The sequence below is a fragment of the Pleurodeles waltl genome, chromosome 6, assembly GCF_031143425.1.
Source record: "Pleurodeles waltl isolate 20211129_DDA chromosome 6, aPleWal1.hap1.20221129, whole genome shotgun sequence".
Taxonomy (NCBI): domain Eukaryota; kingdom Metazoa; phylum Chordata; class Amphibia; order Caudata; family Salamandridae; genus Pleurodeles; species Pleurodeles waltl.
Window position 1 is genome coordinate 236,693,592 of NC_090445.1, and position 480,797 is coordinate 237,174,388.

General features: G+C 43.9%; 1 protein-coding gene across 1 annotated transcript; it reads left to right on the forward strand.

Moving 5' to 3' along the window:
- The first annotated feature begins 147,446 nt into the window (after nt 1-147,446).
- ITGB3 (integrin subunit beta 3) lies at nt 147,447-450,747 on the forward strand. The gene is made up of 15 exons (XM_069237983.1): nt 147,447-147,827; nt 231,749-231,834; nt 255,364-255,562; nt 266,492-266,744; nt 267,570-267,732; nt 269,703-269,864; nt 278,865-278,960; nt 291,235-291,324; nt 294,915-295,049; nt 306,338-306,767; nt 346,958-347,180; nt 349,160-349,260; nt 353,180-353,299; nt 435,579-435,745; nt 446,110-450,747. Exons 1-15 carry the CDS (start codon nt 147,767-147,769, stop codon nt 446,179-446,181), a joined length of 2,358 nt encoding a protein of 785 aa, XP_069094084.1. The 5' UTR covers nt 147,447-147,766; the 3' UTR covers nt 446,182-450,747.
- Nucleotides 450,748-480,797: the final 30,050 nt, after the last annotated feature.

The window sequence follows — 480,797 nt, forward strand, 5'->3', positions numbered from 1 at the left end:
TATCGAATGCCTTGTTATTCAAATGCTGCATAGATTGCATCTTTTCCGCCGTTATGGACAGCTATTAATGTTCATTTATGTTTATCATTTGGTGTTGAGACACATCTATATTGTGCTAGCTTTGTTAATATAGGGAAATAAATTCACTAACTTTGAATAAACTGGTGTGGTTATTCCTGAATGAAAGGTCAGGGTTCGCCGAAATGTATTCTGGATTAATTGTTAAGTGTTATGTTGATCAGGGTATTGCTTATGTTCGTTATTGATTATTGATTTGATTAAATTGACTGATCTCGGGTGAAGAGAGTCCCACTTAGCCAAAAGATTCATCGGCCTAAAGAGCGTCCAAATACAGGTAAATTATTAGTACGGAACGCTCTATCAGTAGATGGTAGCAGAGGACGGTTTAGACTTTTGGGACCCCACTCGAAACATACATGGTGTTGAATTAACGGTTTCGACTTTTGAGATCCCACTCGAGAAGTTGAATTAGATTTTTCTTGGGTAAAACAGATTGACAGAATGATGATGGGCTAGGTCCACCGCGACTTTCCCGGGATCTCGGAGCTTGCGAATGAAGAGAATGGAGGTGTGAGATCAGCGTTGGCGGTACTAGTGATGGTATGAGTGAAGTTAGGATTTTGCGCTTGCACAGCTTATTGCCGCAGATTGTGTGAAAAGGTTGCGAGGATTTTAGAGAATAGCGGAGGTGCGACTCCGAGTGTAGAAGTAGGGAAGTCGTCGAACTTCATAGAAATAGCGGAGGTGCGACTCCGAGTGTGAGAGTAGGGAAGTCGTCGAACTTCATGTGCATGTGGCGCTTCGTGCATAAAAAGGTCCACGTGGTTGTTGTTGTTGAGACGGGCCCTGCGAGGTCAAGAGACTCCGGAGTATGTTGAAAAGTGTATGAGACACTTGTTTTATGTTGTGGTCTGGTCGGTTTAGTAGGTTGATCGGGCGTGGTCAACAAGTCGGTACATGTGTTAAGGGAGTGAAAAGAAAACTTCGACTTCGGGCTTTGACAAAATTCTAAAGTGCACTAGAGTAGATCACTGACAAGTTGAGAGCAGTCTGCGGGTCAGATTTGCTTGCGAACGTGGGGACCGAGAAAGATGGAATAACTGCCGAGGCTAGTGAAAAATCCCTAAGGTCCTGAAGCGATTGTGTTACCCTTCCTGTAGTAAACCGACAGATCTGTTTTATTATTATTTTTTTTGGTAGCTCGCGATACATGCAAGAAGTTGTTACGAGAGGAGCTGAGTGAAGGAGGACTAGCCGCGAGGCTTTGTCAGCCGCAGTGTGTGTGAGTGTGACGTCACTAGGAGCCGCGCTGGGATAGGTTGGTTGTAGAGAAGGGTCGCGCACGGATTGGACGCAGTCCGTGGGGCTCGATTGGAAGGGGAAAGGCAAGCGAAGAGTATTCCGGGAATTAAAGTCACCTATTGATTACAAACTTTGTGAAATAAAAGATGAGAAAATGAAATTTTTTAAAGCATTAAAGAGTGCGATGAAGGGAGAGTCTTACATTAAAGCGAGCGTAGGAGAGGAAACGCCGCCCGAAGGTACGCCAGCTTACATTGTAATGGAGGAAAAGGGGGTAGCTCCGTGCCTTTGGCTAAAGCAATGGCACAAGCTGACAGAGAAACATGGGAGCGTAGCGTTCCCGGTCCATGGGACATTCAATATAAGGATCTTAGAGAATTTGAGATTCGCGATGTACGACATGAAGGTACCTCCAAGGCCAGCACAGTTTGAGGCTCTAGCGATTTGGGAACTAATGGCTAGACAGCAGCAGCAAAATAAGTTCGAGACTAGGATAAGGAAGGTAGAAAAGACACTAGCGGACGCTAGGTGGGATAATGCACAGAAGGTGTGGAGGTCAGACGTATTGCAGGGGATAAAATTGTTTCCCGCAATTACTAAGGAAGAAGAGGAGACAGGTAAGAAAGCTACCTGTAAGACAAACAGGAGGTGTTCCAAGGATAGAGAGGACGAGGAAAAGTTGAGAAGAGAAGAGGAGTTAGAGGATGAGGAGTTAATCATGCAATTGCTGAACGACCGTCCACCACCTTATGCAGAGAGTGGACAAGGTCCAAGTACCAGTTCTGCCCCTCCGGCACCGGTACAGAACAGTGAAACTCAGAGTTCAGGAGCATCATCGGGATCTAAGGACCCGAGTTTACTGTTCACCCCGCAGATACCGCAGGTTAGGAGAATATATCCAGATGTGCCCATACTGAAACCAGCAGAAAATTATCAGCCGCAGGTCCCAAGGTACTACAGCAGTGACAACAGTACGGGAATGATTCTAGATCCAACAGTAATGGGAGGACAAAATGGTCACAACCCGACATTGACACAAGCTGAATCAACCCAGTTTCTGATGCCTCAAAAGCAGATGCAGGGGGGAAACGCACATGCTCAGATGACGGGGAGTCAGATGGGCATGCCGGCAATGATGACCCATAGTGTGGGAATGAACATGTCTCAGAACATGGGAAATGGACAGAACCCAGATGCGATATCACTACCCATTACTGTAGGTCCACCGGTACCTTTGTACAGTCAGCCTAACTTAGGTATGAGCGGTCAGGGATCAACGCTGCAGAATGGGACAGAAAGGAGGTGCATAGAAAACACTCCAGGGATAACTCCGATAGCGGCTCAGCCAATTGGATCTGGGTCCTTGATGGAGTTTAGTCCCATATGTGCTCAGTCAACACTGGTGAGGTCGAGTCCCCCACTGATGATACCGCTATCATCGAACACTGAAAAGTTGCCGCAACCATCAATGGCGGTCGATGTGAATGCTACACTGATGGGGTTGAATGCGCAACAGCTGACACAGTGGTTCAACAGTCTGAATTCCACACAAAGCTCAGCCAGTGGGAAGGGAGAAGACTATATGAATAGGGTCAGGTAGAACATTGAAGCACAAGAATTGGTGAAAGGGACTGTGGGTGTGAATAGGTTAGAGTCCTACTCGGAAGAAGAGCTGAGGTATCTATGTCCCAGGATTACGAGAGAAGTGAACAAGGTACATAGAAGCTTGCAAGAAATAGCTGACAAAAACGGGGTTGACATAGACAAGACGAAACACTTGAGCAGGAGCTACAGGTTGGATTTCGGGACCACAGATTTTGAACACATGAGGTCAGCAGGTATGAAGGCACACCTTAGAGAATTGTTGCAGAGTGCACAAGTGTGGAGGTGCTTAGACAAATGGGAAAGCAGATGGGTAAAGAGAAAGGAAAAGAGGAAAGACAGTGTTCCAGAGCTCAACGAGAAAAGACCACAGAGTAGTGATGCAGTAACCATGTTACCAATGAGGGAGACAGCAGGGGGAAAATTAATACATGTACCATGGCACAGAAGCGACATTCAGTCTTTTACGGATGATTTTCCCAAACTGAGAGAGAAACCGATTGAATGGTATCAACAGACTGATAGGTTTGTGAAGCTTGCAAAATGTCTCTGGGAAGACCTGAACACTCTCTTTGAGATTGTGGTTCCGGCAGATTTGTGGGAGGATTGCAAAAGAGCTGTAGTTTGGCCGACAAGTGAACCAGAGAGAGACAGGGATACGGGTGCACCATCACCTATGGTGATGAGCCTGTACTATAAGGTGATTGAGCATTTGAAGGCGAAGGTTGCCGCGAAAAATGTGGATTGGCAGAAGATCGATCGAACTGCCCAAGAGGCTAAAGAGTCGATTCATAGTTACTATGAGAGGTTGTTGAAGGCGTTCAAGAACTACAGTGGCACGGAAACAATAGAGGCGAAGGACATGCTTCATTTTGTGTTTAGATTCGTGGAAGGGCTGAGACCAGAGATAAGTCAGATGATAAAGTCGCATTTGATTTGTTGGCAGTCGAAACCTATTGATGAGGTGTTGAATTATGCGAAATACTGTAGCGACGAAATTGAAGTGAAACAGAAAAAGTTGAAAGAGAAAGTGATGATGATGCAGCTTAAAGCAGCTCAGACAGGTCTGCAAGGTTTGCAAGGGTTGCAAGGGTTCCAACAGCAGGTACCGCAACAGCAGCCGCAGTTGCAGGGAAATATGATGTTTCAGCCACAGGCCAGAGGCAGAGGCAGAGGAGGTTTTGGGAACAATGGTCCGGATTTGAACACTGTTGTGACTCCGAATGGTGTGCAGGCATTGAAAAAGGTGATGCCATGTCACGTGTGCGGAATTGTCGGACATTGGAAACGCGAGTGCCCGATGGTGGTGCAGGAAGGTGCAGGTGTTGGTCAGCAAAACAATGATGTCAATGCATTTCAGACAATGAGGGGACCGAAAATGAGAGGTCCAAACCCAAATTTTCAGACCATAAATCAGCTGCAGGGATTACAGCCCATGCAGCCGCAGCAGATGCAGATGCCCCGTATGCAGATGACGCAAATGCAGCCAATGCAACAGCAGTTTCCCATGGTACCTAATCAGCAAATGCAAATACCTTTGGCACCAATGAGTCAGCAACAAGTGATGGTTCCTCCACAGGTCTCGGGTCAGGTAATGAATACAAGTGGCACCGTACAACAGTTCCCATTACACAGTGAGGATGGAATAAACAATGTATGGGAGAGTGAAAGTTCAGGAGAGGAGGGAGATTGTGTGCTTGCAGCATCCTTGGAAGTTGATCAAAAGGGTCCGTACGTGGAGGGAAGAGTAATGGGTCATCGTGTCTCATTCTTGATTGACACAGGAGCCACACGTTCAACTGTTAAGAGCATTGAAGTACCAAATTTGCCACTCTCAGGGAGAACAGTCCAAGTGGTGGGAGTAGCAAACAGGCACCTGACAAACCCAATTACAGATCCGGTACCAGTCAGCATTGGTAACTATCAAGGGTTACATAAATTTGTGGTATGTGACTCAAGCCCGATAGCACTGTTAGGGAGAGACCTATTGTGCAAATTGGGTTGTTCGATTATGTGTTCGAACGAGGGAATTAAAATTCAGACGAGCAGTGATGGGGAAGAAGAGGACAGTGTAGAGGGGGATGAGATGGAAACTGTCGATGAAGAGTATCCTCTGATTTGTCTTTTCCCGATGATAACTGAAGAAGATATTCCAGCTGAATTACGGGAAACAGTCGGAAAGGAAGTGTGGGATATGACAGGGAAAGAGGTGGGATTGATGAAAGGAGTGGAACCAGTGAAAGTGACTGTGAAGCCCAATGCAACCTTTCCCCAGACCCTACAATACCACATGGCACAAGACACCCTCATGAAAGTTGCCCAACTCATTGACGAATTTGTAAAGCAGGGAGTACTGAAAGAAGTGTTAAGCAGTCCATGTAATTCACCAATCATGGGACTAATAAAGCCGAGTGGAAAGGTCCGAATTGTACAGGACTTGAGGAAAATAAATGACATCATAATCAAATGTTGCCCTGTCGTACCAAATCCAGCTGTGATAATGTTTCAAGTCCCTTGCGATGCCGAGTGGTTCTCAGTCATTGACTTGTCACAAGCATTCTTTTCGGTGCCTCTTCATGAGGACAGCCAATTTCTCTTTTGTTTCAAATTCTTAGACAGAGTGTACAGTTGGTGTCGAATTCCTCAAGGGTTTTCTGAGTCACCGTCAATATTCAATCAGATTCTAAAGAAAGACTTGGAAGCATTAGAATTGCCATTCGAGTCAACCCTAGTACAGTACATCGATGACTTACTGATTGCATCAAAGACAGAAAGTGGCTGCACAGCCGATACCATTGCTCTGTTGAACCATTTGGGAAGGAATGGACACAAGGTGTCTCCTTCCAAATTGCAGTTCTGTCAGAAGAAAGTGAAATACTTGGGTCACCAGATAGAGAAAGGGTCACGGAGAATAATGAAGGAAAGAATAACGAGTATACTTCAAATGAGTCCACCAAAGACAAGGAGGGAGGTGAGGAAGTTTTTGGGAATGGTGAGCTACTGTCGTCAGTGGATTCCCAACTTCTCGACTCTAGCAAAGCCTTTACTGAAGCTGACCCAGAAGGATGCCTTGGATCAAATTGAGCTGAAAGGAGATGAGATGGATGCTTTTATTGAATTGAAAGAATGCATGTGCAGGGCTCCAGCTTTAGGTATGCCTGATTACACAAAGCCTTTCACATTGTTTTGTCATGAACGTGATGCATGTTCTTTGTCTGTCTTGACTCAAGCCCATGGTGGCATAAACAGACCAGTAGCGTATTTTTCAGCTACTTTGGATCCGGTCGCAGCAGCACTTCCAGGGTGTTTGCGCGCCTTAGCAGCAGTTGGTATCAGCCTCACTCAGAGTGAAGGAATAGTGATGGGACACCCATTGACAGTCATGGTCCCTCACTCAGTTGAGATACTTTTGACCCGCTCCCGAACGCAACACATGACTGGAGCAAGACTCACAAGGTATGAAACGATAATTCTGGGCTCACCGAATGTGCAGCTGAAAAGGTGCACTACGTTGAATCCAGCAACCTTGCTTCCCGGTGAAAATGCTGAAATTGAGAACGCTGAAGACGTCGAGCATGACTGCCTTCAGGTGACTGAATTTTGTACAAAACCTCGACCTGACATTAAGGATACTAAGCTTGATGAAAATGACCAAATTGTTTTCGTTGATGGTTCATGTCTAAGAGATGGGATGGGAATTTTGAAAGCAGGATATGCTGTATGTACTGTAACAGGTGTCTTGGAAGCATCCTGGCTCCAAGGAGTCTATTCTGCACAAGTAGCAGAACTTGTAGCCCTTACAAGAGCATGTCAACTGTCTGCATTGATGAAAGTCACCATTTACACTGATAGTCAGTACGGGTTTGGAATTGTGCACGACTTTGGACAACTATGGTCACAGAGAGGTTTCCTGACTTCTTCAGGATCCCCAGTGAAAAACGGGGAGAGAATAAGGGAATTGTTACACGCCATCCAAATGCCAGCCGAAGTTGCAGTGGTAAAGTGTAGTGCTCATACAAAAGGACAGGACTATGTTTCTCTGGGAAATGCATATGCGGATCAAGTCGCAAGATTTTGTGCCTTGAACTGTATATTACTCAGGGATGAATGGAATTCGATAAGTGAACCAGAACTAGAACCAGCTGAAGCATTTGCCTTGAAGGTCGTAGATACAATGGATGAACTAAAAGCGTTACAGAATAACGTCAGGGAGGATGAAAGAGATTCCTGGATTAAGTCACAATGTATAAAGAGACCAGATGAGTTATGGGTTTCAAATGAGGGAAAATTTGTTTTGCCAAATAGTCTCTTATCGCAGCTTGCGCGCTTCTATCATGGGCAGGCTCACCAAGGGAGAGATGCCATGATAAGATTGTTCAAAACTGATTGGTTTAACCCCAGATTTCGTCAAGCTGCAGAAGCAGTTTGCCATCGATGTGTCATTTGTCAGCAGATGAACCCAGGGAAAGGAACGGTTGTGAACGCGAGCCACATTGGTAGGGCAAGTGGCCCGTTTAGTAGGATGCAGATGGACTTCATTGAGATGCCTGTGCATGGAGGTCTGAAGTATGTGTTGGTGATTGTGTGCATTTTTAGTCACTGGATTGAAGCATACCCCACACGTAGAAATGACAGCCTTACAGTTGCAAAACTATTGTTGAGGGAGTTAATACCACGTTTCGGATTCCCGATCTCTTTAGAATCAGATAGAGGAAGTCACTTCAATAACGAGGTGATAAAGTTACTTTGCGCAGCGCTGAACATTGAGCAAAAACTGCATTGTAGCTATCGCCCTGAAGCCTCAGGACTGGTGGAACAAATGAATGGTACATTGAAATCAAGAATGGCGAAAATATGTGCATCGACAAATTTGAAATGGCCTGACGCATTGCCCTTGGTGTTAATGTCAATGAGAAACACCCCTGATAGAAAGACTGGATTGTCTCCGCACGAAATTCTCATGGGCAGGGCTATGAGACTTCCTGCAGTTCCCGCAAACGTGCTTTTGAATATTACAGATGATATGGTGTTAGACTACTGCAAAGGTCTGGCTGACTTGGTTCGCTCTTTCTCTCACCAGGTGGAAGCAACCACCTTGCCACCGATCCAAGGTCCAGGACACACACTGAAAGCAGGTGACTGGGTCGTGGTAAAGAAGCACGTGAGAAAGTCGTGTCTGGAACCCCGTTGGAAAGGCCCTTTCCAAGTGATCCTGACGACCACTACCGCTGTGAAGTGTGCGGGAGTTCCCAACTGGATTCACGCCAGTCACACAAAGAAAGTGTTGTGTCCCACAGATGAGGAAGTTGAAGCGCTGAAACTGCCAGTGCCTGATAAAACAGTGCTGAGCACTGAGACAGAGCAAAACCGAACTGAAAGCGAACAGGCAGGAACAGGGGAGAGAGAAATATTCTCTGAGGACGAAACAACCGACTCACTTGGGGAAGACCAAGGAGAAACCTCAGACAGCGACGAAGCAGCTGAAGGTGACAAAGAGCCTGAAGCAGCTGAGGGTAGCAAAGAGCCTGAAGCAGCTGAAGGTGACAAAGAGCCTGAAGCAGCTGAAAGTGATAAAGAGTCTGAAGAAAGTAACGGTGACGAAGGGCTCGAAAGAGGTGAAAAAGTAGGAGAGCCTGATCAGAGGAGGGCTTTCCCAGAAGCAGACGATAGAGAAAAGGAAAAGGAGAACGTGATTGATTCCCCAGAAGGAGGGGACAAGGCAGAACAGAACGAAACAGTTCAAGCTTCCACAGAAAAGATCGCAGGTCCATCAAATGGACACGGTGCAAAGAGGAGACTAAGTATATCACCAATAAAACAAAGGACTAAAGAAAATTTGAACGACGGAGAAAGGCCAAAAGTGAAAGAGAAAAGAAAGGAAGTGACTGTCGTGGTACCATCCTCAAGTGAAGGAAAAGACTTGGCCAAAGAGGAAAGTACCAGTGAGGCAGAATCGAAAAGAGAAGCAAAATTGAAAAGGAAAAGGATACCAAACAGGAGATATCCCGGTCCAGAATGGGCCTATGCAGTCAATGACGATTGGACTGACGAATTTGTATCTCTTAGCCTCGAGAACGAAGAAGAAGAGATACCAATAGAAAAGAAAAGTTTTATGGACTCTGTTGATTGAAAGGGTGATAAATGACATTGCTTGCTACAATCTAACGTGATACAAACAACCAGCTGAGACATTGCTAAACCGGATGAGACACTTGCTGAACTGATAAAAGACTGAGTTATTGCCGAATTGAGACAAATGCTGCTAACCGATAAATGACTGGCCTCTTGAAGAAGACTGTGTGAACATTGCGCTCGTTCAGCTTTGTAACTGAATTGCTAAATAGTTTCTTTATAAGTGCTTCTAGCTCTCTGATTCTATACACATCATGGCTACACAAAACAGTAGAAAGAAATATTGTAAATATGCGTGTATAGGCTTGATAATTGCATGTGTACTAATAATAATGGCAATAGTGCTTGAAATGCATGGAAAGGGTGAGAATGAGAAAATTGATGCTTCTACTTTTGCTCCTGTTACTGTCACTGAACTAACCGCATTGAAAAGACTAGAATTAGATGAGAGACACTTGCATGATAAGAAAGAACTTTCGTATAATGTTTTCTATCGCTTGCTAACAGAATATGTTGAGACTATGGATGCGAAAGATTGTTATGTGTGTACACAGATACCGACATCAGTAAAGGAAGGGGTGACTTATCACCACATGCCTCTTACATACGGGATTACATGTAGTATAGTAATGTCTAGATTTTATGGTCAAACTAACATACAGTATTTTTACTCGAATTATGATGTTACCTTTGCATATGTTCCTATAATAGCGCAGCTAAGCCAGATTGCTAAAGATTGGGATGCTAAAATAATGAGGGAATTTTTCGAGCCAATGCAACCTTTTGAAACGGCTCACGCTCATAGGGAAAACCTTACCTGCTCGCTCTCTGCAGTAGAAATAAGCTTTTTAGATCGCACAGATGATAGAAGGGCACAAATGAATGCGAAATTAGAAACAGAGCTAAGTAAGAGGACTTCAGTAGATCATTATGATTTTGCCGCAATAAAAACACAAGGGAGAATAGCTTTAGATGCTTGGCATGTAGGGAAATTTTTTATATATCGAGGTGAATCTTATTATGATAACATTTTCGTAGGAGCGAGTGAGTGAAAACATACGTTTATCTTTAAGGCCAAATGGACATTCATGATGAACGGACTTGACCCTGTCATTCCAGGTGTATATTACATTTGTGGGTATAATGCCTATTATCGTCTTCCAAAGGGATGGTGGGGGAGATGTTATTTGGGTATAGTGTTCCCAAAAGTTTATCAACTGGATGACCTATCGATGATTCCAAAGACATCTGGATCCCATCGTATCCAGAAAAGAGAGACCGCAGCTGCTATGGTAGGAGATATATTTGGAGCCATGATTCCTTCATTGGGAGTTGTGTTGAATTCCATCAAAATAAGAAAGTTGTCTACTATAGTGGATAACATGTTGACAAAGTTTTCAGGTGCTATAATCCTGATAGATGCTGAACTTGCAGCGGAAAGAGCTATGACTCTTCAAAACAGGCTTGCCTTAGACATTCTTTTAGCAAAGGATGGCGGCGTTTGCAAAATGCTTGGTGCGCGCCACTGTTGCACGTATATTCCAGACAACAGTGTGAAAATTAAAACTATGCTTGCTAATCTAACAAAAGAGAATGCAGATTTGAAGGAATTGAAAGAACCAGGAGTGTGGGAGAAGGTTGGAAAAGGACTTGCTTCAGTGGGAAATTGGATTGGTGGAATTTGGAATGGAATATTACTAAAAATAATACAGGGAATATTAATAGTACTGATTTGTATATTTGGAATTTGGGGAATAAAAAGGGGAATAATAATGATTATGGCAAGAATTAAAAGAAGGAAGGAAGAGAAAATGATGAAAAGAATGGCAGAAGAATATAAAGCGAAAAGTAGGGGAACTAAAAGGAAAAGAGAACTAACAGAATTTTAATGGAATAAAATTTGTGGGAATGGTTTGTGTGATGACAAGTAGTCATCAGAGGAGGGATTGATGACGCAGAAATGAAGGTTTTACATTTATTAGCGCTTAAACGTAGTGCTGCAATAATCAAGAGTGACTTTAACCGAACTAATAAAGATTGTACGGGGACAAAATGTGCCCTCAGAGTAGTTTGCCAACATTTATAAGTGTGCTTTATATAACGTGATGTATTAGAATTGCACTAATCTGACATAATCGTAAACGTGTGCTATGATTTGCATGTTTGAAATGCTTTAGCTTAGCCTAACTTTAGTGGAGGCTTCGGCCTAGTTGCCTGGTCTCACGGTTTAGATGCTCGTATTTTTCCAATGTGCTAATAAACGTGTATTTCTGCTTGAAGCTGTACTTTTCCACTGAGATCGTTCACATGCTTATCTTAAGGTTTCGTGCCAGCCTGGCATTTTTCTCTTTGCTCCAAGGTCAATCTGCAGGTGCGGACAATGGAAGCTCTGAAAATGAGTTAATTGGTATAAAATGTTGCAACTTGCGTACCCGTCTCCAAGGATAATGTATGCTTAAGTAAAAGCTTGAGAACTGTTGTTTTTGATTGGACAACTTGAAGCCAACCTATGAACCCTCCAATGGAAGACCCTGCTGGATTTGAACTGTTGTCTATTTAAACCAGGTGCACAAGAAGAAAGTAGCCATTACAGCCATTACAGCCACTGCGGACATTACCAGCCCGATACCCGCCATTTTGCAGGACATTGCAGCTAATATGGCCCACCTTGCTAAGACGCCATTTTGAAAGAGACTCTGATGCTTTCTCTAATCAAGAGAAAGAGACTTAAATGATTCTTACCCTAGAGACTTTAACTTTGATTTGTCCCTTTGCATGAAGTAGTAGTTTATCTTGCCGCCGTGAGGCAACTGCCCCGTCCACCCCTGCCCCTTTGCCCCGTCCCATGCTGATCGAGAAACGGTACCTGTGAGACGAAGACTTCCTTGAATGCTGATTGTAATTGGTAAATATGAAAGGAAATTGTACAATTGCATTGTGTTTCTTTTAGGTAACCAACTGCTGATTTTTGATAAGAGCCCTAGTTAGGAGTTTTTCTAAATTAATGTTGCTAAATTGTTTTTGCATGAAGTCCCACATGCCGATGCTAATTTGAGGTTAGATGAGGATTCCTTTTGTTGCACGATGCAATTTGAGACCTTGCTATGCTGACCAATGTATGCAATTAGCCCATTACAGATTATAGTTCTAGTGATTTGCATTGCTATTATCGAATGCCTTGTTATTCAAATGCTGCATAGATTGCATCTTTTCCGCTGTTATGGACAGCTATTAATGTTCATTTATGTTTATCATTTGGTGTTGAGACACATCTATATTGTGCTAGCTTTGTTAATATAGGGAAATAAATTCACTAACTTTGAATAAACTGGTGTGGTTATTCCTGACTGAAAGGTCAGGGTTCGCCGAAATGTATTCTGGATTAATTGTTAAGTGTTATGTTGATCAGGGTATTGCTTATGTTCGTTATTGATTATTGATTTGATTAAATTGACTGATCTCGGGTGAAGAGAGTCCCACTTAGCCAAAAGATTCATCGGCCTAAAGAGCGTCCAAATACAGGTAAATTATTAGTACGGAACGCTCTATCACCTGTAAGAAGGTAGCAACCCTAGGACCAGTTTTAAAAAGGACATTTGCACCTGCCCTTTCTCCATTGAGCGCAATGTGCTAAGCAACAAAGTAATGACGCAAGAGGCAAGTTGTTTATTTGATGCTGACAAGTGTGGAAACTGGAGGTAAAGTGGTTTCTGCTGACAAGCGCAGCAAATAGCACAAAGGACACAGAGACGAGCACCATCTGCTAAGATCCAGACAAAGGTTCGGGGGTTTGAGGCCTGCTGAGACGTCAAAAGTGGTGGGATCCTGGCTTGCTGGTGAGCCTGGCAACTTGGCATCATTCTGATGTGAGAGCACATCCCTTCTGACAGAAGCACGATAAATAGCATAGGCGAATCTTCACTTTGATTACATTGAGGTTCTGATGAGAATGTATTCAACAGATCTTCAAAGATGGCGTGTGTTTAGCGAAACAGACAGCTTAACATTAGAATCCGATCACTTTACAGATAACATTTGTGCTGTAAGCAAAGGTGTCTGGAATAATGTCACCCACCCTAACAAGAAACCGTTGCTGCCCTCCAAGCCCATCGCTAACAGGGCCGGGCACCATAAGGAGAGGCAGAGGCCTACAGCATTCATCCCGAGGACAGCTGGGGGCAGGAATCCGAGCAACGGGTAGAGTGATGTATGTAAGTCCCGGGACAAGGAAGCGATGTCAGAGAAAAGAAGGTCGATTGTGGGTATTGACATCGCTGGACATGTGTTTCAAGGCTCCTTGACTGTCGGGCTTCTCCTGGAGCCATTTGACAGACAAACATGTGGGATGCACCTGTGTGTTGAATTGATGCTTAACCCGAGAGACACTCCACAGCATTTGAAACACCCGCAAAATTGCTTGTTATTCTCTGTTGATGACAGGCTAAAATTCAGAAACACATTTGTACAGAGATACAATGCACTGGCTGAGCCAACACATGGCAAACTCTACTACCTGTGAAAAATTTAGACAGTGTAATTTTGAACTGCATCTACCATAATGCATCTGGGAGAACTGCTGCCTTTATGCCAAGCAATGTGCTCCCCTACCCTCTGGACATGATGCAGCTATACCCAAAGTAGTTAAATTGTCCTGCACCAAACCAGGAATTAGAAATGATATGGAAGGGAGATGGCAGACTTCATTCATCGACTATGAATCAAGATAGAAGACTTCTGCTTCTAACGAGCAAGTACAGCCACACAAGCTAAAGGACTGAGATCTGGACAGATAGGTCTGTGCTGCCCTGTTGACATCAAACAGAAGACATTTCACTTCATCTTCAGAACCTGGCCCTGAAAAGAGGAAGAAAGTATGACTCATGATGTAAGAAGCAGAACACCAGCCAGTCATGGAGACCATGCAGGGAAGATGGATGAGCCACTTGAGCCAACAGTACAAGGCGAATGAGGTCTATTTGAGGGTGGAGTACAGAAACTAGAGTGCAACGGGGACAGTGAATGGAAACGTGATCGATGTAGAGGTCTGTAAATCAATCAATCAGTCGACTTGTAGAGCGCTATTTGTCACCCGTGAGGGTATCCAGGCACTGTATAGTTCATTCTTGCACATTTAACATTTCGGGCAAAGAATGTGATTTTCTCAGTCTCAAATGATGCAGTGGCAGCTGCTTCCTGTTTGAAGTAGTGGGGCGATCAAGAATCCACTTAGGCCCAACCACAAAACTCTCAACCATAGTCCTTTATAAACAGTGTTTATAACGGGTCACGATCAACAGCTCTAAAGTTAGGGCTGAAGGCAGTGCGATTTTCTCACACTGCCTAGCACAGTAAATTAAAAAGGAAAGGTACTTACCTACTCCAGTCCTCTCTGTCCTGCGGTCTGGCAGCAAGAAGGTTTCTGAGCTAACTCTCCTCCACCAGTCCTGGTGCTGCACTCATGCTGCTCATGTCAGCATGAGAGAAGCACCAGGATTTCCTGGAACGTGCTGGTTCGACGCTCCTCTAGGCCCTGGGGGCCTGTGCCTGCTCTCCACCCAGCTGTCTAAGAGAGCTCGGGTGGAGAGGTTTAAAATGAGCATGTCAGGCTGGCTGTCACAAGACAGCTGGCCAAACTGACATGCGCACTTTAAAATGGAGTGCCCACCACTCCTACTCCCCTGTTGCCAGTTAGCAGTGATGACCCGCCCCAAAACCTGGCTTTGGCTGTCTGACTGAAAAATAAAAAGTAATAAAATGTTTTTATTACCATTTTATCTTTCATTTCTATTTTTGCTGCATTGGCAGCAGTGGGGCATGGTGCCCTGCCCTAAATGAGGCACAATTAATGTCTCTGGTAAGGACTGAAATCTGAGGGAGAACCCAGTCCGATCCATCAAGTTCAAATGACAGAAGAGGCCATTTCTCGAGGTTTGAGCACACTATAGTCAGCAAATAGCTCAGAGAGAACAACCTGCTTGTAATGTAGTGCTTGAGAAAAAAGCAAGAAAAGTGTGATCCCACTCCAAACAATAGGATTGCTGATTCATCAGACGGGTGGAGAAGGAGCCACTGCTATAAAGTGTCCTCTTCTGATATTTACCAACTACCCTGTTACTCTGTTTGAACAATTCCTACTTGTCTTTTGCACTGACTAGCTCTAAAAGCAATGAATGAGAATGGTTGAATGTTAATGTTCTTTGACTTTGAACCTCTTTAGGGACGCTCCACAGGGCGTGTTGATGCAGAGGTGAATATGGCGCATTTTAACCTAGGGCCCCGTGAAGAGCAGGACTCAGTCCAGTCTCTTCACGGGAGCTCTCGGGCCGGATGTAGATGGCCAGGGTTTGGATAGGTTGGGGTGTGGGCATGGGAGGGTCCTCAGGGAGGGTACAAAGGGAGTGGGGACTAGAGGATCGGCCTCTTCGGCTCCTGCAAGTCACGCTGTGCAGAGGTTGGCCTCCTGGCCCCTTTACAGGTAGGAAGATCAGAAGGATGGGCCCGGTATGATAGTGTATGAAGGGTGGGGGGACTTTCATTGCCAGTTTTAGGGCAGGTTGCTTGGTGCAGGCAGTAGATGGGGGAGGGTGGAGAGCCAGATGCGGGCTTGTCCACCCTTCCAGGGGGGGTAAAGAAGCAGGTGAAGGATGACAGACTGGGGGAGGCCCAAGTCAGGCAGGGGATAAAAAGAAAAGGGGGATGTGTGGGAATGGAAGTGGAAATTGGGTGAGCCAAGGATAAGTGGTGGATTGAAGTGAGGATGGAAGAAGAGGAGTTGCAAGGTTAAAGATAAAAGGTTGTCATTTAAGTTTCGGTTACATTGATGTTTTATTATGATGAGCAAGCCTGTCCTAATAAATGGCCTTTTACACTAAAACAAGGGTGGCGGAGTCTATGTCCCGATGTCCTCTTGAAGTTAGTACATAAGGATTGATTTTTGTTTTGGACTAACTGGATCGAGGTATGAAACCTTGACTTTGTCCTTCAGTTCGGACTCTGAGCGATTTGACTTTGTGAACATAGAGCTCTGAAATTAACTTAAACAATTTTGGTTCGAGCACATTCTGGGATCAATTTCTATTTACACTCTGGTAGAATTTCTAAAGAGACGAGTCTTGCACTGCTGCTGATTATTAGCATGAACTCTGTAAGAACATTGAGTTTGACACAAAAGGAAACATAACCTGTGTACTGAAATATTTTCAATTGCTATAACAGTGGTATTTTTTAATTTTCAAACTTCACGATCTGTTCACCACTGACTGTTCCCCACAGATACAACTTTTTTGATATCTAAAGGATAAGTAAAATGAACAAAATGGAGATTTCCATGGATGTTTATTGCTGGGGGACTGAGTACAGTGAAATACAGAGTTATCCAACAAATTTCTTGATAAAAACAGCTTCTGCCCTCATTTGATAGACAAGTATTGAAGACAGCGTGTTTGCTTGATGATGCAGACGAATGAAGTGAGTTCACTTCTTAAGATATAATTCTGTTACCAGCTTAAGGGTCTTATTTAGAGTTTAGTGGACAAAGGACATTCCCCCCAAAAAAATGGTTGATAAGCCATGCGTTGTAGTTAGAGTGCTATTGACATCAATGCAATTTTTGTAGGGTATCTTCCACCACTCTAAACATGGATCTGAGGGCATGGATCTTAAAGGAAAACGGGCTGCATTTAAAAAGCAAAAAATTATACGTTTCTATTTCATTTTTTAAGACTCGGGAGTGGTCTGTGGGACCACTGCCTGCTCTTAAAAAACGTTTTCGTATGCATTCACAAAGGGGAAGGGGCCCCTTGGGAACCACTTCCCATTTGCGAATGGGATACAACCAATTTGAAATTGGTGGTAACTGCGATTGTTTTGCGACTGCATGCACTGCATTCACGGTCACAAAACTATCATACATACCTCTGCGAGTCGCTTTTAGGAAGGAACACCCTTGGCACACTCATTCCTAATAGTGATTTGCAACAAAATCGCAAATTGGGGGTTGTACACTGGGAAATGCTTTTTTTTGGTCGCAAATAGCCCAATTCTGTGAATACATCTGGCCCTAAGTGCTTTAAACAACAAGCTAACATTAGATTTTGCGTCTCGCTCCCTGCCAAGGCAAACATCACAACAAAAATTACAAACAGATTGGATGTAGGCGCATAGAGGAAGGGAATACAGGAACACTTCATCAAACCATTGTCATACCAAGCTTGTTTTTTTAAAGCAGTCTCTTACAGCCTGATATCTGTCAAAACTAAATTCAACATTATATGTAGCATTTACTGCTACATAGGTCCACCATACATGCAGAAAGTGACCACCAGTGCCTCACAATTTGTATCTCTGGTCAGCCACACCACATCTGCCAACAGAAGGCACTGGCCAACCTACTGGGGATCTGTAATCTCTCAGGACACATCTGAAAATGAAATTGTTCAAATAATTATAAGGATGAGTGAAACCCCTTACCTCAGCAACTCAATTACATCATAGGGCAGATTCCTATTTCTTTTCTGCAATAAAAGTAGGCCACCTCCACTTCCAAAACATTCTTTGCAGTTATCATCACTACTGATCACAGTCACCCAGGACATCGGCACAATTACCTATTTAACCCATATGTCAAAATTGACATATAAAAATGAATAACTCCAGCATGTAATGATAATAACAGGCGTTATGGGGGTATGCAAGAGGATGGAGAAATCCTTCAAAAAAAAGCAGCGGCCAAAGCCAGTTCTTGGGCTGCATAAGCCAGGAATCCTCCCTGCGCAGCCCTCACACGGGTGCACACGTGTGTGCACACGTGATCATGTGTAACTAGCCCTGGGCCTCCTACACTAGCTGTGTCACAACAGCCTTTGCTTAACAAGGCGGCATTGGTGGTAATCACGTACAGTCCATTTTACCATGAGTTTATTGTGGGTGAGTCCCAAACTATGAGGCTCCCTCATAGAAAAAGGTCAAAACCCAGGTGATCTAAAAGTATAAAATCAGGGCAGACAATATAGTCAGAATCACCCTCTCACAATCGCTGTGCCCAGCTGATTCCTATGGGGAAGAAGGAGCCACCATGCATGGGTCGTCTTCACCTGGTCAGCAATAGTAAGTGTCAAGAGGTTCTGACCAGACACGTCACTCACAAATTGTCAGTGCCCCCCAATACTTTACGCTTGTAATCAGCCACTAGGTCCACCTCCTTTGCCCAACCATGAGATCACATTTCCCTACTGGGACCCCAGACTGTACTTGGAACCCTCATGGTTCTAGGTTGAATGCATCTAGGTCACTACTTTCCTACATGGTTGGAGCAGTCTTAGGCCTATCCTTGCCCTGTGTCACACAACACTATGCCCCCACTACTTTAAACAAGGGTACAGTGCCTCTGCACTGCTGCCTCCACATTGGGTAGGTCTAAAACCTACTCCCTCTGCCACTAGCTGTTCTCCCTTCTGGAGATTATTCCACCCAGAACCCTCTTTCTTCCAGATCCCTACATCCTGAAGATCCAGAGTCATTCAACCCTGACCCTCAGCATGCCACTGGAGGTCTTTACTGTCAGCACCCTTTCAGGACGACTGCCTTCTCACATGGGAGGACAGCCCACTCTGAACTCTTGGCACCTCCTCCTCACGAAGAAGCACTTTTGGTCCTGGCCTGGCTCCCAGAGAAGACACCAGTAAAGCCTTGGAGGAGGAGTAATGAAGGTGCCTCAACAGCCCACAGCTCCCTCCCTTCATTTTTGCTAGTTCCACACGGAACCCACCCTAGGAACCTAGACTCTATCCTTGTTCTCCACTGCTAGAACAGGACCAATGCCCCCTTCTTCTCCAGGGGATGAGCTCTACCCCCTAGAGGACCATTGGAGGACCCAAACACGCTGGGTCAGCTTCAACCAGGCCCATTTCCTTGGGCCCTCCTCGGTCTCCCCTGGCTAGTTAGCAACACTGCAATGGGGGCACAGGGTCTCTTGACTTAATATAAGTGCCCACATAGCTCCAGGTGACCACTAACTATGCTACTGCAGGCAGACACACCTTTGGCATCTTGCTGAGGAGACCGCCCAGCCATTACCACCTTACAGGGGCCCAGGGCTCACACTGACGGTGCCCCAGGCAGGGGTCTGCTAAGCAAACGCCTCTGCAGACAATCGCTCCTTGACAGCCCCGAGCTACCCCTAACAGACGTGGCCTCCTGCTCCCCTTCTTTGGCCTAGAGTTTGTACCCAAGAGGACCTACCTGATTGCTCAGTCGGCCAGGCACCACCTCAACCGTCACCTCAGGTTCAAACAGATTTTTCCCACCTAGGAACCCTGGGGGCTATCACTACACCTTCTTTCTTGGGGAACCACCCTCCTTTAGGGCCACCCGCCACTATGTGCCACCCCACGATTCCTCACCCTCCCCACCAGATAACCTATGGGGATCAAGGGAATCACAACTTTCTTGCACCCTCCAACAACCATGGGAACATTTTTGGGGTCCCCCACTGCAGAAACTCCTCGGGGTGTCACTACCCATGGTTATGAAGTCTTCCATCTCCACCTTTCCAATAGTTTTGGCCTGCGCCAGTAGTGGGAAAAATCTCTGTGAGGAGAATGACTAGCTACCCCCCCTTTTAAAATCAGCCCTGTCGTTAACAGCGCAAGAGTTTCCTGAGGCCCCCTAACCACCTCCTAACCCACGAAGTCAGGTCCACCCCTACACCCCAATCTGTGAGTGGGTATCAGTTGCTGTCCTTAAACCTTTAGAGAAGAACCCCTCCTCATGCAGGTCTAATGTGTGTAGTGTTAGAGTTAAAAAAGGATACATTATGGCCTAAAACACTTTGTGAACATTTCTTGTATTGCTCTGCCCTGGCATCCTGTCCTTTGTGACGATAAACTAGTCCTAACAACCCAGTTACAACACTGATCCTACATTTCCTCTCATGACATATATATGTGTGCGGGGGCTTTCCTTTCTCATACTTTTAGTTCACATGAACAAACCTTTGAACCCTTCTCAGAGCCTTGCGCTCTCATATTTACTCATTACTATATATGTAATGTGTGGCAAAACTATACTTATCAAGTGTCATAAATGCATGCCAGAATGGGATACTATGTTTCTCACCACTGGACACCAAATGTTGGAGGGTGGGTGTTACATTCTTGTATTGTGCCTTTTATTTCTATGTGTTCTCATTCAACTGGGGCATGCGCCGCCAGTTGATTATGTGTATTCTGTTTGGAACTCTGTGAGGCAGAATGGATTCAGATGCCTGAGTGTCCAGGCTTGTACCGTGTTGTCTTCAACAAATCTGTGGAAACTTTTATACTGTGGACTCATGATTTTCAACATTTTGGCGACAAGTGAGAAGACCTACTTGCTAAATCTATTCCCGACAGCACGGGTGCAGCATCGTCTCTCTAAAGAACCGGTTCCAACGTGTTGAATGCTCGTTTCTGGATCAGCTTCTGAATCAAATGGGATAGACTTTTGGAAACCACAGTTGCGTATGCTCAGCATTGTCAAAATCAAAGTTTTCCACACATCATAACTTCGGGATAGTCTATATGCGGACCGTTTGTTTTCTGATGCAATCCAACATACCCTCGACATCTATCCACATAGAACTTTACTACGTCGTGCCGCCATATTGTTTGGTTTTGTTGGTTTGGTTTCCTTGGGAAATAGCAGTTTCAGGAGACCTTTGTTTCTTCGTGTCATCACGGTCACAGGATTTTCGTTCTTATATACGCTGATATGCACAGCTTTTCACATCATTATAGTGCATATTTGGAACACTGATGTGCATGGTTATAATTTGTTGATCTATATGTGGATATTACGATATTTGTAACAGTTAGTGTAATTGTAACATTAGTTTTAACTCCACAACCGCACAATATGCAATTTGAGCCTCCCAACAAGTTCTTACAATACAAAGGTGATCCTCCTATCCCTTGGACTAGATGGAAGGAAGAATTAATCACGTATATGAAGGCAATTGATGGGGACAGAATGGGTTCTGAAAGAAAAAAAAACATAGTACTTCATTGTTTGGGTTCCAAAGGTCAAGCAATATTTAGAACCTTACCACAGGTGCTGGATGGGGGAGAAATTAATACTTTTGAAGAGGCCTTATTACGCATGGAACGCAGATTCAAACATACCACTAATAAAGCATTGAAGAAATTTCAAATTTATACTCGAGGACAAGGAGAAGCTGGTTCTTTTGATGATTTTTTAACTGCTTTGAGGGCGTTATCAGTAAATTGTAATTTTGGAGTTATGTGTGATGAAATGGTTAGAGGCCAAATTGTGGTGACTGTAAGAAGTAAAAAAAATTCAGCAACGTCTACGGGTTATGGGTGATCCAAATTTACAAGATGCCATCATGGCAGCTAAATCTTCAGAACAGTCAGAGAAGTGGATGAAGTCAATACAAGACACTAATGCTAAAGTGAAGAATGAGTATCAGGAAAGTGAAGAATGTGTAATCAAGAATATTTCATCTCATAAAAATATCAGAGCTAAAAATCATGGCAATAAAATGATAAGTTGCTACAGGTGTGCAAGTTATAACCATGTGGCATCTTTTGCAAATTGCACAGCTGTAGGTAAAGAATGTAGTAGGTGTGGAAGAATGGGACATTTTGCTTGCGTACATAAAGACGAAAGAAAGAAATGTTTCATGCCTAATAAGGAGAAATCTCCTAGAGTGGGGTGAGGGTCTTGTGTTAAATGTGCTTGTGGTGTAGAAAATAATCAGATGGAAACTGGAACTGTGCTTTCACTTGATACATATGTTGAAGGAAATGAGGGGGTGAGACTTTCAAAGTGTGAGGTTCAAGTTTTAGGAAGAGAGTTAAATCTCATAGTAGATTCAGGTTCTCCATGGACTATAGTTACTGTGGAATATTCTTAGATACATTCCAAAATATTTTTTCGGTGGATGATCAACAGGAATCTGATGTAGTAGCTCAAAGCTTTGATGGATCGAGTATAGACCTTAAGGGTTTTGTACATGTTGAAATGTTTTTTAAAGGGAGGGACGCATTCATTAAACTATATGTGGCAAGGAGGGGAGTAAATGTTTTGGGATGGAAGGACCCTGTTTTGGTAATTGAAGAACAGAAGGGAATTGATCCTCATTACTAGTATCCTATTTTAGTAGTGGGTGAACAAAATGATGCTGCATGTATTGTGTCAAAATTTCCTGAGGTTTTCACTGATAGTTTAGGAAAACTTAAAGGGTATGCTCACTGTATTAAACTTAATCAAGGAGCGAAACCTGTTAAACAGAAACTTAGAAATGTACCTATTAACGTGCAAGATGAACTTAAAAATAGCTTGGATGAGATGTTAAAGGGAGAGATTATTGAAGAAATAGAATTTTCTGAATGGGTTTCGCCCATTGTCTTAGGACAGAAACCAGACAAATCTTTGAGGCTCTGTGTTGAAATTAGGGCATTGAATGCTAACATCGTTATAGATTCTCACCCTTTGCCAAACATTAATGAACTGGTGAGTTTGTTAGAGGGTGCAAGTGCGTTTTCCACATTAGATTTAAGATCAGCCTATCATCAGATAGAACTTACTGAAAACTCCAGAGATTTGATGGCATTCATCAATCCGCAGGGTTTGTGTCGATTTAAAAGGATGTTGTTTGGCCTGGCTTCCGCAGCATCTATTTTCCAAAGAGCTATGTTTCATACGTTTGAAAATATAGGAGCATTTGTGAAATGTTTCTAAGATGATATTCTGATTTTCTCGAGAGATGCTTATGAACATGTGGAACATTTAAGAATGGTGTGTGAAGTTTTAAAGAATAGTGGTCTTACCCTTAAGGCTTCTAAATGTAAATTGTTTCAAAACACAGTGGAGTATTTAGGTCATACGCTTTCCAAGGAAGGTGTAATTTTAAAATGATCTCTAATTGATGCTCTCATGGAGGCACCAGCACCAGACAATAGGGAAAAACTTTTATCGTTTTCAGGTCTTTGTGAATATTATAGCAAATTTATCAAGGATTTTGCCACCAAGATGGAACCTTTGAGACAACTTGGCCGGGGTCGGCGGGAGCACCGCAACAGGCTGGCGGTGCCCCGCAGGGCATTCTGACCGTGGCGGTTTGGCCGCGGTCAGAACAGGAAAACCGGCGGTGTCCCGCCGGTTTTCCGCTGCCCTGGGAATCCCCCATGGCGGCGCAGCTTGCTGCGCCGCCATGGGGGATTCCGACCCCCTCACCGCCATCCTGTTCCTGGCGGTTCCGACCGCCAGGAACAGGATGGTGGTGAGGGGTGTCGTGGGGCCCCTGGGGGCCCCACTTTGAATTTCAGTGTCTACTTTGCAGACACTGAAATTCGCGACGGGTGCCACTGCACCCGTCGCACACCTTCCACTCCGCCGGCTCCATTCGGAGCCGGCTTCCTCGTGGAAGGGTGTTTCCCACTGGGCTGGTGGCCGGCCTTTTGGCGGTCGCCCGCCAGCCCAGTGGGAAACCCAGAATGACCGCCGCGGTCTTCTGACCGCGGGACGGTCTTCTGACCGCGGGACGGTCTTCTGGCGGTCCCAGACAGGCCGGCGGCTACTGCCGCCGGCGGGGGTCAGAATGACCCCCATAGAGTTTACCTCGACAGAGAGACAACAAAGTGCATTTGATCAGATTAAGAAAGAAATGATGGGAGCACCTACATTGAAGCCTTTTCATGTGAATAAGACATGCATCATTACTGTAGGTGTGAGTCAGTATGGCCTTGGAAGTGTTCTATCGCAATGTAGTGGTAGAGGGGAATGGAATGTTGCTTTTGCTTGCCGTACCCTGAATGTCACTGAAAGGCGTTATGCAGTTATAGAAAAAGAGTTACTGGCATGTGCATGGGCAGTTGAGCATTTTCGTAATTACATTTGGGGATCTCATTTTAGGTTAAGGACTGATCACAAACCTTTATTGGGAATTTTATCACCTGGTGGAGGTAGGAATGCTACTGCTCGCATTGCACGATTAATGTCAAGTTTGCACAAGTATATTTTTGTTGTGAAATATTTTCCAGGTAAGAAAATTGTCACAGCAGACTGTTTGTCTAGGTTACCCTGTGGTAGGAGTGAGGATGTATATTGTCTAGAGGAAACTGAGATCATGGCAAATGTCACAGAATTGGTTCTTGGTAAATTTGAGTTTATCACAGAGGAACTTTGGGTATATTCCATTGAAAAGGATAAATTGTTAGAAGCAGTCATGCAGCATCTCAGAGAGGGTTGGCCTCCATGTAGAGAAATTTCTGTTGAATTGTCTCCATATTGGAAGATTTGAAGATTGGAAAGGACATGTTGTTTAAAGATGGAAAGTGTATACCTCCTGTCGGTCTGAGAGATCACATCTTATCTGTTGCGCATGAAGGATTATTAGGTATGTTGTCCATAAAAAAGATTATTAAGGACTGTATTTTGGTGGCCTGGTCTTGATAGGATAGTTGATAGGGTAGTTAGAGAGTGTGAGAAGTGCACTAATAGCGAGAAGATGTTGAAAGTGACACCTGCACCTTTAATTCCAGTTGAGTGGCCCAAATTTCCATGGCAAAAGGTGGGTTTGGATATTTCAGGCCCTTGCTAGTTTTTGCCACAAGATTGTAGATTTCCCATTGTTTTTATAGATTACCATTCCAAGTGGCCTGAAGTAAAGTTTGTATCTTAAATCAACACTGCATATGTCACTGAGTTTTTAAAATAGCTTTTTGCCAGAGAGGGGTATCTGGAAGTTCTAGGTATGGACAATGCTGTGCAATTGAAGTCAGTGGAGATGGAAAGTTTTCTTTAATTTTCCAATATTCACAATTCTACTACTGCTTTATATGAACCTCAAAGTAATGGTCAGGTAGAGAGATTCAACCATGTTTTGAAACTGAAATTGTGGGCTTGGGAGTTTGGAGCAGGATGGAAGGATAAACTCAGGGAAATGGTTGTATCGCATAACACCCCATACTACTACTATGGTTAGTCCCTTTAAGTTGTTTAAAGGTAGGGAACCCGTGTCTAAACTGTGCGCCTGGTGGTTTAAGAGAAGACAAGGTGAAAGGGTTCATGGTGTGAGCTGAAAAGATATAGAGACAAGGGTTAAAAGAACACAGGATAAGTTTAAACAGGCCTATGATTCTAAATGGAAACTCAAGATACCTGATTTTGCAGTGGGTGATTAGGTCAGGATTCGGAAGTCTGGGCTGCTACCAAAAGGAGAATCCAAGTTTGGTAAACCTATATGGGTGGTCAAAGGGAATCATGGTCAGTCAAGATGGGAGAGTATGGAATGTTAGGAGAGTGGCTAAAAGCAAAAGTTACTTTTAAGTTGAGTGTATATTCCATAAAGTCTTATATATTTTGTTTTGGATTTTCCAAGTGTTATATGTACATTGATTTTGTAATTTCTCTATTGTTTATTCTTGTGTTTTTATTTTTGTTATTTTTTCCTTCTTCGTTTGATATTTTCTCAATTTCTCTTAAGGAGGGAGATGTGTTACATTCTTGTATTGTGCCTTTTATTTCTATGTGTTATCATTCAACTTGCCCAGTGGCGGCTGGCGGCTTTAGGAGGGAGAGGGGTGGGCTCAAAGCACACACACACGCATTCTTTCACACACACACACGCACGCATGCACGCACATCCATTAACAACACTCATAACATTCAAACATGCACGCACACACCAAACATTCATTTTAGAAGTTCACACACACTCATTCTTTCACACACACACGCATGCACGCACATCCATTAACAATACTCATAACATTCAAACATGCACGCACACACCAAACATTCATTTTAAAACATCACACACACACACTCATTCTTTCACACACGCACGCACGCACATCCATTAACACTCATAACATTCAAACATGCACGCACACACCAAACATTCATTTCAAAAGATCAGACACACTCATTCTTTCACACACACACGCAGGCACATCCATTAACAACACTCATAACATTCAAACATGCACGCACGCACCAAACATTCATTTTAAAACATCACACACACACACTTACCTTCAGCCTCGGAGGTCCCAGGAGGGTTGGACTGCTGCCTTCCCTAGCCAATGAGGGAAGGCAGCAGTCCCAGCCTTGTCACAGAGTGGGATGGGGTCAGTGAGACTGCGGACCCCTCCCCACTCTGTGACGAAGTGTCACTGATTGACACTCGCCCTGGGAGCTTCAGGGCTTGAACCTGAAGCGCCCAGGTCGAAGTCAATGGGTGACGCATTCCTCGTCACCCAGGGGAGGGCCTCGAGGCACCTTTGCTGAGCAGAGGAGATCACACCCATAGGAGCTGTGACCTCCTCAGCCCATCAAAGTTCAGCTCAGGCAGCCAGGAGTCTGCGTAAATTGCTCATGTCTGCTCCTGGCTGCCTGACGAGTGTCTGTCAGGCTGACCTTTGTTCATGAGGGGCAAAAGGTGGGGGGACGTGGCACCTCCTCCCTAAAGGACGGGCCGCGCATGTATTTGCCTCTCCCAAAGGGAGTTATAAACCAACAACCCACATTTCAATGGAATATGCAATTGACTGTAACTTGGAGTGAGAGTGCCTAATACTGGTAATACAGTACATCTACTTTGATCACTAGTGGCTGTCAGTCTCATTACACAAATAAGCATCAACAAGGAGCGTGTCTGTTGCGCTGTTAGGATTACCCTCAGCATGATCTATGCTGTCTACCCACACCCCTAAAAGGTGTGAGTCATGTTTCATAGTATTCCACATTGAAACATTCAACATAAAAATGATGCAAAGTTGACACAGTCCCTAAAGGACATCACTTTGATCTTAATCATTCTGTAATACCATCTTTCACCCCTAGAGGGTGCCTTTTCATATGACCATACCCAAGTCATATCATTGGTCACAACCCTGCAGCCACACATTTTGATAGTCCCTAAAGGACTCCATTTCTGTAACAACACAAATAAATACATCCTTTTACCCCTATAGAATATTGATCATTACAACAATTCATTGTTATCACCATTTAGGCCATGAGGACTGCACCCATGATTTTTACTTCTATGGGAATGCAGTCCCACCACCCTAAAACAAAAGATCCAGCTAGGACAGAACTTGGAAATACATTGGAACCCTTGAGGGGTTATCCTTTCAATGTCCCCTGAAACTGAGGGTGGGAATATTTGATAACTTACTGGGGGGAGGCTGAGCTCCTTCTGCAGCTCCCCCAGCACCTGATGATTTTGGTGGTGATCCCGGTCACCACTGCGCCAAAACGCTTTCCTTTGGGCCTTTCTACATTTCTGCCTGACAAGGCATTATGGGGCGCTCCCTCACAGAGCATACATATTAAATGAGCTGCTCTCCTGCTGCTCTGGGGAGAGCCGCTGTGGCGGTTTTCTTTGTGGGTTTTGTTGGAGGGGTGTCTGGTTCCACCCAAACACACCGCAGCCTTCATATCATTGGAGAGCAGCTCAGGGAACCCACCCTCGGCTGCACTTGCTGACTCCCCACCCGGCATTTGGAGTCTGCCCGCTCCCGCGGCAGAAGCATGTGGTGCTGCAGCCTGGTGGGCCACATGGGGGAGTATGGCAGCACTTTCCCCACCTTCCTGGCACCATCAGGGCCCAGGGATGGTGTCCTGGGCCCCTACACACCTTGTTGCGCTCCCCGACTTCCTCTTCAGCTGCCAGCGCCACCCTCAAATTGCACCCATCTTTACGGGGAGAGCGAAGGCACTCCCTGGCTTTGATTCCTTGTGGGGCCCTGAATTGGATCCAGGGCCCCTCTCACCATCTTTGTGGGTGGAGAGGGCGATTGTGTCCCCTGACTTGGCTTATTTGTGGGGCACCCTGATGGGGTCCGGGCCCCTATCATCATCTTCACGAGGGAGAGCAACAGTGCTCCCTCAGTACTCCATGTTCGCCAGGGGTGCGCAACCAGCCCCCTTCGCTCCATTCTTCTTTGGGGGCAGCCCCGGGCGCACCCCAGGGGCAGGATTCCGGCATGGCAGCAGAGCCCTATGTGCTTCACCTCCCGGCAGGGGTCAAGGGCTGCTAAATTGTGGATGAAGATATCTCAGGCCCCAGGGGTCATTCTCGACGATCTTCAGCTCATTTTGTTCCTGGTGGCGATCCCTTTCTACCTGAAGCACTTTTTTAAGGCCTCCTGGCCTAGAAGGTTCCCAACTAGGTAGGGAGCCACACACACTGACTCCCTGCATCAGCTTTCATCTAGGTGCCTTCCTTTCTTCTAGGCAGCTCGCTCTCCTTGCATCAGAGCCCAGTCTTTCCCCCAACTCGTCCTCAGAAGATGCAAGGGGTCCAACTTACCTGGTCCTGGAATGTGCCCCATTGGGTTTGGGGTCATTTAGGAGCAGAGTCCTTGGCCTAGTGGGCAATCAGGGGGTTCTTCTTTCCAGCTGTCTATGACACCTTTCTTCAGCCCAGTGTTCCACAGAGAAGCACAGCCAAGAGAGAGAGCCCTCCCATGTGCATGACCTATTAAGTGGGGGAAGAAGTGTCCAGAAAGGCTGAGCCTCTGATCTATCTTGATGTGCCTTTCCTCAGCCCAGTGTTCTACAGAGAAGCACAGCCATGAGAGAGAGCCTTCCCCTGTGCAAGACCTATTACGTGGGGGCGGAAGTGTCCAAGAGGGCTGAGCCTCTGACCTATTCTGATGTGCACATCACTTCTCTCCCCCTGTCCCAACCTTCCTGCGCAGTCTTCTGGGATAGCTCCAACATGGCGTCGTCCAGGAGTCAGTTGCCACATGTGCTCTGAGAGACTCTGCCCTTCATCCCTGACATTCCTGCCAGGGCCTCTCCCAGCAATTCCTCCATGGATCCCCTCCTTGTTCAGGGGCCTGGGGCAGGCCCAGTTCCTGGCCTGGAATGACAGCTGGCTGATTGATGCAAGGCCCTGCTCCTGCAGCTGAACAGAGCAGTCATTTTCCCCTATCCTGAGTTGAGTCACAGAAAGATGACATTCCTGGATGATCCATAAGCTGTCCAAATATGCTTTTGTAACCTACTGCATCATTCTTTTCATATAGGTTACAGTGGACGTTGGTGTGACTCTGTGGACCTTAGGGAAATGGAGTTGGCCCTAGGCCAGCCTTTCCCATTGACATATAATGGAGTGTGTCTACAATCAAGACAGTAAGCACACAGACTATCCCTCACATGTGCACTCTCATCTCATAAGGCCTACTCCAGGTCACCATCCACTCCACATGGCCACCTCTGTGCCAGGATACCTAAGCACAGTTCTAGGGCAGCACATACCAGGAATCCTCCCTGCTCAGCCCTCACATGGGTGCACATGTGTGTGAACATGTTATCATGTGTAACCAGCATTGGGCCTCCTACCCTTGTTGCATCACAGCAGCCTTTGCTTAACAAGGCGTTACCGTCAGTAAACATGTGCAGTCCATCTTACCATGAGGTTACTGTGGATGAGTCCCAAACTATGAGGCTCGCTAACAGTAAAAGGTCAAAAACCAGGTGATCTAAAAGCAAACAATCAGGGTGGGCCAGATATTCAGATCCGTCCTCACACCCGTCTGCAAATAGAATAAGAGTATAAGGCACAAATACAAGGCACTTTATAAAGAAAGGTACAAAAACAAAAACAAAAAAATCCTTCACGAGTACATTTTTATTTAGGTTTGGTAGGCTCCAAGGACAAGATACCTGGCTTTGAATCTAGTATCTAAGTATTATTACTCCAGGCCAACCCTCACTTCATCCCAGTGATGTGAGAGCAGTCCTGTGATTGCTGTCAGATGATCAGACTCCTTGTACTCAAAACAACTCAGTCGCCTATGAAAGCATCAGGTGGAATGCCTTGGGACCTCTGGCTTCTGGATGGGGTGCTTTTATTTTTTGAAGTGGTTCAAAGTATGTTTATTGACACCTAAGCAAAAAAAGAAATTGGTGCTGGTAAATTGCAGAGCTATATGATTCTGACATAGCTCACAGATAAACTTACACTGTTCTTAATCCCTAATACTCCATTTGAATCACACTATACCCAATGAAGATAGACACCTAGAATACTAATTTAAAATAATATTTTGAGACTCCCAAAAATTCTCTATCTTGTCAACATCCAAATGCAAATTATGTCCAATATACAGCCACAAAAATATTAGGAGAATTTGAATGTTTTTAGTCAACTTGCAGAAATGTTGTCCTGTTTTGCCAACTACATTTACTTTCTTAATGCCAATATTTCTTTTTCTTAAAAATCAGACACATTTGCCTAAGCTGACAAACTTTTTTCATCTCTAAGAATGAAAGTACAGTGTTATTTGTTAATTGCACCAGAGTTGTGTAAGTCTAGCTCTACCACAGTTGTGTAAACCTAAGAAACTAACAGGAGAACCAGTATTGAAGAAAGAGTGGGCTAGAGTGGCTGGAAATGTGGCTTGTGTTTTACATAATTTAGCTATAAGTACTTTTTATATCATTGAAAGGGTAAGCACGACACAAGCGATGATCCATGTAATAAAATAATACTTTCATAAGACAAATCCAGGGAAGAATGACAGCTGATATTGAGACATACAGTCCGCAATGGTCATCCACCACAGATTCCAACGTTCTTCTCAACTCTCTTTCAAGTCCCCCATAGTTCACATTCTACCAGTGAGTGAGATGTAAGACGAGGAGTGCAGAACAAAACAGTCTCCTGTTCCCAAAAATATGAACACAGTAATTAAAAGAATAATATTCAACTGACGCAGTAATAAAAAAAAGAACAGAAATACAAAAAGGAAGAACAAAGAACAGTTAAAATAAAAAGTAAAAACTTGCATGCTTCAGACAAAACCTAAACAAATGACAATCATTGCTATGGATCCAGCATTAAATCCTCAAACTTCTTCAGCAATCTACTTTTGAACCTCACACCTGTCACCTGATGTGCATTACCTCCCTCCATATGCCTCCTGGCTACCAACACATTATTGAAGTGTATCTCACGCTGAGCCACCATCAAGTTCCTCCCTTACTCTCACAACATGCTCACAGTTCCACCACTGACTATTAGATATCCTCACTACACTACCACTCTTGCAGACCTCACCACCCTGTGCAGAGGACTGAACTTCAGGAAACCTTTCTTCACCTTAGACCTTGGTAGTTTAATCTGAATCAAATCCCTTTTCTCAAGCCAACAAGCCTTTGACCTCTTGAGGCAATCATATCTCTCCTTGTTTCTCTTCAGACTGCACACAATACTGGCCATCATATCCTCAAAATCTTCTATTAGTATGGAATCACCAAATATGCACAAATCATCCTCATCGTTCTCAACCTGGACACAATAAATCCTACAGGAACCAACCCCTGAGAGCCTTAAAAGGAGATGTAGGAAGCTGGCTCTGTATATACTATACAAAAGTAAGGTATAGTGTGCACAAAGTCCAGTGGATCCCCAGAGACTTTACGGAGGCTGAAGTAGATAATACTAATGCTCTCTTTTGTGATAGTGTGGTCGAGCAGTTAGGCTTATCAGAGGGTAGCGCTAAGCATTTGTTATACACACACATTCAAGAAATGAGGCACACTCTCAGTGACTAACTCCAGGCCAATTGTTTTATGTATCAAAAATATACTTTGTTGCTTTATTTCTAGAACCAAAAGAATCTTTGTTGCAGGTAAGTACAGTTTGAAGAATGTATCTGTTAGGGCTGTACACAGCAAAGAGCATGTCCCCTCTCACTGCACTAGTGGGTTCTGTAATAGCTCCCTTTTAAACTTACTATTGAAAGCCTTTCTTGTTATCTCACCTCCCCCCCCCCAGGCTTCTGTGTATGTTGTTTAATGTGCTGTTTTGTTTACACATTGTGCCTTGCTTTTACCAAGGCTTCTTTAAAATACTCCTCCCTAGGCCATGTGTTAATCCAACTCATTTGTATAATAATTGAAACTCTGCACACCTTTCAAGAACATGTGCACCATGTGAGGACCACACCCAGCTCTTCAAACCACACCCAGCTCTGCACACCTTCCAAGAACATGTGCAGCATGTGAGGACCACACCCAGCCCTTCAAACCACACCCAGCCCTGTCTATAAAAGGCATCCCCCGAGCCTCACCCAGTGCTTGTGCTCGTCTACCTCCCGCTTACCTGAGAACAGATCCCTCGGCGCTGGCACTCCTGCTCTTTACAGACTTTCATTGACTTCAATGGGCGCAGCTTCTGGCTCTTCTTCCGGTTTCCGGTTCCTCCTTGCTTCAGCCTCTCTCCTATGAGTAACCTGCAAAAGAGAAAGAAGACAAGGTTAGACTGATCAGTATCTCTTGCCAGCAACAAGTAAGTGCAAAACCTTTTATTACCTGAAAGAACTTTGACAACAATTTCTGGATTCATGTATAGACAATTTGAAACGAAATACCTTCCACGAACATTGTGATTCAAACTCTTTGTTACAAGAATATTTTGCAGAACTTTGTGAAGCAAACATTGTTTTTTCTCATGGAACTTTTAAGAATCGAACAGTGGAAACCATTAACAGCAAGGCAAACAGTAAATCAAGGACTTGCACAAATTACATGCTGTATTTTGATGTAAAAGTACAGTATTTGTTTTATAAAAGATTCTGGAAATATGGGAAAAGTTAGTCTGCTATTGGGAATTTAGGCTTTAGTTATATTATGATGAATGTTTGATATTGGTAATTCTGATAACGGTATTTGTTTAATGTTTTAGAAGCTTTACAGTAATAGAAAACACATCCCAGAGCAGTAACACATTCCAAACCTGGAAACTAGAGACCAGGATCCAAGAGGTACTTTTAGAAGAGAATTTCTAATAAATAAAGGGATAGTCAGGAACCCATTTAGGAATAGGTTGCACTTATCTGTTCTTTGTTTATGTTTCATTAGGCACCAGTTTCTACAGAAGTCAGAAAGGGCCGCAGATTTGTGCAGCACTTCAACAGTGGAAACGCAAGAACGGTGTTGTCTCTCTTTTTTATTTTATCCACTTCCCCCCTTCCCTTGAGCTTCTGTTCTTAGTGCACTGTTTTAAAAACTAGTGTGCTGGAACAAGCAGTTTCAGGGTGGGGTCGGATTGTCTTCAACCTCCATCAGAACTGAACAAGAACTCAGGTGAGCTGGGCTTTGACAGAAGCACAAGCCTTAAAAAATTTCAGTTCTGGTGGACGATGAATACCGGGGAAGAAATAGAGGGCATTGACGTCACGGATATGGCGCAGGCCCTAAATGAGGACTTGGCTCATAATGAATCAGTGTCTGGCATCTTGCAACATATGCAAGAGGAAATAGAGAGATTAAAGATGGAGAATACCTCTTTAAAACAGGATTTAAGCAGGTATAAATTTAGGGGATCTCAGTGGAACACAGCTTCTACGCCTTTGTTTAAAACCTCCTCAGAGACAGGGGCGCCATCAAAACATACAACTTTGCCTTCCCCAGTTGAGGTTACTGTTAATGTTCCTAATGTTGTGCCCTTAGCAGCACCTGAACGTTTTCATGGAGATAGTAACAAATTCCATGTTTTTATCAATCAATGTCAATTACACTTCATTTGTAAGCCACAACAGTTCCCTACTGATGATACGAAAGTGGCATTCGTCTTGTCTTATTTGGGTGGCACAGCAGCCAATTGGTCAATTCCTTTCGTGGATAGAGATGATCCCATCCTCCATAATTGGAATCAATTTAAACGTACCATGACCAGCCTTTTTGCAAAACACACTTTCATGCAGGCAAGTGATAATGAGCTTTTAAATCTTAAACAAGGCAACAAGGATTTATTGACCTATCTCACTAGTTTTAATCGTTTACTCACCGAGACACAGTGGCCAGAAGAAAAGCGTGTCTCCCTTTTTTATAAAGGTTTGAGAGACGAGTTAAAAGACGCGCTGGCTCATATCGTTGATTTGCCAAAAGACTATTCGGACTTTGTAGATTTAGTTGTGAAATTAGAACATAGACTAGGAGAAAGAAAGGGAGATAAATACAAACTGGAATCACGGTTAACTTTTATTAGACACGAGAAGAAAGACACAGATAATAAACTCCCTGAACCAGAGCCTATGCAAATAGGGACACTCAGAGGTCCACTCACATCAGAGGAAAAAGAAAGAAGGAGAAAATTTCAATCATGTTTATATTGTGGCAGGGCAGGTCACTTTGCCAGAGAATGTCCAGTAAAGCCTAAAACTCCACGAAAGGGTGCTGTTTCCTCCACCTCCTCAACTGAATCGGGAAACGATTAAGCTCGACAAGGGGAGAGGTTACTTGTTCGAGAAAACATCTTAATCAAACCTCTAATGCTGCAGCCTTCAGGGTATCGCACATACCTAGACATTTCATAATTCAGGTCGTTTTAATTGTTACTACCCAAGTGAGGCATTCTCTCCCTGTCCTACTGGACTCAGGCGCGACAGGAAATTTTGTGGATAATAAGTTAGCTGAAATCTTAGGACTTCCTATGTGCCTAAAGCCTTGTCCAGAAGCAGTATGTGCAGTGGATGGGTCAGAATTGACCTCTGGATTAATCACAAAACAAACAAGTCCACTTGTTATGGTCTGTCAGAACGGGCACACAGAGGTGATTAGCTTTGATCTGATAGATACTCCTAATTTTGGTTTGATTCTCGGGGTACCCTGGTTAACAACTCATAACCCAAAAATTGATTGGGTGAATAGAACTGTTACTTTGGATTCCTCTTTCTGTAGAACCAATTGCTATCAAGAAGCAGGTACAGAACAGAGCACAGTATTACACTGTGCTAGTGTTACACAAGATGAACCAAGTCTCCCTCCTGAATATTCTGACTTTAAAGACGTCTTTGATCCAGTAAAGGCTAGTGTGCTGCCCCCACATCGGTCTTATGACTGCCGTATAGATCTTATCCCAGGGGCCCCTTTACCTAATAACAGAGTATATGCTTTGACTGACGAAGAAACCAAATACTTAAGAACCTACCTAGATGACCTACTACAGTCTGGGTTCATCCGTCATTCCACATCTCCGGTGTCATCTCCACTCTTTTTTATCCCGAAGCCGGATAAATCCCTGCGCGCGTGTATCGATTATAGAGGACTAAATAAGGCTACAATAAAGAATAAATATCCTCTTCCTCTAATACCTGTGTTGTTGGATCAATTAAGACATTCTACTGTATACACTAAACTAGATCTGCGGGGAGCTTACCACCTGGTCCGAGTAAAAGAGGGGGATGAGTGGAAGACAGCTTTCAAGACAAAGTTTGGTTTATTTGAGTACACAGTAATGCCCTTTGGGTTATGTAATGCCCCTGCGGCCTTTCAGTTCTTTATAAATGAGGTCCTACACGAATTCCTGGACGTTTGTGTCATAGTATACATAGACGACATCCTCATTTACTCTAAGAACTCAGAAGAACATACCCAACATGTTTGTGCAGTATTATCAAAGTTAAAAGAAAATCATCTTTTTGCTAAGTTAGAAAAGTGTACTTTTAATGTCAACAAGGTGGACTTTTTAGGATACTGCCTGTCACCTCAAGGAATAACTATGGATGTAAAGAAAATCAGTGCTATTGCTGATTGGCCAGAACCATCCTCTGTAAAAGATATTCAAAAATTTCTGGGTTTCGCCAATTTTTATAGGAGGTTTATTGCACATTTTGCAGACATTGCGGCCCCAATAACTACCTTGTTGCGGAAAGGGCAACAATTTCTTTGGACTGATGAGGCGGCACACGCCTTTCAACTCCTAAAACAAAAGTTCACTTCAGCCCCAATTCTGAAACATCCTGATCCTGACTTGCCCTTTTTTGTTGAAGCGGATGCTTCACAAGTAGCTTTAGGAGGAGTTCTCTCTCAACGAGATGCAGTAGATGGCCAGTTACATCCTATAGCCTTCTATTCTAAAAAGTTATTGCCAGCTGAACAAAATTACACTGTGGCTGAAAGGGAACTACTAGCTATCAAAGTAGCCTTTTCAGAATGGAGGCACCATTTAATGGGAGCCAAGTACCCAGTTACAATCTTTTCTGACCATAAGAACCTACAGTTTTTTGGATCACTTAAAGCACTAACACCACTGGTATTTTTTTTAGCACATTTGACTTTGTTATATCCTATAGACCAGGTGCACAACAAATTCAATCTGATGTGTTATCTAGATACGGACATACCTCAGACATGAAACAAGATAAAATAGGAGAACCCATTATTCCTCCCCAAAAGTTGTTGGCACCAGTACAACAGAAGGATTTCATCACAGATCTATATAATGCACACATGCAAATAGCACCTCAGGATTGATTAAAGGATTCCCATAACACAATACAACGAGGTTTATTGTATCACGACAACATGCTGTTAGTGCCCACCTCTGAATTACAAACACAGGTGATAATTTGGCATCACGCCTCACCTTTGGCAGGTCATCCTGGTTGGGTAAAAACCCTGGAAAATGTGCAAAAACACTTTTGGTGGGACACTATAAGAAAGGACATTAAGCAATTTGTCACTACCTGTCCAATTTGTGCAAGACATAAATCTTCTCATAAGGCTCCTGTCGGCTTGTTAATACCAATGCCAACACCCAAACAACCTTGGCACACTGTGAGCGTAGACTTTATTGTAGGTTTACCACCTGTAAAATCCTTCACAACAGTGTTGGTTATAGTGGATTTTTTATCTAAAATGGCACATTTTGTACCATTACGGAAATTACCCACGGCGGCAGAATTTGCCGATATTTTTATAAGGGAAATTGTGCGTTTACATGGTTTGGCAAGCAAAGTGGTGTCAGACCGAGGGAGCCAGTTCAACTCCAGATTTTGGAAAAAATTATGTGAAAAACTGAAAATAGATGTGGCCTTATCCACTGCTTTCCAACCAGAGACAGATGGACAGACTGAACGACTGAACCAAACCTTACTTCAAACGCTACGTTGTTTATTGGCTGATTATTCTAGTGAATGGTTGGAAGCTCTCCCTGTAGCAGAGTTTGTTTATAATAATACTGAGCATTCAGCTCTACTTTGCTCACCATTCTATTTCTTGCAGGGGTATCATCCAAGAGCTATACCCATTTTGTTAGAAGATTCCCTGTTGCCTACAGTAACGGATAGACAAACGAGGTTAGGTGACATACAAAACAAAGCCAGGAAACATTTATTAAAGTACAAGGAAAGCATGAAAAGACAAGCAGACAAACACAGGTCTGAGGCCCCAATGTATAAAATTGGTGACAAGGTATGGCTCTCCACAAAGAACCTAAACATAGAGGGATCCCGAAAGCTGCAACCACGTTTCATTGGACCCTTTAGTATAACTGCCATAGTAAACCCGGTAACAGTAAAATTAGATTTACCAAAAGAATATCCAGTACATACTGCATTCCATGTGTCCTTGCTTAAGCCGTACAACTCAAAAACCCGACCTGAACCACCACCTCCACCCATACCAATTAAGGGAAATCTGGAATATGAAGTGAAAAGCATAAAAGACTCAAAAATAATTAGTGGACGTCTGTTTTATTTAGTAGAATGGAAAGGATATGATGAATCTGAGAATTCATGGGAACCAGCATCATATGTACATGCCCCACAGCTGATTAGACGGTTTTATTTAAAAAATCCAGGAAAACCCCGTCCTGTAGGAGGGCCTTTGAGGGGGGGCAACTGTTAGGGTTTGTACACAGCAAAGAGCATGTCCCCTCTCACTGCACTAGTGGGTTCTGTAATAGCTCCCTTTTAAACTTACTATTGAAAGCCTTTCTTGTTATCTCACCTCCCCCCCCCTAGGCTTCTGTGTATGTTGTTTAATGTGCTGTTTTGTTTACACATTGGGCCTTGCTTTTACCAAGGCTTCTTTAAAATACTCCTCCCTAGGCCATGTGTTAATCCAACTCATTTGTATAATAACTGAAACTCTGCACACCTTTCAAGAACATGTGCAGCATGTGAGGACCACACCCAGCTCTTCAAACCACACCCAGCTCTGCACACCTTCCAAGAACATGTGCAGCATGTGAGGACCACACCCAGCCCTTCAAACCACACCCAGCCCTGTCTATAAAAGGCATCCCCCGAGCCTCACCCAGTGCTTGTGCTCGTCTACCTCCCGCTTACCTGAGAACAGATCCCTCGGCGCTGGCACTCCTGCTCTTTACAGACTTTCATTGACTTCAATGGGCGCAGCTTCTGGCTCTTCTTCCGGTTTCCGGTTCCTCCTTGCTTCAGCCTCTCTCCTATGAGTAACCTGCAAAAGAGAAAGAAGACAAGGTTAGACTGATCAGTATCTCTTGCCAGCAACAAGTAAGTGCAAAACCTTTTATTACCTGAAAGAACTTTGACAACAATTTCTGGATTCGTGTATAGACAATTTGAAACGAAATACCTTCCACGAACATTGTGATTCAAGCTCTTTGTTACAAGAATATTTTGCAGAACTTTGTGAAGCAAACATTGTTTTTTCTCATGGAACTTTTAAGAATCGAACAGTGGAAACCATTAACAGCAAGGCAAACAGTAAATCAAGGACTTGCACAAATTACATGCTGTATTTTGATGTAAAAGTACAGTATTTGTTTTATAAAAGATTCTGGAAATATGGGAAAAGTGAGTCTGCTATTGGGAATTTAGGCTTTAGTTATATTATGATGAATGTTTGATATTGGTAATTCTGATAACGGTATTTGTTTAATGTTTTAGAAGCTTTACAGTGATAGAAAACACATCCCAGAGCAGTAACACATTCCAAACCTGGAAACTAGAGACCAGGATCCAAGAGGTACTTTTAGAAGAGAATTTCTAATAAATAAAGGGATAGTCAGGAACCCATTTAGGAATAGGTTGCACTTATCTGTTCTTTGTTTATGTTTCATTAGGCACCAGTTTCTACAGAAGTCAGAAAGGGCCGCAGATTTGTGCAGCACTTCAACAGTGGAAACGCAAGAACGGTGTTGTCTCTCTTTTTTATTTTATCCACTTCCCCCCTTCCCTTGAGCTTCTGTTCTTAGTGCACTGTTTTAAAAACTAGTGTGCTGGAACAAGCAGTTTCAGGGTGGGGTCGGATTGTCTTCAACCTCCATCAGAACTGAACAAGAACTCAGGTGAGCTGGGCTTTGACAGTATCACTGTGAAGTATCAAATGCACTTTCTTTAGAATTCATAGATAAACCTGTTTACAGGTAAGTAATACTTTCCAGTTTCAAAAGTGGACACAAGTGCAATTTCTCATAGAAAGCAATGCAGCCAAAGGGAAGGAAAAGTGACAACACAATTTGCAAGTAAGTACTTGACTTACAATCCCAGTCTTCAGGGGTTAAGGTGTCCATAGGGCAAAGCTTAGGAAGACACCAAGGGTGCGCCACCAGTAACACAGGGCTGGCTGGGTGCAAAGGTCAAAGTTGGTATTGGGCACCCAATGGAATCCTCTGCAGAGAGGGGGCACTTAGAAAAAAACAGCTTGCAGGTAAGTACCTGCAACTTCAGGGCACAGACCTGGTGGGTTTAGATCAGCACCGGGAGGTGGGGCACAGGTCAGCACCAAACACACACCCTCAGTAGCACAGGGGCGGCTGGGTGCAGGGTGCAGACACAGCATCGGGTGCCCAATGCTTTTCAAAGGAGAAACCCCGGGGGTCACAAAGATGCTGCAGGCTTGATCCAGGGAGTCGACTGAAGAAAACCAAGTGCTGCACAGGGAAGTAGATAGTCCACTGGGCATTGCTGGACCATTGGTTGAGTTCCCCAAGGCCAGGGGGCTGCCGTGCATGGGTACCTTTAGGCATTGGGAAATCTTCATTGGAGCCAGTCGCGGTCAGGTGGGTCCTCTGGATTTAGGCTGCAGGTGTTGTTGTGTTGGTGAGGAGGGCTCCACCCCGGGTAGACTTGAGGTCAGAGCAACCTGGGGATGTTCTCCGGACCACTGGGCCACCTGGACATGGGCTGTGGGCACTGGGTCCAGAGTGGGCAGAACATGAGGATCCAGGGCGGTTCTGGGAACCTTTTTGGAGGTTTCTTTGTGGGCAGGGCTGCTGTCCTCAAGAGATCTTGATCCTTGGGTAGGCAGGCAGTCCTATGGGGGTTTGTAGAGGTCACTGGTACTTCAGGGTGAGTCATCTTCTTGTAGCAGGAGTCTTGAAGCTCCAGGCACTCCTCCTGAAGACTACGAATTTTCCCGCTGGACCTGCCACCAAAAGTGGGGACTGGTTCGGGGGCGGGCATCTCCACTAGCTGGAGTACCCTGGGGGCAAGTTACAGGAGGCAGGAGCCTTACAGTCTCACTGCCAAGTGTTACAATTCCTGTAAGGGGGAGGTGTGAAGCATCTCCACCCAGAGTAGGCTTTGTTTTTGACCACAGAGGGCACAAAGACTTTCACCCCATGGGGTCAGAATCTTGTCTGCTAGTGGCAGGGTGGCACAGACCGGTCAGCCCTACACTAGAGAATTGGGTGAAATGCAGGGGGCATCTTTAAGATGCCCTCTGTGTGCATTTTTCAATAAATCCAACACTGGCATTAGTGTGGGTTTATTGAGCTGAGAAGTTTGAAACCAAACTTCCCAGTCTTCAGTGAAGCCAACACGGAGCTGTGGAGTTCGTAATTACAAACTCCTAACCCATGTACTCAGTATGGCCACAATGCATTTACAGTGTCTAAGAATGGACTTAGACACGGTAGAGGTATATTGTTCATGCAGCTATGCCCTCACCTGTGGTATAGTGCACCCTGCCTTAGGGCTGTAAGGCCTGCTAGAGTGGTGACTTACCTATGCCACAGGCAGTGGTTTGTGGGTGTGTGCGTGGCACCCAGAGAGGGGTGCCATGTCAACTTTAGCTTTTTCTTCCCACCAGCACACACAAGCTGCAATGGCAGTGTGCATGCGTTTGGTGAGAGGTCCTTTAGGGTGGCATAATACATGCTGCAGTCCTTAGGGACCCACCCTGTCCACAGAGTCCTTAGTACCAGTGGTACCTTTTGCAAGGGACTTAGCTGTGTGCCAAGGGTGTTGCAATTGTGGAAGCAATGCTACAGTTTAGGGAAAGAATGCTGGGACCTGGTTAGCAGGATCCCAGTGCACAATTAGTCAAGTTAGCATCAGATGTCAGGCAAAAAGTGGGGGGGAGGGGGTAACCTTGCCAAAATGGATACTTTCCTACAGGAGACACACAAGTAAGATTGTGAGGAGTATTGCAATACTCTCATTCAATTACACAAATGACATTCTCCACATCAATTCCAATAACCACAGCTCCCATAGCACCCTCCACCACTACTCTGTTTGCTTTTTCAGCAACACCATTGCCTTGAGGATGATAGAGGCTACACTTATTTTACTTTATACCAGCACCTTCCTAAAATTCTCTCATCTCTTTAAAGGTGAATTGTACACAATTGTCTAATACTAATTCTCAAGGAAAGCCTTCCCTCGCAAACACATCAGTCATGAAAGCAATTATACTCCTAGTATCAGCTCCTGAACAAATCCGATATCTACCCAGGTAGACATACAATCCATCAGAACAATGCTATATTTTGAAAAGTTCCCAAAAAAATCAATGGAAAACTTCTTCTACACTTTCAGGGGAACCCACTACCAGCATGGGCGGTGTTGTAGATAAGAGACCTTTGTCATTCTGAGAACAAAACAAATACTTATCTTGACATCCCTATCCAAAGTAGGCCACCAAAACATTCTCTATATCTTTGTACGCCCTCTTGACAGACATTCAGAAGTTTCCTCCTGCAGGAGTATGGAATGATCAATTTTTACTCACAAATCTTTTATGAGAAACTCTGATTGAACGATTCTATATGTCTACAATTCCAATAGCAGGTGCCCTCCCTGGGCAAGCCTCTCCTGACATGCCCCACACCTTTCATTAAAACAGGGCACTGCTCCATTCTAACTTGGTAACACACTAACATGTCGGCCAACTCACACTACTACTGAACTTTCCACATCTTGCTTGTCATCCTTTTCAACATCTTCTCTTTCTTCTGGCGCAGGGAAATGAGACGAGCAATGGACTTCTTATTTGTTTTTTCCGGAACATACTCAAATTCAAAGTGGTGCTCCAATAATTTGATGCGTAGCCTGATCAGCCTGGTCGTGGCGTTTCGCAGTTTTTTAAAATGTATAGTAGAAACTCAGCCCAATGGCATTGAGCTATGTACATGGAGGGTTTTACATGAGGACCAGTTACATTACAGCAGTTAGTTTCATTTTTTTTTAGCATAGAGAGATTAGGTGATTTGTCCAGAATCATGGGATGTTGGATTAAGGCCAGGATCTCAGCCTGGTACCCCAGTTCCAAAGTCGGCATCTCTGGCCATGATGCCACAACCTCCTTGCTCCTTGGAACATTGGTTCAACTGATGATCTGCACCAGTACCTTGTAATTAGTGCAGATGAGAAATTTACAATGACATATATGCCATCTAAGCTATACCACCACCCATGTGCAAGCCAACATTACCTGTTCTATGATAGAATATTGATGCTCTTATGGTCTTAATGTGCGGGAGACAAAAGCCATTCTATGTTTCTTGGTACCTCTCCATTGAGACAAAGGGCCATATGTACAAACACATGTTCCCATAGACACAAAATGAGTAATACCCTTTGATATATCGGGCCTAAAATAAAAAAAACTGCTTCTAATCCTGTGTTAGTCACATCAACTGTTATGTATAACATCTTTCCTACTACATATTTGGAATACAAATTGCAAATACCGAGAAACACTGGGAGCTCCTCCTGAATGACAGTTGTTGATACACCCTGAATAGCTGCTAGCAAACCAGACATGGTGCAATTCATTATTATTGAATTTGCAAAGTGCATGGTAGACCATCGGGCTTCCCAGGCTTACTGAAATATTTGACCTCTTCACACCAAAAACACGCCCTTTCTCAGTCAGAGTCCTCTTCTCCTAAGGGCCTCTAATGCTACATCCAATCTCTGATTATGCCGAATCATGCTCTCACCATAAAAAGAATGTCATCTTGAAAAAACTAGCAATACATCCATCCAGTCCTCGCAACACTTTTCCCATGGACCTACAAAATGCTACTGCCGCTAACACAAGGCTGAATGGCATGTTACAAAACTGGAAATCCTCATTGGGTCTCACAAAGACTGTGAGAAATCTGGATTCCTTTGACCAAAACGACTTGGTGATAGGACGATCACAAATCCAATGCCCAAAAAAATCCAATATTGCTAACACCTCATTATATGTTTGATAAAGCACAGCCATCCACTCATATAGACTGATTTGGGATTCCTTGATTCAATACACATGGTCAAATTATTGTTTTTCTTATAGACTACAATGATGTGAGACAACCATATTGATGACTCAATATGTTCAATCACCCCTTCCTCACATAGTCCTCCCAAGCACTCACCAGCACACTCATCAATTTGTGCTTCACATGTATGCTCCCCTCATCCATCTTAACTACATGTTGGGAATCATTTTGCTCACCAAGCTTTTCTTCAAACACCTCACCTTAGCTTTCCCAAACATTTTGTAATTTTTCATCTCCAATGTCCACATTCAAATCTTCCTCCCACAGCACATGCTGACTGCACCAGACTTCACAACAATCTCCACACAACCCTGATGCTACTATCCAAAGATGTCTGGTCAACTCACTGAAACATACACCCTATCGACCACCACACTGCCCTTGAATTCAATGGCAGCATCCGAGTAACCCTCCAAATTTATTCTGGCACCATTGTACCTTCAGGGGCTGACATTTGGCAGGAATAATTCACACTACAAACACCTTTCATCAAATGCCACCTAGAAATAATAGTTATTTTTACCTCGAGACTCCATCAAAAGTGGAACAGGCACTCCTCCCACAGCAAAAGTCCCAGTAGATGTGGGCACTTCCTCCTCATGCAGACTGGCAAACAATACCATATTGTTAATGCTGCTATCCAAACCTTGCCAGACTCAATAACCATGTTGATCCTACCTTTCATCTTTCATACCCTAGCAAAGTGACCATTGACCCTATATTTAGCACATTCCTTGTCATTCACAGAACATTGTTTGAAAGGAGCAAAAGTGAACCTTGAATTGCCTCTAAATCAAGATTTATTACTAATAGCCTCCTCCTTTTCTAAGTTTGTTTGGTGTGTTTTTTTTTGCTACTTTTAGCAATGCAAATGTTGTCTTCTGTTCCTCTGTTAAAATCTTTGACTGATTCTTTAGAGTCCTGAATGCTTTTAGCTATCCTATCCGCCTCATCTAGGGAAAGATCAATTGTATTTTCTTGTTGTACTAGTTGATCCCTTATCAGTTGGTCTGTAAAATGTCCAAATTCACACTTTGCTGCAAGAATCCTTAATGAGGCCAAACATGTGTCAACTGATTCAGTTGTAGAGTGTTCTTGAGAGGAAAAGTCCGCTCACAGCTTTGGATTTATACATCCTCCACACTGCAGTTTGGTGCACACAGCCTCCTTAGAGATATGAGAGCACGACGGCTCTCCTTGTAGCCTTAGATTCACTATCACTTTAATGTCCTGCATGCCTTTCCTTGTAGCTCTCTGATGCACAATGTATCCCTCACAGTTGTGCATCAGTCAAGCGTACAGCTCAGGACTTACATCCCCATGGCTGGCTCCGCTATCAGCAAGAGTCATACTCCTGATCGGGGCTCTGCACTAGGGTGACCAGAAGTTCCGGATTTCCCCAGACAGTCCCGGTTTTTAGAGGACTATCCCGGTGTCCTGACGTTTCTCTTAATTTTACACAAATGTCCCGGTATTTGGGACAAAGGTCAGATTATCTAGGAAGGCAAAAGTTCAAGGTATTCTCTCCTTTAACAGACCCCTACAGAGTATGTAATAATTAAAATATTGTATCTGTTACTGTCAGGCAACACAGTCCCCTGTCTGCTCCCAGCAGAGAGACTGAGTGGGGAGCAGAGAGAGGTGGGTGGGGGCGGGTTGGGGGTGCAGGGTGAGAGGTCAAGCCATAGCTAATTTTATATGTATAGTCTTGTAAATGTGTGTGTATGTATATATATATATATATACATTTATATATATATGTATAGGCACACATTCACAAAGCTACGCAAAAAAAGTGACATGCCAGATATAAAAGTGAGTGAAGTCATTAGTCCTTCTTATGTCTGACCTGACCCGATTTTTGATCCTCAAAATCTGGTCACCCTACTCTGCACTGCACCCGGCTCTTCTTCAGGTGCACTGAATGGATGACACAACCTGGAGGCAGCACTAGAGCAAACTGAGCCTGAGCCAGCGCTGCCTTCCTCAGCACTACCCAGTGCTTACCTTAAAGTGCAATGTTGTGCTCCTGCCGGAAGAATCAACCAACTGCTACCTGCCTTATTTACATACCGACAACCCATTGGCTCCTGCAAAGTAGGCTTTCAATTTCACCCTGCTGATACTGTCAAAGGTTAAAGCTCAGTGAAATGGTTTACAGAACTGCTAGCACGTCAACTGACAAACACTAGTTAATTGTGTGGCCTTCTTGGAATAGATGCACATGTCTTTCAGAGTATCAGTAACATTTGATAAACAGCCGACTACTTTGATATAAAGCTAAAGACGGCTTATTAATATACATTTTCAATCCTGTTACTAAGTGTGGTAAGGTTTATAAAGGTGTGCTATACTTTATATTACATTTTAAGTCGGTTATTCATTTTCAAAACCTTGGCCCTCATTACAACATTGGTGGTAAATCCCGCTTACCGCCGTGCAGAAGACCGCTAACACACCGCTGCAGCCACGGAAATCCGCTACAGCTATTACGACCCACAGGCCGGAATCTGCCAAAATCTAGACACCCACACAAGTCCGCCACACCAAAGGTCAGTGATAAACTGGCAATAACAAAATCTCCACCGTCATGCCCACACTATCATGACCCACGAATCCACGTGGTGGTCTTTCAACCCGGTATTCCATTGGCGGTACACACCGCCGCGCTCAAAATACAAACACATTTACAAAACACAACCACATTGGACACATCAAAATACACACACCTGATACACATACACACACCACTCCCACACACCCAAACCAATATAAAACACATACCCACATCACCCACAAACCCCTACGACAAAAATTGAAAAAGAAGCACAGAGAGAGACACCACCATCAACAAACTAGCATCCACAGGCACACAACACCATCACTCACACAACATCCACGCACCTCAGAGAACACACACAAACACATCCCCTCACACATCACAACACACACCACCTCACACATCACCCACACCACACCATGGCACTGCAAAGACACCCCAGGTTCTCTGAGGAAGAGCTCAGTCATGGTGGAGGAAATTGTCCGGGTAGAGCCACAGCTATTCGGATCACAGGTGCAGCACACCTCCAAAGCTAGGAAGATGGAGCTATGGTGCAGAATCGTAGACAGGGTCAACGCAGTGGGACAGCATCCAAGAACTAGGGATGACATCAGAAAGAGTTTGAACGACCTACGGGGGAAGGTGCGTTCTGTGGTCTCAAGACACCAGATTGCAGTTCACAGGACTGGCGGCTGATCCCCACCTCCTCCCCCACAACTAACAACATGGGAGGAGCAGTTCTTGGCTATACTGCATATTGAGGGCCTCGCAGGTGTAGCAGGAGGAATGGACTCTGGTAAGTCAAATCTTAACTATTACATCCCACACCGTACCTGCATGCTATCACATACCCCCACCCTCACCCCCATCACTCCAACACCTCACATATGTCCCACTATCTCAAACCACCCATCCCAACACCAAGCCGTGCATGCAACATTGCCAACAGGCCCAGGGAACTCACTCTCCACGAGGCCCTGTCCAACATCATGGGAGCGTACCATAATTCCCAGGAGACGATGGCAACGGTACTGGCCAAGTTTCAGGAGACCCAGCGGCTGCAGGAGGAATAGTATTTGGAGATCAGGGAGGAACCCATGTCCATCAACACCACCATGGTCACCATTGTAGGGGTGCTGAAGGACCTGGTGAACACCAGGAGGGACACTGTGGCACAACAAGGGGCCCCTGACACTAGCCTCAATGATGAACAGCACACCACCTCCACCGGCGCTAGTGGACAGGAGGCACCGCCACAGGACCATGACACCAGCACCCCACCCCCTGCAGATGGAGAACCACCCCGCAAATGGTCCCTGAGATCCAGGACAAAGACACAGAACAATGCCAAGACCCCCGCCAAGAAATGAAACCACCCCGAATGTCATCCTTCTGTCCCACTTCGTCACCCTGTCCATCCTTAAACTGCCCTGGCTCCACTTCCTATGCCCCTTTGGACAATGCACCTGTGAGACAAATAACTGGACTCTGCCATGGACATTCCTCCACCATCACCCCTGACCATTTTACAACCCCCTCCACTTATTTGCACTTAAATAAACACCCTTGAATCACAAAACAATCTGGAGTCAGTCTGTGCTTTCACAAATGTGTATTTGCTATAACTAAGGAAAATAACAATGCCCATTGTATTGTCAACATACCTATGTCACACAGCTCTAGTCCATGAGGTAATATAGCAGAGGTCACACAGTGGGACCCACATCTGTGAAATGGAAAGTCAAAGTTACAAGTCAGGGTCCATATACTGGGTGAAAGTGACAGACATATGATAGGTCTAACAATTGTATGAGATGTAGGAGGCAGTGATGTCTTCTTACCTGTGTCTCACTGGAAGTATTGCTGGATCACGTTGTTTCTGTTGTCGATATCCTCTTCTTCTGCCTCCTCTTCTTCACTGTCCGCAAGATCCACAGCTGCCACAAGACCTCCTTCTGGACCATCCTCCTGCAAAAAAGGCACCTGTCGTCGCAAAGCCAGGTTGTGCAGCATACAGCAGGCCACAATGATCTGGCACACCTTCTTTGGTGAGTAGTAGAGTGAACCACCTGTCATATGGAGGCACCGGAACCTGGCCTTCAGGAGGCCGAAGGTCTTTTTGATCACTCTCCTAGTTTGCCCATGTGCCTCATTGTAGCGTTCCTCTGCCCTTGTCCTGGGATTCCTCACTGGGGTCAATAGCCATGACAGGTTAGGGTACCCAGAGTCACCTACAAATGTCGAGGGACAACTGTTAGACACACACTAACCCTTATGGACAACCCCAGACCCAGACAATCATTCACACGGTATAGGGTCCTTGTCCTCACCTATTAGCCACACACAGTGCCTCTGGAGTTGCCCATCACATAAGGGATGCTGCTATTCCTCAAAATGTAAGCGTCATGCACTGAGCCTGGAAACTTGGCGTTCACATGGGAGATGTACTGGTCGGCCAAACACAAGATCTGCACATTCATTGAATGGTAGCTCTTCCTGTTTCTGTACACCTGTTCACTCCTGCGGGGGGTACCAAGGCCACATGTGTCCCATCAATGGCACCTATGATGTTGGGGATATGTCCCAGGGCATAGAAGTCACCTTTCACTGTGGGCAAATCCTCCACCTGAGGGAAAATGATGGAGCTGCGCATGTGCTTCAGCAGGGCACACAACACTCTGGATAACATGTTTGAGAACATAGGCTGGGACATCCCTGATGCAATGGCCACTGTTGTTTGAAAAGACCCACTTGCCAGGAAATGGAGTACTGACAGGACCTGCACTAGAGGGGGGATTCCTGTGGGATGGCGGATAGCTGAAATCAGGTCTGGCTCCAACTGGGCACACAGTTCCTGGATTGTGGCACGATCAAGTCTGTAAGTGATAATGATGTGTCTGTCTTCCATTGTCGACAGGTCAACCAGCGGTCTGTACACCGGAGGATGCTGCCATCTCCTTATCTGCCCCAGCGGACGTGCCCTTTGGACGAGGGCAGCGAGCACAGAGTCAGCCAACACTGAGGTAGTAAAAAAATAATTTATTGCACACATTTGTCAGTCCGCAATGTGCCTGTTACTGTGTGTATGCAATGCCTAGATAGGTGTGATGCATTTAAAAATAATGCCATGTGGCCACCTGAAATGGCGGCTGCCTGACCTGTAATGTGGGACAAGGGGACATAAGGTAACTGCACTGGCGTTGTACACCGTCGCAGTAGGCGGTCGAAGACCGTGGTGCAATCCTGCATTGGTTAACATTGAGCCCAATGGGTCTCAGGAGCCAATGACGATGTACGCCACGGACGTGACCGCCATTTTCTCTCTGTTCACTCACTTGATACCTGACCTTCGACAGGAGAGGACCTACACTGCAAGTGCTGCTGTGACCTCAGTCTGGAAGCAACGATGGCTCATGTGTCTGGGGAAAGGGCCCCTGCCTTCACTTAAGAGGAGTTGGAGAAGCTAGTGGATGGGGTCCTCCCCCAGTACACGCTACTCTACGGTCCTCCAGACAAACAGGTGAGTACACTGTGAGCATGCTGTATGGGCAATGCCTGTTTGGAGTGGTGTGGATGGAAGATACAGGGGGGGTCTGAGGCCTGCATGAGCGGACGGTGAGTGTATGTGCGTCAGGGCAAGGGTGGGAACGTGGGCCAATGACTGTGATGGTCCGGACGGTTAAAGATCATCCTTTTCCCCTGTACTATTCCTCTAGGTCAGGGCCCACCAGAAGAAGGATATTTGGCGTGCCATCGCCAAGGATGTCCGGACCCTGGGGGTCCACCACAGACGGAGCACCCACTGCCGGAAAAGATGGGAGGACATTCGCCGCTGGAGCAAGAAGACGGTGGAGGCCCAGCTGGGGATGGCCTCCCAACGTGGGAGGGTTGCCCGTCGCACCATGGCCCCCCCTGATGTACTGGATCCTGGCAGTGACGTATCCGGAGTTGGATGGGCGCTTGAGGGCATCACAGCAGCGACAAGGCGGTGAGTACCGTCACATCCATCTGACTCTGTGCGCATTAGGAGGTGTCTGGGTGGGGGAGGTGGGCAGTGGGTTACCCTAGGCCAGGGCGAGCTTTGTAGGCAAGGACCCTTTGGTGAGGCAGGCTATGTGGCACCCCAACCCCACCAGTGGTAATAGCCATCTACACCTAGTCAGGCTCCTGTGACTTCCATATGTGTAGCAATTGGGCATAGGCCTTGTACCCCATGTCGCTGTGATTAATTAGGGAACTCTAAGTGCATGGCGTAGTGCAGAGGGCTGCTGTGTCTGTAGTATCCGCCAACGGTAGCGGTATTACATGCACTGAACATGTCTTTCTTCTTTCCCACCCCCTTTTTTGTGGTCTCCCTGTTCTTGTGTGCATTAGCATCATCAGGCGGAGGAGCAGTGCCACTGGAGCAGGAGGGTGCTGCATCCCACATGGCTCTGGAGGGCGAGACAACAGAGTCTGAAGTCACCAGTGGGACAGAGGGCGAGGGGAGCTCCACGGCGGGAACAGGAGCAGAGGCCAGCTACACCGACTCCACCTCTGATGGGAGCTCTCTTGGGGTGGCGGGCCCCTCTGTGCCCACCACATCTACAGGTACAGCCGCCACCCCCCCACCAGCACCGCCCTCCCACCAGCACCTCAGCGTGTGTCCCGTGGCTGCTCACCTAGGAGGGTGGGCATCTCCTTCGCCCCAGGCACCTCAGGCCCTGCCCCAGTCAGCCCTGCTGCCCTCAGTGAGGAGGCTATTGACCTCCTGAGATAGATCCCTCAGTGTTGGGCAGTCTACCATTCTGAATGCCATCTAGGGTGTAGAGAGGCAGTTGCAACAAACAAATGCATACCTGGAGGGCATTCATTCTGGCCAGGCAGCCCAACAGCGAGCATTTCAGGCTCTGGCCTCTGCACTGATGGCAGCCATTGTCCCTGTGTCCAGCCTCCCCCCTCCAACCTCCTCCACCCAGACCCAATCCCCTGTACCGCAGCCTATCCCAAGCACACCATCAGACCAGCATGCACACACCTCAACACACAAGAGTGGCTCAGGCAAACATAAGCACTACACATCCCACAGGCACTCACACAAGCATCATACCCATGCAGACATACCAACATCCACTGCCTCCACTGTGTCCTCCTCCTCCACGTCTCCCTCCTCCCTCCTCCCTCCCTGTCTCGTCTCCACTCACACCTGCATGCACTACATCTTCAGCCACTACCTCCATCACCACACACCGCTCACGTGCACTCACCACCCCCACTACCATTCACACATCCCCTGTGTCCTCTCCCAGTGTGTCTGTGAGCCCTCCTCCCAAAGTACACAAACGTAGTCCCACACCCACCCAACAGCCATCCACCTCACAACAGCCTCCAGCCCATGCACCTTCACCCAAAGTCAGCAAACGTACACCTCCTACATCCACTACCTCTTCCTCCATTCCCAAACCCCCTCCATCTACCCGTCCCAGTGTGTCTAAAAAGCTTTTCCTATCGAATGTTGACCTCTTCCCTACACCTCCCCCCGTCCGTCCCCTAGGGCCCGCCTTTCCAGGTCCCAACCCAGCACTTCAGCCACCACATCACCGGGCACAGTGGTGCCAGCAATAGCCGTATTTTAGAGTGTGCTAAGCAACAGAGCTGCCAGTGTCCCAAGGAGCGAGGGCAAGGACATTCCCCCACCTCCAAAACTGAAAAAGTTACCCACATCCCGGAGGGAGAAGGCAAAAACACCTGACACCAAGGGCTCAGGCAAAACAAAAGTGGAAAGTGGCAAGACAGCTGCGCCACCATCCAAGGTGGGGAAGGGCCAGAAAATCAAAGGCAGGTCCACGTCGACGCCAACCTGTACGGCGGACAAGACCGCCACCAGCACTGCCACCTGCACTGCCGCCACAGACACCACCGCCAGCACCGCAGACACTGAGCCCGCCACCAGCACTGCAGTCAGTGAGCCCGCCACCAGCACTGCCGCCACAAAGACCGCCACCAGCACCGCAGTCAGTGAGCCCGCCACCAGCACCGCAGTCAGTGAGCCCGCCACCAGCACCGCTGCCACAAAGACCGCCGCCAGCACCGATTCCACAGAGCCCGCCGCCAGCACCGTTTCCACAGAGCCTGCCGCCAGCACCGATGCCACAGAGTCCGCCGCAAGCACCGATGCCACAGAGTCCGCCGCAAGCACCGCCGCTACTGACACCACCGCCAGCACCGGCAGCTGCCCCGCGACGTCCTGAGCCAGTGGCACCACCGCAGACATGGCTGCAATCCCCAGTGGTCAGTCGTACAAGGATGGTGGTCAGTTCCAGGAGCCTGGGCAGCTTGCATGTTGCACCACCGTCAGTGGAGTGTCACATCCACTAGCTCAGTCCTTGGCAGGATGAAGCACTCTGGGCACCAAGCTCCCTCCAGAACCAGTGGAGAAAGGCATCCACTACCTCAATCCTTGGCAGGATGAAGCACCCTGGGCACAAAGCCCCCTCCAGAACCAGTGGAGAAAGACATCCACTACCTCTGTCCTTGGCAGGATGAAACACTCTGGGCACAAAACCCCCTCCAGATCCAGTGGAGAAAGACATCCACTACCTCAGTCCTTGGCAGGATGAAGCACTCTGGGCACAAAGCCTCCTCCAGAACCAGTGGAGAAAGACATCCACTACCTCAGTCCTTGGCAGGATGAAGCACACTGGGCACAAAACCCCCTCCAGAACCAGTGGAGAAAGGCATCCACTACCTCTGTCCTTGGCAGGATGAAGCACTCTGGGCACAAAGCCCCCTCCAGAACCAGTGGAGATTGACATTCACTACCTCAGTCCTTGGCTGGATGAAGCACTCTGGGCACAAAGCCCCCTCCAGAACCAGTAGAGAAAGACATCCACTACCTCAGTCCTTGGCAAGATGAAGCACACTGGGCACAAAGCCCCCTCCAGAACCAGTGGAGACTTTTATCCACTTGAAAGACTGTGGCTTGGCACTCCCCAGGATTAAGCAGTGGACAAACCACCCACTGAAAAGACTTGAGAGACTGTGGCTTTGCACTCCCCAGGATAAAGCAGTGGGCAACCCACCCGCTGAAAAGACTTGAGAGACTGTGGCTTTGCACTCCCCAGGATAAACCAGTGGGCAAACCACCCACTTAAAAGACTTGGAAGACTGTTGATTTGCACTCCCCAGGATAAAGCAGTGGGCAAACCACCCACTGAAAAGACTTGAGAGACTGTGGCTTTGCACTCGCCAGGATAAAGCAGTGGGTAACCCACTCACTGAAAAGACTTGAGAGACTGTGGCTTTGCACTCCCCAGGATAAAGCAGTGGGCAACCCACCCACTGAAAAGACTTGAGGGACTGTGGCTTTGCACTCCCCAGGATACATCAATGGACATGGAGCCCCCTCGTGGTGCTGGCGTCTTGCACTGATCCGGCTGAGGTGCCCCCCTTCCCTTCCCTCTGAGGTGCCTGTTTCATTTCGATCTGATGCCCCAGCAGTGTTCTCTCCGTTTGAAGTCTGGTATCGAGTGTGGGCCTCGCCCATGCATTTTGGGCCCAGTGGTCCACGGAAGATGAATGGTGCACTCTCCTGACTTGTATAATTGATGTACATAATTGTTTATACTGTATTTCAAGTTTTGACTAATGGATTTTTCATGATTACAATCGTTACAATAATTTCCTTTTGTCATTGCATTCATCCAGCGGGGGTTGGGGGGTGTAAATCTAATGTTGCAGCATGTATTGGTGTGTGTGTTGTTGTGGGTGAGGGTGGGGGTGGGGGTGGGGGTGTTGCGTGTGTGTCACTCTTTTTTCCCTCCCCACTCCCCTGTGTTGTAGGTGCAGTACTCACCGTGGTTGTTGCCGCCGTCGTTCGTGCTCCTGATAGAGGAGCAGGAAAACTATTGCAGGGAGGATTTGGAGTTCTGGCTCCATGGCGTCCTTGTTCCTCGTGGGTTGTGTAGAGGTGAGTGTTTCCCCTTCCAAGTCCTGTTTCCACCGTGTTTTTGTTCGCGTTGAATCCGCCCCAGAAAAGGTGGCGGATTGGCCTCTCATAATAGTGTGGGAGGTACATTGTCTTCCGCCTGTCTGTTGGCGGTGACCGCTATGCTGTTTGTTTGTACCGCCGTGGCGGTTGGAGTGTTAAAGTGGCTGTCTATGTTGGCGGTTTCCGCCATGGTCGTGATTCTATTTTTTTTACCACCGGCCTGTTGGCGGTCTTACAGCCGCTTTAACACCGACCGCCAGGGTTGTAATGAGGGCCCATGTCTTTGAAATTATGCAGTAAATGTAAAATTTATTTTTGACATGTGGCCTTTGCTTTGTGCTTTAGAGTTTTTTTATAAGCCCACAAACGTTTACCTGGAGGCACCAAACAATACTTCTGGTCCTGTTGAAATACAGTTTAAACCAGTGGTTCCCAACCATTTGACTTCTGTGGACCCCCACTTTATCATTACTGGAACCCGGGGACCCCCACTGAATCATAATTGCAATCGGGGAACCCCTGCACTGTGTCATTACTGAAAGCTGGGGACCTAATCTGTTAATATTATTTAATTTTCTAAGCAGTAGCGGACCCCCTGAGGAGCCTTCGCGGACCGCTAGGGGTACCTGGACCACAGGTTGGTAACCACTGGTTTAAACCTCTGCCCCATTTCTGTTTTGATGTAGCAAATGCGGTCTGCGGGGCATTAACCAGCTCAGCCACTTTCTCCCACCCCTTTCCTCTCAATGCTGAGGTGTTACTTTAAATGTTGGATCAGTAGCAGTTGAGGTAGATATGGAAATAACTGCACATCTTGGAATCATTGGAATCCTAATATGGGCACAGACCTCTATTTTTGCTTAAATCCGGATTTCCCACGGGACTAATAATAAAATGAAATCCAAAGCACATTCCTCCACGTTCTCCCTTCTCTTTACTTTTCAGTACCTGCTTGCACTATATTTCTTTTCCAAATCTTCCTCTCCATGTATCCTGTGAGATTAACTATGGAAGAAATTTGTGTGAAATCAATAAAATGCACCATATTACTCTTACATTACACCTTCGTGCACATATTTCAATTTCTTTGTGTGCAAATCCTAAGCAATGCCTGGAGATAGTCAGCTGCAAACATATGATTACCCCAGGCCGTTGTCAGTAGGGGTGGGCGGTAAACTCCACCACACAATGGTTGGCGGAGTTTTTGCTGAACTCAGCACTCCAAGCAGACAGCAGAGTGGCAAAACTCTGCAAACATTGCAGGTGGAGCGGAGTTTACTTCCGACCCCTACTTAAAACCTTCAATGACGCCCAAATAGGCTATGAATTGCCTGAACCACACTTTCCACTTGATAGAAGGCTTTTCAGGCAGTTGTTAAAAAGGGTAGGGGGGAGTTGATTTGATGTTTGCTGTAGGGCCACACTGTCCTGAAATAATGATGTATGAGATGAATGGTGTCCAAACTAAGGCCCTCATCATGACATTGGTGGTAAATCCCGCTTACTGCCACGGTGATGACCGCCAGCATGCTGCCGCGGTGGTGAATATCCGTGCTCCGTATTATAAGGCACACACACCAATCCGACAGACTACTGCCACATACACAAATCCGTCAGCCCACAGGTGTGTGCTAAAGTGTTGGTACCAACACCCATGCCATTATGTCAGTAGAACAACGCCCACCACATCATGACCCACAAATCACCATGGCGGATTTTCAAACCATTGGTGGTACACACCGGCACGCTCAAAATGGATCCCCAAATACTAAACTACACAACATTGGCCAATACCAAATACACACACCTGACACTCATACACACACCACACCCACCCACAGCACTTTAAAACACACACCCACGTTACCCACAACCCTTTACGAATACAAATTATTGGCACCAGACTGACACCAAGACCACTGCGACAACTAGACACATACACACATACATCCCTCACACACCCCACTTCGCACACCCAACCACAGTACCCAACACACACACACACTTACACACACCATACAACACCCATGTCCCCACAAAGGCATCCCCGTTTCACAGATGAGGAGTTGTGGGTCATGGTGGAGAAAATAGTCAGGGTAGAGCCACACCTGTTTGGAGCACAGATGCAGCAAATCTCCAATTTCAGTAAGATGGAGCTATGGCAGAGAATCGTGGACAGGGTGAACGGCGTGGGACAGCATCCAAGAACAATGTACGACATCAGGAAGAGGTGGAGTGACCTACGGGGAAAAGTACATTCTGTGGCAGCAACGCACCAGCTCGCCATACACAGGACTGGCGGTGGACCCCTACCTCCTCCCCCACAGCTCACAGCATGGGGGGAGCAAGTCTTGGCATTACTGCATCCTGAGGGACTCACTGGAGTTGCCGGAGGACTGAACACTGGTGAGTCAACATTTACTACTTATCACCCCCCATACCTGCATGTCATCTCATACCCTCACTCCCATCACTCCATCCATCCAACACACTGCACCTACATATATGACTAACCCCAATGCCAAGCCCTGCATGCCATACCAATGCATGTACAGCCCTCCCGGCCCTGCATGTACACCCATCACAAAAGCATGCACAACATGGAGACCTAACAATCCCACAATACAGCACCATAAACAAACAAAGGTGGCAGTGCAACAGCAACGATAGAGGGGAAGCTAGGGATGTACAATATATTACAGACATGAAGCATAATACATCACATACTTCCTCACAGGTGCCCCAGCCAATCTAAGCAGAGAGAGGAGGTGCCACGACTAACCAGTCCCTCAACAGAAGATGCCCCCAGTGATGACAGTAACTCTGGACTTCAGGATCTGGATGAACTACCTGGCCCATCAGGGACCACTGGTCAGTCGGTCACCCCAGCCCACTCCCAGTAAACCACAGAGCCACCCCCATCAGTATCCAACACCACAGCACCCACCCAGCGTCCCCACACCTCTGTCCCCAGGACACGTCAATCAGTGGTGTGCCCACCTGTACAGGCCACACCTCACACCCAAGACAATCAGGGACCTGGGGTCAGTGGCAGTGGGCACACCATTCAGGGGACACAGGCACAAGGCAACAGGGACACTGGGAGGACCGCTGTGCACCAGGGGGAGGACAGGCCCGGGGAACCAACTCTCCAGGAGGCACTCACCAATGTCCTGGGGGCCTACCAACAAACCCAGGACACGATGGACCAGATCCTTAACAACATGCAGGAGAACAAGCGGCTGCAGGAGGAACACCATCGGGAGATCAGGGAGGACTTGCAGGCTCTCAACACCACCATGATCTCAATAGCAGGGGTGCTGGCAGACATGGCCAACATCATGAGGGAATGGACAGCACACCAGCGGGCCCCTACCACTAGCCAGTCTATTGACCAGCCCTCCACTTCCGCTGCAGCTAATGGGCAGAGGGCCCTGACACAGGACTCACAGGCTACCATCACCCCTCCCCCTGCAGAAGGTGAACCACCCCGCAAACGTTCACTGCGACCCAGACTGAAACCAGAGACACTTGCCAAGACCAAGGCCACCACCAGGAAATGAGACTGATTGTCCCCTTTGTGTCCCACCCTGTCACCTTGTCCACTTTGAAATGCCTTTGCTCCCCTTCCTTTGGCCCCTTAGACACTGCACCTGTGTTGCAAACAGACTGGAACAATACCCTGGACTTTCCTATACCATCACCCCATTCCATTGCACCTTTCCCTCAATTATTTGCACTACAATAAACACCCTTGAACACAATTTGAGTGACACCGTTTTATGTGTTGAAAATTTATGGGAACAGTTACATCTAGTGCAAATGATCTGAACACTGTGATAGCATACAAATAATGACATGTAGCTGTCTGCAGTAAACACATCAGGGCACTGTTGTCATATCACCAAGATCTGTAGAAGGACAAGCTATAGGTGACAGTAAGTTGAGATGCAAAGGACATGAATGCCTTCATGCCACAGCCCCACTGAAAACATCAATAGTCAGAGTAATGGTCAGTTCCACTGTTTCACCTGTGTGTCATTGGAAGTATTGACGTATAACTGATGTTCTGTTGTCCACATCCTCATCCTCTGCCTCCTTATCCTCACTGTCCTCAGGGTCCACTGCTGCCACAGGGGCATCTCCAGTCCCCTCCTCCTGCAGAAAAGGCACATGTCATCTGAGGGTCAGGTTGTGCAAAATGCAGCATGCCACTACTATCTGGCAGACCTTCTCGGGTAAGTAGCACAGGGCACAGGGATTCACCTGTCAGATGCAGGCACCTGAACCTGGCCTTCAGGAGCCCGAAGGTCCTCTCGATTATTCTCCTGGTTGGCCCATGTGTATCATTATAACGGTTCTCAGCCCCTGTCCTGGCATTCCTTACAGGGGTCAGGAGCCACAATAGGTTTGGGGAGCCAGAGTTACATGCAAATATTGAGGGACAAACTTTAGCCTTACACAATCCTATGGGGATAACACTTGAAGGCATACACTGACATACAGTGGGTGGGGACTCTGTCTCACCTATTAGCCACAGGAAACATCCTTTTTTACGACTTTTTTTTTACGAAGGTTGTGGTTAACGAAAGCGCAACAACGCTTTTTTAACCACGACTTCGGTTTTTTGTGCCTTAACTACGTATGTTCTGAACAACGAACATGCGTGGTTAAGGTACAAAGAAGGGACTTGGTGAAGGTAAGTGGTGGGTTTAGGTTTTGGGGAGGGGGTGGGGGGTTAGGGGGTTTTAGGTTTTGGGGTGGGGTTGGGGGGGTGGGGCGTTTTTGGTTTTGGGGAGTGGGTGGGGGGTCAGGGGGTTTTAGGTTTTAGGGTGGGGTGGGGGGGTGGGGCGTTTTTGGTTTTGGGGAGTGGGTGGGGGGTCAGGGGGTTTTAGGTTTTGGGGTGGGGTTGGGGGGGTGGGGCGTTTTTGGTTTTGGGGAGTGGGTGGGGGGTCAGGGGGTTTTAGGTTTTGGGGTGGGGTTGGGAGGGTGGGGTGTTTTTGGTTTTGGGGAGTGGGTGGGGGGTCAGGGGGTTTTAGGTTTTGGGGGTGGGGTTGGGGGGGTGGGGCGTTTTTGGTTTTGGGGAGTGGGTGGGGGGTCAGGGGGTTTTAGGTTTTGGGGTGGGGTTGGGGGGGTGGGGGTTTTTTGGTTTTGGGGAGTGGGTGGGGGTCAGGGGGTTTTAGGTTTTAGGGTGGGGTTGGTGGGTGGGGCGTTTTTGGTTTTGGGGAGTGGGTGGGGGGTCACGGGGTTTTCGGTTTTGGGGTGGGGTTGGGGGGTGGGGCGTTTTTGGTTTTGGGGAGTGGGTGGGGGGTCACGGGGTTTTCGGTTTTGGGGTGGGTTTGTGGGGGTGGGGCATTTTTGGTTTTGGGGAGTGGGTGGGGGTCAGGGGGTTTTAGGTTTTGGGGTGGGGTTGGGGGGGTGGGGTGAGGGATGTAGGGTGAATGGTGCCTATTGCTAATGATTTTATCAGGAATGCCTTTACAACGAAATATCGTTGTTAAGGCATTCGTGGTAAAATCATTAGTAAAAGCAACGAGGTCGGTGTTCCGACCTCGTTGTTAAGGCAGTAGTTTTTTTTGCAGTCGTTGTTTCGTCGTATATTCATTAGCCACACCCTGTGCCTCTGTAGTTGGGCCACCAGATTTGGGATGCTGCTATTCCTCAGAATGAAGGTGTCATGCACCGACCCAGGATACTTGGCAGTGACGTGGGAGATGTACTGGTCCGCCAGGCACACCATTTGCACATTCAGTGAGTGGAAACTCTTCCAATTACTGAACACCTGTTCATTCTGGTGGGGGGGGGACAAACGCAATATGTGTACCGTCAATCGCCCCAATAATATTGGGTACATGTCCTTTTGCATAGAATCCGGCCTTCACAGAGGCTAAATCTTCAACCTGGGGGAAAGCAATGTAGCTGCACATGTGTTTCACGAAGGCAGACATTACCCTTGCCAGCACCATTGAGAACATTGGCTGTGACATTCCTGCTGCCAAGCCCACTGTCACCTGGAATTAACCAGTTGACAGGAAATACAGCACTGATAGAACCTGCAGAAGAGGGGGGATCCCAGTGGGATGACGGATAGCTGATATCAGGTCAGGCTCCAACTCGACACAGCTCTGTGATTGTGACCCTGTCCAGTCTATAAGTGAGTATAATGTGCCTGTCCTCCAGTGTAGCCAAGTCCACAAGAGGTCTGTACACAGGGGTTTGTCTCCTCCTCCTATTTATCCACAGTGGTAGGTATCTAAGCGACACAAGAGTGAGTAGGCCATCATAATTTGAACAATGGAACCACCATCTCAGTTTGCATAATGTGATGGGACAGTGGGAATGGCAATGTATGTACAATTTCCATAAATTACACAGTTATGGAAGATCTGATTGTAGTCCACCACCATGAAATGGCGACCGCCTGTCCTGTATCTAGGGACAGGTGGAAGAGAGGTAACTCCGCTGACGTTGGTCGTCGTGGCAGAAGGCGGTCTTGCACCACCGTGCAATTCCTCTTTGGCTAATATGGGGCTCTATAGAGTACAGTGGCCAATGGGGATCAGCGTTGGAGATGACAGTGTACACCGCCGTGGAAGTGACTGCCATTTTCTGTCTATAACCTCACTTGATTCCTTACTTTCCACAGGAGAACACCTACACTGAGTGTGCTGCTGTGACCTATGTCTGAAACCTACCATGGCCAGTGTGACTGGGGAAAGGGTCCCTGCCTTCACTTCGGAGGAGTTGGAGCGCTTGGCGGATGGGGTCCTACCCAAGTATGGACAGCTGTATTGGCCTCCAGACCAACAGGTGAGTACACCTTGGGCACGATCCATGTGGGACGGTTGCATGGAGATGTGTGTGCTGGCATCATGTCATTTGGGGGGGATGTCTGTTGGTATTGTACATGGTGGGCGCCGGGCAATGTGTGTGCCAATGGAGTTGGAAACGGGATTTGTGGGCCATATGTGTGACAGGCTGGATTGTATGTGTAATGGTGTACTCCTGTCTATATTCCCTCTGCAGGTCAGCGCCCATCAAACGAAGGGATTGTGGCATGCCATCGCCAAGGAGGTGGGGACCCTGGGGGTCAGCAGCAGGCAGAGCACCCACTGCAGGAAACGGTGAGAGGACCTAAGACGCTGGGCATGGAAGATCGTGGAGGCCCAGCTGGGGATGGCCTCCCAATGAGGAAAGGGTGCCCGATGGAACCTGACACCCCTGATGGCCCGCATACTGGCAGTGGCCTACCCAGAGCAGGATGGGCGATTGAGGGCATCATAGCAGCCACAAGGGGGTGAGTACAGTGGGCGTTACTACAATAGTTGGTAGGTGGCATAGGATCCGGTTGGTGAGTGTGAGTTAGTGGGTGCCCCTTAATGCCAGGTCACAGTTTGCAGCATGAGCCAGCTCACGGGTAATGGGTGTACAGTAAATGCAGGTAACCTAACTTGGATGCATTCCATGTCAGTCAAGGCTTTGTGGGTCCCAGGAGGGGTGCAGTTAGTGGTGGTTGGCCCTCACCTTGCTATGGCATCTAGCCAATCGAATGCCAGTGCAATGCATTGTGCTCATTCATGATCCCTGTGTGTGACAGTACTGTATTTGCCAACTGTGGTGTTGGTGCTCTAATTGACCCAGTGCTCCCTTTCTCTCCCTCCCCCTTTCTCCTTCTGTCATCTTGTTCATGTGTGCACTAGCATCAACTGGCAGAGGAGCAGAGGCATAGGCAACAGAGGGAGCTGCATCCCACAGGACTCAGGATGGAGAGTCCATCCGACGCCGAGGGAACCAGTGGGACAGAGTGTGAGAGGAGCACCACGGCGGAGACAGGAGGTGACAACACTGACTCAGATACCTCCTCCGATGGAAGCTCCCTGGTGGTGGCGGACACCTCTGTGACCAACCCAGCTGCAGGTACAGCCACCACCCCCGTACCAGCACTGCCCTCCCAGTAGCCCCTCATTGAATTGCCCATTCCCGCTCACCCAGGAGGGTGGGCAGCTCCTTCGCCCCAGGCACCTCAGGCCCTGCCTCAGTCTGCTCTGCTGCCCTGAGTGAGGAGGCTACTTGACTTCTTGAGATCCATCTCTGTAGGGCAGTCAACCATTGTGAATGCCATCCAGGGGCTGGCATCCCAGATCCAGCAATGCAAAGCATTCCTGGAGGGCATCCACTGTGAATTCCTGGCCCAACAGAGATCGATTCAGGCTCTGTCCTCCTCTCTGATGGCAGCCATTGTCCCTGTTTCTACTGTCCCCCCTCCAACTACCACTTCCCAGTCCCAGTCTCCTCAACCCCAACCCCTCCAATGCACACATACAGATGAGCATACACACAAGACATCACACAAGAGTGGCACAGTCAAACACAGGTACCACACTTCAGTCCACAAGCATGCACACAAACACCAGACAATTGCACACACATCCACATCCACTGCCCCCACTGTCTCCTCCTCCTCCCCCACCTCCCTCACAGTCACATCCACAGTCACACCTTCATGCACTGCTTCAACGGCCACCACCAGCATCACCACACCAATCAGCATACACACCTCACTAGCAGACACCTCCACAATATCCATCCACGCGTCCCCTGTGTCCTCTCCCACCCTGTCTGTTCCCCCCTCCTAAAGGACACAACTGCAAGCACTCTGACACCTAACAACCATCGACCTCAAATCAGCACACTGCCCATGCACCTGCACCCAAGTCCAGTAGACGTACTCCTCCAACAACTACTTCCTCAATCTCCACTCCCATCCCTCCTCCCATATCCCACCCCAGCGCCCCTAAGCAGCTTTTCCTTGCACATCTTGACCTCTTCCCTCCCCCCGGCCTGCCTGTAAGAGCAGGGTCCCAACGACCCTGCCCAGCACCTCAGCCAAACAGTCCACGGGGATAGTGGTGGCATCTCCTAGTCGTGGAGGCAAGGCAGTTTAGAATCCCACTCCACCATCCAGGAAAGGGAAGGATCCCACTCCACCAGCCAGGAAAGGGAAGGATCCCACTCCACCAGCCAGGAGGGGTAAGGTTCCCACCTAACCACCAATGCAAGAAAAGGTTCCCACTCAACCACCAATGCAAGAATAGATTCCCACTCAACCACTAATGCAAGAAAAGGTTCCCACTCAACCACCAATGACAGGCTAGAAGCCCTCACCTCCAGCTGGGACAGAGCAGCCCTCACCTCCAGCAGAGGCTGCCCAGGTGACACCTCCCCCAGCAGAGACAATGCAGCCCTTACCTCCAGCTGAGACACAGCAACCCTCACCTCCAGCAGAGGTAGCATGTAGGCCAACCTACAGAGACTGTTGTACAAGGAGCCCTCTCCAGGATCAGTGGGCAAGTTCCCCACCTCAGAGACTGTGACCTTGCACCCCCCCATCATTGGGAAATGGCCATGGAGCCCCCTCCAGGATCAGTGGGCAAGTTCCCCACCTCAGTGACTGTGACCTTGCACTCCCCAGCATTGGGAAATGGGCATGGAGCCCCATCTAGAAGCAGTGGACAAGTTCCCCACCTCAGTGACTGTGACCTTGCACTCCCCAGCATTGGGAAATGGGCAGGCAGCCCCCTCCAGGAGCAGTGGGCAAGTTCCAGACTTTAGCTGAGGTGCCCCAACCCCGTTCCCCCTGAGGTGCCTGTCCACTTCCGTGATGTTGCCCCTTCACAGTTTTGTGCGTAGTTAGTCAGGATCAAGTTGGGGCTTGGACTGTGCCCTGTGGCCATGTGGGCCTTATGGACTTTGGAATGGGCAATGGCCCTTTCTGGACAACTATTTATGTCTATCTGTTCTATAATTGGTTCATATGGTGGCTTTTTCCTTGCAATTACATTTTCAGTACTTACGACCTCTAGTCCTTGTAGTATTATGCCGTGTGTCCTGTGCCATTGGTTTACGTCTGCAGCTGGTTGTGTGTATGGTGTGTGTGTGTGAATGCTGTGTGTTGTGTGTCTTTGTGTCACTATCCTTTTCCTCCCTCCCTCCCTCCTTTTTGCGCTAGGTGGCTGTACTCACCGTCATCATCTTCGTCGGCGTTGGTGTTCCAGGTGGAGCATGGCATAGAAGAGCATCGGGAAGACTTGAAGTTCCGGTTCCATGGCGGCGTTGAGCTTCTCTGTGTCTCTGTTGGTGAGTCTTTGGTCTTCTGTGATGTGTTTCCGCCAGGCTTTTGATGGCGTTGGTACCACCCCATGAATCGTGGCGGTGTGGTGTGTCATAATGTAATGGGCAGTACCTTGTCTTCAGCCTGGCTGTTGATGGCTACCGCCGTGGTGCGTGGTATTGACGTCCTGGCGGATGGTGTGGTACATTGGCTGTCTATGGGAGTTATCACTGCCATGGTCTTAATTTGGCAGTAATTACGGCCAGCCTGTTGGTGGTATCAAAATGTTAAATTGTGTCAAACTGAGAAAATGCCAAGGTGTACAATATAAGCGAGTAACCCCTGAGAAAAATAATATCTTTGAGATTATAAAAAGAAGCAATCTCTGTCAGGAAGGAAAATGATATGGCTGGACATGTTAGACATGGCTAGAATGTTATCCCTGAAGCATTCCACACACCCACACATCTACCAATGGGCTTGCAATAGCTGTCTTTTTATTCTACTGACCACAAAAATGTACACACGTTTTACCTTCTTTCCTCTGTTTCACACAGTGGAGCTTTGGTGACAATGGACTTTGGTAAAGCGAAAAGTGGTGATCATCAAAGGTGAACATCTTGCATCATTCATTGCCAATGAGTTGAGGGGGCTAAGCACAACAGAGGCAAATTGTCCATGTAATGAAGTAATACTATAATAAGACAAATCCAGGAAATAAGGACAGCTGATATTAGGATGTATAGTCTTCAACCACCAACCAACACAGAATCCAATGTCATTCTCACTTCTCCCTCAAGAACCCCACTTTCTACATTCTGGAATTCCCCAAAAACTAGATGTTAGGGAAGCAGAGCAGGGCCTAACAGTGTTTATAAAACTGGAAACAAGATTTAGGTGAGTGAACATTGTTGACAGTGCATCATTGTCCACAAGTCTTTGAAAGAAACATCTAAGTAGTAAGATCCGTTTTGTGGAGGTCCCAGTAGAAATCCTAATACTGCTAGCACGGTAGTACTGCAATTGATATAATCAGAGCTAATATTCTTGGAGCCCCCTTCTTCCCTGGAAGCTCCAGTCTTCACTGGGGTGAAGATAACAACAAATCTATTGACCTGTCCTCTTCTTCTCTATGGGACAATTACCTTTCCCAACACTATTAGAAACTAACACTCTACAAAGGCTCTACTCCTGACTTCACTATTTCCAAGGGCACACTTCTGACCGATAAATACCCCATTCCTATGGATTAGACTGAACACCTACAAATGTCTTTTTATCATCCATTCCCACCGAAAATCATTAGGCCAACTTAGAAGGGAAAAATCATGGTATTAACAAATATTGACATCAACAACCTCGATTACAAGACTCTGTCACGACTTACGTGCTGCTTTACCCTGGAGGCCGCAGAGCGAGTGGCGTGGATCCTGTTCTGGAATGTTCGGCCTTGGCCCAAGTAGGGGCGACTCTTTCTGGTAGCCACGGTGCTGCAGGCAATGGGTACGCCAAGAGCAGGCCGTGTCCCTCAGAAGTAGGGCCAGAGGGAAAAAAAACCTGAAAGGGGGAAAAAACCTCCAAAACGATAGAATCCTGCAACAGGAACAAAAAGAACAGGTAACAGCAGAAACAAAATACAGGAAAATACACTGGAACTGACGAGAACCAGCACAGGAATACAAGGAAACAGGAGCGAAGACACCATCCAAACAGAAAGTGTTGTAGCGCAAGGAGAGAAAGAAACACAGCCCTTAAATACCAACAAACAGGAAACGACCAACAGGAAGTAAAAGGACACCATCTTACATAGGGAAAAGCACATCGAACAGAATGGACTAGGAACCAAAGAGAGTAGGGAACAAGGAATGCTGGGAAGAGAAGGGTACTATGGGAAAGGGGGAAAAACATAAAAGAAGGCACAACCAGATGTCCAGAAAAAAGAAGAAAAGAAAAGAACAGGTGAGTGGGGGGGGGTCAGACCGCCTAGACAAGCGGTGCACTAAAAAAGAACGAGGCCCCATGCCTAATTTGGGGTCTCGTAAGGTACAGAGCAGGCTGGGGGCGCGGCGTGTCTTATGACCACGTGCTGCCGCCCAAGCCGAATGTTCGGCTGGTGCCACGCGCAGCTCGCGACAGTACGTCCCCCCCCGAAGGCCCAGGTATGTGCGGAAACAAGCAGTGAAAATGGCGAATCAGAAGAGGTGCGTGAACAGAAGATGCATCTTCCCAAGAGTATTCACTGAGAGGGTAACCCTTCCAATGAATCAAATACTGAAGACGTTTGTGAAAGATACGAGAGTCACGAATCTCTTGCACCTCATATTCAGGTACATCATCCACTAACACAGGAGGAGGACAGGGAAACTGACGAGAGTAAGGATCAGGGACATAGGGTTTGAGCTCAGAAACATGAAAGACTGGGTGAATCCTCCAGGTACGAGGCAGGTGAAGACGGAGAGTGACAGGATTAATCAGCTGAAGGATACGGAAAGGACCATAGTAACGAGGTGTGAACTTATTTTGAGAAAGGTGTAAAGGTAAAAATGTTGACGAAAGCCAGACTTTATCCTGAAGGTGATATTCTGGAGCATCCCTACGCTTCTTATCTGCTATTCTCTTCATGTATCTCTTGGTGTTCAACAAGTTAGCTCGAATCAATTTATGGCTCTGTAAAAGTCATCTGGAGAATGAAGTAACAGCAAGAAGAGAAGAGGCAGACTGAGGAGTAGTAGGAAAAGAGGTAGGATGATAGCCATAAGGACAGAAAAAAGGAGTGACCTTGGAGGCACTATGGACAGTGTTATTGTAAGAGAATTCAGCAATAGGAAGGTAAGTGTTCCAGTTGCCCTGGGTAGAATTCCAAAAGCAGCAAAGGTACTGCTCCAATCCTTGGTTGAGACGCTCAGTCTGTCCATTGGTTTGAGGATGGAAACCCGATGATAGTGCTATGTTGATATTCAGTGTCCTACAAAAATGTTTCCAAAACCGGGAGATGTACTGAGGTCGCCTGTCAGATACAATGCTGTGTGGAAGTCCATGGAGACGGAAAATATGATGGATAAATATCTGACTTAGTTCTTGGGACGTAGGTAGTTTTTTCAGGGCAGTGAAGTGAGCCATCTTAGTAAAGGAATCTATGGTGACCATGATAACCCGGTTTCCTGCTGATGGAGGTATTGAACACATAAAATCTGAAGAAATGGTGTGCCAGGGAGCTGGTGGAACAGGTAATGGTTGTAGTAATCCTGCAGGTCTGGTACGGGGATCTTTACTTGAGCTCATATGGGACAAGCCTGCACGTATTTTTCGACATCCGATTTCCAGGTAGGCCACCAGAAAGATCGCAAGAGTAGTTCTTGTGTGGCCTTAATACCTCTATGACCAGTGACCGGCAAATCATAGCACATTTGTAGTGCCTTTTCTCTTACTCCATTAGTAGGGAGAAACAACAAGTTCTTATATTAATAATACCCTTGCATTTTACATATGTTCAGTTTCTTTAATTCTTGATCAGTCAGGTTAGAATATTCCAGTTGTACCTCATCCAGGAAAGACTGAGCTACTCCGATGATTTTACTGGGCTCAAGTCGATACTGAGATGGGGGAGAAGAACAATCTGGACAGAGCATCAGCCAGAATGTTTTGGGATCCAGGAATATAGGTGACATAAAAGTCATACTGACTGAAGAAAAAGGCCCAACGAGCCTGACGACTGTTCTGGCATAAACAATTACGTAAACATTGTAGATTAAGATGGTCTGTTCTCACCTCGAACGGCTCTTTGGAACCCATGAGAAACTGTCTCCACTCTAGGCAGGCTGTTTTCAGAGCTAACAACTCCCTTTCAAGTACTGAGTAATGTTGTTCCGATGCAGAGAGTACATGGGACAAATAGAACACAGGATGTTCAAGACCGTCATCTTCTTGTTGTTGGAGTAAGGCAGCTCCGATGGCTCTTTCGGAAGCATCAGTAACAACAATAAATTGTTTGTTAGTATCTGGGTGTCTCAATATCGGTGCTTCAGTGAAGTCCTTTTTTATACTCTGAAAAGCCTTTTCAGCCGCCATTGTCCAGACAAAGCCTTTCTTTAAATTTTCCTTTTTTAATGTTTGAGTTATGTGGCTGGTTTGCTCTGCAAAGTCTAAGATGAACTGCCGATGAAAGTTAGCCAATCCTTGAAAACATTGCGTTTCCTTAATAGAGGAAGGAGATGGCCAGTCTAGGATGGCTTGTACCTTTTCCTGGTCCATTGCTATTCCAGTGGGACTAAGGGGATATCCCAAATATTTGACTTCTGTCTTGTCAAACTCACACTTTTCCGGGTTACAGGACAGTTGATGTTCCCGGAGTCTTTGGAGGACTTGTTTCACGTGAGAGGAATGAAGTTCAGGACGTCTAGAATAAATAAGGATATCGTCTAAATAGATGACGACCGTCTGGTTCAAGAGATCAGAGAACACAAAGTCCATAAATCTTTGGAAAATGGAGGGGGCATTAGTGAGACCAAAAGGCATAACTCTGTACTCATAATGACCAAAAGGGGTCCGGAAGGCAGTCTTCCACTCATCTCCTTCTTTAATACGCAAAAGGTGGTAGGCTCCACGAAGATCCAATTTGGTAACTCGTTGAGCCCCTCTGACTGCCTCTAGTATATCCTTGATGAGGGGCAAAGGATAACGGTCTTTTATAGTTATTTTATTTAGACCTCGAAAATCCAGGCCGGGATGAAGATCCTTCATCTTCTTGGGTACAAAAAAGAGGGGAGCCCCTGCCGGAGAGGACGATGGTACAATAAGACCGCTATGTAAGTTTTCTTGCAGATATTCCTTTAGAACTTCCCTTTCAGGTTCCATGAGTGAATACATCCTCCCAAAGGGAACTATAGCTCCGGGTTCCAAGGGAATAGCACAATCGTAATCTCGATGTGGCGGTAACACAGGTCTGGTTGGTTTTTGGAACACATCTTGAAATTCTAGATATTGATCGGTGGCACCTTGAACTGTATTGATGGAACATCTGGTAATAATTTCAGTAGGCATCAACCTCTTGGGTGACCAATGAGTGTCTGAAGCAAAGCAGTTCTCATGACAAAACTGTGAGGACAAGGAAATAGTCCGGGTTTCCCAATTTACATAAGGGTTATGTCTTATGAACCACGGAATTCCCAAAATGATAGTATGATTGGGGGATGATATTAAATCAAATGAGATGTGTTCTTGGTGGTTTCCGAATTGTAAACTCAGGGTCGTGGTGGTGGTATCAACTGGACCAGAGGATATTAAGGACCCATCCACTGTGTGAACTTGTTCTGGGGTTTCTTTGGGTCGTGTTGGTATTTGTTGAGTCGTGGCCCAAGTTTTATCCATATATATGCCACTGGCACCACAGTCAAGTAAAGCCATTGTTCTCTCTTGACGGCCGTCCGGTAAATGTAGCGTCACACGTAACATAAACAAAGTCGTGGCGTTGTCCTTGAATGAACTGACGGAAGGTATAGCCGATGATCCCGTTCCCCTCCCTTCTTACAGAGGACCGGAAGTGGCATTTCCCGATGGCCTTTGAGGACGAACGGGGCAGGTACGAAGCATGTGGCCGGCAGCACCACAATACAGGCACAATCCTTTCCTGCGTCTCTCTTCCCGCTCGCTAACGGAAAGTGGGCCTCGACTGGTATCTACTTGCATAGGTTCGCCTTCAGTGTCCCTGGCGGTAGGACGAGGTTCCTCGGGACGATGCATAAAGACACGTGAAGTGCTTGGCTGAGAAGATCCTCTACTCTTTCTCTTCTCCATACGTTGTTCTTGGAGACGGTATTCAATGGAAAGAGCCTGATCCATCAGACCACGAAGATCTTCAACTCGGGTGGAGTGTACTAACTCATCTTTAATCTCCTCTTTCAGTCCTCTACGGAACAAAGTCACCAGAGTTCGTTCCACCCAAGTGGTCTCAGCCGCTAGCTGTCGAAAGCGGGTAATATATTGGAGGACATCTTGTGAGCCTTGTTGGATGTCACATAAGGCTTCTTCAGCAGAGGCCTCCAATCCTGGATGACTGAACATCTGTTTAAACTGATTCACGAAAGCGGAATAGTCCGATAATACTGGGTCTTTGGAGGATACCATCGGGGTTGCCCAGGCCAAGGCAGGACCAGATAACGCACTGATAAGAAATCCCACCTTTGTCTTGTCGTGGGAGAATTGGATAGGTCGGAAGGCGAAATACATCGTCAATGCATCGAGGAATTCTCGCAGCTTAGTTGGTTCACCGGAGAAACGAGGAGTAGAGGTGGAGACGGCTGGAACATCCCCACTGCGAAAGGCCAAAGATTGTCGTAAAGCAGCATTCTCATTGCGTAATTGTTGCAGTTCCTGAGCTTGTTGCTGAATGGTTTCCAGAAGAGATTGGTCAGGATCTGCAGCAGCCGCCACTGTATCATCCATGATGTTAGACGACATCGGGAGTATTGGGCGCTGCAATCTGTCACGATTTACGTGCTGCTTTACCCTGGAGGCCGCAGAGCGAGTGGCGTGGATCCTGTTCTGGAATGTTCGGCCTTAGCCCAAGTAGGGGCAACTCTTTCTGGTAGCCATGGTGCTGCAGGCAATGGGTACGCCAAGAGCAGGCCGTGTCCCTGAGAAGTAGTGCCAGAGGGAAAAAAAACCTGAAAGGGGGAAAAATCCTCCAAAAAGATAGAATCCTGCAACTGGAACAAAAAGAACAGGTAACAGCAGGAACAAAATACAAGAAAATACACTGGAACCGACGAGAACCAGCACAGGAATACAAGGAAGCAGGAGCGAAGACACCATCCAAACAGAAAGTGTTGCAGCGCAAGGAGAGAAAGAAACACAGCCCTTAAATACCAACAAACAGGAAACGACCAACAGGAAGTAAAAGGACACCATCTTACATAGGGAAAAGCACATCGAACAGAATGGACTAGGAACCATAGAGAGTAGGGAACAAGGAAAGCTAGGAAGAGAAGGGTACTATGGGAAAGGGGGAAAAACATAAAAGAAGGCACAGCCAGATGTCCAGAAAAAAGAAGAAAAGAAAAGAACAGGTGAGTGGGGGGTCAGACCTGCCTAGACACGCGGTGTGCTAAAAAAGAACGAGGCCCCATGCCCAATTTGGGGCCTCGTAAGGTACAGAGCAGGCTGGGGGCGCGGAGCGTCTTATGACCGCGTGCCACATGCAGTGGCGCAACAGACTCAGGGTATCCTTCTTACCTCTGATCCTGAGATGGACATTAATTCCACAGATCACAAAATGGAAACCTAATTAATGAACACGGTCCAGTGAATGTAAGAGTAAACAACTTAAGTCTTCTCTCCCCTGGTTCTTGAGAGATCTATTTGCCAAAATAAGTTATCTGAGGCATCTTGAGAAAATCCTAAGACAAGCACCCTTCCTTAGAATATTAATTTTCTCAGAGCTGCCTGGAGAAACTACAAATCAAACATCTTCAAAGCTAAATCTAGCCATATTAAATTTTTGTTTCATGCTGCTAAAAACCATCCAAAGCTATTTTTCTATATCATCAAACAACTTAATTCCCTCTCCTCCGCAACATCACAGTATGATGAACCTGTGATCCCATTACCAGAGAAAATAAAGTCTATAGGGCATTCATTTCTGCCAAAATTCACTATCCCAGAAGATTGCACACTGACTGGCAAATACCAGTGGATCTGATTAAACTTTGACACAATCTCTGAGTCAGAGTTACTTGAAACTATAACTAAGGTCAAACCTTCCAGTCACCTCTCCAATACTTTGTCTGGCTCAGTTCTGTACAGCTAACCACCACACTTTGTTTAGCTTCCTGAAAGAATGGATGGGCATTGATTGTACAGCCCTAAAGTGGTTTGACTCCTCTAACTCTCGCAAATAGGGAAAACAGAGAGATCTGTCTCAGGCAAAACCACCCTAAAACAAGTAACACAACAGAAGTCTATCATCTCCCCAAGCCTTTTTAGTCTATATTTGGAACCTCTTGGCATGGTTTTGAGAAAATCTGGAATTCTTTATCATCAGTAGGTGGATGACACCCAGATCTATCTGAAGATGCCACCCCCTGAAGACATCTGACTTCTCTCCTCCAATCTCAACAAGTCCAACCACCACTTAAAACTCAGTCCAATTAAACTGATTTTATAATAATCTCCACAAAAAATACAACCTCCCTTTTCAACAATGATTACAATCCTTCTCTACCGTGAACTGTAATTCAGCAATTGAAGAGAATACCAGAACATCTGGCTTTATCCTTCACAACCCTATAGACATCTGCAGGCCATTCTCAGCCGTGCCCTAAAGTGTACCCCACCAGCTAAGAGTCCCCTGAGACTTCAGGCAGTTCATTCCTGACTTGAAACCTGTGGTCCAAGCACTGCTTCTTACCAAACTATATTGTGGTAACTTAATCCTCTCTGTTCTTCCTAAAACAAATCTAGCTCCTCTGACAGCAGTGATACACACAGTTGCCCACTTTATTAAAGGCCACAGGGAATTCAACTACACCCCTCGCATTCTTTGCAGAGATGTAACGAAACTTGAGGGGGCCCCCCCTGCATAGTATATGGATGAGGCCCCCTTACCCCACTGGACATAGTCAGGAGTTCTCAGGGCTCGAATAGAAGCCAAAAGCAGCCCTGGTAAATTTTGTCATACCATTCCTATAAGGTGCATAGCAAGTGAGCCTGACCACTACATGAGACTTGGAGGGTTCTCCCCCCCTCAAGAAAATGTCAGGAACTATGGCAAAAGCAGAGCAATCTGCAACTTATTTTTCATTACATATTCAATTGTATTAGTTTTTAAAGCATGGTATATGCCGACTTTACTGTGCACAAGAATACAGCAATCTTTATTGGGGCTCTTCAATGATGTCCTCACCATCAATCTCTAACAGTGACTCATCTTTTCATAACACCTCTCTCACATGTATTTTAATTTGTTTCATATCATCTTTCTTACCGGTGTAGGGTGTTGGAGCACTTTAATCACACACACATACAGAGACAATGAATCATACATGTGGAAATCTGTGTATAGAAAATGTTACATAAGACAAAGGGGACTCCAAGGTGTAAGATTCACATCATCCATACTGGTAGGCATTTTTTTTAAGAGTGCTTGGTCTGGGGAAGCATAAACTCAAGATTCAGAATGTAACACAGTGTTCAGGGTTCACTTTGCTAATGACAATTAATTTGTACCCAAACAAACCATTTTTAGCAAAATTACAATAAACAAAGACTGGAAGAAAACACTTAACTTTCTATTCTGTATCATACAGTCTGCGTGCACCTCTTTGATGGCTGTTCATAGCTCACTGTGCTATATTGTCATTATAACTGAAGAACTGCACAGTAACAAAAGGATCTCTGTGACAAAAGCATCACAAATAAAATACTGTGGACATAACATTCTGTGATCTGCATAGTACAAGTTCTTTGCAGCAGGCAAATTAACCCTCTGCGCTACATTTAATGAGTCAAAATTGGCACTAGACAAAACTCCGATCTCTACCTGCAGGTACATAATTACTGGAGTTACCTTTGCATGTATTGTTGCCTGAAAACGGTTGGAAATATAAGGAAGTCTGCAGTGCTTTTAAGATTGTTGCACTGCCACAAAACCGCCCCCTACTAATAAAAGCAGCCCCCACCTTCCAGCCTCCTGGGTAATCGCTGATGCCCAGGATGGCCAGCCTGGGCTTGTTCAGCCCAGGGGCCCACTGCCTGTGCACAGTGCCGGCTGTGCTGAGGGGGCCCCCTGGAGCTCGGGGACCCCCCTGCACCGCGGGGGCTGAGAGGGGTAATGTTAAGCCACTCATTCTTTGCACCTTGCATGGGCCCTCAATGATGCAAGAACCCACTTTAAGACTGCATGCATTGCTCATAAACTCATCTATAACTTCAGTTTCTCCTCTACCTGTTTGGAAAAAAGAAGCTCAAGGAGAATCAAGAAATGCTAAGTCCTTCCTGCACAACCTCTGTCTTTCAGGCAAGAACGCTGAATGAGGCAGGCATTCTCTGGTAGGGCAACACAGCTTTGGAACTTCCTCCCTCCTGCCCTTTGCACAACGTCTTGTCTGTTCACATTCCAAAGGGAATTCAAAATCCTCATATTTGAGAGACACTTTACTTAATGCAGGAATCATTGATTGAATCTCCGACCTTGACTTGACCTTTTTTTTCTGTTACAAAATACTTGCTCTCTCTGCTCTCTGGGTTACCCAGTGCTGATTTACTAAGATGGTTAGCTAACTACTTCTTATCCTGTAACATCCCAGCTGGTATGACCTATTTGTTCCTTGTTGCCTTGGTGCTAATAGGTTGTTTTATGATGTTTGTTAACACTCTAATGCCTTTGGGCCACGTTTGTGCTATGTAAAAACACAAAAATAAGGAATAAATAAAATAAAATTACATGGCCGACCCACCCCTGGTTAGATGTGGTATTAAATAGACATAACACAGAAGCAGTGTACCGCCTCTGCTGCTGCACATGCGTACGTAATGCTGACAGAAATGAAGGCATTGCTTTGACCGCCAAGACATGTTATTATCACTGACAAAATGTACTCAACTTCCCCTGCAAAACCACCACAGTAAAATAGCATCGAAAATCGGCTCTGATAAAAAAAAAAAATCAAAAGGAAGGCTGTGCTAAACCAGCAAATAAGGGATGAACAGAGCCAATTTGAGATGTTCTTCATTCAGGAGAATCTGCTTTTATGAGCTAGAAGAAGGTGCTGCGTACATATGTTTGGAATATAAATCAGGCTGCATGGAAATTACTGGGAGGCAGCGCTGACAGGTTCGCAGAGCTCTGAAGGCACATCAAAGGGAGCAGAAAGCAAATTGGGAAGTATTTTCTTCTCAAGCCTGTTTGTTGTATTTTGAAAGGGAGGGGGTAACACAAAGTTCTGTCCCCCCCTGATCTCTCTGGGTCAGTGTGATAACTGCCTCCTCCTGGCTCCAAAGGTCGCCTATACCAATCCTTACCATGGCTGTTTCATCCATACTTTCGTTGTAAATAGCTTACATTTCCAAAGACTTTCCCAGCCTTCGGATTTAGATAAAACCCTATCCCACCCACTCCAGTTTCTCTAGTGTTTCCAAACTCGTAGCAAATATTGTTTTTCTATACTGCATTTATTCATAAATAACCCATGAGTGACTATAAAGTTTACTCAGACGGTCCGCCAATGTCTAGAAAATTAAATAATATTAGTAGTTTGAAAAAGTTCATGAACCTAAAAAAAGCACAATGTAAAACTGACATTTTTTTAATTCTCTGTAAATGTCAAGGAATTAGAACTTAGTAGCTACAACTTAAGCTGGTATGCTCAGCTTGATTCGTTGGAGCAGCACAAGCAGAGCAAATGATATCCAGTATGGACAATTTGTTGCTAAAACATTGGTAGGTGTTTATAAAAAAAGACAATTTTCTTTAGGAGCAAAAAGTGATATCCCAGTGTCCAGTATTTCACTTGCTCTTTTAAGAAAAAATATACTTTGAAAAGCTTCACCCTTTTCATTAAAATAACAATTTCATTTATTTTGTATTTATACGTGTATCTATATATTGCTTACACAGGGTACCCAGATGTTAATAATGGTTCATTGGGGTTCTGCAGAAGTCAAAAAGTTAAGAACCACTCTTTTAGTGTATTTAATTAGCTATAAAAACCAATGAGGGAAGGCAGCAGTCCCTCACTTGTCACAAAGTGTGTTTGGATCAGTGAGACTGCTGACCCCACCGCACTCTGTGATGAGGTGCCACTGATTGAAACTTGGCTATGGGCACTTCTGGGCTTAAAACTGAAGTGCCCACATTAGATGACACCCCCCTCATCACCATGGGGAAGGCCTTGAGGCACCTCTGTCAGATGAAAAGGTCCCACCCATAGGGCTATGAAATCCTCAGCCTGGCAAAGTTCAGCTGAGGCAGCCAGAAGCATGCACATATAGCACGCGGCGAGCTCTTGGCTGCCTGACCTGAGAAAGAAGAGTGTCTGTTGGGCTGACCTTTATTCAGCCTGACAGACACTTTCTGTGCCTGGACAGAGGTGGGGGGTGTTGCCCCTCTGCCCATAAGGACACGTCACTGGTGCTCTTGCCACTATCAACGGGCTGGGTGGCCAGGTCTGACTTGGACAAGCGATAAAGGATTGCAAAAAAAGGTTTCTGCTGACTCGCTTGAGCCATTTCCTTGGAGGAAGTCCCTATGGGCTTTGTTCCCCAGGTTCTCCTGGACAAGTACATCACACAGACTGGTACTACTTTGGTCTAGATAGCCCCTTTGAGGAAAAAGGTCCACAATCGTGCACTCCCCTAGTAAGGTTGCCTCAAAGTGATCTGTCCCAGTGCAGCCTAGAATGTCATTGGCATAGTAACTGCAATCCTTAACTGAAGAAGCACTGTCTAGGGCTTAACCATACATATAAACATGCAATTAACAACGCTTAGACAACTTTTAGTTATAAAATCTTTAATGCTCCCAATGTGGCAGCAGCCATGTTATCCTCTGTTAGAGAACTGGGTGATCCCCGTAAGCAGCATAAGCCTTCTCTTTCGGATCTCAAATACAGTGTTATTGTTGACTTCTTTGAGAATAAAGTTATGCATTTTCTTCCACACTGTCTCGCTGCAAATCTATGCTGACTTTATCTTCTTTTGTCATGTTACTGCTGGGTCCTGTCGTCTTTTGTCATGCTTCTGCTGGGTCCTGTCTTCTTTTGTCATGTTTCTGCTGGGTCTTGTCTTCTTTTGTATTGTTACTGCTGGGTCCTGTCTTCTTTTGTCATGTTACTGCTGGGTCTTGTCTTCTTTTGTATTGTTACTGCTGGGTCCTGTCTTCTTTTGTCATGTTACTGCTGGGTCCTGTCTTCTTTTGTCATGTTTCTGCTCGGTCCTGTCTTCCTTTGTCATGCTACTGCTGGGTCCTGTCTTCTTTTGTCATGCAACTGCTAGGTCCTGTCTTCTTTTGTCATGTTTGTGCTGGGTATTGTCTTCTTTTGTATTGTTACTGCTGGGTCTTGTCTTCTTTTGTATTGTTACTGCTGGGTCCGTCTTCTTTTGTATTGTTACTGCTGGGTCCTGTCTTCTTTTGTCATGTTTCTGCTGGTTCCTGTGAATTCTCTGTTTGATCCCTCTCCTTATTACTGAAGATGTTTCTGCCTTAGTTCGCATTGGTAAACCTTCAAGATCTGTGGCAACATCATTCCACACAAGATTCATAAGGAATTCTTATTATTGCAACAGTTTCAGTTAGGCCTGAGCAAAAATTTTAAAAAAAATGCTAATGTAATTTTAATAATTTCAGGAATTTACTTTAATGATTATTACGCAAAAATCCCCAAATTATATATAATTACATGCCATTCATGTTAAAAAAATTAAAGTGGATGCAGAGGAACGAAAAAACACAAGCTGCTGTTGTTTGAGGTGCTTTTGTTGTTTTATATGGGGTAAAACTAAGCAATGGGCCCTCAGCTCTTTCACATCCTCTTTCAGAGAGATAATTTGCTTAACGCTAGTTCCCCTTCTTTATAGCCTTTACAAGCTTTGTCTTCAGACTTTTCATGTACAAAGATGACACTCAAATCATCTTCAAAATCTTGCGGGGGATCTGCTTGACTGCTTATCAGAGGTCGAGATTTGGATGTATATTACCCAAGTAAAGCTAGATTGAAATAAGACATGCCCTGTGAGACCTCCCTTCTTAGGGTCGAGCGCGCAAGTGCTCGAGCCTGCTGTAATCTCTCTGTGGGCTTTTAACCACGCCCACCACTCGCCCATCAGTTTTGTTGGTTCGTGGGCTTACCTTTCAAAAATAGCTTGGTTTTGTTTGTGAAAGGCATGCATATGTCATGCCTTTTCTGGTGTTTAGCTCTCCTTGAGTGCACTGGCCAACTACTGAAAACATACAAGGCTCTATGTTTTCAGCATGGTTTCTGCATCTTTTCTTTTTATTTCCTATTCTGCACGATCTCGCTGCACATTTACCAATACGTTTGACTGCAAGCGAACTTCTGTTTCATTTTGTGTGCTCCTTCATGCTCATGGCGTGGCGCTTTAAATTGGCTCACTTACGTAAAACTGTATTACTTTTCATTTTCATTTTATGTCACAATAAAAGTCCAGATGAATTTTACACTGCTAATAGTTCTAAGTCGAGCAAATGTAAGACCCTTTGCATTGCAAATGCTTGTTTGGGTAACTACTACTCTGGCCATCGTCCTTGAGTCCAAACCAATTCCTGTTATCTGTGTAAAAGAACCTTAGTGTCAGATTTGATGTGGCACCTTCCATAGTCACCCAGATCAATGTCGTGGTCAGTTCGTACTTCTTCCAGTTCAGCACTTTAAAACGTTTGTTGTACTTGGCTTCCTTCTCACACAAACTGCAAATTTTTAATGCCTTTGTTTATTGGACTGTTGCAACTCAGAGTATCTAGATCCACCATTATGCATGGTTCGCAAATTACAGCTCGTGCAAAATAACGCTACAAGGTTGGCATTAGGTTTAAAATCCAAGGATCCTGTTTCGCCAGCTTTTGCTACCTTGTAATGGCTGCAGTTAAGAAATAGATCATGTTTAAATGTCTGTGTGTTGCCCACAAAGCTGTTTCCATTGAGATATCTTCCTTTGCCTTAAATCTTTGAATGGTGCACCCCACAAAGCCCACAAAGCTCTGGGAGCTAAGCATCAACTGCGTTTGAATGTTCCTTAGCTTAGCTATGTTCCGAAGTCTGCACATGACCGAACCTTCGCTTCCTGGCGGCAGCGGTTGTTAAATTGAATTTTTTACCTCTTATGTTCTATCAGGAATCGAATCTGTGTAAGTTCAGGAAGGCCTTCAAGTCTTGTCTTTTTCGTAGGCCTTCATAATCTGCGAGTGTTTTTTGAGGGGTGGGGTGTGGGGAGCCTTTGTTTTTTACTGCATCACCAAAGGTACCCTGTGGGTGAAAATGCACACTTTATAAGATGGATTCATGTGCCACCCATTGACATTCTGCATCAGGAAATGGTTGATGGGAAGGCAGAATAAATTTGTCCCACGAATTATTTCTTACTAATAGAGCAACATCGTCTATTTCAAGTTCAAATGTTACTGGCAAAAATGAGATTGTGTTTCAGGGGCATATCCTTCCCTAGCTTCCCATGTCCTCCAACTTGCTTCATTTTAGATGTTGATTTGGAGCATCTTTATGGTCAGAGTGCAATGTGAAAATTAAGTTGTCCCACTTTGCATTACGGTACACGGGGGATTATTTGGGGCTATGATTAGACGGGCAGTAGGAAATACTGCATCGTGAGCATTACTGTGCTGAGCGAACAAAAACAAATGTGGAATCCTGGGCATGTAATTTCTAGTGCATGACATTTACCCAATAACTGCATAAGTACCTAGTACAGTCCTAATGCCTGTTTAAAATACTTTATTACTGTCTCTTTCCTGCTCTCTTTGTCTCACAGCCTTGCTTTCTTTTTTCACTTGTCCTTTTTCTCACACGTCTCGCTCCATTTCTCTCTTGAAACTGATTTTTTTTCTTCTCATTCTCTCTCATGCTATTTTTCGTTCTTTCTCTTCCCCTTGGTCTCTCTTTTACGGTCTCTTTTTCTTTAATTTTCTCTCACTTGTTCTCTCAAAAAGTCCCTCTTTCATTCTTTCGCTCCAGCTGTTTACTTCTCTCAGTTGTTCTCTCTTCATCTGATAGCTATGGTGTTTATTTATTTGTATCGGTCTCTCTTTGTCTGCCTTATTTTTTTCAAGTGGATCTTTATTTGGTTTTATATCTTATAGTCAAAGAAATAATCACCATCACGGATTACATGATTATATCAAATATCATTTACATCTCTAATTGCTTACAGATATCTGTGAGACTCTTTTTTCTGTTGAACTACAACATGGCCAACAGGGCCCAACCTTGCATATGAAACTACAGGGAGCTAAGTAGGCTTGGTCCTGTGCTTGTTGGGTTCAGTTCCTGGGGTTTCCCGTGGTGCCAATGCCAGAAGGGGAACAGATTATACAGTCTGATTTAGAGACACTCACTCTGCCACCCAGACAAAGACCATATTCGCATTCTAAGCCAGACTATGCCCCATAAAATGAATTGGGCAATCTTGATGAGGACGATAATGAACAATATGATGGAGGCAATATCTTTGATGACCTCCAGGTTGTCTGTGCTCTAGACACCTCTCCAGATATTAGCCTCTCCTCACCAAACCCTGCCATAGTTACTGAAGAGTCTGCATCCTTCACCACAGTGATTCTAAGGCAGTTGAGATACTTGTGGACATCATTCTGTCAGCTGGTACGCACCTGGTCAAAACCAGGATCTGGCCCTTCGGTCAGTAGATAAGTTGGGCAGCAGCATAGTCTGGCTTCTGAGATTCCAGAATTCTCATTGCAGCATCCCACCCCCAGGGAGCCTTGTTGTCTCTCCAAACTTGCGTCTGAATTTTCTCCCTAGGGGGTGTGTGTGCTCTGGGGTCTAATTTATATGCAGAAATCTGGGGTGTGTCCCTCAGCCTACTTTGTTGTGTTGGGTCCCTGGCTGTGTATGATATGTCCTCTCTTCCTCCCTCTCCGCCCAGCGTGCCTGTCTCTCTGTGTCATCAGTAGACTATGGTCTACCTTGTGGGGGAAGGTTCAGCGTGGCCTCCTATCTGACTTTTGCACCAGTGAGTCCATGTACATGCCCCAAGTGTCTGCAGGGGGACTCTTTTGGCTCCTCATACTCAAAACGTTTCATACAGCAATCTCTGAAGTTGCCCATTTGGCGAAATCATGAAGTTGCCCATTTGGCGAAATCATGTATCCATATTCACTACTGGTGAAGAGGAGGACTTCCCAGCCATGGCCATGCGTCCCTTTGCCAAGACATCCGCTAGATCTATGAAACACATAAAAAATGTATTCTTTTAGGTGTGGGACCAGTGCCATTTCTTTGGAAGTGATTTCTGCCATGATGGCCTTTCTCTGACCAAAAGTTGGTGATGGCTGGCAAGGCCATGTCACGTGGTAGAAGTTGGCCTCCAGGCTCTGGCATCGAGGGCAATTCAGCAATTCAGTGATGTATCCAGTAACATGCAGCTAAATCATTTTGGTGTCAGATATTTGCAGTGTACATAGTTAAATTGTGTATATTATAAGCGTGGGTTTCCCAAAACTTGCTTAGCATGTGCTAAGACGTTTCCACTGTCGATCCATTAGTTCCTGTCCTCTGTTGTGTGCCATCAGTACCTATGAATTGCCAATAGGGTGCCATACAGTAGGGTGACAGCTTGTGTGCCACTGCCATGAGTGAATAATAGATGTAGCATATCAGATGTCGGTGGTTTCTAATTGTCTGAGCCAATCACCTTGCTAAGGGTGTTATACCGCAGAAACAGTGCCCTGTCAATGCTGTAATGATCACCAGTTTTATTAAAAGCCGTCTATGTGTTGTGCATGTACATGTTGCCCATGGAAGGGGCTTGGATACATCTCACAAAGGGAGAAAGGAGGATGGGGCTGAATGGACCATCATAAAAAGTAGGGCTGGGGGCCTGGAATTAACCTTTTGATGTACACATTACTGTGGCTGACATTCAGGTGTAAAGTCTGATCACTCCTGTGAATAGCATTATGGACAATCAGCTTTGGAGCCATGACTGATGTGGTAGACTCCCCTTTGATGAAGAAAAATGAGAAGGAGAATTGTCTGTTTCAATAAAACTTCAAAAACCCAGGTGCATGAAAAAGAACAATAAGAAGAGGGGGTTGAGTCAATAAAAATGTGTAATCTGCTAAGCAGCCACCTGTGTGAGGAGCTGTGTGAGGAGGGAAAACTCTGCAAAACTTTTGCCTGTGGCCAGAACTAGGAGCCAAGGCCTCCTAGCATCCCTTCAGGGGAAAGGGACATCACCCAAGGAAACCAAGATCACCACGACTGGAGCACCATTGCCTGCCTGCTTGCCAAGACTACTGTGCCCTTTTAGGAAGATGAAAGCGTTGGAGGGAGTAAGGTGCACTGGGGAGCCCTAGCAAGAGGAATCTCTGAGGGCGGTGTGAGGAGAGAAGCTGTGCACTGATCTGGTCATTACCCATATGCAAGCACAGTAAGACAACCTCTGTATGCCAGGGTAGGGTCACTGTGATGTCAGCCATGTGAAGTATGCCATGGGGGAAGCACCAGGCCTGCACTGCTGCACCTCAGTGACTCCAAATGCCAAAAGGGGCCACCGGTGCTCTTAACTGGGCTAGAGTGTAAGATTTTTGTCTGCCGTATTGAGGACGATCTCACTGAAGAGTATGCAGCCGATAGTGAGCAACATGCCAACCCCTTATGCCAGATGGGGCTGCCGGTATAGCTGTGGCTAATTGTTCTGGTTGTGGCCTGGATGAGAGGATTAATGCTGTGACCAGCAGGTCTTGCCCACCAACTTCATCTGACTGTTCCCCCAAGGATTGCAGGACACCACTGAGGAAGTCACACACTCGCTGGAGCACGATTCGGGAGCTGGACAATTCTCTCCCCGCTCTATCTTGTTAGGGGAAGAGCAACATACCTTTTGAATGGGAGCAGCTCTGATCACTGAAAACTGACAAGGCTGCCACGTCCATCACAAGCTGCAAGGCTTCACTGTGCAGGATCCGGACATGGGAGCACCCAAGGAAAGAGCACTTGCTGCACCACTGAACACTACCATACCGCTGGAGCAGGTAAAACTGAAACTGGGCCTTGGGGCTCTGGAGGGCTTGCTGCTAACATTGCTGAAGGACCACAGACACTTTTGACTAATTCCTAAAGAGTCAAAGGGAGAACACTTGAGTGCAACCTAATAGTTTGCATTCCCTAGATGGGGCCACCAATGAATGGGGAATAACCTTGAAGCCTTTACTAAAAAGATGGTGCCTGATAACTACTAGAGCCCCAGCCTCATGGGGGAATTGTGTTGCTGCTTCTGAATGTCTTATTTCTTTTTACATGTAGAGTTAGAAATAAAATTCTACTTTTTCTTCTAAAAGCAAGTATTTGGCTGGACATTGATTCAGTCATTGATTGTTCATACTGTTTGCATTTTTGAGTTATGAGTCGTGTTATCTGACCTGTATCGACATCCCCCCTGAGGAAGCCTTGACTGCTCAACTACAGATACCACTGAGAGTCAAATGCAGAAGGGGTACTTGGCCCAGTTGAGCAGGATCTATAGTAGGTCGGACCCTCGGACATCATGAGTAAAAGGCCTCAACCACTACGCTGGGCTTGTAGCTACTTCATGCCCCATGACCCTCTCACAGGAGTTCTGATACCCCTATTTCATAATATGACCAGACTGGATGTAATCTGTCAGTTCTGGCCCTGAACGCAGTTCCTGTTCAACACCTTCCAGTGTAGATGTCATGTCCTCCCCTGGGGTGTCTGTTTGGGATCTGCCAGATCCTGGGTTGCTTCACTGCTCTAGTTCGACTACTGCTCCGGCTCTCTCCCTCAATGCTTGTTCCAGGGATGGTTTACCTCTGGCTCCTGTATCATTGTTTCTTGAGCCTTTGCATTATCTATCTGCTTGCCGATGGTGATGAGGGCTTCGAGTGAAATAATCCTTTAGATTCCAGCCAATCCCAAGCATTGGCTGGCCCTCAGGAGTACCACCTCGATTGCCAGTGCATTAACTTTGGACCACAGTGATAACTTGACATCCTTAATGGAGTTCAATAGGTTGTCACCTATCTGGGGTGCCAATGGGTCTCTCCCAGTTCAGCCTCCTGTTCAGTGCCCCTCTGTAGTTTGTGCTGTTTCCTCATAGTCTGTGGATTTCAAAGAAAAGAGCCACAGGGAGAGTCTTTCCTTCAGGGCTTTCAGTCAGTCACCCCCCACCCCCGTCCATGGAGCACAGGTCACAGGAGCACTGAGAGCAGGAACGATATTAGGATGCTTCAGCTATGGGTGATCAATCTCTCTTGTATGCCATAATCCAGGCACTGGAACAGTCGCTTGGAAAAAGGTGGCACCCCTTATGAACAGCACAATGCACCAGCTCCTGCGGCACACGTTCACACTCTGTTATGTCACAGCTTTGGGTAGCTTCTCTGTGTGCCCTCTGTGTATGCTTGCGATCAGTCTGAGCTGAGCCCCCCTCTCATTTTATCTGTTAGGGATTTGCCTCTGTCAATCCCTCACAGCGGGAGCACCATGTGTGGTTGGGCCCCACCTATATGGTCATCACCTGATCCCATCTCACTCACACCTTCCCCAGTTGGCTCAGCTCTTTTAGGGGGCGGAACCTCGAGGACTTGTCTCCCGTGATGTGTATGCCAGATGGACCTGGACCATGGGTGCCACTCACACTGCTCAGGAGCCTCCGGGTGGCGCTGGAGGTCACAGTCACGGCCTCTCATGGTCTGCCACCACACTTTTGCCGTCGCATGCAGACGAGACCCACCTGGATCTGATTTCCTCTACTGGGGGTCTCGGGTAGGGGAGACCAACTCTTCGCTACCTGGGGGCCTCCACATTGTACAGGATCTCCAGCGGATAAGAGGTCGCTTCGACGCTCACTACCAAGGATCTGTCTCATTCGCCACCTTGACCACGCCCTCCATGGTCTGCTTCATAACCTCTTTCTCTCTTTTATTTTTTGTTCACTTTCTGTATCTACCTTTGGTTTTTTTCCCTCTCCCCTCCTCTTCTGCTCTTTCCCTCTCTTTGTGTGTGTCTCATAGTCAATATTTATTTTGTTCTCTGTTGCTTTGTCTCTGTCTCCTAGTCTCTCTTACTTTGTTCTCTGTTGCACTGTTACATAATATCTCTCTTACCCTCTCTCCTGTCTCTAGCTCTCTCTCACTTGTCTTTATTGCTCAAGTTTCTTTGTCTCTTGGTCTCTCGTACTCTCTTTTTTCCTATTTTTCAATCTTTCTGTCTTCCACTCTAACTTTCTGTGTCACAGTTTTTAAAGAAATGTATTTTCCCTATCTTGTTCGGTCTCATAATCCCGCTCTTTCATTCTCTCTTCAACTCTCCTCCCTTCACTCTTTTTGCCTCAGTGTCATTGTCTTTCTTTTGTTCTGTCTTTGTTGGTTAAAGTTCCATTCTCTCTCTCTCTCTCTCTCTCTCTCTCTCTCTCTCTCTCTCTCTCTTTCTCTCTCTCTCTCTCCCCCTTTCTACATCTGTATCTCTGTTTTTCTTTCTCTCTCGTCATCTGTCTGTCTCATAGTCAATATATATTTTGTTCACATTTGCTTTCCTTCTCACAGTGTCTCTTTAATGATCGCCATCTGACCGGGTATCTCTTTCCTTCTCACATTTGTTCTCTTTCTTTTATTCCTTCTTTCATGCTATCTGTCGGTTATATCCGTTTCTCTTGCCTGCCTCCACCTTTCTATTGTTCATTCTCTTTCTGCTCTGCCTTCCTTCTCTCCTTCTTATTTTATTTTATTCTCCCTTGTATTCTTTCTGTCTCATGTTCTGTATTTATTTCATTTTCTTGCTTACACTGTTTTTCATAATCTCTCTCTTTAGTTATCTTGCTATGTCCAGTTTATGCTCTCTTCTCCTGACTTGTTCTATCCTCTGTGCTGTCTCTCAGTTTATCTTTGTCTCGTTCTCTTATTTCTGTCGCTTATATCTCACTCTTAGCCTCTCTCCTTTAATTTTGCATTGTCTCCCTGTTTTTTGTGTCTCTTTGAGGTCCAGATTTGCTACTATTTAACGCTGGCGATCATACGATGCTAAGTATTGCAAAAGACAGTGCTCATCAACTTTTCGGTGCAAAAGTCATTTCTTATTGAAAAGTCAAGGCAGGAGCAGCTGTGAATCAGGGAGCACCAACTTCCTGCAGTGTCCATGCAAAAGAAGCATAACCAGAGCGGTGCAAACATCCACAGGAGACCTGGTTTTGAATGAAATCCTAACACCAAATGAAACAAAACGTGAATAAGGGGAAGCAGAATATTACTTGAAATCCTATACGTAAAATGTGCAATTACAGAAAAAATACGTATTTCACTTGGTTCCTCTATGGCGGTTGTCCCCGCTTTGAGATTTGCACTGAAGAGTGTACCTCTAGTACAAATGTCACTCAAGGCACCACCAGGTTAATTTTGCGCCATATCACAGTGGTCACTATTGCTCCGATTTTTTAGCATGGCCAAGGGCAAGATTAGTGAGCAAATCGTATTAAGTATGGTGCTGCATATTTTTCACACAATGCAGTGTTGCTGAGCGTTCCACTGTGCAGAGATTAGTAAACATGTTTCTCTGCCCTGCCCTCTGTCACAAAGTTTCTCCATCTTCTCTTTGTTGTTCCTTCAGCCTTCCTCTCACCTTGACTTATGGTCCCTGCGTTTCTTCCGCTCGCTTTCGATCTCGCGCTCTCTCATATTCTCTCGCAGAAAAACAGATTAATGGCTTTGTCACTTAATCACTTTGTTTTTCTTTTATTTTCTGTGCTGACTCAGTCTCATAGTCTATCTTTCTTAAATTCACCCTCTCTTTTTTTTTCTTTTTTCTGCCCTTTCTCTTGATGTTTCCCACTCTCTCCTGAGTCAGTATTTATTTTGTTTGTTTTCTGTTGCTGTGTCTGTGTTTCATAAGCTCTCACTTTCATCCTTTCTCTGGCCCTGTCATTTTTCCATCTCTATCTCTCTCTCGCTCTGTTTCATAATGTCTCCTTTTTGTTGGCAGAGCCCCATTCCCTCAACTGAGTTCTATATTTAAGTTATTTTGGCAGTATTGTAAATGCCGTGCCAGTTCCTAGATGAACATTTGAAGTTCCTGTGGTGATGCGAATTGGATACGGTTGGTGCCACTGAAAATTTCATTATGAAAGTTGGCACATTGAGCTTATGGTGTGTTTGTTTATCTGTAGTGTCAGCATGCGCTGAAGTGACATTTTGCTAAAGGACACACAGTACTAATGGAGTACCTCTGGGTGTGCACAGTACAAAGGAGGACATTTCTGCCCACTGTTATTTTGCAGCACAGTTATTCATGGTATGAAGTTTCCCGGGGATACGCTGCCACAAGTTTTACATTATTGCCAATTCAGACATTGGTTTACGGAACCACCACAAATGGCCAGAAGAGGGCACCAAAAGATCGCTGTTTCTCATAGAACTGGCGTCTTTCAATGTAGAAATGTTTTGTTCCCCATTGTTGAGGAGTTTGCACAGGTGGAAGAGACTTAAAAAGCTTTGACTCTGTTGAATATACCTTTAAGTTGAGGGCACAGGGGGAATTTACTTGATCTTCAAGTGTTTTACATTTCTTTCCAGTGTCCTATGTGTGCAGTATCCACTACAAGCGTTTGCCACATACTTAATATTAAACTCTGGGTAGTCTTGGAGCATTGGTACACATTTTTGTTAAAACAATTGGAGTATAAACCTATTTTTTTTTGCAATGGGGTTGTATATTGGGATAAGAAGCAACAGTATTTTTGCATACTAAAGTAAAAATTCAGATGTCATTAATGTTTCTGGCCCCCAAAATTTTTGTTTAGAAAAATGTATATCCACTGCTTAATTTGAGATGGGGACCCGTACTCATTTTTTGGGACAGGCGTTTTTTTTTCTCAACATACTTTGATTCAGAACAAGAGAGAGAAAACACAAAAAGGGGTCAGGCGTCAGGGGAGTGGGAAGAGAGAGACAGAAAAACAGTTACAAAATGAAAAAAGGTCAGGTAGGAGGATTAAAAAGCCACAAAATGGAATGAAGACTACGGTGCCATGGAATTCAACACCCCAATCATCGATAGTGCCGGAGGGATGGAGGCATCAGAGGAACCTCTGGGCACAGACACTAACGGCCTCATTATGAGCTTGGCGGTCCCCCATTGAGACCGCCAAACTCGCAGGGAGGATGCCACCGCCATGGCAGTGACGTCCTGCCGTGCTTATTACCATGTTCCCGCCAGGCTGACCGGAGGGAACATTGCGATATGCATTCCCAATGCTAGGATATTGGCCCCTGCTCCTTTACGGTAGCCTAGGCCAATATCCTAGCACTGCTGGGCGGTGGGGCTGCAGTGCCCATGCCACTGCCCACTGTGGTACCCAGCACTGGCTTTCCACCAGCCTTGTCATGGCAAGGTCCCCACCATGAAAAGGCTGGCGGATGTTGGGGTTGTAATCAGCCAGGCGGCGCTGAGTTCAGTGCCGCCGTCGCTGGTACAACTCTAACCGCCGTCCCCACGTTAAGATCCATGTTCCCGGCGGGGACAGCCATCCCCTGGTGGGTCTGCCCACCTGGGTCATAATGTGGCAGTCAGACCACCAGCCTCGTAATGAGCCCCTTAGGCTCTGATTTATCAATATTTCACTCAACCAAAGCAGCAAGAGAACTTGCTGCACTGTGCTGCACTGCACGAAAAGGAGAAGGCAGGAAAGTGCCATATTTACCAATATATGGTTAATTGTTGCTCTCGTCGAACACAGGCAACCTTGCGCGATGGTGCAAGGGTGCCTGCACTGCAGTCAGGATTGTTTTTATACAGGAAGGGACACCATCTTCGACAAAAACAATCTTTAGAAGCGTTTTTCTCTTTCTAAGTGTGCCTCATAATGCAGCACACTTAGAAGGATGAAACAATGAGGAAAAATAAAGATATTTCTTCTTGTTGAGCTTCGCCTGCAAAAGTATGGTATTTTGACACATTAACAGTCTTAGTAAATCTAGGAATGTGGCAAAATCCTTGGGTGGATGCGTGGAGGCAGTCAAGCTCCATCCAGAGAATGTTTTCCCATTACAGAATAACGCAAGGAAGTGACTTGCGTTACTCCAGATTTACGAGGCAAGGTGGCCTTGCGTTGCTTGGTAAAGCTGACTTAAATAGTGCGTTGCAATTGTGACATCATGCGTGATGCAAGAGTAATGCAGTACAATGATAAATATGGCCCTCATTCTTTTACATTGAAAGTACTACGCATATCTATTTATATACTATTCGAATGCATCCAGAACTTTTAAGTTCTGCACATTTGTGCATGTAAGATCATTTATGGCCAATAGAAGGTGCTGTTGCATAAAATACTAATTTTATGGACTCATTGTAACCCAAAAAAGTACCACGTGGTGCGCAAATAACTTAGCATTCTCATGTCCAATGCTGCTTCACCAGACTTGTCTCCCTTTCTCATTGTGTGTTGGTTTCCCTCTTTCTCTCCTTTATCCTCACTCTCCAGAAATTCACACCTATGTTGCTCTCTCTCTCTTCCACCTCCCTTTCCATGTATCCTCTCGTCTCTCTCTCACTCTCTGCATCCTCTACCATGTCTCTTCCTGCCTTCCCTTATGTCTTTCCATCACTCCCCCTGACTCCTCACTGCCTACCTCTCTCTACATGCCCTCTCATACTTAGACATCTATATCCTCTCTCTCTCTCCAGCAAGGGGAAGATTAAAACATAAGGTTGTCATGATTTTGAGCTGACTTGGGGCCAACAGTTTTGTGGCAATCAATTGTGAATTATGTGCAGTGGTACCTGGGCCAAATGATGTCTAGGGTCCTCTGCACCCCAGTGCCCTTACGTATGAGCAAATCTGACTGATAGTGGAACAATCAGTCGGTTATAGTGAAATGCTCAATTCATCTCCAGGAGGCCATTCCAATCTGATCATTAAAGTGAGATGCTACATGGTCTCCACCTTCAATCCTTCCATAAGTACAGATTCTCATAGTGTATTTGTGTTTTGCCTGTGTCTTGAAGACTAAACAGGGAGAGAAAGAAGAATGGTGAGAAAGGCGACCGATTGGAGAAAATTAATCAGATGTTTTAGTTTTATATAGCACTCGATTGCCCGAGGGTGTCCTGGCACTGAAGCTACAGCACAAGAGGAGAGAGAGGGATTGACGGTGTTTACCATTCCTTCTGTGTAAAGAACCAAGTCTTGAGAGATGTCCTGAAACTCATCAGATCTGGGCAATTCTTTAGATTTTGGGGAAGGGAATTCCATAGCTGTGCTGATCTAAGTCAAAAACTCCTAATACCTCCCCACCCCCCGGATGCACATTTGACCCTGGGCAGTAGAAGGTTCTTTGTTTTTGATCTAAGATTTCAAGAAGGTCTATACAAGATGAATCTGTTCTGAATGTCTTTGGGGGCAGGCTTGTGTATCATCTTAAAGGTTATGTAAAGAGCTTTGAATTACATTATTTTTGCTATGTGGAGCCAGAGAAGTTTTTCAATGGCTTGGGAAGCAGATTGATATTTTGAAATATTCATCAGAAGCTAGGCTGCTGCGTTCTGAAGCATCCGAAGTTTAGGGAGAAGGCTTTTCTTTATGCCCAGAAACAGTGCATTACCGTAATCCAATTTTAATAGCACGAGGGTGGTAACTACAATCCGTTGTGGATCAAAGGGAATAAATTGACGAACATTTATAATTATTTTTAAGGTATAGAATATTGCTGGGGCCAAATTATTAATCTGGTGTTCAAAGGTAGTTTTTTTTGTCAAAGAGCATGCCAAGGTTCTTCACCTCCTGTGAAGACAAAGCATGTGAGTTAAGAAAGGGATGAAGTGGAGAGAGACAGAAGGGAAGATGACAGGTAAAAGGGAACGACAGGAAGAGGAGCAAGGATGAGAACCGAGGAGGAAGGATTACACAGAGCAGGGAATGAAAGTAGAAAATAATGAGAGTGAGGGGAGAGCTTTGGGAATTCTGAACAAGGAGGTGAAAAAAAGAAGACAATTAAGAACAACGGGAAAGATGAGAGCATTTGCAAGAAGGGAGCAGAAAAAAGAAGGGAGAAGAGAAGTTACAGAAATAGGTATGATTGGAAACAGAAGGAAAGGAGTCTAGAGGGAGGACGAGAGAAGTGAAGCAAGCAAGAGTGAGGGGAAAATGAAATGAAGAAAACGTAGTACATGACGTAGTACATGACGAAAGCTGTGCTGTAAAAAGCATGTTTTTTTTCAAAAAATTATTGATCAGGAGAACCCCTACACAGGTCACCTTTTAGAGGTTACGCTCACTCACTGAGCGTGCTTGATCTGGCTAGGAGGCGGGCTGTCATGACAAGCTTTGCTAGGGATGCTTTTGTTTCACAGACCAGCCCTCAAAAATTGTAATAGAAAATAATAAATCACAAGACACGTGTACACCTCACCCCAAAGGTGTTTTGTCAACAGATTTGACCCCAACTTCTTGCACAGGATCAAAATGACATGGTATGGTAATGTCAAAGGTGATGTTACTTACTGTTGGCATGACCACCATGGTAAATGCATGAGGACAGGTTATCAACTGTTGTCTTAAAAGGTTTTCTGAGTAAATCAGTATCACTAGGCTATACACTGGGGCACTGGGTTTATGCGAATCTGCTGCTAAAGTTTTTTTCACCTAATTATGGATTTGCCACATTTGACACGTAATCCATCATTTGATGCATAATCTGCAGATATTAACAAAAATATTGTTTATAGCTCAAGCGGATCAGAAATTACTAAAAATGTGGTGACTTGTGTTCGCATGTTGTGGAAGAACCTTTGCGAAGGTTAACTAGTCATCTTTCAGAGCTTATTTGTGTATTTGGTTGTTCAACAGTTGCTAACTATGTGACATCTTTGCCCATTCAGTGTTACCATGCGTAAAATTATAAAAAATAACCAAGTAATACTTGACATACGGTGTTTCTCTTTCATTATCCCTTTAGTTTTGTTTCTCTTGTTCTATCAAACACTCTGCTTCCCTCAGTGCTTAATTTGTAAATAATAACGTGCCGGTGCCCAAAGTCCGCCTCTTAAACACGCGGCTGCTGCAATTAAATTTCTGAACATGGAATGCTGAGGCGGCGTAATCCTGAAGCCATCTCGGGCCTCTTCAATCCATATAAAGTCAGTCCCTGCCCTTCAGCTCACTCTTACAGCTTTCTACTTTCTCCCTTTGTGACGCTTGTTCGTTTTTCCCTTCCTTCGTCTTTCTAATATGTGTCTTTTGCTCACAGCAAATGCTTGAGGCAGAAGAATAAGCGCCGGCCCTCAAAAATAAGTGCCTGTGCTCAGCACCAGAAACAACAAGCACAAATTAAGCACTAGCGTCCCCTTATCACAGTTGATCATAATCCAGATTGTTGGTTTTCTTTGGTAACGCCTTCGACTCGCTCCCCTTCTCTTTCACTTCCCCCCATTATTCCCTTCTTTTCATCGTTGTCTTTTTTCTCTTTCTACTTTTCTATTTTCCTTCTAGCCTCTTCCTCTCCCGCCTTACCTAAACTCTTTCTTCCTTCTCCTTTCTTTTGTTTGCCCAGTTATGCCTTATGCCCTGATTTGAATAATTGCCTGAGCTGTCTTCTTTTGTCTCTCTCCTATTTTTCCCTCTCAGTCTCCTCTTGTTCTCCTGTTTCTCTCTCCTTCGCTTCTCTCTTTTTTCCTATCTCTCCCCTTTCTCCCTGTCCCTCCCACAGACCCCTTTTCTTTTTCTCTCTCTGTCTTCCCCTCCTGTCTCTCCCTCTTCCGTCTCTCTAGTCTTTAATCTGTTTTCCTGTCGGTTTCTTTTTCACTGTTTGCCCTTCCCTGCAGCACTGTGTTGTCTCAGGTGGTGATTCATTCTTCTTTAAGCAACGACCTGCTTAAGACTTTTGGCCCTTGCTCTCACTGAGGCCCCCATCAGAGACTGAACAGGCAGAGATGTTAGCAAAACACGCAACCAGATCTTTAAAGACTTTTTTACCAGCATAAAACAGTCCACAGAGATGTTTCGGGGTACCAGCGCCCCTCCCCTTCCGGTAAGCTACTTGAGTGAGTTAATGTAAGGAACCATTTCAGACACAGGAACAGGGCGAGGTCAGTGACGGAGCGAGGGTATCACAGGCCCCAGCACAGCAAAGCGCAGTCAGACCCCTGGCTGCTGTTTAGGTAGTAAGACAGCAACAAATAGAATTAAGAGGGTCCCCGGTGGCACCGGTGCCATTGCACCTGCTGCACCATTAAAAGCTACACTGCTGAACGAGCTTATAAAGAACACAACCTGAAGGCAAGAATATGAAATAATGAAATGTGCGTATTTGTCGTCAGTGAGAGGAGGGCAAGACCACATTCACAACTCGCGCTGGCCTCTCCCCCAAGTACGGCCAATATATTGTGTTATATTATGTTATTGCCATTTCCGTAACCTGTACTACAGTTCATTGTCATAGTAAGGATTTTGGGGGCCCAGGACATGATGTATTTTCTTCAGTAAAGAACAAATTTGAGTTTCATTACCCATTTCCTGCTCATTCAAGTGTGCAAATAATACTAAATTATATGTTAACCTTTAACAGGGTCACACAAAAACAGCTGAAATATGTCTTGGCCAGGACCACAAAAATCCTTAAGTCTATTGTAGCGGTAGGTAGAGAGGTGGAGAAATAGAATAGACAGATCATGTAGGGACAAAATTCACTTTCCCAGGTGGGCCCCTTTGAAGTTAGGGGCCTAGGCAATTGGCCACTTTGCCCATACCATAAAACGTCCGTGCTACAGTTATACATTGCATGTGCATCGTGGAAGATCATCATGCGATTTTGCACTGGTCGTGGATGTTTGGTTGTGTTAAGTTAGTAAAGAGTTTCTTCAGCCTTATGGTTAGAAGTGTTTCATAGCAGTGGTTTAGGGTATTCATTGGTGTGGTGTGGAACAGCATAGATTTGCTGCCACTCTTGATGTCACAGTGCTGATCTACATGTGACAATGATATAGAGCATAATGTATGATCTAATATTATGCTAATTTAAAGTGGTGCATTCAAATCCTATAAGAGTGCATTCACTGTAGTGTCAGGAAACTATATATGGTGTGACCTAATTTTATTAATTGAAAAATAATAATTGAGTGATATGTTGTAACCATCTTAATGTTATTTGAGTGCATTTGTACTTGAAACGATAACACTTTATGTAACATGTGTACTGATGTTTATGGTTACCAATGAGAAACGTAGTTCTTCGTTATATTTAAGGACATGTATTAACAATTGTATTTCACTTATATTACCTGTAACATGAAGTTTAAACTGAAAAAAGAAATAACGTTATATACCTGAAGAAACTAATGTGGGCACAGTACATTAAATTAAATGTGTATTAGAGGGTGTTATTGAAACTTAATATTATTAGGTCTGAAATTCTTTAACTTCTTTAAGAAATTGTTTTTCATTTTTGCTAACATGTCATTTCGTTGCAGATGCATTCACATTAAATGTTAGTTTGGAAAAAGATGTGCTATTGTTTTATTCATAGAGAGAAGAATGTTAATAAAAAAGAACACTGAGAGACCGAGAGAGAAATGACTGTCTTTTATTCATATACTCATATATAACGATGTCCAGAGGACCAAGGACATCTACATTCTCAGGACTGTCGTGAGATCGAGAGGTGATGTTGCAAGTTGCACCATGAGTCAAGAGAATACAATAGAGCTTGTGATGATGTGATCAAGAAGGTGTTACCTGGTTGGGTATTGTGGTATTAACTAGGGCTTTCACTAACTGATGGTAAAACAGAGCAGTTTTCCTTGGACTTTGAGAGGTACAGACCTCTAACTTTTACTTTGTCTCCCATGATTCATTGAGTGTGGTTTGGGCTAACACTTAAATATGACTAAGAGGACTCTTGACCAAGCTTCTGAAATGCTGACACCTTCCCTTTCACCTTCACCTTCATTTCCACTTTTCATTTCTGATTTTTGGCCCCATGCCTTTTAGATTTTTCCCATTTATTATAGTTCTTTACTTGGAAATCTTCATTGTTAGATTAATTTAGTTAAATTATTTTAATTGCACTCATATGTGAAAGACAGAAGGCTATTTTCTGAGCATCAAATCCTGGTGTTAATATTTTGTATTCCTGTAACTGAATTGTTGGTTTGCCTTATGCTGACTTGTCTAAATGTCTTCTGAAGATTTGGCTTATGGTTATTCTGTATCTCTACAGCATTTTTTTGAGATTTGTTTACATTAACCTGAGTGTTAACTTGTAATAAAACCCTTTAACTTTAATTCCGATTCGGGTTTTCAGTGTGTGGCCAAATTGGTTACACTGTAAATTTTGATGATTGATTTGTTAGTTAACATCCTGATTAATCCTTCTGCAGAGAATAATGAGCCATCAACCTCATGATAAGGGTATACAGAAAATGCTCCATCAGGTGCATGGCCGCTGTTGGCTTAGCACTGCATTACTAATATGTGGCTGTGGTGCATCATTATGTGCACGAGGGCTTAAGGGTAGCAACACATACAGTTTGAGGATGATTATTTGAAGGTGTGTCTGGAGGGATGGCAAGTGATGATAAGATTAGCTGGGCACAGCTGAGAGATGTAAATCAATGGTGGGTTATTTGGGATTGTAATATTATGCAGAGGTTAACATATTTTGTATTCCACATTCTAACATTGCACTTTCTGTTCCACAGTTATCACCTGAGGCACAGTGACATGAAGAGATATGCGCTGAATCACACAATATTTATTCAGGTGCTGATGCCAGGTCACCAGGAAGCAAGTTAAAAAAATGTAGCTGCTGGAGCTTATCTCTATCTTACTACATTTACTCCAGCCATGCTCACGCTTCTGCAGTGTGTGGTGGTCCATACCGGCCTCCCTCATCCAGAATGGGTTTGTGTTCATCATACTACCACAGCTGAAATTTCTATATATTGGAATAACATATTGGTCATGTACCTTCACAAGTAGCTGGTGTAACTCAGCATTGTACACTGTCCACTTACCAAAGTCCCTCTGGTGCATCACAGTGGCATGACACACTAGTCTCTTTTAATTAGGTAATAACAATCCCTCACACACAGTTGTGACCATTCAGCAAGGATATAATCAAGTTCCATATAAATTACTATTAAAATATCATAGCTAGAATATCAACTACAAATATATCATAAAGGTAAGCACATATAGTTATGGAAAGATTTACTACACATACACTTACTTTGACAATATATATATACATTTTCAAGGTAAATATGTAGAATTACGAATAGTATATCTTTGCATTGTAAATACATTATTATATATATGTGTGTTAGTATAGATATGCAAAAATGCCCACAATAATAAAAACTCTATTCTGAGAAAAAAACATAAATCATTCAGTCTTTGTTATTCAGTTGAAAACAAGTCTTCTTATTTTCACAGTTGAATCATCAAATTCCAACTTTTGGTCTCAGAGTTCACACTAAATCAGTACTTCAAAAACATGTGTATCAGCCCCAAGTTAAGATGTACAATAAGTTCTAAGAATTGGACAACACACCTTCCAAATTAACAATATTCATTTATATGGATTTGGGTTTTGTATTTGTAGATTCTCTCTCCCATGTCAATCTGGAAATTTGAGCCATTAAGCATGTAGAAAATAAAGAGATCTGGATGGATACAGGATAGTTTTGTGATCCCCATAATCATTAACACAAGTTTATTCATTCACTCCAGTCTTATTAACTAACCAACCTCCGCTTCATTCCTATTATCTTCATAATGAGATGCATACACTTAGGCCGTCATTTGTCACGATTTGCCTTTGGCTTACTGTGCAGGCCAAAGGCGTGCGGCCTTGGTTCTTGCAAGTCCGTCTCTGGCCGAGGTAGGGGCGACCCCTTCCGGTAGCCACGGTACTGCTGACAGCAATACGCCACCACAGTCCGTGCCCTCCAGAAGGACTCCCAGAGGAAAAACCCCATCGAGAAAAAAACTCCAGACAGGAACTCCCTGGAACAAAAGGGAGAACTTCAATGCCAGGAATAACACAGGAAAGACAGGGGAAAAACAGGAGCAAAAGACTGCATTCCAAATAGAAGACCAGCTGGAGCATGACCACCACAGGAGAAGTGTTGCAACGCAAAGAGAAGAAAAATCAATCCCCTTATATACCCATTGACAGGAAGTGACAAACAGGAAGACGAAAACAGCCATCTTGGATTGGGAAGGGGCTATGGAACCAGATAGGAAAGACACCATAGTAAGAAGGGAATCAGATGCATGCAGGGAACAAGAAAAGATAAAGGTATGCTGGGAGAGAGAGAAATATGGCTTCCCCAGAAAGGAAGAGGAGAAAGGAGAAGGCCCTAGAGATGGGCACCATGTAAGTGGAAGGGCCGAGGGGGGATGCGGGTGCCCCACAACAACACCCGTGCCGCGCCCAAAGTGCGGCGAGGACCGAAGCCCAATCCTGGGCCCTAACCCTACCGCAGCAGAGAGGACAGCACGCGTTTGGAAAAAAGGACCGCTGCGGGCTCCGCGGCCCAGAAACAGACCGTGGCCCCCACTGCGGCTCGAGCGGGAGGCCCCCGCGGCATGACATCATTACGAGGCTGGTGGTCTTAAGACCGCCAGCTTACGGTGACGGTCAGACCGCCACACTCCAGGCGGTCTGACTGCCACATTACCACCCTGGAGGCCGGAACACCAGGGGACCGCTGTCATCGCCGGGATTAAGGCTCCCTACAGGCTGACTTCGGGCAGACTGGTGGTCAGCCACTGCGGCTGTGCTGATCACGACTCCTGTTTCCACCAGACTTTCCATGGAGGGTATCCCGCTATGGAAAGGCTAGCAGAAGCACAGTGCAGGGGCCCCCCTGCCCAGCTCCCTTCAGAATACGCACTGTCTGCTTTTCAGACAGTGTGTATTCAGAGGGTGCTGGTGTGCTACGGTACTGGCCTCGACTCCCTTAAGGGGGCGGAGGCCAAAACCGTAGCTCTGTTCCTGTCAGTTTGACCTGTGGAAAGGTCGTAATATGATGTTCCCCCTGGTCAGCCCAGTGGGAACATCGTAATACGACCGGGGGAAGGTAGCCGGTATGACGGCTGCGTCCTTCCTCGGCTTTGGCAGTTAGAGTATTCCAACCACCAAAGTCGTAATGAGGCCCTTACTACTTATCTATTGTTAACTTGTCAAAACGCAATATCATCCACAAATTGTTATGTGGCCAGATGTCTCAATTGTATGACCATGAGTTAGAATCTTGGTTAAGTGTACCAGAGTTATTCTTGAGGTATAATGACAGTTTTGATAAGAGGAAAACATCTAGTAGGCAAATAACAGGAATTAGGTTCCATCATTTATAATGGCATGAGATATTCCAGATGACTACATGAGAGAAAATATTCAGATATTCAAGATCACCACACAAGAGAAAGTATTCAAGACAAAATGATAATAGATTATTTTGTTCCATTTCCAATATTCAATACAATACAAAAGTGACCATAATTTCTTAGTGTGTTCTTTTACTCATACTATTATACATTCTTCTTTCTGAACTCTTTGGGGAGTTCATAAATGCCCCATATTGGTGGGGTTTCAGGTGAGATTGCTGGTACAAATACTGTAGCCATCTCCAATGGAAAGAGAAATTACATTGGTAATTTTTAGGCATATTTGTGATGTTTTCATCACAGGTAGGAAACCCTAAAGCGATGCAAACAAACCACACCATATGGGACTTCCCCACAGAACTTGTTTTCAGAAACATCTGAGGTTAGTAGACTTCCAAATACTGCAGCTAGCCACATCCTAAGAAGGACTGTATTTCAGTTGAAAATATTGCTGTTTCTATTGTGCTTTTTGAGGCCCTTTCTGCACAAGACTATAGGGCCACCCACACAAGTGAGTATATTTTTTCAATGGGAGAAGCGTAGCAAGGTTAGTGGATAGGGGCTTTGTAGATTGCCACTGATTCTGGAACTTCCCCTCACATAAATGCGAGGAAGGTGTTTGATTTTGGCCAAAGACTGACATTTGTACGGTATTCTCAGTAAGAAAAAAGTAGTGAGATTTAACTATGAACTTTCCCTGGTGTTTAGCTTTTAGAAATATCTGGAATTGGCAGGATTCCATAGGTGCTAGCTGGTGGAGACCCATGCATCCTTACTCTATCTGAAGTACACAGTTTAAGTTTCAGAATTTCCCTCTCCCATATAAAAGGCACACCTTTGCATATCACATATTACATTTATTACATTGCGGACAATTAGAAGAAATGTGCAGGTAAGTAGAGGCTCAGAACAGAAACCCAGAAATTCCAATAGGGGTGTACCCAGAGAATGTCACCACTTCTTTATAGTGTGTTGTTCTCTTGTTTTAACTATGCGAAGGAAAGTTATGTACTAAAGTAGGCCTTCACCCACATAGTGTGGCCTTATTCATCATCATTCACTGATAAAAATCTATTTGTTGTGTTTTCTGACATTTGTACACCAACTGCTACTATTAGATGTAGTGACCTGTCTGTCACTTTTACCCTGATCTTCTGTCTACTAGCTACACATGAGATCCCTTTGTTAACAAATGAAGGCTAGGTTCATGGCCGGGCAGGACCAGATGGCGGGCAGATTCTGAGCTCACTCCATCTGGAGGCCCAAGATCCTCTGAATTTTGCAGTCATCGCCATCCAGGGAACCTGCCTAATGGCTTCCCTGCTATAAGGAGATGGTGGGACCCAGAATTAAACTGTTTTGCAGCCCCCCTGTGGCTTGGGGAGACGTGCACAGCACCAGGTCATTGCTACCTGGGGGTTGCACCACTGGATACTCGGGGCCCGATTATGAGTTTGGCAGACGGCAACACCCATCCGACAAACTCCCGATGTGGTGGTTGCCACCATGCTCGCTACCTCCCTGCTGGCCCCCTTAAGACTTTCCCGCTAGGCTGACCGACGGAAACTAAGGTTTCCGCCAATCAGCCCAGTGGGAAAGTGGTGGAAGCATTGTTGCCGGATCTTAATTGAGCTGGCGGCATTATGAGGGTGCGCATTATGAGGGTGCTGGGCAGGGGAACCCCTGCATTGCCCATGCACTTTCTCTGCCAGTCTTTTCATGGTGGTGAAACTGCCATGAAAAGGCTGGCGGAGAACCAGGCTGTAATCAGCAGGGTTCTGTGCCATCCTGGTTGATTCCAACCTGCACCACAGTCAGCCTGTTGGGATCTCCGATCATGGGCGAGACGGCAGTAGGTTGAGGGGGCTGCCTGCCAACCTCGTAATGTAGCAGGTGGACCTCCACAACCGCGGCAGTCCAACATCCACCACAAGTGTGGCGGTTCAAGGACCGCCACACTTGTAATTAGGCCCTTAATTCTTTCTCCTCCTCCCACTTAAAATTTCCATCCACATGGGTGTCTGAGGAGTGACCTGATGTGGTCCCCTGGGTGGGGAGTTGGGGGTTCCTTTTGTACAGTTAGTTGAGTCTGGTGATGCACTGATATATTCCTTTCCATGTCAGGTGGCGCCTGCCATGCAAAGTGCAATTGTCATAATGAAAAGTGTGCATCCGTCAAGAGTATGTCTCCCTCAAAACACTGAGATGGGGAGGATTAAAATAATTACATGTAATATATGGGGTATGGGAACTGCACTTAAGAGACATGCAGTTTAGCAATTCCTTGGGGAGAGGTGCACAGATAGAATTACTGCAGGAGACACATGTCATGGGTGGAGAAGACACCTGCCTCTAGAGGCACAGGAGGGATCAGTGTTTTTGCACCACATATTCAGGTTTTGCCCATGGGACCATAATCTGGAAAAGGCCAGGAGTCCCCTTCCACCTCTCAGAGTTAGACATCGACCCAGAGGGCCGATATGTCCTAGCAGAGGGCCAACTAGATGAAAAGGGGGTTCTACTGCGCAGTATCACGTCCCTAACACAGCCCAGCCCGGTGGGTTCAGTCTATAAGATCTTGAGTAAAATTCTGGCAGGTTGATTATACGAGCATATGTCACATCTAATGCTCCCTGACCAGAATGGGTTTATACCTGGGAGGTCTACTACATTAATCATATGCTAGCAACACAAGGGAATGGAGCTCTCTCCAGCCCAGTGGCCAGTCACCGCATGCCTGGTGCTGGACCTGGAGAAGGCGTTTTATACGATGATTTGAGACTATTTATTCTCAACCCTGACTGCTTTTGGCATCAGGTGGTGACTACAGGAATCAAGACATCTTCAATAAACTGAACGGGCAGGGGTAAAGATCTGACAGTGTGTCTCCCCTCTTTTCTGGATAAACAAGAGGGTGCGGCAGGGCTGCCCATTGTCCCCACTGTTATTTGCCCTTGCAATGGAACTACTGGCTCAGGGGCATGAGTGGGACATCCCGATGGCAGGGAAACTGCACATATTCTCGCTTTTTGCGGATGATGTGCTGATTTATGTCCAGGACATATGAAGTGGCATTACACAAATCCAAAATATTTTACAGAAATTCAGGACAGCATCTGGTTTGGGCATAAACTGGGCCAAATCATGCCTGTTCCCATTAAGCCTCAATTGCCTTCAACAATACTTTACTCACATAGGAACTCCACATGTTCTGATACCTTGGGATTACATCTATGATGCAACAATGGACTTGATTGATGGTAACCTTATGCAGGCCATCTCATCACTGTGACCTCAGATGGCATTTTGGAGTACACTGCCCCACCCACAACGGTGCAAGGTAGGATGTCCTTGTCTAAAATGGTGATGTTGCTTTGGTTACTTTATTGTTTTCATAATCTCCCAGTCCATATCCCGAGGCCAACATTTCAAGCTTTACATTCAGTGTTAAGGAGCTTCATCTGGAACAAGGGCAGACGCTCAGTAGCACTTCACAAGTTGTCCGTCAGTAAGGGATGCCTGGGGGCACCACATTTTGAACAATATTATTTGGCTGCGCAATTGCAGTGGCCCGCACGCTGGATGGCAGAGCACCACATCAATTAACTTGGGTTCTCTGTTGAGGCCCAAGCAGGAGGCATGATTCACCAGCTCTTCCTTCCGCATGCATGACTTCTGGGAGGGACTGGAGGGTTACTACAAATTGACTTCAGCTTATGCCATGAATACCCTGCTACTCGCCGGAAATCCCTTTAAGTTCCATATCCTCATTTGGTAGCATGATGGAAGAGGCGGGATTGGACGCTTGGAAAGAGGCAGGGATGGGCATGCTGGGTGCATTATTCCAGGAGGGCATGATAATACCCTTTGAACAGTTACAGGAGAAACATGGGCTTCCAGTGCGGCATTTCCTGGCCCACAGACACTTACTGGGGTAACTGGAAAAGCTCTGAAGCATTACAGACACCAAACCAGACCAACATCCATTAATACATACATTGCATATTGTAGGTGGAGACTCATTACCTGGATTGTCCATGCACTCGCACATACTGTATGATATCCATTAACTGCGGTCTGCAGAGAGTGGGAAAGAGACTTGGGTAGGGACCTGTCTAGCAAAGAGTGGGAAACTGCACTGTTGTACCCCAGGAAAGCCGACTGGAACGTGAAGTTCAAGTATATTCAATATTACATCTTATCCAAGGCTTTTCACACACCTGCTTCCCTCTTCTGAATGTTTGGGTCCTCATCGAACTGTGCTAGATGCCAACAGCCAGGAGCTGACATGATACATATGTTCTAGGATTGCGCTGAAGCCACATCCTTATGGGCCGCAGGGCACTGCTAGGTCTGTTTTGATGCTCAAAGGATTTAAAGCCACGAGCCACGAGCCACTTCATCGATTTAGCACTACTAATAGTCCGTAGACAAATTGCCATGCAATGGAAAGCCTCAACCTTGCCTGTGGTAGCACACTGGTGCGCAGCAAAACTTAAGTGGGGGCAGGCAGAAGCAGTGGCACTGAAAAGGGAGGAAGCATGTGGCCTGTGTAAATACCCCATAGCGGTGGACTGGGTGGTACTGCTCCTGGATTTGCAGACATACCAGGAGGGAGCAGGTGGTTGATATCGCATTCACGACTACCAAGTCATCCAGTACCAACCCCCTAGAGCCTTATCATGCCAGCTCTCAGCAGTGCTCAGGGCAAAATGGTGTACCCTATTATGTTCAATACAGGCCATATCTGGAAGGGATGTATTATACTGATGACACTTCATTCACATTTGCAATAGGCATCTCATGGATGGTTAATTGGAGTTAAACACTGTTAAAGTTTACTCAAGGTGAACTGCACACTCCTGTGATTATAATGGTGCTCCTCATAGTTATCTGTTGTATCTATTGATTGTGTACAAATACAGTGTATGGATATGACAAATGTGACTGTAATATTACAGGAAATGCTAAGAAAAATGGTTTAAAAAAAGTGAAGGCTAAGCACTGATTATCTCTTCATGCCTTGTGCATGTCGGTAGGTCAACCTTTAATAACACATCTACATGGCAGCCTGGACAGGGTCATGAGGGCTTGTCAATCTTGTGACTTTAGTATGTTCACTGTGCATAGTAGGAGCCCACCTCAGGGTGTAATTAGACTCATAACTGACCATATGATGACCAAAAAGCCTGTCAGCATTTGCAAAAATCAGCTACTTCCACTGTTTGGTAGAAAGTTAGGGATCTGTTAGAGGATGGGGAACAACCTTTACTACGCAGTCTCTACCTGGCAGTACTTTTACAACGCAGTCTTTACCACGCAGTTATCTTTACTACGAATGCCTTTACCATGCATGCCTTTAACACACACATATTTAATGTGCTTAATGAAAAGTGCAGGTAAGTATGTTTTTATGTTAGTTTTTATGTTCATACAAAATACAATTATAATTAAATAATTAATTTGATTGAAGTATTAATGATAATAATAGGAAGAAATATCATTAACATAGTTTGGTATTACTACTATCACTACTGAAAAAAGCAGGGTTGGGGGTATACACCCCCAAAAACAAGAATAATAAAATAATAATTAAAATAATCAGGTATTATTAAAAATGCAATGGAAAAGGGGGGGTTGGGGCTTTACCACCAAATAAGAGTATTAAAATATTAATTACACTAATGGGGTATTAAGAAAAGTATAATAGATTAAAAGGTGGGCTGGGGGAGTTTACCCTCCCAAAATAACAGTATTAATATATTTATATTAGGTGCAGGATATAAAGGCTATAGGGAATCAGGGGAGTATTTTAACATTTGGGAATTTTTTGTTTATGAAAATAGTGTATAGGTAATTATTAGAACCATTTTATAAATCATTTTCTAAATAAACAATCTGTTGACTCATTTGTAAATGTAGTAAATTACTGTTTTAGGAGCTAGATAAATGAGGTCTATGGGATTAGGGTGGGGAAGTGTATTAATGACAATGTTTTTTTAACTTACATTTTTTGATTAAATTGCAATGTCACTATAAATTGTTTAGAAGTGGGATGAAAAGCTTATAGAGGCATGGGTGGGGAGGTGCATTAATACTCTGGCACTAATTTAATACATGTGGATTCATTTTTATTAAATAATATTTTCATTAATTGGTACTTTATTAAAAAAATATTATTTTAATTAATTTGTAAATAGTAACATATCATTATAAAATGGTAAATATTGGTTAATATTGTATAAACAATCAACAAAGCCTAAAAGTGCAGTTTTGAAAACATCAAGCTTTTGATATTTTTTAAATATTAAAAAACACACCATAAGATTTAATAAATGTTATTAAGTTTTTCTCAGTTGTATTAAATAACAAGTAAAGTGATATTGAATTTTAAAAATATATTAAATTTTTATAATTTAAAAAACTCAATTTCATAATTTTAAAATATTGAAATAGCATTTATAAAGACTACCCATACTTTCTAATTGAATTTCACTGCAAAAAATGTGTCCTTTTATATTTTCAATTTGCCGTCATTTTGTTTGACGCTTCTTGTTTTGCATCTGTTTCATCATGGTCAAGGTCAGAAGGATGGGGAAGCTGGGGTCAGGTAAGAACAATGTAATTTACTTCAACAAACAGTTTAGGTAATATACTGTAGGGAGAATGTATGGAAGTTGCCTTTTGTTAATGATTTAGTAAATGTTTCAGTATGGGTGTGGTTTAATTAATTTTACATCCCCATGCACAACAGGAAGGTTGTTAGCTTTTTTTTAGTAATTGGCTTATTATTATTTTTTTTAACTACATTTTCTGTCTGTTTTTTAATAGGTTTGTTTTTTAATTAAATCCGTGTAAGACAAAAGAAGGCGTATTTATTGGTGTTATTTTCTAACATTAATTGAGAACTTTTTTCTTACATTTTTTAAATGTTTTGGGGTTTTTGAATGGCAGAAAAATGTATGGATTACTAGATTACATGCAAAGAAAAAAAGAAGAAGGATTCTGTGTTTTTTTCCATTACTAATAGATTGTGATTTTAAAACCTTTTTTCACTGTTTTTTGTGTGGTACGAAAAAGAATTCCTGGAGTATCTGTGAAGGAGGAAGATGGAGTTGGTTGAGTGTTTTTTTCTCCAGTGTTATTGGAGTGTGTTTTATTTTATTTTAAAAGTTTTCAGATTTTGGATTGAACAAATTCATATGGATTATTGGAGTACCTGTGAGTCTTTCTGGATACGTAAATCAGCACCAAGCCTTGAAAACAAAGCATCTGAAGATAAGATGATTTTTTTTTTTTTTAAATAATTCCAATTTTAAAATTTGTAATTTGCAAAACAGAAGGTTAGTGTATTTTTAGTATTAGTGTCGTAAAATGTAAGCAATGTTTTCTAGGTCCGCTACACCTTTCAATACTGGAAACTCTTGGATTTTAAAGATCAGGCCTGTCTCATTTCTTGGGGATCTTTGTTCTTTTTTTAATTTTTGGAAATTACATAAGTTAGGATGACTTTTGCCAATTGAACTAATGGAGGAGTTATGACCAACCCCCAATGGCATTATTAGTTTTTGCATCTCCTTACAAACAGGTCAAGTAACAGTTCCATCACTCCACTGGAAATTGTGGTTTTCTTCTATGATCAGATCTGTTTAAAAAGCCAATCCATGTTTTTTTTATATAATTTAGAAGTTGAGTCAAATGTTCCCCATTTTGTGAACAAAAATCTGATAGAATAATAGAAGTGTAGATAGAATTAATCTATCATTTTTTGGAGGTACAAAGCATAATGCCGTTAGTTGATGAAGCTCAAATTGAAGTTTGCTACTTGACATATATTCTTGAGCTAAAGGTGAAAAAGGCACCCTTGGATTTGGATCAATTTCCCTAATGGTAATAATCATTTGGAACAGAAAGTCAATTTTGATGTTCTAATGACTTTTTGATGGAAGAAGGTGCTTCACGTTTTAATACGTTTCCAGCAAATTCTTTATTCCATTCAGTCATACAAAACCAGCAGGGCGGACACGGAGTCTCCCTTGAAAGACAAGCATTCCACCCAACCCTCTACATTCCAACCCCACATTCTATTCCAAACTCGAACCAAATACAACACTTTTGTTCATTAGTTTAGATTTTGTATTTGACAGAAATCAGATTTGTCAGGTAGCAAACCATATATTAGTGATGCTGTTTTATTACAGAAGAATGAATAGTATAAATCTCAGAAAAGTCCTATCCATCATCCAGATTTCAATATTCTTAAGAGTTACTGTATTATCGAGGGTAGCAAAGATTAGTATTCTTTTTTTAGGGTATTTTATTGTACAGGAGGAAGGGTTCATGGCTAAAGGACTGACGGCCTGATTTAGAGTTTGGCGGAGGAGTAACTCTGTCAAAAACGTGACAGATATCCCATCTGCCATATTTCAAGTTCCATAGGCTATAATGGAATTGTGATACGTTAAATCCATCATGTTTGTGACCGAGTAACCCCCTTCGCCAAACTCTAAATCAGGCCCTCAATTTGTTCAGCAGAATGTTAGAACACCTATATGTCTTAGGTTGTGTTAGTTCTGCATTACTCCCCTGCTTTTGTCTTTAAACCATTTTCTCAAACTAGGGACTGTGTGCTTACTCCTAGCAATATGCATGGGTATATTTTAGGCTACCTCCCTTCATACAGAGGCACAGAGTTCATTGGAGGAGGCCCCAAGAATGCTAATGTGTTATACATTTTCTCTAAATTCCAAAGCTGTTGCAGATGCACAGTTGTTATGTCCGGTTATCCTCACAAAATCACCAACAGCCAACCAAAATCACCAACAGCTTTACCTCTGCAATAAGTTGAGAAGTAGTCCACACACCTCCAATCACCATGGGTTTGGTTATCCTCTCCTTACAGTAAATGTGCCCACAGTGTTTTAGTAGCATGTTGCCACTTTGCCACCTCCAATGATCCTGCGTTCGGTATGCCTCACCTTACAGAAAATGTACCCACTGTGTTTTAGAAGCCAGTTGCCACATTTTTACTTTAGATATTCCGATTTATCCATTTATTCTATTATGTTGATTTCTGAAAAAGGGAAAAAAAGAATCATTCATTTTTTGATACTGATGTGTGTGTTTTTTCTTCATTTACATGTTTTGTCCTGAAGCTTGTTGAACTTAAAATTAATTTCACGGTTTTGAAAGTTGGACGATTAAATATATTGTTAAATCTGTATATAGAGAGATTGTTTTGTATGTTTTCTGTTTAGAGAAAGTTTATCATGGTTAAAGTTTGATTTAGGGTGGAGGTAGATTTTATTTTCCTTTGTTTATGAGAGAGTGTTTATATAGCTTTTGCAGTGTATTGTTCTCGTCTGTAAAGGGACGATGTCTGTTTTTACCTGAAGGGGAAAGAAAACAAAAAAATATGTGGTGCACTGATGTTAAGTGCCTCTCTAGTTTCCTGAAAAAATAACATTTGATTTTTGTTATTTTTGTTTGTGGATGGAAAAATGTTTGAGTTTGTTTTTATTTTAAATCTTTCAAGAGAAAGATATGGTTATTGGTTTGAAATGTTAGTACAATCTAATATTTATTAAGTTACCTTTATTCAAAGTTTATTTGGATGGTAAGGTGATGGTTGTTTTTTGCCATTTTATTTTGTTAGATTTCTGTTGCGATTTGTCTAATAAATTCTGATAAATAGTAGCAAATTGTTTACAGGTCTACTTCTGTTACTTACATTTTTTTTACGATAGGTACTTTTTGTTTTCCGTAAACTAAAATTTGTTTAAAATTTTAAATATTTTTCAATAATTGCAGTTTGTAATTACATTTTTTTAACTAAGATATCTTTTAGCTTGAGTATTTTCTCAAGAATCCATCTCTTACAAATATTATTACTCATAGGATTAAACAGAGTATTATAAAAAGTTTCTGTCAGGAAAAACACACTATGGGGGTCATTATGACCCTGGCGGTCCTGCACCGCCACACCGGCGGTTGCGGTCAGACCGCCGACATGTGGCGGTGCAGGACAGCCACATTATGACAAGGGCAGTGAACTGGCTGCTTTGCAGCCAGTTCACCACCTGTACCTCCAGGGGTGTAGGACCACCTGGCCAAAGGTTGTCCACCTTCGACCCGGCGATCCACCTAACAACACCTGCGGTATTTTGAGTTTCCTTACTGCCAGGAATTCCGGCGGTGCAGCAGCCCCACCATGAAATCCGTGGCGGTAAGGATACTGGCGACAGGAATACTCATTCCTGTCACCACTACAGGACTCCCCAAACCTCCCCTCCATGTCAGAGCTCCCCCCGCCCCTGACCCCATTAGAAGCTCCCCACCACCCAAGCAGTGACGCCCCCTCTGCCCCATCCCCGTACTGTACCCTCTGCCCCATCCCCTCATCCTCGTATGGTACCTCCTTCCCCCCATCCACGCACGCACACACCACACATACATACATACACGCACGCATCCACACTCACTCATGCACCCACACATCCATACATGGCCATGGCACTCCCCCCACCCCTGCATACATGCAGTCACACAGGCACACAGACACTTGCACACACACAAACACAGACAACACCCCTTCACCCCCCTCCATTCACACACAGACCACAATTCATGCACACAACACTCAATACCCCCCTCCCATGTCGGTCGATCACCTTACCTGATGGTCGTCTCGGAGGGAACGGGGTCCATGGAGCCTGCTCTGCCACCAGTGCCCCACCAACGCAACACCGCCACGCCGTTTACAATGTAGTAATGTGCTGGGCAGTGTTGTGGTGACGTGGTGGTGGCGATGGAGCAAGCTCCACTAGACCGCCGGCCGCCAGTATGGCTGCTGGGGGCTTCCCCGCCAAATAGTGGCAGAGAGCAGCCAGCAACCATAATATGGCAGTCTGAAGACTGCCAACACTGGCGGTCATGTTGTGGGTGTGTCTTTGGCGGTCTGAAAAAAAGACCGCCAAGGTCATAATGAGGGCTGGTATGTATTTATAATAATATGAGAAAAAAGTATTATTTTTTATAACCACCGAAATTAGATGTAATATAGTTACTTTGGTAGATATATGACAGTGGTTTCTTAGTCATAGTGTTCAGTAGAGATGCATGTGGTCACCTGGGCACAAAAGGGTAGACGCTGCTCTTTATAGTGTATTTTAGGTTTTATCATACTTTAAAATAAAAAAAATACCTGTTGATTGTCTTATTTGCAATTATATTCTGACTAATAGTGCATTGTTTTGTTAAAATTCTTAGGGCCTCATTACGGGGTTGGAGGGCCAACTGTCGGCCTGCCAGCCCCATGAAGAGGAGATGCCCACATTCGGCACTATTACAAGGTTTCCACTGGGCTGAACGGCGGAAACCTCCAAAATCTGGAGCCGAGGCCAATGCAGTCACACAGACGGTGCTCCTAGCACCCTCGGAATGCACACTGTCTGCATTCCGAGGGTGCTGGGCAGGGGGTCCTCCAGCACTGGCTTTCCACCAGCTTTTCATGGCGGGCTCACCACCATGAAAAGGATAGAAGAAAGTGGAGTTGTGATCAACACTGCAGTGCTGAAGTCAGCGTTGCTGTGGCTGACCACAACTCTGACCCCGGTCACCCTATCGGGAACTACTTCCTGGCGGTGATAATGGCCCCCTGGCAGTCCGACCGCCAGGGACGTAATGAGGTGGTCAGTTCACCTGGCATGCTGCGGTCTGACTGCCACCACGAGTCTGGCGGTCTGAAGACCACCAGGCTCGTAATGAGGGTCTAACTTTGGAAATATTCCGACATTCTACAGTATTATTTTTGGGTGCAATCTTGGTTGGGGAAATCTTGTTTTACATCATGATTATGTTCACGTTTTTTAATATTGGTCATAAATTAATTCACAGGTATTTTTAAAGATATACTAATGGTAAAATAAAATGGGTGCAGTACAAAATATATGTATGCAAAGATGTGCGTTGTGAAGGTATTTTAAATGTTATCCTAGGTACTTGCATGGTAAAGACATCTGTTGTAAAATACGTATGGTAAATATCCACATTGTAAATTACATTTGCACATAGTGGTAGAAATCCTGGGGCAGGCATTATGGTAATTCTTAGGGTGAAAACGTATTCTATGATTTTCCAACTCAGATGGAACAATTTCTAAGGCAGCACAGAGATTGTGTTAAATAGCCCAAGGAATACATGTATCCATGCAATATATATTATATACTAACTCTCAAGCTGATTGTTTATCTTCAGTCAATTCCCCAGAACTTAAACTTTGTATGGTGCAGTCAATTGCCTCATTCCTTGCAGAGTTCAAACTCTGCATTTTCGATATGGTTGGTGGTTCTTCTCTCAGAAGTGATCAAAGTGGCAATCTTTCAGTCTTGCAATGTCTTCCACAATAGTTCAAGTGGAGGTTGCTACTTCTACAGCAGTGAGACATCCCTCTACCGGTTACAGGCTGACGATTGAAAACATATGCTTTCTACAATGCCAAAGTGATCAGGTGAGAGACAAGTTCATGTAGAAAGTGCAAGGTTTATGAGTCAACTTAAATATGCTTGAAGTAACTGGTCAGTTTTATCCACTCCAATCACATTCGTGCAATAATCAAGCATACTTTGGGCAAGGGCACTTCTGCCAACTGAGCTCAAACCGTGGTAGGTTTACATTGCAGTGAGCACATGTAGTTCCTGTCAGTAACAGAATTTCATAGACAGCAGTTCACTGCAACACAAGGTACTGCACTGACCTTTTTGGACATTTTTGCAAGCAGATCCTGTGGGAATTCTATTATTTGCTGTTGCTTCAAATGATCATAGTCCATGTACAGTTCACTGACAGTTGTATTCCTTGTATAACTTGTCTACATAAATGCTATCACATATGTGAGACAGAATGAGTAAGATCCTGCACAATCTTCTTGCTAGTTCTTAAGGAGGAGAGGCATCAAGACGAATGTATACTGGAGTCCTTTCAAGTAATAATTCTAAAGCTGTATGCATAGCTAGTGCAACAGATGAATGTCAGTGCGGTAATGAGATCTCTTACTGCCTCAACAGCAACCACCCTTCGTAGATTTAAAATGAATTCACTGCTATATTCTGCCCTGAAGTATAAATGTCAGGAAATGTTTCTGAGAAGTGTTCCACAATAGGCTGAATTTTGAACAGCCTGCTACGGCCTGGAAACTTCCAAAGCAATGCTGCAGAGTTATCACTGAAAAGCAGCATTCATTACAGAATCAAACATTCATCCCTGCTCATGACAGGTGGGAGCCTGGATGTTGCCCAAATTGATGTCGAAGACCAGTAGGACAATATTGATAGCTTGTAGAATATTCCCAGGCCCAATTGAAAGCTGCAAGGTATTTTTAGCTCCCTAAGACAGATGGGAGTCCAGTGGTGTGCCCTAGAATTAGGCATGAGAATGTCATTGCGGCCCTCAAAAACTGTTTGGTACACAACTATGCTGCTGCTCAATTTCCTCAAGGAATAGGTCATCCACAAAATGATAGAAGTAGTGAATAGGCAATACAATTTCAGTATTGATTTTATATCCAGCAAATTAAGTAAAAGGTTGAATTCCAGAATGGCAATTATTTAAGGGTTCCCGAGTTAACATTATTGTTTTGTTCTACACAGCACATGTATGCTCTGTTGTGGGTTGCGTTTCAACACTTCTGTCTCTTAATGGTACAGGTTGTACTTGTGAAGGAACATCATGATTGCTATGCTGTACTGGGTGACGATGTTCTTCAAGAATCATCATCTGATGAAACTCCAACTATGCAAACATCCCTTCCAGAATCTAACCCATGATTCTCATCCTCAGAGGCTGCCTAAGTACCTGTCCCAGCCACAAAGCCTTCCTCGATTAATAGTATTAAGGTGTGGACAGCAGTTAACCTGCAAGAGGCCACATCTGTTTTCTACTTAAAACATTTCCCCAATATACTATGTGCTATATAAGATACTGGGGTACTTGTAGAAATGAAGTGCAAATGATAAGTGTCTGAGTTATGGGACCAGAAAGTCATACTGCACTGAAAAATCAGCAAGGTCACAAACCACAAATCCTCTGGTAACAGCCAAGTAATTCAACAAAAAATCTAATGTCCGTCTGGAAGAAACACAACAATATTTATCAACAAACAAACCTACAGGATAAAAAACAGTTCTTCAGCTTGCAGCACACACATTAAAAGCCAAACTACCAGTCAACTACATTTATAATGGGAAAATAATCACCGAAACTAAATAGTGAAGAAGAGGCAAAGCTCTCAGGATGCAGAATAAATCCCAATGGGTTTGGGAGCCTTGCCATCATAAAATAAAGCTGTTTGAGGGGTACACTTTTAAAAGGAGGATCAACACCACAACTACCTGCTCTTGATTGTTGTACCTCTGTCCCTAGGGTGAGTACACCAAGGGGATTTTGGCACCATTAGGCAACAACTGAAGTGACAACGAGTGTGGAACCTCAGTAAGAGGTGGCATGAGAAAGGGTAATCTATAGAACACTACAAAAAAAGCTTCTTGCTACAGGAGTGTGGTTTTAAATCATGTAGCTTTTTAGGACACTAAAAGCTGCCAAAAGGATTCCTGCTCAGGGATCAATATTTCAATGCAATCCTATGGCAGGATTTTTTTTCATTGAGGAACTCTGCAAATGTGCAAGGATTATGTGCACACTGTGCCAAGACATAACCACCATCTCCTCACCGTTTTAGAGGTTGCGCAGAAGACATGTTGGTCACATTGTCCAAACTAGAGAGGATGTAAGTAATGTTATACCTAGATCCTGATTGTGATTGGGTTCCAAAATCTGTGTTAGGTGCTAATGTCTGTTTCTGCTCAAAGGTGGATTGTGATTCATGCACAAATTTTGCCTGACATGGGATCTCTGCACCCACAATTTACACAAAGAACAATCTGAAGCAAATTGTGAGAGCACTTTTCACAAAAAGGCCATCTGCACACCCAGTAAGAGGTACAGTCATGTACAAATTGTATGCAAGTCCCTATCAGATTTTTCTGATGCAGCAATAATCATACCCGATCCAACAATAATCAGTCCGTTGCGAGGTAAACATATTTCTGCTTTGCTATCATTGAAGGTGTTTCACTTTTGTACTATTGGTTATATTGTGCCTCACCGTCACTCGTTCCACTTTCTTCGCTTTTAGTCACCTTTGTATAGTTTGGTGCTTTATTATGTACATGTGAAATATTGAGAGAGGTCTTCTGACCAGGAATCTCTTCTGGAGGCACACTGTTTCCAATGGTGCCTCCCACATGACTAGCTGAGTACTGGGAGCAGGATAAAACAAGCATTGGCAAAGTCAATAGATCATGCCTATGCAAGTACCTTTTGGCGTTGGCAGTGTGTTTGAGCCATGTTGTAGACCAGTGTAGATGCTGTTCAGCATGGCTAAATGTTAGTGGTTGGAATGTTGTGGAGTTGAGTGTCATAGAATGGAGTAGAGTGGAGTGGCGTAGAGTGGCATAGAGTGTCCTCGAGCGAAGTGTCATACAGTGTAGTGGTGTGGAGTGTTCTACAGTGAAATGGCGTAGAATGTAGTGGATTAGAGGGGAGTGGACTGGATCAGATAGATGGGATTAGAGTGTAGTGGATTGGGGTGGATAGACATGGATTAGAGTGGGCTGGGTTAGAGTAGAGTGGATTAGAGTGGACTGGACTGGAATGGATTAGAGTGGATTGGAATGGGTTAGATTTTATGTCTCCTAGCGTGGCATAAAGTGTTGTAGAGTGGAGTGTCATAGAGTGGAGTGGCATAGTGTTCAATGGACTGGCATACAATGGAGTGGATCAGATGGATTGGAGTGGAGTGGATTGGGGTGGATTGGCATGGATTAGGGAGGACAAGATTAGAGTAGAGTGGATTAGAGTGGACTGGAGTGGAATGGATTAGAGTGGAGTAGATTAGAGTGGGTTGGATTTGAGTGGGGTGGTGTGGAGTGGATTTGAGTGGAGTGGGGTGGAGTACAGTGGAGTGGATTGGGTGGATTGGAGTGGACCAGGGTTGATTAGAGAGGAGTGGAGTTGAGTGGAGTGTCATAGAGAGGAGTAGAGTGAATTGGAGTGGATTGGAGTGGATTAAAGTGGAGTGGATTAGAGTGAACTGGACTGGGTTGGATTAGAGTGGAATGGATTAGAGCTGAGTGGGCTGAATTAGAGTGGAGTGGATTACAGTGGAGTGGGTTACAGTGGACTGGAGTGAATTAGAGTGGAGTGGATTACAGTGGGGTTAAATGGATTAGAGTGGGTTGGATTAGAGTAGAGTGGATTGAAGTGGAACAGAGTGGAGTGGATTAGAGTGGATTAGAGTGGATTTAAGTGGAGTGGATTAGAGTGCACTGGATTGGAATGGGGTGGGTTAAAGTGAAGTGTATTGGAGAGGAGTGGATTGGACTGGATTGGAACAGAGTGGAGTGGTCGCATAGGTTCTCATTACCCTAATGAGGCTACTGGATTTGAGTGTCAGAATTGCAAAGATTGTGGGGTACTAAGTACAATTCCAAACCATGTGACCTCTTCCGGAGGTGTTAAAACAAACTCAAGATGAATACGAGGCTGCCCTGACACTGGATTTGGGGATGCAATTAATGGGCAATTTTGCCGCTGTGTCTTCAATTATATTCAGTAACCTTAAAGGGGAAGCAGTTGCACAAGCAGTGCGCATGCGGCTCCGGGACGTTCCCATACACGATCAAGAATGTGAGCTGCCAAAGATTATCGCTGAGACCTACTCCAGCATTGGTTGAGATAGTCTGGAGGCCAGACCCATCAAACTACAATTACAAGGTAGATCTAATAAAGATTCTACTAAGCAAGCACCTGAAGGTTCTAAAAAGCACTAGGATAAAAACAACAAACACCTAAAAAAAGAAAGGGGAGAATCTCTGCTTTCGGAGATCCCTCAAAATAAATATAATCTTAGAAATAGAGATAATATAAAAACACCTGACAAATATCAATATACTGATACACGCCAATCTCGTTCCTTTCAGGTCTCACTGGAAAAATGCAGGGAGAGAGGTGGGTGGTCAGAGCAGTGAACAGAGTACGCGAAACCGAGAAAGGACTCACAATGCACGTCTGAAGTTTCTGTTAAGAAAGAAGAGAAACGTACCCAAAAAAAAACCCAGTTCAAAAAGAAAAAGGGGGCAGCAGTTGCAATACGACATGTCACTCAGGAAGAGGGCTATACTGAAGAACAGGAAGTAAGCATTGGCACTGCTCGACAGTGCAGCAGAGGTCACAATAGTTCGCCGGGATTCTTCTAGAGCATCTGGAAGTGAAAGCAACTGATGACTTCTTACAAGTTGAGACTGTGGACATGCGTGTCTCCACACCCGACAGGGTGTATAAAGTAACTATACAGTTGGAGGGAGACACTGAAAGCAGAATCAACGCTATCTTTTGGGACAGAGTTATACCTATTTATGATATTTTACTGGCTGAAAAAGATTGGAAACCAGAATTTGTCCGTGATCTCCCATATGGAGAAGAGATTATTGAAAAATCTTTCTCGCCCCTTGTTCCCAGAAAGCTCGTAGGAATACATGCCATTATTTGGGAAGTGGCGCAGGCACCTGCGTTATAGCGCAACCATGTAGGGTGGGATAAAGATTCTCCCTATCATGTGATACCAATTAAATCCCAAACTGAACCTTAACCCCTATATCCAATAAAACATGAAGCAAAAACACTGTGAGGGAAATCCTCAAACAATTAGAATTTCAGGGCGTAATTGAACCCTGTGTTTCACCAATGAACAATCCTTTATTTCCTGTCACTAAACCCGGCCATTCATATAGAATAGTCTTAGACTACAGACATTTAAACAGTCACACATGCTCATTTGCAATACAAAATGCACACAGCACAGCACTTACGAACAATATAGTGTAAAAAAATACAAAACGACCCTGGATATTTCCAGCGGGCTCTTCTGCCAAAATACATCACCTGAAAGTAGGGACTTTTCAAGTTTCAGTGATTTAGGCTCTCAGAAAAATTCTGCTGACTCCAACAAGGTTACAGGAACAGTTCAGGACTGTTCTTAGCTCGTGTTACATTTATTTTACACACCATTGACCCTGAGGTATTGTCATATGTGGATGATATCTACCTTATGGACGATGACCTCATGCAACATATAAGACAGGTAGCCCGCATTGTTGTAGGATTTGCCAAATTCGGCTACAAATTTAATTAAAAAAAACAAAAATAGCTGTGCTTAGTGTCCTGATCTTGTGATACGAACTGTCAGATGAAGGCAAGAGCATTGCGCCCCATTTGTTGGAAAAATGCACACAATTACAACTACCAAACACAATAAAAAAGCTCCAGTCTTTATTAGGCTTTTTAAATTTTGGCAGAACATACTGTCAGGTAGGTTCTCATTATCCTAATGAGACTACTGGATATGGGCGGCAGAATCGCCTGGACTGCGGGGGACTGAGTCTAAACCCGCACCATGTGACATCTGTCGGCCTAATCCAGGTTTATTCTGGCTAGCTAGCAGTGCCTCATCTCCACCCAAGAGCAGGGATGATTGGGCAAGCAGGCGCATGACATAAAATACTCCTCAGGGGAACCGTGGCCACTCAGATCTCATGCATTTCTCTCAGTTACATTAGTCTCACGTAAGTGACGACAATCAGAGGCAGAGTAAGGTTCAATAAGATTTTATTGAAGCAACTGCATCTTAGATAATAAAGCATGTATTGCAATAACCAGGATGATGAAGCACAATAGGATTAAAATTGTGACAGGGAGAGTAAACCACAAAGATAGTGCTACCATTGTGTCAATTAGATTGTTACAGATAGTTCCTACCTAGGCTATGTTAGAGCACATCATGTAAAGCTCTAATGCTGCCCTTCAGGTTTCCCATGGGAAGATATCATCCCTCATACCTGAGCAAGAGGCCTGTAGTCTACATAAGCAACTGCAGCAAAGCACTCACCAATTAGCATACAGTTGTGGTCATCTGTCTGGTCCCACTAGCGTACATGGGTCAAAGTAGTGTTTTTATAATAAAACAGCTGATGTTCCAAGAAAGTATCCTCACGTAAGAGTGTGTATGTTTCTGTGAACATTGGAGGCAAAGGGTACCACTTTGCCGGCAACCTATCTTACTGCAGCCTTGAGAAAAGCACAGAGTGAAAGAAATGTCTTGTTCAAGAACGCAGTGCTGACCTAGGCGAAGAACAGCTAGATAGAGGAAAATAAAACAAGATGGCAAATGTGGCTATTGTTAAAATAATATAATGAAGCTAGAATAAACTAGAATAAGGGCACAGCGGCAGGCCTAGTTTGCTAAAACAACGTGTATATAACTATAGCTAAAATGGCTACACAATAATACATTCCAGATTATGTACAACACTTTAAACCTTTATATGACTTGATACATCCTGACTTTACCAGCAAATACTGGACAGTTGAACACACATCTATTCTCAGAGCATTACAAAAAGACATGCTTGAAGCAAAATACCTACATACAAGGGACAACAAAAAACACCTGGTCGTCAGAGTAATTGCTGGTGCCATTGGTTTCACTTACGTAACATTCAATGAGGGTGAGACCATACCAATTACATACAAATCACATTTGTACTCTACAGCTGAACAACGTTTTGCTCTCACAGAGAATATTCTCACTGCTGTTCAGATGGCTGTCACTAAAGAGAGACCTCTGGCCCAGGGAAAACGTATCATTGTTGTATCCCCCATCCCAGCCCTTGAGGCTGTTACCAACGCTAGCGTTCCTAACGCTAAAGCATTACATCCACACTGGATCCAATGGGCAACGTCTCTGCCGGCCACTGATGTAGACTATATGTTTGACTCAAAATTACAAACTCAAGAGTTTATGCAATACGAACTTAAATATCCAGTTCCAGCAAACACATTGCCAAGTGGACAATATCAGACACTTTTGTACACTGATGGTTCAGCTCATCCAGCTATAGGCACTAAACATCAATATTCCGCCACTTTTGCAGTCGTGAGTGGTTACATGAAAGATGGCAAGTTCCATCCACAACATACTTACACGCAGACCCTAGGGGACTGCACTGCACAACCTGCAGAGTTCAAGGCTCTGGCGATGACACAGGAACATACGGATCCTGAGCAGATGACGCTGATTGTCTGTGATTCGTACTATTGTGTCCAGTCTTTCAATGAATATCTGCATTACTGGCATCAGAATGGGTTCAAAAGGAAAAACCATTAAACACAGACTTCTGGGGGGGGGTAGGTAGCAGATCTGAAAGAAACGCTACCCAACGTCCATGTTGTACATACACTAGGACATCAGCGTGTTGGAATGCACATTGCAGGCAACAACTTGGCTGATGAAGCAGCCAAATCAGCAGTAGCTACGGCTTCGGTTGCTGCACTAACTCGTTCTAGAACAAATTTGGATGATAAAACACTGGCAGCTGTTAAAGCTTCGGGTGACGGCACACCCTTACAAAAAGCATATCCTGCTAAATTTTCCTACTGCATATCATACCTCAATACAGCCCTAGCAGTTATATCAGGAGTGGGTAATCGTGTGATTCCCAACAAAGACCAAAGACCAGAATTGATCAAAGCATCGCATGAGGGGGTTTCTTCTGCCTGTACTGGTGTGGCGGCTACAATTTCATTGTTACAAGCACGTTACTGGTGGCTAGGTCTCTACAAACAAATCAAGCAGTATGTCCTTTGTTGGGACATCCGCTAGCAAATAAAAGTATCCACCGTCAAACGCCCACCGCAGACACCCCTCCTAATATCCAACAGACCATTACAATGTGTGTACTCGGACCATTGTGGTCCCCTGCATACTAATATATCTTAGTTGCTGTTGATTCATGCTCCAGATTTCTATGGGTTTGGCCACAACGCTCGGCTGATGCTTGAACTGTTATTAAAGATATGCAAGTATTTATCGGCACATATCTGACAACTGTCGGCCTAATCTGGTTTTTCTGGCTAACTAGCAGAGCCTCATCTCTACCCAAGAGCAGGGATGATTGAGGCAACCGGGTGCATGACAAGAAAGACTCCTCAGGGGAATTGTGGTTGATCAAATCTCGTCCCTTTCTCTCAGTTTCAGAGGCAGAATACAGTTCAATAAGGGTTTGTTGAAGTAACTGCATCTTAGATAAAATGGCATGTATTGCAATAACTAGGATGATAAAACACAATAAAAGCAAGATTGTGACAAGGAGAGTGAAACACAAAAATAGTCCCACCAACTTCCTAGGGGAAAGAACAATTAGATAGAGAAAATAACACAACACCGCAAATGTGGCTATTGCTAGAAAAATAAAGCGATGCTGCATAAAAAAATAACTGGGCTAAAGTGCACAACGGCAGGCCTAGTTTGCTAAAATAATGTGCCTAAAATATGGCTAACATAGCTATACAACAGAGTGAAGTGGAATGGAGCGGAATGTAGTGGTTTGGAGAGAAGGACAAAAGAAATACACACATAAGGAGCGGTCCTTGCACAGTTTCTATCAAGTACAAAGATCCTGGAGTTCTGCCCCCTAAAGCACACGCTACAAAGAAATGAACACCACCTTTGTAAAGTAACTTGAACTCATGTAAAGTGCTCTGTGTCGGGTCGAATTTGCGCTATAAACATTTGTAAAAAAGAAGAAGAAATAGTACCTCAGTCACTAGGTGAGCAGCGGACGGACACTAATTAAGAGAAATGAATTTGTACTTCATCCATACCCCACACAAAGAACAGATGTGATGCAGGAACTGACACCTGGTACGTGCTTCCCAATAAGAAGGCATTTAAGATGAGTGATAATGATACTGACCAATGGTAAGCAATGGATGGGCTAAAAGCCCCTTTCAAGCATTTTTTTAGATACAATATATCATCAAGCAACAGTAGCGCATGCGTGCTGCCTGAAGTCTTAAGCCAAAAAATAGCGTCTGCTACATAACCCTTGCATCTAATGGGCATTTACTTTGCCAGTGGGGCCGATTGGTATAGAGTGAGGCCTCATCTGCCTCCCACGGAAATAAAAAGACTGCCCAATTATATTTGCATCACTGGTGTCAGCCAATAAGCCTATTGGAAGAATTCCTGCTCGGGGATCGGTGCCCTGCGGAACCAATTACAAAATCCCCAGGAGGGTGAGGTCTAACCACAGTTGTGCATTGCGACAGTCACCTGCCTCTAGGAGTTGAATCTTCCTCCTTAGTGATGATGTCAGCACACTGGTAACGAGCTACTGTCAGCAATCTGCCTTGAGAGGGACAGGAGGCTGACTGTGCCACACTTCATAATCAGCCCCCCCTAGGGGCGTAAAAGGGGGAAGCCTCCTGTGCAAGCAGCGGAGGCTTTCCGGCACTTTAGCGGGAGGACGTGGAGTCAGAGGCAGAATGGAGAACTTGGACGTCATGTCCACACCAAAAGCGTTAAACAGCATATTCCAGGAAGTTACAAGACAATAATAGTCCTGAAATGAGTTTCACCTTGCAGTGACCTTCTTAAACAATTGAGTGTAACTGGAATGCGCTTTTCCAACGTACATTGTACGAAGTTGCATGACTATTTTGTAGTTATCTGAAACTCTAATAAAAGTAATAATAATAAAAAAAACTTGTAGTGATCTAGTTTCACAACAATGTAAAAATGCACTTCCTGTGGTTAACACTGTCCCCCAAGGAGAATGTGGTCACACTTAATTTAGCAAATGCAGCAAACCTTTCCCAGCAGGCCTGGAGAGAGATGGATACCGCCTAGTATTGTTGCTATGTTTTAACTTTCAGGGCCTCACTCACAAACTTGTTTTTCCTTAGAAGTATGACACACACATCCCTTATGTGGTAGTTCTTAATAATGGTAATGACCTCTAAGTTATTTATGCCTGCAGCAGAATCCCCTAAGTTCCAGAAAGCATGTACGTGTCCTGCTTCCAAAAGTGCCAGCAATATCTGTTATAAGTGGGCAGTTCCAGGGGAGTGTCAGATGAGTGACTTAGAAATACAATGAAAGTCTGGTCAAAACACACAAATAAAAATCCAATTAATTGTCAATACTAGGTATGCACATCAATAATACTCATGTTTACAAGGGGTGTGTAGGAAGAAAGACATTTCATGAAAAATGAATGCTTTTTTAAGCTGAAGAACCGAATGTGACAAAAAGTGTGATTATTAAGGGTACTTTTCAGATATAAAGTTCCCTCATGTATTGTATTGGAACCACTCCTTAAAATATATGATTGGCACCAGGCCGGCTTTGGAGCTGCTGGTGCCCAGTGCAGCAATCTTTCTTGGCACCCCCCAGTGACCTCCTTCTCCATGTATTCCCTCATTATCGTCACCCAATGGTGCGCCTCTTTACAGAGATCCCCCTCTTTACACGTATTTAATTTCTTTTCTGGCACTACTCTTACCAGTATAGGTGGTCAGAGCACTTCACATCACACACATTTTGAACATACATAATGGATCACATGTGTGTAAATTAGTGAACACGAAATGTTACATAAGACAATGTGGACTACAAGGTGTAGGGTCACATGATGTCCCTACTGGTAGGCAGTATATTTTAAGTGTGTTTGACCGGAAGAAGCACAAACTCAGGATTTTGAATGTAATACAGTAGATGGAGTTGGCTTTAGTTATAAGAATTTATTCTACCTAAAAAAAACTTTTTAGCAACTGTAGAATAATAAAAGATGGGAAAAAGACAGGTTTCTAAATTGTGTCTTGTAGTTTGCATGCAGCTCTTTGATGCTAATTCATAGCTTACTGTGCTATATTAGAATTGTAACTTGTGAACTGCATATTACAAAAGGATCTCTGTAACAAAAGCAGTAACACACTGAGTTATCAACATAAAATGCAGTTCTGTGATCAGCATGTTACACTTCTAAACTCCAACCTCACTCCAGCATTTACATTAATAGGGTGACCAGGTGTCCCTGATTTTCCGAGACAGACCCGGTTTTTCACCAGCCGTCCAGGCAAATTTCGGGAAATTTAGCTTAAATCTCGGTTTTAAAGAGGATCGCCTGAAAACGGTGGGAGGTGATTTTTGTTTGTTTTTAATAGCAGAGATAGTTAGCAGGTGTTATCAGAAACCAATTTAATTAATAGGCATTACACTGGCTTTAAAAATTGCATTTTATTTATGTTCTTAGTGCCTTTTCTGTAATTCTATGCTGATGAGCGTTGTCAGTCTGTGCGCTCGGTTGAAGAAAAATTGTAGTCCTTCTGTGTTTGTGAAATGTCCCGTTTTTTTTACTTTAAAAGTCTGGTCACCCTAACATTAATCACTAGAGTTATCTTAATTATTGTTTTAACAATTACATAAAAATTGCCGGGCACACAAGAAACTCTACAGCAGGTGCTTTTAACACTAGAAGCCATATCAAAATACAGCCCTACCACCCCGAGCCTGACAGCAGGAGCTATGGCACTGGTCGCACCACCTTAAAGCAAGCCCTGATTGGCACTGACTCCATCAAGCCATTATATGAAGGGGGCTGGTCTATAAAAGCCAGTGGTTGAAGAGTGCTGACCCAAAGCCAACTTTTTGTATATTCTGAAACAATCTGTCTTGGAGAAAGCTGTGCTCTCAAGCCAGACATAAAATGAGTCTGGCTTTTGTGCTCTCTCTCAATCCTTTAAATCTTTGGAGGCTGACAAAACGAGCATTGCATTTATAATAAATAAAACCAATACCCCATGCATCCAAACGCAAGTTATGTTATGATGTGTACTACATAAATACGACAATAGAATACTTTTGCTCCCTGTCACACAGTAACTGTCTCATCATGATATCAGTCATGTGTCCTAGATGGGTAGGTTTCCATGCTCTGTAAGATGGAGAACAAGTGACACATGAACAGGGGCTTAACTTCGGGTGGGGGAATTGGGACGATACACCCCCCTAATAAATGTATTCTCTATTAAATAGTTGGGTGCAGGTGCTTTCAGTCAGATATGGTGAGGTGTCTGTCGAATCTCGTCACCTTGAATAGTTTGGCTCTTGTAGCATACCTCAGTAACCTGATGTTATCAACTAGTAAGACAATGCCAAATGTATTCCTACAGATTCCACACAAGGTCCTGCAATCAGCAAATATTCATATACCTAATACCACATCATGATGAAATGATGGTCAATTAATACAACTATGTTACAGCAAGATGTACAGTAGCAGGAATAAAGTGACATGGAAAAACTCATGCCACACTGTGGAAACTTCCCAATGGTAGCTTCCTAATACGTCTATTGTCAGAATAGTCTTATGAAAGTTGTACTAATGTAGCTTCACTGTGTAAAACGTCACACAGAAAAGTAGACTGGAGAGAATCTGGGCCAAATTCTGTGAGATTTGTCTATAAATATCCACAGCATAATGAATCAGCTAGGCTTAGGGAAATCATGTCTTGATTGGTACTGTGAGAACACCATTCTAACATTGTATAACTAAAAGCCAATAGGCCATTGGATGTTGTTGAGGCTCACGGAATCACCATTACCTCAACAGGTGGTTAAGTCTGTTTCTCAACGGAAAGGCACATCACTGTACCCTTTTTCATGCAAACACAAATTCAATATATTACTGAGTGTACACACTCACACATGATTCCCGCATTTCTGCATGTCGCTCTATGATGCATGTCAACAGTCAGTCAATGAACCTTCACCAATAAACAAGTGCAAATCACTTCATTTCATATTCTTTATTTGGTTTACAGTTCAAAATGATAAAAGCAGCACATACAAAACAATAAACAAAGTAATTAATAAATAAATTGAAACAAATCATTAAGTGTCAATCATCATCAACCATAGTACTCCGAATAGACACAGTAACCCTTTAAATACAACTCACATTAGCAATTACACTTTCCTCTGTTAACATCTATAACTATAAAGGCGCTGGACAAGCTTGTTTTAAACCATGCACTTTAAGCAAGAGAGCAATAAAATGAAGCCTAAGTGTTCAAAAAGACTTACAACACAACATAAAGTGCAATGTGTCCTAAAGGCGACTTATTATGACAACTACGCGGACCCAACAGTTTAAAATCATAGCAACTTTGTGGTGAGGCCAATGTCAGGTGCAACAAATTTAGCCTAAAACAGGTTAATAATCCTCTATCCTTATTGGTTTTCACCATTGTTAAATAGGGCTCCGTGTCCCATGTTGTAACTGATAAAACATATTTGTGGACATAGAGTTTTGCCAACTCAAACTCTTCCCAAAGCAAGGAGGCTGTTTCCCTGAAGGATTCTTTGACATTGTACTTTATGTTATGTCAATTCACCCTTTACAATACCCCCAGAACTATGGAAAATACCCTCTCTTCCTAATTTCATGACAGTACCCTTTACATAACTTAACAATAGTATTTTTAGAGTATGGGTCGACAACAAGCAATCCCTAATTAAATGGTTTAGGGCCAACTCCTCCTTAGACCAAATCCTAATCCAAGTCAGCAGTGGGTGCAACATAAGAAAATCACTTTGGGCATTAACCCAAAGAGATGTACCACCAAATATCGCACCAATACAGAACCTTGATAGACAAATTGCTTCACAAATGTTTAAAAGGGCTTAAGTGGTATGCTACCCAGCCTAGCCACAAAGCTGAAAAAGGCCCAAATAGACTCCCTAAAATCCAATTTCTTGGACTCAATCATTGGGTTCCAGGTTAATTTAGAATCAAACAATACCCCCAGGTATGGAAACCTCCCAACTTTAACTAAGGGGTAGCAGTTTAAAGTAAAAGTCTTAGGGATTCATTATGATGTTGGCGGGCTGACCGTCAGCCCCCCAGGCCGATTACAAAGTTTCCACTGGGCTGACCGGTGGAAACCTCTGCAATCAGACGTTTGTGCCAGTCAGCCCAGTGGAAACTTTGCAGTGGCATGGCCTTGGTTCATCATGGAGCGGAGGCCCATGTCGTCACACAGAGGGTGCTCCCAGCACCTTCGGAATACACACTCTCTGCCGTAGCAGACAGTATGCATTCCGAGGGTGCTGGGTGGGGGGCCTTGGACTGCCCACGACAAGGTCGTGGGCAGTGCAAGGGCCCACCTGTGGCCCCCAGAACTGTGCTCCTACAGCCCTCTTCATGGCAGGGTCTCTGCCATTAAAAGGCTGGCGGAAACTGGACTCGTGATCAGCACGTCAGCACTGAACTCAGCGTGCCATGGCTGAGCATGACTCTGACCGTCACCACCCCATCAGGAACCTTGTTCCTAGTTGTGGCAGTGGGCCCCTGGCAATCCGAACACCAGGTTAGTAAAAAGGCGGTCGGACCGCCTAGAGTGCGGAGGTTCAGCGGCCAACAGGCCCTTGGTTTTTAAAGGTTTAGGACCCAGCACCATAATATACGACTTGGACAGGTTTACCAACAGGTCTAAATCCCATATGAAATTATCAAAAGTGTTCAATAGCATTTGAAGGCTGTTACCTGTTCTTGCCATTAAAACGGCGTCATCCGCATATGGCAACACGGGCAAGGGGCGTGGGCGAACAAAAGGGCAATCAGCCTTAGCATCTATTGAGGCCTTCTTCAGGCCACTTACATACAGGGTAAACAAAAACAGGACAAGGATACACCCCTGTCTCACCCGTGGTGTGTTCTAAAATTATCTGTACAAGGCAGCTCCGCAGAGCATATCATCAAGGCTGATGTGTCTGCGTGGAGGTCCCAGGGAAAATAAACTAAGTTGGGTTCAACCCCCATCCTTAACAAGATCTTCCATGGTTTAGCCCGATTTACCCGGTCAAAAGCGGCTGTAAGGTCCATGAATGCTAAGTATATTGTCTCTGAAAGGTCATTAGTATACTTGCTGATCACCATTAGCAAATTCAAACACTGATCAATGGTGGATTTACCCTGCTGGAAACCATATTGGCACCCCAATATTATAATATATTCCTCTGCCCAGGAGCACATTCAATCTAATATCACCCTCCCTACAACCTTCACTACTGAGTCTAAAAGGGAAATTGGTCTGTAACACTCAGGCTTACTCTTGTCACCCTTTTTAAAGAGTGGCACGATAATGAATGAGGATCAGTAGGGAGGAGGCCCTGGCTTTACAGCAGCATTCAAAGTCAGCACAGGAGCCCATACATCGAGATGCAACAAAAATAAATCAGGTGGAATGCCATGTGGCATAGGGGCCTTATTTCTAGTAAGACATTTAGGCCCTCATTATGACATTGGCAATGCCATTCCACCACCAAATTTGACTCCCCCCCCACCTCTGGTTCCTCAACACCCATAGTTAACTGGTCTGAGCAAATGCAGATCTTCTCAAAATGAGTCATCCATTCCTAAGCAGGTATAATGATGGCACAAACTCTAAGCATTCTACTGGACGAGAGATGGCTGATTAATGGTATGCCAAAAAACGGCACTGTTTTTGGCTACTCTATACTGGGCCAAAGTGTCTTGAGCCCTTTCCCTTAGAAGCTCCTTCCTCTTTTATTAGCTGTTTTAGCTCAACTTTAAAAATGTGCGGACACCTAAATACTTATTCCATAACTCTAGGGGATGTTTTCAGGGCTTTTTGAAAATTAAGCAAGGCACTTGAGCAACAGGAATCAAGCCATTTTGGGGCCTGACTAGGGGATGTAGCACTCGCTACAGTGAGAAGGGCTCTAACCTTTTCTGCAGTGGCACTAAAGACAGTTAAAAGAACGCCAGGAGAGGTAGGATCCAAACAGATCACCAGACTGTTGGCACAGCTGTGAAATAGGAATTTAACAAAGAACTCTGGCTCCATAAGGACCACCTTAAGTGTCTCCCCTTCCTCTGAATCTGGGGAACTGTATAAGAATAAGAGATTTTCCTTACTGAGGACCTGGAACCCCTCAGATTCAATGTTAAAGGGTTGTGATCATTAAAAGGTTAGCAGGTAATGGTGAACTTCAAAATCAAAGGATATAACATAGCAGATACAAAAACATAATTGATCATGGAGGCACAACCACTGCCCAAAATGCTGATACAATTATCCCACTGTGTGGTACTGTGAGCATATCCAGGATACATACAAGATTCCAATCGCTCAGCATCAACATTAAATCTTTGCCTTCCCCAATGTGTTCCAGATTAGGTCCAGTGACAAGCAGCATCTTCGTAGGGTGTTAGGTGACAAAACCTGCTTTTCTCATACAAAACCTGCTTGTGGGTTGGTAACCCACAAGGATGAATGTTAAAATCCCCAACCACAATGAGATTTGTCTGCCTCGTCCCCTGTTTATATTCTAACGACAAGATAAATGAACTTAAACTGTGAACACTAGAGGTAGCCAATGGCCAGGTTTTTGCATTGTACAAATGTGAGTGCAAATCACTTAGCTGAATAATTCCAAATCAATGGCATGAAAATTCACATTGTGAGTAATTACTGTAGGCCTACCTGTCATGTCATTCATTGCTTCAGCAAGTGGACATGACTAATGGCATTAAGTAATACTTATGGTATGTGTGACCCACCACTGTTGACATACTCCTGTCTGTAATAACACATGAACTGTATACCCATCGCATATATATTTTTTTCCAATACAGTTTGGATACACACATATGTGATGGAATACAATATCATCCTATGAAGACAGGTTGATCATGTGTGAAACAGTAGTGTGAATGATACTACAAAAGTGAAAGGTACACATGTCAACATGTAGGCACAAATACTAATGGCACCAGTGATGTTTTCTAACTCATGTAACTGTACATTTTACACTTACCAAAATGAAGTATTGCTCAGTGACTACACCCAAATTTCACTGTATGCTATATCACATGTAAGAGGTCCTCCATCACATGAGACACAGTAGTCAGGTAAAATCACTTTTGATGCCCTGAAGACAAGAGGCCTCTTGTGTACAAATGCCAATATACTATTTTGAGCAGACACATGGCTGAGTACAGTGATCAATCAGCTCCTGTTATTTTGATGTTCTGGGTGACACACTGAAGTAATGTGGCCTGTTAAGTACAAATGTCACCCACAACACCAACCAACATGAGTTGATTGATCACTGTACTCAGCCATGTGTCTGCTCAAGAGAGTATATTGGTAGTGGACTGGAGTCTGCTGTGCTCCCGGTCATTAGGACAATAGGCAAAGAACATCAGCATGCACCTAATACCAGACCTACACAAACAATTACTCTTCTTGTGCACCATACATGGGCCACCTCCAATATTGACAGGGAGATGCCTGCCTGTAACACAAAAAGTTGGCAATGTAACATATATGATTCTACCCGGGACTCACCCCCATGAAGTTGCTTTGATTCTCTCAACCACACATTAAGCTCCAATTTAGGCCACCACCAGTATGAGGGCTATTAGGACAGGGTCCAGTGCGTGCACCATCCACATTAGGAGGACAGCCCCAGCTGGACCTCCGTGATCTTCTGAGCCCACCGTCTCAGGTCCTCCCACCTTTTCCAGCAATGGACGATGTGCGGGCGATAAACCCCCAAGGTCTGCACCTTCTGGGTGATGGCTCTCCAAATGGTTTGCTTCTGATGGGCGTTGACCTGTATGGATACAATAGACAAATAAAGAGATCATAATTGCATATTTTAGGATACCTGTTTGTATACACCTATCACAAGCATTTTTAAATTGTTAACACACTACATGTGTAAATCTTACATGCTGATAAGTTCAGGGACATAAATACACACTTCTGTAGTCGTCTGCTGAATATCGACAACCTTGGTCATGGCCTACACTGACTAAACCAGCCCACTAACATCCTGTAGCCCAGGGTCAACTGACAAGTACTGTGATGTGAGCCACTATTACACACAACATACCATTGTGACCTTCTGAAGAGTAAACAACTTGTGTATGACTGTACAGACACTTTTTTACATCCAGGCATATTGACTTGTTGCATACGGTCCATACAGGCTACTACTATAGTACTTACTACACCCTAAGACTCAGGTGACAATGAAAGGTTGGCGTGGTTGTCACTGAGAGCTTTCTCTCTGTGGATGTGTGGACTACCTAATGGAATCTAATGCTGCGTCTGATTAACTTTGTGTGGTATGTACTGGTATCACAGGACACACCTTTTACCATATGTGGCACTCTTACAGAGATGACATTCAACATACCAATGTATGTTTGGTTTGATTGGTTGAATGCATCAAAGCTAGTGATTCATATGTAACAATCTCTACATAATTAAGCAACTATCTGCACTGTGTGTTTGTCACTTGTGCAATAGGCCTGTGCAGCTCAAACATGAGTTATGGAAAAGTGACAACAGATCTGTGGGAGTAAAGGGCCTATCAGTAGTAAATGTCACAAATTGAGAATGTGGGTCAATGGAAAGGTGTACCAGGTCAGGGAGTTACCTCAGTCACCATTCCAAATATAGTCTATGTAAAAGCATTCACGGCTACTATTGATTCAGAAGACTCGTTTTGGTAACATCCAAGGATCTGCAGTTCTACAGGGAGAGTACCCTGTGCATCAGTTGTATTGCCACAGTAACTCTGACCCAGCCTGGGCTATGGCTCATAATAGGCAAAACTCATTGTCAGGCCTTGCTCTCTGCAGGCTGAGCATACCGAACCCACATGAACATCACATTTCCATCACTTCAATACATAACAGTACATATTGTGGCCATTCTATAACTGAGCTCAAGGTTGTGTGCCACTCTGAAGGGGTCAGTGAGGTTTAGCGAGCTCTATGACAACAGTTTGCCAAGGCCTGATCTGGGCTGAGTGATGTGTGGGACTGTACACATTGCTAACATCCTCATCAACTGCTTATAACAGTCTAAATATACAGCTCGTGCTGTAATGCAAATACATTTATTGTCTCATTTACCATCATCTGATCATCAAATATATAATTGGTATCCTGAAAAGTTTACTTGAGTAGATATATGAATACAACAAAAGGAGGACCTAGAGCTTATCACACAACAAAATGGTGATTTGAAATACACAAAATATAGGGCTCCACAATCCATAACATTTTCATCCTATGTATGGACCCCACAATGTAACCACAGTCATCAAATAAACTCTCTGGGACTAAGAGGCACATTGTAGCCTGTGAGAAAGGAAAGGATGGTGTTGAACAGAGTCAAATATGTATATGGGGTAGTTTACTGTTCCTCTGGTGAGACATAGAGCTGACCATACAGGGGGAGGACCTCATCAACAATTTGCTCCAGCTCCTCTAGAGAGTAGGCAGGTGCCCTCTCATCTGCTTGGTCTGGCATGATTGCTCCCACAGGTAGCAGACAGCAGCTAAAGTGGCAGAGGTGATAATTACAGCAGTGACAGGAGGCAAGTGAGTTCTTTTTCAAGTCACGGCATACATGTACACCACGTATGCGGTCATCAGCATAGTAGGGCACAACCATTGAGCCACACCCGTCACAGTCAACAACGTTAGCCTACAGCTGTGTCCATTGTGGATTAAACCGTCCACCACACATTTGACTTCCGCCGCCAGCGCCATCTTCCAAAAGTCCAATATATGAGGTCAGGCATCTGCCATTTTAGGAGTTGAAACTACAGTACTGCTGACTAGTAAATGCATTACCACCACTACAAATGTGTTGTAACATGTTTACATAGGTACTACTCCATTGATCTGTTATTGCTCCTACACAATCAACAGTGTAGTGCGTTACTGGTCATAAATGCCACATAACCGCGATGTACTGTACAACACCGGCGGCGGTATTTTTGGAGGACAAAACATACTTCACGGTGCACATGAGGTACATTTAGGTGTATAATGTGCACATATATGTTGAAGACACATGTATAGACCACAATGGGGATTATAGCTGGATTTTGGGTAGTAGACAATTGCAATGCGAAAGGTTTTGTAATGGTTTTTCAGCCAGTAATGTTTTGTCACATGCCTTTTGGCTTACTCATCATATATACTGCTCTGGACACTATGACTAATGCTCCAATTTATTTGATTACACACATAGATAATCCGGGAGAGGGAGGAGACTACAACCTCCAGTATACTACCGTCCATTTCTAGACCTTCAGACCATGGAAGAAAGGGATGTAACAGAGAGGTTTTGTCTGAATAGGCAAAAAATACAAGATTTATGTTGTCAGTTGGAGCCTGATCTCATGCCTCAAAATACTGATCCAACATGTATACCACCTATTGTGAGACTCATGGCAGTATTACACTTTATGGTCACAGGATCCATTTAAAATACAGTAGCTATATCTGGTGGTATGTCACAACCTATGTTCAGTGGTGTATTGAAAGATGTGCTATCAGCAATGATGAAACACATTGACAGCTATATTAGGTTCCCCAGACGTAAGGATTTAGTCAATGTGAATGTTGATTTTTAGGGTCGAGCCTGCGTTGCATGCGCTCGCGCATGCGTATGGCAGGGAGACTCTTTTGTATTTAGAAAAGGGCTCGGAGCCCTGTCAACTTCACGTCAGTGCTTTTTATTGGTTCGTGGGCTTCCCTGATAAAATCTGCTTGCTTTCATTAGTCGAAGGCACCCATATGTCATGCCTTTTCCGGTGGCAAGCCCGCGCATGCGTATCGCAGGGAGACTCTTTTGTATTTAGAAAAGGGCTCGGAGCCCTGTCAACTTCACATCAGTGCTTTTTATTGGTTCGTGGGCTTCCCTGATAAAATCTGCTTGCTTTCATTAGTCAAAGGCACCCATATGTCATGCCTTTTCCGGTGGCAAGCCCTCCTCGAGCGCAGCGACCAAGTACAGAAAACATGCGAGGCTCGCTGTTTTCCATCGGGCTCGTGGACTTTTTTTTCTCTAATTTAGAGCGCGATCTCGCTTGGCAGAAGTCGAGCGCTTTACATACTTGATTTCACTTTTTCGGGTTATGTACATAAATGTACTTTTGCCCGATTGGTGAAACATCGGGTTAAGAGTTTAAAACACGATCAGCTCTAACATGAGCAAACGCGAGACCCGTCGCATTGTAAATGCTTGTTTAGATTTGGTCCCCTCCCACATGTGGTGGGAGCCATTGATGGCACCCGTATGCATTAGTACCACCGCAAGACGGTGAACAAGTCTACAGACGCAGGAAGCGCTTCCATTCTATCAACATGCAAGTTGTCTGCTTGCCAGATTTGTATATTTCAAACATCTGCACCTGGTTCCCAGGTTCAGCCCATGATTCCTTTGTAATGCAGAACAGCACCATACCCCAGCTGATGCAACAACTACAACTGAAGAGGACCTGGCTTGTTGGTAAGTAACATCAGTCCTAACGTTGTGTGTTCAGTGGCAGGTGCTATAATCAGAAAGTGTGTGACTCATTGCAGCACTCATGTCTCATTGCAAAACAGGCGGCTCAGCATATCCCAGTTGTCCTTGGTTGTTAAAACCGCTGACAAATCCAACTACGCCACGGTAAGTCCACTTCAATGTGGCCCATGGAAGAACGTGGAGGACAGTGAAGTGGGCTTTTGGGCTCCTGAAGGTCAGATTTTGCTGTCTGGACAAGACAGTGTGAGCCCACCTCTACTCACATGGGAAGGTGGGTCAAATCACTGTGGCCTGCTGCATGCTCCATAACATCGCCCTGTGATGGAAAACCCTTATATCACAGATGAGGGAAAGTCTGACGTGCCACTGGGTGAGAATCCTGAAATGCCAAATGATGATGACAGTCGTGAAGAGGAAGGAGCTGACTAGAGACACAATCTCATCAACAGCTTCTTCTCATGAGTGTATGTCATGTGCCCAGACAATATGTAGCTGTAGGCCAAATTCATGTTAGTTTCCCTTCACATTGGCTGAATACTCTTTTGTATGATCTACATGTAGCTGTTGATGTGTTTTATCATTGTAGGCCAAAGTGTCTGTGGCAGATCACTAGCATTTGTTTGTGTCATACCACCAGGTGCAGAAGCACTGTATTTCAATGAACCTTCGATCAGAAACTGTTGTACTGACATCTGTCTGAGTCTTGCATTAAATGATGTTGGATTCCTTTTGTGAAGGACAATGTCTGATAAAACCATTCCTTCCATATTTTGGAAGGTCTGGACGTGAAAATATGATCACTTACACAGTATGATTCACTCATGTAGGATTGGCTATGTTTCTGACATCTTGCCAGCCTATGATTTGAACAATGACACTTGTATGTATTTGTTGGTATTGCACTGTTGTGATGCTGAGCTAAACATTGTGTACATGCAACATATCTATTCTTAGACAAGTAGCTTTTTTGTCATTGTATACGTCACATGTTCTTACATATCTACGTTGCTACATGTGAAATTTACTGCAGCAGACAATGCGTTTGTGACTTGTGAATTTATTAAAGTAGTAAAGGTGAAGACATACTTGGTGCAAAAACAAACATAAAAGAAAAGTGAAGTAGACAGTCATGGTGAATGAAACCATAGATGTAGATGCCACATCATCTGAGAACCAAAGTCCAGATTACTCCTCCCATCAGAAATGGAATAGTGCCCAGAATTAGTCTACAGAGTGAATGCGTGTCACACAATGGAGGAAATTAAGGATGAGGTTTTTGCTGGCAGTGGTGAGTGTGCACTTGTGAGTTCATATGCTGCAGAGGCAGGGGTGTCTGAAGGTGTTTCTTCCTCTGTCAGGGCCTCCCTTCCTGTGGGTGTTGTAGATGTAGGTGGGCTCGACGTAGTTACATTACAGGAAGGGGTAGATGGTGGAGGAAAAGCCCTGCTCAGGGTTGTATGGCTGCCCATCAGCACCCCTGCTATGATGCCCATGTTGGAGTTATGGGCCTCCATCTGTTGATACATGTCCCTCTGCATCTACTTAATTTCCCGGAGCTTGGTAGCTACCTGGTCCATCACGCCTTGGGACTCCTGATAGACCCCAAGACTTCCTGGTCATGCGAGCCGCAGTGGCCTCACACTGCTGGCCCACAGCATGACTCCCACAGACCCTACCCCCATAAGCCTGTGCCCTTGTCCAGGGTGCCCTGTCCAGCTGGGTCGTGGCCACTCTGTGTCAGGGCTGGTGATTTGCACTTCAGGATCCAGGACTGGGGGGGGCACAAGATTGTACTAACTGTGCTAGGTACATAGATTGGGGGGAACGTTGTTGGCTGAGATATTGTTGCAGCTGGGGTAGGAGGTGTTGGTGTGGGCACAGTGAGACTCACTGTTGCAGTCTGACCAGACTGACCAGATGTGCCAGATACTTCATCCACTTCCACATGTCCAGGAGTGTTGTCATCCCTGAGGGCTTCATCCAGTGGTGGGTTGGGAGTCTGTTCAATGGACAATCTCTGCCCAGGTGCTGTTGTAAAATAGAGTACATTGTTATTGGTGGAAGCATGGAATCTACATCCAAATGTTAGTGTCACAGTAAGTAGAGACGTAGGAAAATGTTAATAGGCAGGGTTTCCTATTGTGATATATTTCCATGGTATTGAACTTGTTGACAAGACATTTCTAGAGGTTGTAAAAACTGTATTAGAATTGAGCAGCTCATTAAATGTGCCAATAAGTTGCATTTTAGATGAAGGAATGAACATGACATCTAAAAACAGTGAAGCCAACACAGTGGAGAATTACCATGTGTATTTAACCATTCCAAGGCCTAGTTGTGCACGATACAGACGAACACACAAATTGGTTGTATATGTAGCAGTAATCATCATGTGAGAGTCAATATGTTACCTGCCACTTCCAATCAGATGAAGCAGCTTAATGCCTGAGAAATAATTGATGTATACACTTAGTAAGGTGTCATTCCTGCCATTAATAGTTTCATTTGTGTATACCAGGATGGCATCAAGCTTTGTAGGCAGGCACGTCTCTGAGTTAAGCATGATACGTAGATTGCTCAGTCCATGATGAGTGAATATCAGTTGTGACATGGCGAACAAGTGCATATAGACAAGAGCACAATTACCTCTTGTTTTGAGTTACAGAAGCTGGACTTCATGGTAGTTGCAGTCATGTCACTTTCTGACTCCCAACACTAGACAAGTGGTAAACTCCATGATGACTGAACATCAGTTGTGGCATGGCAAAACAGTGAATATGGGCAAAAGCACAATGGCCTCTTGTTTTGAGTTACAGAAACAGAACCTTGTGGTAGTTGTAGTCATGTTACTCTCTCTACTTCCCAACACTTGACAAATGGTTAGTCTTACATGCCTGTTGCCACACTGCAGTTAGGTTGGACCATACAGTTACAGATTGACACATAGCATGGGTCCTGGAATGATATATTGATATTAAAACACTTACAGACCCCATTCCAACATATAGCATGTAATGGAGACTGATACATGTGACGTTATGTACAACACTACACACTGACATTCTGACATCTCTGATACTTTGGATATCGCATGTTAGGAAAGTTGATGGGCAAAACAATGACAAAAGATGAGACATGAGTATACAGGATATTGATGTTTTGTGACAGTTATTGTGGAGTAACGTACCAGACTCTGCTCCCCCAGCTATTCCTGTCAAGCCGTCAGAATGCAGGATGGCCAAGACCTTCTTCTCCCAGGAAAAGAGTTGTAATGGGGTACTGGAAGGACCACCACCAGTCTTCTCGGACTCCATGAGTTGCTTGGAGGCCAGGGATTAACCTTCTCTGTCAGGTCATTCCACCTCTTCCTAATATCCTCCTTTGTGCACAAGGTGGTACTTACAGCATTCACTCTGTTGACTATAATTTGCCACATTTCCATTTTTCTACTGAGAGGGGTATGTTGGACTTGGGCTCCAAAGAAATGTGGATCTACTCTTATGATTTCATCCACCATGACTATCACCTCATCTTCAGAAAAACTTGGATTTTTAGAACGTGACATGACTGTAAATTAAAGTGGGTGATAACGACTAAAAAAACAAGACAAGTGATTTTGGAAAAACAATGAGAAGTGTGTAAAGTATTAGATGGGATGGAAAAAAGGGGTGCCTTATCTCACAAAAAGGAAACAATGATGTGTGGTCTCTGTCTTGCTGTGCTGCAGTGGAGAGGCAAAGGATCATGGTCTGGGACCAAGTCAGTTTTATAGTGTGATTTGTAGGTGTGTCCACTTGGCCAATGGGTGTCAGCTGTGCTGTTTTTTAATCTATCCAAAGAGCACTGCTCTTGTGCTTTGCTGAGAGCATACCGTGATGGCCTACTACCATCAGCTAACCGGCGTAAGGGTACCGCCAGTACAACTGTGTTTTTTTAATTGGCTCTGTGGTTAGCCACAGCCATGACTGCGACAGAGTATGCACCACCAACATTGCAGCCCGCCACACCTCTGGCAGGTACCACTCCGTCAACACAGTCGGCGGTTCAGCCTGCATACATCGTAATAAGGCAGGTAGGAGACCATGGGCGCAATGGTCTTTTTGGGTCTGCCACCACGGCGGACTGGCGGTTCGACCACCAAACTCGTAATCGGGCCCTAAGACACTTGAAGTCAACTTCCTTACAAGGCTATTGATAATTAATCGATTTTAGGCATAAACAGTCTGTTACAGCAATGATGGAAGCTTATCTGATAAAATCAAATACATTAATACGTATTAAGCAGAGGGTTGTTCCCCATACCTGGTGAATATCAAAATATCTGCATACCCCTCATTTAATCACTGCTTCCTAACAAACAAGTGCAACTTACTGTGAAATCTTAAAAAACAACAAAATAAAAACTAACAATTACTCTTCACACAAAATTAAAACATACTTTAAAAATCAGCTATTACAACTTTAACCATAGCATTACCGACATCTCCAGAAATTTGCAAGAGGTGCTGAATAAGCAAAATGCAGCAAATTTATATTTGGAATTGAAAAAACAATAGCACAAGCATATGTACCTGTAACAGAGGCAGCCAACCAGTACAACATTCTAATAGAATCCCCATTTTACCGACAAAATCAACAAAAATTAAATACACTAATGGACTATTTCAAAGACACTTGGGTTGGCAGATTGCTCTGCTCTGGGCACAGAAACCAACACAAATTCCAAATACCATGGTGGAATGTGTACAACAGCACAATGACTCAACAAGTCAAAATCAACAACACAGTGGAATAATGGCACACTATGTTATGCAGATTTGTAGAGCACACTGTCACCCAGGAGGGTATCCCTGCACTAAGTGAGGAGGAGGCTCTTATTTGTAGCAGCAAGTTGTTCCATGTTTTAGGAGCGATGTAGAAGTCTTGACCACCAGATCTAGTTTTCCACATGCATGTGGTTTGTGCAAGTAGGAGTCTAGACACATGGCAGTATCTGGGAGGCTTGTGAAAGTAGATGTGATTGTTGAGGTATGCTGGGACAGTGTTCTTTAATGCCTTTAAATTATGGCTGAGGAGTTTGAATTGTACTCGCTTGTGACTGGGGGTCCTGCAGTTGTTGTGTGTGGTGTGAGGTCAGCATGGGAGGTTGAGATTGGTTCTGGCTGCAGAGTTCTGAATGATCTTCAGCCTTCTGGGGAGTTTTTTATTTTGATTCAGGCATAGAAAGTGTTCCTATAGCCCAGCTTGCTAGTGACCAGGGCATGTGTGATGGTTTTCTGGGTGCTGATTGGGAGCCACTCAAAAATCTTCGTCAGCATCTTCAGGGCATGGAAGCATGAGGCCGTGACGACAATGACTTGGGTGGTCATGGCACTTTTGCTGTCAATGATGATCTTGAGGTTTTTGGCGTGGGTGGAGGGGGTGAGTGTCGGCCACCAGATGGAGTCCCATGGTGATATTCTCTTCCGAGGATCACAGTTTTGATCTTCTAGGTGTACAGCTTTAGGCAGTTCATCATGTCTTCATCCGCTGGGGATTTCAGTTATGCAGGTACTGAACATAATACGGGTACTAGGCATCTTATAAAGGAGAGAATGAGTTGTGTGGAGAAAATGTGGATGTCGTGGGGGGATCATGTGGGAATTGAAAAGGGTCGGGCTCAGGGAAGATCCTTACGGAACTGTGCAGATGAGGTCGCAGGCATCCAAGATGTACAGTACCAGGTTGACTGACTGGGTCCTTCCAGTCAGAAAAATGCAGATCTCTCAGAATGTGTGTCCTTGGATTCTGATGTTGTTGGTATTGGATGGGGTGGGAGACTGTGTCAAATGCTGTGGAGAGGTCTCAGAGGATGAGAGCTGCTGCATCTCCTGTGTCCAGAGTCATGCGGATGTCATCCATGGCAGTGATAAGGGCAGTTTCCATGCTGTGGTTGGATCTGAAACCAGACTGAGTGGTGTTGAGGAGTTGGTGGCCATTGAGGTGTTTGGTGAGGTACCTGTTGATGACTTTCTATAAGACCTTGGCCAGCAGTGGTAGCAGGGAGATCGGTCTGTAGTTGGCAAGCGTTAAAGGGTCCGAAGAGGGTTTCTTCAGTAATAGGAGGACAGTTGCATATTTCCAATCAACTGGGGAAGGTTGTGGAAGAGGTGAAGGCATTCAGAACAGGTGTGAGCATAGTGCTAACGTGTTGCACTTCTCTTGAGTAGGCGTGATGAAGGCAGGGGTCCAATGAGGCCCCTGAGTGGATACCCTTCATGGTGGCAGTGGCTTCTTCTGGGGTAATGACAGGCATTGGTTCTTTGGATAAGATCAAGAAGAATATGATGAGGTCTGATGCAGGATGGAGCTGCTGTAAATAGTGGTGATTTTTTTGCTGACAAATTGATAGAGATTGCTGCAGAAGTCCTACAAAGGAGTGATTGAGTTGGAGGGGGCAGATGGTGAAGTGGAATCTTTCACAATGGTGAAGTTTTATTGCTTGTGTTAGTGTCTAGATTTAGGTGTAGGTTTGCAATTTTAACTGGTAATCAGCAACAAGTTATATTTATAAATTGTGATTTGTCAGAGAATGATCTTCATTGCAATTATATATATATATTTTTGTGTAAGAAAATATTTTGCTAAAAGTATAAATATTGTGGCACGTTTGGTGGTCCAGATCATTTAGAGGTAGTGTTTCAAGGAGGAGTTGAACATATTCTTGTATACATTGTCCTGGCTCATTCTCCAGTGCCCTCCAGGTCACACAAGAAAGACCCAACCCACACACTACAAATTCATGGAAGCCCTCAAAAAAGAGCAAACCTACCAACAACTAATTGTCCAAAATGCCACAATTCAAAGTAAGACTCTTTATTAATAACAAAGGAGTACACTACTGGATATGAAGCGCCTACCTACCTTGGCACTCACTAGTGAAATAAAACAAAATATAACACTATTATAACATAATGGGTTTTAAATAAATATTCTTTAAAAATCTAAAACAGTCCAAAGAAACTATACTAATAAAATACAAAACAATACTGATAATTAAAACTGATCTATTTAATGCTTAAATAAAAATATACAGAAAAACACCAACAATGTACAATACTGCAGAGCGCCATTTAGACCACACACATAACAAATCTAACTTTTGGATTAGAATAAAAGCAAAATACATGTGCATATTAAAAATGACATTTTCCACCCATAAACAAATAGAAATATTGTACTTACACTTATGCAGCTGAAGTTCGTCATCCACATACATGTCCCAAAATTCCAATCCACAAAAGTGTCATAAATAAATAAAACAGAACCCCCAAAAAATGAATGTACAAAGTAAATCCATTGACCTATTCCACAGTCATTTGAGACTATAAAAAACATGAACAATGAAAAATAAAAACAGCTGCAGGAAAATCAAAATTTCAAAGGAAATTAAAAATAATGTTGGTTTAAATTAAACCATAATAATTTATTTTGGAAAAAAAATGCATTAAAGAGAGCTGCAAACGATGCACTCAAATTTCTCAACCTGTAAAAAACACATAACATACCCACCTTCAAGAAACATACATTGCAAAAACAATTGAAACATTACATTACAACTCTACAAACATAGTAGTACACACAATATGTAAAATAACATTTACTACTGGAAAATTATAGATTTAGATTTATTAAGCAATTGTACAATTATTAAAAATCATTACAATGTCAAATTGTTGCTGATACAATACTGATAAAACTGCACATTCATTAAAACAATTAACAGTATCTGACCATCTATCAATTGCCAGTCAACATAACTGAGGTCTTGACAAAAGGATGTGGTAAATGCAAAAGCCCAATTCTATCCTCTTCAGTATGAGATCAAAAGGAGACATTTAGCTACAGAAGCGCAGGTTTATGGCTAGTAAACTTAAACGTTCATAAAACTGTAGATAATAATATAGCAGAGTAGTGCACATTTAATTTGAAGGACAAAAATTAATACTATAATAAGAGTAAATATGCATTAAAACTTTACAATAGACAATCACAGGGCTAAATTATAGTTAAGTCTACTGTATTATAAAATAACATAACACAAACTACTACTAAACAACCTTAAAAAAGAAAACTTACAACATAACCCGCACTAACTGCATCTACCCACAACCTCTAGCTCCTCAATCCCTAAAGAAGAACTTTAACAAGGTTTTACCGTGTCAGACAAACAGGCAACAGTAACTGACATTAATGAAACCACTTCAAAATGACAATAATAGATTTAAGAGTACCAAATACAGGTAGCAGTGAAAAAAGGTTAAAAAAAACAAACACGACTATCTTTTTATACAAAACAATAAAAATATATCGAAAATGTATTTAAAAGTGTTCAAAAAATGTTAAAATGTTAAAACATGAAAAACACAAAGCATTACCAAAATGTAAACGTATACGTAAAGTCTAAATTAAATAGTAGAATAAAAATATAACATAATTTTATATGGTACTAATTATTATATACCAAAAAAGCTTTATATACTTATTTTAAAGGTGTTTAAAAAATACAATACGTAAAAGTTTAACAAAGGTTGTCCCTCTATAAAAATATATATATATATTTTTTTTTTTATAAAAAAGTAGCTGTCTGCCAACTATGGGGAGTGGTGAGGTGAGTAAATGGGTAATGAACTGGCAAATTGATATTAATTAAATGAAATTAAATGAATGTCGTCATTCATAAAATTATTGTTTTAAAGTGAAATTTTTTTACTTTAAAACAGTAATGTAATGCATGTTGGTGATTTCGGGCATACATATGCACATAAAATATACATATGAATACATAAATATACATATGAACACATAAAATACATTAATAAAAGGAAATAAAAGTCACTTACCTTGATGCACCTCCTCACTCCATCCCGGTGTTCTTTTCTCCTCCAGTGTGGGCTCAGCCAACTCCCCTAATCAATCCTGGCACTGCTCTCATGCTGTTAAACATCATGAAAGAAGCGCCTGGATTGGTTGAAGGGGGCTCTCTCAGCCCTTCAAATGGCACTGGAGGCCTTTTCTTTCTCTCAACTCAGCAAGTCAAGACAGCTGGGTTGAGTGGTTTCAAGTGTGAATGTTTGGCTGACCGTCGCAAGACAGTCAGCCACAAGGACATGCACACTTTAAGCTCTAACAGCATCATTACGAGGCTGGCAGTTTTAAGACCGCCAGCCTCGCGGTGGTGGTCAGGATCGCTGCTGCTGTGGCGGTCGGACCGCCACATTAAGACCCTGGCGATCAGACCACCCGGGTTGTGCTGTCTCCGCCAGGATCGGTGATCCTAATGGGTTGACGGAGGGTGGAGAATGCAATCCTCTAGGGCAGCGCTGCATGCAGCATTGCCCTACAGATTACAACCTCATTCTCCGTAAGCCTTTTCATGGTGGTTACATGATGGTATGGGCAGTGCAGGGTTCCCCTTCCCAGCACATGCACAATGTTCACTGTCTGCTCTTCCCTGTGGGCATCAGCATTGCTGCTGGCTCAATTTTGAGCCAGTGACAATGCTGCCGCCTCTTTCTCACTGGACTGACGGGTGGAAACCTTGTTTTCCACCCATCAGTCCAGCAGGAAAGTCATAATGGGCCCGCAGGGAGGTAGCCAGTAAGGCGGTAGCCTCCCAGTCGGAAGTTCGGCAGACGGGTCAATCCATCCGTTAAACTTGTAATCAGGTCCAAAGTTTTTCAGTCAACAATGATACAATTCATTACTATTGGGCATGCAATATTGTTTGGCACCATAAAATTACACATAGTTCCTATTGCACACACACATCTGTACACGTTTTTGACAGTTGCATGCTAATATGGCAAATTTCCAGAAAGTATCATTAGTGCTCACGAAATTCTCACAAAAATTGTATTCCAGTGATTAATACTCCATTCGAAAATTATTTGAGTACATATTGTGCTTGTTGTACAATGTTTTAAGAAAGACGGGTCCGTCTGCAGGTAGTGCAGCATTGGGTCATGGATATAAAATGGAGAACCAGTGACTGTCTAAAATATCATCCAGGCTCATTATTCTTTGTGATCTTGAAACTCTGAAGTTGAGTTTCTTAGATACACATTTTAGCCAATGTTTTATGGCCTCCACATGGCATAACAAGGACTAAAACAAATTAAACACATGTTGTTTTGCGCTTAAGGCTGAATCAGTCAACCGTAGAAACATGATAAAAGGTATTAAAAGAATTTTGCTTAAAACCAGCGGCTCCATTTACACCACCTGAAAAAGAGAGAACACGTAGCTTGTTAGAAGAGGAGAGGGTTAATGTGGTGAATTACCTACAAGGGGTATCTGAAAAATCCATCTCATACCACAACCCTTTACCACATGTCTAGGAAGAACTGACTGAGTCCCTCAACACAGTCAAAGCTAAACAAAGTCAAAACCAGCAGAAAAAGTGCTCTTACCCCCTGGACTAATGGTGAATAACAGCAACCCTTGACACTTTTTTTGCTCTAGTTAGAGCTCTCGACTTATACTGGGTGCTCCAAGGGTGAAACACCTGTGTCTAAGGTTACTTTTAATCATTTTATTCATTGCAGGTTGACTTGGATGGTATTTGTAATCCTGCACCTGTAGTGGTTTAAGGCTTTTGTCATTTTTCTGCTCAGCATGAATGGCACTTGCTAATTATGCTTAAAGACTTTGCTGTAAAAATGCCGAAAGACTTTGGGTCTTATTATGAGTTAGACGGATAGTCTTGGCCGTCCACCGAACTTCCAAAGAAGAGGTTGCCGCCATAGTGGCTGCCTGCTAGCCGGGCCAATTATGAGTTTCCCCGCTAGGTCAGGCGGAAACGAGAAACACCCTACAGCATCGTCACCGACTCGTAATCGAGCCAACGGCAATGCTGTAGGATGCAGGGTGCACCAGTACCCTTGCAATGTTTACTGTCTGCAAAGGTGAGGCCAAACACCTCATTGACTACAATTAACTAAGTAGCAAGTAACATAAAGGGGCTTGGAGCACACACAGAGTGTGCTCATTAGGTTACAGCTCTTGAAGAGTAGCTTGGAAAGTGCAGACTTGCATGCCCTGTGTTTTATCTTCAGTGTCTGTAAAAACATTCCATAAAAGCACCCCTGTCTCATGACTAGATAGATAGATAGATAGATAGATAGATAGATAGATAGATAGATAGATAGATAGTGTTTCATTTAAGAGGTAAATCCCTTAAATAAAACCAATGAAACTCCCTTAACCAGTGGTTACTTTGAAAAATAATACGTGCTGTGCCCAAATCTCTGCTAACAACCCTGTGGCTGGTGCTATTGAATAGCAGCGCCAAATACCAAGGCTGAGTAATCTTGAATCTATCTCCTGCCTCTTTAAGCTACTACCTGATGGTCTCTGCCCATTGCCTCACTCCTGCAAGTTCCTGCTTTCTCTTTTTGTGATTATTTCCACGCATTTATTTTCCTCCATCTTTCCATTTTGTGTGTTTTCCCTCTCCTGCTCTCTCTAAATGTCTGATGTGGAAAAATAAGCGCCAGTCCCCAACAAGCATTGGAAAAACCAATACGTCTCACTTATGCAAGATCTACTGGCTTTGCCAATGAGTTTTAGCCATGCTGTTCACCGGCATGACTGCTGTTTAGCATGACTAAAAGTTAGTGGCATAGAGGATAGTGGTGTGGAGTCTTGTAGAGTGGAATGGCAAAGAGTGTAGCAGAGTGCTGTAGAGTGGAGTGGCAGAGAGTGTTGTGTATTGAAGCAGCATAGTGTGGTTGTGTAGAGTGACATACACTGGAGTGGCATAGAGTAGTGTGGATTGGTGTACAGTGCATTGGCGTAGAGTGTTGCAGAGTATAGCGGCATAGAGTGCAGTCACATTTAGTACAGTGGCGTAGTCTGCGGAGTACAATGCAGTGGCACAGATCAGAATGGTGCATAGTAAAGTGTAGTGATGCAGAGTGGAATGGTGCAAGGTGGAGTGGCACAGAGTGAAATGGCATTGAGTAGAGTGGCACTGAGTGGAGTGGCGCTGAGTGGAGTGGCGTACAGTTCAGTGGCGTTGAGTAGAGTGGTGTACAGTGGTGCAGAGTCAAGTGGCATAGAGTCGAGAGATGCAGGAGGCAGTGGCCCAGAGTAGAGCCAAGTGGCATAGAGTGGAGTGGTGTAGAGTGGTGCAGCGTAGAGTTGCATAGAGCAGTACAGAGTGGAGTATAGCACCATAGAGTGCAGTGGCATAGAGTGCAGTGGTGTAGTGCAGTACGGAGTGGTGTAGAGTTCAGTGGTGGAGAATGCAGTGTTGCAGAGTAAAGTGTCAGAGTGCAGTGCTGTAGAGTGGAGTAGAGTGGCGTAGAGAGCAGTGGTGTAGAGAGCAGTGGCACAGAGTACAGTGATACAGAGTAGAGTACAGTGGCGTGGAGTGCAGCAACATAGTGCAGTGACACAAAGTGCAGTTCTGTAGAGTGCATTGGTGTAGTTTGCAGGGGCTAAGAGTGGAGTGGCATAGAGTGCGGTGGCACAGAGTGGAGAGGCACAAAGTGGAGTAGAGTGGTGTAGAGTGCACTGGCATATAGTAGATTGTTTCAGAGTATGGAGAAGTGACATAGACTGGAGTGGCGTAGGGTAGGGTGCAGTTGCATTGAGTGACATTGTGTAAAATGGCATAGTGGTGTAGAGTGCAGTGAGTAGAGTGCAGTGGCACAGGATAGATTAGAGTGTCATACACTGGATTGGCGTTGAGTGCAGGAGCATAGAGTTGAGTGTTACAGAGTAAATTGCATTGGCGTAGAGTGTATTGGCATAGAGTGCAGTGTTGCAAATGGAGGAGAGTACAGTGCCGTAGAGTGGAGCTGTGCAGAGTAGATTAGTGTGGCCTAGACTGGAGTGGTGTAGAGTTCAATAGTGAAGAGTGCAGTGGTATAGAGTAGAATGCAAAGAGTGCATTGGCAAAGAGCAGAGAGGTACAGAGTAGAGTGGAGAGGCATAGCGTGGAGTAGCACAGAGTGTAGTGGCATAGATAGAGTGCAGTGGCAGAGTGGAGTGTCACAGAGTGGAGGAGAGTGGTGTAGAGTGCTCTGGCATATAGTAGGTTGTTTCAGAGTAGGGAGAAGTGGCATAGAGTGGGATGGTGTAGGGTATGGTGCAGTAGCATCGAGTGACATTGTGTAAAATGGCATTGTGCATAGTGGTGTAGAGTGCAGTGAGTAGAGTGCAGTGGTGCAGGGTACATTAGAGTGGCATACAGTGGATTGGCGTAGAGTACAGGAGCATAGAGTTGAGCGTTACAGAGTAAAGTGCATTGGTGTATAGTGGATTGGCATGGAGTGCAGTGTTGCAGAGTGGCGTAGTGTACAATGGTGTACAGTGTAGCTGTGCAGAGTAGATTAGTGTGGCCTAGACTGGAGTGGTGTAGAGTACAATAGTGAAGAGTGCAGTGGTGTCGAGTAGGATGGAGAAGAGTGCATTGGCAAAGAGCACAGAGGTACAGAATGGAGAAGAGAAGCATAGCATAGCATGAAGGAGCACAGAGTGCAGTGGCATAGATAGAGTGCACTGGAGTGGAGTGGTGCAGAGTACAGTGCAGTGGTGTGGAATGGAGCAGAGTAGAGGGGAGTGGCATAGAGCAGAGTATTCCGAGTGTGGTAGCACACTGGCATTACAAACACAACCATGACATTTGCACAGACATATAGTTTTACTAATAAAACTATACCGTGCACAGATGAAAAGGTGTGGAAATTGCATCACTTAGTTTAATGATTTGTTTTGATCATATTAAAGTATTTGTTTACAACACACCATAAATAACAAACAATGTGCTTCATTTGGGCTTTCGTAAGTTTGATAAATTACTTACACAGTTCATTTAAATGTTGTCGTGTGATAGAAAAAAACGATTTTCTACCCAGTATCCATCAACGTTGTCACATCCTCTCACTTTGAAGTAAAAAAAAAAAGTAACAAGCGCTCTTTGAGGACAGTGCCTGCCATTTCCCCTTGGTCTTTGAATGCACAGCAGACGTAATGAGATAAGAACACGATTTAAAGACCTGTTAACAGAAAGCGCATTTGTGGAAGGATAAAAAAAACACAGTTTAGACAATGTGGCGGTGGAGGGGTGGAGACTTAACCCGGAGAGCCTAAAGCAAATAAAGCCAGCAAAGGGAAAGCCAGAAAGCGTGAGTTACAAACAACAAAGCCAATGGTAAGCAAGGGGCAGAATGCAATCCTAGGTCAAATTTCTGAAAGTTCCCAAAATGTCTTTAGATCAGCTGTCTGGTAGGCTGCGACCTAAAAACGAGTGACCTCCAGCCACCCTGTAGTGACTAACACTAATGGAAAAAATGTTAATTGAATAGTTGAACATAAAGCACTGATATTTCTAGTTAAGCTGAAGAGAGAAGGATTTAACCCTACTGCCTCTGAACTTCACCATATGCAGTCCTAGTATCGAATCTTGGCACCCCCACTTGATCTAGCTGTATGATCCATTGTGTGGCTTCACTGTGTATCCTTTTCCTTTACTGCCCAGTTTGAGAGCAAAATGAAGTAAATCAATACAGGATCTGCGCTCTACGGTTAACGTAAAATTTTGCTTCATATTACAGACTATATAACTAGAGAACATGAAAATAGTCACATTTTGGCTAACTCCTTGCAACGATGTCAGGGCATAGGGGCATTCTTCGATTTTTCATGATTACAATAGATTCCTTCCAATAAATATCACTCAATTTAGTGATTAACTGGTATGTGCTTAAGGCACATAATGTATTTTTTTTTCATTTTAATATCTTTATCATATTTTTCCATGACATTTGTCGCATGCATTACATCTTTTGGTGGCTTACTCGTGCTTTGACTCTTGCCGTGTCAGTCCTCTGGATACAAAGGCTGTCCGTGTGCCCTCTAGAAATGTGACTTCTGCATACTTGCCTATTGTTCCATATCGGTCGCGCGAGAGTAATGTTTGGGTTTACTTTGGAGTCCCTGTGGGCGTGGCCTTTGCCCCAATAAGCTGTCCGTGTGGCCAACGGAGCGTGCACTGGCGGAAGGGGGCAGTAGGATGTACCCTGTATGTAGAGCCTCACTGGGGACATTTCCAGCCCTGACACTACGCTGAGGCTCGGCCCTCGGATGCAGGGAGAGGGAGGGGCTCCTGTCTGACAGAGGGAGGCTGGTACTCGCTTACGTTCTCCCAGTCGCACTGACTCAATCCTGCCCGAGCCACATCCCCCACGGGGGCCGGCGGTCCCCTACCTGCTGCCCTCACCCCAGCGCCGCTGAATCATCCGCGGGATGTCTGTCTGCTGCCTCCCTACCCTCTGAGCTCAGAGCTGCCTCTGCCCAGCCCGGGAGAAGATGGGAGGACTGCCGCCTGCCCTGTGCGCCTTCGCCCTGCTCCTGCTGCCTCAGGCTTGGGGTAAGCCTGGGCTGGGCCGCGGTAGGACAGGGGAGGTGTTGGGGAGCCGGCTGGAATATGCTCTCGTTGGGGCAGGGAATAAAGTATGGGGAGTGTAGGGCTGGATGGAAGGGTTGCCTCCTGCCCTCTGCGCCCTGGTCATTCATGCTGCCTTAAGTTTGGGTGGGGTAAGTTTGGGCTGGGAGGAAGTTGGAGTGGGGCAGGGAAGGTGCGGTGAGAGGTCTAGGGCAGGCTAGAAGGGTTGCCTCTGTGCCACAGGAAAGTGCGGGGCAGGGCGGGAGGGGGGTTAATTGGAGCTGTGTTTCCTGACTGGAAGGCGCTCCTCACTGCTTGTTTCTGGAAACCGCCGCGCGCGTCCCTCTTCCGAACTACTTGTTCAATACCTTCAGGCTGTGTTTTATTTTTTCCTGGGATTGTTTCGGCGGGTACATAGTGAGTGACGTGTTCTCCTTCTTTGCGTGAGGAGCTCCCGGGCTGAGAACCAGAATTCCATTAAGGCAGCCTCTCAGCCCAGGGACCACCGGTGGGCTTGTGCCACTTCCCAGGATTGCGCCTCCTCCCCGGACAACTGAGTGCGGGGTCCGCCTGCCCCGTTTGCTCTTTCGAATGTGTTGTGCTCTCAGTGCTGCCTGGCACTGCACTCCTTCCCGAAACCGTACCTCCGCTTCCCCAAATCTGCTCCTTACCGCTTTGCCCACTTCTTTCTGACACTGGGCGCTCCTATTCTCTGACAGTTCTCTCTCGTTCGTGGTTTTCCCGTCCCTGTCACCGTCTGTCTAGTCTACTCAATGTTTTATTCCCTCATCCAATGACTACCATGTTATTTATATTTTCCAACCACTCTACGTTCTTTTTAGTATATTTAGTTGGCAGTGTTATAGCGCGAACTCAGCCCAAGAGCACTGGAGCGCTTTACATGAGCACCAATTACATTACACTAGGTCAAATGTTTTTAAGGCACCAGGAGATCAGGTGATTTTCTGCCCCCCGCACGACTTCGGTTTCTACTTTTCTTCCTCCCACGCCCCTATTTTCGTCGCCCCTACCCCCCGTCAGTCCCCTGTCACTACCTATCGTCTTTGTGTCCCTCTCTTTCTCAGGTTCTTCCCTGTGCTGGTTTCAAAGAGCACCGGCGCAGCGCAGTACAAATACGGCTGTGGGCTGCAGGAAAGGGGCTGTAACAAGAGAAGGGGCATTTTATAAGGTTTGTGGGTGGAATGTTCTCGTGCCTCTGTCTATCCTTCTGTCTCTTGTTTTCTTGCCCCAGTGTCTGTCTTTACGTTTTCATTCGGTCTTTTCGATCCACATACCATTCCATGTATCTGTTTGCACCTCAGTGGCCTATCGAAACTTGAGGGACCCCCTGAAAAGTACATCGAGGGCTCCCCAGGGCCCACCCCTAGCCTATCACTTTGCTCAGCGTTCTGTGCTGAAAAGGACCACCAGAGTTCGCCCCACTCCGCTGCCCCCTCCCCTACCCCCAACACCCACCGCGGGAGCAAATGTTAGCCATTGCTGCACTCTACAAACCGCGCTGTCTCTGACAGATCGGCTGCTCCGGTCTCTGGCTCAGAGTGCTGCACTCTTTTTGTCTTTCCCCTCCCTTCCCCACCCCAACCACCGGCTGGGTGAGGAAGCCTCAGCCGGTGTGTCTGAATCTAGACCGATCCTACGTTGTGGACTCTCATTACACTGTATGTGTGCCTCTCTAGCCCCACTCGCTCTCATGCTCTATGTCTTCCTCCCAGTCTCATGGCCCACGTGCCTGTCCCTTGATCATGTACTGCAAGTTCACTCACTACGGCCCATATTCAGACACGGTTTGCGCTGAATTAGCGTCATTTTTTGTTTTGTTTTACGCTAATTCAGCGCAAACCTAACTCCATATTTATACTTTGGCGCTAGACACGTCTATCGCCAAAGTTATGAAGTTTACGCCATTTTCTGGACGAAACCTACCTTGCATCAATGAGATGCAAGGTGGGCGTTCCCGTACAGAAAACAACGATATGGCCTTAGCACCATATTCATCCCCGTGCTAAAATCTAGCACAGGGGAATGGGAGCCTTAAAAAAGGCGCTAAGCTTGCTTAGCGCCATTATTTAACGTCTGGGTAAGGTCAGGCGTTAGGGGACCTGTGGGCCTTTTTCCATGGTCAGAGATCATGGAAAGAGCCCACAGGTGCCCTTCACTGGCCCCAGGGACACCCTTACCCACCCACACCAGGAAGACACCTAAGGATGGGGGGACCACATCCCAGGTAGTTAGAGGTAGATATGGTTAAGTATATATATTTTTTTCGAAGTGCCCATTGAGCTGGGGGGCATGACTCCTCTCGTAACTGAGACAAGAGCCATGTCCATGGGATTCTAACGACAGAAAATGACGCTAGTCTGGGCAGAGGCACTTGTTTTGCCTCTGCCCGTTGTAGTGTCATCCTTGACGCTAAAGCCCCTGTTCCCCCTACGCCTCCCCCACCCGACTAGCGTCCTTTTCTATGACGCTAGCTGGGCCTTACCGCCGGCTAGCATCATACCATAAATATGACACCTGGCCGGCGTCTTGGTATGGCGCTAGCTGGAAGTAAACCTTTTGACGCTGAACTGCGTTAGCGCAGTTCAGCGTCAAAAAGTATAAATATGGGCCTGCATGTCTTACATTGCACAGCCAACAGTTCTTGTTTAAGAGAAATTCCCGACTGTCTCTCCCTACCTCTGTCCATTTCCCTAATTCTGGCTTTCTCCCTATCTCTGTCTCTCCCTACCCCTGTCTGTCTCCCTACTCCTCTCTATCTCTACTCCTCTCTCTTTCGTTCCAGGCATCACCCCATTGCCTCAGTGTCTCTCTACTGCTCCTTACCCTTCTGTCTCTTGCTCAACAACCCTTGGCCCTTTGACCTTTACCCCTCTGTCCCTTGCTCCATATCCTTTTGTCCTTTTCTTTTACCCCGCTGTCTCTTGCTCTCTACCCCTCCGTCTCTTACCCACACTCTGCTTCTTGCTACCCTCTGCCCCTTGCTCTCTACTCCGTCTCTTACCCACACTCTGCTTCTTGCTACCCCACTGTCTCTTGCTCCTTACACCCCCAGTCTCTTGCCCTCTATCCGCATTGCTCGCCACCATAGTGTCTTTTGCACCCTACCCACTGTCTCCTGCTACCTACCCCTGTCTTTTGCCCTCTACCCTGTCTCTTGCTCTCTACCCCCTCTCTTTCGCCTAGAATTCTCTTACCGTGGTACTCCTCAGTCTCCAGCTCCCTTCGCCACTGTCCCTTGCTCCATACACTGCTGTCCCTTGACTCATGTCTCTCCCTCTCCTACTTCCTGCCCCTGTCTCCTGCTCTTTACCTTGCCCAGCTGCCTCTTGCCCCTTGGTCTCTTCCTCCCCACGCTTCTCTCTTGCTCCATACCTGCTCTCTTTTGCCCGTACCCCTCTCTCCTTCGCTCTCTGTCACCTTGACAATTGACACCTGCCTCTCTCTGCTCTTCCCTGTGTTTTTTTCCCTCTTCTCCCACACTGCTGTCTCTTCTTCCATACCCGTCTCTTGTTCCTACCCTCTGTCTCTTCTTCCATAACCTGCTGTCTCTTCTTTCATACCCATCTCTTGTTCCTTTGCCTCCGTCTCTTCTTCCATACCCGTCTCTTGTTCCTTTGCCTCCGTCTCTTCTTCCGTACCCGTCTCTTGTTCCTACCCACTGTCTCTTCTTCCATACCCGTCTCTTGTTCCTACCCTCTGTCTCTTCTTCCATACCCCTGTCTCTTCTGCCTACCCTCTGTCTCATGCTCCTACCTTCTGTCTCATGTTCCATACCCCTCTGTCTCCTGCTTCCTGACCTCCTGCCTCCTACCACTCTAGTCCCTGCCTCTTGCATCTGCGTCTTTCTTTCCTGCACCCCTCTGTCTCCTAACTCTCTGGCACTTTCTCTCTGCCCTTTTCCCTTTATTTGCTGATCCCTAGTTTCCCTTTTCCCCAACCACTCCGTCTCTTTGTTCCCCGCCCCTCTGTCTATTGCCCCCACCCTCTCTCTTGTCTTCAACCACTCTGGCCCTTGTCTGCTACTCCTCTGACCCTTGCTGTCCACCCCACCCCTTTATTCCTGTTCAGCAGCCCCATACACCTGTGTCTCTTGCACTCTGCCCATCTGTCTCTTGCACTCTGTCTTCCCGTCCCTTTGTCTCACGTCCTTTGCCCCTGCATCTCTTGCCACTGACCTGTTTCTTGCAGTCATCGCCTGCCTGTCTCTTGCTCCCTCTTGCCCCCGCCTCCTTTGTCTCTTGTTACCTGCCCCTGTATCTCTTGCCACTGCCCTGCTTTTTACTGCCTGCACCTTTGTCTGGTACCCCCTTCGTCTGCCAGTCTCTTGCTACCTCTGGCTCTTTCTTTGTCCCCTCGGTCTCCCCCTCTCTGCCCTTGTCTCTTGCTACCTAGACGACATCTGTCTCTTGTACCCCTGTCTCCTGCTGCCTACCCCTCTGTCTTCTGCTCTCGACCCTTCGGCCTCTCCCACCGCCCTTTATTCCCTGTTCTCTAGACCACTGCTCCCTACCCTACTTTTGGTCTCTCCCCCTCCCTCTAGCTCACACCCCAGCCCCTGTCCCGCCTCCTCTCCCTACCCCTGTACTCTGCTCCTCACCCCTTCTCATTCTCTGCCCTTTTGACTCGTCTCCTCCCGTCCCCTGTTCCATGCCCATCTCTCTTGTTCCCTGCATTACCACTTGTCCCTCTGCCCCCCGTCCCCTGATCTTCGCCCCAGCTTATATCCCGGTATCCTGCAGTCTTCCTCGTCTCCCATTTAATGTTTCTCACGCTCCAGCAGCTTCCTTTCCCTGCTCTGATCGGTCCCTTGCTTTGTTACCCTTTCACCTCTCTGCAGCTGTATGCCGCAGTCGCACAGGTCGCTGGTTTCTCGTAAAACGCACCTGGGGCCAGTTCACTTCGTTTTCACTTTAGTTCCGCCATGGGGCACCACGTGGGACTCCGGGCAGTGTTCTTATCAGGGCAGTGTTTGAATAACTTGAATTGCTTCCATCGGGATTTACACAACGTGTGAGCCTGGAAGAGTGTTGTACGCATGGGAGTTCTCAGTCTAAAGATATGTGCTTTCATGGAATGTGCCTGGGAGCGGATCCTGTGGACTGCGGATCCAGGCGTCCAGCTTAGAGGAGGGCGATTCCAGATTCTTGTGATCAAGGGAACACCCTTGTCGCCCTGTGTTTCCGAGTACTTGAGCTTTCCCTGGGCCGCATGAAACTGGCGTGCGGGGGGGGGGGGGGGGCAGTCAGAAAGCTAATTGTGTATTTCTAACTGGTGGGTGTAAAGAGTCAATCTTACTTAACGATTCCCTTAATTCAACAACAACACACACACACACACACAGCCCTCCTTAATCTCCCCCCTCTATATATACCTCTATCGTGCTTTGACCTGTGCTCGTTCCCTTCATAGATACTGCCGAATATTTTTTTCATTTTACGCTTTAGTCACCCCGTATTTTCCTCCTTAGATGTTTGTATCTCGAGTTTTCTTTTTAAGAAATGTTAGGAAATCACCATAGGTTGCAACAGCTGCGTGGATAGGGTTGACATTTAGACTGCTAAACCAGGTCAAACTACATCAAGTACAGTACTCCCCATGGGAGAAGTCACTTATGTTGGATAAACATTTCCATGGAAAATCCACCACCTTCCCTCATGGCAACAGTCTCGGCTTGCGGCAAGCAGAATGGGTAGGCCAATGCGCGGGGGGGGGGTAAATAAAAATAAATTAAATAAAAAATATGTATTTTTTTAAAAACACTTACCTCCTCCATTGCCGCCGCACCGCTCCTCTGTCCCTTGTAGCTCCGGGCTGCAGACACAGGCTCCCAGCCTGCTCTGCGGCGCCAATCCTGACACTGCTTAAAGCAGCATCAAGATTGGCTGGGAGAGCCCAGTCAGGGCGCTCCCAGGCAGACTGGGAGCCTGTGCAGGCTCTCTCCAGCCCGGCAACCGTGTTGCTGGGCTGGAGAGAGCCTACTGTGCATGGGTGTTTGGCCGGCCCGAGACTGCTGGCCAAACACACATGCACTCTGAGGGGGAGTGCTGTGCACTCCCCCTCACTGCTTGTCATCCCCTAGCCCTGCCCCCTTTACCAAAAAACAATAATAAACAGAGGTTATCATCGTTTTTTGTAAAAGGTTTGCAGCTACAGCTGCTGGCGGAGGGGAAACACTCCTCCGCCCTAATGGAGGAGCCGCCCCTGCATGGCAAATATAGTGCTAGCAAATGGGGACACACACAATGTCCCTTCAAGTACTGGTACACTGTCAGTGCCCACATTGTAGTCGTCCTTGCATGCTCTGAGTATACCCCAGTGTGTCAGGGACACTATGGCCCTCATAATGAACTTGGCGGTCTGGACCGCCATGCCGGCGGTGGCGGTAATTGCTGCCAACGGCATGGCGATCCAGACCGCCATATTACGCACGTGGCTGAACCGTCGCCACCGCCAGGCTCCCGCCACCAGCAAGCAGCGCTGCCCTCCGGATAATGAGTCAAATTCCACCAGCCTTTCCCTGGCAGCTTACACCGCCAGGGAAAGGCTGGCGGAATGAGTGACTCGCGGCCAATGTTCAGGCCCTGTTTCCAACTGGGCGGGCGGGCAGAAACACTGTTTCCACCCACCGGCTCAGCTGGATGTTCTTTATGTGGCTGGCTGGGGGGTTCTTCGCGCTGGCGGTCTTCTGTTGACCATCAGCGCAGATCTTGGTGGGGAAACCCGCCAAAATCGTAATGACCCTCTATGTGCTGTCTTTTGCTCAAAGTCCATCATTTTCAAAGTGATCTTTCATGGACCTAATTCCAACAGACTTGGTGACATACCAGCCACCTTAGATTGGGATGCTGTCAAACACAACGCTTGGCGGAATCAACTCTAGACTGGGAGGAGTTGATGAAGGAGCCAAAAATATCTCTGTAAGCAGCATGTCCTCTGGCTCTGTAGACTAAATGGAATGGGACAGGGGATTTGTCAATACAACATGCATACATATATTTTAACCGAAAGCCTTGGGAATCTTATCCTTAATAAGGGTCTGCACTCTATATATATCACATACATAGATACAAAAAACATTTGGCAGTGTCACAGTTGACTCGTCGCTTACGGGAAGGACCAGATGTATCTGCAGGATGGTCTTGCCTCTTGTAGGTCCTGTAAACCAAGATATGGACGACCCTTTGTGGTAGCCACGGTGCTGCTGACTAGGGAACGTCAAGGTAGTCCTTGCCCTCCAAAAGGAGTCCCTGAGAAAAAACCTGAAGGAAAAAACCTCAAAGGCTGGAACAGAAAAAAAAAAGGAACCGGGAAAAGGGAAGTCTTCAATAGCAAAAATATAACTGGAAGGACCAGAAAAAAGGCAAAAGAAAGGCTGGAAAACCGGAGCGTGATCACCACGAAAGGAAGTGTTGCAGCCCAATGAGACCAAGAGTCTCAGTCCTTATATACCCAAGAACAGGAAGTGACATTCAGGAAGGAAAAGACGCCATGTTAGATTGGGAAAAACTACCATAGGGAATACAGATGAAGATGCCATGTTAGAAAGGGATCCTGATGCATGCATGGAAGAGAAAGACATGCTGGGAAGAAGAAGAAGAACATGGCTCCACCCAAAAATGAGGCAGACAAGAAAAAGAAGAACAAAACAGAAAAGAAAAAGAACAGAGTAAGGCAAAAGACCAGGTACGTGATATAGTGGGAGGAATGGGGGCCCACTGTTAACTCCTAGGCCGCGCCGCGCCCCAAGCTCGCCGCGCCCCAAGCTCGCCGAGGCCCAATGCCAAACCTAGGGCCTCATGTGAGGAAATGCCGAAAAAAAGGGAGCGGCATGCCCAGCGGCCGAGGAATTGCACCGCAGCCCCAGCCGCGTCCCAACTCAGTTTCTCTGTGTGCGCCGTGGTAGGCCGCGGCACAACGGGCAGTGGTATTCATGAAAAACACCATGGTTTCAACTAATGATATTTCATGTATGGTTTGCCCAAGATGAGAATCAGCCCTGGAGCCAGCATACAGAGCTCATTGTTAACAAAAAGGCACGTGGAGTAAACAAATTGACTGCCCTGTAGCTCTCTTCAATCATAACATGATATTCCTGTGACCCTAACTGCATGGACCCTAAAAGGAGAAGGCACTCTCTAATCAGAGGATTGGAGGAAAAAAGTTGAGGAATTATTTCCTGGTTCATATGGAACTATGCAATGCCTAGAGAAAGAGTCGACGAAAAGGAGCACATAGACTCTTATATTATGTTAATTCCAATTTGGAGCCTGCATTATCACCAGGGGTCTCTAGGTGCTTGAGTAAGTGGCCTGAGAGACGCATACTTGTTAGAGTTATTGGTATGCCTGCTGGAATAGCCAGGTCTTGAGGTTGTGCCTAAACGTCAACAAGGAGGGCGGGGCATGCACATGGGCCTATATGGAATTCCACAGCCCAGGCCTGCACACAGCATATCAATGCCCTCTAGATCTGGCTTTGAGGAATCTAGGGATCTTTAAAAAGTGACCTCTTGTGGACCTCAGTTACATAGAAGGTATGTAATAATCCAAACAGTGTTTTGATCAAAGTAGGAGCACTGCAATAAAAGGACTGATATAACCAAGAGCTTCCCAGGTCGCCTGATGCATCAACAAGAGAGACACACAGACCTAAAATAGCAAGGTCTTAAGTTGCTTCTTGAAACTAAAGTAATTATATACGTTCCTTACGTGAAATAGGCAGTTTGTTCAATAGCGCAGGTGTCAAGAAGTGGAAGGACCTTCCTCCCTGTCTGGCCAGCTTGAAGCATTAAATCACTGCTACGTTAAGGTCTGCCGATCTTAACAACTAGGTAGGTCAAAGAGGCCGAAGCAAAAGGGGCAAGCTAGGCGCACCTGCGCATAGCACCTTGAATTGGTTGTGCTTCTCCACAGGGAGCCAGTGTAGGGTGCGGATCAACTAGGTATACAATATTGAACTGCATCCTCTGTTTTTATGGTTATCTATGTTACATAATGCTATGTTACATTACTTTATGTTATATGTATTTGTATAGTGGACTATCCCCAGCGAGGGTATCCTGGCGCTTCGCATGAGGCTAATTCAAGGTCAGGGGTACTTACTTAAAGAATCAGGTTTTCGGCTTCTTGCCTAAATCAAGAAGAGAGGAGGAGGCTCTAATGTGAAGTGGGAGGTTCCATGTTTAAGGAGCAATGTATGAGAAGGCTTGACCTCCATATCTGTTTCAGTGGATGCATGGGACGTGTGCTAATAAGAGTCTGGCCGAGCAGATGTACCTATAGAGTTGGTGGAAATGTATGTTCAGATAGGCTGGACATGAGTTGTATAGTGCTCTGTGCGGATGAAGAGCTTCAACTGTCTGCACTTAAGTAATGGGAGCCTGTGGATTTCCCTCAGGTATCGTGTGCTGTGAGACTAGCATGGGAGGATGAGGTTGAGTCTAGCTGCTGCGTTCTGGATGGTCTGTATTCTTTTAGTGAGTTGGTTTGTGATTCCTGCGGAGAGTGAGTTGCCATACTCCAGTCTGCTGATGATGAGGGCCTAGGTGAAGGTTCTGGTGTTGTTCGGTGGCCAAGTATAAATCTTTCTCAGCATCCTCAGAGTATGGAAATACAGGAAGCAACGGTGTTGATCTGGGTAGTCATGTCCAGTTTGTTGTCAATGATATTCCCAACGTTTCTTGCTTGTGGGCTGGGGTGGGTCTGAGATCTGTAGGCCATCTGGTGGAGTCCCACAGTGAGGCATGCTTTCCGAAGATCTCCACTTCTGTCTTGTCTCTGTTCAAATTGAGACAGTTGAACTTCATCCAGGTGGCAACTTCGATCATGCAGGTTGGAGTTGTTCCTTGTGCTGGGGGATATCAGTTGGGTGTCGGTGCTGTAGGATAGTATGTTGATGCGGTGTGCGCAGATGATGTCAACCAATGAAATTATGTAGATGTTGAAGAGGGTTGGGCTGAGAGATGAGTTTTAAGGTACTCTACACATGAGTTCCCAGGCTTATGAACAGTAAAGAGACAGGTTGATTGCTTGGGTCCTTTTAGTTACGAAAGCACAAATCCATCGGAGGGAGTCCTTGAATGCTAGCCTTGCGCAGTCATCTGATCAGGATGGGGTGGGAGACCATGTCGAAGATCGCTGAGAGGTCCAGTAGGATGAGTCCCGTGGCTTCTCCTTTGTCTAGGATCCTCCTGGCGTCATCTTTTGCCGTGATGAGGGTTGTTTCTGTGCTGTGATTTGGCCTAAAGCCTGATGCCGTGGTATTGAGGAGCTGGTAGTTGGCGAGGTGGCCGGCTTGGCATCTGTTTATGGGTTTTTCTAGGACATTGGCAAGATATAGTAGGAGGGAGATCAGTCTGTAATTTGCAAGTTTGGCCATGTTACAGACTTCTGAGAATGTGGCTGTGTTGATGGAGGTGCTGAGGATCGTGATACAGAGAACGTCCCATCTGGAGATGGCCTGCTTCTGCACTGCCAGACCTTTCTTCACACCCACATAACAGACAAAGAGTTGATCATACGCTTTTGTACGATCAAGGTAGAATGCCAAGGATCTTTTTGGGTCCAGGCGATGGACTTTCTCTTCTTCCTTAGAAGGATTGAGAGTGAGAAGGCTTTGCTGATGGGGATGAATCCTTTGTTGAAGGTGTGGTGAAGGCAGGGTTCTGACAGTGGATGGTCTTCATTATTGCAGTGGTTTAGTTTGTGCTGATGGTGTTTCATGTCATCAGGATGTGCAATCCATCTGAGATGCACAGACTGGCTGTGAGGTTGGTAGTGTCAGGTTGGAGGTTAACGTTAACGTATATAGCTGTGAATTTGCTGCTGAAGAAGTTTAAGAGATTGTTGCAGAGTACTTAAGATGGTGAGATGATGCTGGCAGTGGCTGTGGGGGGTAGGGGGTTAAGTCCTTGATAATAGAAAACATTTCTTTGCTGCTGTTGGTGCTGGTGTCAATGTGGTCTGATAGGTCCTTCTGCTTGGTTTCCCAGATTTGTAGACTGAGGATGAGCCTGAGGTTTCCAAGGCTTTTGAGGAGTGCAACTGAATTGGGGTCTGTGAGGTTCTCCAGGTGAAAGTTGAGGTCTCCTAAGAGGATGTAGGCTGGGGAGTTGGTGATAAGTGGTGCGACGGAGACTGCTATGTTGTTGGGGAAGTTAGTGCAGGTTTATTGGTGTCCATTGTAAATGAGACACGTGGCTCATGTAGTCTGATTTTTAAATGCCTGTGCACCGTCTGCAATCTTTTAATCAAGTACATTGGTACATTGCAATTGCAAAATCAGATCTAGAGCCAGTCAAGGCTCTGGGCACCAGATGCTTATTGTCCGGCATCTAAATATGTAGAGATTTTGCGCATGATGCAGAAATGATGACACCAGAATGCAACTGAAATCTGATCCTCCATTCACAAACGTGTATCATTCTGACCCCCAGACTTTGGATCACCAAAGGGGGAGTGTGTGGAGGACCTTTTGTTTTAGGCCAAAAGTTGCTTGCCTGACCAGAGATTTACCCGATTGCTGACAACGAAAACCTCTGTTTTGTATGCATTAAGCTAAGCCTATTGCTCCCTATCCAAGATCAGATGAACTGCAGAATCTGTTGGAACACAGAGTAAATGCCTGAATTATTGTTTAACCTTAGCAGGATCTGTATATTATCTGCGTACATGTTAGGCATTCCACGTAGATATTAAAAAATGAAGTGATAGTGAAGAGTCCTTGGGCACATCAGGAGAGACCCTCATGCTTTCGGAAATGAAGGGCACTAGCTGAACAGTTTGTGAACTGTTTGTCAAGAAGGAGGAGAACCATTGCAAAACCAAGCTCCTATCCCAAATGCCTTAAATAGTCCAGGAGGATGATATTGTCCACCACATCAAAGGCAGCTGAGAGGTCTAAGAAGATAAGGACCCTGGTACGCCCCAGCTGTAGGTCCATCCTAAGCTAATCGTTGTGGAAAAACATTTTAGATTCTTTAGCAAATGATGACTGCAATTCGCTCACGGAAGTAAAAGTCACAAAAACAACCATCCTCTATGTTTGCAATTTTATGTGATTTGGATCCAAAGGTTCGAAGGCTTCTAAGTCAGTGCTACAAAGAACTATTCCTAAACCACTAATCAGTAATGGTGGTCTCTAAACTATGCACTTTGGGAGACACTTCATATTTCAACACCTCTTCTGAAAAAAGAAAAAATCTATATTTGATTTCTTGTAAGTACTCACCACAAACTACTACTACATACAAAACTCAGGCAAAGAAGGACAGCACGGGCCAAGGGGCAGGACCTTGATTTGACCAAATTCAAAATAGTTGAAGAGAACTAGTCAGTTGGCAACCAGGGAGGGTCCTTGAGGAAAGTTTTAGGACATTTGAAAACCCAAACTGTCCTCAGCCAGTGCTTAGCTTGTAAAAGAATAAGGGCCAGATGTAGCAAAGGTTTTTACCCATTCTGTGTCTATGGGAAAAAGTGTTCGTACATATGGCCCTAAGTGTCTGGCCCGACATTTTGTTCAGAATGCCATGTTGCCAATGCTGTCGAAAGTCAGAGTGCCAAATACCAAGGCTGATTAGTATTAATTCAACCTCATCTCTCTTTAATCCACCACCAGACACTTCCTGCCTTTTTATTATACTTTGCAAGCTCTTTTTCACCCCACTCTCCCCTTGACACTGCTTTTCCTGTATTTCTCTTACTCCCTTCTCTTTGCTCTGGACCAAAGTTTGTTGAGGAAAAATAAACGCTGGTCCCTAAAAAATGAGTGGTGTTGGACCCTACCTGCCACTGCCAACTCTAATTAAGCACTGGGCATAGTGCATCACTGTGACTTTTCACAGGGATGCCATTTCAAGGTGTCTTCTAGGTGTATCAGTTTCTAACCCTTCTGTATGTTGCTGGTTACATCATTTATGGGTCACTTTGCAACCCCTAAAGATGCAGCCACTGATCTCATGAAAGTAATCATACTGTCTGCCTTTTTGATGATTTTAGCAGTTGCTTATTTACGCCTGTTGTCAGTCATGGTTTATTAGCATGATGGTGCCTGGAGCTTTCAATATAAATGTATGCAAATAGCACTCTAGCACTATCATAGTCAAAGATCATACACAGCATTTCATGTGATGTCATCAGGGCCAGTGGATGCGTGAATTAACTTCCATTGCTACAATGTCTCTGGTGACCTTCACTGTCTTTGCAGAGGTCGCAGCTGTAGCGCAGGGATGACTTTTGGATTCGGTCACCAGGGAGACTGTCAGTATTTTGCTAGCCTACAGTCAATTGGAGGACTGTCTGAGATTTTGCACATGCTATGACATGTCTCATGCCAAATCCTGTTGACGTAATCCTGCACAAGGTGAGAAAAAAGTTGTTTCTAAGGGCGTGTCCATTTTGGTAGCAGAGTGACAGCAGCGGGTCGTTTCCAGTTGTGGCTCACAGGAGGGAGAAGGGGCGGCACGGCACGCGGCTGAGGGGAATCGAGCAAAAGAAAAAAATTAATAATATTTTTTTTTAACCTGTTTTGCCGTGCCACCACCGCACCACTACTCAGCTGCAGGCACAGGCTCAGGCCCCCATCCTGCCCTGCGTCTAATCCTAACACTGCTTTCATGCTGCCGGCAGCATGAAAGCAGCGGTAGAATTGGACAGAACACCCTGGCTGGGCACTCCGAGGCAGAGGGTTGGCGGGTTGGACAGAGCCTAGTGCGCATGTATGTTTGGCTGTCCCTGTCACACCAGTGGCCCTGCCCCTTTTGCAGTAAAAACATATTAAACATAGTTTATTATGTTTTTACTGTAATAGTTTTGCAGCTGCGGCTGCTGCTGTTGGGGGGCGACGCTCCTCCGCCATAGCGGAGGAGCCGCCGCTGGTCGTTTCTGGGGGAACAATACAACATAAAAAGGGGTGCATTCGATCACATTAAAATTACTGCCAGTGGTTCCGGGTGGCCTGGTATTTGAGTATGGTAACACTGCCAGGGGAAATGCCAGTAGCCCTCCTTGTATGCATTTTTTCACAGTACAGTATTGCCGCCTCATTATGAGTTCCAAGGGTTCATGAAGGGAAAAGCTGATAATGCCATACATATTCGCGATTCCAAACGGAAGAACATTTTTTATTTTGTTTTTCCTGCAGAAATATCTAAAGGTAATACTTGCCAAAGTGGGTGGAACCCTGTGGTCAGTTTCAAATTAGCTCACAATTTGTAGGGCTGATTCTTGTCCAAAACCTTGAGTGTCAATGTAACACTTGTTGTTGGAAAGATGGATATAGCTAAGAGGTTTGCAAGCCATTAGAAAGTTCAAGGCTGCTTACACATACCCAGGACATGCCAGGCTTGTCAAGTCAACGAACGACCATTGTAAAGGTTTTAAAACCAATGAAATCTTCACCTAGTCGACCCACGGTCGAGGCTTCTGAGCTACTCATTTTGCACAAAAGGGCGGCGTCTGTCAGGCAAGTAACTGCACAGAGAGTATTGAAGCAACAAACTTCATAGTACACCACAAGATACTGCGGAAAGATTCCCATCTGCAGGGGGCATTGTTTAAGGGTAGGCATGCAGGCATGCTTGGAGGTCACGGCCCTGGGAGAACTGCACTTCATTTTCCTTGGTTTAAAGAGCCCAACAGGAGTTTCCAGAGCAGGACTCCCCAAGAGAATTCCACGCCTCTGCAGGGTAGGACCTAATTTGTTAAACACGGTTTATCTGCGGCAGAAGACTAGAAGACACTGCACAGTGCAACCGTGTATTTTTTCAATAGTCTACAGAAAAAAACTGGTCTCTTATTTTCTTTCTTTTTTCAAGGAAATTTCTCCCTCAGACTACAGAAAAGAGCTGGTCTCTTATTTTCTTTCTTTTTTCAAGGACATTTCTCCCTCAGAGAGGGCAGGTAATCTCTGTTTATGCTCTGACTTGACAGCGCAGCCCTGGCCAGACAGTTGTGTGAGCACCACTAGACAGGGGCTTTGGCCCTGCCCACATGTTCGGAGCCAGAAGTACTTGTTTTGATTGAGCATAAGTTGTATGCTTCCACAAAAGCTCGTCCTCCACTCAGCTATGATCAGTTTGTTTATTTATCCAGCTGGCTCTGTGTGAACTATCAGGGGCACACACATGACATTGTAATACTATAAAAGTGTCTTAGATAACTAGTTAATTAATCGTGCTTGTCTTTCCCTGGCATCAGCATAGATAGGAGAAGGGCAGTCATTATAAGTCTGGCCTGATAGTTCAACTCTCACCTGACCTTTTAACCTACACCAAAATTATCCTACAGTTGGTTGTTGCTTTTTTCCTACTGGGCGTTGGAGTGTTTTAAAAAAATAATGTTTCCTGCAATTAGATCAGACCTCCAAAGGCTAAACCAGACTAATTGTAAGTTGATGCAGAGGAATGTGCCTCAAAATAGATCCCAAAACCTAAGCAGATATCATCAAATCAATGAATGCTTAATGTTGGGGATTTGTAGAGAAGCTCAAGCAGTTCTGGGTACAAAGAACTGTTTTTGTCTCTACTCATGACGACCCCTTTATACTCAAGCAGTCTTATCTCGTGTCTGTCCTCTGCATGTGTCACACTATGGTTTCCTCTGATAGTGACATGCACCTCCCTGGTGCACCTTCAGGATAACGTAAGCTCTATATATCCTGCACTGATACATCAGGGTAGTGCCAATAGGTCTCTGTTATGATGTGATATCTAGTCACATACATAACATGTATGGTTATGGGCTAAAGAGGAAGTGGGAAGGGAGGAGGGTGAACTAAACGCACTGTGGTAGTGTGGTTTTGCTAAGTCTTCCGTTCTTTCTTCCCACGTACTGACTGTGTGATCCTAGATAAGTAAATTTTCTTTCCAGTGCTTCGGTTTACGTTCTACATTGTATTCGCCCTAGTTGCAATACATCAGATACAATTACATTGTGAGAATAAAAAGATAAAAAGGAAAAACTGGTTGTGGAATTAAAGATTCATTATGAAAATGGAAAGGGGAGAAAAACTGGAAAAAATCCATGTGTAAAACATAACACTAAAAATTATGCAAGTGGGAGGAAAATTGAGAGGAATGTCCAGCAAAATGTGTGATTCTGGATGAATCTAGCTGTCACTGAGGGAAGCGGTTCCTGTTCTGCGAGAAGAAGTGTTTGCTTTTCCAAAAGTTATATCTTTGGATGATGATGAACGTGGATGTAACATCTGCTAGCTTAGACGTCTTTTTAATTTTTCTACAGTTTATCTTGCCTTTAATGGTGATTTTGTCCTTGGCTTATAGCTGGTCAAGTACGTTCTGGTGTTCTCATAAGTGGGTTTGATGTTAAGGGAGAAGGAGCTACCACTAGACACAACATAAAATCCATCACTCAAAGTGCACAAGGAGCTTGCACAGTCCATTGCCACTAATCCTGCCTCTTTTCTTGCTCTGTTGTTCGCCCAAATTGCACAAATGGCTTGCGTGGTCCTTTGCCACTTAAATTCCTTCTGTGTTTTTGCTCCAGCCTTGTATACAACAACTGTGTAACTATCAGCTCGTAACATGTTCACTTGACCTAGAGAATGTGCGATAGTATGCATTGGATAATTTATCAGTCTTGCACTCTTTACCATGTTATGTGCCTTTTTGTACGTGGAGGCTACTGTAGTGACCAGAAACTGATCATTTAGAAGAGAACTTGTCATTTTTGTAGATGCCTTCTTCATGGCTCTCCATAGAAAGCGTTTCCACAATGAGTCAAGGTCTTTGCAGAAAAGCAATATGTTATGGATAGAATATATCTGATTCATGCCACATGGGCAAATAGTGTCCACTGTGTCCCCTCTGGAATTTCAAAATGTATGTTTCCAGGAGATTCGCTCTCATGAGGATAAAATCAGGATTTCGTGAGGTTAATACAATGGATTGTTGGTCGTCTTTCCCTTCACCAATGTCCTTCCATGGACCATTTTTCTTTCCCTCAGATTTTCCCTGTTTTATGCGTAATCTCTCCATTCTCTGTCTCCTTGCAGACAACTGCATTGTTGTTCTTAATGGGAGTATCTTCTTTTTACCACATAGCACACTGTGGCTTGCTTTGGTTGGAAAGACATGCGGCAATATCTACTGTTGATCTAAGATGGCACTTCTAGGTCCTTGAGGGAAGCAGAGGGCCTTCTTCCAGAAACACCGCTAGACTCTATCTGGAGATTCGCCAAGCTGGTCAAGGCAGTGGTGTAGCGTGGGGGGTGCAGGGGGGGGCGGCCGCACCGGGCGCAACATCTGGAGGGGGGGGCGCGCTCGCGAGTGCTAAAATCCACGGGTTAGGGGGCGCAAATTACTTGCCTTGCCCCGGGTGCTGACAACCCACGCTACGCCACTGGGTCAAGGTCCCACAGTTTAACAATGCACTGCGGCATTATGGTTGTTCACTGTGTTTCAATGTTTGGACCCGGGTCTCTGCTGAGGGGACTCGTACATTCTGATCAAAGCATAGAATTCCATTTTCAAGCAAAGTAAAGTTTATCAGGGTTCTTTGTACCTTATGAAATTCCGAGATATTTATATCTTTGGATGATGATGAACGTGGTTGCAACATCTGCTAGCTTAGAAGTTTTTTTTTATTCTCCAGTCTATCTTTTCTTAGTTGGTCATTTTGTCCATGGCTTATAGCTGGTCAAGCACGCTCTGGTGTACTCATAAGTGGGTTTGATGATAAGGGAGAGAGAGCTACCACTAGACACAACATAAAATCTATCTATCTATCTAGGGTTGGACCATCTGTAAGCAACAGTGTCAGTGTAAACATATTGTATCTTGTCACTTACGTTTGTGATTCCCAGCCTATAATCTTTGAGGTTAGTTTGTTTGTTTACTCGCAATTTTATTTGTCTTGAATTAGATGTCCCCTTTAGGATTGTCAAGCTGGCTCGGTGAGGTGACTGTTCTATGCTGAAAAAGCTGTGATCTGCAGGTCTCATCTTCTAATCCCCATAAAGCCAATCCTGCCTTCCATTTTTCCGATCTAAATTGAGTACTGTCAAAATGGGTAATAGAAACTTCTGTTATGAATATCCACAGATGTTTGACGTTTGTGTGATTCAGTGTGATTCAGACGTCGAAAGAGAGGGTACCATAGCTGATATGTATTTATTCTCCTTTAAAAAACTGAGGCTCGAAACTAACAGGCATAGGCAATAGACGGTTGAGAAATGCAAAGAAACAGGACAGACGCATAAATAAAACAAGCAAGTACATTAAAAGTGAAAAGATAGAGCAAGGATGCAATGCTCACCTGCTCCTGTTCCTCCATTCCCACTCCCAACTTCCTGCACCCCAAGCACAAATGATGTAAGTCAGCCTCTTCACTGACAACCTCCGTGCATTTCCAAAGCTTCATTTTAGGATCGATTTATCACATTAGTTGTTGTTTCTTGCCTTTGCATTAACCTTTCTGGTGTTTCAGCGCTGATTTAGTGAGTCTTGCCGTTTTCAGTTTTTTTTTAATTGCAATCTTTTATCCCCAAACCTAGAAGCAAGTCAGATTCTCTACTATATAAACCATTATTTAAAAGCATAGGTCTTAACATCTTAGCCTCGGAGTAAGTCAAGTCAAGTCAAATTAACTTTATTCGAATTGATATCCAAATACATAAAAGTGCAAGAGATAAAAGACCTTACTTACATAAATATTTTCACACATTTAAAAAGGTACAGATATGCAGTACAATAAATATAAAAAACAAATATTTACACACTTAAAAAGAAAAATAGGCAATAAAATTGATAAATGGAGGTGCAAAGCAGTACAACCACGAAGTATTATCTTAATGCAATGATCACAAGTATTGCTAGCAGTGTCTGTCAACTTTTATGCTAGTGTCAATGAAAATTAATGGGTCTTATAAGAGAACAGTCGGAACATAACAAGTGCCAAAAGTTAAAATTCTCACGTGTCATTAGAGATTTCTTCATATCGCAATCTATCTGAGTTAGTGAGTTGTGTGTCTGGAGGGCCTTCTTAATAAATTTGAGGATACCATAACATATGTACATGTTTGACATTTTAAAGAAAATAAGGACCTCCTGATAATGTATAAGACCCTGAGACCGGAAAAGGCAATGTAGAGTAGAGGATCTGATATCGCTATAGAATTTTCAGAACAGTGAAAAGTGGGGGGTCGTGTGACTTGCCTTTCCATCATATGGACACCTTGGCGGGTTCAGAAGCCATGAGTGTGTTTTTGGGAAGACCACTAAATGGTGAATCCACTGTAAATGTACTCTGGTTAATAAAAATCTTGTCTTTGATATTTTTCACATTAATCAGGTTTCCTTGAATCCCCTGTTGGCTGAAGGCCTTAGAGTATCTATCTACTGCGGGTTTCATTTTTTCATGGGATTCTCTATTTGCTCCCTAATTCCCATCTAGGTTGATTTTATTTCTCTTTTGCTGAATTGCTAAATACTATGTGGTTCGAATGGATTAAAATATACCTCTAATTCTAATAGCAGCAATATTATATACTAAAGCCACAGTATTTTACCACAGTAATCCAGACCCAGACATTCCCTAATAATTTCCCCAGTAAACTTGGTACCTTGTTCTGACCACATGCTATGCCATTTCATGAGTGCATTGAGATCAGTAGTGTCCTCCATGTACTCTATACCCAGTGCTTTGTTTACAATGAAGGCTGGAATCGACTTTGGCGCAGTCAGTAGCCTGTGTAAAAAGACACTTTCTTGCAGCTGTAATGGTTTACACTTTTCCCTACCCATACTGAGGAACAATATAGTGTCACTGGGAGACATTTACTCCCATACAATTTAGTAATTTCTCGTAAAGGTTTGCTTCCAGATTTCTAGGCAAAACTAGGTACAGCAGCAGTGGTCCATATACATTTTAGCTTGGCCGTTTCCATATGAGATGAACAATCATCTTTCTGAGAAAAAACAAAACCCAAATAGCTAAATGTTTTCTCCTCTTCGAGCTTTTGAACCTTTACAAAATGCCTTTTCCCCTGTTTCAGCCTTTTCCCACATAACATGGTGTAGGTCTTAGTTAATTTAAACTTTAGATCTCTGCTTTCCATAAAAATAACAAAATTAGTTATCAGTCACTGGAGACCATTTGCCTTCCTGGATAAAAGTAATGCGTTGTCTCTGTAAAGCAGGATTGGGGTAACACGGGAATCCACCCTGGGGACGGCAGCATATAAGTTCTACAGGAAGCCATCCACCCCATTTATGTATAATGAAAATAACAATGGTGGGAGTACGCAACCCTGCCTAATCATCCGAAAAGTATTTGTACTTTCCCCATTCTTCCCATAACGCACACAGCAAGTTAGGGAAGCATACAACCGGGAGAGGTGACTTACAATATAATTCTGAGTGCCCATATCTATTAACAGCTGCCATAACTTGTCATGATTCATCAAGTCAAAGGTGCTGGGCAAATCTGCAAAACACAGCTCAATACGTCCCTCTCTAGCCAGTGTATACTTGCTAAAGATGAGATCTAAGTTTATTTCCTGTTACACTGTACCTATTTTCTTCCTAAAGCCATATTGTGATTCCGTCAATATACCTTTTTCCAGGCCCCAAGATTCCAACCTTGCTAAGATCTCCCTACCCATGGTTTTCACAGAGGAATCCAGAAGCGATATGGGATGGTAACATCTAGCATTGGCTCTGTTCCCTTTTTTTTAAGTAGGGACAATCACACTATCGCTCCAGGATTTTAGGATATAGCCATTTGCTTCTGCATCAAAAAAAATGTCTTTAATTCAGAAACCATTGGGATGTATATGAATTAAAAACATCCACTGGGACCCCATCGGGCCCCAGGACTTTTCCTTGGGCACTATTCTTTAGGGCTACACTAAATTCCTCCATGGTAATTTGTTCAAGGGGCTTAAAAGGAATTGTATTTAGGGGGCTCAGGGGCACGTTAGCGGCAATGTTTTCTGGATTAAAAATGCCTTGAAAATGTTTGCTACAATTGTGGGGTGTGACAGAGACCTCTATAGATGGACTAACGCTCTCTTTGAGGAAGGGGGAATTTACAGTTTTCCACAAACTATTATTTACAGTTTCAGCTGCTTGTTCTAAATCTGCCCAGTACAACTCCTGAAGTTCCTTCTTTCTTCTGTCTAACACAATCCTATAGTTGTTTGGAAGTTCTTTAATTTTCCCCCATTTCTTGTGTTTCTTGAAGGGCCTTTCTGAGTGCCTGATTTGCTCTACTACATTGAGAGTTAAACCACCCAGAATTAGTTCTTCTCTTTCCGGGCTCTTTAGCTGGCAGATGGAAATTTTGAAAATTGTTGTTGTTATATGAAAAGAGGCCTCCACCACCCTATCACAGTCTGCCCCTATGCATATAAAAAAATAACCCTATTGCTCTAATATAATGGATTCAAGTATTTTAGATTAATTTATCCCCACCCATTTTAAGGCAACCCTTTTTCTCCAAGAGGTTTTAATAGTCAGCTCAAATACCATTTCCTCAGGTTTATTATATATCCATTTTAAGGAAAGCTTTAACACTGTGTAGTCACTGATCACTGTATTCTCTATTTTAAGGGATTGGATCAAACCATTACGTGATCCATAATAGAAAAGTTCCCATTACCATGAAAGGTGAGGAACCAAGGGCCATTTTCTCCTTGTTCCTGTTCTATTATTTCTAAGTTTAATTTAGACAATAGCTAGTTTAACAAATCCCCACAGAAATCATGTATAAAGTGTGAATGATCAGCCCCAAAACAGTCCGAGAGGTCGCAAACTGAGCTACTTTTATTCTGACATTTTCCTGTATTAAATTCTCCGGCCCAGAGGTACGTATAATTTGAGCCCACCTTATTTGCAAAGGCCTCTATATCCTTTCCCAATTCTATAATAATTTTACTATGTGTATTGTTGAAGATATTGTTATAAAGGGTTCTTAGGATGACCTTGTACCTTCAGGCTGTAATTGGGTAAGCCACCTGATAATAAGGTGATTTGGTTAGAGTTTTCGTAACAATGATGGGCAATAAATTAGAGATGAGTGTTGCCAGACCCCTTTTGGCTCGTCCGTTTAGCAAGGGGTAACTGGTGTTCGGATAGAAAAGAAACCATCTAAAAAATAAAAAAAATAAAAATCCTGCTCCAAGTTTGCTGTAAACATATTAGCTGGGCAGATGTTATAATGTTTAACTATTTCGGGTTATGTAGCTTGGATATTACACCCGCTACATTCCAGCATTTGATAAGTAAATATTTGCTCAAATTACTTGTTATGTTAACTGCCTCCTGGCCATTTATGGATTTGCCTTGTAGGCCCTGTAGCTCTAAACCCCTATCCCCATTAACAGGCTCCACATCCTGTGACTGCCAGTCCTGATCATTTAATTGAGATAGTGGGGAAATCTGTTTATAATGGTACTAAGAGGCCTGCTAATCGATGCATGCTGCCTTCCTTGTTGTCCTACCCATAAGGAATGAGCGCCGTTTGTACGAGGAGCTGGGTCCGGGGTATTCATTCTACTGTGTCTAACCGGTCTATAAAAGTAACCTAAAGGAAGAGATTCTACTTTGCTCAAACAAAGGGATCCTAGTGCTAAGCTCTGTAGTAATCTTGCAACAATACATGGCCTTCTAAAATTTACTTTTATACTGTCCCCTGTGGTACCGAGTCATCATGTGTGGATACAGGTGCCGGTTGTCGGACCACTGGGGTGTCTTTCCCCAGCCCTTGCTTATGCTTTGTAGTGTGTTGCGGAGATAAGCCCTTTTGAAATTTAATGGACTTGACTTTGGCTTTAGCACTAGATGTGCCCTTAGCTTTTTTGCACCATGGTGGGGTTACCTCCAGGGCTATGCCCTGATCACTCGTGCCCTCAAACAAATCAGGCACAGGAACTGGGTCACTTGCACGGTCCTGTAGCGTGCTAGGGGAATTGAAGAAGTACCCCCTTCTGAATGAGCAACAAATGGTGCCATACCAAGGCCCATGGAGAGCCTTCTCTCAGAGAATTCAGTCTCACCGTTTACCACCCCAATTGCTCTCTGTAACATTCTATGAATAGCTGTGTGTTTTTAACAGCAGGACTCTGAACAGGGACTACGACTGGCAACCTTTCCCCCCCCCTGCTTAATCGGGATATAATATGTCAATAAGAATACAAAGGTAAAATACTTTCCCCCTAGTACTTATAAGCACTGCTCATTAAGGGTTGGTTTATCCACAATGACCATACCACTGAAAACACTCTAATGATACACAAAAGTCTCCAGCCTTTAGTAAAACAACCTGGAGAGGTATTTTCTTACTTCCAATGAGTCGTTGTCAGAGGAAGGGCCCAGCCTTGTCTGGCCACGGACAGACACAGAAGGGCCCGCCCTTGGCCTGGGCTTTGCCCACACACGCCCCATGCTCGGGGACCACTGCGCACTTTTAAAGAGCCGTCAGTCGCTGGTAATGCGGGTAGGAATGACAGGATTTGTAGTCCCCAGCAGCCGGTTTGTAGTTGTTGGTAGCTTCCCCCTGTAAGAACAGGCCCCAATGTCAGGTGGCGCCCAGCACTCAGTTCACCTTCAATTAGGTTCAGGTAATGCTCAAAGCAGCCCCCAAGTGCTCAGGACCACTGCACACATTTATAGCACCGTCAGTGGCTGTAATGGAGGCAGAGATTATGGGACTTGTAGTCCCCAGTGGCCAGTTTGTAGTCGTCATTGGCTTTTTCCCCATTAGAACAAGTCCCAATGTCAGGTAGCACTCCAGTGATGCTCAGCACTCTGTTTGCCTTCAATCAGGTTCAGTTAATGCGCAAAGCAGCCCCCAAGTGCTCAGGACCACTGCACACTTGTATAGCACTGTCAGTCGCTGGTAATGAATGCAGGGATGATGGGCCTTGTTGTCCCCAGCGGCCGGTTTATAGTCAGAGGCAGCTTCCCCCCATAAGAACAGGTCCCAATGTCAGGTAGCGCCCAGTGACGCTCAGCACTCTGTCTGCCTTCAATCAGGTTCAGTGAATGCGCAAAGCAGCAGTGGAGTAATCTACAGAGCGAGGCAAGGGATGGTCTTCCCACCACACTAGGCCACCACAACACTTCGAAGTAGGGTTCTTGATGTTATTACATCGGTGTCTTTGGGACTTGTTACAAGTGCCCAGGAGGGACGTAGTATATCGCACCTGATAAAATCCAATACCCCAGGTTTCATTATTTAGCATGCATGATAAATTCCACCTATCATATTTTTGTGCTGAAATTAGGGGTTAGCATGCAGAGTTTTGTAGTATAGCACCGAAATCTGCATGCTTCAAGATTTATCAGACATTATGCACTTGTTAAAATGTTGCAAGGCTTGACCTGCTAAAATGTAGCCGGGAGTGCAAGCCTACGATCTGTTTGCACATGGTTTGCAATCTTCTGAAGCGCTCAGTCAGGGCCTCTCTTTCAACACTAGGGCGTTTAAGCTAAGCAGTGCTGTCACTGTTCTTATACATGAAGGTTTTAGAGTATACAAATATGATTCGGGTTCACAATGACATTTCATTTGCACATATCTGGTAGTATCTGATATACACTTGAAGTTTTGCAATCTTGTGTTTTGTGCTTTCTTTGAAGTAGTAACATTGTAGCTTTTGTGGTTGCATACTTTGGCCAGCATCCTAGCCGCCCTTTCTATCTGAAACAGGCCACTGCATGCACTTTCCAAGTGACCTTTTTTTGCTGGCAGAGCGATCTGCATTTCAGCCAGAACTTTCTGGATCCTAGGTTACAGTACAAGATGTAATAAATGTTTATGCAAATAAAGACCAGGCATCCATCTCAGCTCACGTTCCAAGTAATAAATCTCCTGTTTCCAACCTCAAACCACAAATATAAGTAAATCTTAGCTGCCATAAAATTATGCAAAGGAATCTGTTGTATATGATGTATCTCTTTATACATCTCTCTTTGCCTTGTATATCCTGCCCAGAGCTGAGAGCTACTGCCATTTCACCCTTGGTTAGCAGAAGGAATCGGGGCAGAATCTAGCACCCATAGGTGTAATAGAAAAGACCCTTGCGTTGACTCCCAAAATGTGATCCCTGGCTTCTGTTACTAGACAATGTGACGTCTAAATTGGTATAAAACCAGCCTACACAATGCCTCCTCTGTTCAGTTTCTATCTAAATTTGAGAGTCCATTTACGAAAGTGTGCACTTTTAGTCTTATTCAGATTTATAGTTAGCCCTTATGAGTAAAGAGTTTTATTAGCTGAAGCCAGTCTATTTTATAGACCCATCTCCATTTGATGTAATACAGTGGTATCTTCCGAAAGATCAGGGTCTGTGCATTGTGTTATTCAGTTTTGGTGGGTAAATCCCTACCCTTGCAATAACTTCACAGAAATCTGCCAAATACAACAGAATCAAGTTTGGGGATGGCACCAACCCATGCATTACCCTTTGAGGCATTACAAACATGCAGTTGATGTGCCGTCAGCCCTAGTTCCTAAAGCAGAAGCGGACTTCTGATAGATCAGCTGGATCAGGTGTAGGAGACCATGAGTCTCCCAAAGTCCGTGAGTCTGGACCACTGCAAATATCTCTGAATTGAGTCAAAAGCCTGATCCAAGTAGGAAACGCAGTACAGACAAATGGACATTCACATTTAATTGACTCTTCCCCAGATGGAAGATGAATCTCGCACGTGTGATATAAGGAGTGTTATATGGGTGCTCAGTAGCTACTTCTGAAAGGTATCAAATTAGTTATTGCATCTGTTTGGAGCTTACTGCCCATAATATCTGTTCTTCATGGTAGCGTAGACTGATGCTTGCATGAATGCTGGATCTCAGTGGGGTGTACTTCTTTGCGTCCAGGTGACAGCGAGTCATGCAGGTAGAAGATGAAGTGGCACATGAGGCCTGTTTCTTAAGTAACAATTGTTGATTCATAAATCACCTTAACATAAGGCACGATATGATAAATACAAATATTATGAGGGTAATGAGTATAACAGGCTTTCATTTCCTTTTTTTTTTTTTTTTTTTGAATTTAAAATTAGGCCTGGATGAAATGTTAAATATGCCAGAGTAGTCTGGGTAAATTGGTAATTTTGTGTTACTGTTATCACTCAAAATTACAGAAATTATGCGATTATGTCCGTTCACGTAAATATGAGTAAAACGGCACACAAATCCTATGTCAGGAGCAAAGGACCAACAAAATGGATTCATGAGTCCATTTTGGGTGTGAGTGTGGATTTGGTGCTTAGAAAATAGCACTAATTGCAGGGATACGCTCTCCGCATAAGTTTGTGGTAATTTTGCGTAATTATGCTACAGCAAATTGCACGAGTTACTCCCCCCTTACTGAAACTCTAGTCGTGTATAAACTGTCTCCATAAGCCACAGACAAGTTTATCTAGGTTGTATTCCCACCAGAATGTGGCAAAGTGGCAGGCACTGATCCTTTTCCCGCTGGTCCTCTGAGTCCTCATGCTCCTACAATGGGTAGTCATATAGCACATGCTCCATCGGATCTGTGTGCAGCCCTCTACTGGACAGAACGTATTTTGTAATCATCACGTGACTTTCTCTTAACATTGACTTATGAGTTAGCAGAGGTCTCACATATACGTTTTTCCTAGACATCTTCCAGAGGTCTAATAATTAGAAAAAAATGTTATGATGTCAAAAACCTTGGGGGAGAGGAGTATGCAGTGGTCGCCTAGGCCGCTGTGTGCTCCCACTCAAAGCCCACAGCCACAAAGCTTTCCAAATTGATACCACCTGTCGGGGGCCGGTTTGCAACCGCAGCTGTGGTTGTAACAGAAAAAATGCATGTTTCTTACCCCGTTTTCCTAAAAATGTTCGTAAACAGTACATTGCGACTCACAAAGACGTTCATGAACTGTAACCTGCCCAGTGCTTAATTTGTGCTTGTTGTTTCCGGTGCTGATCACCGGCACTTATTTTTGAGGGCCGGGGCTTATTCTTCTGCCTCAAGCATTTGCTGCAAGCAAAAGACACATATGGGAAAGACGGAGGAAGGGAAAAACGAAAAAGCGTCACAAAGGGAGAAAGTAGAAAGCTGCTAGAGTGAGCTGAAGAGGCAGGGAGTGGCCTTAAATGGATTGAAGAGGCCCGAGGTGTTTTCATGATTATGCCGCCTCGGTATTCCCTGCTCTCACATTTAATTGCAGCAGCCGCGTGTTTAAGAGAAGGGCTTTGGGCACCAGCGCTTCTTTATTTACAAATTAAGCACTGAACCTGCCTTTGATGTAATGAGACGTCGAGTAATGCGGTTGTAAAGCCTGTGATTTGGGGAATCACAGGGTTTGAACTGGCAGCGACCTTCATACTTTGCTCCTGATATGACATACTGGTACCCAGTGTTGCATAGTGCTGACAACAGTGTCAGACACAGGCACTCGATCTGCTCGTCATAGACAACGAGTGCCAGGCCTTCACCCTAGCCTGGCAAAATATAGTCTGTTTCACACGCCTGTGTCTTTCAGTAATCATATGTTTGCCCTGCTCAAATAACCTCTCCTTTCTCCTGTGGAGAATAACAATTATTGTTCAATGGAAAACTATCCGTAATCCAACCAGGCACAGGCTCCTAGGCTGTGAAAAGCTCCTTTCGCATAGACAGTGTCAAATATTACGTTATCGTCCAGCACTAAACTAAAGCTTACTAAGGTTTAAACATATTTTATGTATTTAGAGTTAGTGCTGGATGCAATGTTTTCTATTGTTCTTCAATGTATGCGAGACCTACGTTTCTCTACGTGGGAACGGTCTATATTGATATATGTTCTGTGACAAAATTCATCTCTGCAGGTATGAATACAAAACAACTATTGTATTATTTTTGCTATAGAAAAATACAAAATGAAGCGTACCGTGTTCTGAAATGCATCTTTTAACAAACTCACCTATCGACACTGAAGCATAACAATCTAAATAGCATGGTGACATCTTTTAGCTGTCTATTATCTGCTTTAAGGGCATGGTATGTACGTATTCCGTTCTGTTTTGTGATTGTTAGTCCAACACGTTGTCGCCAAAACTGGTTTTGAGCTCACCTCCCATATTTCCACTGGGAAAAACAATCACAGGGACATTTCATACTTACGGTTGTTTCTGCCATCTTAAAATGTCCTTATAGTCTTAGCCCTATTTCTTTAATGAAATTAAATTTCTTTGAAATGTAATACATAACAAATTTCTCCTTATTTGATATCTATGTGTATTATGTTTACCATAAAACATTGTTCATTTGGTTTTCATATAGATGTTTAGTTTTGGCTGAAACCATAATCTGCCACCTTTAAAGTTCTTAAGCAGTTGAGTAATAAAACGTTTTGCTTAAATGGCAACATTGTTTAAAATATTTCAAGCCAAATTCCGATGTAATCCACTTTAACCTTGTTTGTTTCTTTCTGTAATAAAAGTTTGGTTCTATCTCTCCCTCTTGACAGTTATGGCACGTGATTGATTAATTGAATGCTGCTTGCATAATTGCATGGCATTGTTCTTTAATAAAACCTAGAAATTAGAGATGTCTGAATTCCAAGTCTGGTGTTTGAAAGGTGCTCTGAAAACGAGACTTTTGCTTTTCTGGCAGTGTCTGGTAGTTTTTCCCACTTGCAGTCTATGTCACAGGAACATCTTAGAGTACAGAGTTTCCCAAACTAAAATGCACGACTGTGCCTATTTTTAATTAGAAAATGGATTGAGGCCTTACCCTATGCTCTGCTGCGAAGGGGTTTCTCCAATTTGCTACAGTTCTTGGTATCAGCCCCAAGGTTTTTCAGCAGCCTTGTAATGTTAGTGATCAGATGGCCCAGGCCAGGCTCCACTCTGAGAAGTGTTCCAGCTTGAGACTCCAGCGCAGTTTACCATCTGCCACTTTTATGGGCGTGTTCAAGATGTTTACACACAATTACATAAAAAAATCTCCTCCGCCTCATATTCATTATAGCTAGATGGGCCGTAAAAGTTTGTTGTTCTAAAAATTGGGTTGTGGTGCTAAAAATGGGAACCCTTGTTACAGTAGTGTCTTAATAGTTTTGTTGATTTTTGTTAAGACTGAACAATACTTTGTAGTGAATGATATCACACCTTTATCCACTTTCAGTGAAGGTGCTGACAACAAGGACTTTTCTGCCCTGGCCTGAAGTTGTCGTTTTGTGTAAGATCTAGTATCTGGAGAGCTTCTAGCTAGCAAAGCCTTCAGTTAATCTAGGCAGAATGATGAAAGTGGAAACCACGGAGTTCGAAAAGTTGTTATGGGATGGGTGAGCTTGTTGGTGGTCAATACCAGGCAGAGGATCACATTATCCGACCTAAGTGACAGATTGGTACAACTAATGGTGATGTCAATTACGAGTACACGTGACTGTGAGTAGTAATTGCACCAAATTTGTGCTGGTGTGTACAATAATTTGGAAATGCGTACCTAAATGGGATATCACCGTTTTGCCTAAGCTATTGCTGTCTACACACAGGCCTGCATTGGGAGTTGCTTCCGGGTGCAGTCAGGAGAGGGTGAATATTACTCTGATTACATAATAGATTATAGTGTTAAAAGGGGTGCAGAGACTTTTTTTCACCCTTCGTAGCGCTAGAACTGGGATTTAAATACCTCGGAAGGTAGGAGATGCTGTTCAAAAACAGTAAATATTATTTATGAAAGGGCAGAGGGAAAGGTGGAACACAACACAAACAGCAGGCTGTGTATACCTAAGTGGGGTTGGGCATTATCAAACTGTTATCGTTTTGCAGAGTGGGTACACTGAGGAGACGAGGTACATATATAGTAGTGATTGTTTTCATCTTACTTGTAAAAAAATCTAATTAAATTCAGAAAGGTACCAGGGAGAGGAGACCACCACTTAATGCACAATTTATGAATCCCAGAGTGCATGTGTGCAGGGGTCACTAATTGTATAATTTTACACATGTGTCACATAATTAGATTAGCGTTTCAACTTTTGTTCTGCTTGGAGGAAAATGTCAGGATTTCTGTGGCTTGAGTTGAGAAGAGGAATAATTCAACGTAGAAGAGCTCAAGTTAAGGCTTTCCATATCCAACACAGAACAGAATTTCTGTAATTATAAACAGGTGTATGACTTACTGCTAGATTTGGGGTACATTTCAGAATAGGAGATCAGAGAGGCTCACGTGAGTTCTGTATTTGGGTTATTCATGTACACATGGGAGACCTCTGACCCATCTCGGATAGTGTTTTGTTTGGATAAATGCCACAAAAGTCTAGGAATTTCAATGTGCTCATAGTGTGGCACAGCAGTGGCACTCATACCTTATTGATGTCTCAATGTATATTGACACTCGCTAGCCCTCAACAGCAAAAGTCTTAATTACCTTCATGCACTACACCCTGACCACCTGTGACACTGTCGGGCATGCACATAAGGAGCCTGGTTGGAGGACTACCAATTCCAGCCTGCACCTGCCCCCTAGGAGGTGGGTCTTTGAAGCGGGGAACCATACAGCCCATAAAATCCCTGACGGCCTGCCACGCTATGGGACATTTCTTTGGACATAAGGAGCCTGGTTAGAGGCCTACCAGGTCCAGCCTGTATCTGCCCCCCAGGAGGGGGGGCTTTGATGCAGAGAACCAGGCAGCCCATAAAATTCCTAAGGGCCAAGAGCGGGCCCGTCTGAGCCCATTCGCATCAAGGCAAGGCTGGATACTCCCTCTTGGCCTGTTGACTGACTCCCCTCTAACTGAGACTGCCCTTGACCCCCGCCCTGGGACTTACCTCCAAAAGAGAGCTTAAGTTAGGCTTTATCAATTTCCATTAGGATATGGGGAAAATGAAGGTCAATGTGCCCAAAGAGGCCCAAGAACCTGGTTGCATCTTCATCTACCTCAATTACAAATTACATAACTACTTTGATGGGACCTATTACCTCTGAGCTCGGCCTTGCCGAGGAAAGGATAGACTCTGCACAGACTCTGCACAGAAGCTTACTTGAACTCGCCCTCTGTCTCTCATGAGTCATCACGGTCTCTTGGTACGTCTGCACTCTGTGAATCAGCTGCCCTGTAACCCTCAATTACAGACACTCTCTGACTTCTGGCCAGCAGAGGGCAATATGTAAAGGTGCTAGCAGGTAGGATGTTATGTTTGGCATTTCACGTGTAACATCACCAAATGAGATTGTCCCATCTGACTCAACTAGCAACCCCACGAGTATTCAGCACTCACTAGTAAGCATGTCACCCCCCTAAGGAAAAAGGAAAGGTCAGTCACTAAAATCTGCCAAGACAACATTCAGTTTCCGTCTGCAGAAACACTCCACAGTGGTAACTCAAACAGAGAAGGGTGATAAAAATGGATTATATAAAAAAGTGACAGAACATAGCAAAATCCTTTTCACTGCTGTCAAGGCAAAGTTAGAAGACCTCCATAAGGAGATTAAACGCTTTTTTAATTCACTGGAGGTCAAAATAAATCACCTGTCAGCATTGCACCAACAATAACTTTGCCCTTTGGGTGTCATTAGACTAATAGACTATGCCCCTTCCACCGCTCCACCTAATCCTACAAGTAGAAAGGAAAAATATCACAGTCCACCCACCTGGAATAGAAACCAAGAGGCGGAACCTAGGGGAACAAGGTATCCATTTATAACTCTCCCCAGAGTGTACCCCTTCAGTCATTGCATTGGAATCAGTCCACCCTGTTATATCCCATGCGGAATGAAGATGGTCTAGACCTTATCCATAAAGCTGCATACTGGCTGGGAGAAAATGCTGGCTCACATAGCGACCTAACTAAGAAAAAACTTATTGCCGGAAGGGTTGGATGGGACTGTGTGGTAGAAAATTTCAAAAGGCCAGCTTTAGTTTAAAAAACATTTACAACGCCTGAACTATTTGCCAAAACTACCTGGAAGAACACATGCCGACCCTCTGGGATATTTTTATAGACCACCATCGCAATTTCAAAGTTCTATCTGCCATTTCTCTCCGTGTCCTCTGGAAAAGCATAATCCCATTCCGGGTTTCAACCTTGAGCTATGAATAGATTCATCCCTCTGGACTCAATGCTGGGTGATGAATAACTACAAATCCCGGATCCTTCTATTCATTCTAATTCCCCTCAACTTGACCTTTTATGCACAATTCAAGCTCCGTCCTACATCATGAACGAACGACCAGTTCTAAACTACAGTACTAAACATAGCAGAGGTTTAAATTTGCTCTCTTGGAATTTAGCCGACATTTGTACAAAGCTGTTACAGACAGACTGGCTGGATTTCATAAACAAATTTGACATAAGCCAAGACACCTGGATTACAGAAGACTTTCACAGCGATGGTTTTCATGGTTATTGTTATCCAGCAACTCCTTCTATTGTGGGTAGGCACATTGGGGGTTTGGCGATCCTTATTTCCATTGAAATCCCTTGCCTTGGTGTCAATATAGTGCACTGCTCTGCATGGTTCAGGTATTGTGTTTCTCTCTTCCATATTCACTGATGTACTGATTATAGATTTTTATTATACCATTTTTGATAATCAATCCACGGTGGTTTATAGACTCACTAGATACCATTTTGACTACGTTCACTAGTCAGCATAAACAGCAATTATTATTGGTGTGGGCAAGAAATTTCAATATCCTATTTGCAAGTTGAGTAGACACACAGTCTGTGGCTTTGTGGATAATAATGGGGAGGACATCACCCATTTCAAACATAATTCTTCCAGGGATGCACTAAATGGGCTCATGATAAGGAATCATTTGGTGGTATTACGTGGCCAAGCACCAGAAAGGTATACATGCATCCCAACCTTTACAGGCTCTGGCCAGGACAGTACTATTGATTTTATTTCACCTTCCTTGAATTTTAGTGCACTATTTATTGATTTTAAAATCTTCGCTAACTGTATTAGCGATCATAAACTCCTTAATCTGACCTTCAATTTACAATTTAGGGCTGATTGTGAAGGTACAATCATGGGAAGATTGGGATGTAGTGACAATATGGGTATGAGTACTAAAAGGAATAGAGTTGATGCTACTTCATTCTTGAATTAGATTCTATTGATACTTGCCTAACATCTGAAGCCTATCCTAGCTGAATTGTAAATTATTTTGAAATGGGTAGTCAACAAATATTATAGATGTTTACTACCAGGACACAGAACAAGTATACACCGCTTCATTGATGGTTTAATTGAGTTTGCTCTACAGCACATAAACAACTGAAGTAATCCAGGCCATCACAATATGCCCCCCCAGGGAAAGTGTCAGGTCCCGAGGGTGTACCAGTGGACGTCCTCAAGTCCAACTTTGCAATATGCTTCCCAATCATCATTTAAGCTTCATGTACTGTGATTCAAGGTATCTCGATAGCGACGTGGAGATGACAGTTATAGTACCAATCTATAAACAAGGAGATAAAAATAAACCTAATTGTTACTGGACAATCTCCCTCCTGGATTCAGCTTTCAAAATATTGGGACAACTCCTCCTCCAAAGATTGGAGGACTGGGCTGAAAGAACTAATCTCCTTTCAGATGTCCCATATTGCTTCCGTCCACGTATTGGCACAGTTGAACAGTCTTTAAATCTTTCCCTAATAATAGGGAAGGTTGTCAAGGTCAGAAGAGGTACTTTACACTTGGCTTTCAAGGACATCTCCTATACCTTTGACAAGGTGAATCGATCTGCATTGTGGGTCATGTTAGAAAACATGGGAGTGGCAGAGGAACTGGTCACTTTACTGAAAAATGGATACTTCAGAGAGAATTAGATATGACCCAAATGGAGAGTGTACTGTCCCTGTGAGCTCCAAGCGTAGTGTTCAGCAGGGATGTATTTTAGCACCTTTTATATTAATGCCCTGGATACATTTCTCGCACAGGCAGGTGCGGATGTGCCTCTAGTCGTTAAAAGACCAATTCCAACTCTGCTCTATGCTGATGATGCAGTGCTCCTAGAAAGACCTGCTATCGACATTCACATTTTATTAGATGCTTTTACTGTTTTTATGAGTAACCTAGATTTAAAGTAGATTTTAGTAACTTTTTTATCATGATTAGGGCCCCCAGAAATGTGAAATCCAAATCACACTTCGTAGATGGGGCGTAAAGACCTTTAGTTATTTGGGTATCACTTTTAACACATCATTACATTGGGGACATTTAATAAATAATGGAGCGCAGCAGCTCTTGAGGGTGCAGAGGCAAATCTTCCCTTTGCTAGTAGGCTAGGTCACAGGCCGTCATGCCAATCTGACTGGGCGAGCCTTGTATCTGGGGGATGCACCAACACAGAAAACACTCTCAAAAGTAGAAAATGAATTCCTGTGTAGACTTCTCTCCGTGCCCAAGCGTACTGCTACATTTTTTTTTTGCTGAATTAGAGGTGAACTATTTGTCAGACTCCATTCTTATATCCCTCCCACCTCCACCCTGTCACTATGGCTGAAGATTTGGCATTCCCCATAGGCATCCTTGTCTAAACCAATACTGAAAGATTGCCTAGAGCTGGTCAATTTACTTAAAATACCATGGCTCATATATATAAAACAGGCCCTGTTAACGCTGGGAGCGCCAGAATCTGTAGAGGAACAGCGCATTGAGGATTCCAAATGTATTTTTTAATCACTGTATAAAGGAAAGGGCAGGACAAACGCAAACTCTGCAGTCGATAGTCACGTACTATCCCTTAATTACCACCCTAGCATAGAACCCTTCCCGAGTACCACAAGTAACCCACAACACGGTTTTTACCTCACCCGTTTCCGGTTAAGCACCCTGGGCTTTTTGGCTGCTTTCCCCCTCTTCCAGGGTTGGTTCGCGAGTTTGTCAAACTGCCATTGTGATAATGTACAAAGCAAAGCTTTTTTTGTTTTAAACTGTTTTGCACTTTATATAGCATTCACGCTGTTTCTAGCACCAATTTTGCACAAAGCCGCATATTAGGTATGCTATACTTACAGCGCCTTGAGACAAAAGAAATTAGTTTTGCGGTAATAAATATCATCTGTACAGCCAGGGCAATAAGGAGAAGATATGCACTTGTAATGTGATTATTATTTTTCTGTGTAATTTTACCTATTTTATCATGTCTGGATTTTATTGTACATTGCTTTGAAGATCTACTTGAGCACTTTCTTTGATATTTACTACATACATGGATTGGACAATCTGGCTCAAGTGATTGTATGTATATTTTGGCCTTTCAGCAAAGTTTTTGTTAGTCATGTATTTTATTGTAACTTTTATGGTATTTTACCGAATACGCTTTTGATGATGAAGACCACTTTGTCATACTGGAGAAAGAAACCAATTCTCACTCACATTGCATTTTTGAGTTTGTGTTGTTGTTAGATTGAAAGTTCATTTTAAAGCATCTACTGTGATCCACCGGGCAAAGTTTAGGCTTTGTTACCATTTCGGTAGGTGTTAAGTTTCTTAACTGCCCTCTGACTTTATGGTCCTCTAATATTAGAACTTTGTGGTATCCCAGATTTCAAACAAGGTGCTGATGACCTTGTGCCCTCACAATTGCACAGGCTATGTGCCCTCACAGTGGGATGAATGTGACTTTGAGCTTCACTCCTTCAAACAGTGGTACAGGAGAAGTAAGCCTGGCCAACCCCTTGTCATGGCCCAAGACCAGCATATATTCTTCCTAGGTCCACAGCTTGGAACTCCAGAATGGGATATCATAGGGTAGGTTGATTAGAGACACGCTTTCCAAGAAGTAGAAAGAGACATTTATTAAAGAGTGCACCAGAAAAAAAGACAAGTATAGTGAGTGTATCTGGCTCTGTGTCATCTGTACCCAAGGCAACGAAATACAACATTTGGTGATAAAGGTAGGATGCTCTAAAATCCTGCCTGTGGCATGTAGTGCTTGTCTCTGTGGCTGCTTGCAGATCACAGATGCACGTTAAGATGAGGTGGGTGGTGGAAGTAGTCCTGCGTGCCATTGTTATGTCGGGATATTGACCATAGATGATCTCCACCAAAGAGGTCAAAAACAGGAACACTTTATTACTGGACCTCAGCTGTCCCGGTTTGCTCTCTAACTACTCCCACTCTATTTGAACCTAAACATCACAGCATCTTTAAATTCCGTAACAGAACCCATGGGAGGAGCACATTGATGAAACTGCAAAACAAGCATTTTTCACAACGATCTAGGTATCCTAGGGATTTTAAAGCACTTAAATAGATGACAGACTCACGTGTCAGTGTCTGATGCCATATATGGTTTAATCCATGTAAGGTGTTATGAATGAAAAGGGAAGTCTTGCTTCAGAATGTATAAGCAGTTTTTAGGGCATTAGTATGAGGTCCTGAAAAAGCATGTGGTGTGGGGAATAAGTCCAGCCTGCCCGACTGCATCCAGTTAATCAACTAAGCTTGTGTTGCTCAATGATAATATTTCAGAGACATTTTTCCATTTGTCTGCTAGTGGCCTGGCCAAAGCCACTTGAGGGACCATTGGTGGAGTCTTAGAGTGAGTCACATGCATTGGGGGGAATCACTGAAATGAGTGACAGTGTTCTGTCAATCGGCCTAATCCTGTGCCCAGACACCTTCCATGTCAAGTGCCCTACACCATCAGGCCAGGGAACCCTCTGCCTTTCACCATTGGTCCCACAATATGTCTTGGATGCTGAGTCTGTAGTGGGGAAGAGCAGAGATAGGTGATATTGTGGTGTCCTCTACTTACCATAAAGGGGAGACTATAATTGTGCCTCTAATCACCAGTATCTTAGAAATCAGGACAATGAGGCATTATCTCAATGTCATTAGAACATTCCAAACACAAAACAACTACTCATATTCTTGCAAAACAGAGGCTTTAGGTGTTAAAGCGTGTTTACATTTATGCCAATTAATTAACTGTGCCCCAAGACGTCATGCATCCTGTTGTCAAATAAAGATGATTTTTCCCATAAGACTAATACAGTATTGTGTTATGTTTATCTATTTAGAGTTTTTGATAAAGAGCGCTAGGTTTCTCCTTTTGGTTAATTCAGATTGCTAGGTAAAATATAGAATGTAACAGACGGAATTTGTAAAGTAGAGTCCAACCCCCAGAGGTGTGGGGTTCAGGTTAATGCATGCTGGGGCAGTTCCATTTTCAAGGATTTCACTGTGAACTGGGTCATTACCACCTGGATACCTCTTGCACTGAATAGAGCTTGCCAAGGGAAGCTTCAGGCCATGATGAGCCTTGGAAGCCTTGAAGGGCCTTCGCTGCACCGCTGTTAAAGGGCAGAGAGTTCCAGAGTCTGCCACCATCAAGAAAGCTCTTTGGCCTGAACTCATTTTGTGAAAGAATGAAGCGAGCAACAGCTTGAGGCAAGCAGAGCTTGGGGTTACTTGTAGGAGTTTATTGCATGAAAGGTCCTATAAAACCACATCGATACAATGACCAGTGGTTTCAAGACAACTCAAATCCCCACTGAGAGCTAGCATAAATGGTAGACAGTTAGAGAGAAGTGATCACATCTCCTAACAGTAATCTGGATTTCTTAGAGCTGGCACTTGAGACATTTGGTCATGCCCAGAATTTCCTATGTATGCTCTTAATACCTCATCTCTATGCTCTCAGTATTTTATCTGGGCATTCCTGTGGTCCCCCTGGGCATTCCTACTATTTCCTCTAAATTATCATGTGAATATTCGAAATATGTCAGTTAAGCATTCCTGTTGTACTGCCTGGGTGTTTTTAGCATGTGGGTATTTCCAGTATATCACGTTTGCCTAAGAGCCAGCCTTGAGTACCTGAGGGCTGCAGGAGTGATGAAGGGGAACTTTCCCAACAGTTGAAGAAGTATAGGATTTAATAATTTTATTTCCACCTCTGGAGGACTGCAATATTGTGCTGCTGCTTCTTGTGGGAAGGGAGGCAAATAAACTAGGTTTGTCCAGCTTAGAGCTTTTGCCACACTGAAAACTGATTCAGCAGGACCTTGTGTTAAAGGTATTTAGTATTGCGGAGCCCTGCCCAGCTACAGCTTCCACCCTTGCCTCACTGGAAGATTTTCAGAACTAAAACATTGACAAAGGTAAAATTTAGGACTGAGACAAAGTCACAAATCTATCCTCATGGTGACTATGAAATCCAGCTTTGTCCTGCATGTAGTTTGTAGGAGAAAAACCAGTAGCTTCAGCAGAAGCTCGGCAACACTGTATCTAACTTCAAAGGACCTTTTTGGCTTCTGCCTCAAACGTTTTCTTTGCTGGAAGACTATGTGCTCCAAAAAAGTCCTAGTGTTAAAACTTTTGCTAGGACAACTGGTTAGTGTGTCCAATTTCCTCCCCATCGTGGTCAGCTTGGAATTCTGTCTAACTATTGCTCAGCTGAAAAATCAGTGGTGCTTTATTTTCTGTAGGCTCTTTTGGTCTCAAAACTTTTTAAATTCTTACCTTTAATTTCTCTTAACCAATTTTATTTATTTTGGTATGTTTTTTCTCATTAAACTTTCTCTAGTTTTCTAAATTAGTTTGGGAATTTTATTAAGTTATTTTCTTGACTTTAAAATTGTTGACACTGTTGATACTGTTTGAAATGACCACGCTTTTCTCTGGGGAATTGTCTACTGCTTGTGCCATTGCTACCAGCAGTTGAGCAAGGTTTCACTATGATTTGTTTTAAGACTTAACCAGGGCGTGTTTATTAAGTTGGTAAGGATGTCTCCTTTCCAGATTAATACCCACTTTCTGATAGTTGGCAAAGCACTGCCAAATAAAGGGCAATGATATGTGTCACATCAGCTCATACCCTAGAACAGAGGTCTCCAAACTTTTTAATGCCGCGCCCCCCCCCCCCAGGCTGAAAAATAAAAATCAGTGGGCCCCCTCCTCAGAATTTTTCGTAATTATTGTATAAAGGTGGCAATGTTTAAATATGTCTAGACCTATTTAAACTTTGCAGTTCAGTACTGTTACCTTTTTAAAGATGCAATAACATGCTTCTGCTTAAAACAAAGGCCTGTTATCTGTGTAATGCTTCTTTTGCCCAGAGTCTGGCGCCCCCCTGTGATCACTTGAGGCCTCCCTAGGGGGGCCCGCCCCCCAGTTTGAAGACCTCTTCCCTAGAATCACACAGACATTGCACCATAACACACTGTTCTGATTGATTTATAATACATATATAGAAACACTACAATCCGAACAAGCAATGGGCAATTGCTGTCTAAATCAAGAGGAAACATGAAGCCCTTCAACACACCCGTCCACACTCACTGAACACCACAGAGGTTTCACTTTACTTTCACACTAACTTGCACAAACCATTTTGAAACAAAACAGTGAGCAAACACTCTGTTTACCACAAACCAACATCTACCGAACAAGTAACACTTTGAAACATTGGCTCTTTTATCTCAATTCATGGAATGCCCAGAGCTACGTGAAAGTAGCCAAGACAGAGAATGAGCAACGATGCAATGGTGCAATGCATGGGAAAGGTGCTTATAGACATACACATGGAAATACACCATAACATGACAACAAACATAAGCCAAAACGTGGAAGAGGAGGTCCACTGAGGGCGGAGTTTTACACACTGTCTAATCCTAGCCATAATGTGTTCAATTTAACCCTTAGAAAATCAGGCAAATTCTAAACCGGAATAATACTGGCATCGATGGTGAGAAATGCATTGTTTAATGGTTGTATGGCAATAAAATATATACATTCAATGTAAATGAATTCAGTTACAACAGTCGCAGAACTGTTTGTCATTCCATACTTTCCCTAATATCAAAGGAGAATGCATTATACAGAAATAAAATAATAGGTCCCATAAGAGGATTCGTAAATCAAGCAAACCCTCCCTATCCGGGACGGCGGCCCAGACGTGCACCGCATGGTGGTGTTAGCCCCAGATGGGCAGAACCCAGGGACCGGCGCTTATGTCAGCATGTGTGTGGCTGGCAGGAATCTTTCCTTGGAAGGTTTAGCGGCCCTGTCATCCCGCCCTCACTCTGCAGAACAATGTGCATGAGGAAGGGAGGGGTGGGAAATAAAGTGAGTGGTGATTGAGGTGGGGTGATGGCAGTGAAGGATTCCTGGGTAATTCCAATGTCTCATCATCACATTGGCATCGTGTGGCAGTGAACATTTATCCACACGAGCCTCTCGGCGTTCAGATGAGCTGGTGACCTAGTGCCCAGAGGCAAATTAAAAGGATATTAAGGATTTTTTGGACCTTCCCCTCCTGCAGTGCCCAGCAAGCGGCAGATAGGCAGGCATTCCGTGCCACAGTAGGTGGTGGCATGGTTATCGTAGGGGTTACAGGAGGCTGCAGCTGTGAACTTATGCTCACACTTGCTTGGGCGCCACCTTAGGGGAATACGGGTAGCCATGCTTGGCCCCTTCAATAAGGTGCCATGTTACTTACCTGATAAGCTTCAATTATGGACCTTTTGGTTGGGGAAGAGATATAAAAAAATACTTTGCTTAAAGCTCTAAGACTCCTTGCACCGGCCCTGCGCTTGTGACCCCTAGACATGCCTGGTACATGTCACTGTAAACATTTTAGGTTATTATTCACTTTTGTGGCATTCTTTTATCCACGTTCTGTACTTTCATTAGTGGAGAAATGTTTTGTGAGGCCACTTTGAAAAACCAAAACTAGTCTATTGCTTCTCCTAACACCTCCCTGTGCACATTCTTCTGAATCACCTTGTTGACCTTCTACACACCGACAGCACTCATGAGATGTCCACAATTTAATCAACAAATACAACACAGCCCTGAAAAACTTTGTAGAACTTAACCATTGAAAACACTGTCCTCCAAGAAAAATAATTTGCACCATTTTACACACACTAAGGGGCATATTTTTGAAGGGTTTGTACCAGGCTTGCACCACGCAACATGGTACATGCGTGACACAAACCACTAAGCCATATTGCGTGGCCTTCAATGGCTTACAAATTATGGAGTAAGGCAGCATAGAGCACATCGCTGCATTGCCTTCCTCTGCGATAGGGAGGTGTTCCATGGGCGTGGCGTGGGTGTTCCCATGCAACTTCCATGGTTTTTGATCCATTCCCAGTTTTCCAGCCCTGGTAAACGTAGGAATGTACCAAAATCACCAGCCTCCCTGGGTGAGGTGTAACGAGGAGAAATATCTCTACTATTTCTTCTAGCTTTCTTTTAATATGTGCTGCATTCTGCGAGAGGAACCCCCTCTCAGGATTCTTTTTGTGCAGGAAGGAGTTCCTTCCTGCACTAAAACAATCACGCATACAATGCAAGCACCCTTGTACCATGGTGGAAGGGTGCATGCATTGGCGCTAGGCAACCAAAAGGGCGCCAGCGCAGGGGGAAAGGACAGGAATGAACCGTATTGGATAAATACGTCATATTCCTGCCCTTTCCCTGTGGCGGAGGGCAGTGCAGCAAGGTGACTTGCTATGTTGCCCGGTGCCACAAAGCCCATAAATGTGGGCCTACCTCAGAGCCAACAGTGCACTATGACACAAAGCTCTTTTCAAGGTAATCAAATAAGACACAGCCCCTGCAAACCCACAATCAAGTTGACAAATGCAGCATTGACTGCCCCTCTAAAATCAGGGTCCACATCAACAGTATGAAGTAGACATCAACCTCACCGTAGTCAGTCATTGCTTCATACTAGTGCACACTATTCCTCCCCACCTTGCATGACACACTAACATCCTCAATGCACTGGAAGTCACCTCCTGCAAAGGCAACATCATACAATCACCTGTCATACAATCACTGCATGGAAATGCCTAATGCCCACCCCCCCTCCGCATCTCATCACATCCTCTCGGCCTAGGAGCTATCCTAGATGACATGAAAACAAAACAACCCTGCTCCTTTGAGAAAAAAATATGCTGGACCCGGACAGCCCCACCAAATAATGACTTAGCACTCACCTACAAAAAAGAAATATAACTGAGAAAGCCATAGCCATCAAACTACAAGACCAGATCATCAAGGAATATCATGGAATCTTGTCAATCTTCCCGTCTTGGAATTATATGCCATGATTTAGGGCAAACCATCCACATATGGCCATCTATACTTATGTACGCACAACCTGCTGTCTTCGAATCTGCCGCGGAGTGTCACATGCTAGACCTACTGTCTTTGCCAATGCTCGTCGGAAAGAGGAAGAACCTAATTCCTGACTTAGTTTCTTCCCTTTTCAATCTAGGCAATATGTTTCTATGGGATAGCTTTTTTATCAGAACAACTGGAATTGAGAAATGCTTTTTCAAGACAGCTAGAATTTGCTTCCTGTTGCAGTCTTTGTTTCCCCCAGGATATGATGTATAAGAGGGGTGCCAGTTTGGTGTTCAGTGCTTAGCAACTTTGTCAGAAGCCTCTAAGCTCATTGGTCGCTCCACTCTTCCATTGCTCTACCCATATTTGGTCTGCAAACCTGCCTTTCTTGACACCTACTGCCTTCCTGTTCAGATACTTTTCCTGGTTTCCAAGTTTTTCTTCTGAAGGAAAACCTCCCACAGCAGAGTCTCTTGTGCTTATTTTAAACTTGAAGCCAGAAAAAACAGAAACCTAGTCTGTTTTAAAAAACACCTGTACTTGACAATGCTTTGTCTTTGCCTATGTCATTGTGTTGCTGATCTTTGAAAAATATCTGCTTGGATTGTGGTCAGGAACGTCCAGTGACGATGCTCATCGCCTGAAGCTTTCTGTCAGTGCTAATTCTGAAATGTGGCCGACTCTGCTACAGCTTATCAAGAGCTCCCAGAAGGCACGTCTATGACACGCACAACAACTGGGCAGACCTAGATAAACTCTCTTATTTAAAGTTGAATAGATTTTTCATGTTAATAGGACAAATTGATAATTGTCTCAATGCCCCAAAAATAATATTACCAGTGATTTACCCTTAAGTGGTTACTAACAATCGGATATACCTTTCCTAACTGGCTTTCTGCAGTTAATGATATCACCCTATAACCATCTTTTTGCATGTTCTACCAGGAACAGCTCTCGGTGCCTTAAAGTAGTATATTGCGTAGTGTATTTGTAAGGTGCACTTTTCCCTTGGCTCTGAATAATAGATGTTTATTGTTACCCAACTCAATAGTACTCCTTTTATTGACCTCAAAAGGATAAAAGGCTGAGTGGACCCACAGGGTTAGAAACTGTGACCATGAGATCAAACATTACCTCCCGTCCCTCCCTCGCCTTCCTTTTAACCAATGAGGCCTCCCGCCTCCCCCCTAGACCCTCCCTTCCCCTTTTTAAACCCCCCCCCACCCTTCTCCCCTCCTGTTCTTTTGTCTAGCCCACGCTAGACGTTTTCTTTTCTCTTTTTTACCTGCACGGCGGGGCCTGTAGGTCGACGCTGGAGGCACTCCTCGGGACGCGGGGCTCCGCGAGGAGTGCTACGGCTGGTCGCGTCTTTGACGAGCAGCAGGGCTGCTCGGGAGGCGTGTACTGGGGGCCGGCTGACGGGGTCAGCCGGCCCTTTGTGGCTGGGGCATCGGTTTCCGGGTTTCCACGCCGCGGAGCCGCGGGGAACTGAGGAAATACGAGTGTGATTGCTCTGCAGGTAGGACGGGCGTTCGGCCCGAGGTTTTTATGGTTTTGGCCATTAAATTTGACCTTTTTAGGGATGGGTGGATCCCTGTTGGGGGTGGTCCAGGATCCTATATATGGGGAGTGAGTTTAGGTGCCAAACAGTGTTATTTGGATGTTGAACATGCCTAAAGTGCCGGCGAAAAGACGTAGGATTGTCTCTTCTTCCTCCTCTGATGAGGAAGGCGCGGCTGGCATTTCTACTCCTGAGAGCTCACAGTTGCCGGGTGGAGGTACTCCCCTCATGTCCAGAGAGGAAGTGCAGGATATGATTGAGGTGGCTGTTACCAAGGCTCTTCAAGCAGGCATGGCCAGGACTGGTCAGTCTAAGATTGCTCATTCCTCAGTAGCTGCTAGGAAGTCTTCATCAGACAGTGAGGATGAGGCCCCGTCTACGTCATCTGGGGGGAAATATGTTTCCAGAGAAGAAATGTGGGAGGTGATGGCACATGTTCGGGACAATTTGGGTTTCCCAGTGTTTCAGCCTTCGAACTCGGATTCTCACTTATTTCCTCAATATCAGATACCTTCTAAGTTTGCCATGCCTTTTCAGGGACCTGTGAAGGAGATGGTGTTTCGTGAATGGAAGGATGTGGATAAGGCTCAGGTTCCACGATTCCTACAGAAGCTTTACTTGCTTGAGGGTGAGGAGGTATTGCCTCTTTCGGTCCGACTGGATTCAATTTTAGCTACTCTGATTGGCAAAACGGCAGTTAATCCGGAGGATTGTGTGCCTACGGATGCCACGGACCGTGAAGTAGATTCAGGTCTTAAAAGGGCATTTGCGGCTGAGAATCTGGCGCTAAGGGCAGGTATATATTCTGCTAATGCGGCCCAGTCGTTGGTGCAAGACTTTGATAAGCTGGCAGTGGCTGTTCAGGAAGGGGCAGAATGTTCAGAGCTCCTGGCTGGTATGGAACAGCAGGCCAGATTATTGGCAGATGTGTCATCGGATGTGGTCCGTACTTCGGCTCTGGCCTCTGGTGCACTGATTGGGGCACGTAGGTCCCTCTGGTTACGTTCATGGAAAGTGGACCCAGGGGAAAAGGCGGCCTTGCTGAGACTGCCGTTTGAAGGTCGTAGCTTGTTTGGAGAGCAGTTGCCATCCATGCTTTCCAAAGCGTTTAAGGAACGGAAGCATGCCTTGCCTTATAAAGGGGGTTCTAATGCAAGTAAAGGGTGGAAGAAGCATTCCCGATCTTCTCCGAATAGGGATGCCAAATCCTTTTCATTTAAGAAACGGCGTTTTCAGCCACGGTTTTCTCCTAAGAAGTCGGCTCCTGCGAACCGGGGTGGGTTCAAGAAGGGGTCCTGACAATCACTGTGGGCCTGGCATAGGGCCGGTTGGGGGAAGGCTGAGTCACTTTCTTTCAACTTGGGAAGAGAATGTCAACGAGCGTTGGGTGCTAGACATTGTGGCCAATGGTTATGTCATAGATTTTGGGGTAGTTCCCCCAGATTCAGGGGTACGTCCCACCCCTCTACCTTCAGGGGGGTCACGGAGAAGAGCATTATTGGACGCAGTTCGGGACTTGCTGGTCAAAGGGGCCATTTCCCGCGTTCCGATGGAGGAACGAGGTCAGGGCACTTATTCGGTCTTGTTTCTTGTGCAAAAAGTTTCAGGGGGATTTCGACCGGTGCTCAATCTGAAGGAGGTGAATGCTTGGATCAGGACGGTGCATTTCCGCATGCTGTCTATTCAGACTATCTTTCCATTGGTCAGGCAAGGGAACTTCCTAGTGTCGCTGGATCAGCAGGATGCTTACCTGCACGTGCCTGTGGCGAGGTCTTCTCAGAGGTTCCTGAGGTTTGCGGTGGATCAGGAACACTACCAGTTTTGCGTTCTTCCTTTCGGTCTAAAATCATCTCCTCAAATTTTTACGAAGGTGCTGGCCCCCCTGGTAGCTTTGCTGCATTCGGAGGGGGTGTTCCTCCATCCTTATCTGGACGACATCTTGATTCATGCCCAGTCACGAGTCCTGTTGCAGAGGCAGGTGGCCCAAGTTCTGGGGGTCCTGCAAAACCACAGGTTTTTAATCAACTGGGAGAAGTCAGATTTAGTTCCGTCCCAGGATCTGGTGTTTCTGGGGGCTCGGTTTCAGACTCGTCTAGGCTTGGTGACAGTGTCAGAAAAAAGATTGGGTGTACTCCAGGCTTTGGTAAAGAAGGTAGTGTTACTGGCTGCACCCCAAGCTCTTCTATGGTTGCGTCTGCAGGGTCATTTAGCGTCTGTGATATTTCTGGTTCCTTGGGCGCGGTTCCATCTCCTGTGCTTGATGACATGGTTCTTGAGAAGGTGGGCGCCGGGGTCCGGTTCTCTGAGGGACAGGGTTCCGGGATCCGGATTGATTCGCAGGGAGTTGCAATGGTGGTTGATTTCAGACCATCTGCGGGTAGGGGTGTCTTTGTCACCTCTGAGACCCGTGGTGACCACGGATGCCAGCCTCTCCGGTTGGGGTGCGTGGATGGGGTCGGCTCAGATTCGGGGGTTTTGGTCCCCTCGGGAGGCGAGTCAGTCATCGAATTGGCGCGAGTTGAGAGCTATACTTCTGGCTCTGGTTCATTTCCAGGGTTCCCTGAGGGGGGCGGCGGTTCTGGTTTGGATGGACAACCTAGTGGCCAAGGCTTATGTCAACCGGCAAGGGGGGACCAGGTCGAGGGCTCTGTTCAGTCTAGCCAGGGAGATTTTTGTGTGGGCTCAGGAGTGGGTTCCTTCTCTCAGGGCTACGTACAGTCGGGGGGTGGTCAATGTTCGGGCGGATCTACTGAGCAGGGTGATTCCTTCCTCTCAACTTTTCTCACTCCGGAAGTCTCTGTTTCGGCATCTGGTTCGACTTTGGGGGCTTCCAGTACTGGATGTGTTTGCATCCGCAGAGAATGCGAAGGTGGATCGTTTCTGCTCCCGGTTTCGGTGTCCCCAGGCCTGGGAGGTGGACGGGATGTCATGTCCTTGGCCGAGGGGCCTTTTGTATGCGTTCTCACCGTTTCAACTGATCAGGTCTTTTCTGTTATGGGTGAGGGATCTGGGGTCCGGGGTTATCCTAATTGCACCACTTTGGCCGCAAGCGAATTGGTTCCCGTTGTTGAGGCTGATGGCAGACGGGAGGATGTGGCCTCTGCCTCGTTGTCCGTCTCCCCTGGAGTTTCCTTGCCTCCCATTGGGGTCATTGAGGAGGTTACACTTGACGGCCTGGAGGTTGAACGGCGGGGCTTGACAGGTCTGGGAGTTCCTGTGGCTTTGAGTTCTACCTTACTGGCTTCCAGGCGGCGTTCCACTTTACTTTCTTATGGTAGACAGTGGAAGGTTTTTTCTTCTTGGTGCTTGAGTCATGAGTTGGATCCTACTTGCGCTTCTATCTTTGAGGTCATGCAGTTTCTACAGGACGGTGCTTATTTGGGGTTGTCGGTGGCATCTCTACGGGTTCAGTGGGCGGCTATTCAGGCATTCAGAGGTCCGTGGCGTAATCTTCAGGATGAAGGGCGCTTGATGCCTAGATTTTTTCAAGGTCTTATTAATTTGTTTCCTCACCCTGTACGTTCGTTTCCTTCTTGGGATCTTTCTTTGGTTTTGGATTTGTTGACGGATGCCCCCTTTGAGCCATTGGGGGAGTGTGATTTGCGCCATTTATCCTTGAAGACGTTCTTTTTGGTAGCCATTACTTTGGCTCGTCGGTTGGGGGAATTGGGGGCATTGGCTTGTTCCTTTCCTTTTTGTAAGATTTTTCATGATAGGGTGGTTCTAGTTCCGGTGCCTTCCTTTATTCCGAAAGTCAATTCTTCGTTCCATTCGCGTCAGGAGGTCATCCTACCTTCATTTTGTCCAAATCCCTCCTCACAGGAGGAGGTCCGTTTGCATTCGCTGGATGTCCGCAGAGTTTTGTTGGAGTATCTGAGGGTGGTGGCTCCTTTTCGTACGGGGGATTCGCTTTTTGTTAATTTTGGTCCGGCACGCAAAGGTGAAAAACCTTCCACGGCTTCCTTGAGTCGGTGGGTAAGATCGTTAATTCTGTTGGCCTATTCCTTGAAAGGGGTGGTTCCTCCTCAAGGGATTCAAGGTCGATCTACCAGGGGTATGGCGGCTACGGTGGCGGAGCTTCAGGGGACTTCCGTGGTGGAAATTTGCAGGGCCGCCACTTGGGCTTCTCCTTCGACGTTTGTGCGTCATTACGGGCTGTCAGACTTGGGTAGTTTGGAGTCGGTGTTAGGTCACCGAGTCTTATCCTCTATGAGGTAATAGGGGTGGGATTTTGGAGTGATCTTGGTGCAGGATATTGAATAAAGGTCTTGCAACTCGGTGTCCGTCTCCTGTGTGTCTTCTTGCTATGTCTCATTGGTTAAAAGGAAGGCGAGGGAGGGACGGGAGGTAATGCTTCCATTTTCTGGCGATAATGGCATTACTCCTAGTCCTACTCCCTCGCCTTCCTTTTCCGTTCCCTCCCGCCCTCCCGGTACGGACGGTCCGAGTTGCGGCTTGGGCTTGGTTTTTGTACAGGAGGGGATAAGGGTGGGGGGGTTTTTAAAAAGGGGAAGGGAGGGTCTAGGGGGGAGGCGGGAGGCCTCATTGGTTAAAAGGAAGGCGAGGGAGTAGGACTAGGAGTAATGCCATTATCGCCAGAAAATGGAAGCATAGGCCCCTACAGTGGACACAGTAGTCCACTAAGCCTTCAGACCCAGATGGGCTGATGTGTTAAAACTCTCTTTAGTAGCAAAATGGTGTTAAAATTGCAAGTTTCCATTTACAACAGGATTTTATAACTTGCGTTATTCTCTAAACGTGGTCCAGTTTAATAAAATTATTTTTTTTAAAGAGGAAAAGAATGGAGTCAGATGAATTGAGGCTAGTTTGACTAGACTGGAGATGCAAACAATGACAAGCATTTGCAATGCAATGGGTCTTGCATTTGCTCGAGTTAGAGCTATTAGCGTTGTAAATTCCTAACTGGACTTTTCTTGCCGCATAAATTGAAAATTAAAGGAAAAATGAAAAGTACAACAGTTGACATAAGCGAGCTGAGTCAAAGCGCCATGGCAGCCGTAACTGTGTTCGCGAAGGAGACACACAAAAGGAAAAAGAAGTTCGCTTGCAGTCAAACATATCGGCATACATGCAATTATCCATGTAACAGGGTCAGTCCCCAAGGCGGTAACAAAACCGCCCCAAGGAGGGACAAACTTAAAGCATTTACCAATGATAACAATGGATTTTTGAAAGACAAGCCCGCAAACGAGTGAAAGTGATGGGGGTGAGGCGGCGTGGTTAAAAGCCCACATAGATACCAAGACGCCAGAAAAAACAGCGCTTACACACTGCTATGCTCGACCTAAAAAAGTAAGTGAAGAGGAGGCAGGCCTTCTTCATCTACGCTCCAAGGCTCTGGAAATATCTTCTTCTGACTATATGACGGATCTCTTCCCTGGGAGCAGCTGCGCCCCACTTTATACTGACCCTAAATCCAAGAAAGTCTATGTGGCTGAGATCTCAAGCTGGTGCAGAGTGGGAATGGAGGAGGGAAGGAGGAAAGCATGGAGGCTGTTACATAATGGAGAGATAATTTCTGAATGGGTAGGCATGCATATTAACAGGGCTATGACTGACTGCGATGGACTCCATGTCTCACACACCCAGAATTATCAGATTAATTGGGATGGGGAACGTGGAGGGGGGTGATGGGAGATGCAGACGTGTCTTGAAAGATGAACAAAATATGTTTAAGTAAACAATATATGTCAGTGTACTTTATTGCCACGCCAGGCCAGGAACATGTTGCCAAAGTAAGCAAGTAGAATGCATTAGATTTTACAGTCTCTTCAGTAGTGGTCATTGACGTTTCCAGGCCTTTTCGGAAGTCCACGTTCATTGTGCATGCATATATTCCTGGCAGGTCTCTTATAGTGACACACTTATGCAAAACCTCAATAGGAGAATAGCCTAGGAAACATTTACACAGGATGCATTCTTTCAAATCCTTCCCACATGCGGCTGCTGTAGAACCTCCTGACCCCTGGATATGCAACGAGAATGTAAACAAATACATATGGATGTGATATAAAGAATTTCCATGAGCTCATCCTTACACATTCATGATCCCTTCCTCAAGGGCGGGGCAGCTGTAAAAGTTTGAAACTCATTTACAGTCAGCTGTAGGCTGCCCCGGACTTGTTACAGCTATAAACTCAGAGCAGAGATTATTGGATCGCAGATACCTGTGGAGCTATGACCTTTATCCATGATTATTTGATGGTAGAGGTTAGTGAAGACCACACAAAAGCAACGTTTGTAAAAACAAAAATGGGCAATTTAATTTAAAAGTATCCAACGTAAGCTCAAGAGGATGGGATCTATGCCAGATTTCCGTTGGTTATGTAGATTTACTGTTTTTAAAAGTACATCGTTTGAATACCCTGAAAATGTGGACTGGATCTGGCCTTCAGGGACCTAGGAGGCCTAGCCTGGACATCCTGTACGTCAGGGATGGCTGTGAGAGTTTATACATTGGGGGTGTCCGTGAGGCCCAGATCCATGCCAGATTTTCAGGATAACCACTGACTCTGTAAATGATTCCCACTTACCCTTGTGGATAACTTGGAAACCAGGCATGGATCGACTATCATAAATCAATGCTGAAAGTGCTTTTGAGGTATAGTTGCCAGAAAAAGTCAGGGTGAAGCACTGTCTGCTCAAGGTCACATGATGTTTCACTGCGGAAATCAGAACAATATATCACATTTGTAAGGCAAAGCAGTGCTTAATGAACGGACGCCACTTCTAATGCCCAATCAGCATTCAGAGCTACATGTCCTTTATATATCATAGCGCCACCACCTGCAGGCACTCGGAACATCAGGTGCTACAGCAATCACAATGCAATGACCATATGTTTCTAATTTCAAAAAAGCTGAAAAGCCAAATCAGTCCTGTAGGATCTCAACCTGTAACAAATAGTCCAGACATACATCTCATCATCAAGCACCTATCTGCCTATCTGGCCTCCTGAGCCTGCAAGCCCAAGCCGCACTGTAGAGAAGAAGCTCTAGAAAGCAGTGCTATCTCCCTGGCTTCCAGGGTCACTTCCGTTTGCTGTGTGAGGAGCAGAGTGAGAGGACTACTTCCCTTAAATGAGCCACTCACTTTACCTGTGCCTTTGGGGCTTCTGTCTGCGGCTTTGGAGCGAGGATGGTTAAGCAAACCAAACGTAGGCCTTGTATGTGCCAAGATTGCTACAGTGTGTGTCTGTTATACATCTGCTGCTACTTATCCTCTTGATTACCATATCAAAAAATATTTTATATAGCGCGTCATACCACGCTTGTGATTTCTAAGTGCTATGAATAACAGATGGTATGGTAACCTTCAGCTCAACTGCAGATGTCAGCGGTGGACGTTAACTCGCCCAGTCGTCCAGCTGCTTGTCATTTGCATTTGTGTCTATGTAGTGTCCATGTCGCATGCAGAGGTGGCTCTAGTGCCTTTGCGCTGTCGTATTCCTGATGTGTGTCTCAGTCGCATGTTTGTCCCTTGTGCAGTTGGTCTAATATTTACTAATGTAATGTTTTATATAATGCATATATATATGTATAGTGTTTATCAAATTGCTTCAAATCAATGAATGACATAAGGAGGGAATTTCAACAGTAAGTACGGATGGGTAGTTAGACGATTCTTTGCAGGCTAGTCTGGCAGTTAGCGCAGATGATTTCTTCTGCAGTGGCAGGTACCCTGATCTGAACCCAGATACCTTCAGGAAATAAGTGGAGCTCTTGGCTCACCTTCTGGCAGTGATCTTAAGGGCTTTGGTGTAGACACTGATGCTAGGCAATGACAGGTCAAACCCTTGAGGGAATCTGTAGGAGATGGCCTCCTGCTGTCCACCAGAGGTGGACAGCAGGAGGCCAATTTGACATGTAAATCCTGTTGGATTAAAAAATAAGATGAACTAAGGAAGGGTCATTCTTCTGATTCCTCAGAACTTTGAGAGCCAGTTTCTTTGGGCTGTCTGTCAGGATGACAGAGGTCATTACCACTGCAGAGTTCTCTGAGGCTTTAGATGAGCCGCCACCACGTGGCTCCTTTGAAGGCACTAAACTTTTGCTGACTGGCCACTATGTTTCCGGCATCTGCTCAGCAAACTTTTTTGTTTTTCAAAACAAACTCCCAAAGTGGCACTTTGCTTTTGAAATCTATAAAAATAACCCTAATTGCCTGGGAGTCTACTCCAGGGTATGAGGGTAATTTTACTTTTTTGTGTTCGGGACTGCCATGGTTTCCCTGGCTGTCCTCAAATTTAAACAAGTGCATCAGACTATTTGCTCTGGGTCTGACGGATGTCCGATGCACCTGCACAACAATCCCTATTCCATCAGACCATTAGTGTACGGTTTCAGCAAGTGAAGCCAGCTAGCCACCACCGTCAGAAACTAGACAGACTGCCTGGCTCCAAACAGAGTGGGGGAATCATTAGTTTGGGGAGTAGGGTTCTCCGCCACAGTTGTGGTAGAGTGGCCTGTCAGCCAAACTCTAAATCAGGTCATTAGTTCCTATATAAGCATCCTCAAGGGTGGTTATGGTTCCCCGAGGAGGGATGGATTTTGATTGGAAAGCACAGGTTATTTGCGTTCTAAGTGGGAGAGGAGTTGTGCCTTGAGCAGGGCTTGTTTCTGAATATGTTCCTTTCATTCGGTATGGACTTAGTTTGTATGGGTATTCCTGACTGGATCTCCCATATACTTTGTTATATATGTTTCTCTCATTTGCTTATCTCTTTGCATGTGTGTTTTAGGGCATATTTACCTGATGCCTGGAGCATCTTTCAGATGCTCAGGTAGGAAGATCTACCTACTCATTTCATTCCTCAGAACTAAAGATTTGATAAATCCCCTTGTACTGAGCAAGATAGATTATTGTTGCAGCCTGTTTGTGGACCTTACTCATTATTCCTATGCCCCAATGGATAAGATCTGAAACTTCACCACAAGAACACTTTATAGTCTCCCAAAGTACACTTCAACCTCTTTCTGTTGTCACTCATCTGGCTGGCTCCCTTTAAAGTACATAGCCTTTTCTTAGTTACCAACGTTTGTATTTAAGAACATTCTTGCTTAACGGTAGATGCCCCTATCCAAAGACAGTCCTAAAGAATCTTCTTCTGGCACTGGAAGGTAAAAGCTAACTCCAGTGTCTCAAGCCCAAACACATTGTAAATATGTAGATTTTCAGTTAGCCTTCTTTAATGTGTATTTCTATTTGTTTCTCTGGGTATATGTTGTGTGTGTGTGTGTGTGTGTATGTGTGTGTGTGTGTGTGTGTGTGTGTGTGTCTGTGTCTGTGTATATTAATAAACAAATCTCTATTTGGCAGCACTCAAAACAGGACTAGCACTCAACAAAAGTCTTCAGGTGAGGGTCTCAAGAGAAACATGACTCAGCAGCTCTCTCTGTGCATTCTTTTCAATGTGGTTCATCTTTTGCAAAGTTGCAGTTCTTCCAGTGAAGCTAAGCTTGATAACTATTAATTTCTTACCTTATTCAATTTGGTTAGCTTGCTACCTATTCATGTCTTCCAGCGTTTCATTTCCCTAGTCCCAGACATGTGTTTCGCTCTTTATTAACTCTTCAGTGGAGCATGGCAGCATAACATATAAAGACCAACGCCTTCTTAACTGTTCATCAAACAGCAAGGGTCATCTCCTTCTAGGCAAAATCCTTTGGCCCCATTAGCAACAACATATATCTATATACACCTAAAAAACACAGTTAAAGTGCAGTTAAGGTTATGAATTAAAACCAAAAAAACACTGAAATTTGGGTTAGGAGTGCAATCCACAACTCACACAACATTCAGTGTAACCCATAATTCAATGCTCATGACCTCCCTCTTAACAAAACAAATGCAATTACAAATGTAAATCATTATAGAGATTTTATAACATATCACGTTACCCTTATCACTCCAATAGAGACCACTACAAATGTAGCATAATTAATTGTGTTGTTGATTAACTACCTTTCACTTTTAGGTGTTATTTATTGATACAACTATTATGAAGTCATAACCATTGTATTGGTTGTGCATTTGGTATGCAAGTTCTGGTTTGCATGGCCGCACTACAAGTTATGGATTGTGCCCCTAAACGTAACTTGGAAACATCAGTGGTTTTTCAGTTTTGATTCATAACTATAACTGCACCTTTATTGTGTTTTTTGGTACATTTCTCAGGTTTTTTCAAAAACACACATTAATGTGTCATAACCAACACTAACCATGATTTTACTTGAACCTTTGTTTTTTTTGTGAATTTTTGGTGTTTTTTTACCACATTCAACATTCAAGCGTTCCCTGTGCCCAACGTCCGAGGGGGCGGTCACCCCAGCTGTGCATCAACTTTAGCAGTGCACAGCAGGGGGTTGGCCACAGGGGTGTTCTCCTGGCCATGTGCTCTACTCTCTGTGAGCAGGCAAACACTGCTGTCACGGCATTCAGCCATGTTCAGCAGAAGGTTTACTGCAATGACCTCGCACGCCAAACTCTCCTCAGGAAGCCAACATCTGCAGTGTATGGACATCAGCCTCATGCAGTGGGAATTGGATGTTGGCCCTGGTCACTGTCCAGACCCTGCACCCAACACTCTGCAGGTGGAAAACCCTATTGCACATGGCTGTATGTGAGTAGGTTGCCTGCAGGGCCTGACCTCCAGGACCTCAACCATGTACAGGGCCTGTTTTTTTCAGCTAACTCCTCTACCCAGTTCTGCATGGCTGGCCAACACCTGCATCATATGGCATTAGTCCATGTGCAGAGGGGGTTGGTTCAAAGGATGGCTAACTCAGCTAAGGATGGCCTTCACTCATGTACAGCAGTACATGTGCCCAACCCAGCGCAAGCAGCCAAAACCTGCAACGCACGGTCTTCAGCCATGACTGAAGAGGATTTTCTTCAAAGCATGGCCGTAGGTCAGGTCCTGTGACCACCGCTCCTCAGGAGGCCGACCCATTCTCTGTACAGTCACCGGCCATCTGCAGCGGTATTGATCACAGGGCCTTGCCTTCAGGCAAGCCCTGCACCCAACTCTGCGTGGGCAGTCAAGTTCTGTTGTGCATAACCTTTGGCCTTGAGCAGCAGGGTTTGGCCACAGAAGCTGCACCAAACTATCTATGGTTGGACAACCCCTGATGCACCCTCAGAACACAGCCTTCAGCACTGCACAACAGGGCTCGCTGCAGGGTCTGTCCTCATATGGGACAGGTGCAATATTTTCACAATTACCCATTCCTGTTAGTTTCCAATCAAGTCCATTTTTATGAGACGTCACTTGTTAAATAGGGAAATTCAAGTGTGCATTAGGCATTCAAGCAAACCAGCATACTTTATAATACATTACAGCAGGTAGTGTCAATCTAGAATACGCTTATGACAACTATCTCCATAACATGCCAGAATGGAGCATCTGCGATAGGAAGAATGAGTGAAATGATGAATGTTTAGCTCTACGGAACTAACACAGTCTTATTTGTTGATGCCTATTAAATCGAAGAGAAGTAAGTAAAAATTGTTGTATAGTGCTGTGTACAGCCATGGCATTTCTAGGCACTTCAGTGGTATGAGGTGACCATCGAAAAAGCCATAATTATCACTTTCCACAGTTAGGAAGAGAAGAGTGAACTTGTTGAGTGTCTTGTTGCTACATGAGAGCAGCTGCGAACCAACTCTCGCCCTGAGTCTACGGAAGTGCACAACATTAGTACAGGAAGGGAGTGTCTGATTTACAGCCGACGCTGATAAAGAAAGATGTTGCATTCTTTAGCTTGTTCCCTGATTCAATGAGAATTTGGGAGCTATAGGTATCTGACATTCGGTCCCTAGGGCGTGCGCCTCCCTAATCCAATCTTTAGAAGTGTGCCAGCGGCTCGCGCCGTATTGCATGAGTGTGTCTTCGAAAGTGTAAACACGTAGAACTAGCGTTTGAAAGCGTTCACTGGCCGAGAAGAGAGCAAGTGTGGTAAAACCCTCAACTCCATGCATGAAGTGCATTCATAAGAAAAGCCCCGAGTACGTGGAACATCTAGCGCCCTCCCGCCCATTACTTCCCCCCCATCTCTCTGGTCGTCTAACTTACTCGAAACCCCCAACAAACCTTCCATAGACTAACACGTGTAGTAGGACCCGAGGTGTTCAAGGTCCAGAACGGCGCAATGCTTTGACCCTGGCCTGGAGGGCGGAATCAAACTGTCTGTGCTTCTGGAAAATCATTAAAACCATTCAGTTCAGAGAGTATTATCGGACGTGGGGAGGGAGAGACACTGGCGACTGGAGACCGCGTTCTGCTGCTCCATGACTGTAGATTTTCAAAGTGAACCATACAGCTCTCCGAACTAAGGGCCAGATGCAGGAAACGATTAGCGAGTCGCAAACGGCAAAAATTGCCGTTTGCGACTCGCTAATCGCATTTCCCGATGCAGAAATGCATATTGCGAGTCGGGACTGACTCGCAATATGCATTTCAGAATCGCAAATAGGAAGGGGTGTTCCCTTCCTATTTGCGATTCGGAGTGGAATGCAATAACATTTGCGACCGCATATGCGGTCGCAAAGGGTATCGCAGTTACCATCCACTTCAAGTGGATGGTAACCCACTCGCAAATTGGAAGGGGTCCCATGGGACCCCTTCCCCTTTGCGAATGGACCCAAAACCATTTTTTCAGGGCAGTTAGTGGTCCAAGGGACCACTCCCTGCCCTGAAAAAATACCGAAACTAAAGGTTTCGTTTTTTTTTAAGTGCAGCTCGTTTTCCTTTAAGGAAAACGGGCTACACTTAAAAAAAAAAACTGCTTTATTGATAAAGCAGTCACGAACATGGAGGTCTGCTGACGACAGCAGGCCTCCATGTTTGCGAGTGCCTAGACTCGCTATGGGGTCGCAATTTGCGACCCACCTCATTAATATTGATGAGGTGGGTCATTGCGACCCCATAGCGAGTCGCAGATGGTGTCTGAGACACCGTTCTGCATACCAATTTGCGAGTTGCAAATTGCGAGTCGCAGGGACTCGCAATTTGCAAGTCGCAAATTGGCATTTTCCTACATCTGGCTCTAAGGGCCAGATGTAAAAAGGCGTTTGCGAGGCGCAAAAGCCTCTCCGGTATGCAGAAATGCATTTTGCGAGTCGGATCCGACTCGCAAAATGCATTTCCGACTCGCAAATAGGAAGGGGTGTTCCCTTCCTATTTGCGACTCGCAATGCAATGCAATTTCATTTGCGAACGCAAAAGCGGTTGCAAATGAAATCGCAGTTACCATCCACTTGAAGTGGATGGTAACCCAGTCGCAAACAGGAAGGGGTCCCCATGGGACCCCTTCCCCTTTGAATGGAAACAAAAATAATTTTTCAGAGCAGGTAGTGGTCCTACGGACCACTGCCTGCTCTGAAAAATACCGAAACAAAAGGTTTCGGTTTTTTTTTCTAAGTGCAGCTCGTTTTCCTTTAAGGAAAACGGGCTGCAGATAAAAAAATAAAAACTGCTTTATTAAAAAGCAGTCACGGACATGGTGGTCTGCTGTCTCCAGCAGGCCACCATGTCCGTGAGTGCCCATACTCGCAATGGGGTGGCAAACTGCGACCCACCTCATTAATATTAATGAGGTGGGTCTTTGCGACCCCATTGCGAGTTGCAGAAGGTGTCTGAGACACCTTTCTGCAAAGCAAATTGCGACTTGCGATCAGCATTTTGTTCCTCAACAGATTTTGAACCAAAAAGAGTCAAAAACACGAATAGGGAAGAAAGGAGGAGGAGAAAGAAGGGAAAATATTAACAAAGGGAGAAAGCAGGAGTGATGAAGAACCTGAGAGGATGAGATAAATAGATGAGATGTGTCTGGCGGTGCTTTAAGAGGCATGAGGTGGAACCAAGACCAAGCAGCCTTCATATTCAGCATCCCAACCTTCAATAGCTCCGGCTACCAGATTCTTAGCAAAACTTTGGGACCTGGCACTTAAAATTTATAAATTAAGCACTGATTTCAGATTATACCGACCCTAAAAGAAGTGCACTGGCTGTCAGTAGCACAGAGGATCACATTCTAAACCCAGTGCATCGTATTCAAACCTCGGGTGAACCACAGCCCAAAACATCCCAAGTCAATGAACAAACCTGGTGTCCAAAGCACAATCTCAGTTCCAGAAGAACAAATCTGCTTGTTCAAGTCAGATTCTGCTGCAAGGCCTACAGAGCACAGATGATCCATATGACGGGAGCAAAGCTCTGGAACGCTTTGTGTCCAGAACTACAGAGCTTAGCTAAGCTGGCAATTTTCAAGAAATTCCTGAAAACAAATCTGTTAAAAATCATTTGCAAGTAACCCGGTTTTCAGCTGTGATCACTTCCCTATCCAAGAACAGACAGGTCCCCATAAAGAATAGATCTGAAACTTGTTCCTGTATGCGTTTTGTCTTTGGAATCTGCTTTATCCAAGTAATGGATGGAATACTCTTTTAGAAATGCTGCTATCTCATTCTCACTAGAGCAAAAATGTAGCAATTACTCATAAACCAGGCCATTACAAAAAAAAGTTATCTTTATATGTGCAGATTTATGAAAATATGAAGATTGGGCTTGATTTATTTCTTTTTATGTGTTTTGTTAAGGGAACTCTGTGAACCTGTATAATGTCATAACATTTTAGATAGCATGTCATTCAATGGCAGTGAAACATGAGCATTTCATTAGAGACATTTTAGATTGCAGCCTTGCTAAAGACATCTTTGGGATATTAAAAATGTTGACCTAAGAATGCATCCTGCTTGTTGATTACCATTGGCTTTGTGGTTTGTAATTCACATTTACTGGCATTCTATTTGTTGGCTTAATTTGCTATATGCTATGCAGGTTCAGTTAGTTCCTCTTGTTGCCTAAACAATGTTTATTGTATCTTTCCACAAACTCCCTTTCTGTAAAAAGGCCTTTAAATCTTTTTCTCATCTTGTCACATTTGCTGTGCATTCAAAGCCGAGGTCAAATATCAGGCCCTATCTTAGGAGGATACTTGTTTACATTTCTATCTCTGACTTCGAAGTGAGAGGATTTATGTGACAATGTTGCTTATTGCTGGGGTAAGGAAAGAGGTTTTTTCTAGCATGCAACAACGTTTAAATGAACGTATAAGTATTTCAGAATATATCAGAATTAGTAACAAAAATGAAGCACATTTTTTGTTATTGCTGAAGTGTGTTGGTAACAAATAATTTACTTAGATCAAAACAAATCATTACACTAGGTAATGCAATTTTCACATATTTGCGTTGGTGCACTGTATAGTTTTATTAGTAAAATGTATGTCTGTGCAATTGTAATGGTAATTTCAATTGAAAATGTGTTGTCTGTAATGGCAGTGGACTACCATACTCTGCATACTCTGCTCTATGCCACTCAACTCTACTTTGCACCACTTCACACTACTGCACTCTACTCTGCATCACTCCACTTAACACCACTCTACACCATTGCACTCTGCATCACTACATGTCACTGCAGTCTATGCCACTTCATGCTATTCCTCTCTACTCTACCCTGTACCACTCTACTGTATGCCAATGCACTCTTTGCCAATCTATTCTACACCACTGCACTCTTTGCCATTGCAATCTGTGTGGCTCCACTCTAGGCCACACCAATGTACTCTACACAATGCCACTCTGCACCATTGTACTATATGCCACTCTGCAACACTGCACTCTATGCCAAACACTATATGCCACTGTAACACTCAACTCTATGCCCCTGCACTCTACAGCAATCCACTGTAGGTCCCTCTAATCTACTCTGCACCAATTCACTCTATTCCACTGCACTCTACACCATTTTACAGCATTCCACTCTTTGCCATTCTATGCAACTGCACTCTACTCTGCACCACTCCACTCTACACCACTTTACTCTGAAACAGTCTATGCCAATGCACTCTACGCCACTCTACTCCACTCTGCACCACTCCACTCAATGCCACTGCACTTTATGCCACTCTACTCTTAACCACTGCATTCTACGCCAATGTACTCTGCACAACTGCACTCTGTCACTGCACTCAATGCCACTGCACTATACTCTGCATCACTGTACTCTGTGCCAGTGCTCCCTATGTCACTGCACTCTCTGCAACTGAACTCTACACCACTCTACTCTGCACTACTCCACTCTACACTACACTCTATGCCACTCTACACCACTGTACACCACTGCACTCTATGCCACTGCACTCTACGCCACTTTACTCTGTGCCACTCTACTCAGCGTCACCCTATCCTACGCCACTCCAATCTACACCACTCCACTCTGTGGAGACTCTACTCTACTATGCAACACTCTAAGCTACTCCACTGCCTTCAATGACACTGCATTGTATGCCTTTGAATTCAATGTCACTAAACTTAATGCCATTGCACTTTACACCACTGTACTTTGCAACACTCCACACCAATGCATTCTACACCAGTCCACTCTACTCTATGCCTCTCCAGTGTATGCCACTCTATGTGACTCCACACTGTCATTCCAATACACAACACTCTCTGCCACTCTACTGTACAACACTGTACTCCACTCTTCGCCATTCCACTCCACCACACTCCACGCAACTCTCCTCTACACCACTTACCTTTAGCCATGCTGAACAGCAGCCACACTGGTGCACAACATGGCTAAAACACATTGGCAAAGTCAATAGCTGTTGCATAGGCGAGACCTATTGGCTTTGCCAGTGCTTGCTTTAATTGGTTTCTGTTCATACTGCCAAATCCACTCTGCCATTTTCACCCACTGAAATCTTGTTTTTTACATTTTTCCCAATTCATTCCTACAGTAGTCTGCTCCATATGCACAGGGAGAGATGGTGGAATTCACAAAGCCAAAACTGGAGATGACTTTCTACATAGTTGACATTTTTACTGGATAGACAGTCTCTAGCCTTTCATCTTACAAACCCTCAATGTTAGTCTATTGTGCAAATAGCTGCCTATGCATGTTAGCATATCAGTGACCTTTAGTCTGTCTTTTGTTAACAAATGGTGTGGGCAGATCTCTTTCACCACACGCAACCACATGGCATTAGTCATCAAAATTGGAAGTCCTTGCAACCAAATAAAATGCTTGTTTAAGCTCTATTTAAAAATAATCATGCCACTATACCCTAGAGAGTGGCCAGACCATACCCTTGTTGCTCAGTTCTTCCATGGCTGCTAACTGGTGAATAACAGCCTAATTTATAATTTGGCTGGTAGAGGTAAGTCTGTCAGGGCGATGGTGTAAATTACTTCATCCCCCTGACAGAGTACCCATCTGCCAAATTTAGAATTGACCTACAAGCTGGCAGTCATTTCTGAAGCATTAGTAGGACCCTCTGTCACAATAGTTCCTGTAAGTGCTTTTTTAAGTTTCATGCACTGCTCCATGAACATGACAGAGTCGTCATCAGACTTATTTCTTTTTTGATTTTAAAAAACAAGATTCCGAAGCAGGATTTCTTTTTGAAAATAAAAAAGAATTGCCTCACCATGGGAGCTATCTCCCATGGTGAGGTGGGGATTGTGAGCTTTATACTGCTACTTAACACCAGGGTTTGCCTGGTGGTGATGGGCAGTTAAAACTGCGATAAGTCTGCCCATGTAAGTTGAGCGGGTGGATATATAGCCCTTAATTGCTCTGGTCGTCTGAGAAGTTTGGCCACAGCAGAAACAGAGTAGTCTCTGCTGTTGCCAAACTATTGTCCGCCCGCATATAAATTTGAAAGGGCGACCATTATATTGGCAATAAGCATAGTCTGTCTCCATTGGGACGGAGTATGCTTACTGCCAATATATAAATCAGGATCTAAGTTAGCAGGCAATGAACCAAATGGCCTGTGTAAATCCCACCTTCCTCACATGAACACATTGTGATACTTTGCCACATAACACTAGCTCTGCCACCTGACAAGTAGATTAACAGGTTAGCAGGGAATGTCAATGCAACACCTGTAAAAATATCAGGAAAACCATTAAATCGTGGTAGTTGTAACCCTTTGAAATATAAACTGAAAATAACATATACATGACGAGAATTGAAAACAACGTTTTTTATATCTAAACTACTTCTAAATGGTTTTTGAAATTTTAAAACAAACAAGCGCTGTGTGTTTTTAGTTTAGTAATGCTTTATTAGAGAGAATTAAAAAAATACATGAGAAGAAAATTATCCAAGCTTTATACATATCAGGTGAGATAAGGCATTTAACTTGACAATTGTACAAAGAGAGAACATTGCTAGGTTGCAAATATGTGAACTATAAACCACAGTGCTTGCTTTGGGGGGATACAGTAGTGAGGAAACCAATAGCATTTTAATATTTTTTAGGAATATAAAAAAGAGAAAAGATAGAAGAAAAGAAAGAGAAGAAGAGAATATGGGAGAATAGAAAGAGAAAGTATTTTACAAAATCTTTAACTGGTGCAGAGATTAACCACACTTTTCTGATATTTATAGCAACCTTATATTCTGTATAAACATCATTGGGGATTGAAATTGATAGCACCAGCTATGGAATGAACAGCTTGTCTAGATAAATAGTACGTGAGCAACAGCCATAACAAATCTTTTTTAATCATTAGAGAGGGAGAGAGTTGGCATGTGCTCTATCCATTCTGTGATGATGACAGGGTAGATTCCACCACCCAATAAAGTTAATTTTTGTGGTGTTCTTCCAATTTGATGAGATAATTTTTAGGACAATTGCAATTACGAAATCAATACGTTTCCCAACCACACTTTGAGATTGCCATAAGGGGGAAGAGCCTCCTAAGAAAAGGTCTAGAATATTGAATGGTATATCAGTAGACAAGATGTAATTCACTTTATCTCATATGTATAACCAACAATTTTTAACCAAGGAACATTTAAAGATCGTATGCAGAAGATCACTGTTATCAAGAGCACAGGACCACCATTTAGGCCCTAATTACAATCTATCTCGCCGGCATTGCCGCAGAGACAGTCAATACGGAGTGGTTAGGCTTCCGTCAAGGTACCAGCCTCACCCCGTCGTACTATGATGTTTCCAACGGGCTGACCAGCAGAAATGACGTGTTACTACATTTCTGCCAGTCAGCCCAGTGTACAGCGGCATTGGTCTCAACTCCCTTAGGGAGCCAAGGCCAATGAGGTCACACACCAGCACCCTTGGAATGTGCACTGCCTGCATGGCAGTGCAGTGGCCCCCAACACTAGTTTTCTGCCAGCCCTTTCCATGGCAGTGCATGGAAAGGCTGGTGGAAAGTGAAGTCGTGATCAAGACAGCGGTGCTGCCATGGGGACCACCATGGTAAACCACAACTTTGACCACATCCAACCCATCAGGATCCCTGATCCAGGTGGAGGCAGCAGTATCCTGGCAGTTCGACTGCCAGGATCATAATTTGGTGGTCGGATCGCCAGGAGTGCAGTGATCTGACAGCCACAGCGAGCTTTGTAGTCTTTGGATCCCCAAACTCGTAATGAGGCCCTTAGTATCTTTGGAAAGTTTGAAATCAATGTAGATACGTGGTAGTAAGGTACAATCTATTGTAAAAAATAAAATAGTGTTTGAGTTGTGTTGGCTGAGTAGGAAGTGGGGTGTATTTTGGCCCATACTGATTTACAGGTTTGAAAGGAAAGTACTTGGTGAAGGTTCATTTCCCATTGTAGTTCTATATTATATTTTATTCTTTGTATAGAGGAAGAATTCAATTTTTTTTATACAAAGTATGCTTTCGTTTGTGAGGAAAAATCTGGAGGGGAAGAGGAAAGCTGTTTGTTGGATAAAGGAAGAGAGGAGTGTGAGAGGAGTCTTAAAATGATGAAATTGAGCAATAGAGAGATGTTCCATACTTTTGTTGAATATCACTACATTCTAGAACTAAATCATTAGACAGTATGTGACCTATTGCTATAATTCCTTTACATATCCATTCTTTTTACAAGAAAACTTGATGTTTTAATTTTATGTGCTTATTTTGCCATATATGAGTTTGTGCCAGAGTAAGTATGGGTGAAAAAAGCATTCAGGGGTTGAGGAATATAAATTGCTTCCCCTAGTGAAAATGGTGTAACCTTTTTATGCTCCAATTGACTCTAAACTGTTGACGAATCAGAATGAGTAGGAAAAAGAGAGGTCCAAATTTGCTTAAGTATGAAAGAAGAGTGATATTGACTGAGGTATGGGATGTTGATCCCTTCATTGTCCTTGGTTTGTTGGAGTTTTGCTAACGAAATTCTTGGCTTGTTTGTTCCATAAGAATCTGACCAATGAATGATTAATAGTTTTGAAAAATGTGAGCAGAAGTGTTACTGGGAGCTTGGACAAATAGAAATTGATTATTAGAAGCATCATCATTTTAATCGTGGCTAATCTACCCTACCAGGACAAACATAGAGTGGACCAACAATCAGCCAAACTCAATATTTTTTAATTAACTTCAGTAAGATTCTTTTTAATGGTTTCTTTGATGGTATTTGAGTATAAAATACCTAAATATTTAATATGCTTAGAGTTCTATGCGGAGCCTGTGACGGATATCCCGCCTGCTGTAGTACAAGTTACATTGTATCCTAAGGAACTTGTAATATGGCGGACGGGATATCCATCACGTTGGTGCCGGAGTAATCCCCCCCTCAGAGGTCGTAATCAGGTCCTTAGTATGCATTCTGATACTACAGAATATTCATTTAGTAATGAGAAAAATTCAGTGAGTGTGGTATGTGGATTAGATATGTATAACAAAATACAATCAGCGTGTGCTGATAACGTTTACCTCCATATGCTTGTTTTGAAAACCTGAAAAAATGGAGATCTACAAATTTTTCCCCAAAAAGATTCTAAGGATAAAATAAATAAAAATGAGGGATAAAGGGCATCCCTTTCTGGTTCCTCTATTTAAAGGAAAATAATGTGATTGTTTGTCATTGACCAAAATAGAAGTAGAAGGCTCCGAGTATAATAAGAGAACATATTTAAGAATGTGGGGACTAAAACTATGCCACTTCAAAGTTACAAACATGAAATCCCAACTAACCCGGCCAAAGGCTTTTTGGCATCTAGGGTTGTAGCAGCTATGGGGGATTTTAATTTGGAGGCCATGTGTTTTATATTAAGGAAAGCTCTGGAATTATCAGAAATGTATTCCCTTCACAAAAACCGATTGATTTTTGCCCACTAAGTTGGGGATTACTTGATTATTTAGCAAAGATATAATAAACAGTGTTAATGAAGGAGATGGGTCTATAATTACCAGAGTTAGATAAATCCCTAACTTTTTGGGGGAGCAAGCACGGCTAAGCGTAGCTTGAAAGAATGTACCTTGTGTGTGCCCTTCTGTTAAAAAGTGGGTGATTAAAAGTAATAACTTTAGAATTAAAAAGTGCTTAAAATGAGAATAGAATTGGACCGAAAAGCTATTGGGCCTGGAAGCCTTATCCATTGGAAGTTTAGTAATGGCTGTGTTAAACTCTTGCTCAGAGATTGCAGTGTCAAGAGAAGGGAGAGCTACAGTACAGTCAGATGTTTTAGAAATTGATTGAAAAAAAATCTTCTAATTGTTCAGTGCTGGGAGAAGACTCAGGGGCGTATGGTTAAGTATAGTATTCTGTGAAACACTCTAGTATTTTGGAATCAATAGTGTGTCTGACCCTGTTGTTATTCGCAATGACTGTTATGCTGGACTTTTGCTTCTTAATTTTAAGGTAATTGGGCAATTTTCCCGGTTTGTTGCAGTCACCAAATATTTTAGCATTAAATTTAAGTAAGCTGCCACAAGCGTTATCCCAGGATTGTTTGTTATATTGCATTTTAGCATTTATTAGTTTGGGCAAGATATCTGTTTTATTATATGTAAAGATTTAGGCCCTCATGGTCTGAAGACCGCCACACTCACGATGGCGATCGGACTACCAACATAGTGGCGGTCCGACCACCACATTATGACTGTGGTGGAGCCGCCACGTCCTGTGGTGGAGCCTCCACGGTCCGACCGCCGGCACCGCCAGGTTGCCACTGTTTGACAGCCTGGCGGTCTCGGCGGTCGTAATCCACCAAGGCAGCGCTGCCCTCCAGATTACGAGTCCCCTTTCCTCTAGCCTTTGCATGGTAGTCGGACCGTCAGGGGCCTCATGAGGTCCCCTGCACTGCCCATACACTTGGCATGGGCAGTGCAGCGACCCCCATGGACAGCCCAGTCGCGCTTTTCACTGCCCGAATTATAGGCAATGAAAAGCGCGACAGGTGCTGTCGCACCCAACGCACTGCAACATTGTTACCGGCTAGATTACGAGCCGGTGTCAATGTTGTGGTGAGTTTCCACCCGCCAGCCCAGCGGGAAACTCGGAATAGGGCCAGCGGAGGGTCGGCTGCATAGGTGGTCATTTTGATGCGGGACTAAAGTCGTAATGAGCCCCGTAATCTGTTTTAAAAGTTGTGTGGTTTATGTATGCCTTTTTTCCCTTGATTGCGACATAATCTGTCATGAAACCCCTGGCTGTCACTTTAAAGGCATCCCACTGAAGTTCGTCTGAGGAGAGATTAACTGTAAGCAAATTGTGAATTGTTCAGTAAATTGTTTATCCAGCAATAGACCAACTCCACCTAATAGGGTGATGTGTATCAATAAGGGTATCCAAGTCTACTATAACTGGGGCATGATCAGAAATGAGGGTAGAGCCTATCTCAGCATGTTATAACTTGGAGGACAGTCTGAGTGAGAAATATATAATCTATTCTGGATTGTGAACTATGAGCAGGAGAGAAAAAAAGTGAATTCCAACACATCAGGATGGGAAGTTCTCCAAGCATCAAGCACCCCTCTATAGGAAATGACCTTCTGAAAAGTTTTGTGCATTTTATTGAAGATAAACTTAGTCTGTGAACGACGGTCAAGAAAGGGGTCCATTAATTAGTTTCAGTCACTGCCTACTATAAGATTGTCTGATAGACATGAAGATAATTAGGATAAAAATTGATCACAGAATAACAGGTCTACACCTATAGGGCCATAAGAATTACAAAGAGAAAACTGAGTGTAATTAATCTTGATATTTATTAAGAGCCATTTTCCAGCGTTGTTCTTAACTTCATTGAACAATTGAATGTGTAAGGATTAATGAAGCAGGACTCTTACATCATTTTTGTTGTTTACAGCAGGCAGGAGAACTAAAAACACTCCCCACCCATTGTCTACATAAACAAGCATTATCTTATTCCCTTAGATTAATTTCCTTTAAGAATGCAATTTGTCAATTTAGTTTTGATAGGTGAGTTAGCACCCTTTGTTTCTTAACTAGATTACGTAGGCTTTTGGCATTCCAATATGTAAACTATTCTTTAGAAATGTATAAAAAACAACCATTAAACAAGATATATTAGGAAACCTATGCCGTAAACAATGTACAAAAGAGGTGTGTTGGCAAGAAAGGAACTGGTGGAAACGATGAAGAAGAAAAGCTGCATGAAAAGGTTTAGCAAAGAATTTAATGAAAAGGAAAGAAAGTGGAGTGAAGAAAAAGAAGAAAGGAAGTGGGGAGTAAGAGAGCTCCCCAACATTAAATATAATAAAAAGATGACAAAAAGCTAAATGACTCTAGTCATATAAATCATGAAAAGAAAAGGGTAATATTGGTGTAAAGGAGGGGAATGAGGAGATAGATGTTATTCCAGATGAGGGCTTACGGGGGAGTGAGAAATATGATAGGAATAATTATTGGAGGAACAATTAGTAAGACAAAAATGAAAAGAAAGAGATATAGAGACCAAATCAAAATGTTACAAAACCGACTTACCAAGAACGAAAAGGTATGCTATATCTTGGACAGAACATGAACACTAGAACAAAAAGATATTAAACGACACATCATCTTGATCCAGTATGCTGGGGGTAGCTGGGGACCTGCAAGAATAAAATAATTAAAGTTTATGGAATTACATGAAAACCATGCTAAAATTTACTAAGCTCCATAACTTCTCCTTTCTGAGCGTGATACATTTCTTAAGATCTGCAGAGTCATCGAATGTAGTGGATTTGTCCTTATATGTGACCTTGAAGAAACAAGGATGGTGAGGCCATATTGAGCGTTCATAGATCTTAGTATTGGTCTAAGATCTAAGAATTCTTTCCGTCAAGTAGCCGTTGCTCTCGAAACATCCTGGCAGAAGAAAATCTTGTTACCTGACCACAGCATTTGCTTACATTATTTAGCTGCTGTTAGCACTTTCATAAGGTGAGTGTATTAAAGAAATAAAGCACTAATCCCTCTCGGTTTGTTGGAATTTAAAGCATGGGAGGGTCCGATCCGGTGTGCCCTCTTAATGTTTAGTTAAACAGATTTTTATAGGCCTACTATTTTTGGAATATGAAACTCCAAAAAGTTGATCATGTCAGGCCCGTCAGAACCCTCGAGTTTGCCATAAATGCGCAAATTATTGCATCTATTGCGATTTTCTAGGTCTTCTTTTAATTTTTTTAATTGAAATCCACTTTAGCTGTGACATCCTGAGCATCCGTAGCTCACTGTTCGATCTCTGTAAGTCTTGAATCTAGCAGGGACTATTCCTCACTTCTCTGGATTGCTGCGTTTGTCTCCACTATAAATAGTCTTATCTTTTTGAGTTAGTCCATGATGTCTTGTAGTGTCAAAGGCAATGGTGATTTATTAGGGGAAGATGGATCTTTCTTAACCCTTTTATTCACATTTTCACTGGAATCTTTGCGTCCCTTAGCATTGGAGGTGATAGAAGCATAGGTCTTGGATGAATGTGCAGCTTCCATTTTACTGGAGTAAAAAACACAGTGTGTCAATGTCCCTTCTGAGAGGCGACTGAAACTACTTGTGATTATTATTATTTAGAGCGCCTAGCAAGGAAGAAGAAGCCAGCTACTAGAGGATAATTCTCATGTGTTAGAAGTGTTAGAAGCATTTCAGGAATTGCTGGAAGTAATATAGGGGCTGATTACAACTTTGGTGGTGGGTGTTAATCCGTCCCAAATGTGACGGATATTCCACCCACCGTATTACGAGTTCCATAGGATATAATGGACTCGTAATACGGTGGGTGGTATATCAGTCACATTTGGGAGGGATTAACACCCTCCGCCAAAGTTGTAATCAGACCCATAGTGTTCAGTCAGAGAATGTGAACCCAAAGAATGTTAACTGTGCCTTAAATTTAAATTCAGTGACAACAAATGCAAAGAGCTGTGTATTTATATAGCACATTACGTTTTCATGGATTTGAAGAAAGAGAGATCCCGTAAGGCCAACTATAAAAGGGCCTTACGTAACTATTACACAAATATTATACCAAATGCATTGAAGAAGCAGCTAATCAGAGCAAAGAGATTTTTTAAATCGTTATTATGTTCACTGACCCTAAAACTTCCTCCCCCATTAGAGCCGAGCCAGGTGCTCTGTGCCCGCCTTAGTGATTTTTTTAAAGATAATCCAGGCTAATATCTCTGGGACAAAACATTTTTCTGGAACATCTGATTCAGAAATGGCAGATGTCTTTCTTAGCAAACCTAAATTGCCGTCATTTATGGGTCTTCCTGTTGATGAGGAGATTTCTGCCTTGTCAAGACGCAAATCAGGATCACTGTCACACCCTATTTCCCACCACATGCTGAAGTTAATAGCAGATATTACTGGCCCGGTCTACCGTGACCTGTTTTGTTCTTTTCTTCATGTGGAGATACTTCATAAGGAATGGAACTGACCTAATTTCACCCCCTTCTCAAAAAGGCCAGTGCTGATCCAGAATCCCTGGCCAACCTTAGACCTGTCTCCTTTCTTCTAGAGGTGGCAAAGGTACTAGAAAGACTGGTGAACCAATAGCTTAATGCTTTAATGGATGAGAACAACTTGCTTCACCCCCTCTCAATCAGGGTTCAGAGTCCGACATAGTACAGAGGACGTCCTACTTGAGGTTTTGGAGTCCATTAGAATTAGTTTGGACTTGGGCCTCAATGTTGCCTTGGTGCTACTAGACCTGTCGGCAGTATTCAACATTGTTGATCATAACATTTTGCTGTACAGCAGGCTACAGCACCTGGGTGTGATGGGCCCAGCACTGGGCTGGCTGAGTTCCTTCCTGGTTCAAGGGGAACAGTTAGTCTGGATGAAGCCATATGCCTCCAATGTGAGGGAACTGAGGTGGGGTGCTACAAGGCTCCTTCTCAGTCCTACCCTCTTTAGTTTCTATATGGTGCCTTTGGCATCTTTGGTGGAATCTTTCAATATCAGAGTCATCTCATATGCAGATGACACTCAACTCCTGTTCACGCATGATGGGGACTCTGCTGAGGCCAAAGATGTTTTTGCAGGTTGTGTGGTGGCAGTGTTGGGTTGGTTGAGAGACAATAAATTGCCATGGAACCCAAATAAGAAAGAAGTTCTGTTGTTTAGTTGTAATCCTCTCCTGGGATGGAGTGGAGCATGGCCCAAGACCGCTCCTCCCCCTCTCTACCTACGACGGTGGCAAGAATCTTAGGGGTTATATTTGACCCCCAACTCTCATTTGTGGCTCAGGTATCAGCTGTAGTTAAATCTCGCTACTGGATCTTTCTCATGTTGAGAAAATGTCTCCAGTATCTTCCACATTCTGCCCAGGTGACAGTGGTTAGGTCATTGATTCTCTCTAGGGTGGACTATACAAATGTTCTCTTTTTGGGTCTGTCAAACTATCTGACTTAAACGATTTCAAGTGATGCAGAACATGGCTGTCTGCTTTTGTTCAAAGTTCCTAAGTGCGCCACAGTGTCCCCATTTAAAAAAAAAACTTCATTTGCTTCAAGTGCGGCAACATATAGGGCCTGATTCTAACTTTGGAGGACGGTGTTAAACCGTCCCAAAAGTGGCGGATATACCACCTACCGTATTACGAGTTCCATAGGATATAATGGACTCGTAATACGGTAGGTGGTATATCCGCCACTTTTGGGACGGTTTAACACCGTCCTCCAAAGTTAGAATCAGGCCCATAATCTTTAAATCTTTGACAATGGTCCACCAAGCTTTCTACAACAAGGGGCAATGTTACCTCAATGAGAGAGTGATGGAATACCTTCCTATGCGACCACTTCGGTCCAGTAATGCAGGCCTTATTCTGGTCCCACAGTTTAAAAGGCAGTGCCGTGGAGGTTCTTCCTTTATGGTTGCAGCTGCCAACTTGTGGAATCAGCTTCCCGCATACATAAAGTCTATCACAGTGAAAGACAAATTTAAAAAAGAACTGAAAACACTTCTGCTCAAGTAACGGTGAGAGATGTCTTGGTTGACCCAGCTTCTGTTCCTTTTTCAGTACCTTAAGAATGAGGACATCGATCAGAGTAGCTGTGCGCTATGTAAGCAAATCTCATTCATTCAGTAATAAAACTCAATTTTCATTATTGAAAGAAAAAAAGAAGGTATATGGTGCATAACTGTTGCTGTTATCCACTCATAGTTCCATTTTGATAATTTTAGGTGTTCGCGCTCCATTCTGAGATAAAAACCAAGCTGGAAGCTGGTGGCCATAATTAAATGCATGACTCGAGTGGTGGGACTGAATCAAATAACATTGCTTTATGACAGTGTCAAGGTCTAACCAGGGGTGGCTCCTCTGCGTCGCCCTGCTGGCTAAGAGCCAGCAGATGAAAAATAAAACAATAGTTTACTATCATTTTATTTTTCATCTGCTGGCTCAGCCAGCAGGGAGGGGTGGGGCGTGGGGTGGCCACAGGAGGGAGGAGAGGGGGGGAGTGGAGTGCAACTAAGTGCACATGTGTGGTTGACCGGCAGTCTTAGCCTGACCAAACACTCATGAGCACTTAGGTTTCTCTAGTGAAAATGCACAGACCCCAAGGCAGTGTCTGAGCGGCAGACCAAGCCACTTTTACCAATCCTGATGCTGCTTTCATGCTAGCTTTAGCATGAAAGCAGCATCAGGTTTGCTGGGGAGCCTGTGCTGGTGTCCCAGTGAATGCTGGAATACCATCAGGAGCAGAGGAGCGCGGCGGCAGGAGGTGGCAGCAGCAGGAACGGTGGAACAGTAAGTGATTTTTTTTTTTTTTTTAATGTTTCCCCGTCCCCGTTACCCCTACAACCCCCTCCTTGACATTTGTGGCAGGCACCGCTCTGTCTAATAACTTACACTGCCGCTCCCGAGACCTTCTGACTCCATTTTAGGAATCGGAGAGGAGCATTGAAGAAGAAAAGCCTTCCTCTGGGCGAAAAGTATCCTCTGTGCCTCGGGTGGCCATCTTACCTCACTGCCGTATGCCAAGCCATGATTGTTGTGTTCAAGCATAATACAGAGGCTTTTACACAGAATGGGTATTAGTGTATCAGTAACTGGTCTTTCCAGAACTCCAAAACTCATATATAGCCAGTACTTTTCTCCGAGAAATATGGCAACCCTATATAGCGCTGATTAGTTTGCTTTTAAAATTAGTAGATCTGAGCAAAAGACTATGGCCTCAATTATGGGTTTTTCGTAAAATTCAGACACTCATGCAAACCACTGTTTAAACATGTGTAGGAATTATGACTATGTTGAATTATAAATCCTGACAAGTCAATCCAGCTTAAGTTTACTGGATGAAAAAACTTCCATAAATAGAAAGATGTGCAGATTTTTGTCCAGTTAGCACCAAAGTCTGCATGTTATGCCCCGTTTTCAGGGCAAACTGGTAATTGCTGTTATCACATCTGACAAATAAATTAATGGATCCAAGGGTACCATTATACATCGTATGCGATAAATAACTCTCTGCGAAGACTGACTCCCAAGCATAAAGCGAGTCACACAACAGCTGTGCCATCTTGTATCTCACTGCTAACCCAACCCTTTTGATCACTCACCTACATCTACACAAAGATGGGAAATGAAACAGGGAGTACTGCTTTTGCCTGGATCTCAAAATGCAACACTCTCTTTAAGACATGTGTGACAAATAGATATGTTTCTAGTCTGACAATCATAACTTTGAAGTCTGGTCTATGTTTGAAGTTGGCAAGCAAGACTATACACAGTGAGTGCCAAGTCCAATCTGAACCACAAATTCCATTCCAGCACTGAATGGATTTTATTAGTATTCATAATTTGCAAGCATAAACTTAGAAATACATTAAAAAAAACTTTGGCTATAATGCGATTATGAGTGCCGAAGGAGTTTAAGTAGGGTGCCCCTTTTTTGACTAACCAAGATAAGCAAGAAGTTTAACAAATTTATTTATTGAGAGGGACTTGATTGACGTTTATGGTGTCATGTGCTATTCAATCACTCATTGCCACCTTTGTTGGTTATATTATTGTTCCTGTTGATTTTGGTAACAATATTTGATCTTTGTATGTTAGACCTTGTAGTTTCAGTGATTGTAATCCTTTTTGCTATCTTTCCTATTTCCTTGGTTTAAATCATGCTGTGACTATACGATGCACTGAGAGTTAGTTACTGTAGAAGGTTGAAGAGCGAATGTGTTGATCGCATATCTTTTCTTAAGAGCCAAATGATTACTAACTCCAGTGACATTTATAATTGTTTGGAATTAACTGATAATTTTAATATCTTAGTGTATATTTTAAAAATATTTGTGATAATATCAATATCTTATTTTAAATTTAGTTGAGCGCCATGTTGATGAAACAAACAGGTGGTTTCATAGGTGATTTAACAAATCACGTTTGCAGGCTAGTAGGAAATATAGACGAGCTCTCAAAAAGTATCCTTGAAGTACAGAGGAAGTAGCAGTGTGCAGGTTGCAATACAAAGGGTTGTTAGAATGAGGTAAAATGAACTAAATTATAACGCTTGGGTCAAAATTCTTCCCTCTAGTTCTACTAGGGATATTAGTTCTCACGGGAAAATGATAAATTCAAATGTTTTTAGTCTTTGTTTAAACTCTGCATTGGACTGGACTACATTGCCAGGTACTTCGATCAAGTATTTAAGTAATATGTATATCAAGGTCAATGCAGCTTATTCTGATCATAGTATCTTTGAAGATTTACAAACAATGCAGAGCATTTTATTTTTTATTCGGAGGTAGGGATGTCATTAGGACCTCTTGGACCCAAGTTGGTTCCCCTGTTTTAGCTTCATTTTATATTTTAGATTTTTATACATTTTAGCTGCAGCCATTTTACACACTTTCCTTGCATGATATTCTTCTAGGAATATGCTGCATGAACTACTTGTTTAGTTAGCCTTTTTTCGACATGTAATCAGAACATTTTGTTCAAGTCTAAGAACACTCTACATGATATCCTGGTTCATGTGTTGCCCATTCAGGAGACAGCTTCTAACATCCAGACATAGCATTACATCAGAACTGTGCTTCCAAAGTGTGGGTTTAATATATAAGTGATGCAGTGACCCAGAAGGGGCAGAGGGGCATTCCAGCCATGACCATCCACAGATGAAACCTCTAACCGACATGCAGCTTTGCTGGCACTAATCTTCCAGCTTCCCGAGAAGATTGCCATCCACACTGCAGGCTGACTCCCAACACTATCTCAGGGTATGGGGCTGAGGCTAATCCCTTAGATCAGGCCAGGCGGACGGGTACACCCGCTATGCTATTATAGTCTTTGGGTTAGGTAGGAAACTCTAGAACTCTAGAATTCATTTACCATGGATGGAATATTTATTTACTTTACCATGTTCATTATGCTGGTTACATTGCTTTGTTTCATCTGCCTTATTATCGCAGCTCATTCTCTCTATACATGATTACAATTGTTTCAATAAATGTGCTGAAAACTCATTTCGTATCTCGCTTGTGTTTCGCCTGGGCATGCATGAGCAATACAAAGAAAGGGTGAGATCTGTTTCCACGACTTCCCTGGGAAGTCTTAGTGTCATGTTTAAGTTACCATAATCACCTTCCACCCTGGTAGGTTGAGGGGTTCAGATGAGGCACTGTGAGCTAGCCAGAAATTGGGCCAATAGGTTTCAATGGTGCAGAAGGACTCATTTCCCACATTCTGAAGTTCTTTTGTCCCAATACACAGACCTATTATTTTAGTAGGGACCGTATAACAAGGGAGGCCATTATCAGTAAACCGGCTGCTAAGTCAGCTGGTCCACATGGTATTCTCATAGAGTTTTTCAAGAACAGTATAGATCTATGGGTTCGGAATGTGACGAGGGTACTTACTGTTGCTAGTATGTCTAATATTCCATTATCTTGGCCCTAACTAATTATTATCCCTGTGTTTCATTAAGGTAACAGGAATGACCTGCTTTGTTATCACCCCATTTCTTTGATGGATGTGGTGGTAGAAATTTAGGTCTTATCATGTAAAGGATTCTGAGCTTGGCAACGGATAAACATATTTTTTCAGATCACCAATATGGTTTTAGCACTGGATTGGGTATCATAGAACAATGAATTAATATTAATCTACACTCCATATACCATCATTAGCATTTGTGGACCTGAGCTTGACATTTGGCCAAGTTAAAAGAGCCAAACCTTTGTCCCTTTTGGCCACAATGGGAGTTAAATTAGGTATCTTTCTTCCTTTTTACATCTTCATACCGGTTTATCTGCATTTGTGTTAAATGGTGAATAGACTGAATGTTAGTTAGCAAGTGATGTTCGTCAGAGCTGTGTGTTGGCCCAATTTTATTTATATTATATGCTAACAATCTAGAATCTTTTTTGGTTTAAGAAAGTAGTAATGTCCCCCAAGTGGGGAATAGAAGAATTCCAACATTACTCTATGCTGATGATGCATTTTTAATGGCAAGGAGCGCAAATGGTCTGAAAAAAAGTCTTGATAGATTAGTGTGCTTTATTGATGGTCATGAACTTGAAAAATCTTTTGTTACGATTGTGAGTCTAACACATACTAAAGCTAGAAATTGTGGCATTAAAGGTCACTCCCTCAAGAAGGACCAGTTCTTTTCGGATTTAGGTATTGTTTCTGATAGTGTAGATCTTTGGACCCAGCATCCTTCTTTGAGATGGACATTCTTTGTCCAGTCCTACTCCTGTATGTTTAATTTTGCCAATAGATTAAGTAGGAAGTTACTCCCACACATGATCACTTTATATAACAGCAAGTGTGTTTCAGTGGATTGCTGTGGTACAGGAAATTGAGAGTATGCTGTTGAAGAGATTAGATTCTGCCGTTGCCTTTTATATGTACCCCCAGCTGCCACATGTGTGCATGAAGAGCTTGGCCTTTCTTATTTATAAGACAGAGTTCAACTTTCCCTCTTTTTGTTGTGGATCTCTATTTGGTACAACGTTTGAACTAGTTTAAATAAGTTGATTATTAAAGATAGTTTATCCTTGGAGCATTGTTGCAAATCCAGCTGGTTGAGCTATGTTAAATTACTTTGCATTGAATTAGGTAGACCAGACATCAACAACCATCCTCAAATGTTAGTGAAAAAGGATAAGACCACCATTTGTCATTACAGAACACAAAATAGAGAGTCCTTATATTTGTTAACGCCATCTGCTGAAACTTTTATCACAGTGAAAACAAATCTCTCCATGGAACCATATCTCTAGATTGTTCATGTGAACCGGGATTGTTATTTGTTAACTCATTTTCTGATGTGGTTTATTCAACATTCTTTGTCATTCCCCAAGAGTTGAACAACCTCTGACAACATAGCTTGTCCCTCTAATAATGTTTATCTGCAATGCATTGTGCATTTAATGTGTTTTTGTCAATTGTATCTGGTTCCTTGTTGGAAATTTCTTTTTATTGGCAAATTAGGCCACTGTTTAGCTACTTACAGATTCTTAACAGTAATTTAGTATGTTTTACAGATGGTTGTTTTCCATATGTAGCTATTACGATTCGGAGCATGATAAGTTTGTAAATGTATGCCTATTTTTAACATTTGTATCTCTTTTACTGTGGAACATATGCATTGTGTTTATGATTTCGTTTTTCAAACCGAATAACAAAAGAAAAGAATAACCTTATGAGTGAATATTTATGGTAATAATTGTAATTGAATCTAATTTCTTTCAGGTAGTCACAAATCTGACAGTAATTGAAAATAAGGCACAGTATGGGAAAGTAAGGGGCCTGCAGTCACTCTTTTGGGTCAAGTGGGGAACCGGGGCTAGATCCCAAGTGATGAATGAAGTTGACGAACAAAGCACACAAATTGCATGATAAATCAGTACCACACTGTATAAGAAATCCTTATTGAAACAGGTTAGCCAAATGAGACTTTGTTCATTCTTAAAAGTGACAAGAATACAAAAGAGAATTAATGTCTGTAAAATAGATATAACACAATAAAGCAAGCTACATTGATAAAAATGTATTTGTAGTTTTGTAACAAGGGAATCAAAACATTCTTCAAAGGGCTGGCTTAACAGCACAGCTGGCTACAGATTTTATGTGATTAAAAAAATAGTTTTCGGGAGTAGTATGGCAAGGAACTGTGCATCTGTCTAGATGTAGGTTTATCTGAGTCCAACTTTTGACTTATCAAAAGCTGGGTGCTTCCACAGAAAGAGTGCTTACCCTCAAACTAGCTGTGATCGTTTGTTTATCCAGTTGCTTCAGCTAGGCTCTTTATTAAGCAAAACTACTGTGTTTGACCTTTCGGTCAGAAACATGCCACTGTGATGGATGGAACTTGCCCTTTAAGGTTACACAGATGTTGGTACAATGCTATTTAAAAACTTGTTATAGAAAATAAGATAATTATGGTGTTTGTGTGAAAGCTTATGCTCAGTGCTAGTGACCACGACTAAACGCTAGGTCTGTTTGTCATGAAAAGATATGATAAAGTGGCGGGCCTGACTTACTTATTGAGAAAAATATATGTTAAACTCAATAGGCATTCAAAGGTGGATTGTTATTACTTTATTAAAATCAGCAGACATATGTTTATTTTTTGCATGAATGTCACAGTTTATCATAGTAGGACACTGGGTTTTGTATTTCTTACCCCCTCTGATACACCAAACGAACAGAGGACTTGCACTTTTATGATCCTTGTTAGGCCATCTTAGATTAACTAGTATTTTGCTTTGCCAACTGTAATGTTTACATTTCAAATTTTGTGACTGTATGCCTGATTGTTGATTTGTTAATCTCAATGCAGTAGGCCTGAGTTGCTTATGATGACAAGCCAGTGACAATGGGCACAGGCCTGATTGGTTCACTGGTTAAATTTATGTTCAAAGCCATACATCAGATCTCTGTATTATAAAATGTTATGACAAAGACAGTAGGCTTAGTTTTTATATATTATGAAAAGCATGTTTTAAAGTCAAAAGGCATTTGACATGGATTGATATTACACTGTGGTCAAAGCCTGTGGACCTGTATTTCGTTAAGTAGAATTTCACAGTTTAACATAGTAGACTAGGGCTTTGGTGTTTATGACCTACTCAGACCATGAAGACAGAAGTTGTGCAATGTGTTAATCCTCATTAGGCCCTCTTAATAAGGACTGTATATGCTTTTGACATCTGTAATATTCTACACATTTGTAATTTTAGGACTGCATACCTTATGTTTGCCTTGTCGGAAAATATGTGCTCCATGCAGTAGGTCTGAGTTGGCTATGATGACCAGCCAACTATAAAGACTAAGGGGGTCATTCTGACTTTGACGGGCGGCAGAGGCCGCCCGCCAAAGTCCCGCCGGCAGAATACCGCTGCGCGGTCAAAAGACCACCGCGGTAATTCTGAGTTTCTCGCTGGGCTGGCGGGCGACCGCCAGAAGGCCGCCCGCCAGCCCAGCGGGAAACCCCCTTCCATGAGGATGCCGGCTCCGAATGGAGCCGGCGGAGTGGAAGGGGTGTGATGGGTGCAGTTGCACCCATCGCGATTTTCAGTGTCTGCTTGGCAGACACTGAAAATCTTGGTGGGGCCCTGTTAGGGGGCCCCTGCAGTGCCCATGCCATTGGCATGGGCACTGCAGGGGCCCCCAGGGGCCCCACGGTACCCGTTACCGCCAGCCAGGTTCTGGCGGTCAAAACCGCCAGAACCAGGCTGGCGGTAAGGGGGTCGGAATCCCCATGGCGGCGCTGCTTGCAGCGCCGCCATGGAGGATTCCCTTGGGCAGCGGGAAACCGGCGGGACACCGCCGGTTTCCCGTTTCTGACCGCGGCTGTACCGCCGTGGTCAGAATGCCCATGGGAGCACCGCCAGCCTGTTGGCGGTGCTCCCGCGGTCGTTGGCCCTGGCGGTCCATGACCGCCAGGGTCAGAATGACCCCCTAAATGCCTGAGTCATTCATTGTGAAAATGTTATGCCTGATACTATAGTTCTTTTCTGTTTTATAAATGTTACAATAAAGGCAATAGGCTTCATTTATTTATTTTGAAACAAATATGTTAAAGCCAAAAAACCTGTAAAGGCAGATTGATACTGTACTGTGTTAAGCCTGCAGACATGTACTTTGTTATATGAAATCTATCAGATTGCCTTTGTAGTCAATGATTGTGATGCTAATTACTCTGTCAAACACTGGGGATTAGATTTGCACTGTCATAGTTCATGCATTATTCTCTTAAGAAGCTCTAACAGGCTCACTTGTCTGCTAGGATGTGTAATAAAAATATTTAAAATACATCACACACACACATGTGTGTGTGTGTATATATATATATATATATATATATATAGTTATATTATGTTATATGATAACATAAAAGGAGAAGAAGGAATTAAATCAGAAAAATGCTGTCACTCAAATGTTTGAAGAACTCAGTTTGCATCCATAATACCATTCAGAATGAGGTAATGGGTCAGACATGGGTCAGATACTTCAGAAATTAGCTGTACTCTCCCATGAGCGACAGACACACCCACCTGAGAATGAGTGTGATCCAGTGTCAGGATTAAAGGGGCAGTCCTTCAGTTTTCCATTTTTTGCTCTCCTATATTTTCTTCTCATATTTTTATTTTTATTCTTTTTAAAACATAATGCAACTCCCTATACAGTGCTACCAGGCAGCTTACTAGCCATTCATTTCATCTGCACTGTGCCACATGCTACAAAGCCAGAGCCTGTAGATCAGGCCACTACTATGGATTGGTATTGTCCAAAGTTTCAATGTTTTACCATTCCAAAGTGGCCAGCCTATTGGTTTTAAACGCGGCACCTATGCTGAAGCTTCAAAACATCATGTACAATACCACTGCAAGATAGTCACCTGTTGCTCTGTTTAATTTCATTTGTTATTGCAAGCATATGTTTAAGCAGCACATTAATTATTTTCTGCACTTATTCATTTCATCTCTATAGAATATGTTGCCGAGTTTGTGTCTGTTATTTTGGTTGTGCAAGTGGATGAATGCAAGAATGAGTTAGTGGGTGGATGAATGGGTGCTAAGATGAGTAACAGAATGCATGTATGATGACTTATTCAACACCTAAACTCATCTATGACTAAGAAGTCACTTTCATTTAAAGTCCAGACCTATTAGCATTGCCAATGCTTGTTATACTTTAATACCAGAATCGATTTGCATTAGGAAACAAGACGTGCTTCACAAAACACCTTATATATTAACTAAAAACTAATATAGTAATGAAGTAAATGTTTTAAGTTGTTAACCGTAGCCCTCATAGCTTTGAATCGGTGCTCATAGGGTCCAGTGGCATGTAGCCAGGTGGAGAAAAGAGCATCTGTCACAAGAGAGGAAGAATCAGAGGAGCTTGAGTTGGGTGTCAATATCTGTGCCCATGCCATTAACTCATTACAAAAGTACCAAGGACTGGCTGGATGTACACCAGATAGAGGGCTATATTTATTGCCTAGTTTGTGTCGCTCTTACACCAGGCAACATGGTGCAAGAGCGATGCAAACCTTAAGTGAGATTTAGGAAGCCACGCAAGGCCACCTTGTATGGCCCTGCGTGGCTTCACAAATGTCGATTAATGTAACACAGCACAAATCACTGCAGTACATTACTCTGCACCAGGGAGGCATTTCCAAGGATGTTGTGTGGGTGTTCCCTCACAATTCCATGGATTCTGACTCATTTCCAGGCATAACAAGGAGAAGTATGTTTATTTCTACTAGTTTTTTTTCCTTCTTCTATGTTTGCTGCATTCTGCAGAAAGAGGAAAAAGCCTCTAAGGATTGCTTTTGTGCAGGAACATTTCCCTTCCTGCACAAAGCAATCTTCCTTACAATGCAGGCACCCGTGCACTTTAGTGCAAGGGTGCCTGCATTGGTGCTAGGCTGCCAAATCGATGCCACTGCAGGAGGAAAGGGCAGGAATGCACCGAATTGGATCAATATGGCGCATTCCTGCCCTTTCCCTGTGATGCTGGGCAGTGCAGCAAGGTGAGTTGCTGTGCTGCCCTGCGCCACAGAGCCTATAAATATGGGCCAGAGTGTTTTAGAGACCGGAAGCGACTAAAGCTTAGCTAATTTGTGAGAAAATTGTCCTCGCCCCATAAGCTGGAATCTGTTTACCAGAAATTTAGATAAAGACATGTTGAGACCTTTCCTGTATGGTCAATAGTATAATACATTCACATTGAATAAATCTCACGTAAAATTATATGCAACCTGTCAGAAAAAGAAAGGAAAGAAATGATGTTACCACCCTCTATCTATATGCTGGCGCAACGGTAGTCATGCCCCTCACATATAAGTAATATGAGATAATCCTTGCAGGTCAGGTTTTAAGAATTTCCCATTACCCAATACAAATCATTCAACAATCTCTGAAGAGTGACTACATGGGAATTCCTACAGTCAATATCTTTGCTTTTGCGGGGTTAAAGGGTCAATCCTGTGGAATCTCTAGTTCATAGCCAACTGTGCCAGCATATCCGTTGTGTTAGTGGTTAGGTGCTGGGCTGTTTACTTAAGTGTTTCAGGAGCACATGGCCTACAAATATACGTGAAAGTACACTCACTTCAAATCTAGAGGATTACATGATGGTTAAGTTCTTAACCGCTTACCAGCTCCCTGTATGTAGGAAGGTCCCAGCGTCTGTCAGCAATCAGCTGTTCGGGGTCAGACACCTGTAATTTATATATTTAAAATGTTTAAAAAAGCTAGTAAACAGAATTTGTAAAAACACACAAAGAAAGAGTTATCTGTGTACATGGGAAACTTAGTGAAACTGTGCGTGAGGGTACAGCACAGACCACCTACAACTTGTAGTGTGAAAACGGCTGCTTTAATGTAGTAGGCGCACATAACAAATATTGCCATTCCCAGGTAAACCACCTTACAAAACTGTAGACCTCACTATACATCACAACCTCATCTACGATTGACCTACCCCTACCTCTAAATGCCCCCCACTCCTGCCCCAACTCAAATACCTAAAACTATACCACAGCTTCCCTTGAACTACCATTTCTTCCTCAAATTGTAGACCTTAACAACTTCCTGCCTTCTGTACTAATAAACTTACTCCCCCGTCCCTTTCAAACTGTTCCACCCACCCCAACACAATAAATCCTATTCAAAACCTTGAAAAACCTGTCGGCAGACCACCAGCCAACACCTGCCCATCAGCAACAACCACTTTACATCTTCCCCCCTCCTCACCATAATCCTTTCCGCCCCTATTAGGCAGAGGGTGGGCAAGCGAGCCAGCACAAAAACTGTCCCTGCTTATTTTGGGCCACCATCCACTGTATTACCTCAACACAAAATTATGGTGGCAGGTAGTCCAAAACTCCTCTGTATAACCACCATCTGCAGCCCCCCCCCCCCTTCCAAATCCATCCAACGTTGGCTATGCCCCGGCGTGCCGTGCCATCCCTCCAAATAGCCCGGGGGGATACCTCCCATGCCAAGCCCCTATTCTGCTCTGCTGTTTTTGAGTTATCCTGTGGTAAAACATTAAGATGGAATTTCCTAAAACCTTGTTCGATATTGTGAGTCTCGTATAACACTGCCTCACCCCTCCCCCCATGACAAATCTATATAAAAGGTCATACTGTAGCCCAGAGGGCTTTGAATTTTGGAGTCTTGTGCCAAGAAGCTAAATAAAGCAACAGTTAGCTACAAAACGTTTTTCAGGGGGGAAATGGCTTCGAATCACAACTACACACTCACTATTGCCGCCTCCATAATTTAGGTCGACAAAGCTACTCTGCAGGTATGGTTGGGAGGGTTAAGCTATCGAAATGGAAACTATGAATCACCAGTAACGTTGACGCTGTTAGTGAAATCTGCATAGAAGTTGGCAGAACCCTGGTGCTATTAATTCAACTTTTATGTTTCGAATTTCGTGTAGACTGAGTTAAGAAATTGAATAAAAGATATGCTACAATCACTCCATAACTATGGCTCCGTACATTAATAATTAGAAAAATCATTTTTCAATTGTTTATAGCTTTGGCACCAATTTTTTTCTAAAACGGAATCTTACCTCTTCAGTACAATCTAATAAAAGTCAAATCTACCTTTTCTGTTCAAACTCACATAGGGATGTTTTAGGATGTGCCGCCTCTTAGTGAATGTCACACATCCCTATGTTCAGATTCCCCTTATGTGACCTCACAGAGGGTTAAGAAGAGACACATACTGACTCTTCTATTGGGACGCATGAGTTCCCTGCAACCTCTGAGCATGTGATGGAGGAGGTTAGTAGTTAGAAGGTATTGTTTCTGTTGTTCTAGATAGTACACAATCATTTTTAAGGTCGAGCACACAAGCACTCTGGCCTGTTGTAATCTCTCTGTGGGCTTTTAACCACACCCATGTCACGCCCATCACACTCATTGTTTTGTGGCCTTGCCTTTTAAAATTCACTTGATTTAATTTGTGAAAGACATGCATTCGTCATGTCTTTTCCGATGATTAGCCCTCCTCGAGCGCACTGGCCAACTACAGGAAACATACTAGACTACATGTTTTCTGCATGGTTTCTGGACTACTTTTTATTTTTATTTTTTACGCAGCATGATCTTGCTGGGCAGTAATTGAGCGCTTTGCATGACTACCAGTTTAATTGCATTGTTTATCCTAGTGCTCCATGGCGACTTCAAGGTTTTACACAGCGCGATCACGCTAGTTTTTAAAAAAAATATTTATTTGTAATTTTCCCTCCCATCCCTATTCCCACCCCCACCTCTCCTGCCCCTCCCCTTGTTTAAAGGTACTAAAGTTCTGCAGGGAGGGGGGTCTTAGAAGTTTACAACGCTAATAGCTCTAACTGTGAGACCCATTGCATTGTAAATGCTTTTTTTTATTTGTTACTGGCAATACCAACCTTATTATAAGGCACAAGAGGACATCTGAAGATTGTACGGCTGTACCATAAGCGAATAGCATCCTACCATACTTTGCAAACCTGTAGTAATTCTAATCTCAAACGTTGTCTTTCAGGTGCCAGCATTTGCTCCCTTCGAGGAGTGACCTCCTGCAAACAATGCCTGACTGTGAGTCCTATATGTGCTTGGTGTGCCCAAGAGGTAAGAGACCTGATGCCTTCTGCAAATCTTTGTTGCTCTGAAGCAAGCACTGCAATCCTGGAGCACATTTCCAATGATTAAGAGACACTTGTATGCTTCATACATTGCATAATAAATATATCGCCTTTATTGGGCTTAATCAGTGAGGTGTACCTTGACTAACTTGGCAGAGTGAGATTAGGGCCCATGTTGGCCTATGCCACTCCCACTTATAACGACTTATTGAAAGAACAATTATTAATGAAAGCAACAGCTAGCATTCATTTTATGTTGTTTTTAGCTTACTTGTGCTATTACAAAGGGTATCAACCGTTGACAAGTCAGACCTCACATTCAAGAAGCAATTCACCCTGAATACTTTGCCACATCCCTTCTCAAAGAAACACAGTCTACGCTATGTAGCTGCTTTATGTGGGTCTCTGCAGTGAGTATCCATGCACAGTGATATTAGTAACCACCTTGTCTAGACATACCACTCCCACTTAGCAAAACTAACTAAGTTGACAGAAAAGTGATAGCTGGAGATGCCAATGCAAACTTTTCTTACCCAATTGACATTTCTATGGTTAGCATTTCATCAGTTGTATTTCATCTCTGCCATTACAGAAGTGCCCCATAAAAACAGATCCCGATCTTAAAGAGCAGTGCAGTCCAAAGTCCTGGGCCACGTGCATTTGGAGAAACACAATCTAGCCCACATGTCAGCTTTGTAGAGCCTCATTAGTGAGATGCAACTAGAAGAAACTACACAAAGTGAGATTAGGAAGATGTCAAGCTTTAGCCAAGGATATAGATTCATTGAGAATCTCTGCCTTCCTTCAGTTTCTTTGAAGGTATTGACAACCTGAACCCCACCAGAGAAAGAAGATTAAAATGGAGTAGAGGAAGAGAAGATACAGGAATGCTTGTTTTGGTGCTGCACAGGAATACTCAGCATGGATTTGCGTCTGTTAGTGGCCTGACATGCCGCTGTGTTCTCAGGCAGTAGATGAAGAGAGTTCTAGATAAATAAAGTATAAATGAACAGTTCAATGCACATGAATTAGCAAAAATGAGCTGGTACAGAGAATAGTTACCCACAATTAGATGAAATAGCAAGCCCTGACGAAGAGCGATGGTGTCAGTAATAAGAACAGGCATAGACAAGGTCACCACCACTGATCCCCAGGATGTCAAGGGACAGAACAGTCCAGAACAGCAGCAGACAAGAGGTAGAACCAAAACAGTATAGGTAAACAAGGTACACGCTCTGAGAGATAACCGAGAAGGAGAAAAACAAGAAGGTGATAGGATGCAAAGTCAAGTGTATGAACTGAGAAAAAGAGGGAAGCCAATACAACCATTTTGGCAGTCTAGACTTCCTTATGTACCATCGTACAGGCCTTCCTTCCCTGTCTGAATCAAGGGGTGATCTGGTGCTGTTGCAATAGCATGCCCGTGGTCTGAGTATTAGCAGGTCTAACAATGGGTAAATGTCTTTGCAACCCATTCTCATTTCAGTCCTGTCCTAAAATCCTGAAAAGTGGCCATATTCTCCCATTTTGGGAATCTCAAATGACAAAAAAGTGATAGAAGGTAATGTTTGAACTAAAGCTTCCGACCATTGCAGCTTGGCCAGGGTAGCTTCCAGGTTCATCACTTATTAGCACATTCATGCTGTTAGAGAATGGGACAAATAGCATACAAACTACACCCTGTTGCCAAAGAGCACAGCAGCCAAATTTTCTTGAACATATTTTGGCTGTAAAGAAACATGATCTACCCCATATATCAGATTTATTTTGGGCGTCTTTGTTGTGATGCAGCTAGAATAACTAGGCAGAGCAACAATGCTGCCCTCCCCATTTCAATAAATTGTGTATGGCCTTAAAGGAGCTAAGGGTGAGAATATACATTGCAGCCTTCTTTTTCCCTAAGGGAGGAAATGGCACTCCACGTTTTTCCCTCAGGGTTGGGCAGCCTTTAGCCTCCTCGCTCCCTTCATTTGTATTCCCTCCTGATAGGGTCTGGATGAGTACAGGATTCGTGTATCCCAATATACTCATTGGAAGGTCTTAGGCAGGGCACAGGTCTTTTAGACCTCTCCTATTTATCTGTGCTCTTCAGCCCTCACATACGCGGTGCAGCAGTTCCCCACCTACATGTCCCCTTGTGGTTGAGAAAGACAAAATCAAAGATGATGGACAAACGTATGCAATATTCTGTCGATTCTAAACTGCTGTAAAAATAACTTTGATGTGAGTCTGTCGCTACTTTGAGGTGAAGGGTGGCCTAGTGGTGTCCTTCACCTTCTAGCTCTGACCTGAAGTCACTCAGATCATGGTGTATTCAGATGTTGTAAATGTTGTGAAAGGGCTCAATCATGGGGTACTATCTGTGGCATGAACATGTAATTGCTGGAAATGCTACAGTGTAAAGAATTAGTTCCTTCTGCACATGATGTTTATCATAAGGAATTTACATCATACTGTCCAAGATTTTCATCAATTGTCATCTGTCATGTGTCCGTGCTGACCTAACCGTGACTAGTTTTCCGTACTTCTCTTTTGATGTCATAAAACTACTTTATAACCAGGCTTTGCTCCTGTATTTATCTGTGTGTGTACTGTCGGAACCATATTTTGGCCATATCATTCCCACATAGGAAGAAAACAAAAATCATTGACATTTCTGAGCCAATGCTTCTCTCAGTTTCACCTTCTTACTTTCCCGCACACCCATCTCTTGCCTCAACATTTGGTATCTCTTATCGGATTCAAGTCATGATCTAGTTGGGAAAGAAACCTGGTGAAGTACCCATGCCCCACCAATTGTACTTAAAGCCATTCCTACTCAATATAAAATAATCCAAAACAATACTCCACGAGAAGAGTGGAGGCAGACTAGCAACTGTCCAGAAAGTAACCTTTCAGCCCAAACCGATGCAAGGCATTCAAGCGCCTTAACATGAATTATTATTATTCCCAATTGTACATAATTATTTTTTCAATAATCTCCATTGCCAAATGGTATATTCCTCATAATCTATAAACCACCTCTTTACAATCCAGCATTTGCTGAGCTATTCTCCATCTACATTGTTGAGAATATCTTAAAAAACACAAACATCAGTGTGTTTTTGAGACTACAAAACATGGCTTAATCGGTCCAATTCATACCTAAATTACTGAATGGGTATACACCAAATAACAAAACGTATGATCAACAGACCAAAAGCTACCTTTCTGCCGAATTTTGTGTAATTCCGACCAACGGTTTGGGCTGCAGGCATGTCTAAAGAGTCTATTGGAATTAACATGGGAAATACACTTTTTTACCCCCCCCCACACAGATATGTCCCAAAACACTTTTTCCCCATTTTAAGTCAAAGGGATTTTTCAAATTTTTTAACAGAAAGCTAGCGCTTGGTCCAGAAAGCGTGATTTGATGTACATCCATTCACTATTTTCTGAGATGTTAGATTTTAAAAAATATAGGTATGTAGGGATTCAGATCCTGCAGGGATTCAACTGTCCCTGTGCTGATATCTGAATGGCTGCCAACATTTCAAGTAGGAAGTGTTGGCAGCCATCTTGAGCTCTGCTTCAGCCAAGTCCCAGAAAAAATTGTAGAGAAATCAGAAAATGGGCCAGGATAGGGACACCCTGACCCCCTAAATCTGGTGCTGTGGCCCCAGAGGGACCCCGCCAGGGCTAAAAAAGCATTTTTTCTATGGAAACACAGATTCCAATGTTTCCAAGGGTTTAGAGCCCTTTTCATGAAACCCCCGTGAGGGCCAAGTCCTGTGGACATGCAAAAAATAAGGAGGGGACGCATGGGACCCCCCTCCTGGGCCTGTCAAAGCCCTGGGGCCTGCCACCTTCCAGGGGCAAAGATTTAGATGTGTGCGGGAGGGCCATGCGCCCTCTCATCCCTTCCCCCGCAGCCACGCAGACCACCACTTCCCTTAGCCTATACTAATAAGGTATGTGGGAGCCACCGGCACCCATCCCCCCGCAGCCCTGGGGACCGCCATCTCCCTGGGATGAAGATTTAGATGTGTGCGGGGGGTCATGCCCCCACTTTCCCGGGGACAATGTAATATGTTATTCGGGAGGCCTACGCTGCCCCCCACTCCCTGCAGCCCCAGGGACTGCCACCTTCCAGGGGCGAAGATAGCTGTGAATGTGGAGGGCGCGTGTCCTCCCACAGCCCCACTGACAACCACCCACCTGCGGCAAAGATTTTGTTGTGTGCCACCTCCCCAGGGCTAAAATGCAAAAATGAGGGGAGTCCGGGGTGGACCTCCGGCCCCGGGGACCACCACCTCCCAAGGGCAATAGTGATTGGAGGGGGGCCCCCCTTGAGGAGCCAATGATGACCCTGGGGACTACCATCCCAAGGGCTGGCTCCTTCTATGTTCCTTGGTGCCCACCCCCAGGACATAGCTGTTTGCTTTTGCTTGGTGAGAGCTGACAGCAAGCAAAAGCAAACAAAGTCTGCTTTCTTACAGCAAAAGCTGTCAAACAGCTCCCACTGGCAGAAAGGAAAGTTTTTTATCTGTTTCCCTGCACGCAAATATACATGCAGTGAAACAGATGAAAACAGTGCTCCCACAAGCAGGGAGCTGCTACTTAAAGCAGCTCCCTGCTTATGGGACCAATGCCGGATCCCGCAGGATGCAGAGAGCCAATTAGGATTGTGGGGCCTTGAGGCTCCCCCCACGGTCCTGCCTTCTCTATATCTCTCTTTCTCTTCCATCCCGTAGTAGGATGGAAGAGAGAGAGAGATTGTCATTGAAATAGTCTCTCCATACAATGACAGAACCAGAACAGAGTCACTTCTGGCCAAATAGTCTAGGTCTTGTGCTGTCACTCAGTAGGCTGAAGGTTCAAATCCTAGTATGGCTTGGCAGTGTGTTTGTTTATTTACTAGTCTTTTGACTGTTAAACCTTCCTAATGATGGAACATTCATGTTTCTTTCCAGTCACATGCGTAGGTTGACTGTCATAGGTATGTCTGGAAGCATCACAGGAAGGAATCACCTATGGTCTAAAGGTTAAGACCACAGACCCTCACACTGAAAGTTGAGGGTTCTACTCCGGGTGTGTCCATCGTCATTTTCCTTCTTTAATTTCTTTTAAACTTCTAAAGTTTAGGGTTCATATTGAAAGGAGATCTCACTCTTTTTAATTGACAAATGCATTTTTCTTTTCAATTTCTCCAAACATTTCTCATTCTAAGTATATAATTCATCAAAGCCTAAAATAAAAAAACTCTCTCACTCTCTCTCTCAATTTCTCTCTTTCAATCTCTTTCTCCCACTCACACAACCCCTCAGACCCTTACGCACCCACTCACAGACCCACTCAGACACTCATGCACCCACTCACAGACCCACTCAGACCCTCTGGCACCCACTCACAGCCCTACTCAGACCCTCACGCACCCACTCACAGACCCACTCAGACACTCACGCCACCTCTGACAGACCCACTTGGACTGTCACACACCCACTCACAGACTCACTGAAACCCTCACGCACCCACTCACACACACAGGCATTGACTCACCCACTAAGACACTGATGCACCCACTCTCACACCCAGACAGACACACTCACAGCCACTCTCACACCCAGATACCCCCTCTAACATCTATTCTCACACCCAGAGAAACAGGCCTTGTCCAACTCCCACCGCGCAAAGCCAAAGGCCATGCGAAGTGTGAGAGTGGGTGGTTAGGGGAGTTAGCCACAGGGTCTGGCTGCAGAGCAGGCCCTGCTGCCAACCCCACCACGCATGGCCTTTGGATGTGCGCGTTAGTGGTTGGGTTAATGTATAGTAATGAAAATTACTTTACGTTTAAAAAAACTTAGAAATTCACTGAGAAAAAACAAAAGTTACAGGGACGTTATAGTTAGGCTCATCTTTCACATGTACAAAACCAGTGAAATTCAGCAGTAATAGTTACCTCAGCTAACTATAACTTGCACCCCCATAATGCACTGCTTATGACTTCACATATTACATCAATCATGACATGGTGAGTGACATGACTGATGACATCTCAAATGGCATCACTGATGACACCATCCAAGAAAAAGCTCAGGCAACCACTCATACCTCCATGCAAACAATTGCACACCCACACACACAACTAGTCACATACTCATTCAGACAAGATAAAACTCCTGACACATGCACTCACTCACACAGCCACTAACACAATGACTCTCTCACCCATACACTACTAAGTCGGCTATTCATACACTTACACAGCTATTCACACACCCATATAGCCACTCAGACACCAACACATACACCTGTACAACCACTCATAAAAACAAATAACATACCCACACAGCCACTACTATACCCACTCATCATCCATAGAAGTAGTCACACACCCACACACTCAGCTATCTAGTCATAGACACAGCCACTCACTCCCTGATACAAAGTAACTCACCTGTACAACAACTACCACACCCAGTCACTCTTGCGTACAATCACTGACACACCTATGCAGACACTAACACATCAACTCACTTACTGATAGAGCTACTCACACATCCACTTACTCTCCCAGTCACTGATACAGCCTGTCACTTATGTATACAGTCACTCATACACCCACCAAGTCACCCATGTATTCACTTAATCACCCACTCACGCACTCCCTGATACCCACCAACTCACTCACTTATACGAGCACTCGCTCACCCATACAGCAACTCATACACCCACTCACTCACCAATGCAGACACTGACACACCCAGTGACTAACCCATCTAGCTACTCACGCATCCATTCACTCTCCCATAAAGTCACTGACACATCCGCAACCTTATGACAAACCCACCGATATATCCACACTCGCCCCTACACTCACTGACTCACCCATTCACTCACTGATACAGTCACAAATACACTCTGTCACTCACCCATACGAGCACACATGCACCTACTCACCTATACAGCCACTCCCACTCACACATCCATGCAACCACTTACACTCACTGGATGATGTCATCAGTAAGGCCATTTGAGATGTCATCGGTGATGTAATTGACCATGTCTCATGAGTAATGTAACATGTGAGGTTATTTGCAGTGAATTAAGGGGGTGCAAATTATATTTAGCTGAGGTAACTATAACTGCAGAATTTCACTGGTTTTGTACATTGGAAATGTGAGCCTAACTAATAACCTTTGTTTTTTTCAGTGAACATGTATATGTGTATAAATACATATACACTGGAAAAAACAAAGGTTACAGGGACATTATAGTTAGGTTCTGAATTTACTCATACAAAACCATAGAAATTCAGCAGTTATAGTTAGAGTTATTTCAAGTAACTATAACTCGCGCCCTAATGTAACTATAACTCACACCCTTGCTCAGTGGATCTGCGAGTGGGTGTGTGAGTGTATGAGTGGGTCTGAGGGAGTGCATGAGTGTCCGAGTAGGTGTGTGAGTGGGCGCATGAGTCTCTGAGTGCATGTATGAGTGAATAAATTAGGGTATGAATAAGTCTGATGTTTTTTTTACATTTTTTTCCATATTCTCAAATATTCTCGAATATCCTTGAATATTTGAGGATATTCAAGGATATTCACAAATATCGTGCATTGTGAACAAAAATAATTTAAAATCCATAACTTTTTGGACAGCCCCCCTTCCCCTTTTTTGGACCCGCGATTGATGGATCACCCCACTTTCCTTGCTCAACAAGAATCACCAGGGCACTTTTTTTGGAAAATTTCGTGAAGCTTCATCAAACGGTGCCAATGATATACGCAAGTCAAAAAATGCTTTTTAAATGAAAACGTAGGTCTAACTATACTTACCTACTGGCGACTACCAGTAGATAATTAATATATATATATATATATATATATATATATATATATATATATATAGACATATATATATATATATAATAATAATGTATATTTTTTTAAGTATACTTGAAGGTATTTTTAAAATAAATAAATATAAAATTAATAAGATAATAATAATGGATAATACGATACCTAAATAAAAATATTTTTTACAAAATTGAGAGAAATAAAAACAATTAATAAAAATAAGCATATCTCCAACAAAAAGGGAAACGTATTTTAAATGCTACATCTGAAGTAATAATCATATATAGTTTAAAAAGAAATAGCAAATAAACAATTGAAGACAATAAAAAAATTAAATTAAAATTAAATCAAAAACATAAATAAAACAAAATTAACTTTGAAAATGCCACATACCACCAAATAAGACTTAGGCACTTGCCCGTCATTATAAGTATCACCGTTCAAAAAGGCTCAAACGTCATTCTGTATCCGAACAGCCAACCTCTAGAATTGACTGCGCGCTCGAATAGGAGTATTGACAATCGCCTCCAGTTCTGAAAGACATTGACGACTTGGTTCTTCCCACCATGCAGTCTATCATCTCTACAAACTAAACAGCATGTAAAGGGGCTGCGCATACCCTCTCACTCTGCAGCACTTCACGTGAATTTTCTGCAACGCTCGCTGCCTCCTGTCTGGAGCATGTCTTGGAACGTCACTCACGTCAAACAGATCTGACATGTGGCAGGGCACCCAGGAACCCACGAAAACCAAAGAGGTCTTATCAGGAGTATGACGTATTATACAGAGCTCCAATACAATAGTTTTCAAAATTAATCAGTATCTCACTCATTCTCCTCACGACCCTCATAATTTATTTCACCAATTGAATTGATAATTGTGTACTTCCTGTTTCCCATTAAATGCCTTCCGCTGCCAGTTCATTAGTCGATAGTTACTGTCCTGGCCTTAACCTTTTTCCCACATCTCTGAAAGTTTCCATAAAAGGCAAAAAACCTTGTTCTGAGCTGAGAGTTCGTGTTTACACGCTGAACTGCAGTTGTGCAGGACACTTACATGAAAAAGCGCCCGGGCGGGAACACGCTGGATCTTCCCCGGCTGCTGATCGCGCGCCAGGGCTGGGCTCGCGCCAGCTGTGCCGAACGCATAGATTAGCAACATCTGTCCCCAATCTTCCCGGCATACTGTAAATCAGGAGATCTCCGCTGGCATCTCCGACCCAGCTCTCAAACTAACGCGCTTAAAGAGACAGGCAGCGACTTTATTTTTAGGACACTTTCCTAGGATACGATGAACGCAAAATGTGAGACACATAAGACCTGACAACCCTATTCGAAGGGCACCATTGACACCAGAGGCAGGCTCTAGTTTGCTAAAATAACTGCTCTTCGGAAACTTAAGCAAGGTAGCCAGGGTCTGTTCATGAAGGTCATCATCGTTAAAAAAAATCCTGCTAAAGTAAATTTCGCGGTAAACAGCTCTGGAAAAAAGCTTATCAATGTTAGTTTTCCAAAATGTCAGGGATAGTAGAAATTACCTCGGTGCGGCTCACACTCGGTCGCTCAACAACTTCCACTTTGCTGTTCTTGAACTAAGGAAAGAAAAAGGAGTAGAAAGCGCCTCGAGCCTGGAACTTTACTTCCTTACTGTTCCTACCGTCATCAGCGATGAGACTGGGGATAAATAGCAAGGCCAGCGCCTGGGATACCTTTTCCGCCTTAGCAACTGCTGCCGCTTGATTTACAAAGCCCATCTTTCTATTTACCTGTTGTTGTGATCTCTGATGTGCTGAAATTTTGTCCTTATCAGCTCCCACTCTCTACATTGCCAGAATGGATTCTTAGAATGACAGTGGACCTTTTTGTCTTTGACTCCTACCCCAAAACCTCCGTTTGGCTCCCCTCCCGGGAGCGCTTGCTTAAAGTGACATTCGATATTTGCAGAGGTGGATCTCCAAAGACGAGTGGCAATGTCTTCGTCCTTGTTGACCATGCTTACTTAAGTGGGTTGTCCTACCCAACAATCAGTAATTTTCAATATATTACACAAAGTCTATTGTTTTATTAATGGAAATGAGCTTGCTTTTAGGCAGCCCTTAAAAGTCTGCTCTTCGGTTAATGGCTGCTTCTACGTTTGATCTCCTATTGCTAGAGCCTGGAGGCCTTCAGGGGACAGTGTGCTTTATCAGATCTTAAACAACACTAAATTACTGACTGAGATACACCAACTGTTGGTCACTAAATCACCAGTGTTCACTTACCTTAGTGTCTGTACTACTGCCTTGATTGGTGAAAACCACGATAAAAAGAGCCCCGTTGATTGCGAGTGGGTTTCTTAATTAGATGCCATAGTCGTTTCCATTGTAAAGGGTCTTCTGTGCTCCTGAAACAAGTTAAGGAAGAAGCTATGATGTTCCTATCACATTCAGTAGCATTTTCCTTAGAAGCAATATTCAATGATGGAGTCCAATAAATATTATACAAGATGGTGAATATATTAACATGGCTGATATAATGCACCACTGTGAATACCGCTCCCGTGGCCTCTTGTAATGGAGAGGACCGCCCCTCTTGACCTCACTAGTCCTATCTGCCTCTCACATCGGATGGGTTTAAATGTTTTTTGTTTTTTTTAATTGATCTGTATTGACATTTTTATGAATCAGTTTGGAGAAAAAAAAAAACATGAACAGAACTCATGATAATCCCCCACCTGTTCCCCCCTCTAGCATCGCCAGCCTACAGCTACAAAACATCTCTTACCTCTATGAAGTTTGGACCTAAGAACTGCAGACAAATAAAAGTTGACGGTGTGCTACTAGGTCCATCATTGCACTTTGTTGATTCGAGTGGATGATAAAGATTCATCACACACATACATGAGGTATAATTGCTGCATCTATAACAAATAGGTTTGCAGGAGTGACTCTCTATGATTGGCCTTTTGTCAGATTTATGGTGTCTGGCCTGTAGGTATGGTTCACAGTCAAGCAACAATGCATACCTGGCTGTGGTGACAGTGAAGCAAGAGTTTGCCTAAGACTCAGCCTTGGATTATTTGCATAGATCATTACACCAACCGCTCAAGTCAGGTGCAGAAGAAGCCCTCCAATTCATGGCTGTTTGTGGATTGGCAAGGGAATGAGCCCGGTCTCTAAATTTGGCACTAGACGTGCCTGCCTTGGTTCTCATCATGAGCCTCAGAAGAAACAAACTAAGTGGGCACATGTTTTTTTCCCCCAGTTCACCCTGTTAGCTGGGCTGTAAGATCCTCCCACCAAAGCCCTATAACCCTGCAGGACCAAACCATATTCCCAAATGTGCCCCATCCGGATTACATTGAGGACGTACCATAGGTGTCATGGGGTACATACCGTGAAGACGCCCAGGCACCAGGTACGTTCCCTAAATGAAGTTAACTTGGATAAGCTTAAGGCGGGCATTTATCAAAATATGTTGTACATATTTTATGGCCCAGTTCTATTCTGTGTTCATGAGTGTAACATTCAACTCGTTGTCCCACTTGGCTCTCAGCGAAGACAATGTTTTGAGTCTAGTGGCTCTTATAGCTTTATAAGTCGATGCTATGAATTGTCTGCCATGGCCCAGTTTCACAATGTTTGAGGGAATGTACATCTCTTAGTGGGTTCTTGCCACCCTTCGCAGGTGACCACATCTGTTCTGGTTAATGCCACGTGTTGTGAATTGCTGTGGGGGTGAGTCTGTATGCTTGCTGGAATGGCATGAGTTGGCTGGTATCAATTAAGTCTCCGAATGTGTTTTTTCACGCCTGAGACCAGGGATGCCTCTTTATGCTTTTCGCCAACCAAGCAAAACAGAGAAGTAACCACAGCAAAACATCCGGGCATACAGGATCAGGCCAGAGCTGCGGCACAGGTGCCAGTTGTATCCTACCACCCGCAAAAAGATGGTGCTAGTGTAATATTGTGCCGCTTATCCAGTACATATTCCTTTACTTCCATGAGGCCAGCCCACCATTCAGATATGCATGTTCAAAGAACATGCCCAGGATTAGCTATCCCACCACCTGCAGGAGATGGGCAGGCAACAATATAAAATACAAACTGCTACACCCTGACCTCCCTCATCAACTAGGAGATATAGATATAAAGCCTCCTCCTCTGTGCCCTCTCATACCAATTCTGTCAATAGTGGGACACATTCTTGAAAAATTCTTGCAAAACAATATAATAAATGAGGCAGTCATACCATTTTAGCCTAGGCCACCTGGCTCATTATAGATAGCGGATGTCTACACCCAAAGCCAATGGATGACCTCGCTGATGTCAATGCCCTCCCAAGGTTACCCTGTACTATGTCTTGTTGGATTCTGTAGACCCTAAATCCCAAATATTTGAACCTAGTACATTCTATGAACCTCTCAAATGTTGGGTTGTCAAGTAGCTGACCCTCTCCTCTGTCAGTAAGAAGAGGAATTACTTATCTACATTCACATGTATACCAGAATACATCCTGTATTGCTAAAGCTTAGCAAACAAGTACCAGCAGACCTGAGGGATAGTCTTTTATATATCACCAAATGTCGCCTGCATACAATGAGATCATATGTGGATGGCCATGTATAGAGATCCCGACCCTTTCCCTTTGGCTACGGATATATAGTGCTAATGCCTCCATGGCCAGTGAGAACAGCAGCGGGGAAATGGGACACCCTCGGTGTGTCCCAGTTTGCAATGGTCATTCATAATCTGCATCATATTGAAAGAATCCTAAATATAGTTTTTCTTCTGCCTCCAGTGACTTCTAGGGTTGCCACCAGTCCAGTATTTCAATGAAATACCCGAGGCCAGGAAAACATTCGCAAAAACTTGTATTTTACTGTTTAAAGTATAAGCTTAAAGAAGCAAAAGCACAAAAAAATCAAATCACTTTATTTTAGAAAAGATTATAAACGATTGTATACAAAATCACATTCAGGTACCAAGAACCTTAAAACATAAACACATGGCCAGTGTTTTCCTTTGAGAAATGTGGCAGCCGTAACTCACCCCTGAAGGTAATCTTATGGGTATACTTCATTTTTGCCTGCCTCTGAGAAAATTTGATTACAGGCACCAAAAACACAAGAGGCATGGAAAATGCATGAAAAATGAGTGAAAAGGCCTGCAAAAGCCTGCAGTCTACGGAGACCCTTCCGTAGGTAGTAGCAGCAAAAAATTCAACATGGCTCCTAGAGGGAGGGTATATTGGATACAGGAACCCCACACGACAGATATCGAGGACCCCAATTTACCCACCTCATCCGCAAATAGCGGCCCATCAGCACTAGCACGCAACTCAGAGTAACATACGACAGAGAGGTACAGCTCACCGTTTTTAATACTGAGCAAGTCCATCCCCTCTCTATACTCTGTCGACATATCTATGGACATCTCAAACTGTTAGTTCTGTCATATTCTTCATATGCCTTAACAGAGAATGCATAGGAAGGTATCAGCTTGAATTCTTGCATATCGCAGTAGTAATGTGTCTGACACATGTAACCAATGTCGATTATTTTTCTGCATCATTGCTTGATGTTTGTAAGCAATAATGTAAAGAAAATCTAATAAAAATTGTTTGAAAAAAATAGCTCCTAGAAGCAGGGGTTTGGGAGCTTAGCAATGTTATTACGACCTACAATAAACATAGTTTAAAGTAAAGGCATCAGGAGGTTAGGTAAATTGACAATCTCTAATTTTAGCAGGGCATTCCTCCCGACCCCGGGAACCATGATAAACAGAGTCCCAGTTTTATGGTATCTTTTTTTTACATTTTCGTCTGTATTTATCTATATTTATATTTTGCTAATTGTATCTGTATTTATACATATTAATTTTAGGTTTTGTAAAAAAAAACTAAGAACCAGTTCATTTCCACATTTGTTTAACTAATAAATGTTCATTATGACTTGAATTCCTGTCAGGTTTCCATGAAAGGAACACCCACAGATGATAAATCAGTACACTTATATGAAAACCTACAAAACTTAGGATCAATCTTCTGCATGTCTACTGCTTTTTAAGGCTCATTACTAAAATGTGTTTCTTTATTAAAACCCTTTCAATTCACACAGCTACTTGCCTGGCAGTCACGACTGACAGTATTTAGCATCACTCAAAAAAACAACCTAAATCCTTTTTTTATCGATATCTAAAAATAAATACAGACAGGAAAAGTAATGGTTTTCTATCTGTATTTATCTGTAAAAATCAATGAAAACGGAAAACAGATAGCCTTAATGATAAACAATGTATGACTCTAGAGTCGCACAGTTTTGTAAATAAATACCATGCCATTTACAAAGCATAATGCTTGAGCTACTGGAGTGGCCAGAGACTCAAGAGTTAGAGGTTTCTTGATCTGCATAATAAACAGGAAGTAGACGTTGATACTTGTTTGAGTGACAGGCAGGTGGTAGAGGATCCTCACGTTGTGAGGACGATAAAGAAACCAAACAGGATACTGGCAGTGTGAAAGATAACTTTTGAAAATTGTACTTAAGGGGTCAGGGGCTGGAGCTCTGCGCGTGTTAAAGTTAGATAAACTATCAACAGGAAGATTGCTGAGCTAATTACATTTGCAGCAGACCCAGTCATGCTGAAGTTTATTTTCACAAAGCATGCAAAGATGAATTTAGAACTATCTTATTTTCTTGATCCTGTGGCACTTTTGTCTTTCCAAGTACCCAGGAGTATTGAGTGGCCTTGCCTGGCGCTTAACCGGTCAATGTCTGCCAATGGACATTTGTTTTCACTGAGTAGTGCTTGTGATAAAAGACTCTAGTTGAAAGGAGCTCTAATAAAGGTAGAACATCAGGGCATTTTCCAGCAATTTAGGGTGCTTTGACAAGGCAGCCCTTCTGCTTCCCATTTCACGCAGCTCTTCTGTTGTTCAACCTTAATTGAGAGGTTTTTTTCAAGCCCTTTATTTGTTGTGTGGCTTGTTTATGTGGTTGTAGGTTGCCTGTTCTAGTAGTTTAACATTTGCTGCACGCGGTGGTGGTATTCATGCCAAATCGTTTGGGCATGTAAGATAGTGTATTATGTGGAATTGGAGGCTGTCTTCAGGAGGAATGGCATTTTACTGCTGCAGCATTTTAATGCGGCATCTTTTATTTACGGAGTGTTCAGATCCAAATTGATGAATGCTATTTATCCTGGTAAAAACATGCTGGGTTTTGCAAAAAGCCCATATTGCCTGAATGTTCAATCCCCGTGCCACTACAATGTTACTTAAACCCACTATGTATGAGAACTCAAATATCTCCCATTTTGCATGCACCTGGGATTAGATCCCTTCAGTCCAGGATCCCGATGACAGTCAAAAGTACAAAGAGACTAGATTCCAGTATCACCTTACTAGATGCTCTCACTGAAGTCTGCTCACAATACGACTCGCAGATTCTATGGAGAAATGTGTTGTGCTGTCAGCCGACTGAACCTGCAAACTGCATAGAGGCACAACACAGCAGGGTCAGAAGGAGACAGAACAATCCCACAAAGGGACAGGGCATACTTGTACCCTCACTATCACTGTTGTTTCCAGTTAGTAACAGCACTGAGCATCCTCCTCCGTCAACTGTAAGCAAATAACTCTGCTTATTTCCAATTGCAGTCAATACCATTTCAGCTTCCTCATCTGGGGTCCCAGTATAAGCAGTGTCCTTCTTCATACACTCTGGCTTCTCCATTCCTCCAGCAATTATGTGGCCCAAGTGACCGTGTTAAACGTGACTGCTAGTACTGGATGGCCATGTTGAGAACCTGCATGTAGATTAAGACGCTAAGATCTGAGACCCAATGGCTTTATACCCAAGGCAAGGGATTCACTGGAACAATCGTCAATAAAGGAATATATTGGGGCCAAGGAGAACCACTGCATTGAGTTTGTATTGTAATCTGAGTTTCATGTTCCGCGTTGGACATGATAAAATCAATGGAAGCAGGTGCAGTTGTGTGTCATTGAAGTGGGCAATAATATTTTGGCACAGCGCACTAGGCACACTAGTAGGTAGACAGTAAGTGGGCAGCGTGTGTGGCCAGTTCACCGTTGGAGTCCTTCAAGAGTGGTATAAATAGCCAGTGGCATGTGTGTGGAGGTACAGGATGAGTAACCTCAGCCCACGTTCCTCTCCTCCAGATCCATTGTGTCTTCTGTAGCAGACCTAGTTGTCCAAATTTCTGGAGGATTTTTGCGTAAGAAAATCAGTTGAGTGTATATGTGTTACTGATATTTTCATCTCAAAGATCATCGAGCATGAGCATAAAGTATTACACATGTAAACCACCGTGACCACCCTGTAGCTTACCAGACCTATAGCGATGTAAGCACAAGGCCTGCTTGGACACTGCCTCTTTTACGTGGTATAGTATCTGGTAAGTCCACTCAACCACACGCCTTCCTGGCAAGGACACAGCCAACCCTCTAGTGTAATGCAGTCCAAGTACCTAAGGTGAAATCCTTTGGCAATGGATATCATTCCCATCTAATCTGTGCATTTAATATGTTTGGCAAGCTGGCTAGAGATATTGAGTGACCTGTACCAAACAGATGATGACACTGAACTGATGCCCTGATCCCTTGATCTCTTCACCTTCAAACGTCTGTATCCCATGCATGTGCAGTGAGATATGTTTCAACTTGTTATTCCATGAGAACCTTTGAGATCTGGTATTTTAATTCATGTGAAATCCATGGCATCTACCACTGTCCTTGTCCACCTATGCTGCATTTTCAATTGCTGTCATTTGAGCCTGTCTCTGCACAACTGCTTCAGCTGTTGGCACCATGGACCTGAGCACAGGTTGCTTGCATATAAAGTTCCATCTTGCTTTCTTGATAGCACTTTGGCTTTGCCCAGGGTATTAGAGTGCCTTCCCACAAGGCTTTACCTCCTAAACAATCTCTGATTCCCCTGGTCTTCTACTCACTGGGTGTTTCCTGATAGTTTACCTCCTGTCAGTGTATGGCTCCCTGCCTCATCTCCGAGGCCCAGTTTGCACCATGTGTAGAGGCTGGAATACAGTGGATGCTTGCTGGCATCTGATTGTGTCATGGCGGGCTGCAGGTGTGCTAGTGAGTGTGTGTGTGTGTGTGCGCGCACACACTAGACTGGTCTGGACTACCATGAGAGAAACTTGGTGGTAATAATAAAAATGCATCAAGATGTGGCGACCTGGGCTTTTAATGAGGCACACAGAGTGCATGTTTCTGGGCATACACATAAATTGCTAGGATCAGAATTATTTTGTTGTTATATGCCCAAGGAAATCAATGAAATGCTGTATGCACGTTGCTGTGACGTTAATCTCAGTGTGTTTCATATGTGGATGCAGGTTTGTTCACTGTGTGCTATTTCCTGCTCCATCTCCAACTTTTCTGTCTCTGTGTCTCATGTTTGTTGTCGTGGCTCATGTACCGTGTGACATTGTGATTCACTGAAGCTAGGACTGAAGTACTAGTGGTGATTCCATACATTTTCCATTTGTCTTTAATATTACTCATACATTCTATGTTGGTGAGTTACAGTATAAGATTATTGGCTGGGAGGTGGTGCGTGTGACTTGGAAGCAGTGCAGTTTCCAAGGAGCATCATAATGGTGTCATTCTTTTCAGTTTAGTGTGAGTCTGTCGGGGGCGTGAACAGGGAGGACCAAGCATGTGCACTGTCTTGTGCCTTTAATAATTTGTTGCCGATCTGTCATGATATGATATGATCATGTCTGTGCATCATTAACTGTAAACGGTATGTTACTGATGATCGTGTAATGTACTCCGAGAGTGTTATGTGGGTGTGTCATGGATTTGTAATCACAAGAACTTTGTAGTGAGCTTGAGCTCTTTGCACTTTCTTTACATGGACTCAGGGTCTGATTATGACCTTGGCGGATGGGATACTCCGTCACAAACGTGACAGATATCCCACCCGCCGTTTTCCAAGTTCCATGTGATGGATATCCCACCTGCCGTTTTACAAGTTCGACAGGATATAAAGGAACTTGTAATACATCGGATGGGATATCCGTCACGTTTGTGATGGAGTATCCGCCAAGGTCGTAATCAGGCCCTTAGTCTTCCAGCTCTTGGCTCTTTTGGTGTATACCAGATTTTTTAACTGGGTTTGTAGGTGAAGATCACTCTAGGCCTTCATATAACAAATCTGTGCATTGTGAGAGTTGTAGAACCGATGAGCTTTAGTTAAATCGATTGAAATAATGGCAGTGGTTGGTTGAACGCTGGCCCAAGACTGGATACACGGCATTCAGAGTCTTCGTTTTACGCTATGCTGTTAAATAATACCAATAAAAGACACATAATTAGACTGTAATCTAATGTAAGCAGGCAAATTGCTATCGACTTTGGTGCTTTGACTTGGTTGTTAGTTAGAGTCAGCCTTCCCTTATTTGTGCTCATACTACACCCTAATTAATGTCTACAATCCTAGTGCTCAGATAATTTCCTCTTATGACCGTCAGCAGACCTGCCAGCCAGCAACAATATCCTATCTTCTGAGAGGAAGTGGCCAGGAGGGGGTGGAGCCTGGGGAGAGGGCAGGACCTTGAACCCAGCTGCCTCCGAAGGTGCCTCAGATGGGTGTGGTCCTTGATAGGGGGCGGAGGCTTGTAGAGATCACTGTCCATGATCCATATAAACCATATCAACCTATAAAAAAAAAAAACACCCAAACGAGGCTTTAAAGGCTGCAGTTAATGTGCTGGGGGGATGGCAAAGCTTTGATGGACATCAGCTGTGCTCAGCCTCCAGAAAATGGAAGTTGAAGACTTGCTCTGCGTGTGTTTCCAAGCCACATTATCTGCTACCGTGTGATATCGGCTTCTCACCAGGGAACCGATATTGTATGACATTCTGTGGTGCCATGTGAGTTAGCAGGTCTGCATCAGTCATAGCCAGGGCCTGGTGTTATGCAACTCTATCAAACTATTTCTTGAGGCACCAACACCTCCACTAAGTATGACTACACATTGCAGAGGGAGGGAGATTTCTGCTAAAACCAATCCACAAAACCTGATGCAGTCTGTTTGCCAGGACCTGTTCTAGTTCTGAGCTGTCTAACGTGCAATTATGAAGCGGGGAACCAGACTGGCCAAACAAGCATCAAAAGTGTCTCAATGACCATGGGTTGTTGTGTCATAGACAAGAAACCCATTTGTTAAGTGGAACCTGTGTTTATCAAATAATAAAAATCAAGTGGACACTTGTTGAAACAAAGACTTAGGGGGTCATTCTGACCCTGGCGGTAGACTACCGCCAGGCCAACGACCGCGGATGCACCGCCAACAGGCTGGCGGTGCATCCATGGGCATTCTGACCGCGGCAGTACCGCCGCGGTCAGAAACGGAAAACCGGCGGTGTCCCGCCGGTTTCCCGCTGCCCTGGGGAATCCTCCATGGCGGCGCTGCAGGCAGCGCCGCCATGGGGATTCCGACCCCCGGCTTTGACCGCCAGAACCTGGCTGGCGGTAATGGGTGTCGCGGGGCCCCTGGGGGCCCCTGCAGTGCCCATGCCACTGGCATGGGCACTGCAGGGGCCCCCTAACAGGGCCCCACCAAGATTTTCAGTGTCTGCCAAGCAGACACTGAAAATCGCGACGGGTGCAACTGCACCCGTCGCACCCCTTCCACTCCGCCGGCTCCATTCGGAGCCGGCATCCTCATGGAAGGGGGTTTCCCGCTGGGCTGGCGGGCGGCCTTCTGGCGGTCGCCCGCCAGCCCAGCGGGAAACTCAGAATTACTGCGGCGGTCTTTTGACCGCGCAGCGGTATTCTGACGGCGGTACTTTGGCGGGCGGCCTCCGCCGCCCGCCAAAGTCGGAATGAGGCCCTTAACTATGCAACAGCCCAACAAGGTAATAAATACTAAATGCATCAACAAGGAACACCAGTAAAAAAAGCAAAGATTGATGTTATATTCTAAATTGTAGAATATAAATTAGTTGCAAAGTTTTGGTGAAACGGAGCAGATAGCTCAGTGCACGGGATGGTGTTTTATACATAGGAATTGTACGAAAGCACTCATAGCCAGTAAACATTTTTAGCCTAAGTTGGACAAACTAATATCAGTGGCAAATATCAGTTTGGGCCAAGGACATGAGCCAAAAGTGAAAATAAGATTGGTAGTAATTATAGGGCCACTTGTACTAAGTTGATATTTCCACCCCAGTGGTACAATCATAGGGTCATCGCCATGATTGTAGAGAAATTCAGTAGCATCTGCAGCAAAAGCTATATGACTTCTATGCCTTGAATGGGATTACAATGAACATGATTCCAATTGATTTTTTATTTTTATTAATGGTGGCAGCAAAACACATCTGCTTGAGGAATAAAGCTCACTTATCAATCAAGGTTCAGAATGGCAGTGACTGTCATAGTCAGTGTCTAGACATGGAAGAGCAGCTCAGGAGTACACCTTGTCCTCTGGAAGGATCACCTGGAGTTTGTTGGGCTCCTGACTGTAGAACTCTAGAAGCCCTTGGTTCACCGGTATGATGGTCAGTGGTGATAGCCAGTCACCAAGTGAGACATGCTTTTCTTTTTAATCTCCTCCCTACAAAAGATCCCTGCCTTAGGGTGTGTTAAAGAAAGTTCTCTAGTAATCTGTAAGCACCACATAGTATGGCTAGTTTTTAGGTGCTATATACTTGTTCACAGTTCTTCTCCTTGAGGACTACCCTGGATCTTAACATCTCGCAGACTGGGACCTTGGGTAGATATGCATTCCATTGAGAGAGCTACCCTGGTGGGTGACTCAACCTGCTCGGCCACAGTAAGCAACCTCCACTACGTCAGAGGCAATGCTATCCCTATCTAAGTCATCTAGGCTGCCCCTCTGGTTTCAACCTTGCCCATGGTAAAGAGAAGCGGCATCATCAGGTACCAGGGGCATATTGCATCAAACCCTCTCGTTTGCAAGCATAGCACAGGATTCCCTTGCAAGAACCACAAAGGTAAAAAGAAAGTGCAGAACGCTCAAGCTACAGGCACCCACAGTTTCTTTTCATCTTTATTGTAACTCACCAATGGTGTCTCACTTTTCCATGGGTGCTTTCTGTCTGGTTAACCAGATCCCTCTATTCCAGGCTTCTCCAATGAGAAGCCAGTAAGCTACTAGTAGCTCTCCAGCTACTTGTAAGTATTTCTTATGTGTAGCCCAGCTGCTAAGCTGGAAGCTTTTACTTGTTGAAAATGTATATGCATGCCAAAATGTACAAGGTTATATTTGAGAGGAAAATGTGTGTATTTTCAAAACTCATGAGCTAATGTTTTGAAAAAAAAAATTACATTTCTAAATTATATTTAGGGCTAATATTTGAGTGATAAATCATGTGGCCTTGGGGAAAGGACACTTATTACTAACAGTATTACCTTGGTGCCAGGGGCATTGCAGCTATGGCTGTTACCTATGAAACCTATAAGCACATTCCACATTGATAAAGCCATTTTAGGGTCGAGCCTGTGACAGTGCATGTGTCACACTTGCGAGACACTATTCTTTACAAAAAGTGCTTGGAGCCCACTCATTGCTTACCATGTGTGCACTTCAGAGTCATTCTTCTTTGCAGCATCCCTAAGTGAATAGTGCAGCTGAAACGTCATTTCCGATGCTCGGTGTGGAGCACGGACCAAATACAGATTGATTCAACTTAATCAGTGCTTGTTAGCTGCCCCCGATGTGATTGAGGTACTGGTTCTTCCTACCTACCATTCCCGCTGCCTGCTGCCTGCTGCTTCCTCTATAAAGTTTTTTCCTTGTTTCGTGATGTTGCATACCACTGTGACTATTTCCTCTGTACGGGGCAACCCAGTAGTCACTTTCCCTCATAATTTGTCCTTCTGTGGCCTTTTGCCTTGTACTCTGACCAGCTATGACAATTTTCCTTGTGCTGTGCACGACTGCAACGTTGTGCCTTCCGCTTCTGCAACACTATCCCTGTTCTCACGCACCTCAAAAGACTGGGAGAAGTGAAGGTAGACCTGCATTAGCAAATTAAATAGGTCTCAACTATACAAGATCTATTGGCTTTGTCAATATAATTAACCATGTTGCATAGCAGTGTGGCATCTGCAACATGGCTGAAAGTAAAAATAATAAAAGCGTGTTGACGTGGCAAGTGTCGACTGCATCATATCTTCTTTACTTTCAGCCATGTTTCACAGCTTCCGCAATGCACTGCAACACTGTTACAAAACATTGACAAAGCCAACAGATGCCCTGTAGGCGAGACCCATTGGCATTGCCAATGCTTGTTTACATTACCGCTGGCAACCATGCAAGATGCAATGGGGTGATTACTGCTGGTAATCTTGATTATGGTAGCCACTAATGTAAGATATAGTCAGTATTACAACACTAACAACCTGACCTTCACTGTACATAAATAGTTCATGTGATAGAAAAGGTTGGAGACCCCTGCTCTGTTCTGTGCTCTGTAGCTATGCCCATGGGTTTTCTGGTTCTATGTTAACTTCACAATTATTTGGCAATCTCTTGTAAAGTGAGACAGCGCCAGGCCTGGTGTTTCAGATCCAGTAAACCATGATCTGGAATCACCAGACCCAGATTTTCCGGGTGTAAGCCACACCACGGGTGACTATGGGTAACAGCTGAAGGAAGAGGCACAGCCTAGCCCTGGTCTAGTCCTCCTCGCCACTGGGGAGAAGATAACACTTCCCCCAGCCGTGCACCTCCCTGCTGTTACCTTCCATCCCTCCAGCTCCCATTCCCTGACCAACTGCACTCCCGCCACTTAGAACATGACGTGGAGAAAGGACCCAGAAATTTCCAGTCCATAAGGTATTTCCCATTCCATGATTAATAACTTGTACTTGTTCTTATTCAAATTGGGTTCATTAAGTGGAGGTATGGTAATCATAATGTTACAGAGTTTGTAGACATAATTGTTTTAAATATAACTATGTATCTGCTCTTGACATCAGGTAGGAGTATTGCAAACAAGGCTTTGATCAAGTCAACTAGTCTTATTAGGATGAAGTGTTTGTGTAAGTATTCCTTTGGTGTCCGATTTAGGAATGTGATAGGGTTCTGTGCTGGGAGACAAAACAGCTTCCGCTGGCAAGAGAGGCTGCATTTGCCTTTTTCAGTTAATATTCCTGTGGAACCTTTGACCTTCAGCACCAGAATAAGAACATTTCAGGGCTAACTTGTGATGGTGTGATGGTGACAATGTTTCTATATGCCGGTGGCCTTCTACTCCTTGTCACAGAGCAGCACCATGGAGTGTCAGCTGAGGTGCTTTGTCGGTATGGCAGGATATTGAGATCATAAAGGGAACCGTGAAGAGGCGAAGGTGAATGCAATGACGCTGTCCTGTCAGAGAGGCTTTCTTTTAAAAGATTAAAGTCGAAATGGACTACGGAGAAACCTAAAGGCAGATATTTATGTTTCGTTATACTCTACAAGCAGAAAAGTTTCTCAAAGTTTGTTTCTCAATTTAAACCAACTATGTTTTATAATATCAGATGTATTTATTCTCTTATCTAGTTCACAAATTTTCTCCACAGTAATTCACTCGCACCTTATGCTGTTTTCCTGTGCGAAACACCGCAAATCCCCGACACCTCTGCGATTATTCCATGAATGTCATACTTTCCTCCCACTTCCGCTTCCTTTGCAGAGTCTGGAGAAAGGTGCGTCCCGTTGTGATGTCTTCCAGGCGCTGCTGGAAAATGGCTGCTCGAAGGAAAATATCGAATTCCCGGTCAGCAGCCTCAAAATTGTCAAGAACACGCCCCTTAGCGACAAAGGAACTGGAGGGCGCACCTCTGTTATCACCCAAATGAGCCCCCAGAGAATTGAGTTGCACCTCAGGCCAGGTGAGAGAGGGTGGGGAGAGTTCATTTTACATCACAATATAAGTCTTACTATTTCAAAGTCTACCATTGATGTGAGGTTGGTACCATTACATTTGACGCTATTAACACCCATCATCAACAGTTATTATTAAAATAACTATAAGACGTACGTGACAATATTTAAAAACGTCATTATTACTAATAAAAATATTAATAAAAAGTCATTCTTGTTAGTTATTATTAGTAAGAAGTGCCATTAGACATGTATAGGACAACATGTACTCAGTGATTTATACGTGACAGTCTCATTTCTTTGCAAGAGAAACATAAGTTTTATGGTATTTTCCCTTTTCCCTATCTTGAGAAATGTCTCCCCCGTTCTGACCTTTAGCATATGGCCCTATGACATTTTCTTCCATTGTCTTGTTCTTTCCTTTCTGATATTCTCCCTCTTGTGCATTTTCTATTTGCTGTTTTAATTTATTTATGTATTGATCCTTTTCTAATTTATTTTCATAAAGTTGCTTTTACTTCCCCATAGTCATTCTCATTCCCGCCCTCTATAGATATATATTCAGTAAATGTTTGGCTTCACTATGCAGTTGTTTTATTCTGTGCCATCATACATGGACTGGTAGTAGCGGTTCTGCTGTGTTTACCATGTGCGTCCCCGCTTTGCTTAATGTGTGTAGAATGGTCGTTTATCAGCATAGTCTACCGACCGGAAATGTGAAAAGTTTGTTTATTTCCTTCCTGTTTGTGGCTGCACCGCTATGCTAGGTTTAACAAGCCCAGCACCGAGTGCCCAAAGGTAGGAAGCAGCCTTCTGCTTTGTGCACACTCAGGACCAGTGCTGCCAAGTGTTTTTGTTAAGTGGTTTCTTTTTTGACAACCCTCATAAAGATTTTGGTAATTCACCTGTTGCATAAAATTTGGGCTTCTTCTTTGGCTTTTTTTTTTAATCTAACCTCCTAGCAGTTGCTTCGTCAGAGCAGCGGCTGGAAGTCGAGTGTCCCGGCATCCAATCGAAATGACTGCCTTAAATAAGAGGCGAGGTGATCAGGGGCATAGCTTCAGGTGGAGGGGCGTGGGGTGCCACCCCCCCACCAATAAATTAATTTTCATCAGGCTTTTTTTATACATTCAGATAAAAAAGGCATACACACTCTCTTCCTCTCAGTTTTTAAATTCGTCAAAAATATTGGTAATTTTACAAAATGTTGTGTTTTCCCTCAGTACCCCTACCAATCCACATTCATCTTGCTTTCCACTGCCCTTTAGGCCCCTTCCATGCACCTTGCATGTGTTTAAACATTACATGCCAGTCTGATTGTTGGAAAATCTGAAGCTCACACCCCCTCAGTCTTACTGACCAAGCTACCCCCTTGGAGATGATCTAGCCAACATTTCCAATAAAAATAAAGGGCTTACAAAAAAATCAAAGATAAATGTAGCACTGACTTTCCTGTGCTAATTAACAGATGCCAGGTTCATGTTTCAGCAACATGTGATCAACCACTAATAGAGATACTGGGGAGAGGCTAACCTTTGCATCTCATACCTCTGGATCCTGAAGACCTTTTGAGAATGTAATGACATAGCTTAAATGAAAGATCTTTGGCCAGCCTTACCCTCACTCTTCTCATGAGCAAACATATTCGTACAGTGCAGTGTTCTCAGTCGGTAACTCCAGGAGCTGCAGAAAGGTAAGTGTTTCAAGGCGCTTTGTTGCTTCTAAAGTGCTGATGGTATTTTCTTTCTGACACTTCATCAAAAGCAGAAGGATGATTCCAATAAGGCTGTAGAATAAGGTTTTTCTGAAAAAGCTGTAGCCTACCTTTTAAATCAGTAAGTTTGGAAAGTGGGGTATCTCTGTGTGTAAGGAAGTATGCAGTGCTTAATTTGAGTCAGTGGTTTCTGGTGCTTGGCATCGGCACTTAATTGTCAACACTGGCAGATATATCCATCTGCCACATGGTGGAGCTATCTATTTAGTTTAGAGATGAAAACAGCAACAGTTGTTTATGAATTCAGTATGTATTAAAAATTGCTAATATCTGCTTGCTCAAGCCATTCTTATTGCTTTGAGGGCCTGGAATAGTCTAAATTCTCACCTCTGTAGGAGTGTGATGTGTTAGCAGTTGTGTTGGTACTGCCATTGGAAGCACTGGTAGTGGCATTAAGTGGTACGTCTGCAGTGGCTTCTTGTCGAGGGTCCTGGAACTTAGGGCCATATTTATGGCAAAGTGGCACAGGGCAGTCAGTCACCTAGCTGCACTGCATCACTGGGAAAGGGCAGTAATGTGTGTTGCAGAACGCAGCACAAATAGAAAGAGGAAGTAACAAGGAGAAATAAATACATTTCTCCTTGTTAAGCCTTGCCTGGGGGAGGCATATCTTTTTGGCACATTACCAGGCTTACCAGGTTTGGTAAATCTGGGAATGCATCAAAAACCATGTAACATCTAATTGCGCAGAGTAATGCAACACAGTGATTTGTGCTGCATTGCTTTACTCCAGATTTTTTGAGCCATTCAAAAGCCACCCAAAGTGGCTTTGTGTGGCTTCAAAAATCTGACTTAAAGGTGTGCATCATGCATGTACCACGTTGCATGGTGCATGCATGACGCGAGGCTCTCCCTTCGTCTTTTTTTTACAAATTAAGCACTGGAAGGATGGGTTAAGCTGATATGCATGAGCCAAGACTGGTTTGGTTGACTGCCTGCTGAATGATTCCATCTGTGCAGCAAAAAATCACTTTGGAGAGGAGCAGAGTAGTCTGTACAAAGTGCGCGTGTTGAGGAAGTAAGTGAAAGAAAATATTTTTTGAGTGTTCACTGAAACTGAATGGGGTTAATCTTGGAATGTGGTTGGCAAGGACGAATTGTGTGGCACAAGTTCTGGTCCAAGACACCAGTAAGTAGATTAACCAGATGAGTCCTGGTCCAAGCCATTCTTCAGGCAGCAGAGAGCGGAGACAGAGGAACCTGGATCCTATGACTTCGTTGTGGGCATTAAGTGGGCGAAATGCTGCAGTTCACTACAGATATGACTACCAACCTCAGAGAAACATGTGGGAGTGTTCCAGTATAGAACTCAAAGCACAATTTAACATTAGGTGCAACCTCAGAAAACCTAGGGAAATTACTTTGCACTGACTCACAGTTTCTGTGCCACTTCCCTGAAGACTGACTGCCACCCAGAGCAGGTGAAGGACACTTCTGGATTAGGGTAGGGAGGATATGAGCGAGATGGTCAGACCCACTTCATAAGGCATGGGGCAGACAGGGGCTATTGGGCCTCAACCATGGTTACTGAAGTTGTCTGTAACTGGTGTCCTGAAGTATGTCTTATTATGGCTCTGCAACCTGAATCTAGTACAACTCCTTCCACTTTCGACTTTCAGGGTAACAGTGGAGAGAAGTTACATACTTCTCTGGGATGTAGTGTGAGGGTGTGCTATCTCAGAATTCAACAATCAACCAACAGAAAAATAATTTCAAAGTCCAAAGCACTGCTTATATTTTTAGCAAAAGAAAGTCTTTTTATTCACATAACAATTTTAAATACTTCACAATTCAACTTAAGATAAAAATCAGTGAACCTGTTTATGAGGTCCCCTTGTTGTGCTACACCTGCCAAGCCCCCTCTGTGCGCAACCCACCCCTGATAATTCCCTATTTGCTGGTTCCACCAAGTTGTACTGGAAAAGGTATGTCCCAGGCACAGGTCAAGTCTCTAGTGTCCCCCACAAGCCAAATGCACACACAGTTAACTTTGCTTCAAATTTCTTACTCCCGAGATACTGATGTATATGCAGCAGATTATAATGCTCCACTGGGAGCATATATTGTAGTTCTTCCTGCTATGGGCCCACAGTGAGTGTTGACAGCCTCAGGGCCTGCCTCATAGTATGCATCTGCCCTGCTCTTTTTTTATGATGCAGCGGCTCAAGCATGTGGAGCATAGATGTGGCCTGTGCTGAAGCGATTCTGATTGGGCTGGTCTGTCATTTATGCAGATGTAGCCTCAGGGGAGCCCAATGTTATCACATGGAGGGAGACTCAGCCGTTTTCAGGCCAAACAGGCAGTTGCTGAACCAACCAGGCCAATTACATTGCACAGGAGGTGCAGCCAAATTTTGCAAATTTGGGCCAAACAAGCACTTGAATAAAGCAGTTCCCACCAGGAAGTGCGTTTGAAGGAGGAGGTGGTCCCTCTGCAGCACAGGTCACTCTTAGCTCGGTCTTAATAGCCTTTGGATGTCTGACAGCACCTGGGAGCTGTTGGGCTTCTCCTCCTGGAAGTCTCCAGGGGCCCATGACATTTCACGCTCACTCACGCTACACATGCACACACACTCAACATACATACTGGATGCCAGCTCAAATCTCTGGGCATACACATAATATGGGAACTTTACACAGGAGGGTCTTGTAGGCCACACTCTCAGAAACACAGATAAAAAGGTCTGTTCACATTATTAGTCTCAGAAATTTGGTGTGCTACCACCACGCTTTACATACTCTACCTAGGACAGGGACAGTAGTTCTCTGTCTAGTATGAGGGCATGCTTGGTGAGACCCTCTGTGACGAAATGCGTTGTATTATATGGTGTGGTTTTGCAATCTCACAGTGTAATACACTAACCTACTCTTTTAGTTCCAGGAAGTTTTGTCTGTAAAACCCTCAGCTCAACCCTGGTTAGCTGTGGCACTGAGCAGCAAGGCTTGCACAGAGCAACAAGTGTTAAGCTTCTAAACAGCACCAAAACCAAGACAATTGAAAATGTTGACACAACACTCAAGAAATCCAACACTAATTCATTAAAATAGACTGTATTTGTATAAGATTTTATACACTAGAATGAAAAAGGCCCACCAGAGGGTCCTGGGGATATAGATTTTGCAAGCAATAATAAATCAGTGCAGTTTTACTCACCCACGAACAAGCCTTGTTAAAGTCAGCAAAATGGACACTTAGAGATGTATTAAGAGAAGATTTAGGTGAAGGTCATTGTGGCAAGTTAGAAGCACTTGGGGCTACCAGCTTCACAGAAGTACCAGTCCTTCAGCAATTCCAGGCACTTTATCCGCTTTGCAATGGACTCCTATGGATTGGTTCTGAAGCAATGGATGAAGGATGCTGAAAATGCTCCAATGATGCTGTGCAATTGATGCAGTCAATGGGGATCTTCATGCAGGGATTCCTCAGTCTATGAAGATGGTGAGAGGGTCCTTGTTGCAGAGGCGACGTCCCACAAAGCCCTCTCCATTCTGGCCGAAGTCTAGTCTCCACTAAACTATCAGTCGCCGTCACAGGCCAATCCTTCCTGTGTCAATAACTTTCCTTCTGAAGGTCCCAGCAACTCTCCGACAGCACTCTGTGGTTCAACGAATTCAGGTGCAAATCTGTGCACCGGGTCTTGGTCCTTGCTGCTGCACAGCAGCAGTGGTAATGGCTTGATGACTTTGGGCTACCAACTTGCCCCAACAGGCTTCTTCGGCTGTTGTGTCCCTGTGCTGCAAACAGGAGGCCAGTCAGCTGAGTTCTCTTGGCTTGACTGGGCTCTAGAGAGACAGTCCCGCTCTTTGCTAGCCACCAGGTGCAGCACGTGCAGTCCTTGTCAGTTCAGCCTGTCTTTGCTGGTCTGTCAGTGCAACAGGGCAATCCTTCTTTGGTCCTCCTCCAAGTCGGATAAGATCTGAGTGCCAGGGGTGCCCCATTTATGCTCAGAAAGTGATCTCAGGGCAGGATGTGTTTCATAGCCAATGGGCTGCCGAGTTCTTTCCCACCTGGTGACCACTTTTGTGGTATCTGACTATCCTAGGATGCACTTCTCTCCCCACTCCCAAGATGGCAAGACCCCTCTGCTGCCTTACAGACCGCACTAGCCCACCTATGGGGTGTGGTTACCTCAGGGCTACCCGCCACTGGAGACACCAGTTTGGCAACTGTATTCCTTACTCTGCCTCCCGTGCCTGCCTGTCTACCTCAAAATGGGCAGCCATCACCCCAGGTACTACACATCTACCTTTTAAAGCCTGCAAAGCCTTAGAAGCCTGCATTTTGCGGCTAATACCCTGGTGGTTTCTTGTAGGAAGGAGGCAACACCTCCCTGGCCTACAATCTCTCATTGTTCTCCTTCCTGAGAGTCATTAGCACATCTCTCCAGGAGGTCAGAAAGCTGTTTCGTGGAGCAGACTCCATGTGTGTTCAGGAAGGCATAAGAATTTTAAAGGCAACAAAGTGTCAGTTTTGCTAAAGCTGCACACTGCAACAAGTTACATAAACTTTTGATTTGAGATACAAGTCAGGTTTAATGTAACAAGTTGATACCTTGCAGTGCCCTCTTTGGTTGCCCCATTCAGGAGTTAGCACAGCTGAAGGGTCATCATGTAACCCTGTACTCCCCAATTGGGCGACCATGTCTTTCCACAGTAAAACTGGTAATTTGGCATGTTTTATTGTCAGGACATGTAAAATACATGTACATGTAAAGTACATGTTCTGGCTGTGTCATATGTGGCACTGTGAATATAGCGCTCTGTAGGCCTGCCAGAGGGGTAACTTACACACATGCCCAGGGGAAGTGGTGGCATTGCCTTTCCTTCCAATAACAAAGTTGGGCTACCAGTGCACATCTGCTCTACCAGTCTGCAGTTGCGGACTGGGAGACTTTTTTTTATGTGGCGGACCTCCTGGGTATCACAATCAGTGCTGCAAGCCCTGGGGTACCCCTCTAACTTGCATGCCCTGGGTACCATTTAGTAGGGTCTTACAGGTTTCCGATTGGGTATAGCCAATTCAACATACACTTTAGGATCAGGGAACTGGCACTAATGTCCAGTTAGCAGGCTTCAGTGCACTCTCAGAGTTGAACGACCAGAAGCATCAGTCAAAAAAAGAGGCATTTCCCTACACCCTTAGAATCACAGGACACATCCAGGACCTCACATAGTTAGGGATAAGCTAGGCCTCTCTGATCACTCTACATTATCATGACTCTTGTGTAAAAAATAATTCATGATACCAGATACACAAGCAGTTGGGCACTTGGGCAGGGGAACACGTCTGTCCAACAAGGATCTGCAAAGATACCTCATTACTGTGAGAGTGAGTGAGCTAGTACCATGGGCAGGGTAAATGTGTGTTTTTCACTCCCAGAATGAGTCATGGACTCAATTGTTAAACCAGCTATTTATGGATAGATGTGGTAGTGTATGTAATTGTAACTGTAAGCATAAGGCAACCATTCTTGAGTCATTATTGGAATAGTGTGTGTTACTTTCATGTAGGGTTTTTGGACCCCGTTAAACATTTAGAAGCACTAAGTAATATACTGTGATGATGTCAAGAACGTAACCCCTGTAACCAGTTTGGAAAACAGACCAGGATATGAGCCCAGTCCTGTACAGGTCAGCACATACTCTGACACTTTTGCACAAGGGAAGCCACTGCTGGGATTGTGTGTGTGGTGAGCGTGTTGCCGTTTTTGGGTGCTAGAAGTTAGGATCATATATGTGCTCGTTGGACCCAGAGAGCTCTAAGGACTGATTGAGCCACACAAGTGGTTGAAGAGAAAGTGAAAAGGGAACAGTGTGCATTAAATAAGAGGAAAAGCCCAAGATATAATCTGCCTTGTATATTGAAGGATGCTGTCTTCAGAACCACACCTGCCCTTACTGACTTGTGCCACCCAGCAGAACAGTTGTTCCACAGGTGCTGGCGTTAAACAGCAGAGCAACCCCTCTGGAGACACAGACTATGCTAGGACCACACCACAGGGACCTCTCTGAGGTCACAAAGACCTTAAGGTATTAGTTCTCAGACAACAGCTCTACATCTGTGGTTCCATACACAGTACATGGTCATGTCTAGCAAACCAGAGCAATCCTAAAGTGACAGAAGTGTACTAGATTTGGCTTTAAGAATTCACAGGTGGCACCTTTAGACAGCAGAGCTATCACTAAGGTGACACCAAATGTATAGGCTTAGGCAGTAGACAGCAGAGCTATCTGTCTATCTAGACAGGATTAGCAGATAGAGGCCTGGGAAGAACAGCGATTGATCAAATGGTACCTAACCTAAAACCTTGTGCCTTTAGAGCAGAGCCATCTCTAGACACAGGCCTTGCAGCTCTCTCTTACCTAGACAGCAGAGGGAGCCATCGCTTTAAACAGAACTGCAGGGCTTGGCTTTAGACAGCAGGGCTATCCCTCCAAAGACACAGTCTGGAAGCTCAAATATCACACAGCAAAAGTATTAATGCAACACAGCCATAAGAGTTCAGTCCTTGCAGAGTAAACTGGTCGCTTATATTACACAGATTTTATAGGTGTTACACTAAGATAACAGATATATACCTTGAATCACACATCACTTATAGGCATTTGGTGTCAGATAGCAGAACTATATGTGAGGTTTCACAAAGCTTGCATGTTCAGACCCCACAGAGCAGACCTAACCTCACGTAATACTGAATGTGCAGGCTATGCATCTGCAGCCTCAGGCAAACAGAGAAGCACTATCCCTTTCTACATATACACCACAGCACCAGATGTCATACACCAAATCTATAATTCAGGTGATTCAGAATCTACAAGATCACCACTTAGAGCCCAGCCCTTCTGTTGCCTGCCATGTCCATTTTCAGATAGATGCTGCATCATACATTCCCATTATTAAGAGTTCACTTCAATTTGACTTCCAATATTAGTTTCAGTTATGGAGCAATCCACTTCGTGCACAGGATATCAATATTATGGTTTATTCACACAGAACCTTCCTCTCACTTCTCTCTCACCTCTTTCCCAACTCTCTCTCTTTCTCTCATGCTTTCATTCTTACCCTCTTGCCTTCTCTCTCGCTAGTGAGATGGCACAGTGACGTAAACTGCAATCTCTTAGTAAAGTCGAAAAGATTTTTCCCCCTTGGGCGTATGGACCTTTATAAGTTGACATGAAGCATTGAAAGAGAGTTGGCATCAATAATACATTTCAGACTTGTGAAGCCAATGTGATCAGGTTATTGATCAATCCAGTAAATACGCATGTCAGAAATCTATTCAAAAGTTAGACCAATACAGCTGGCAAGCTGAAATATCTCAGTAAATTCAGATTTAGCAGAATAGGATACAGAATAGTAACAGCCACTGCAATACAGAATCTGAGAATAAGAACTAGATGTACCCTAAAGAAACTCCTGTTCTCTCTGCTAAACATAAGGACATTTTAAGATCATCTAATCAGGACTCTAAGGAATTAGGATGATTTTGGAAAAGGGGGTTTCAGGAAATTCAGGAAGGTGTCTTCAGGAAAAAGGAATAAGTGTTAGGCATAAAGCTTCAACATTTTTAGAATAAAGGAAGCAGAGAGGTCTGTACCCCCTCAATATCTAAGGAAATCTCATCACTGCTGTGTAAACATAATTTCAAACAACAGAAGCTTCCGCACATTCATATATTTCCCCCCACCACCAGGAACTAATCAATTAATTACTCGTGATGTGCATTTGCAACATCACCCAGATTTCTCATCCCACTAAATCTTAGACAGTTACTGCAACCTTGAACATCTCTTGTTCCTGGTACACAATGAATAGAAGGCTTCATCTGCTTGTTAGGTCTCCACTCTCCTTGCCAACGTTACCCTTCTCAAGCCTCACTTTTAGTCATCTGTTACATACAATACTTCTTTCTCTAGCTAATGAAAATCATGAGAATGCTCCTGCAAAGAAGGAACATGCTGACCAAGCAACATACATTTAAAAAATGAGGCCTGGGGTCAGGCTAACTTTAACTAAGCATTTAATGTGCATTTTGAATATATGGTTACACATGCACACATGTAACGTTCAAAATAAATGCTAAATGTGAATAAAAGAACACATCTTATATGCACATATAACTTGGATTATAAGTGTAAAACGTGAATAATGAAGGCATGTAAGCATTTTCAAACGAACATCAGTGCACACGTATAAATCTCTGGGTTCTACACTGATTACATTTTATCAATGCATTTAAATGCTTCACACACATTAATATGATCAAAACACACAATAAGTATAATATTGAATATAAATGCATAACTGTGCAATGATGACTTGTAAAGAATGGAGTTTAATTTGTGTTTCTCCACTAACTCTCAGTATTCCCAACCCTGTGTGTAAATTAGAAGCCCATCCAGAATAAGTCCTTGAATTTCATGTTGCTTCCGGCTGCCATGTGTACGCCTACTTAACTGAGCATTAAGTATGTTAATTAGCTTCTCCCGTTATTTTGATAGCACTTTCATTCTAATGACATCCATCATGTTATGTTGTACCTATGAAAAGGTCCTACTGTGTTTTAAAGTGCATGGGTTCCAATTGCTTCACTCCAACAGTCTTAAGATCTATAACATTCTCTATGACATCCAAATACTTTTCAAACCCATTGAGAGTGGTACCGACCCCTCTTTAGAGTTTGGTCTTAAGATGGTTCTGAGCACCATTTTCACACTTCAATCAGATTTGTTATCATTCCATTAATTGAATGTAAAACTCAGTTTCACTGATGTTCATTGAATGCAGTCAAAAGAATACTCATGTGTTAAATTTTTCACTCGCCGTTGAGGAGTAGGCAAGTGATTTAGCATTCAGTGTTACCCAGAATTTTTGGCATTTATTAGAAGAGCAGCTCTTTATGCAGGTCAATATGGTTTATTGATTTGACCCTAGTAAACATATATTGTAAAAAATATATCTGCAAAGCACAGGGGACTGCCACGTCCATATTAACATTCATACATATATTTGACACTGTGGCAGGGTTACATATTTAGGCAGTTTGTGATCGCCCATTTATTTGAGGAGTCAGCCCACTTTGGTAATTTGAATCAATGTCATCATTGAGAACTTGGCATCTGCCTTTGAGAAATGACCAGAACTACATTGCTTCCCTTTCAGATGATTCCAGAGTCTTTTCTGTTCAAGTGCGTCAAGTGGAGGATTATCCTGTGGACATCTACTACCTGATGGACCTGTCGCATTCCATGAAGGACGACTTGCTGAAGATACAGACTCTGGGAACCAACTTGACAGAGAAGATGAGGACTGTGACCAGCAACCTGCTCATCGGCTTTGGGGCCTTTGTAGACAAGCCAATGTCTCCGTATATGTACATCTCTCCTCCAGAAGCTATCACAAACCCTTGCTTTGAGTAAGTCTTTAATGCAGAAGGTGTGTTACTTGGGGAAATGTGGCCTTTGTTCTGTCTTTGTTTGATACTATAGCAATAGTTGGATCTTTGAAGTTATGCTGCAACCAGGAGTTATCCGAACTAGACTCATGATAGATTTTCAGGTATCCACAGAATATGGAAATAATTCAGATTTAGATTAATTATATTTCAATGTATCCTGTGTCAAAATGCAGAAATCTGCAAAGCACTAAAGTCATGAATGGAATGATTGCATTAATCTCAGCCACTAATGATTTATTTTCAGCTCTACTTCAGTCAATTGATTTTTGCTCCTGAAAATTAGGCATAGCAGTGGTCCTCGTGCACACCCCTATTCTAGCCTTTGCAAGTTGTATATAGGCAAGGCAGTTGTCCCCACCTTGACCATAGTCTGCTCATTGGCCTTCCACCATAACAGTAAACATTTTGTTCTCCATGATGATGATGCTTAAATCAGCTTTTTATTCCTGGGTGCTTCCATTGTTGCTTGGGTTACAGTATTTTCATATTCTAGTAGTAGGCTTTTATCTCCACAGCAATTACTGGATGTTTACGCTTATGTGGGCATCTCCTTGGAGCTTTTCCTTTTCATTTTGCAGTGCTCTGATGTCATTGTTATTTTCACACTGAGATACCAGACGTCGGTCTAACAGGATCATAGTGGTCGTTGGGTGTTTCAGTGTGTGCTCCAGTATATTCATCATGTCATCAGGTTTTCAGAGTGTTATGCTTTACTTATCTTGGCCTGTACTCTGTGGCACAATTGTGGGCTTATTGCCTTATCATTGAATTGTTCTCTTGTAGGATCGGATCTGTCTGCTTACCGACATTTGGCTACAAGCATGTCCTGGCACTTACCAATCAGGTGCAGCGCTTCAATGAGGAAGTTCAAAAGCAAAGTGTATCACGAAACCGGGATGGACCAGAGGGGGGCTTCGACGCCATCCTGCAGGCGACCGTCTGTGATGTAAGAGTCTCAGCTGTGGTGTGCTTTTCCCATAAACTGTTAATGTCTGAAATTGCACACAGAATACTACTATATGCTAATAGAGATTTCCTGTTCAAGTCAAGCCTAATCTTCAAGTTCAAAATATTTAGAGACTCCATCACTCCCTTCCAATAGTCATACAAATCCAGTAACATTTTGGTTAACTTAGTTTGAGTGCAGTTAACTGAAAGATAGACTGTTTGTCTTCTGAGTTGTAAACTCCAGTTGCACAGTGTTTCTTTTAGTCCTGATGTCTTTATTAAGTGATTAGGAAAAACACCACAAACAAAGAAAACATTGTCTGTGATTATAAATGCAACAACCAGGAACAGGATTAGCGGGCACAGATGAATTTAAGTAATTGGCTACCCCAGTGAGGACCTCAATTTCAGAAGTAATGAGCAGGTTTACAAATTTGTCAGTTTGACCTTGCAATGAAAATACCCAAACAACCTCTTGAATATTACAGTATCTAACCCAGATCTTTCAAGTGAAGTGACCTAAGGGCATTCATCCTTCCATTATATATCACACAATGGGAGGGATAAGTAAGGGAAAAACTGTTTGGATAGATTTATGGAACACTAGTTGTCCCATTCTACCATGATGGACAGAAAAAGATGTGCATCACCATCTTTCACCCAGTTTGTGGAAATGTGGGACAAGTAGAAGTTCACCCTATGTCACCCTCATCATGGGACATATCTTGTCATGGAACAAATTGAGTAATATTAAGACTAGCAAGGAGACGCTGTGTTGAAGTCTCTTTTTGACTAAAAGGAACAATTAATGAGCTTATTCCAGTAGACAGAGTTGCATTGACTATGTCAGTCTTGTGAGTTAAAGACATAAAAGTGGAGATCTGGCACCTGATTTTGAGGTGAAGAAAAAAGAGCTTCAATTGAGGTTCTACTTACAGAAATTCATCAGTATTGAAACCAAAGAGTCCGACACAAAACAGATGCACATAGCAAAGGCCCATATCAGCAATACCAATATCCTTAATTGATGACTCTGGACCAGCACTAGTGCTTGACCTCTGTTTTAGATAGAATTAGTGAACTCTAAATCTTGTCTAATTTCATCTGCTTGTGGGTGTAAATACTATGAATGAAGAAAGAAGTGTAAATGAAAAAAATAAGAGATTAAAAAATGAAGAATGCTAATTAATGAGTGAGCAAAGGGTGGTGCATAATCTATTAGTTCAGACATTAAGATAGAGACTAGGGGTAGGGGATGGATTGTTTCTCATGCATTACAAAAGAAAGTAACTCAATTGAAGTATTTGTCCCCAACCTATTGCAGGAAGCTACAGATGTCTTGGTAGTTGGCAGCATCAACTCCACTGACCAATGTAAAGGCACAAAGTGTGCACTCCAGTTGCATTCTATTTCATTGTTGTTGGAGTGTCCATGCCACAATTGACAGAGATCAACCAAATGCAAGTCAGTCTTTGGCATGCAATTAATTAGTGCTTCTGAAATGCTAAGCAACAATGTCTTTGAATGGGAAGACACTACAGGTATCTTTGGTCTATCTGTGGTCCTTCCTGAAGCCCTCCAGACATCTGGCAGCCACAAAGGCAAACAAGGAAAGAAACATGGGTTACACTGTCTCTCAAGTCACATCATGTTTGGAGACCACTTGCATCTTTATAATTGTAGTAAACCTTTTCCTTGATAAGTGGTGCCAGAAACATACAGAATTCTCCTCCCAAAAATTATATAGCTTGATAATCTGTTTCAAAATATTGCCACCCTTTACTTAAGTAAAGAGTGTGAATTTTTCATTTATAAGTCACAAGCTCCCAATCATCCAAAGTGAGTAGAAATTAGAGCAACCATTCCACAATAAGGTGACTTGTATTCTGAATCCCCATTTTATTGTGATTACCAGTATCTGATATGATATTTATGCCACTGTTAACTGCATTCTCCTAACTTCTACAGCAAAAGATTGGCTGGAGGAACGAATCTTCGCATCTGCTGGTGTTCACCACGGATGCCAAGACACACATTGCACTGGATGGAAGACTGGCAGGAATTGTGCAGCCGAACGATGGCCACTGCCACATAGGGACAGACAATCATTATGCAGCATCTACTACTCTGGTAGGTCATACAATGGGACAAGCAGAATGGTGAGGTGAAGCATTTGGCATTGCTTTGTGCCTGTGTTTATTCAGTTATCAACATATTGTGCATTTTTCATCTGACCTGGTGTTTAGGTGCTTATTAACTCAAATTTTACAAGTGTAACAAATTTAGACCTAATGTGGTCAAGGCTGGTGTAAAGCTGAAGTAAACTCAGAAAAGTAACTTCAAGTTCCAAGATGACCAAATACTGCCACTTAACAAAATGTTGTGCAAATTAAGCTGGTATAGAATACTGTGATGCCAAGCATAATCATGGACACATTTATAGCTTCCTAAGAATCATAACCTCTGAGACTCTTACATTTCACATCAGATATCTCCTGAGTCTATCGGCTGAATAGCCATGCTTCTGCTATTGTACACCAGTGCTACAACCACCACCTTCCTGCAGGAACTAGCAAGGAACTGATAGTCAGACATTCTTCCAACAAGACTTGACAGCAGTGGTGTCTTTGTAGGGTCTCTATGGGTTGCAACTCCAAAACCTGCTGCTGTTATAGTTTTGAGAGGTTATGAAGTGATTTACTAGCTGTAAATGTATTTAGCTATTTAAGAGTTAGAGTCAGTGTTATCACAGAAGCTGCTTCAATGCACTCTAAAGAATGGGCCAGAAGCTTTAGTGTAAACCAGCCCTCTTCCTCAGTGGGAGTTGAAAATTTGGGGTCAGATCACCTGTTGTGTAGGTTGTTTAATCCACTTCCAGTGATTAAATTAGGACCAAAGTAGATGTGATGAGATGTTCATGGTGTCACCCTGTCAAAGTTCATGTGATGTGATGTCATGTGATGTCGTCAGGGAGTTAAAGCACATATGATGTTTAATTAACTTAGACTTTAAATAAACCTATATATTTTTTGGTGACAACATGCAAATGGAAGTAATGCCACCAGGCACTGTGCATTCAAACATTACTTAAATGAATAGAATGTTAAGGAGCAGACAGCACACAGGTATCTTGAATTCAACCTTAATGGTTATCAATAAATACGACCACCCAAATGTAAAGAATTTATGATTGCATCTACATTTTTTTTAACTTGTTATATTTACAAGTCATTTCATTAAAATGTGTTATATTTATGTTTCTGCTGAAATCAAAGACTTCCAGGAACTAATGTAAGTCTCTATCGTTTAGGCACTCTTTGAAGGATTCACCACACAGTTATAGCAGTGCCTGTCCTAGCTGAGCTTTTCACCGGGTTTGATTGGTTTATGTTGATAATGATACAGCTGACGCACTTTTACACTCACTGGATCGTGAGCATGGTTGAGGATGCCAGATCATCTTATACTCAATTACAGTAGCCAGTCTAAGAGATGACTGTTGTGGGGGCTACTTTGTATTCCACGTCCACAGTTATGTAATGGAGGGCGTTACTTGAAAGTACTAAAGAATACAACCAACCTGAGGAAGAGATCAAAAGAGGAGTCTTCTAATAATACAAAAACACAACCACTTACAGTTAGCAATTGAAGCAGGTCTTTAGAACATTTAGTAAGCAGAAGCGATTCAGTGTTGTTCTAATGTCCCATTGCATAGAGTTATTTTATTTTATTTGACATTCATATACATCAGTTAGAGTGCTTTGATACAATTTCAGAAATTACCTTGGACTCAGAGCAGAGAATGACCAGATGAATACAGAAAGATAAACTATAACATCATAACAAGAAGTACCACAAAAATAACAGAACTTTAGTTTAGTTGGTTAAATTTTAGTTTATGGACCGGTAGAAGAAGTAGTTTTGAACATGTTTTATAAAGTTAAGCAGGGCGGCCAGCATCGAGTTATATGGAGCCTCATGTGACAGAAGATATACATTTGAAAGACTATTCTAGGGAAAAGTTATGAAGTTGTGCTGAATTTAGAAACCTTGAGTTGAAGGGAGCATCTGCTTCTCAGACCTCTTGGATCACCAGAGATGGAGATCAGTTCTTCTGGGGGGATGGTATGGGGCGTTGTTGTGGTGAATGACTTCATAAGCCAGTCGCAGGGTCTGAATTGGATCCTCTATGTGATAGAAAGCCAATAAATCTCCCCCAATATTGGGGTTTGTCTGATTTGCTTGAGGTGGTGTCTTGTCTGGCCGTTGAATGGAGTACTGCTTTGAGCAGTGTGACTATAGACTGGGACAGTCGGCAAGGATAGCATTACAGTTCAGTGCTTAATTTGTAAATAAAAATGTGTCAGTGCTAAAAGCTCTCCTATGAAACACTCGACTGCTGCAATAAAATGTGTGAGCACAGAATACCGAGGCAGCGTAATCCTAAAGCCATCTCCCTGTCCTTCAGCTCACTCTTGAAGCTTTCGGCTTTGTCTCTTTGTGATGCTTTTGCGTCTTTCTCTTCTTCGTCTTTCCCATATCTATCTTTTGCTCGCAGTAAATGCCTGATGCAGAAAAATAAGTGTCAGCCCCCAAAATTAAGTGCCGGTGAGCCCGCCACCGGCAACCACCGGCTCAATTAAGCACTGGCATCACTATAACCCAGTCTAGGGATAACAAATACATGAACAACTGTTTTCAGTTGGTCTGGTCAGAGAAGATGCCTGATCTTTTTTTTTTTAGGGTGGTGAAGATATAAATTTGCCTTCTCTGCCATATTAGTATGCAGAATAAAAATAAGGGCATAATTTAGACTGAAACCAAGAGATTTCACTGACATTCAGAGTGAGAGAGTGAAGGACTCAAGTTTCAATTGTCCAATAGAGAGAGAGAGAGATCAAATTCCAAAGTCTAAGGGCAGGCCCAAGAAGAGAATGAGGTTGTGGTTGCCAAATCTGTGTGGTAATCAAGAATGCCATAATTACGAAATACAATGCAAAACTGCTGGCAAGACATGTAGAATTACTTCACCCTATTTGTTATACGGGTGGCGAATCTCATGCACCAATTGGCTTCATCCTGGTTTCTTTTCAAATTGTACCCTAATTTCACCTGTGTCTCTGTATTATCTGTATTCATTTGGTCCACTCATTTGGTTCATTTCTGCATTACTGTCTTTCTTTTTGTTAATCCACATGCAGTTCCTTTCAAGTGTGTTCCCTTTAGGCCCACCCTCCCCCCCCCCAACTTTCTCTTCGCTATTGTTCAATTTTTAAATATGTTCTTTTAATGTGTCCTCCTGTTGGGCAGTGTCCTGTCGTTTTCTATGATGCACTGTTTCTGGATCCCGCTGAACTTTTCTACTTGCTCTTTTTTCTGTGCATGACTCCTTTTGGTAAGTCCTATTTCGTTTCTACTTTTGAAATATAAGGAAGAGTTATTCATTTTTCATTCTTGTCAACGATGCTCCTCCTGCTTTCATGTTCTTTTGCTAGTTCATTAGCATATCGAGACCCCAAATGTGATTTTCTCTGCTCTGCAAGTGTATCCTACTGTTCAGTTTCGGACTGTGATTCTTTAGGTTCCATGCTTTTTAAGCTAGTTTGCTGTTTCTTGAAACTAGCCCGCTATTTTACCAAGATAACCATGGCCTTTTTTGTAATCCTTGTCTTCACTATTGGACTAGGACATTGGAATGGCTTTTTGTTTTAATGAATTTGTTTTCAGTGATTTCTTTGTGATATGTCACTCTGAGATTGCCATGTAGGTATTCTGGCTGTTTATACTCCCAATCTTAAACAGAAACCTAGCATTCAGGGACAGTGAAAGGAAGTATATGAAGGTGGGACAGATGTAGTTTGACTTTTTTGCACCCACCACCAGTCTTGCTACAGAGTGGAGGATAAATTTAATTGGTAGTAATGCAGATGAGAGAACACTGGTCAAAACAGTCATGGGACGGTCAGTGTGGCACAGGAATAGAGAGATTGCAACTTTAGTTCTAAACCTCTCAGGTGGGACCAAAGGTCTGGCCTTTCACTGACGGTAAAGATGATAATTGGGCGATTTAAAAATGTTGCAATATAAAGTGTTCATTGTCTGCTGTGTCACCAAATGAAGCCTAAGGCATATGGGGCCACATGTAGCAACATTCAGATTTGCGACCCGCAAATTGCGAGTCAGAGCAACTCGCAATTTGTGAGTCTCAAATCTGAATGTTGGATGGTATCCCTGACACCATCTGCAATTCGCAAGGGGGTCGCAAAGGCCCACCTCATGAAATTTGCTGTTTGTACGTGCAAAAAGCTTGCTACATGTGGCACATGGTTTGATGCTGAGTTGTTTGATTGAATTGAGCTAGTCTTATTTGAGGTTGATGGATTAGCCACACCATTAAGGAGAATATTTGGTCTTTACAATGTTCAGTTCCAGAGATACATGTGACATCCAATGATTTCAAGAACTGATTCAGTCACGACCATGTCTGAACCTTTAAGTACAGCTGAATGTTATCACCCACTAGTGAGGAAATGTTGTGGTTGACCTGGATAGATCAGAGTAACAGAGAAGACCCTTGGGATACTGCAAAGAAGCGATCTATTCATAAATAACAATCCAAACTACTTTAGAGTTGCCCCTCTGTAGCACATCTGGGAAAAGAGCATAGATAGTAGGACCCTATGGTCTACTGCTTATAAAGCTGCTCTGATGTCTAGTAGGACTAATCAAACACAGTTTGCCAGTGTTCAGAATGTGGAGGATGCTATCTAATCTAGTCATTGTCATTTCCGTGCCGCATCCTGGTCTGAACTCAGATCGGTAGATGCTTAGAAGACTGTGGTCCATTGCTCGTTTTTGCATTTCAAAGGCTACAAATTGCTCAATTAGTTTGCTCATAAAAGGAAGCTTGAGAACTGCTGTAACGTTACGGTAGACAGAGCTGTCATGGTCATCCTTATTTGCTTAGATGTGGTCACACATGGCCCATTTGTTTTGGAGCCACTAGAAATATTCATTGGAAGAGTGAGGCAATATATAATTTGAAGAGCAACGGTGCATCATAAGAGCTTTGAAGTGATATGATTGGAGAATTTGGGAAGTGTGAGGCAAAAGTCATGCAGCACTTTATGGCAACAAAAGAAGCATAGGAGTGATTGGTAGAGGTCATAATGTGATTCTGAATAAATGAAACCTTTAAGTTAAAAAGCAGTGATTTGTGTGCTCTTCAATGCAGTCTTGGAGAATACAAGTTGTGGCACAGTATTTTGCTTCTCCAATAACATTTCATCTTTCTGAGTGGACGGTTCCTTGCATTCATTTCTGGGAACTATCTCATGCTTTCATATCTCTCTTTACAAGTGTTTGTTGAAGCACCCTTTCCTTCAGCTCAGACAGTCGCACTATGACCAACATAGACTTAAAGGTGGCCCACCATAAAATAACTTCTAGCAGAACCTTCAAAATGATCCTTTGTGCTCTACTTCGAACTTATCCATGATTTCCAGTCAGAGTCTACCACCATAATAATCTCAGTTTTGCACCTTCAGAAACCAGCAGCAACCAGCAGTCATCTGTTTCTGCCATTCCTCTAACTTCGGAGTCCATGACCCAGTTGATTCTAACTCCTGCTCTACCCCCTTAAACCTCTCATGGAAAGTCTCTGGTTTCACCTCACATCTTTCACAGCTTCTTTATTGTGCCAGTATTAACTTTGAAGGCTCTGTGCAGAGCATTATTTGATTCCAGTAATTTCTACTCTATTGATGGTACAGGGCCCTCATGACGAGGTCCTCCTCCTGCCAGCCATATGCAGATGCTTAAAATTTGTCCTTGGACTTTTTCCCCACCATGGTCCATCTCAGTCGAGGTGGAGTCTGAAAAGTCACCACAGGCACCTCTCTATAAAATAATCGATTTATACATAGTACTTCAGCAGGGCAGGGGGGCTGCAATGAGTCTTTACATTTGGCCCACCCTGGCAGTCCACCCCTGGGCCTCTCGGATGATCAAGTAGAGGGTTTCTCCTGCTGCTACCTTAGGGAACGTTTGTTGAGTTTCTGGCTATTCCAAACATCAGTGGGTGTGACCTTCTGGGGCTCTAGTGAAATGCTGGTCTCGAGCACATCCACTCCCACCAACTCACAACTGCATTGGCTGCGTTTTTCAATTCCATTCTCCAATAAGGCTAGATTAGCTGTTCCAAAACATCTTAAATTTATTCTAGTATTTTGGCACCTTCCAAAATATACAGTAAAATCATGACAGAGACTCTACTGATATGGATAAAATTGTCTTCAATTTTCCTGCTAACAAAAATGAGGTTCATACTCAATTCACAATGCATCTGCACTTAAACTTATGGCAAGATGCTCCTTGAAGAATGGTGTTGTGCCATTGCATTGAGCATCAGGACAAAAACTAAAAGCATCTTGATTGGAGGCAAGAGTCATAGCTGTATGGAAGCTCCTCTTCATGTGCGATTCAGACCTCAGCCTCTTTAAATGTTTTTTCACAAAGACTTCAGATGTGGCTTTATTCCCTTTTCATTATGTAGATAATATTCTTATTTGTGACCGGATATTCTGGGTGTGCAAGAAAGCCTCACTTTTATTTTTGATTTGGGGACCTTAACCTTTGATTTATTAAAGTGGTAAAGATTCAGCCTATGTGTTCCTAAAATTAGAATCCCCAACTCCAAACAAACGAGTGTCTCAAGCCACTGAAGTCCAGGTGCATTCAAATGTATCTAGTGTCAAAATCATGTTTTATTTAATGATTTATGTAATCATAAATCCAATTATAACATAGAAACACTATTACATGATAAAGAATTATTGTTATATCCCCTGGGAAATACCAATTAAATATTAAAACAGTGAACACAATCACACCAAATCACTCATACAAAATATAAAAAATACAACAAGGACAAGACATAGGGGGTCATTTTGACCGTGGCGGTCCGAGACCGCCAGGGCTAAAAGGACGGAAGCACCGCCAACAGGCTGGCGGTGCTTCCAGCCCTATTCCGCGGTCGCACCGCCGGGGCCGGCGGTTTCCTGCCATTTTAGCCCCGGCGGTGATAATCCGCCAGGGCAGCGCTGCAAGCAGCGCTGCCCTGGGGATTATGACACCCCTACCGCCAGCCTGTTTCTGGCGGTTTGCACCGCCAGGAAGAGGCTGGCTGTGAGGGGTGTCCTGGGGCCCCTGGGGGCCCCTGCACTGCCCATGCCACTGGCATGGGCAGTGCAGGGGCCCCCTAACAGGGCCCCGGCCAGTTGCACGGCCGCAACACCGCCGGCTCCATTAGGAGCCGGCTCCTATGTTGCGGCCTCATCCCGCAGCCCAGCGGGAATGTCATAATGGGGGCCGCGTGAGTGCGGCCGCATTGGCGGCCGCACGGCGGTTACCGCCTGGCGGGCGGCAAGGTCGTAATGACCCCCATAGTCATTAATTACAATGGAGATAACAACACAGAAGGTCCTCCCCCGGATGCACCATCCGGTATCACCAATTATGTTCCAACAAAGTTATAATTAGCCAATGTATCCAGCTTCATAGTCCACAGACAATTATATTTTAAGGCAGTCCTTTATTCCTATTATATTATTTATTGAATCCAAACCTCTACATTGGTACACTTACATTATTTGGAATTAAAATATCACACGGAAAAAACTGCATTAAAAAAAAGAAATAAGTTAATTGGAAGATTCTGTTATGGGAATTTTCATGTAAATTGTTTTATGTGGTAAAATAATTATTTTATGAATATACAAAAATAAATCCGGAACTATTTTCGAGTTTGGCTCGTTGTGTTTTTCATTTGCCATTTCTACACTGTGCCATCTTGGTGACAAAGCTTTCTCAGCCACAGTAGCTTCACTTTGGGGAGAAACTCCATGGCACAAAATCCACCAGTGCTTGTCACTGGTGGTTAAAGGTCTGTGGCCACACGTTCGTACTGACGGCATGCCCTCAAAGTGATTTTACCTTGTCACTGGCCACATTTCTTGTCCCTTTAACTAGGGATGGGCAAATTCAATTTTTTACGCCCCCGATAAGTGGAGGCGAAACTTCAGGCAGTTCTCTCTACTGGCTTTGTATGCACCAACCCAGAATTGGAAAACGCAAAATGCAGGCAGCAGCACAATAATTACTTGTTCCACGCAGTGAGGAATACAAGGAATGGGAATTATTGAACCATCAGCACTTCCAATGTAATGTATACTAATTGCATTACGTTTTAAATGCACCGCCGGCAGTGTAGCCTGTGCGTGGAACCTGATTTGTAGAGCGCTACGATGATCCTACTGGGGAAGTTACTTAAAAGTGCACCGTCAAGAGTCCGGGCAATATATTTACTTTAATGTAATTAAAATTAAGATAAATAGATGTCCCTTTATTTCACAGTGCTCCTAAAAGCAACTGTGTTCGGCTTTCTTTCCTTTCCACCTACGGGGCAGTGGAGCAACTCTAATTCAGCTCCAAGAGTGGAAAACATGAGCAAATTCTGCATGATTCGAAATTTGCCTTAATATTTTGCCCACCCATAACGCTAACAGATTGAGTTTAAATCATTAAGACCTTGCTTGCTTTTCAGTTAAAGTTTGCCATATTTTCCACAGCGATCTTACATGGAATTACCTTTGCCAGAGAGGTGGACAATGTTTTACCAAGGGTATCTTTAATGGTAGGTAGGCTATGTTGTTGGTGGGCTCCAAATCCTATTATTTAACTGACCGTTTACAGATAAGTATCTCTTTTTACCTGTAGGCCTTTTGCAGGAAAGTATATCTCTTGCTGATATTTTTTGGATCTTCTGATGAGCTGTGGGTGGTGGTCACATCTCGTGTAAAGTTATTTCCTGCAATTACTCAAGAGTTCAAAAGGTTTGAGATTTAACTTTTGCTACTCCAAAGATTATGGCTAGGTAACACCACTGGGCTGATTCAAGAGATGAAGACTTTCGAAAAAGATGTAGATAGTACCAGAAAGCTCATTCTCTTGAAACTTGATTCTCATTTGTATTTTCCGATTGATATGTGATGTGATCAGATGGAAGAATGTCTTTAAATTACAGGTAGACAATTACTATAAATTTGGGCTCTTTCCTCTTTCTGTCAATAGGATTACCCTTCGCTGGGCATGATGACAGAGAAACTCTCCCAGAATAACATCAACCTGATCTTTGCTGTGACCGACAATGTAGTCGACCTCTACAGGGTAGGTTTTTTGACACTGGTAATGGGACTTACGTCTATGTCTCAACAACTTTCCTGTTCTCTTTAATTATGAAACATAATGATACATTTTATGTTATCACTTGTATTTTGTATTATTGTATTCTTTGGTTACTATTACTTATAAAGGCAAGCATAGGAATGAGATACAACTACAGACTTGGGTGTTGGTTGGAGGTTTTGAGAAAGGATGAGTCTGCAGCCACAGACATTTAAGGCACCTTTGTGAGCTCACTATTTCCAAAACATAGATCTGATGCAATAGTGATATCCTTCTTTCAGTGCACAGAGTACTTTGGTTGATTAGGAGATGTCCCACGAGATGTCCCTCATATGTCCTTTGATGAATGTGTAGCACAAGGTCCTAGGGAAGACGTTTTGACATAGATATCTCCTGTGTTGCTTGTTTTAGTAAGATTAAGGTTCGATTTTGAATCTTGTTAGTAGGTAAAGCCACTGTTCCTGTCTGTTTTACTAAGGTGTGAGATCTGTAGCCATCCCATGTTGTAATTCCAGAGAATCTGCAAACGGGTAGAAATGTCTGATTTAGGCAATATATCACTGCCTTTGTGGTATGCGGAAGATTCAAAGACACATCCTCACTCTGAAAATGACAGTATCAGAGCTTTCAGGGCCTGCTTGGCTCTCGCTCAGAACAAACACAAAGGCAGCTTGAAGAAGTGCACAATCCTTGGTCGGTGCTGGCACCGATGGGCTTATTCTCCAACCCCCAGCTTATCCCCAGCAGTCATTGGTAACATGCAGAGGGCCACTGCACAGAAAGAAGCTGTGTGTCCCAGTCAGGCTTAGTTGACATGAAGAAAAGGACCAGGCAAGTCTGTGGTGTACACTGTACATAGTTCCTCATCATGAATGATGATGTTAGAAAAGATGTGTAACACACAGCAGTTGGCTTAGTAGGAATGCCCATAGTATGAACCTCAGAGTTATTGGAGTGAACCAGATGTTTTTCAAGTGGCACCTTGTAGGACCAACTACCATGAGTTCACAGAAGGAAGGTACATGTTGCACCTTGTAGGACCAACTGCCATGAGTTCAGAGAAGGACGGTACATGTTGCACCTTGTAGGACCAACTGCCATGAGTTCAGAGAAGGACGGTACATGTTGCACCTTGTAGGACCAACTGCCATGAGTTCAGAGAAGGACGGTACATGTTGCTTGTAACTGTTATTTCTGAGCTTTATGGTGTACACACATTGCCGCTTTTAACCTACTCGCCAGTGTGAGTCACTGAGTCACCATTTTCCAGGTTAAAGATTAAATATAGAACAGATTATTTATAAACCTTTCCCTGCCAGCATCTGACAAGCTCCTAACACATCTGCTTAATGTACAATCCTACTACATAAATAAACTTATATTACAATTCAGCTACCAGCACAGAATCACAACCAGTGCACGACTATGTTGAAGGTTTTAGTCCAATTTTTAATCACAATGGTTATATGAAATTGCTATATCTGCCCCTCATAACAAAACAAGCCCTTTGGGGTGTCCAATACCATGACACCAGGTTTCAACCCAGCCAGATACGTGTCTTGCAGTGCATCGCATCGTAGTGTTCCCTTAATTCAGGCTCAAAGACCGTCTTGTCAGATACATGGGACACGGAAGTTGTTTAATACTGCCTCGCTGGGTTTTGATGCTGCCTCCGTGGGTTTGGAATTGCACTGTTATGCTGTCCCTTATCACATCTATCTACAACTCATGCATCAGACTATTTCTAGCTGACTGTCTACAACAACTTAGTCAATTACTCCCTCTTGCGAAACAGACTTGTTTAAACAGTTTCATTCTGTTTGGCTTGCCTTTGAATTTGTTGTGCTTTTTTAACTTTATCTAATTGTACTTGCTTTTTTTCTAAGTTCCAAATCTTTCCACAATTCTGCTATTAAGATCTCGTGTTCACAGTTAACATCACATTTCCCTTGCCTTGTGTGACCTTATACTAAAAAGGGGCTCCTCAAAGTGTGCATAGATTCACCCCCTATATTGAACTCATTTGAGAATAGAGTGGCAGACATGAGGACCCGAAAAGGTGGTTCTTTAATACATAGGTGGCCAGCTCCCTTCTCCCACTCCTCACACAGGATTTCTTGGAATATTGTCTCTACGTTACTTCCACCAAAGCTTTTCAGTTTCGTTTATTCCATGACTCTAATTAGTTCTAATAATGGAAGCTTATATTTAATGCAGTAGTGACGATAGCACTGTTCTCTGTAAAGAGTATCTTCATTTTCTTTTCACTAGGCCCCAAAATGGTCACAGCCCATTTAGACCTTGCTGTTTATGGGGCTGCTGTTCTTGGCATCACAGGATATGGGGCCAGATGTACGAATATCTGGTCGCAAAATACTGGTCACAATTTGCAACCAGTATTTTTGCGACTGGTAAACATGTTTAAGAACCGACTTAATAGGTCAGTTCTTAAAAATCCAAATTGTACTGGTTTGCAATTCAACCTACCTCATGAATATTAATTAGGTAGTTCGCAAATTGTGACTTACTACAATTGGAGGCCATCACAGGGATGGTGGCCTGCTGGGGCCACCAGACCACCAAGTCTGTTATTGTCTTTTAATAAGGAAAACTTTCTGTTAAATGCAGCCATTTGTCCTTAAGGAAACAGAAGTGCATTTAAAAGAAAAGTTTACTTATTTGTTTGTTTGTTGTAGAGTTTGCAGTGGTCCCGTGGACCAATGTCTTCTCTTTGCCTACTCTTCCATAAACCTTTTATTTACATTCACTAAGGGGGTGTTATTCCAGGGAGATCCCTTCCCCTTGTCAGTAAATATCAATGTTTTTCAAGAAGATTTTAGTTTCAAAACATTGATATATTAGATACCGAATAGGTATTGGACGGGATACCTACATCACATCCCTTACAGATACCGAATCGTTAGCCATTAACAAACCTAATTTAGTAGTCGGATATAGTTATCTGACTCCTAAAAAAGGATTAGTGCGTAATGTAAATTATTTTAACTGTCACAAATGCTTAATTGGAGTATTTGTGACTGTTAAAATGCCCAATACATGTGACCCTTACTTCTGTAGTTTCTCCTGTGCCTGTACCTTGTCTCCTCGCTTGTGTGGAGGCTTTGAACCTTCAATCAGAGATGCCCTGCACTAGTCGTCCACTATGCTACAGCCATTTGGAAATATTGACTGGCCTGAAATACTGGTGTTCCTAGATTAAGTACTGCCCTGTATCCTTTTGTTAAACTTAACAGTAAGAGCTTTTACCTCCCCCCCACCCCCCCCCCCCCCCACCCCCGATTTCTAGGGCTATGACACAAAGTGCTATTAGTTTATAACAAAGGAGAAGAGGGTGATAACTACAAATTTATTATGCAATTTAGCACAAAATGATTGAGTGGTTCATTTCTCTCAGATATATACTATTAATTGATATAGTTATAGACAACATATTGAATATGAACGATGTTATTGACTTAAATGACTCCTTATAGATAGGACATTTTGATTTATGTGTATTGTAAGGCACAGCCACTCCTATGAAGTACAGAGGGGAAGGTCTTTACTTTTTTTTTTCAAAACACATTATTTTCCATATATTCACCTTAATGAAAAATGGCAATAACTTGATTAAAGATGTGTTTGTTTTTTATTTAATTTTTTATTTAATCAGACGAGTGTGAATTTAATTATTTTACCGATCAAAAAGGGTAATTTTCTGTTCAAGTGGAAGCTGCAGAGAGTAAACAGTGCTCATCAAGACGTATTTCTTCTGCCGCCACCTCTTAGGCCAGTGGTTGTAGCTGTGTCCCCAGGTGTCCCCTAAATGACATCCATATGTCAATGGTGGTGTCTGATGTGTGCTGTCCATGTGCGGTGAGGTGTGTCTCGCCTAATCTATGAATGGCAAATACTTAGCCATTTAAGTTGTCTGGAGCTGCGTTGTTCACACAGCAGCGTCTGTTGTTGCAGAGCGATGTGAAAGCTCAGCTTCACCTGCGTGCACTGTGCAAGAGTTGAAAGTAAGAAGTGTAGACATTCATGACATGTAGTCTTCCCAGATCCTAACAGAGCCAGTTGCGAGTGGGGCTATCTCCGCTAGGACTGTCGGATGAGGAAGCCCCTGACTATCTGCCCCTGGGCGCATGTGTTTGGTATAAATTATTCTAGACTGGGGTTCCCACAATCTACCAGTGTTGCATACAGCAGCATACAACAAGACTTGTGCAATGGAATGGAGTGTGTGTTGTAATCCATAATGAGAGTGGGGAGCATTTTTATCCAGGAAAATTAAACACTGGACAAGATGTTTTGGCCACATTGTCCAACACCGTGGATCTTTCTAAATCGATTACCTATATATAGTATATATAGTGGAAATGGACCATATTGGGCTTTGAGTACTTCTCAGGAATGCCTTCTTGCTGAAATGATTAACCAACGGCACGGCCGCCGGTGTTCATCCACCTACCCGCAGAAGTGTTTGGCACTGAGACCCATCTGCACCTGTTCACAGCTGGCAGGATTCAGCTGGGTCCCTCTGTGATGTGGACAGTAGGGGATTGTTCCTGTTAATGCCCTTGAGCTACCTGTATTAACAGTGTTAATATACCTAGAATCTGGAAGTCTGCCCAGAATCCGGAAATCTGCTTGAAAAACTCCAATGCTGAAACGTATCCAGTTCTCGCTGCTTTTTTCACACTCTACGGTGCCAAATATCGTATCTCACGACCCGAGGGAGGGACATATGAACTTTAGAGTAAAGATCATTAGAGGTGATCAAGGTGGATCATGGAGTTAAGTACTCGCTGCTGACATCTGTGAGTTACAGCACTCAGAAACAGTAGTCACTGCATTAAACGTCATATTGCTAAAACGATCGTAATGTCTACATATCTGTACGTAGGACTGGCTTTTGGTATGAACGAGCTGGACCTAGGCCGTGGGTGCCAGTCTTCAGAGGGGCGCACAGAGATGTCGGCGTTAGGGTTAGGCAAGCAGCAACTTCCCTGCCGCGTGGGTCCAGGGAGACAGTTTAAACTGCTTGTAATCACTGTTTAACATGCTGCAGGCCCTGCTTTTAAAACGTCATCAGCCTGCTTCTTTGCCCTCCCATCTCCTCCACCCCCTGGCGCCACACACCAGCCCCCACCGCCCAAAGAAACAACTTGGCGCTAGCGAGGTGGAGCTCAGCTGTGAGCAATTTAGGTGAGTTGGGGGAGGTGAGAAGATGTTTGTGTACTGAGGCCAGTCACTGCTCTGATGTAATATGAGCCAGGGACTGCACTAGGAACTTAAACTGCGCTCCCTTCAGTGCACATGTATGTTTGGCAGGCCGTCTCGGCCCAGCCAAACACACATGCGCACAGTGCCGGGCTGGAGAAAGCAGAGACAGCCTACCAGTCTGTCTTGGAGTGCCCTGGCTGGCGGCTCCCAGCCAATCCTAATGCTAATCTGAGCAGCGTCACAATTGGCCGCAGGGCAGGCTGGGAGCTTGTGGCTCCTGTCGGGAAGAAGGAACGGCGGCGCGGCGGCGCGGCGATGAAGTGAGGAAGGTAAGTTTACATTTAAAAAAATATATAATTTAATGTTTATCCTCACCCCACCCCCATGCACGTGTCATCCCACCCCTTTACAGCGCAGCGAGCCTCGACTGAGTCCAAGAGCTAGATCTATTCTATGGATGTTGATGTGGAAGGAATATACAGGTGTACAAAATTCACGCCCAGCAAGCAAAAAACAGGAATGTCACAATTTTTTCCTCCTGTGGAGCTGAATTGGGGCTGATCCACTGCTCCGAACCAACTACAATTGGTACAGCCAATAGGTTTTGCCTATGAGAGATCTGTTGGCTTTATCAATGTTTTTCAGACATGTGGCACAGCTGCACAGGCTGCTGTGCAACATGGCTTAAAGTAAAGAAAAAAGTACTATGGCATGGCCAGCATTGGTTCCATCATTGCGTTTTTTTGTCTTTACCTTTAGCCGTGTTGCACAGCAGTGTGAGCTGCTGTGTAACATGACTTAATGTAAAGAAAAAAATGTTATGACGAAGTGAGCGTTGACTGTGTCAAGTCACTTTTTTATAGGCCATGTTGCACAACAGCCCGTGCTCCTGTGCACTATGTCTAAAAAAGCACGGTGGGGCAAGCAACAGTGGGAGGTGTGGGGGAGGATGGAGGGAGCAGCAGTAACAGACAGAAGTAGAGGACAGGTAGAAGTACACAAGGGAGGTGATGGGAGGAGAGATAAAACAGCAACAATGGACAGCGGTAGGAAGGCGGAGGAGCGCAGTATGCAGGATTTTCAGGGTAGGAAAGAGTGAGCAGCAATGATGTACAGTGGGAGGAGGGCATGGGAACAGAGGTGCTGGGGGTGGAGCAGAAATAATGGACAGTGAAAGGGGGCTGAGGGGGACAACCAACACGTGGGAGGAGTGTGGGAAGGAACAGGGGAAGGAGACAGACTGCAAACACATGCACTCTTATAGAGTGCATGGAAAAAAAAGGCACCTGCAGGAGCATGCAGCCAAAGGAAGGAGACTAGCCACAGACAGGAAGCTGTACTAGTTCCAAGCTCCAGAAGGAAGTAGGAGACGCTGACCAGTAAGAAGCAAGGAAACGAGAGTGATGTGGATGCCAACCAATGGTAAGTATTGGTAAGTAATGGATGGGCTCTAATCCCATTTTAAGGTTTTTTTGTTAACAAAAGATCTTTCCAACAGTGTATGCCCTGTACTAGGCAAAACCTATAAAGCACAGTTGCTTTTAGCAGCTCTGTGAAGAGCCAGGAAATATATTTATCTTAAAGTAACTTGCCCCATGCCCCGACAGGGCACTTCAATGCAACCCCCCAGCAGGGAAGTCAATGTGCCACTTTTGCCTGAGGGTCCTTATGGTAGGCACATACAAGCTCCCCTACTGAGAAAGTTACTTTGAAGAGTATGTCAGGGGGCCAGCCGTTATAATTAACTTGAAGTAAATACCATTAAGGTAGTTACATTGTCTGTCCAGTGACAGTTCTGGGAGCTGGGCAGCATAAGAATTCCTTATTGCTTGCTTTCCTCAATGCCTTGAATGAGGAATATTTGTTTCTTAGGGTATTTCACATGCATTCCTGACTTTTTTCATTCCAGGATATGTGGAAATGCCACCAGTTTTGCCTCTGCTTAACACAAATTGAATAAACATTGGCAAAGCTAATATGCCTCGCCTTTGAAACATACTGGCTTTGCCAATGTTTTTTAGCCAAACTGCACAGCATCCCCGAAGAAGAAAAAAAAGCCTTTAATTCATCTCACCACATTATTTTGTATAGAAGCGCACCACACATTCGCGCATTTACAAACTTATCTAGGTTCTGGGTTGTTTTCTGTTATGGATCTGAGTTGGATGTATAACTAAAAAGAAAACAAGCAACAGAGTTTTTTTTTATTTTATTTTATTTTATCGGGAAGGGTGAAGCTTTAGGGAACGGAAGCCACTCAGGGATGTGGAAGCAACACCGAGGGCACGAGTGGGGTGAGAGCAACATGAAGCCTAGTGAGGTAAAGCATACAAGTGAACAGGTGACAGGAGAGCGAGTAATGGTGGTGGGGAAGAGAAGCACCTGGTGAAAGAGGTGGAAGCAACATAAAGGGCAGGTTGGGAAGGTGAAGCAACACATGGGAGAGAAATGCAGCGTGGGAGATGCACACAGGAGAGAAATTAACTGGGTAGTACAGAAGGGTGAGCTCAAAATGGAGAGGTTGGAAAGAAGCACATGGATAATGGAGAGCCACACTAAGTGCAGTGGGCGAGAACTACACAGGAGGAAAAGTTGGAAAAATGTGCACTCTCTGGAGTGCGAAAACAAAGAAAGTAGTGTTTGAAATGCATGCAGTGGAAGCGTAGAAGCCAGCCAATCATGAGTGATGGTAAAGGGACAGTGCTCCATGGTTGGTTTTGTTGTGCTATATGATATAATATATTGATGATTTTCATATGTGGAGATACTCTTTTTCTGGAAGTCAGCAAATGTGCTATACTGGCAGGCGTGGAGATTTTTTACAGATTTTGGGAATTGCACCATGCTCACGTCCCATAACTGTGGCGTGCACATGAGTATTTCTTAAAAATATTGAGTAGAAAATATTTTGAGGCCTGAACATCGAGAGCAAAGCGATTGTGAAGATAAATATATACAGGTAAATATAGGGATTTACTATACTTACTCTCACATATATGTATCTTGATGATATATGCATCTTCAAAGTATGTAGATATGGAGCTTAGAACTGTAACTCTGTAGTTAAGTTTGCTTATTTTCTCGATATATTGGTCTTTGATATTTAAGCCTCAATATTTTGGTTCCTGATTTTATCAGATTTTCTGACATGCAACCATGCACTCATCCACTGTGGAGCTCCTGTTGTATAATTGCTCAGTCCTTTGCCAAAAATATAGTCGTCTTTATGTGTTGGTTTTAGTAACACATAGTAGGTGACATTATATGTTTTTGTCAAAAACAGCTATAGATGTTACAGGAGACCAGCCTATGCTGGGGGGTTTGTGCAGAAGGTCTGAAATGGATGCCTTGGCTCTACAGGTTTCATATCAACATCTGCATTCTCAAGGCGCAGTCTTGAGGTTTTATGTGGCAGCAAGACTACTTACAATCAATGCGATTGATTTGAAAGCTAGCATGCATCTTAAAAAAAAACATGAGAAATTCCTAAGAGATCCTGGAAAGGACATTGGTCCTTCTCCCTGCGTGCCAGAAGGAAGCATGACATTGTTTGAAGATATAACAGTACACTCTTTCCAGCCATTTCAAATTTCCCAGTTCCATGCGTGATGTGCTGCTCAAGTCCAAGTTAAAAAAAAAAAAAAATCTGGGACTTGTAGTTTTATTTATTCCATTATAAAATAGGACCACACGTCCCAGCATTTAAAGGAAAAAAATTGGACTGGCGCAGCACATCACGCATGCATCTGGGAAATTTGGCAGCTACCCATTTCATTTTGCAAGGCCACTACACAGGGTGTTTCAATACTCAAACCAGCTGAGCTGGCAATTACCACACCTCACATGCTGGAGACAAGTAGATATATTGTTAATTGTTCTTTTGTGGGTCCCTGCAGCCAGCAAACCTGTCACCCTTTGGCCTCAATGATCAATCAAGGCTTCTAGCGGGCATCTTCTTGCTTAGATATTAACTCCCCGGCCTTGAGCGTCATCTGTTTTCCTTTGTTGCAAGATGGATGCCATTTAGGAACTAGACATCACTGTGGATAAACCCAGACGCTGAGAAGTAAAGTGGTGGGTTCAAATTACAGAGTGCTGTTTACTGAAAATAATACAATGGGTTCCCTTCACCTTCCACACACGGAGCGGGAGGTGTTCCCGGGCATGAGCAAATAGTCTTTGTTTGCTGTTTAGTTAAAAACAAATCTCTGACAGCTATTCATCCTTGTCACCGAGAGAGGAAGTGGTATTAGTCAAAGAAAGGTCATTGTATAATGATGTGTCACAACTAAGGTGAGCTGTGTATTTAATTTCTCAAAGGTTCTTTACACACCACGATCGTTGCAATTGAGATGTTCGTCTACTTAAAAGAAATTGCAGTCGATCAGAGATGCTGCACATAATTTTCTGATCCTTCTTAAAAAGCCAGTTTTAAGGAGATTAAATTATGAGTTTGGCTGAAATCCACGCTCTCTATTTAACTTAAAGAGGCAAAGGTTCCTAGTATAAATGAGTACAACTCTGGGATAGTGAATGCCAATCTTTTGTTATACTAACATAGAGCAAGGTGTTTCTACTTTGCTGAACATGTAGGTAGTCAAAGGAGAGAGCTACTGGCACAGGAACCTGTCTCCATAATTGCTGCCAGTAGACCGACCACCGAGATGTTTAAGCTGAAGCTAATTCAGGTTGTTTAGACCCAAATATTTTGCGTCTAACCCTTTTGTGATCGGCTACAATAACAGAATGAGATGCTCTACTTTAGAGAAAAGCCAAGGTGGCACCAAACTCTACACAATGCCAGGTGATCGAGGAACAGCACTGATAGCGTTGTTGAGCTGATAGCTGCCTCTGAATCCCCGCTCTGAGGGAGAGGGGCTCCATTTCTCTCCAGATCCTCATGCACATGAATGATATATCGAGGAGAAGGTGCAAGGGAGTGTGGGGTGTTGAATGGACTGGGTGCTTCCAAGATTTCAAGTGAGAGATTCACTTTTATTTTTCTTATATACGTTCTTCACTCTGCTTTGTTGTGTGCCACTAGCTGTGGGTGATGGGGGGGGAGGCTTATGCGTTAACTCTATATGCTGCGAAGATTCTACCTCTTCCAGGAAGGGGATGGGAGGATTGCAGAAAAATTGTAGTTTGCCTACAGGAACAAAAATGTTGTCCTACAAGGTCTCTGCCATTGTGCCTCACTTGACCTTCTTCACTAAGCCAAGTTCAAGGGTTCTCCATTGGTTTGTCATTTCTGGTCACAATCAGTCATCAGCTAGTTTCTCTAATGCAACTGTGATTGTTGAGCAATCTGATGAGCATGGCCAGGCTGCGATTGAAGGGGACTGCTCCCAACCCCAGACCTTCATGTATCTGTGAGGTGGCTTAACCGGAGTAGTGCATGTTGGAGTTTGGGCAGTTACACTTTAGGTGCCAGAAATTTACACAAGCCCCTTACCACATTTTCAAGAAAGGATTTTGCCATGAGGCGTTACACTGGGATCGATGGAAAGCCTACTACATAACGAGGTGCACTCTAATTACACCATTTTAAGAGCAGCTTCCTCCTTAGCCACTGAGAAACATACAAGGAGCAAAATTGTCTGACTGGGAGAACAACACTCACCCTGTCTCCTTATCCTGCAACACACAATGTTTCAGCTGGAAAGATGTCCGCTGGCTGTCGTTTAGAATCGTGGTACTATTAGCCTGTGTCCTGACAGTGATGCACTGTGCTAGGTGTCTAAGTTCACATGTTGTTTTGCAAGCTACACAGATGTGGAGACAGCATACATACTAGTTACAGTAACTTAACTGACTACTTGCGTCGTCATTTGGACCGTAGTGGCAGGCCACCTGCTGTCAGGCAACAAGGATCTTTGCCTTCACTCCCCTATGGAGGAGCACCCACCATATTTATTCGAGATTCACAGGTGCCTGGCGCAGATCTCTGTGCCCACAAGGCATCTTCCAATGAGGTGGTTGCGCTATAGGCAAAGCTAAATGCTGAGAAGGTGCAGTGTTTTTTGATCTACTTGTATTATTTTTTTATGTTTTTAAACAAACTCCCAAAGTAGGAGATTGAGAGAAACAAAAGATCAGTGATCCTAACATGATGGCATATGATTTCCTGCCCCTCAGGGCCACTCCCTACCCATGTTCCCCATCCGAGGCAGAAATAAATCATGCCACAAGGTCCACACCCTACATAGGCCAGAGGAGAGTTTTGTTCCGCTCTACTCCAAATGAGGCCCTTAATCATTACCTTCTGTATGTTACTGAGCCTCCAAGCAGGATCAAGCCGTTGGTGCACAGTAGAACTTTCAGATCCTTTTATCCATGCCTGAGGCCTATATCAAAATTCAGGATTACATGGATAGAAAGAAGAGGTTTCAGAATACAGTGCCCTCTCAAAGGAACCACCTTTGTCTGGCAGCCAAGTTTGAAATGCTTATTACATTTTCAGAAGAAGCTACAACTTTCCTGACTCCTGTTTGTCCTTCATCATTTGCTGCCACACTAGGCGTTGTCAAACACAGTAGGATGGTCTGATTTTACTCATGCAATACATTAATGTTTCCTTCATGCATCCTTTATTTTTTCCTTGTTCCCATTTTCCTTCTATCATTCTCAGTCCATCGGCACCTGATGGGCTGAAACTAGTAGTTTATGCTGAAGTAGAGACACCATAACCATATCTTGGACCCATCATTAATAGAAGTCTTGGAGGGATGCAGCAATCTGATTGTTTGAGCAAGGGGACCTTGCATACAGCTTATCGATGAGAAAACTGAGGGAAATATATAACCCGCACAAGAGTTATTACTTTTCTGCTTCTGGACCTTAGGCACACAGCTGGTGATGTAATGGTGGTTTGGACACAACGAGTGCTGATGTGGTTAGAGACAGTGTAAGGGTGGTGTGGAGACCAGTGATGATGATGTTGGAATCCAGGAAGTCCGGAAGCATTGGAGCGGTGGCAAAAGACAATTTGTAAAAAAATGTCCTTCTTACACTGTTTTTTCCAATCTAGAAATACAGCGAGCTGATCCCTGGGACCACAGTGGGCGTCCTGTCGCAAGACTCGAGCAACATCATACAGCTGATCGTGGACTCCTATGAGGTGAGTTGTATCTTCCACCCTGCCTCCTACGGCCAACAGGCCATTCTTCCTCTTTCACTCAACGGTGGGAGAAACAATATATGTCAGAGATGTGAAAATGTGCTGGACTTATGTCTCTTTTTGTGTCAATTAACAAAAGATAACTGCAGCAAACAGATGAACAGTTTGTATGTCCAAGCTCTAAATGTACTAATAGAAAATCATGGAAAAACATAAACATAAAATGAGAATGTAAGAAACCCTGGACTGTTAACCCACAAGTTCTGATTTTATAGAAATGTCTCCAAAAGATATTAGTGCTAATGGAAGTGCAGAAACGCAAGAACACCCTTTGACAGTAATTTCCACATGTGCTGCCCTTGGTATGGTCTCTTCTGGCTTTTTACGACTCTTGGATTTTCTTGGATTTCAGAATATGCGGGTACTTCAGGTGATTGAAAATGTGAATTTCTCACTCTCTCTCCCTCTGTCACAACTTGTAGTTCACAATAAAGGCTGAACATGACTGCATTATTAATTAAATTACTGTGAAGGCAAAATTCTAGCATGAACAATCAAATCGTGCAATACAGAAATCATGGGAACAAGGTCCACAGATGTGCCTGCTCTACGAAAATCGTGTTCTTGAGGTCCAAGACTAACTGAACAAGCGTATAGGAGACAAACATTGAGAAATGTAACCCTGCATGTCATTTACAGGTAACACTTTAAAATATAGTATTACGAGCTAGATGTACAAAACATTTTTGCAGTCACAAACACCCTGATTAGGTGTTTGCGACCACAAAAACGTTTTTGGTCATTTACAAATCCTGTTTTTAGGAGTCTGTAAAGTTTTAGAGACTCCTAAAATGGGATTGCAACTGGATACCGATTCGGTATTTGAAAGCGAATTCATAGGGAGTGGTCCAAGGGAGCATTGCCAACTCGAAAAAGAAGTTTTTTTTTTTTTTAAAGCAGCACTGGTACTTTAAGGAAAATAGGCATCTTAAAAAAAAAAAACTTTCCTTTTTAAAAACAGTCACAAGGATGGTGGCCTAATGACCCTTCCAAGCCACAATCCCTATCATTGATTTTGGCCAATCAGAGTGCATCACAGCTTGTGAACAACTTAAATAATATTAATTAGGTAGGTAGCACTGCAACTCAATCACAATCCTTATTTTGCGAATTGGCCTATTAATATACAGGTCGGGTCTCAAAATAAAATTGTGATTGCAAAGTAGACTGGATGCACATTGTGACCGCTTTTGGTGTAAGGAATAATAGTACATCTGACCCTAGGTGTGGTAACCTTTTGAGTGATGCTGCGCCTGGCAGTACAGCCATGCCTGAGGTGTGTGTGACACACAGCTTCTGGCAATGGCTTAGAGGGCCTGTGTGTAATTATGGGGTGGGGGGGGTGAGTGGGCGGACTGAGTATCTGGCTATAATCATAGACAGGGGTCGGAGTCCTATGATTACCATATCCAGGAGTGTTCATTCAGTAGCTGGCCTCTTACAAAGGCGTCCTTATTCAATATCAAGAAAAATAACCCTATCTTTGTGTCAGCCTTCAGTCCTGAGCCCAGCCGCTGTCCTACTTCTCTCATCCCCCACAAACTGTGACTGATGCATCCTTTTAACTACCTCCCACATTAAGCTTTCTCCAACTTCTTTAAGGGCTTTATTTAGAGTTTGGTGGAATACCCCGTCAAATATTGGCAGATATCAAGTTCTAGTTTGTATTGCATGCCCATAAGCTATAGTGCACTTGTAATGTGGCAGACAGGACACCAGTAACGTTTTTTTTAGTATGAAACAGCTAAGGGCAGAGGATCCAGGAATGTATTTGTCCATCAAAACAGAATTGGAGCTGGTATCTAGGGGCAGCTACATCTATGATGGATCAGTGGCGTAACTATAGCCCCCCCAGCACCCATGGTGCTGGAGAGCCCCAAACTCCAGGGGGGCCCCTCCAGCAATCTGCATGAGCGGTGCGCCCCTGCCCTGAGAACTCCTGATTGGATTAGGAGGTGATGGGGGGAGGGGGCTCCTCCATGTATTTTGAGGGGGTGCCCAAGTTTCGTTACGCCACTGATGGATGCAAATTCATCAGAATCTATTAGCATTTGTCCCTGTGCTGGAGATTTGTGTCTGTGTGCGTATTGCGTACTCACTGATACCAGCAACTCAAGTAAGGGACGATAAATGGGGCAGAAGCCCAATGGGCATCATGTAAGGGGAGGCAGGAATAGCAACATCCCTGACTTGTCCTTTGGTAAATGTGACACTGCCCTTGCTGTTTTGTCTCAGTAATCATAAAAGCAGCTGCAGACACTTAAAGATAACCCGGCGCTAAGGTTGCATATCCTTTTCATTTGTTTCAACACCTTGTCCTTCCCATAGTACCGGGTGTCAAATTTACTTCCAGGAGAGTGAGATCCAGGAGAGGTTTTTAGGATATCCACATAAAATAAATGTGCATACAGTGAATATAAATGAATCTCATTTCTATAGTTCGTTGTCATTCTGCCAATCTGGCTTGGATCTATCCCTCCTGGACCTAGATTGGATAACCCCCGCCCTGGCCTTGCATCAGCAGTAGGTGGTGAATGATTCTGTATGGCTCTATCCTGTGATGTCATTGAGAGACACTATTTGGAGCATATAAAACACTATACTAGTTTGCCAACCAAACAAATTAGAAAAACAGGTTAATATGTCTGTAAGTTGGCTCATTGAGTTAAGCCTTTGCTATTGATGTATTTCATGATCCTCTGGTAAGGAGTTAGAATCCCAGCAAGACAACTCAGTCTTTCATCCTTCCTGGCATGGTGAGTGGAGTGACCTTTAAATTTGGCAAGTCGTAAAACCTGCTACTTAGAACACTTAAGGATGGCAAATACTGCAGAGTTAAGTGACCTGTAAAAAACAAAGTATTATTATTACTTCAACTGCTCTTACTAGTGACCAGGTTTTTGTTTTGGGTAATATAACCATCACCTATGAGGCTGATTTATACTTTTTTGTTGTGAAAAATTTGAGTTGCTCTTTTGTCCTAGATATGTTGGCTCGACTATTATGCCATAAGCCATTAAGAAATATTTTATGAAGAGAATTAAGCTGAACCATTTGCAGAAAACTATCCAGGATGTACTTATCCACCAAATTACGTTGACCGTTGTGTTTCAGTCAAAATGTCCCATCTCTCTAGATGGCTATTCAAGCCCAATATGATCCTATATGGCCGGGCCCTGAAATCCGTCACTGTTGCAGAGTGGAGATTTTATGCAGCTTAGTCCTACTATTTGGAAATGTACCCTGACCCCGACAATGGAGCTTTCCACCTAAAATTAATAAATTATCAAAACGTTCTATAGAAAATGTGCACAATTGAATGTTTCCATGAATATTGAATTAAAGATTATTTATGCAGTAATGCTTGAGTGAGCCCAGGTAATAAATATATTTTATTTACAAATGATTTAAGAACAGCATGAAAGATTGTTTAGAAATCTGCAATCATATTTCACAAAGTGAATGGGGGGTCTAGTCCATCCTGTGCCTTTGCATCTAAAGCTATCTCCTTTGTTTTCTTGCATTCATAGAAAATTCGCTCCAAGGTTGAGCTGGAAGTCCAAGATCTACCAGAGGAGCTGTCACTGTCCTTTAACGCCACCTGCCAGAACAACGAGGTGATCCCGGGGCTGAAGTCCTGCTCAGGGCTCAAGATAGGTGACACAGTAAGTAGCGCTCCTTGAAAGGCCTCACTGGCCTTACCACTCAAACTAGTGACCCTAGAACAATATCAGAATAAACCATGAAAGGCCTGGAAGGGCTGCTAGTGCTTGGGCAAAGTTAAGATACATGTGAGGTCACAGAGAATTAACAAGGACAGAAAAAGGAAAAAAAACACAAACCAATTTGGGAGGAATGAGGGAGGGAAGGAAAAGAGTGATGTGTGTGTGATGTTGGAGAGGAGGAGATCTCAAATATGTGTGATGGGCAAGGAGAGAGTTGGGTTGCAAAGGGGAAAATACACTCTAATGTCTGCTGTAGGAAGCTACAAACGGGATCAAATGGAGACGAGGCTGGGTTTGCATTTGCATGAAGTTGATGAAACAAGTAGGAGTTGTTAAGTGTGTTAAACCACAAAAATGTATGAACCACATGATGGCTCAGAAAATGTTTCTGTTCGCATGTGTACAAGAACCAGGAAGATGATGCCTGGGCACTGCTGAGCAGCAGCCAAGATGAGTTGCTTTCTACCTCTAGTGCCTCGAGACATTTACCTAAGAGTGTGCTTTATAATTTCACTCAGTCTTTGATTCATGATGACTGCTTTAAATAATGAAACTCTGTATGTTAAGCCCCAATCCAAGAATGCATGGTGTTCATTCTGGTGGCGCCAACTATCATTTAGTTATCGCTCTTTCTCATCACTCATATACCCTCTCCCTCTAAGATGAGACAGCATGAAACCCACCTGGGCTCAGAGGATCAGTTGGGTCTGGAGCTTGGGAGGGCCCTAGTTAGTGAGGAGTGCCCAGGCTGGAGTGGGCAGCCAATGTGAATATGCTAGGTGCAGGTAAATCATCATTTGCCAGGCCCCCATCAGGTGGAAACCTATCCAAGCAGATCCTTATCTTGCACAACCCTTTGATGAGATGGATCCTCTTTTCTTCTTTACCATTCCCCATAAAGACACTAAGGTACAGTTGATATCTGAGGCCATGGATAAGCACTCCAACCAGGTACAGTACCCCTGCCCACCGACCTAAGCTGAGAATTCCCAGTGGAGACCCCTTCCATATCTTTCTTTATCATCCTTATTAGATACTCATGAGTGTCACCTCCTGTCACAAACTACTCGTTGTCTATGTCTGTGGCCCATTGGAATTGCGGCAAGGTCTTGGTTTCTATAGGTTCTGCCTTGATCCAAGTAGGGGCGACCCTTTCTGGTAACCATGGTGCTGCTGACGGAGGGAATGCCAAAGGCAGTCCGTGCCCTCCAGAAGAAGTCCCAGAGGGAAAAACCCCAAAAAGGGGAAAAACCTCAAAGCAGGAACTCCTGGAACAAAAACAAAAAGTTAAAAGTAAATCTGAACAAAAGATAAAATGACAATGAAAAAAGCTGGAACAGGCTATGAAAAAATATAACTGACGCAGAAGAAACAGGAGCAAAGATCACCACCCAAAGGAAGTGTTGCAGCGCAAAGAGAACTGGAATCACCTTATATACCCAAAGAACAGGAAGTGACCAACAGGAAGTAAAAGACACCATATTGAGTTGGGAATATAGCATAGAAACCTATAGAAAAGTCACCATGTTAAATAAGGTTACAAAGGCATGCAGGGAGAAGGAAGGCATGCTGGGAAGGAGAAAGGATCATGGGAACTAAAGAAGGGCATAAATACAGGGAGAAACAAGGAAAGCAGAAAAGAAGAAAGAAAAAAGAAGCATAAAGTAAGTGGGGGTGAGTTGTGTGTGGAGGGAGGCAAGAACTAGCAGGGGCGTGCCGCGCCCGTAACTCGTCGAGGCCCAAGCCCAATTTGGGGCCTCGATGAAAATATAGAATGGCAGGGGCACAGCACATCCTACTGCCGCGGGCCGCGGCCGCATCCCAGCCAAATGTGGGGCTTGTGCCGCAACTCGCAGCGCGAAACCTTCATGGGTGGGTGTTACTCAGCACATCTCTTTCAGCCTCCCAGAAAAAGTAATTTTCCATGAGGCAAGCTCTCCTATAGAAGAAACCAACTGAGGGTTCTCCCTGCCCCTTCTCCATAAGTGCATAAGCACTAGATTATTCACCTTTAACATGGTCTTCCATTTTGTTTAAACAGTCTTAAGAAACAGTGGAATTCAGTTCACCCAGAATGGTTGTTGCCGCTACCCCCCATATTGTTTTAGCGGTAAAGCACATTCTGAAAGCTGGTAAATCACTTTCCCTTAAGGAACGGATTGATAACCTTAGGATGAATTGTCAGATCGCAATAGGTCTGTAAATATTCTACTTCCTTGAAAGACCTTTTTTTTATGGAGCTGTAAATATTTGACATTACCCACGCCATTAGGCGATACACTCAGGAACTTAAGCACTGATGCACTTCAGACCCAAATGCGGAATCTTGCCTGCAGTCCGTCACACACACCCTCATCACCAGCAGACTAGACTATGGCAACGCACTCTACACCGGAATCAACAAAAAACTCACCTCCAAATTGCAAAACATCCAAAACGCCGCTGCCAGACTGGTCCTCAACCTACCCCGACACTGCTACATTTTGCAACACCTACATACACTGCACTGACTCCCCATAGAGAAAAGAATCACTTTCAAAATCCTCACCCACGCACACAAAGCCCTCCACAACACCGGACCAACCTACCTGAACCAGCGGCTCAACTTCCACATACCCCACAGGGCCCTACGCTCAGCCCAGCTATCTCTCGCGGAACTACTCCGCATCAGGAAAACCAGAACAGGAGGATGCTCCTTCTCCTACTTCGCAGCCACCGCCTGGAACGCCGTACCCATCCACAGCAGACAAAAACCTCCATCCTCAGCTTCACAAAGGAACTGAGACATGGCTTTTCTAAACCATCTCACCGGTATACGCTACACTTGCCCCCACCCCCCAGCGCCTTGAGACCCTAACGGGTGAGTAACTGTGCTTTAAAAAACACCGATTGATTGATTGACAGAAAGAAATTAGAATTATACTAGTTGAAACACCAAATTGTCTCTTTTAACATGCTACTTTGTAAGATAAATAAACACTTTTCAAACTGGTTTGTGTATTAATGTTTGCTCAAAATAGAATAAAATAATAAGTAAAGATATTAGATACTGTTACAACACTTCCATCCCTCGCAGGAATCAACAGGGGCGGCTCCTCCATAAGGGCGCAGGAGCTTTGCCCCCCCACCACCAACAACCGCTGCAAATCCTTTCACAAGGAAGGGATAATAAACCATGTTTATTATCCCTTCCTTGTGAAAGGGGCAGGGCATTGGGGGTGACAAGCAGAGGGGAGTGCACTGTACACTCCCCTTGGAGCGCATGTGTGTTTGGCCAGCCGTCTCGGGCTGGCCAAACACACATGCGCACAGGGATCTCTCCAGCCCAGCAACACAGGGCTGGAGAGAGCCTGCCTGGGAGCGTCCTGGCTGGGCACTCCCAGACAATCCTGATGCTGCTTTAAGGGGACTGCAAAGGTCAGTACTGCTCTCAGTTTCAAATGTCCATCAATATTTTAGAATTCATAAAGCATTTTGAATTGTTAAAGGTATCAGTTCATGTCACATTGAATGGGCATCATCCAATGGGAACCAATTGTATGACTCCAAATTGAAACAGTCCAACTTCTTCCCAGGTCTGTCATGGGAACATCTTCCATCCGTGTGACTCCATGCCCATTTGAAACAATTGTATATGATACCTGTCCACGTTTCACACTGTTTTTCCATCAAGGACACTGGTCTACATTCTCTCTATCCTTAAACAATAGAATCTATTACCAACTAGCTAAGCTTCTCATTAGAACATTACCTAAAAGGAAGTTCATATTAGGAAATGAATCACATTTCTAGAAAGGTCACAAGCTTCAACAGGCCTCGCTTGTCCTAACACATGAGAATTATAATAATGCATTTAATCAATACATTTTAGTAACACACATGTTATATGCAAACCTATAAATTCAGCATTAACAATTGTTTAATTAGATGAGTAATACATTTAATTTCAAATGAGAAAGCTTTGTTACTGTGTTTCATTAAGTACAACAGAGAATTACATTTCTCTCACTTTGCACATATTTTTAAACTCATTAATCATTTACTAATCAAAAGAAATTCAACATCATTTCTATATGTACTGTTAGTCTAGAGTCTAAATTACATTATAACATAAGTATTATCCCTCTAACATGTGATTTAATTCAAATACCACCTGTCGAACTGTGAAATACAAGCAAGTGCACATTTAGAATGCACCAGTGTAGCTTTCTACATTTAGCCATTAAACGGTGATTACCATAAACTGTCACATTCTGATTACCTTTTGTGACATGAGGGGCTCTACTAAAGGTTAGACTACATCAATACTATAAAGCAGAACAGGAGTTCTGTTTACCTGAGATATATGATCACTAGAGAGGGGAGACATAGTAAATGCCAAAGGGTATCTTCTTTGGACATTTTTCAAGCCAAAAAAGGACTAAAGAATTTTTAACATTAGGGGGTATGCAAGTACATAGTTCCATATTACTTTTTTTTTGAGGGACAGCCTTACCACACTCATCCTCACTGGACGGGGGTGTGCTTGCATAGAAATCCTTTTGCTTGTCAAAAGTGAAGCGTAGGTGGGCCTTAGCTCGGAGAGCGATTATCTGTTGTCCTGGCATCTGAGATGACCTGAGCACAGTCCCAAGTCCCTACCTCATTCTTTCATTGGTTGAGTCTTAGAAAAGGCTCAGCCAATGACAGGATGAGGTGGAGAGTAAGCACATCTAGTGCTGGCTGTCTGCCTCCCCACACCCCGACCATTGGCCCCTTCTGTCCTCTGTGTGCTGGTACCCAGAATTCCCATTGGATTGGTGCTGCAGCTCTCCTCTACTTAGCCATGGTGAGACCTTTCACCAGGTGGTTGCCGGCCTTGGGAATGCCCTGTTTAAATATTACTTCCTTCGTGTCTCTTCTAGCTTTCGTGCCTCAGGAGTATTCTTAGATGGCTGATGCCACATTAGTTTCTCTTGAACACCTCCTTGATATTCTAGATGTGATCTATTTTAAGACTGTATCACATAGGTTAGTGCTGCTGGATATATGATAAACAATAGGCTAATCAATTGTAGATGTGTGGACTATAGTGCTTGTGAGCAAAATTCCATAAGCACAGGGATGTATTGCTAAATTGTGGACAGTAGAGGGATTTTGCCTGACATATGCCCAATTATTAACTTCCATTTTTTGTACAGTTTAAATAAAATGTATACATATATTCTAAAAATTGTAAACATGGAATTGTTTATAGCCTAGAACAAATGTAATTATTTCCACACAGTTTGTATGTATACACTGTTTTGTATGGCACAGACCTAGCTAAAAGTCAGCAAAGCCAAAGAATCAAACCCCAACATGAAGTCAGTAAGTGATTGGATGGTTAGCTGCTTTCTGAGAGGAGACATGTATTGTTACTGCATTGTGATATTGTGTTTTTCAGCTTTTTAATAATTGGAGCAGGGTTAAGGTGGTCCTGACAGATACGAAGATGTCATTTTAGATCTTGTAAACTGTATCGTAGAATGTAGATTTTCCTAGTCTATGACGGAAAGTCTTAATTTTATTAAAGACACGGAGGCGAGTATTATGTGTTCTTTTCTTGCTTTATTTAATGAGCAGCAGTCAATAAACCACAAATCCCATAAGGCTTAACACCTGTAGCCAATGGGATTAAAAACGTAGTTCAAAACACCAGAACCAATAGACATCACGATATGCTATTATGATGTCACTTGACTGCAAGCAGCCCTCTATTCTTGCAAATGTAGTCAGTTAACGGTGAACAAAGGAAGTAATAAACAGAGAATAAACAGTGCCATGAGGAAAGCGAAAACATCCGAAAAAAAATCCAGGAGCTTGCAGCGGAAAAGATGGTCCGGCCAAATCGACAGAGATGATCCGAATCCTGAAGGAAGCGAAATGATTGGATGGTCCGACGAAATCCGATTAGGACGTTGTCTGAGTGGCCGAAGCCGGAACTAAAGAAAGGGAGGGATAAACAAAGTTATACAAGAGGTGGGATAATACTCGCCTCCGTGTCTTTAATAAAATTAAGACTTTCCGTCATAAACTAGGAAAATCTACATTTTATGACAAGACCGGAGGCTCCTGTTATGCGAGTTTAAAGCATATTAATCACATTCAATGAAGCATTATCAATTGGTTTACAATAGAATACTTTAAAAGTATTATCATTGGACCAATCCGCAGATTTGAGAATATCCTCCAAACGAGATCCAGCCCAGAGAGCTTTGGAAGCCATAGCCCCTCTAGAGGAGTGAGCCCCGAATTTGGAAACGTCTATACCAGCCAAGGACATGATTAGTCTTACCCAACGGGCTAAAGTAGCAGAGGAAACCGGGTTATGGGGTTTCCTGAAAGATATGAGAAGCTGGGAAGAGGATGTTCTCAAATCTGCGGTCCTGTGTTCGTAAACTTTGAGACACTGTCCCACACACAATTTTGGTTGAAGCGGAAAATATGGATAAAAGACTGACGACAAATTGGTCTTGGTACGTCGTACAACCGAAAACAGCACTCCCGACGGAGTGAATTGACGGTTGGAGACGTCCAAAGCCTTAACATCTGATAAACGTTTGATAGAAACTAAGCATAGTAACATTGTTAATTTGGCAGATAAAAGCTTTAAAGATAAACTTGAATTATCTGGTAATGCAATCAAATATTTCAAAACAATATTAACGTCCCACAATTGATTGTATTTTGGTAGCGGAGGCTTGGAAAATTTTACTCCCTTTAATAATCTGCATACCAAGGGGTGTTCGCCTACCGGTTTCCCATGAACATGAATATGGTTGGAAGAGATAGCAGATCTGTAAAGATTAATAGTACGAAATGCTTTACCTTTACTGGCTTCTGAGGCTAAAAAATTTACGACAAAAATTACATCTGCAGAAAAGGGATTAATTTGTCTTCCCACACACCAGCAGTCCCATAAAGACCAGGCTGCCTTGTAGGCTTTTTTGGTGCCTGGGGCCCAGGAGTTTGAGATATAATGGGAAGCTTCTGCCGAAATGACAGGGGAAGAATGGGGATCCCTGAGATTTTCCAAGCAGATAGGGTTAGAATATTGTTCAGGATAAGGGGATGAGAACGTTGAAGAGGGTCTAGTAGCAGATCCGGAAAGGATGGAATTAACAAGGGAAAATCTATTGCCAATTCTAAAAGAAGATTGCCAAAACGGGACTATGAGAGAGAGAGATGCGTGCTGACGTCTGGCCTGAGCCAGAACCCTGTTGATCATTATGAAGGGGGGAAAAGCATAATTGAGGGAATGAGACCAGTCTTGAGAGAAAGCATCTGAGGCTAAGGCTAAGGGATCTGGACGCCAGCTGTAAAATTGAGGGAGTTGTGTGTTGAGACGGGATGCAAAAAGGTCTATGGAGAACGGGCCCCATAAGGATTGAATGTTGTGAAACACGGAAGGATGGAGTCTCCAGTCGCTGGAATCTCGAAGGTGCCGAGAATGCCAATCCGCCACCGTGTTGAGAGCTCCAGGGAGATACTCTGCATGTACCGAAAGATGGTTTGAGAGACAGAACTCCCAAAAGCTCTTGGCTAGGTCTGCCAGGGGTTTGGATCTTGTACCCCCAAGATGGTTTATATATCTGACCGCAGATATATTGTCCATCCTGAGCAGGATTGCACAATGTACTTTGTGCTTTGCCAGACTTCTGATTGCAAAGGAGCCTGCAAGCATCTCTAAACAATTGATGTGCAATTTGGACTCCTCGTTTGACCATGTACCCCCAGTCGAGATGGGTCCACACCGGGCTCCCCAGCCTTGATGGCTTGCATCGGATTCTAACACAAGATCTGGGGCTGATGGAAAGATACTTTTCCCGTTCCAAGCGTCCAAATGGTCTATCCACCATTGAAGCTCTGTACGAGACTCTATGTCTAAAGGGACGAGATCGGAATACGAAAGCCCCTTTCTTAGGTGTTGAATCTTTAATCTTTGAAGAGAATGGTAGTGAAGGGGACCCGGGAAAATTGCTTGGATAGAGGAAGAGAGAAGACCTACCACTCGGGCTGGATTTCTGAGGGAAATGAGGGAATTGCGGAGAATTTGCAAAATTTCTGATTTTATGGACTTTATTTTTGACGAGGGTAGAAGAAGAGAAGCTGTAAGAGAATTGATTTGAAATCCCAGGAATTCTACGATTTGGGAGGGTATAAGCAGGGATTTTTCTTTGTTTATTATAAAACCCAAATCCTCCAACAGGGAGCAGGTTGTCTGTAAGTGGACTAGGAGAGTCTGTGAGGATTGACTTAGGATGAGGATATCGTCTAGATAAATTAATAATCTTATCCCCTGAGCTCTTAGAAAAGCTACTACGGGCTTCATGAGTTTGGTAAAGCACCAAGGAGCTGACGATAGACCGAAGGGCAGAGAGGTAAAGTGATACATTTTGTCCAACCACTGGAATTGAAGGAATTTCCTGCATTCCGCATGAACCGGAACTACCAAGTAAGCGTCTTGTAGATCCAGCCTGACCATCCAGTCGTTCTGGAGGAGAATGTCTCTGAGATGGAGAATTGTCTCCATTTTGAAATGCCGGTATACTACGAACTGGTTGAAATGTTTTAGGTTGATGACTGGACGCATCTTTTTGTTTTTCTTTTGAACAAGAAATATTGGGCTGATAAACCCCGAAGAAAGGGGAAGAGTGGGTGCAATCGCTTGTTTCTGTAACAATATGTCTACCTCTAGAGAAATAAGGTGAACCATTTCTGTGGAAAAGTGGGGAGGAGCTTGGAAAAAGGTTTGTACCGGAGTAGAATAAAGTTCTATTTTGTAGCCTAGAACCGTGTTTAACACCCAAGCATCTGTTGTTATTACTTGCCAATTTGACAGAAAATGGGAAATACGACCCCCTGTCGGTAAAGAATCGACTAGGAGGCTTACCTGTTGGGTTGGCGGCTCTGGAATGTCTGGCGGACCTGGCACGGTATCCTCTGCCACGTTGGGGGTAAAATTGAGGTCTGAAGTCTTGTTGGTATGGACTGTAATAACCTCTGGAGCCTTGATAGGTGGATCCACGGCCGGTAAAGCGACCCCTTTCTCTACCGGCCCTGGCAAAAAACCCGATTGTGAAACATTTTCCTCATTGACTGTTGGGCTTTGGTTAGAGAGGTGAACGTAGCAACATATTTGCTGAGGTCTTTTATAAAGGAGTCTCCAAAAAGTTGTCCATCTGATTGGAGCTGAGGTTGAACGGTTGCCAATTTTACGAGTTTGGGATCAAGTTTGATAAGGAGGCCTTTACGCCTCTCCTGTATAAAGGAAGAATTTGCATTTCCTAAAAGGCAGAAACAACGTTGTACCCATAAAGACAACTCCTCTGGATCCAGGAAGGAACCGTCTAGTCTGGCTGCCTCGACAAGATCAAAAATCCTAGTAAGCGGTCCCGTAACGTCTAAGAGTTTGTCCTGACAAGCTGACCACGCTTTGTCCACACCCTTGCGAGGGTCTTTACCTTGTTTGGTGAAAAACGTCAACATTTGTTCATCAATAGTAGGGGTAATGGTGGCTTTGTTGGAAAGTACGGGACGAGGACATTCGGACTTTAATTTAGATCTAGTTTGTTTGTCCAAGGGAGAGAATAATTTTTGTGCCACATATCGACCCACATGGTCAGCTGGAAACCACTCCGTAGAATTGGGATGATGAATTTGAGAGGGATCAAACATAGGAAACCCTTCTGAGTCGAAAAGAGAAGGAGTAGACGAAGCAATTTTTGATTTTTTTGGAGGAGGAATAGAAAAAGAATCATCATCGTCTTTGTCAGATATGTATGAATCTGAATCTACATCAGGCATGTCTTCGTCCGAATCTTGAATAACTGGAGAAACAACAGGAGGAATATTACGTTCCTTAAATTTCCGTTTTAAAGAAGTTTTAGAGGCCATATTATTATTCTCCTTGGCAGGAGCCTTGTGAGGAACCGCGTCCTCTGGCGTGCGTGAGAAGGTCTCACCTTCCATTTGCGTCCCCATACCTGGCTTTGTTGGCGGGCGCTTACTGCTTTCCCCTGCAGTCTGGGCCGATTTGGATATTAAATTAGAAAGGTTGTTCTCCAGATTTTTTGTAATGAAGAAGATACTGCCTGATGGACAGAACTTCTGATAAAATCACAGAGTTCATGTCTCATATCTTCCAATTCAGTGGAAACACCCTGTTTCATAGAAGCGCCAGGTTCCATTGTGTCCAATGTCAATAAAATATTTATATAATTTAAAATATTCGTTATGTTATTAATGAAAATAGAAATAAATTTGTATAATCTATTTTGTAAAAATTAAGAGGATTAAAATAAGAAAAAACGGGGTCCTTTTAGGAAAAAAAAGGGAAGGGAAGGGGTTAATAGAAGGGTAATTGTCGAAAAAATAGCAACTAAAGTTGCTCTGAATGAAGAATTTGGAAAGTGCCGGAAGCGCTCTTCACCCGACGTCTTTGCCTCAGGAGCAATCCGAAAGACGGTTGCTGCCTGAGGCAAAAGAATGTTTGGAATGCGGAGCGCGCGGCGCGCGTTTAAGAAGAAAACCGATGTGAGAGCTGAAACGCTCAGCTGTAGATAACCAAAGCGCTGTACAGGGCCGGAACATTAATAAATATGCGGAAACTTGCCGCCGGTCAGAGAGGAATGCCAGGAATCCCCGAATGCGAGGCGCGCGTTAAATACACAAAGTTAAAGTGAAAACTGAAGCGCTCAGCTGAAATAACACGAGCGCTGCACCCGAGGGACCGAGTCCGAAAATAAACATGCGGCAACCTGCCGACGTACACAATAAATTCAACAATGCTGTATGTTTATAGAACAGCGATATTCAAGCAATATACAGTAAAATTAATTTGGATAAACGTAAATGTGACTTATCTCGACTGCAGCAGCAAGAAAAGAGGGCTGCTTGCAGTCAAGTGACATCATAATAGCATATCGTGATGTCTATTGGTTCTGGTGTTTTGAACTACGTTTTTAATCCCATTGGCTACAGGTGTTAAGCCTTATGGGATTTGTGGTTTCTTGACTGCTGCTCATTAAATAAAGCAAGAAAAGAACGCATAATAGGAGCCTCCGGTCTTGTCATAAAATTCTAATCCTAGATTTCATTATCTAAACCAAATAAAGAAACGTTTCAAAAAGAGACAGAAAAGGAGAATGTGAGGGTGATGGAACGTTTGATGAATTTTCTACATTCAAATGTAACTTTCTCTGTAGGTGAGTTTTCAAATTGAGGTAAAGGTGCGGGGCTGCCCCACAGAGAAGGAGAAGAGCTTCACCATCAAGCCATTGGGATTTAAAGATACCTTGACCATAAATGTCAAGTTTCACTGTGACTGCAACTGTCAAGACTCAGCAGAGGTCAACAGCTCCAGGTGCAACAACGGGAACGGAACTCTGGAGTGTGGTGTGTGCCGCTGCTACCAGGGCCGCCTGGGCCCGCACTGCGAGTGCTCAGAAGAGGAGTACAGCCCGTCCCAGCAAGACCAGTGCAGCCCTAAGCAGGGCGGGCCCATCTGCAGCCGCCGTGGCGAGTGCATCTGCGGGCAGTGTGTGTGCCATACCAACGACTTTGGCAAGGTGTGGGGGAAGTACTGCGAGTGTGATGACTTCTCCTGTTTGAGGCACAAGGGGGAGATATGCTCAGGTGAGTTGATGATGTCCATGTGCCATAGAGCTATGTGATTTGTTACTGAGCAGTGGTAATTGACAGTAATCTTTAGTATATGTAGAGATTAATTCATAAAACAGATTATCTCTGGATGCCAGTCTTAGTTTCAGCAAAATATAGAGCATGGCAATTACAGGCAGGCGACTTACATGATATGCGTAGTACGATGAACTTGAACAGTGGTATTGGAAGCGGACACAGTCATTATGTAGCTGCTGGTAGGTTTATTGCAATGGACAACTTTCCGGTTCTCAAAGCACTATAACCTCTGATCTATGGTTTTGGAGATGCTGAATTTTGGTTATCATCTGCTCTTCCATCCTCATTCAGTAATGAATGCGAGTTATTGTAACTTTGTAAGTATTCCTATAATTGTCTGTGCATACATATCTGGCATTTGTTTTTATTTAAGTATACACGGCTGTAGGTCATAAGAAGGCTGCTTTAGGATGGGTTTAGCACAAGGGAGAAGACCAAGCTGGAGGTGTTTAACAGCAGTGCAGGCAGGAGAGGAAATATGAAGGCGGGTGTGAAGAACAAGAATGTATAGAAAGAGTGTTCGCCGCAACTACATTGAATTGTCACCTGCAGATCTTTTCTTAGGAGTTTGGTAAAAATAGGGACCATTTAGGAAAAAGAACACATTTCACAAACAGGCTGGATATATTTGCAGACAGTACCCCTTTCTGTTTGGTATAGGAAGTGGGAAAACGTTGTGTGATATAGAAAAGACAAAGTGATAGTGTAGGCATTCGAAGGGCGTGGCTATGGCAGACCCAGAGAAGGAGAGTACCGAAATCACCATTTGAAAGTTGTTGCTTCGGAATTCTCATAACTTTTTGCAGAAGTGGGAGGGGAAAAGGCATACAGGCATTTTTCCAGTTACCCCATCAAAAGTGGATCCTCCGACACAACGACTAATAATGTGAAGCCTCTTGGTGCTGAAGATTATGTAGAAGGTTAATGAATTGATCTAGGTTCCATGGTTGAGAATGATGAGCAGGTTACAAAGCCAGTTCTCTTCTTGTCCGTTCAATGAGTTTATGTGAAGTTACTATGGATGGAAAGATGCAGGGGATTTTTAAAGATTTTGTAAGAGTTGCTAATTATCCTATCTCTTACTAGAAATAGTCGTATTTTTCAAATGTCTGTCATTTGAATGTTCTTGAAACTTGACTTTTTAACAACTGTGCAGGGCCACCCAAGATATACTTTCTCCTTTACATATGAATGATCTTTTTATGAATGCAGTCTTATGACAGGTGGTGTAATCATAATAGCAACTTCTTATATACTTTGGGCACCGAAATGATTAATGTGTTTAAGTGTGCTAAGTGAGGAAACAGAATGAAAGAGCAGAAATAAGTAAGCCCACCTTTGGGGTATGTTACTGGGGCTTACCTTTTCGAGGTTTTTGGGACACTGACTCGACAATAAGTGTCAACCCACAAAGTTGGTATGTGCCAACTCTGTTATGTGTAGGTTCTTACTTCCATTATGTGCACAAGCCCAGCTGGAGACACTTGGGAATGAATTAACCTTATAAATGTAAGTGGAAGCTCCATCAGGTAGTGTGCCACTTCGTCTGTGAGCAGTACCCCCATGTTTTGTGTTGAGTCTCTCATTCTGGCAGTAACTCCTACATCAATAAAAAAATCATATGTATGCTGGAAGATCCACACAATGCCATGCTCCAAGGGATAGTGGCACCCTACTGCAAACTCCTAAAGTCAATATAATCTTACAGGCATACTGTGTCATGCCACATACTACATCATACTACACAACACCCTACATAGTACCTCATACAACACAACACCCTACCCACACTCCTACGTGCAATGCCCCACCACATCACAGCATCAATCACTGCACCATACAGAGCTCGCAGAGAACACCACCTAATATAATTCAGGTAAAAACTATCAAGTACCCTCTATATTTATGAGGTTACAGTTCACATCAGAAAAGACACCACACACACGAGCGCACACACACACACACAGTTTATCCCCACGCATACACATGATCCATTGATGCAGTCTTGGCTTCAGAAGTAGATCTGAAAGTCTTATCTTCAAACTGCTGAACACCTCCAGCTTGTTTGCCTCTCTTGTGCTGACAGCACCATGAAGCATCCTTCTTCTGCCCTACAGCACTATGATTGCACCTGAATGGATTCACAACATGCATACTTGAGAACCGCTCGAACATGGGGAAACAGAGGATGCAGCATTTTGCGGCCCACTCGCAGCCACTGCATATTTCTGTAACAGAATAATTTAATAATCTCCCTTAACAGAAATTACTGGCCGAATCAGAATTCTGAGTACCACATGTGGCAGTACCACACTCTCCGGATTTTCCAAGGATATATTTTCCAGACATACCCTGAAGGATTAAGTCACCAGAAACTTGCGGAAATACCTGTTTCATATGGTGCAACTCATAATCACAAACCAGTACCACCCTCATCGGAAGTCCTGCCTTTATAGTACTATTAATGTGCACCATTATTGAAAGGTCTACAAATACCTGGCTCAGACTATGCCATAGGAAGCAACATTTCAATCAGTTAAACTGTTTTGGCTACAATGTAACCATATATTTAAATGGGCAGAATCTGGTGTGCATCTTCTACATAACTCAAACTGTGCTGTTAGAGAGTTCATCTAAAGACGTGAATGCAGGGGTACCGTGATCAGGCAGCTTGTTAATTCAGACCACACTCCGAGAACCTCATGCATTCTGTTCCCAGAGGAAACACAAGCATACCTCTTCTAAATGTGGGCTGCATGGGTGTGTGGTCCTCAGCATACTCAAAGCGTTAAATTACCAGAAACACCTTTGTTCTTGCTAGTGTTTCTCATACTGACAGAAAGCATGCCCTGACTTGATCACTCTCTGTGTTCATACAGAAATGCTGGGGAGCAGAATTAAGTCTTATGTTTCAAAACATTTTCTGCAGTTCATGCTAGCTCCAAGCTAGCAGGGATCCACATATAACATGAAGGTCAGAGGAACATAAACAAAACTGATTGACTGCTCTCTTCTCTACCCTTTGTCAGTGCCAGCCTGGCAGGAAAGGAATCCTGAAGAAAGGTGGCAGTATGCCAGACTGAAAGTCCTGCACAAGGGTGAACCGCGATTCTGTGAAGGTCCCAGTGCACAGACTGGTCTACCTCCATCCTTTGATTGCCCTGGTTGTCTTGTTCTTTAAAGTGCTCATGGATGTGGGCAATGTGGGCCGTGGGTTCTTTGTCAAGGCGCAACAAACAAATAATTTGCCCATTTTCAGGCCCCACAACCTCCTCCCACAAAATGCACATTGCTAAAGTAGACATGGTAGAGTAGTTTGTTTGCGCTCTATTTGAAATGTGTGTCTACCTTAGAAGATCATATATGTCTCAGTGAAAGGCAATCTCCAGAGCTGTAGCTGTTAGTCACTGAGCCTAATAAAGGATTCTCGCTATGTTTCGGATCCTTCTCCTATTACAACTCATCGCCCATGTATGAGTGCAATCAAACCTTTACTACTTGTTCAGCAATCAGGCATCTCATTGCAGTTGGTGCTCTAATGGCAATCAGGTTTTCCCTTTCCCCGGGAATTATATTTCCAGACTTTTTCATGACAGATAGATGCTATCCTTGCAGCATCTAGTGGAGTTGACACATTTTGGAAGGGCCAGGGCAACTACAGCTTATGGCAATCCACGCTAGGGGGGCTCCATACTGCTTGTAGAAAGCTCAAGGGTAGAATAGTGCCAAAATATCCCTTAGGGAGGCCCAAACCCTAGCACCAGCTCTGTAGTTTATTTCCTTTGCTGCACCTCAAGGGGGAACCTCACATTTTTGGAAATAATTTGTAATCTTGAAGGTCCAATTTAGTTGTGAAAATAAAACAAAGTTGCAAACAGTGGCACTCTAGTATAAGATGCCCTGCTGCTACAGTTGAACTACATAAAAACATAAATTGCATCACATTACGGTGTAAGGCGGGGCTTCTCTAACTGAAAATTCTTCTTCACTGGTGATGTTCCCCTTTAGGTTGGAATAGGTTGAATCAAGTCTAAACTAGGAAGGCTTTCATGCACAGGAATGTACAGGTTCCACCCTCACCCTTTGCGTGTTCAAGGATGTGCAAGATTGTAACCTGCAATGGGAAAAGCTACACATTTTAAAAAAGGATTGATCTGTCAGTTGATTTTTATTTTTTATTCATGAACAGTTTGTCGTCTATATCATTTTGGAGGTCTGAGTTTAGGAACCTTGCATTGCAGAGCTAAGAGAAAACCTTAAAGACAGATTCCTGTTCAGTGCTGACGTGGGGATCTAACACTCTCATACAAGCTGTGTTGTTTGTCGGCATGGCCATTTCATCATTCATTGAAGAGCAGGCATTGGACCGATGGGTAGGGATGAAACAAGGGACGAAATACTCATTGAGGTTGTCAAACAGAGGAGACAGACACTTGATGAGGAGTCGGGAAGATCAGCAGGAAGTCTTGCTGGCACACGTTTGCCAACTGGTGAGCTTCGGGCAAACTGGTAGAGGTGCGTAATCTGTCCTGGCAACCTTTCGATTGTACAAAATGTACGTCGATAGAAAGATAAAAGCATGAGTCTTACTTTGAAGAACAAGGGGCCAGATGTAGCAAAGGTTTTTGCCCATTCTGCGTCTATGGGAAAAAGTGTTCGTACATATGGCCCAAGGTTCGCTAGTTTCTCTTCTAAGACTTGAGCTGCTTCTGCCTCTTTGAAATGTGCTCGCTGAGTTCAATTACTTGGACAGACGAAACATATTTACATGGTTTAGGAATGAAAGTGATGAGTTTGAGGCCACGAACTGCGAATTTAAGTACAGGTTTGCGGTGCTTCTCACGTTGCACTTTCACAACACTGAATTGAATAAATGTATATAATATTGTATCCATAATCCATTAAAATGCTTTGTTTAATTCAACCTGGGGGGCCAGATAGCAACAAAAATTGTCACATTACAAATCTGCATTAAGTCGGTGACACAGTAAAGGACTATTGAGAAATGATACCATAGTTCATTAATTATTTTGGTTTCTGGAGTCCTGTTGCCAGCGGATATTTAAACAAATCAAGGTGTAAAGTTGATTTGCAAAGCTACTCAGACCTGCTTCACTTTTGGAACATCTGCCATATGTGATGAGCTGAGCGGGCATTGCGAGAGCAATGTATGTCAGAGAGCTGAATCTTGCAAATGGCGACTAGGATGACATATAAACATGGTTGTGAAGGTCATGTCTATGGAAAAGCTGCCCCATTACTCCACCTCTTTCACGAAAAGAGTGAAGGCGTTCCTCTTTCGAAAAAAATAGCCAACAATATACTTGTGTACCATTTGTTGCCAATCCTGGTGTGCCTTTGCCTGCTCCCCTAAATAGCCACTGTTAATGCACAGCCATCTCTATTTGGCAGTGCAACCTTCTTCCTGCTGTAGTTCATAAAGTATGCAACAGAAGAAGCATAAATAGTTAGGTAAAAGACATCCTTTGGTTTGCATTAGACGGCAATGACTACAGCAAGATGTTGCCCAAGGAGAGCTGTTGGGTTCCTCAGTAGAACATGAGGTGTCATTGATACTAAATAAAGGTCCATAAAAAATAACTTGCAAACTGTTTCAGCACCAACTCAAATTGCCTTTCCCTGGATTCCGAGGAAAGTTTGCAGTTGGTCAATTTTTATATGTTTTTCATGGTTCTCTTTTTTTGCACAGGTCACACTCACCTAGACCGAAGCTGTGACTTCCCCCCTTTCAGTGACTATCCTAAGACTACACATGCGCAGCATTGTTTTCATTTGGCAGGAGTGTAGGAGATTTATGATATTAAGAGGTAACAGTGAACGCTGGGAAGTTTCCGCGTTTAAATGTGATGCACACATTTCTTTTAATATATACATCGACTCCTGGGAAGGATAGGTAGGAAAAAACTAATGCACTCAGTGCGATGGACCCTTCGTTAGATGTTCATATTTGCATATAAGTAATCATATATGATCAATGTTCTAGCTAGGAATATCTAAACATTCTACATTCCAACAGTCCTGCATCCCATTTATTAAGGATTTTGAAGCACAGATCTAGAGTGTCCGTTCTGTAACATGTACTAGTCAGTGGCTGGCATATTGTTGGGGAGGTCGATACTGCACGTGGCACTATGCCAGGTAAATGAGGAAAATAACTGTGCAGTTACCCCCCCCCCACTGTCTTTGTGACATCCTAGCATCGCTAACTCCAAACTATTCTGTCCGTCTACTACGCCATCTATTGTCCTATTGTATCTTTTACCCTGTAATCCTGTCTTATATATCCCTTGTAACTGTTGCTATGTAAACTCTGTAAAGCGCTGTTAAGCGATACCTTCGGGGTAGTTCGTGCTAAAACTCGAAAAAAATGAAAAGTCTTGCTGACTGATGAAGGAGCTTGTGCCAGGCCAAAGCAGCTCTCGAAGGAGGCATAGACAATAACCAGCCTATGAGATAGGTGAGGGTGTCGCAGGGGACGCAGGTGTGGGTGCAGACGAGGACCAGGCTGTGCACTTTATGTTGCAGAACCTGGCACTACCGCTGACCCACATAGGCCTCTGATGTACACTTTGAGGGAGTCTAGGAGCTTTTTTGCCCTCGCTGTGCAGTTTGGGGCCACACGTCTGGTCTTTCAGTCCTCAAGGGCGAGGTCGGCGAAGCGGAGATTCCAAGTCGGAGTGTAGAAGGAGAGCCATCAGTTCAGGTATTCTGGTCCGGTGTTGTGCAGTGCTTTGTGAGCGTGGGTGAGGAGTTTGAAGGTGATTCTCTTGTTGACTGGGAGCCAGTGCAGGTTTCTCAGGTGGTCTGTGATGTGGCAGTGGCAGGGGATGTCCAGGATGAGGCGTGCAGGGGCGTTCTGGATGCGTTGCAGCCTCTTCTGGAGTTTGGCCATGGTTCCTGCGTAGAGGGCATTGCCGCAGTCGAGTTTGCTGCTTACGAGGGCTTGGGTGACTGTTCTTCTGGTTTCAGTGGGTATCCATTTGTAGATCTTTCGGAGCATGCAGCGGGTGTTGAAGCAGGGGGAGGAGATGGCGTTGACTTGCTGGGTCATGGATAATGAGGAGTCCAAGATAAATCCTAGGTTGCGTGCGTGGTCGGTGGGAATCTGAACAGCTCCGAGAGTGGCAGGCCACAAGGAGTCATCCCATGCGAGGGGGTGGAGCCGAAGATGAGGACTTCTGTCTTGTCGGAATTGAGTTTGAGGCAGCTGCTCTTCATCCATTCAGCGATGGCCTTCATTCCTTCGTGGAGGTTGGTATTGGCGGAGTCCGTGGTGAGGGAGAGGATCAGCTGGGTGCCATCGGCGTATGAGATGATATTGAGGTTGTGGAATCGGGCAACGTTAGCGAGCAGGGCCATGTAGACGTTGAAGAGGGTCGGGCTGAGGGACGAACCCTAGGGTACGCCGCAGATGATTTCGGTGGCCTCTGATCGGAATGGGGGGAGGCGGATTCTCTGGGTTCTGCAGGTGAGAAAGGAGGTGACCCAGTCCAGGGCTCTGTCGCAGATTCCTACATTGCTGAGGCCTGAGCGTAGGGTGTGGTGGCAGACGGTGTCGAACACGGCCAAGAGGTCCAGGAGGATGAGGGCCGTGGTTTTTCCGTTGTCCAGTGTGGTTCTGATGTCGTCGGTGGCATCGATGAGGGCAGTTTCGGTACTGTGGTTGCCCACTGTTGTATGAACTAAGTACCGCCACGTATGAACAATATGAATATATGAGAAGTTGATTATCTTTTTAAAATAGATGTAATGCTTATTAAAAACAACTCTTCCCTGACATAGCATGTAAATTATACAGGCTATACAATTTAGTAATGTTATTTTTTCTCTGATGCTTTTTACATAAATAGTTTTCACAAACCATGCCATGTAATTCATAAACAATAAGTGTGTGTGTATTTTTTTATTATATAGTATTGTATTTATTTCAATAGCACTTCGCTCCTCTGATGAGGCCCACAGGCACTTCCGGGTAGTCACGGGATACCCCACACGTCATGACACGTTGGTAGAGCATTGGTTTAGAACGTGACCTACATGAAAAGATTTGGGCGTCATATGTAAGGTGTGGAGAGGAGTCTTGACGAACGTGTTGTGGCGCTTAAGCATGGAGAGAAGCACAGATGAGAGGGGTAGGGTTGTGTTTGTGTAAAAAAAACATCTAGAAGGCTCCTCCTCCTTTTATTGCGTGGTTTGTTGCGTGAGGGTTTACATAGCGCCAATATGGAATAGTTTGGTCAAGATTGAGATCGGGAGGGGTGCTCCAAAGCAAGGAATAAAGTTGAGTAGATGGGTTGTGCTGACAAAATTTTCTAACCTAACATTTCACACGTCCCTGGTAGTAAAATGCCTCTGCGCTCGCGCAGTGAAGATGAAACCAGTCTTGTTCTTTGGCAGCACCTGGCCGGGTGTGATTGACAGCTGGATTAGGCGGAATACCTCGGTTTTAGAGAGGAGAGTAAGGGCGGTGCTAAGAGGTATTTGTTAACAATAGCAGCATCGCTAGGGCATGCATGCATGTAGCACCAGGCTCTTCCGTTTCTTCGCTCACTGGGCTCTCTGTGCCTGAGGCAAAACGCTGACAAAATCTACAAGTCATCCATCTCTAATTCGCAAAGATTCAGAGCCTGCATTTGCTAAAATAGCTTCTTGGGCCTGGGCGGAGAGAACTTTGGCGTCCTTGCTGACGGTAGCTAATTTAATGAGGCAGCAGGGGGTCCCTTTGGTGTTCACTGGTCAGTACCTGGATGAGCTGGGACTGGCCCCTGAACACAAACATCCCCAGCTCACCTGAGTCACCCACAGCTTAGCTGCCTCTCGCAGATGATGGTTTTGTTGATGTGTCTCAGCGGTGATCAGAGGGTTGACGGTGGATAGAGAAGGGGGCTAAAAAAGAGTTAAAAACATGGATCACGGTATGATAATGAAGGACTGAAAGCACTTTAAACTGGCAAGAAATCAGACAGAAAGGAACAGGCAGAGACAAGGGCAGGGCTGGAGCAAGGTGAGAAGGGCGCTGCTGTTGGCATAACATTACTGCACATAGCTCCATGCACCCCTCAGAATATTGGCGCTCTGGGCCCGGGCCCAGCTCGCCCAGGCTAAAGGCCGGCCCTGCAAAGATTGTACACATCTTTACTCATTCACTAAATGCAGTGGAATGCAAATGTTGGCTTTCCCTGTTCAACATGAGAGCGAAAAAGCACATTTTTTAAATAATTATTTGTTTTCCCCATTGGGAAAAACAAAGCCCCATGGGAGAAGCCCATTGCCTTGGGCCCTCATGCAGTACCAGATGTACTCTTTCCTTTCCAGCAGTGGAATGGCACATGGTCTACCGTTTTTCTGAAACCACGTGTCGGTAGTTTTAAGGTGGGAACTGAACTACAACTTTTCTAAGCATAGCCACAAACATACATTTGTGTTTGTTTACCACACATGACATTTGCCACTACCTGAACTACCCACTGTCCTATCCTACAGTTGCAACAGCAGACAATTAATTCTCCATTCCTGAGGGTTTTCCACGTTCAGAAGTCTGATTTGCCAGTCGAAAAATACTGCTGATCTTGAGAATTGCAATTGGGTCATTTTCGCAGGGGATCATTTTGTTCGTACATAAATTCCACTTAGGGGCTTCAAAACATTTTAAGTCACGTCTTTGTAGCCATGTCTAGAGTTCTTACTCTCATGCACCCAGCAACGGATGTCCAAATTCCATGGCAATGTACATCATTCCTTCTAGGTTACCAACGTAAGAAGAGTTTCCTATACTCTGAGGGACCCAGTCTCCACAGTATCATAGGCATCCCTCCTAAACTGCCATCCGCACATGTTTAGGCCATCCGGTAGAGTGAGACCCTCCTATCTGCCCATCTGACTACCTTCTTGATTTACCCTAGTCCTTTGGGGCATTCACGGGCTCTGGAAGTCAGGCTGAGAGTAGTAGGCACTTTTGAGTATTCGAGGAGACACGTCCTGAATTCATCTTCCAGTGGGAACAGTGATCACGTTTTTCTCTGTAAGAGTTTGAGTTTCACTTCAGTGGGTTGAAGCTTGCACCAGGCTGCAAGCTATTCCTATATAAAATAACACCTAAACAAGCAATCAAGGAGTTGCATGTCTGTATATGACACCTACCAAGCACATGGTTTGAATCATAACTAGACCTCAATGAGTAACCATCAAACCAGATCTCAGCGCTCCACCTCACTGCTGAACATGAGGAATAATAACAGTCACACACTTAACTAGTGGGAATGTTCTATATCATGTAATGTCTCAAATGCTCAGTAATTGGTAATTTAAGTACTCGTCACTATATATGATAAAATTAATGAAGACAGCGATGTCATTCCCTTACAGACTGAGGTTGCCAGAAGCAACCTCGCCAATTCTAAGGCTGTCCTTGCCAGCATAGTTTGCTAGGTTGAGTCTTATAGTTTATGACACATTTTAGGCACTCACCAAACATCGTGCACATTACAAGGATTAAATACTTCCCGCCATTGTAATGTGTCATTTAGTGGTGACCGTGCAATACCTCAGTATGACTCAGCAGGTCAGATAAGATAAAGGGCTCTTTGCAAGGTTTCTAGTTTGTCTTTTGCATATAAGGACTAAGGGTAACACACAATACTTAACAATGCGCCCAAGGCGAGTCATGCAGATCCTACTCACTGTGCCCACAGCCTGTGCTAGACAGATTCTGAAAATAAGCACCATTTGTGCATCTCAGAGGCAAGGACACCTTGTAATTGTAGAAGTAGTGAGACCTAGAAGAGGCCCATCACGAGCAGCTTACAACTTTATTGCTGTATTCCAAGACTGGAGGCAATATAGGCCCCTCAGGGTGATACACTTGACATGTACTGTGCTTCTTGACCTTGGCACCAACAGACCACCAGATTCTCCACCTACACTGAAAGACTATTTGCACATTCATTTGCCAAGCTGAAGGTCTGACTGGATTTTGCCAGAATAGTCATGCTGAAAAGTAAAGCGTGCACATAAACGGCCTCAATCCAACTTCAAGTATGGGATTCCACGTTTTCCTGAAATAACCACTTACCCTAGAAATGAAACATTGGCGGAAATAGGCAAAACATATGGTAATTAGGTGTAAAAAATCTAACATCACATGTTATTCCACATTCTGCTCTGCAGAGCTCACAGTGGATGGGTAATACCACAGCCTAGAAATAGTCAACTGTGCTGTATCTTTATTTACCGAGTTAGGTATTACCACCCAAAGTACTGGGGAACTTAGACTGAGGCCCTACCTGGGCAATGCTCTGCATGTTACACTTTTTTATTGTTTTAAATAAAAGTTATAAAGCTAATACATTGATACTAGCAAGCATTACCTACTTGTTAGGTCTGAGCTAGAGGCAGCTCCAGTTGTTTCCGAAGTGTACCTTTGTCCCCCCCCAAAATAATGAAAATACCTACTTAAAATCCATACACATGTCTATACATACTCATGCTTTCAGTCAGCCCTCATCTTCCTTCGGCCTTGCTCGTGTCAATAACATTTTGCTTGTGCACAGCTGAAAACAAAATAGTCCAGTTCGGTGTCAGGGCCGGTGGGTCGATTGCTGCTTAATTGTATGCTTTTTTAGATTTGGCGTATTTAACTTTTTGTGTATTTATTTGTTTATTTATCTATTATGTAGCCAACTTCTTTGTTTTGTATTACCTTGAAGTTTTTAATGCCTGTTAGGTATGTTTGCAAATGAAAAACATAAAAAGTTACAGTCCCTTCAAGGCCAGGTCTACTAGCATAGCCAATACTTGTTTCATCAGGTTGTTATAACATACTTTTCGTGCCTAGAGATTAGAATCTACTATAAATTTTGTATAAATTACGCATACATGGATACTTTTCCGCACAGATCTGGATTCCTGGTCACAGCCCCTCCTCCACCCCTCCAGTGTGTGGTTTTGAATTATGTGCTGTTGGTAAAACAAATCCATCAGCGCTTGGGGCGCAGGGAGGAGAAGAAATGGCATAAAGCATAAATAAACATTAGTGGCAGCTCTTAAAGACATACCCGCGGGGTCTGGAATTCCTCCAGACTTGTGTTGCAACTTTCCCCATGTAGGGACAGGGTGCTTGGAAACAGAAGAGATTTCTCCGCGCCCCATCGCCTGCGGGTCTCTCCTCTCTCAAACTTTCACCTTTACAAGTGCTCCCCCCACCTCCATATAATCCAGAAGTTCTTTCTACAGCACTTCCCAGACCCCCCTTTCCTGCTCTTTCCTGTAAACTTGAGGTGCATCTGTCACGTCATTATTACCAAACGGATTATGCCTCCTTGGACAGACTTTATTCTGCATTAAACTGGTCTTCCTTTCAGCACAATTGACTGCAGCACTGTCTTATATTTCCAGGATAATGTTAGACCTGCGTGTTGTTGGCTGTTAGTGAACCACGCCTTCTTCTACCCACCATGTAGCCATGAAAATGTCTGACATGTAATATGTGCAATTAAGGTAACAATATGATAAAGCATCTTTAAAATTCGGGAACTGTATGTCCTTAAGGAGTGTAAGAGTTCCATTTTAGTACTTCAGATTATATACATGCAGTGAGAGACATTTGTTAAAATTGTAGTTTTTATACATGAAATTGGAAACATCCCACCACCACTTCCCCTTCCCTGACAATGCAATCAGCGAACTAAAAGAATAGTCAGTTGTCATGTGCACCCTATATATGGGCTACAGTCATAGTCTTTATAATGAATATCATTTCATCCTGTTTCATCCTGTAGACAACACCTTGGATCACAGCATTTTGTCAGGCAGGAAAGCTGGCATTGATTCCAGTTTTTCTGCTTTCACATTGTGTTATTCAACCACTAGATTGGTGTTTTGCTCACTTGCTTTTATTCAAAGGTTAATGCTTTGTATTTAATTCTTGGAGCGTGAGGTTAGAGCATGGGTGGCAGGCAGAAGCCTCATGAATGCTCTGCTCACTTTGGGGTAGAGGGTCCGAGGGGTCCTCGAGCTAAGCCAGGGACAGAGATGTGGTTTGACTTCTCAGTGGTTGCCCACTACATGTTGGTCGCATTGAGCACAGCATTTGATTGTGCAGACGTTGTATGCATTCAGTGAAAAAGTGAACCTTTTGCTTTGTGGAAAAGCTTGTGCTCAATACAGCAAGCCTATGTTAGTTATAGTGTCAAGCCAGTGACCAAGGCTATAGGCCTGATCTGTTTAGTATGAAAAGCTATGAAAAAGGCAGTGGACTTGACTTATTCATTGTGAAATGCATATGTCAATATGCCTGTAATCATAGATACTTATTACTTTGTATTAACCACTACAGAGAGGTGTAATTTGTTACTTAGACTGTTCAAATTACTGTTCTATGAAAGGGTATGCTGTTGGTTACCCCATTTGACAAACTGTGGGGATAGTTTGCTCCTCTTAGGAGAGACAGCATTTTGCTTTGCCAGCTGTAATATATTTGTACTTTTCTGAATGTATGCACATTGGCTACCTTGTGGGAGAAGCTTATACTCAGTACAGTAGGTCTGAGCCGGTTATGTTGATAAGCCAATGATAAAGGCTATAGGCCTGATTGGTTTTGCTGTGAAAAGTTATATCTGATGCCATAGGTATGATCTGTTGTTTATGGCCTGGCTTATTTGAAACAAAAAGCACTTATTAACACCAATATGCCTTTAACGGTGGATTTGTATCACATGTAACAAAATACATGAAATATCACAGATTACCATAGTAGGCAAGAGTTTTTGTGTTGGTCACCTCCTTTGACAAACCCTAGGGTATAGCTTTTTTACAGTAATAAACATTGTGAGGCCCTTTCAAGAGATTTATACTGTTTTGCCAACTGTAAGTTTGCATGTATTTATAATGTTATGGCTGTATGCATGATAGTTGGCAGTGTATGTACATTTCAGTAAGCCTGTGTAGGTTATGGTGTCTGTAGGAAGCTGCCTCTCTATATAGTGCAATAAAAAATTAAGTACACTGTGCAGAGAGTCCAGTGGATCCCCAAAGGTTTGCAGAGGCAGAAATAGTTAGGTCTAGTGCTCTTTCTGTAGGAGTGTGGGCGAGCAGTTAGGCTTATTAAGGAGTTATGTTAAGCATTTGTTCTACTCACAAAGGCAATAAATGGGACTCACACTCAAAGACAAAATCTGAGACCGATTTTGAAAAATAACATTTGCTTTGACCCAAGAACTTCGTTATAAGGTAAGCATTTTTTAAATTAAAAATACTTTAAAAAATCGACAGTGCAATTTTCAGAGTCTTCAATGTTATCCTATGGAAGGAAAACAAGAATGCAGTTTCACAGGGAAGTACACAACTTACGATCCCAGTCTTCAGGGTTTCAGACTAGCACCGGGAAAGGTTCAGGTTGGTACCAAGAGTGCACCCACAGCGCCAGGGGGCGGCTGGGTGCAGAGGTCAAAGTCAGAGTTGGTGCTTAATGTTAATCAATGGAGACTGAGGGGGGGATGATGACGCACTCCTCCCAGGTAAGTACAAGCGGTGTCAGAGGTTGGTCTCCAGGAGTTGAGGTGAGCACCAGGGGGGGCCCAAGGCAGCACCAAACTTACACCCTCAGCGGCACGGGGGCAGCCGGGTGTAGAGTGCCAACACAGCTTTGGGCGCCCTGTGCTATCCAATGGAGACAGGGGGTATCCGCTGAAGTGCTGCTTGCAGGTGAGTAAAGCGCAGTCAAGGGTCAATCTCCTGGAGTTGAGGTAAGTATAAGGAAGACCACAAGGCAGCACCAAACTTACACCCTCAGTGGCACAGGGGAAGCCAGATGCACAGTGCCAACACTGCATTGGGCGCCTAATGTTATTCAGTAGAGGAGATGACTTTCAGAAACAGACTGTAGGCTCTGGCCAGGAGGCCTGACGAGGTCAACAGACAACAGCCCAGGTAAGCTGAGGTGCCAGGGGTCGTAGAGACACTGACAGTTCAGCTCCCCAAGGACCAGGGGCTCCGGGTGCAATGGTGTCTTTTGGCATCGGAAACAGCTTACCAGGCAGGTCGAGGTCAGGGGGAGTCCTCGGATTTAGGCTTCAAGCGTCACTGTGGAGTCCAGCAGGGGTCAGCCCATGGTGGACTCTTGTCAGAAGCACTGGGGAACCTTCACTGGACTCGTGGGCCACTTGGACTCAAGCCGGGGGCGTCAGGTGCAGAGGTGGTTCCAGGCGAGATGTTAGATTGATGTATCTGTATTTCTAGTATTTTTTGTTATATTAGTAGCACTTATGGGGAATATTTAAGTTAGTGGTGGGGTGTTTAGCACAATATATTTAGCAAAAAACGACATATCCCAGAATGCCACATAAAGGCATGACTTAGAGGAAGAGTATAAGTAGTGCATGGAATGGATTAATGGTTCACCGTGATCAAGACCGGGACGGTCGAAAAGCGTTGGTGTTAGTTGGTGGGGTTTTTTCTTACTGAATAAAAGAAGATTGACGGAATCCTGTGAGTGTGGCATCCTTAACTTGAGTGTTAAATTGGCATAAAAAAAATATATATATATATATAGTTGAATTCATTGAAAAACACAAAGGTTACAGGGACTTTATAGTTAGGAATTTACTCATACAAAACCATAGCACCCTAAGGCATGTATAACTCACGCCCCCACTATGCACAGTTTTTCCTTCATTAATTTGACTGCTAATGCTTCATTTACATTTTGAGTAATTTTATAGCACTTATCATGAGTGTTGTAATATCTGCAGTATTTAGTAGTGCTTGGTGAGGGCGCAAGTTATAGTTGCCTTAGGGTGCAGTTTATAGTTACTTGAAATATTTCTAACTATGACTGCCGAATTTCTATGGTTTTGTATGAGTAAATATCCTATCTATAACGCCCCCGTAACCTTTTTTTTTTTCAGTGAATTTCTATGTTTTTTTAACTTAAAGTATTTTTAATTACTACATGTTAATCCATCCACCACCCATGCGTGGTGGGGGTTGGCCACAGGCCCTACAGCCAGCCCTTATAACCATCCAACTGTGCGTCGCACATGACCGAAGGCAGTGGTCGGCCACAGGGCCTGTCTCTCTAGGTGTGAGAATAGGTGTCAGAGGGTGTATCTGGGTGTAGAAGTGGGTGTGAGAGGGTCTCTGTGAGTGGGTGTGTGAGTGTCTGTGTGGGTTTGTGAGTGGGTGTGTGCGAGTCTTCGTAGGTCTGTGAATGAGGGCATGAGTCTGAGTGGGAGCGTGAGTGTTCAAGTGGGTCTGTGAATGGGTACGTGAGTCTCTGAGTGGGTCTGTGAGTGGATGTGTGAGTGTCTGAGTGGGTCTGTGACTGGGTGTGTGAGTGTCTATGTATGTCTGTCAGTACATACATCAGTGTCTAAGTGGGTCTGTGAGTGGGTGCATGAGTGTCTAACAGGGTCTGTGAGTGGGTGTGAAAGCGTCTGAGTGGGTCTGAATTGGTGTGCGAGTGTCTGAATGGGTTTGTGAGAGGGTGCATGAGTCTCTGAGTGTGTCTGTGCGTGGGTGTGTCAGTGTTTAGTTGGTTTGTGAGTGGGTGTGTGAGTGTCTGAGTGGCGTTGTCAGTAGCTGCATGAGTGAGTGCTACTGTGAGTGAATTAATTAGTGTATGAATGAATCTGTGAATGTTTTTTAAAATTATTTGTTGCCGATATTTGCAAATTCGTCATGACATCACACGGGTGGGCCACACTGAGTGTCGCGACTTATTCATGAATATCGCACATCATAAAAAAAATTCACCCTCAAAGACGCCTATACCACAGCCCTGGGTGCAGGGTACCTCCACTCTGATCCCTTATGCCTCTTTTCATTTTATTTTTCAGCCCCGAGGACCGTGTCCCATTACCTAAAACAGATGCCGCAAGTTCTGGTTAGGCTGCAGCACTCCAAACACAGCATTTCTGTTGGTGCACGCATTCACAAATTCACTGCGAAAAACATAGTGACGGATCCACAGCCCTATATATACAAATTTGGTTTGCCTTTAATTTCTTTTAAACATCTGAACAAATTTACACCAAATAACTAAAGTGTTATCTGTGTACCGAAAGGTACCTTTCTGCCACATTTGGTGTAATTCTGTCCAGCGGTTCAGGCTGTAGTTGTGTTCAAAACTCCTATGGGCATTAACATGGGAATAACATGTTTTTTGACCCCCTTTCCCTCTTTTCTTGGCCCCCGCTTGACAGATCACCTTAAACTTTCCATTAGCATACTACAGCTCCCCACACAATATTAACGAGCTGCTTGTTTGCTGTTCGTTTCATATGTGCAGCCACTGCCTCTAAACCTAGCAACCATAATAAAATTATATTGGCAACGGTTTAGTATTATTTTAGCATTCCAAGATAGCCAATGCTTTGAATCGAAACAGGGCAGCCATACTGGAATGGATACACAGTGTACAGTGCTGTTGCATTTTGTGAACTCATAGCTACATTTAATTTTATTTTTTACTGGAAACACATGCCTGCCATGATTCAGCAGCAGCATGTTTTATTTTTTTCTACTTTTATCATTGTAATATATTTTGCATAAGAATGAGTCAGTGGGTGGATGCATGAATTGAAAGGATGTGTGACATTGAGTGCGTGATGAGTGATAGAGTCCCTAGCCCCATCAGTGAATGAAGAGATTCTGTCATTTTTAAACTAGGCCTAGCGACAATGCCCATGCTTGTTTTTTTACTTCCTGTCCCTTCTCCTGTTTCCCTTTATGCACCACTTTTATGTACTTTTTAAAATTAATTTAAATCACAATCTGCTTGAAACTGGCCCCTTATTTTCAGTTTTTTCCGACAATTGTGATATCAACAATAAAGGGATTTGATCCACCAGGTAGCACACCTGTTTAGGTCAAAAACACACAGAAAGAACATTAGAGAAACCTTAGACTGCTGTATGTTGAGAAGCAGCCCAAAAATTAGGAGACACAGGGAGCAAGGTGCTCCCCCCTTTTCTTGTACACCGAAGTCTGACTCCCACTGCTGCTATGCATAGGACATGTATTATTAATGTTATTTCATTTTCTGTTAGCTAGGTCTACGTAATGTAGGTTTGTGTGGCAGATCTCATGGCCCCTGTTAAGGCTGTTCCCTATGTTCTTGCCTGTGGTGTTCTTGGTCTCTTGCTGCCCCAGTAGTTCTGTAACCTGCACTGATGTACTTATCATTGTAGCAGCCAACAAACACCCCACTGCTGGTTCACTATTAATTCTCTTCTTCCTCCCAATGATTGGGCTGTGGCTTTGATTACATCTGTGCCCTGATGCTCATTATGGCCTGTGCAACTCAGCAATTGTCTCTGAGAATGCTGAGCTTAAGTTGGTGTTTAATGGAGTTTCTTGCTGACAAACAAATTGGGCTTGATTCTTAAAGGTATCATACACTTTAGAATAGTTTACACTTTTGAGTAGGTTTACTTCACTTGGCTGTTCACAATATCTGAGTGTAAGTTACTACTAAAAAACAGTAGTCAGTCTAGCTCCACACATGTCGCTCTGCATTACCCTCCCTTGGAAAATAATGAGGGTATGGAATTAAAATAAAACCCATAGGAAACAATGTTAGATTAAGTTGAATGTTTTAAAATAGTTAAAAGTAGATGTTGTGCCCTGCCCTAGAATTGGCCTGACATCATAATAATACAGCTGCATTTCAGTGCAAAAGCCTCATAAATATGTTCTAAGACTCAGCATCCGAAAAAGATTAGCGCTGGCTAAGCAGCCGCTATCCCTGGCTTAGCCCTTGCTGCCCCTGGCAGTGCCCTTGCTACCTTGATCTCAGGGATCAGGATGGCAGAATCAGGAACAGGAAGGTTAAACTCCTCTAAGAGCCCTCTTTACTGTCTGTAGATTTCACTCCTTGCCCTTCATCCACCAAGATGAGGCTCTTGTTACATTAAGGGTAGGACAAGTAGTCATCCTGTCATTTTATGTATGATTGGTGATAATTACCTTATCAATTATTAGAAACAATGGTATTATGAGACACAATTATAAAAAATAATGACCCTATCATGCAGGTTAAGAACAAATAATCACTAAGCCGGGTTAGAAAATAACTTTATCAGACTCAATACCAACTAATTACTCTGAGGTGGCTTTAGAAATAATGATCACACACACCCATTCAAACACGCAAGTAGACCCCCAACTACACTGATAGTTATTGGATGGCAGTAGAAAAACAAGCATTTGGCATCCAACAGGACTTGTATTTTCTTGAGTTAGAGCTATTGGCATTGTAAATTCATAACTGGACTTTTCTTGACACATAAATTGGTCAACACTGCCTCATAATTTTGTCTTTTACTGCCATATAATTCCAGTGGCCCAGCATTTAACTAACACACTTCCATATACCTTCTTCCTCTATTTTAAAACATATACAATTATCACAGAAACCTTTATCAGAAATAAACTTTTGGCATCAGAGTGTAATGCTCAAAACACCATAACACAAAATATCAATAGGGACGGATTGGAGGGTGAAAAGAAAGAGGGAATCGGGAGTAAAGTGGTGTAGTAACTGTGTCATGGGCCCTGGAGTAAGAAATGAAAATGGTTGACTGCAGTTTCGTTAGGAAATACCGCATTAACTGGAGTTGAGTGAGGTCCGTAGGTCTCTGGGCCCCGGTGCCACTGCACCTGTTGCTCTATTCATAGCTAGGCCTCAAGAGAGAAAGCGGATGGGGCAAAAAAAGAGAAGCGAAAGGAATACAACAGACAAAAGGAAGAAAGAAAAGGGGTCGCAAAGAAATAACAGAAAGAAGGGAAAGAAAGAACTAGAAAATGAAAACGCAACTAAGGGAAGAAAACGAGCAAATGTGTGAGACACAAGAAAAAAGGGAAGGAAGCTAGCGAGCGAAAGATAAAGAGGAAAAAATAATGAAAGAAGCCTGACAAGAAAGAGAAAAATGAACATTAGAGAAAAAAGAGAGATGGTGAGAGAAACAAGCAGCAAAAGAACTTGGGTATGTATGTACTGACACATTTCCCACAGACACAGAATGGCAGAACTACTTTGACACGTCAGGTCTCGACAAGTAACTTGTAGCTTCAACATAGAGATGGGGAAAAGAGTGATTTATAGTAAAACGTGAATTGACAGATAAAGATAAGAAAAATATCAGAGAAGGGAAGGAAGAAAGATCTGAAAAAAAGTCAAAGGACGCACACTGAGTCAAAGGAAGGAGCAAAGAAAATAGACAAAGAATGAAGGGAAGAGAAACAAGTAGTGAAAGATTGAACGGCTGATGAAACAAAAGGAGGAACAAAACAAGAAAAGAAATAACCACGTTTTTGCGAAGTAAAAACAAAAGTCCTGTACACACCAGATAAACAGGACAAAGCGTAACTATACAGTAGTTGGTCCCTGCTTCCACACAGAAGGCGGGACAAAGAGGCATGACTGACCATTAGCAAGCAAGGAATTTTAAACTACACTGAAACTAACAAATTAAATAGCTGTGTCCCACAGAAGAAGTATACTTACAGGTATACAGAGGTAGGGTGTACGCTTACTCTCAACCTAAACAACCCAAGGGGTTCACTGCTTGTGCTGCTCTTGTAGATGTGATGGCTTAGCTGGAGCATCCAGAGTTCTATCTAGATTTCCAGTTTTGATGAGACACCGTTACAAAGGGTTGAAAGTGCTTTGTAAACTATGAAAAGAGTGCATTGGTGCCCTGCCACTAAGCAGTTGAACACAGGGATTGATTAGATTTCTAATCACTATTCATGGACAATACTTGTAATGGAGCAATTGTTGAGAACTAACACAGGTATCCACTGAATCGAATAAGGTAGTCTTGGCAATTATCTTATTGTCCGACACAATTTGAAACATCATTTGCTTTCAGTGGGTTTAGTAACAGACTATGTGCACTTTTGAAAACTCTGAAGCTGACTGGCCTCATAATGGGTGGTGGGGTGTAGCTGACCACACCAAAGAAACATATTTTCTTGTTTGAAGTCTTGCACAGATCAGAAGATACCATACGCTGAAGTAGAAGTACATGAAACAACTTTAGCTGTGCATAAGTAATTCACATTTCCTTCTTGAAAATGAGTTTCCCTTCTCCAGACATTTTAGAATAAAACGTAGACGATCAGCAGTAAACTTAAAATGTAAACACAATTCACGTTAAAAAATGAAAGACCAGACTCATACATGCAAAACTAAAAATGTATTAAAGGAAAAGAAAACATATACTTGCGTTGTAGGGTTAAATAGGGACAAAGAAATGATGAAGAAAAATGTATCCAAATGGAAAATCAAAGTATACATAGTTAAATGCAGTGAAGGAAGATGACGTCTCTTGAGTGAAGTAAACCGCTAAGCAGGGTGCAGCAGTGAAAAGCTAAAAGAACACATAGCTCCGTACAGTAAATGTATTGTTTCAAATGTGAACAAGACACCATAAGTGGAAGCCTCACTAGGTGGTGATTTTTTTCCAGCCTAGAAATCTTTTGAGAGGTAATTGTATGAGGGCATCTGTTTTGAGGTGGTTTTAACGTCAGGTGAACCTGGGTGCCCCAAGATCCTTACCATGTTGGGCATGAGATCCATCCAAGGAAAATTCTAATAAAAGAATTGGTTTAGCTTGTGTCATAAATGCTGTCATGCATTAGGTCCTAAGTGCAGTGTAGGTGGATGGTAGCCCCAGGCAGCTGCTGTGTTAGGTATTGTGTCCCTCTCTCCTACCAACACATACTCACACCCAATGCTACACAGCGTTACATTAAAGTATATGTTTTTGTTTGTGCGTGCGCTCTGCTTATTTTGGAAACATCAACTTTAGTCTCTTTAAATAACTGTGAAATGTCCATAACTTTGCTCTACCAGAAGATATCCTACCCTAAATAGGGCCACCCACTTCATCCCAGTTTCTACAACTTGTGCCTGCTCATGTGCTTCCTTTGCTTCTGTGATACACTGCGCTCATTCTATGCCAGCTTTCTAGATGATATTACGATTTTGTTTCCTGATAAATTAGCAATGAACTTAGGGGTATATTTAGCATGGTTTTGCATCACGCTTGTGCCACGCAAGGGGGCGCATGGCAATATAAAACCTAAGTCAGACTTATCAAGCCATGCTTGGCCACCTTGCGTGGTCCTGAGTGGCTTGATAAATCTGAAGTGACGAAAGGCAGCACAAGTTTCTGCATTGAGTTACTCTGCCCCATGGAGGCATTCCATGGGTGAAGCGTGAATGTTCCCACGCATCCACCAATGGATTTTGACGCGTTCCCAGATTTACCAACATTGGCAAACCTGGGAATGCGCCAAAATGCTACGCCTTCCCAGGGGAGGTGAAACGAGTAGAAATATCTTTATTCCTCCTCATTATTTCTTCTGTCTAAGTGTTCTAAGAAAGAGGAAAATGCCTGTGCATGGTTGTTTTTGTGCAGGAATGTAGCCCTTCCTGCACAGAAACAATCCGGCCTGCAACAAAGGCACACTTGCACAATAGTGCAAGGGCCCCTGCGTTGGCGCAAGGCAGCGCATTGTGTGTCAGCACAAGGAAAGGACAGGAATGCGCTGCCTCATGTTAAATATGGGGTATTCCGGCCCTTTCCATTTCACATAAGCCAGGTGGCTTGCTGCGCTGTGTGAAATAATAACAAATCTGCCCTAGGTAACTATACTGTGGTAAGTGGTAACTAAGAAATGCTGGTAGCGGGACAGTGGAATACGAGCACTAAGGCAGGACGGGATGGATGTTCATGGAAGGGTGGCGGCTCCTGGGTGTGTGGGTTCCAAATACCAGGCACTTTTGCCCCTGCTTGCCCTTACTGTGCCCTACACATGTGAGTGTGCCATGGAATGTGTGTGTATTTTACTCTGTGATAGACTTCCGGCTTCAGTGCGCTCAGTTTAGATCATTTTATGAGAGCTATAATCCCTCCAACCCTGTCCCTCCATATTCACCCAATAATCGAACCATACGAGTGTGTACAGTAGTGATTGCTGGAAAGAATAAAGTCACTTTGTTTTCTCCTAAATGTTCCTTTTTGTCCCTCGTGCACCTCCCCCCACCCCCCAGCCTCCTTCGCTGCACTCCCGCCTGAGTTGTCTGACCTGTAATTATACTCATTACGCCTCCCCCACCCTCCCCGCCTCTGTTGCTGGTGGCGTTATACGCTGTACAATATTTGCTTTACACCGGGTGACCTCGAGCTCGGAGAACAAGCCAGGGTTGTTTCAGGATAATCTGATTTGGCTTCTTAATGTTCTTTGTTTGTGAACACGGAGGGCTTTACAGTACGGCTCAGAATATTTATTTATGTAATTTCAAGAAACGCGTGATTACATAAAATGTCCTACATACTAACAGAGCCTAGGCCTGTCAGCCGCACAAAGACAGCCGATGAGAAGGGGGTGTCGGGGGGACACTGTCATAAGGCCCGAGCTTCATCCAAGGCCTTCCAGGACTTTCCCCAAATTTCTGGGGGATGAGTAAACTGCCCGTCTTACTCGCCCTCACTGACCCTGCGCCCTCGCCTCCACAAACATCTGGCCAGCAGTGCCTGTTCCTTCCTGGAAACAGAATCCCCACTCCTCATTCCATATTCCCCCGGAAGCAAAAATTAGCACAGTTTCTTATCAGGTCTGGAGTTGTCTAAGCCCTTTTGATTTTACTAAAATTATATTTGTGTAATGCTTTTATATAATGAGTACAGGGTCCCAGGGCTTCAGGGTGCTTTGCATAACACAAAATAATAAGTGAACACAGGATCACAGTCGAACATCAAGAGAATAAACATGTATCAAGACCTTCATATTCTTGAACGATGGGGAGTCCCAGAAACTATATACAAATCACAATATCGTAAATAGTGGTTGTCATGCAATTGAGGCAGCTGTATGAACCCTTCTCGGGGTTATCCAGTGAGAGAAGGCACCTGGATCTTCTGTTTCCTGCTTCCTTCCCAAAGCCTCCTGCTACTCCAGGGTGGTGGTGCTTCTCCTTCCTAACGCCCACTGGTCCTACCACCACCGCCGCGGCCCGGTAAGTGCCTGACTCTATGTTTATGTGCAGGCACCCATATGTATGTATGAATGTATGTCTATTCAACCATGTGGGCTGTGAATGGTTGCGTGCTAGTGTGGGCGTGTATGTGGTTGTGAATAGGTGGGTGTGAGTATGTGTGTGTGTTCATATGTGCTTGTGAATGGGTGGGTGTGAGTATGTGTGTGGTTGGGAATGGATCCATGTGAGTATGTTGTGCATGTGTGCTTGTAAGTCCGTGGATGTGAGTGTGTGTGCTTGTGAATGGATGGATGTGAGTGTGTGCGTGTGTTTGTGAATGGATGGGTTGGAGTGTGTGTGTGCTTGTGGATGGATGGATGTGAGTGTGTGCGTGTGTGTGTGTTTGTGAATGGATGGGTTGGAGTGTGTGTGTGCTTGTGGATGGATGGATGTGAGTGTGTGCGTGTGTGTGTGTTTGTGAATGGATGGGTTGGAGTGTGTGTGTGCTTGTGGATGGATGGATGTGAGTGTGTGTGTTTGTGAATGGATGGGTTGGAGTGTGTGTGTGCTTGTGGATGGGTGGAAGTGAGTGTGCAAGTTTTTTTGTTAGTTTTTTTGCATTCTGGGTCGACTAGTCCTGGCTTTATAATGAGACAAAGAACCCACTGGACCTCATTACGAGTTCGGCGGACGGAATAACCCCTCCACCGAACTTCCGCCAGGGAGGTTGTCGCCATGCTGGCTACCTCCTGGCCAGGCCCATTATGACTTTCCAGCTGGGCTGACGGCCCAAACCAAGGTTTACTCCAGTCAGCCCAGCGGGAAAGTGATGACAGCATTGTTGTCGCCTCTTAATTTAGCCGGCGCCAATGCTGCCTCCGCAGGGTGCACCAGAACCCTCGCAGTGTTCACTGTCTGCACAGCGGACAGTGAGCATTGCGAGTGTGCTGGGCAGGAGGACCCCTGCACTGCGCATGCCATAAAATGAGCAGTGCAAGGGCCCCACTGTGGCCCCCTGCACCTGTCCTCCGCCAGACTTTTCATGGCATATCTGGCAGAGAACCAGGTCATAATCAGCAGGGCAACACTGCATGCAGCGCTGCGCTGGCTGATTCTGACCTCTGCTACCAACAGCCCGACAGGATCACTGATCCCAGCGGAGACGGCAGTACCCTGGCGGTCTGACCACAAGAGTCGTAGTGTTGAGGTCGGACCACCACAGCAGTGGCTGTTTCAAGACCACTTGCCTCGTAATGAGGCCCTCTATGCCCAAGAATGCAAAAAGGTTGCACACGGTCAGTGCGCCCCTGCAGGTGACCCCTGTAATGTGGGAAATTGAATCCATGCGCCTCCAAGATGTGCTCCAGCAGGAGGATGCAGTGAGTGATCTCTGTACCTCTTTTAAAACAAGGTCGGTTACAGCCTGCACTGTGAAAGTCAGATCAGCTGCTTTGAACAGCTTGGCCACCTTTCACTAATGCTGCACAGGGTCAAGATGCAAAGCCAAATAGTACAAAAGGCAAGACCTATTCGCTTTGCCAAAGACTTATTTGAACGGAGACCTACTTTATAGCACTCTTTAAAAAAATGCATATTTCAGTGAGCCAGGCACACAATATAGTGTGGAAGAGGCACAGTGGATGGCTCATATGCACATATACTAGTGCATTTCATGTGGCTGTGGCACCGCATTATGACACTTTGTAATCATAGCATTGTGAAGTGATTATCTTACAATATTGGTATGTATCTACTTGATATATAGATGGGTTGTATGGCATGTATGTGGGTAGGAGTTTTTAGCTTTGTTGTCACTAGCTTATAATATTATATATATATTAATGATGGCAAGAATATTTCTTACTTTTTTGATTAACTCTGATCAAATGTCCTTAAACCTACCCGACCCATACCCCACCCTTATACTTCCCACCAGCCACTCCTGCCCTTTTATTGTTGGCTACACCCTGATACCTGTTGGGAAAGTTTAGGCTCACAAACCCCTAATATTATTGACTAAGTCATGCACCTGCTAAAAGAACACAAAATGCAAATATTTATTCCAGAGAGGAGTTACTCCATATACAGCTGGAAATAACGAAACTCATACTAAAAGATCAATATAAAAGGTCCCCATAATTGACCTCAGACAAAGGCTCAGGTTGCTTCCTCGTAGAAAAACTAGACCAGTTCTTAAGGCCAATATTAAACCTCATAACTAAGTGCATTAGAACTCAACTCAATGTTTCAAAACAACTGCATTACAGGAGGTCATACCTCTCTTGGAGAGAGGAGACTACATGGGCATGGTAGAACTAAAGCATGCTTACCTGCATATACCAACGAATCACAGACACAAGATGTAGCTTTGTTGTTTTTTGTGGGCAAGGTGTGTTTTTAGAATAAAGTCTTCACCAAGGCTTTTCACAGAGTATCTAGCTGCCGTGTGGCCGCACACCTAAGGAGACAGTGGAAACCTGTTTACCTCTATCTAGATGGTTAGCTGGTGAAGCTGAGCTTGCAACATCAGTGTTAAGAAAACATATGCATTGTAACTTTAACACTCCATATGCTGGGGTTCATGATGTAATTAGACAAGCCTCCCCTGATCATATAGCAGCAGAAAGTGTTCTTGGGTTCTACACTAAATTAAAGGAGGACAACAGCATGCGAGAATCTTGCAATGAAGGCACAAACTCACCTGTACCAGAAAGGGCAGTCTCTGACAGTGAGAACAATAACAAAAGTGATAGGAGCAATGGCTCCTGCATACCACTCATCCCACATGCCAGACTGCATTATCAACCAATTGAGGAAAGATTGCAGAATAAATAGTCACAGGTCATGTGGAGTTGAGATGATCTAGTGGTTGTTACAGAGAGGATTCAGGGAGATAAAATGGTGAAGTACAAGTTACATTGCTGTGGGGAGATGCTTAAAATTACCACCTCCAACAGGGACTATCACCACAGACACATTCCACATGTTGTGGGAGGCACACATTGGAAGCTTCATCGTCGGGGGCCCATGGTGACCAATGGAGGCAGCCAAGTACATAAATGTGTGGGAGCTCAAGACTGTTTTCCTAGCACTGAAGGTCTTTCATGCACCAGTAAAGGAAACAAGCATTTGCAATACAATCGGTCTCACGTTTGCACGAGTTAGAGCTATTGGCGTTGTAAATTTCTAACTGGAACTTTATTACCACACAAACTGAAAATAAAAAGTACAAATGTTGACATAAGCTAGCCAATTCAAAGCTCTGCCATGAGCGCGAAGGATAGAGACAAATGGAAATAGAAGTTCACTCGTAGTCAAGGTTATCAGCAGTAGTGTAATTATCCATGTAACAGGGTCGATGGCCAATGCGGTAACAAAACTGCCTTAAGGAGGGACAAACGTAAAGCAGTTACCAATGAAAACAAAGGATTTTTGAAAGGCAAGCCCATGAACGAGTGATAGTATAGGGTGAGCGGTGGGCGTGGTTAAAAGCCCAGATACATACCAACACGTCAGAAAAGCAGCGCTTGGGCATTGCCATGCTCATCCTAAAAATTGTGCTGATCCACATAGCTAATACAGCACCAAAGTTCTGTCTAAACAACCAGGGAGGAACAACGTTTTACTCTGCAGCCAAGCTGGCCCAGGACATAAGGAAGTGGATCGTTCGAAGAGCCATAACCCTGGTAGCAATACACCTGCCTGGTGTTCAAACTAAGACAAATAAGTTAAGCAAATAAGAAGCACCACATGAATGGGAGGTAAAGCAGCAGGTAGTATATATACATTTTCACAAGTGGGACACGCTAGACCAAGACTTATTCACAACCCCCGAACACGCCTATGCGTTCAGGTAAGCATACGACCAACCATGGGGAATACCTTTTCGATTGACTGTCAAAGACATTTGCGTATGCTTTTCCCCCCAATACCGTTGTTTCCAGTGGAAATAGACAAATACAAAGAAACAGTCAGCCATGGGAAAGACTTACTGTCTGCACATGCAGGAAGTATTTCTTTCATAACGAGGATGCAGGAATCTACAGAGACAGCTTTAGGGGCAAGCTTTGACCCTACAACTTTCTTAGAGTTCAGTCAAGCACATACCTCCCTGGAGCAAGTAAGGCGTACAAGTCTTTGTACTAACCCGATTAGTGGTGGCGTTGCCACTTCACTCATGTCTCAGGTCACATTGGTTCAGCCCTGACAAGTTTCTCTGTTACATGGATGATGTGCAGCTCCAGTCCAGACTTTTTCTTTGAACTCTGGGACTTTTTTTTATTTCATTATAAAACGGGACAAAAAATCCTAGAACTCAAAAGTGAAAAGAACTGGACTGGAGGAACACATCACACATGGATCTGGGAAATTTGGCAGCTATGTCAGGGTTCTTGTTATGGTCTTTGATTCAACAACCCTAATGCATTATGGGGATCGTGTTTGCTTTCACTGTTCCAACAGGATTGACACCTGATAACAATGGCCTGCTACAGAAAACACGGGCTGACCTGACGGCATGGCACGAGGTGATCCTAACCCTTATTAGGGAGCCTAGGCGCGTGGAGAACTTCAGGTCCCAGCATAGCCTGGCCCCTCCCACCGGCATTAAAGCCGCCCATATTAAAGAAGGCGGATTACGGCTAATCTGTGAGAATTTGTCCTGATTAAGAAGTGAATGTTCCCTCGCGCCTGCCATCGCAGCTCTTGTGTGACTCATTCGTGCTCGACAGACAGAGGAAACGGCGTGTTTGGGTTGGAATCAAAAGTACACAAATTAAAATTAGCGATCTGAGTGAGAGATGCCTCTCCAAACACTCAGTGCTGTGAGGTCATGTGTTGAGAGCCGCCCCTTTCTGACAAATCAGATTATTCTATAACTGAGGCAGTTATAAGCAAGGACGCTGGTCGCGAGACATTAATACGAAATGGAACCCCTTGGGGCCTTCGGCGGGGTCGGTAAATGTGCCGGCCAGGATGAGCAAAACACGATACTCACCGCCTCCTTTTCTAGTCACAACAGCACTCCAAATGTGTTCTCGCAAAACATTAACTTGTTGACTCTGGAACCGAGTAACAGTGTGTCCCCGAAACCCACTGCGTGGCTGGATAGGAAGTTAATGTACTTTGACAGGAAACTCGCTGCATTTTTTCAGGCGGCTGAGAGACAAGGGAAAAAAGGTGCAATTTGTAAACGATCCAGCTTGTTTTATCACATATCCAATTTAGGAATTGTCTAGACTTTTGCGCCTCTAAGCCTCATCGAAATGTTCGTTTAGATTTACTGCCCTTCTTTGACAGAGCCAATTAGAAGTGGCTTTGTGTTTATAGTGAAAGTCCTTAATATTGTGTGTGTGTTTGTGTATTATCGATTTATTTTAATGTAATATTATGAGTGTGTAAGCTCACATTTGCAAAACATAGTAAAAACAGTAGTGAGTAACAGGAATAATGCCACATTCCCTATTAACTGTTGGGCCAATAGTTACTTGATCATTCCAAGGAGAAATATTTAATTCAAGAGAAAAGACAGAAATTGAACCTTTTGAACTAGCATGTATTAGCTCTTTAACCTTTGTGAGACTGAGTGTGTAAGGTCAACTTTGCAAAAAAATAAGTCAAAATAGTTGCATGTGTAAAAGGAATAGGGAGGGATACATGCATTGATAACAGTTGATAAATACAAAACAGTGATGGGCGGAGTACTTGAATTAATCTCAGACACTGGTATTTACTCAGGGCGCATGCAAGTCCATCTGTTTTGGCTGGTTCCTGTGAGAACAATGTATTGATGATTAGGGCGTTTGTCAGTTTAATACAGCAAGCGACTGCCCAAGGGCATCCTTGCACTAATGTACTACATCATTAGTACACAAACAATAAAACTGTTATTAATATATTTTAGCAACTTTCTAAATGATAACTGGTCTGAAGTGAATCGAATTGTAAAATTAGAGCATTCCACAACACAGCTCACAACACTGTATAAGAAAATGATCTTTCCCCACATGTACACTTGCAAAAACGTAGAAAGGAACCAATAAACAAGCTGTGGCTGAACAAATGTTGTAGGTTGTTGTGTGAACTGTAAATAAATTGTTTAGTAATTGAGGAGATATGACAAATACATACAGATTTAAACCTGATACTCATCTCAATGGGTAACCCGTGTAATCAATTACAATTTTAAGAAACCAAGGTCCAGCAAAGTCTTTCAGCCAGGCACAGGATCAACTGCAGTTTCAAAAGTTGATATTTTGGAAGAGAGAGTTAAAGAGTGTCCAAATGGGATCCAGTAACTGTCCAAATGGCTGTAAACCTTTGGACAAAAGGCAATAAAGGAATTATTAATATTGTTATTTATATTATTCTCCATAACAGTCACACATGCTAAAAAGCAAGATGAAGATAGCATCACGATATAGGCAGAACAGTCCAATTCATTATAAAAAAAATAAACCCGGTTTATTTATCTGAAGATGATGGCCATCAGTTATGGGACCAAAGATGATAAGATCATTGAAACCACCCAAGATCAAGATCTTCGAATTAAACTTCTGAAAATAATTTCTCATCCAGAAGGCAGCTAAGGGCATACACTCAAAATATTGGACTGTGCTCTTTGGACTTCCCTATCTGTTCTGATAATAATTAGAGCATTGTCTACATATGTCATACCGTCCAGATTGTATGATTACGAGCCGAGTGAGGGGGCAACATATATAATGAACAGTTTCTGGTTTTGCAATGAGCTCTGTGGCACCCACAGCAAGATTGAGGTATGCTGAAGTATGTGGTGGAATAGATACTGCTTGGGTACATCCCTGTAAAAATGATTTCAGCCAAGCATATGCTCAGTACTTCACTCTTACTTCCAGAAGTTGCTGCAGATAAGTAGTTTAGGTTTAACACAACTGCTGCTCCTTCATTGTGGATCACTCGCAGTTGCTCCATCATGGGCAAAAGGCCTAGCTGAGTTTCACGATGAGCACGGAATCCTGTATGTATTATATCCACAATTATATTATTGTTAACAAATGCTGACAGTTGTTTATTCACTTCCTTCTCCAGCACCTTGGACATAAAAGGTAGTAGAGTGACGGGTCTAAAATTACTGCAGATTGAAGGATCTGCTGAAGGTTTCATTTGCACAGGCCTAACAATGGCTCTTTTCCAATCTGCAGCAACCAAACCTGTCTCAAAGAAGGCACTGACATTTCATAAAGTCTACCTTGTGGGAATAAGCAGACGTCATGGTCCTGCTTTGTGTTATCTGCCATACGTTTGTAGCGAATAGCCTTATTTAGAGTTCGGAGTAACTGTACTCTAATTCTAAAGATGTGTGCTGGCCCAGCGTACCTCTCTCAACATTGACAGGTATCTCTGTTGGGGCTTTTTCTGTTAATGCATTCAAAGTCTGATATATGGAACTGTTATAATACGATATTGTACGCCAAACCTTTGACACATTTATGGTTTTGCAATAACTAAATCCAAAAGTGGGAGATTGTTTTAGAAAAAACAAAAACTAATGTCCCCCACACTATGGGAGTTGTGGGAGAGTTAAAAGTGGCTGCCCACACTAAATCCGGTGGGCTGTCGAATGTCCAAACTTCCAACGACCCTTATTATTAGACGGAGTATGTTAGCGATGGAGAAGTAGTAGTCTCTGTCACTGTCATACTTAGGATCCAACTGGCTGTAAATCAGTCAGGCAGACCTTCTGTTTGGTGGATAGAGTATTCCATCACCATTGCGATGGAGTACCCTCTCTGCCAAACTCTAAATCAGCCCCTATTTATCAAGCTTTAATAAACATACATGACACATGTTGCCAACAGGTTCAGGCGATGAGTGTATTGTTTTTGTAGTTTTTCTTTAAAAGATGCATTTTTATCAGTGGATGTTTCTCTTTCAAAGTTACCTACATACTTTATTATTTAAATGTACCTTTTTCTCTTATGTTCTATCAAGTAACTATTTTCTGGTAACACTAAAAAAGAAGACCTTGTTACAGTAGGGTAAAAAACAAAAAACAGCAACTACACCCGCCAGTGGAAATATAACACTTGTTACAACAAATCAATATTATACCTGTAGTAATTGTAAAATGGTGTATTTTACTTGAGTTTTTGTCATTGCAGTTCATACTTTTATATAAGGTTGACTGTAGTTTTTACCACCAGCAGTAAATACCTTACCCTGATGATATTTCTCAACCACTGGGCAACATGACATTGTGTTACACTGGTGCTCATTTTATTGTCAGCTGTGATAACAAATAATGTTATTGGCCCATAGTGGTAATAACATAGTTTTTGTAAGCATCAGGTACTAACGAGAGCACAATTAGAAAGAGCAGTGCTTTACGCTGACTGGTAATTTACCACCATAAGTGTGTCATCCTCTGTATTTTTTTCATACATTTTGAAATACCAGGACTGGAACTGAGACTTGGCTAGAGCTAGTTTGTTTTGCAAGGAGTACTGGAAAGTCATTTTAAAGTCTTTTGGCGGGATGCATGACCACGCCTTAGTTACCAGCTCCATTTGGTTGGAATGGTGTGTCCAAGGACAGCAGCTCTCTCACCTGTGGTGCTCGATAAGCAGCTGCCGTCTCTGGGGGATCAACCAGATTTCTTGGGCCTCATTCTCAAGATCTGAACCCTCTGGTGTACCACCTTGCGTTGGTAAAGATTTACCACTGTATGTAACTGACAAAGCTTTTCTTGTTTACGCCTTACAAGTCTGTTCCTGGTCTCACTTTCAGCATAGAATACCTGGAAAAATGTTCACATTTCTTTTTTTCAAGCAAAAATATGCGAATGTATATTTTCGCATGAGAAAAAAAAGAGACTAAGTACTACTGCACTCGCTAATATCTTTTTCTCCTCAGAAATTATTTTTACCTGGCGAAAATCCTTCCCCTATATGTCAACCAATTTTGAGGTTTTCCCTTTCTCCTTCTCACCCAGGAAATACATTTACTACCGCCTTGACATAAGTTAATCTTCTAACATTTCTAGAGTGGGAAAGGGTTAGAAAATGGTTTGTGGATACCCAAAAATGTGAAGGTTGTAAATGTTCACCAGCATCCAGGCAGTCCTGCCTTAGAACGTCCAGGCCCAAGGAACAGAAAGAGAGTTACTCACTGGGTATTGCAAAAGTGGGTTTTAACTGCTTTAAAAAGGCCATTTGCTTGAGTAAATTGGACTGCCTCACACAAATAGCTTTGAGGATCAGACTACTTGTTTTCTTGTAGCCCTGTATCCGTATACCTCTGGTATGCTTTATCCCCTAATATCCTTATATCTTTCCACCTCTAGTATCCTTCTACCCTCAAACCACTGATATTCTTCCTTTTAACCTGGTATCTTTCTATCCTGGTATCGTTGTGCCATGGTATTTTTGTACCCTTGTATCTCAGTAACCTGGTTTGCTTGTACCTCAGTAACACTGAATCCATGTACTCTCGGACTCTTGCATTATTGAGTTGCATTTACAAGCAGTCTAAGCCTGTGTTCTGTGGTACATTTGGTAGTTTTGTATAAGCCCTGAATAAGCTGTACACAGAAATGGATTTGAAGTTGAGGTGTAGCCTTAGCCATGATAATCAAGACCAATATTGCTATAACCGCACCCATTTTGTTTTAGGTTCTCTCCTTTGATGTTTAAGTTACATTCACTGTTTCAAAAACTATTTATATAACATGCAACATGAACTGGAATATCTGTGGAACTCAAATTCCAGCTTTTATTATTATCAACCTTAATAGTACTTCTTTGAGTGACCTCGGTAGGATGAAAGGCTGTGTAGGCCCTGCATGAAATGAACCTTCTGAGCTTGTGGGCATGCTTAGTGTGTTCAGTTAACTTGTCAAAGGTTCTGTTAATAGGCTGTCTTTCTGACACTGCTGGAGAATCAAGGGCTCATCTATCCCTGTTCTGCAAAATCAAACTTGTGAAGTTACCAGGACTCCACCAGTGTGTGATGTAACATCCGCTATCCATGACATTCTGTGAAATCAGCATCTATAATGGGCATATTTGTGACATGTGAAGTATGATGTAGCTAAAGAAGAATGACACACCTAGGCTACATAATTATGTGATCCAAACACAAATTAACTGAAGTGATACTTGACAGCATGTGCCAAGGAAAGGACTGTCCACTCACGTCAGAAGGAGATTTTTTGGAAACTGGAGATAGGATGCATATTTCCATATTCTGATCCATCAAGAAAGCCAGAAATAACTCATATTTCCTGTAAAGCATCAACACTTTCAGTTCAGACCACTACCGTTCAGTCTGTCATCATTTCCCATGGTTTTCCCAAAGGTATTAGCACCAGTTGTACCTTATCTACAAGAACAGGGTATTCAAGTTTTCCCTTACCTGGATGATTGGCTCATATCTGGGTCTTGTGTTTTTTAAAGGCCTAGTAGAATGGGGAGAAGGTATGCAGGTATCTGGAGTCCCTGTGTTTCACAATTAACAACTAGAAATACAGTTTTCTTCCTGCTCAACAGAACAGGTTCTGGAGCCCTTCTGGACATAGAGCAAGGGTGCGTGTTTCTCACAGAAGTGAGAAACCAGAATTTGGCAAACTAGAATATTTGTTGTGTCTCCCTCAAGCTACAGCTAGAACACTGCTAAAGGTCCAATAACTGTTAGCAGGTACTACAGTCAGAAACATCTGTTACTCCATCTTCTGGTGTGTTGGTCTCCTTCAACTCAGAATTATGACAGGCACATTACAGTATCCACGGTAGTGAAACAGTATATTTTGTGGTGGCTGTACCCAGAAAAATTAAAAAAGTGGATTTATTTCCACTACTCAAACCCTTTAATTATAACCACAAGTGTCAGTGCCTGGGATTAGGGTTCAGGCTTAGAAGGGATGGAGCTGAAAGGAAATGGTGAGTAAGAGGGCAAACTCAGACATCAAATTGGAAGGAGCTAATCACTTTCTGGTATGCTCTAAAGAAATGTGCTCAGTTCCTAGTGGGAAAGTCAGTTCTGATGAGAACCAACAACCAGGTAGCAAAAGCTGCATAAAGGGATTGGGGAGGTGGAAAAGAGTAGATATCTCTCGAAAATAATGACAACCATATTCTCATCGGGAAAGGTAGATGTGAAATCTCTAAAAGTAATGTTTATTCCAGGGACAAAGAACAGTCAAACAGACAGCCTCATCCACAATCTACCTTCCTCTCTGAAATGTCACCTGAGTGTATAAATGCTTGACTTAGTAGCAAAAGAATTTGGTAGTCCATGGTCGGTCTTATTTTGCATCCCCAACCAGTACTCAACTTCCCCAATTCTGCTCAGATACATGGTGTCAGGAAGCCTGGGTGGTGGGAGCTTTGGCAATACCTTGGCTGACTAGAATTCTACATGCTTATCCCTTAATTCCCCTCCCTCTGAAGGTACTTTAGAAGATTTGGGAGAAGAAGGTGGAAGTGAATTTTATAGCCCCACATTGACCTCGTCACTTCTGGTTTACAGTGTTCAAGCAACTAGAGATTCAGCATTGCTACCACCTTCCTCTGAATCCATCCACTCTCCAGTTTCCAATCCTGTCTCAGAATCAATTGTTTAATTTAAATCTGACAGCTTGGAAATTGAGAGGGTGTTCAGAAGAGGTAGCGTTGGATATTCAGCTTACTCTAATCACTGGGCACATTTTGAGAAATGGTATGTGGAGAAGGGTTTGCTTGCTAAATCTTGTCCTAGATTTCCTGAGGGATGGTTTTCTCTTAGGTTTAGCACCTTCCACTACCTCCTTTCAGTGTGTGGCAATTAGACGTCAGTGAGACAAATGTAGATATGAAAAAAGTAGTTCTGTTAACATACAGAAAAACTTTAAACTTAAAAAAACAATTGTCCTGGTAAAGCTACTTTCTTGGGACCTATGAGTTGTTTTGAAAGGTGTAGGGCTAAGCCCTTTAGAACTTACTGCTTCTGCAAATATTTCTTACGTTTCTTCGAAGATTGCTTTTTTACAAGCTATAACCTCAGCTCTGGGACTAGTTGAATTAGCATCCCTTGTGATTAATTATCCTTATTTAAAGCTCTTATTAGTCAAAGTAGTTTTGAGATCAGATTCTAAATTTTATCTGAAGATCCAGAAGCAATATCATTTTGTCCAGGAAATAGCCTTGTCTGTCTTTGAGGAAAGAACTGGAAGTTGTGTTCCTCATACTTTAGATGTATGAAAATCTTTATTGATTTATCTCGATAAGATATACGTTGACCAGTGCCCTTTTTGTATCCTGTAGCACAGAAAAAAAAGGAAAAATGCCACAATTCTTCCTTAAGTAGATGAGTGAAACAGATTACAGTGCAAGCACAGTTGTCTGCAGGAGGTGAAATGCCAAAAACGTACAGAGTTGTTCAACTAGATCAGTATACACATCTTGGACTCAAGCAACAGGTGTGCCTCTACTAGAAATATGTAGAACAGTTGTTTGGTATAATCCAAACGTTTTTGTTTCTCATTACCGACTCAATTTGAGTGTTTCTGATTCTGTAAATGTTGCTGCGGGTATTTTAAAAGCTGCAGTGAAGTAATTGTAAGCTATTTTTGTTTAATAATAAATGTGTGTAGCAGTTTCTATATTTTCGGTTCCTCTTTATTGGGGCTTTGCTATATCCTCATTCAGTAATACTGGGATGAGGAGCATGGATGAAGGGGTAATGAATGTATTACTTACCAGTAATCTTCATTATCCTGATACCTAATGCTCCTCGTCCCAGTCCATACCACTCCTCCTCCCCGTATCAGGTTAGGAAACCTCCAATATAGTGTAGCTTGTTTAAGAGCAGGCCGTCATGTTGGTAGGAAGCAGGTCATAAAGTATTATGGAAAGAGAAGAAGGACTGTGGTCGTTCACATGTGTAGTAGAAAGAAAAAGAAAGCTTTGGATATGATCAGTCTGGGAGCAGAACCAGTGGTTTGAATGGAAATATAGAAGTGCAGGTGCTCTCTATTTAGAGTACCTGTATGCTCCTGAGAAGTGCCGGTGCTCATCTATTGTAATGTATTGCAGTAGTGCTGAGAATTGCAGGTACTCTCCCCTTAAAACTGAAGAAGTGCAGGTACTCAGTACCGGACAGTACCTGCTCATTTAAAGCACTGAGCGGAAACACTTCATTCAGTAAGACTGGGACGACGAGCATAAGGCCTCAGCGTAATAAAGTTCCCTGGTAAGTTCTAGGTTTATGTCCACATGCGACTCTCGGGGACCTGAACTCTGTCCCTTGCATTTCAAAATAACAATTATACATTGCCAATTGCACTGTGGCATTTGTAGTAATAGTTTTGTTATGCATCAGTGCCTTTGTGAATTTACGTCTATTGCATGCATATGGCATTAAGCTCTGAAAGAAGGGCCACCAAATTAATTAAAAGGATTTAGAACTTGTAAGAGGCCAAACCAGTTGGGGTCACTTTCTTTCAAGAAAGGGAAAGTATTTGAATCACTTAAACAATTTCAGAAGTAATAGTTGGCAAAGTGTGTCACATGGGGCCAGTGGTACAAAGATTTTGAATAGTGATTTCCAAAATAAAATGTTTACTGAATTGCAATTTGGAAATCACTATCCTTAATGTATCATTGTGTCCCTTCCTCAGTTAGGGAGTCTGTGTGATTCGCCTTCACAAATTTGGTATTTCCTATTTGCGAGACAATAAATGGTAAACTGGTATTTAGGAACTGCAAATTGTCAAATTCAGAAACTACTTGAAGACATCACAGCGAGGAAGTGCTCTCACTTGCTTTCTAGAGAAGTTTGTTCCAGAGAAGAAGGTAGTCATCGTGTTCTGTGGGTAGTGCTTTCAGTTGTAAGGCTTTGTGGATCACAAATGTGCCATCATGTCCCGAGAGGAACCTGAAAAGGATACTGGAGAATGTGAAAAAAGCTAAAATTCAGTGAGAGGGAGCTGGAGATGTTCACTGAAGAATGTGTTTTAGACAATGATGAGCTTTTTGGCAAGCGCTCATTTCAGGTTCCAGATATCCAAAAGAAATACCACTATGTCTAAACATAAAAGAGTCATGTGTACTGTCTACGAAACTCGCAACTATATCTGTTATTATATTGGATACATTAGAAACAACTTGGATGTTTAGTAAATGTGTATCCTTCCTATTTTTCAAAATATACTCATTGTGAGAGGGTGGACATAAAGGAACATGGGTACCATCTATACATCCAATAATGTGGACATTGAGCTATTCTATAAACTTTTAACTTTGTAAATTGTAATTCTTGTGCAGTTGTTCATTAGCTTTGCATTCAGAAGACCTCTGGAAAACTTGGATAGTACACTTTGAGAGATCTCACCTACTGCAGCAATTACACCCTGGTAACTCCCAGGGGCTAGGAGGTGTAGTAGGCATAATACTTGAACATGGGTGAAGACAGAATTGCCCCTGAGAGTAGAGAGTGAAAGTTTAGCTGTCACAGTTTCAGCTATGAGATCTAAAATAACTGTACTACTTAGCCTGTATTTGTCATATATTTCTGCCTCTATATGAGCTCTTGTCTCCTCCTTGTCCTCTGCAAACCAGCCAGTATCCTTGTTCTCCTCACTATCACATATAGTGCAGCCATGTGAAAAAACACTGATATTTTCCGCGGCTGTGCATATAGGCTGCACCTGGACACCACCTGTTTTGACTTGGTGGTGAATTCAAATTGCACATGCAAAACAAGCATTCTCTGACTAGTCACAATTTGCAAATGCTTTATACATTGTAACATTGAATCGATAATAAGAAATTACAAAATGTGTCTTGCTATTTGGAGTTGTAAAAGTACTGATTCCGTATTAATCGGTTCTCTAAAATTGCAATGTGAATGCTTTTGTACATATAAAAAAAGAATTATTGAATTCGCAAATGGCCTAATTTTGGGATTCTGACCATTTGCAAAGGCAAAAATCCTTCATACATCTGGCCACTGATGCCCAAAGCCGAGCATTTGATACACTCACACACTAAAAAGTAATCTTTGTCGTGGCTCATTACCTGATGCCTAAAGGACAGCATTTGATATAGTTACACATTTTCAGAAGTAATCTTTGGCATTGTTTGTTAGGCGGTGCCTAAATAAGAACATGTTATAGACTTACACACTTACAGAAAATATTTTTACCTGATGCCTAAGGAAGAGCATGTCATACACGTACACACTTACAGAAATAATCCTTTTACCTAATGCCTAAAGGAGGGCATGTGATACACTTACACACTTTCAGAAGTAATCTCTGGCATTGTTTGTTATGCGGGGCCTAAATGAGAACATGTTATGCACTTACACACTTCAGAGGTAATCTTCCACCTGATGCCTAAAGGACAGCATGTAATACACCTACGCACTTACAGAAGTAATCTTTTTACCTAATGCCTAACGAGAGCTTGTCATGCACCTGCTCACTTTCAGAAGTAATCTTTGGTGTGACTTCTTACTTGACGAATTTGCCAAGTCCTGGTATGTAATATACACATTATTTCTGAGCTCAGCTGTTTTGCTTGACAACACACATTTGTGTGAAATAGCTGCTTGCATAGTTTAAGGATGTTATTATGAGCTAAGGGCTAAATTCTGATCCCCGTGTAAACACGTTTGCTCAGGGATTGAAATTACAAGGTAATCATTACACCGTAGCAGTTTGCTTCTGGTGAATTCTAGCAGGTCAAACGTGCCAAAATGTATCAGAGAAAAGGCCTAGAAAGAAGGTAAAATTTAGGGAATTTGGTGTGTTTAAACCGGATCTGCATTTTACCCCTCGTTTTCAAGTTGAAAACCTGGAATAGGAGGTATATTCCACAAGTAGTAAATAGTTCACACGGTGGTAATGGTATTTACGTAATGAGGCACATACCCTACCCTATTTTGACTAATCTGTAAACGATGACTTCCTTGATGCATCTGCAGACTATATTAACATTATGAATGTATGCCTTCTGATAGGACATCCAAACTTTGGTTTCCTGCACTAGAAAGCAGAAACCTGTTCTAGACGTGATACTTTGTAATGGTGCTGCTCTACTGTGCATCGTAAGTCTGAAGCATTTCATGTTTGCGCGTAACCATGTAAATCTATTTGTAACAGGCCATGGTCAGTGCACCTGTGGGGACTGTAACTGTGAGTCGGATTGGACGGGAGACTATTGCAATTGTACCTCGCGCACGGACACCTGCATGGCCAGCAGGGGCCTGCTCTGCAGTGGGCGTGGTCAGTGCGTATGCGGAAAATGCGACTGTACCCAGCCTGGCTCCTATGGAGTTACCTGTGAGAAGTGTCCCACCTGTCCTGATGCCTGCACCTTCAAAAAGTAAGTGAGAATTCAATGGTCCCTGTTAGTCTTGCACATGACTTACTCTAGCCTGAAAACCATGTAAACAAATATTTGACACTTTTGGAGCAATTCATGGTAAACTCCGGAATTGTCATGAATATGGAAACCTTTTTTTGTAATTATGTAGCTCATAAGAGAGAAAGAGAGAAATCAGAAATGTATAGACTATAATGTCCATGCCTCCGTTTTAGTCTCCCTATTAGGAATTACAATTTAGGTTATTTTTGTTTTTTTTTGTTTTATTGTTGCACAATTTTGTACCTAGGGGATCAGGATTCAGCAGAAAATGTCTGACTGGACACATTGTCTGCTCAAGCCACCCCCCTTGTCAACATTTCGTGGGATTTTTTTTTAATGTGAGGTACCCCCCCACGTTCATTTTTCACATGAGACACCGGTAAGTTAATTTGGGGAAATCTTGCATGATTTAAAATACTTTTCACGGAATTTCACTCAAACAAATCACAATTTGGCACTCCTATTTGTACTAGATTATAGTTGCAGAATTCTGTTGCATCACTGCTGGGGTTGTCAGCATCCTTAATTTGAAATCTCTCTGACAATTAGCCTGTACGCCTTGCCTTCGCCCACCGTAACCCATTTTGTGAAGATGCGGTTAACTCCTTAACATGAAAGTCTTGGACCAGGACATCCGCATTGTAATCCAGCCTTTTACACTTGACCAAAAACGCCCTGTTAATTTGTCTATCCCACATTATCTCACTCGGTCTCCAAATACGAAATATAGTGCAGGTTTTTATGATGCAAAATGTAACTGTACAGTGTACTGTGCCAACTGCATGTTTACTTTCCCACTCCAGTCACATCCTGGGGCTGTATTACACAAAGTGTTTGAGTGCTCACTTTTTTCACCCCTGGGTAACTTTTTTTATTTCAGAAGGGGTTGCAGATGTTTGTGTTGCCACGTCTGTAATACAGATCGCACTAGTACACATATAACACTGGCGTGATTCTAAGGGGGCATTCTGGAGGTGTGGCCCCTGGCTAATGAGGAAACACTTTGCCTCAGCATCCATGCTGTATTACGTGCGCGGGATTAGAGCTAAAGAGATCTTCAAGAGGTGCACTGACTGCCCCACAAAGTGGTGTCACACACAATAAGTGGCACCAAAAGGTGGCACCCTGCACGCCCCCGTGTGACTCCTTCAAAGCGGGGAAGAGGGTTGCATGAACACCCCAACCATCTTACTGTAGGTGGGTACAGTCACTCACTACACCCACCCTAGGTCCAGCCAATATCAAATACCTAATATAAAATATTTTCAGGTAGAGAAAAGGTGCGTTGGCGTGTTCATGAGCCATTCAGAGCGTACATGACACATACCGGATGAACTGCTGTTGATGATTCCATTTGTTTATCCACAATTTTTCCAACCAAAATAACATTTATGAAACATAACTAGGAAGCTACACTATGAACAAATAAGAAACAAATCCAGCAAATAAATAGGTACATTGCAGTTATTAGGAATGAGTGGATAATTGCTAAGTAGGAAAAAATATTTAAAATGTCGCCTTGGATATTGTCTTAAAATAATATGACTGTGTTATACTTTAGAGAGCATACAATGTCTGCAATGTTTTATTTGCTTCTGGGAAAAGGAAGAAAGTGGACTGTACCCATTTTGCATGAGAATAAGTGATGGGAAAGAGCTATAATTTCAGAGCTTCAAACTGGTCCAGTGTCATCACGAGAACTTTATCCAGTCTAATGCTTTGATCAACCACACTTTGTACACTAGTGCTTGTTGACTGACTTTTTCAGGTATTTGGATGAGCATTCATGTCCCAGCATGCAAAGTGGTGCTTTCTATAAAGTAAGATCTGAAGATATGGGGCCAGATTCTGACTCTGCAGCTCAATCCTCTTGATCCAGAGAGACCTGTTGGGTGCCTAGATCAGCTCACTGAAACTCTTCCTCTTGTTGCCAACAGAGAGTGTGTGGAGTGTAAGAAATTCGAGAGAGGTCCTTGGTTCGATGATGGCTCCTGCAAGAGGATTTGCCGCGACGAGATTGAATCTGTACAAGAGCTCGGTGAGTATCGCCCTTATCATTCCTGGGTAACAAAATGCTCTACATTTTGTTTGTGGTGTATCTGGCTCTCAGGTGCATTGTATGGTTGTATGCGCTGTTTGCCCAGTTCAGTCCTGAACAATGGCATGTTAATCTTTCTCTGACCAAAACAAACTATGGGATTCAATGGAGAATATTGTCTCTGTTGCAAACAGACTGTTCAGACTGAAATACAAAATTGACTGTCCCAGTGATAGTAGTTGTCCAAACCCTATGAGATCACCTGAGTCTTCTTTCTTCTCTTCTTTCCTTGGGTAATATAGCAATGTCCTTCACTATCCTGTCTACTTGTCATATTGAACTTCTTCTGTTTCCTGGAACTGACTCTCTCTTAGTGAACTCAGTGCTTAATTTGTGCTTGTTGTTTCCGGTGTGGGGCACCGGCACTTATTTTTGAGGGCCGGCACTTATTTTACTGCCTCAAGCATTTACTGCGAGCTAAAGACACATGGGAAAGATGGAGGAAGAGAAAACCGAGAAAGCGTCACAAAGGGAGAAAGCAGAAAGCTGCAAGAGTGAGCTGGAGGGGCAGGGAGTGGCTGTATAGGGATTGAAGATGCCCGAGATGGATTCAGGATTACAATTCCTCAGTATTCCGTGTTCGCACATCTAATTGCAGCAGCTGCATGTTTAAGAGAAGGGCTTTGGGTACCGGCACATTTTTATTTACAAATAAAGCACTGCCTGAACGTCTTCATCTTCCAGGGTTTCATAAGCCTCTATAGTTGCCTCATTGATTTCTACTCTGCATACTATTCCTTTGTTAAATTGGAGCTCTTCAGCTGAGTTTCATAGACTTGTTATGTTGATGAACCCCACAATTATTTTTAATGTCTTTATTTCATAATGTGTTCCACACATGGCTCTTCCTGATTAACTGTCATTAATGACTGGATGGCTGATCACCTATTTAATCCTATTTTTTTATCCCTATGAAATGGAGATATATTTATTTCCTCCATCTTCTTCATATTTTCAGCAATTTTCAATTGTATTTCTCCCATGTCATATTTTTCATACTACGTCCGAACATAACCTTGTTGTTATTTTGACTTCTGTTCCTTCCATCAGATGTTTCTCCTATCACACATGCCTGTGAACTTGGTATTATTTTCAATTATTTATCTAAATTTCATGCACACATGTTATCAGTAGTATAAACAGTATTCACAGACATAACAACTAAAAGATTCAACCTCTGCTTCCTGTCACATAAGTTAACTGTCTTATTCAAAGGTTGTTATTTCATCTACTAAGTTCTTTCTGCCGTCTGTATGTTGTCTCAGCTCAGAGGCCCTTATGAGTGGCCTGGTGTTTAGGATGATATTTACTGGATCCAATAAAATCCGACTCCACTGGATCAGAACTTGTCGGGTCCAATGAATGACTCCCAATGACGAGTTTGTCCCTGATAATGGAGACACACATGTGGATGTTGGTGCTTTTTACACAAACATCTACATGTCCTGGTAGTCATGTCAAGTTTGTTACACCTGAAAGCAATACAATTTGTTAATAAATAATGAAAATATAAAATATGTTATATTAAAAAATGATGGACAACCATGGCCCTAGTGCCAGTGGGAATACATTCTAAAAGTTATATTTGTCTAAATGGGGAGTCCATCATGATAATAGACATTTATGTTACTTGTGGCACCTCAATCTTTAGAAACACCCCTGGTAAGATGTGATGCCGGAGTAACGTAGGCTGAGACCGGTTTACAATTACATGCAGTACTGCCAATGTTTCTGCAGGACCATTTTAGAGTAAAAGATAGTAAAGGCAGGGTTCCCAGTCCATATTTTAAATATGTAGAGTGTGAAGCTTTTGAAACAATTATATCAGGGTGGGTTCTAACCCTATCATAGTTTTTAACTTAATGTAAGTTCCCAACATGAAACCTTTCCTGAGTCTGCTGACAAACCTGTAGATTTTCTTCTGCCACTAGTTTGCCGTGATCACTACAATACATGTTGGGATTAGCTCGCAGCTCACTGCATCCTATAGGTTGTAATATGTTTTTCACCTGCTTGATTCACTGGCTTATACCCAGATAATCCATAGTAATGACTTCTTGGAGAACTTTTAGATAAACCTCAGCAAACGGGTTTAGATGTATCACTGCACATAGTAAAACAGATCGCAGTTCCGTTAGTTCTTCACGGCTTTATGCTTGAGCTCCAGCCTTAATGATTTCAAAGATGTACCCTGGCCCAAACCTAATACCCTGGTAGTTATCCTGTAAAAATATATTTTTCAGCTTTTCAGCAGGTTTGACACGCTGAAATGTATTGAGGAGAACATACAAGTGTGCGGTGTTAGCTGGCTATGTTGAACTAACTGCAGCAGGAGTCAACTTTGAAATAAACCCTGAGGTAGAAGATCTAAAGTTTGACATCCTTTGTTGTGTTAGGATGGAATGTTGTGGCAGGATGCACAGGCTCATGTTCATTATCAGAGTTTGGTGAGTCAGAGTCTTCATCGGTGTGAGGTTTTTAGGTGTGGTAAGGTAAGAAAGTTCATCTGCATCTGTCTCCAATTCAGCTTAGATTTGATTCACCAGAGTAGGAGCAGGAGTTAGTTGAAGGTCTGGTTGTAACAATCAACTTTCATTAAATTTGTTCTGTTAAACACTGAGAAACTGATACGACAAAATGGCTCTCATGAGAGCATCAGTGATAGTTTTTGATGATTGGCTGGTTTGTTCCACACATTATGGAAATGTCTCTTCCTCCTTTGACGGCCTGGGGCAAGTCGCTTGTCCTTCAGTAGAAGCAATAGCCCTGAAGCTTATAAAGCCAAACAGAAACCTGTATTCGGTTAACTGTAATATCGTGGAGATGAAAGTGCTTGGGCTGTGTGAACAGCTGTGTCATTCTACCCCTTTATTTGCCTTTCTGGCTAACAAATTTCCCCCTGTCAGTTCAAGAATTGAAAGCCCCCTGGAGGCGCGCCACTTTCTTTCTTTTTGCTGTCTTTTAAAGGGCAAACTCACCTATACATGGGTGAACCTGAGGTACACCCCCATCCATTGAAGAGAGTGGTTGCTGTATCTTTAGTGCAGGGACAAAATCCGTTCTGTTTATATCCCTAGGAGAGAGGTCTCCTAGCCCTTTCCCAGTAAAATCATTTTAGTCATCCTAATGTGAGGTTTTCACTTCCTTTGCCGAGGAGTTGTAATGTTTGGGCAGGTTGTGTTCGTGTGATAAAAGGTGACACACTGGAGAGGTCAGTCTTGCTTCCTGATTGACAAGCTGAAAAAACAGAATCTTGGTGGAGAAAGTCTAGAGATGCAAGGCTGGGTGGTGGGAATACAAGCATTCTTGGCTTCACACTGATGATTGGACAAAAAAATGCATTCCTTTAAGAGAAACTTTTAGCAGTGCAGCTTGTATCACAGGCTGTTCTCAACTAGTTGTAAAGGTGGGTGAGCAGGGCAACAAATACTATAGCCCACACGCAAATACACTGACTTGTAAAAGCACCTTAGGCCCCCTGATGACTTTACTGCTGCTTTCCTGTGCCCGATAATACTAGATGTCCAACAAGTTGCACCTCACTGATGAGGCGATGCAAGGTGGAAACCGTCTGATTGTTTCTTCTGGTCTAGCACAGAGGAGATGTTCCCTAGCAGTTCAGGCAGCGCTGTCCAATTTGGGGCAGGCAACAATGTATATGCATTTTGTTGGTCCCTTGCTGTAATGGCAAGAGCCAAAAACGATGGAATAGAATGCTCCTAGAATAATTACCAGTGATTTAAATTAATTCAAGCATTTCCATCCATCACTGTTTTTGCTCTAGCTGCTCTCGCAATGCACAGTTACTCTTGTATGAATTATTTGTTTTCCCTAATATTTAATTTTTTAATTTTAACAGGTGATAAGGGTGAAAATGCAGTAAACTGCACTTATAAGGATGAAGAAGGCTGTGTGGTGAGATTTCAATACTACGAGGACTCCAGTGGAAAGTCAGTCCTGTCTGTTATCAACGAGGCAGGTAGGAAATATTGATGTACTGCCTCATATTAAGAAGACCACATGAAATGTAATTTTGTTAGCAAGACTCCCTTCAACATATTTCCATTTCGTTGATTCCACTGGTTGGTTGGTATATTTGAGTTTTCCACAAGTTGCTTATCCTCAGTGTTTTATGGGCCTGTGGTGCACTGGCTTCTGCCTCCTTTTTTCTGGCTCATGTGTATTGGATGTTATGAGAGAGGTTTTCATGTCTCTGCTGTCCTTATATTGCACACCATAGCTCTGTGAAGAAACCCTCATTGTCCTCCACTTCTGCATTCCTATGGCTTCCTTGTGTGGATTTTATATCTCTGTTGCTTCTCAGGTCCATGTGTGTGCTTTGCATGCCTGCATAGTATGTAGGTGTCAGCACCTAGTCTTTCTTCAGTATCTGATTTTATGTTTTTTTTGTATTCTCTAGGCATAATATATTTTTCACCTTTTGGCATCATAAACGTGTATCTCTGGTTATTCTACTACCCTGTGGGTCTCATATCTATGTGTCCACTTGTGTTTTGTGATCAGTGGGCTTAATGATGCACATGAGCAATTCATTTACGTTATCTTGAAATTGTAGCTTGACAATTCTTTGGGCTTCATAATTTCAAGCTCTGGGGTCTCTTTTGTCTTTTTGTCTCCATAGTGTAAGGCTGTGCTATCTCAAAGGCTTCAAACTAAAATTTAATTCAATATCTCTTTGGGCTCAGATCCTGAGTTTCCACGGTCTCGAGTTCAATCACACACTGGAGGTCTAATAGTATCAGACTGTAAGTTGTCCATGGCCTTGGGCTCTCATGTCTTTATGGCCTTAGTCTCTCGTAAACCCATGGCCTCCAGATCTGATACCTCCGTGCCTTAATGATTTGCAGTATTGCATTGCATTGGTCTCTTATTTTGTGTCCTCTGTGGTTTTGGATTCCAGACGTATTTTGCCTGTGGCTCCTGTGCCTTAGAGGTGGCTGGTTTACATTCTCCATGATCTTGAAGTCTTCAGTCATATATTTGATTGTCTACATTCTGTCATACGGCCTTGTCACTGTGGCCTCTAGTTCCTGTGTCCCGGTAGTGCCTGTCTCATACATTCCTAGATTACTCGGCTCAGCTTAATGGCTTTTGTGACTCATGCCTCTGTAATCTTTTAATAGCATGCCTCCTTAGAAGGTCCTTTTCAAGGGTGCATCTTTAGGGGTGTGTATGGGGTGGTCCATGAGCGAATATTTTTCATAATTGGGTGGCCGGTGTGACTGGTGAGATCTGGTGGTCATAAGCTGGTGCAGTATGCTGGTCCAATGTAAAACTGGTGGTCCATGCCAGCCTGCCTCTTTGTGACACTGACCTGACACACAGCAACACCCAACAACATCAGCGGGGATGTTTCTCGTACCCTGCAGAATCTTTCAAGTCATCTGTGGCACGTCTGGACTCAGGATGGACTCCAATTCAGTTATTGATAGCGTGTGTCTAACCCTGAAACCATGGCTCTATTCTATTGACACATATTTGCAGCCTCAGACCACCTGCTCCATGATTTGGCTGATCGGTCTCCTCCAGGCAGCAAGCCCCCAGTGGAGTGGAGTGGAGCAAGGTTCCTTGGGAGCCACATACTGAGCCAAACCGCTGCTCCGGTGCCACTAAGAGCCTCCACTGCACCGACTTCTGCCATCTGGGAGATGGTATAGGTGCAAGAGCTCACATACTGGTCCTGCTGCAAAAGATGTAAGACTGATGCAGCTCTCCAGTGTGACTCACCTGTCACCTTCACATTAGCAAGACATGATATGCAATCTCCTGTGTCTGTGGATAAACATGCTAAGCATGTAGGAAGAGACAGACTATGCACGTGGCACTACCTCCAAAGGCACACATAATAAAACAAAAGTTACAACTTATGTGCAGGAACACTAATAGGCATACTGATACATATGACGTAAATCCCTGGGTAACAGACAACACAAACAGTGATGAAACAAGAAAACATGACCCCTCTTTGCCCAGACTCAAATGAGTGAAAAATGACAAGCCCACACAACATATGGCACCAGGTGCCCATAGACACCTGCAGACACGATGAAACAGACAGGCCAAGGACCCTATATGTGCACAGAGATAGGCACACATATGAGACATTAGAGTCTCGTTTTGTTCATGGACAGAGCCCATGTGAATTCAAGACACACAGGTGCATGCAGAGGGCAAACCTGCAGGAACACACATCTCGGAGCAAGATGGGGCAGAACTCCTATACATAAAGGGACACATAGGGGCACTCCTAGCGAGAGGGTAGAATCCCTACATGTGCTAGGACAAAAACAGGTACATGGTTACACTGGACCCTAGTGTGTGTAAGGACCACAGACACATCATGAGCAGAATGGGCAGAGGAGCTCCTTTGTGTGCAGTGACACATGATGATGGAGCACATACCCTCATTGTATGCAGAGAGAGAGAGACACTGACACATGTAAAGCAAGGAGAGATTCCTTATGTGTTCAAAGACCTACACAGTACATGGTCAGAGTGGACAGTTTGTGCTTGCAGAAACACACATGGATGCAATGTGGGAGAGAACAGATATGCGGAGGGACACACGGAGCCTATGTTGAAGCAGGGAGGGAGCACTATGTGTGCAGGGAGACACGGGTGCTGGTACCAAGCCTCAGCCAGATCACTGCTCCCTCTGACATATTCAGAGCTGTTTGATTTACCCATATTATATTTTGGCTGTTGAGCAGCTGGACACTATGGAGGTACCTTTATTTAGATGTTTAGTACCTTTTACAGTTCCGTGTTTGGTTTGCCATGCAATATGCTATCTTCTTGACTTGATTTCTTGACCTTCTATGAACCCCAACACCTCAAACACCATCTGTAGGATCTGATCTACTTAGAGCTCTGTAGATGTACTTAAATGGGCCTTTCAGTGAATAATGGTCCAATATGTCTCAAGCGGGCATCATCAAAAAAGAGCCACTCTGGAATTCCTGTTGTCTTTATATTTGATGGTCTTTTTAAGTCCTAACCAACAGCATCCCTCCCTTTCTTATTGACACACACATTGATCAATGCAACCCAATCTCATCTCACTTACAAAAAGAGGCGAGAATCCCACAAAGATCAAAAGCAAATTGATAAATTTCGGAGTGAAACGTACTGTAGGATCAAATCTATGTAGTGTTTTGTAGATGTACTTACACAGGCCATCCAGTGAACGATGGTCCAAAATGTCTCAAAACCCAAGCTGTCATCATCAAAAAAGGGACACCCTGGAATGTCTACTGCCTTTAAATTGGATGGCCTTTATGACGTAACCAGCAGTATTTCCTCCCTTTCCTTCCCTGACACATGCATATACCTCGATCAATGCAACCCAGTCTCATTTTGTACTCTTGCTTACAAAATAAGGAGAGAGCCCTCACAAAAATTAAAAGCAAATTGATAAGCCCCATAGCAAAATGTTTTGTTTGCAAAGTATTTGAAACTGATTGGCCTCACACATGATATCTGGTCACTTTGTTCCTCTGCTTTGACACCAGATCATAGAAAGCTGTGTGCAGGGTACCCTAAAAGCTCAAACCCAAAAGACACCTCAGTAGCACACCCATGGTTGGGTAAATCGAGGACGATGCGAAACCTCAATTTCATGAGGCAATGTGTCCCAACATAGGGTGCAAATAAGCATATGAAAAATTGTAACACAAACAGATTCCTTATGTAAATTTTAGGGCAAAATTACAAAACTTAAAAAGGTTAATTATAAACATTTATAAGGTACAGTACAGATATTGTAAAGTGCAGATGCATAAAGCCGTTGTGATCAAGGCTCCCAGCAATAAAGCAATCCAGAATAATAGGCTAATTCAAAAATAGTTTGTCTCAAATGAACAGCAAAATCAGTAAGAAATTAAACAGCATCCCTAAGCAGAATAGGAAAGTTTTCATCAGAGTTCTGATTCACACCAAAATCAAGGGATTACCATTGGCTAACTTCAACATGAGCACCAGCATTCTACCCTTTCACAAGGAGCACACACAGAGTAGTTCCTGCAGTGCTAGGACTACTAACAGTGTGTGCTTATTGAGAGCAAAAACTAATTTTGCTTTTAGCCAATCAGTTTTAAGATTGACAACGACCTAGGAACTTCCCTAGCGATAAAGGTCTGAAAACACATGACCACTCAGAAACAATCATTGACAAAGTTGAAAGGCTGACAGTCAATGGCAGACCTCTTGGCATTACCAATGCTTACTTCAATTGAGAACGCCTCTTGCTTGTTGGGAAATTCCTACCTCACATCCCCTAATATTAATGACCAAAATAACCCCTGTCATTTCTTTAAGCACATGATCTGAGAATAACAAGGGGCATGATTGCACTGTCTAATTCGTAATACTGTAACACTGTTTTGCATTAATTCGTTATTGCCCACACCTTGTCCGTGTGAAAAGGGCTACTAAAGCTATGTATCAGTGGAGGCCTGAATCTTCTTGCGGGGTTGACAGAATTATGCGGTAAGAAAAGCCAAATTCTGCTGCATATTGCTGCAAATTCAATGGCACTGTTAATTTGCAATGTTGTCACTTTAATACACATTAACACAGTGTGAGCAAAAATGTCACCCCAGTTTAACATCTATAACCAGCAATCAGCAACTAAAAGATGACCTTTTCATTAACTTCTGACCTAGAAACTATTGCAAAGTCTGCAATTGATGCAACCGACGGTGAAATATGTGGCAAACCTGGTAAATCCATAATTATGCAGAATATGGCAAGGTTTCGGAATCTCATAATTCCACTGGCCCTGCTCAAGGCACTTGCGTGTCATCGTCCATGGTTTCCGAACCCCTAACCGCATGTGCCTTTACAGGGTGTGTTTGTGGTTTTATAGCTCAGTCCCCCGAGAGTTCGCTTCTTCCATCGCGCCACATGTGCGGCCTTGTGGTTGAAACTCTGTGGGAAAGAAAAAGAGAATTCCGAAATCCTCTGGCTTCAGCAATGTTTTGTTGTGATAAAAGATGACGAATTAATGATTAAGTAGAACATTGCAAAGGCGTTTACAGAAATCATTCACGCTGCACCTAGGCTGTGGGTTTATCTGTAACGTGTAAATCTTCTGGTGACCCCGCCCCCTCTCTCACTAAACTGGGCCCTCCCCCTCAGAGTGTGCATTCCACATTCCAGACCTGTGCGGCGTCATTCAATGGCTGTGGAAGGAGCTACAGTGATTAAATAAAGTTTTTTTTTCTCATTTTATCACCCGGAAGAGTTGTGTTTTTTCTGTCAAATATAAAAGATTCCTAGATCTGAAAATGAATTCCGGATTAACTCAGTTAAAAGTATAAGTCTGGCCTACTCGGGGGCACCCTGCTTACTGTTAATAATTGCTCACTTCACAAACCTCGCTATCTAGAAGCACTAAATTACCAGTCAAAAAGTGATGGATGGTATACCTGAATTAATCTCAGCCACTAATATTTAAATCTTTAACTCCTGTAACTCCCCAAATCCTTGCCCCCCCTCTCCTATTTTCCACTTCTCTCCTCTACATCCACCTCCCCTCTCTGGATCTCTCAGCCATCTATAATGCCTCTCTCAACCACATTTCTCTCTGAGTCAGAGCTCTGCCTCTCTTCAGGTTTCTATACTTCACCACTCTTCCCCTCTTTCGTCCCTCATTCAATCCCGCTCTCTGTACCTCATCATCTTTCTATATCACCTCTCACCACCATTCCCATCTCAACATCATATCTCTCTCACTAGCTCAGCTCTCGCTACAGTACCTCTGCCACTACCCAACCTCTCAATTTATCTCACTATTTATTTGCTAGCTTACCTCTCCGTCTCCTGTTTTTCTCTTTCTACCTCTTTCCTCTAAGTTACATATCTCACAACCTTACTACTTTTTCGCTTCCTCTCTTTCTCTACCTTAACCGCTTATTCTCTATCCACCATTATTTTCTCTTTCGTCTTTTTCTGCACATCCTTCTCGATTTCCTCTGCGGCTCTCTCTACCTCTGTCTGGTTTCTCTACCTCACATCTTCCTCACCTCTCTGTTTCTACGTATATCATAACTTTCTATCTACCTCACCTTCTCTACCTCTGAATCAGCCTTATCTCATTCTCTACCTCACTTCTTTTTCTCTACCTCTCTTCTTTTCTGCCCACCCCTGTGCCTATGTTTCCATCCCGGTAACGCTGTCTGCCCCTCTTCCTCAAGCTAAGATCTAATCTGTCTCTTTATCTCTCTTTCTCTGTTTAACTCTTTCTACCTCTCATCTTTCTGGCCACCTCACCTTTCTCTCTTTACTTTACATTTCTCCCAACCTCACTGCTTGCTCTTCCTCGTTTTTAGCTTTACATCCCTTCGCTCTCTACTTCATCTTTCTCACCTTGTCTTTCACTTTACCTGCCTTCTCCGTTCTCTTTTCTCCCTCCGGCTCTCCTTTCTCTTTATCAACAGATAAGGATGTCGGTGTCTGGCCAGAGAGGTGTACAGGAGGGCAGTTAAATGCACAGTTTCAATGTGAATATGTCTTCATTTTATTGCACTACACATTAACCAAGTCACCTTCGCCCTTGTCTTTCCTACAATGGGAGGAACAGGCTACTTAGGCACTGAGGCTAATGTCAAAGATGGCTGTTGAAAGATTTAAAAAATCGATCTAATTGTAACAAAGAGAAGGCTTTATTAATGTTTGTTAAAGCTTTCATTTAGGACTAGGCTAGGCAGCTTGAAGTTTAAAATGTTACTTAATATAATTTGTCATCACGAGTGCTTGAATCAGCCAAAAACGGGTACAAGAGAGAGGGCTCTAAAATATGTCTTGCCCAAGGCCCCAAAAATCCTTAAGGTGGCACTGTGTTTCCAAGATCAGTATGGGCACATTTGAACAAGATAAAAGTAACACAGGAATTTCAGTGACATAAAACAGTATGAGTGATATTATGTGCCTGTGAGCCCCTCCAAGTAGCTGAACAAAAAATAAACTAATAAACATAACATTTCTCAGTACAGAAAGAACAAGAAACACACTTTTAACTTGTAAAGGGTGTCTAGGCATCAGGTGGGCTCTTGGCCACGAGGTCTCAATCTGAGTTTATTTCTACTGGTATCCCAAATATCCCCTGATGACACTTCCTGGTATGCATTAAATGTGGGTCCTTTAAATGTATGCAGAAGGGTGCTTAGTCACAATATTGAGACCAATAAATAGGGAAGCATAGATTTACTTTTCTAACTCCAAGTCTACTTACCTTGACAATACTGTGGTAGCTTGCACTGTGGAGTGCAGATGAATAATTCTGCAAATACTACAAATGCAGGTCATATTTACATGTTTACTTTTTGACTCCTCAAGCCACCAGGTTCTCCATGTGGCTCAGAAACTATCATGTTTGTGTTGAGTGAGGGGGCACATATAGCCCTAATGCATTATTTTACCAGGCTGATCACCTCACAATCATAGCCTATGGCCCAGCAATTCTGACACATTCAGAGGGAACTCATTGCAAATGAGGCACCACTTGAAAGCACTTTGGAACATCTTGCACGGGTCAACGTTGGGTACGCTTCTCTGCCTCAAAGGACCACTGCACCCAAAGATTTTGTACCTCTTCCGAGACCAGAGCCGTGACCTTGTGACTGAAGCCCTCATTGAAAAAGAATGATGCGATCTTTAAGAAACTTAGATTGGCCTAAAGCAGCATAGAAGTGCAGCCGCTGAGCTTGTTAAGGTTGGGAAGAAGATAACTACATTTGAGAGCAAGTTACCCTAGGAGTTCACCACAGAATATTGGCAGATAAAGTTAGAACGAATGCATTATTGCATCAAATGAAAGCAATAAGAAGTGTAAGGAAGTTAAGCAACATACATATTTCAAATGCCCAAAGATAGCTGTCTGAGACTTCAAGTGTTAGCATATTGTTATTACTAACATATCTTGCAAACTATGGGTATATTCACCATTTGTTTCTTTTTAAGCAAGACTTGTAACCCCAAGGAAGCCATTTAAAACCTAATTGGAATATCCATACTATGCATGAGTAAACAAAAATCATGGTGACAGAATAAAAATAGAGAAATACACAGAACGGTATTCCAAGAGACCCTCTAAAGTTGTTTGAGGAAAAACGAAGGGGTAGAGGCACACACACAAAAAGGCAAGACAATGACAGAGATACAATAACATACTTTTCAGAAGAAGGGTGGTAACTTATAGAAGGATAATGCCACAGGCAATAATCAGGGGTTGATCCATAGCAAGAGAGAGAAAACACAAAAGGGGGAAAGAAGGAGGAAGGGAAAGATGCAAAAACAGCAGTAAAGGCTGGAGCTGGGGTAAGAAAGAACCTCCAAAGATTGAGATGGAGGGAGGGGGTCCATGGGGATGGATTAAAAAGGCCTGGGGTGGAATCAAGACTACACAAGCTTGGTATTCTACACCCCAACCTTCGATAGTGCCAGCCATGGGCTTCTGAGCAAAACTGTGGGCCCGTCACTCATTCTTTTACAAATTAAGCACAGGGGAAAGGGCATTTGGTATACCCATTACACAGGACCAAAGGCAGAGGCTATGAAGGGATTGCTTGACCCAATTCTCACTCATTTTATGTGTATCTTGGGCTGTCTGATACCGGCCGAACCGTGAGTAATTATCTTTGGTTGAAGACCCCACTACCAAGACCGGGATCACTAAAAATGATAGGATTCTCCGGACACATATACTGCTTGTAGTCAAGCAGACTGTTGGTGTTCACTGTAAATTGCACCCAATGACCACACGGTCTTGAATCTTAGCCACTGGCAGCCTATTACCTCTCCTCAAAGTAAGTGCTGGGCAAACTCTGAGGCCATGGCCATCAGGCAAAAAGTGTATCTTTCAGCTATGCCGTGCATCCCCTCCACTAGGGATCAATAGGTTTCACCTGCAGCTTTGTGCTGTGGGCATGCAGCATGGCTATTGGCCACAGTGCCATCCTCTACCCCTCTAGAGTCGACATGGCCTTTGATCTCGCACTATGTCCATTACTTCTACCCCAGTACCAACTGGGCAACTACGGTCACAGTGGAAAATATGCAAAGACTTCAGCTGCGCAGAGCAGGTACTGAGCACTGGCCAAGTGTAAGGAAGTGAATGATAAATTACCACAAGTAAACCTGTTAGGTTCAGACAAAGTAATTTAGACCTGAGCTCAACCACTGGTAGCAATGGCACAGAGTAGACAGAGTTAGCTTAAAGAAAATGTTTAAAGCATGTTGAAGTATCAAAACAGTTAAAAAGTCAAAAGCACAAAGCAATAATAATCCCACTCCAAAATTATAATAAGCAAAATCACACCAAAATGTCAAAAATCCAATAAGGGGAACCAGAAATATATATTTTTAAAGATTTAAGAGCGAAATCGGCAAGAAAAATTAAAGCACTAATCAGTAATCATTGTTCGAAGGTGGCTGGGAGCTAGGTGGGATTTTAGTCTATGAACAGAAGGTCAGATATGCCAAGCAAGATTAACCCGGGCAAAGCTTTTACTTTAGAACTTAGCCTTCACCCGAGCAAGGTTGCCGACTGTAACCGAGGAAATCCTCTCTAAGCCAGATAGCCACTGGATGACACCTCACTGAAGCTGTTGCTTTCCGCGAGAAAAGCTCAGAGAAGGAAAAGTTAATGTTTTGTGCCCAGGGATGTCCAAGCATCAGCTGGATACTTTTCGCGCCTTTGCACAGCCAAGATTTCTTCCCACAGGTTAAGTCTCTTTTTTTGGAGCTCAAAATTGTCCAGCAGGGCAAGACTGCAGGCTGTATCCAGTAAGGTCACTCCAAAGTCTGAGAGGCATGCCGTGAGGGTCACCTGAACAGATTTTTCAAGCAGCAAAAAGCTTAGACTGGGCCCAATATGTTTTCTTGCCCAATGAGGTCACGCCTTGGGTGTATTGACTTGGGCGGTTGGCCCAGGCCCTCTGGATGTCAGAAAGTCCAAAACATTTTAAAGGGATATCTTTTCAGCCAATGTTAGAGAAATCCAACAAGCCACTGCCAAGGCTCTTATGAGGTCAGCCAACTAACCCTTGAGTTCCACTTCTTTGTACAAGTGTGAACAGGTCCAGCCCTTCAGATCTCCTCATAGGTATCAAACATCCGTTGCTTCTTCTGGTTTTCCACAAGTCCCGAAAAAGTACTGAGGAGCTGTGGGTAAGGTGCCAACTTTGTAGGTTTCACTAGTTAGTAGGTGGGGCTGACTCCAGGACTTTCCTTAACCAATGGGGAAAAAGTTCCTGTGGGTGACCCTTTTCCCTTTTATAGCACATCCTGTTTGCCTTACTGCAAACTATCTCTAAGTGCACTTTTCTATGGAAACTCCAAGATGGCACAGGCTTTCTGCATTGGGGGGAGCATGTGCACCAGTCAGAGGTGTGTTTAGGGAAGTGAGCATATGTTTAGGGAAATTAATACGCGCCTCCTCCTAAGCTACACCAAACTGAACCTGGGACCAGTTCCCGCTCCACTATGCTGGTGTCCAGCTGGCAACCTTGGGCCAAAAGAACAAAGGCTGTTCCTTGTTTAGGTTTCCCCTTAAACTAAACTATGAATGGGCAGGCTTCACCTCTGTTCCTTTCAAGTTAATGAAGTTCCTGGAACCTTCCCAGCTGACATCCCTGAGCTAATATGTATGAACATCCTTACCCCCAGTTCATCCTGTCACCAGGCTTAAGTCATTGTCTGTTCATAGGGAACAGTTTTCACACCTCATTAAGGTCAAGTCCTACCAGAGCAGCTGCTGTCAGGTTAATGCACATTAACCTCCAGGAGATTCAGTCAGGAGAAAGGCAACATTCTAAAAGTTACTTTTCCTTCACCTTTAGATAGGATGTTAAATAAATATTAAAAATAGTGGTTGAATTTTATTTCTAGCATGTCCAAAACTTGAGATAGCAACATTTATATTTTAATCTGCACTCTAGTTTTTCTCATAGGTAGACAGAGCCCTTTACAGTGAAGAAATCCTTTGGGTGCTTGCTACTGTAGGGAGAAGGCAACATTCAATGTATAAGTATCCCATTTTTAAATACCATGCACTCTACAATGTGGGCTACAAGGCTAGACAAAGGTGACCTGTTATTATTTAAAATGAAGGTTTCTCTATCAAGAGGGTAATTTTTATAGTTCTGGCTTCAGGTTTAAACTGCAGCTGTTAGGCTACAATGTAAGGACGGAAGCTATGTTTTCCTTTGTTACAATAGAGAATGGAACAAAGAATTGCTGCACTCCACAGATTATATTTAACTTTCCCTGCCATAGATGTATTTCTGCACCATATACTATTGCCTTATAGGAAAGGTAAATATGTCAATTAGAATTAAGCTAATGTTTTTAGGACTTAGGGGTCAGAGCACATGCACTAGGTCTGATTAGCAATGTTGCAGCACACAGAGTCACAAACGCAGCAGTACCAGTCCAATAAAAAGGCGTTAATCACTCCAAAAAGGGTACTTTCTAACAGCAAGCTTTCAGGTAAGTCCTGTGCAATATGTCCTTGACCTTGTACTCAGTTTACACTGCCTGAAGACCAGCTTTGCAGGCATCGGACAAAGGTAGCAACTTTCTGCCATCCCCTGCGCCCAGTCCTCTGCACCTAATGGAAACTATCTTCAGGAACTGGTTTTTGCATTGTGGAAAGAAGGCAGGAAGCTATGGCATATCCTGGTGGTTTCCGGTTCTGACTTTTCCTTTATATTTTCTTGCATTTGTTTTGGGAATCTGTTCCCAGCCCTTATTAAGTTAAACCAACATGAATTTGCAGGGCAAAATATATTCAGCGCTTCCTCTTCCTCTTGTTCAAGGGGCATATCCATTACAATGTAATTATTTTAGATCAGCGCTCAGTTGCTTTCAAGCAGGGTTCACACTTGACAGATATCTATATGCCCATGCTCACATTTAGGTAGACATTAAACAAAACAAAAACTTTTGATGACAGCTATCAATCTCCAGGATGACTATGTGGCCCGATGGCCTATTCAGGATACCACTTTGTATTCCTTCACAATTAGGTGAATTTTTGTATCTGTATTTATGAGATCAGTTCATAGAGGCTGCTTCTCTTTTTTTTCCAAGCCTTCTGTGATATCTGGCTTCAGAAGAATGTTGTGGAGTTAATAGCTGCTTAACTTGTAACTTGTCCAAAAACACAGTAGCTCAAACTAGAAGTGAGTGAGTTGTATGAAATGCAACCTGTGAACCTGAAGTGCAATAATGTTTCTGTAATTTCTGAAAGCAAAGAAAACTATATAGGGAAATAGGGTGAGGAAGCGCTTGATTGATATCCACCACAAAGCAATTGTAAAAATGAATTCAAAGGATTACTCTACAAGACCTAATTATCATCATTTTGTGAAGCACTCATGGTGTAATTATTTCCATAAAGGCCCTATGGTCACCTCACACATTGTCTCATTTAAGTCATAATTCCAGGGCACCATTGATTTTAAACTTCTCATACGCATGTTCTTAAGTGCTCTCATACTGTTCAGGAGTGGAGAAAATACCAACACTTGCACATGACATATATGCAGCCTTGGTGCCCAGCAAGGGTCTTGTAGGACTGTTTTTAGATTCTTACAGACATGGCAGTGGTAAGGGTCTCAAGACTAAGGGACTAAGGAGTAGATCTGCCTTTCCATAATAGGAAACATGGGATTTTAGGATTTTAGGAGTAAGTGATGCAAAACATGTCTTTAGGAAAAAACTGCCTCAGTTAACTTATCTTTTCCAGCAGAAATGTCCGTAGACAAAATGTTCCATTTAGAGGTGTCAGAAGTGTCATTTTTAAACCTTGCTAATTATCATGTGGAAACAGGAACAACAGATTGTGGCGAGCCATCATTAAGAAAATGTCTTCAGTTTCTATTTCCACCTCTGAAGATGCATCTTATTCAAAACTTGGTAGTTACGATTCATGGTGAGACAAGGTATCACCATGTACATTGATCATCCGAGTCAATTGGGAAGGGGTTCCCTTTGTCCTTCATAAAAGCAAAGAAATTAAAAACAAGTGAAGCAAACAACGTCAAATAGTCAAAACCAATAGGTTTATGTGCTAAAGCAGCGATTCTTAACCTTTTGATTTCTCTGGACCCCCACTGAATCATTAATTGTAGCCTGGGAGCCGCTCTTGAGTCATTACTGAAAGTCAGGGACCCCCGGGTTAAGCAATTTCTATGATTTGAGCCTCAAAACGAAACACAAAAACAAGTTTACACCAAACAAATGCTCAAATATTGAAATATTTTAACTCACAATCAAATATGGAAAACATTTCACATTTTTAATTTTGCAAAACTGTTGCTGACCCCCTGAGTAGGCCTCAACGGCCTCCAGGATTCCTTAGACTACAGGTTAAGACTGTGCTCAAGGATGCTTCGTAAGCTTATTAAAGCAGACAAAGAAACAAACCGAAGGATCCTTTGCCTTCGATAAAATTCTTTTTTTGTTTCTTTGTCAAAGAAAAGTTGCATAATGTTAGAAATGGGGTTTCTGGTTGGCTAGGGTATGCACCTCAGCCAGGCAGAACTTACCCACTCTAGTCAGGGCAAGGGAGTTACACATCCAAGATAACCCCTGCTCACCCCCTTGGTAGCTTGGCACGAGCAGTCAGGCTTATCCGAGAGGAAATGTGTAAGGCGTTTGCACAACACACACAACACACGTGACGCAATATCCCCACCACTTAGGAAACACAACACCAGATTATATGAAAATATACTGTATTGTACACAATGCAATTATCAGACCAACCATCACATATCAGTACTATCCTGCTACCTTAGCAGTTGTCAGAACATTACACATTAGTTACTCTGCAAACGAGCAGTAGTCACACCTAACACACAGGTTACTTAGTATTCTGCAACATAAGCAGTAGTCAGGAAAACACGTTATTACACCAAAGCACTTGTCATAAGAATATCATACAATGCCCATAATAGGAACATTAGAAAACATATGGCAAGTTAGAAGAACATATTAGCAAGCATGTCCATAAAAGGAACATTTGCATATGCTCACAGAAACATCATAAAACAGGTAGGCAATATATAATGCAATAAAGTCTCTAATAAGAACTTCTGATATATATTGTCCCTTTGAAATACCTGGTAGATGATAAAGGCACCTCCAGTGCCTAAGAGGCCAAGAAGGGGCCCCCGGTGCTCTTCTGCGCAACGTGGGGGACTCCCTGTGCCTTGCGAGAGGAGTTTTGGGGGCCTCCGGTGCTCCTGTGCACTCCTGGGGGCCACGCGATGCTCCTGGGGAGAGGGGCGATCAGCACCCTCTCTGTAATGTTTGAAACGGGCCCCTCCGGGGACCCGTGATCCTTGTGAGGCCCCCCCGGGCCTCTAATGGCCCTCTCCAAAGAGGGGGGGGGGTCCAAAAGCCACAAGACAACCAAGTAGTTGGGGCAATCGAGCCCCTAGGGCAGTGACCGGGGTAAAGCGAACTCCCTTTCCGCCCCGTGTCCTGCTTAGTAGGAGGCAGCCGCCCTCGTCCTCGGTGCGGCTGCCAAAGTGAAGAAGGGAGCAGGGGCCTCTGATGAGGCTTCTTCTCATGCTTCCCTACGCGGCCGCACCTGATGTGGTGCGCGAGCCACTTCTCAGCCCTGACCGGGGCTGTTGAGTGGAACAGGCACCAAGGATGGTGCCTGCAAGTGCCCCGGGGGCGCGTTAAGAAGTGCACTTCGCCCCGGGGCACTGTTTGAAGCGCGCTCGCTCCGATCCTCCTTTCTGGGTGCCCCGGGGGGCACTGGAAACAGTGCGATCCTCACTGCAGCATACAGATATGACGCCCGGGTCGCTGTGGTGATTTGGGGCAATTATGAGAGCGCTTTTCACAGCGCTAGGGCCCCAGTCAACAGCCCAGGCTGCAGCGGTGATTTTCTTGCAAAAGCGCTGAAAAAGGGGAAGCGCTTTACTCAGCAATAGATTAGGCACCAAGGGAAGCACCTCTCATGCTTCAGGGTCACGGCAGGGGTCATGGGCCACAGCACCCTGCCCCTGGGGAGCAAAAGGTTAAAGAAAAGGCCCACAGGCAGAGGGGCCCTAGCAACAGGCCGGCACAAGGGAAAGGCAGCAAGTGGCAAGTCCTTTACAGTGACCAAGCAGGTCACAGGTCAGCACAGCAGCAGCAGTCCATGGCGGTTCCTGTGGAGTCCTTCCAGCATTTCTGTGTCCAGTTCCATGATGTTCAAAGAGTCTCCAAATTGTGGGGAAAATTCCCCTATACTTATACTCAGTCCTTACAATGTTTTGCAATGGTAGGGAGAGGAGGTTCCAGCCAGTTACAACAGGTTCTGGGAGTGCCTCCTCTCTCCTCCAGCACAGGCTCCAAACATCAGTTGGGGTAAACGACCCTATTGTGTGAGGCCAGGGCACAGCCTTTACAAATGTAGATGTTCCCCGCCTCTCCCTTCTCTCAGCCCAGGAAGACTATTCAGTATGCAGATGCACCTCTGTGACACCTCCACCCTCCCTGTGTACAGGCTGTCTGAAAAGTATGCACAAAGCCCCAACTGTCACTCTGCCCAGACGTGGATTGGAGTCAAGCTGCAAAACACCAGAGTCATAAGCACAGATAAATGCGCACTTTCTAGAAGTGGCATTTCTGTGATAGTAATAAAACATACACCCACACCAGTAAGCAGTATTTATTATCACCATCACAACCATACCAAACACGCCTACGCTACCCTTCATAAATCAGACAATACCCCTTACACATAAGGCAGGGCATTTCTAATGCAATCCTATGAGAAGGCAGCACTCACAGCAGTGAAACACCAAGTTGGGCTGTTTGTCACTACCAGGACAGGCCACGCAACCTGGCACATGTCCTGCCTTTCTACATACATGGCACCCTGCCCATAGGGCTAGCTAGTGCGTACCTTAGGGGTGACTTACATGTAGTAAAAGGGGAGTTCTGGGCCTGGCAAGTAAATTTAGATCATTACACATGGAGAGAGGAAGAGGGAGGAGGGGGGATAACTATGGAGGAACACTCCGTACTTAGCTCCCTATAATTCAAAGTACACACAAAAGTACGGGGTTCTCTAGAAGCGGACGTCGCGGATATTAGCGTAGTCCTGGGTTGTATGTATTCCTATTTGGAAGGGTAAAGTCAGTGGAATGTCAGTTGGAAATTACCGAGTGGAACAGCGAGGGGTGGGAAGAAAGGGAATTTCCTTTTACGGACTAGGTGGTCTCACAGACTATATAGTGTCATGCTTCATCATTTGACCACCTAGACCCACCCAGGTAGGACAGTGCCACCTGGGCGGACTCAACCTCACTGTTAAAGGAACAGGAGGGAGTGCGTAAATAAACTTGTTTCTGGAAAGATCGGGATCCAGCTAATCTACTGAAAAACTAAAAACACCTAAGCAGACACCTGTGAAGAGCAACAAATTTAATGGTGGTGTCTGACTGGTGTAGTTAAAAAGGGGGGTTGGGACACCTCTGTGAGGACAAGGACTCACAGGGTCACCTAACTAATTACTAGCCAACATGTTTCTGCCCTCAAAAGTGAGCCAATGAAGGTCTCGGGGCATTCGTCAGGGCCTAGGATCCCTACGTCTCACGTTGGAGGAAAATACTCTATGGGGAAATCAAAGAGTGAGAAAATGAAAAAAGAATGATCTACATTACCCAAGGAATTACCTTGAGGCGGCCCTTTTCTTAGAGGCAGCTAGCCTCTGGTATCCAGGAGGGGGAGTGTCCCCTTATAGTCACACATACATCAAAGGGGACGCTCGCCGTGCGCCTACTTCGTCCTCTCCTTGGACCGCTTGTGACCACAAAAGGGCCGCCTCAAGGTAATTCCTTGGGTAATGTAGATCATTCTTTTTTCATTTTCTCACTCTTTGATTTCCCCATAGAGTATTTTCCTCCAACGTGAGACGTAGGGATCCTAGGCCCTGACGAATGCCCCGAGACCTTCATTGGCTCACTTTTGAGGGCAGAAACATGTTGGCTAGTAATTAGTTAGGTGACCCTGTGAGTCCTTGTCCTCACAGAGGTGTCCCAACCCCCCTTTTTAACTACACCAGTCAGACACCACCATTAAATTTGTTGCTCTTCACAGGTGTCTGCTTAGGTGTTTTTAGTTTTTCAGTAGATTAGCTGGATCCCGATCTTTCCAGAAACAAGTTTATTTACGCACTCCCTCCTGTTCCTTTAACAGTGAGGTTGAGTCCGCCCAGGTGGCACTGTCCTACCTGGGTGGGTCTAGGTGGTCAAATGATGAAGCATGACACTATATAGTGTGTGAGACCACCTAGTCCGTAAAAGGAAATTCCCTTTCTTCCCACCCCTCGCTGTTCCACTCGGTAATTTCCAACTGACATTCCACTGACTTTACCCTTCCAAATAGGAATACATACAACCCAGGACTACGCTAATATCCGCGACGTCCGCTTCTAGAGAACCCCGTACTTACAAGTAAATTTAGATGCCAGGTCCGTGTGGCAGAAAACTGCACACACAGGCCCTGCGCTAGCAGGCCTGAGACAGGTTTGAAAGTCTACTTCAGTGGGTGGCACAAGCAGCGCTGCAGGCACACTAATAGTATTTAATTTACAGGCCCTGGGTATAGAGATACCACTGTACAAGGGACTTATAGGTAAATTAAATATGCCAATTAGGTATAAGCCAATCATACCAACTTTAGATGGGAGAGCACCTGCACTTTAGCACTGGTCAGCAGTGATAAAGTGCTCAGAGTCCTAGAGCCAACAGCGAGAGGTCAGAAAAACCCGGAGGAAGGAGGCAAAAGACTGGGGATGACCCTGCGTAAGGCAAAAAGTCCAACACATATCAAGTGATCCTTCATTATAATTCTTCTTTAGTGTCTGTGACATAAGAAGAAAAGAAAGACTTTGAGGAAAGCTCCCTTGCCACCTCTTCTTCTTTAGACATAGAAACACAAAAGGACCGTAAACCTTCAGTTCAACCCACCTTACATCTCTATGAACTGAAAAAATCAAGTCCCTGCAGCATTTATGAGATGCCATCACAAGGAAAGGCTGACAGGGGAATGAAGGAGTTGGTGGGCAGAGGGCATAACGAGTGCACAGGACAGGAGAGAGGGTGCTACAAGAGAGTGGTGGGCCAAGAGAACCAGGAGTGCACAGGGGAAGGATGGTGGGAGGGAGAAAAAAGAGGATGGTGGGCAGTGAGAAAAAGAAGTGCTCAGGGGAAAGAGGGAGGGGCAGTGTCTAGCCCCTGTGATAAAGAGCATCTAGACCTTTCTATGGTAGTTCTGCTCTGCTCTTTGGGAAGGAGATAAAGAGCCCCTGCTTGTAACAGCCACTACCACTGACATTCCCTGAGTTAACACAGAAACCACGATGGTGTCCTTGCCTGGTCCAAAGGCAGTCGAGTAGCAAGAATTTCTTGGGTAATAATGCAAGTTTAAAAAATGGGTCCCTTTTCACAAGTTGAGAAGTACAACACATTAATGATTCCATGGTCATGCCATCCTCCAATATGGAACACCTGTCGTTCAAGCTCCACAAGACAGCCAACTTCCCCCTAAGTGTCACTCTCATCTACAGACCACCATGACCGCACATCAACTTCACCAGCACCATCATGGACTTTGCTGCACCACTCGCCCTCAATGCTAGCAATTAAATCCTACTCGTAGACCTGTACTCCACCTTGAAGATCACCCCAACCTCAACTCAGGAGCACCACATCGCCAGACACCTCCTGGACTCTATTTTCACTAACTTCTGCAACATTCGAGCCCACACCAGCCACCTGGCCAGACCACACCCTCATCAAGTGAAGCTGGATGAAACTGGAACATCACTGACAAGGACTTGAACACCGCTCTTAACACCCATCTACCCAAAAACAGCAACAGCCTCCCGAAAGCCATCAAAAAAATCTTCACTATTGTGAAAGATTTCACCTCTCCATTGGCCACCTCAAACTTGCAGTTCCTCTGCAACAATCTCTCTAAATTTTTCAGCAAAAAAATCACAGACATTTACAGTAACTTCAGCCTGCAGTCTGACCCAACAGACCTTGACAAACACCTCCCAATCTTAACCAAAGAATGTCTGCTAGCCACATCATCACCCCAGAGGAAACTACCATTACTATGAAGTCAATCCACTTAGGGGCCACATCGGACCCATGCTTCCACCATGCCTACTCCAGACGACTGCAAGCCATCAGCGCCAAGCTCACACCCTTTCTGAAAACTGCCACCTCTTCTGTGATCTTCCCAAATGCTTGGGAATATCCATGTGTCCTGACATTGTAGAAAAAACCCTCAACAGACCCTTCAACGCTCACCAACTACAGACCGATCTTCCTACCACCATTCCTAGTCAACGACTTAAAGAAAATCATTAACATACACCTCACTGAATACCTCAACAACCACCAACTCCTCAACACCATTCAGTCTGGTTTCAGACCCAACAACATCATCCACAATACTGGACAGGGGAGACACAGCGGGCATCCTCCTCCTGGGCCTCACTGCTGCATTTGGCACTGTGTCCCACCCCATCCTCATCCAATGCCTATATGATATCGGAATCTAAGGACACGCATTCCAACGGATCTGCTCCTTCCTGACTGGAAGGACCCAGTCCGTCAGTCTGGCACCATACTCCTCAGATGGGACCTGGGAGTTCCGCAAGGATCCTCCTTGAACCCAACCCTCTTCAATGCATATATGATCCCTCTAACCAGCATCATCCACTCTCATGACATCAGTGTCCTCTCCTATGCCGACAGCACACAACTCATTCTCTCCCTCAAGGACAAGACACCCAGTGCCCAGATCAAGTTCAATACCTGCATGACTAAAAGCGCCATCTGGATAAAGACTAAGGGCCTGATTTAGAACTCTGTGGATGGGATACTCCGTCACAACAGTGACTGTGGCGTAACAAAGGACCCCTGCACTCCCTGTGGTGCGGGGCCCCAATCTCCAGGGGGCCCCCTCAGCACAGTACACTGTGCACGGGCGGCAGGCCTGTGACTGGATCCAGGTGGGAAGGTGGCCCCTGCAAGTACTTTGCAGCGGGCCCCCTCAAGTTTCTTTACGCCACTGAACAGTAGCGGATATCCAGTCCGCCGAAATCTATATCCCATTCTATCCCATGGGATTTAGATTTTTGGTAGACGTGATATCCGTCCCCATTGTGATGAAGTAACCTGCCCTCAGATTTCTAAATCGGCCCTAACTGTCTAAAGCTGAACACCGACATGACCAAACTCGTGATCTTGAAGAAGAGCGCATCAGCGTGGGACTCCACCTCACCTCATGGCCAAAAGAGCTAGGACCAAACCCCAGCCCCACTACCCATGTCACGAAAATCTGGATTATCATTGACAGCAAATTCAACATGTCTGCCCAAGTCAATGCCATCAGCACCTCATGCTTCCATACCCTGAAGATGCTGAGGAAGATTTCCAAATGAATCCCAATTAGCACTCTGAAAACCATTACACATGCCCTGGTCACAAACAAGCTGCACTACGGAAACACTCTCTATGCGGGGATCAATAAAAAGCTCACCAGAAGGCTGTAGACCATTCAGCACTCAGCAGCCAGAATCACTCTCAACCTACCATGAGGTGCACACAGCACACCACACCTGAAAGAGCTCCCCTGGCTCCCCATTCACAAACTAGCACAATCTAATCTCCTCACCTACACTTAAGGCACTACATAACATTGCCCCAGCATACCTCACAATCGCATCTGCTTTCACAAACGTTACAGACACCTCTCCTCATCTGGACTCCTACCTGCACAATTCCAACTTGTATCGAAAACCAGATCCAGCTGTCAAGCCTTCTCCTATATCACTCCTAAAGTGTGGAGCAACCTGCCGCTACACATAAGAGCCTCATTCTCCCTTCTTGAATTTCGCAAGAAGCTTTTTGTATAGGCCCAAGGTGTCACTAGACTCACACCTGTCCAGCGCCAGCATACCCTCCAGGGTGAAAGTGCCCTCTACAAATCTGCAAAACATAACAATAACGTAAGATGATTTTGATACAACCTCCTACCTCTCACTTCCAGTTCCACTGCACCTGTTGCACTGTTGATAGGCATTTGCTCTTTCCATTACAAAGGATAGATGTCTGCTCAAAGCCAGCTGTCTGGAACACACTTTGAAATTATCTGCCATCACTTTCCATAGTATTATGGTTTACTGAGGCTTCCACCATTGCTTTCCATGGGATGATTGTTGTCAAAAGCTGCCGGCTGCACAGTGACGGATATCCAGTCCGCCGAAATCTATACCCCATTCTATCCCATGGTCAGTCATACCATGTCCCCAGAGGGAAAGTGTGATGCATATTCAGCAGTTTGGAAATGGTATTGGGGGGTATGGAGGAGATTTAGGATCCACCTCCGAGTAGGAGTGAGTTTTTAGTAGAGGAGTGTTACTTACCAGTTCTCACCCACTATTTGGTGAGCTGAGGTCAGATCTACCTGACGCACATCTAGAGATGATGGTGATATGAACTTATAGAGCGCTTCTGTTACCTAAATGGTGTTTTGACACTAAAGGATTGCATCAGAGGAAAGGAAGGAGAGAAAGGCGTGAGAATTTAAAACATGACTTGAGTTTTAAGGGCTTGACTAAAAGAAGCAAAACTGCTCAGAGAGTGAAAGGAAAGAGGCAGGCTTTTCCAGGCTTTGACCCATTCAAAGAAAAAGGCTTTACCCCCCTTTGAGATAAAATGGGTGGTAGAAACTGACATTAAAAAAAGAAGGCAGAAGAACACAATGAACGAAAGAACAGGTAATGAAGCAATGGGTTGGTTAAGTAAGAAGGCTCAGTGCCAAAAACAATGTATCTTGAAAAGACAACGCTTTTCTGTGGGGAGCCAGTGCAAGGTGTGGAGACCAGCAGAGATGGAAGCTTTTCATTGAAGAGGAACTAAAAGTCTGGATTGTTATTAAGGAGGATGGTCAGTTTGAGAGCAGGAGGGTGGAAAACATGATGGCTTTCTCCTTTAACTGTTGACAAAAGAGGCGGAAGCAGACTTGAGGGAAGGTGCTCTTTACGAATAGAAGTGAAGCACCCAAATGTCTGTTAATGCCATTGGCAGCTCCTTCATAGGGGCTTCAGGGTTCAGCCCTGCCCCCTGTGAGTCTCACCTTATTGCTCCTCTCCTCACACTGCTTACTATTTAATTGAGCAGGGTTCATGAAAACATGACTTTCCTGTCCTGTTTTCATGAACACTACCTCTCCAGGCTACTGATGGCAGGAAGAGGAGGGACTGAGGCACGAAAAACATTCCTCTCGGTTGGTAATCTGTAGAACGGTATCTGCACTGTGCACATCACCTCCAGTCCCCTAATACAGGCACAATCCATTGTATTTATCAAAAATGCTGTGCATGCCGCAGGCAGTGTAGTGTAGTTTTACAGTTTATATATAGCGTGAGCTTGGCCCAAAGGCATTGCAGCTTTGCACATGAGCAACAAGTTATATTACAGAAGGTCATTTTTTTACATGAGCAACAAATTATATTATACAAGGTCAGATTTTGTTTTTCACCGTGGGAGTGGAGATTTAGTGATTTACCCAGAATCACAGCATGTAGGGCCATCACCAGGGCTCGAACCCAGCTTCAAATTCCAAAGTCTGAAGCTCTGGCCGTTAAGCAACATCAGGGCACAGGGAGCAGATCAGTGTATCCCTTGGGCCAATGAGGAGCCACGGTGCAGCAGGAGCAGGATTCCAAGCACTGTGCCAGCTTTTGATAGGGCAGTACTTCTAGTGCTGTCAAGTACTGGGAGAGGAGTTGAGGTGGACCTTCCCTTTTTAATCATAGCCCTGCTCCTCTGTCTTGTTCCTTTGGGAATAGAGCCTTTTTGGTTCTGATGTCCAGTACAATGTTGCTGTCATGGAGCCATGGAGTTGCCAGCAAAGGAAGTAAGTTAAGTAAAAACCATAGTGTTTTTTCTCTGTGCATGTGCGAGTGCTTGTTTGTCAGTGTATTTATGAGTGATTCCGAGTGAATGAGATTGAGTGTTGTTATAGAATGGTCTGTGCAACCATCTGCGCTCCCTTCTGTAATAGCAAAGTGCTCCAGAGGCAAAGAAAGCGGACGCACATGCCTGTTGTAACCCCTTGGCACTATATGAAATACGGACACATGTGTTTAAAGCAGAGACCATGTACACCAGCAGTTATGAGTGTGTGGAAAAGATTGAGTATGTGTAAGGGTGCTTGTGAGTGAGAGTGTATGGATACGACTGTGCGTGACTGACAGGGAGTTGAAGTGAATATGAGTCGGAATGAGGTAGGGAGTGAGTATGAGTGAGAGTGAGTGAGAGAATGTTCGAGTGCTTTATGCTTGTAAATCTGATGCTCGCCATGTCATACTCGAGATTCCTGATTTAAGGGGGCGCCCAAAGGCAACATGTTGTCTCTGGAATATTCAAGGTAATTCTTGGTATGGCAAAAGGCAGGTCCTGTCATACTGGAAGTAATCCTTTGCATATGAGGGACACCTAGGGCAAAATTCTGGTGCTGGCATATCGGAGGTAATTCTTAACATACAGAGGTCATACTGGAGGTAATTCTGGGAAACCATGGCATAAAGGGGATGGAGGGTCAGAATTATAGATGCAATTCATGAGAAAATACATGGGCTGATATGCTGGAATTACGTTTTACATGCGGTTCACCCGCAGGATATGGGCAGTATCAATGGCAAAATTCTGGTACTTGCATTTTATTTGGAATCCTTGTCCTAATAGGTTGCCTATGAGAAAATAGTGGCAATGGCATACTGGAGGTAATTCTTAACATTCAGGAGGCACCCAAGGCAAATGTGGAAAAAATGAGGTGAACATTTGGCAAATATTAGGCCTCACCACTTTCAGAGATCCCCAGGCGCCACTGGCTGTCGCAGGGACCCTTCTGCTGAGCGACAGATCTGATGGTCTTGGGTGGGCGTTTTGCTGATGATCAGTTGCTGTGATGGGTTGCATTCACATGTGATCCCTGTGCTCTCCCAGAGGAGATGTGATGGTTTGAGGATGAGGATACGCTTTCAGCAGAATAAATGCTGGTACAGTTTAACACCCAAACCATGTGGATGGTGCTCATTTTCACTCACTGCCTGCCTGCTGCCCCTTGGGCATGGCATATGAAAACTGGGTTTCCAGGAGCCTCCGTACAAAGAGGCAGACGATTCTGTAGGGGAATCTGGAGACTTATGTGGGAACTATGGTCCCTACTAGGTCCACCACCTATAGGGCTGGGGGGCAGCCAGCCATATGATGATGTTATGAAGCCTGACACTACCTGTGGGGCTGGGGTGCAGTCAGTCACATGATAATGATGTCAGTACGACTGACACTGTCTGTAGGGCTTGGGTGCAGACAGCCACATGATGACGATGGGGATGGGGATGAGGATGATATTAGGCTGGCTAACACTGCCTAGCCCTAGAGTGCTGGAGTGCAGTCAGTCACATGACGTCTGGCTCTGACACTGACATTGCCACGTGGGTAGTTCAGAGGCCTGCATCGAGTTGGTTCATTTGCGTTCCAAAAGCCTTTTGGATACACCCTCCTATCTGCAACTCTCCAGCTTCCTAACAGGCCAGTCGTCCCTGCCGTGAATTGCTTCACTTTGCGGCTGGGTGCTCGTACAGCGTCGACTGTCCTAGTGTTTTGATTCAGTGGAAGTCAGGAACCCGCTCATTCCCGCTGCTGCCCGGAGGCCTAAAGCAACAAGTTTAGGTAATCCGCAGAGCAGCCTCGGGCTGTAATTAAAGGACTAGTGTCTGAGCGTTACCTCACTCCTGGCACAGACACACAGCCGTGGGCAAGCACTGCGGATGGTTGTTTGTGCCTGGCCCTGGCCCCGGGAGGAAGGAGGGAGAGGAGGAGGGAGAGATTGTGTCTCATCAGCTCAGTCTCGACCATGATTACCACAGAGCTGGGTGTGAGGTCAGCAGACCGGAGGTGTGCCTTCTGACAGGGGCAAGGCCTCGGTCCTCACTGACAGGCAGTGAGCGGGGGCGGGGAGGTCAGACCACAGACACCGCGCGGATCAGACCGGATCACACTGGGGAATTAGGAACCTGAACACGCCAAAGGGAGGGAGGGAAGGTATTGCCACTCAGTTGATGATTCTGGAGACCAGGTAATGTTACCCGATGATTCCTTGAACTGAAGGACGCAGCTCTCCAGTCCTGTACTTTTAATCATCAACAAGTTGCATCCTGGTAGCCTTGATTGCCATCAATGAAACTACCTGGACAAAAGAACTAAATTATTGTGGTGTGTAGCAGAGAAGCCCAGGACTGGGGCCATCGGTCCTTGGTGACTCATTCTGTTGGTGACCTTTACATCAAGAGCCATCACGACAAGTATGATTGGCTTGCTCGGTATACTCTCCCCCCCCCCCACCAACCACACACCTCTCCCCCTCACTGTTACTCTTTCTAAATTATTAGCTGGTACTCCTGGAAGTAGATTTGGAGGAAAAACTTGACGCAAAGTAATGCGTTGGGCTGGATATGTAGTCTGCTCAGGTGCTAGCTCAAGCCTTAGATGCCCCCTCCCAACCTGTGTGATCTTCAGCAAATTACTTCATTTCCTTCTACGACAATGTAGCTGTATTTTAACTGCACAATTCAGCATTATCATGAAATTATAACAATTTAAAAAGTGTATATAATGTGCTAATTATCTCGCTACTAAAAGGCCCACTATAATTTACAATGATAGTGTCTTCTCTTTTGCCTTCGTCACTCATCATTTCCCATCTTCTAGAACCAGATTTTACTTCCCAGACATTTCTCTTCTCTCACCCTTACCATCCCCTCACAAAGTTGTTTTCTTTGAAGAAATGGGGAGTCCTGTTGCAAGGTCTGTCGGGTCCTGTTGGGGGCAGAAGTTGTTGTATATGGTGGTTATCTTGCTGCAGAAGAATTGTGAGAGCTTGTTGCAAAGGTCTGGTGAGAGGGTGATGCTGTTGGAGGTAATGTTGGGGAGGTAAAGAATTTTCACAATGGTGTAGATTTCGTTGCTGCTGTTGGCGCTTTCATCAATGTGACATGCGAGTGTGTAGCGTTTGATGGCACGGATCTGTTGAAGATGGCGCCAATGCGTTAGGTGGAGTTAGGATACACCTGCGCCCGTGGAGGAAAGTTAGCACCCTTAGCAAACAAAACACAGAATTAGTAGTCGAGACGAAATGCAATATGACAAGGAAAACACTAACAACTACACCTGCAAGGCCCCTCACAAACCAGACCTAAGCAACAGTCTACTAACCATACATTACAGTCAACAGTCATCTTTATTTTAAAAAACTATTGACAAATACACTGCAAAGCAACCATCATCAAAGGTCCCCCTATTGCACACGCCTGATCAAAGCAAAACACAACTCCACGCCATCCACACTTTCTACCCACATAGGGCAACACCTCCAGAACCAACCTACACAATGCCCAAAGGAAAACTGCATGAAAGTATATCACCATATGTGTGACATACCAAACTACAGCATCCATCCCACTGGACCCTGACATGGGGAGACACGATTTACTGCCCCAAGTCACTGACACACAGTCCAGACTCTGTTCCCTGTCTGATGGTCTCCTGTACACCCAAAACTCCCTCCTCTACCTCATGTGCCCTCCATTCTCTTGTGACAAGCTCTCTCACAATCACCAATGAGCCCTTCTCCAGTTATAGACATCTTCCTGTACCCAGGTTCTCCAATATACACTTTAACGGGCTTTGTTATCTCTTAGTGCAGCCTTCTCTCACTGCACATTCAACAGCACTGCACTGAAAACTGCAAAGTAAATGAGTCTGCAGGAGAGAGCAGAGAACATGATACAGCAGTGCTGCACTCCTTCCTGGGCCTTAGTATGTCCCGGCATGCAGCACTACACACTGTATGTGAAGTACTGCAGGCAGGGGGTGCAGGGTACAGCAGTGCTTAATTTGTGAATAAAAACGTGCTGGTGCCCAGAGCTCTCCTCTGAAACACGCAGATGCTGCAATTAAATATGCGAGCATGTAATACTGAGGCAGCGTAATCCTGAAGCCATCTCGGGCCTCTTTAATCCATTTACAGCCACTCCCTGCCCCTTCGGCTCACTCTTGCAGCTTTCTGCTTTCTCCCATTGTGACGCTTTTTCGTTTTTCTCTTCCTCCGTCTCTCCCATATGTGTCTTTTGCTCGCAGTAAAAGCCTGAGGCAGAAGAATAAGCGCCGGCCCTCCAAAATAAGTGCTGGTGCCCCACCAGAAACCACAGTCTCAATTTAAGCACTCTGGTACAGCCTCGTAGTACTGCAGACTGTATTGCACAGTGGGACAGTGCTACAAAGGAAGAGTGTGGGACATGGTGGGGGTAAACATAGTACACAGCAAGGGATCAGCTTCAAAATGTGACATACGCCTGGGAATGCAAAGGATATAACGTTATGCGCCACCAGCGATGTTGTTCAGGGCCCCCCATCTTGGTCGTGATGTGTGAAGTCAGTGTACAGCACTAACATGAAATTAAGAGCCTGTAGAGATGTATGTAGCAGCTAAGTTGGAGGGAGACAACACCTTGCACAGACTACATTTTGCATGCAGGGCCCACCACACACACTGGGTATTCTGATGAACTCTGTGTTTTTCTTCCTAGAAGGGAAAGGAATAATGATTACATATAAATCGCTTAAAAACAAGCAAACATAACCAACTAAATGCAAGCAGTAGGCAGCGATCCAAATAATGCGTAATTCCACTCCCAGGCCTGCATTGTGATGTTCCCAGAGTTAAGTTTTGGTGATGCATGTTTGTTTGGGGTCCTTGTGGTGTGGATAGCGCTTTCCATAATGAGGGTTGTGATGAGCAAGTAGAATTCAATGGCGAAAGTTACATTATCAGGCTGATTAGGTGGCAAACTGTACTAAACAATATATGTAGGGTCACACTGTGTTATGTGTTATGGTGGAAATACTGGAGCCAACCTTTGACAAGATGAAACTGTTGGAGCAAGGTTGCCTATCAATCAGTGTGAGGATTCCACATGAATCCATTACCTTGTGAAGGAATTTTGTAGTAACTACCCCAGGGTCTTCTCCACCTCACGGGAAGATAGATGTGTAAAACAACCCCCCATCAGCAACTCCCACGTTATTCAACAGATCAGTGATTCTTAACCTGGGATCTGCGATGCCTACTCGGTGGTCCACAACTGTTTAGAAAATCAAATAAGATTAGCAAATGAATAATAAAGTATACATAAATTAAAGTGGAGAATGTTAAACACTGCAATTGAGAAGACATTTTAAATTAGAGGCTAAAACGTAAGCTGGTATCGTTAGTATGAATTGCCAGAACAGCATACGTAGAGGACACAAGTACAGGAAACAGTAGTATGAACAATTTGTGGTCTTTTTGAAGCATTAGTATGCACAAACAAAAAGAGCACGCATTACTAGCAAAAAAGACAAATTGAAATGCTAGAGTCTAGAATAATGCTTTGTCTTTTAGAAAAAAAACAAATTTTGAAATGCCTTCCCATTTAAATAAAAATGTTTGTATTTTTTTGTTTGTGAATTTAACAATATATTTCACAATTTGTTTATTCGTTTAACATATATGTCTTTCTATAGTATTTGTATTGTTTTGAGGTTCAGATCATAGCAGTTGCTTAGGCTGGGGTCAGTAGCTTCTAATGGTAATTCACTGGAGGTCCAGGGAAGTCAAAGGGTTAAAACCACTGCAATAAACTATTAGAATATTCCAAAACACATTGGCCCTGATTACAAAGTCATGGCAAAAAGGAGTCTGCCCAGGGTTGGAATTATGAGATGGATGCGAAAGATCACAGCACTGCAGTTTTTGCATAATACATTCTGCCAAGTCAAACCTGCTGAAATGTATCTAATGAGAAGGCCCCAATAAAAAGCAAATCATGCTGGATTCGACGTGGTAAATACCTACTCTGCATGCTGTGCCACACTTCCACGTTCAAGGCAAAGCTCAGACTTGAAGCTATATATACCACATCTGGTAACCACCCCCCAGGGGTAAACATATTGTTCTAACATATCTTTTTTAGATTTCATTTTCTTTTGGGAATGTGTTCATGAGCGGACCTATCAGAAGTATCACCTGACCCAGGTGCCACTCTTGGGCTTTCATAAATGTGGAACTTCTTCAAATGCTCTTAAAACCTCAGGGAATACAATCCATGCTTTAAAATGTGCTGTTAAATACACAATTTGGCCTGTTTTTTCCAAACTATTCTCGGGGTGAGACCCTGAACCCACTCAAAGGAGTTAGGCTCACTCACGTTACTCGCTTGAAATTAAGGAAGGCACTTATGCCCCATCACATACAAGGTTCAGCAGCCGCAATTGGTGCCACAAGTAGCTGGCACTTCTATGCCTTTTGTGTTTGTTTGTGAGTATGTGTGTGGGTATGTGAGGTACGTTTGCCCAGCTGCTGCCTGTGCTACAACCATGCTTTGTATGGGGAAGATGAAGTCTTGCTGGCTAAGCTGTACTTATCCTGTGTGAGTTAGTGAAGCTTGGGACAACCTTTTCACTATACAAAAGGCAAAGCTATTTGCTTTGTCAGTACTTGTTCTAATTCTCATTGAAGTGTCGGTAGTTCAGTCCCTGGTGGCAGGGTATGGCACGTGGTGGCTCGCAGTTCCCATGGGAGGGGGTGTAAGTGGTTACAGGAAATTGTATTTTCTAAAGCTGTTATCCAGACTTGGATACCCAAATTGTCTCACCACAAACATTCACCACACACACACCCTGCGAAGCGATGTGGCCTGTTGGTTACCATGGCTGTTGTTACACCCGGCACCCTGGGTCCTAATCCTATCCTGGCCTTCACTGCCTGACCAATCTGTGCGATTTTAGGAAATTCCCCTCTTCTCTTACCCGTCAAAAATCGGGAATACTCTGATTAATAATAATGGCAAGATTAAACACTGGGTAATAAAATAATGTATAAATATTCTTATAAGGGGTAAAACATGATTACATACTTTACAAAGCGTTTTAGAATTAAAAAGTGTTAATTCAATCATAAATAGGAAATACTCTTGATAGAGAAGTCTATTTCAGAGTCAGAAAACTAGGCGTACACACTTGCCTAGTAAACAACAGAATCACTACTAACAAAATTGCTGTACAAGTATTATACTAATAGTTGTTTTCCACACCTTGTCTGTTTCCAAACCTCCACTTAAGCTAGTGGCAGAAGAGCCGATGTGTCACACCCACGCGGTGACACATTTATCCTCTTCCATAGATTAATGATATTTTTGGCAGCTTGATTAATCATCAGGTGGAAACCCATCTCCTGTTCCTCTTATGCCTCACAATTACCGTATGTTTTTACAGGGATATCTTCACCACTTATTTTTGGCATTGTCCATATTCTTTAACCCTTCATATTTTGCTGTGTGCATATGCTATGTTCACTGTTCCCTACTCAAAGGAAAACATGCTTGGAAGAACAACACCTCTATCCAGGTACAGCCGCATTATGCCCAGGCACAGCAATCTCTAATCAAGCACCAATATTATATGCCAGGCAGAGCCGTAAATGACCAACTAGAACCTCATATCTCGAGGCACAGCCTGACACACTGGGATGCTGCCATGAAATTCCCAGCTGTAGGTATCATGTGTCCAAGAATGACTTTTTACCCATAAGTGCTCTTTTTATTACAAAGATGCTATATGCATAGGAACAGCCTAATTTGCCCAGATATTTGTATAATTTGCCAAAATAAAGACTCTTATGTCCAGGTGCCACGTATGCCCTCGTAGCGTCAAATGCCTCGGCACAACTTCCTGAGTCACATGCACTTTGCCCAGATATTACTGGATGTTGGGATAAGGGTTGTGCGCTTCAAGGAGGGTCCCTGGAATTATGCGGCAGGGCCAAATTATGCAGCAGGATTGAGTAAATAAAGTGGCAAGAGAAAGCAAATTATCTATCTAATAATACTTCATTATTTTGTCATTTTTACACTTAACACTGTTGGTGCGTTGGTTGCACCCCATTATTACCAATTTAACACCCAAATATAGCAATAAGCTACAGAAAGGTGGCCAGTCAAACCTTTAAATGGGCTTTACACTGTGCGGCAACGTGTCACTGCTTTTTAAACGTTTGAGCTAGAAACACATTTTTTTTGTTAAAACCTGCAGATTATGCATCAGATGATGGATTATATGTCAAATGCAGAAAATCTCTAACTATGCAAAAAACACTGCAGCTGCACAATCGCATAATTCTAGCGGCGCTGCCTTCCAGAACTGCATAAACAAGCAGAATAGCTCCACCAATGCCGATAAGCAACGAGCCAGTCGGCGGCCTAGCAGTCATGGTTGTGGGCATTACTTTCTCACTGGTTGCCATTGAGTTGACCCCGGGAACAAGAGACAGAGAGAGAGCACGAGAGTGCTCAGTGCCACCACACCTCAGCATTCCTGTGATCCAAGAAGCAGACATCAGCGTGGCATAGTACTCGGAGTTTTCCCAGCCATTGCGGAGTTTTCCATATAAGTATGGATTTACAGCATCTGCAACATAAATGATCATCTGCTGCTTAATATACAGATATCTACGAAATGTATTTGTACTATTTCTAGCTCAAACAGATCAAATGTTGCTTAAAAAAGGGCGCTACTTGTGTTACCAAGCAGTGGTAGTCAACTAGTCACCTTTTTTCGCTGAGTGCTGCAGTCCAGTGTTAAATTTATACTAATAAGGTGAATCTTTTGTCCAACGACTATCAAATTATGTTAAAATGACAAAATAGTAAACACAGTTTGTAAGGCATTCTGCCACATACTTTGTTTTGAGGGGGTGCTGTGTTTAGAATTAACTTTTTCTATTCTATTCTATTCTATTCTATTCTATTCTATTCTATTCTATTCTTTGTGATTTAGAGAGCTCATGGCTACCCATGGGCTCCCCAGTGCTAAACAGCCTGAATAGTAGCAAAAGATCTGTGGAACTGACTGTCCGGTTGATCAAGGTAATCTATTACACAGACAGCCATGATTTTAGGTGTTTGCTGAACCTAACTTCATCTTGGATGTTATGAATCCTAACTGGGAGAGAGTTCCATAACTTTAGAGCAAGGAATGAGAAAGACCTGCCACCCGTCCTTGCTTTGGGCGTTCTGGGAATTTAAACTTGCATTGCATCAGCAGACCTTAACACCCTGCAGGGAGAGAAGCAGTTGGGGGCCTCTTCTGTGGTAGATCCTATGAGGGCCTTGAATTGTATTCTCTGCTCAATTAGTAGCCCATGGAGGGAGGCCAAGGCACTCGAGACTGAGTGGTGCCTAGGAGCTTTTAGTAGTAAATGTGGAGCGGCATTTTGTACAGTCTGCAGTTTTTTGTCACATATTGTGGAGAACCCAAGTACAGTTGGGAGAGGACAAGTGCTTGTACAACAAGCCTTTGGGCGGAGAGCTGAAGGAGATTCCTCAACATCCTGATCGTACCATAACAGTTTACTGAAACTTTACTGGCTTGGATGTCAAAAGTGTGTGAATTCTCAAACCAGATGCCCAGGTTTTTTATTGAAGATTTGGGAGAGGGCACACTAACTAGGGATTCTGGCCAGCTTGCTAGAGACCAAGCATTAAGATCATTACCCACCACTATAACTTTGTTTTTTCACTGTTACGTTTAAGGCAGCAGTGTGCCATCAAGTCGGCCATTTCCTTTAGGCAGGGTCCCAGTTGTGATCCTTTTGCCTGCTTGTCAGGGGTAAGGGACAGTGCAAGTTAGAGTTTGCTCTGGGGCTGCAGAGAGCACAGGTTCTTTTTGACATGTAGTGCATAGTGCTTGTCTGTCAGTCATACGCAATGATGGTGCCTGACCGAGCACACCTGGAAGTGTAAAACAGTTTATCCCATAGAGAACATCTAACCAGACTAACCTTGTTCCTTGGGCTCTCTTTTGCGCTACACATTGAGTAAATAATTATCTTTTCAACTACTCTGACTGTCCATTCTGCCCTTTCTGAACTATGACACCTGTGTATAATATGTATATCCTGAGCCGCCATCGTAAATGTTGCTGTTAAGTATGCATTTGCAGCCACGTTTTTGCACCCTAAAGCAGCCTACTAGTGGAACGTGGTTAACTCCAAATCACCAAAATGGATCAATCAATCATTTCAGAAATTCCCACTGTCAGCATCTAAATCTGAATAGGTGGATCTTTGCTCTACAGTGGCAGCAGGTAAGACAACCTCCTGTGAAGGAGTGCACATGTTGCTGCTAGTCAGAGACTGCTAGACCTTTCAGTTGTATGTTTTTTTGAGTGAGGGACTCAATATCAATTGTTGCACAGGTAGTTGGAGATGTTTGTGAAACATCTTAACAGTCTTCGTCCTGCTTCATTTCAGATATGTATAGTTGCTCACTAAACAGTAGTTCACTTGATTCTTTGCTTTCATCTTTACTTTGTGACTGAAAGTGTGAAGTGACTCAGCAATATTTTTCAAGGCTCAGGTCATATGAGTTAATCTTTTTGCCCAGCTGATTCCAGGCCTAGGTGTTTGCCCAGCTGATTCCAGGCCTAGGTGTTTGCCCAGCTGATCCCAGGCCTAGGTAGTTTAACCACGAGTGTTCCCTGGCCAACTGCCAATTGTGTAAGGCCCTTATGACAAAACCAGGGGACCCCTCGGAGGTACTATATTTACCGAGGCAATACAAGGAAGTCACTTCCAGGAGGAGGATAGAGGTATTAGCCACAAAATTGGATTCATTAGCATTAGCGGCAATTAAAATTGATAGTAAAACCTTTTGGTCTGCGGTTTCAGATATGATGCGTTTAAATCAAAAAGCGACTCAAATTAGTCTTCATATTTCTAGTGAGACATGGGAGGCACACTTTACAAAGATCTATGCGGCCTCAACAGCTGAGATTGACCTTACCATGTCCCCTAATTGTGCGGGAATTTCAGTAACGTTGAGCGAGGTAGAAGATGTCATACGCCAGTGTTAGTGGCAAGGCTTCTGGCCCAGATGGTGTGTCAGTCAATCTTATAAAATACAACCCTGATTTTTGGGCCCCATTATTAACAAACGTTTTTAATAATCTTGCCCACTGCTCTCTATCTAGTTCATAGACAACTTCCATTATAGTACCCATCTTATAGTAGAAAGGCGACCGCTCACAGCTGTGATGTATAGGCCTATATCATTAGTTGATACAACAGTATAGATCCTAGGTATGGTGCTGTATAATGAAAATAAAGAATGGGTGGAGGAGGAGTCTATTCTATATTCCTGTCAGTATGGGTTTAGGAAACAGGTCGGGACAGTTGTGCAATGTTTGAATCTGAACCTGGTTATTAGAAAATACACTGTAGCTAAACAATCTCCTGTGTATTTGGCCTTTATGGACCTGATATCAGCAGTCAATTATGTCAACCGATCAAAATTATGGGCAAATTTCCTTGACTGCAGAATGGATGAAGCACTGGTGCACTTTTCTGCCTAATTGCACAGGGATATGAAGGCAAGAGTTAGAATTAGCACTTATGGGGTCGTCTCTGGTGACATAGGATTTTTGGGGGAGTGAGAGAAAGATGTGTTTTAGATCTGCTTTTATTTATTGTATATATTAATAAACGTCACCCTTTTTCAACTTCCATTATCCAAGATGTCCCCAAGGTTAATGGCTTATTCCTCCCCACTCTCCTTTATGCGGATGATGCAGTGCTGATGGCACATCCGCCAAATGCCTTGTGCCTCTTAGTACATGCCTTTGTAGATTTCATGGGCGCAATAGATTTACAAGCCAACTTCATCAAATCGTATATCATGCCATGCAGCCCTAAAAAACATCAGTTGACCTATCTTGCTGTTGCTAATAATATCTTAAAATGCAATAGCACTTTCTCGTACCTGGGGCTGACATTTGCAACAAATGGATCATGGGCTTCACACATTGCTCAGTGTAGGACTAAATTGACAAGGGCTATTGGCGTTCTATTTAATATACCGCAACCCTGGGGAGGCAGTGCACTTATGCCACTGTTACAAATATATAAAACACATTGTATTCCTATAGCAACCTACGGGGATGAGGTGTGGGGTATCTCCAGATGTGATATTGTTCAGGCTGAAGAAAATAGGATTTGCAGAAAAGTTCTGGTAGTCCCATTTGATCCTATCATGTAATATGCCATACACTCTCCCCCCCCCCCCTTTACTATGGCTAGCAATTCGGAAGAATAATGAGGCGAGTCCCACTAGAGTTATTATTAGGGACTGCCTCAAGTGTGACAAGGGCCTTGTGATACCACAGATAGCCAGTGTGGAATCAAGTTTTCGAAGGATTGACCCTCAGCATGTTTTTATTGATCCCGATGTTAACAGCAACATTAATAAAAAACAACTACAGCAAGCCTTATATAAACATACTTACACTGAAAGAATGATTGTAGAGAGGGAGAATGTGAAAGTTTATTTGCACACAGTAACAGACAGTCCATCTGCAGTGTATCTTATTAGAATGCCAGGATGCTGGGAACACAGCCTACTGTCCCATATCAGGGCTGGCACAATAAAATACCTGCTTTGCTTTCCGTTGGGATTTCCACCTAGCCTTGAACTGCTGTCCTGCCCTTGTAACAGGAGATCAGGCCAAACCATGTTGCACTTCATACTTTTTGTGGTTTTTATTCTAAGGCCCATATTTATACTTTTTGAGTGCTGCATTTGCGCCGCTTTTTGATGCAAAAACGGCGCAAACTTACAAAACACAATTGTGCCGCTTTTGCGGCAAAAATGACGCAAATGCGGCACAAAAAAAGTTTAAATATGGTCCTATGTTTGCTAACCATTTTTTTAATCCTGCTTATTAAAAGGTGCAATTTTAGAGATTTTAGGGTAGCATTCAACCTCCTGCTCCAACTCGTGGAGTACTAGGTAATTGTTCATGTCAGCGCCTTTCTGGAAACGGCCGTACTGGCCCGGAGCTCAATGCTCACTGAATAAGTTTGCACTATTCATCAGGATGAACTGTAACGACTGAAGCTGCTGAGGTTCTGGATGTCTCTTTTATTTTTTGTTTTTTATGTTTGACACTTTTATGTATTTTCAATGTTTTTATGTATTTTATTGTGCTTTTATGGATACTTTACTTATCCGAATAAAGATGTATCTGATCTGATCTCATCTGATCTAAGTTAATATTTTTGCATCGAACTGAATTTATTGATGTAATTTTTTCGGAACCACAAACTCTATTTTCGAAAACAGGAAATACAGTACTTCTTGCAAATATGATTAACAATTCATAAAATGTGGCATAAAACAGTATACGTAAAGGGTGAACAGACACAAAAGGATTCCATGCCTAGTCCGTCCACTTTCACTTAAACACAAGACAGTCTGACACTATCCACAAATCTGAATAGAAAAAAAATCACCCTTAGGCACATCAGGTTTGGAATGTAATGTATACAGTTTCAGGGAGATAGTCATTCACACGAAGTGCTGAAACAGAGTAGGATGCCAACCAGAACCGGGTTCTGGCAGCTATTGTTAGGGTGGAACTGGGTTCTGGGCTGACCTCAGACAGCCTCCCACCTGTGCCCTAGTATCAGTCTTAAGGTAGTAGGGGGGAGTTTGATTTTTCTTGATTGATAGGTCTGTGTGCAATAGCATCTTCTAATGATAAAGGCAAATTGCCACTGGAAGGATCACTAGGATGGGACCATGTGCCTAGGAATCAGCAAGGCTAGCCTTAGACATTGTGACCAGCCTTAAATTAGTAAGGGGTGGTTTGGTTTTTCCTGGTTACCTTCATCTTCTAATGCCAAAACAGGCAGATTACGGGTCATATCTCTGCATTCTCTTGGAATGGTCAGCATGCCCCATAATCAGCAAGGCTAGACCAATGTGTTGTATACAGCCTTTAAGTAATAAAGGGTGGTTCTATGTTCTCTGTAAAGTGTCTGCAGTGTCCAAGGCCAGAGCCTTTGGATGAATAAGTGAAGGAAAGGCTTACCTGAGCTGCAGTATCCATTAGGCTCAGTCAACACACTCTGCTGGCTGGATCCAGATTCAAAGAAGTTAAATTTGGAGTTGTCTGTCAGAGTTACAACCTATCAAGCACTTCATCTCTGCCCATTACATGTGCTGGGTGCCAGTCTGGCCTGGGTCTGAGCTACGACCCCACTAGGGCTCACCGGACTGGTGCTCGTCCACCTTTAGCAGCCTGAGAGAGGCTGGGGCCGAACCTCTGCTCATATTTTTGGCTTCCTTTCACCTAGAAAGAGTAGTTGGCATCTGGGCGTTTTAAAGACCGTTTTATTTCTATGTAGTTATTTCTTTCCTCCTTCATGGGGTGCATTTGTTCAGCAGTAAGGAATATTCTTGTCTAAAAATGTGCTACTGCTTATGTCACCAATTTTAATTCTTATCCTTTTACTCATTCAACACCACCTTTGGCTGGCTCATGTTACCATATAGATTAGAGGGGCCTTCTCTGATTACCCCCTTTTTTGGTGTATACACACTGAGCATCCCGCCCTTATTGCCCTTATGGCCAGACTGGTGCTGTATAGCTGCCTATATGTTATAACTATCATCTGCGTGTCTATCACTCGCATACCCTCAACCATCACACCCCCAGGCGCTGTATACCAGAACGTGATGAATGCACCTCGCGGTCATCACCCATGATATGGAGACCATTCCCACATAGTTTTAAAAAAACACCACCCTTACAAATATACACCCTTAATGGTATAACTTGATATTCGTGTGGCGAATGGCTCCAGTGATTTTCATAAAGGTAGTAAGCTCTATACTAATGCTACAATACAATACAATCCCGTGTGCCAACACAGCGAAATCTACACATTCTGTGCGTGTTTCTAGTGCGGGCAGTAGCAGATCTCATTTCTACCAGTACTAGCTGCATATGCTTTGCATCATCTAGTTTTAACTCCTTTTCTCGAAGTGTTGCCCTGGCTGAGAGCAGTTACTGGTCAGAAAAGAACACAACTGGAACATCACACCTGACCTGGGTTCCCTCGAAGCTGCACGTGTGCGTGCACGCCCAACACCCCGCTTCGAGCCGCGCACTCCGATGCACTGAGCGCGCGCATCCAAACAAACATGGCGCTGCGCGGTTGCGGCCCATTTGAAAGAAACTCTTTCTTCTTTACATCTGCCGAGGAAGCAGCAAGTGATTCATTGGTTATTGCCCACAGAAATGCCCGGAGAAGCTTGGCACATAAACTTCAGGACCCGAGCTGCGTGGACTGATTATTTGCTAAAATTCAGTAATGGTGCAAAAAAAAGGACAATTGTGCAACCTGTGGTAGTGAGTGTCAAAATAAAGCCTGTTTTACGTCCTTGTAACATTTTGTTTGTAACAGTAGCCCTCATCCGACTTCCCTGTTGTTCCACCTTTTGAATCTGTTGGGTCTTGCATTGGGGCACCCTTGATGTGGTAGCCCCTCTCAAATGCATTATGTGTCATCTCTCACGTCCTTCCTTTCCCTGGCCCTCTGACTAGCTTTGAGCCACCAAGTGCTACTGTAATTACAAACTCTGAGCCACGATGCTGCCCATCCTACAGTCCTATGGGCAAAGCGACCAATACGCTTGAAATAAAAAATACCCACGTCTGATCCGCACTGCTCGATCGCCTCACTGATTGAACAAAAATCTGCTTCCTATTCATCCCATGAGATATACATTGCATCATGAAAAATCACATTTTTCTACATCTTATCAACTTTAGAGTGATGAAAGATTGACTTAAAAAATTCAAGGTCTGAACCTTATGCTTTGGAAACTACATTAAGCTACTTGGAGCAGGCACATAACTGGGTTACTTTGCCATGGTTGTAACTTGTGAGCTGAATGAAACACAAGGGTCTCTGTAACAAAAAAAGATTAACTCTTTGAACTATCTTCCATAGTATATAAACTGTGACTTATACTTGCGTGGTATAGATCTGCAGCAGGTACATTAACTCTCAAAGCTGTTTTGTGATGACTCGAACCTCGACTAGAAACTGTACAGAACCCTCTCCAGCAAAAGATTTACTTGCCTGGTTTAAGTTCCTACCATTATATGTGCTGGATACACCTGGATTATTTGCAGTAGGTCCATTAACCCCATACAGTGAGGCTAACGTGCAGTATTTGTGGCTAATTAGGTATGCCAGGCAGAACAAATTTATTCTGTCATTTTTTTTAATTTGTTCCTAGTTTCTTTTAGGGAAAAGTTTGTAAAAGTAGAATGCACACTGTGCAAACAGTCCTCACAGCACACCGCACCATGGTAGCTACTAACTTTGTTAGGAGTGAAATACAACGCAGTTAGAAGACATTCATACTTGTGATTATTAAATCGGGTTGAATGTGTAGCATTGCGCCAACATTTTGTTGACCGAAAAATCGTGATGTGTGAACAGGTATATGACTTATGCCGTTAAGTAATGGTTCTTGATAGAAACTGCCCTGAGGAGGCACAGGAATTGTGTAAGGGCTGACACTTTTAGCCACTTTAAAGGGAGGTAACTCGTTTCTTTAAAAACACTGAAAAGTGGACTTAGAATGGCTGGTTAAAGAGACAAAAAGCAGCCGTTAAAGATCCTTCAAATCAGCAGTATTTGAAATATTTGTCTGGTTTGCCAACGAGCATGAGTCTCCAAGGAATGTGATGTGTCACTCTTTTGATAACGGAATGTTCTCTAATGTTTTCAGGTTTTGTATATAATGTGGGGGCTATACCAACTGATCATTATAAAAAAAATGCATCTTTCAAAATTCTTTATTCACTTAGGCTTTGAAATAAAGGTGGTTTAAGTTTTGCAAAATATGTTTATCACTAATAACAACATAGCAGCAGTGATGGAGCGGGGCTGGTTCTGCGTCCTTACTTGGGCATGCGCTTATATTTGAAGTACTGTAGGCTGACTGGCATTCACTCTATTCCTAATGACACCACCGCTGTGAACTACACCCTATCTGGCGCCATTCCTAACTTACGGCTTCCTGGAATAGTTTTATTTTTCCCTTTCCGGCACTCTTCTCACAGGATTGCACAAGCGGGTATAGTTGTGAAGTGGGATGCAAGCCCATCCTGGCTTTTCAGAAAGTTTGCAAAGCAGTCCCATACGATGACAGCCAAACTCGCCTTTTTCGATAAACTAAGTTTATTGGTTTTATCAAAGATAAGACAAATGAAAGCAATATAACATGGACAAAAATAGCGCTCCTCGTTTTCAGTTTCAGCTCCACCCCTCTCCAAGCCGCTGCCTACCACAATTCAGAACACATTAGGAGGCGTATTATCCATCATAGAGAACAACCCATAGTAATCCACCATTTACCCCACATGTTAGAGAATTTCTGCGAACATCCCCGGGCAATATAGATCAGTTGCTCCTGCTTCGCACACCAATCCATGGCGCCACGCCACAGCTCCGACTTCAGCGGGTCTGGCCGTTTCCAGGACTGTCCTCTGTCTCTCTTGTCCACCAGGGCTGCACCTCCACCAGAGCTCTGCCTCCCCGGGATCTCCTAAAATCATCCATAATCCCCAACTGTACCATCTTTGGAGTCAACAGGATGGAGCTGACCAGGACCACTGGGAGGGTAGTACTCATCCGCGGACAGATCCAAACCTTACGAAAGAAGTCTGTCATCGGGAACTGGCAGCGGGCACACCTGGGGTCAGTAAGGATAAATGGGTAGCTTGGTCGCTGAGAAGTCACGTAGGATTCAAACTCTCCTTCTATCCTGTGTTTTCACCGCTGCATCTAACTTGTTATTTACCTAAATCAGCTACTCCTACCCAGGCCTTTCTTTCCTCAGTGTTTTTTTTACATCTCCTCAGCCCATACGTTTTTCAGATCTTTCTGGTTTTCAAGTGGACCAAATTGCTGCCAGTGATGACAAGCGACACCGCTAGAGCATTATTCGCTGTTATTCGCAATCTACTGAGTCAATTAACAGTCTTCATGGCTACACGATGAATGCACCAGTGACTGAGGTGAGCTACGCAAAACCCTGGCTGTGTCTCTGATCCTCACGCTTCTTCTCATCCAGCCAGGGGTTAAAGTGAATGCAATCTGAGCCTGTGAGGGTTAAAGTGAATTCAATCTTGGACTGTGAGAGTTAAAATGCCTGCAATCCGGCCCTGTGATTTAACTCCTCACTGCTTGAACCGTCTGCAGTGTGATAGACCACAGATGGGCCTCTCCGTCAGCGATGGCAAATTTATAAGAGAATAAAATGTACTATTTGCAGCTGACAACATCTCTTATGCCATGCCAAAGATGGTGGGCACCGTCCCACTGGCAGGCTAAGAGGACACTAACACCAGTGTCAAGATGGAGCTGGCACTAATTCAGGATGTAAAGTGCCAAACAATGGTATCATTACATCAAGTTTGAAATAAAGAGACTACACCATCTTCTGTGGCATGCGGCAGAGGTCTAACACTCACGACCCTCGCACCTTCCCAAACTTTATTGAAAAGGATCAGCCCCAAATGAAATCATAAGAAGAAGTGTGCTTTGTCTGTCAAAGAGTGAATCACTTAAAGATGTCCAGTAGCCAGACACAAGTGAGTATTGCCCTAATGCAATGCAGCCATCTGGAGCACCATCCACCAGTGATGTTGAATGAAAGTATGTGATGCATCCCAAGTTGGTGCCTTGCAAATCTCCAACAAAAGGACTGCCTTTACCTCACCCATGTTACTCTGATAGATCCTCCTTGTATCACCTCCGGTCAAGCAATCTGAGGGGATGATCATGAGAAAGAGGCTACAAACATAACTCAGCTTCACAGAGTACAAGCTTTTCTCCCCTGACCTTCTATGCAAAATATTACAAAGATATCATATGTCCCTCAACCATTTTGTTACCTCCTGGCACACAACGCTTGCTTGCGCTCATCTAAACAATATAGTTCTGCTTCCCAGCTGAAGAGGTAAAAGGAAGAAGGTCAACAGCACAGACCGGTGCTACAAGTCCATATGTCCATTCAGGTCCTGCAGATGTCTTACCAATGTCGCTGCAACTAAGAGAACACGCTGTAATGGTTTTAAAGCGTGGCCTTATATGTCACCCAAGGTTAGAGGCAGATAATGGGCCGGCATTATCACCCTAGCGATTGGAAAAGAAATCTTAAAACTCCTGAAAATTTTGTCAAGTGAAAAGTCATCGTACAGAATTAAAATGTTCTCACTAATCCCCTCATTATTAGTGACCAGTAAAATATGATGGGCTCAAGCAATGGTAATTCTGAGACAGCGATATAACAGGGATTTTAACAGGTGGCTCATAATGAAGGGCTATGTGTTTTTACCACTGTCTGTTGAAGTCAAGCGGAAATTGCCAAACCATGAAACAAATCATCCCTTAAAAAATACAAACTGTCTGGGGTGGGACTTGCTACACGGTGGACTCCTTTAGAAACAAGGATGCTAGCTTTCAGGGTTACCTTCTCAATAGCTGATGACTCTGAACACCCTGGCACTCAATCTCTAGACCTACCAGACCACGGATTTAGCAGCATTGTGGCTGCTAAGTAAGCAGCTGAACTAGAAGTAGGATGTCTTGTAGGCTCTGCAAATTTACTGCTGACCCCTTTAACAAGAAATGATATCAACCCACTTTTCTTCTATACAACACCCGGTACCTTATTTGCTACCACTTTCTTCAGTTTGATAAATATTTTTGCCATTGGAAGGAAAGTTGGGAATGCCTATAGCAGTCGTGCTGTCCAAAGGGCCAGAGCATTTGAACCTCATGCACTGCGAGCCCAGAAACCTAATGCCAGCATACAAGCTCAAGAGACATTTTTATGGGCACAGTCAGACACATGTCCAGGTCCTGCTAGAAGGGAGCAGGGAATTAGTTTGCGTCCTTGTACATTTTACACCTCCAGGGTCTTCAGTGCTTAATTTGTGCTTGTTGATTCCGGTGCTGAGCACTGGCACTTATTTTTCAGGGCCGGCGCTTATTTTTCTGTCTCAAGCATTTACTGCGAGCAAAAGACACATATGGGAAAGACAGAGGGAGAGAAAACGTAAAAGGGTCACAAAGGGAGAAATCAGAAAGCTGCAAGAGAGCGCTGAAAGGGCAGGGAGTGGCTGTAAATGGATGAAAGAGGCCTGTGATGGCTTCATGATTACTCTGCCTCATGATTACTCTGCCTGTGTTCGCACATTTAATTGTAGCCGCCGCGTGTTTAAGAGGAAAGCTTTGGGCACCGGCACGTTTTTATTGTCAAATTAAGCACTGAGGGTCTTCACCTCTGGCAAGAACGCATATCCCTGAAGGGTACGGAGCCGGCGTCAGGTGTGTCACATCCTAGTAAAGATCCTTCTGAGACTTGGTCTGTCAAGGACACAAGCCAGTGGGTATGCAGCCTTCCTGCCACGTTGTTTCAACGCTGGACATTTCAGCGCCTGCACTGCCATGACCACAAACACAACGCAGCAGTAGCAGGCTTCAACCTGTATGGGGGAGTGGAGCTGAGCAGCTGGGATACAGAGGGCAAACCCCCTCAAATGGAGAAGACATACAGGGGGCATCCCCTAAATAAACAAAGAGCAGGGACATGGAGGGTCACTCCCAGTGAAAAAGGAAGGGGGATCACAAACCCCCGTGATCATATTAAGGTTGCGTTTCATCTATAAAAAAAAAAAAAAAAAATTAAAGAGATCTCTGCTCTTACAAGGAATAAAGGAAGACTGGCCGAAAAACACAGGTACAGAAAGAAATGGAGGGTGGGAAGCAGAGTGAATGAGAGGGATGGAGATATCACCGTGGGACAAACACTGGAGTGCATCGGCGTAGGTCCTCTGGTGAGCTGTCCACAGACCGAACCAGTGAACTATCTTGCACAGCACATAGTGCATCACTACATAGCGTTGATCGTAAGGAGCTTCCGTGACTGTTCACACAAGGTATGCGATATTGCTTGAACCCTTGGACACCCGCTGAAAAGTTTAAGATTTGCCTTACTGATTCTGACACTTTTGGCATTGGGAGGTTGCCTAAAGGACCCTGACCCATATGTTGTCCAATTGGGACTAAGACCTTATGTGAATTGATTGAAAGACATAAAAACCATATTCACACATAATACACTTCAGCTTGCTGCAGTCCTGTACGAACACGCAAGGAATTCAAGAACTTGATTTAGTAATTATTCGCCATTTAAATTCAATTCTTTGTAATTGGGAATAATGCCAGAGGGTGTCCCACCATTCTTGGTATTAGTGTGTATGCTATGCACAGACATGTAAAACCAACACTGAACCAATACCGCTTCAAAAACATCATGGGAAGAAACTCTGAGACAAAACAGATGTCTGCCTCCTACAAAGGAAAGCACCCTTGATTATTCCTCTGTAGTACAAAAAGCCTGAAATCTCAAGTCTCCATCGGGTAGAAATGATGCTCGCTTCCCATCGGCTCAGGCCTTTAATGCTGGAGCGGGCCTTTAATGGCCGGTATAGCCCGCTACAGCAGGCTCTAAGGCTATATTAGATGGAAGAGACATAGATCTGAAAGGATATTTGAAGTTCAGCATTAACATTAAAGCTGAGATTATTTAAAGTATTGGCAAAGTAAAACAAGTGCATGGGCATTAAGCTAAAAATTCAGTGCCCAGACGTGAGCGCTGCTGCCAATGACCAAGAGCTCAGTTTTGTCTGAGTTAACAATGAGTGAACGGCTATGCACCCAGTTCCTTACCCCATGAAGGCAGAGAGCCTATTCCTTTCCAGCAAGAGGAAGATCAGGGGGTTCTCCGCAGACACAAAGAAATGAAGGCTGTGTCTTCTAGTAAGTCTACCCTGTGGCTCAAGGTACATAGTAAAAATGTGTGGCAAGGGAGCGGGCATCCTCAGAAAGAAATTAGTGAATCTGTTTTAGCCGCAAGACCGCTGTAGTAATTTCCTCGAGGCCCAACAGCAATTCCTGTGCCAACTGCTCTGTGCCAGCCCACCAGACAGGAAAGGGTAGCGGGCCCACAAAGTTTGTCCGTGGAGGCAGAAGCTTGAGAGTGTTTTCAATTCCTGTTTCTGCGGAGACAGGAAATCATGCTCTAAGAAGATGAGACACGGGGCACTTTAATTCAAGTTTAAGACTATGAAAAACAAGGGCTACTTTGCAGCAAAGTTTCTTGCCAGGGCCTACGGTTTCAGAGGAGGAAGAAAGACATGAAGGTAATGGAGCCCTAGGGTGGATCTTAAGAGGCAATTTAAAAACCATGTTATCAAGTCTTTCCAACCTACAATCAAGAAACAAGGACAGGTGCGGGAGTCGTAATTGCTTCAAGCAAACATTCGTGTTTAGATGCAGCATCAGGTTAAAGGTAGGGTTATTAGAAAAGTCAACAGCTCTCAAAGATACTCAACAATCAACACGTGTTTCATCTCTGTGGTGCACGGGGGTGGCTGGGTTCCCACTAGGGCTGCCGGGTACTGTGGGGTGGCAGGCTGAAGTCGGTGACTGTGTCCAGCCTCAGTCAGGCGTTAGCCTATATTCTCTGCACGTCCCATGCATGCTCAGCACAGTGAACTTCATAAGAGTGGCTGATTTTTCTCCATTAATAGATCATGGTATGGAGCATGCGTTGAGTATAAAATACTCCTGTGCGGTGGGTGCAGAGCATAAACCCACTGCATGGGAATGGGTGTGTCCCCTGTTGTTATGGCAGGGAGATCAAAATAGGGCTGTGTGAGAAGGTAGCCTCTTTCTAGCCTTGTTACCCCCACTTTTGGCCTGTTTGTGAGTGTATGTCAGGGTGTTTGTCACTGTTTTCACTGTCTCACTGGGATCCTGATAGCCAGGCCTCAGTGCTCATAGTGAAAACACTATGTTTTCAGTATGTTTGTTATGTGTCACTGGGATCCTGCTGGTCAGGACCCCAGTGCTCATAGGTTTGTGGCCTATATGTATGTGTCACTGGGACCCTGTCACACAGGGCCCCAGTGCTCATAGGTGTGCATGTATATGTTCCCTGTGTGGTGCCTAACTGTCTCACTGAGGCTCTGCTAACCAGAACCTCAGTGGTTATGCTCTCTCGTTACTTTCAAATTGTCACTAACAGGCTAGTGACCAATTTTACCAATTTACATTGGCTTACTGGAACACCCTTATAATTCCCTAGTATATGGTACTGAGGTACCCAGGGTATTGGGGTTCCAGGAGATCCCTATGGGCTGCAGCAATTCTTTTGCCACCCATAGGGAGCTCTGACAATTCTTACACAGGCCTGCCACTGCAGCCTGAGTGAAATAACGTCCACGTTATTTCACAGCCATTTTACACTGCACTTAAGTAACTTATAAGTCACCTATATGTCTAACCTTTACCTGGTAAAGGTTAGGTGCAAAGTTACTTAGTGTGAGGGCACCCTGGCACTAGCCAAGGTGCCCCCACATTGTTCAGAGCCAATTCACTGAACTTTGTGAGTGCGGGGACACCATTACACGTGTGCACTACATATAGGTCACTACCTATATGTAGCTTCACCATGGTAACTCCGAATATGGCCATGTAACATGTCTATGATCATGGAATTGCCCCCTCTATGCCATCCTGGCATTGTTGGTACAATTCCATGATCCCAGTGGTCTGTAGCACAGACCCTGGTTCTGCCAGACTGCCCTTCCTGGGGTTTCACTGCAGCTGCTGCTGCTGCCAACCCCTCAGACAGGCAGCTGCCCTCCTGGGGTCCAGCCAGGCCTGGCCCAGGATGGCAGAACAAAGAACTTCCTCTGAGAGAGGGTGTGACACCCTCTCCCTTTGGAAAATGGTGTGAAGGCAGGGGAGGAGTAGCCTCCCCCAGCCTCTGGAAATGCTTTGTTGGGCACAGATGTGCCCAATTCTGCATAAGCCAGTCTACACCGGTTCAGGGACCCCTTAGCCCCTGCTCTGGCGCGAAACTGGACAAAGGAAAGGGGAGTGACCACTCCCCTGACCTGCACCTCCCCTGGGAGGTGTCCAGAGCTCCTCCAGTGTGCTCCAGACCTCTGCCATCTTGGAAACAGAGGTGCTGCTGGCACACTGGACTGCTCTGAGTGGCCAGTGCCACCAGGTGACGTCAGAGACTCCTTGTGATAGGCTCCTTCAGGTGTTAGTAGCCTTTCCTCTCTCCTAGGTAGCCAAACCCTCTTTTCTGGCTATTTAGGGTCTCTGTCTCTGGGGAAACTTTAGATAACGAATGCATGAGCTCAGCCGAGTTCCTCTGCATCTCCCTCTTCACCTTCTGATAAGGAATCGACCGCTGACCGCGCTGGAAGCCTGCAAACCTGCAACATAGTAGCAAAGACGACTACTGCAACTCTGTAACGCTGATCCTGCCGCCTTCTCGACTGTTTTCCTGCTTGTGCATGCTGTGGGGGTAGTCTGCCTCCTCTCTGCACCAGAAGCTCCGAAGAAATCTCCCGTGGGTCGACGGAATCTTCCCCCTGCAACCGCAGGCACCAAAAAGCTGCATCTCCGGTCCCTTGGGTCTCCTCTCAGCACGACGAGCGAGGTCCCTCGAATCCAGCGACACCGTCCAAGTGACCCCCACAGTCCAGTGACTCTTCAGCCCGAGTTTGGTGGAGGTAAGTCCTTGCCTCACCTCGCTGGGCTGCATTGCTGGGAACCGCGACTTTGCAAGCTTCTCAGGCCCCTGTGCACTTCCGGCGGAAATCCTGTGTGCACAGCCAAGCCTGGGTCCACGGCACTCTAACCTGCATTGCACGACTTTCTAAGTTGGTCTCCGGCGACGTGGGACTCCTTTGTGCAACTTCGGCGAGCACTGTTTCACGCATCCTCGTAGTGCCTGTTTCTGGCACTTCTCCGGGTGCTACCTGCTTCAGTGAGGGCTCCTTGTCTTGCTCGACGTCCCCTCTCTCTGCAGGTCCAATTTGCGACCTTCTGGTCCCTCCTGGGCCCCAGCAGCGTCCAAAAACGCCAAACGCACGATTTGCGTGTAGCAAGGCTTGTTGGCGTCCATCCGGCGGGAAAACACTTCTGCACGACTCTCCAAGGCGCGGGGGATCCATCCTCCAAAGGGGAAGTCTCTAGCCCTTGTCGTTCCTGCAGTATTCACAGTTCTTCAGCCTAGTAAGAGCTTCTTTGCACCAACCGCTGGCATTTCTTGGGCATCTGCCCATCTCCGAGCTGCTTGTGACTTTTGGACTTGGTCCCCTTGTTCCACAGGTACCCTCAGACAGGAATCCATCATTGTTGCATTGCTGATTTGTGTTTTCCTTGCATTTTCCCTCTAACACGACTATTTTGTCCTTAGGGGAACTTTGGTGCACTTTGCACTCACTTTTCAGGGTCTTGGGGAGGGTTATTTTTCTAACTCTCACTATTTTCTAATAGTCCCAGCGACCCTCTACAAGGTCACATAGGTTTGGGGTCCATTCGTGGTTCGCATTCCACTTCTGGAGTATATGGTTTGTGTTGCCCCTATCCCTATGTTTCCCCATTGCATCCTATTGTAACTATACATTGTTTGCACTGTTTTCTAAGACTATACTGCATATTTTTGCTATTGTGTATATATATCTTGTGTATATTTCCTATCCTCTCACTGAGGGTACACTCTAAGATACTTTGGCATATTGTCATAAAAATAAAGTACCTTTATTTTTAGTATAACTGTGTATTGTGTTTTCTTATGATATTGTGCATATGACACTAAGTGGTACTGTAGTAGCTTCACACGTCTCCTAGTTCAGCCTGAGCTGCTTTGCTAAGCTACCATTATCTATCAGCCTAAGCTGCTAGACACCCTATACACTAATAAGGGATAACTGGGCCTGGTGCAAGGTGCAAGTACCCCTTGGTACTCACTACAAGCCAGTCCAGCCTCCTACATTGGTTGTGCAGCGGTGGGATAAGTGCTTGAGACTACTTACCACTCTTGTCATTGTACTTTTCATAAGAGAAAAATATACAAAACAAGGTCAGTGTATATACACATAGCCAAAAAGTTTTGCATTTCCTCTTTTCACTCTTTTCTAAGTGCTGAAAAGTACTTCTAAACTTTCAAAAAGTTCTTAAAAGTTTAAAAAGTTTTTTTCTGTCTTTCCAAAAAGTTCTGGAAACTTTTTTCTCTTTTTCTATCACTTTAACTCTCTCAAAAAAATGTCTGGCACAGGAAAAAATGTTGAACTGTCCAAACTTGCATATGATCACCTTAGCTGGAAAGGAGCAAGGAGTCTCTGCATAGAGAGAGGTTTGAGTGTAGGGAAGAATCCTTCCTTAGAACTGTTAATTAATATGCTTAGAGTACAGGATAAGGCCATAAGTGCCCAATCTGTAGAAAAAGTAGCTAATGGTTCTCAATCTGATCCAGGGACTCCCCCAGGAAAAGGTTCAGGAAAGAAACTTCTCAGCCTGCCCATTACTAGACAGTCTAGCATAGTTGGTACAGAGGTTGAATCACACCATACTAATGGTGTGCTCTCACATTATACTGGTAGCCAAGCTGTTAGGGTGCCCTCTGTAAGGGACAGGTCTCCTTCTGTTCATTCCCATCATACCTCTGTATCTAGAAATGTCCCTCCCACCCACCCTGATGACAGATTGTTAGAAAGGGAGCTCAATAGATTGAGAGTGGAACAAACCAGACTGAAGCTCAAGAAGCAACAGCTGGATTTGGATAGACAGTCTTTAGAAGTAGAGAGGGAAAGACAGAAGTTGGGTTTAGATACCCATGGTGGCAGCAGCAGTATTCCCCATAGTCATCCTGCAAAAGAGCATGATTCCAGGAATCTGCACAAGATAGTTCCCCCTTATAAGGAGGGGGATGACATTAACAAGTGGTTTGCTGCACTTGAGAGGGCCTGTGTTGTACAGGATGTCCCTCAAAGGCAGTGGGCTGCTATCCTATGGCTATCATTTAGTGGAAAAGGTAGGGATAGGCTCCTTACTGTGAAAGAAAATGATGCCAATAATTTTACAGTTCTTAAGAATGCACTCCTGGATGGTTATGGCTTAACCACTGAACAGTACAGGATAAAGTTCAGAGAGACCAAAAAGGAGTCTTCACAAGACTGGGTTGATTTCATTGACCATTCAGTGAAGGCCTTGGAGGGGTGGTTACATGGCAGTAAAGTTACTGATTATGAAAGCCTGTATAACACAATCCTGAGAGAGCATATACTTAATAATTGTGTGTCTGATTTGTTGCACCAGTACCTGGTAGACTCTGATCTGACCTCTCCCCAAGAATTGGGAAAGAAGGCAGACAAATGGGTCAGAACAAGGGTGAACAGAAAAGTTCATACAGGGGGTGACAAAGATGGCAATAAGAAGAAAGATGGTGAAAACTCTCAAGATAAGCATGGGGATAAGGGTAAAACCAAAGATCCCACTTCAAATCTTAAACACTCTTCAGAGGGTGGGGATAAAACAAATTCTTCCTCTTCTTCCCAACCTGCACACATTAAAAAGCCTTGGTGCTTTGTGTGTAAAAACAGAGGCCATAGGCCAGGGGATAAGTCCTGTCCAGGTAAACCCCCTGAGCCTACCACCACTAATACATCAAGCTCTAGTGCCCCTAGCAGTAGTGGTACTAGTGGTGGGACTGCTGGCAACAGTCAAGCAAAGGGTGTAGTTGGGTTCACTTATGGGTCCATAGTGGAAACTGATGTAATCAGTCCCAAGACAGTTTCTGTCACACCTAGTGGCATTGGCCTTGCCACACTGGCTGCTTGTCCCCTTACAATGGATAAGTACAGGCAGACAGTTTCAATAAATGGTGTTGAGGCCTTGGCCTACAGGGACACAGGTGCCAGTTTCACTTTGGTGACTGAAAACCTAGTGCCTCCTGAACAACACATCATTGGACAACAGTATAAGATTATTGATGTCCATAACTCCACTAAGTTTCTTCCCTTAGCTATAATTCAGTTTAGTTGGGGTGGAGTTACTGGCCCTAAGCAGGTGGTGGTATCACCTAGCTTACCTGTAGACTGTCTCTTAGGTAATGACCTAGAGGCCTCAGGTTGGGCTGATGTAGAGTTTTATGCCCATGCAGCCATGCTGGGCATCCCTGAGGAATTGTTCCCTCTCATTTCAAGTGAAATGAAAAAGCAAAGGAGAGAAGGCCTGAAAACTCAGGATCCCTCTCCATCAACAGGTAAAAAGGGTATCACAGTATCCCCTAACCACCCTACCATTCAGGATACTATTCCTGTGGTGGGAGAAACCTCTCCTGGGGTGGCACCTGTTCCAAGGGAATCATCAGCTGGCAAAGCTGGACTCCCTGAGGTGGAAGTACCTCTCTGTGGGATAACTAACATTGGTGAGAAAAACAGCACCATTTTAGTTAACATGGAGTATCCCTCCAGCCCTCCCAGAGAAACTTTAGGGCAGAAACCCTGCACTACCTCACAACACTTAGGACAGCATCCCTGCCCTAGTGTGGAGCTCATAGGACAGCATCCCTGCCCTGCTCCAACTCAAGAGAAACAGCATCCCTGTTCTCTCTTCCAGCCAGATGGACAAAGTTTTTGCCCAGCTATGGCTTTTCTGAGACAGCATCCCTGTCTGGCATTTCCATCACTACAAATAGGTTCAGTGGACAATTCCCACTGCTCTAAACTAAAACTTACTGATAGAAACTCTGAAAATACATCTTCACATTGTTGCTTAGCTAAAAAACTTCAAACAGGGTGGTTTACATCCCCACAGGGAAGTAACCATATAGTGGATGATAAAGGGAGTAACCAGTCTATTGCAGAGCTACTCTCTACTTATCACCACTTAGACAATAAAGTCTCAACTGGCCAAGGTTAGCCTTATTGTCCTTCGTTTGGGGGGGGGTTGTGTGAGAAGGTAGCCTCTTTCTAGCCTTGTTACCCCCACTTTTGGCCTGTTTGTGAGTGTATGTCAGGGTGTTTGTCACTGTTTTCACTGTCTCACTGGGATCCTGATAGCCAGGCCTCAGTGCTCATAGTGAAAACACTATGTTTTCAGTATGTTTGTTATGTGTCACTGGGATCCTGCTGGTCAGGACCCCAGTGCTCATAGGTTTGTGGCCTATATGTATGTGTCACTGGGACCCTGTCACACAGGGCCCCAGTGCTCATAGGTGTGCATGTATATGTTCCCTATGTGGTGCCTAACTGTCTCACTGAGGCTCTGCTAACCAGAACCTCAGTGGTTATGCTCTCTCGTTACTTTCAAATTGTCACTAACAGGCTAGTGACCAATTTTACCAATTTACATTGGCTTACTGGAACACCCTTATAATTCCCTAGTATATGGTACTGAGGTACCCAGGGTATTGGGGTTCCAGGAGATCCCTATGGGCTGCAGCAATTCTTTTGCCACCCATAGGGAGCTCTGACAATTCTTACACAGGCCTGCCACTGCAGCCTGAGTGAAATAACGTCCACGTTATTTCACAGCCATTTTACACTGCACTTAAGTAACTTATAAGTCACCTATATGTCTAACCTTTACCTGGTAAAGGTTAGGTGCAAAGTTACTTAGTGTGAGGGCACCCTGGCACTAGCCAAGGTGCCCCCACATTGTTCAGAGCCAATTCACTGAACTTTGTGAGTGCGGGGACACCATTACACGTGTGCACTACATATAGGTCACTACCTATATGTAGCTTCACCATGGTAACTCCGAATATGGCCATGTAACATGTCTATGATCATGGAATTGCCCCCTCTATGCCATCCTGGCATTGTTGGTACAATTCCATGATCCCAGTGGTCTGTAGCACAGACCCTGGTACTGCCAGACTGCCCTTCCTGGGGTTTCACTGCAGCTGCTGCTGCTGCCAACCCCTCAGACAGGCAGCTGCCCTCCTGGGGTCCAGCCAGGCCTGGCCCAGGATGGCAGAACAAAGAACTTCCTCTGAGAGAGGGTGTGACACCCTCTCCCTTTGGAAAATGGTGTGAAGGCAGGGGAGGAGTAGCCTCCCCCAGCCTCTGGAAATGCTTTGTTGGGCACAGATGTGCCCAATTCTGCATAAGCCAGTCTACACCGGTTCAGGGACCCCTTAGCCCCTGCTCTGGCGCGAAACTGGACAAAGGAAAGGGGAGTGACCACTCCCCTGACCTGCACCTCCCCTGGGAGGTGTCCAGAGCTCCTCCAGTGTGCTCCAGACCTCTGCCATCTTGGAAACAGAGGTGCTGCTGGCACACTGGACTGCTCTGAGTGGCCAGTGCCACCAGGTGACGTCAGAGACTCCTTGTGATAGGCTCCTTCAGGTGTTAGTAGCCTTTCCTCTCTCCTAGGTAGCCAAACCCTCTTTTCTGGCTATTTAGGGTCTCTGTCTCTGGGGAAACTTTAGATAACGAATGCATGAGCTCAGCCGAGTTCCTCTGCATCTCCCTCTTCACCTTCTGATAAGGAATCGACCGCTGACCGCGCTGGAAGCCTGCAAACCTGCAACATAGTAGCAAAGACGACTACTGCAACTCTGTAACGCTGATCCTGCCGCCTTCTCGACTGTTTTCCTGCTTGTGCATGCTGTGGGGGTAGTCTGCCTCCTCTCTGCACCAGAAGCTCCGAAGAAATCTCCCGTGGGTCGACGGAATCTTCCCCCTGCAACCGCAGGCACCAAAAAGCTGCATCTCCGGTCCCTTGGGTCTCCTCTCAGCACGACGAGCGAGGTCCCTCGAATCCAGCGACACCGTCCAAGTGACCCCCACAGTCCAGTGACTCTTCAGCCCGAGTTTGGTGGAGGTAAGTCCTTGCCTCACCTCGCTGGGCTGCATTGCTGGGAACCGCGACTTTGCAAGCTTCTCAGGCCCCTGTGCACTTCCGGCGGAAATCCTGTGTGCACAGCCAAGCCTGGGTCCACGGCACTCTAACCTGCATTGCACGACTTTCTAAGTTGGTCTCCGGCGACGTGGGACTCCTTTGTGCAACTTCGGCGAGCACCGTTTCACGCATCCTCGTAGTGCCTGTTTCTGGCACTTCTCCGGGTGCTACCTGCTTCAGTGAGGGCTCCTTGTCTTGCTCGACGTCCCCTCTCTCTGCAGGTCCAATTTGCGACCTTCTGGTCCCTCCTGGGCCCCAGCAGCGTCCAAAAACGCCAAACGCACGATTTGCGTGTAGCAAGGCTTGTTGGCGTCCATCCGGCGGGAAAACACTTCTGCACGACTCTCCAAGGCGCGGGGGATCCATCCTCCAAAGGGGAAGTCTCTAGCCCTTGTCGTTCCTGCAGTATTCACAGTTCTTCAGCCTAGTAAGAGCTTCTTTGCACCAACCGCTGGCATTTCTTGGGCATCTGCCCATCTCCGAGCTGCTTGTGACTTTTGGACTTGGTCCCCTTGTTCCACAGGTACCCTCAGACAGGAATCCATCATTGTTGCATTGCTGATTTGTGTTTTCCTTGCATTTTCCCTCTAACACGACTATTTTGTCCTTAGGGGAACTTTGGTGCACTTTGCACTCACTTTTCAGGGTCTTGGGGAGGGTTATTTTTCTAACTCTCACTATTTTCTAATAGTCCCAGCGACCCTCTACAAGGTCACATAGGTTTGGGGTCCATTCGTGGTTCGCATTCCACTTCTGGAGTATATGGTTTGTGTTGCCCCTATCCCTATGTTTCCCCATTGCATCCTATTGTAACTATACATTGTTTGCACTGTTTTCTAAGACTATACTGCATATTTTTGCTATTGTGTATATATATCTTGTGTATATTTCCTATCCTCTCACTGAGGGTACACTCTAAGATACTTTGGCATATTGTCATAAAAATAAAGTACCTTTATTTTTAGTATAACTGTGTATTGTGTTTTCTTATGATATTGTGCATATGACACTAAGTGGTACTGTAGTAGCTTCACACGTCTCCTAGTTCAGCCTGAGCTGCTTTGCTAAGCTACCATTATCTATCAGCCTAAGCTGCTAGACACCCTATACACTAATAAGGGATAACTGGGCCTGGTGCAAGGTGCAAGTACCCCTTGGTACTCACTACAAGCCAGTCCAGCCTCCTACAGGCTGGCAGATAAAAGCAACAAGCATTAGCACAGCCAATAGGTCGTGCATTTGGATCTATTGGCTTTGCCAATTGTTTCAGCTGTGCTGTACTACATCCCTAATGATGTACATCATGACTAGAAAAAAAAGGAAATAGGTGTTCCTGTAGGCGCGTGCATCCAGCATATGTGCACCTACAAAATGACGTGAACACTTTTTTACTTTTTTATTTACCTATCTGAGTTGGATCAGTAAATAAAAAGGAAAAAAGAAGCATGAGTGTGTGGAAGGAAGCAACACAGAGGGGGAGTTGGAATAAAGGAGGGCAGTGGTGGGGAGGTCGCAGGTGGAGGAAGCAACACAAAGGCATAGAGAGAGAAGCAAACAGAGAGAGAGGAATGTGAAAGAAAGCAAACAAACCAGGGAGAGTGGGGAACAGAAGCATATGGATGTGAATGCTACCCAAGGGGCGGAAGCTGTGATACCAGTGTGCTGGTGCCAATGCCGCTTCCATCTTACTATGAGGAGACCAGTTGACGGCCACTCGTGCGTCTTCTCACCTACCTTTTTCATTACCCTGCATGAAATTGTCACAACCAAACCGTAGGGTACTAAAGCCAAATTCCTTTCCACCATTAGAGCCAATAGCTCATTTGCTATGCCCCGGCTGGGAGGTACAGCAGCCTCGCTTTAGGTTTTTAGTAGGGTCTAGTGGACGGTATAGTTGGTGTTTTTCCAAACTATGAGCCAGGCTGCACAGCTCATCTGTGCCTGTGTGAGTGAAGAATCAATTTATTTTCCTGGAAGTTCTAGGAGAACAGTTTTGTCTTAGTCTCCCTGTTGTAAGCCTGTGTACATTGACTTGGATACTTCTGAAAAAAAAATCCTTGGAGTGCTAGTTCCACATTGTGATCACCCTAACCCAGGCAAAAATCACCCCTTAATTTTTAAAAATAAAGATCTGGCACCTTGAAAGGAGCTCCCTTTTGCTAGGGCTGCAGCCTCAAGACTGAAGAGCAAAGGTTCTCTCTGAGCACCCAACAACTGATAGAGGTTTGCCTTTGTAGTTTCTGTATACACACAGGACAGTAGGAGTTCCAGAAGAACTTTAAACTTCTTGACCAATGATGGGTGCGAGTGCGAATGGGTGCGAATGTGACCAAGGATGACTGCCAATGGTTTAGACTATTTGAAAGCATTCTTCCAATCACATTTTGGGGGTCATTCTGACTCCCGCCGGGCGCGGTCACCGCGCGCACGGCGGGAGCCGCCAAAATACCGTACCGCGGCGGGTATTTTGAGTTTTCCCCTGGGCTGGCGGGCGGCCTTCAAAAGGCCGCCCGCCAGCCCAGGGGAAAACGACCTTCCCACCATGAAGCCGGCTCGTAATCGAGCCGGCGGAGTGGGAAGGTGCGACGGGTGCTACTGCACCCGTCGCGTATTTCACTGTCTGCTATGCAGACAGTGAAATACAAGCGGGGCCCTCTTACGGGGGCCCCTGCAGTGCCCATGCCATTGGCATGGGCACTGCAGGGGCCCCCAGGGGCCCCGCGACACCCCCTACCGCCATCCTGTTCCTGGCGGGCGAACCGCCAGGAACAGGATGGCGGTAGGGGGTGTCAGAATCCCCAAGGCGGCACAGCATGCTGCGCCGCCTTGGAGGATTGTGACGGGCAGCGGAAAACCGGCGGGAGACCGCCGGTTTTCCTGCACTGACCGCGGCCAAAGCGCCGCGGTCAGAATGCCCTGCGGGGCACCGCCGGTCTGTCGGCGGTGCTCCCGCCGACCCTGGCCCCGGCGGTCTGAGACCGCCGGGGTCAGAATGACCCCCTTTGTGTGTTTGATGTAATGTCCTAAGTGACTAAGGGTATGCCCAGACTTGATTGCCTTACTCACTGTGCCGTAGAATCTATGCCATACCTCATTGCCAAGGCCTAACAAGACAGAAATCAAACTGGGGTTGTTTTTGGTCCTTTCTGAAGGAGAGTGCAGTTCCCTGGCAGTTTGGGATGAACCGTCTTCCCGTAAGGAGGAGGGTCATTAATGAGTTGCATAAGGTCGGCCTCTGTCTATGTTGGCAGAGTGGGCAAAAAGTGATGGGCTGGAATGCTACCCAACGCAATTGCCAATGGTTTAGACTATTTTCAAGTATTCCTCCCATCACGTTTTGTGCCAGACTCCAAATATAAGTGCCAGCTCTTGTGCCAACAATTGCAACCACTGCCTCAAAATAAATATTGTTTCCAAGGAACCCGATATCAGCTTAGCCTGTCCCCCACTGATGTCTGGCCAGCAGATTTGAGAAATGTCAGTGAGCAAAGGCACAAGTATGTTACGATGTTATGTTACAATGCTTGTATAGCGCATGGCTACCCAAAGGCCTCCCAGCGCTAAAGGACCAATCTACAGAATTCTGGATGCATAACAAAACATATTAGAACAGCCAAGTTTTTAATCCTTTCCGAAAATTAAAGTAATGACTAGTTAACCGAAGGCTTCGTGGGGAGGGAATTCCACAGTTTGGCTCTGAGATAAGCCACTGTGGTGCCTCCCCATCTAGATTTATTAACTCTAGGTACAGCGGCAGACGCTGCTGAAGTATGCAGTGGCACTGGCAGCCGTGCATTGTGATAGTGTGGACTGTCTGGCAGATGGTTAAGTTACTTACACAAAACTACAAAGAAGAATTAAGCAAACCTTTCTAAAACAATGTTACCAAATCTCACAACAGTTGGAGTAGAATTTAGAAAAAAAAATGTTTGACACTCTAATACTGCCTGCCTGTTACGTCTCTGTGCGTGATTTTTTTTGTAAGTGTGAGTTTTAACAACTGCGAGAGTGGAATAAGGGTGAAAACTCCCTCTTTATGAGGTTGATTTACTGTTTTTGTGGTAGAAAATCCTGCAGCTTCGAGACTGCCAAAACAAACTCACAATATCTTAACAGTGCATTACGAGTTGCAAATCTGTTTGCAACTCTCAGTGTACACTTTGAGACGCCTCGTGATCCACAAGGAAGAAGTAGCATGAAGGGTTCCTCCACATCCACCTTGCTGATCCCACTCAACATCAATTTTAGTTGCAAACCCCTGAATGGATCTCGACAGCACCAAGGTGGAAGCTGTCCATGAATGTAAACTGTGGGAGACGTCAGCGATCCAAGGGCCAGACCATACTACCCCTATGGTCTTTTGCATCTTCCTAATTATCTTTAATTTTATCTGTGTGATTCAACAGCGGTGCATAGGGCCCTATCTCACTTCTGTTCACACTTCTCTTCACTAGCCTTGAAATGGTTTTGAAAGCTTTCAAGATTTTTCAGGAACTCTATCTCGCAATTTTTAAATAAAAAAATCCTTATTCACTTCTAATTTTGTAACCATTGTAAAAATATAATTTTTTGATATACTATTTTTTATTTTTATTTTATTAAATTCTTCTGTGCAGTGCTCCGATGCATGACAGACCTATTCTACTCTATCGAATATAACATAAATAAATGCATAAATGTATCTAATAGCATTTTTTGATTATGGAATCCAGAGCAGAGTTTGCTTATGTTATGAAAAGTTACCAGAACTGTGTGGAAATCGGTGTTATCAATTCCTAACAATTGACACAGATACCATTGTTTATTGATGTGGGCTGCATCGGGCAAAAACGCTGCAGTACAAATTAAATTTGCACCTTGATCCTACTCAGTTTTTATTGTAATTGTATTGTATTGTATTGTATTGTAATAGTATTTATTTAGCGCTTACTACCCCTGGCGAGGCGTCAAAGCACTTTTTGGCAAGTAGCACGCTACTCCGGAACCCAAAAGGAATTAGTGGTGGATTAGTATAGGGAAATATTAGTACAGTTTTATCGCACAGTTTAGCATTAATTACAAAACTGAGAAAAATTAGCACAGACAAATTTAACATCCATTTTGCACCGATTGTCAATGATTTTGTATTTTCTGTTATCTTCAACTAGTGGCTGAACAGTGTCTCTTATATATTTGCCTTTGGTCAACCCCCAAACACCTCCCACAGAATCAAGGCTAGCTGGTTCACCCCAGAACTACAGGAATCCAAACGGCTATGTCGCAGAATGGAAAAAAACTGGCACCTTGACCCTACCAACTCCAACCACATCGCTTTCAAGGATGCCCTACACAAACATCACCAACTGATCCGCACCACCAAAAGGACCCACTTCAAAAACCGCATCGACGCCAATGCTCACAACAGTAAAGAGCGCTTCAGCATCATCAATGAGCTCTCCACCACCAGGACCTGCTCCAACGAACCCCCGCCATCACAGGAGTTCTGCAACTCACTGGCAACCCACTTCCATCGGAAGATTGAAGAAATCCACAATAGCTTCAAACCCCAGACCCACCAGCTGACTACAAACACCCAAGAACCCAACGTTCCAAGCAACACCCACCTCCTCCACACCTGGACCCCCGTCAACATAGAGGACACCGCCACCACCATGGCCTCAATCCACTCCGGATCACCATCGGACCCCTGCCCACACCATATCTTCAATAAGGCAAACATCATCATCGCCCCCCACCTCTTCAAAACCATCAACAGCTCCTTCGAGTCAGCCACCTTCCCAGAAAGATGGAAGCACGCAGAAATCAATGCCCTGCTGAAGAAACCAAAGGCAGACCCAGACAACCCCAAGAATTACCGGCCGATCTCCCTCCTCCCCTTCCCAGCCAAGGTCATCGAAAAAATCGTAAACAGCCAACTATCCCGGTTCCTAGAAGACGGCAAGGTACTCGACACCTCCCAATCCGGATTCCGCAGAAACCACAGCACTGAGACTGCACTCATTGCTGCCACAGACGACATTAGGACCATGCTCGACGAAGGAGAAACAGCAGCACTCATCCTCCTGGACCTCTCCGCAGCTTTTGACATGGTATGTCATCACACTCTCCACACACGCCTCCTCAACGCTGGAATCCGCGACAAGGCACTCGACTGGATCTCGTCATTTCTCTCAGGCAGAACACAGAGAGTCCGCCTCCCACCATTCCTGTCAGAAGCCTCCAGAATCATCTGTGGTGTCCCCCAAGGATCTTCGCTCAGCCCCACACTCTTCAACGTTTACATGGCCCCCTCGCCAACATCGCACAAACCCACCACATCAACATAGTTTCCTACGCAGACGACACTCAGCTCATCCTCTCCGTCACGAAAGACCCTACAACTGCAAAGAACAACCTCCACAAAGGACTTCATGCCATCGCCAGCTGGATGGAATCAAGCCACCTCAAGTTAAACACAAACAAGACAGAAATCCTCATCTTTGGCACCAACCCCTCAGCTTGAAATGACTCGTGGTGGCCCACCTCCCTAGGAACCGCACCCTCACCCACCACCCACGCATGCAACCTAGGCTTCATCTTGGACTCCACACTCAGCATGACTCAGCAGGTCAATGCCATCTCCTCTTCCTGCTACAACACTCTCCGCATGCTCCGCAAAATCTTCAAGTGGATTCCCATCGAAACCAGGAAAACTGTCACCCACACCCTGGTCAGCAGCCGATTGGACTACGGAAACGCCCTATATGCAGGAATAACAACCAAACTCCTAACAAAGCTCCAAAGAATCCAGAACGCATCCGCCCGCCTCATTCTGGACATCCCACACCGCGACCACATTTCCCCCCACCTCAGAGACCTTCACTGGCTACCAGTATCAAAGAGGATCACCTTCAAACTCCTCATCCACGCACACAAGGCCCTCCACGACACAGGCCCAGCCTACCTCAATGACAGACTCACCTTCCACACACCCACCCGCAATCTTCGCTCCGCCAGCCTCGCCCACGCCTCCATCCCCCACATCTGCTGCACCACCGTCGGAGGAAGATCCTTCTCTCACCTAGCCGCCAAGACCTGGAACTCCCTACCGCTCCACCTTCGCCAGACCAAAGACCTCTTGACATTCAGGAAACGCCTCAAGACATGGCTCTACGACCATTAGCTCCCCTCCCCCCCCCAGCACCTTGAGACCCTAACGGGTGATAACTGCGCTCTATAAATCCTTGATTGATTGATTGATTGATTTTTTTGGGCTTGACCTTAATTTGAAACCATCCTTCTCCTGTTGGCTCTAGCTGAGACTGTTGACATAAGCCAGGGTAGGTGTGCTCACGATAAAGGTATATAGAATTACAAACATGGTGTTTGTCAATTACCTCTAGGTCTCCCACCCTCGCTCCTGTCCTCACTTTTGAGAAACCTGCAGCATGGACTTTTCCACATAGTCACCCTACTTTTTCCTCCATGAGATAGTCAGCCCCCTTGTGCACAGGGCCCCTCCTTGCTCTGGGGAACCGCTGTTTTTCTAGTCCAGTCTTCTCCAGCCAGGTGATCACGAGCTATTAGTAGCTCTAATGTGTGCAGGTCAGCCTACTTAATTAGAAGCTTTGCTTGGTTGAATTAATATATTCAAACTAACATCAAGAGTGTGTATTTTCAGTACTCATACGCTGGTGTTTGGGGAAAAGTGCCTGAATTTCCAAAGTATGTTTAATGCTGATTTTTGAATGATAAAGTGGTATTCACGAAACATATTACTAATAATATTACCTTGGTGCCAGGGGCACTGCAGCTACAGCTGTTATGTATTGCTCATGCAGAGGCCTTCCAACGTAACAAAGCCTTTTTCGCATTAATGCTGGCGACCCTGCCTGATGCACTGAGGTGATCACTGCTAGTGATCTTGTACATGGTGGCCACTAATGTATTCTTGCCTGATGTGGTGACAATTACAACACTAGTAATTATAGTAGCTGAGGATGGTCTTCATTGAGCAAAAGTAGCTCTTATTAGAGAGAAGGTTGGAAAATCCTGATCTAGTCGGTCTTACACACTTCGCTGTTGGTTCGATGGGCAATAGCGTTTACATGGAAGATTACAGATTGAAAAAGTACTTTCAGCAGCAGTGAAGCTGTAAGTGCATACAGGTGCTTGAAATATGTTAAATTAATTTATTTGCAGCATTAATGCACTATGGTGTGTATTTCTCAAAGTCTAAGTTTTGTTATTCTGCAAAGTGAGGACTGAAGCGTGGAAGGGGGACAAAAGGTTAATGGTATTACTGGTACGTTATCAGAACCTTATGGTGCTAGTTGCACTCAGTTCTTTAAGTATCAGATTCTAACCTAAGTGCATTGTGTAAACGTGTATGTGATGTGTTTCATTCTACTAGTGCATCAACATATTTTAAAAAGCTATTCAAATTCTTTAAACAAAATAACTATCTCAGAAGCTGAAGAGTTATGTTAACTTTGCACAATCCATGCCAGAGCCATTGAGGACAACTGAGTTATTCTGTTTATTACGGTGAGCCATGCTGATTTGTGTGAAAGACGGTTGTTTCTGAATTTTGGATCATTTGGAAAAAAAAGTTATTGTTGTCAAATTGGCAAATATAATCATCAACTCTACAAATTTCGGAGATAAACCAAAATGGGGAACTCCAGGCTGGAGAAACTGTGTTCTGATGAATTCCCAAATTGAGGAAAACCTTCTTGTTGGAAAAATGTGAAGAAATTTGGGCAAAAGTAAATCACAGAAAAGGGCAATAAAATGGTGCAAGGAAAATAAGTAGATAAAATGGCAACTAATGGAAAGTTAATTCAATTTTGCATGACAGGGTTGAAACTTTCTGGCCTAAATATTACTTCTGAATGAAAAAAACATTTACTGTATGAAAGTACGTTGTACATTATGAACTTTACAAAGAGAGCACTGTCTCTCAAAAGAAGCGGGCGCAGTTTTTTTTATGATGATGTCACCAGAGTGGATCTTTGGGAAATGTGTTTTAAAGAAATTGTTTGGAACTAATATCACACAATAAAGAAAATGAAAAAGAATAAGATATCACGAAGCGGGCTGGGGATATTATAGTGTAGAAGTGACAAGGTACTCAGGATATAGGAGACCTAGAATAATAACAGGTTGAGCTGGATAATACCAAACAGCAATAACAGCAGCAGCACTAGAAACAACAACATCCTCCAGTGGCAGCAGCAACAACAATAACAAGCTCCAAATAATAAGAGGTTATTCATTCAAGTCCAGTGTCACCAGGTGTGACTCAAACAAACTCGTCCCTACTGCCAGGTCAGCCTGAGGAGAAGAGAATTCGGAGCAGAAGAGCAAGGATAAGAGAGAGAGGCCTCATGTTGACATCTCTTGCGATGGCAGCTTTAAGGCCATTGCAGCAATATGAGGGGGATGAGCACAATACCTCAGGTCAGCAATATACTCATCAGAGAAATGCCAACTCTGAGAGGTGGTAATGAGCAGGGTGCAAGTGGCATGGCGATGCAGACACCCACTAAAAAGTCTCTGGTCCCTGGTGACCCCCCTGAACAAGCTCCATGAACTTCCAGAGCCACAATAAGGGAGCAGCCAGCTCCTGCTCCGGCAGGTTTGCTGCTCAGCAACAACACCAGTGTGATAGGACCTGGCGAGCCTGATGAAATCCCACTGGAGCTCGCAACAGAGAACTATAATTAATCTGTAATTTGAAGAATTGATCAGTTGATCTTATATTATTTAAAAAATACTTAGAATGCCATCACTTATATAGCCTGACACTCCAGATACTGAATGCCTGTCCTACGAACCGATTCCAGATGTGAATCCCACTTCCAACAAGGCATGGCTGAAGGGGGCTTATCAATTGCCCTCCTCTATATTACACCCAGTCAGAGGAATTTTGGTAGTAATGCGGAATTACTGATTAATTAAAATTCTACTACTCAGTCGGTGGAATTAAATTATGCAGTGGTTTCTAAAGTAACTTTTAATCACTGTGGAGTTTGTAAAGGGCAGGCACCGAGTGATATGCAGTGGTTTTTTAAACTTTAGAAACCACTTTGTTTCTAAACTTTAGAAACCACTTCATGCCATTTAGGCCTCTTACATACTCTGCAGTGAATAAAAGTTTTAAACAGTGCAGAGTATGCAAGGGCACCGGCTGGTACTTGGCTGTGCTATTTCTGCTGTGCAAAATGCATTCTCGCATCCATTTTTGGATGCAAGGGTGCCTTTTGTACTATGAAAATAGTGTCAAATGTCCATCCCCCCAGAATTCTGCAGAATCTCACATAATTGTTATGTAATTCTGTATGATTCCATGGAATTAAACTCCACCAATTCCACCTATTCTTACTTTATATATGAGGTTCCCTGGCCTGACCCAAAATCTGAATGAAAATTCCAGAAAGCAATATCTGAAGGGGGTTGACGCTCAGCTCCTCTATATAAACTCATTTTCTAAGGTTTTGCCTACTCGAAAGTGCATGCTGTCTGTTGGTGAAAAACAACTATTATCACCTTACATTGAGTTTGGAGCCCACCTATTGCTTACCATTATTTGGCTTTACTGTCACTCTCAGTTGCTTGTTTTTATTTGTTAAATTGAGTGGGTTTTCCTTCCACTTCTTGTGTTTGTTCCTCCTTAGGAGCATTGACTCATTTATGTCCTTTTACTGCTTGCTTTTCAAGTACTACTTTTTGCTTTTTGGTAAAGCACTCCATGAAAGAGCATGTGTTTTCCAGCTGTCTCCCCTGACTGCACTCATTGTTGCCCTTTGTCAGCCGTGTGCTTCTCTTCCGTATAAAGCGGAATCCAGTCCAGACAGAAGCAGCAAGCAGCAGGCCAGTATAACAAAGCAACAGACAGAGTGGCAGTCCCTCCTACAGCATCCAGCTCTTCTTCCTGGCAGAATTTCCTCAGTCCAGAAGGATTCTATCTATGCGGTGGCAGGGGTCCATATTACTTCCATTCCTGCCCTCTGCGCTGCTTCTGACTCACCCTTTATGTTGCTTCACAACCCGTGCCCTTTGTGTATTTTCTTCCAACCAGCACTGTCTATGTTGTTTCCTCCACACATATATTTTCTGATGCTCCCCCCCCCCCGCAACCTTTCTGGTGATTTCTCCCTAACCATGCCCTCCATGTTGCTGCCCCAACCCTTGCTTTTGTGCTACCTAATTCTTAATATTCTGATTTACCAATCCTACTCAGTAAATTTTTAAAAAGCATGCGTAGTGTGTGCGTATAAAAAAGGACATAGCTGCCCTGTGACTTGTTTGTTTCCTTTTGTAATGTGCACAACATTAGGGATTCTATACAGCATGGCTAACAACCACTGGCAAAGCCAATAGGTCACAAAAGTGTGACCTACTAGCTTTGCCAGTGCTTGTTTATTACCTGTACTTTGGCAGAGCTTTGTCACGCCTGGGCACTGTTTATGAGAGATTATAATCTGCATCAGTTCTCTGGCAGATGATACGGTTTCATGGACCTCTAATAGCCCAAAATTCAACTGACGATGTAGTGCTTCTCTCTGCCAACCCTTTCTGTTGTACGTCTCTTGCTCTTTTACTCACCTCTTATGCTAACCTTTCTTTATCACTTTCCCATTTTGCAGGTATGTCTTTAGACATCAAAGACTGGTCAAATATCTAAACTTATTATCTTTTACACCACAGAGTGCAGCATAACAAATAGCTGTGCTGTTTTCCGCAGAATATAGAAAAGAGTGCAGCACTATATTTACAAAGAGTCTTCTGATGATGATGTCATTGGTGGCACTCATGCTAAAAGTGGCTGCTGTGTGAATGCATAGCCTTGTGTTGATTCTGTTAGACCATCAGCTCTAGCATGCGGAGCTTCGATAACAGAAAGGAGGAATTTATTTCTGAAAGACTGGAACACTGATTCTTCCCATAAATCTGTAGCTTTGAGGATTCTTTTTGACAGGTTCAGGTTGTTTGAAGCAAACCAAATGATCCACTGCATAAAATTTTAAAAGACAGGAAGCATCCTTTTTTCCTTCGTGAAAATTCAAAGACATCTACTTTCTTTAAGCAGAAGTCTACTATTAGCCTTCTGCAACTGAATGTTGATAATGCTGCAAGGTATCAACTAGATCTTATCCACAGAAGGTTCAGAAGAAGCATAAAATAGACGCCTACAATAAACATCAGCATTCCTGACTATGCCAGATGCCAGGGGACAGATTGTCTGGAGTTAAAGGTTGGTGACAGGATCCATCACTTCCTGGAGAATTGGGAAGGATCCACTTCAGACAGACCGGTTCTAAACATGTCAAGAAAGGATACCAGATAAAGTTATCCTCTTGGACAATGGGTTTGTTTGTGTTTTATATTGTATGACTTACATCTGTAAGCTAAAGCAATAAATTTGACCTACTGTATTTCCAAAATTCAAGATGAAAGATGCAGCCTTGGCAAAAGAGATTCAATCTTTATGGCTAAAAGAGGCAGTCCTCCCTGTTCCAGATGAGAAGTGGTGGAAAAAGGGTATGCTGGATAGTGTTCTTTGAGCCAAAGGCAAATGAAGGTTTTCGGATAGTCATAGACTTGAAGACTCTGAATAGATAAGTAAAGAAGATTCCTTTCTTGATGGAAACTTTACACCTCATAGTTCCATTAGTGCAGATCACTACCTTGCAACCTTGGATTTGATGGATGCATACCTGCATGATCCCATGGCAAAGTCTTATCAAAAGCATCTGACGTTTTGGTGAATGATCAACACTGGCAGTTCAGAGTTTTTCCCTTTGGATTGAAGCTATCTCTGAAAATATTCATTAAGGTGGTTGCTCCTATAATTACTCACCTTCATCTTCAGGGAATTTCAATATTCCTGTATCTGGACACTGGCTGCCACAGGCAATACCACATCAATAATTGAGACCACATTTACAACAAATAACCATTAGCTATGATACATGGCTTTCTAGTCAACATAGAGCCATCAAAGAATCATATTTTTATTGGGCTAAGATTCGGCACTCATCTGGGTAGAGTCTTTCTTCTGGTAGAAAGAGCTGGCTGACTGCAGATGTTGCTGAACTCTTTGCTACAAAAGAGGGAAGCAACAGCCTTTGATTGAAAGTAGAGATAATGTCATATGGAGCCCTGTGTGTTTACAGTCCAGTAGGTGCAATTACACCTCAGGCCATTACTATGGCACCTTCACAAGCATTGTACACCATTGTCACAGAACATAGAATCGATAACTCAATACATCAAGATGGTGCTTTAGTGGTGGATGCTGTCAGTCATTTTTTCCAACATTGATATTAACAGCAGATGCCAGTTCTTTAGGCTGGGGTGCAAGGCGATCTGGAAGTACCGGGCACTGGGTGTTTACCGAGGAGGGTGGAAGGGTGGCAGCCAGTTTTATGTACTGGGGGCTGGTTTTGTCGCTGGGGCTGGTTTTGCAGCAGAGCTGCTATATCGCCCCCGTCCTTCCAGACTCCCGGGAAAACTGAGTTTTAAAGTTTTGAAGTTTTACATTTGTTATGGGTTTGAAGGCACTCTGTAAGAAATGGGATCTCTAATTGGCAAATGTTTGCACCCTGTCCAAGTAGGGACCCTCACTCTAGTCAGGGTAAGAGAGTAAGGGTAAGAGAACCACACAGCTAAAATACCTGCTGCTCACCCCTTCTTGGGTCAAGCAGTTAGGCTTATCACAGAGGCAATGTGTAAAGTATTTGTAAACACACATAGTAACAGTGTAAACACCACAAAAGCACTCCACACCAGTTTTAAAAATAGCCAATATTTAGTTGAGTAAAACAAGACCCAAACAACAACAAAATCCAGCATACACAAGTAAAAATACGAATTTTCAAAGATTAATAATTAAATTAAATGTAGTATTGTGCTTAGAAACAGAATAGCTCCAACTGGGGTTATCAAAATGGCTTGACGGAGTCACTTCCAACAGTCCAGTGCCACCTGTGAGGGAGCACAGATGGCCACAGAGTTTGTAGATCCCGGTTACAGTACCTTGGAAAATGATGAGGAAACAAAGATGTTGTTCTAGTCGGGGAGGTGAGACATCACTGGAGCCAGTGCGGCATCGGTTCCTTATTGCCACCAAGGAGGTGAGAAATCAGTTCCTTGCTGTTAGACAGGGGAGGTGAGAGAGTGGTTCCTTTTGTTGCAGAGGAGGTGACGCAGCACTAGCGACGAGGCGTCGGTTCCTTACGACAAAGCGGGGTCAAGGAATCCAGCAGGTCAAGACGCAAAGCATCGACTTTGTGATGTCACGATCACACCATGGGGCCACAGGTGCTGCGGCTGAGTCTGAGTTTGGTGCCACGGACGTCGGTGACACAGCACTCTATACTCATGCTGTGGTGGGACTTCTGAGGCACTGCAGCGGCATTGGGCCTGCGTTGTAGGTCACAGTTGTTGCACTCAATGGGGACCCTGGTGCCGGTGCAGGCAGCGGCACGGGGTCAGAGGGCGGCTCCAGTTCCGATGTTGTTCTGGATGTCGATGCACTAGTTTCTTCCTTTTGCACCAGAACTCACTCCCAAGGGCCCATGAACTGGGTTTGGTACCACTTGGCAAGTCAGGACTCTCAGCAAGAGAGCCCAGGCGCTGGCAGGTGAAGTGTTTGATGTCCCTTAGACTTTTTAACAGGAAGCAAGCTCAGTCCAAGCCCTTGGAGAACCTTTGGAAGCAGGATATAGAAAGCCGAATCCAGTCCAGACAGAAGCAGCAAGCAGCAGGCCAGCACAACAAAGCAACAGGCAGAGTGGCAGTCCCTCTTACAGCATCCAGCTCTTCTTCCTGGCAGGATTTCCTCAGTCCAGAAGGATTCTATCTATGTGGTGGCAGAGGTCCAGTACTTATATCCCTTTCTGTCTTTGAAGTAGGCAAACTTCAAAGAGAAGGATTTGTAGTGCACAAGACCTTGCCTTTCCTTGCCCTGGCCCCAGACACACTCAAGGGGGTTGGAGATTGACTTGTGTGAGGACAGGTACAGCTCTATTCAGGTGCAGGAGTCAGCTCCTCCCACCACTGTAGCTCAGGAAGACCCATCAACCTGGTGATGGGCCATCAGGATATGCAGGGGACACCTCAGCTCACTTTGTGTGAATGTCTAGAGTGAATGCACAAACAGCCCAACTGTCATCCTGACCCAGACGTGTATTCAGCAGACAGGCAGAGGCACGTAATGGTTAAGCAAGAAAATGCCCACTTTCTAAAAGGGGCATTTTCAAACTTACAGTTCAAAACCGACTTCACCAAAAAATGTATTTTTAAACTGAGAGTTCAGAGACCCCGAACTCCACATCTCTATCTGCTCCCAATGGGAAATTGCACTTAAAATATATTTCAAGGCAATCCCCATGTTACCCTATCAGAGAGGTCGTCCTTGCAATAGTGAAACACGAATTTAGCAGTATTTCACTATCAGGACATGTGAAATACACCATTGCATGTCCTACCTTTTAAATGCCCTGTGCCCTGCCCATGGTAATACCTTGGGCCTACCTTAGGGGTAAGTTACAGGTAATAATTGGGAAGGTTTGGGCCTGGCTAGTGGGTGCAATTGTGAGGTCGAAATGGCAGTTTCAAACTGCACACACAGACACTGCAGTGGCAGGTCTGAGACATGTTTGCAGGGCTACTCATGTGGGTGGGACAATCAGTGCTACATGCCCTTTAATAGCATTTGATTTACAGACCCTGGGCACACATAGTGCACTTTTCCAGCGACTTACTAGCAAATCAAATATGCCAATCATTGATAAACTAATCACCAATATAATTTAGACAGGGAGCACTTGCACTTTATCACTGGTCAGCAGTAGTAAAGTGCCAAGAGTCCTAAAACCAGAAAAAACTAAATACAGCACACAGTCAGAAACAGAAGATCAGAGGCAAAAAGTTTGGGGAAACCCTACAAAAAGGGCCCTTTCCAACACACCCACTGCAGAGTTCCTTGACTATCAAGCAGTTTTCATCCAGGACTATGTGTCAAGATATCTGTGGTAATTAATGTTCCTGCTGGAGAGAGACTGTATTTTTTTCTAGTGGCAGTTTTGGCTCAGGTAAAGCAGCACAGAGGTTTAATATATCTGCTGCAAAAATCATGTATCATGCAGCTCACATAACTGTATTTTATGTGAATAGCTCAGTGGGTTACTGATTTTGTCACAGAGATCCTTTTGTCACTTGGAGTTACACTCATAATATAGAAGAGTGAGCTATGAACTGCCATCAAAGAGCTGCTTGCAAACTGCATGGTACAGGTTAAAAACATATGTTTTTTCTCAGTCTTTCATTATCCTAACGTTGCTAAAAAAGGGTTTGTTGGAGTAGAAATACATTTTTATTAGTAAAGCCAACACCAACCACTGTGGTACGTTTTAAATCCTGAGTTTGTGCTTCTGCAGATCAATCACTTTCTGAAAAATCCCAACCAATGTGGGTGATGCCTACAAGTATGGATGACATGTGATTCCTACAGTCTACAGGTCTACAGTTCCACTTTGTCTTATGTAACATTTTCTATACACATATTTACACATGTATGATTCATTGTCTTTGTATGTGCCTCATATAAACTGCTCCAACACCCTACACTGGTATGAGAAGTGTTATAAAGCAAATTAAATACATGTGAGAGAGGGGTTAGGGAGTGGTGAGGGCCAGTTGGAGAGTGATAGTGAGGGAATCATTGAAGGGCCCCAATAAAGTTTGTCACACTGTCAGTCATCATCCTTGAGACTCCCTCAGCGAGAAGCCTGCAGCCCACGCGAAGTGACATGTCTTCCAGATCAGCCCTCAGAGGCTCTAGCGGTAATAAATGGCCAGCGTGAAGGACTAAATTGCCTTTTCAGGCTTTCCTGTGTTAATCATCTAATGATTCAGTAGTTGAGAAATATATGTATTGTAAATTATTGCACTACCAATTTTGGTGCGATAAGAAGATGACATGATTAACAAACTGTGTCTTCCTTGTTATTACATCAATACAGAAATTGCGTTTCAGTATGGATACAGTGTCTATTTTTGCGCAATGATAGCATGACTCATTGAAAGGAAGTCTTAACTGCACTTTGACGTTTTATATGCAGACTTTCTAATTGGACCTATAACCCACACACATGAAAAAATGCATAATTGTAATTGCTTAAGTGGCTGGGTATGACGGGGTACAGTACGGTCATCATTTACTATGATTTAAAAGCTCATACATTTTAATATATAATTAAATATATACTGTACAATGCACCATTTTTGCAATTTTTTCTTAAAATTTCTTGGGGGAGGAACCCCTACTCCAAAGGCCATCCTTGTAATGGTCAGGCTCGCTTGCTGCGCTAGCTATGCACCATGCAGGGGTTCGTCTGACAAAGTTTGTCAGGGGTCCTTTGGTTTCCCCGTACGGCCTTGCTGGGGTGTGACACTAGGGAAGCTGGAGTATCAAGCAAAATGGACTTGGTCAGAGGTTCTGAGGGCATCAAACTGAAAGAAGTTAACAGACGTGTTCAGAGATCTGCTCCACTTCAAGCATCATCTACTGCTTCCCAGTGAGTTGTTAACGTCAGACAACTTTGTGCCAGTGGCCTATACGCTCAATTGTTAGTAGGGCTGTTTGTTCACTTTATTTATTATAGCAAGTAAATGTCACTAGGAATTGCTTTACATTGAATTTGACTGGTTGATTTGGGGTCAAAAGCCTTTATATTACTTTGGTTGACCTCATAGTACTGACTGGAACGAGGGCAAGGAGCGTAGAGGTAATGACCTAGGGCCATATGTACTAAAGCATTTTCCCATAGACACAGAATGGGTGAAATCCTTTGGTACATCTGGCCCCTAGTTACTTAACAGTAATCTTCATTACTCTTAGTCCACCTCGTCCCTATCCCACTCCTTATGCCCCAGCCACCTCCCTGGCCTTTCACAGAGCTCTGGATTTCAGGACGTGCTGGGGATACTAACCAATTTATACCCAGTTAATGGTGGGTACGGTTATGTTGAGCATTCCCTGTTTTATTACTTGTCATTAAAATGGTGATGTTCCTCATTAAATAATGACGGGACGAGGACGAGTTGGACTATGAGTAATGAAGAGTACCGTTAAGTAATCGGTCAGTAGATGGGTGAGGAGATTAAGCAACACAGAGTAGTATTCTAGGCAGCCAGAGGAGGTGGGCCGCTGTTCCTGTAGGAGGAATGAGGAATAGCATTTTCCTTTTTTCTCCTTCCTGTAAACTCGTACGTATCTGCTCCGCCTTGTGAAACATGTTTTAATGCTGTGGCTGGCTTTATTGTTGCAGCTGGTATCATGGAAACCAAAAATTCTTGGAAAGGTTCAGATAAACAATCTCCTCTTCCAACACGTTTGTCTTGTGCAACACTGTAATTTTGAGGCCTTCAAAATGAGAGTAAGTGTGTAAAGTATACACTGCATATACAAAACATTATTTCAGCTTCTGAACAATTATCTTGTGCAGCACTAATAAAAGTTAGAACCGAGCAAGTAACATTTTCACTGAAACTACCTTACTAGGAGAGGGTGGACTTCTAGTTTTTTCAAATACGACGGTCTGTGGTAGAACTTACAGTCGCAAAGTTTCAAACGGCCTCCACCACATTTAGGCTCAGATTTAAGAAAAGTGCCACTTCACATCGTGAAGCACCACTTTTCTTGTGTCCCCTAACACCACCATGTGTGCGTCATATTTAAGATACGGTGCATCATGGCGGTATTAGAAACAATAGCACCACATTTTTTGACTCAATTGTGGCACTTTGCTCCACTAGCGTCAAAGATTCTGACGCTAGTGGAGCAAAGTGCGAGGAGGCCCATTAATTCCAATGGGTGCGCCCTTCTAACGCCCGCTGTAGCAGGCTGGCCTGATTGGTAGTGGGTACCAAAGGTACTTACACCAGGTCTAGTTATCCCTTATTAGTGAAATGTAGTCAGTGTCTAGCAGCCAGGCTGTCTATGAATAGCTGTAGCTGAGCAGCCAAGGCGGATATTGGAGACATGAAAAGGTCTTGGAATATCACTGTAGTCACACAGTACTCACACACATAAAAGAAAATAATCAGTGTTACAAAAATAAAGGTACTTTATTTTTAGTGACACAATGCCAAAAATACCTTCGAGACTATAGTCCCTTAGGAGGTACGTAATATACACAGTATATACACTAGAATGCAGAAATAGCTGTAAAAACAGCCAGAAAACAATGCAAATAGTGAAAATCACAATAGGTTGCAATGGGCCTAGGGGGAACACAAACCATATACTAAAATAGTGGAATGCGAAAGTCGGTTTCCCACCTAGGCAAGTGTAGTGTGTAGAGGGGCACTGGGAGTGTAAGAAAACACCAAAGGTAAGTAATAGAACCCACCCCAGAGGCCAGGAAAACCGGAGTAAATCACAGTAAGTTTCCTGAAACACACAAGAAGTCGGGATAGAAGATCATGCAAGAACCAGAAGAGACTGCAAGACACCAACGATGGATTCCTGGACCTGAAGACCTGTGGAAGAAGGGGACCAAGTCCAAGAAGCACTGAAGAGTCCAGGGAGAACAGGTGCCCCTGCTAATCCAGATGAAGGTGCAAAAGAGGAACCACCGGTGAGAAGACAAAGTCAGTAATGCACCCAAGAAGACAGATGCAGGTTCCTGGTTGGTGCAGAAGATGTCCCACGCTGGATGGATGATTGCAGTCTGGTGTGTGTTTGCTGGGTTCTGCCAACAAGCCTTGGAACATGCAAAATTTGCGGTTGGCAGAAAATGGCGCTGCTTGAGACCAGGAAGGACCTGGTGGCCTCTACCCAGGAGGGGAAGATAGAGGGGGCTCTCAGCAGCTCCAAGAGCCCTCAGAAGACCAGGCAGCATGCACAGGAGTCCCACAGCATCGGGACAAAGAAGGTGCAAATGGAGGCCCATGCAGCGCAACACAAAGGGATCCTACCCCGCTGGAGAACCACTCAGGAAGGTGTGCGTCGCAGGATGGAGTGCTGGGGGCCCAAGCTGTGCTGTGCATGAAGAACTTCTTGGAAGGTCGCACACAAGCCTTGGCAACAGCAAGTCACGCGGTGCACGGGGGTACTGTCTTGTATGGGGAGGCAAGCTCTTACTCCACCAAAGTTGGACAGCTGGACCTTGGGACTGTCGTGGTTACTTTAGTCTACCACCCGTGTTGCTGGATCCATGCTCGTCGTCTGGAGAGGGGACCCACGCCACCAGTCGTCGCTGCAGAGAGGTGTCTGCTGAAGCAGGGAATTGACTGTGTCACTCCATGGGAGATTCCTTCTATTCTTCTGGTGCAGGCTGAAGACAGGCAGTCCTTGGAGAATGCACGACCTAGAAACTGTTGCAGTTGCTGGCAGGAGCTGAAGTCTTCGTGGTTTCTTTGTTTCAGTTTGTAGAGTTCCTGGAGGGTTCAGCTGTGCTTCTGTTGGTAGAAGATGAAGTAAAGGATGCAGAGGAGTCCTGCTGGAGTCTTGCAATCTGAATCTGAGGAAACACCCAGGAGAGAAACCCTAAATAGCCCTAAAAGGGGGATTAGCTAGCTGCACAGGGAAGCACCAATCAGGGGACGGCTCTGACATCACCTGCTGGCACTGGCCACTCATATGCTCCCAGAGTGACCCACCACCTTGGAATCCAAGATGGCAAAACCCAGTGACACTCTGGAGGAGCTCTGGGTACCACCTCTGAGAGGCTACCCCACTCATGCCTGTATCACCTATTTCCAAAGGAAGAGGGTGTAACACCTCTCTCCCAAAGGAAATGCCTTGTTCTGCCTTCCTGGCCTTGAGCTACTCAAGCAACAGGAGGGCAGAAACCTGTCTGTGAGGTGGCAGCAGCTGGGGCTGCCTGGAAAACCTCAGAAGGCTGGTATGGCAGTACTGGGGGTCCACTGTGGAGCCCCCGGAGTGCATAGAATTGTAAAACCAATACTGGAATCAATATTGGGGTACAGGGCCCAGGTTTTAGACACCTTACATGACCATATTCGGAATTACCATTGTGAAGCTGGAGATAGGTATTGACCTATGTCCAGTGCACATGTTAAATGCCGTCCCCACACTCAAAAAGTCCAGGAAAATGGTCCCGGATGACATGAGGGCACCTCTGCTAGTGCAGGGGTGCCCTCACACTCAGGTACTTTGCACCCAGCCGTCAGGGTTGGAAGGCCTGACAAATAGGTGACTTATAAGTGACCTGGTACAGTGAAAATGGCTGTGAAAGTGTGTATGCACCATTTCATGCAGGCTGCAATGGCAGTCCTGCAGTAGCCTTTGCATGGGCTCCCTATGGGTGGCAAAAGTAATGGTGCAGCCCATAGGAATCCCCTGGAACCCCAATGCCCTGGGTATCTAGGTACCATATACTAGGGACCCATAAGGGGGGATCAGTATGCCAATGTGGGATGAAATAGTGGTTTACCAGTATGTAGTGACAAATTTGGGGACAGAGAGAGCATAAGTACTGGGGTCCTGGCTAACAGGATCCCAGTGACACAGTCAAGCATGCTGACAAAACAGTCAAACATACTGACAAATAGGCCACAAACCATAAGCACTGAGGTCCTGACTAGCAGAATCCCAGTGACACAGTCAAACACACTGACAAACAGGCCAAAAATAGGGGTACAACACTACTTTCTCACACCCGCTTTCTCACACCCGCTTTCAGCAGGCATTCAAAATGATGCCAAAAACGGCGCAGTAAAATCTTATGATTTAATTGCACCATTTTTGTGGGCCTCATTGCGCCGGAACGCCACCTTTGCATACATTATGCATGGCGCATGCATAATGTGTCACAAAGGGTCGCAAAGTGGTGCAATGCATGCATTGTGCCACTTTGTAGATATGGTCAGCGTTTTTGGCAATCTAGCACCACATTAGCATCAGGAAACTGACGCTAATGTGGCATTAGATGGCGCAAGGCCAGACTTAAATTTGGGCCCTAGTTTGACTACAGAATGATAAGCAAGGATTCCTGCTACTAGCAGCAACAAATCCTGGTTTCTTGAATCTTACCTTGGGATCTTTGCGGAAGTCAGCCGGACACAGTGTAAGACCAGGGGATCCAAGTCACAGAAATATTATCCATGTATAGAAATCCCCGTCTTCTGTACCTCATGTGTCTTCTAGGACGTATTCTTCCATTATCCAACAAGTAATGCTGCCTTCAGCCGGTCTAGCTTTACTTATGTTTACAACCAATATGGCTGTGAGTAGCCGCTGATGTATGCGTTTAGAGGTGTGCTACCCATTTCTGATGGCCCTCCACCAAGCTAGAAAAGCCCCCTTCTCAGCCCTTAACCAGGCAAATATAAGATGACAAATCCAACTTACTGGTGGATATTCCACTCCGCCGTTTGCACTTTGCATTTCACAAAGTTCACTAATCCTGATTCTGTGAATCACCAATTATAATTTGGTTAAAAAAACACACGTACACCTTTTAACTGTCGGTGTTTCTGCTTAAGCACAGAAGTTATCTAAGACAAGTAATTATCGGTGCTTCTGAGTACATTCAATTATTCCCTCATTCTTCAACTGAGTACTTACCCTGGGTTATCTATTTGTTCCAAATAATGTACAGGTGATTCAGGCAAAGCAATTTTACTAATTGCTACCAACTACTCATTGGACCAATTACGCACGGGTACCCGTACCCATTGCTACCAGTTACTCATGGGTACTAATGCACAATACATTTCCATGAGATGCATATTTTAAACTGCATGATGGGACTGGAAACAGCGTGATAAACCGTAATCCTTATGCGTGACTAGATCACCAACACCGGCCCCCAAAGAGTACTGTGCTACCCGATCGCAAAGCGCTTCAGCGCCTCGTAGTATGAGCTATATAAACACTGATACCATACAATTGAGGTAAAGTCAAGTGGCCTACGGTGTCAGGGTAATGCTAGACCATTCACTGCTTGCTTTTATATCGAGTCACAGCTGACCCTTTCATTGAAAATAAACTAAGAGTACTGTCTGTTTGTAAACCAAGAGTGCTGTCTGTGTGTAAACCAATAGCGGCGCTGTCTGTGTGTAAACCAATAGCGGCGCTGTCTGTGTGTAAACCAAGAGTGCTGTCTGTGTGTAAACGAAGAGTGCTGTCTGTGTGTAAACCAATAGCGGCGCTGTCTGTGTGTAAACCAAGAGTGCTGTCTGTGTGTAAACCAAGAGTGGTGTCAGTATGCTTTTCTACTTGTTTTTCTTGTATTCAATGTGATAGAAGTAGAAGGTATGCTCTTCGGCGGAAACTAATTGACTCACTGGATGTAACGTATTTTATCAGGCTTAGGTTATTGTGCTGTAAAGAGTTTAATAGGTGTGACATCGACGACAGCAGCTAAAAACGTGTATAAAGACTAAAATTGTTCTTAATCATGCCTAAAATAGCAGTCTGGCATGGGTTGCAATTAAATGAACCTTTCCTCAATGCATCATCACTCCCCTCCTCTTTGTCTTATAAGGCAGCAATGCCATCTTGTGGTCAGTTTTGGTACTGCTGTGAGATTTTAAAATGCAACCCTTAGCATAACGGCGAGCTACAAGTTACAAGAAAAGCCTCTTGGTTGTTGGCAGACAATGGAGACTCACTAGGGACAGCACCTGCAACACGTGTTTTCTCTGGTCAAGGTAGGCTGCCAGTCGCAGAACTGTTGCCGATGGTATACGCCAGGCTTTTTTAGCTGAGCTCGGAAAGAGTGGCGCCAGCGCAATACTTTTATTTTCTCCTATGTCTATAATCAGAAAATTCGCTGCTAATACAAACTCTAACCACGGAAGGGTGGGGCTGTGGGTGGTGCTATCCAGACTTCATTGAGGCCCTCATTGTTTTGGGAGTTACGAGATTTTCAACATGCCCATATATATATATATATATATATATATATATATATATATATATATATATATATATATATATATCTCAAGCATTACTAACACATAACAAAGATAGAGCATTGGCGGCAGCAGTGCAAGCTTGCCTGACACACACATTAAATGAAGGACAGGTATCAGCAGCCGCCCAAGATTGGTTCACACACAGAACAGGTACTTCACAGGTAGCAACTGTGCAAACTTCCCTTCCTCACAGAATAGGTGCAGCTCGTACATCAAGGGTACAAGCTCCTCAGCTTCACAGAAAAGATACAGATGGGTCAACAGCAGCAGCAGTGCCCGTCTTTATAGAATAGGTACAACAGCAACAGCACTGCCAGGCCCCCTCTCTCGCACAGAAATTGTACACCTAGGCAGTGGCTTAACGCAAAATGATGGCACCCTTTGCAGAATGTGACGAGGGCCCCCTGAGTCTCCCATAGCTCACAGATATTTATTGGCCTTGGCCTGAATGGGACTCTCTTTGAGGGTTGGGGGCCACAGGAGGCATGGACCCTCCCACTTGCAGGAGCTGCAGGGGTCTGTGTTACGGCCCTACATCCACACAACTAGGACAGGAGCAAAACCAGCTTCTCCCCCTCACCAGACAGGTAGAAATTGGACAGCAGGAGTGCAAGCGTTGCTTTCTTGTAGAACAGGTAAAAAAGACAGAAATAAGGTTCGCTCACAGAAGCTGCAGAACAAGTTTTCCTTATTTGCAAACCAGATACAGTGCACAAACGGTAAAACACGCTTCCACACTCTCAGAAACTTTACAGTTGGCCCATAGATTAGGCACACAGATCTCTGGAGCAGGCGCCTAATCTGTGTGTGGATATGTGAGTGAATATGCAGGTCTCATTCCCTATCAGCACCCTTGCTGTCACTCTCTTTAATGCCCCATCCTATCACTTAGTTTCTGGTAGTGATGTTTCCGTCATATCATGAAAGTCCTGTAGACACTCAGGGTTCTGCTTTATCGCCTGCTGTTGCCATAATCTACACCCTAGCTGATGTATATCCTTCTGCTGTCATGCTCTGCCAAGCCTTACTGCTACAACTGCAATTCCTGCTGCTATTACACCCTGCCAGGCCTACTGTGGCCACTGTGAGTCCTGCTGTCACTGCTACAACTCAAGTCGATGCCAAAACCTGCAGTATAGCTATTCTCACTTATTGCAGGTCCTAACAATACCATTCTCTGTTAAACTCCGTCATTGCATACAACTCCTACTGTTAACATATTGTGCCAGCACTGCTATGATGTTTCTGAGTTCACTGCAGCGACTCCCGCGTTTGTCATTTCCTGCATCTTTGCTGATCTGACTGAATCCTGCGACCAATGTCTGCACATCTTTCTGTTGTCATTCTCTACTAGTCCTGCTGTTGTTGCACTGTTGTCACTTACTTCTTCATTTTCACACCCTCTTGCTCTCGTCCTCTCGCACTCATCTTAAAATTCCTTATACTCTAACTTCCCCTTTTCCAAGCCCCTCTCCTCATCTCCTGAATCTCACATGCAGTTTTGCTTTTTCGCTGTCTCTCTCTCACACAGATAAAACCAACACAAAGATAGCTGTGTTTCTTATGCAGCTCACTACCAAAGCAAATATCAAATACAAACTTACACTGCCGAATACAAAGCTGTTTTCCATAGTTAGACAGTATTGATTTGGAGGCCTCGCGGGTGATGTATAAGCAGAACATCCTATGCATGATTTTAGACAATTCACTGCAGTGAAGAGTTCAATGTCAAATAATTATGTTTAGATATGAAAAAGAAACTAAACAACCATCTATGGCCATTTACAAACTGCAAACGTTTGCATTATTTCTTTGGATTTCCACTTACTGAATAGTAGTAGTTCAGCCCTATTTGAGTAGCCCAGCTACTTCCTAAATAAACTGTGCTCAAGACAGGCACGTATTTGCCAACATCTTCAAAAAGGTAATTAATAAATGTGTGCACAGCAGGCACTTCGCAATCCCAGTCGTGTGTTGTACCGTTTCAAATTGTGGAGAGCCGCCACTGGGCAAACTGGGCAAATTGTCAGAAGAAGAAAATGCGTATGATATTTCTGCTCTTGTTATAACGTGGGACATACAGTAGCATTTTTCAGGAGATAATTGAATTTAGACGTACATATTTCCCCGATAAATTCTCTCCCAGTAGAGAACATTTAATCTGTATCTCTTCCGATATGTGGCTTTCTTCAAGGTACCAGATCTTTTTGCTACATTTTCTAATCCCAAGATGTAGAAGGAAGCCCTTGTGTGAATATAAACCCCATTGGACAACGAAGGTCCAGAGTTGCTTTCGATATCACAATAACTCGCTTAGAATAAATTGTGTGTGGGCATTTGCACAGTAGTGATTGTTATTGGCTATTCAAGAAGTACTCACTTTATCACCTCAGAAGAATGAATGATTATTTTAGTCCAGTTGGGATTCACACCTGTGACTTGGTGATCTCTCACAGGGTGCTTGTTCCACTCAGCTATCTCTCTAGCTTCCATGTGGATCAATAACCGTGGACCGATTCTGCTACTTTTGCTTCCCAGTGAATGTAAATCTTCTGTGGGGTTCTCCATCTAAGTTTTAATTTACAGGTAGATGATATATCCTGGGTAAATCCATGATTTTGTGCAGAAGCCCTGCAACTAAAATCTCTCTTGCACATGTAGATTGCCTTAGTCCCAGCAACAATGCTGCTCACTCTCACCATTGTGAGCCAGTTGATCAATTGGGATATGTTGGCACTGCTGTTGTTTGTCTAAATTCTATTGTTACTGCACCAGTAAAGTTCCAGAGTATTATGGTCTTAATATGGTCCTTATAAAATTATAATGTAAATAATGATTACAAAAATATTGTGAAAATAAGCATATATTAGGATGTATTTATTTATTCCACATGTATGTACCTGGGTGATATGATATCCGCAAGGTACAAGGATGTGGTCTTAAGAGTTCTAAATGCTTAGCCGATGACAATAGAGGGTTTATTTTGTGACAGAGTCACACCCACCATTGTTTTTACAACCAGAACTTCACCGGTCTTCCCACATTTGGATGTAGAAAAATGCAAGAAGAGTAAGTTCTCAGTTGGCACCAGTGCCACGATTTTACTACATGTAATAATCCTGCAGTTTTCAAAAAGGTGCATCATAGTACATTTGTAGACATCTATTGTAGATGAAACAGTGGTTAAATAGCAAAATTGAACACCTGAGTCAACACATTCCTTGGTATGGTATCCACAGCACTTTGTTTCAGAAGCTTTCAGCAACTGGCAAAAGGATTCCCTTTAAAGTCGTGGTTGTGACATTTTGGTGTTTGGAGCAACTGAAACACAAAGCACTTTACGATTCGCTCCTGGATCATTAATTTCTAATGATACTGAAGAAGGACACTCTTGCTTTTTGTACAGGACACAGGTACTTCGGGAGCAATGGGGTGTTGAACGTAGATGTTGGTTTATGAGGCACTTTCTATCTGAGCACATCACATCAGTGGTTTGCACTACCACTGTGGCCATGTTCTCCCTAAATAGACTGGGCCTCAGCCAGTCTTTGCATCACACTGAACTGACCTGATCCTAGCAGTGTATTGGAATCTAGTCCCTTTTCTGTGGCTGTTTTTCCAAAACATTCGGCTTCTGTACACTGTCTTTCCTCATTGTGTTACAATTACCAAACAAGATTTAACTTGCTCACTTATCAATAATGTACTACTATTAAAGCCAATTCCTGGAATGCTTACGCCAATATTTGAGCAATACCTCCACACATCTAAACATGGCTTTTTTTAAGCAGTAATTCTTCTCAATAAATCATAGCAATCATACAACCTGCACGCCTCAATCGGCAAGTGCATGATAAATCTTATAGATAAAAATAAATAATATGAAATCCAGCACCTGATTCCAATTGTTTAATTGATTGTATTGGTTGTAATTAAATGTGATTAAGGCAGATGTGTGTTTTCTTTTGCCATCATTTTAATCTTTCTAAGTTTTCGTGACAATTTGTGGAAATAACCTATTTCTGGTGATTGGCCCATTTAAGACCCCTGTACCATCTGCAATTAACAAACGTTGGAAATACTTTTGATATATTTGGTGAGGACTCACTGGAGGGGAGTTTTACAAGAAACTATCTCATGTTATCTGTGCTTCAGTTGTCAATACCATCTGCCTCCAACAACCAGACAGAACGTCATATTTCTGGCCTGTCCAAGTAAGCCCCAGTGAGACACTAACTCCTGAGTTTTTCCATGTGTTGGGTTGTTTGCTAATTTTCCGTCTGTGCTTGCAGGATTATTCCTATATTTTGTCCAAATGAGGATAAACTATTTCCAAATATGAACAGGAGTCAGGCCTCCAAGCCACTCCCTAGGGACACTTCCTGTCTGTGGGCGAGTGTGTGTGTTTAGAGATCTGAGTCATGTCTGCATTTAACTGGTTGCTGATATCTCTTCCCCTACAGAGTGTCCGAAGGGTGCTGACATCCTGGTGGTTCTCCTATCGGTGATGGGTGCCATCCTCCTGATCGGCTTGGCCGCGTTGCTCATCTGGAAGCTGCTCATCACCATACACGACCGCAGGGAGTTTGCTAAGTTTGAGGAAGAGAGGGCCAAAGCCAAGTGGGATACGGTAAGAAAGCCCATGGGTGGGAAACAATGGATTCCCGGAAAGGGAGTTAACTAAACAATGGTCTTAATTTACCAGGAACAGAATCTTCAAATGAAATTGAAATATTAACCATAAAACGCTTTCTCTGCAGAAATTCTGAGATCTTTAACACCTTGTATTTACGCCAGGTGTTCTTGCGCAGTAATATGTGAATGTGAAACTGGCAGTTCTGCTGCACCCCACAGGCCACATTACAAGATGGATTTCTGTGACATCACTGTTTCGTTTCTCTCCAAACCGAGCACTGCTTTTACACCCTAGCACAGTGGATATCAAAATTCTTAGAAACACGAAGAAGGAGCGAGTTATCAGTAAATAGGGTATTATTAGTCCATAGTATCTCTCCTCACACACATTTTTGATAATGACACCTGGTGACACAAACACTAACTGCTCTCAAATCAGATTAAACAATGATGAACCAAGGCCATAGGTCTGGCTTTTATGATGTAAAACATGCAAACACAGTCCCGAGAAACCATTTATAATTCTAATGTAGTAAAGAAACTACAAAAAAAGGTTAATATCCGTAAACACTGCATGTATGCGATAAAGAATGAAGTTCATGAATGTATTTTTCAGATGTAAAATCATCCCTCATGCATCGCAACACAAGCACCCTGTAGAAGGTGGAATGATACATGAAACAGGGACTAGCATGAGGTGAGAGAGTAATAGTCTTCTTGGTGGAGCCAAAGCCCACTGTATGAATATTGTAAAAAAATGTGAACAATAGATCAGCAAACCACTGCACTGTCAAGCCACGCCTAGAAGTCGAAGCAAGTGAATGGGGTATGCATTCTCATCCTGAGCGGCTTCTGCCCCCACTTACCTCACTACAGGGTCCCAAAGATTTTGTTTTGCACCCAACTCCCTATGGATACACTTGAGGCCAGAACTCAACGTGGGGTGTGGAATGGGAATAGTTTTGGCAGTACACCTAATGTATACAGTCTAATTTACTATTAAGTACCTACCTTTTCCTTGTATTCTTGTCCAACACTCTCTTGTTTTCAGCTTCTGAGGACTGAAACCCAAGCAAGAGCTAACTAGGTAGTGGTCACAACTAAAGTCAATTTTGGCTTCAAGTGCATAGCTTGGAGAGAACATGTGTGCCAGGGGCAGTATCTGCTTTGGAACTGTTGTCCAACAAGTAACGCATCCAAATACATTGTCACCTAATTCAATAAAAAAGGCAAAATGGTACTTTGGTGTTCATTGGAAAGGTACCTACTCTCTGTTAAATAATATTCTATTGGAACTTGTAACAGCAAACAATACAAGAAACTACCCACAGACAGAGAGCAGGAAGGAAATCATCTCAGTCTGGAGCAGTTCCACCTTCAATAAGTAAGACTGAAAGTGAGACTCAACTCTGGTGCATTTCATGTGCCTTCACCACCAAATTCGCAAAGCTGTCCTCTGCTTTGAACTTAAAAGCCACACACAGAAGGGAAATAAACTGATTTTATCACTGATGTAATATTTCTGGGTACAACTATAAAACTTTGGATACAAATTTATGCAGTGCTATGTTATACTGTATCTTATTTGCAGAGCCCAACACATGCAAAAAAATCACTATTGAAATTATAGCAGACACCACTGCTTAAGATAAAATTGAGAAAAGGAAAATGAGAGATCAAAGAGATCAGAGAGAAATCAAAATAATATTGGCAGATCTCACCTGGAAAATGGCAACAGACCTGGAGGTCAAAAACCTATTTGAATTTCCATACATGACTTCATGGAAAATGGACACGGCTTCATAAATAATTCATTTGCAGACTGGTAGCCACTGAAAGGGATGCAGGATAGATGTAATATGTTTGAACGTAGATATACCAGCTACCAGTCATGTAGTTCTGTTTTGCACTATTTACAAAAGGTGTAACAGTTTTTCTGGCAGAAGCAGGTATTTGCAATTTCTGTAATCCAGGTTAGGCTGTATAGGTGCATGAATATGTCGACGGTGTTCAATAGAACTTAAGGTTCTTTTGAACACCTTGGGCTTAAAAAAATCTTATCATTTCTGCTTTGGCGGCCTGAGGTTCCAAAGACAACTTTTGCTCTTGATGCCCAGGTTAAGCCCATATTTAGAGTATCAAACTTTTCACACAAATGCAGACGAATTATTCCTGGCTCAAAAGGTTAAAGTGTCAGATGTAAATTACAACCCAGTATTGAAAAAATAAAAAATAGTGGACTAAAACCAACGAAACAGGACAACACATTCAGAGTATTTTTAAGAGACTTTGTTACATTATGTTATGTTCTGCTATGTTATGTTATGTTAATTACTCCAAAAAGCGGTGTCCTGTTGCTACATGGGCTGCACTCTAAGAGGAAAAAAGGTAAATAAAAGCAATGGACATGAAGCCTGTATAAATTTGTTGAAGCCTCTGTATTTTCAATGTTTCATAAACAAAAGGAATTTGAAGGGGTACAGCGTTCAGGTTTTTGGGTGCTGAGTAGGAAAATGCACAATCACTGCGGTGACTGCGCTATCTGGAGCGTGGATAAGAAAGCACCATTTGTTGAGTGTAGTTCATGCTGCGGTCAATATAGTTGGATCTTATGTAGAAGGTACTTATGTCTAGACCCGTTGAGTGCCCTATGCTCAAGACAATGTGTTGAAAAATAGAACTCCTCTGAATCTGCATCCAGTTTAGGTCTCACCAATCCTGGAACATATGGATCTTTCTTGGGAGATTTAATATCAGTCTGGTTGCTGAATTTCAATTGGTTTGAAGTTTAGACAATAAGGCCCCTGAGATTCCCGGGCAAAGGACATTCTAATAGCCTAGTCAATTGGTCCATGGGTAACAGAGTTTCATACATCCAGAGGGACGGAGACATTACAAATCTTTTTTTAAATTCTAAAGCATTCAGCCGTCACTTGGCGTATAGACAATTAATGATCAAGGATAACACCCAGATTTCTATGAGGGATGGCACTGACACCTCCCTGGGTTCCGATGGCAACCAATCATTCTCCCAGCTACCTGTCTGATCCCTGAAGTGAAGCATCCAGTCTTGTCAGAGATGGGTTGGAGGCAGGTTGAATGTATCCATGCCATAACCTCCCTCATGCAAGCCAGAATCTTGGCTTGAGAATCAGAGAACGTATCAATCAATTATGTTAACAATAATTTGAATATCACCCGCGCATGAGACTTATACGAGTGGATCAACTCAAGCAAAGTGAGCATATATACATTAAAGAGTGAGGGGCTCAAGACAAAGCCCAAAGGCACCTCCACAACTAGTGGTAGTTGCAGACACAAATGAAGCAAGGAAACTGCTTGTTTTCTGTTGGCAAAGCTTGGTGGCAGACCCCAAAATGAAATTCCGTTCTAAAATACTGAGATGTAAGACAGTGTTGAATGCCACTGAGAGGTCTAAGAGGATTAGCCCAGCCGACCCTCCCGTGCCCAGCGTCATTGTCTGTAACTGCCACAAGAGCAGTTTTTGGGCCAGATGTATCAAGGTTTTTTGCATTCGGAAACGGTGCGAATGCCCGTTTGCAAATGCAAAAAGCCACTTCAGAATGTATGAAAGACATTCTGAACGCAATTTTAAGGAATCGCTAAAATAGCGATTCCTTAAAATTGCGACCCTGTTTAGAGAGTCGCAAATTGCGACTCTTTAAATAAGAAATCGCAAATAAAGATTCCTTATTTGCGATTTCTTAGCACATGCATGAAGCCATTCCTAAATGCGATTTGGGCATTTAGGAATCGCTATTTACCACCAGGTTGAACCTGGTGGTAACCAGGTGCAAAATAAAAAAATGCATTTAAAATGCATTTTTAAAATGTACATGTAAAGCACACATGCCCTTTTGGCATGTGTGCACCTTACATGTCCCCAAAATCTTTTTTGGGGTGCAACAGAGGGGGCCTTAGGCCCCCAGCACCCTGGGGTTTTGCAATTCCAAAATTGCGATTTCTGGTTAAGAAATCGCAATTTTGGAAATGCAAAAAGTTCGCAGATATGGGCCAACAGGCCCATAGGTGCGAATGGGACCGGTATCGCAGTTTGGGATTCGGTAATAGCATTTGCGATTTTTAAGAAATCGCTATTACCGATTCGTAAATGTGAAACATGGCATTTTGCGAGTCGGAAATAGCGATTTCTTAAAAATCGCTATTTCCAAATCGCAAAAGGCCTTCATGATACATCTGGCCCTTTGTCCGGTAGGTGGCCCAAAAGCTCAAGTGCGGGACATCCAAAAGATGGTTATATAGCTGCTTGTTGATCTTTTTCCCAATAGTTTGTTTGGCAGAGAAATCAGCCAGTAATTTGGCAAAACCTTGGGATATGTTAAAGGTTTTTCAAAAGTGAGATGACCTGTGCATGCTTGCAAAGCAGAGGGATCTCAACTACAGTGACTGAAGTATTACATAAAGTAGTCAGGAAGGGAGCAAGGAACTCAGCTGCCATAGGAAAGATCAAGAGGGGCGGGGGTCCAAACGCAGGCCAGATTTAATAGAAGAATCAAATCAAATCAAATCATTAACATTTAGAAAGCGCGCTACTCACCCGTGCGGGTCTCAAGGCGCTAGGGGAAAGGGGGGGTTACTGCTGCTCGAATAGCCAGGTTTTTAGGAGTCTCCAGAAAGCGGAGTGGTCCTGGGTGGTCCTGAGGCTGGTGGGGAGGGAGTTCCAGGTCTTGGCCGCCAGGAAGGAGAAAGATCTCCCACCCGCCGTGGAGCGGCGGATGCGAGGGACGGCAGCGAGTGCGAGACCAGAGGAACGGAGGAGGCGGGTGGGGACGTAGAAGCTGAGGCATCGGTTGACGTATTCCGGTCCCTTGTTGTGGAGGGCTTTGTGTGCGTGGGTGAGAAGTCGAAAGGTGATCCTTTTGCTGACTGGAGCCAATGCAGGTGTCTCAGGTGTGCGGAGGTGTGGCTGTTGCGGGGTACGTCGAGGATGAGGCGTGCCGATGCGTTTTGAATGCGTTGCAGGCGATTTTGGAGTTTGGCTGTGGTCCCGGCGTAGAGGGTGTTGCCGTAGTCCAGGCGGCTCGTGACGAGGGCGTGGGTCACGGTTTTTCTAGTGTCGGCGGGGATCCAGCGGAAGATCTTGCGTTTTAGCGAGAAGAAGAAAGGCAGCAGATAAGCTCCGGTTCAGGTTAGGTGGAAACGGTAGAGTTTGTAAATTAGGGTTATTTTGTGCAGACAGAAGAAGATAAGTTGTTGCAAAACTCCGGCGATGGAACCATGAGGTGGCCTGTGGGTGTACAAAAACTATAATGTAAATCTCCTGTCCCAACTTATTTGCTGCAGCAATTTTATTAGTCAGATAAATAGGGGAAGCAGGTCGAACATGTGTGTGTGACATTGCTGAATCATTATCCTATTGATGATTTTGTCATCTTAGTTTAAGTATACCGCCATTTGCGATCGAACCTTTTTCTGTATTTGCCCTGGGCAGATCTTCCTAAAGCGGGATGCAGGGAGTCACTGACAGTTTGTAAGCACCTTTGTAAGGGCAAAATAGCATCCTACGCATTGGTTATATGGCATTAAAATTGGAGCTTGCTTTATTCACCTCGTCACAAGGCTCAAAAAGTGTATCACTCGGGGGTCTGCATACGTTTCCCTGTATGATATTGGGTCAGAGCTACGAAAGCTGGGCAAGAGCTGGATTAGAGACTGTAGGACAGTTCCCAACAACAGGTAAGAAAAAAGGAACCGCAAAGTGTCCGAGCATGCAAGCAGAATAGGGGCGAACCCTCCCTGTTAGTCAAAACCAGCAGCCCTACGACTGACTAGGATGAGTCATCATCAGATTTACGCACAGAATGGAGAAATTTCGAATTAGGGACACTGATAAGGTGACATGCTTGGCAGCTGAGTTGTAATTGTAATTGAAATCCCCTAAAAGGACCAACTCAGTTGCTTTCAAAACAAAAGAGAACAAAGACTTTGGTAATCTCTTACATACTTTACATTCGCACACGGACATCAAATAACAGTGGTAACAACAGTGGCTGACCGTCATTATTAGTACAATACCAATCAATGGCGCTTCTACGACCCAATCACTAAAGGTCTGGAGCGTGCTTCCCGCATATAACCCCCTTCGTTTCTGTGTATTCACATTGTGAAGACTCAGCCACCACACCTCCTCTGGAACTACACAAGGGGCCCCAAACTTTTCCCCAACATTTGGGTTATCTCAAATGCGAGAGTCCAGGAAGTTTGTATATAAGTGTACTCGCAAAGGTAAATTAGGTGACAATGAAGCATGAGACATTCAGCATTAACAATGGTCAATGTGTCAATCTTGCTGCAAGTAAAACACACCTAGAAGATAATTGTCACACCTCCCTCCCACAAGTAGTCTGGTCATGGCATTAGCAATGGTTGTAGCTGAAATTTCTGTCAGGAAAAGGACGTCTGATATTTAGGTAGTGAACATGAACAACTATGTGAGATCTATTAATGTTGACACATTGCATAACTTGAAAAATCTCAAAATAAAGATTTTTTTTTAAAAACAGCTATGCAAGATCTATTGGCTTCATTAATGGTTTGTTTAGCCATGTTGTACAGCACTAGAAAAATCACTATGATGCGGTCAATACGGCCCACGTCATATTTTTTCCCTTTGGTTCCAGCCTTGCTCCTGTACAACATGGCTAAATAAAACATTGACAAAGCCAATAACTCTTGAGTAGCCAAGACCTATTATCTTTACTAATGCTTGTTTAGCTGACAGTATTTAGAAGACTGTGATAGCATTTAGTAGATTGGGATTTATAGTTAAATGTACCCCAGTTTATACGTTTCCTTCCAATCCCTAGCATGCGTAGGGCTGTTGGGTGAAAAAGAAGAACTGGCTGGCAGTCGCCCACATGACATGGAGCCACCTACGCCCTTCTTTCTGCCTGTGTTTCATTTGCATTCAGTTAGTTGGTGTGCATGGTTAGAAGGCCTAAAGCTGTTGCAGGCGACCAGCCTGTCCCTAGTGGAACAACCACAAATCGTTAACAGGCCTTATAGTGATTTTACCAAGAAAACGCATGGGGCTGGTTACAGCTTAGTTTGAGCTGTGGTTGCAGGTAGGGCTCTGGCACTCGTTTTTGGGGACTGGCACTTATGTTTTCTCATTAGACCTTCACCAGAGCAAGAAAAAGAAACATACAACATGGTGAAAGAAAGAGGAACTTGGCTTGGAAAAAAAGTTACAAAGGAAGACAACAGGAATTAAAAAGAACCAAGTCTGAGAAAAAGGGGCAGGGAAGTGGCTGGTGGGAGATGAAAGATGCATGAGGTGGAATCAAGACTACACAGCCTTGGTATTTGGAACCCCGACCTTTGATAGCACTGACTGCAGGCTTCTGAACAAAACCTTGGGTCCCAGCACTGATTATGTTAGACACACACCCAGACTAACATACTCATCTTGTCTGTGATTGCGTGGGTGATGCGTCAGAGATTGAACATTACACCTGATGGTTTGTAAGTCTGATATGTAGTCATGTGTAGGCACATGGTTCTGACTTCTGCGCAGCGCTCCAGTACGGTGTGAACTCTAAAGTCTGATTTTGCACAAACCTTGTTTTTAATATGTGACCAGACACCCTTGTTGCAGCTGTACATATATCAACTATATGTATATTCCCGAGAAAGGTCTAAGAATCTGATTTTGCTGAAAGGGAGTGAACTCACAACCTTCCTGGAACAGACTCTTCCATTGGTCTGTAGCAGGTATGAAATATTCCATCTAGAGAAGGCTTCTTTAAAAATGGCATCCAACTGTACCTAATTACCCTAATGAATGGTAACATCTAGAGTTATCACCAGATATATGCTAGAATCAGGCCTTCAAAAGGTGTCTGAAAGAGAAACACATTGGTTGATGCAGAAATAACTCTCCACTTTAGGATAAATGGATGGTTGGTTCTGCACGCCACAATGCACTTGTGACAAATGATGAAGGTAGGATCTGAGAAGGAAGCTTTCAAATCACTTCATTTAACTAATTCGAAATACACCCTGATACCATTTGGAGTTTAGAAGTGCTTTATTAAGAATTAATCAATAAAATAAATAGATAAATAACGAATGAAAGACAGCCTTTGAGCTGAACATTTTCAGTGAACAACTATCTTTAGGATTGATGGATTGACATGGAAGACCAGCTAACCCCTGATTTCAACTCCAAACTAAAGCAGGCTTAGTAATTAGGAGCAAGAGCCGTACTGACCTTTGCCAATGTCAGTTATATGTGGCAGAGCTGCACTTGCCTGCTAGTTGTATCCTCTTGAATGTTTCTCCCCATAAAAAATGGGCTTGGGTGGGTTTCTAAAATGTAATCGCAGATAAATATCACCTTCTTGCAGACTGCACCATGGTTGCCTGAACAACATGTGGTGTTTGCAAGGCTGGACTGAGACCTAATAGAAGATCTGGAGAATGTTTGGTTTCAAGACCAATATTGCACCAAACCAGGCCATGACCATTTCCAAGAGGGTTTAGAGGTCACTATTATTAAAAATGCCTTGTACATCATATTTTGCAAAGTATATTAGCTAAAATGCAGTATGTTTAATAGGCTGCTCTGTGCAGAAAGTTGCAACATACAGGAATACTTCAGCTTCCAGCACAGTACACAAGAACATTTCCAGGGCAGCAGTCGGGGTGAATGGACTAAAGAACCCTTTCGGCTCTGAAAGCAGCCCTTTGTCTCCCTGCTTTCTTGGGGTTTCCCATGTCCCGTACAGCTAGCCCAGCACTATGCAGTTGCTATGTCTAACCAAACTATGTAATATTCAGGCCCATAAGGTGATTTATAGGCTGAACAGCCTCCACTCATTACGTCATCGTGAGAAACCGTTTCTTGACCCGTCAATAGTCAAATCAAATCAAATCATTAGCATTTATAAAGCGCGCTACTCACCCGTGCGGGTCTCAAGGCGCTAGGGACAAAGGGGGTGGTTATCGCTGCTCGAACAGCCAGGTCTTTAGGAGTCTCCGGAAAGCGGAGTGGTCCTGGGTGGTCCTGAGGCTGGTGGGGAGGGAGTTCCAGGTCTTGGCCGCCAGGAAGGAGAAAGATCTCCCACCCGCCGTGGAGCGTCGGATGTGAGGGACGGCGGCGAGTGCTAGGCCAGAGGAGCGGAGGGGGCGGGTGGGGACGTAGAAGTTGAGCCGTCTGTTGAGGTATTCCGGTCCCTTGTCGTGGAGGGCTTTGTGTGCGTGGGTGAGAAGTCGGAAGGTGATCCTTTTGCTGACTGGGAGCCAAACTTGTCCACTGGTGAACAAAACTTGGAAGTGATGTTCTCAGCTATACCCGGAGATATCCATTCCGAGAATAAATTGGGTGGTAAGCATGACAAGGGGTCATTCCTTCCATTTATAGGCCAGGAGGATTGTATCAGCTCATATGGGCCTCTGGCGCTTGTGCTTTATCAGAAGTTGCATCTAAGTGAACCTTTGTTTTGAAGCTGCCTTCTTTCTAATTATCACTTAGTATATCACATCCTTCATATCAGATGAGACTGTGTGGCCAAAACTGAAGACATGAATTAGGTTTTCATGATGAGAGTTGGTGTGCGTGTATGTATCCATGGTGTTGCGTGAGGCTGCTTTAGCAATGTAATGGATTTTAACATTTATCTTATAAAGTTCTAAAGTTATGTGCCGTAAGCGAACAAAAAGAGAAAAAAACACTTGACTTAGGTGACAGTCTAGAGTTACCACTTTTCCCAGAGAAAAATACCTGTCATTTGTTAACGTTTTAACTTTCTATAATTGACGGACATGGTACGTCAATAGAACATTAACTACAATTGCCTGTTTTCATTTTTAATATGAGTTTTCTGCCTTTGCTTACTTTCCTTTTAAGTCAGGATATTAAAGCTGATGTCAAGTGTTAAGTATGTACTAAAAAATACCAGCTTTTCTAATTTATGTACTAGTTAGGACATTAAGATGCTGGTGATGCCAGTACAAAAATGGCCAGGTGGCAAACCTTGGTGACACCAAGGACCGGTCCTAGGATTTTTTGGAATAACATTTTCTGTTTGTAATCCATCAGCTGTAAGCAGTACAAAGTAAGTCCACCACGGCCATAGCCATGCCAAATTTTCAAGCAGCCCTCTTAAGTTGACGCCACGTACCCTGAATCTAAGTGGATCTTATTACCGTATTGAGTGGTTAGCCTACAAATGTGGCAGGGATAATCACTCCCGCCCAAACCCCACCCAGGATCTATGCTGGACATCTGTTTGTTATAGATTAAGTGCTACTATCCAGTATTTACTATGTGTAGCAGAACATGCATCCTGACATGAATTGTATTTTTCCCCGCAGGCGAACAACCCATTATACAGAGGAGCAACGTCAACCTTCACTAACATCACGTACAAGGGAAATGCAGAATGAGATGCTGCTCAGATGTTGTGGCAGACGCCATCTTGGAAATTTTTGAGACTCATGTTTACACAGCAATGTGTGTGTGTGTGAGAGAGAGAGGGAGAGAGAGAGAGAGAGAAGTGCGTGTGGGTTGTGTGTGTGTGTCATTAGTCATTTTCAGAATCACTGGTTATCGAGCAATTTCCACTGTCAATTCCCTCCTCTCTGGCACAACAGAAAATAACTGCACAAGGGGCAACTGCTCATTTCCAATAGGATGCTTAAAGCATCTCAGGTTCAGAAACACTGAGCTATGATGGTCTTACTGGACATAAACGTGGAAAGTATTGCAAGGAGTGAGCAACTTGAAGTACAAGAGTGAATGTTTTTTTTTTCTAGAAGGAGACTTGGTGCACTATCTGTTGTCAATAGTACTTTCAAAAGATGGAACGACATGCTCCTTTCCTGTGCATTTCTCAGACTGCATCAAAACCTAGCCCCTGTGTGAACTCCCTAAAACAGTATATTTGAGCCAAATTAGCAACTGCAACAAATATCACACATCCCCATAAGAGATTCTAAACTAGGAATTACCATACATACCGCAATGTAAGGGGACATTTATAATAAGAGCCCCAGAGTCTTAAAGGCTTTCTGCTGTGACAAGAAAATGTTTTTAAAAGTGAGCAAGTGCCTTAGGATTGTTTAACATATTTATTGCATTATTCAAAAGAGTTTTGAAGGGTTATTTTATCTGTTTCTACAACAGAACGAGTGGTACATTGATCAGATGAGCACAAGATGGAAGATAAAGGTGAATGTCTGTAGACAAAGGGCAGGAGTAAGGACTTGAAGGATAAATGAAGTTTGTTGTTAAGCTAGGGTATGCAGTCCTCTGAGGTATTCAGTGGGCAGAAGTTGCTCACAGCACCTTGAGCTGTAGTCTCAGCTGGGAAGCAAATGGGATCACTAGCTGCCTCACGTCTTGCAGCCACAACTTCCTGCCTCATTATAAAGACACGATGGCTGCTCCGGTGACTGCCTCAGCCGGATATCTCACCAACAAGCACAGCTGGCTGTCTCACCAACAGGCGCCGTTGACTGTCTAGCCGACAGCCAAACCTGTCTGTTACACCGCAAGATGAACTTTCTGCCTCATCAATAACCACAACCAAGGTCCTCACTTTTAAGGTACCACTGGCTGCCTCTTTATTAGGCACCAATAGCTGCCTCACAGGCAACAGACTGGCTCATCCAAAAGTTGCACAAAGAGCTGCTCCACAGCTCGGGTTATGGAGAACCATGCATAGTCCCCTCGGAGAAGCTGGAAATGTCAGGAGTATTGCACTAACATTTTCACTGAAATAAAAATAACACAAAGGCCTCAATCTCACTCGTAGGAATCAACACAATTTTATTGTTTTCAAGGTTGGTGGATCAAAACATTGTAACAATTTTAAATAATCATGAATATAGTAGATATGAGTTTGAATCTGAAATCAGTGAGATGGCACGAGCACAATATAACATTATCAGTCCCCGCAGCGTGAGCGGATGAGCATGCTTATCTGCGAGTGGTAAACTTGTAGTTTAAGAAGTCTTTTTAACTCTTGCAAAAGGACAGAATGGTTTGGGGGTTTTATCTTCACATTGCCTGATCTCAGCCTACAGCTGTCCATGTTGGCCAGTAGTAGTGTTATGCCTCTCTAGGCAAAGTAACCATTTTCCATCTCGGATCTTAGGGGAGGCAGCCTGCTACCTACTGCTGGTGGTGTCCTCTCACCAGCCTAGTCTTACCTTGCACTGTCACCGGCCGGATATACCGGTAAGGTAAGGACCCATATGTGTATGGCTGTTCTTTCATCACTTCCACCAGCACAGACAAATATAAAAAATAAATAAAGCACAAATAATGAGTTCTTGAAACATGTTATTGCCACACCAGGGAACAAACCATCACTGTGCATTAAAGAAGGAACACATTCTCCTATACAGCTCAACTTAGAAGTGTTCATGTAGATTTCAAATACATAAACTAGAAAATATAGACTGCAAAGATAATGAACATACAGGAATGTTTAGCTCAAAGAATATTGCCCAAACTCACTTTCTATCTATCGAAGGACTAGATTAAATTCACACTCTGACTGCTCCTAATACATTTAGGTACAAGTGCTCGACTGCGGGATTTGGTGCATGTTGACCTTTCTGTAAAAAGGTATTTTACTGTATTCCTTATTTTTGTAGGTTACATTTTTAAGTCTATTTTTGTGGTCTGCATTTTATAGACTTTATTTTTGTAGTCTAGAATTCTGTAGTCTGCTTTTCCACCTGATGTGCATTCCAAGACTATGTTGGGATGTCTTTACACTGTGTACAGCTAAATACTACCTATAGCTTGTAACTGCACAACATCTGTATATTGATTGCCATAAACTGCGCCTGAATAGACGATGTACACATCTGTACAGGGATGATCTCCTCGTCCCACCTGTAAAGACGTTATCGCTGTCTAATGTCTGTAAATAATTCCGAACTGTGCTCTCTATTCAAAAAGTGTTATTTGGTTGGCCCTTTTATTAAAATGTGCCTTCAGAAACCCATATCACATCCGTAAGTCACACACACAATTGGCACCTCTAGAAGGCTGAGCCCCGCTATGCTGTGGACTAAGCAACACTGGGGCATGTCTGTAGGTTGTGGGAGATTTCCCAAGATATAGCCTTCTAAAGTCTGTCTTCTTTCAGTCAGTTCGGTGCATCAGTTGGTTAATACAGCTGCTGCAGAAATGTATGTGCAACCTGCCATCATATTTTGATCCAGGAGAGGACTCACTTTGCCCTTCTTCATTTTGAAAGAGATCAATAAACCAGGTCCAACTAAGAGGGTTAATAATTCATGTCATTTCCAGCGATACAAGCCCAGAGCACATTGTGGCAACAAGTGCTGTATGAAAATGAATATCCTTCTTCAGCCTGTTGAATAGTCCAGCCTTCTTCCTGGCTGTCAGAGTGAAGACAACATTCTACAAGAACAGAGTGGTTTGCAAAAATGATCAGCACATCATCAAAAATGACAAAAACAACAAACTCCTAAGGGTTCAAAAATCTGGCATTTGGTTTGTGCACCCTGAAATATGAAGTATGCCATCTGTTTGTATTTGGGATTATGACTGGAAAACCATTGAACTATTAGTGAAAACGAGCATCTGCCATAGTTGCTTTTGACTTAGAGAGGAGAAGTTGGGCCAAACTTTGGATGGGGATGTCTAAGCTGTGTTCAGGCCCACTTTAAATTGAATGCTTCATATATTCACTAACCGCAGGAGCTTGCACTGCTAGAGTTACCACCTGTTTACCGCCAGTTCATGCTTGGGCTAATAAGTTCAAGTCAGAGGAAAGACCCACCCTACGGAGTCTATGTTGTATTCAGGTTTAAATGCTTCTTTGCTAGGTCAGAAAATAATGCACCTGCTCGGGAGAAGTCTCTAGTGTACTTAAGCCTGGCGAAAGTGTAGGAGTCCATTCTATGTGTTGTTATTAAAGTGACAACTTGTGAAGAGCTTCGCAAACGTTGCATGATCTAGGATAGATGGCCTCCTAATACTTTGGACTTTGCCCCAGTACAGAGGGCACAAGCTGCTCCCATAATTTGGGATTTCCTTCACTGAGATGGGCTCAGCCCAAAATGTGAATCCATGAATCTGGGGAATTAGATGTGTCATGGCGTCTGCTCAGCAAAAGGTATTCCCTAATATGTTTGAAGAACAAAAGTTTGTTTAAAGCTAAACAGAAAATAGGAAGTTGCCAAAACCTACCACTTTTAACACCTTACGTTGTCTATGTATCATAGGCAGTGTAAAGTTATGTTATTTCGATATCGTACTATAGATGAGAGACAATTTGGAAGTAACAGAGAAAGCAAGCAGGCTTTCAAAATAATTACCTCTTCTAAAGAACCACTAGAGACAAACACCTCCTGGACCCATTGATAGTCCTCCCTTAAGTCCATTGCTAATACCATGATGTGATGATAGCATTAACGCGTGGTACTATGTCTAGATTTAGAATTATTTTCAAATAAATGATTGATAGTTCAAAAATTATTGAAACTTGTGCTCATTTATTTGCACCTTCTTACCACCATAACCGAATTTCTGTCATATAATGCTGTCATTTTACTTTTTTATTGGGGTGGAAATGTGTGGCAACCCGATTACCACACATTTCTTCCATTACCGTGGGACTCTAGTGAATCCGAGCACTCAAGAGTATATGGAGTTCGTAAGAGGGGGATAGTGAATTGACCGAATGTTTAACAGTAGCTAGTTTTCCCTGCTGTGAATTGTCAGAAGCTTGCCCGCTGACGCAAAGGCACTGAGGAATCTGTTGTTACTGTACAAAATGACAAGTGTGTAAATTGAGGGCGCACACGCAGTCTGATTTTCACTAAAGCAAATCTATTTCTTTATGCACTGCTACACAAAGTCCACAAGCTTCATTTTTTAAATTTCACTTTTTTAACTTAATTGTGTGGTCCTCCCAGGTGGCCTATTTTAAAAATATGTTGAATAAAACATGCTCTTTTCAAATGTGATATTTGTTCTTTATTTCATTAGCGATTTGGTGCATATGAACCATATTGTGAATATAATCTTATGAAGAGCCTTTTTCTTAAGGACATTTTTGTTTTTGGGAAATAGTGTAATCTTTTGGAAAATAAGGTAAAAACCTTTGCATCAATATCAGAATACATCATTTTTTTAATGTATTTGCATGATTATTGCTTATGAGCGGTTCAGGCATGGCAGAGCCATCAATTCAAAAGTTGTGTCTAAGGCAGCATAATTGTCAATTATATTTAGAAATATGCCATACAGGGGTACAGTTTTTAATAACCTTTAGTTAAAGACATACAATATGTGTATGCTAGGTGGGGGACATTACAGCACTTGATCCTGCAACAAGCAATGAAAGCTGCAGATGAGAAAAAGAGATAAGCAGGTGCACATCAGTCACTGCTCATTAGTGAATTTGCTACAGAAAGGGGAGACGTGGTAAAGGTGTTTCGGCCTTGGTCGTGGCACATGGCACATGGTTGATGATTGGAAGGAAGTCTAATTTAACTATTCACATTAAAAAAGGAGCATCACCGAGTGATTCTGTTCTGAACCAACAGACCCTCCTATGAGGCAGATAATAAACAAGCTCTGCTGGATTTCAAAGATGAAGGAAGCACAGCATGAGGTTTCATTTGAACCTACCCCCTGCTAACAATGTAAGACCCTCAATAAGTTACGAAAAATAACCTTCTATCAAAGTCTTGACCTAGGAGAAATAAAAGGTATTGCTTTTGTCAGCAAATGGTGGATTCCATAATTTGAGACCAAATAAATCTAGAACTAATTTGAGAGATGACATTCCTCTAGGAATTCCTTATGAAGAAGCAAATGATCAAAATGATTTGAGGAGATAATAATTTGGAAGCATACATTAATTCCTCACATGATGCTTATGATGAGTAAACAAGGGGGGGTGAGATGGAGAGAGCTTGTGTGTTCTTTCACTATCTCCAAGGGAACACCATAAAACAGTAATTGGCAGTGAAAACATATGGGATGGTAGCAATCCAGGAGCATATCGCAAACCCCTGCATCTCTTCACCAGGGGCTCATTCAGCACAAGGCCGATAAATATCTGAGATATGGGCGACTCAGGCCCCTCTTCACATTCTGCATGGGGGCTCCCATTATTTTGCATTACGCAACTGCAGCTATCCACTATCAGTTTATGTCCAGTGTCGCAGTACCAGCCTCTTCCAGTCCTCAACCTTTGTGTTGTCCTTCTCCTTCCAGGTTCACTCTTGTGCGTGCTAAACCCCTCCTCCTGAATTCCATTGTCTCTGCAGATAGTAAGCTCTTCTTGATGGTTAGTCTGGTCTCAACAAGGGTTGTGACAATTTCACATTTTACTATATTGTAGAGCATGTCTTGCCTGTACAGAATTGATGTCCAATTTCCATATGTTTTTGGCTGTTTTGCAAAAAGAGGATTATCTTTACTTGTTCTGCCTTATAAGTGGAATTTATAGGTTCCATACTTAGAGCAGTCAGCGGAAATAAGTATATGCTTACTCTGACCTTTCCTTATACAGAGTCGATGGAGTACTTACTGGCCCAAAATTCAAGATCATATCCATGTTTAAGCAATTGGGCCCGATTCACAAAGAGCCTCCTCGCTTGTGGTGGAGGCTCTGCCGTCATACTGGGATAAACGCAATGAGAAACTGCAGTGCAGAGATCCTGCTGCAAGTGCGAAAACCTTCACCAGAAGCCAGGAGGCTCTTTTTGAATCTCGTCCATAAACTCAAGATACGGTTTGCCTTTGAGAACTGATCCATTGAATTACTTCCCTAGTGATATGATAGTAGGAGGAAAAGGAAGCTACATATTTTTAATGCCTGCCAGTAGCAAGGGACCCTGGTAAAATGATATTACTTATTAATAATAAATATACATAACAAAATAACAGCTATTGGCACTGTTGGCAATCCACAGGAAAATGCCTTTAAGTTAATAACTGTAAGGAAGATGCTTTTTCCTCAACATCTTCTGTATAGACCTCATTAATAAAGATTGATAAATGTTTAGACCAATATTTAAGAACGTTTGAAAGCACTTACAGCAACTCTTTGTTTGTGTCCGGAACAATCAAGAGAGGTCAGCTGAGATAATCAAGACAAAACAGACAGAATATTAGATTGAAGATGGCATCTTTGAATATTATTTCCTACATAGCCGAAGAAAAAGCTTGAATTCATTCCTAGTTAAGAGGTAGATTTAGACATGCGCTAATTAGAATCAAGAAGCGCAATCCTCTGGTTGAATATGTACTTTGTAGTGCTCATTCACCCCGTAGGCAGTATTTTGTTGATGCTGTTTAGTCTTCAGAATTGATCCGACGTCTGTTCGCAACTTCTGCCTACCGATCAAAACTTGTTCTGTCTTATATTTATTTGGTGCATGACACAGAAACATCTGTCTGATGGTTAGTCATTCTCCAACCTCACAACTTACGCAAGAAGGCCTGCCTGTCACTCACAGGGCAGGTGGTGGTGCAGAGCCGCCACTAGTGGCCACGAGGAGTACTACTACGGAAGCCCGCACTGATGTACTTGACTACCCTCTTTGGCTGCACTGAGTCCCCTCCCAACAGGCAAGTGAGGACTGTCTCGAACAGAGGGCTAGTTAGGAGGACAACTAGATTGGTTAGAGGAGGGCCCACCCCTACTGGTGGTGAGCTACCCCCTCTGGACTAGCGGGATGAGAGTGCCCGGCTGCCAGTGAGGTGCAAGGCAGGTCCCCATACTGCAGCATAGACACCAAAGGTGGGCAGGAACTGCGACAGCAGCTGGACACCGGAGTGTTGCTGGCCCGGTGGACCCCCACGGACAGGACTGCCCGGGCCCTCCTCCGTAGGAGGTAAACACCTTCTCTCTTTGATTCCAGTGCCTGGGGGTAAGGTGGGTCCTGGGGGAACTGTTGATACCTCTATGGTTTGGTACAGATCTCCCACATTTGGACTGCAAGTGCCTCCCTGGATTGGCCTGGGTGCTTGTCGGTTCAGGGGAATGGCGGGTCCCTTACACATCTGAAGCAGGAATGCCTGGCCAGAAGGGCCCCCCCCTTTCCTTCAGTGAAGATGTACATTTATGAGGGTGCAAAATACCTTGTGCATGGGATGCCGGGGACCTGGCAGAGCGCACTCCCTGTTGCACACAACTGTAGGGCTCCAGGCCAGGTGTCAGGATCCCCCCATTCCCTTGGCACCAACTCTGATTTCCACAAAGACACCGGACGCAAAGCTGGACAGAATCCTTGCAGCTATTGCAGACACCATGCACTTGGCATGGGCAGTGCAGAGGACCCCTCAGCCAGCACCATCTCAATGTTCACTGTCTGCTTTGCAGATAGTGAACATTGCTAGGGTGCTGGTGCACCCTGCGGGCTACAGCACTGCGCTGGCTCAATTACGAGCCGTAGACAATGCTGTAGCCTGTTTCCCGCTAGGCTAGCGGGCAGAGATTTAAGTTTCCGCCCGCCGACCTAGCAGGAAGCTCTTAATAACACTGGCAGGGAGGTCGCAGCATTGGCAGTGGCAACCCTGTTGGGATTTTGGGGGGCAGAGTTTTCCATCTGCCAAACTCAAAATCGGGCCCAATATGTCTTATTTGATGTCTACTAATAAAATATTTTTCTACTGCACCTTGTTTCTTACTTACATCCCCCTTTAAGTTAAAATGACAATCAAAATCCTTATGCTCTTGCACCCAATCAGGTTTCAACAACAATCTAGGTGACTTGTTGCGTAACAATTTAAAAGGAGAAACTCCTGTCACACTGTGTGGTGTTGTTAGATAATTCCATGTCTTTTTCCCCAAACAAAACCTCTCAAGATCCATTCTGGTGGACATAGCTGTTTGTACTCCTTCTTTAAGAAATGTGTTGACACGTTCTACCAAATCATTTGCAGATGGGGAGTACAAAGCAACCTGTTTGTGCATTTTATTGTGACTGTTTATAAACATTTTCATCTTCTGAAATTTAAAATGTGTCCCATTGTCTGTTATAAGTTCTTTTGGGAGTCTCTCTATATCAAATATATTTGCTTAAAATACAATAACTGTGTCAGTGTCTCGAGAAGCCACAAAATCAAATAATACCATTTAGAAAAGTAATCCACAAGAACAATAAGATACTTTTTGGAATTTGGCAATAACTCAAACAGTCCTGCAAAATCCATAAAAAAGGTTGGACCAAGGCCCTTCATGGCAAAGGAACCATGTGTAATGCAGTTTCAGATGTTCTCCAATGGTTGTCTGAAGCTAAACAAATTGCACAATCACTTACTCACACATCCACATTCTTGTCCATGCCAGGCCACCAGTAAAATTGTTTTCAGTTCCGCACAGTTGCTGTCACTCCCAGATGCCCCTCATGACCGATATCAAATAAAACTTTACGTAGAGATACTGGTGGAACCAAAAATCATGTCTCAACAAAAATCCATCAACAATTGACAATTCACTAGCCACTTGTATATGTTTTTAAACTAGACCCCAAATTCCTTTCCTTTGGCCATCCATTTTGGACAACTCTACATACAGATAATGTCAAATCCTTCTATATTTCTTCTAACAACCTTTCTTTAGAGATTGCAGCACTCTTGATATTGCAGGTGTCTTCTATTAGTGCAACCACACACTCTACATCATCCTCTAGGATATCAGACTCCTCATAAACCAAAGGTACACAAGACAGATAGTCAGCTCTAGTATTTTTACCATTCTGTAAATGCTTGATGGCAAAATTATACTCTTGTAACTTAGAATTAATCCTTACCAACCTAGCTGAAGCCATTCCCACACCATTACCATCAATCATATAAATTAGTGGTTTGTGATCTGTGCATATTTAAAATCTAGTGCCCCACAAAAATGTTCTAAATTTCTCAATGGCCCATGCACAGGCTAACGCTTCTCATTCAGTTGTACTATAGTTGGCTTCAGCTTTAGTTAGTGCACGAGATGCAAAAGCTATGGTTCTTTCTTGATTTTCAATCCATTGAGAAAGAACAGCACCCAGCCCAAATTGAATGGCATCCACTCTTAAAACATAAGGCTTTCCTGCCGTAAATGCTGACAATATGGGTGAAGAAGTTATAAATGCCTAAACCTTCTTAAATGCTTCATCACAAGCTTCCTTCCATACAAACTTCTGCCCTTTCGTGAGTAAAGACCTTAAAGGTTGAACAATCATCGCATAACCTTGAATGAAACAGGCATAGTATTTGCAAAGCCCCAAAAATGATTGGATTATCTTTATTTTCGGGAGGTTTTGATTCCAAAATTGCATTAAGCAAGGACATTTTTGGTTTAACTCCTTGGTCAAAAATGCAATGACCCAACTAATTCAGGGCCATATGTACTAAAGCATTTTCCCATAGACATAGAATGGGTAAAAAAAACCTTTGGGACATCTGGCCCTTACTTCCTTGGCAAATATCTTGCATTTTTCTTTCCTTAGTGTGACATCTACTTCTTGAAATTTGCATAATACCCTTTCTAATATAAAGTTGTGTTCCGTAAATGTCTTGGGAAGTATTAGCACATTATCCTGGAACACTTGAACTCCAGGAATCCCCATTAAAACGGTCTCCATGAACCTCTGAAACACACCTGCTGCAGAAGCTAAGCCAAACAGCATACGCAGAAACCTGTAATCACCAAAAGATGTGATGAAAATGGTGAGGTCCTTGCTTTCTGCAGCAAGTGGAATTTGGTGATAGGCAGATCTAAGATCTAACAAAGAATACACTTAAGATCATCCTACGTTTGCTAAAAGGACCTGCACTTCAGATAAAGAATGACAATCCACACTAATGTTTTTGTTTAATGTGCGTAAATCCACACATAAACGGATCTTACCAGATTAAAAAATAAATAATTCTACTGGACTAACCCATTCAGAGTGTTCAGTTGGTTGTATGATACCTTCAGAACACAATTAATCCAGAAGTGCTTTCATTTTCTCTCTAACAGCCATGGGTACAGACCTAACTTTGTGTGCTATCGGTATTGCGGATTGTTATAATTTAATAAAATGTTCAAACCCAGAAATCTTTCCAATACTCTCTGTGAATCTGTTTGGGTACTTAGAAAGTATACTGTTGACAGGGTATTCTTGATCAGATTCAATAGAAGAGATATAGGGCCAGATGTATCAAGCGATTTTGCATTTGCAAACGGTGCGAATCGCAAAATTCAGCCGTTTGCGAATGCAAAAATGCCTTTCAGAATGTATGAAAGGCATTCGCAGTGCAATTTTAACAAACCGCTAAAATAGCGATTCCTTAAAATTGCGACCCCATTTAGAGAATCGCAAACTGCGATTCTCTAAATAGGAAATCGCAAATAAGGAATCCTTATTTGCGATTTCTTAAGCACATGTATCAAGCATTTCCTAAATGCAAATTGGGCCTTTAGGAAATGCAATTACCACCAACAGAAGTTTGGTGGTAACCATGTGCAAATTTTAAAAATGCATTTTAAATGCATTTTTTAAATTGACATGTAGCGCACACATGCCCCTAAGGCATGTGTGTGCTTCACATGTCCGTAAAAATATTTTTGGGGTGCAGCAGAGGGGGCCTTAGGCCCCCAGCACCCCGGGTTTTGCATTTCCTAAATTGTGAATTCCTAACTGGAATTCGCAATTTAGGAAATGCAAAACCATTTGCAGCAGGCCCATAGGTGCAAATGGAGTTGGATTCTCTATTTGCGATTCGGTAATAGCTCTTGCGAATTTTAAGAAATCGCTATTACCGAATCGCAAAAATCATACATACCATTTTGCATTTCTTAAATAGCGATTTCTTAAAATTCGCTATTTAAGAAATGCAATTTGGTTTTTTGATACATCTGGCCCATAATTCTCTGTAAGAACAATAGAATCTTCAGTACCAGGAATCAGCATGAGTCTCGCCAAGACTTGCCACCAAGTTATATTGCGACCTTTGTGAGCTACAATTTGTCTATCTAAACATGCAAGAGTACCACTGAAATATCCTAAGATATCGCTACAATTTGTCTATCTAAACATGCAAGAGTACCACTGAAATATCCTAACATATCAATGTTCTGCTCTCCAAAGGCTTTAGGTTTCTATCTCCAATGTGTGCTAAACACCAGGGTACTTTTACATAAATAGTTGTATCTCTTACTGTACTGATAGTTAAGACTACCTTGGATAGCTCTTGCAACTGTTGTTCAGTATCAGTTTCCACTGAACTCACTTTAATACTGCCTCTCTTGTTTCTACAGACGATTGAAAATGAACAATTTTGTTACATTTGTTACTTCTCTTATTAATTGCAAGACAATTCTCATTATTGGCTAAGTGAGATCGTGAACCACATCTATAACATACATTCGAAACATTTTTCTGTGTATTTTTAGCAAATTTTAGTTTGATTGTGACTGCTGAAATACTGTTAGTGTTACAACACACATCCACATTAGAAACACCCTGTACCGAACTTGAAGACTCTGAGGCAATAACATTACTTGAAACCTCTCGATCCCCTTAGCTATTTCAATCACTTCAAATAGCGTGGGAACCCTAGAACTTAGTAGCCATTCCTGAATCTTTTTAGATGCGCAACTGAAAACAAATTAATCACAAATGTACGTATCAAGTGAACTTCCAAGATTACAAACAGCTGCTAGGTTTCTCAACATAGAGATATACTCCTCAACTGTCTCTTCCATGGACTGTTCACATCTGAAAAAAATAAACCTTCCAGTAGTACACTGGGCTGCTCAGAGAACTTTTTAGTTAATCTAGCTACAGCCTCGGTGTAAACATTCCAGGATCCTTCAAAATCCATTTGGGCATTTGTTACAGGTAAGTTGTTAAATGTTTGTTGCCCTTCATGACTAAACAATATTGCTCATTTTCTTTGAGGTTCAAACTTTGTGGCATCAATTGCAACCAAATAGTTTTCAAAAGTGAATTGCTTGCCATGGTGTAATGTAAGGCAAAACTAGAAAAAGGAATCTACCATAAAATTGTATTATATACCATAAGAAATTACATTTTTTTTTTTTTAAACAAACAAAATTAAAACTTTTAAAATAATAAATATTTATCTTATTTTATAATATTCTAACGAGGTGTTCCTGTCACCGCTGAGAAGACTGCAGAGGAAACAGAAAATGTAACTACCTGGTAACAGGCTTAGAGGTGTGCCTGTCACTGTATTAAATGAGTTCTTCTTTTTTTTAAATATAAATAACAGTAGCTCAAAAGTATGCTCTTCTGCTGACAAGTAGATCTTGCTGTGGAAATGTTAGGTGTTGCGCTGACTAGCAACAATTAACATACAGGTGTCAGTCTGTGTGACACATATGAGGAACAGCGCTGCTGTTACTATGGTTCCTTACGTAGCGCGACAATGAGGTGCTGATTCCTTGGCAACGGCACGCAAATTTGACCATGCGTGCCAAAGTAATACCTAACACGGTTGTGCGTGAACAATGAAAAGGTTAACTGCATCTTGAGTAATCCTTTGTGCGGCTGCATGAAAACCAATCAAATGTGCACCATGTAACTAGCACTTTTAAGTGCCTTTGAGAAAACTGCAACAAGCCCGTAGCACGGATCACCGTGAGGCAAATTCCAGATGTGGCGCTAGGGGGCCAGGTAGTAGTCAAAATGTCTGAAAACCGAAATGCAACCAAGTAGGCTCATAATGATGTCAACTGCAGAATTGTTGCGTTACAACTCCTGGGATGGCCAAACTGGATAGCCAAGGCACGAAGAAGTAAACGGTGAGCTCCAGAGAGAATTCAAAAATATCTTTAAAATATATATTAATAATCCAGATGGTCCTCCACGCTCATCACCAAATATTATGTTGTGTTCCTTTCAATAAATAATGGAAACAGAGCAGGAACCAGAAACAAAGGTTTTATTTTTCATACATAGATAAACAGCCCACGAACTACCTCCCACGCCGCTCGGTTGTCCAACGGAAAGTGACCAGATACCGTTGAACCCCCCAAGTGGCATCAAGAAGCCAGAGCATGGAACACATGTCAATAATACACATTCTACAGATGTAGTACACAACTCGAGATGGAAACATCTTGTGACACTGGCAATGAGGAAGGAAATAGGTTAACATATATACCACAGACACAAAAGCTGAAATTGCATTCCAGACCCTGAAGTTGGCTGCAGCCGACCTCGAGGGGCAGGTTAAAGAACTCATGGTCAAAGCCTGCATGCTAGAGGACAGAGCAGAAGATGCCCTCACTCCACAATAACCTACACATTTTTGTCTTCTCGGAGTGTGCAAAGGGTCAGACCACATTGCCTTCTTTCTCCTCAGTGGAACAGCCACACCAGGTGCCAGCCCGGTGGCCTCAGGTGAATTTCAGAGGCAGTGATGCCATTCTGCAGACTGGCCCTGTCTGCTTTGATAATGCCCACATCCACCTGTTTCCTGACTATACCCTAGCGTCCAGCGCCACCCGGTGTCATTCCTGGGAGTGACATAATAAAGTGTACAAAAAGTGATGGATGCAATGTTTAAAATATTCTAAGCCACTGGTAATTGCCTGGGGCCTCGCCTAGTCCTTGTTATTTCTGGCAAAGCTAAAAGTTATTGCGAATCAAACCACCTGTTTCTTTACAGAACCCACTGATGCCTGGGACAGGGTGGAGCAGTGGAGCTACAAACCATCAGACTCGGGGACCCATGCACAGTATTGTTGCTCGGCCAGCCCCCGACACAGCAGGGGCCAGCATGATGCCGGAGGAGGGGATGCTCGGCCACATGGGCACTGACACCAGCCCAGGCCAGGGAAGAATAGATTCAGGCACTAGCGGCTGCAACCATGATGTGGGTGAGGGGACACATGGGACAAAGATGACTGATGATGTGTGCTAAGATGCTGACTCATGCTCCTTTGGTTCCAGTGACCCCTCGGACTTCGTTCCCAGGGTCGCACCACAAACAACATTGCTTTGTCGACCACCATCGGTGCCAAATAAGTTCACCCCACAGTCAAGAACGAACCACATTGGACCCACCGTGGTGAAAGCCCCCAATGTCCTAGTTTGCCACCCCAGGATATACTGCCTTTCCACCGAAGTGGTGCCGCACATGGATGATTATGTATGTCTGGGACCATATTTGACAACAGAGGATTCAGTCCCTCCTCATGCTATGTACTGCATATGCATGAATGACTGCCTTGCAGAGCGCCCCGCCTTGTTCTTGTGAGAACCTGATAGATATTGAGGTGCATTGCCCCAGAACCCACGCTATCGAAGACATATGTTACTTGTTTGGGCAGTTTGATGTTACTCAGCTGCCCTGGGACTGGAAGTTGGGTAATTTGTTCATTGTTATTATTCGGCTGCGCATCACACACAGCAGTTGTTATGCACATTGTCTGCATACTAGTCAGGATACTGCAGGGCCCACACCTAGCTCACCCCTCCTCCCAATGTGTTTGTATGATTATGAATACCAAGTTAGCTTTTCTATCCCGGAATGTCTGAGAGATGGATATGGTGAAAAAGCGCCACTTGGTCCACCAATACTTTAAGAGGCGATGGGCCAATACCTTGTAAGATACGCATATCACAAAAAGTGAAGACCCCAGGCTCCAAAAATGTTGGAGGGACAAATGTTATACAACGATCTACTCTGGGTACCCCAGAGGGGAGTTAATTTGAATTAGGCCATCTGTGCCCTTTCACAGCACTGCGGTCAAGATTGACCCCGAGGGGTGATATGCGGTTAAAGAGGGCCTCCTGGATGACAGGGCTGTGTTGCTGGGAAGCATCTATGTACCAAATGTTGCACAACAACTATTTTTGGCATGCATCTCTACACTCCTGACTAGATGGTCCTACCTGCCTTGGAGGGGCCACCAACTGTGTCCCTGACCCCCAGTTAAACAGGTAACCACTCACACAGCGTGCAGAGTCCTATTTGAGAGTGTGGCTCACACACTGGTCTTTGGTAAACAGCCGTCGTACATTATACCCAGCCACTTGAGAGTACTCCTACTTTTCACCACCACATGATCTGCAAGTGTGCCTAGATCATAACCTTTGCCACCACACCATACAACTGAAAGTTACAGGGACAGAGTACTAGGGGAAGACCCTATCGGATCACAACAAGCTCCTCTTGCACATTGCATGTGGAGAGCCCCACCAGCCTGTGCCAACCTTGAGCCTACAACCCACAATGCTGGAGGACCCAGTGTTCTAGAAATTGTCCAGGGACACCTTGATGAAATATACAACCGAAAACAGTGGAACAACCACCACGTGCTTAGTGGAGAGGGAGGCCCTAAAGGCAGTCTTGGATGGACACTGCATGCCCTCAGGCATAGTTGCGTGAGGCAACCTGCACCTGGAACTCGTCCAGGTGGAGACCTCCTTAGGAGGCCTCAAGGGGGCTGCATAGGAGGACGCTTCTGTGAAAGATGAGCTGACTGTGCAGAGAGACTGCCACGCCCATCTTCTAGACTTGCTACTCTGTATAGCCAGTAGGATGTATGAAGCCAAGATGTATGCGGAGAGGAATACGCCAGCCTGCCTCTTTCCATAAGGCGTAGGAATGCAACAGGTGTGCCTCCTCTCCCCTGTACTCTTCAACATGGCGATGGAGCCACTCAAGCATCGGCTCCACCAAGCGGGCTGCTTCTGGGGAATACTCCTAGACAACATGCTTCATGCCGTATCCTTGTATGCTCACGACATCCTAGTCTATGTAAAAATAATATTCATGAAACGGTGCATATACTGAATGCCTTTCAGGTCACCTCTGATCTGGGTGTAAATTGAGCTAAGACTTCCCTGTTTCTGCACCACCCACAGAGTCCTCCACAACACATTGTGCTAGGAACCCACGTCTTTCGCTGGGAGGTCCCACCTTCCAATACCTGGGCATTCACATATACCACTCTTCCCAAGATCTGATTAACAGAAACCTCATGAAGGCAATCTCATCTCTTTGACCCCAAATCACCTTTTGGTGCTCCCTCCCCCTTACGGTACAGGGTTGAGTGTCACTCTCCAAAATGGTGATGCTCCCGAGACTCCTTTGGTATTTTGCTAATCTGCCTGTGAGTATTCCCCGAAACACCTTTCAGTCACTGAACACAATTCCTGGCAGCCTCGTTTGGAGTGCAGAGATGGCAAAGAGTAGCCTGGCCAAACTGCAGCTCCTGATAGAATGTGCGGGGGGAGGGGTGCTAAGCACCCCGATGTTCAAGTATTACTATCTGGCAGTGCGACTCCAGTGGCCTACACATTGGTTGGTGGGGGCCACCAGGCAGAGAGAGGGATGGAGCCCGAGGAGAGGCCATTTAGATTACTACAGGAACTATTTCTCCTCATTGCCGTACTGCCCACTCCCTATAGTGGCCTCTTGCGTGTGGCACATAAGAGTCATAGGATCATGCGGAGATGCCACATTATGCTCTGGAGATTACCCTGTGCTCTATGTAGGCCTTCTGTGTAAAAGTGGTTCGTGAGGGATTGGAGCTTTGAGAATCAGCGGGAGTGGGAACCCTATTCGACTTATTTCATGACAGGACCTTCATCCCCTTCGACCTTCCTATAGACAGATTCCTAGTTTATAAGCAACTACTGGCAGAACTCGAACGACTATGGGGCATAGTGGACACAAAAGCTGACCCCCATCCACTGACATGCATGCTACACACAATGGGTACAGACCTCCGGTTGATCACCTGACTTACTAAGGCTCCCTAACATAAGTCACTGAACCCACTCCGAACACCTGGGAATCTGATGTCAGCCGTGAGTTGACCCAGAAGGAGTGGCATACAATTTTGGCACATCCATGTAAGGCTTCCTGCGATGCCTGTTTCCTATATACAGCATAACATCCTGCACAGGGCATACCTCACCCAAGCCAAGCTTCCCAAAATCTACCCTACAACACCCCCTGACTGCAGGCCTTGCCGTGCTCTGGAAGCAGACATGTTACATATTTTCTGGAGCCATCCACCTGTCTGCACCCTGTAGAAGGAGATCACTCATGTCCCGGCCAGAGTTAGAGGTTGTACGGACCTGGACTGTGTGGCCAATGGCCTGCTGGGCGTGTGAGACTGGCAGTGCCTCTACTAGCTTCATTGACTTTGCAATGTTAATGAGCCTGAAAATTATTGCAATTCATTGGAAAGCAAGCACACTCCCGGGGGCAGCAAACTGGGAGGCAGCGACTATTAAAGGAGGCAGGGCTGAAGTCCCTGCACTTCCTTGTGAAAAGGTGCGTGGGTTGCGAAAATGCCTCAGTGCATCCACATGGGACGATGTCCTCTCCGCTCTCCAGGGCATTCTCGACAGCTGCACCAGCTTGGACTAGCCAGGTGCATCATAACATTTCACTACGTGGATACCCTGCAACTGAAGGTCCCACCCCACACGCTACCCCCTCCAGTCTGATTCCCCGACCACCACCCCTTCTCGCTGCCTCCCCCAAGCACTTGGCCACAAGTTAGGGTGGAGGTGCTGCGTAGTCTACACTACCATAGCGAAAATTTCCCACGCCACTGCTAGGATTGCCCGCAGACTATGGGCCTGATTTAAGAAAAGTGGTGCTGCACTTTTCTTGCGCCCCTTAGCACCCCCCTTCCGCCACCATGTGTGCACCATATTTAATATACGGCACACCATGGCGCAGGGTAGGGGCAACAGAGTCTTCATTTTTGACACTATTGATGTACTGTGTAGGGTTAGCGCCAAACTTTTGGTGCTAATCCTGCACAGTACATAGGGGCCCATTGACAGCTGTGGTATGCCCCCTTTTAACTCTGGCTCTGTACAGGTGTTAAAAGTAGCCGCAAAAAAATACGCAGTGGAAGCTCTTAGTTTCCACTGCGCCATTTATGCGGTCCCTCTAACGGGAAGTCCCCCTTACATACATTATGCTTGCCGCAGGCCTAATGTGGTGCAAGGGTTTACAAAGTGGCGCAAGGCATGCATTGTGCCACTTTGTAAATCTGGCACTGCGATTTTGGCTCGTTGGGCCACATTAGGTTAAAAAAAAATAACACAGATGTGGCGCAAGGAGGCGCTAAGCCCTCTTAAATCTGGGCCTATGTATCCTACTGCATACCCCAGGCCTTCCAGGTCCTGCTACTGCTCACAGTTCGGTTCAGTTATCTTGTTAATTCAACAAGTACTACCAGGATATTACACGCAAATGACAGCAAGTACATGGGTTACGCCGTCCAGTGACTGTTGAAACATTGGTACAGATTGCCCTGCTTACTGTACTGAATAGCACAAAACTTTAATAAAAATGTTTTGAACAATTTTTTCTTTTTTGTGGGGAGTTTGGTTTAGCACAGACTGATCTGCAATAAGCAGCAGAGCACTTTTCTAGAGAACACTACAGCGGATGCATTTCTAAACATGGGGTGCTTCACAGAGAGCAATATTGGTATGGGCGGTCCAGTTAAGAATAGATTGGAGAAACCTGGATTGCACTGGAGGGGGGCATGGAACCAGCACGCAGCATGATACAAGATTACGCTATTTAAAAGAGCCAAAGTTGGGATTAGAAACTGGGTTCGAAAATCAGCTACTCGGCCACTAGATCACATCTCCACATCATCTGTATACCTTTTATTTTTATTGAAATAAATCCAAAATATTAAACAAAAAAAGGTTGGCTTATTCTAAAACATCAAGGTACTTCACACCTCCCACCCAATACAGAAATAATGAACAAAGAATATAGTAAGAAAACATGTAACATTCTCTAAAATCATCTTTTGGAAAGGGGACTATATGCCACTTAACCGACAAATAATTGTCGCCCATTGGACATTGTCACCATCCTCTCCTTCCTGGTAGTATCAAATCAGGACCCCCACAAACAGCATCTAACAGCAACAAACCCAGCCACCCAGCTGGTACAGTGTTGTATTTGTTTATGCATTTTCAGCGGTTTTATACAGCACGTACAAAACCCAATGGGTGTCAGAGCACTTTACATGGGCGTAGGTGCTTGTTTACATAAGAACAATTGCACATAGATTCGTCACATGAACTGTTACATACAGCATGAGTGTAGTTTACATAAGCAGAATGCTGTGCACGGACACTGAACCAAAGCACAGTTTCGTATTGCCCAGCTGCAGTTTCCCAAGAGGGATAATCTGAACTTTCTTAAAAGCTGAACCGATCAGGGGAAAGCTGTTTGTGCTGAAAGAAGACCAAAGCTGTGCATCATGGTGACTGCTGCAGTCTAGCACATTATGATGATGAAAACAAACCACTTTGCTGTGTCAATCCGACCATTGGTGTGCTATCACTATATCAGCTTTTAAATATCGACTGAGATGTCAAGGTGCACGATATCATGAAGTTAAGTAGATGTAGCGTTAGAATAGTAAATCTACACTCCCCTACATGTGCTTACATGTGCCTACACAGAGTATATTCTGCAAGTCGATATGTTGCCGTCTAACTTGCTTCGGGTCGATATTTTTGTATTCCATAGATTGACAAACAACCCAGCTGTAGTGCTGTAAATTGATCTTGGAGGGAAACCAGAGGCCTGAAGTCCCTAGGGCCACTAGTACAGAAAGTAGCTCCTCTAAGTCTTCCTTTTAAGCCTGATTTCCGCTTTCTATTCGGTTAACACCAAAACCTTGTTATCTAAGTAACAAATGTCTAGTTTCAAACTAGCTTGACCCAGGATCCCTTCCAGCAACACATCATCCTGTAGAATCACTACCACACCCCCATGAACATTATGGGGGTGATTTTAACCTTGGCGGACGGCGGAGGCCGTCCGCCAAGGTACCGCCGTGAAATGACCGCACCGCGGTCAAAAGACCGCGGCGGCCATTTAAACATTTCCGCTGGGCCGGCGGGCACTCTCCGAAAGAGCGCCCGCCGGCCCAGCAGAAATGCCCCTGCAACGAGGACGCCGGCTCAGAATTGAGCCGGCGTAGTTGCAGGGGTGCGACGGGTGCAGTTGCACCCGTCGCGTATTTCAGTGTCTGCAAAGCAGACACTGAAATACTTTGCGGGGCCCTCTTACGGGGGCCCCTGCAGTGCCCATGCCATTGGCATGGGCAATGCAGGGGCCCCCAGGGGCCCCGCGGCACCCCCTACCGCCATCCTGTTCATGGCGGGTTTCCCGCCATGAACAGGATGGCGGTAGGGGGTATCTGAATCCCCATGGCGGCGGAGCGCGCTCCGCCGCCATGGAGGATTCAATGGGGCAGCGGTAAACCGGCGGGAGACCGCCGGTTTACCCTTTCTGACCGCGGCTGAACCGCCGCAGTCAGAATGCCCTCGGGAGCACCGCCAGCCTGTTGGCGGTGCTCCCGTGGTCGGTGACCCTGGCGGTCACCGGCCGCCAGGGTCAGAATGACCCCCTATCTCTCTTCCGCCATGATGTCAACCTAAACGCACACATCACTGGGCCTCCATCTTCATTTAGATTCGCCTGTAAGGAAATTGTGCATTTCGATTTACTAGTCAGAATGTCGTATCCCTGCTGGAAAACCCAAATTATTATATTCTCTGCAAGCTTGGCATTATCCATTGAACAAACCTTGTTTTCCAGTGGGACAATGACCTCTGCAGCACAATTTTCAAACCCCTCTTACTGCTCAATTGCTGATAATAATCTTGCCAGAGTAGTTTCTTGCATTTTAAGGTTTCCTTAATTGCATTCATTTTAGTTTCCATTATAACAGTTTTGGCCTCTAATGCACCCAATTGTGTTTTAAAGGAAACTAGATGCTGTTCAAGTTTACCCTCACTCACATGCACAATATCGCATGACAATAATATTGCATCCACTACATTAACCTAACCACTACATTATAAGGTAAGCATAGGAAAACAGATATGGAGGTAAGAATACTAATTAAATACTTACTGTAACGATGTAGTGTTAGGCAATGTAGTAGGTGCTACATTAGTGTAGGTTAGGATTATCAACCCCAATATAGTGTCAGGCAACTGCTACTCAGTGCCATCAGTATTTTTATGTAGAGCTCCAGTTAGTCATAACTGCCTTTTCACCATTGATGAGACCAGGCTTGTTGGATCCCATGATCTCACCAGTCTCCGAATGTGCACCTCCGTGAAAGAAAACAATCTTGCCTTTCAATGTGCTGTTGCTCCCTTGGCTTCTTTTCAAGCTATAGCAGTACCATCACCTTCAGCCTCAACCAAGGATGGTTCCCCTGATCTCCTCATTAACAGCCTTCACTGCAGCACTGCCATAAGAGTTGATGTCACATCAAAAGGTCTCAGCTCATGCGACCTACAGAGTCTCTCCTTTCGAGAGCAGATACAGGCTCCAATAAACCTCAGTGTCTCTGAACTGTCTGCTTTGCTTCTTTTTTTAACTAGGTCTTTATTACTTGTTTTTTTATTATATAATACTTATTAATAGCATATCATTTAACATTGTAGCTGATATCCATGACATCTTTCATATCACATTAGGATCAAAGAGATCTAATAACTTTCATAAACAAAGCAAACATAAACCACTCCATGATCATAAATGTCTGGCGCAGCTGGTAAGCCATATTCATTCACAGTGCCTATAGTATTGTCTCACTGTCTGCTTTACATCACTCATCCTATACGGTGGTGCAGCACCTGAATCCCAGGAAAGGCATATCCTGCATGAGAATCATCAGCACTGTGGTGGCTGAATTGGAAAATGTTAGCTGTCTGGCAGACTCTTTCTCATGTCACTATTTTAACAGTGTCTTTGTTCAAGAGACGGTGACATAGAAACAATCTGAGGTCGCAGGATATTGCACCTTTAGGCTGCAACACTGAACGTATTAATCTTGTTGGGTTACAAGGCACACAGTATGGAAGGCAAGCTCTCTGTCTTAAGAAGGGCAACATCAGGCAGAATTTAGTAATATGATAATACCAGGTCTGATACTGCAAGTGTTGGTGGAATATGAGGAAATGAGGAAATGAAAATAATATGAGGAAAGCACATTTTTTCTAAATATAAGGATTTTTTTCAAGACATGTTGCGGAATTACTGGATTAAAAGATGGCACTGTGCATGTGAGGCTGAAGTTACATAGCATTCCTAATAGTGTTAAAGTGAGAAGAGACCAATATTTTGAAGGGATTGCATGAGGACAATTATATAGAATCTACTGAATCAACTGCATGGTTGTGCCTTGCAGTTGTGACCATAAGAAAAGTGGTGATTGTAGGCACAGCAATAATGAAAACAATGGGATTTCTGTCGCTCTTTGTCAAAGATGAACAAACTGATGTCCATCATAGGGCATGCATATTCTTGTGATTTGACTGTCTGAGTCACACTGAGGGGAAAATTCCAGTTTTAACTCATGCATTTGGATTTGGCTTCCACCTCCACTATTTTGCACTGTGCCATGTATGAGTTGTATAGTGGAATGAGATGAGCTCTTGCGTTTCAAATGACATCTTTCTTTTTGCAGACAGTTTGAAGATTATAATAATCCGAATCATAATACCATTTTGAAGTCTCTGCTGAGCGTATTCAAGTCTTGAGCAATGACTAAGATGTGTTGGTGTAACTGTTCAAGACAATAATTAAGCAAAAATTAGAATTGGCTAATATCCTTTAGGATGCTCCTTATCCCACTCACCCTAACCAATTAATATCGTATTGGATCAGCTGTGAACAGTATTCTACATGTAAATATTTTGTCACACGGACCTAGCACATTACGAATCTGGCTAAGATAATTATATGTTTTGTCGTGAAACCTGGAGACAGGAGTGTTTTCAGCAAGTCATGCTAGTAGCCAACAATGCTCCTCTCATGCAACCTTTTGTTCTTGATGTGACATGCAACTTAATTGCTGATGCCAGTGGCATTAGGTTTGGAGGCGTTCTTAGGCAATAAGTGGATCTTATTTCCTTAAACAACTTTACTAAGGCTTCACAATGGCACTATATGATTGGAAGGAAATAATGATCTGTACTTGTGCAGTGGACAATTTTAAATTGCTATTGTGTGCTGGCACATCACAATTGTTAGGAACCATCAGCCTCTTGTTTGTACATTATTTGGTGGTGGAATAAGACAACCACAATGTATCTAGACCCATAAATATAGCATGAGTATTGTTTTTGTGTTTCTGGTGAGGTCGATTGCCAGTCTAATCATCTGGCGAGAAGTCTGATGAATGTGGTTGAATTCTGCACACCATACGTTCCAGAAGGTCAGTGAAGCAAAGCTCTGAAGCAAGACAATTTAATGCTGATAATGTCCAACTATGCCTTTGAGGATGGACCAGGGAGCGTAGTTTTTCCTATGCTATAAAATAAATTGCTAAGAATGTAAATGTAATTTCTTTGGAATTAAGGGTTAGCTTTATGGAAACATAAAACTTGTTCCCAAAGAAGGTGTGGGACAAGGTTTAGTGTAGATTGAGCATGAAGGGACAATGAGATGTACATAAGATATTGTACTGAGGGTTAAAACTGTCTGATAGTTTCATAAACAGACACATCTGTTATTTCCTGCTCCTTTGAAGCAGAAGCCCCTTAATCTGTCGTCGTGCACCAATTTACCAATGTCTAAAATGGCCTAAAGGCAACTGAATCCAGGGTGAACTGCAATAACCTAAACCTCAATGGCCCTGTGAGCTAAATCCTGGTTCCAGGTCCACTTCATGTCGTTAAGAAAACAGACTCCATTTGCCACATTCCCCATTTCCTACCTTGATAGCTTTTGTAAAGCTGACCGTAGCCTAGAGGATGTTAGGGTGTTTTGGGACACAACTAAACTCTGAATGAACCTCCAATTTGGAGCAGTAGTCAAAACTTCTTTTCATCAGTTAAATTACTAAATAATGCTTTATTCATCCTATAAACCACCACACCACAGTCACTGAAGCTCTTGTTAACTCCCATGTGTACTACAGCAAACAAAGGACTGCTTGACTATCAAATTATAAGGCTCCAAGAAGCACAAAATGCAGCAGTAGGCTTCATTTAGAGGTAAGGTCCAAAATATCTAACAGCACAGCGTAAAACATCCACTGTCTGCCATTCAAACACAAAATCTCCTTCAAAATATTCTCCTCCACAGTCAGATGCATGCAAAACAGAATCTACAAATACACCCTCGTCAGACACTTCTCCTTTAACGGCCTCAAACTTCCCACAGCCCCTAACACAAACTGCAAGTCCCAAGAGGCTGGGCATTTCTCTGTGGCTTGCTCTTGCATATGGAACAACCTACCTCAGGACATATGCAAGCTGCACAACCTACACACATTAAAACAAACTGGAAAGCCAGTTCTTCTATTTCTTAATGATGCCCACCTCTGCTATAATTTTCCCTCTTGAAAGTGCCTAATAGTAGTTTATGCAGCACTGTGCATTAGCGCTTTTTTTCTACTAATGTCAAACCCAAAGCGCTCATGATGGACCATGGGCAGTGTTAATCATTTTAGGATTTTTAGTATGATGCTCAAAAGAAAAGCATAGCAGAACCAAATGCTGTTCAGCTCTAAGAATTAAATCAAAGTTATAAATTGACATGGACTTGCCTCCTAAAAAGCAAGGGATAGAAGCTCAACCCCTTCAGGAATGGACTTGTTTTATAAAGCAAAATACAGTGCAAAACATAGATGAATAATCATTGTTTTAGAATCAATTTTGCACATAGTTCATGAGTCAGTAGACAGTGTATTTCTTTTAGAACACAAAATACAATGTAAACCATAGGTGAATACAATTACATTGGAATCACACGAATTGGTTAAAGAAAGAAAAAGAAAATTTCTAAAATCACATTATTCAGCATTATCGCACAGCTTCACATAATGCAGTTTCCATCCATAATGCTCTCCAAGCATCTCAACAGTACAACAAGTTTTCATGAAAATCACACCATTGTCCAAATAGGTGAGACCTTGAACTATTGCTCTCAGTAAGGCAGTGTGCTACAGAGTCCTAAAGTGAGAAACATCAGTCTGTTCCTGGAAAGGTGACATTACATCTCAAACATTGTGTAGATGAGAACTGTAACACGAGTCATCTGTGTGCAGAATGAGACAGGAATGAAAAGATGATTGTGTGCTGAACAATGGTTGCAAGCGGAGTTGCCATTTTAAATTCAAAGCATACATTGACTAATGTTCATATAAGCACATTTCCCTTTTTGGAGTAGATATGCTAATATGAGAAATTTCTAATGATTTGCGTATACATACTAATGAGAAATATTGATAAAAGAAACTAATAATTGAAAATAACGTGTAATTAATAAAATGTGCCCACCGGGAGTGGTCACCATGTGTGTTAACAATGCTAAAATAATGAAAAATATTAAAAATATGTACTAATATGTCATATTTGAATGTATAACCTATGTTTTATGATGCTTCATATTCTTAACTTAGCCGAACTAGAGGCCTGTTCAGCGCTGGGCCTTGCTTGCTTAAACGGGGAGAAGCGATGAGCTACGGAGGACTGGAACTGGAGAACGGGACCTTGAACTGCACAGAGTTCAGACGGGCTCTGCTAGAAATTTCTGCAAATGTACCAGGACAGGAGATGATGAGAACAAATTGATACAATTATGTGTAGAGTAGGCTAAACGTACTTTCCCAGGACTTGAACAATAGAGGCACTGACTAAAAGACTGTCGGCAACAATTTTGTTACCTGAAGAGCCGGATGATGTTCTCATCGACAGAAGGACCAATCACATTAATGGAACTTGATGCTTGAACCGACGCAAACAAGTGGTAAACAAAAAGTATAGATTAGAATCATAATCCCTGATGAGGTTGACCAATTAGCAATTTGTGAGACGGACTGAGAGACCCTAATAAAAAGTCATGACAAGGGAAGGAAAATCAGAGCAGAGAGGCGAAAGTTGATGACGTCAGGAGACGCTGTCCAAAGTGCTGATAATTGGGCTTACTCTCTGTGAGCCTGATACTTGCTGATGACTGATGAACTGGAGACGAAGACTGACTCGTTGCGGATCTATCTTGGATTGGTAGCTATAACAATGTGACTGACTAACGTGTGCTTTTTCTTCTAGGTATCAACTGCGCTGTTTCAAAATGTTTTTCTCTCTTTAGATAGATTTTTCCAAATTAATGATTTTTGCCTAAATTGTTTTCTCATGCAGACCCACATGCTGATGCTAATTTGAGTTAGGTAGGCTGACAAGGGTGACTTAACGGTGACAGTTGACTGACTGACTTGCATTGCTGAATTATTCAAAATGTTAAAGAATTTGCTGACTTTTGGTGATGCTCGTTTTGCTTATCAATAATTCATGGTGAATAGTTGTTTATGACGCTAATAAAGTTTGATTAACAATAAAGTTGAATAAAGGTTTTTGATTAGAATTGTAACTAATAGGGAATAAAAACTATTAATCTTTAAAGAAGTCATGGTATTTTCTTATTAGATAGGGCTTTCCTTGGTGTTTCTTGTTGATTATAATGTTTATTGATGATCCATTGGTTACCGCTAGACTAGAGTACTCCATGCGATCCAAAAGGTCCATCGACCTATACGCGTCCCCTTGTAAGTTTACTTACTAAGGACTAGTTTCGCTAGCACCCTCAATATAATGGGCCTGATTACAACCTTGGGGGAGAGGATTACTCATCACAAAAGTGATAGATATTCCATCCTCAATATTACAAGGTCCATTATATCCTATGGAACTTGTAATTCGGCATGCAGGATATCCGTCACATTTGTGATAGAGTAATCCCCTCCGCTAAGGTTGTTATCAGGCCCTATGTCTTCATTTAAACTACATGTTAATTTTTGTCTATCGTGTTAATGCTATTGTGCATTTAATCATAAACCCCACATTATGTGTAACACAAATTGTATAGATAAAGTTATGTGAGAAAGCAATACGCATTGTGCCAGGCCAAGTAGATGGAAATTTTTGACAAAAGGGAGGCAGTGAAGAAAAGGTGGAAACTATGAAGTGGATATTTTCCCAATTTCCAAATGCTGTGAGTAAACTCAAAGGCAGTTTATGTATCAAATGGGAATTGCTGCACTGTAGAATGGGTGAGAAAGGGGTTGCAAAGCAGTGTTACCAAAAGAGCCTGCAAAAAGGTTAATGGTGTCAGTCAACACATTTTTGCGGAAATGGAGAATGCATGCCATCATATGCCAACAGAAAAGAGGAAAATATAGGAATAAAAGGGAGACATAAATTTCCCATTAAACTTAAATTGGAGAGAATATTAAACTAAAGCCCTTTTGGCTTTAACAAACAATGAGTCTTCTGCATAAATATGCAGTGTTGGCATGTATCCTGTGACTGATGATGTGCAATTAGGTGTCAGCGAGAGAAGCACTGATGTGCACAATTGAGGTTTGTAATTAGACAAAGATGGGTTTGGGTGAACCACAAATTCACCGAACGAAATACATGATGTTATGGAACTATGTTGTCACCAGGATTCTTGGCAGTGAGTTACTAGATCTTCATTGTAAGGAAATATTTCTGTTTATTACCTTGTGTGTGCCCCATATTTTTGAGTTTTTCAGGTTGTTGACATAGTTTATGTGGTGCTGTCTCAAACTTATTGGTTTTTCCATCATTAATGTTGACAGCTAGTTGCCTTCCTTGAGTTTTGTGTGGTGGGAAGATATGCATTGTCATGTCTGCCTGCCTTGTTATCCATTAGGCTGGACATTTGTCATCTAAAATCAGTCTTGGTTGGGAGGGGGAGGAAAATTCGAGAGAAGTCTGTTAGCAGTGTTAGATGAATGTTGTGGCATACATGCCAACCCTCCTGTTTCAGTTGGAAGACTAACGAATACATGGCTCATCTCCCACCTCCTGATTCCTACATGGAGAAATCCAAGGTTGGGCGAAACATGATCTGCTGGTGACAGACAGGGCAGCTTGAGCTCAGAAATAATACCTACCCAAGTAGTTTTCAGCACCCGCAATTAGTTTAAATATGAAGTTTGGACAGGCTCAGGGGCAAGGACTAAGGAAAGGAATTTGCCTGCCTAGGGGCTGCCTAAATGTATTCCTCCACTTGGCTGGTATTCACCTGACAGGGACTAGCCTTGTCTGAAACAGAGTATGCACTGATAGTGACCTGCTACTTTAGCATAGTGCACAACCCCTTTTGTGTTCCTTCCAGGGAAGAAAAAAGCAAAGTATATTTCCCATTGACTGGATATCTGATCCTGCAGCAGCACACCTGCAAAGCAGGTCCTTCAAGTGTGCCTGCGGGATGAAGGTTTGAATCACAACCCTCGGCTCTAAAACATCCTGTGAATCCCTGCAAATGCACCGAGATGAAAAATATTGTATCAAGCAGTGTTTCAATCTATGCTTTGGTTTGCGTTATGCACTCATGCCAACATTTAGATGAGGAAAGTGGGTTTAATCTGGAGAATGCATTTCCTCTGTTGACTTTTATTGAAACAATTTCAGATGGGAGACTGTCAAAATCTGGGTTGGACTGGGACAGAAAATAGGCCCTCCCAACCAAAATAAAGGTGGTCCTTATTAGTGAATTAGGTAGCTAAAAAAAAGTGCCCCATGTTGGTAAATCAGTGAAGTTATCAACTTGTAAAGACATGCTGTATAAGTGTTTTGCAAGATATGTAAGACTGCCTGCATTTAAGCTTGATAAAGGCACTATTTGTTTTATTATCAGGGAAATCAACAGTACAAATGCTCCAGCAGACCATAAAACAAGACCACAAACAGCCAAAAAATGGCACACGCATGGACCTTTCAGCTCGGCCCTTTGGGCACTGCCTGATTGCCATATAGGCCAGTCCAACCCTGGCCAAAATAAAGCCATTTTTGGGTTCGAAAATCGTGAGGCTTCGACTGAATAGACTCTGTTAGAGTACACGAGTTATTTAAAACTCCTATAAAATAAAATCTTGATGTCTCGTACATGCCAACAGACTAAATTCAGGAGGGGGACTCCCAAATTTTGAAGATAAAAATTGCTTTTTATGTGTCTGCCTGAAATTGCCTCTGCTTCACTAGAAACAATTAGGAAAATATATTCCCCCGATTATATTTTTTTCCAAATCTCCCTCTTTCTAATTCTATCACAGGACCGGAGGCGAGGATTATGCAAATCTTTCTTCACTCTTTATTCAACAGCAAGTTCAAAGTTAAACAAAACATGAACAGAAAAACTACAAGTTCCATGAGCCCGCCGCCATGGTAACGAGTATCCAATGAGGTGCCCTCCTTCACGTCAGTATAAATGGCCCGAGACACGTCACACTTCCTCTTTCTTCACTGCTCAGATAAGTGCCTTTTCTGCCTCCGTTGGGAGTTTGTTTTCCTTAACTTGGCGCGCTGCCGCTCAATTGTTTTACGGGGCTTTCTGTAGCCGCTTTCTCGCCACGAGCGGTCCGGAACGGACGGGCCGCTCGAGCGCTTAGTTTCCTTTCGGCCCTCGGCGTGTTAATACACGTCGGGCCCACCAGAGGGAGCGCGCGCTGTGTTCTTCGTACTCGAAGAGCGCGTTTCTTTCAGCGCGTGGCTCGCGCTTCGCGTTTGCTTTTTTGGGGAAACCTGTTGTGTCCAGGGAGTTAGGTTCCTGCCTTTCACCCAGACAAGCAGGGTTCGATTTCCAGGCCTGCCAGATGACACACTCAGTCTCTTAGCAGGCATATCTGCATTAACCACTTTGCTTTTCTTCCCAGGTTTGAGGGTTTCTCCTCTATTGCATGTTTGCCACCCTGGTGCATTTTTTCATCTTCCCTACCCTGACACCCGTTTGGGTAAGAATTACCCCATTAGGGAAGGCATTATTTTCTTGACTTACTGTCAGTGACAGAGAGGGTAGGGATTTTACCCTATATATTGTATATTTTTTGTTGGGTGTACACTCTGTCATAGTCCTCATTATGCATTCCTCCCAAGAGAATGAACCTTTTCCCAACATGTCCCCAGGTGAGGGTCCCTCTCACCGTACCCTTCCCCCCGGAGTGGACACTTTGTTTTCCCAGGCTATTTCTCACGCTTTGGCCCCTCTTAGGGATACTGTAGCTAAGCTTACTGAACAGGTGTCCAGAGGTACGGGCATGTTTGGTGTGACGGGAGCAGAGGGTGATTCCTCTACCCTTTCAGCCCCCAGGAAAATGCGCAAGCGCGACGCGGGGCACCTGGGGGATGGGGTATTTTCACCCAATCCCAAGAGTGCGCGCGCGCATAAGCGCGTACCCTCCCGGGAGGACCGTTTGCCCGGAGTACTGGGTGACAAGCTTCACCACCTATGGAACCCTGATCGGGGATCCCCCAAAGGCTTCATGGGAGGTTCAGATGAGGACTCATCATCTCTAGATGACGACTCGGGTCGCCCTTGGCGTCCGGGTGCTACCCTACCAGATCCTTCGGATCACGCCGATTCTGACTCCGATATGTTTGAGCCGGAGGGTATCTACCATCCGCGTTCCTCGGAGTGGCGTCCAGACCACAAGGTGGCTGAATATGTCGCCGGTAAAATTAGGCAACCTCTGGACAAAGAGGTGCGCGCTCGTCTACGGGCGGAGTGCCCACGCCCGTCTTTATCAGATAAGGTCGCTCTCACGCCAGTTATTGACCCAAAAATGTGTACGTTTTTCTCCAAGTACACCAAGGATCCCAAGAAAGGGATTGATCGCTCCTGGAGGGCATGCCAGGATAAACTTCTTGATGTGTTAGGTCCCCTCACACAAATTATTCAATTGGCGGAGCGGGCCAAGCAAGCAAACACTCCCCTTCAGACGGACATCATTGCGGGATGGGCTCAGAGAGCTGTTTGTCTTCTGGGCAACGCGAACTGTGCCATCTCTGCAGAAAGACGCAGATCTTTATTGATCAAAATCGACCCCAAGTTAGGGGAACTGTCTAACTCGGAGGCAGGGGCTGTTGCCCAAGGCAATTTATTTGGCGATCCCTTTGTGAAAGAGTTGGGAAAATTTGTGGCTACGTTTTCAGCTTTGGATAAAGCGCAATCTTCGATTAAGAAGGTTTTCCCCAACAAGGTTTTTGGCGGGGCCGGGCGAGGCAGGGGTCGCTCTTCCGGCCGTCCTTTCCAGCAAGGCCCCAGCTCCTTCCGCAACAACGGTTGGAGGGACGGCAGACAAGGAACCTTCTTCCCCAACAGAGGCAGGGGAAGAGGCAGAGGTTCCAGAAATGCACGAGGAGCATATAATGCCCCAGGAGGTCCCTCGGGTGAGGCTTATCCCTTTTTTCCCAACAAATTTTGGCGGGAGATTGAGGTTTTTCAGGGACAATTGGAGGCGCATTACCTCCGACGCATGGGTTCTGCAAACTGTCTCGGGTTTTCAAATAGAATTCTGGGGTACCCCATTTCAGGAGAAACTGCCTCAGCCCATCGCGTTCTCGGCAGACGACTCAGAACTCGTAGATTTAGAGGTTCAGGCCCTTCTTCACAAAGGTGCCATTTCCTTTACTACCCTTCACCCCACAGGCTTCGTAAGCAACATCTTCTTGGTGGACAAGAAGGACAAAGGGTTTCGTCCCGTTATCAATCTTCGTGCTTTCAACGAGTGGGTGGTTTACAGACATTTCAAAATGGAGGGTATTCACTTGCTCCGCGACCTCCTCTTACAGGAGGACTGGATGGTTCGTCTAGATCTCAAGGACGCGTACCTCACGGTCCCTATTTTTCCACCCCATCGCAGATTCCTGCAATTCTTATGGAACAACCAGGTGTTCGAATTCACCACACTCCCCTTCGGCCTGTCGTCGGCGCCGTGGTGCTTCACAAAACTTCTCAAACCAGTAGTGGAAACTCTGAGGTTACAAGGCATTCGCCTCATAATTTATCTGGACGATATCCTTTTGATGGATCAGTCCAGGTCTCGGTTGATGTTCAATCTGAACACAACTATTGCGCTTTTCCAGGACCTTGGTTTTGTGATCAACCAACAGAAGTCGCAACTTACCCCGACTCAATCGTTAGTCTTCCTAGGGTTTCTAGTGGATTCCCGCTCAGCGTCTCTCAGTCTCCCGGCGACAAAGATTTCCAAAATAAAGAAGGAACTGAGAAAGGTCCTGCAACGGGACCAGATCTCTCTACGCCAGTTAGCCAGAGTAGTAGGCCTGCTTTCGTCTTCGATTCAAGCCATTTTTCCGGGTCCCCTACACTACAGAGCCCTGCAACGCTTGAAAGCGTTTCACCTTCGCCGAGGGGTGACTTACTCCGAGTTGATCTCCCTGTCTCAAGAGGCCAGGACGGAGTTGTGCTGGTGGCTGGACCACATGGAGGCATGGAATGGCAGGGCCATCTTTGGGGCGGCCCCGGATCTGGTGATCGAGTCAGATGCCAGTCGCCAGGGATGGGGGGCTCGTTGCGGGGACATCTCGTTGGGGGGACGCTGGACCCCGCAGGAACTAACCATGCATATCAACTGCCTGGAGCTCCTGGCGGGTTCTTTTGCAATCAAGTCCCTCACGAGAAACAAGGTCTCATGCGTAGTTCTACTACGGATGGACAACGTATCGGCAGTGCAATACATAAATCGTTTAGGGGGAACAAGATCAAGAGCCCTAGCGGGGCTAGCGATAGATTTTTGGCATTTTTGCCTTCAACACCAAATCTCAGTCACAGCGGAGTATCTTCCGGGAACCCAGAATGTGTGGGCAGACTGGAATTCTCGGTTTCTCCGGGATCCCAGCGATTGGCGACTACATCGCTCGGTTTTTCAGGCGATCATGGATCATTGGGGTCCCTGTTCAGTGGATCTCTTTGCGTCTCGTTGGAATGCCCAGCTTCCCCTATACTTCAGCTGGCGTCCGGATCCGGGAGCGATGGCAGTAGATGCGTTTCTCCAACATTGGGGCACGCTTCAGGGTTATGCTTTTCCCCCGTTTCTTCTTATCCCGCGGGTTGCTGCTCAAGTTCGCCGCCAAGAGGCGACGGTGATTCTAATAACCCCCTGGTGGAGATCACAGGCATGGTTCCCGACTCTGCTGGAACTCTCGTGCGAGTGTCCTCTTCGCCTCCCGGATTTTCCCTCGATACTCCTGGATCCGTCGGGGTGCTGCCACCCTCTAATCCTTCAAGGTCATCTTCCCCTCATAGCTTGGAAGATTTCCGGCATCATTGGCAAAACAACCGGCTTTCGCAGGAAGCTAATAACTTCATCGCACAGGCCTGGGCCCCTGGTACATGCAAACGATATAGATCAGCATGGAATAGGTGGTCTAGTTGGTGTGTGGGCAAACACTGCGATCCCATGGGGGCCAGCATTGCCGACATCATCAATTTCCTGGCGGAATTAGCTGCATCCGGCTTAGCGTATCGCACCATCAATTCTTTTCGCTCGGCCATCTCTGCGGGCCATCCTCCCCTGAATAATCTCCCGATTGGGGGGCATCCCTGGGTTTGTAAACTTCTTAGGGGTATTAGACTCTCCAGACCTCCACAACCTAGATATTCGGAGCTCTGGGATGTGAACTTGGTTCTTAATCTCTTATCCTCTTGGCGGGACAACCAATATTTGTCGATGAAGGAATTGTCGGCAAAATTAGCCATGCTTCTCTGCCTCATTTCCTGTAAGCGTGTGTCAGATATCAGAGCACTGGATGTTTCCGCTCGAGTCTTTACTCCAGAAGCAGTCACGTTTACTATTGCAAGGAGGACAAAGAATAATACCAGGTCGGTGTCCTATCCCGTTTTTCCTGATTCCCCGAGGCTATGTGTGGTTAGATGTCTCAAAGTCTATGAGGAAGTAACCAGTTCTTGTAGACCCCCAGGTGAGACTCAATTGTTGATTTCTATTAAGAAGCCGTTTAGGGCGGTTTCTTCTCCCTCCATTGCCAGATGGATCCGGTGGATTCTCTCTGAGGCAGGTATAGATATTCGAGTTTTTGGAGCTCATTCTACTCGGGGAGCTATGGCTTCCAAAGCCATACAGGTGGGGGGCAGATTGGAGGACATCATGCATGCTGCTGATTGGTCTTCAGAGTCTACTTTTAAGACGTTTTACTTTAAACCAATTCACGACGCAGCCGCACTGGTGGTAAGTAAGCTTTGA

Excerpts from the sequence above, each read along its gene's own strand:
- ITGB3 (XM_069237983.1), top strand. The coding sequence starts at position 147,767 with ATGGGAGGACTGCCGCCTGCCCTGTGCGCCTTCGCCCTGCTCCTGCTG. Across the intron at positions 255,563-266,491 it reads TGAGTTGCACCTCAGGCCAG|ATGATTCCAGAGTCTTTTCT; the intron begins GTGAGAGAGGGT and ends CTTCCCTTTCAG. Across the intron at positions 347,181-349,159 it reads GATGCCTGCACCTTCAAAAA|AGAGTGTGTGGAGTGTAAGA; the intron begins GTAAGTGAGAAT and ends TGTTGCCAACAG.